Source organism: Schistocerca gregaria, chromosome 2, assembly GCF_023897955.1.
Source record: "Schistocerca gregaria isolate iqSchGreg1 chromosome 2, iqSchGreg1.2, whole genome shotgun sequence".
NCBI classification, from domain to species: domain Eukaryota; kingdom Metazoa; phylum Arthropoda; class Insecta; order Orthoptera; family Acrididae; genus Schistocerca; species Schistocerca gregaria.
In genome coordinates this window covers 939,258,642-939,835,357 of record NC_064921.1, presented here as the reverse complement: position 1 = coordinate 939,835,357, position 576,716 = coordinate 939,258,642, and the positions used below count along the sequence as shown (strand labels likewise).

General features: G+C 42.7%; 1 protein-coding gene across 4 annotated transcripts; it reads left to right on the top strand.

Moving 5' to 3' along the window:
* The first annotated feature begins 105,662 nt into the window (after positions 1 to 105,662).
* Positions 105,663 to 409,221, top strand: LOC126335383 (anoctamin-10). Of its 4 annotated transcripts, XM_049998602.1 has the most exons (15): positions 105,663 to 105,824; positions 164,645 to 164,684; positions 197,106 to 197,192; positions 257,776 to 258,026; positions 274,293 to 274,569; positions 274,689 to 274,805; positions 290,314 to 290,489; positions 304,316 to 304,474; positions 340,568 to 340,790; positions 345,103 to 345,233; positions 345,344 to 345,433; positions 357,123 to 357,302; positions 366,260 to 366,451; positions 387,733 to 387,981; positions 408,938 to 409,221. In XM_049998602.1, the coding sequence occupies exons 3-15, from the start codon at positions 197,132 to 197,134 to the stop codon at positions 409,013 to 409,015; spliced, it is 2,184 nt and encodes a 727-aa protein (XP_049854559.1). In that variant the 5' UTR covers positions 105,663 to 105,824; positions 164,645 to 164,684; positions 197,106 to 197,131; the 3' UTR covers positions 409,016 to 409,221. The 4 variants fall into 4 exon arrangements, with proteins under 4 accessions (XP_049854559.1, XP_049854560.1, XP_049854562.1 ...); XM_049998603.1 differs by lacking the exon at positions 164,645 to 164,684; XM_049998605.1 differs by lacking the exons at positions 164,645 to 164,684; positions 257,776 to 258,026.
* The last annotated feature ends 167,495 nt before the right edge of the window (positions 409,222 to 576,716 follow it).

The following is a 576,716-nucleotide window of genomic DNA, read 5'->3' as shown; positions in this document are numbered from 1 at the left end:
CCACTGCAGGCTACTTCTATAAAGAATAGTAACAACAAATTATGACTAGTGCTACTCCATTCACACTAATAATCATGGCACCTACTTCTGAACAATTTTATACTAGTGAACCCTGCTGAGCTTCGTAATTTCTAAATACGAGTACATATGGGAATTGGATACGTGTAATACTCTCGTCTTCCCCACTCTCTCTATCCATCTCCTCCTCCACCTCTCTTTGTCCATTTTCTTATCATCCTCCCTCTCACTGTCCATCACCTCCCCCCCCCCCCAACTCTCTCTATCCATCTTCTCCTCCTACTCCTCCCCCTCCCTCCATCTCTTACTTCCCCTCTCTGTGTCCATCTTCAACTTCCGCTCTTTGTACACCATGTGATCAAAAGTATCCAGACATCTGGCTGAAAATGACTTACAAGTTCGTGGCAACCTCCATCGGTAATTCTGGAAATCAATATGGTGTTGGCCCGCCCCTAGCCTTGATGACAGCTTCCACTGTCGCAGGCATACGTTCAATCAGGTGCTGGAAGGTTTCTTGGGGAATGGCAGCCAATTCTTCACGGAGTGCTGCACAGAGGAGAGGTATCGACGTCGGTCAGTGACGCCTGGCACGAAATCGGCGCTCCAAAACATTCCAAAGGTGTTCTATAGGATTCAGATCAGGACTCTGTGCAGGCCAGTCCACTACACGGATCTTATTGTCGTGCAACCAAACCGCCACAGGTGCTAGATCGTGTTGAAAAATGCCATCAGCCATCCGTGAATCGCTCTTCAACAGTGGGAAACAAGAAGGTGCTTGAAACATTAATGTAGATTTGTGCTGTAATAGTGGCACGCAAAACAACAAAGGGTGCAAGTCCCCTCCACGAAAAGCAAGACCACACCATAACACCACCGCCTCGGAATTTTACTGTTGGCACTATACACGCTGGCAGATGACCCTGACACTGAAGAGGCAGTGTAATCGGTTATCAACTTCATACAAACTTTAAGCGAGCGTACTGCTTGTTTCAATATAATAAATACTTTTTTTTACCCTCGTTTCATTGCCCCAGATAATTATGCCGCAGGAGAATACTGTTAACGCATTAGGTTCAAATGGTTCAGATGGCTCTAATCACTATGGGACTTAACATCTGAGGTCATCAGTCCCCTAGACTTAGAACTACTTCAACCTAACTAACCTAAGGACATCACACACAACCATGCCCGAGGCAGGATTCGAACCTGTGACCGTAGCAGTCGCGCGGTTCCGCTCGGCCACAGCGGCCGGCTGCATTAGGCCTTCAGTTAAAAACTGCAAGAGAAATAAAATATTCCTAACTTTTCAGTAGCGACGTATAGACCAAGGGCGTTGCACAGGACAGACTAGCGTGGTGAACTACGTCAAAGCAGTCTCCATACTGAAGACAATAGCAGCAACAACAATAACGGTTTACTTACTGGGTAAAATTATTGATCAATAGTTGTAAAAATGAATTACAGTCTTCTTTAGTATCTAGAGCTGCATGCCAAAAGCCCATTTCCATTTTTCAGTGGTGCAGTCTTCTGAAATAACATCTGTTAAGCTTTACGAGGTCAGCTGAGACTTAAATACATAGACAGAGAAATCTTGTCAAATCCAAAGGCTGGTAATATTTTTCCCGAAAATTACTTCTAATTATTTTAAAAATTGGTAAAGACATTGCAGAGCCTCTGTCGCTGGCCGTTCACTAAAAATGTAATACTAGCGCAAATAAACAGTCGTTGACAAAAACGTATATGTAAGGTTTCAGTTGCCTCATTTGTCAGTATCAGTGCCAAAAGATCTTGTTGCCTGATGCAGGAGTTCCAATTACACACTGCTTCAGACACCTGCGCAGTTCTATTGCTGTTTCTGGCTGTCCAGGCATTTATTCAAGTGACTTTGCAAGTCTGAAGCCAACATGATGTTTGCTGCCCCATTTTAAATAGCTGTGTGTTGGCCACGTGAAACGAGATCCAGTACTTGCACACCAGTAATCGACGGTGATAACCATTATATGACATATTAACATGAATACGCTGCTACAGGATCTACTTATTCTCATATCGTTTCCTGTCTCTTATTTTTGTCTTTTTTCTATAACATATCTGGGCAGTCTGTGGAGTGAACATAGCGAAGTGGGAACACCGCCAACACATCAAATCGCAATTGTAACGTGACGCAGGTACGACGCTGTGGCTCACAGTTTGAGCTAAGACCTAAACGCCAATTATAACACACATTTGCCCTATTTCCACGCATTTATTTATTAGTGGTGACTCTCGATCTTCTACCATAATCTAGTCCGTCAACCTGAGGTGGCAAATATGAGGTAGCCAAGGAGGTGGAAACGTGGGTTCTACTATGCCAACACTGCTTGGTAGCTACAACAGGAAAACACATTTAATTAGCAGGAGTACAAAATAAGAAAGTATTTATTACTTGACTTTGCTGTAGTCCATGATCAGTCGGTTGACAATTATAGAAAACGCGACTAGACTAACCGTCTGAAGAATGACACAATTTACAAGTCACAAATCTTGCAGTGACGAATTAATCTCTCGTAAATCTTGAATGTCGAATCCGGTGAATTTGAAAACTAACTTCGAACTGGGCTACAAAGACTTGATGGCAGCAATGACTGAGCTGCACACGATGACTAACCTCGGCGCTGCCTAACCATGAGCGCGGCTACGAACTGTAGACTGGCACAACTGCTCTACACGCCTGCTTGCTGCACGTGAAGTGGCCTAGCGGTGCCTCGCGGCGAGCGTAAGTACTGCGACTGGTTGTGTACTCTTTGGCTAACACAGCCGTTCTTCTGTTCCGTTTATCGAGAGAATCGCATCCGGCGGATCGATCTCTCAGGCGGCGGTGTGGTCGTATGACTGACGACGTCACAATTAGTATCAGTAGTTCGCGATCACACATCGAGGAGAACATACGTGCATTTTCCACTCCTCACTCCTGGTGCAAACTTTTGAGATGATGAATTTCATTAATCCCCAGTACATGTGTTGCATTGTGACCCGTTGATTATGAGTACTGGTTTTCTTCATGACAATTTCGATGTGTAATTAGACCAGTGAAGCATTTTCTATCAGTTCTGGTAGCATGTATTGACGTGCCTGAATTTCGATTACCTGAGCTGAACGATGATTGTTGAGCAATGCAGCAGGACGCGTCTGTAGCGAACTCTGACGTCAAACAGCGATTGATACAGTCCTCAGCTGTGTGCTTATTCGTAATACACTTATTAAAGTCCTCTGCTTCTGAAACTAGTATCACATTTCCCAGCAAAAAATAAAGATAGTACCTTCCACTCCAGCCTCTTTCCTGCCAGCTTGTAGGCGAAGGGTAGAGTCTGAGTACATCTGCCACTAGTTTCGAGTGGTATTGTGAAAGTCTTTCCCAGCAAAGTAACACCAGTTATACGGCATCGTCAGTTTCTGAGCTCTGCTGCGATTCCAGGCGCCCCTTGAGTAGCGCTGTGGTTATAGTTGTGTAACTATGACAGATCTGTACGATTACGTAATTAGGACCGATCTTTACTTCAGCTTCCCAACCAAAATAAATAAAGTACACTAACCCAACCTTCCTCTCCAGAATGTGGACAGTTTTCATGTGTTGGGGGGGGGGGGGGGGGGGGGGGGGGGAAGGGGAGTTCTGCCCACAAGGACCGGGATTCGAGCCTCAGAGAAGGCACCACCAAAATTCATTACTGCCAAAATTCGAAATTCCAATCAGCTGGGTAGGTAGGGAAGGAGGAGGGGTGGGGAGGGGGTGTGGATCCATGTGCCGGCTCGGGAAAACACTTGACGTCATCTGGGGGTGGGGGCTGCGGATGATTAATTAATCAATTTAATTAAATTGCATATCGATTTGATATCAAAAGTGTCCTCATGCTGCAGTCATCCTACTACTGTTAACCACTAGGATTTGGCACTCACATCTGCAGGAGGTATTTGGATCTTACACTGACACCTCTGTGTTCACCAGAGCTATCGCTATCTGGATTGGATGAAGAGTTACCAAAAACAGAAAACCTATGTGTGTTCCCCATACACAGTGGGGTACCTACCAGTGAGGTGTAGCCGGTGAGCAGGCCGGCGTGGCTCAGCGGTTCTAGGCACTTCAGTCTGGACCCGCGCGACCGCTACGGTCGCAGGTTCGAATCCTGCCTCGGGCATGGATGTGTGTGATGTCCTTAGGTTAGTTATGTTTAAGTAGTTCTAAGTTCTCGGGGATGTTAACTCCCATCGTGTTTAGAGCCATTTTTTTTGAAGTGTAGCGCACACCCGAATTGTTTTGGGGGACTCTACAGCCGTCAAGCTTATGGCACAAGTGTAGGAAGTCACAGCCTAGCTTGTCTCTTCCAGAGTCTCTGGTTCAGGCATCCCACTCGACTAAGAACCAGTTTGCCACGATCCGTTCTTGGCAAAATACTGCAAACTGTAAGCGAAGCTTCTCCGATAGTCAGTATAATGAACCAAGTGTGACCTCGGAGCCCAGACGACAGGTATCGTTTGTTCCAACGTGCGCCACACTCTGTAGTTAGTTGCACGCTATTCCCTCAGTGCCTGCGGGAATAGCCTCTCAACTTGGTGAATAAGGACTCCAGGCAAACGCACTGAGTGTACCTGGCGTTGCTTCCCATTTCTTGCTGCCATTTTCTTGAGGGGTAATATTATTCATCTTATGTTTGAACTTCTGACGATTAATACACCCCATTTTTTGATTGCCCCGTCTTAACAGGGGACACAGCAGGTTTCTCCAAAGCAGGTGGGGTGAGTCCCACTAGCTCAGTTTCGGTGAAAGACAGCACCTCGAAGTTGTTTGTCAGAAGGTTCAGTACAGCGCCCTGAGTCTTCACTGGTCCCTATCTTCTCTGTACAGGACACCTAGACCCAACACTTACACGCCACTCAGTCAAGTGAACAGTTTGTATCTCATACAGGAGAGACAGTGTCCATAGGAGAGGATAGTACTGGTACCTTTGGTGCCTTGAAACGTCCCCTTTGAAAAATTATACATGACTGTGCTTAAACTGACACGCAATATTTTTAGCGCAACGCAATCTGACTTTCAAAAATCCCTACAAAAGAATGGCCCTGACTAACATTAACCTATACCTTTCACAAATCACTTACCTCACAAAAATCTTCGTTACTCGAACTACTGCAATACAGCGAGCACCACTACTGCCAGCTAAATACAAAATTCAAACTACTGAAGGCACTAACTACTGATAGGCATAGATAGCGAATGAAAGATTTTAATAGAGAACAAACAATGTATTTACCTCACTAGTCATAATATATATAGCAGTTCATGACATCCAGTCTTACAAATTTCAAAACTCCGCCATTCCTCTCCCTACAACCACCACTGCTGGCGGCTCACCTCCAACTGCGCAACGCTACGCGCTGTTAACATCCAGCTGCCCAACACTACAATGGCGAGTATTACAACAATGCCAACCAGCCACTGACTGCACACAGCACAGCCAGTGATTTTTCATACAGAGCGCTATGTGGCGTTACCAATAAAAAAACCTTAACAGTCTACTTACAGCCTCTAATACACATCTCAGTCGTCTTCCGAAAATACTCATTCACAGCAGCTTCCAATAGCTTAACAGTAGTCAGGCGATTTGCAGCTGCTTACAAATAGTAACCAGTTCGTCCCCTGCCTGGCAACAACAAACACAGTGGGGCTGCATTATGCCTGGTGCAACATTTTACAGAACAGTTAACAATCTACGCCTGGCGCAGAATTTTACAGAATAGTAAACGAATAACTTTATACTAAGCTTCCTGATTCTCTTTTAATTTATGAGTGCTATGCCACAAATATTATCAGCAATATTTTGGAATTTAAGTAATTTATAGCCGAAAACGAGATATCAACTATGGCAACAGAAGACTTGGTATAAATTTTACTACTTCTCTGAAGCATTTTTCAGATTATGGTTACTAATAAAGTTTGACAATAGCGTTCTTTTACGATAAATGTGGAGAATATACACTTCCATTAAAAGAGAGCACTAATGTGACACAATATGTTACTTCCACACGGTAAATGAAAATCACAAATACCAGTTTATTACGAAATAGGTCAAACAAAACACTCGGAAATTGCGAAAATATTTGCAGGAGTCCGAAACTTTTCAAAGTAGGGCCTATTTCTTTTCCACGGAAATATGTAACGAAATTTGGTAACTGTTTCTTATGAACGAGGATACTACGGCCAAGATTTCTGAAAAGCTTACGGCTGACGATGTAACGCTACACAATACAACACGTTGCTGAAAAGCACTGGTTATGTTTACATCTGATGATTAAATATTAGGCAACATATCTCGACACCTGCACAAGTTTTGATAAAATCAACACGAAAAACATGTTTGAATTTTACGTCTAGTTTTTGTACCTAAGTTTTCGAAGTGAATTTACTTAACGCACATGATTTTATTCTAAGAGAAAGGGAGTGGTATGATTCGGTTTATATACATAAGTATATACATAAGTAAATAAGTTAGCGGATTTTGCCACTTGGCTGATTTAGCGCTCCTTTTACACTAGCGGGCCGAAGAAGGCGCTGCAGCTTCACTGCATCTCACAAAAACGTGAAATGTCGCAGCGCAACAGACGCACATCCGCTTGGGGTGGCTATAGCACACGAGTTTGGATTTATTTGGGGTAAGTGTTTCTTCCTGGTCTTCCACAGTTTTACTTGGGGTGAATGTTTCTTCTCTATCTGAGTTCTTCGAGGATTTCATAGAAACGTCAAGGTGAGGAACTTTGTTCCCTGCTTCTTCTCTTATTGTTTCTTCTTTTCTCCCATTTAGCCGATTTCTACCAGTAATTTTCTTCAATTATTTTCGAAATATTGCAAAGCAGCAACCATTAACGAGAGGGTAGGAATCAGACTAGAATCCACTTGCCACTTGAGTTAACCAACTAAAGCAAACTGCGTTCAGTCGTTCGCATGAAAATCATACCCAGTGCATGTTACTCTCTGCTATTATAGGCGCATTCGCGATGTAAAAAGTTAACAATAACACGATAGTGCGCTAATTCAGCATTTGATCCATAGAAGTTAAAAAGTTCTGTTTATAAAACACGCCCGAAATGTTGCAAATATATGTTGTTTTGTTTATGAACAAGAAAAATGGTGCAAAAATATCTTTTGTTAAGAGTTTATTAACTACGTTAACGAAAGCATGCTGGTGTCAACGTACCTGAACGCCATTTTAACCACAGTGTAACATTAACATTTATCGAAAATGAAACATGTAACAGCACTCCCTCGTAAATTATAGAAAGAATTAATTAACATCAGTACATCAAACTATTTCTTACCTTTGCTATCAGTATCGAGAAAATGGCCCAGAGATTAGCAGTATGTGTGTGTGTGTGTGTGTGTGTGTGTGTGTAGTGTTATGAAACAATGTGTGTATAGTGTGTGCAGTGACTGATAGTGAGATATGAGTGAACAATGTAGCATTACATTATTATCTAATGATTGTCTCTAACTAGGAAGTCTGTAAACACATGTGTATACCAGTTAGCTTATTTTAAATTGATCTGAATTTGTAAATACTTTGACGTGTCCTATATCCTTGTAAAAAAAGATCTACGGATGAATAAAGCTACTACTACTACTAACTGCATGTGCGTCAACTAATATCGACAGTGAGCGGGAGATTTAAATTTTAGGAACTTGCTTTGATGTCCATTGTTTTTACACAATTTTCCACAAACATTGCCGCCCCTAAACCTGCCGCCCTGGGCAGTTGCCTAGTTTGCCGTACCGTACACGAGGTATGCGTCTACGACTCCAACCGCAATCCAGACGAAAAGGTTTTCCAGACCATACCAACGGTGGTGCGCCGTGTCGCAACGCTCAATACAGTGGACACCCGAGTGGTAAAAAGTTAGGTAGATTGACTGTACAGTTTTATTAATAGATAGAGCGATTTATGGAGAAGTGTGTATAATTTATAAATATTTCGCACAAATTGGCTGAGCTATCAGAATTAAAGTCAACCGCCGCTGTGGAAACCACCTTGCCACCTAGCGGTGAACAGCCGAACTCGTAGCGCGAGCTGTTACTGCGCGATCGAGAGCTTCTGTTTCATCGTCAGGACTGCCAGCACAGGCGACTGTTCTCCGCTCGCTCCGAGACATCTTTGACGCGGTAGTGTGAAACATCTTCTGTTCTGAGATTTGTACTTTCAGAGCTGCCCGTACATCTTCGTAGAACAAGCCAGTGTTGTACAGTACGGACATGAAGTGGAGTCTAATTAGAAGACTTACATTTGGTCACTGCACCACACGAAACTGTTATTACAAGAATCTGTGCCGGCCGCTGTGGCCGAGCGGTTCTAGGCGTTTCAGTCCGGAACCGCGTGGCTGCTACGGTCGCAAGTTCGAATCCTGCCTCGGGCATGCGTGTGTGTGATATCCTAAGGTTAAGTTAGGTTTAAGTAGTTTAAGTCTAGGGCACTGATGACCTCAGATGTTAAGTCCCATAGTGCTTAGAACCATTTGAACCAGAATCTGTACATCTAATCATATATCTGCTTCTTCTAAACACCTCATAAATTAAAATCTGCCACCGCGTTTTTCTGTCGATATGTGAAGTTTGCAGAATGTACTCTGGATCAGTGTAATAGTAATCCAAGCTTCATACGGCAGGTGTTTTTCAGTGGTGAAACTAATTTTTGCGTGAAAGAAGAAGTTAACAAACAGAGTCATCATTAGTGGTCAGATGCAAACCCTCGTGTTAGGATTCCTGTAAAGGTGCTGGTGGTGAAAAGGCGATGGTTTGGTGTGGAGTCATCGTCAGATGTAGAAGTAACTTCGGGTATTGAGACCCTTGCTGCTCATATTTTTGTATTAATTACCTTAAAGACAATATTAATAGCAAAAATCAGGCTTTTTGCAGATGATGCAGTTATCTATAATGAAGTACTATCAGAGAGACGCTGCATAAATTTTCAGTCAGTTCTATCATAAGATTTCAACGTGGTACAGAGACTGGCAACTTGCTCTAAATGTTCAAAAAAAGGAAAATTTTGCACTTCACCAAACGAAAAAACGTATTATCATGTGAGTATAATATCAGTGAATCGGCCAATTCATACAAATACCTGGGTGTGACACTTTGCAGGGATACAAAACGGAATGATCACGTATGTTCGGTAGTGAGTAAAGCAAGATTATTGGTGGAATACTGGAGAAGCGCAATCGTTTGATTACAAATCACCCGTGCGACCGCGGGTAGGACTAACAGGAGATATTGAACGTATAAAGAGAAGGGCAGCACGAATGCTCACCGTTTTGATTAATCCTTGGGAGAATGAGATACCGAAGGAACTGAACAGGCAGACTCTTGAAGACGATGTAAACCTTCCCGAGAAAGTCTATTAACAAAGTTTCAAGAACCGATTTTAAATGATCACTCTAGGGATGTACTGTACTACAACCCCCTACGTATCGCTCACATAGGGATCGTGATAATTTTTTGAGTCATCAGTCTTCTGGCTGGTTTGATGAGGCCCGCCACGAATCCCTTTCCTGTGCCAACCCCTTCATCTCAGAGTAGCACTTGCAACTTAGGTCTAAATTATTTGCTGGATGTATTCCAATCTCTGCCTTCCTCTACAGTTTTTGCCCTCTACAGCTCCCTCTAGTACCATAGACATCATTCCCTGATGTCTTAATAGATGTCCTATCATCCTGTCTCTTCTCCTCGTCAGTGATTTCCACATCTTTCTTTTCTCTCCGATTCTGGGCAGAATCTCCTCATTCCTTACCTTACCAGTCGACCTAATTTTCAACATTTGTCTGTAGCACCACATCCCAAATGCTTCGATTCTTATCTGTTCCGGTTTTCCCACAGTCTATGTCTCACTACCATACAAAGCTGTGCTTCAAACGTACATTGTCAGAAATTTCTTCCTCAAATGAAGGCCTATATTTGACACTAGTAGACATCTCTTAGCCAGGAATGTCTTTTTTGCCAGTGCTAGTCTGCTCATTACTTTCGTCTTTCTTCGATTTACTCTCAATCCATATACTGTACTCATTAGACTGTTTATTCCATTCAGCAGTTCACGTAATTCTTCTTCACTTTCACTCAGGTTAGCAATGTCATCAGCGAATCGTATCATTGATATCCTTTCACCTTGAATTTTAATTCCACTCCTGGACCTTTCTTTTATTTCCATCATTGTTTCTTCAATCTACTAATTGAACAGTAGGGGCGAAAGACTACATCCCTGTGTTACACTCTTTCTAATCCGAGCACTTCGTTCATGGTCGTCCACATTCATTTTTCTCTCTTAGCTCTTGTACATATTGTACATCACCCGCCTCTTCCTATTGCTTACTCCTATTTTTTCAGAATTTCGAACATCTTGCACTATTTTACATTGTCGAACTCTTTCTCCAGGTCGACAAATCCTATGAACGTGTCTTGATTTTTCTGTAGTCTTGTTTCCATTATCAACCGCAACGTAAGAATTGCCTCTACGGTGCCTTTACCTTTCCTAAAGTCACACTGATCGTCATCTAACACACCCTTAATGTTATTTTCCATTCTCCAGTATATTATTCTTCTGAGCAACTGTATGGATGAGCTGTTAAGCTGATCGTGCGATAATGCTCGCACTTGTCAGCTCTTGCAGTCTTAAGAATTGTGTGTATGATATTTTCCCGATAGTCAGATGGTATGTTGCCAGACTCATACATCCTACACACCAAAATGAATAGCCGGTTGTTGCCACTTGCCCCAATGATTTTACAAATTCTAATGGAATGTTATCTATACCTTCTGCCTTATTTGATCTCAAGTCCTCCAAAGCTCTCCTAAATTCTGATTCTAATACTGGATCCCCCATCTTTTCTAAATCGACTCCTGTTTCTTCTTCTATCACATCAGACATATCTTCCCCCTCATAGAAGCCTGCAATGCACTCCTTCTACCTTTCTACTCTTTCTACCTCTCCCCTGTATTTAACAGTGGAATTCCCGTTGCACTCTAGTCCTTACGACAATAATTTCTTTTTCGACTTCTTCATAGTTTTTATGCAGCCATTTCGCCTTAGCTTCCCTGCATTTCAGATTTATTTAATTCCTAAGTGACTTGTGTTTCTGTATTCCTGAATTTCTCTGAACATTTTTGTGCTTCCTTCTTTCATCGATCAGCTGGAGTATTTCTTCTGTTACCCATGGCTTCTTCGCAGTTACCTTCTTTGTACCTAAGTTTTTCTTTCCAACCTCTGTGATAGCCTTTTTAGGAATGTCAATTCCTCTTCAACTGTATGCCTACTGAGCTATTCCTTACTGCTGTATCTACAGCCTTAGAGAACTTCATGCATATCTCGTCATTCCTTAGTACTTTCGTTTCTCATTCCTTTGCGTATTGATTCTTCCTGACTAATCTCTTAAACTTCAGCCCACTCTTCACCACTACTACAGTGTGATCTGAGTCTATATCTGCTACTGGGTATGCCTTACTATCCAGTATCTGATTTCGGAATCTGTGTGACCATGATATAATGTAACTGAATTTTCCCCTTTTTTCCAAGTATGCCTCCTCCTCTTGTGATCCTTGAACAGAGTATTCGCTATTACCAGCTGAAATTTATTACTGAACTCAGTCGGTCTTTCTCCTCTCTCTTTCCTTGTCCCAAGCACATATTTTCCTGTTACCTTTTCTTTTGCTCCATCCCCTACAACCGCATTCCAGTCCCCCATGGCTATTATATTTTCATCTCCCTATACACAGTTTATTACGCTTTCAATATCCTCATATACTTTCTGTATCTCTTCGTCTACAGCTTGCAACGTCTGCATGTATGCTTGAACTATCGTTGCTGGTGTTGGTTTGCTGTGGATCCTGATAAGAACAAACATTACAGTGAACTGTTCACAGAAACACACTCTGCCCTACCTTCCTATTCATAACGAATTCTACTCCAGTTATACCATTATCTGCTGCTGTTGATATTGATGGGTGTACTGACGTTATAACTATAACATATATTGACGTCCAACTCAATTTTACTATATAGTAAATGAATTGGCATATCTGAGGAGTGTGCTATCATCTGACAGAACTTACACCGACTGAACGGGAATAAAAGACTGCCATAGTGTGTTACCTCCTGGTGGCACTGACGTAAACTTCTAGTTGAGTTGGGAAGGGATAGCTGTGCGCAACGTGAACCGTGTGCATTGCTTATCAAAACCCTATGTATTTGGTCCGTAAGGCAATTACGTCACGTGAGTTGCACATGCGCAAAATCTCGATAAAACGTGCACAACTGAAGGTGTGCTCGAGACCCTGTTGCCAAGTTTCACGGAGTCTCAGGAGCAGTAGTGTGGCAGATTTAAGTGCCGTAGCTTTCAGATTGCAACATCTATGTTAGGTTTAACCGAGAGCAAAAAAAAAAAAAAAAAAAAAACCTCAATATGTCGAAGGTCAGGGTGTTCTTTGCTCCATTGGTCGGAAGTATATTTGAAAAGTTTAAAATATTTTGAAATATGTAAACAACATAAAAATTCGACTGAAAGAAAACGAACAGCACCTGTGCAGACCATACAGTCTACGTGGGCGAAGCAGCTGGCACAAAGCTAGTGCGTAATTAAAGGTTACATGTGTACAGAGTCCAGCCGTTACTAATAAGCTATAATAAAATGAAATGAAGCTGCCGATCGACTGAGTGACGTAACTAATGCATGTGTATGCGGTCCGACATGAGGGAATGCCACAGTGAGAGTTCCGTCTCGGAAATGTTGCCTTCATAGGGAACGAAAAAGTCTCTCTTCCAGTTCCCAAGTCTCTAAGGACTCACGTCTTCATAGACGTCGAATGGTTGTTGGTGTAACAAAACCGTTTCACAACAAAAGACATTCGACAAAAGTTTACTTCTCCAAAATTCAAATAGCTACTAACAACTGCAGTGTATTGTGTTATATACCTTTTGATGTGCTGAAGAGATGATCATTGGTATTGTATGGCCGCTGATCGGTATTTGCAGGAAGAAGCAGATACGTGCTGTCGCTGGAACTACCGACAATCTATGTGATCTAATAATGAGTGACGCTCATTGAGTAAGTATTGTACAACGATCCTCATTTAATAATTAAATAATTACTGTTGCAAATAACCTCCACATTTGAGCATGAACAAAGAGCGTTCAAAACATTTTGTAGGGAGGATGAGGAACAATTTTCCAACCCATTTTCCTGATTTTCTCCTGCGTCATAAGGGCTGTATGGGGTTTGGCACTGTCATGGTGTAGTCTGATGGGCTGACCCTGAAGCTGTGGTGTGTGGGTCTTGATGGCACGTCGCAGCTTGTCCACTGACAAATGAAAATGACACCGCACTGATCCCAGAAGAAGGAGGCCAGCACCTTTCGGCCTGCTGTTCGTGAAAGTCTTGGTTTCTTCTTCCGAGGATAACCTGGATGAGCCCACTCCATGGATTGGGTTTTGCTCTCAGGTTTCCTTTCTCTTGTCAATAATCTAGGCACCCAACGTGCACAGATTTTTCTGTACCCTAGTGAGTGTGCCAGTGATACAACACTACCCAATGAGAAACGAGTCATTTCAGCAAGCTGTCGTGTCGTCAAACATCTGTCACTTTGGATGATTTGATAAATGGTCTCCTTATTAACATCACTCACTGCCGTCGACGCTCTACCGCATCGTTGACTCTGCAGTAGAGAGAAATCACCTTCTTTAAACCTCTGCAACCACCGCGGGATACTGCTGCGATCCACTGTGTCCTCCCCATAAACAGGGATCAGCTTCCTGTGAATCGATGTGGCAGAGTCATAGCCGGTCTTGAAGAGGAACTCCATCACCAACCGTTGTCGCAATCTGACATCTACTTCACGATCCATTATGGCTCACCTGTAAATGAAAGAAAATACTTTTATATACCAACTTATAGCTAAATGTTTCAAGTTTGGTCATAAAAAATTTCATTCTCCTTCTGGAAAAAAAATAGAGCCGACTGTGCAAAACTTTTTAAACACCGTTTGTTCGTCTCTTTAATGGGCTTTCACGAAATCCAGCTGATCAATACGGTGCAATAGTGTTGTCGGCAGTGAATATAGCTCTCTGCATTTTTCCGTAGTTGAGTTGTAAGTGAGAGGTAGTGCACGAATGCGGTTTAGCCAGAATTTTATTCATTATGATGTGTAAAAGCATTGTGAAATGACTGATACTTACAAGCGTTTTACGCCTAACAAACGAATCGAAACAGGATATCAAGGTGGGAGAGTCGAAAAATATACTAACTACGATGCAATACCACAAAAAAAGAGTGAGTCAGACTCAAATACAGCTATTAAAAATCCAAATAACTGTACTGATGAAGAAAATATGCACCTAGACAGTACATCTGTTGGGTTCAAGTACTTCGATGAATATGATACGAATGTCCTAGTCAGCATTTCTGACGAAAGAAATTAACGATTCATTAAAGTAAGCCGTCCATTCACCAATTTCCAAAAATTGCACGAACCTACAAAAATGCGTACGAATTCCGAAAGGCATAAAGATGTTGTTGAAAAACAAGCAATTTTGTTAATATTATGACAAAGTCAGGAAAAAGGTGACACGCTGAATTGCAGACAGGCACAATTAAAAGACACTTACACATAAGCTTTCGGCCACAACCTTTGTCGGAAAAAGAGAAACATACATCATTCATGCACACAAGCAAGTACTCGTCACGCACACATGGTGCCTAACTCTGGCTTCTCAGGCCAGAATGAAACAATCACGTCGGATGGAAGTAGTAATCTGAAGAGGGCAGGGAAGGGGAAAGGATAGCAGGGGGGTTGGGAATAGAAAATTGGAAATTTGTGGTAAGTTCCTATGGGACCAAACTGCTGAAGTCATCAGTCCCTGGGCTTACACACTACTTAATCTAATTTAAAGTAGTTTACGCTAAGAACAACACACACACCCATGCCCGAGGGAGGACTCGAACCTCCGACAGGATAAGCCGCCGAACCGTGGCGGGGCCCCCTAGACCGCGTGGCTACCCCGTGCGACTGGGGGAATAAAGGAGCTCTGTCTGGTGGATTGAGCAGGAAGTAGAATGCCAACAGGCATAGCGTCAGGAGATTAATGGGCACAGAGGTGGCGAAAACTGAGTAAAAAAGGAGAGGCGTGGGGAAAGATGGGCTGGTGTATTGATAGAGGGTGGCAAACAAAGAAGTTGGGGGATGAGAATGGGGAGGAGGTGATAGGACAGAGGTGGTGGAAACTGTGGGATGGGGGGTTGAGGAGAGTATGTTACCATAGGTTGAGGCGAGGTTAATTATAGAAGTAGAGAATTTGTTGAAAGGATAACAACTTTCTGCATATTATAGAAAAGCTGGTGGTGGAGGGAAGTATCCAGATGGCTTAGGTAGTGAAGCAGTTATTGAAATCAAGCATGTAATGATTATCTACATGTTGTGCCACAGGTTAGTCTACTTTGATCCTTACCACGGTTTCACTGGTGGCCACTAATCCCGACGGACAACTGGTTGGTAGTCAGACCAATATAAAATGCTGTGCAGTGATTGCAGCAGAGCTGGTAAATGACATGACTGTTTTCAGAGGTGGCCCAGCCGTTGGGATGTACTGTACTACAACCCCCTACGTATCGCTCACATAGGGATCGTGATAATTTTGTGAGTCATCAGTCTTCTGGCTGGTTTGATGAGGCCCGCCACGAATCCCTTTCCTGTGCCAACCCCTTCATCTCAGAGTAGCACTTGCAACTTAGGTACTAAATTATTTGCTGGATGTATTCCAATCTCTGCCTTCCTCTACAGTTTTTGCCCTCTACAGCTCCCTCTAGTACCATAGACATCATTCCCTGATGTCTTAATAGATGTCCTATCATCCTGTCTCTTCTCCTCGTCAGTGATTTCACATCTTTCTTTTCTCTCCGATTCTGGGCAGAATCTCCTCATTCCTTACCTTACCAGTCGACCTAATTTTCAACATTTGTCTGTAGCACCACATCCCAAATGCTTCGATTCTTATCTATTCCGGATTTCCCACAGTCTATGTCTCATTACCATACAAAGCTGTGCTTCAAACGTACATTGTCAGAAATTTCTTCCTCAAATGAAGGCCTATATTTGACACTAGTAGACATCTCTTAGCCAGGAATGTCTTTTTTGCCAGTGCTAGTCTGCTCATTACTTTCGTCTTTCTTCGATTTACTCTCAATCCATATACTGTACTCATTAGACTGTTTATTCCATTCAGCAGTTCACGTAATTCTTCTTCACTTTCACTCAGGTTAGCAATGTCATCAGCGAATCGTATCATTGATATCCTTTCACCTTGAATTTTAATTCCACTCCTGGACCTTTCTTTTATTTCCATCATTGTTTCTTCAATCTACTAATTGAACAGTAGGGGCGAAAGACTACATCCCTGTGTTACACTCTTTCTAATCCGAGCACTTCGTTCATGGTCGTCCACATTCATTTTTCTCTCTTAGCTCTTGTACATATTGTACATCACCCGCCTCTTCCTATTGCTTACTCCTATTTTTTCAGAATTTCGAACATCTTGCACTATTTTACATTGTCGAACTCTTTCTCCAGGTCGACAAATCCTATGAACGTGTCTTGATTTTTCTTTAGTCTTGTTTCCATTATCAACCGCAACGTAAGAATTGCCTCTACGGTGCCTTTACCTTTCCTAAAGTCACACTGATCGTCATCTAACACACCCTTAATGTTATTTTCCATTCTCCAGTATATTATTCTTCTGAGCAACTGTATGGATGAGCTGTTAAGCTGATCGTGCGATAATGCTCGCACTTGTCAGCTCTTGCAGTCTTAAGAATTGTATGTATGATATTTTCCCGATAGTCAGATGGTATGTTGCCAGACTCATACATCCTACACACCAAAATGAATAGCCGGTTGTTGCCACTTGCCCCAATGATTTTACAAATTCTAATGGAATGTTATCTATACCTTCTGCCTTATTTGATCTTAAGTCCTCCAAAGCTCTCCTAAATTCTGATTCTAATACTGGATCCCCTATCTTTTCTAAATCGACTCCTGTTTCTTCTTCTATCACATCAGACATATCTTCCCCCTCATAGAAGCCTGCAATGCACTCCTACCTTTCTACTCTTTCTACCTCTCCCCTGTATTTAGCAGTGGAATTCCCGTTGCACTCTAGTCCTTACGACAATAATTTCTTTTTCGACTTCTTCATAGTTTTTATGCAGCCATTTCGCCTTAACTTCCCTGCATTTCAGATTTATTTAATTCCTAAGTGACTTGTGTTTCTGTATTCCTGAATTTCTCTGAACATTTTTGTGCTTCCTTCTTTCATCGATCAGCTGGAGTATTTCTTCTGTTACCCATGGCTTCTTCGCAGTTACCTTCTTTGTACCTGTTTTTCTTTCCAACCTCTGTGATAGCCTTTTTAGGAATGTCAATTCCTCTTCAACTGTATGCCTACTGAGCTATTCCTTACTGCTGTATCTACAGCCTTAGAGAACAGCATATCTCGTCATTCCTTAGTACTTTCGTATCTCATTCCTTTGCGTATTGATTCTTCCTGACTAATCTCTTAAACTTCAGCCCACTCTTCACCACTACTACAGTGTGATCTGAGTCTATATCTGCTACTGGGTATGCCTTACTATCCAGTATCTGATTTCGGAATCTGTGTGACCATGATATAATGTAACTGAATTTTCCCCTTTTCCAAGTATACCTCCTCCTCTTGTGATCCTTGAACAGAGTATTCGCTATTACCAGCTGAAATTTATTACTGAACTCAGTCGGTCTTTCTCCTCTCTCTTTCCTTGTCCCAAGCACATATTTTCCTGTTACCTTTTCTTTTGCTCTATCCCCTACAACCGCATTCCAGTCCCCCATGACTATTATATTTTCATCTCCCTATACACAGTTTATTACGCTTTCAATATCCTCATATACTTTCTGTATCTCTTCGTCTACAGCTTGCAACGTCTGCATGTATGCTTGAACTATCGTTGCTGGTGTTGGTTTGCTGTGGATCCTGATAAGAACAAACATTACAGTGAACTGTTCACAGAAACACACTCTGCCCTACCTTCCTATCCATAACGAATTCTACTCCAGTTATACCATTATCTGCTGCTGTTGATATTGATGGGTGTACTGACGTTATAACTATAACATATATTGACGTCCAACTCAATTTTACTATATAGTAAATGAATTGGCATATCTGAGGAGTGTGCTATCATCTGACAGAACTTACACCGACTGAACGGGGATAAAAGACTGCCATAGTGTGTTACCTCCTGGTGGCACTGACGTAAACTTCTAGTTGAGTTGGGAAGGGATAGCTGTGCGCAACGTGAACCGTGTGCATTGCTTATCAAAACCCTATGTATTTGGTCCGTAAGGCAATTACGTCACGTGAGTTGCACATGCGCAAAATCTCGATAAAACGTGCACAACTGAAGGTGTGCTCGAGACCCTGTTGCCAAGTTTCACGGAGTCTCAGGAGCAGTAGTGTGGCAGATTTAAGTGCCGTAGCTTTCAGATTGCAACATCTATGTTAGGTTTAACCGCGACAAAAAAAAAAAAAAAAAAAAAAAAAAAAAACCTCGATATGTCGAAGGTCAGGGTGTTCTTTGATCCATTAGTCGGAAGTATATTTGGAAAGGGCAACGCTTCTATGACCTTAATGAGTATGAAAAGTTTAAAATATTTTGAAATATGTAAACAACATAAAAATTCGACTGAAAGAAAACGAACAGCACCTGTGCAGACCATACAGTCTACGTGGGCGAAGCAGCTGGCACAAAGCTAGTGCCTAATTAAAGGTTACATGTGTACAGAGTCCAGCCGTTACTAATAAGCTATAATAAAATGAAATGAAGCTGCCGATCGACTGAGTGACGTAACTAATGCATGTGTATGCGGTCCGACATGAGGGAATGCCACAGTGAGAGTTCCGTCTCGGAAATGTTGCCTTCATAGGGAACGAAAAAGTCTCTCTTCCAGTTCCCAAGTCTCTAAGGACTCACGTCTTCATAGACGTCGAATGGTTGTTGGTGTAACAAAACCGTTTCACAACAAAAGACATTCGACAAAAGTTTACTTCTCCAAAATTCAAATAGCTACTAACAACTGCAGTGTATTGTGTTACATGCCTTTTGATGTGCTGAAGAGATGATCATTGGTATTGTATGGCCGCTGATCGGTATTTGCAGGAAGAAGCAGATACGTGCTGTCGCTGGAACTACCGACAATCTATGTGATCTAATAATGAGTGACGCTCATTGAGTAAGTATTGTACAACGATCCTCATTTAATTAATTAAATAATTACTGTTGCAAATAACCTCCACATTTGAGCATGAACAAAGAGCGTTCAAAACGTTTTGTAGGGAGGATGAGGAACAATTTTCCAACCCATTTTCCTGATTTTCTCCTGCATCATAAGGGCTGTATGGGGTTTGGCACTGTCATGGTGTAGTCTGATGGGCTGACCCTGAAGCTGTGGTGTGTGGGTCTTGATGGCACGTCGCAGCTTGTCCACTGACAAACAGTAACGGTCCCGGTTAGTTGTGGAGGCAGGTTCCAAAAAGTCAATGAAAATGACACCACACTGATCCCAGAAGAAGGAGGCCAGCAACTTTCGGCCTGCTGTTCGTGAAAGTCTTGGTTTCTTCTTCCGAGGATAACCTGGATGAGCCCACTCCATGGATTGGGTTTTGCTCTCAGGTTTTCTTTCTCTTGTCAATAATCTAGGCACCCAACGTGCACAGATTTTTCTGTACCCTAGTGAGTGTGCCAGTGATACAACACTACCCAATGAGAAACGAGTCATTTCAGCAAGCTGTCGTGTCGTCAAACATCTGTCATTTTGGATGATTTGATAAATGGTCTCCTTATTAACATCACTCACTGCCGTCGACGCTCTACCGCATCGTGGACTCTGCAGTAGAGAGAAATCACCTTCTTTAAACCTCTGCAACCACCGCGGGATACTGCTGCGATCCACTGTGTCCTCCCCATAAACAGGGATCAGCTTCCTGTGAATCGATGTGGCAGAGTCATAGCCGGTCTTGAAGAGGAACTCCATCACCAACCGTTGTCGCAATCTGACATCTACTTCACGATCCATTATGGCTCACCTGTAAATGAAAGAAAATACTTTTATATACCAACTTATAGCTAAATGTTTCAAGTTTGGTCATAAAAAATTTCATTCTCCTTCTGGAAAAAAAAATAGAGACGACTGTGCAAAACTTTTTAAACACCGTTTGTTCGTCTCTTTAATGGGCTTTCACGAAATCCAGCTGATCAATACGGTGCAATAGTGTTGTCGGCAGTGAATATAGCTCTCTGCATTTTTCCGTAGTTGAGTTGTAAGTGAGAGGTAGTGCACGAATGCGGTTTAGCCAGAATTTTATTCATTATGATGTGTAAAAGCATTGTGAAATGACTGATACTTACAAGCGTTTTACGCCTAACAAACGAATCGAAACCGGATATGAAGGTGGGAGAGTCGAAAAATATACTAACTACGATGCAATACCACAAAAAAGAGTGAGTCAGACTCAAATACAGCTATTAAAAATCCAAATAACTGTACTGATGAAGAAAATATGCACCTAGACAGTACATCTGTTGGGTTCAAGTACTTCGATGAATATGATACGAATGTCCTAGTCAGCATTTCTGACAAAAGAAATTAACGATTCATTAAAGTAAGCCGTCCATTCACCAATTTCCAAAAATTGCACGAACCTACAAAAATGCGTACGAATTCCGAAAGGCATAAAGATGTTGTTGAAAAGCAAGCAATTTTGTTAATATAATGACAAAGTCAGGAAAAAGGTGACACGCTGATTTGCAGACAGGCACAATTAAAAGACACTTACACATAAGCTTTCGGCCAAAACCTTTGTCGGAAAAAGAGAAACATACATCATTCATGCACACAAGCAAGTACTCGTCACGCACACATGGTGCCTAACTCTGGCTTCTCAGGCCAGAATGAAACAATCACGTCGGATGGAAGTAGTAATCTGAAGAGGGCAGGGAAGGGGAAAGGATAGCAGGGGGGTTGGGAATAGAAAATTGGAAATTTGTGGTAAGTTCCTATGGGACCAAACTGCTGAAGTCATCAGTCCCTGGGCTTACACACTACTTAATCTAATTTAAAGTAGTTTACGCTAAGAACAACACACACACCCATGCCCGAGGGAGGACTCGAACCTCCGACAGGATAAGCCGCCGAACCGTGGCGGGGCCCCCTAGACCGCGTGGCTACCCCGTGCGACTGGGGGAATAAAGGAGCTCTGTCTGGTGGAATGAGCAGGAAGTAGAATGCCAACAGGCATAGCGTCAGGAGATTAATGGGCACAGAGGTGGCGAAAACTGAGTAAAAAAGGAGAGGCGCGGGGAAAGATGGGCTGGTGTATTGATAGAGGGTGGCAAACAAAGAAGTTGGGGGATGAGAATGGGGAGGAGGTGATAGGACAGAGGTGGTGGAAACTGTGGGATGGGGGGTTGAGGAGAGTATGTTACCATAGGTTGAGGCGAGGTTAATTATAGAAGTAGAGAATTTGTTGTAAGGATAACAACAATCTGCATAGTATAGAAAAGCTGGTGGTGGAGGGAAGTATCCAGATGGCTTAGGTAGTGAAGCAGTTATTGAAATCAAGCATTTAATGATTATCTACATGTTGTGCCACAGGTTAGTCTACTTTGATCCTTACCACGGTTTCACTGGTGGCCACTAATCCCGATGGACAACTGGTTGGTAGTCAGACCAATATAAAATGCTGTGCAGTGATTGCAGCAGAGCTGGTAAATGACATGACTGTTTTCAGAGGTGGCCCAGCCGCTGATGGGGTTGGATAAATCTGTGACAGGACTGGAGTACGAGATGCTGGGTGGTTGGATAGGGCAGTTTTTGCATCTGTGTCTTCCGCAGGGATATGATCCTTGAGGCAAATGGATTGCGATTGGGAGTGGCATAGGGATGGACTAGGGTGTTGTGGGACAGGACACCACTTTAGGAGAGGTGGGAAGAATCTCAGGCAGAGTGTCCCTCATTTCAGGGCATGATGATAGGTAATCAAAGCCCCGATGAAGGATTCGAGGACTGTTGGGTGCTGGTGGGTTTAATGTGGATAGAGATGCAGATAGAGCCATCAGAAAGGAGTAGGTCAATATCTAAGAGGGTGACATGCTGTTTTGAGGAGGGCCAGGTGAAGTGGATGGGAGGAAAGATGTTGGGGTTGTGAAGGAATAAAGATAGTGGTGTCTTGGACCTGATTCCAGATCATGAAGATATCTTCAGTGAACCTGAACCAGGCTAGGGGTTTGGTTTTCAGGAAGCTAGGAAGGTGTCCTCTAGATGGCTCATAAACAGGATGGTATTTGAGGGCGCCATGGGCACTCACATGGGTACCTGTATTTCGACAACCTGGCCGGTCCCAGCGGTGGTTCGAGTCCTCCCTTGGGCATAGGTGTGTGTGTGTTTGTCCCTAGGATAATTTAGGTTAAGTAGTGTATAAGCTTAGGAACTGATGACCTTCGCAGTTAAGTCCCATAAGATTTCACACACATTTGAACATTTTTGAACAACCATGCCACCTGAGGATGACATATCAGCAGTGAAAAGAACTCCCTTGCCCTGTATGCTGAGGAGCTCATCAAGCCCTTCACAGACAGGCACTATTCCCAAGACCTAGTCCACAAACAGATCTTCCATGCAATTTCCCCTCACATCCCCAATCCTCCCACCACCCGCAAGAACCAAGCACAAAGGAGTGCCCCATTTGTTACCCAATACCACCCCAGACTGGAACAACTGAACCACTTCCTTTTCCAAGGCTTTGATTACCCATCATCATGCCCTGAAATTAGGAACATCCTACCTGAGGTCTTTCCCACCCCCTCCTAAAGTTGTGTTCCATCCCACACCCAACCTCCACAACATCCTAGTCCGTCCCTATGCCACTCCCAATCGCAACGACTTTTCCACAAGGAACATATCCCTGTGGAAGACCCACATGCAAGATCTGCCCAATCCACCACCCAGCATTTATCCTACCCATCAGGGGCCAGACCACCTATGAAAGCAGCCATGTCACTTACCAGCTCTACTGCAATCATTGCACAGCTTTTTATATTAGTCTGACTACCAACGAGCTGTACAGCAGACTTGAATGACCACTGCGAAACTATGGCCAAGAGCACGGCAGATCACCCTGTGGCACAACATATTGCTGAACATTACATGCTTGATTTCAAATGCTACTTCTTCCAAAAGCCATCTGGATCCTCCCCTACACCACCAGTGTTTCTGACATGCACAGATGGGAGTTATCCTTACAACACATTCTCCACTCCCTTAACTATACCAGCCTCAGCTTACGGTAACATACTGCCCTCACATCCTCCGCTCAACAGTTTCCACCCCCCCCCCCCCCGTCCTGTCGCCTCCCCATTCTCATCTCACACCCTCCTTGAGTGCCACCCTCTGCCAATGGACCCGCCTGTACCACCTGTTCCTCTACTTTTTCTCTCAGTTTTCCCACTTCATGCCCCACAACCTCCTGATGCTGTCGGATGGAAGTAATTGTCATACATCTGGGCACATATATACAATTAGGATGAAAAGATCCACCATCAGGCTGACAGAGTTGTTTGGTACTCACCATACATAATGAAAGCATGAATCTCACAATTTGTTGTCGTGAAAGCTGTGCACTAACCATATGGCATAAAATGATTGTTTTTTTTGTACTGGCTTAAGTGCAGTAGTAATATATAGTATTATTTTTACGAAACTTCCACAACTATCCCACTTGTATTTTAAAAGAAGCGCAGGGTTTTTTTCTAAAGGCGTATAAAAGAAAGTAATAAGTTTTTGAGTAGGTTTTAATTTATTTTATTTACAACTGTACAGTTGCTACATAATTTTCTGAAATCAGTCTTTTTGGGTTCCAGGGGACCTGCAGATTCACCACTTGTTCAACATTTTAACCCCTTGTTACGTTCACTGAGGTAGCACTGTGAATGTTACTCGCTTTAGCTTTTGGAGTATGTAAACCACAACCAGGGGTATTTTCCCACATGCAAACAATTTCAAACAATACTTGATATCTTAAACTTAAAATATTAGTTCTTGCATTTCCACAAGCCAACTTACTCCTTGAACAGTTCAGTAAACTGCACTGTTGTTGTTAACGATTAAACATTTTAAGATATTGTGAAACACACAAACCGTAAAATTACTAACAAAAAATTAAAATACACTCCTGGAAATGGAAAAAAGAACACATTGACACCGGTGTGTCAGACCCACCATACTTGCTCCGGACACTGCGAGAGGGCTGTACAAGCAATGATCACACGCACGCCACAGCGGACACACCAGGAACCGCGGTGTTGGCCGTCGAATGGCGCTAGCTGCGCAGCATTTGTGCACCGCCGCCGTCAGTGTCAGCCAGTTTGCCGTGGCATACGGAGCTCCATCGCAGTCTTTAACACTGGTAGCATGCCGCGACAGCGTGGACGTGAACCGTATGTGCAGTTGACGGACTTTGAGCGAGGGCGTATAGTGGGCATGCGGGAGGCCGGGTGGACGTACCGCCGAATTGCTCAACACGTGGGGCGTGAGGTCTCCACAGTACATCGATGTTGTCGCCAGTGGTAGGCGGAAGGTGCACGTGCCGTCGACCTGGGACCGGACCGCAGCAACGCACGGATGCACGCCAAGACCGTAGGATCCTACGCAGTGCCGTAGGGGACCGCACCGCCACTTCCCAGCAAATTAGGGACACTGTTGTTGCCGGGGTATCGGCGAGGACCATTCGCAACCGTCTCCATGAAGCTGGACTACGGTCCCGCACACCGTTAGGCCGTCTTCCGCTCACGCCCCAACATCGTGCAGCCCGCCTCCAGTGGTGTCGCGACAGGCGTGAATGGAGGGACGAATGGAGACGTGTCGTCTTCAGCGATGAGAGTCGCTTCTGCCTTGGTGCCAATGATGGTCGTATGCGTGTTTGGCGCCGTGCAAGTGAGCGCCACAATCAGGACTGCATACGACCGAGGCACACAGGACCAACACCCGGCATCATGGTGTGGGGAGCGATCTCCTACACTGTCCGTACACCTCTGGTGATCGTCGAGGGGACACTGAATAGTGCAAAGTACATCCAAACCGTCATCGAACCCATCGTTCTACCATTCCTAGACCGGCAAGGGAACTTGCTGTTCCAACAGGACAATGCACGTCCGCATGTATCCAGTGCCACCCAACGTGCTCTAGAAGGTATAAGTCAACTACCCTGGCCAGCAAGATCTCCGAATCTGTCCCCCATTGAGCATGTTCGGGACTGGATGAAGCGTCATCTCACGCGGTCTGCACGTCCAGCACGAACGCTGGTCCAACTGAGGCGCCAGGTGGAAATGGCATGGCAAGCCGTTCCACAGGACTACATCCAGCATCTCTGAGATCGTCTCCATGGGAGAATAGCAGCCTGCATTGCTGCGAAAGGTGGATATACATTGCACTAGTGCCGACATTGTGCATGCTCTGTTGCCTGTGTCTATGTGCCTGTGGTTCTGTCAGTGTGATCATGTGATGTATCTGACCCCAGGAATGTGTCAATAAAGTTTCCCCTTCCTGGGACAATGAATTCACGGTGTTCTTATTTCAATTTCCAGGAGTGTATTATGATGATATACGAAATTCAGCCAGGAGACAGCAGTCGAACGACGCTAGTCGGTGGCGGGGCGAACAAAATTGGTATCACAAAGTGAAGGCGATTTTAAGTTTTGTGACATGGCTGAAAGTGACGTCACTGGAGTGGTGCCCAGGAATTTGGTTGTTTGCAAAAGCAACTTCGGTGGCGCCACTAGAATGACTACCAAGTGGCGTCAGTTTGGCTGCTTTTGTAAACCTGGCATCACATCGAAACCACAACGATTCGCTGAAGTCCATTGTACAGACTTTCGTGTTAAAGCACACTCATGATTCAAATGGCTGTCAACACTATGGGACTTAACTTCGGAGGTCATCAGTCCCCTAGACTTAGAACTACTGAAACCTAACTAAGCTATGGACATCACACACATCCATGTCCGAGGCAGGATTCGAACCTGCGACCGTAGCAGCATCGTGGTTCCAGACTGAAGCGCCTAGAACCGCTCGGTCACAAAGACGGCTACACTCATGATATTATGTTATTTATTTCTCAATTGACACAAATAACACAATAAAAATTCAGCACGCTACTCTTCTAGCACAGCCGTTATCTTGTCATAAAATTTGTTAATATGTTCCATTATTCTTTCCATATCTAGGTCACTATGACATTACAATGTCTTTGGGTGTAAACAGAAATCCTCTGGAAAGAACCCTTGTTTTTTTTCTGAAAATACACTCTAAGACAAAAAAAGAAAAAGAAAAAAGAACAAAAAAGCGACGCACCATGAAGGAGTTATGGAAATTGGTCAAAAATTGATATTCATACACGAATCGACAAAAAAAATGCAAAACTGCAACTTTGCCGGCCAGTGGATAGTGTGTGATGCTGCAGCGCGATTTCACCACGCAGTTGGCAAGATTAGTAAACAAGGGACATGGCCATACCAGGGCATAAAGTCTTCGCGAATTTCATTCCGTGTACTCAGTTGGACAGTAAAGATGCCTTGCAGACAGACGCGTGAACAATATATGCAGATGTTATCTTTTTAGAGAGGAAGTATAGCTGGGCTCAAAGAAGCCAGCTGGAGTAATTGTGGAATCGTTCGACATTTGAGTAGGAGCGACCCCACTATTCGACGATGTTGACACGAATGGATGAAACAGGACTGAACACAGCGTCAAGAAGGAAGCGGTCGACCTGGAGAGACGACAGAACATGAGGACCAAGAAATCGTCAGAGAGGCACTCAAGAGCCTCGTATTAATCATTATCATCCACCCGACATGCAACTGGGGCTTCAGTGACCACAAGGACCACTAACAGGCGGCTCCCAGAAAGGGAGCTGAGCTCACAGCGCCCCTTGCGCTGATTACCATTGACCTCTGTACAACAACAAACTCCTTTTGCAGTGGTGCCAGGCACATTCAGTCGGGAATCTCACTGAACTGAGTAGAATTGCCTTCAGTTATGAGTCCCATTTCCAACTGAGCCCTGATAACCAGCGACGACGTCTTTGGAGACGCCCCAGACAGCAGTGGGATACGAACCTGGCTGTAACCTGCTTTACGGTCCGACAACCAGGAGTGGTCTGGATGCCATTTCATTTTACAGCAGAACCCCTTTGGTTGTCATCTGCGGCACCCTTACAGCACAGCGTAAGTCAACAATATTCTACGCTCCCTTTTGTTGCCCTTCATAGCAAGCCAACCAAGGCGTGTATTTCAGCAAGACAACGGACGCCCGCACACGGTGAGAATTCATAGTGCTTGTTTTAGTGTTTGCCAAAGCTTATCAGTTTGGATTCCGTAGAAATATTGGAACACCTGAGGCAATACTGACCCTACGACTTACCTTAGGAAATAGATTAAGGAAGGCCAAACCTACGTTTCTAGCATTTGTAGACTTAGAGAAAGCTTTTGACAATGTTGACTGGAATGCTCTCTTTCAAATTCTGAGGGTGGCAGGGGTAAAATACAGGGAGCGAAAGGCTATTCACAATTTGTAGATAAACCAGATGGCAGTTATAAGAATCGATGGGCATGAAAGGCATGCAATGGTTGGGAAGGGAGTGAGACAGGGCTGTAGCCTATCGCCGATGTTATTCAATCTGTGTATTGAGCAAGCAGTAAAGGAAACAAAAGAAACATTCGCAGTCGGTACTAAAATCCAGGGAGAAGAAATAAAAACTTTGAGGTTCGCCGATGACATTGTAATTCTGTCAGAGACAGCAAAGGACCTGGAAGAGCAGTTGAACGGAATGGACAGTGTCTTGAAAGGAGGATATAAGATGAACACCAACAAAAGCAAAACGAGGATAATGGAATGTAGTCGAATTAAATCGGGTTATGCTGCCAGAATTAGATTAGGAAATGAGACACTTAAAGTAGTAAAGGGGTTTTGCTATTTGGGGAGCAAAATAACTGATGATGGTCGAAGTAGAGAGGATATAAAATGTAGACTGGCAATGGCAATGAAAGCGTTTCTGAAGAAGAGAAATTTGTTAACATCGAGTATAGATTTAAGTGTCAGAAAGTCGTTTCTCAAAGTATTTGTATGGAGTGTAGCCATGTATGGAAGTGAAACATGGACGATAAATAGTTTAGACAAGAAGAGAATGGAAGCTTTCGAAATGTGGTGCTACAGAAGAATGCTGAAGATTAGATGGGTAGATCACATAACTAATGAGGAGGTATTGAATAGAATTGGAGAGAAGAGAAATTTGTGGCACAACTTGACTAGAAGAAGGGATCGGCTGGTAGGGCATATTCTGAGGCATCAAGGGATCACCAATTGGAGGGCAGCGTGGAGGGTAAAAATCGTGGAGGGAGACCAAGAGATGAGTACACTAAGCAGATTCAGAAGGATGTAGGTTGTAGCAGTTACTGGGAGATGAAGAAGCTTCCACAGGATAGAGTAGCATGGAGAGCTGCATCAAACCACTCTCAGGACTGAAGACCACAACAACAACAACAACAACAACATGAATTATTAGTAACGCATGGAGTTTGGTGACCTGCAGCCTTTCTTTCCTCGCGAGTTACGCATTGTTCACAAGATCCCAAATATTCTGGACATAGAAATTTAAATGAAATTTGCATTTTTCATTGTGTAGGTACAATACTGTATTTAATTTTTCAAGGCTGATTTCTTTTTAATTTTCACTTGTTTTTTTATCTGTTTATGTTTGACGACCGCTTAAGACACAATAGCTCATTTCTTTAGTGTTTGCAGCAAGCAATAACGCATGTGGCTCTAGGCTAGGGTGATTAAAATCATTTTCGGAAAAAACGGTATATAACCGCGGGGCTCCAAAATTTAATCAGATCTTTAATTTTTTTAATGTTGTTATTTCGTTAATATAGATTGCTAACCTGATGTGGCATATCCACTACTAGCGAAAAGGGTAAAAACAAATTTACTTTGATTTATTTTACTATAACTGTTTAATTATGATATTTAATATACGTATAAAAAACAAATCCATTATGCTTTCCGAAATATTATAGCCATGGAGTTTTTATTAAAATAAAATTAACATGAACTTTAAATATTACTGAGAGCTCGTAGATGAGATCGAATGTCCATTGAGGAAAGAGTATTATTCATTGCTTCCATCACTCTTGATCATGTCTTTGTTCTTGGAAACATAGTGGTTAAACAGTACCAGACGATTTTGTAGTTGTACTGGATCTGTATGGTCGCTTCAAGAGAGTCCATCTCCATTCTGTTCCTTTCATCAGTTAGTGTATATTCACAAACCAAAATATTCTTTCTACATTGCTGTTATGGACTAGTATTGCAAACAAATGCCTTCAGTTACACTGAAGAGCCAGAGAAATTGGTTCCGCTGCCTAATATCGTGTAGGGCCCCCGCGAGCACGCAGAAGCGCCGCAACACGACGTGGCATGCATTAGACTAATGTCTGAAGTAGTTCTGGAGGGACGTGACGCCATAAATCCTGCAGGGCTGTCCATAAATCCGTAAGAGTACGAGGAGGTGGAGATCTCTTCTGAACAGCACACTGCAAGGCATCCCATATATGCTCAATAACGTTCATGTCTGGGGAGTTTAGTGCCCAGTGGAAGTATTTAAACTTCACAGTCTACTCATGGAAATACAATGTCTGACAGATAACAGAACTGTTTTCAAATGTAGATTAAAGATGTTTCTTCCTCCTACACCGTAGAGGAACTCTTGAATTGATATAATTAGTCTTTATTGCAGAAGAAACCTGTAAGGGCGAATGTGTCCTTGGAGCAATTCTGGACGTGTGGGGTGGCGCATTGTCCTGCTGGAATTGCCCAAGTCCTACGGAATGTACGATGGATATGAGCGGATGCAGGTGATCAGAGAGCATGTTTATGTACATGTCACTTGTGAGAGTTGTGTCTAGACGTATCAGGGGTCCCATATCACTCCAGCTGCACACATCCCACATCATTACAGAGCCTCCACCAGCATGAACAGTACCATACTGACATAGAAGTTCCATGGATTCATGAGGTTGTCTCCATTCCCATACATGTCCATCCACTCGACACAATATGTAATGGGTCTCGTTTGATCAGGCAACATGTTTCCAGTCATCAACAGTCCAATGTCAGTCTTGACAAGCCCAGGCGAAGCATAAAGCTTTGTGTCGTGCAGTCATCAGAGGAACTGGAGTAGTCCTTTGGCGCCGAAAGCCTATATCAATGATGCTTCATTGATGGTTCGCTTGCTGACACTTGTTGATGGTCGAGCATTGAAATCTGCAGCAATTTGTGGAAGGATTGCCCTTCTGTCATGTTGAACGATCCTCTTCAGCTGTTATTGGTCCTGCTCTTGCGGTATCTATCTCTGGCCGCAGCGAAAAAATGGCTCTGAGAACTATGGGACTTAACATCTAAGGTCATCAGTCCCCTAGAACTTATAACTACTTAAACCTAACTAACCTAAGGACATCACACAACACCCAGTCATCATGAGGCAGAGAAAGGCTGCAGCAATTTTGGAGATTTGATGTTTTACCGGATTCCTGATATGTTGGTATACTCGTGAAATGGTCGTACTGGAAACCCCCTCTTCGTTTGCTACCTCGGGGATCCTGTGTCCCAACGTTCATGCAACGTTCACGTTTATATACAACTGTACCAGTTTCTTTGGCGCTTCAGTATATTACCATCTTAGATTAAAAAAAAAAAAAAAAAAAAAAAAAAAAAAAAAAAAAAAATCTTACCCATTCCTCACAACACTGCAATGGCGCTTTGTTTTCATCATTCCGCTTGTGAAGATATACTTCAATGAAATTTGACACTATCAAAGAAAATGGGGTCATCAATGTCTTTTTTTCCTTTCAATTAAGAAACAGTCTGTTTAACACTCTCTTCACCAAGCAGCAGCACTTCACTCTGCACTGCCAATCCAGTGGTGGCCCGTGGGACAATAGGGTAGAGGTTGCTTTGCTGTTCGCCCCACCAACCAACCAGACAGAGCCGCCAATGATGTCAGCCCACCACCAAACCTTTTCCCAACCAGTGCGCCTGAGTCATCAGGTAAAAATACCACACCCATGACACTGATAGGCCATTCCACTCCCGTGGAAACTTTGCAAAATATATCTCATAAACAACTTGCACTAGAATCTGCAACAAACACTACTGAGATTCTAATTTACCTTACTTTAGTTTATTAACTTCAATAGGTATTGTTCCATTTAAAAAAATGTATGTTTGCACAATAAATAAACTTTTCAAGTATTATTACAATCTGCTGACTGGCTAACAATACAAGCCTCTGACTACTAATCCATTCTGTGTAAAACCACACTTCAGTAGCATTTTGTATTTCCACAATATCTGCAGCGTAAGTTTTAAGTGATTCGCCCTGCATACATATGGCTATATGCTGGACATTAACATGTTTCTTTTGTAATAAAGACTAATTATTTCAATTCAAGAGTTCCTCTATGGTATAGCAGGAAGAAACATCTTTAATCTACATTTGAAAACACTTCTGTTATCTGTGAGACATTGTATTTCCATGAGTAGGTTGTAAAACAATTTTATAGCTGCATATTTCACTTCTTTCTGTGCCGAAGCTAGATTAAGTAGGCAGTAATGCAGATCATTTTTCTTTCTAGTATCATAATTGTGAATAAATCTGTTACCCTCAGACTCACTTGGATTGATGGTAATAAACCTGACAAGTGACTATATGTATCTTGAAGCTGCTTGAACAGATACCTGCAATATGTATATAAGAGAACCCCACACAAATTTTTAATTACTTTCTTTTGTACAGTGAATACTTATTTCCTTAAGTGACCAGTCACTCCATAACATTATCGCAAAAGACATCAGTGAGTTATGAGTCATTGTCATACAATGTAGGTGAAAGCTATATTAAGAAAAACATGCAATTCATTGTGCTTTTTGATACTTACTCAGCTATCAAGCTACTACAGAAAGCATGATCTATAAGGTATATAAGCATGAATGTTTTTCTCTCTCATTAGCAATGAATTCAGCAACTGTTAACAGGCCCCATCTGTGTTCTGCTCTTGTCCCTGGGATGGCAAAATGGCATTGTGACACATGGTCTCTCTTCTTCAACTGTCAGCTTCAGTTATCTCATCTTGATGTTTGATGAATCCACTTGCTTTGGTACAAAGGGAAATGTATGGTAGATCTCTCACTGCCAAGGGCAGTTTATTATACACCTTTCTGCCACTATATTTGAAACTATTCTAGGATTTATCAGTACTTAATGTAGTATATTCTAAGTTTATTTATTTTTGGCCCTTGTTCCATAATTGTGCATGGAGCTTCTGTAAGTTAAGCTTATTGACTGTTTCTTACTGAGATAAGACAGGCTTTAATATAGAAGTAAGGTACAGTAAATGCACTTATTACTTAAAAATGTAGCCAGCATATTCTCTGTTTTTTATCTACTTCTAATGTTGCTGACGTTTCATGATTTGAACAGTTTATGAGGAATTTATTAAGCAGCTCAAATGAGAATGGAGACACTTGCTTGGTTCTATGATTCTCTGTTATGGATTTTACTATCTTCCAGGCTGCTGTGCATTTATTGTGAGACTTTTTAATTAAGATATCATTGGTTATCCTTTTTGCTACTTGAATTTCTGTACCGTATAATTATTTATTTATTTTTATATATATTTTTATCCCTGCTTTATAGTAGGATCACCAGCATATGTCACTGTGTACAAGGCAAAAGGTTCAGCCCTGAGTTCTGATAGATAAGGATTATACCGATGCAGTTTATTATGTTTGATTCGTGCCTAAACAGTTTTGGCCATTTTACTTACTTAGTGTTTATCGAAGTTACTAGTGTTTATCGAATAATGTTTTCACAGTTACTCAAACTTTCCCAATCAGCTTCATATAACTTGTTCCTCAAGTGCATAATGTGCTCTGTTTTTAACATTCTAACCTTCTTGACAAAGAACGGTTGCTGTACACCACAATTTCCACTTCCAATAGTCAGCCTTAAGCCTAGATGATCTAATAACATTCGATCTATCACACAACAATCTAATTCATTTTTATTCAGGTTTGTAATTATATTGTCCAGCCATGCATTTTGTCTTGTTGGATGTTCATTAAGACAATACAAATTAACCGCTCTTAAACAGTTCAAAAAGCAGGCCACAGTTTGAGTGTTTACCTCCATGTCAAGATAAATGTCTCCAATATACACAAGACTGAAGTTGCCATATTCATCTCCAGGTAATTAGCCAGATTCCCAACATGTATTACAGTGATATCAGACTGTGTGTTATAGGGTACAAAGACATGTATTAGCTTAATACTAAAAAAAAGATATAATTGTAATTTCAAAGACTCCCTTTTGAGAAAATATTTCAAGATTTAGTGTGCTGTAACCAAAATTAAGCACTTTATTTACAAAAACAGCTACTCCTTCATGGATAATTTTAGTCCTGCTAAAATACTCAGTGGCACATATTTTTTGGGAATGTACAAGGCAGATTCCACTTGCGTGATCCAGTGTTCATTTAGTCCGAAATTACAATATGGGATTTGTGTTTAAGAAGATGTCTCTTTCATTTAATTTGTTTTTAACTAACTGCACATTTAAGTGGAAGATAAACTTATTTTCAGTAGCTACAGATAGGAAAGGCATATAATTGTTAACCTCTTCACATTTAGTACTGGCAGTGGCTCCCACTCAATAGGTTTAGATATCTGCTTTCACTCAATTCTAATGACTCACCTTTATGACACTGAATGTTTAGTCTCACTTCCAAGCCAGTCTCTTCACCATGTAAACAGGGTTCTTTCAAAGTCAGGGCGTTTAGTTCAGCATTTTCATGTTGCTTCTTGGCCCTAAAAAAAACCATTTGATTTCTGCAGAATGCATGGAACTACCCACGAAAATTACGTCATGTGACATTAATGAATGGAAATATGCAAAGTAAGCCAACTTTCTGACACTTTCCATCACCAAAATCAGAAATTACATGTAAAGCTAATTCTAATAATCTCAACAGTTTGAGAAGATTTCATGTTCTGATCAATATGCACATCCAAGAATTTTGAACATAAAGTTTTACGTATTTCCTTTCCCCCATAATCTATTGGGGACTGATGACCTCAGATGTTAAGCCTCATAGAGCTCAGAGCCATTTTTAGCCATAATCTATTGTTTTGACGATGATGAACCCATGCACTGATGAACCTCTGAACTGAATGAAAGAGACCCAACTACAGTCAAGCATTGGCAGCTGGAGACAGTTGTCCCCATTGTGCTTGTATTAATGAGTGTGTGTTTTCTGTGTCTGATGAAAAGTTTAGTCCGATAACTGGATATGTATAGCATTCTGTTTCACTGTGTCTCTTTGCAACTCACTTCCTCCTCTACGTGGTGAAAAGCAATCTATCGTTTCCATGTCACTGCAGAAATAACTGTTGAAAATCCCATACAAATTACTATCAAATTTATGTGCATTATACAAATATAGAACAGAGTTTAATTAAAAACTAATGTGAAACTCCCCTAAAATAAGCATAGCATGTTTCTGTATCCAGTCACTATAGCAGACACAGGTGTAAATGTAGATAAAGGAATAAAAGCAATCAGTATGACTACACTAAAAATTAAAGCCTCCAGTGTTATTTGTGGTATCCCAGGTAATCTCATCACACAAAATTCAAACAAAATAGATTATTTATTAATTAAGGTAATCAGTGTGTCATTTAGTACACCAATATTCCCAAAAAGGCTAAAACAGTTAACAGTAGTCGCTTCACAAGAGGAGTGCTACTCAAAATATAAAAAGCTTTAGACCTGTCTCACTAATATTTAGCATTTCTAAAATAAATGAAAGTCTCATGTATCTAACTTTTTGAATAGATTAAAATATTAGTTAATGCTCAAAATGGTTTCAGGCCATTAGTATTTTTCTGTTTATCTATTTTCCTTTACATCCATTTGTTACATTAAAATGCCATAAATACACAAACTCATCAACTGGAATTATGACTCCCTTTTTAGTTTGTGCTATTTTATTTTGAGTGTGTTGATAACACTCATGGAATATTGTAGTTCATCCTTGTGCCAGACCCGCTCCCAACCCCTTGCAACATGGCACACAGCAATACAGAAGGCCTCAATGCAAGACTCGTCCAGTGCAGCCACCCAGTGCAAGCTATTTCGGTCTTGACACAAGCATATCCTTTCCTACGGGAAGTTGGATTACCTGTGAAACCAATTACATCATATACCTGCTCTTTGTTTTTAATCAGGAAATGACCACCTACCAGCTGTCCACCTGAATAAATAGCTATAGCCAAGTCGGGGCCAAAAGCTAAGTTTATCAACAGGGATCATAACTCAATGCCAAACACAATATATTCATCTTCAATGGCCAGCTCACAACCTGTGCCAATTGGATCCAACCACTCACTTACTCACAAGCTCACTCACCCAGTCATCCCTCCCACATCGTGCCTGTTTTTTACCCTTGGCCATCATACCCTATATAATCCCTCTCCCCAGCCAAGCTGTAAAGATGGTACAATGCTGTTAGTTGGACCAATGAAGTTGTGCAGATTGGTGTGTGCATATGTTCATGTGACAAGGTGTATTCTGTTGCTCTGAACAAGAATACATCTGGAAGCTTATCAGTGTTCTCTGTCTTGTTTTGTGCCTGTCAATAACTCAACATCTCAGCTATCAGTGGTTTGTTATCTTCAATTCTTCCATTAAAAATTTTTGCTGGTTTTTATAGTTCTTTGTGCCTTGTTAATTAATGGTGCTACAAATGTATTATAATCACAGCTCTTAATCTATATTGTGACAAAACTAAAAGAGGTCAAGTCTATTTGACATCTACAAATCTTCTATGTTTCTATAATGGGTGGGTTCTGGAACTACATATTCTAGGTAATTTGCAAAAAAATCATTTTCAAATAATTATGTAAGTAGCACCAGTATTGTTAAGTGTCAGTTATGAACAGATAATTTTTCAACCTTTTGTGAAGAAAAAATCTTCTAAATGAAGTGGTAGGGAGCTGGTTGGGGAGTGGTAAGGTGCTGGGCAAATTAAATCATATTTCCATAAATAACAATTTATTATCTCTTCAACACAACAATCTCTTAACAAAGGGGATAACAATTTAGGTGGAAGATTCAGTTACCTTTAAATTAAAAAAAAAAATACTTAACTCAAAAACTGTTAAGAATAATTTTCAAGATTTTACAAGCACAGAACAACTGTACAAGTACAGTAGCACCTACAATAAAATGCAATAACAAACCATGGCGACTTCAGCAATATATGAGCAAGAGCTTCAGGTCATGTGATAACAATAATAATAATAATAGTAATGATCATCTTAAACAACTAATTTAGTGGCCTACCCTCAATCAGGTATAACAGAGTTCAGTTCTGTTCTGTTAAAGTTGACCTACATCTAAGGAGACTAGGGACATATAAAATACCATGGTAGTGTGGGAAATCATACATTGGCCAGACGTGTCACACTGTTAAGGATAGATGTCACACCAGACTGGGTCAGCCAGAAAAAACTGCTGTGGCTGAACACTGTCTTCACACGGCACACAGCATGAATTACAGAGAGACAAATATCCTTTCATCCACTTCCACATACTGGGATTCCATCATTAAAGAAGCAGTCAACATTCATATAAGTAACGACCTGATCAATAGAGACACAGGATTTCATCTCAGCAAGGGATGGGAACCAGCACTGGCAGCACTAAGGCATTGTCAGCCACAGTCAAACAAATCCGAGTCAACACAGATGGAGAATCAAAGTCCGCACATTTAAACTGGGTGCCAACACTCTGCCCACACAAGCACTGTGCTGCTATTTGGGCTGCACTTTTCCCACATTGCAAATGAGAAGCTCGTGGCCTGTTTGCATGGCAGGGGGCACTGCAGGTAACTGTGCTCTATGATTCATCTATGATGATGTATAGCCTTAATCCTTGGTGCCTGCACTTCTCTAGCAAGCCAGTGTATTTATTGGCAAGCCATTGCAGCAACACGTCAGTCAGCACCTGAACATGATGAGCAGCTGTCTTGTCTAAATATTGTGCAGCTTCCGCAACATTATCCAACATGACACAAGTGAACCAAGGAAGCAGTAACAGACTAGTTCACTAGAATACAAAATGCCCATCAAAACTATGTCTGTAATGTTAATATAAAGGCAACATTGCTGAGGGCCAAGCTACAACTTTTTTGTTGTTGACCCAATTACATTCCCAGCCGATGGTTAATCAAGTGAGACCTCTCAACATGTTAAACATACATAAAGTACTGAAATTAGGTACAGGAGACATCCATCGTGAATATGAAAATGATTTAAAATTTTAAGTCACTCTATCATCAGAAAATACAGTAATATATCAACAGCCATCTCTTGATAGTATTATCAAAGATTTTCACAATACCTTGAGCAAAAGCATATGATATCAATGGCCATGAAGAATTGAGCTTAATACCATTCATTCACATTATTAAGAAAGTTATGAAATTAACTGTGATCATTACTAGGTAGTACAGTAAAAGATCGCTTGCCATCATAGAAATGAAATTAAAACAGAATCACCTTGAGGCTACAAAATTAAATTAAATGCTCAAGAGAGGAAGTTATAGTTAAAACAATTAATGGCTGGCTACAGCCAGCAACACAGACATAGAAACATCAGCTTAAGCCCCCTATGACAGCTGAGGGAGGGAGACAAACATGCAGTGTGTTAATAACACAAGAGGTGAGGACACTCAGATGTAGCGGAGCAGTAAACAAGTTACAGTAAAGTGCAGACATGAAAGTAGTTGGCCAGCTGTTTTACAAAGACATGAGAGACCTCTGTTCAATGGTGTGTGTGTGTGTGTGTGTGTGTGTGTTTTATTATTATTATTATTATTATTATTATTATTATTATTATTATTATTATTATTATCATTAGACATGAAGTGAGATTCGTTTGGAGGCACACAGGACAATATAGCAAGGCTTGCTTCCGGGCTCCCTCTTCAATTCAATACAAGAAAAATTATGAAATGACCATTAGCTCCCCTGTAACATACAAACTGCATTGGTCCTAGAACTACTAAAACAAAAAACATATGTATCAACAAGTGGGGAAAGGTCGGCAAGCACAAGAAATATAAATATCAAGGGAAGTTTTGGAGTAATTACTCAAGTGTGCAGCCTCCTTGACCATATAAAAATGTGAAGCTCTTACAGACTCTAACAAGCCACAACTCTCAGCAGTCTGGCAATAGAATGCCAAAATTTCCGACAGTAAATTTAATAACTAGCCCATGTTCACAACAAGTCATGATACACGCTCAAAATGGATGGAGTAACAAAACATATGAGTGCATAGGTGCCCCACAGTATATCAGTTCAGCCGAAGGAAAATCACTCATAAACTAAAAAGACAAACAGGATGCCCGAGGCCACAACACTTGTTCAGCAAATTCAAAATTGCTGTCTGTATGTGGAAATGGGCACTCACCATAAAATTCACAGTCCTGAGGTGAGATGGATTCCTGAGGCAAATTTGCTTTCTCTAAATGATTGTGTGGCTGACAGTTTCAATTCCAACTGGCATTTCACCAACACCCCCTGCAAAAGTGGACACCAAACTATACACAGTTCAGCCAACAAGACAAGACTTCGTGACTACGCTGCACACATCCATGTATTGTTGCTCAGTACCACTTCCCTGTCCCCTGGTGGAAAGGTGTCCTTCAACGAATCAGAGACATTTGCCATGAACAGTTACTATCGATATAAGTGAGCACCCCTGATATTATGATATGACTACAGAATATGCACATATATCAGAGAAAAAAAAAATTCTCCTAAGTTTTTAGTTTCTGCAGTTTTATTTCGATCTGGAAATTAGTCTGGTGGTTGGTAAAATGATGTATTAAAACTTTTAATGTACTCTTTAATTCTACCCAAAACATTTACACAGTTGTCCAATTTCTCCCTCAAACAATTAAAGTTACTTGTCTGTTGTTACAAATACATGGCACGCAATTGCAAGTAACCTGACTTTTTCATAAAGACTTAGGTTTACCCCAAATATCTTATAACTTCCAGTTTTTGGTTTTAGCTACCCCTGAACAGATTTATTATGTGAACCCTTATACTTTTCATAACTGCTTTATACTTCACCACTTTTTTGTGTATACATGTATATTTAGTAATTAATATCCTTTTCTTATATCACAAAGTTACTTTCAATTACTGTCACAAATAATCATGAAATATGTTACAGTTACAGTTAATATTGACATCAGGATACTCGTAAATTATACTCCTGTCTGATTTTCATATATTACTCAGACAACTTATGAGAATTGAGCCATATGACATCTTCAACAACCACGGTTGCTGAAAACATTGCCTGGTTGCATTTGCATAAGTTGTTTTAACATTTTATACACCAGGAGAAAGCCAAGTTTCATATCTTGTAAATTATTACAAAAAAGATTTGAATTTGGTATTATTAATTAGCCTCCTTATTTCAAATAAGTTATTTCTTCGCTTGATTGTATTACATTGTTTATCTTAACTTATTGTCCATCAAGAAACGACACTGCATGCACTATAGAGCAAACATTATGTGCTTAGTCTGATGTGAATCTCATCCTTGAAGACCTTACCTACCAGGATCCTGATTTCTTGCTCAGAATTTGTTTCATACTTAACTACTGTTGTCATATTTTAGGATTTATATAATATTGCCTTTCTCCTGTAAGAAGTTTTAACAAACCGGGATTCAAATTCTCACAGTCTATGAAGCATTGCCTTTCTTCTACCAGACACCATAGTATTGAATTGGGATATGGAATAAACAGCTCAAAACTTCTGTACATAAACATATGTACAATTTCTTGTACTAATGGCATTGTTAGTAAATCATAACCTCATAAAATTAACACAAGCAGATTCAAAATGTAAAACATATTTGGCTTTCATGGCTACGATTCAGTTACTTAACTTGCTGATTTTAGAAGATGTAATCAAGATGTGCATCTCAGGCTTCTTGCAATTCCTCCACCTAAAATATCATCTGTGTCCAGTTTTATGTATGTCAAACAATTTATATTGAGCTAACCAGAAAATAATGTAGACAAAAGAGACAAAATACTTTTAAAATATGTTTATTGCATCACAACCCATATAAAACTGTGTCAGTTTTTGTGCTTACGAGTTGACGTAAGACTGACATCCAAAACTGAAACAATACTAACTCAGGTTGGCTATTGCCACAGCTGCTTATACAGATTCCAGCTATTACAATGCTACATTATGCATTTTTAGACTGAATTTAATCAAATTTACAACTAAATTTTTTATGCTTTCACAAAACTAGTTATGAAAATTACCTTTACAAATCATTGAAATGTTTCTGAAACAGTTAGCATGTCTAAATGTAACAGTTAGCATGTCTAAATGTAACAGTTTTTACATCAAAATTATGTGAAATGAATATTGATAACCATATCTTAATTATTACTGTTAATTGCTTTACATATACATTGAGACTTTTGATCCTAACAGAAATCCTGTGTCTTTACAGTTGGCTGTCTCGTAATAAGTAGCACTTTGAATAGATTCCACAAATGATAAACTGGACTTCTATTAACATCAAATTTCACATTTTTTGCTTGTGACTGTGATTTTTATTGGTCCTGTAAATTACTGTTTGTACAGATATGTACTTGTAACATAGTGCAGGTCATTAGGCTTACAATCGAGATAATATGAAAGATAAAAGTACATAAAATAGCTTACATATTAAATATACATAGGAGCTTTCACAGTACATAAATAATATTACATCGTACACAATAACTTATGATGCAGAATATTCATCATATTACATGGTACAAAATGACATAAAAAATAATAATTTTGTGAGATATAATTAGCTTATATTATACATCAGTGGTTCCTAGTTACAGTTAATTACTTTAACACTAATTTCTGTTGCTAGTACTTTTTATGGTGCGTGAGATTTATCACTCACAGGATGAACTTTTCATCACTGTTTGCTAATGTAGTCAGCGGCATTTTAAAATTATCCTTGTATCAGAAACTTTTTTAGAGTTGTGGGGAATGTTTTCTCAGTTTTGATGACTTGTAATTCCCTTGGCATTGCTTGTCTTAACTTCATACTAGAGTATTTGCATCCTTTTTCAAAAATCTTAAATCCATGTGGAATGCACCACAGTTGTTTTCTGTTCCTTGTGTTGTGTGTCAGAACACTCTCACTAGATTCCAGTTTTGTGTGATCACGTAATGCACTCACAATGGTCTTGAATATCTACAGTGATGGAAACGTTAGAATGTCTAATTCTTTGAAATAACTTTTAGACAATTCTCTTTGTTTCTTTTTCAATATAATTCAAATGGCTTGCTTCTGTAATGTGAATATTCTCTTCATTCCTGTGATAGCTGAGTTCCCCCATATTGTGATTCCATATTGCGTGTATGACTCAAAACGTCCATGATCGACAGTGCACAAGAGGTCTCGGTGAGTATACTGAGCCAGTTGTTTCATTATAAATATCACTGAGCTTAGCTTACTGGAAACAGTATTTATCTGCTGTTTCCAATTTAGTTTGCTGTCTATTGTAATGCCCAAAAACTTAACTGAAGCTACTTCTTCCAGTCCTTTTTCATCTAAGAAAACATCCATATGTTCTTTTTGTTCTCATAAACAAACAGCAGTTGGCCAGCGTTGCCTGGTGAAACACTGTTGTGATGCCTCGTCTAAGGAGGAAAAATGCATACCATCATGTTTCCGACTTTGATAAAGGTTGGATTGTAGCTATTGCAATTGCGGTTTATTATATCGTGACATTGCTGCTCACGTTGGTCGAGATCCAATGACTGTTAGCAGAATATGGAATCGGTGGGCTCAGGGGGTAATACGGAACACTGTGCTGGATCCCAATGGCCTCGTATTACTAGTAGTCGAGATGACAGGCATCTTATCCACATGGCTGTAACAGATCATGCAGCCACGTCTGAATCCCTGAGCCAACAGATGGGGATGTTTGCAAGACAACAACCATCTGCACAAACAGTTCAACGACATTTGCAGTAGCATAGGCTATCAGCTCAGAGACCATGGCTGTGGTCACCCTTGACGCTGCATCACAGACTGGAGCACCAGCGATGGTGTACTCAATAACGAACCTGGGTGCACGAATGGCAAAACGTCATTTTTTCATACGAATCCAGGTTCTGTTTACAGCATCATGATGGTCGCATCACATCGCAGTGAACGCACATTGGAAGCGTGTATTCGTCATCATCATACTAGCGTATCACTCGGCGTGATAGTACGGGGTGCCATTGGTTACACGTCTCGGTCACCTCTTGTTCGCCTTGACGGCACTTTGAACAGTGGACATGACATTTCAGATGTGTTAGGACCTATGACTCTACCCTTCATTCGATCCCTGTGAAACCCTACATTTCAGCAGGATAATGCATGACTGCACGTTGCAGGTCCTGTACAGGCCTTTCTAGATACAGAAAATGTTCACCTGCCCTGGCCAGCACATTGTCCAGATATCTCACCAACGGAAAATGTCTGGTCAATGGTGGCCGAGCAACTGACTTGTCACAATACGCCACTCACTACTATTGATGAACTGTGGTATCGTGTTGAAGCTGCATGGGCAGCTGTACCTGTACACACCATTCAAGCTCTGCTTGACTCAATGCTCAGGTGTATCAAGGCCGTTATTACAGCCAGAGGTGGTTGTTCTGGGTACTGATTTCTCAGGATCTATGCACCCAAACTGCATGAAAATGTAATCACATGTCAGTTCTAGTATAATATATTTTTCCAATGAATACTCATTTATCATATGCATTTATTCTTGGTGTAGTAATTTTAATGGCCAGTAGTGTAGTTCTGTAAGAATTGTTGCCTGATGGGTCACCTAAGTCACTCCTTGTCCCATCATATCCACAACACTTGCTCGATTGGAGACAAGTCTGGAGGTTGTACTGGCCAGGAAAATGTTGCCCATCTTACAGAGCACATTGTGTTTCATGGGTAGTTTGTGGCTGAAAGTTATCCTGTTGGAAAAACACATTACCTTGCTGTTGCAAGAACAGCAAAAGAATTCGTCTGACAAAATTCTGCACATACCAAATGCTGGTTAGCATCCCCTCCTGAAACACCAAAGGTAAATGAGAGTTACAGCATATCGCAACTTGGACCTTAAGGCCTTGGGGTGGGGCCAGTGTGTCTTGGATGAATGCACTCTACAAGACAGTGCTCAACATGTCTATGTTGTACATGCAAACAACCATCACTTACATGGCGGCAGAACCTACCTTCATTGCTGAAGAAGGTGTATCATTCCATCTCCCAAGTGCTCTACTGACAGCACCAGTCAAGCCATGCACATCGATGCCGTGGGATGAATGGAAGGCAGTCTAGAGGTGTGCATACCCATAGTCCCACTCCTAATAACTGGAACAGTTCATGTTGACACATCTGGACTCACAAGCCCTCTTACCTGTGCTGTGGTAGCTGAATGATCTGCCACTGCTAATCTTACAATACAATGATCCTTGTGGGCATCTGTGCTGCTTGGACATCCAGAATCTTGTCTACAGTTGCGAGAATGTTTAGCATGACCACTGACACCAGCATCATTGCACAACTAATTGCAATTCTCCAAAAGGACCATCAGCCCACTTGGCAGGCCAAAATTTGACCTTTCTCAAAAATGCTCAGTTGGCTGCAGGAAACACAAGTACATCTCTGTGGCATGGTTGTCTGCTTGCTTGCTTCCATGCTCAGCCTTCTGGCCATGAGCTTTTCCTGTTAAAAGGTAGACACAGATGACGCACTGCTAGCTATGCCACTATGCTATCTGTTGGTGGATGACATTAGAACCATATCAGTATAGCTACTATCCACCAGGTGGACATGCAATCATCGTATCACAATTTATGTCCTCTTTCCAGGAGTGTAATACAAGTATCTATCACTGAAGTAAATCACTGCAGAAATGTAACCCATATTTTGTAAAAAACATTTCATGCATGTAAGTGACACAGAAACACCTTCCACACACAAGCCATCATTAGGAAAAGAATGTATTTAAAATTACAACAGTCATTTTGCCTCTAGAAAAGATGTGGGTTGGTGTTATTCCTGACGAGTTAAGTACTCAGTGTTGCCTTATTTCAATTCTATTAGGCCATTTGTCCATCTCCTACTGCCACACACGCTATCCATGTACCACTGTCCCCTCTCTCTGACCATCACCTCTTACACTCTCTCCCAGTCCATACCCTTCTCTTTTCTTTCTCTGTCCATCTCCTCCTCCATCTGTGTCTCTCTCTTCCTTCCCTCACACCACTTGAACTATTTGTCACTGAAACTTATTCAGTGGGCCAGTAATGCAAAATTTAAACACTATGCATGATGTAGCAGTTTTTCACAGATCACATTGTTTATGATATCATATATGCTGAACTATGTGCTGTACAATGACACAATTTTGCAGGTACATTCAGTAGTATATGTGAACACTGTCTGCAAAATGTGTCATGAACAAAGGTAATCAATTAAAATGTCATGCATAATGTGAAAATGAACAGCAAAAAATGTAGTTAGAGATAAACATTTATCCTTTCATAATTATGTGGGGTGATGTATGTCAGCAAAAGAAACTTTCATCAATATTTGAAACTGTGTGTAAAATTTATCATTCTCAAATGATGCATTGATAAAATCTGGATATTCAGATGTAATGGCCTACACTTCTTTTTCACCTCTACACCCTCACCTTTAATCAGTAGGTGGTTCTCACGCCCACAGCAATTCTTTCCAAATAGTGAGAAATATGTTTGCCAAGTTTGAAATTGGTCCTTTTTTTTCAGAGTTGATGTGAACATAAATACTTAAATTTGTGCACACGTATGTACCCATAAACAGGGTGAGTCACCTAATGTTACCGCTGGATATATTTCGTAAACCACATCAAATACTGACAAACCTATTCCACAGACCGAACGTGAGGAGAGGGGCTAGTGTAACTGTTTAATACAAACCATACAAAAATGCACGGAAGTATGTTTTTTTAACACAAACCTATGTTTTTTTTTAAATAGAACCACTTAGTTTTGTTAGCACATCTGAACATATAAATAAATAAGTAATCAGTGCCATTTGTTGCATTGTAAAATGTTAATTACATCCGGAGATATTGTAACCTAAAGTTGATGCTTGAAACCTCCAACGTTCAGTTGCGTGTTGTAACAAACACTTCACTGCAGGGGCCCAAACAGCTGCAACATACATCACATTTCTACAGAATGATCTGCCAACGTTGCTCGAAAATGTCCCACTGGAAATGTGTCGACGTATGTGGTATCGGCATGATGGTGCACCTGCACATTCCGCAATTAACACTAGGCTGACCCTTGACAGGATGTTTGACAGGCGTTTCATAGGACGTGGAAGACGCATAAATTGGCCAGCCCGTTCTCCTGATCTTACACCTCTGGACTTCTTTCTGTGGGGTACGTTAAAGGAGAATGTGTACCGTGATGTGCCTACGACCCCAGAGGATATGAAACAACGTATTGTGGCGACCTGCGGCGACATTACACCAGATGTACTGCGGCGTGTACGACATTTATTACGCCAGAGATTGCAATTGTGTGCAGCAAATGATGGCCACCACATTGAACATCTATAGGCCTGACATGTCGGGACACAATCTATTCCACTCCGTAATTGAAAACGGAAAGCATGTGTGTACGTGTACCTCACCCCTCATGCTAATGTACATGTGCATCAGTGAAAAAGACCAATAAAAAGGTGTTAGCATGTGGACGTAATGTGCTGTTCCAGTTTCTTCTGTACCTAAGGTCCATCACCGTTCCCTTTGGATACCTACGTAATTCGGTGCTCTCCGATACACACGATCGAACAGCGGAGGAGTGGTACTCAAGCGTCAACTTTAGGTTACAATATCTACGGATGTAATTAACATTTTACAATGCAACAAATGGCACTGATTACGTATTTGTTTATATGTTCAGATGTGCTAACAAAACTAATGGGGTACATTTTAAAAAACGTAGGTTTGTGTTAAAAAACATACTTCCGTGCATTTTTTTATGGTTTGTATTAACCGATTACACTATCCCCTCTCCTCACGTTCGGTCTGTGAAATCGATTCATCAGTATTTGATGTGATATCCAGCGGTAATGTTAGGTGACTCACCCTGTATATACATATACTTTTATAATATATATGAATTTTTTTTTCTGTGATCCTATTTTGTTTAAATATGCCCCCAGTGCCCCTAGCTATGCTGACGTTACCAGTGAAAACCCTATAAATATCTGTCTAGTAGTTTTGGAGATTTGTGTTCAGACAGAGGAACAGACAGACAGGCAAGAAGTCTTCTAAATCATGATATGTATTTTGCAAGATCTGATTTTGATAAACTACAAGCTGTATAGTACCCCAAACAATGCTCAAACTACCTGCAAAAGCCCCTTTCTAATTCATCTAGTAGTTTTTGAAATTAGCATATATAAGGACAGACAGACACAATGGTTTTACAGATTTATTATTAGTATAGATAAAAGGAGAAATGCAAAGGGTTTCACTGTTATTGAAAAAGTTAATTAATTCAAATGAGTACCAATGTGGTGTGTTGTTATTTTTATTTTTTTCAATACTGTAAGTTCCTTAGATCATATAAGAATAGTTGTGCAGTATAATAATTATTTGATAACATTATATTAGATTCATCAACCACAGCTAGTACAGGTTCATAACAATTTCCTCGTATTACTTGTAATTACAAACTTATGATTCAAATCATCTCATGTGTGTTGGCAAGCATTTGTATATGTAAATTAGTGCATAAATCAATTCTATTCCATTGATTATAGCCTTATGTTACTATTGCTTTCACAAAAGTATAGTTCAATAACAGTATATCTGCTTCAGATGTGCAAGGTTTTGTAAGTATAATAGAACTGTCACATGCAAGTTCAAGGGAAAATACTACTTGTCAAGCTTTTGGCTCAGAGAGATAAGTTCAGGGTCTTCATTCTGCTGTAAATTATGTCCAAAATTCAAGTGTATTTATGTATTTCACATATGACAAAATATAATTACAATAACAAGACAAAACAGCAAATATTGTTCTTTACTGAATTACTTTCTCAAATTAAAAAAAAATATTATCATAACATATTAACATTATTATTAACTATGGCACAAAATCATTACGTATAATCCCACAGCGCTTTCAAATATCCACTACAGTATTTGTTTCTCGACAGTAATAATCTCTGAGTTCATTACTTTTTCAGAAAAAGAATAAAGTTCCATAACATGAAGCTACCTCACCACAATCATCACCAACAAAGTAACATTATGTATCCTATACTTCATCAATATCTCATCAACTCATGAAGAAAATCCCTATAAATCATCATCATCATAATATATATAAACCTAGCTCACCATGTCATTCTCGGCAGAGTCAACTTCTCACATTTCAGTATAAAAGCAAAATCTACTGTCTCCATATTACGAAATATTCTGACCATAGTGTATCAGTTCTCAAATCATAATCATCAAGCACATGTTTGATATTTTCACCAAAAAAACCTTGTTTTCAACATATTTCAGACATTATTCTAGTCCACACATAAAGACACTCATATAAAGGACAGTATAAATAATGCTCAGATTTTGTGCTTAACTGAGCACCAAGTTACTGACAAATGTGCCATGCCATATATAGTAAGTTATAGTTTAGTAACATACTATTGTAGGGAAAGTAAAGATAAAGGTGGAGTAGCAATTTATGTTAAGGACAGTGTAGCATACAAAGCTATAGATATTAAGAAATATTGTGTGGAACAACAATTTGAGGCATGTGCCACAGAAATAGTAACTAAATTCCACCCAATAATAGTGTTGGCTGTCTACAGGTCTCCTTCAGGTGATATAAAAACTTTTCTGCATTCAATGGAACTCCTTCTGTCAGGATTACTTTCAGGATTTTATAGTTTTATGTGATTTCAATATAAACTTTATGACAGAAAATAAGAATAAAATAGACTTCAAGGTTGTGATGATCTTACATAATCTGACATCAGTAATAAACTTCCAAACAAGAATTACATCCGAGTGCCAAGCTATGACAGACAACATTTTTTTAGATGTAAGTAGACATCAAAATTATATTGTCAGGCAGGTTGTAAGTAGGCTTTCAGATCATGATGGACAAATTCTCACTCTTTATGACGTTAATCTGTTCAAAAAAAGAATTTCCTCAATGGAAATTCATAAGAGTAATGAATGAAGAAGCAAAAGGAACCTTCAACCACAGGTTGCAGCAATTGGATTGGTCTTTAGTATATAGCCATGATGATGTTGATACTAAATTTAACTGGTATATAAATGAATTCTGTGCTCTTTTTGAAGAAATATTTCCCAAGAAATGGGTCAGAAACAGCGCTTCCAATTCTGTAAGTAAGTCTTGGATTACAAAAGGTATAAAACAGTCATGTAAAACCAAAAGAGAAACTTACGCTGCAATAAGATTCTGTAAAGATGTAGGAAAATGGGAACACTATAGATTATACTGTAAAACTTGGAAGAAACTAATATGGAAATCAAAAGCCCTTTATTATGAGAAGAAAATAGATAATTCTAATAATAAAATAAAAACAATTTGGAGCATTGTAAAAAAGAAACAGGAAGAGGTACAACAAGCAAAGAAGATGTAAATAAAATCAGATATGAAGGTCCCCTAGTAGATAACCCCAAAACGGTGGCTGAGATTTTTAATAAACACTTCCTATCAATAGCTCAACAGATTGGTTGCAAGCCCAATGTTGATGAAACTGTAACTCTTTGTCAAGCAGTATATTCAAGCACAATTTCAGAAATGTTCCTTAATCCTGTCACTGTAGAAGAAATTCAAAAAATCATGTCTCTAAAAAGTACAAATTCTGCAGGGGTTGATAATATATCTAGTAATTTATTGAAATATTCTTGTGTGTGGATAAGGGACATTCTCTGTCATATTTTCAATGCTTAGACGTAAGTATGCCATTGTGAAGCACCTGTACAAAAATGGCGATAAAGCTGAACTAGCTATCGACCTATTTCTTTGCTGACAGCTTTCTCCAAAATTCTAGAAAAGCTAATAAATGTAAGAATTACTGATCATCTCATGAAGAATGGGGTTCTCAGCAAGAGCCAATTTGGCTTTCAAAAGTGCCATTCAACAGAAGACACAGTCTACACATTTGCAAATGAAGTCCTAAAAACCCTTAATGAAAAAATGCTAGCACTTGGTGTCTTCGGTGATTTATCTAAAGCATTTGACTGTGTTCAACACCAGATTCTCTTGCAAAAAGCAAAATTAGTAGTGGTATTGCAGGCAACTGGCTACAGTCGTACCTCCAAGTTGTCTTGAATAGCTCTGGTGGAGTATGTGACACTTCCTCAGATTCTGCATGGAGTTCCACTACATGTGAAGGGCCTCAGGGCTCAATTCTTGGGCCACTATTATTCCTGATTTTTATAGATGATCTACCACATGTACAAGCCTGCCGTGTAAATTTTACATTATTTACTGATGATACCACAATTTTCATGAGCAGTAGAACAGGCAACAATCTTGAGGAACTCGTTAATCATGTACCCTCAGATGTGGTTAATTGGTTCAAGGTGAACAGTCTCTCATTAAATTCCAGGAAGACCAGCTTTATTCAATTCTGTACAAAAAAAGAAAAAGAGAGAAGATAAATGTGGTAATCAACCAATAGTAAGAATGGAAACAACAAAATTTCTTGGAATGCACATTGACAAGAAAATGAACTGGTCTCCCACATATTATTGATCTCTCTAAGAGGCTTAGCTCTGCTACCTATGCTTTATGGGTTGTCACTACATGTGTTGAACCTAACACTGCAAAAGTGGCATACTATGGATATTTTCATTCTCTCATTGAATACAGAATTACTTTTTGGGGCAATCAGCCATCAGCAAGGAAAGTGTTCATTGCACAGAAGCAAGCTTTAAGAATTATGTGTGGATTGCGCCCAAGAGACTCATGTAGATATAATTTTCATAAACTTAAAATATGCACAACAACATGCCAATATATTTTTTCACTCAGGTGTTTTGTTTGTAAAAATATAGAGATATTTCAACCAAACAATAATTATCATGAGCATAAAACACGGAGGAAGAATGACATACACAGCGAGCTCAGAAATTTGAGCTTGGCACAAAAGGGTGTCCACTACACTGGAGCAAAAATCTTCAATGCTCTTCCTCCCGAAATAAAGACAGAGATTCATAACAAGAGTAAGTTTATGAAAGCACTAAAAATATTTCTGCTAGAAAAAGCTTTTTACAGTCTAGATGAATTTTTAACTAAATAAATTGTAATATTTTAATATTATATATTACAAGTTGACATAATTCCACTAAGAATGTTATTTAACCTGAGCTCTGTATGTGTGTGTGCTCTGTATCTGTTTTCTGTAGTGTTTCAATGATTCTAAGAAAATATGTATTTTCTTTTTCTGTATTGCTGCCCAAAGAGTTTACTGTATAAATTTTTATATAATTATGTACTCAAATTTCTGTATATGATATAAGATTATCAGATTGTATTTATAAAAAACTGACTCGTTCCATGTCCTTGTGTATCCAACACAGTTGGACCTATGGAACACGAAATAAATCACATCAAATCAAATCAAATCAAATCAAATCTCACCTGTTGTAGTTTTCAAAGATTAAATAATTTCCTTTAACCACCTTCCACATCGAAAAGTACTTGAGATAATAATCAATTGTTATTAAAGTTAAAAAATTTTCAGCTTAGTATTCTCTTCTTACAACAAATCTTTATCTATGCTTTCACCATAATAGTCGTATTCAATTGCTGATCATAGATCTTGAAAATGGAAATAGTAAACCAAGATGCCTGATATCCTATCCTTCCAGTTACACATGTAGCACAAGAGTTTGTTATGCAGTTTCTATGGTAGCAAAGCGCACAGTAATCCAAAGTATATCTTGTGTTTGTTTGTTTGTGTGTGTGTGTGTGTGTGTGTGTGTGTGTGTGTGTGTGTGTGTGTGTGTGTGTGTGTATTTTCCCTAAAATTAACCTTCTTAATTGCAAGGCATCTTCATCACTTCACAAGCATAAATGTAAACATATCTTTCAATAATAGCAATGTAAAGCATCTTTATGCAGCTGTGTTGCAAAATTTCTCTGTTTTAACTAATTTAACACAAACTTCATTAAAAAAATATATGCGGTGATCATTGATTGCCAGTGACTTTGGAGTGAGGCCTGTTCTAACTTCAGAGTCAGTGAGCTTTGAAACTGGTATGATTCTTATTGTTTCTAATGCTCTGCTATGTACCATGTGATCATACTTCTATGTTCCATGTGATCGTACTTTAATGAAGTGTGTTTGACTGTAAAAGGTTGGTTGTTTCTCTCCGTGAAATTCATGTCGACAGAAAACCCACCTTGGTGACCCTGTCACACATGAACATGCTTCCACACATGAACATGCTTCAATACATGCAATACTTATTACCGATACTGCGCCAGCTCAAACAGTGACTCAGCCTACCACTTCCCCAACAGTGCACGACGTTAATGTAATGCAACTGACTTTCAATAGTAAAGTGTAATATTTTTCTGCAAGTGTTACCAATACAATGAGAATACTTGTTCCTCCAGTGTTTACTCTGTTGGAACAAATGACTCTAACCTTCTTTGTCATGCCATATCAGATGCAGCACACACCAGTACTGATTACTGCTACTGAATTCTATGTTTGCCAGGGAGTTTCTATCTCGCTCCACTATGGACCACTCAGCTGTACAGTTTTTAGATCCACATGCACAGCTTCCCTCTTCCCAGTGTGGTCCACCATTACACACATTGCACACCTTTGATGCTGACTTCCTCACTGATCACGCTCTGCCATTTAATGTGCCCACTTCTGCATTGACCAATGGACCACTTAAGGCAACCACACTGGGCTACCCTTGCATCTACTGACTTACTGCACCACGCATACTTCAGGCAATGTACCAGCCTTGGTTCACTTGGCAATCAGTTACAATTTCATGTCTTCATTCAGAAATCCATCCGCATTGCTTGTCTGTGGCTTCCACATCAGGTTGTACTTGTGGTCATGTGCTGCTCCATCCTACACCAGACCTTGGATGATAGATCTCTGGCACCCTGCTTCAGCATTGCTGCTTTTATTTCATCCATCTTGCTTCACTGTTATTCAATGCCAGCTACACTGTGTTTATTGTGTGGCCATATAGGTCCCTTCTCCAAATGAAATGAGAGTGTTGGGCATCATATCACACCAGCACAAGTGCCACACTTTCATCAAAACACCGCGCCTGTCACTGTTGCACAGTTGACACCAGTGGATGCTAATTCTCTGAACCCTAGTGTTGTCCATGCCCTAACAATTCTGCTGCAAGCTCTACCTCCTGGTCATTTTCCAAAGTTGCTGCTGATACAAAGGACTACCTCGTGACATGGTTAGACAACTTGTTGGACATGCATGGTATCATTTTTTTTTTTTTGTTTGGTGTGCCATCTGCACGACCTCCCACATCTTATTAGTGACTTGCTGCTAAGGACACCCAAGCATAATGAATGCATTTTTGCTCGTCCACTTCCCATCAAGTGTCTTTCATGTATGCTAGCAGATGCAATCTATGGCACCAATTATAATGACAGTTTAGGTGACACAACCCCTTTCCAGCTGTGCTCAAGTCACATGCTCAAGTCACAACACAGGTCATGCTGGACTCTGCACTCTGGGCATTGTGGTCAGTTAAACTGCTATATCATACCTCATCATCACACAAGGATAAACTATGGTTGGCTGACCAGGCATTTGCCATTATCCAGCACTACTTTCTACTTTACGTGAGTAGTGCAGCATCTGCTACTGAGGTTGGTATTCCAGCGGCTTTTCTTCCTCCGTCAGCTGGTAGAGGTTGGGCATGGGCATACTTCGGACAATGAAATGAACCACAGTTACCTAGCAGCCAGCAATGGGAACTACCATCCACTTCTTGCCAAAGTTGTCTGATTACTACTGAGCTAGTGTGTGTCTACCCTCCACTCCTCTTTCCTGCTGCTGCAGGAAGCATGGTGATTCCAGCTGATCCATGCACAACACCCCACCCAGTATATCATCTACACTGATTCCGCACAACTTTCAGGGGTGTCACTCGCAACTTCCAACTACCCTGCAGCTTGTTCCCAAATGCCCCACGTGGGCCATAGTAGACACCACGGCTCATGAGGATGATGGAGGGCACCTACAAATGTTGCATTCTGTTCTATCCGCTATGCCATGAGGACATTGGTATGCCTTAGATTTATGCTTGTGTCATCATTTCCTTGTTGACTTAGTGTTGTTCCACTCTCATTCATTGTATTGGATGTGATATTGACCAAATTTTTTCATCAAGTTGCAAATAAATTGGAACTTCACATCAACGTGATCGTGTCACCTTTTAAACTCAGTGCTGGCAAACCATTCGTGTGGTCCTTCCATGTGGCTGACATCAAAGACTCAGTACTTGGAACTGATTTCCTGATTCACTTCACCCTGTCATCTGACCTCCTGTCACCTGCTTTATTTTCTCATGCTTTGTGTATACATATTGCAAGTTCAGTTGCTCCCTGATGATAGTGACACAGTTCACATTGAGTGCTCTTTTCTAGCAAACTGCCTCATCACTTCTGTCACTCAGCTCCAATCCAAGCACCCTGTGGTCGACAACCTTCACGCACACAATGCAGAACTAAACCACCCCACATTGATGGATACACAGGCGGTCACCTATGTGCAACACCTCATATGCCACCTGTCTATGCCACCATATCTTGACACCATCAACTCACCTCTTATGACTCTGGTGCACTGCCTTCACCTGCAACAATGCCATCTCAGGTTAGTGACTCTTGGGTGCTACTGAAGTGTCACTTGTTGTGTTCCTTACTTCAAATTAATGCTATTATGAATTGAATGGCACACAAAATTATCATGATAGATGACCCCACAATGTGTCACAGAGCATGCCACCTCACTCTACACAACCTAAGCCCTGCTAAGGTTACAGTGGATGAACTTCTGCATCAGGCATTGTTTGCCCATTGGTCTGCCCCCACACACTTAGTCCACAAGAAGGACAGTAGAGCGTGCCTCTGTAGTGACTATCATCATCTGAACACATGTGCCGTAACAGACAATTATCCTATCCCACATATTCCAGATTTCACCCAACTCCTTATTGGAGCACACATTTTCAGTGTTTTGGACTGTTACATGCCTTATGGCCTCAAAAATGTGGCTCAAACTTGGCAATGTTTCATATACTCTCTTCTCTTTAACTGCTCTTACAGCTATGCAGACTTACATGACATTCTCATTTTCTCCTCCTCTGACGAAGAATGTGAGCCACACCTGCTAGAACATAATGCTGCTAGAACATAATGGAGTCAATATTAACAACAATAAATCACAACTTCGATCCACCTTTGTTACCTTTGTTTGGCACACCCTCTCTTGTAAAGGTAGATGCCCTCCACATGATCAGGTGGACTGTGTTTGCAGTCTATAACTCCCAGTCACTTTTTGCAAACTGCACCTGTTTATGGAGACCATCAATTTTTACTGATGCAATCTGCTAATGGTGGCAGCTACTGAAGCCCATCTTACTTATGCTTGAGCCTGCAAACAATTTTCTGGTAATTGCTAAGTACAGTGATGGGATGATATGACGAAAGCTTTCAACCCCTCGCCAGATCCTCACATCTCTATTACAATAGACACAAATAATTTTGCAGTAGCTGCAGATCTTCAACAGCATGTTGGTGACACAACTCAGCCACTCCATTTTTTCTCTCTCTATATAACTTCCTACAGCTCAATATAAGTGGTCAGCTTTCAACAGTGAACTTCTTGCTGTGTACGAGGCTGTCACATATTTCCACTCAGTCATCAAAGGAAGGAACATAACAGCTTTCATGGATCACCATCCTCTCAGGGTCACTATTTTTAATCCTGTCATTGACCTACCTTCATGCACGTTTTGCCAGATGGATCTCATTTGTCAACACACGACGAACACCCAATATATCTGAGGCTAAGTAAATGTGGTTGCTGAGTATCAGTCACATGTCAATGCTATTTCATCTCCTATTAATTTTGACAAACTGGTCTGCTTACACGACAATGATATTGAACTTCAGAATCTACCTCAGCCCTCTTCCACTTACCTACAGATAGTTGCCTGAAATCTACCAGGATTGGTCAGGCCGTTATATGGCAATACATCCATGGACATCGCTCTGCCTATTGTCTCAACTAGTTTATGTTGCCAAGTTTTTTCTGCTCTGCATAATGTTTCACTCCACGATGCTAAGGCTACTATGTGTCTTAACACAGAATGCTTTGTGTGGCCATGCATGAAGGAGGACTGCCATTTGTGGGCTCGTAATTGTGTGCCATGTCAGCGAATCAAAGTCAGCAGACATAGGTAGCCCCCTCTAGGCAAATCTGACACCCCAAGAGGCCGTTTTCAACAAATGCATCTAGACCTTGTCAGGCTGTTACCCAACTCTGATGGTTTAAGACATACCTTGTCCATTATCAAGCATGTTACACAGTGGGTGGAGTGATCTGTCTTGCGGACATTATGGCAGATTATCTAGCATGAACATTTGTATCTTTCTGGATAGCTATATTAGGGCACCCTACATTCATCACCACTGATCAGGGTGGTTTAATGAACACTGCGTGCTTTGTGTTGTGAATAAATTTTTCACTACAGGAAAGCACCCCCAGGGCAATGGGCTCATTGAACATTGGCACAGGACACTGAAAGCAACCCCCAAGTGCCACAGTGGTGAATCGTCTGATGCCCTTCCCTGTGTCATGTTAGGAATCCACACAGCTTATAAGGCAGACCTCCAGGCATTGCTTGCTGAGGTCCCGTATGGCGAGACAAGTTCTCCCAGTTTAGTTTGTTGACAATGCTGCAAGTGTCAACCTATCAGCTCTTCAAAATCTTGTCAAATGTGTGGTGACACATAGCTGCTATCTGTATGCCTCAACCATGACTGCATACCTATCCCTGGATTTCCTTGCATTTGGCCCTGGACTCATGCAAGTTTATTATGTTACACAGTTACTCCGGCACTACAGCCATCTTACTCTGCCCTGCATTGGGTATTGGCATGCACGGTCAATACTATGGACATCCTCATCAATGGCTAGCATCAGGCAGTTTCACTTCAGTGGGTTAAACTGGCTTGGGCAATCATGAAATCTGTCCCGCAGCCTCTTGAGTTGAGTTCTCCACCATCGCGCGATGGCCCCAAATCCACACATAGCACCTCCCAGCCTGTGCCTAACCAGACCTTGTGTGCATTGAGCCTATGCTCTTTAGTCACTCAGAAGTTGCGTGTGATGATACGTATCCCTTGCCTCACTCAGACTCAGCGTGTGATGATCTGCTGCCCCAGGTTCAACCACACACTGCATGTGACATTACATTGTCACAAGTGTTGTCACCTGCTGTTCCCCCACTGTTTCCCAAACTACAGCATCCTCCCCCCATCTCCTAACGCACCCACAGTGACTACTATTGACAAGATTTGCTTTTCTATCAACACTTCTTGGTGCCCATGTGACCAGCTTCCCTTACAGCTCCAAGCTGAATCACTTTTCGTCCTCCATGCAAGGGCCACTTCACACAAGGCCACACCCACTTCACATGTATCCATCCTGCATACAATCCCAGTTCCACATGGGGTGGATCTAGCTGGAATAACAGTGACACTTGGCACTAATGTAATGCTCAAGATATGCATCCCCTCTTCACCACTCCTTTGACACTGCCATTTCCCGTGCCAGTCCAGTTCTCACATGCAGGTCAACTGGACCATCCTCTCTGCTGGATGGCAGGCTTTACCTTCTCTAGTTCACCCTGCATGGACTGCCATGGCACCATGATAAGTGGTTCATCCATGCCTTCCATTTGAACCAGCCACGGCATGGGTGGACATGCTACCTTGTACGATCAACTAACACCAACCTAGCGGCACAACACCCCCGCATTTAACAATGATCATTTCCTACCACCCCCATCAACTGCCAATGGCTCTGGAACAAGTTGTGAACTCTGGAACCAGTGAGATTCTTGTTGTGATTTCAAATGTTCTGCTATGTTCTGTGTGATTTTGCATTAATAAAGGGTGTTTGACTGTGAAAGATTGGTTACTTCTATCCATGGAATTCATCAGCATCAATAAAATACCCACACATACATGACTTTTAGAAAAATAATAAACAACCTACTCATTATAGCTGCTGTGTAATTACACTTGTAAAACTCTAGTACTGGGTTGGTGTGTAACTTTGTAGCATTTTTCCTTAAGTTTAATAACACAACAGACACACTTAACAGATCCTTTTTGTATCAATAACATATTCTCCTTCACTATTTACAACAGTTTGCCTATGTTGGGGCAACTTTATGATGTTGTGACTGTAGGAATTCGGTGGCTTTGAGTCAAAGAACTCATAGAGCCATGTTCGGAGCACATTTTCAACTGTAAAGGAAGTTCCTTGACAATTGTTTGGTAGAGTGTGGGAAAGGTGAAAATCTGAGGGTGCAAGATCAGGTGAATAAGGTAGGGGCAGAATAGAATGTCTTCCTAGCCCAACATTATTATAGTGTTTCTTTGTCAGTTAGTAGAATGTGGGTGGGCATGATCATGGAGTGGCAACACTTCACGCGATCTTTCTGATTGTTGTTCTCGGACTGCATCTGCAAGACATCTCAGTTGTCGACAATAAATGTCAGAAGCGATGGTTACACATCAGGAGAGCAATTTGTAGCACACCATACTGTCACTGTTCCACCAGATGCATAAAATTATCTTTTGTGGATGTGTGCAGATCTTTGTATGGGGAGTTGCTGCTTTGTTTGGACTCAACCATTCCTCTCTTTACCTTACGTTAGTGTAAATACATCATTTATTATCACCTGTAATGGAACAGGATAGGAATGTTTGGTGTTATTCATGAGCAAAGATGCACATATGGTCACCCATTAATTTTTGTAATTTTGTCTTAGAGCCTGTGGTACCCCTACCCCCAATTTTTTAACCTGCATGCAAATGACTCCCAATGGTGGAGTGATCACAGTTCACCACATTTTTATTCTCAGGTACACTGACGTGAAGCCTAGTGGATTAATGCATTTAAATGATCTTCATCAAACCCCAAAGATCTTCCTGTATGTGTAGAGTCACTAATGTCATAACAATCCTCCTTAAAATGAGAAAAACAATTTGTTCGTCATGTTCGATCCAGTGGTATTATCACCTTACACAGCACAAATGTTTCTGCCTGCTTCCATTGCTGTCACCCCTCTCAAACAGAAGAATGTTATGATGTATTCACTAGGCACTCTGTTTGTCCACAGTTCCACTCACAGAAGCTCCAAATGAAAAAATGGCTATATCTTAACTCAAATTGCAACAGTGAACTACACATAAAAAATGACAATCAATAAAGAAACCAATAGCAACCAGAATACCAACGTGCAAACAAAATGCTACAAAGTCATACACCAACGTAATGTATATACATCTAATACCCACTGAAGAGGGATGAGATAGCAAGATAGTAGAAGGTAACTTGAAAGTTTTACAGAAAAATCAGAGCATAAATGTGGCTCTGGAAACCAAAATGTTTGAAGTAAAATCCACATTAGATCATGGCTCTTTGTTAGCCAGTCACATAGTATACAAATGGGCATGTACACCCTGCAGTTTTTAAAGGAAAGGTGTACATAGATCATCATTTTTTTAAAATCATCTGCCTGTATTTTTGATATGAATTTCTTTGAAAGCACTTGCTTTGACTTGCCATTATACATACACATTGCAAAATATGAAATTTGCTTGGAATAAACTTTTGACTTTTAAGTCTTTCTTTTATACACCACACTACTACTACTCAGTTTTGCATTACACTATCCTGTAACACTTTTAGAGTCCCAAGATAGTTATTTTAGTTTTGCTGTTCTCTTAAACAGATAAACATTTTAATTGCTACCTACACTTGAAATAGTTCCTTGTTTTCACTTTCAGTGAAGTTTAAAATTCTTATAGTCTTCCTTCAAAAAATATTTTATATACATACTAGCTTAGCACCAAAAGCTTTGCTTGGTTAAACTATATGGTTTGTGCATACTTTTTTCTTTAATTGAATTTTTATGTTGTTACATGAATTGGTCATGTGTAAATCCACACACCGTGAAGAGTCAGTGAATGGCTTCCAGTCTTACCATAATTAAAGTGTTCAAATGGGTTGAATTAAATTTGATGTAGCAAATTAAAAAAGAAAGAGGCAAATCTGATTACAGGGTTCTATAGTTATTAGCTTCAGTCTTACATCCAGTACTGAATTCTCTCATCACAAATGGATATTCTTGTACATGGGATTGCTTTGGAAGGTGGTACGTATTTTGTTATACAATTGGCTTACTTAGTAATTACAACCAAAATAATTTTATAAGCAAATATTGATCCTGCTGAAAAATTAATGCATTAAAAAATCCTTTTTTTCTATCACTTTTGACAAGGCCAATTTGTCTAAGTGACTGTTAAACAACTATCATCGATTTAGTAAAAAAAATGGCAACATCTTCTAAACTTTTTAATTAATGCCATAGAAGAATGGTCTCTTCCTAGTGTATTTCTGACCAACAGATGATTCTGCTTTCACAATGAAAAATTTTCATAAAACTTTTAATCCTCTATTTCATCCCTTTAGGGATTTAATTTCCAGAAACACTGAAACATATATATTTTTTAATTTCTAACTGAGAAGTCAAATACAAGTTATCATAGAGATAGCTTTAAAAATACTTTAGTAGTTCTTTAATAATGATTTATTAAAAGATTCATCCACTATTTCATCCCCTTAGGAGTTGAATTTCCAAAAATGCTGGAACACTATTTTTTTTAATTTATGACCAAGAAACGAAATATCAACTTACTTAATTATAGCTGCAAAAGTTTCCTTAACAACAATGTACTTTCAAAAGGCCTTTCACCTCCTATTTCCCCCCTTTAGGTGTGGAATTTTGAAAAATCTGTTCTCAAGCAATGCTTAGAGCATACAATCAACATGCTCTCTAAATCTGAAGTTTCTGTCCTTAGTTGTTTAGGCTGTGTGATGGTTAGTCAATAAGACAGTCAGGACATTTTCTTTTATATATATAGATGATTCTTTTTCCCTCTCCACACTGTCGATCTCTCATGTAATCAATTTCCAGTTATTTGCTTTGACATGTTTCATGTCTATCTGTTCATTTCATGTTTGGTCAATGATGTGGTGAGTGCTGTCTACGTCTGCAATTTTTAATTTTGCTTGAAATTTTGTTTGTTTCATGCACAGTTACATGAAACTTCAAAATTGTTTAACACAACTATCCTGACTTTTTCAACGTATACCAACTCCTCCATCATGTTAAAACACAACCAGTTTTCATGGCTACATTTCAGTTACTTAACTTGCTGAGTGTAGAAGATGAAGCAAGGTAAGTGCTTCAGGTCTCTTGCAATTCCTCTGCCAAAAATAACACCTGGGTCCAGTTTTACAGAAGTCAGACAACTTATATTGAATACATCAGAAGATAACATAGCCAAAACAGACAAAATACTTTTAAAATATGTTTATTGCATTACAACCAAGATAAAACTGCACCAGGCTTTGTGTCTAAAAGAGGATGTAAGACTGACCTCCAAAACAAAAGCAGCAACAGCAGCTACATCAACAGCAGAGCCACCTCTGATACCAGCAGCGGCAACAGACTCAATGGTAGCAGGACCAACTCCACCAAAAGTAGTAAAAACATCAAGGACAGTTACACTAACGACAACAAATGCAGTAACAGCTCCATCAACTGCAGAGCCAGTCCTAATACCAGCAGGGAAATCAACAGCAAAAGCAACATAACCATCATTAGCAACAGCAGAACCTTCCTAAATAGCAGCAGAATCAACTCCAACATTAACAAAACCAGTACTATCAACTAAAAAACACTTGATACAGCAGACAGAAGCCAGTGTCTCCATCCCATTGAATTGATTTTTTACTGGAAACCAGAAAGAGGACGAAGCCCACAAGAGAAACAGGGATATGACCTTATTTAAGTTGGTAAAGCAGAGAAACCTACAACAAGGTATTTACAACTTTAAAATAATCCACCGGAATGTATAGGGCTTGAGCAAGAAATATGAACAATTAGATGTGTTTGTAAATGAAACTATGCCCGATGTGCTTGGTATTAGTGAACACTGGTAATCTACTGCCAAATTAGCACTTTTTAAACCTCTAAACATGGTACTAGCTAATAAGTTTTGCAGATCTTCTATCAGAGGTGGGTGTGTGTCAATGTATGTAAAAAGATTTTAATCCTGTAAATGTGAGTAAATATTCATCAGAGAGAACAACTGATTTATGTGCAGCACGTATAAAGGTACCAAATGATGAAATTTATGTTATATGTTTATATAGACCACCAGGTGGAAACTTCGAAGTTTTCTCAACAAAGTTCTGTGACATGATAGAGAATGTTTTTAATGTTTTTATGTCACACCTGAACAAGTTAGTAATTATAGGGGATTTCAACATAAATGTATTAGCAGATAAGTTACACACTAGACTATTAAAGAATACTCTGCTTGAATATAATGTAATATACCTAATAACACTGCAACTGGGAAGACTGAAACATGCCAGTCTGCAATAGATAACATAATCACTGGTAATCTTAATGATCTTACATCTTCTGTTATTTTAAGTGCTTTGTCAGATCACCATGCAGTAGAACTAAGTGTGCACTGAAAAAAGGTTCCTACACACAGTTGCTATAGACATATTAGGATGAATACAGACCAAAATATAACTCATTTGAATAATATGCTAAGGAGTGTGGATTGGAACAGTATTCTAACGACACATCATAGTTATGACAAATTCTCAAGTGAACTGTTCTACATTCTCAACCAAGCCTGCCCATTAATAAGAAAGAGAATTCAGTCACATGCTGTAACCCGAAACTGGATATCAAGTTCAGTCACTGAGGCTGGAGAAAAACTAAGATTCAGAACTCAAATAATATCTCCAAAACATCATGGTCACTAGCAAACAGAGAAATAGGTAAATCTAGGAAACATACAACTGAAAATCACTTGCTGATAAACGGCACAATAGAAACTGATCAGAATAAGATATCAGATCTATTTAACAATTACTTTGCTCCTGTTGGCTCCAGCATAAACAATCAGCTTAAAAATCATAAATAGAAACTCAGAGGAACACCAGTGTCAGGAAGTATATTTTTGATGCCGAGAAGTAAAGAAGAAATAATTAAAATAGTGAGTAGCTTAAAGAATTACCTGCAGCAAGATTTGATGGTCTTAGTCTGGACACTCTTAAGAAATGTATACACAAAATTGCGTCACCTTTATCAACAGTTATCAACTCCATATGGAAGATGGTCTATTTCCAGATGAGTTGAAAATTGCTTGAGTTGTGCCTATTTTTAAAAAAAGGAAACAGTAGTCTAGTAGAAAACTTTTGACCCATTTCTGTTGTTCCAATAATATCCAAAATCTTTGAGAAAGTAAAACACATAAGAATCTGGAACTTCCTGGCATGCAAAAAAGTGATTTCTAAGGGGCAGTATGGGTTTGTCAATGGGTCATCCACCACTACAGCAGCATCCAACTTAATCAAAGGTGTCACTCAAGCAATAGACAATAAAGAATATGTATATGGGCAATAGGACCCAATTATCATTACGTGTTCACCCCTGATGCTGAGTCTTGCCCAGACGACCTCATGTGGAGCTTCAATGTCTATCTTGGTGAATTTGAGTTTCATGTCTACTGCCACAAATACATCACCTCCATTTCCCATTAACCCATCCTTTTGGTATACACTTAAATTTTCCCCAAAAATCTCACTGCTTTCAATTTCAAGTTTCAACCAGCTTTCTGTACCTAGTACCATGTGAAAGTCACTGCTTTTCAGGAGCACTTCAAACACTGGCACTTTGTGTGAATGTTTTGACGGTTAACCATTAGGATTTTAATATTCTCACCTGTGGGAGGCATGTGTTTTGATCTTACACTGATACTTTTGGGTTTCCTACAGCTCTTACTGTCTGAGTCACCTAATCTAAGAAATCCTTGTGTGAACCCCTCAGATAGGCAGCTGCCTGAGTAGCAGTCTCTGATGTCTAGTGCATATCTGGCCCATTTTTAGGGGGACCATACAGTTCTCAGTCCTATGACACAAGCCCAGAAGCCCAGGTAGTTGCAGCCTAGCTTGTCACACCACATTTGAACTGACTGTTTTAGTCCTTCTACTCGACTCGGTGCCAAGGAGCTATGATAAGTTCTGGAGACAAAGCTGCAACTTGTGAGCTTCGTTGCAACTCCAAGCACAAGACTCATGTTCTCAACTTTCTCTTCCAGTCACTGGAATGACACAAGTATGACCTTGGAGTCCAGATGACAGGTATCATTTGTTCCAAGATGCACCACAGTGCAGTTGGTTGCATCCTGCTCCTTCAATAGCTGCTGGAATAGCCTCTTCAACATGTTGAATGAGGCCCCCAGGCAGACACAAGGAGTGCACCTGATGTCAAATCCCTTGCAGCCATTTCGCTAAGGGTTACTATCAATCACTGTCCTTTTGAACTGCCAATGATTAACAGACCCTTACCCTGTTAAGAATAACAATTGCAAGAGGTCCTTATGGGCTACTATGCGTGAGCCAGTTTGATTGAGTTTTCTGTGGAAGTGTTACTCCTCATCTGAATACTGAAGATATAGGTCGGAAAAGCACTGTAAAAGATAAAACTGGAGCATGACAGTCATCAATGAAAAGAACTTACCATAGACCCTACGCAGGCACCAGCTGAGGACAACACACTGCCTCCTACTGCCACAAGATGAGAAACTATCAGCTTTCTTCTACTGTGTAACATGCAGTCCAGCCACAGGAATGATCTGGAATTAGTAAAACAAAACAAAATAACTGGATAAGCAGGGGCATTATGGTATCCAGTAATAGGCTCAAAGAGCTGCATGGATTAGTTAAGTACAAAACAGAGGGTTCAAATCTTAAGATGTATTATGATAGGTACAAAAAAATATATCAAAAAGTCATAAAATGTGCCAAGAAAAAGGCTATTGAGAAGGCCATCAGCCTTTCAGAAAATAAGGCTAGGACAGCATGGCAAATCTTAAATGAAGAAACAGGTCATAGAAGGAATAAAAAGGACTGTCCCAAAGAAATTAGATGGAATAACACCTTAATAAAAAGCCCAGATGCCATAGCAAATGTCATTAATAACTACTTTATAAATATCTGCAAGCATATGACAGACAATATCAGAACTTCAGCAAATAATGCTTTAAATGGGTTAAAGCTGAATAATCAATCATTAAGTAATTCAATCTACCTGTTTCCTACGAGTGAAACAGAAGTAATTAGAGTCATAAACAACCTGAAAAACACTAAGACACAGGATGTTTACAGGATCTCAAATATGCTGGTGAAACTGTCTTCTACCTTTATAGCTAAGCCACTTGCTAAATTATTCAACGAATCAATGGCAGAGGGGGTGTTTCCAGAAAGCCTGAAAATAGCAAGATTAATACCGCTATATAAAAAGGGTGATGCGAAAGAACCAGAAAACTACAGGCCTGTGAGTATTTTACCAATAATAGCAAAAATTTTTGAACGTATTCTGCACAACAGGTTGATGAAGTTCTTCACAACATACAAAATATTATCCAGAAGTCAACACGGTTACCAGAAAAACAAGTCCACCACTACTGCTACAAAGGAACTTATTGACTATGTGCTAGATGCTTTTGACAGGGAAGAAACTACAATAGGGATATTCTGTGACCTATCCAAAGCATTTGACCTAGTAAATCATGAATTGCTTCTGCAGAAATTAGAATTCTATGGGATCAGAGGCACGGCACTTGACTTATTGAGTTCATATTTGACAAATAGATATCAGAAAGTGGAAATATCTGATGAAAAAGGAAATACATTTTACTCTGACACACAGAAAATTACACATGGTGTACCACAAGGAAGCGTGCTTGGGCCACTACTCTTTTTGATTTATGTAAATGATCTCCCCAGTGGCATCCAAAATAAGGCCATCCTCTATGCTGATGATACCAATATTGTGATAAAGGGTGCAAACTTAGAAGAATGTGCTCTAAACACTGAATGGATTCTTTGTTATCTTGATACTTGGTTCTGCAACAACAGATTAGTACCAAATTACAAGAAAACTAATTTTATCTGTTTCAAAAATAACAGACCCAAACAAAATTTGATAGGATTAAAAATCAATGACAACAGTCTTGAACAAGTAACAAGTGCAAAATTTTTAGGTCTCTACATAGATGACAAACTGTCTTGGTCAGAGCACATCAATGCTGTATGTCATAAGCTTAACTCGGTTTGTTTTGCAATTAGGAAGCTAAGTGAAATTGTTAATATGGAAACTCTGATAAAATATTACTTTGCACAATTCTATTCCATTATGTCCTATGGAATTGAGCTTTGGGGGAGTGCATCAAATATGAAAAAGATCCTTATTATACAAAAAAAGGCAATCCGCATAATGACAAGACAAAAGTGGCGAGCCACTTGCAAACCAAAATTTAAAGAACTAAATATCCTAACGGTAGTAAATGTCTACATCTACAGAATTCTAATACTCACTAAAAAACACATTAATCTCTACCAAACGAACGAACAGGTACACCAATATGAAACCCGGAATTGCTGGAAACTAAGGGCAATTCAGCATCGGACCAGCCGATATGAGAAAGTGACTACATACATAGGAATGCGCCTCTATAACTGTCTACCAAATGTCATCACAAAAGCAGAGAGCATAAATGAATTTAAAAAAGGCATTAAACCAATACTGATAGAAAACCCATTCTATACTATGCAGGAATACTTTGATTACAGCAAAAGTATGAATAAATAAGGTATGATAATAAACTTGTACAATTGTAGACTATCATGATTACTAACTTAGGTGATTTTAACATGTGTTATTATTAACTTTTTATAATATTGTTAATTTGAAGCTGTATAAGTAAACCCTTTTCATTCAATAAAGGGATATTTCGACTACAGCAAAAGTATGAATAAATAATGTATGATTATAAACTTGTATAATTGTAGACTATTATGATTATTAACCTATGGGATTTTAACATGTATCATTATCACTTTTTATAATAGTATCAATTTGAAGATGTATATGTGAAATTGTAATGTATTCTCAACTTCAATGTAAAACATGACAATGCCTATATGTAAAGATACAACATGTATCAAATGTATTACATCAAATGGCTGCTGAATCAATCAATCAATCAATCAATCCAACACATTGCTGCAGGACACTCAAAAAATATTCAGGGTTGCCTTTAAAACAAGTCATAATACTTAGCCAGTGTTTATCAGTTAAGTTGATGTACTTGTAACTATAGTTTTGTATTCTTAGACAATACTGAAGTTTTTTGAGATTTTCAGAAACTTATTAAATTTTTGTTGTCCATTTGTAATGTAGCATGGGACAACATCTAACAAAAAGTACAATACCAAACACACCGGATAATGTGATACTACCACACAGTGTTTACACAAAGTTGCAGAGTTGCAAGAGCTGGAATTCTAACATTTTTGGATTATTATATAATGACAAGAATAAGCTGACATAAGATGAATTGTGATCAGTTAAGATGAATTCTAATTGATTTATAGTGACATTGAACTACAAACTAAAAAATGTAAACAAAAGCCCAAATTATCATTTGTGGAACTTATTCATAGGAGAGTGACAGTAATTATGATACACCCAACTGCATAGAATGAGGATTTATATTAGGAACAAAAGTCACACTGTATTTATAAAGTAATTAACAGAAATAATTAAGACACTGTTATTGACACATACTCCACATAACTTTATGTGAAATCTGTAACATCTTGATGTTCTAAGTGTTTCAGAAATATTGTAATGATTTGTAAAGACAATTTCCATAACAAATTCTGTGAAAGAATGGAAATTTTAATTGTAAGTTCAGTTAATTTAGATCAAATATGGCATAATGTAACTTTGTAATTGCTGGACTCTATATAATCAGCAATGGCAGTAGCTGAGTTGTGTTAATATTTATTTATTTTATTTTGATCCAACATCAACTGATTACAAAAAAAGTTTTTTTTTTTGTTCCAGTCTTCTGGATAAGTCAGAGCCTTACTTACTAGAGTTACATATGTTACATATTATTACCTGGCACTTCTATCTACGCAACTATTTCTAAATTTAGTTGAAGAACAATGTTACATATATTGACTATACATAAAAACAATTTGTTACTGCAATACTTAGATTAAGGAATCTACAGTTTGTAACACAGTCTAAGATCTGAGATTACATATATTTTTATATAGATGGTCTTCCATCATACAAGTGTACTAAATCTAGAAACTCATCTATTTAATATACAGGATTGTTTAGGAGCCATAATTTTAATTTCATTTTTAGTTTTGTAATGGGCAATTTGGAAATATTAGGATGTAAGCAATTCAGTAGTTTTATGCCTGCATAGTGAGGGCTTTTCTCATAAAGTGTTGTTCTATGAGAGATGATGTGGGGTCTCTCTCTACCTCTAGTGTTGGGATTGTGTATTTCTTTATAAAGTGTTTTGTTTCTGTTTACTGCCATAATGATTATCTTCAGTACATACAGGTTACGAACAGTTAGTATTTTAAATTCTTTAAACAAATTTCTGCAGGACTCCCCCTAGCACATTTCTTTCCTCTAATTCTAAGTGCCTTCTTTTAAGTACACTTTTCATATTACCTTTACTGCTGGATCCCCATACCTCTACCCCATAGCTTAGATGGGATTCAAATAGTGCAAAATATATTTGCCTCAGAGTGGTGATGTTACACAAAGGTGTCAGTTTTCGTAAGACATATATGTTAGTACATAGCTTTTTGCAAATATCATTCACATGATCAGACCAGTTTAACTCTGCATCAAGTGTCAGGTCAAGAAATTTGATAGAGTATTGTTTTTTAATGTATTTGTCACCCATTAAAACTTGGTTTTCATGAGTTTTTTGCCTCCCAAGATCAAAGTCAATATATGCAGACTTATTTGTGTTTAATTTTAATTTGTGTTCATTAAAATACTGCAGAATTAAGCCTGCTGTAGTACTGGATTCCCCTTAGAGCTGCGAATAACTTGGATTACGGCATATTAATGTGGTATCATCTGCATATAAGATTGCTGTTGCATGGTTTGTTATGGACTGAATATCATTAACATAAATAATAAAAGGAAGTTGGCATAATATTGACCCCTGTGGAATACCAAAATTTATTTCAGTGGTGTTTGATTTGTATGCTCCCTCTGTAGTGCTAATAGACACAAACTGCTTCCTATTTGTCAAGTAAGACCTCATCAGATTATGGGCTGTGCCTCGAATGCCATAGTTCCACAGTTTGTCCAGCAATATGGTCCTATCAACACAGTAAAATGCTTTTTGTAAGTCTATTCTTGGCCCCAGATGACACATCTCTGTTGTTTTTTGGCAAAAATACTTGTGAACTTAGATCTTCTGCAACAGATGGAGTAATAACTACAATTAAGTATTTTCAAGAACAAGAGCTAAAGGTCAATGTTAATAAATTGCAATTATTATCATTCAAGATTGTTAACTTTCATCAACCCTCTATAAATAATATATATGGATTTGAGGCAGCAGACACTAATAGCTTCAAATTCTTGGGCTTTTACTTATATGAAAACTGGGGGGGGGGGGGGGGGGGGGGCAAACACCCTACTATTCAAACTGTCTACTATCAAACAATATATCTTTACTAAATTTTGGTACTGAACTTTGGGGCTGTGATACACACCTCAATAGATTAATGTCGTTGCAGAAGAAGGCAATTAGAATAATGCATGGTCTGGGTCATAAAGATTCTGCTAGAGAGATTTTTCTGCAACATAAGTACCTTACAGCGTATCGGCTGTATTTATATAAGGTAATTTCATTTTTTGTAAATCATCAAAAAGATCCAAGAAGATGCAATGACATACAAGACCACAATGCTAGAAATAAAAATAGTTACTTTAGGCAAATAACAAAGTTAAAAATAACAGATCACAGCCGATACATTAGTGGTCAAATTTGGTTTAACAAATTGCCAAAAGACTTGTGTGCCTATGATAGAAATATCTTTAAAACGAAACTCAAATTATTCCTGCCAAAGAAATGTTTGTACTATCTGTCTGAATTCTAAGTTGAAAGCACATGACCTTATAGTTTGTATTAGAAATTTTTTGGTTGTATACCTACTTCTGTGACACTACATTCCCCTTGTGTGCTTGATAATTTATATCAACTATTTGTTTTGTTTGTATTTTTAGAACATCTTCATAATTATGTAAACAACTCTGACCTTTGTAATAGTCATCATTTTTGTTGACTCTATGCAAACAAAATTTCAGTAAATAAATGAACAGTTCATAATGGGAGGGACCCATCATGGTATACAATCACTGATAAGGAACTTCTAAAGAAACAGAGATTACTGCATAACAGTTGCAAAACATAGCATAGGGCTGTTGATAAGAAGATGCCAAATGAAACGTGTTATGCTGTCAAGTGAGCAATGCATGAAGGCTTCAGTGAATACCATAGCAGAATACTGTCTAATCATCTTTCACAAAGCCCAAATAAATTCTGACCATATGTAAAGGCTGTCAGTGGCTCCAAAGTTAGTGTCCAGTCCATAGCAAAAGAGATAGGAACTGAAACTGATGGCAACAAAGCAAAAGCTGAAATGCTTAACTCAGTTTTCAAATGTTCTTTTACAAAGGAAAACCTGTCCTTGAACCACTGAAAAGGAAAGTGAAATATTCAGTATTTCTTCATTTCCAAAAAGCACCTGACTCATTGCCACACTTACACTTGTTGCCAAAAGTATGATCATTTGGAGTCTCTAGTGAAATTTGTGACTAGACTGAAGACTTTAGCATAGAGAGGACATAGCATGTTATCTTGAATGGAGAGTCATTGTCAGATATAAAAGTAACTTCAGGTGTGCACCAGTAAAGTGTGTTGGGACCCTTGCCATTTATGTTGTATATTAATGACCTTGCAGATGACGAAAGAAAACTGGCGTTCTACGGATCGGAGCATGGAATGTCAGATCCCTTAATCAGGCAGGTAGGTTAGAAAAGTGAAAAAGGGAAATGGACAGGTTAAAGTTAGATATAGTGGGAATTAGTGAAGTTCGGTGGCAGGAGGAACAAGACTTCTGGTCAGGTGACTACAGGGTTATAAACACAAAATCAAATAGGGGTAATGCAGGAGTAGGTTTAATAATGAATAGGAAAATAGGAATGCGGGTAAGCTACTACGAACAGCATAGTGAACGCATTATTGTGGCCAAGGTAGACACAAAGCCCACGCCTACTACAGTAGTACAAGTTTATATGCCAACTAGCTCTGCAGATGATGAAGAAATTGAAGAAATGTATGATGAAATAAAAGAAATTATTCAGATAGTGAAGGGAGATGAAAATTTAATAGTCATGGGTGACTGGAATTCAAGTGTAGGAAAAGCGAGAGAAGGAAACGTAGTAGGTGGATATGGATTGGGGCTAAGAAATGAAAAAGGAAGCCGCCTGGTAAAATTTTGCACAGAGCACAACTTAGTCATAGCTAACACGTGGTTAGGAATCATGAAAGAAGGTTGTATACATGAAAGAACCCTGGAGATACTAAAAGGTATCAGATAGATTATATAATGGTAAGACAGAGATTTAGGAACCAGGTTTTAAATTGTAAGACATTTCCAGGGGCAGATGTGGACTCTGACCACAATCTACTGGTTATGAACTGTAGATTAAAACTGAGGAAACTGCAAAAAGGTGGGAATTTAAGGAGATGGGACCTGGATAAACTGAAAGAACCAGAGGTTGTACAGAGTTTCAGGGAGAGCATAAGGGAACAACTGTCAGGAATGGGGGAAAGAAATACAGTAGAAGAAGAATGGGTAGCTTTGAGGGATGAAGTAGTGAAGGCAGCAGAGGATAAAGTAGGTAAAAAGACGAGGTCTAGTAGAAACCCTTGGGTAACAGAAGAAATATTGAATTTAATTGATGAAAGGAGAAAATATAAACATGCAGTAAATGAAGGAGACAAAAACGAATACAGACGTCTCAAAAATGAGATTGACAGGAAGTGCAAAATGGCTAAGCAGGGATGGCTGGAGGAAAAATGTAAGGATGTAGAGGCACATCTCACTAGGGCTAAGGTAGATACCGCCTACAGGAAAATTAAAGAGACCTTTGGAGAAAAGAGGACCACTTGTATGAACATCAAGAGCTCAGATGGAAACCCAGTTCTAAGCAAAGAAGGGAAAGCAGAAAGGTGGAATGAGTATATAGAGGGTCTATACAAGGGCGATATTATGGAAATAGAAGAGGATGTAGATGAAGATGAAATGGGAGATACGATACTGCGCAAAGAGTTTGACAGAACACTGAAAGAGCTGAGTCGAAACAAGGCCCCCGGAGTAGACAACATTCCATTGGAACTACTGACGGCCTTGAGAGAACCAGTCCTCACAAAACTCTACCATCTGGTGAGCAAGATGTATGAGACAGGCGAAATACCCTCAGACTTCAAGAAGAATATAATAATTCCAATCCCAAAGAAAGCAGGTGTTGACAGATGTGAAAATTACCAAACAATCAGTTTAATAAGCCATAGCTGCAAAATACTAACACGAATTCTTTACAGACAAATGGAAAAAACTAGTAGAAGCTGACCTCGCGGAAGATCAGTTTGGATTCCGTAGAAATACTTGAACACGTGAGGCAATACTGACCTTATGACTTATCTTAGAAGAAAGATTAAGAAAAGGCAAACCAACGTTTCTAGCATTTGTAGACTTAGAGAAAGCTTTTGACAATGTTGACTGGAATACTCTCTTTCAAATTCTAAAGGTGGCAGGGGTAAAATACAGGGAGCGAAAGGCTATTTACAATTTGTACAGAAACCAGATGGCAGTTATAAGAGTCGAGGGGCATGAAAGGGAAACAGTGGTTGGGAAGGGGGTGAGACAGGGTTGTAGCCTCTCCCCTATGTTATTCAATCTGTATATTGAGCAAGCAGTAAAGGAAACAAAAGAAAAATTCGGAGTAGGTATTAAAATCCATGGAGAAGAACTTTGAGGTTCGCCGATGACATTGTAATTCTGTGAGAGACGGCAAGGGACTTGGAAGAGCAGTTGAATGGAATGGACAGTGTCTTGAGAGGAGTATATAAGATGAACATCAACAAAAGTAAAACGAGGATAATGGAATGTAGTCGAATTAAGTCGGGTGATGCTGAGGGAATTAGATTAGGAAATGAGACACTTAAAGTAGTAAAGGAGGTTTGCTATTTGGGGAGCAAAATAACTGATGATGGTCGAAGTAGAGAGGATATAAAATGTAGACTGGCAATGGCAAGGAAAGCGTTTCTGAAGAAGAGAAATTTGTTAACATCGAGTATAGATTTAAGTGTCAGGAAGTCTTTTCTTAAAGTATTTGTATGTAGTGTAGCCTTGTATGTAAGTGAAACATGGACGATAAATAGTTTGGACAAGAAGAGAATGGAAGCTTTTGAAATGTGGTGCTACAGAAGAATGCTGAAGATTAGATGGGTAGATCACATAACTAATGAGGAAGTATTGAATAGGATTGGGGAGAAGAGAAGTTTGTGGCACAACTTGACCAGAAGAAGGGGTCGGTTGGTAGGACATGTTCTGAGGCATCAAGGGATCACCAATTTAGTATTGGAGGTCATCATGGAGGGTAAAAATCATAGAGGGAGACCAAGAGATGAATACACTAAGCAGATTCAGAAGGACGTAGGTTGCAGTAGGTACTGGGAGATGAAGAAGCTTGCACAGGATAGAGTAGCATGGAGAGCTGCATCAAACCAGTCTCGGGACTGAAGACCACAACAACAACAACAACAACAACAAGAGTTTTCCAGATGATACAGTTATTTATGATGTCTGAAAGAAGCTGCATAAAAATTCATCACATCTTGATAAGATTTAAAAGTGGTGCAATGATTGTCAACTTGCTTTAAATGCCCAAAAATGTAAAATTGTGCACCTCAAAAAATGAAAAAACTGTAGTATTCCATGACACTAATATCAGTGAGTCACTGTTGTAATTGGCCAACTCATACAATTACCTGAGTGTAACACTTCATAAGGATATGAAATGGAATGATCACACGGGCACAGTCATGGATAAAGCAGGTGGTAGACTTCAGTTTATTGGTATCTCCAGGCATAATTTTTTTATGTATTTGCTGTACTATTGTACAGTTTCAGTCTTAGACCATTTTCATGTACATTGATGAAAGGAAGCAATGAAATTCACTGGATTGACAATTGGTTAAACATACAGTAACAACTTAAATCGTAAATTAAGTTATGACTAATGTATTATGATATGTCAATCACATAATCTGTGTGCTGTTTAGCATAAAATCTTTGTAACAGAATTTTCTTTAATTCCATGACCACATTAATCATTGTGCAGTCAAAATGTGTAATCAGTGTGTGATAGTACATGGAAATACATGTTATTTTAAATTTGTGATTTTCATCCATATCAATGATGCTAGTGATACTTTTTTTCACGACACCTACCACATTTGCACTCATAAGCACAGTTACAATGCACACCATGCAGATAAAATAATATGTACAGACAGTACTAGCAGAGCTTAATGTGCCACTGCTGAATTTTTGTATGGTATTTTTTTTTAATCCTAGCATTTGTTCTTATCTTATTTTTTAGTGTGTTTAATTTTTAACTGATTGCTAATGCACCTAATTTCTGCTGCTTACATTTATCAGGGCACTTACAATGGACTAACAATAAGAATAAAATTGACCAACAGTACAACAAACAACATATGATAGATGCAGGCAGCATCAAATCATTTGAATAAAGAAGATGAAATTTTGAAATGTGGTGCTAAAGATAAATGGTGAGTATTACATGGGTTATCCAATCTACCCTTATAATGCTCACCACTTTTTTAGCGCCATATTTCAAAATTCTGAATAACTAATGAGGATGTTCTGAATCAAATCATAAAGAAAAAAATTATGGCAAACTTTGACTGAAAGAAGGGATCAGTTGATAGTATCTGAGGTATCAAGGAGCAGTCAGTTTGGTATTGGAGAGAAGTGGGATAGGACAGAGGAGGTGTGGTATAAAAAGACTAAGGTGTGACTACAGTAAGTAGGCTAATATAAGTGGCTTGCAGTAGCTATGATGAGATGGAGAGGTTTGCACAAGATAGACTAATTTGAAGAACTGCATCAAACCAGCCACTGGATCAAAAACCACAACAACAAAATGATGATTCAGGTTTGATATTTGACCAGCATATCAATCTATATGGCTTGCTGCTATCAGGACTAATCAGGAATTTTATTCTGCCTTTTTAACTGTCACAAATGACAAATAAGTGTCTGAGATGATTGTTGACAGTGTGAAGACTGCTTACACTGACTTCAGGCTGAGTGCTGTGAAGCAACCAGATTGAATAAAGATTTGGCTGTTCTCTGATTCTGCAGTAATATTGCCTCTGTTCCATGATTATGGAGAAAGGGTAGCTGATCTTAAATTTCAAAGCTGAGCTGGCAGTAGGACATGCAGAATCAGAGCATTTGAAAGTGGCAGTTAGCAAAAGTAAATATAAGAATAGGGCAGATAACTGGACTGTGGTCAAACTCATGACATCAGGCAGGAGATTTAAGAGACTCTACAAATCTGCTAGCTTCAGTGTAGATGTCTTAACAGCTTCACTGCCCATGAGACTAAAGACAAAACTGTTGGAGAATCCAAGGAGTTTGGAAATACGCTGACAAGACAGGGAAAAAATTATAAGTTAACATTAGTAACTGTCAGAGGGTTAAAAAGGTCAAGAAGGACCTTTTGCTAGGGATTAGTCATCAGAGAGCAATTTGTTAACTAGAGCAATATTCCCTGGGTAGTGAATACCAGGTAAATAGTATTTGTTATTAAGTTTAATGCAGGGCCCAGTGATATCACCTATGATTTATGTTACATTCTCTGGGGAAGATCATGTAGTGGTTATTAGGTGTGTTAGGAACAGTTTGACCATAATGTCAACTACACAATTAAATATGTCAGACACAGAGCAGGGAATACTGCTCACATTGATCTGCACACTGCATTGGTGTTTTAGTGCTGTGACATGCACTGGATAAAGGTTTCCATTGAACTTTTAAATGCAAAGATTCAGGAGTCCTTCCAAAGAATGGGGCAATCACAAATGGGTGTGACTGTGTGGCACCCCTCACATGACTGCACCACCCATGGCATGGTCTACATCTTCATGTTTCCTGTTAAGTGTTACTTACACAACTAATTTCCAGCAGCATTTAGTGTAACCAGAACACTAACTGACCAACCCATGTGATTTCCACTATTTTCACTAGGCGTGTTTTTAGGATAAATGTTTCTGAATAACAGAGCTGCTCAATGACTGCAGACACAGTTTGAACAATAAATGGAGAAACAAAAGTGGCAATTTGGACAGTACCCATGTTAACATTCACAATACATTTGGACTTTTCCATACATTTGAACTTTTCCCCAAAACACAGGAAGCTGGTTCAATAACAGAATGATTTTCTCATAACAATGAAGGGCACTGAAAAATCTAAAGGTGTTATGTATAACAGAACATCATCTGAATGTCACAGATAGTGAACAGAACCTGTTAGTATCACACCAGTAAATTCATGATTCTGTAAAGAATCAAACTCCCTTGTATAGAACAACTTCAGACTTCTGGTTACTTTAGAAATGAGGTAACATGTTAAATATTTAATGTTAAGCATGTAAGCAAGAAGAAGTTTAGAAAAGGTTTAAAATTATATTTGGAGATGATTGGAAGGGTCTAAGTCTTGTCTTTATCAAACACTGGATGAGTGCAGTCTGGTGAACTTGCACTCTATTTTAAGCAAAAGCTAGATTTTCACAAATCTCAAAGTCTATGACTTCATATATCCTGAACTACAAGTCATACAGTGACGTAATATTGCAGGCTGCATTCCAAGTTACATGTGGGTACTGTCTGCAACAAGTCTTGCAAATACAATTAGTAGTGAAAAATATATGGCAGTTTTATTACATGAACAGCGAAAATGTAGTAGGCAATAAACTTTTATCCCTACATTATTTTGTAGGGGCATGTCAGTGATGAAAAGTTTAGAAAAGATTTGAAATTACATGTAACGTAGTTGCTAAGTATTCTCATTCTCAAATACTGGATGAATACAGTCTGGGTAATTTGACTTGGTGAGTTAACCTGCCTCAAGATATAAACACAGTTTCTAACTGTAATACTTGTATTACTATGTTAAATCTTAAACATTACATTATACTTCTTAGCAACCTGACTGTGCCAGCATCATACATTTTTAAATGTATTAAATGATTATACACAACATAGAAAATCAAATACATAAACTGCTTGCAATTTGGATCGTGCACCATGAACCATGAACAGGGTTAGCCAATTAGTAATGTAGATTACTATGTGTGTAAATTGAGAAACAAAATATGGCAACTTCAACAGAACACAGGTTAACAATTGTAATATGTTTGGACTTTTCTGAAAACCTTAGATTAAAGGAAGGCATTGAAGCAATTCAGAGACAGGCTGCTAGATTTGTCACTGATAGGTTCGAGCAACACAAAAGTATTATGAGTATGCCTCAAGAACTCAGAAGTAAATCCCTGGAGGGAAGACAACATTCTCTTCAAGTAACACTACCACCAATTTAGATTTCATGTAAGGATCAAGAAAATAAGGTAAGAGAAAATAGGGATCTTATGAAGCACATAGAGAGTAATTTTTCCCTCATTCTGTTTGTGGGTGGAACAGGAAAGGAAATTACCAGTAGTGGTACCATCTATTCTCTGCCATGCACTGTACAGTAGCTTGCGGAGTATGTATGTAGATGTAGTGTATGAGGAAAGCAACAGTGGCTGTGTACAACAAAGGCGGAGTAAAGGACCATAAAACTCAGTGCATACTGAATTTGAGTGTTGAGAGGTGGATCAGAAAAGGAGAGAAATAGAGTGGGTGAAAGAGAACAGTGGGTCCACTGTGGAATAGAATATTACGTGGTGCTGGAGTGGGAGCATGGAATGGGATAGGTGGATGGAGGAAAGGGACTAGTGATGATCGAGTCCAAGGGGGTTATGAGGACATAGGATGTATTGCACAGTGTTCCCAGCTGCACAATTCAGAGTAGCTGGTGTTGGTATGTAAGATAAAGATGGCACAGGCTCTGCAGCAGTCAGTGAAGTAAAGCACATCATGTTGGGCACCATACTCGGCTACTTGGTGGTCCAGTTGACTCTTGACCTCAGTTCGTCATTGATAATTCGTGCAGAAGCCAGTTTGTCAGTTTGCCATGCCCATGTAGAAAGCAGAACAATGGTTGATAGATGATATGGTCACTTTCACATGTAACTCTACTCTGCCTTTGAGAAAATAGGAGAAGCCTCTGGCCAGACTGGAGTAGATGGTGGTGGAAGGATGTGTGGGACAGATCTTTGTTCTAGATCTGTTTCAGGGATATGAGACATGAAGCAAGGGGTTGGGAGCTGGTATAGAGTAAGGATGGATAAGGACATTGTGTAGGTTCAGTAGGCTATGGAATATCACTGTGTGTGTGTGGGGGGGAGGTAGTAGTTTAGTGGATATGATATTTCTCATTTCAAAGACCAACAAAAGATAGTTAAAACCCTGGTGGAGAATGAGATTTAATTGCTCCAGCCCTGGGTAGTACTGATTCACAAGAGAAGTGCTTCTTTATGGCCAGACAGTGGGTATGTGGAGGTGGCAGGTGACTGGAGAGACAGGATACAGAAATCTGTCTCTGTACAAGGTAGGGAGGGTAATAGCTGTTTGTGAAGGCCTCAGTGAGACCCTTGGTATATTTAGAGAGAGACGGTTCATACTATAGATGTGATTATCACAGATGGACAGGCTGTTTAGGAGGGATTTCTTGGTGTGGAACAGGTGGCAGCTGTCAAAATGGAAGTATCACTGTCAGTTAGTAGGTGGCATATGGATGGAAGTAGTGGTGTAGCCATTCTTGAAGTGGAGGTCAACATCATGGAAAGTGGCTTGTAGGACAGAGGAGGACTAGGTGTAGTGAATAGGGGAGAAGGTGTTGAGGATTTGTAGGACTGTGGAAAGGGTGTCTTCACCCACAGTCCAGCTCAAAGAAATGTCGTCAGTGAATCTGAACCTGGTGAAGGGGTAGGATTCTGGGTAGTTAGGAAGAATTCCTCTAGATGATAATGAAAAGTTCAGCATAGGATGGTGCCATGTGGATGCCCGTTGTTGTAAAATGGATTTATAGAGCCTTCAATGGAGAAGTAATTGTGGGGAAGGATATAGTAGGTCATGGTGGCCAGGAAGGACATTGAAGGTTTGGATGGAGTCACGTGGTCAGAAAGGTAGTGCTCAATAGGCCATGGGCATTTGTGATCTTACAGTAGACTGGGTGGTATCAGCAGTGAAGAGCAGTGTGCTGTGTAGTAAAGTAACAGCAATTGTGGAGATTCAGTGGAGGAAACAGTTGGTGACTTTTATACAGGAGGATAGGTTACGAGTAATAGGCTGAGGGTGTTGGTCCACATGAGCAGAGATTCATTCTGTGAGGGCACACTAACTGGCTACAATGGGTTATTCTGGATGGTTGGGTTCATGGACTTTAGGTAGCATGTAGAAAGTATGAGTGCAGGGAGTGGTAGGCACGAGAAGAAAGAACAAGAGAGTGAGAGACAGAGTTTCTGGAATGGGCCAAAGGATTTGAGGAGGGACTGGAAACCATATTGGATATCTGGAATGAGGAATGGGGTCACTGTGGAAGTGTTTGAATCTGACAGCTGGCTAAGTCCCTCCAGCAGATAACCCCTGCTGTTCAAAACTGCAGTGGTGGAGCCTTTGTAGACAGGTAGGGTTATATAGTCAGGACCAATTTTTGGGTGGTGAATTGAAGTTTTTTTCTGCAGTTGTAAGGATGGTTTCCATGTTGAGGGCCTGGGGAATGTTGGTGAGTTAAGGATCATGGTTAAGATATTTTGGAATGTTAACATGGAGTGATTTAGAGGTAGTGGGGTTCAATTACAATTGAGTCCATAAACACAACCATCCAGGACACCACATTGTGGCCAGTCATTGTACCTCCAAAGAGAGAATGTCTGCTCTCGTGGAATAGCACCTTCAGCCTATTACCTGTAACCTATCGTTCTATATAAAAGGCACCAACCATTTTGCCCATAGCCTCTCCCCAGTTCCTGTTCCTTTACCAGATGACACACTGTTTTTGTTGATGTTACCTCCCTCTATGCTAACATCCACAATGTCCACGGCCTTGCTGCTACTGACACCACTTTTCCTAATGGCCAATTGACTCCAAACCTACAATTGCAGTCACCATGACCAACTACATCCCCACCCACTATTACTTTTTATCTACAAATAACTCGCATGCCAACATTTTCATGGACCACCTAGAAGAATCCCTCCTAACCTCTCAGAAATCCAAACCTGTCACATGGTGCAGATTCACTGATAACATATTTGTGACCTGGACCAGGGGCAATGGCAAAGGGGGGGGGGGGGGGGAGCTATGCGAGCTATAGCCCCCCCCCCCCTCATGGACGACCATATTACACTGGGTAAAATGACTTCAGAAATCAGTGAATATATTACTCCAACAGATTCAATCATTTTTTTGAAATAATTATGTAGCAATATAGGTTACAGTGTATTTCAAATACATTTTAACAAAAGAATAAGAGTGGAAAGTAGCTTACTATCTAAACCAATAAATATCATTTAACTTAAAATAGATGTCTTATTATTTATTAAAACACATTTTTTACCCTGAACTCCAAAACAGTTGCCAGAAACTACTTTAAGTAACACTAACTTTTACCAATTTGTGAGTAGGGGACCCAAACTCTCCTATTGTTAAGCGATATTCCATTCCCCCAAACCCCCTCCTTGACCGACTTCTAGAATTGCCCCTGACCTGGACCAAGCGTGAGAAGAGCCATCCCATAGTCTTCCAGAATCTCAACACCTTCTCCCCCATTCATTCAATTGGTTTTCACCTCATCCTCCTCAGCCCAAAAAGTCTCCATCCACATCAAACCAACCAATCATCAGCAATACCTCTGTTTCAACATCTGCCACCTGTTCTATATCATACTGGCCTATACAGTAAAGCCAACCGCGGTCATCACATCTGTAGTGATGAGCAGTCCTTCTCCAAATATTCCAAGGATCTCACTGAGGCCTCCATAGCTCAAAATTACCCTCCCAACCCTATACACAGACAGATCTCCCATGCCTTTTCTCTCCAGACACCTACCATCTACCACATACTCATTGTCTGGCCACAAAAAAGCACTTCTCTTGTGACTCAGTACCATCCAGGACTGGAGAAACTGTTGTCATGCCTTGAAATGAGGAATATTCTACCGACTATACTTCCCAACCCTCACACAGTGGTTTCTGCCACCGATCAACCCTACACAATATCTCTGCTCACTCCTACTCCAACCCTACTTCCAACCCTTCGCCTCATGGTTCCTACCTCTGCAACAGACCTAGTTGTATGATCTGTCCAATACATCCTCTCACCACCATCTACTCAAGTATTAATGGCAGGGTGACATGTGAAAGCAGGCACGTGGTCTACAAACTATGCTGCAACCACTGTGCAGCTTTTTACAAGGGCATGACAACAAACAAGCTGTCCGTATGCATGAATGGCCACTGATGGACTGTGGCCAAGAGAAAATTGCTGCCTAACATGATGGGCTTCACTTCAGTGACTGCTTTACATTTTGATCCTTTCTACCAACATCAGCTTTTATGAACTGCAAAGGTAGGAACTCTCCCTGCAACATATTCTACATTCCCCTAACTTCCCTGGCATCAGCCTTTGCTAGTCCCTGTCCTCCTCCTAAATATCCTCTTCCTTGCTCACACTCCAGCTATATAACCTTCTATACTTACAAAACACATGTCAGTCTTTTGCCCCTTCTCTACTTTTCTTCTTTTCTGCTGCACCCCCCCCCCCCCCCCCACCCCCACCCTCCCTTTTTCAAACCTCCCAATGCCACTGAGCAGCTCTATCCTATCCCCATCACATCCCTGGCATGTATCCACAAGCAGCATTACATCTTATCTTCACTCACTCCTAACCTACTATTCTATGATTGCTCCTTCCCCCCCCCCCCCCCCCCCCCCACAACAACCATGCCAGATTGCTGCTCCAATTAGATGCAGTCACAGTCTGCAGTTCTGCCACATCAGCTGCAGACAGTGGCCATGTGTGGGGGGGAGGTTGTGATTGTGCACCTGTTCTTTCTGGGACTCAATATGTCCTTTTCACAGTGAATAGCAAATTATCTTTTTCATATTATTGCTGTTATTCCTTCCTGGATTTTGCATTGTTTAATATTCAATACAAACATGTATAGTGACAACCAGAATATTTTAAATAGCTGTGTAGAACCCATATTTGCAATTGTGGTCAGGCATGTAGTAAGTCTTTTGACTAGAGAAGTTAAGTCACATGACAGATGAGGAGGGAGCATGCAGAGCTGTGATTGGAGTCTTTTGCTTACAGTTCTTGGTCAGGTCGACTGGTAAGATCTTGTACAGCCTATGAACTGCATGCATGATAAAGTGTTGGGTGTGTGATGTGGCTAGATGGGCATCTTTATTTCAGTCCATCAGTCTGCAGTTTGATAAGGTGTATTTATTGCAAATTAATATATACTTTCAGTACTGAATATTGTTAGATGAGCTGATTTTCAGATAGAGTTCAGTGAACTACTAAATGTGGGAAATCTGTTCATGTTAATGTGTGGATGCACTGTACAATACCATTGGTACATATTAAATAGTGTGTCTATATGCTTTGTTTGATCTGCCTACACTGCTGTTTTAAATTTTATTTGTGCATCTGAGAAAAATATTATCTTTTATAAGGCACCATTCAAAATAACATATTTTCTTGGGGTAAATAAAACTGAGACTGAATTTCATACTATTGTCTTGGTGCATCATTATCCAAAGAGACTGCTACTATTACATATATCATTTTATTTACTATTTGCATTTATTAGTGTTAATGCAGTTTATTCATTGACTGTTCCAGAGGCTGGTATTTATGATTCAAACAGATTTCATTAGGGCACAATGCAGTAGTGATAAGCAGACCCACAGACTACAGTAGAGCCATTTAACCAATTGCATGTTTGCATTCCTGTGGGTGGGTAGCAACAAATCAGTTTTCTTTGTTGATGAATTTAGCTGTATAATTCTGTTACTGTAAATCCGCTCTAGTATGTTACAACTGTTTGATATGCCATGGGGATTAGAACAACTGTACAGTGTTGTGTTACACTTGCTAACAGAAGGGATCAAAATATCTCGTATTGTAAAGAGAGAGATTTATTTAATCTGAAGGACTATCTCTAAACAAGAATTAAAAATGCATAACAAGTAGTGCTGCTAAATTCTTCAGCTTGTCATCAAAAGTAAAGCCCTTGTAGTAAGCGTAAAAGAAACAAAATTCCAAGGATAAGGCAACAATTTGGAGCATTAGTAGGTATGAATCAATGAACTCAGCAATGAAAATGATACTGAAATCTCAGACAGATTTGCAGTGAAGAAGATGGTGCTAAATTCAAATCATTTGCTCCTAAATTCAATGAATTGTTCCTAATAGTAGCTGAAAACAAGAGGACAAAAAATGCATACTCCACCATTGAACATCAGTTTTGCAAATTTATTTATAAGAGAGACCACAAAAATCATCACATAATTAAAAAGTAATTACTCTTCTGGTTATGATGGTATTGCAACAAAAGTACTACCTTGCAATCAGTCGATGAGTCAAAGTGTATTTCTGAAAAGGCTGAAGTATGCAATAGTAACACCTGAAGTGGAGACAAGTAACTGAATTCTGATTATAAATCGATCTCCCTGTTTCCTGTGTTCTCAGAAATTGCAATGAAGGTAGCTTACAATGGTATACTGAATTATCTGTTCTCAGAAATTTCAATAAAGGTAACTTACAATGGTATGCTGAATTATCTTTCTAAAAATAACCTTGCATCAACAGCTCAGTTTGGCTTCTGTATAGGATTCTCTACTGAGAAGACAATTTATGATCTCATTAACTCTGTTCTAGTAGAATTAAGGAGAACTTTGCTAGGGCCATTAACTGTGTAGATCATAAAACTTTGTTACAATAAAAAACAGAGTGTCATCTTATCAAATTATAAAAAGGAATAAGGTCAAATTCAGACAAGGGAAACATTAAATAAAGTTTTCCTGTAAGTTCGAGGGTTTGATTCTGGGTATGTGCATTTTCTTGGTCTATGAAAATGGTTTATTCAGGATATTGGAGAATGCTTCAAATATAATGTTTATGGATGACACAAGTATACTTATGAAAGGTTCAAACATATCCATACCAAACACGGCCAGGAAAACAATGTTACAGGCTTACAACTGGTCCATAGCCAACAGATTAATATTAATCTTACTAAAACTCACATTATGGAATCAAAATCAAATAAAACTGACACACAGGTCGCTTCAGTACAGACCAAATGTATATACACAGGAGGTTTGAGGTTCCAAGGCATTGTAATAAAACTGATTATGACGAGATAAATGTACTAACCGATCTAGGAGTATATGAAATGAACGATACCATGAAAACATAAAAGCCAAAACTCCAGTACCACATAGCTATGTGAATATGTTTAAACATCAACCTTCATAAGTACTTAACGTAATTACAACAATGATTATGGTCTTCTCAAAAAAGATAAGCAATTATTTTTATTTTATTTATGAAATGTATGTTCCAAAGATTATTTTACATAAATAGATTTATATATGATAGTAATTTTTTTCCCGCATGTTGTTAGAAATAGATCTTTGTCTTTAGTTCAGTTGGCTTTATGAGTTTGAAGTACAAGGATGTGTTTTATTGATCTGCATTGTGAAGTGAAATGACTGAACATACATGTGTAATTCTGCAGAAAGTTCACCAGTTTTCACATAATTCTTGGAGTTGTAACAAAGTCTTTCTCTACACAATCATAAAAACTCAAACCAAAGTACAGAAAAAGACAACTATCCTTCAATTCACAACAAATAAGAGTGATTAAAAAGATGAGTATTCTTAATAAAACTGGTTATTTAAATTGAACTGTCACTATCACTTGCTGCAGTGTGCCACCATCTCAGCATGGCACGTGCTGTGAAAATGTGATCAGCCACCCAAAATACTAACTTACTTCAAAAAATTAATAAGCCAACTTTGGGCAATAAGAGGGTGGGTAGTCAGAGCATCCAGATGGATAATAAGCCAAGGTGGCACCAGCATGTGGATAATTTGACCAAAAGTTTAGTTGTACCTGCTTTACACTCAGAAATCTCTCTCACTGTGTTGACTTACAGTTGGCATGGCTAGGATATACAGTGTATACCTTCACTCCTTTTTGTCTCACAGCATAATCTTCTGGAGAAATGCAGTTAAGGTGAAAAAAGTAAAAGTAATTATTTTAAAAAGCAAATAATATGAATACTGTATAAAGCTGACAACCAGTGACTAGTAGAAGCCTCTTCAATGACTCAGGTTTTTTTTTTTTTTTTTTAATAGCAAGAGTAGATTCAGGATAATCTCAGCAGTTCACAACAGTACAAGAAGCAGTCCCTTTTAGGACATTTAATTCCAGTGCTGTTCTTAATATATTCTCAACTGCCAACTCATGCTGCCATATCAGATGTAGCCAATCACTTGTGTTTATTTATGATCACACAAGTTTCTTACAACAGCATATGTCAATTTGTGATTGAACATATTTATTTGTGAGCATGCCAACTGCACCTAGCATCTTTACAATATTTCTGATCTCGTTTCTAACTTCCTGCACTGCTCTATATATGGTACCTACCATTTATTTCCATTAAAACACTTCAACCATACATTTTCACCTTATTATTTTCAACCTTTTTCAACAATTTTCTCAGTCACTCCTCTTGTCTCCAGACCATCCAGCTATGTTTTCTTTCTCTTTCTGCCTTCACCAGTTCCAAAATTCTCCATTGCTCTAGCAAAACTCCAGTCAAATATCCTTTTTCTGAAACCATGTCTAGCGTATGGTATCCCACCTAATGAGCTTAACATTAAAAATGGCATCTCAGGCTGTTAACCATTCATGACTATACAATCCAAGCTCAAACTATACTTGAGAGCCTCTACACCTTTCAAAAAATCCTTATAATCTGTGACCACAACTTCCTTAATGCCACCACTGCAATAGGAACACTTCCCCTTCAACAACAGGAATAGTATTTCTAGCACCATCTAAGAAATCTGTGCCAGCTGCTCCTGCCTTATGCTTGCATGGGATTTCCTACTTTCCTACAGACAAGAAACAGCCTACCACTCTCATCCAACCCCCTGTCCCACCAATAACCCATCGTAGCATCCTGACCATGCCTTGCTGACTTATTCCACCTTCTATGTGCCAAAAAATGTCCTCCACCCCCCATGAAACACACTGTTCTTGAACACACATGCCATAAGACTGTTGTCAACTATTCTGCCAAAACTCTGAGCCCTATGGAAATCTCAGTAGCCCAAAACCCAAGTTCACTCATGCTGAGTTGTAAAGAACCTTCTTTCCTTTACTTGTTCTATGCAATGGAAATATTTCTCTGCCATGCATTCCACTGACAACAGCCAACCAAAACCTCACTTAGAATCTTGCGTAAAAGTGTTTCAACCTCTATTCAACTGTGATCCTCCGCCCCTTCCACCCAGTCATCCACTTGTAATCTTTCAAGAACTTCTCACTTCTAACCTGCCTTCACCTTCCTTACCTAAATCCCTATGGAATGAGCACCTATTCATAAACTGAAAACCTTATTATCCATTCCACAGTGGTCTTGAATCATAGTAACTAGATGACTAAGGGTCTGCGCCAACTTTTTAACATCTCTGCTTACAAATCTTATGACCATGATTCCATCCCAGAACCATCTCCCTCCTCACATCTGCTGCACTCGCACATTTTACCTACTCTACAAACTTCTCAAATCCAACCCCACAGGTCTCCCTATTCCCTACTGGCCTTGCAACCATGAAGCCTACCTTTCCCAGCATCCTCCTCTTTCATAATCCTCCTAGCCACCCATATTCTGATCAACAATTATTTTAAATTTAAAGGTCAAACCTAGAAAAATATCTTTGGTACTGCCACGGGTACCCACATGGCACCATTCTACGCACACTTATTTATGGGTCATTGGGAGGAACCCTTCCTCTCCAGTCAAAACCTAAAATCCCTTGTCTGATTCAGTTTCACGGTCAACATTTTCATGATCAGGACTCATGGCAAGGATATCCTTTGGCCTTCCCTCCATAGCCTCAACACCTATTCCCAAATCTGCAACACCGGCTCCTCCTCAGTTCAATAAGCCACCTTCCTAAGTATCAATCTCCACTTCTTAGACAGCTCCATGAATACATCTGTTCATATCAAACACACCAATCACCAATGTTATCTCCACTTTGACAGTTGTCCCCCGTGCCACATCACAAAGTCTCTTCCTTACAACCTCGCCTGCCATGGATGCCACATCTGCAGTGGAAAGCAGGAGGCAGCTGTGGCCAGAACCAGCAAATGCAATGGGAAAAATGGTACAAGGCAGGGTGTCAGGTGCAACATAAGCTGTAACTGTGTGAAGGCACACTTTCTGGCAGCTATCCATCTGCCTGCTTAGCTGGGTGGTAACATGCTCGCCTCCATGCAAGCGGGCCGGCCTAGGTTTGATTGCCGGCCGGGTTGGAGATTTTTTTCCATTTGGGGACTGGGTGTTGTGTTCTCCTCGTCATCATTTCATCCTCATCACCTGCGCACAAGTCACCCAATGTGGTATCGACTAAAATAAGACCTGCACTTGGCAGCTGAACTTCCCCAGATGGGGCCTCCTGGCCAATGACGCCATACGCTCATTTCATTTCCATATGTACTGAATGCCTTTCTTCCACAACTGGTTTAATAGGTACATGATATGGGCCACTTGTCTTTCATATTATTTACCTTTTCCATAAAGGCTTGCAGCTCCTGTAAATGTCGGGGATGACACAAAGAGTTCATAGCTGTGATATTGCTATCAGGTGGGCAAAATCGTTTCTTTATTTAGCAAATGCACAAATTATTCCACTTGCTCTAAAAAAAACTGCATTTGATTAAGAGGTGCTTTAGCCCTGTGTTACATAATGTAGTAAATAATTGCAAAGGTTTCACAGAGTCTCCTGACAAATAGCACTTACAACAGTTAAACCATCAAGATAGATAGTGCATGGGAGCCTCACCAGTTTGTATTAATAAAAGAGGTAAACCAGATCCAATGAAGAGCAGTGTGTTTCATTATGTGATTGTTTATTTGGTACAAGACTATTATAGAGATGCTCCACTGGTGGATTGTTACAGGGGAAATGTGCATTGTGGGGAGGTTTACTGTTGAAATTCTGAGAGTGTACATTCCAGGAAGAGTCAGACAACATACTACTTCCTCCCACGTACATCTGGTGAAATGAACACAATGAAAAAATTCAAGAAATTAGAAGTAATGCAGGGGTTGAAACTTCCAGTCAGATTAAAACTGTGTGTCAGTCCGGGACTGGAACCTGGGATTTTTGTCTTAAATGGGAAAGTGTTTTAGCTACTGAGCTTCCCAAGCATAATGCATGACTTGTCCTCATAGCTTTACTTCCACCAGTAACCCATCTCTTACCTTCCAAACTACACAGAAGTTATTATGCATATGTTGTGGGACTAGCATCCCAGGAAGAAAGGATATTGTGGAGACATGGCTTAGCAGTATCCTGATGGATTGTTTCCAGAATGAAAATTCACTCTGCAATGGAATGTGTGCCTATATGAAACTGACAGTTTAAAACCGTGTGTCAGGCCGAGACTTGAAATCAGGACCTTTGCCTTTCACAGGCAAGTCCTCTACCAACTGTGCTCTCAAAGTACGACTCATAACCCACCCTCACAACTTTAGTTCCGCCAGTATCTCATCTCTGGACATAATGGCCCAGGATGTGGCTAAGCCATATGTCCACAATATCCTTTCTTCCAAGAGAGCTAATCCTGCAAGGTAAGCAGCAGAACTTATGTGAAGTTTGGAAGTTAGGAGATGAGGCACTGGCAGAAGTAAAGCCATGAGGGTGGTCATGAGTCACACTTGGATAGTTCAATCAGAAGAGCACTTGCCCGCAACAGTTTTGGGTCTCAGTACAGCACACAGTTGCAATCTGCAAGAAAATTTCACATTGGCACCCACTCCACAGCAGAGTAAAAATTCTTTCTGAGTACAGAGGTTTACTGAGAAACATTCATCCCATGCACCATTCCTGAATGGAAGAGGGAAGCAAGGATCAGTTAATAGTACCAGAAGTACCTTCCACCACACATCGTCAGGTGGCTTGCAGATTGTAGGTGTAGTGGTGGGTATGGATGTGGTTTACTCTCCCATGTATCTCTGAAAGATTGTGGGAGGGAAAGAATTCCTAAAAGGCCATCAATCACTTGTATTTGTTTATGCAGAAGAGAGTGTTGATAACCAAGATATTTTGAAAATCCTCATCCAGCTGCATTTGCAATTGCGCTTTGGCAAAGTCAATCTCAGAAAAATATTTCCCTCTGATGAGCTTTTACAGGGGCTGTTTTGGAGGTGGTATAGGGTATGTCTCAACATGTGCCTGGGTTGGTTGGTTGATGAGAGGAGGCTTGAATGGGGCACATTCAGCAGAAACGGGGCACTGCATTTGGATGCAAGGGAATCTGAATGTGAAAATCTGTGATCCATACCATAACACAAGTGGATGTAGGTGTAAATTCAGCACAAAATTCATCAAGTTCCTGGCAAGAAATCATGTCAGAAATGGTACGAAACTTGTCGCTGATGGAGAATCCAAGCAATGAGAATGCATCCAAACCAAAACTGTTTTCATCTGCATGAGTATTGACAGCAAGAAGTGTTATCACCCAAGTGACCCTCTTGCAGACTGTGGTGATTATGAATTGACCCCAGAGGGGAAATGAACTGTCACCGTATGCCAGCAATGTACAGGAAAGAAGGCTAATTCTGGGGAATTGACATATGTTTGGAGGTTAACCAAGGAGATGGTACCTCCTCTGTCCACCTGGAAATGAGATATCTTTGGCCACAACTATGAGGTTTATAAATAGCTTTTTGATGAAAGGATTCCTTGGGAAGTTTATGCACTGTTCCATGATGCATGTAAGTACTTACATCTGACTGTCTGGATTATTTGCAGCAGACCATTCAGAGATGTCAATCCTTACCAAAATTGGCAGATTGCACCCAGCAGTCTGAACTCTCCATACATGTGTGTACTCTACAGCAGTCTGCCCATCTGACCATGTTGTTTGCACTGATGGGGCATGACCAGCTCTTCAGAGGCCATTGATACATCCAGTGCCAATGAATCACGATAACACCTTTAGGGAAGTGGTTCACAGGCATTTTGGGTATCTGAGGTGCAATGGGGCATCTGGACCATCACCGTTATGGTCAGCCAATGAGGCACTCATTAGCTGCCTGCGAAATTTTGAAGGAGTGCATGGTTGTCTAAAATATTGTCCGTTAATGGATTTTCCAGTCTGAGAGCTGACGTGTGTACTTCTGGATCAGGAGCCAAATGGATCACCATGTTTTGAATTAAAGAGCTTTCTTATGAGGATTTGCATGCTGTGTTCATCTAAGTTAAATCACATTGGTGACTTAATATCATGTAAATCAGTCATCCAGGAGTGATATCGCTGAACAGGTTGTTTGTGTGGTATTCGTGGAATTTCAATTGCAATTTGACTGCATGGAATCATTGTGAACAATGACCTGAAACATGCACACCTCCTTAAATGCGAGGGTGACTTGATATGAGAGAGGAGCCAACTTCTTAAGGAACAAAAATTGTCTCTGGAAAAACCCATGACAGGAAGAGTGACCTTTGAAGGTTATCATCAGTGACTTGAAAGGCGGTGAAATGATTTGTCAGTCATTGTAAATGTGTGTTCCAATTCTCTAAGGCATCAATAAATGGCAGAAAAGTGGATGTGCGGTTCTCTGCCTGGGAGGTGACTACTGCCTGTATTGGGTGGGTATTCTGCATCTACAGCTGACCCTTCAGAAGCTGAATTTTTTGTTGGAACAACTAGATTTGTCACTGCTGTTGTTGAAGCTGCTGCTGCATTTGCTGCTGCAGTAGTAGATGCTGTTGCTGCTCCAAGAGTTTCACAAGTTTAGCATTTGTCATATGTTGATAACCTTTTACTTTGTTGCCAGTTATTGCAACTTTAATTTGGCAGAAGGGTTGATGGGCCTGTCAGGGGTTGTCAACAGTGGATCACCAAGTGTGAAGACAAAAACAAACAGACAAGTGCAGGTGGGATCACAGGCAAATAAAGTCCACCAAATAATCCAGAGAGATAACCTAAGCTGTAACAAAATCTGAAACAAAGAATGTGTGTTATAACACCAATACAAAGGCAAAGTGATTACACAATTAAGTGCTCTGCTGCTGCACAGAGACAGTTCTAGGCTGGCCACAAGCTCTAATTGCCTGACAAAATGGATGTGGCACTTGAGCAAGGCACAGTGAGTGCTCATGGAATTAATGGCTTCACCTAGCTGCCAAGATCACTTTCATGTTCTCTGGCAATCTTTCAAAGTCACTGGGCCAGTATACCACACACCCATTCAATTTTATCTGCATTTTCTAACGTAACTAAGAAATTTATTTATACTAGACCAATGACATTTCTGAGTCAACACATTCTCATATTTGAGAATTAGAAGAGCTTTATGAAAAACAAGTCAACTTAAGTAGATGCAGTAGTTAATAGACAAAATAATAACTGCCATAGGGAATAAGGAGGTTGTTACTGGAGTGTTCCTTGACCTAGAAAAAGAATTTGATTTTGTTAATATTGTCATATTAATTACATGCAATGCAAACTGGGAAATCACGAATATCAAATATAGAGTGCCTCAATGTTCTATGTTGGGACTCCCTCTCTTCTTAATCATGTTTTAAGCAGATGATACACCACATTTATGCAAAAACACAAAGCCTATGACAATGTTATCAAGAAGTAGTCTATTCTGTCAGTGATGAGTTATCCAAATGTAGCTACTACAGAGACTGCAATATGGAATCTAACATCATGAAATAGAGTTTTACACAAAATTATCCATAGGCAATGACATTGTAAAAAAGGAAAATTGGACAATATTCTGGGTACTCACAATCCAGACCAACCTCAGGTGGGCAATACAGGTTCCTTAGCCCTTAAGCTATCCAGAAACACATTTGCCATCATGTATGAGCTCAAAACTGTATATTATTCATTGCTCACATCAAATCTGAATAATGTGCTAGAAGTATGGGGTGCAACAACACAAATCAACCTGGAGATATTACTAACATTGCAGAAAAAAGCTGCCAGAAGTATTTGTGATGGCAAATCCAGAGACTCACATTGTAACCTGTTTCCAAAATTGTGTGTGCTTACCATTATAAGTTTATATATGTGCTAAGAGTAATACTAATTGCAAAAACAACAAATTCAAAATTAATCTGTGACTTAGACAATATAACACATGATAAAAATTAAACTACTGTGTAAAAAGCCACAGAACAGCATTACATGAAATAATGCACTTCATGTCAGGCAGAAGATAGCCAATGCCCTTCCTAAAAATCTCACTGCCATTCACATTACCAAGTTAAAAGACTAACTTAAAACAAGTTTAACAGAAAATCACATTCTCTAAAAGCATTCTTTGTCTTCATGAAATTTATATTAGAAATTTTTGGCTTTGTATTATAAGTTCATAGTATTAGGTAATTCAAAAGCTATATAATCATTATTACACACGTGTTACACTGTATTGGCTGAACACAACACAACCAGTACTGCAGTGTGGCATGTTAACTGGGGTGAGGGATTGCCTCAGATAAGGTTGCTAGAGGAGAAAGGGGGCAGAAAGTGGGAGGTGGGGTTGGGGAGTTTCACAGTCTGATACTGTTGTCTCAGTTTGCATTGCCTATTTTTTGAAGCTTAGCACTGTCAATGAAAATAGTTACAAGTTCACAGTCAACCATTAAAATGGGACACTGAATCATGCAGTGAACTCCCACACACAAAATTTAGATCCAGTGTGATATATTTTACATCTTGTAATTTATACTACATCATCTGTGGTACATTACCCCATATTTTTGGACACAGATTTTACTCATTTCACACCACTTGAAAGGCTTCCAACCTGTTTCATATATAGATTTATGTTAATTAAACTAAAGGTTTCTATGGTTATTTGTTGGGTTTTCATAAATTACAATTACACATTTTCATTTCTTAGTCACTAAATAGTAGAGGGAAAATAGTTTTAAAAGAGGCTCTTAGATACAGCAATAATCTCTTCTGAATTACACTGGCTAAATATGGTATTTTGTTCCAATAATAATGTTTTTACTAAGGAAGCTAATTACTCTGAAACTAAATGAGTGCCAGGGATTCTAACATATTTTCAACATTAGCTGTATAAATACTAGAGTTACTTAGATACCTTTTTCATCTGCTTTATTCAAAAGTTAGTGAACAATGAAAATTAAATCTGATGTACCGATGTTTTGTAATTATTGTGGGTTTTAGGCAAAGTAGTTAGCTCATCAACTCCTGAAATGTTCAAAATAATAAAGCAAAATTGGGTGAGCCCAGAGTCAATATTTTTGATTTATATGTATTTTGCTCATGCTGTATAGCTGTCTATATCAAAGATATTACAACATTTGGAAAAAAATTAATACTAATTTTCGGGGGAAGAAAACTATAACAGCTGGAGAAGATCCAAGTGCTTTGTTAAGAGGCTTGCTTGTGCTTTGGCATCACTGTTTTTAGCAATGCCTTGGAAGCCATGGAGCAAAAGGACGAGTGTGATAAAGGCAGTGCCAGAACAAGTTAAGATTATACATAAGAAAAGCCATTCTCTAAAGTTAAATCAGCAATGACACATGATCTGTTTGTGAGCTACAACTTTTTTGAGATCTGTATCTCCTGCAATTGTAAATGAAATTTTATAGATGAAACAATGTGAGGACAATACAAAAGATTTACTACAAAACTGATTACATCATTTTAGTAGTTTGAATGGATCAGAACTCTCTTCCAGCAGACACCCATTGCAAAAGGTGAAGAATTCTCATTTCATTGCACAGCAAATAAATTCAGAAATAATGACCACAAGATACTTGTAAGGTAAAAGTTGGCAAACATATCAGCAGGGTGGCAGATCATGCATGGGTTTTGGTATCGTGTGTTCCACTCCATGCATGATATGTCACCTTGCTGATATTTATGCCATCTTCTACCTAACAAATATCTTGTGGTCATCATTCTTGAAGTTATTTGTTGTAGTGGACTGGCTATGTAATGCCATGAGACAGTAATGAGACTTCTTAACCTTTTGTAATGAGCGGGTGCTGAAAGAGAGCTTCAATCTATTCAACCTACTAACATGACATAATCAGTTTTGTGAAAACTCTTCTGTGTTGCAATTGCAACATCTGCTCTATACAGTTTCATTTACAACTGCAGGTGGTACAGCTCTCTCACAACTTGTATCTCACAACATCATAAAAATGTACTGATGTACTGACCTGATATCAGAGAATGACTATTCTTATGTATAATCTTCACTTGTTCTGGTGTTGACATTATTGCCCACATACTTTGCTTTGTGACTTCTAAGACACCACCAAGCTGTGACAACAAAGCATAAGCAGGCCGCCACAGCAGGTGGAGGCGCACATTCGGCATCACACCTTGTTGGTGTTCTGGGCTGAAGTCTTTTATACCACATCTGCACATACGGCAAACCAGAGCATGCACAGTGGGATGTTCCAAACTTAGAAACTACTTAAACAACGTCTCCACTTCCCACAAACATCTTTGATCTGCTGAATTGGTTAGAAGTGGAACATGTTATTTCACAGAATCTACATGTTACACCACAGTGGTCAACCTTGTTATTCACCACAGTTTGGCAGTGCCACTTGTTCTGGTGGACCGCTGGCTGGTGGTCATGTCTACATAAAATGCTGCGCACAAATTTTAGCAGAACTGATATATGACAGGACTGCTTTCGCAACTGCTTATAGGAGAGGATAAGTCTATGACAGGACTGGAGTCAGATGTTGCAGGTGTTTAAACTAATTCAGTCTTGCACCTGTGTCTTCCATTGGGATATGACCCTTTTGGCAAGTGGTTGATAGTGGGAATGGCATAGGGTTGGACAGAGATATTGTGTAGGTCGGGTGGATGGAGAAATGCAACTTTAGGAGGCATGGGAAGGGCCATGGATAGCATGTCCCTCATTTCTCAGCACAATATTAGATAGCAAAGTGCACTGGCAAAGGACATGGGTTCAGTTACTCTGGTCTGGAATGGTACTGGGTGATGAAAAAAGAATTTCTTTGCAGTTGGTTCTTGGGCGTGGTGGGACAATTAGGGGTGTGTGAGGATATGGTACACAACCTTTGCTCCCATAATGTTCCCAGGCTCAATCTTCACCAACCCACCAATCCACATCCTCTATCCAACAGTCTCTCCTTCCTCTGTCCTTTCATGCCCTCCCATTCCACATCTTCATGTGATCTTCACTGTATCCCACTTGAGCTCACTACCTCTGATGCCCATATGCCACACCCCTTTCTGTACACCACCTGCTGTCCCCCACCCCCACCCCCCACCCCCCCGCAGCCTTCCCGCATTCATATCCTGCTTCCTCTGAGTTGCTGGCTACCCTTTCCAGCCCCTCCTTCTTCATCCCACTTGTTTCTCCCTCTGTCCACCTCACCTGACACACCCATTCACTCCAGTCCACCTGTTGTAATACGATCCTGGCATTGTCTGTGCAGCCGGCACTATGTATGTACCTGCATGGAAGGGGGGGGGGGGTCACTTAGATAATTCATAAGTTCGTTTGGTTGGCAGAAGACTGTCACTAATCACCATTAATTACCTTACTTAATTTTTACTTTTGCAGCTTCATTAAGATCCAGGTATCATAAGAAATGTAAATATCAATGCTTTTATGTAAACAAGATCAAAATTAGACAATTCTGTTCCTTGAATCCAGCAAATAAATGCTAAATGCATATTTTAATACCTTAAGTTATGTGAAAACCAGAGGTGCTATATCAATTCTGAGTACATAATTAGAAAGAGAGAGATTTTTCTAAAAAAGATGATGTCTCACTTGGTGTATAAGCATAATACTTTAGCTGTTCAAAGATTTATACTTCATGCAAATGCTGGAAATCACAGTAACTCATAGAATATTAAAGTTCAAAATACAGTGTTTAGTGTCAGTTTACTCAGGAAGTAAGTGTGTATTTCATGGTGCAAATATTTTGTAAATATTGTGTGTTGTTCAAAAGATATTAATGTTTCAAGCCTATGAACTAGCACAGTGATGGCTGGAGGCCACTGTGAGAGTGAAGGGTATAAATTCCTAAATGTGAATACGAGGGAGGGGACTGTATGGGATGCATTTGTGCAAGACATTTGCATCTGCTTTGGTGACAGTTTAGGCATGTTGGTGTTGTCATGAGAAGTGATTCAGGATTAGAACTTCCAGAGGGTCTTGGTGTTTGATGCATGATGAGCATCTCACAACACTACTTTGGAGGGACTGAGTGGCTCAGTGTGTTGCTACGCTCTATTCTCAAAAAATTGTTGGGACTTGTAAAAGTTAGTCAGTGCTTTGGTTCCTTCAAAGGAACTTGGTAAAAGTTAATTTTAGTGCATCTGTTAAGTCATACTGTGGTTCTAAAATTCTCCACACATTGCACATATGTCTGCAAATAATAATCAAATTGACTGAACTTTGTTCACATTATAGCATTAGTTACGGCCAGTTCCAGTATACAAATCACAATTTATACAGGTAATGGGATAGGCATCTCTTCCTTTATAAACATGTCTGGAAGAGAACCAATCAAACCATTCTTTAGAGTCACAGTAATTGTTCAACATCACAGTGGCACAATGTACAGTGACAGAACCATGAAATTAAATATGCACACAATGAACTTGTAGTACAATCACCAAAATTAATCACAATGTCCAGTAAATATCAGTGATTCAGGGACATGACACACATGATGTCAAGGCATGGAGTTTCACATGAGATATTAGGTGTTGGATAATTAGCCTGGGATTGTTCCTCTAACTGACACAGGTACATTACCAGAGTGCTGGCATGTCACTGATTTTCGTTTATCAGCTTATACCAACACTGAGAATTTAGCATCCTGCTAGCTAGGCACAGACTGTTGATTCTGGAGGGGGCATGACTATTTAAAGACACTACACCAGTAAACATTTAAAGATACAATATCTGCAAACACTTCACTAGGTCAAAACACCTCATTTAAATTGCATTCAAAATATGACTCTACCAAATGCAGACCATACATAAAGCCTGCACGATTTATATATGGTGGCACCACACACAGCACTAGCACACAAGGAAGTAGGCACAAAGAAAACACTCAGTTGCCAAATAACAATGAGGAGGGAAAGCAGTATTCCAATTACGTAGATAGCAGAAGCCTAATGCAAAATACCAATTAGCTATCTAACAATACAGTTACAAATACTTTATCCACACACAGTTCCCAGGGTTCACTAACAAAGAGGAAGACAAACATCAGGATGTATCACAGGACACAGGCAGAAACCCAGAACAACAAAAGAACAACATAATTGATTATAATGATCTTGAGAGTCACTTACACATAGGTAGGTTAGAAAATAGGGAAATTTTTCAGACTGCTTTGTGTCTGATGGTATGCCTCACTCACCTGGAACGGAAAAAATATGTTTCTTGACAGAAACACACAGACGGAATGATACTTAAGACACAGAACCTGCCAATCATACATCATCAGCTCTGCAGACTCTTAGGGCAAGCATGCACAGGCAGAGGTGAGGGTTTAAATATACATAAATGGTTATAAGGACTTCATGAGGGTGAATGGGTGTGTGTATTACGACTCTAAAGAGACAACAGCTAGGTGTTATGCCTTCACTAGATACCCCAACTTGTGAAGATCTTACAATTAAACTGCTGTAGGAGCACTTTGGTTGCAGTAGAACTGAGCAGACTTCTGAATGAAGTATAGACAGATATAATCTGTCACCAAGAGCCGAATATGTGGGGCAGGAAACTTCTAGGCCTTCCCAAACATCTCATTACAATTACTGGAATCCAAAATGTGAAGACTGCAACGGTAATAGTGAATTTAAATTACACTAGAACAAAGTTGTGTTATTTTTGTGATAGTTTATTTATTTATTTATCTTATGCACGTTAGTGTTGAAACATCTGTTCGTGAGATACGAGTGTATGAGACGTACGAGTCCGTCCGGGAAACCAGCTTCGCTTAGTTTGCGTATGAGTCCATTGTGCCAGAGACGATCAAAAGCCTTTTCGATGTCTATGAACACGGCCCCTGTGGCTTTGTTCATGTTGTAGCCGTGTGTTATATGTTCGACTACGCGGAGGAGTTGTTGTGTTGTCGAGTGGTGATTCCTGAAGCCAAATTGCTCCGGCCTTAGGGTGTCATTGGCGATGCAATGCCTAGTGATACGTTTTAGTATTACCTTCTCAACAATCTTGCTGAGCGAACACAGCAGACTGATGGGTCGGTAATTTTGTGGGAGGGAGTGGTCTTTCCCTGGCTTCCTGAACATCAGGACCTTGGCCGCCTTCCAAAAGTCAGGGAAGTGTTGGTGTGTCAGGATGGCATTCGTTAAGTGTGTGAGGTATTCTACGGCTTTATCCGTGAACTCCTGGAGGACACGGTTTTGAATGCCATCAGGCCCAGGGGCTTTTCTAGCGCTGGTGTGCTTGATAGCCCATGTAATTTCATTTGTGCTAGTACGTCTTATTTCATTGCGCGAGGGCTGGGTTACAAGTTGTGTAACCTCCTGGTCCGTTTCGAGTGTGAATGCTGGGTCTGAAGGAACCAGGTTCGGCATGAAAGATGCTGCAAGTGTTGTGACCATAAGCTCTGCCTTCCCCGTCGCGGAGTAGGCTGGGCCGTCTGGTCCTTGTAACATGGGAATGTAATGTTTCTCCCTGGTGAAGTGTCTGGCCAGTTGCCACACGCCAGTACGTGTGGTATCTAGCCCAGTGAGTTTCTGTCCCCATTGCTCGTTTCTGAATGTTTGTATTTTATTCCGTATTATGCCCTGTAGTCTGTTGACGTGCAGTTTATAGAACTGGCGCCTGGTGCGCTGCCAGTATCTCCTGAGGCGGTTACTCATTGAGATAAGGCCCAGGATTTCCTGGGGCAAGGCCGTTGAGTGTTGTCTTGGTACTGTATATGGAATGGCGTCAGTCATTGCGTCTTGGACGGCAGTTGTGAGAGCCTCCACAGCCTCATCGATTTGCTGTGTGTTGTTAATTTCGTGGGTGTCAGGAATGCGACTATCAAGCGTTTCCTTGAACAGTGTCCAATTCCCACGCTTGTAGTTAAGCATCCTGCGTGATTCGATGTCCTGCAGTGTCTCTGGTATATAGTTTTAGTCTGCCAGGAAGTTTCATACCAGTGCACATACTGCTGTAAAACGATAATTTCATCCTGTAATGTTGTCATACCCTTACACCTTTCTTTAAATATTTATTTATTTATTAACATTACAGAGTGATCCACTGCCATGGTAACTATGGTAGGTTGTTTGCTACTAAAAAGTAGTAACAAGCTGTGGGGACAGACTCTTCGTGTTTTTCTACACCTTCTCTCAGTGCTGTTATTTTTCTTGTCCTTTACATAATTATATTGCTAATTTAAAAAAAAAGTGGTACATAAAGGACATTTTGGGAAAGGAAAAAAATTATTACTGTATTCTTAAGAAGAAATATTAGAAGAAAAGAAAGATGTAGATAGTAGAAGAGGTCCCTTTACCCGGCTATTTCAACTATTTCAAGGGGGAGGGCTTCGGTAAACACTGCGAGCCTGTCTCACCTGAGTTAGCTATTGTACTATGGTTTCTACTGTATGTATGTACCTTGTGATATTAACTGTACATGGTTTGTGTAAGAGGTTTAACAGTACTATTTTTTACTGCAAGTACTTCCTCCATTTGCCCACGTTGTAAGTGGGCGAGAAGCCTTGGAAGTGTGACCTAGAGACTCATCTCCCTGAAAGGCACTTATTATCTGTGTTGTGTGTTTGTGTATGTGTAGTTACATCTTATGATACTAATTATGTATTTTTATGTACAATATTATAGAATTCATATGTTTTACAGTTTGCGTGTTATACAGTGTACATGTTACACAATTACATTTTTGAAAATAATGATCCAAAAAACTAAAGATTGGTTGTTTTATTTTGTACAAACAGGAAAATTTGTTCTTTTATTTCTTATTGCTAACTTCCTTCTAAATTCCATACATATATTACTTGTAATATTGTTGCAGTTGTGTGATTCAGCTACTATGCTATGTATCTATTTGTGTCTGCTGATACTGGTGTGTTTAAGCCAGTATGTGTCTGCTGTGTGTAATGGTTATATTAGTAAGGTATGTTGCAAGTACAATGCACAGGATTTCCAAGTACATTGCATAGGATTTCCATGGACATGGGCCAAATGCCCCTGAAATTGTAAGCAATACCCCTCTTCGTCCACGCCTCACAGAGGTTTTGTGGAGTGTGAGTGACAGCCATTTTGCCCAGGTACGTGCTGAAAAACACATAATAGACTCAAAGAGGGCTGTGTGATACATTCTTACTGTCTCCAGTGGTAGGCTGTAGTGAGCTGAGTTTAGCATGGCAAGTTTTGTGGATTGGTCTTGTCACTTTCTCAGTTGTAAGTCTTACGTGCTTGTTGAATGTTAAATGTTTGTCAAGACATATGCCTAAGTATCTTATTGTTATTTTTCTCCATGTGCTAGTGTTGTTCAGTCTAATGGTGGTGTTTTTCTGCAGTGATCAATAAATATACTGTCTTGTTTGCTGAAATCATGATCTTATTGTGATTGCACTTGTTACTTACTTTTAAAGGAGTTGTGTAGCCTTGCTATCAAGTTGCCCTCTTGAGTCTGCAGTTATACTATTAGCAAGTTGCCAGCATAGGCTACTATATCCTTAACCCTATTGTCTTCATCCATATTGCTTAGGAGTAGTTGTGCCAATAGCCCAGAAAAATGGCTCGCATATAGAGTCTTGTGGGCATCCTTTAGTTATTTTTTTTGATAACCTTTTGTTTACCTGCTTGCCACTGAGCGACCCTGCCTTTGAAGTAGTCGAGTAAGCTCATGTATAGGACTGTTGGTATCTGCATCTCTTGTAGCCATGCAAAAAAGGCAAGCCACCAGCTATGTCTACTGCTATTGCTGCTGTGTATTTTTCACGTGTGCCCTGTATTATATCCAGCTTCTGGTTAATTACATTGTCTATGGATCTTTTGTGTCTAAAGCTGTACTGATGTGTGCTAAAACTAAAGAGCCTCCTTTGAGACTGTAACTGATTACAGAGGAGCCTCTTGTATAGCTGAGTCAAAGTGTTCAGCAGGCAGATGGGCCTACAAGTCTTTGGGTGTGTTTTGCCCCGAGGGTTTTTTTGGTGATTACTACATTTGCAGTTTTCCATATAGTAGGGACCCTACCTTGCAGTTATGCATAATTCAGTAATTTTGTTAGAAAAAGGCTGATCTGTACAACTGTATTTTTTGTTGTTTCTGAGTGTATACCATTTGGACTGGGGGTATTCTTATTCTGTAATTGTTTCTCATCTTGGAAAAATGGGACAGTAATGAGGCCATCTCTGTAGATGCCATCCATTTGTCTTCTTAAGTCTGTGTGATGTTGCTGATTATTCATTTTTTTGTCATCAGGGAGAAGCTTGTACTCGGCTGAACATTCTGCCCCGTGTAGTAGAGCCATCAGTGCACATAAGAGTTGACAGTACTGTTGGCATATTTACCTTATCTGTTTGAAATTGGAATGGTTCACTCCCTACATTGTTTTGTAGCTGAGTTTTGATTAAATTGTTCCAGTGATGCTGTCTGGACCGTGTAGTTCATTTTTATAGTTTTTCTTTGCATAGTGCTATAGTCCGTTTTACTTCCCTCTTTTGTGGTGGTTTTCTTTTTAGTAATGTTTCCTTTCATCTGTAACAACTTTCCTTAGTTTTGTTAACTTAGTGGACCAGACGAATTTCTATTTCAGTGCACGGTTGGTCATTGGGATAGCTAATTGTGCTTTTTGAAGCAGGTGTGTGAGAAAGTATGTTTTATTGTCTATGCTACCAGTGACTGAATGGAGAGAAAATTCTTCAAACATGTCCCTTGCTTTTTGCCAGTCAACCTTGTTTAGAAGAAGTCACTATTTTGGTTGATGTGAAGTTCATATGTTTGTGTTTGCATAATTGTCTGTGTGGATAACTATGGTGTTATGGCCACTTTGTGTGTCATTTCCTAGTACTTCCCATTTGTTGACATGTATTATGGACTTTGCATTTGCTAGTGAGATGTCAATATTGCTGGTTCCTCCTGCACTTTTGCAGTATGTAGATGTTTGTCCTGCTTTGTTTAGAACAAAGAGGCTGCATACATTTATTGTGTCATCTACAATGTGTACCCTATTGTCTGTTCTGTTCACATGCCATAGCATTGACCTTGCATTGATGTCACTAAGAAAGCATCACAGTGTAGGCAAGTCAGTTGGTATGTGGGAATGACCAGCAACAAACTGTCCCTTCACATGAATGGACACAGGTAGACAGTGTTTGATGGTAATGAGGATCACCCTGTGGCTAAACATGCCTTGGTGCATGGCCAGCACATCTTGGCACAGTGTGTGTGTGTGTGTGTGTGTGTGTGTGTGTGTGTGTGTGTGCGCGCGCGCGCGTGCGCGTGCGCGTATGCACGAGTGAACACCTGTCCTTTTTTCCCCCTACGGTAAGTCTTTCCGCTCCCGGGATTGGAATGACTCATTACCCTCTCCCTTAAAACCCACATCCTTCCGTCTTTCCCTCTCCTTCCCTCTTTCCTGAAGAAGCAACTGTTGGTTGCGAAAGCTAGAAATTGTGTGTGTGTTTGTGTGTTATTTTATTGTGCCTGCCTACCGGCGCTTTCCCGCTTGGTAAGTCTTGGAATCTTTGTTTTTAATATATAGAGTATTTACATAGATATAGATGGTGTGGAAAGACCAGCAGCAGTACAAGGTATGCTCCACCATGCAGCATATGGTGCCTTGCAGAGTATTTATATAGATATATATGGTCTGTGATCTAGCCAAGTCCTTTGCATGTGTGGAACACAAAATTCCAATTTGAAAAATAAAATTTTATGTCATTACTGGTCTTCCTCTTGAATGGATAAAGGATCTTCAAAACAAAAAGCTGAAGGTCTCATTGAAAAATTGTATCATAAGAATTAAAAAGATTCATAAAATATGAAGTCTCACGGTGATTGATATTGGCTCTGCTACTGTTCTTCACTCACAAAAATGATCTTACAATGAGTCTGAATGTCTTTCCAAACACTAACATTTCCTAACACACAAACATAGTGACCAGGAGCCCTAACCAAATCAGGATCAGCAAAGATTATATTCATAAAATTACATATTTTATATATTATTGGCAATGCAGATGCAAACAAGATAAAGTGAGGGCATAGCTCAGATAAACTGGTCAGTAGCATCAGTTAACAGGTTTCACACTTAGATGTCTCTCTCACTGTGCTGATTTCGAAAACCAGTGAGTTAATGTAGATAGAGTACTTATTCACCAAGTGTCACCAGTAAGAGAATTCTATAAATTAGTCACTTTTCTTGTAAGGTTTCTTTAAATGTCTTGGTATTTTATGCTCTCTTCCCTGTACATCTATTCCTTAACTTCATTTGTTTCCCATAGCAAAAATAAGTTTCAATGCAACTGTGAATTACAAACCACAATAAAAGGCAGTAAACTAATTTTCAACAAGTCTTTGCTGCTTGACTGAAAAGGCAAGAAGTTATCACTCACAATGCCATCTGAAACACAGAATTATAACATATGTTTGTGACTGAATAAATGTGTGTAACTATGTTGATGAGGTATTGGGCACAGCTAGCAGTTTTTTCTGGAGCACAGTGAGCATACATGTATAAAACAAAAATTGTTCACTACAGAGAGAGAAAAACTACTTTGGGTCTAATTTCTGCTGAAGAAATGAAGACAGCTGTGAATACTGAAATTCAAGATGGCATGAAAGTTCTGGCAGTAGCAAAACAATACAACGTCCCAGGACAGACCCCTCAAAGGTTAGTTATCTTAGCAATATGATGGTAAAAAGAGGTGCATTAGTTGGATGTGTGGCAAATTACTGATAATGATACTAACAGGGCACAGGCAACAGACACCCAACAACACAATCACTACTCCAGTTGTAAGCTTGCTTGCAACTAGTAACAGTTTAAGACACTAGTATCGCCAAAGGAAATGTGGCCTCAAAAACAACCACCTGTAAGACAACAATTCAGTGTGGGAGGGGGGGGGGGGGGAGGGACAGGAATTATTACTGATACCCAAGAGAAGCAGGCGCTTCTAGAATGTAAAGTAGGAAGACAGAAATTGAACAGACTCTCAAAATCAAACAAACAATAAGCCCATGTCTAAAAATGCCAGAATGCAACTTCGCCCAGGGAGAAGTTAATGAAGGATCTGATATTCTTCAGATGAGTTATGATTACATTTCAAGTTCTCTCGATAAATTACAATTTAACGTGGATGGGCAGCTCGAGGTGAATACTTAAGTTATTAGCTAGTACCTTTTCGAAACTTCCAGAGATTACCTAATTTTTTTTATATAGCTGCCCAAAACGAAACATGCTAACATCTGATGCGAATACACCTCAACGTACTTAACGCTGTGGCCGATCGTTGAAGGGTAAACAGCAACAAATGCCTGCACCCAAAAACTGTTTCAGCGTCTACACATTTCCAGCTGTAAACTTTTCTGTAGTTCTTCCAGTCGTATCTGGTTGGCTGTGGGTATGGCGTAACGCTACAAATGCTTTGCACCGTTAAATGTATTACAATTTGTTTTATAATGCTAGTTCCTATTTGTAAAGTTAGGTGTTATGTCCAATTAATCTTGTCCATTTTGTTAAGTACAGAATTATTCCCCGCGTTATTTTCTCAGAAAGTATTATTAAATGCTACGTACATGTATTATAAACATTACATACTGCTCTAAGAAAATGGGATGTACGGCATTTATGTTCATAGCTTGTTTTTAATACCGGTGCTACAGTAGCCATCAGCTGTTGACGTTAATGTCCTGTTTTGAGAAGGCACATTGGTAATACTTTGGACGGCTTGTTACAAATACATAGTTTATGCAACAAATCAAAGTGAACGTACATCGCAGTAACACGTTAAATTAGCAGTCCTGAATGAGTTGTTATTAGAAGATGGACCGAGCTATACTGACGTATTTCGAATACTGTGTTTTCGCCATTTTTGCACAGCGGTTTGTACCTATGTACAGAAATGATGAAGAGGATGAATAATACATTAAAAGAAATCTCTCTTTATAACTTCTTTAATCTTCCTAAAATAACTGGTTCATAATTCTAATTCGGAGTATTAGTGCGATGAACATTCACTCTGTGTTGTTGCTTATGCAATTATATTTGATACATGCCGTGCAAAGGTATCACAAATATGCCGCTTCGCAAACACAACATTACACCGCCCACCAGCTGAGCGTCATCTCGCATCGCCCAACGCCTTTAAACCGTCTATATATACAACGCTACCCGTGCTGCCATCTCTGAAGTCAGTCGAGAACTCGATTGACATCGATGTACAGTGCGGTTGAAATCCTTGGTTACTATACACGTCGTGGCTACGATCCAAGGCTAGTGTAACATTTCCAATGTTGCGGCCGCGCAAACAGTGATCATTAAACGCCGAAGAGGACGGATGTATATTTACTTAGCAGATACCAAGCAGAATCCAGAGGTAAGTCCGCGAGTACTGGCATATCATAGTTTAGTGGGAACAACACAAATACGGGAGATGAGTCATTGTGACAACAATCCTGTGTCGGCACTTCTACGCGAACTAGCCGTAGGCACACAGGCAGCTGAGTTCATAAGCGTACACGTGGAAAGCGGAACGTTATCCGTACTGTAGTGAAAGTAAAAATAGTTTGAATTCTGTACTATTGTGTAAAATGAATTCTGCCCTAAACGGAACTGTGAAGTAATTTAGCGTACGTTGTACGGAACGTATGTAATATTAAGGCACAACAACACAGACGTAGAAAATATTAACAAAACTAAAATTTGAGTTGCACTACCAGAAAAATACCAGAGATCTCTAACACATTCGAGAGTTTTCACCCTATTAACAAACTATGAATTATCAGTGAATTTATCGGTATAGCACAAATGTGTACGGAGGAAAAAAATTATTTCCTGTACCAAGTGTAGCATGTTATCACTAATGATAAAAATTCATTTATAAAGCCTATTAATTGCGATAGATACACATAGGTTTTATATGAATGTTGTATCTGTTTAGAGCGGAGAATATTACTCTGCAGTTCCTATATTTATTAGCGAGCGTGCTACACCGGCGTACGTCATTGAATAACGCATCGGTGTAGCCCGAACAACCACTCAGAGCTGTCAAGAGCTTCGAATACACGTTACTGATTCCTAGAACTTAACTTTTTCTTTTAACTGAGCATTTGACAGGTTCATCCAACGTAATTTAGTTTTGAATTGATAAGTATTTTATCCATAATCTGGTTGTCGTCAAACGCATTTGCGTGGGCGATCTGTCATGTACATGTAAGGTAAGAACTGATTTGTTATCCACCCGGCTGTCTGTTTTAGCAGAACTGAATGTCAGATATTTTTCGGACGATTTGTTCCGTTATTGACCCCACGTCAAAAGAATCTAATCGGAGGTAGTAATGACAATATTACCACCTATAGTAAACGGCATACCGGCCAAGTATAACACTAGAATATAAATTGATCGACTGTGAGACATTTCACTCGACGCAGGCCTCTGTAAATGCTAGGGACTCTCAGCTTGTCCTGGAACATTAATGGAAGGTAAAAAAAAAAAAAAGAGATTCTTTTTTTCACAAGGGTGACTTAGTGACACACCAGAACTTAAGCTTGAACTTTGGCCATGGGAACTACAGCATCAACAAAGAATTGCATCTTATTACCTTTATTTTTTTTTCGGGATTTGTCTAAATTTTTACATACTTTTTGTCTGATATTAACAAAAGTTAATTTCTGGCAGTCTTTTTACTGTAGTACTGCCCATGCGACAAAAAAGCGAGTCATTTGAAGGATTAAGTGCGGTATTTTTAACAGTGTCAGCTTTTACATGAAGCGCATGTCAGGTACCAAATTTAGTAACCTTCTCGTGCCGCGAAATTTGTTCCTAAACCAGAGCTGTAAGGTTACGCTTTTCAGTTAATGTTACTGTGTATTGTCAACGTCTGTATTTGCGGTAACACTAACCGCAGCACTGTTTACGGAGAAAAACTAATAGTACATTCTCTTGGAAGGTGAAGAAATATTTCCCGCACGCACTTGTTGCCATAATTTTGCATCTGGCTCTTCACAATATGTTCACGCGTGGAATGTCCATTTACACCCAGGGGCGCAGATAGAATTCAATACACCTCATCCCCCACCCGCTGTATACATACGGGAATTTTAGACTTTCAGTAATGTTGGCGTATTTACTAAACAAATCCGTGATATATTGAGCACTTAGATCTTCTAAACCACTTTAGTCGTATCTGGTAAATGTGTCTGATAATTTATATTAAAAATTGCAGGACTAAAAGTACTGTTCACAGCATATGTGGGTACCATTAGCATTGTCAGAATTCTTCCTATGAGTTAGTCTACTTAAAACAGTTGATTTTTCGCCACATGCCACAGGATGAAACCAGTGTAGTAAGACAAAGTGAACGTGGTAGCATTTCAACAGTAGCAAGTCTTTCTCCTATTTCGTAGTCGAAAACGTCATCGATGTTTAGCCAGACACTTCGTTCACTATAAAAGTTCAAGCTGTTCAGAAGTTATGCATGAAGATTTCTATTATTTCTTCAGTAAATTAAGCCGAATTACATCACGGCCAATCATAAAGCTTCTATTATTCGTAACACAGGTAGCACCTAGATAGCATACTTTGAAGATCTTAATGTTTTATCATCCACATCGAAATAGTTTTCGTTTGTAATTTTGTATTAAGTGTTTTTTGTATTGTCAATTTAACGCAGCAGGTTCGGTGAAAGGATTTTCTCAGAAGTGCTTGAGACATAAAAAGATGTTACCAGAATGTTTTCCTTTAACGCCGTAAACTTGTCCATGCAAGATCTCTCAAACGTTGCACCTTTAACGAAGACTGCAAACAAGAAGTTTAGAAGCTTCGTAATCGACGTTCTGGAAAATGCAGATACGAAATTCAGACGGACATGTCTGTAGTGTTTGTTTCCTGTGGCATTATTTACCGTGCAGTACAGACATACAACGGTTTGCTCGAGTCCCTTGGCCTGACGGGGTTATCTTGTAAGCCAGGGACTTCTTGCTCTGTGTTTTGCTCTGTATCGAAGGCTATAGACTTATTCGAAATCGCTCGGCGTTCGCGGAAGCCTAAACGCACTTTAACCTAGAACTTTACACTTTCGATGTGATCTTTCAAACATGCTTTCCAGTCGTTTAGTGTTATGTTTTCGTTCTGGAATACTTGTACGGTGCAACTCTCTGCGCTAGCGTATCCCGTCCAAGTTTCTTCGTCTCCACGTAGCTGCCACAGTCTACATCTATTGGAGCCTGCTTACCTGTTAGCTTTGGTCTCCCTATAAAATTTTTGCTGCCCCCCCCCCCCTCTCTCTCTCTCTCTCTCTCTCTCTCTCTCTCTCTCTCTCTCTCTCTCTCTCTCTCTCTCTCTCTCTCTCTCTCTCTCTCTCTCGTCCATTACCGAACTGACTACTACTTCATGCTTAAAGATGTGTCCTATCAGTCGATACCTTCTTTTGATCAAGTTGTGCCGTAAATGTATTTAGATTAAGTATCTTCTCATACGTACTCGATCTACAAATTTAATCTTCAGCATTCTTATGTAGCAGAACATTTCAAAAGCTTCTGTTCTCTTCTTGGCTGAGCTACTTATAAAGTTTCCTTTCCGAACTAGGCTATGCACTCCAGACAAATACATTCAGGAGGAGAATTTGTGTGTTAAGATTCCTCATTGTCAGAAACGCATTGCCTTCTTCGGTCATCAATTATAATGCAGTCCATACAGCAAAACCGCTGTACTACGTGTGTCCCATTTTGTAATCTAATTTATCTCAGCATAGCCAGGTTTAATTAGACAACATTCTGTTATACTTGTTTTATTTTTGGTTTTCAAAACATTAACCATTCCGTTCAAGTGATTTTACAAGTCCGTTGCCGTTTCTGCGAGAATTAAGATGTCATCAACAAACATCAGTTTTTATTTCCTCTCCCTTAACTGTAATTATCTTTCCAAATTTCTCCTTGGTTTCCTTTATAGCTTGATCGATCTACAGAGGGAATAACATAGGGTTAGAGTAAACCCCTCTCTCATTCATTCTCGGCCACCACCTCCCTTTTATGTTCCTCGACTTTTTAATAAGACTGCAGTGAGGTTTCTGTGTAAGTTGTAGATAACATAACATTTCTCTTACTGTATTTAATCTCTGCTACATCAGAATTTCAATAGTGTATTCCAGTCAACATTGTCAAAAACTTTCTCTAAATCAACAAATTTATACCAGTTTTCCAATTTTTCTGTAAATAATTCGTGTCGGTATTTTGCCGCCACGACTTTTTAAATTGGTTGTTCGGTAATATTCACGTCTATAAACACCGCTCTTCTGTCGTATAATAATTTTTACATTATTTTTTGAAGTCTGAAGTTATTTTGCCTGTGAATTAGTTTTATAATGGCTAGGTCTAAGGATTTACGATATGCAGCGTGTTATTTTGCGCAATATTTCAACAACTTCCTTAGTCACTCGTTTTAGGTTTTGCTACCGTTTGTGGATCACAGTTCGGTTGTGTCCCACACAGCTCGCACCAATAAAGGATAGCAAGTGCAATAGTCGAAGTATTGGATCTCGTAATTCAGTTTAAGTTCCAACAAATCTGTTTTCTACACTGTTCCTTGCCGAAAATAAGAATAACGGTTACAACTTTAAATGTACGAAAAGCTGTTTATAAGCCACTAAGCTAATACTGTAATACTGATTACATAATTAGCAACAATTATGTTCTTCTTTTCAAATACTAGAATTAATGCATGGCAGAATGTGGTGAAGCTACACACTGTGAAACGAGAACGTGAACATAAATCTTCCTCACACAGTTCATAAGCCACATACATAGGCATATAGATCCTAATGCTTGCCACTATGAAAATGAAAATGCCTTTTGTGTGTAGTAGGTAGTACTTACAATGGGTCCGAAATTGCTTAAATGTTCATTTCATAGCAATAAATGAACTAATAGACATTGGCAGCAAAACTCATGTAATGGCTATTAACATTTGCAGTAGGGGCCACACTAATTATTGTTATTGGCAGTGGTTAGACACACATTGACAGCCTGCCGTCATTCAGCTTCTGCCAGTTCAGAAGTAAGAAGTTGAGGTACCAAGTGATTTACGAACAGTAGGCCTAAATGTTGTGCACACGCTTTAATTTGGGCAGTTTTTAATGGGAGTGCAGAGTATGGGTGAGGAAAGGGTCCGTAGGCAGAAGAGTGTTGGTGAGGAAGCATCTGTTACAAGTGGTTAGTTAGCATTCTTTCCTGAGAAGGAACTGTAGGTGGCACTCGTGATGCACTGAGAATTGCTTCACCATTCTATAAAAAAAGGCTGTTAGAAATAATCAGTACGACTCATCACATTAACTCATTCCTTCGCTGTTTAATAAAATACTTGCAGAACCTAAATATTATTTAGCTTTTCTAATTTTAAAAATGAAAATGTTAAAAGAAATTTTTTTGATTCCAAAGTTTAATTAGACGCTAATGTTGAGGTTTGTGTGGGAGGGGGTTAGTGGTTAATATGTGATTGCGTTCAGCGATAATAGTCTCGAAAAGGTTAGGAACCAAAGCTCTGTTGCATTTGCTTGTCGAGCGAGGAAAAAACCAGATGTTGCTGAGAATTTCAGAGGGAGCATTAGACAAGTTGAACAGAACAGGGGAAAGGAATATAGTAGAAGATGAATGGGTAGCTTTAAGAGACTAAATAGTGAAGGCAGCAGAGGCTCAAATCGGCATAAAAGCAAGGCCTAGTAGAAATCCTTCCATAACACAAGACATATTAAGGAGAAAATTTGAAAATGCAGCAAATGAAGCAGGCGAAAGGAAATAAAAAAAGCTGACAGGAAGTGCAAAATGGCTAAGCAGGAATGGCTAGATGAGAAATGTAAGGACTTAGCTTATTTCACTAGGAGAAGATAGATACCGCCTAGAGGAAAATTAAGAGGCCTCTGGGGAAAAGAGGCAGTTGTATGACGATCAAGAGCTCAGATAGAAAACCAGTCCCAAGCAAAGAAGGGAAACCTGAAAAGTCGAGGGAGTAAATAGAGGGTGTACACAAGGGAGGTTAACTAGAAGACAATATTATAGAAATGGAAAAGGACCTAGATCATGCTGAGTTGGGAGACATGATACTGCGATAATAACTCGACAGAGCACTGGAAGACCGAAGCCGAAGCAAGGTCGCGGGATTCTACGATATTCCGTCAGATTTACTGACAGCCGTGGGAGAGCCAGCCATGACAAAATTCTTCAGTCTTGTTTGCAAGATCTATGAGACGGGCGAAATACCCTTAAAGAAGAATGTAATAATTCCAATTCCAAAGAAAGCAGGTGCTGATAGTGTGAAAATTATGAAAATTACCGAACTGTTAGTTTAATAAGTCATGGCTGGAAAATACTAACACGAATTCTTTACGCAAGAATGAAAAAATTGGTAAAAACTGATCTCGGGTAGGAGCAGTTTGGATTCCGGAGAAGTGTAGGAACACGCGAGGCAATACTGACAGTGTGACTTTCTTAGAAGGCTAAGGAAAGGCAAATATACGTTTACAGCATTTGTAGGCTTAGAGAAAGCTTTTGATAATGTTGACTGGAATACTATCTTTGAAATTTGGAAGGTGGCAGGTGTAAAATAAGAGTTGAGCGACAGGAAAGGGGGAAGCAGTGGTTGAGGAGGAGTGAGACAGGGTTGTAGCCTATCCCCGATGTAATTCAATCTGTACACTGAGCAAGCGGTAAAGGAAACCAAAGAAACATTCAGGGAAGGAATTAAATTCCAGGAAAAGAAATACAAACTTTGAGGTTTGCGATAACATTGTAATTCTGACAGACAGCAAAGGATTTGGAAGAGCAGTTGAACGGAATGGACAGTGTCCTGAAATGAGCAAATAAAATGGACAACTACAAAAGCAAAACAAGCATAGTGGAATGTAGTCGAATTAAATAAGATGCTAAGGGATTTAGATTAGGAAATTAGATATGTAGAGTAGTAGATCAGTTTTGCAATTTGGGTAGCAAAATAACTGATAATGGTCGAAGTACAGAGGATATAAATATAGATGGCAATGGCAAGAAAAGCGTTTTTGAAGAAGACTAATTTGCTAACATCTAATGTAGATTTAAGTTTTAGGAAGTATTTTCCGACTGTATTTGTCCGGAGTGTAGTCGTGAGCGAAGTGGAATATGGACGATAGATAGTTATTACAGGAAGATAATAGAAGCTTTCGAAGTGTGTTGCTACAGAAGAATGTTGAAGATTAGAAGAGTAGATCATGTAATTAATGAGAAGGTACTGAACAGAACTGGTAAAACAAATTTGTGGCACAACCTGACTAGAAGGAGGGATCGGTTGATAGGATTCATTCTGAGACAACAAGGGATCACCAGATTAGGTAAGGGGGAAGGTTCGGGGGCAAAAATCAAGGATGGAGACCAAGAGATGAATACAGTAAGCAGGTTCAGGATGCTACAGGTTACAGCAGTTATTCGGAGATGAATATGCTCCCATAGAGTAGCATGGAGAGCTGCATCAAACCATTTTTCGGATTGAATACCACAACAATAATTCTTTAGAGTAATGTCAACACACCATTTTCCTTCTATAGTTTCCAATTTAAGTTCCTTGATCATCCCTATTACACATGAGTATGGACTGCATTCACCTGGGAATTCACTGCACTTTCTCCAACTCCCCGCCCCACCCTAAAACAGTTCTTCCCTACTACTGATTTCACGCGTCCGTTCTATTTCATATCGCTTAGCGAATTATTAACCGATAGACATTTAAATGACCTGACGGGCCCCACTAATGTTAATGTCGGACACTGTCACGCTCTTTCTTTGTTATGGGAATTCTCTTGCATTTATCCACATTTAAAGACGACTAGGGTTCAGTACACCAGGTGGAAGAAGGTAGTGCTGCATTTCCGTACTAGCATCAAAAGATGCTTTGCTCCCCGACCGGATAGCTCTGCGTTTTAGCACACTGCTTCCGAAACGGAACAGGCGCACCGACCACAGATCGAAACAACCTGGTTGTGTCTTTCAGGCGCTTTTCCCACATCCCGTAAGGTGGATGCCGGACTGGTACCCACGTTCCGCCTCAGTTACAGAAACCGTTCGCACACTTTCACATGGATAACACTGCACGCAAACAGTTGGGGACAGTTGGACCCCACAAACTCCGTCCTGGAAAGGGTGAGGGGGGGGGGGGGGAGGGGGAAGAGGATCGTTACAGGAAAGGCATTTGGCAACTTCTAACAGTAATAATTCCCAGTTCGATAATAAACATGTTGACACTGTGTAGGAACAGAATAAAGGCAACTGAAAAAGACCAAACTATTCTTTCCTGTAGGCAAATGCAATCTTACAGTGCTACTGATCCCGTCTGATAAGTCAGTTTTAGTTTAATGAGAACATTGTAGATTCCATTAAGTTTCGTTCGAGTACCCGCATGTTATTTTCATTTGTGTTGAACACTGCTCGTCCAGTAGCGTTTTTCTGTTGCACAAAAAATGTGCAAGGCAATCGTGTTTGTGAAACAAATTCATGCATCAGGTTGTTTACTTGCCGACAATTTGACAGTGACGAACAGCTTTCGAAAAAATCCTGACTACCTATCTTTAGCCGGCCGCGGTGGTGTCGCGGTTCTGGGCGCGCAGTCCGGAACCGTGCGACTGCTACGGTCGCAGGTTCGAATCCTGCCTCGGGCATGGATGTGTGTGATGTCATTAGGTTAGTTAGGTTTAAGTAGTTCTAAGTTCTAGGGGACTAATGACCACAGCAGTTGAGTCCCATAGTGCTCGGAGCCATTTGAACCATTTGAACTATCTTTAATCATGTTGTTGTTGTGCTCTTCACTCGAGAGACTGGTTTGATGCAGCTCTCCGTGCTACTCTATCCTGTGCAAGCTTTTTCATCTCGCAGTACCTACAGCAACATCCTTCTGAATCTGTTTGTGTACTCATCTCTTGGTCTATTGATGCCTGAGAACATGTCCTACCAACCGGTCCCTTCTTCTTCTAGTCAAGTTGTGCCACAAACTTCTCTTCTCCCCAATCCTATTCAATACTTCCTCATTAGTTATGTGATCTACCCATCTAATCTTAAGCATTCTTCTGTAGCACCACATTTCGAAAGCTTCTATTATCTTCTTGTCTAAACTATTTATCGTCCACGTTTCACTTCCATACATGGGTACACTCCATACAAATACTTTCAGAAACGACTTCCTGACACTTAATTCTATACTCGATGTTAACAAACTATTGATGTTATGTATCAATAAGTCATTTTCTTCAAGGTGATTAATAATGTTAGAGTACAGTATATGCTCCAAAATCCTACTGCAAATTGAGGTCAGTGATACGGGTCTGTAATTCAATGGGTTACTCCTATTTCCTTTCTCGAATATTGGTGTGACCTGTGCTACTTTCCAGTCTTCAGGAACAGACCTTTCGTCGAGTGAGCGGTTGTATGAGATTGCTAAGTGTCTGCATACTCTGAAAGGAACCTGATTGGTATACCATCTGGACCGGAAGACTTGTCTTTCTTAAGTGATTTGAGTTTTTTCGCAACACCTAAGATATCTACTTTTATGTCACTCATGCTAACAGATGTTCTGGTTTCGAATTCTGGAATATTTACTTCTTCTTTCGTGCAGGAATTACGGAAAACTGTATTTAGTAACTCCGCTTTAGTGGCACCGTCATCGGTAACATTTCCATCGCTATCGCTCAGTGACGGTATTGACTGTTTTTTGCCACTGGTGTACTTTACATACGACCAGAATCTCTTTGGGTTTTCTGCCATATTTTGAGACAATATTTCAGTGTGGAAACTATTGAAAGCATCTCGGTCCGCACTAAATTTCGAGCTTCCGTGAAACCTAGCCAGTCTTGGGAAATTTGCGTTCTTCTGAATTTGGCTCCCCCTGTGGGTTCGGGGGTAAGAATAGGCCCACGGTATTCCTGCCTGTCGTAAGAGGCGACTAAAAGGAGTCTCAAACGTTTTGGCCTTGTGAGATGGTCCCCTAACGGGTTTGACCTCCATCCTTCTAAATTTTCCGAAGAGCGAGCCGATTGGGGAAGGGCGCCTTACAAGGAGCGATGTGTCCATCAAGCATTACCATCTCTAGCCAGGTTTGTCGTCATCGCTTAGCAGTCCCGCTCACCTACCATCTCTTGGGCGTGGATTTGTTCTTGGGTGCGGTTTCTTGCAGTCTGCTATGCTGTGCCGCTTTATGCGCCAATGACGATATTGGACTACATCACCTGAAATCCAGCACGGTAGCCAGTCCGTTGTGGTGGGGCCGCCATGTACCCTGTTGGTTGTAGCCCCCTGACTACACAGGGATCGCTCTGCTGATGCCAGCGCCGTTAACTCCCCACGTATGCCAAGGAGTAGATGCCTATCTCCTTGGGGCATTGGGACTCCCGGCAATGGCCATCCTGCCAGGTGGTCGTTGCTGAGGCTGGGTGGCGCCCGTGGGGAGGCCCTTGGTCGGAGTAGGTGGCATCAGGGCGGATGACCCGCAATGAAGCGTGGTACATCATCTCTTGCTGGTGGCCAGCCGCCAGCAGTCTCTAAGCGTTCCAGGGCTCAATACAACGCAACTACATATGACCCCAAATCGTTCCCCTCCCTGGCTACACCATGGGAGGAACGAAAGACTAAGGATGCCAGCGAACCATACTCGCCCCGCTACCTGGTGTGTACGAGAGCTGATGGTGAATCCTTTACATCCATGAAGCCTCAGTTCTTCGTCGAGCACTTAGAGGACAAGTTCGGGGAGGTGGAGGGCTTGTCCAAAATGCGCTCGGGCTCGGTTTTGATGAAATCGGCGTCCTCCGCCCAGTCCCGCCGGTTACTCGATTGTAACAAGCTGGGGGATGTTCCGGTTACAATCACGCCCCAAAAGAGTCTTAATATGGTCCAGGGCATAATATTCCATCGGGACCTTCTATTGCAGTCCGATGACAAGCTTCGCGCCAATTTAGAGCGGCGAGGTGTCCACTTCGTCCGGCGCGTACATCGTGGTCCAAGGGATAAGCAGGTTGCCACCGGGGCCTTCATCTTGGCCTTCGAGGGTGATACTTTACCTGAGAAGGTCAAGGTGATGGTCTATCGTTGTGACGTCAAGCCATATATCCCTCCCCCGATGCGGTGCTTTAAGTGCTGGAAGTTCGGGCATATGTCTTCCCGCTGTACTTCCGGCCTCACATGTCGAGATTGTGGACGCCCATCACATCCCGATACTCCATGTGCTCCGCCTCCCATCTGTGTAAACTGCGGAGAGCACCACTCACCTTGCTCGCCGGACTGCAGGATCTACCAGAAAGAGCGCAAAATCATGGAGTATAAGACCCTGGACCGCCTGACATACACTGAGGCCAGGCAGAAGTTCGAACGCCTCCATCCTGTTCGAATGCCTGCCTCTTACGCCGCGGCTACTACTGTTATGGCCCCATTAGCTCTCCCTCAGACTGCCACCTCTCAGAGCCGGAATGCTACACCTGCCCCCTTGATGGTGGGGGGGCACTTCACTCCCTGCTGCTCCTGCACTACCTGCCTCAGGAGCAGCAACCCCCCAACCATCGGGGACATCAGTCCCCACTTCTAAGCTGGGGAAGCCTCAAACTTCCCCTGCTCGAATAGCACGGAAAGGGTCGCTTGGGTCCCTTCCTTCCCAGGTTTCCGCCTCTGGGAAGGGTGACGTCAGCCAATGGAAGAAAAGCAGACCAGCGGCTGATCGCAGGGCTTCCCGCTCCTCCTCCGTCCCGGAGACTGACTCGCTGGAGCCCTCCCAGCCAATGAAACCCAAGGACCAGAGAGACAAGACGAAGAAGAAGACCTCTAAGGCCAAGGCACACGCGGTGGCATCCACCCCACTGCTCCCTACAGGCCCTGTGTCCGAGGATAAGGTGGAGATCCGGGCGTCTGCTGAGGACCTGGATCTCGCCGGACCCTCAGACGCCATGGGAGCAGATTGTACTGGTCCTCCATCGGTGGCAGCAGGTGACCCAGTGGCGTGATCTGCCTCCTCGGCCCCTTCACGCCTTTTTCGGACATGGACAAAGCAATACTCCAGTGGAACTGCAGCGCTTTTTTCCACCACCTTGCTGAGCTTCGCCAACTCATCAGCAGTCACCCTTTCCTCTGCATTGCCCTACAGGAAACTTGGTTTCCGGCAATGCGGACCCCTGCCCTACGTGGGTATCGGGGTTATTACAAGAACCGGGCAGCTTATGAGAGGGTATCTGGTGGAGTCTGCGTCTACATCCTTAACTCTGTCTACAGCGAATGTGTACCTCTTCACACACCTTTAGAGGCTGTCGCTGTAAGGATGTGGACGCCTCAGCCTATTACTGTCTGCAGTTTGTATCTTCCGCCAGATGGTGATGTCTCGCGTCATGTGTTGGCTGCATTGATAGCACAACTGCCTCCTCCTTTTGTGTTACTGGGCGACTTTAACGCCCATAACCCCCTGTGGGGTAGCGCCGCGATTACTGGCCGGGGTAGAGATGTCGAGACTCTTCTCTCGCAGCTTGACCTCTGCCTCTTAAACACGGGAGAGCCGACACATTTCAGCGTCGTCCATGGCACATTTTCGGCCATCGACCTTTCTATCTGCAGCCCCGGACTTTCACCATCCATCCACTGGAGTGTCCATGACGACTTATGTGGTAGTGACCATTTCCCCATCTTTCTGTCACTACCACAGCGTCACTCTTCTGAACGCCCCTCCAGATGGGCTCTGAATAAGGCTGATTGGGGCTTGTTCTCCTCTCTCGCCACTATCGCACCTCCTTCCCCTGACACCATTGATGCGGTGGTTCAGTCGGTCACCACCGGCATCGTTTCTGCGGCGGCATCTGCGATTCCCTGTTCATCCGGGTCCCCTCGGAGGAGGACTGTGCCTTGGTGGGCGCCCGAGATCGCAGAGGCGATTAGAGATCGCCGGCGGGCTCTTCAACGCCATAAGCGGCACCCGTCCTTGGAGAACCTCATCGTTTTTAAACAGCTCCGTGCCCGTGCCCGACGCCTTATTCGCCAACGGAAGCAGGAGTGCTGGGAACGGTATGTTTCCACCATTGGCGTCCGTACCTCTGCATCGCAGGTTTGGGCTAAGATTAGGCGACTCCATGGCTATCGGCCGCCTGTCTCTGTCCCTGGGCTTTCGCTGAATGGAGTGGTGTGTACTGACTCCGACACGATTGCGGACCGGTTAGCAGCGCATTTTGCTCAGTGTTCCGCATCTACGAATTACCCACTGGCCTTCCGCTCCCGGAAAGAGCGGTTGGAAAGTTGGAGGCTTTCCTTTCACACGCGCCACGCGGAGTCGTACAATGCTCCTTTCAGCGACTGGGAATTCCAGAGTGCCCTATCTGCTTGCCCTGATACGGCTCCTGGGCCAGACCGCATCCACAGCCAGATGCTGAAACACCTCTCTGTGAATTGCCAGCGACGCCTCCTAGATGTTTTCAACCGCATCTGGGTTGAGGGTGTGTTCCCGTCTCAATGGCGAGAAAGCATCGTCCTCCCCGTGTTGAAACCTGGCAAGAACCCGCTGGAGGTGGACAGCTACCGCCCCATAAGCCTCACCAACGTTCTTTGCAAGTTGCTAGAACGTATGGTGAGCCGGAGGTTGAGTTGGCTCCTCGAGTCTCGAGGCCTTCTGGCTCCGTCTCAGGGTGGGTTCCGCAAAGGCCGCTCTGCCGTCGATAATCTGGTCTCCCTAGAGTCTGCCGTCCGTACAGCCTTTGCACGCCGCCAACATCTGGTTGCCGTCTTCTTCGACATGCGGAAGACGTACGATACGACTTGGCGATATCACATCCTGGCCACACTTCATGGGTGGGGTCTTAGGGGCCCGCTCCCGATTTTTATTCAAAATTTTCTGTCGTCTCGTTCCTTCCGCATGCAAGTTGCTGCGTCCCATAGTTCCTCCCGGGTCCAGGAGAACGGGTTCCCACAGGGGTCTGTCCTCAGTGTCTCCCTGTTTTTAATTGCGATCAATGGGCTCGCTGAGGCGGTGGGATCGTCCGTCGCAGCTTCGTTGTATGCAGACGATTTCTGCCTCTACTACAGCTCCGCTGGGATTGCAGTTGCTGAGCGCCAGCTGCAGGGCGCTATCCGCAAGGCGCAGTCGTGGGCTGTAGCGCACGGCTTCCAGTTTTCGGCCGCTAAGTCCTGCGTTGTGCATTTCTGCCGGCGTCGCACGGTTCACCCTGAGCCACGCCTTTACCTTGACGGTGAACCTCTTGCTGTGGTAGAGACGCATCGGTTCTTGGGACTGGTATTTGATGCCCGGCTGACTTGGCTGCCTCATATTAGGCAGCTTAAACATGCTGGCGGCATTTAAACGCTCTCCGTTGCCTTAGCCACACCGGATGGGGTGCCGATCGGTCCACCCTTCTCCGGCTGTATCAAGCGCTGATCCAGTCCCGCCTTGATTATGGGTGTGTGGCTTATGGTTCGGCGTCGCCATCAGCGTTGCAATTGCTGGATCCCATCCATCACTGCGGGATCCGACTCGCCACAGGAGCATTTCGGACAAGCCCTGTTGACAGCTTACTTGTGGAGGCTGGTGTTCCTCCATTGCGGATCCGGCGCGACCGACTTCTGGCCGCTTATGCTGCCCACGTTTGTAGCTTGCCAGGGCATCCCAACTACCGTCTCCTGTTCCCGCACTCGATCGTCCATCTTCCAGACAGGCGGCCCCGGTCAGGGTGTACGATCGCGGTTCGCATCCGGGCTCTACTGTGTGGGATTAAGTTTTTTCCTCTCCCGCCTGTTTTCTGGGCCAATCTCCGTCTGCCCCCTTGGTGTGTGCGCCGACCATGCATTCGGCTGGATTTGGCACAGGGTCCGAAAGACTCGGTCCCTCCTCCGGCCCTCCGCCGCCGCTTTGTTTCTCTCCTTGCCGAGTTTCCCGGATCTGCCGTGGCCTATACCGACGGTTCGATGGTCTCTGGTCGCACTGGTTACGCTCTTACTCTAGAGGATCATTGTGAGCAATGGTCGCTGGCACCCGGGAACAGTGTATACACTGCCGAGTAGGTTGCCATCTATCGCGCCCTAGAGTATATCCGCTCCTGCTCAGGTGAGTCCTTTGTCATCTGTAGTGACTCCCTGAGTGGTTTACGAGCTCTTGACCAGTGCTTTCCTCGTTCCCGTCTTGTGATGGCCATCCACGAGTCGCTCCATACTCTTGCCCGTTGCGGCCGCTCCTTGGTCTTTGTTTGGACCCCAGGTCATGTCGGCATCCCGGGCAATGAGCGGGTTGACACGCTGGCTAAACAGGCAGTGAGTTCACCGGCTCTGGAACTCGGCCTTATGGAGTGTGATCTCCTGTCGCTTTTGCGCCAGAAAGTGCTTGGTGCCTGGGGTGACGAGTGGCGCACCCTGCCCACGCCCAACAAACTGCGGGCGGTGAAGGAGACGACCGGTGTGTGGCGCTCCTCCATGCGGGCCTCTCGGAAGGACTCTGTCGTCCTCTGCCGGCTGCGCGTTGGCCACACGTGGCTGACGCACGGCCATTTGTTGCGCCGGGAGGACCCACCGCTATGTCGCTGCGGGGCAGCTCTGACGGTGGTCCACATTTTGGTGGACTGCCCGCTTTTAACAGGACTCAGGCAGACGTTTGCGCTGCCTGATACCCTCCCTGCCCTTTTATGTGATGACGATGCTATGGCGGACCTAGTGTTGAGTTTTATTCGGGCAGGGGGTTTTTATCGTATGATTTGAGTGTTTGTCCTTTTATTTCCTGTATTGACTTGGGCCTTTGGCCTGTGGTTTTAAACTGTGGGTTTTAATGTCATTTGGTGGTTGGCTTTTCCTTATTTTCATGGTCGGCCAACCACCTTCACACTCGGTGCGATTTTAGTTCCGTTTGTCTGGTCTTTGTCTGCCTTTCTTGTATTGTGTCGTCCCTTCTCTCAGTTCTCCGTTTTTAACGACTGACAGTTTTTATTTCGTGTGATTTTATCGTGGAACAAGGGACCGATGACCTTAGCAGTCTGGTCCCTTCAATCCCACACCCAACCCCCCCCCCCCCCTCTGAATTTGGCATGCTTTTTTCGTTGCTGCCGCAAGTGTTCTGACGTTTTGTGTACCATGGTGGATCAGTCCCGTCTCTTATTAACTTATGCGGTATGAATCTATCTGTTGCTGTCGATATTGTATCTTTGAATTTGAGCCATATCTGGTCTACACTTACGTAATTAGCTTGGAAGGAATGGATACTCTCTTAGGAATTCAAGCGAATTTTTATCTGCTGTTTTAAATAGATATATTTTGCGTTTATTTTTAGTGGTTTTGGTTGATATGGTTTTGAGCCTCGCAACAATGACCTTGTGTTCAGTAATCCCTGTACCCGTCATGACGCTTTATTAGATCAGGATTATTTTTGGCTAAGAGGTCAAGTGTGTTTTCGCAACCATTTACTAACTGTTCAAATTAATTCTCAGAGGAAGCACTTAGTACAATTACGGAAGAAAAAATGGCTCTGACCACTATGGGACTTAACATCTGAGGTCATCAGTTCCCTAAAACTAAGAACTACTTAAAGCAAACTAACCTAAGGACATCACAAACATCCATGCCCGACGCAGGATTCGAACCTGCGACCGTAGCGGTCGCTTGGTTCCAGACTGAAGCGCCTAGAACCGCTGGGCCATTTCGGAAGATGTTTTCTGTCTACCACCGGCTTTTTCGCCAACAAATCGAGGGTAGATAGAAGTCTCCACCAATTATAACTGTATGAGTGGGGTACTTATTTTTAATGAGATTAAAGTTTTCTTTGAACCGTTCAGCTATTATATCATCTGCTTCAGGGGGCCAGTAGAATGAAACAGTTATTATTTTTGGTACGGCTGATGAGTATAGCCTCTACCCATAGTTATTCGCAGAACTATCTGATTCAACTTCACTAAAAGATAAACTACTACCAACAGACACAAACACACCACCACCTACTTTATTTAATCTATCCTTTCTGAACACGGTTTGTGCCTCTGTAAAAATTTCGGCAGAATTTCTCTCTGGCTTTAGCCACCTTTCTGTTCCTATAACGGTTTCAGTCTTTCTATCAGCGCTTGAGGCTGTGGTACTTTTCCAACACAGCTACGACAATTTACAACTGCGGTACCGCCTGTTGCTTTGTCGATTCTTGTCGTTTCTTTGCCCTGTACCCTTTGAGACTGGAGCCCTTTGAGACTATCTAACCTAAAAAAAAAAACGCCCAGTCCACGCCACACAGCCCCTGCTACCTCTGTAGCCGCCTCCTGTGTGTAGCGGACACCTGACCTATTTAGCGGAACCCGAAACCCCACCACCCTATGGCGCAAGTCGAGGAATCTGCAGCCTACACTGTCGCAGAACCTTCTGATCTTCTGATTCAGACCCTCCACTCGGCTCTGTACCAAAGGACCGCAATCGGTCCTGTCGACGATGTTGCAGATGGAGAGCTCTGCCTTCATTTCGCTAGGAAGACTGGCAGTCTTCACCAAATCAGATAGCCGCCGGAAACCAGAGAGAATCTTTCTCGATCCATAGCGACACACGTCATTAGTGCCGACATGAGCCACCACCTGCAGTTGGCTGCACGCTGTACACTTCATGGCATCCGAAAGGACCTTTCCCACATCTCGGATGACTCCCCCGGTATGCACACAGAGAGCATATTGGCTTTCTTCCCGTCCTTAGCTGCCATATATCTAAGGGGATCCATCACCAGCCTAACATTGGAGCTTCCAGTGACAAGCAACCCCACCCTCTGCGCTTCTCCGGACTTCTCAGGAAGACCGGCCACTGCCGCAACATGCGAGGCCGTCCTTGCTGGCTCAGAAGCACTTTCAGCAGTGGGCAGTACCTCAAACCTGTTACGGAGGCATAAGGGTACAGCCTTGCGGCCAGCACCAACTTTCGCCTTCCGCCCAGGGATTCACGACCCCGTCACGGTTCGCCAATCACTGTCAAGCTACTGTCGACCGGCAGGGACGTCCGAATCCGAGGGCGCAGAGGCATCAGAGATCCCAGGCGACGCTACAAGTTCCAGAGGTGCCAAAGCTCTCGCCTCGGGTGTCCCAATGTCACCGCTGCCCAGGGCACAGCCTGGAGCCTGTAGACCACGGCCAACACAGCTTCCAGCTGTTTACAGACGATGGCCAATTCCTCCTGAATCCGTACACAACAGGCGCAGTCCCTATCCATCCCTAACAATTTTTATGCTCTTTTTATCTCTCAAGCCGTTCAAAACAAACATCGATGACTGGTATTTACACTATACGGGTACTAAAACGCAATGCTACAACTCTCAAATACTACAATACGCCAGAAATTTGTGAATTAAACTATGCAAGTACCCAAAAACACGCACAGAAATTAAGTATTAAACTATGAAACAAAAGTGAGCTAAGAGTACGACATGCTGCTGGCTGATACTTATCCGGCGGCGGCAGGGAGCTCACTGGCTGTGAGTCAGTCATGCGGAGATGCAGACACGTGAACAAGGCAGATTCACATGGATAGCTGCAAAAATCCAACCGTCAGACGACCACATTGACACTAGTCTCTTAAGGAACTGGAAATGTATTTTTGCAAGGAATGAATCGGCTTGAGTATCATTAAGGATTTTTAAATACCGATTCGCAGGAGATTTTGAATGCCGAAAGCGGTTCTTCACCTTATTAGACATTTTCGTTCTTTTTTACCTACTTCTTTGGGATCCATTCTGCGTGTGAAAGTATTCTGCAGTTCCAGAATCAATGTTGGTGTGAGTTAGTTGTTAGGCAGCGCGATAGTGTTGACACACTAGCGTTTCAGGAGTTAAGTTGTTGTACAGTAAGGGTGCTACCAGCCTGCGCAGTACTGAACACACTGAGGTGGCAAGTCATGGGATAGCGATGTGCACATTTAGAGATTGCGCTAGTATCGCGTGCACGAGGTACGCGGCGTGTTTTTTAAGTATCGTTTTGAAATTAAAAAAAAAGACGCGCTAATATATCTCAATAATTTTATTTTCACCTGAAAGCCTGTACCTTAATCTAGTTTTCTATATAATTTCCGTCAATATTGAGGCACTTGTCATAACGTTGTACCAGTTTTTGAATACCCTCCTCATAGATGTCTGCCGCCTGACTTGTTGACCACTGCATCACCCCTGTTTTGACTTCGTCATCGTCTTGAAGGCGCTGACCGCCCACGTGTTTCTTAAAGTGCGGAGCAGGTGGTTGTCATTGGGCGCAAGATTGCGGCTGTACGGAGTACGATTTAGAGTTTCCCATCGAAAATATGTGATGAGATCTTTAGTCTGATTCGTCACACACGGACGGGCACTGTCTTGCATCAAAACGATGCCCTTGCTCAACTTCCATGGACTGTTGCTTTGATTCTGGTGTGACGTAGGCCACCCATGTTTCATCGCCCGTAAGAAATCATCACTGTCGGTGTGGTACCGCTCAAGGAAAGGCAATGCACTGTCTAAACGTTTGGTTTTGTGCGCATCCGTCAACATTTTCGGTACCCAACGTGCGCACTATTTTCGGTAATTAAAGTGCTCGGTCACAATGCCATATAAAACACTACGAGAAACATTAGGAAAGTCATCCCGCAAGGAGGAAATCGTAAAGCGTCTGTTTTCTCTCATCCTATTGTCCACCTCCTGCATCAAACTTTCATTAACGACCGAAGGACTGCCACTCCGTTGTTCACCATGCACATTTGTGCGGCCGTCTTTAAATGCTCTCACCCACTTTCAGACCATTCCATCACTCATAATGTTTTCTCTGTAAACTGCACAGATCTCACGAAGAATATCGATCGCCTTTATGCCTTTAGCACTAAGAAATCTTATTATAGCCCGTACTTCAGTCGGCGGGACTCACGATTACCGGAGGCATCTTAAACACTCAGTACACAACGTAAACAAGGAAGAATCAAACTTCCTGGCAAATTAAAACTGTGTGCCGGACCGAGACTCGAACTCAGGACCTTTGCCTTTCGCGGGCAAGTGCTCTACCAACTGAGCTACACAAGCACGACTCACGCCCCGTCCTCACAGCTTTACTTCTGCCAGTACCTCGTCTCCTACCTTCCAAACTTCACAGAAGCTCTCCTGCGAACCTTGCAGAACCAGCACTCCAGGCAAAGGTCCCGAGTTCGAGTCTCGGTCCGGCACACAGTTTTAATCTGCCAGGAAGTTTCATATCAGCGCACACTCCGCTGCAGAGTGAAAATCTCATTAAGGAAGAATCAGACTGTAATGGCGTCAGTGCGTAGATAAGGTAAAGGCTTTCATGTAGAAATAAAATTTAGATATCTTAGTACGTCTATTTTTAATTTCAAAACAGTACTTACTTAAAAAACACGCCTCGTATAAAAGGGCAGTTTATAGGCGAAGTGTCATTTGTACTCATGTGGAAAGGTTTCCGGCGTTATCATTGCCGCTCGACGGGAATTAGCAGACTTTGAATGCGGAAAGATAGTTGGAGATAGACGTATGGGACATTCCATGTCGGAAATCGTTAGAGAATTCAGTATTCCGAAATCCACAGTGCCAAAATTGTGCCGAGAATACCAAATTCCAGGCACTACTTCTCGCCCCGGACAACACAGTGGCCGAAAGTCTTCACTTAACGCCGAGATCAGCGGCGTTTGCGTACAGTCGCCAGTGCTAACAGACATGTAACAATGCGTGAAATAGCTACAGAAAGCAGTGTGGGGCGTACGATGACCGTATCTGTTAGGACAATGAGCCGAAATCTGGCGTTAATGGACTATGGCAGCAAACGACCGACGCCAATGCATTGGTAACATCACATCACATCACGACATCACCTGCCGCGCCTCTCTTGTCTTCGTTGCCGTATCGGTTGGACCCTAGACGAATGAAAAACCATGGTCTGGTCAGAGGAATCCCGATTTCAGTAGGTAAGAACTGAAGGTAGGTTTCGAGTGTGGCGCACACACCACAAAGCCATTTACCCAGTTGTCAACAACGCTCTATGAAAGCTCGTGGTGGCTCCATAATTATGCTGATTGTATTTACACGGAATAGATTGGGTCTTCTGGCCCAACTGAATCGGTTATTGACTGGGAGTGATTATGTTGGGTAACTTGCAGACCATATGCAGTCATCCATGGACTTAATGTTGCCAAACAACGATGGAATTTTTATGGACGACAATTTGCCATGTCACCGATGCACAACTGTTCGACTGGTGTAAAGAACGTTCTGGGCAGTTCCAACGAATGATTTGGATACTCGGATCCACTGACATGAATCCCATCCAACATTTTGGGACATAATCGGGAAGTCAGTTCGCGCACAAAATCCTGCACTGATTATACTTTCGCAATTATGGAAAGGTAAAGAGACAGTTTGGCTCATTATTCCTACAGGAGACTTCCAAAGACTTGAGTCCATGCCAGGTAGAGTTGTTGCACTACGCGGGGAAAAAGGAGGGACGACACGATATTAGGAGGTATCCCATGACTTCCGTCAGCTCACTGTATTGCAGTGTGTTTCAGCCGAGGAAACGAGCTAACGCCAAGAGTTGCAGGGTACATGAGGTCCCGAAAGAACAGTGACTTCGGATGGGGACGGAATGCGCGCTTAAGATTACTGGGAGACTGTAGCTAGGTGGATACCAGCCGAGGTGTGGGCGGCTCGCCAGACAGTCGGCGGCTCCGCTCCTGCTCACGTAAGTAACAAGGCGAATGTGGCTGGCGATCGATTGTAGAGGAACGCACTGCGACAGCCAACACTGGCCGCCGAGGCCAGTCTGCAGGAGCTCTTCGCAAACCGGCGGGGCAGTTCCCAAAAACGATTAGAGCTGCAGTTGTCAACTGCAGTGGCAGTGGTTGGTGAAGACCGTGGAAGATTTATATTACACATATAATCTCTCATATTTTCATACACATTACATCTGTCATTGTTGTGATCGTCAGTCAAAAAACTGTTTTGACATACACCACAATTCTTCTCTGCCCAGCTCTATTCAGTACCTCCTCATCAGTTACGCGATCTAACCTTTTATCTTTAGCATATATAAACTGGGGGACTTATAAAACGACGGAGAGGCTTCCTCCCCGCCGTAGCCCTCAGTGGTACACAAACCCCACAACAGGCTACAGCAGTCCACTCACCCCAACGCCTCCTCACACGGAACCCAGGGTTATTGTGCGGTTCGGCCACCAGTGGACCCCTCCGGGAACGACTCATTCCAGACGAGTGTAGCCCCAGTGTTAGCGTGGTAGAGTAATTATGGCGTACGTGTACGTGGAGACAGTCTTTTCGGAGCAATCGACATAGTGTAACTGAGACGGAATAAGGGGGAACCAGCCTGCATTCGCGGAGGCAGACGGAAAACCGCCTTAAAAACCATCCAACCCCAAAAAAAGTACACCACGGGGTCCCGGGTTCGATTCCCGGCAAGGGCAGGAATTTACACCTGCCTCGAGATGACTGGGTGTTTGTGTTGTCCTCATCATTTCACATTCGAGAAAGTGGCCAGATTAGACTGATCTGAGGTTGGGAATTCGTACGGGTGCTGATAACCGCGGAGTTGAGTGCCCCACAAACCAATCACCATGATCGTCACCTCCACCATCAGTCTACTTTTTATGTCCCCCTCTGCTTCGGACATAAGTTATCTCGGTTTCCAAATAACTAAACCCGACCACTAATGTGAGAGTCCCGTTTCCTAATCTAATTCCCTCCTCACCTGATTTAATTCGACTACATTCCATTATCCCTGTTTTGTTTTTGTTTCTGTTCATCTTAGAGCCTCCTTTCAAAACACTGCCCAGTCTTTTCCACTCCTCCTCAAAGTCCTTTGCATTCTCTGACAGAATTACTGTCATCGGCAAACCTCAGAGTTTTTATTTCTTCTCCGTAACTTTTTCCTGTTCCAAATTTGTTCGTTTGTTTCCTTTACTACGTGCTCATTGTACTGACTGGATAACATCGGTATTAGTCTACAACCCTGTCACACTCCCTTCTCAACCACTTTTCCCTTTCATGCCCCTCGACTATTATAACTGCCGTCTGGTTTCTGTAAAAGCTGTAAATAGCCCATCGTTCCCTGTATTTTATTCTTGCTATCTCCATAATTTCAAAGAGATTACTCCAGGCAACACTGTCAAAAGATTTCTGTAAGTCTACAAATGCTATGATCGTAGGTTTGCCTTTCTGTAGCCTATCTACCAAGGTAAGTCGTAGGGTCAGTATGGCCTCGCGTATTCGTACATTTCTCCGGAATCCAACTTGATCTTCCCCGAGGTTAACTTCTACTAATTTCTCCATTTTTCTTCAAAGAAGTCTTGTACGTATTTTGCAACCATGACTTGTTTAACCGAAAGTTCAATAATATTCACACCTCCCAGCGCCTGCTTTCTTTGGTATTGGAATTATTACATTCTTTCTTAAATCTGAGGGTATTTCGCCTGCTCGTACATCTTGCACGGCAGATGGAAGAGTTTTGTTGTGCCTAGCTCTCTCAAGGCTGTCATCAGTATCTGTAGTGAATTTCATCCTGCACTTTCATCTCAATCTCGAGGAAAGTTGTGATTTTGCCTGGGTAAGAAGTATGCAAAAAGTATAAGAGTTTTAAAAGCAACATCTGCTTCAACTCTCCGCAGCTCGTGGTTGTGCGGTAGCGTTCTCGCTTCCCACGCCCAGGTTCCCGGATTAGATTCCCGGCGGGGTCAGGGATTTTCTCTGCCTCGTGATGACTGGGTGTTGTGTGATGTCCTTAGGTTAGTTAAGTTTAAGTAGTTCTAAGTTCTAGGGGACTAATGACCATAGATGTTAAGTTCCATAGTGCTCAGAGCCATATGAACTACTTCAACTTACCAATAATGACTAAACAAAAAATTTGCTCATATTGCTCGTGAAACATAATTTGAAAGTTTAGTACTACGTAATGCCTTACTCCTGGTATAGACCCCTAGGTGTAGTGGGGGTATTTACTTCCGGTGTTTTAATATACAAATAATGAGTCAGGATGTTTTACAATTACTATCACAGGGTTCTAGAAATTGTAGAGGGCAAATAGTCGACGTTTTGATAAGGAACCCATGGGCGGAAATGTATCGTTCTGGATGTAAAACATCGCTTCAGCGCTCTGCTCACTTGTCAGTCCGTCTCTGAGCAGACCGAGATAGTACAATATGACGGAACACACCTTTGAAGAGTACTCAGAGAGTTTGATAATTCATGGTGGAGCAACGACGCATGTATCGAGAACGTTTCTCGAATGTCCTCAATTCATCACATACCATTTTACATCGACTATAATAACGGCTACGAGGACCCGGTACGTTCTCAGCTAAGAGGGTTGACTGCGGTGCTCCACGGACACACCATACTCTCGACCTTGGGCAGGATGTCTTTCATCACGCAGAACAGAAACCGATGATGACGACATACCATGGGCGTGCCCCACGCGAGCGTTTGCCGTGTTCCGCATGATAAACTCTACCCTTACCACCGAAAGAGCGTGCCTGCATTGATTCTGGTACATTTTCCGCCATGTGTCAGTTTCTGTACGTAATTTCTACATCATACTGTCTACATGAATTTCTACATCATACTGTCTACATGCGTGAATTTCCACGCCGTAATCTTTTTATGGATGCTCACTTCACCTGGGAGGCTGTTCTGAACTGTCGAGACAGCCACATTTGGGATGACACAAATCGTTATGCCACACATTCGTGTGAATTTCAGCAACAGTTCTGTACCAATATATAGGCTAGTATCATTGATGGTCGTCTTACTGGGGCTTACTTTCTTCCGTACCTCCTATTGGGTCCCAGGTACTTGACAGTACTGGAAGTTGTACTGCCAGAGCCATTGGAAGATTTCCACTGTCACTTCGTCAGCAAATGGTGGTTCCAACATGATGCACCCTTGCATTTTGCGCATGGTATCCGCGAAAATCTCATACAAAGATGCTGTGGAAGGTGGATAGATAGAGGTGAACCAGTTCCTTGGTCGCGCCATGGCCGCCAGATTTAACTCCTCTCCACTTTTTCATGTGAAGTCTATGGAAGTCCCAGATGATCAAAAAGGCAGTATAAATTTTAAAACATAATAAACCACGGAATGATGTAGGCAGAGGTAAAAATACACACATGCTTGGAATGACATGGGGTCGTTTAGTGATGATCGTGTGCTCAGTCGCCACTTTCGCCATGCTTGGCCTCCTAGGTCCCCAGACTTCAGTCCGTGCGATTATTGGCTTTCGGGTTACCTGAAGTCGCAAGTGTATCGTGATCGACCGATATCTCTGGGGATGCTGAAAGACATCCGACACCAATGCCTCACCATAACTCCGGACATGGTTTACAGTGCTGTTCACAACACTATTCCTCGACTATAGGTATTGTTGAGGAATGATGGTGGACATATTGAGCATTTCCTGTAAAGATCATCATCTTTGCTTTGTCTTACTTTGTTATGCTAATTATTGCTATTCTGATCGGATGAAGAGCCATCTGTCGGACATTTTTTGAACGTTTGTATTTTTTTGGTTCTAATAAAACCTCATATCATTCAAAGCATGTGTGTCAATTTGTACCACTCAATCTAAATTATTCCGTGATTTATTCGGTTTTCAAATTTATACTGACTTTTTGATCACCCGGTATTAAAGAATGCACGTAATGGCTCCATACTAGTTCTGCGACCAACACAACTGTGGATGAGGACCGAAGGAATTTGTGTAAATGCGAATTGAGTGTCATGGCGTGCTAATAGCTCTATGCTGTGTGATTAGTTAAAATTATCGGACTACTTCGAGTGACTGCAAGTTCAGGTTGTAAGATAAGAAAAAAGATACTGAAACTAGTAACAAAGTCACGCCAATGGCGGATTGGTGTCATGTAGAAGTGTTGTCTCTCTCGTACTAAAAAGCTGAAAATGGAACTAGCTGCACAATGATTATTAACATAAACGTGGACTGGTATTGTAATAGAGAATTCAAACACATTGTGAATGGAAGTTAATTCAACATATTAGAAATTATTCAGAGCTGCAGACAACGATGCTTACATGACAAGATTAGGAAGATAAGACAAAAGCGAACAGCCAGGCATCTCCTAACTGTCTTCGAAGAAAAATTGATGACTGCGTATTCGTTTATTGGTACAGATAAGTACGGCATATGGACTCCCTGGTACTTTATTGTATTGTATGGAACTAGGGACCTAGAAACGACGGAGAAGCTTCGTCCCCGCCGTAGCCCTCCGTGGTTCACAACCCCACAAGAAGCAACAGTAGTCCACTCACCCCACCGCCGCCCCACACCGAACCTAGGGTTGTTGTGCCTTTCGGCCCCTAGGCCCTCAGCAGTTTGATCCCTCAGGAATTCAGACACATTTGAACATTTGATACACTTCAAATACTTTAAGGAAGTACTTCATAACATTACTTTTAATAATCAACAGCCTCAGTTGCACCGTTTACCTAAAATTTACCTAGGTTTCAGTCGGGATAACCCAACCTTCTTCAGAATAACAGTAACTACCGTTGGTCCATAGTGGACATCGTCAAGCTAAAACTACAAATGCATAAATTATCATCAGTCTGTAAGAACTTATCTGAAACTGCCTCGGCCCTACTTCGCGACCGCGTTGCGGCAGACACTAGTGCTGTATTGGAAAATATTTTATTTCATAACACTTAAATTTATATTCGATGTAGTAGTTAGAGGAACTGGTTTTGACTTTCCAGTAATATCATGTTGTCATATTGTCCTGAGATCGCGGTGCCAAGCTAAAGTTAGCAATGCATATCGATACCACAAACGGTAGTGAGGTCTCGTTGCAATCTGCAACGACAAATGAGGGGCACTCCTGTAGACCACGCTTCGCATTCCAGCACAGCAGCCGCCCGCGGTGGTCTCGCGGTTCTAGGCGCGCAGTGCGGAACCGTGCGACTGCTACGGTCGCAGGTTCGAATCCTGCCTCGGGCAAGGATGTGTGTGATGTCCTTACAGTAGTTAGGTTTAAGTAGTTCTAAGTCCTAGGGGACTGATGACCACAACACTTGAGTCCCATAGTGCTCAGAGCAATTTGAACCAGCACAGCAGCGCCCTCGCACCAGAGGTCAATATAGTGTCGAGCAAACAAAAGCCTGCCCAGTCCGTGGTGTGACCTGCGAAGAAGTCGGCATTTTCCAGTAGAACAGTTGGGTCGAAGATTCGGTAGGACATGTACCTGTGTCAATGTTGAACGTTGTGCTTAAAGAGAACAGTTTGTCATTCATAGTCAACGACAATTGTAGATATGCTACGCTCTCATGAGGCAAAGAACTGTCTCAAACTAAGTAATCTTATTACGCATTTATGTAATAAAGTGAACTAATATTTCATGTGTTGTAGTTCGATAAGCTCCAAAAGCAGTCAAAGGACCTGCAGCTATGACTGCACGAAAGTAGTTTTGTCTGGTCACAACAGCAATACATTTAATTTATAGTCTCATGACCGTGATTAACTGAACGGAATGAAACGCTTGTGTAGATTGAGAAGATAACCAATTTCTTACAGTGCTGGCCGTTAAAACTGCAGCACCGCAAACGCTGCGCGGAACAAAGTACAGATTGGCACGAAGTGTACTACAATGCGCAACAGAATCAAAGGATCACTTTTCAAAGTCCCGTAATTCTATCATTGCGGTGCATAACTTTGAAATGTGTCTACGACCTTCCTCTGTAACGGTGTGAAAGCGTCGCGCCCAGCGAAGTCTCAAAAATGGTTCAAATGGCTCTGAGCACTGTGGGACTTAACTTCTGTGGTCATCAGTCCCCTAGAACTTAGAACTACTTAAACCTAGCTAAGGACATCACACACATCCATGCCCGAAGCAGGATTCGAACCTGCGACCGTAGCGGTCGCGCGGTTCCATACAGTAGCGCCTAGAACAGCTCGGACACTCTAGCCGGTAGCGAAGTCTCCCTCGGGCTCGGCGAAACGACCAAGAGCAAGGTGTCGACACATGCGAAAGAAAGGCCACATTTCACAAGTTCAGTGGAGCTGTAAGATGGGTTAATGATGTCACATAGGCACCAAATGTCACCGCAATTCTGACCAAAGCCACCGTGGACGACGTGTCACACGATGAAAAGGGGTGGCGTCTGTAAAACCACTGATTCCCTTTGGGGCGAGCCTGTCGTCCTCCTACGGAGGACACAGTAATACATGCTTTTTCTTTTGGCTATCCAATTTTGCCTCACCTTTGCTATTCTCCTGACGTTGCATTAACCATTGCGTAGGAGCCGTTTCCATAACGTCCGTGAGGTGATTTTCGCGGTAGTAGTTTTCCTGAACAGCTAACATGCAGATCTCTACAGCCTCGGTCTGCGCCATTTCATGTATCATCAGAAAAATCTTTCACTGAATGATGAATATGAAGAGAGAGATCAGTAACATCGTGAAGTTTGATGGTTGCAGCTTGATTTTCTTTTTCCAGGTGACAGTTATTGTCTAAGCTCGTGCCTACATAACATATGAAGGGCTTATTTCAATAGTGGTACAAGTCCATTTTGGTTTATTTTGAGATACAGAGTCCTAAAGTTAAATGAGCGCTGAAAAATCTGCAATTGAGATACCAGAAATATTAAAGCATATGGCTTCGTGCTAGAGATGAGCATTTCTTTCTGATCGTTTAGATCATTAATTTCAGAAGCATTATAGGCAGCTCGCATTCGGGAGGACGACGGTTCAATCCCGCGTCCGGCCGTCCTGATTTAGGTTTTCCGTGATTTCCCTAAATAGCTCTAGCCAAATGCCGGTATGGTTCCTTTCAAAGGGCACGGCCGACTTCCTTCCCAGTCCTTCCCTAATCCAATGAGACCGATGACCTCGCTGTCTCATCTCCTTCCCCAAAACAACTCAACCCATTATAGGCAGAAAAGTGGAGGTAATGGACTTGTACCACTATTTAAATAAGCCCTTCATATCTTCTAACATTTAAATTTTTATTCAGTGATAGCAAATTTATCTTTTTCATAAATGCATTTGTAGCTATTGCCAGTCAGCATTTGCCTCTACTTCGGCCATCGTCACTTACTTTGCTGCACAAATAGCAAACAACTACTAGTGGGCCATTTCTTAACCTAATTTCCTCAGTATCACCTGATTTAATTAGACTACATTCTAATAACCTTGTTTTACTTATATCGATGTTCAACCTGTAAACTCTTTAAAGACGCTATCCATTCCAGTCAATGATCTTCCATGTCATTTTCCGTCTTCGATAGAATTACAACGCCACTGGCAAAGCTCAAAATTTCAATTTCTTCTCCACTAACTTTAATTCATGTTTCAAATTCTTCTAGGTTTCCTTTACTGCTAGCTCATTTTACAGATTTAATTAAATGGGTGAGACGGACTACAACCCTGTCTCATTCTGTTTTCAACTACTCGTCCTCTTCCACACCCTTATTCATATAATTGCAGTCTGGTTTCCCTACAAGCTGTTGATAACCTTTCACTCCCTTCCTTCAAAATTACAAACAGTTTATTCCATCTATTATCGTAAAGTTTTTTCTACATCCAACAAATGCTGTAACTGTAAATGTTCTTTTCTGGAGCTATATTTTGAGACACGTCGAAGGGTTGGTATTGCCTCGAATCTAATTTCTCTGGAGCACAAACCGATCTTCACATTCTACTGCAAATAATTGTTGAGGGTTATTTGCATCAATGACTGTGTAAACTGATGTTAGTGGTATTCCCACGTGTCAGCGTCTGCCTTCTTTGGAACTGGGATTATTGCATTCATTTTTATGCGTGATATGTATTATACAAGGAGCGTTCAAACGAAAAGGTACAGAATGTCATAGCGAACAAACTGGTTTTAATTTTTAATATACCGCTTTGGAATAACGAAGTGAGACATCTAGGAACGAGATTCTAATGTGTGATGTGCTTTAAAAAAAATCAGAGCTGTGCACTCAGCAGGCAATGTGATACTGACCGTCTTTTTCGAAGTCAGAGGTCGGATACTCATCGAATTCTTCGCATGCAGAAAAACATTAACAGTACGTGTACTTAGACTCTCTGTAGCCTTCGCATGTCCATCAAGAGCAAACGGACTGGGTTGCTCACGGAGAGAGTGATTCTGCTCCATGATAACGCACGTCCACACGTCTCCAACGTCACCCAAAGTACGATGGATAGGTTCAAGTGGCAGCAGCTTGAGCAACTGTCCCACAGTTCGGACACGTTCCCCTGTGACTCTCCAGAATTTGGACTGATTGAAAAATTAACTCCCAAAGAAAAGTGCTTCAACTGGGACAACGAATTCAAGAATACAGTGGAGGACTGGCACCTGTCACGGCCATAAGAATTCATCTACATCTACATTTATCCTCCGCAAGCCACCCAACGGTGTGTGGCGGAGGGCACCCTACGTGCCACTGTCATTACCTCCCTTTCCTGTTCCACTCGCGTATGGTTTGCGAGAAGAACGACTGCCGGAAAGCCTCCGTGCGCACTCGAATCTCTCTAATTTTACATTCGTGATCTCCTCGAGAGGTAAAAGTAGGTGGAAGCAATATATTAGATACCGCATCCAGAAACGCACCCTCTCGAAACCTGGACAGCAAGCTACACCGCGATGCAGAGCGCCTCTCTTGCAGAGTCTACCACTTGAGTTTGCTAAACATATCCGTAACGCTACCACGGTTACCAAATAACCCTGTGACGAAACGCGCCGCTCTTCTTTGGATCTTCTCTATCTCCTCTGTCAACCCGACCTCGTACGGATCCCACGCTGATGAGCAGTACTCATGTATAGGTCGAACGAGTGTTTTGTGAGCCAACTCCTTTGTTGGTGGACAACATTTTCTAAGGACTCTCCCAATGAATCTCAACCTGGCACCCGCCTTACCAGCAATTAATTTTATATGATCATTCCACTTCAAATCGCTCCGTACGCACACTCCCAGATATTTGACAGAAGTAACTGCTACCAGTGTTTGTTCCGCTATCATATAATCATAAAATAAAGGATCCTTCTTTCGATGTATTCGCAATACATTACTTTTGTCTATGTTAAGGGTCAGCTATATATATATATACTCCTGGAAATGGAGAAAAGAACACATTGACACCGGTGTGTCAGACCCACCATACTTGCTCCGGACACTGCGAGAGGGCTGTACAGCAATGATCACACGCACGGCACAGCGGACACACCAGGAACCGCGGTGTTGGCCGTCGAATGGCGCTAGCTGCGCAGCATTTGTGCACCGCCGCCGTCAGTATCAGCCAGTTTGCCGTGGCATACGGAGCTCCATCGCAGTCTTTAACACTGGTAGCATGCCGCGACAGCGTGAACGTGAACCGTATGCGCAGTTGACGGACTTTGAGCCAGGGCGTATAGTGGGCATGCGGGAGGCCGGGTGGACGTACCGCCGAATTGCTCAGCGCGTGGGGCGTGAGGTCTCCACAGTACATCGATGTTGTCGCCGGTGGTCGGCGGAAGGTGCACGTGCCCGTCGACCTGGGACCGGACCGCAGCGACGCACGGATGGACGCCAAGACCGTAGGATCCTACGCAGTGCCGTAGGGGACCGCACCGCCACTTCCCAGCAAATTAGGGACACTGTTGCTCCTGGGGTATCGGCGAGGACCATTCGCAACCGTCTCCATGAAGCTGGGCTACGGTCCCGCACACCGTTAGGCCGTCTTCCGCTCACGCCCCAACATCGTGCAGCCCACCTCCACTGGTGTCGCGACAGGCGTGAATGGAGGGACGAATGGAGATGTGTCGTCTTCAGCGATGAGAGTCGCTTCTGCCTTGGTGCCAATGATGGTCGTATGCGTGTTTGGCGCCGTGCAGGTGACCGCCACAATCAGGACTGCATACGACCGAGGCACACAGGGCCAATACCCGGCATCATGGTGTGGGGAGCGATCTCCTACACTGGCCGTACACCTCTGGTGATCGTCGAGGGGACACTGAATAGTGCACGGTACATCCAAACCGTCATCGAACCCTTCGTTCTACCATTCCTAGACCGGCAAGGGAACTTGCTGTTCCAACAGGACAATGCACGTCCGCATGTATCCCGTGCCACCCAACGTGCTCTAGAAGGTGTAAGTCAATTACCCTGGCCAGCAAGATCTCCGGATCTGTCCCCCATTGAGCATGTTTGGGACTGGATGAAGCGTCGTCTCACGCGGTCTGCACGTCCAGCACGAACGCTGGTCCAACTGAGGCGCCTGGTGGAAATGGCATGGCAAGCCGTTCCACAGGACTACATCCAGCATCTCTACGATCGTCTCCATGGGAGAATAGCAGCCTACATTGCAGCGAAAGGTGGATATACACTGTACTAGTGCCGACATTGTGCATGCTCTGTTGCCTGTGTCTATGTGCCTGTGGTTCTGTCAGTGTGATCATGTGATGTATCTGACCCCAGGAATGTGTCAATAAAGTTTCCCCTTCCTGGGACAATGAATTCACGGTGTTCTTCTTTCAATTTCCAGGAGTATATATATATATACTTGCTTGAGGTAATTTTCGGAGATTTATATACACACACACAGTCTCTCCATTGAGAACAACACGCTGTCTTCTGTTTGCTAAAAACTCTTCAATCCAGCCACACCGCTGGTCTGATACTACGTAGGCTCTTACTTTATCAGGTGACGGTGCGGAACTGTATCGAACGCCTTCCGGAAGCCAAGGAAAATGGGATCTACCTGGGAGCCTGTATCTAATATTTTCTGGGTCTCACGAACAAATAAAGCGAGTTGGATCTCACACGATCACTGTTTCCGGAATCCATGTTGATTCCTACAGAGTAGATTCCGGAAATGACATGATACGCGAGCAAAAAACATGTTCTAAAATTCTACAACACATCGATGTCACAGATGCCTATAGTTTTGCGCATCTGCTCGACGACCCTTCTTGAAAACTGGGACTACCTGTGCTTTTTTCCAATCATTTGGAACCTTCCGTTCCTCTAGAGACTTGCGGTACACGGCTGTTAGAAGGGGGGCAAGTTGTTTCCTCTGCTGAGTGATTTGAGTTGCTTTTTCTATTCCTTGGACACTTATTTCGATGTCAGCCATGTTTTCGTTTATGCGAGGATTTAGAGAAGGAACTGCAGTGCGGTCTTCCTTTGTGAAACAGCTTTGGAAAAATGTCTTCAGTATTTCAGCTTTACGCGTGTCATCCTCTGTTTCAATGCCATCATAATCCCAGAGTGCTGTATATGCTGTTTCGATCCACTTACTGATTTAACATAAGACCAGAACTTCCTAGGATTTTCTGCCAAGTCGGTACACAGAATTTTACTTTCGAATTCACTGAACGCTTCACGCATAGCCCTCCTTACGCTGACTTTGACATCGTTTAGCTTCTGTTTGTCTGAGAGGTTTTGGCTGCATTTAAACTTGGAATGAAGCTTTCTTTGCTTTCGCAGTAGTTTCCTAACTTTGTTGTTGAACCACGGTGGATTTTTCCCGTCCCTCACAGTTTTACTCGGCACGTACCTGTCTAAAACGCGTTTTACGATTGCACGATTGCCTTAAACTTTTTCCATAAACACTCAACATTGTCAATTTCGGAAGAGAAATTTTCGTTTTGATCTGTTAGGTAGTCTGAAATCTGCCTTCTATTACTCTTGCTAAACAGAGAAACCTTCCTCCCTTTTTTTAATATTCCTATTAACTTCCATATTCAGAGATGCTGCAACGGCCTTATGATCACTGATTCCCTGTTCTGCACATACAGAGTCGAAAATTTCGGATCTGTTTGTTATCAGTAGGTCCAACATGTTATCTCCACGAGTCGGTTCTCTGTTTACTTGCTTGAGGTAATTTTCGGATAGTGCACTCAGTATAATGTCACTCCATGCTCTGTCCCTACCACCTGTACTAAACATCTGAGTGTCCCAGTCTATATCGGGTGAATTGAAATCTCCACCTAAGACTATAACATGCTGAGAAAACTTATGTGAAATGTATTCCAAATTTTCTCTCAGTTGTTCTGCCACTAATGCTTCTGAGTCGGGATGTCGGTAAAAGGAGCCAATTATTAACCTAGCTCGGTTGTTGAGTATATCCTCCACCCATAATAATTCACACTTCTATTTCACTACAGGATAAACTACTACCAACAACGACAAACACGCCACCACTGGTTGCAGAATTTATCTCTGGCTACAGCCAGCGTTCCGCACCTATAACGATTTCAGCTTCGGTGCTTTCTATCAGTGCTTGAAGTTCCAGTACATTACCAACACAGCTTCGACAGTTTACAATTACAATACCGATTGGTGCTTGGTCCCAGCATGTCCTGACTTTGCCCCACACACTTTGAGGCTGTTGCTCTTTCTATACTTGCCCGAGGCCATCTAACCTAAAAAACCGCCCAGCCCACGCCACACAACCCCTGCTACCCGTGTAGCCGCTTGCTGCGTGTAGTAGACTCCTGACCTATCCAGCGGAACCCGAAACCCCACCACCCTATGGCGCAAGTCGAGGAATCTGCAGCCCACACGGTCGCAGAACCGTCTCAGCTTCTGATTCAGACCCTCCACTCGGCTCTGTACCAAAGGTCAGCAGTCAGTCCTGTCGACGATGCTGCAGATGGCGAGATCTGCTTTCATCCCGCTACCGAGACTTGCAGTCTTCACCAAATCAGATAGCCGCCGGAAGCCAGAGAGGATTTCCTCCGATCCATAGCCCCACACATAATTGGTGCCGACATGAGCGACCACTTGCAGATGGATGCACCCTGTACCCTTCGCGGCATCTGGAAGGACCCTTTGCACATCTGGAATGACTCCCACGGTATGCACACGGAGTGTACATTGGTTTTCTTCCCTCCCTTGCAGCTATATCCCTAAGGGGCCCCATTACGCGCCTGACGTTGGAGCTCCCAACTACCAGTAACCCACCCTCTGCGACCGCCCGGATCTTGCAGACTGAGGGGTAACCTTTGGAAAAGGACCAGCAGCCTTATCTGGCCGAAGATCAGTATCAGCTGAAGACAGGGCCTGAAACCGGTTCATCAGACAAACTGGAGAGGCCTTCTGTTCAGCCCCCTGGAATGTCTTTCGCCCCCTGCCACACCTCGAGACTACCTCCCACTCTACCACGGGTGAGGGGTCAGCCTCAATGTGGGCAGTATCCCGGGTAGCCACAGTCGTAGTCCGATAGGGGGATGCGTGGGACGAGCTGGCCGTCCCCGACAAACCCCCGTCCGGACCTCCAAAGTGATGCCCATTGGCAACAGCCTCAAGCTGTGTGACCAAAGCCAAGACTGCCTGAAGCTGGGAGTGAAGGGATGCCAACTCAGCCTGCTTCTGAACACTGTAGTCGCAGTCCCTATCCATGCTAAATACTGTTGTGCAAAGAACGTCTGAACTAATCTACAGAGAGCACAAACAATTCGACACAAAATTTAAACGGTTATTAAAATACAAGATTGCCTAGTAAATGCAGTAATGTTGCTACTTGAGCACTGCTGACACACTCCTCGGCTGCAGGAAGAGACTATGCGATTTTGCACTATTCAGATACTAAAACGCGATGCTACAACTCTCAAATACTAAAATACGCGAGAAATTTATGAATAAACAATGCAAGTACCCAAAAAAACGCAAAGAATTGAACTATGTAACAAATTAGTGAGCTATGAGTATACGACTTACTGCTGGCAGCTGCTTATCCAACGGCGGCAGGGGATCCCTTGGCTCTTGAGATGGTGGGGCAGTTGCGCTAAGACCTCTGGTGACTACTTTGCAAAAAGATGAAATCCACGGTGTTGTTTCGAACCTTTTGTTATGAACACCCCTCGTATTTCCTGGAGGCTTGAGACGTGACAAATACCCTCATGCATCAAGAATAATTAAAGGAATTTCTTATCGGCTAAACATAGTGAAACGTGAAAGATTATTACAGGTAGAATCTTAGGTGCGTTTCAAACTCTCCTCCTTTCTGGGCCATACTAGTGCGTTTACCTCTGTCAGATATGCCAGCTGTCAAGCGCGTATCGTTGCTTCCCCACTCATACCTCTGTTGGGATCTGTCAGTGGCTGGTGCTTCTGATGCGAACGCCAATTTCGCGTGACGGTTTGACGCGGCGGAAATGCTTTGCCGTTGCCGCCGAGGCGAGCCACGCTCTAGTGGGAATCGGTCTTAGCGTTCACAGTGACACCGACATCGATCGTCGGACAAAATCGCCAGAGGTCGCCCGATAACATCGGCCGACAGTGTGCTTATAGGGCGTCCGATCTCCGTCAGTTTTTGGCAGGGTCAAGGAGATTGTTAGGTGATGTTAGAATCTGTTCTCCGTATGAAGTAGGTTAGATTCTAACCTCTTTGGGTGGGCGGGTACGACGACGCGAGTGCTGCGTGGCGGTTTCTGCTATTAAAGAGACGCCGAATTCAGGTGAAAGAGATGTCCTGTCTCATGAATAACGTGGCGAGTACTACACATTCTGCCCTCAGTTATGGGAATAACTAGATAATTTTCACGAATATATGAGATGACGGGAGAAACTTTGTTACGTACAATTTGTGGTGACCTTGAAAAGCAAGTTATAAACACTCTTTCACTCTTTTAATTTAAAGTTGTGCAGACGTACGTCGGTTAGCCTTCAATGTCAGTCATTTAGCACACGCCTGAAAGACAAGCGTATGGTGTAACATAAGATGCTCTGAAAACCTAAAGCATTTAAAAGTAGAAATACACTACTGGCCATTAAAATTAGTACACCACGAAGGTGACGTGCTACAGACGCGAAATTTAACTGTCAGGAAGAAGATACTGTGATATGCAAACGATTAGCTTTTCAGAGCATTCACACAAAGTTGACGCCGGTGGCGACACCTGCAGCATGCTGACATGAGGAAACTTTCAAACCGATTTCTCATACACAAACAGCAGTTGACCGGCGTTGCCTGGTGAAATGTTGTGATGCCTCGTGCAAGAGGAGAAATGCGTACCATCAAGTTCCCGACTTTGATAAAGGTTGGATTGTAGTCTATCGATATTGCGGTTTATCTCGTATCACTGGCAGTCGAGATGACATGCATCTTATCCGCATGGCTGTAACGGGTCGTGCAGCCACGTCTCGATCCCTGAGTCGACAGGTGGGGACGTTTCCAAGACAACCACCATCTGCACGAAGAGTTCGACGTCGTTTGCACCAGCATGGACTATCAGCTCGGAGACCATGGCTACTGTTACCCTTGACGCTGCATACGACAGGAGCGCCTGCGATGGTGTACTCAACGACGAACCTGGGTGCACGAATTTCAAAACGTCATTTTTTCGGATGAATACAGGTTCTGTTTACAGCATCATGATGGTGGCATCCGTGTTTGGCGACATCGCGGCGAGCGCACGTTGGAAGCGTGTATTCGTCATCTCCATGCTGGCGTATCACCCGGCGTGATGCTATGGGGTGCCATTGGTTACACGTCTCGGTCACCTCTTGTTCGCATTGACGGAACTTTGAACAGTTCACGTTCCATTTCAGATGTGTTACGACCCCTGGCTCTACCCTTCATTCGATCCCTGCGAAACCCTACATTTCAGTGGGATAATGCACGACCGCATGTTGCAGGTCCTGTACGGGCCTTTCTGGATACAGAAAATGTTATACTGCTGCCCTGGCCAGCAAATTCTCCAGATCGCTCACCACTTGAAAACGTCTGGTCAATGGTGGCCGAGCAACTGGCACGTCGCAATACGCCAGTCACTACTCTTGATGAACTGTGGTATCGCGTTGAAGCTGCATGGGCAGCTGTACCTGTACACGCCATCCAAGCTCTTTTTGACTCAATGCCCAGGTGTACAAAGGCCGTTATTAAGGCCAGAGGTGGTTGTTCTGGGTACTGATATCTCAGGATCTGTGCACCCAAACTGCGTGAAAATTTAATCATATGTCAGTTGTAGAATAATATATTTTTCCAATGAATACCCGTTTATCATCTGATTTCCTGTTGGTGTAGCAATTTTAATGGCGAGTAGTGTACATACCACACTTGCAAATCACTTCATATTAATAGAAAACACCAGTAAGCAGTAACAATAATTTGTAGAGAGCCGATAAGAACCTACCACAAAGATCCAGAAAGTAGCTATAAGCACATAAGATACGCCACCTTTGTCACTTGAACAAATTATTTTTCGTGGCTTTAATCTGTCTAAAATTACCAATAAATATTATCACTTTTTGAGGTTTCCAATAAACCTACCATTTCAGTCCAGAGATTCCGAATCATATCCCGATTGCGATATTTTTATCCACAGGATGCGACAAACTCATTATTCGTAGGACTAAACCTATCAGTTTCACACGCTCCGTATTTCGTGTGCGAGAACTGCGGTCGAATTGGCCAAAGAAAACAAAGTAATCTGAATTTCACTGGTTGTCCGAAGTCTATGCGTTCGGAAGATAAGATCGGCTGTGACTTAGTGGCTTACTGATCTGAAAAGACCGACCGTGTTCGGACGTCGGCGGAATACACCGATATCGGAGCCACTGTGACACAGCAGTCTTACTGTCAAAACCACGAAGCAGCCGGATATCTGAAACAAAGCGAACGTGAGGACCTCCGTCAGTGAGAGTGATGGTGGAGATGTTGTGTGTACAAGTGAGTAGTGTTCCTGTGAAAAACGAAAGTAATATCGGTAAAAGTACAGTGTGTGTGAATTGTATGGACGAAATTATTAAGATAAATGAGTGTATTTCTAGCCTTCAGCAAATCGTCAGTGTATTGGGTAGTGAGATGTCAGAACTTCGAAAATAAAAAAAGCGAGTCATTAGTCAAACAAAAGGCCAGTTCTCTTCCGCAAAAAAACTCTAACGAGTGGATAAATATACCATATAAAAACAGAGGTGTGAATACGAAAGCATCACCAGGGAGTTAAAAAACCAAACAGTTGGCGGTTAAAAACAAATTTCAAGTTCTTTCCGTGAGTGAAGAGGCGGATTTAGGCCTAACATCGGTAAGGGAACATGAACTTTTGAACAAACTTTGTAATAAAAATGGTGATACAGGCTCTGAGTTCAGCATTAACGCAAACAATGAACGTGCGAAATTGAGCATGCCATCTATTGTACATAATAATGGGACATCTATTGCACGTAGTAATGAGAAAGACACTGTTAATTAAAACGTACAACAGTGCAAAGATGAAAGTAATGTATTATTTTTAACGGACAGTCACGGCAGAAAAAGACGAGACTATTCAAAGAAAACACGAAATACGACGCAACAGGTTTTGTGAAGCCAGGAGCAACAGCAAAAAACATTTTGGTGTTGATTTACAAGACAACATGTCAGGAAAAAATGACTATGTCGTGTGTATAGCGGGGGCAAATGACTGTCTCACTGAACTAAAGAAATCCCTGGAACGCAGCAAACAAAAAATACGATAGTTGCAACATTGCCACACAGATATGATCTAATGTATCACTCGTGTGTAAATAAAGAAATTCGTAAAACTAACATTAAAATAAAGCAGATGTGTTCTTTGTTTGGAAAATGTAGCGTCCTTGATATAGGCAAATTGGACAGATGCCAGCATACCAAACTCGGAATGCATCTAAATAATGAAGGAAAAAAACTTTGTATGTAAAATGATAAATGAAATCATTGCGAACAGAGTGAGAGCGAACACAAAAATTCCATGAACCGGTATGGGACCAGTCTCAGCAAAAGAAAAAGAAGCATCCTCAAAAGCAGCAGAATCGTCAGTGGCGGAACCAACAGCTAAAACAACATATTCAGCAGTAACTATTGCCCGCCCTATACGCAACAGAAAACAAACTCAGCGTTTTTTATGGTGAGTAACACGAGAGATGAGGATTCAAAGTTGCGTGAAGCATCTCTCTCGTGTGTTCAATATGAGTTTTCCACACCCCAAGCAATACTATCAGCTAATGTACTGAAAAAAGCCACTCCTAGCAAACATCAGGCAAATGCAGAGGTGAGAAAAAATCAAACTTTGTCTTTATTCCACCAAAATATATGTAGCCTCAAGAATAAAATAGACCAGTTGTTAATAAATTTAAAAGACGAGTGTGAAAGTGAGCCTGATACACTGTATTTTTCAGAACAACACGTTATGAGTGGGATCCACATGATACAGACTGAGAACTTTAGTTTAGCTACTCATTACTGTAGATCTGTTATGCAAAAAGGTGGTGTTGCAATATCAATAAAATATAATATAGTGTATAAGTCCCTAGATTTAAGCAAATACTGGAATGAACAACATTTTGAGGTGTGTGGCATTGAGTTAACAGCAGACAGTGCAACTGTTATTGTTCTGGCTGTTTACAGGGCACCTGCTGGAAATCTAAATGTATTTCTAAAACAATCACTTCTGGCCAACCTAAGTAGGAAAACTAAATCTATTATTGTTATGGGTGACTTCAATGTGGACCTTTTAACAGAAAATAGAAAAAAGACAGATTTTCAATTTTCAACATTTAATGTACTGTTACAATTTAGTACGATTGGTGGACACTACAACTAGAGTAACTGCCAGCTCTAGCACTTTAATAGATAATGTATTTGTAGGTAAGGATATTTGCAATAATTAAACCATGAAAAATATTATAAATGGTGTCTTTGATCATGAAGGGTAATTCCTCACTCTAAACCAAATGAATGTACAAAGAAAAGAAAATTTCATTTGGAAAACATTTCGGATTATAAACACACACACCACTGAAACCTTTAATCAGCAATTACAGCTTGTGGACTGGTCTCCTGTATATGCTACAGTTGATGTTAATTCAAAATTTAATATATTTATCAATGAAGCTACAATCCCTTTTTGAAGAAGCATTTCCTAAAAAATCAGTGAGAGAAAACCTGTTCAAATCTGGAAACAAGCCTTGGATTACTAAAGGCATCAAAATCTCTTGTAAAAGAAGAAGAGAACTATGTGCTGCAGCCAGGAGTTCAAATGATAACAGTAGGATTACACACTATAAAATCTACAATAAAGTTCTGAATAAGACAATTCAGGCAGCAAAGAACATGTGCTTGAAGGCAGAAATTGACAACTCGAGCAATAAAGTAAAAACTTTCTGGAAATTTGTAAAGAAGGAAACGAGGAAAAATGCAGTGTGTAGTGCAAATATCCAAATCAGAAGTGAGGGTAATCATGTTAGCGATCCAAAAACAGTTGCAGACAAATTCAACAATAATTTTTTAACAGTAACAGAAAAAATAGGTTTACAAGGGTCCATGAAGCAAGCCATCAATCTTTTGAAAGCTAGAGTACCTGGTTCAGTACAACACATGAAGGTAAAAACAGTCACTGTTCAAGAAATTGAAAGTTATTAAATCCCTGAAAAGTAATAACTCTGCTGGAATTGACAACATTTCTAACAAATTATTAAAATACTTCTCCAGCCATGTAAGTAAAGTCCTTTGCCACATTTTTGATGCGTCACTTAAGCAAGGAACAGTTCCTGAGAGGCTGAAGTATTCAGTTGTAAAACCGCTGTATAAGAAGGGGGATAAGACAGATACTGCTAACTATAGGCCAATATCACTGCTGACAAGCTTTTCAAAGGTCTTAGAGAAACTAATGCATGCTAGGATAGTTAAGCATCTCATTGAACACAATAGTTTCAGCAAAAGTCAGTTTGGATTTCAGAAAGGTTTGTCAACAGAAGATGCAATATTTGCATTTACTGGCAAACTCTTGGAATCTATGAACAAAAAACTGAAAGTTATTGGCATATTTTGTGACCTAACAAAAGCATTTGACTATGTAAATCACCAAATTCTTTTACAGAAAGCTGCACATCTCGGTATAAGTGGTGCAGCAGGGAAATGGCTCGACTCATATCTGTCAAACAGGAAACAAAACGTTGTAGTAGATACTCAAGATGGTGTCCCAGTATCTTCAGAATGGGGTACCATCACGAGTGCCGCAGGGCTCAGTTCTGGGCCCCCCATTCTTTTTATTATATTTATAAATGATCTTCCTCTCTCTACAGAACATTCTAGATTCACCATTTTGCGGATGACACTACACTACTTACTGATAATTCAGTAGATAAGCTTGAGGTAACGGCAAATAAGGTTTTAAATGAAACGGTGAACTGCTTCAACATTAATGGTCTTATTTTAAATTACTGTAAAACAAACTACATTCAGTTCCACAAAACATCCAAAGATGAGGAAATATTTGTAAAGGTAGGTGAGCAGACAATAACCAGGGTAGATTCCTCAAAATACCTAGGCTTGCATATTGTTAGCAAACTGAATTGGTCAAACCACATCGTGGATCTGTGCAAAAGACTAAGTTCAGCAACATACGCATTGCGCATTGTTTCTTCTTATAGAAATATGGAAGCCATGAAGTCAGCGTATTGTGGTTACTTTCATGCAATTATCGCATTTGGAATTATATTTTGGGGAAATCAGCCACTGGCTAAAAAAGTACTGGGTGTACAAAAAAAGCCATAAGGATCATGTGTGGAGTCCATCCTAGACCCACATGGAGGAATCTTTTTAAGAAGCTTGAAATACTTACATCCGCTACGCAATATATATTCTCGTTGATGTGCTTCACAATAAATGAAAAATCCATCTTTAAGCTGAATAGTGCATATCACAATCCCAATTCTAGAAGGAAACATGATATCCACTATGAACAGCCAAATCTAAGTATGGTGCAGAAAGGAGTCCATTTCAGTGGCTGTAAGATTTTTAATGGCCTCCCTTCAAAAATTAAGTGTTTAGTAGATGATGGTCTCTTGTTTAAGAAAACCTTGAGGCAGTTCCTATTGCAAGGATCATTTTATACATTAGAAGAGTTCCTGAACTACAGGGTTTAACATCTCTTGTATTGTAAATTGCAAGTGTATGCCCAAATTTGTATTTGTAATACCGAATATTTTGATTGTAAACATATATTTTCCAATATTTATATCTCTGTAACACTTACTTTGTAATCTTTATCTCTCTCTAAAATGTATTTTTGTAATGGGACCTAAGTTACTGTTTTTTGTTGTGTAATCTCTATCTATATCTAAAATGTATTTTTTTGTAGTGGGACTTAAGTTACTGTTTTTTTTTTATGTATTACCATAAATTCTGGCCAAAAGCTTGTAAAATTGACACGTTCCATATCCTGTGATAGTGTCACAACATGAAATACCGGAACAAGAGATAAATAAATAAAATAAAGGAGTCAGCGCGTGGCGTGGCGTCGTGTCGCGCTGACCCGGCCGGCCTTCACCTGCATAGGCGCGCAGCTGAGCGAGACGTGACGTAGCGGCAGTGGCCGCACCTCTGCAGCGCCGCCAGTAGCGGGCCGCTCTAGCTGTCCTGTGTGAAAACATCGTTACCGCGCCTAACGACTTGCGCTGAGTGCGCGCCCAGCCCAGGTGCTCCAGCAAAGAAAAGGCGCGCAGGCGCCTGCCTTCCGTTCCTAAAACGTCGGCCGTTGCACTGCGAGCCGCATTACGCAGACTTCTGGCTAAGCGAACCCTTCCTTCCAGCATGACAGTCAACAAGTTCAGGAGCGAGTAACAACGTGACAGATCTAGCATCTAACTTCTCTTAGGCCGGCATTACACTATCAAATTTCTTTGTCAAAGATATAATGAAAGATGTGACACTAAAAAGGGGTATTACCATAGAGTAGAAATATCTCTGGAGTGAGCATTGCGTCCTGCGCGTGTTGTCAGCATTAAACTGGAATTGTCACGTGATCTAGGGACGACGTCGATTGTTTAGCGCCAATTCCCGTCCGCCATCAGGTAACGTCACGTCTCGTCACATAACACCAAAACATTCTACAATGCCTTTCGACTGGAGGCATTCGCACAGGTCGTCAACGGAACGTCACGTCATTTCACGGTACGTCAAGGTTTCTCGGGAAGAAAATTTCAACGGTACTAGTCTGTTAACATCTTAAGATAACCTATTTTCACCGCGCTCATTCTCCTTACAATAGTGGATTTTGTACTGTTGTAACTTCATAATCTTTATTTTATAATAGCGCTTTGTTTTACTGATAAATATGAGATGTTCCACGACGACTGGGATATTTTTTCCATTTTCTTACACAACCGAGGTCGTATATCTGAAGGCGAAAAGTTATTTAGGTTTTACGATAACACAACGGCGTTGACGCCCACAATGTACATGTATAAGAACATAAGTAGACGAAGCAAATTCCACCATATGAAATTTTAAGCAAAAAATTCAGCTTTAACGAAGGAGTCAAGTACAGTTGTTTATGACGTCATTAATTACGTAAGAAAAACATAATGGATAAGTTTAACTGGCTTCATTAATTCGTTTGAAGCTTTCTTTGATGTGTATAAATCTACATATTTTCCATAGCAAATAATTGTCGATGTTTTGAAACGTTATCTCACTTCTCAGTAATTTACCAAACATATTTGATCAAGAACATGGGTTATAAAGTTTGCTTCGGCCATTGTCAAATTTTGTCTTTGTTAGCTCCTCAGTTCTGATACTACAACATTTTACGCATATTAGGGATGGTGACTCAAAACCACAGTTTTGCCGTTCAGTACTGTGTTAAGCGACTTGACGAGATGTGACATGAAAGACATTGTGAATACATGCTGACGTGAAGCTACTGTGACGTCTGCTCGTTCATTTTGCTCTTCAAAGCTGAGAGCGCAATTTATTTCAAATATCAGATGTAAACTGCTATGTTGCCTGCAACCGTCTATACTAAATCCAAAGCACCTGCGAAGGATATCTGTCTTTACTAGCGATAGGACAACATTCAAAATTTATAGGACAAATGTCGGACAAATCTACGGTGTCCCGAGATCATGTGACAATTGTGGCAACGTATGTTGACAATACAAAATCAATTCTGCGCTTCTGAATGCTCACTCCAGAGATATTTCTACTCTATGGGTATTACACTGTCATCATATTTTTCGTCAAAGTTCAAGATGGCTGACAACAACAACTTGTTATTAACTGCAGCAGTTGGATGTACCACAATTGCACCGTGTGAACATGCGGAAGAGAAGTGGAAAAAAAGGAAATGTACCTGGGTAAAGCCGTGAGTTTTACGACGATACGATAAAAGCATTCAACAAAAATTTTTACGTAAGCTTATAGTGGAGGACGTTAAGTCGTACATCGATTACTTAAGAATGGATGAGTATACAGAAATGTATGTGCTCAGTGATGTGTATCCTCATATCACAGAGCACAATACTCACTCAAGAACTGCTATGTCCGCAGAAGACGGGCTCCCTGTAACACTCTGATTCCTTGCTACAGGAGATGGTTAGGTTATGTCAGGTCAGGTCGCCAATCTTCTTATCTATTTTTGTATTCAGGGTGCCTCACGTTGTAAAGCGCCTCATCAGCTTCATGCATCTCTATTAATTTTGTAGCTGTAGGTACACACACATTGTATTCACTGGCAATGTTTATAAAAAACACTACAGGTGACAGAACGCTGCAGCGATGCTAGCGTTCCACGTGGTAACATGTCACATTGCAGTGAACAGAATACAAGCGACTTCTTTGATCATATCTACAGCGAGGCCCTAGATTTGATAAAATATTTGACGACATTTGACAAAGTTCCCTATTACACCATCAAATTTCTTTGACAAAGATATTTGACAAAGAAATTCTATAGTGTAATACCGGCCTTAGCAAAAAAGCAAGTGACATTCCAAGGTATAGCCTGAGATCTACAGTTCTTCATTTGAAATGGCATTGTAAATAACAAATATAAGCTTTAATTAAGTTATGTTTATTATTGTTCAGTAGAAGAAGATATTATATGCACCAGGTGCAGTAACTTTTGCCAGCGTATTATCTAATAAAATCGCAGTATGACAATCACTGGCATAACCTAACTTAGCACCTTCAGGAACTGTCCACGCGGCAACCCACATGTAGGTAAAGCCTAGTTTACACGACAACACTAGGTTGCAGGCAACTGCGCTACCGATCACTGCGCATGCGCACCGCGCGTTTGTGCAACTCGTTGGTGAAACTAAGCTCTTTCGGCGTGTTCCAACTTCGGCGACTCTTGTTGTATGACTTTCGAGGTTATGTATGTTCGTAGAGTGTAGACACACTGAAATATGAAGTGAGGAACGGAGAATAATGTTCGCTTTTGGGATATCTATGCTTTGCATAGCTGTTGGTGGGATTTCAGTGATGTTGATAACAAAAATAAGCAACATATTGCTGCCACTGAGACTGTCATGTGCGATCATAACATAGATGGTTTGACAGTATCTGAGCTGCAGGGCAAAATTTGAGTTAGGAGGACATTACGAAAAATACAGACAAGTGTAACTCTAGCTGTGGCAATGCTCTCGTCTACAAGACTAAAATCCCATCGTTTGAGTTGGCCAACTCTTTGATAAGGGATATTGTTGACAGGAGGGAAGGCTATACAAATTCAAGAAGCTGCGTTCTTTATTCAATACTCGCCTGTTTAAAACGTTGCTGCAGTGCTTCCAATTCACACATGTTAGAATTTTGAAATATTGCCATTGTGTAGATCTATCTTCAAGAGAGTAGTTTGCAAACTATTCTCTTCTTAATGCGCCCTATTTTGAATAATTATTGTTACTGGTGTTAATAAATATTACTATTAATGTTAATAATTATTGGTGTAAATGAAACAGCGTCATCACCAGCTAAAACCGTATCTTACAGCATGCCAAGTGTTATCGATTGTAATGCACGCAATATGATATGTAATTTCAGTTCTAGCGACAGTGTTCCATCCATTACAATACCTTTATTCCTTATTGCATAAATAACTATTTAGAGGAAACGTGAACAGTTCTGGTGACATTATAAGATAATTAAAAGAACTTCTCGGATCTTCCGTTATAAATTATTTCAGCAGGGATGCTGAGCAACCGTGCTGATGTCTTTCCTTCATCCAGTCACGAATCGAAACACGTTTCTTACGTTCTTCTTACGTAGCGATTTCACTCAACAAGCTTTAACTCCACCACAACTCGTGCGACGTGCAGCTGCCAAAACTTTCATTTGACACGACCCAGGAACCTACAAAACGACCAAACTGAAATGTACAGGGTGGTCCATTGATAGAGACCGGGCCAAATATCTCACGAAATAAGCATCAAACGAAAAAAACTAAAAAGAACGAAACTTGACTAGCTTTAAGGGGGAAACCAGATGGCGCTATGGTTGACCCGCTACATGGCGCTGCCATAGGTCAAACGGATATCAACTGGGTTTTTTAAAAATAGGAACCCCCATTTTTATTACATATTCGTGCAGTACGTAAAAAATGTGAAAGTTTTAGTTGGACCACTTGTTTCGCTTTGTGATGGATGGCGCTGTAATAGTCACAAACGCATAAGTACATGGTATCACGTAACATTCCGCCAATGCGGACAGTATTTGCTCCGTGATACATTACCCCTGTTAAAATGGACCGTTTACCAATTGCGGAAAAGATAGATATCGTATTCATGTATGGCTGTTGTGATCAAAATGCCCAACGGGCGTGTGCTATGTATGCTGCTCGGTATCCTGGACGACATCATCCAAGTGTCCCTACCATTCGACAGGTAGTTGCGTTATTTAAGGAAACCGAAAGTGTTCAGCCAATTGTGAAACGTCAACCACGACCTGCAACAAATGATGCCCAAGTAGGTGTTTTAGCTGCTGTCGCTGCTAATCCGCACATCAGTAGCTGACAAATTGCGCGAGAATCGGGAATCTCAAAAACTCGATTACACCCGTACCATGTTTCTATGCACCAGGAATTGCATGGCGATGACTTTGAACGGCGCGTACAGTTCTGCCACTGGGCACAAGAGAAATTACGGGACATTGACAGATTTTTACACGCGTTCTATTTAGCGACGAAGCATCATTCACCAACAGCGGTAACGTAAACCGGCATAATATTCCCTATTGGGCAACTGAAAATCCACGATGGCTGCGACAAGTGGGACATCAGCGACCTTGGCGGCTTAATGTATGGTGCGGCATTATGGGAGGAAGGATAATTGGCCCCCATTTTATCGATGGCAGTCTAAATGGTGCAATGTATGCTGATTTCCTACGTAATGTTCTACCGATGTTACTAAAAGATGTTTCATTGCATAACAGGGCGACGTACTTCGAACATAATGGATGTCCGGCACATCGCGTGCGGTTGAAGCGGTATTGAATAGCGTATTTACAGGACAGGCCCGCACGTTCACCGGATCTGAAGTCCCCGGATTTGTTTCTGTGGGGAAAGTTGCAGGGTATTTGCTATCGTGACCCACCGACAACGCATGACATGCGTCAGCGTATTGTCAATGCTTGTGCGAACATTACGGAAGGCGAACTACTCTCTGTTGAAAGGAATGTCGTTACACGTATTGACAAATGCATAGAGATTTCCGGACATCATTGTGAGCATTTATTTCATTTATGTGGTATTTACAGGTAATAACGCTGTTACAGCATGCGTTCTCAGAAATGGTAAGTTATCAAAGGTACATCTATCACATTGGAACAACCGAAATAAAATGTTCAAACGTACCTACGTTTTGTATTTTAATTTTAAAAAAACCTACCTATTATCAACTGTTCGTCTAAAATTGTGAGTCATATGTTTGTGACTATTACAGCGCCATTTATCACAAAATGAAAAAAGTGGTCCAACTAAAACATTCACATTTCTTTACGTACTACACGAATATGTAATAAAAATGGGGGTTCCTATTTAAAAAGAAACACCGTTGATATCCGTTTGACCTATGGCAGCGTCATCTAGCAGGCCAACCATAGCGCCATCTGGTTTCCCCCTTCAAGCTAGACAAGTTTCGTTCTTTGTAGTTTGTTCGTTTGACGCTTATTTCGTGAGATACCTGGTCCGGTCACGATCAATGGACCACCCTGTACGCTGGTGTCACGTAGTCATATATGAAATCACTTGCGTGTAACTAATTCCACGCAACGAGTGGCGCAACCCAATGTCGTCGTGTAAACTAGGCTTAAGGCTGGTGGGTGAAGCTGCGGCTTGTGACATCAATAGTATGGCGTCAAACAGTCCTTACGTCAGAATTATGACGTGTTCTAGGGGTGAAATCAAGTTTCGTATAATTTTAAGCTATGCTGACAGGCAGTTATGTAGATAAGCTGACAGCTCACAAACCCGGTGTTACGGCGTTAAGTCAAAGCGTGAGCACGCCAGTCGGGAACGATAGAGAAGAGATGGCCGTGAGAAGACGTCAGCCAATCGCATGCTGACCGACCGCTCTCCAGGACAACGCGACATCAGTGGCCCCTAGGTCAAGAGGACATAAGCGCTGCGACCAACTGGTGACTACCGAGTTGAGTAGCAGCTTCAACACTAGCGACTTGTATAGAAGCCGTCAATGCTCGTTACGTGGCTTACACTTTCTATGTAGCACAGACGTGTGATTGTTTATAGCGAAGAGGACTGCATATTCCGTACGTCGCCCTTTGCTTGCGACACATCTATCTAGTTACAAAAGTTAAAAAAACCTATGGCAGAAGAAAAAGTTACAAAATGTAGCAATAGATGGCGCTGTAAGCATCATAATTTAAGTGTCGACTACAAATGACCGATGGATCCTACAACAATACCTAAGGTGTACGTTTGACGTTAAACGAATTGTACTACTCAGAGTGCATGGCCGGCCGCTGTGGCCGAGCTGTTCTATGCGCTTCAGTCCAGAACCGCGCGACTGCTGCGGTCGCAGGTTCGAATCCTGCCTCGGGCATGGATGTGTGTCATTTCCTTAGGTTAGTTAAATTTGAGTTCTAGGGGACTGATAACCTCAGATGTTACGTCCCATAGTGCTCAGAGCCGTTTGAGCCAGTTTTCATGGGTGTACAGGTGTGATACTGTTAGTTCCGTAAGCCCATCCAGCGCGACAGTGTCATTCATATCACATCGGATGAGAAAAATCGGTTTTTAATTGTCCTGGGGCTAAAAACCGCATAAAAAGCTCCAATAAAAGTCAAATCTGATTATTAATTTCCTTGTGACTGGCGCAAAACATGTAAAATATGCTGCCCACCGTTTTCTGCAACAAGTTAAAATCGAGATTCAGCATGTTCCACAACTGTTGCAAGTGTTTCCGGGGTCACGTTCAGAATGTGTTGCGCAATGCGTGGCTTCAATGCAGCTAAGTATGCAGTCAGAACACCGAACGCAACATCTTTCAGACAGCCCCACAGCCACAAGTGACATGGATTAAAATCAGGGACGGCCAGGCTGTAGGGAAATGGCGGCTCATAATTCTAGCATTTCCGAATGGCGCTTCAGCAGCTGCTTAACTGTACTTGCAATGTGCGGAGTTGCACCATCTCGCATAAAAATAATCCTATCCACGCTGTTGGAGAGCTGGAATGACGTGATTTCGCTTACCAGTGACGGTACAGGTAACAGGACCGGAAGCACCTGGCTCCTTGAAAAAATGTGGCCCTATGATAAATGATGCCGTAGACCCGCACCACACAGTGACATTTTCTGGATTAAGTCGTACGGCTTATTTGCTTGTGGATTTTTCGTTACCCATATTCGACAACTCTGTTTATTGACATATCATATCAGATAGAAGTCGGCTTCGTCTGTCTACAAAATCTTCCACGGCCAATAATTGTCCAATTCCGTATGAGCAAGAAATTCTAAAGCAAAGTTTTCTTGTTGGCAGGTCAACAGGAAGCTATTCGTGCACATGGGTAATTTTGAATGGATAGCAAAGAAGGATGCTTCGTAGGATTTTACGCACCGTGCTCACAGCTGTGTCCTATGTTCGGGCAATTCTCCGTGCACTACACGTTTGCACACCACCACTCGTCTCCTCCGACATTGCTGTGGCCACTGCTTCCACTGACATCGAATCAATTCATTTCCTCCCTCTACCAGGTTGCACACCAAAAGAACCCGTCTGTTCGATTTTCCGAATCATATTGTGTAGACCCACTGCAATCATCGGAGCAACGCTTTTTTTCTTTTCTTTTTTTAAACCCTTCAGAGTCCGGAACTTCTACAGAGCGACGTGTGCATCTTCCTTGTAATATGGCTTTACAAGAAGAGCGCCATCCTGCATTGAGGCAGTCATGGCGAACGTCGTGGACGTGAAAGGAGGAAAAGCCGTATACTCGTACTGTTTATACCAACTTCAGTGGGTCGTGCGCATGACAGGTACTTCCATTTAAGTATACTGACAAATACAGCGCCATTTATTGATCAATTTTCACACTATTTTTTTTGCTTCTGCCATTCTCCGATAATAATGCGTTGTAATTTGAGGTCATTATGACCAGTGGTGTTATTTCTGCAGTGTTATGAAAGTTCAACTTAAATTATAACCACCCTGTATAATACCCGGTATTACCATCGTATTCATTTTGCCAATTTTCAGTTAGGAACGAAAGCAAATAATGAATTGTTTCTGGTGAACTATCGGAAAAATTTCATTTCCAAGTATACGTGAAAACACCTCTGAAACACCCATATAAAGAAACATGCATAATTTACAAATATATACACTACTGGCCATTAAAATTGCTACACCACGAAGATGACGTGCTACAGACGCGAAATTTAACCGACAGGAAGAAGATGCTGTATATGCAAATGATCAGCTTTTCAGAGCATTCACACGAGGTGGCGACACCTACAACGTGCTGACATGAGGAAAGTTTCCAACCGATTTCTCATACACAAACAGCAGTTGCCCGGCGTTGCCTGGTGAAACGTTGTTGTGATGCCTTGTGTAAGGAGGAGAAATGCGTACCATCACGTTTCCGACTTCGATAAAGGTCGGATTGTAGCCTGTTGCGATTGCGGTTTATCGTATCACGGCATTGCTACTCGCGTTGGTCGAAATCCATTGACTGTCTGCAGAATATGGAATCGGTGGGTTCAGGAGGGTAATACGGAACGCTGTGCTGGATCCCAACGGCCTCGTATCACTAGCATGACATGCATCTTATCCGCATGGCTGTAACGGATCGTAGAGCCAAGTCTCGATCCCTGAGCCAACACATGGGGACGTTTGCAAGACGACAACCATCTGCACGAACAGTTCGACGACGTTCGCAGCAACATGGACTTCCAGCTCGGAGACCATGGCTGCGGTTACCCTTGACCCTGCATCACAGACAGGAGCGCCTGCGATGGTGTACTCAACGACGAACCTGGGTGCACGAATGGCAAAACGTCATTATTTTGGATGAATCCAGGTTCTGTTTACAGCATCATGATGGTCGCATCCGTGTTTGGCGACATCGCGGTGAACGCACATTCGAAGTGTGTATTCGTCATCTCCATGCTGGCGTATCACCCGGCGTGATGCTATGGGGTGCCATTGGTTACACGATTCGGTCACCTCTTGTTCGCATTGACGGAACTTTGAACAGTTGACGTTACATTGAAGATGTGTTACGACCCGTGGCTGTACTGGCCTTTCTGTATACAGAAAATGTTAGACTGCTGCCCTGGTCAGCACATTCTCCAGATCTCTCACCAATTGAAACCGTGTGGTCAATGGCGGCCGAGCAACTGGCTTGTCACAATACGCCAGTCACTACTCTTGATGAACTGTGGTATCGCGTTGAAGTTGCATGGGCAGCTGTACCTGTACACGCCATCCAAGCTCTGTTTGACTCAATGCCCATGCGTATCAAGGCCGTTATTACGGCCAGAGGTGGTTCTGGGTACTGATTTCGCAGGATCTGTCCACCCGAATTACGTGAAAATGTAATCACATGTCAGTTCTAGTATAATACATTTGTCCAATGAATACCCGTTTATCATCTTGGTGTAGCAATTTTAATGGCCAATAGTGTAAGTACAGTATCCAAATTAAGAAACATGGTGCCAGAGAGCTTCAGGGCGCAGCTGCTTCGCGTGTCTACAACGCGATTTCCTAAACGTCTTTGTGGCAACGCCTCTCTTGTCATTATCGCCTAGAGCCATTTGTTCTTCACAGTCGTCCCAGCGAGTTGGCGCAGTGGTTTGTACGCTGGACTCGCATTAGAGAGGACGATGTTTCATCCCGCGCCCGTACATTCTGACTTAGGTTTTCCATGATTTCCCTAAATCGCTTCAGGCAGATTCCGTGATGGTTCCTTTGAAAGGACACGGCCGACTTCCTTTCCCGTCCTCCCCTAATCCGGTGGGAGGTCCCCTCCCCCAAATCAACCAACCAACCATCCAACCTACTTTGACAGTCTAAAGCTGTCAAAAGCGCTGCCAGATGTCAGGGGTTTCCGTACGTTCATTAGACAGCGGGAGAGTCTTAGTAGTGAAGAATTTAATGCATTAAAATTTTATGCATGATGCGGAACTGTCAAATCAGACGTTTACAAACCTGTGCAACATTTTTTATACAGGAAGAATACATCGAAAGAAAGTGTCAGTTTCTTAGCTGCTAAGGCAAACTGCAATTATTTTTTTTAAAAAAAATTGAAATTTGTCTAACTGGTACCTCGTCAGGCGGTTGGAGACATGCACACCCCTGCCGTAGTTCTAGCAAACAGCTCACGCGCAACACGGCGGACATCGGTAGAGAGATAACAGGGCACAACGCGATCGTAATTTGTAAACTGAGTTTGTCTCAGTTGATAGTTAGTAATTCCTCGAATTTGCAACTCAATGTTCATAATAATTAGCACCTGTCGTTTTCGGTATCACTAAATGTTACATACTTGCTAGTAGCATGTCTATGAGCAGGTTCCAGAGTTTCACACTAATGTGGAATCCAGTAAATATTTTCAACCTTGTAGGGTCAAAATATGAAGAACGCGGTACGGGTAAACAATCGAAATCACCTGCTTTTCCTGACGACCTGTGTATGTCACATCAATCATCACTGAACATTTCGTTAGAAATTATGAAAACATAGAAAAAGATGAAGTAACTCTGACGATTCCGTGAGTTATTGTTTGAATAATTGTTGAACTAATAATAGTCTAGGACAACGGAGTACCTTCGAGGCCCAAAGAAAATATGCACGTTAATAGCTTTCAATGAAAAAGGGCAGTAAATTTTTTCGTTAAACGAAGAGGACAGAAAACACTTAAACTTAAGCAGTGTGCAAAGCCGCTTTCTTTTCGCTAAGTCTGAACATGAATCGTATGTAAATATTCATTCATGCCAATGACAGCAATACCGTTGCATTTATGCGGTGGTCTGGTATGGATGTAGAACTCTTCTTACTGTCTATATTGCATCACCCTAATAAAGGCAAACAAGCCCAATGATTTCCACGAATTCTATTTGCTTTCGCTGCTACCTTTCTGCGCGGTTTCTAAACTTCCAGCGCCAACGCTCATACGACTCATATCCTTCACCAGACTTCTTTCCATGTGTTGTTGACGGATTATTTATACCCAAAAAAAGTTTTGTAAATATATCACAGTCATCACTGATCATTTTATAGTGCAAACAAATACGCAGTGTACGTTTACCATATCTCGGTAAGAGTAGCCCATTCTTTAAGCTAGACAGCAGCTGAGAGCTTATATAGACAGCGGCCAATTCTACGGTGACCGCAGTATTTATGCTAGACTGTAGTCCGGATGTGCATTTAAAAAGCATTGGAAGACGAAATGGACAACACGACAAGAATCTGACAAGTAACACCGAAGCAGCACTTCTAATATAAAGTTTGCAACGCTGACGAAAGCCATTCCTATGGAAGACGTACCGAAAATCGTCAGAAAAGTAGAAAATATTTGAAAAATTACACACGACCTACTGAATCATCTTTCAAAATGTTTTATCGGCACGTTTTCTCTAAATGCAGCTTAAACTGTTTTGAGTTTTTCGTTCTGAGAGGTTATTGACAATTCCTTCATTGTACGCTAGCTACCCTGATAAAAATAAATAAATTCAGTAATGTCATCGTATAGAAATATAAATACGAGAGAAATGCTACGTGCTATGTGAACAATGTTTTCCCACGAAGTGTCTACAACTGAAAATCTACATAGTTCTTGGTCCGATGTTGCACAGGTATCTCCAAAGAGAAATGGCCCAGGTGGCAAAAAATAACGTAATTGATAGAAATAGCTGCTTAATGAGAAGCAGCAGTTACTGTAATAACCAGTCATCTGATACCACCAGCTATTTTAATAGCTGCCAATAGTGCATCTTGCCATATGTTGACCGAAGATCGTAGTACGCTGTCGCGCCATCTGAAATCTGGCCACAAAGGAGAGGGACGAACTATTTAGGTGTTCTGTAGATCATGGAAACAACTGTAAGACTGCGCGCCATCTGTTTATATAAGTGTGTGCTACGCTTTCTTGAACTGTCACTACTGTCGGCACAAATGAAGCTGGAGTCACTATAAGCAATCGGCGTGACTGTGAAAATAACCGTCAGATGTCGGTATTTTTCTGTGCCAATTATCGTATTCGATCACAGTTCTTGTTCCCTGGGAGTTACAGGGCTCTCACTCGAAGTAACCTACATGTTGGTAACTGTGCTCCGGACTCCAGTTAAAGGTCGTAGAAGCCGGTGAATACTTCCAGAGAGGGTAGTTATTCAATTGAACAAGTGTTTTCGTACTGCTACGGAAATAACCACTGGCCAGAAATGACACAACTGTGTGTAATTTTGTAAGAATATCGTGTGTTAATTTTGGGCATTATAGGAAACTCATGTCAGCAGTAATAAAATAGGTAGCAAATCTCCAACCTTCTCAAAAAATGTGTTTAATATTTTATGGCATTACTGTGAGGGAAAGCTCGGTGTGTTTCATCTCGTACATTGTACGGAAAGCTGTAAAGTATCGTACAGAGTATAAAACATGTTAAGTTTTGTATAGATTTTACACTTCATTAAGTATTTGAGTATTGTAGGTGATCTGAAATGAGAACAGACGACTATCTACTCAAAGTATACCATATCCCTAATGCTTAGAAGCATCATTACGATGGAAAAAACGCCACTGCTGTATCGCAGGTAGATCTCGTGAAACATTTTCTTATCAAATTATGAGTACAAAAAACTTGATGATACTTAGTGGCATTAAGAAGTGAAAGAGTTTTCTGAATTTGTACACGTCCGGTACCAAGGGGGTTTTCATTTAATTAGTCTTTGGCCGCTGGCTTGGAAAAATTTTCTACGACGTATTACACACACAAATTTCAAATTGTACAGTGGAATATTTACACTTCACACATGAGTGGCAAATTGAGCATTTGATGGAGGCATATTTGGAATGAATACACGTGTTCACAATAACAATCAAGTTAGATACTCGTCAGCGGTATTTAAATATAAGTGTAGATTTATTTACTTTAAGACCTGCTAGTACTTGCGCACACTACATGAAAATATTTAAATTGCATTTGCTTCTGTCTCATTCTTGAACTGGCCAGTTAACTGCTACGATATTAAATTCACAGATGAAGTATACAGGAAAGGGAGCATATTTTTGACAGAATGTGTACGCTATCGTCATTTTTAAGTTAAAACAAAGGCAACACATGGAATCGACAGGTGAAGTATTCCTTAGAACAGGAAATTTTGTTACTGAGAAATTTTTGAAAACTTGCTACAAATTCGTATTCCCCCACATCAACATTATTAGTTCGGAATCTGAATCTAAATAACCAAAGAAGAATTAAATCAGCAGAGTAAACAGGTATAGCAATGACATCTCAGGCATTTAAATGTGTTATTCTTACGAGGTTGACACAACTAATCATCCGCTAGAATTCTGCGTCCGGTAAAGCCATACGTAAGAGATACACAACAAACTGAAGACTTGGAGAAATGTAATTAGCCATTGTCCCGCCAAAAAATTAAGACCCTCTCGGTAGCTGAAGTACTCTAGTCATTCTCTAAATCTCACACACAACTTTCTAAAATTGATTATCTTGTACAGGAGTAAACGAATCTATCACGTTGAATATATTTTGCGTTGTATTCCAAGGCTTCAAATTTATTTCGTTACGCGAACAGCACCAAAAGAAGTTTCGAATTTTATCTTCCGTATTCGGCACACATACTAGATCATACGCGAAAAAGCGCGTTAAAGTGAAATGTTAACATTTCACTTTAACAGTGCAGTAACGAAGTTTCGTATACTTCCTGTTGTAGCTGCGAGGATAGTATTTCAAATAGCGACCGATACTCTGTATAAATATAATAAGAAACACCAATAACCGTCAAACATCAACTGAAATATACTGGTTAGTTAATACGCTAAGGTTATGGCACGGTTCATGAGACACTCCTCGAAGCTACACTGACAAACTAAACTGGTGGATTGAGAGTGGTTACGTATTTAACTTAACGCCGTCTGGAGAATTCAGTAGTGAAAAAACTGACATTTATTAGGGTCAGCAGTCAACACCACCTCAGTCGTATACTGGAGCCTGGGGCATCGAGACTGTTTTATAAAAATGTGTCCAAGATATAACACTTAAACCCAATGAGAGTGTATAGGCTCAGTAAATAGAAAAACTCTTTTAATCGCCAGCAGTTGGTAAAATGGGTAGGTAATTTAACGACGCAGTTTCCGCAACGTTAATAGCTTGGCTACAAAGCAGGTACATTCTTGGAAACTGCTGTAAAGGCCACCGATAATATGTCTCCAGAAAGTGGGAGTCTAGAAAGTGGAATAGGACAAGGATGAGGAAGGAGATCAGAAAAAAGTTCCGTTATTTTATGCCAGAAAGACTACATTAATTTTTTCCCCTTTTTGCTATTCATCGCAGAATTAATATCCACTTTACAACTCCTCTCCAGTTTCTGTACATATTATTTCTGATGAATCACTGTGGTTCTAACCACTCTTTATTACACTGGGATCTAGTAAATGTTAATTGTAGTTATATTTCGAGTTAATAAAACGAAAATATCTTGATGGACTTGTATGCTGTGTTGATACACCATCAAAGATGACAAAAAGGGGAATGTAGGTGTCGCAAATTTAACCAATTTTGTCACTATGCCTACCAAAGGGTGCTAAGTAAATATTTCCTGCTTATAAAACATTGTACTCCAAACCGATGTGTAAAATAGTAGTAAATGGTTCTATATTGTTGTTTTGAGAAACCTTATGTTTAAGTCAAAACACACTGCTGAAAAATTTTGATGTTGTATAATGAGTATTCGAAAATACAATTTTGTGGGTTGCAGTTGTAAGCTATACTTGTAGCAAAATTGAAGAGGAGGAAGACGATATTTAAAGTTCGAAGTGAATAAAATAACAAAACGAAAATGTGAACTTCTTCATTAGTCTAATGGGAGATCAGTTTTACCAGTACAGTTCAGACATCACCAATGCCATTGGCTATTTTCCTACAGTAGTCGGGATGGTCGATATCGTATATGCAGACGTGAATGAAACAAACACCACGACAATTTTTTAAATTAATTTAATTTCAACGAAAGGAACTATTTCAAATGTACCCCGATAACCACTCGTATACAGGATGTATTGAGCTCCTCCAGTAAAATTTCTGATGTTGTTGACGAATATTTTCTGAGTACTTGGTATAAGGGCCATAACTACATAGTAATAATGTAATTATGATTTATTCGGTTTCTGCCCCAGTTACCATTGTTGTTTGGATATAAATTCACAAAAGTGAAAATGCAAGCAATACGCAATCAGCAAATAGTTCAACACATAATATACGGCAGTACAAAGATCTTCAGACGAAAATACCTATGCTTTCAACACTCTTCAGCGTGCTGTGACACTGTCACAACGCTCTTCCCTTACGGGTATTGTTTAAAATGTCGACCATCATGACGATAGCAGAGAGAACAGCGACTGTCTTACAAGCTAAAAAGCGCTAGAATCGTTGTGCCGTTCTTCCATTGTACACGAGGTGCATGTCGGCCAACCCTCCAGCTAATGATACCACTAGTAAACGGAACAAATTTGGTATTTTCCGTGAAATTCAGATGCAAGGACGGTAACAAATGCAATCACTGTACTCCTGTTTTTCATTTTAGTGTGTACCACCTCTTCATTCAAAAATCCGAACTTTTGTCGTTTTGCTTTTAAAATGCAGTATATATTTTAACAAGAGTAACTTAAACGCATGCGACGGCTTCAAGTAAAACAAAGGCAATTTTTTAAAAACTGAATAACAAGTACCAAATTATTTTTTACGAAGTTATGTTTTTAGAATTAACGTACGTGATAACAGTAGACTGATTTAAATACCACCTCCGTTTGTTATTTGGCGGCCTGGTTTTCTGTTCTAGGTTTCGTAGCAGTGGATACACGGTCATGCTCTTGTGACTGGTAAGTTAAACCATTTTTAATTTATGCACAGCGAATGTAGAAAGCTCTAGCATCTAAAAAAAAGTTGGTGGTGTGTTGGTTTTCACACAGTTCGTGTAAGATATGAGCCATACTCTTAATTAGTAGTAAGAGTACGCCCTAATATTTCACAAATGTTTCCCAACTTGAATTGATTATGAATATTTTGCATCTTTTTCGCTGTAGACAAAACCGATGTAGATGCTGTCTAAATATTTCCACGAAAAATGCGGAACATTGACTCGTTTTCTTTAAACAAAGCCTTTGCCTGTGAAAAAGTAATGAAACCGCTTCCGTAGGCAGTAGCTTTCCTAAACAGTACGAATAAAGTTCTTTTACTGCGTAGCAAGAAGCCTGAATGATATACAGTAGACAGAGACTTAACAACTGCATGCTACATAATCACGATTCTGTTTTTGGCGCTTACTGTGCTTTGTGTAACAGTCAATTACAAATTATTGTTGTGCAGACAATAGTGACTATCGTATTTTTTAGTTGAAGTCTAAGACACTACCTTCACAAGATGATTAACATTTCGTGCTGGACTGATATTCGAATCAGTTTAATACAAAGATTGCTTTGGGTCTTAATATAAAAGAAAATTTCAAACGAAACTGTACCGGTGCGTCCAAAATCACACACTATTAGCAAATCGTTGTTACAGCTAATATTTCATCACAGTGTCATATCATTACCCATCGGTAGCTTGCCGTAGAATGATGTCGCACTTCGTAACACTTTAGAGCAAAAAACTGTACAGTTATGAGGAAATTTCCAAGCATATGTACTCCTAAGTCAGCTGACGCCGAGAAATTATATTCTTGAAATGTCAAATATCTACTTAAATTCGGCCAGGTCTTGTACGTTGTTAAGTAAGCTCTTTACAATACCTGTGGGTGTGGGCCGTTTCAAGTCAAACTTACCTCATTCCGTAGCTCCACCGATAAATTATCAGAGTTGTTCACGTGTAGCTTCCAGAAACTTATCGCCAATCAATCTTGCACCGACCGGTTGCCAGTGAACTGTCGTTTAAGTTCGTGACGTCAGCCTTATTCAAAGATATTGCTTAAGTTTAGCATGTGGTAGAGTATAATCTTTTTGCTACCAGAAAACATTAAGAAACTGCAGCGCAATAACAGAATGTTAATTTTCAGATGCAGCAGAACCTCCCCGTCAGGAATTACAACTACTTATGTAACGTTCGAAACATAGCCAAAGGACGCTGATTTTGTGTTTGCAGGCGCTATATTTTGTTTAGGCCACGCGGTCATCTTTATGCTTCGGAACCATGCCATTTTTTACAAGCAGTGAGTAGAAACAATACGACGTGGTTAAATTTCTTTTATCCCTATACTATTTGTTCATGCCACAGAAGATGGTAGTTCCATCTTACAGTAACCATCTTTCCATTTCAAAGTTCTCTCTTTTAGTACGTAGTCTGCATTGAAATAGTAAGTGTATCGCAACCTTAGCTGATTCTTTTTGTCACTTTATTATATGTCACGGAATATCGGAGCTCTTCGTTATGTCTCTAAAGTGTCACATTTTGAAAGCTGCTTCGTCAAATAATTTTCTTCTTTGTCATGGGAATGTGGTCAGACTATATATGCTTTACTTGACTTGCCTAAAAAAATCTATTATTGTCCATCCCTAATCTTTTCTCTTACGAAGAGTCTAAACACGATTATTCAAATATTTTTGTAAACACACATTAAAAGAATACAAATAACCGTTGGGATTTAGATGCAATGTTCCTCTAGTTGGCTTTTCAATGCATACCCAGGTTTAGGAAACAAAGTAGTGCAAGATAATACACTCCTGGAAATGGAAAAAAGAACACATTGACACCGGTATGTCAGACCCACCATACTTGTTTCGAACACTGCGAGAGCGCTGTACAAGCAATGATCACACGCACGGCACAGCGAACACACCAGGTACCGCGGTGTTGGCAGTTGAATGGCGCTAGCTGCGCAGCATTTGTGCACCGCCGCCGTCAGTGTCAGCCACTTTGCCGTGGCATACGGAGCTCCATCGCAGTCTTTAACACTGGTAGCATGCCGCGACAGTGTGGACGTGAACCGTATGTGCAGTTGACGGACTTTGAGCGAGGGCGTTTAGTGGGCATGCGGGAGGTGGGTGGACGTACCGCCGAATTGCTCAACACGTGGGGCGTGAGGTCACCACAGTACATCGATGTTGTCGCCAGTGGTCGGCGGAAGGTGCACGGCCCGTCGACCTGGGACCGGACCGCAGCGACGCACGCCAAGACCGTAGGATCCTACGCAGTGCCGTAGGGGACCGCACCGCCACTTCCCAGCAAATTAGGGACACTGTTGCTCCTGGGGTATCGGCGAGGACCATTCGCAACCGTCTCCATGAAGCTGGGCTACGGTCCCGCACACCGTTAGGCCGTCTTCCGCTCACGCCCCAACATCGTGCAGCCCGCCTCCAGTGGTGTCGCGACAGGCGTGAATGGAGGGACGAATGGAGACGTGTCGTCTTCAGCGATGAGAGTCGCTTCTGCCTTGGTGCCAATGATGGTCGTATGCGTGTTTGGCGCCGTGCAGGTGAGCGCCACAATCAGGACTGCATACGACCGAGGCACACAGGGCCAACACCCGGCATCATGGTGTGGGGAGCGATCTCCTACACTGGCCGTACACCTCTGGTGATCGTCGAGGGGACACTGAATAGTGCACGGTACATCCAAACCGTCATCGAACCCATCGTTCTACCATTCCTAGACCGGCAAGGGAACTTGCTGTTCCAACAGGACAATGTACGTCCGCATGTATCCTGTGCCACCCAACGTGCTCTAGAAGGTGTAAGTCAACTACCCTGGCCAGCAAGATCTCCGGATCTGTCCCCCATTGAGCATGTTTAGGACTGGATGAAGCGTCCTCTCACGCGGTCTGCACGTCCAGCACGAACGCTGGTCCAACTGATGCGCCAGGTGGAAATGGCATGGCAAGCCGTTCCACAGGACTACATCCAGCATCTCTACGATCGTCTCCATGGGAGAATAGCAGCCTGCATTGCTGCGAAAGGTGGATATACACTGTACTAGTGCCGACATTGTGCATGCTCTGTTGCCTGTGTCTATGTGCCTGTGGTTCTGTCAGTGTGATCACGTGATGTATCTGACCCCAGGAATGTGTCAATAAAGTTTCCCCATCCTGGGATAATGAATTCACGGTGTTCTTATTTCAATTTCCAGGAGTGTATTCACCTATGGGCAACCAGCGGTGTACAAATAAAGATGCATTATATTCCCCTCAGTTAATCATATCCAATCCGCTGGACTACTAACTCTTGCGAATGAAGAATTCGGCACTGTTATTTCTATAAATTATTCTATTCAGATTTAGACGTGTTTATTTAAGCACTGTGTTCAACAATCCACGAAGCTTAGGTAATGATAGAAGAACTTAACTGAAAATTAATGTTGGTTATGAATGTATTGAAAGTGGTTTCGTCATTAAATGCACCAAATTTCCGTGTGTGTGTGTGTGTGTGTGTGTGTGTGTGTGTGTGTGTGTGTGTGAAATTTTCAGGGACATCATCCCTAGGTGCAACCACTTAGATGAGGCATAGTTTCTTAGCAAGCTGTTGAAAGAACCTTTGCGTTGTGGATACAACTTCAGGGGAAAAATACCTGCATGTGTTTCGTAGTGTCTTGATCAGATTAGACCACTTCTTGAAGCGCCAGTGTTCTTTTACAATTGTTGGCTTGTTTATTGATATCTGATGCTTCAGTTTCTAATTATGTTTTAATTTCATTTGCGCAACTGTTAGTTGTCTTTTATAAGTATAATTTAATTCAGCTTGACTACATAAGTACGTAAGTTCGAACGCCAACCGTCGTTGCCAACTGGACTGAACAACGCGTCACAATTCGGAATCCACGTGACTTCACCAACGTGCCGACTATAAGCAAGTTAGCATTCGTTACGCTTGACCCTATGGTAAATAAGCACGGTGTTAAGTTTCAATTGAACCATTTGCGTAATATACGAGTATAGTTACTCGCTTATGATAGGTCACACTCAGATTAGCTTTAAACGGCTAGTGGGGAGGGCAATCGCAAACAGACACAAATCACATGGCAAATATATCTTCAGCTGTAAACTTTTAACTCTTTATTAAGCTACCGGTTTCAATGTTGCATTACATCATCAGCAGACCCCTTGACAAAAGTAGATAGGATAAGATCAGATTTGATGCACGAAGTGATCACGTCGTTTGTAGCAGGGATCTGCGGACACCGGTTATCTTATTATGAGTCCAACAACGACTACACACAATTTCATTTCATACGATCTACTTGCGGTGTAATATCGAAACATGTAGCTTAATAAACAGTTCAAAATTTGCGGCTGTATAGATGTACCATCTTTTATTTCAAACTGAACAGCCAACGTCCCAGTCACCATCTTCTGCGAAGATGGGCATACAAAGACTGGCAGATAGACATGTAACTAAGTGCGCATGCAATTGAAAAACAACTGAAGAAGCTTCATGAAGGCAAGGCAGCTGGACCTAAGCGGGTACCCGTTACATTCTACGCAGGGTATTTCACAATTCCTATTACAAGCTGCTAGGGATTGTAGAGGGAACTTCGTATTTAAAGTTTTGATACAGCACTAATGTCCGGGAATGAACCCTTTGCATGTAAAATGAGTTTGAGTGTGGGATCACTTCCAAATCTCTCGCTTCACTTCAAGCACACAGCGAAGACAATGAGCTTTGCCTGTTGGCCTTACAGGAGCTCATGGCACGGACAATACTTCGAGTATTCGTCGTCGGGTTCTCTGCTGAGAACTAAGGACGTCCTCTTCAAAGTCGAGAGTGCGGCGCGTTTGTAATGAACCATAGTCGACTACTGGCCATTAAAATTGCTATACCACGAAGATGTGCTACAGACGCGAAATTTAACCGACAGGAAGAAGATGCTGTGATACGCAAATGATAAGCTTTTCAGAGCATTCACACAAGGTTGGCGCAGGTGGCGACACCTACAACGCGCTGGCATGAGGAAAGTTTCCAGCCGATTTCTCATACACAAACAGCAGTTGACCGGCGTTGCCTGGTGAAACGTTGTTGTGATGCCTCGTATAAGGCGGAGAAATGCGTACCATCACGTTTCCGATTTTGATAAAAGTCTGATTGTAGCCTGTCGCGATTGCGGTTTATCGTATCGCGACATTGCTGCTCACATTGGTCGAGATCCAATGACTGTTAGCAGAATATGAAATCGGTGGGTTCAGTACGGTAATACGGAACGCCGTGCTGGATCCCAACGGCTTAATATTACTAGCAGTCGAGATGACAGGCATCTCATCCGCATGGCTGTAACGGATCGTGCAGCCACGTCTCGATATCAGAGTCACCAGATGGGGACGTTTGCAAGACAACTAGCATCTGCACGAACAGTTCGACGACGTTTGCAGCAGCATGGCCTATCAGCTCGGAGACCGTGGCTGTAGTTACCCTTGACGCTGCATCACAGACAGGAGCGCTTGCGATGGTGTACCCCACGACGAACCTGGGTGCACGAATGCCAAAACGTAATTTTTTCGGATGAATCCAGGTTCTGTTTACAGCATCATGATGGTCGCATCCGTGTTTGGCGACATCGCGATGAACGCACATTGGAAGCGTGTATTCATCACCCGGCGTGATGGTATGGCTTGCCTTTGGTTACACGTCTCGGTCACCTCTTGTTCGCAGTGACGGCACTGTGAACGGTGGACGTTACATTTCAGATATGTTACGACCCGTGGCTCTACCCTTCATTCGATCCCTGCGGAACCCTACAGTTCAGCAGGATAATGCACGACCGCATGTTGCAGGCCCTGTACGAGGCTTTCTGGATACAGAAAATGTTCGGCTGCTGCCCTGGGCAGCACATTCTCCAGATCTCTCAACAGTTGAAAACGTCTGGTCAATGGGTACTGTTTTCTCAGGATCTATGCACCCAAATTGTATAAAAATGTAATCACATATCACTTCTAATATATAATATTTGTCCCATGAATACCCGTTTATCATCCGCATTTCTTCTTGATGTAGCAATTTTAATGGCCAGTAATGTAGTTTCTCGCAACCGTCGTTGCAGTAGTCGGACGAAAATGGTATGTGACGACATAATTACAACACAGACTGATGACTGAGCCCTCTCCTTGTGCGTACCGGGGAAAGGGAGTTCGAAAGTGATCCGATCTTCAAACCTACTTTATATCCAAACTGCATTTCCGGTAATTGATTTCCTGTCAATAGTTTATCTACTAACACCCAAACCTCCAGATGTCAGACACTCAGGTCGGTGCCAAACAATGTGTCTCAATAGAGTATCAACCAAAACACGGATTTAGTTCGTGCTGTGTGCTGTCGTCCAGTAGAACATGCATGAACGGTAATTAAAAGTAACACCAAAACCGCGGAGCACAGGAAAAGCGTCTCTCTCTCTCTCTTCACTACCAAAATCTGTGGTGAGTTGGCAGCACGTGAGCTCATCGTAAAAAAGGTCACGAGTTCGGAAACCACTGATAGCTATTTGTTTTCAACAGTTTTCGCGTGAAGTATTTATATGGGGTAACATTTTTTACTGACATGTAAAAGGACGTTTCGGAGTTAGTAGCAATGTTCTCTTGGCAGCGTGCTTACGCTTCATTAGTTGGAAGTAGCAAACCTATATCGTAAATTTGTATACATAACACCAAACCTATCTATTCAAAATGTACTCTATAGACTTTCTACTTTCAGCTACCGAAGCGAAGGCAAACTGCCAAAAAAAAAAAAAAAAGACATTGCTACAAACTCCGAAACGTCCTTTAACTTGGCATAAAAATGTTCTCCCATACAAATATTTCACGCGAAAACTGCTGAAAAAACCCTATTAGTGAATTTCAAACTCGGGACCTTTATTTAATACGACGTTCTGATGTTCTACCAACTCACCTCCCACAGATTTTCGTAGTGAAGTGACACAGATTCGCTTTTGCTGTACTCCGTAGTTCTGCTGTTAATTTTAATTATCGTTTACGCATGTTCTACTGGACAACAACACACAGCACGAACTAAATCCGTGTTTTGGTTGGTACTCTATCGACACACAACGTTTGGTACAGATCTGAGTGTCTGACATCTGGAGGTTTGGCTGTAAATCAGCTCTAAAACTCCTAGAACCGTGTCACACGAATTTTCAGACACCCTGTAAAGATTAAGAGACGTACCTGACTCCTCCTTTGGCAGCCATTTATCATAGGTCCCCGTAATAATGGAGCGTCTCTCGTTTTTGTGGAAACTGCATTTCATCTACAAATTGCTGTGCCTCCAAAACACACATACCGTCCGTAGTTCAGTGCTGAAATAGTTCGTGGGATCCAGACATAGCATGCCAATGGCTGCTTGTTGAACTTCTGGGAGAGAAAGCAAAACGCAGAATGATCGCGGTTAACAGACTTCTGGAGAACATTGTCGAACGTTTCGATAATCTAATAAGAAAATGGTGAGAAATGCTTTACAGGGGGCAAACTGCGAACGTACCTAAACTCTCTTATTTATTGCCTTCTAGTGACCGTGAAAATGCATTTAGATTAATTGCAGAACGCACAGGGATGTACGAATATTGATTTTCTTCCGGAACGTAAGGCAAGAAACCGCAGTATACACTGAGCGGCCAAGCCATGGGAAGATACTGGATATACTATCGATACCATGTTGCTCATCTGCGAGTCCTCAAAACTGAAGATTACACAGATGTATGAACTCAACAATTGACTCAAAATAGTCTGTCAGTCATCCCGTCTGATTACGGCGTCGACGTGACGTCCGTTCGTCAAACACTTGTGGTCGTCCTGTGGGCCGTGTGACGATTTACACTTTTAGAAATATTGCCTCTGCGATAAGAAAGAAGCAGCATATAGACACTGTGGACCTCGGAAATTCGAATTCTTGTGTAATCTCCTATGTACTGGGATCTATGCATCGTGCCGCCGTGCTCACAGTACATTTGTCTGGAACAGGCTAGTCATATATCTGATCCATGTATCGCGCCAAACGCAACACGTAGCCACAACATGCGCCTTACACGGCATATCTACAAATGTGACAACCCCTCCTGAGAGTTTTAGCCTTTCAGTTAACAATGCCAAGTAGCTTCGGCCATGTTGTGCGTGGCAATGCACTGAATGTATGTGTACATATAGGCTGTTGTGAGAGTCAGCCTCGTGCCTGGAGGATACGTGACATGGTACGAAATGTGTCAGAAGGGCAGTGGACATAAAATCTTTCTGTCGACTGCAAATAAGACAAGAGGCTCGTATAAGGGACTAAGAAAAAAAAAAGGTTGTGATGTATGATCGGATCTGATTTGGTTGCACGCAGGGAAGTCATTTGGGATTTAGACAAATAGACCGCTGGCACCCACTTCTAGATTAAAATCTCCCCCCCTCCCAAAACAAGCACGGGTAAGTGCTAGAACGATTCACGCAGCAAGGGTTCCGTACAACAATAATTATGTAGATATTCCATCCCTGCAATCGCGAATCTCAAAGATTTTTGCCTTCTATCGATATCGATGCTAGTAAGATATAGGTCTCGCGAACTGCAAGAATTTAGAGGATGTTTTAAGTCTACATTTTGTCTGTAATTTCGCATTTCCTACTGTATTTTTCATTTATTTTACTAATTTTGGAGTCACATTAACGTGCCATGCTGACTGGCGATTTCAGGTGCGTTGAATTCATCTGGTGTTGCCCCAGTTGCGTTTAGTGGTAAGATTTGACGGAAGTCTCCACAGAAGAAAACAGTGCAGCCGGCCATAGGGCTATAGATGATACGCAAATATCGAATGGTTCTGTGGAAAGCTTCAGTGCATGTATTATGGAAGGTCGGGTCATCATACCAAACAATGGAAGTGCAATCCTCCATAAACTACGAAGCATTATCTAGCTTCCAAACATTACAGGAGCTGTACGTGTCGTTAGCGCTGTAGCCTCGCGGCCATGTGCCTGCCCCTGCTAGATGGTAGTGGCATGATTCTCACAGCGGCAGGAAACTACATTTCGTCGTAGATCGGCCTTTTAGCACGACATATTTGTAAAGTATTTATACAAACCTTGTTATCGAATCACAGTACCCAGTACTGAAAATCAGTTAAAAATCTCTACAGTAGTTCCTTAAATTGTTGACAGCTTACGAATACAATGTAAGCTCGTAATAGCAAAATGTATTTTATGTGCTTACAGATTAACACTTCTCGGATTTTGCCCTTACTTGTACTGTGAAGCCTTGTTTATTGTTAAATATTGTGATGCAAGGTCAACGGGAAGTTCTTTATAGGTTTTGATGCTGAATGAGTTCGCAATAATCAAAATATGTGACATTAATGGCCGTATCATTTTATTGAGTGGCGTAGAAGCTTAAATGTTTTACACCGTCTAGAGACGGTGGACTTTGGTACGTGGCACAGATTCCAACTTGAAACGTCTATCCATTCCTGAGAAAGAGGTCTGTGCGGACGGACAACAAACTGAACCTGTAACGGTTCAGTTTTTACCAGTTGAGATGCGGAACTCTAAAAATTAAAAATACACTGACGGAAAAAATCGCATCACCAAGGTGTAGTAAGACATAAACGAAAGTTTAACAAGGCTCAGACATGGTAATTGGATGTCTCTATAGGCCCCCGGGCTCAGCAGCTGTTGTGGCTGAGCACCTGAAGAATAATTTGGAAAATATTTCGAGTAGATTTCCCCACCATGTTATAGTTGTGCGTGGAGATTTTAATTTGCCGGATATAGACTGGGAGACTCAAACTTTCATAACGGGTGGCAGGGAAAAAGAATCCAGTGAAATTTTTTTAAGTGCTTTGTCTCAAAACTACCTTGAGCAGTTAAACAGAGAACCTACTCGTGGCGATAACATATTAGACCTTCTGGTGACAAAGAGACCCGAACTATTTGAATCAGTTAATGCAGAACAGGGAATCAGCGATCATAAAGCGGTTACTGCATCGATGATTTCAGCCGTAAATAGAAATATTAAAAAAGGTAGGAAGATTTTTCTGTTTAGCAAAAGTGACAAAAAGCAGATTTCAGAGTACTTGGTGGCTCAACACAAAAGTTTTGTCTCGAGTACAGATAGTGTTGAAGACCAGTGGACAAAGTTCAAAACCATCGTGCAATATGCGTTAGATGAGTATGTGCAAAGCAAGATCGTAAGAGATGAAAAAGAGCCACCGTGGTACAACAACCGAGTTAGAAAACTGCTGCGGAAGCAAAGGGAACTTCACAGCAAACATAAACATAGCCAAAGCCTTGCAGACAAACAAAAATTACGCGAAGCGAAATGTAGTGTGAGGAGGGCAATGCGAGAGGCGTTCAATGAATTCGAAAGTAAAGTTCTATGTACTGACGTAGCAGAAAACCGTAAGAAATTTTGGTCCTATGTCAAAGCGGTAGGTGGTTCAAAACAAAATGTCCAGACACTCTGTGGCCAAAATGGTACTGAAACAGAGGATGACAGACTAAAGGCCGAATTACTAAATGTCTTCTTCCAAAGCGGAAGAGGAAGATTGCACTGTAGTTCCTTCTCTAGATTGTCGCACAGGTGACAAAATGGTAGATATCGAAATAGACGACAGAGGGATAGAGAAACAATTCAAATCGCTCAAAAGAGGAACGGCCGCTGGACCTGATGGGATACCAGTTCGATTTTACACAGAGTACGCGAAGGAACGTGCCCCCCTTCTTGCAGCGGTGTACCGTAGGTCTCTAAAAGAGCGTAGCGTACCGAAGGATTGGAAAAGGGCACAGGTCATCCCCGTTTTCAAGAAGGAACGTCGAACAGATGTGCAGAACTAAAGACCTATATTTCTAACGTAAATCAGTTGTAGAATTTTGGAACACGTATTATGTTCGAGTATAATGACTTTTCTGGGGACTAGAAATCTACTCCGTAGGAATCAGCATTGGTTTTGAAAAAGACGGTCGTGTGAAACCCAGCTCGCGCTATTTGTCCACGAGACTCAGAAGGCCATAGACACGGGTTCACAGGTAGATGCCGTGTTTCTTGACTTCCGCAAGGCGTTCGATACATAAATGACCTGGTGGATGACATCGGAAGTTCACTGAGGCTTTTTGCAGATGATGCTGTGGTGTATCGAGAGGTTGCAACAATGAAAAATTGTACTGAAATGCAGGAGGACCTGCAGCGAATTGACGCATGGTGCAGGGAATGGCAATCGAATCTCAATGTAGACAAGTGTAATGTGCTTCGAATACATAGAAAGATAGATTCCTTATTATTTAGCTACAAAATAGCAGGTCAGCAACTGGGAGCAGTTTATTCCATAAATTATCTGGGAGTACGCATTAGGAGTGATTTAAAATGGAATGATCATATAAAGTTGATCGTCAGTAAAGCAGATGCCAGACTGAGATTCATTGGAAGAGTCCTAATGAAATGCAATCCGAAAACAAAGGAAGTAGGGTACAGTACGCGTGTTCGACCATTGCTTGAATACTGCTCAGCAGTGTGGGATCCGTACCAGATAGGGTTGATAGAAGAGATAGAGAAGATCCAACGGAGAGCAGCGCGCTTCGTTACAGGATCATTTAGTAATCGCGAAAGCGTTACGGAGATGATAGATACACTCCAGTGAAAGACTCTGCAGGAGAGACGCTCAGTAGCCCGGTACGGGCTTTTGTTAAAGTTTCGAGAACATACCTTCACCGAAGAGTCAAGCAGTATATTGCTCCCTCCTACGTATATCTCGCGAAGAGACCATGAGGATAAAATCAGAGAGATTAGAGCCCACACAGAAGCATACCGACAATCCTCCTTTCCACGAACAATACGAGACTGGAATAGAATGGATAAACGATAGAGGTACTCAGGGTACCCTCTGCCACATACCGTCAGGTGGCTTGCGGAGTATGGATGTAGATGTAGTGGGCGTGTTTCAACATCTGAAAGATGATGTCTGTTCAAATTTCAAGCCAGTCACTTAAGAGTCGTGCTAGTAGCGGCAATATGAGAAGAAAAACATGATGTAATGGTCGTGAGGGTTAGTTATCTTTCACATTTGAAGTGGTGAGTTGTTAGTCAAGAATGCCTTTAAGGAGACAAAGACGCCATTATTAACACCTCGGTCAGCTGAACGAGGTCGTGCAATGTGGCTCTGAGAAGCTGGATATTCCTTCTACGATGCTGCAGAAAGACTTAAGTTTTGTTCCCACTGTACTTGATTGTGGTGACGGGAATGGAAGACTGCGAGAATACCGGCTCCTGACGGCCACGTGACAGTACCGAGAGGCACGACCATCGTGTTCGCCGTATGGCTCAGATGCAGGTTACTTCATCTGCAGCAGCAATCTGAGCAGCCGTTTGCACTACGAGCTGCATTCAAGTTCTAAGGCCTCCGATTTTTTTTTCTAATTAACTACTCACCCGAAATCGATGAAACTGGCGTTACTTCTCGACGTAATCGCCCTGCAGACGTACACATTTTTCACAACGCTGACGCCATGATTCCATGGTAGCGGCGAAGGCTTCTTTAGGAGTCTGTTTTGACCACTGGAAAATCGCTGAGGCAATAGCAACACTGCTGGTGAATGTGCGGCCACGGAGAGTGTCTCTCATTGTTAGAAAAAGCCAAAAGTCACTAGGAGCCAGGTCAGGTGAGTAGGGATCACGAGGAATCACTTCAAAGTTATCACGAAGAAACTGTTGCGTAACGTTAGCTCGATGTGCGGGTGCGTTGTCTTGGTGAAACAGCACACGCGCAGCCCTTCTCGGACGTTTTTGTTGCAGTGCAGGAAGGAATTCGTTCTTCAAAACTTTTTCGTAGGATGCACCTGTTACCGTAGTGCCCTTTGGAACGCTATGGGTAAGGATTACGCCCTCGCTGTCCCAGAACATGGACACCATCATTTTTTCAGCACTGGCGGTTACCCGAAATTTTTTTGGTGGTGGAGAATCTGTGTGCTTCCATTGAACTGACTGGCGCTTTGTTTCTGGATTGAAAAATGGCATCCACGTCTCATCCATTGTCACAACCGACGAAAAGAAAGTCCCCTTCATGCTGTCGTTGCACGTCAACATTGCTTGGCAACATGCCACACGGGCAGCCATGTGGTCGTCCGTCAGCATTCGTGGCACCCACCTGGATCTCACTTTTCGCATTTTCAGATCGTCACGCAGGATTGTGCGCACAGAACCCACAGAAATGCCAATTCTGGAGGCGATCTGTTCAACAGTCATTCGGCGATCCCCCAAAACAATTCTCTCCACTTTCTCGATCATGTCGTCAGACCGGCTTGTGCGAGCCCGAGGTTGTTTCGGTTTGTCGTCACACGATGTTCTGCCTTCATTAAACTGTCGCACCCACGAACGCACTTTCGACACATCCATAACTCCATCACCACATGTCTCCTTCAACTGTCGATGAATTTCAATTAGTTTCACACCACGCAAATTCAGAAAACGAATGACTGCACGCTGTTCAAGTAACGAAAACGTCGCCATTTTAAGCATTTAAAACAGTTCATTCCCGCCGCTGGCGGTACAATTCCATCTGCCGTACGGCGCTGCCATCTCTGGGACGTATTGAAAATGAACGCGGCCTCATTTTAAAACAATGCGCATGTTTCTATCTCTTTTCAGTCCGGAGAAAAAAAATCGGAGGCCTTAGAACTTGAATGCACCTCCTGTAGTGACACCACGAACTCTTAGAAATTGGTTACTTCGACAGCTCGAAGCCAGACGCCCTGTAGTATCCATTCGACTGCTTCCAAACCGCCGCCATCTGCGGCTTCAGTGGTGTCAAATGAGAGCTCATTGGAGAGCATGGTGGTGTGTCGTGTTTTCTGATGAAAGCTGCTTCTGCCTCGATGCCAGTGATGGGCTTGTGTTGGTTAGGACGCGGCCAGTTGGGGGCTGCAAACAACCTGTCTGTGTGGTACACGAAATTGGGCCTACACCTGGAGTTATGGTCTGGGGTGCGATTTCGTCTGCCAAGAGGAGCAGTCTCGTGGTTGTCCCATGCACCCTGAGTGCAAATCTTTACGTCAGTATGGTGATTCGACCTGTTGCGTTGAACATAATTCTAGGTGTTTTCCAACATGGTAACTCTTGCCCGCATAAAGCTGTTGTAATCCACCATCTTATAGTGTCGATATGACCCTTGGCATGCTCGATCACCAGATCTGTGTCCAGTCGAACACATTTGGGACATCATTGGACGACAACTACAGCGTCAGACGCGAACAGCACTACCGTCCCTATAGTGACCGAGCGACCAACCCGTCCTACAAACTGACATGCACAGTGCATGAACGTTTGCATGCTTGCATTCGACATTCTGACAGATAGACGGGTTACTGATATAATGGTTTGCACATTTATCAATGACTTATCTCGCACATAAATTAACCCGTGACCCTGCGATGTTAATCATTTAAAAATGTTACCTAGATAAATGTATTCCCGAAATTTCATTACCCTACCTGAACTATTTTTGGTTGGCAATATTTTTTTCCGTCAGTGTATATGAAGTATCCAGTAAATGACACTCATTCTATGTACACATGGTATCATTGGTATTCATGAAAAGTGAGGGAATGACGATGACTCCGATAGTTTACGAGGCGTTGGCCATATTATTAGAATGCAGGGTGTACATAAAGTCCGGGGACACTTTTAGTTATTTATTGCACAAGAACCAATCATTGTACTGATATCATACATATGTCATTTTGAAGAGGAACCCTGAAAGCTTTTTTTCATGTATACCGCCACAGCTTAGTTTTGTAACTTGCCGATAGTGAGCGCTAGTAGCAAACATGGCTAGTTCAGGTGCAGAGCGAGCTTTGTGTGTGTTGGAGTTCGACAAAAACAAGTATGCTACAGCTCAAATGGTTCAAATGGCTCTGAACATTATGAGACTTAACAGCTATGGTCATCAGTCGCCTAGAACGTAGAACTACTTAAACCTAACTAACCTAAGGACATCACACAACATCCAGTCATCACGAGGCAGAGTATATCCCTGACCCCGCCGGGAATCGAACCCGGGAACACGGACGTGGGAAGCGAGAACGCTACCGCACGACTACGAGCTGCGGACGTGCTACAGCTGTTCAACGGATATTTACAACCTAGTACGGTAGGGAGCCACCAACAAGGAAGGCCATTTACCACTGGCACAACAATTTCGTTACGACGGGTTGCATGTGTCTGGCAAACAGTAGCGGACGTCCCAGTGTGAATGAAGTGAATGTTGAGCGCGTACGAGAGACATTCATAAGAAGTCAAAAAAATCGGTGCGTCGTACATCTCGTTAACCCGAAATGGCTCTAATGACTGTGTGGGATGTCCTGCAACAGAAGCTGTCTATGAAACCATACAAACTGGAACTAGAGCAGGAACACAGCATGACGACAAAGACAAGCGTTTTTAGTTTCGTGCGCAGTTGCAACAATTGAATGAGGATGGGGATGGCATTGTTGATCGCGATGTTGATGGCGAAGTCACTTTTCACAGGCATAATTGTCGAATCTGGGGTACAAAGCACCCACACGAATGCATTAAAGTTGGTTTTTGTGCCTTGTCACGTCGAAAAGTGAACAGGCCATTCTTCTTCGCCAAGAGCACTGACACTGGATATTCCTACTTGGACACGTTGCAGCAATCGGTTCTAGGCGGTAAAGTCTGGAACCGCGCGACCGCTACGGTCGCAGGTTCGAATCCTGCCTCGGGCATGGATGTGTGTGATGCCCTTTGGTGAGTTAGGTTTAAGTAGTTCTAAGTTCTAGGGGACTGGTAACGTCAGAAGTTAAGTCCCATAGTGCTCAGAGCCATTTAGCCTCAAATACAATCGGGCTCCCCGTTCATATTTCAGTAGGATGGGGCTCCACCCCATTTTCATCGTGAAGTTAGTGGGTACCTGAACACGGAGCTGCCGCATCGATGGATCGGCCGTGCTGAAGGGGACAGGTGTTTCTTGAAATGGCCTCCCCGATCACCAGATCTTACTCCGTGTGACTTTTTTCTGTGGGGACACATTACAGATGTGGTGTATGTACCGCCTCTATCACGTGACGTAGCAGAGCTCTGGAAGACAATACGGGAAGCGATTGCCACAGTCGACGATGCCATTCTGGGACGCTTATGGCAGGAATTAGATTACTATATTGACATCTGCCAGGTCACTCATGGTTCGCTTCGCGTTTCAAATGTTTGTAAAAAAAATAATTAAAAAAACATTTAGGGTTTCTCTTCAAAATGAAATACACTCCTGGAAATGGAAAAAAGAACACAGACACCGGTGTGTCAGACCCACCATACTTGCTCCGGACACTGCGAGAGGGCTGTACAAGCAATGATCACACGCACGGCACAGCGGACACACCAGGAACCGCGGTGTTGGCCGTTGAATGGCGCTAGCTTCGCAGCGTTTGTGCACCGCAGCTGTCAGTGTCAGCCAGTTTGCCGTGGCATACGGAGCTCCATCGGAGTCTTTAACACTGGTAGCATGCCGCGACAGCGTGGACGTGAACCGTATGTGCAGTTGACGGACTCTGAGCGAGGGCGTATAGTGGGCATGCGGGAGGTCGGGTGGACGTACCGCCGAATTGCTCAACACGTGGGGCGTGAGGTCTCCACAGTACATCGATGTTGTCGCCAGTGGTCGGCGGAAGGTGCACGTGTCCGTCGACCTGGGACCGCACCGCAGCGACGCACGGATGCACGCCAAGACCGTAGGATCCTACGCAGTGCCGTAGGGGACCGCAACGCCATTTCCCAGCAAATTAGGGACACTGTTGCTCCTGGGGTATCGGTGAGGACCATTTGCAACCGTCTCCATGAAGCTGGGCTGCGGTCCCGCACACCGTTAGGGCGTCTTCCGCTCACGCCCCAACATCGTGCAGCCCGCCTCCAGTGGTGTCACGACAGGCGTGAATGGAGGGACGAATGGAGACGTGTCGTCCTCAGCGATGGGAGTCGCTTCTGCCTTGGTGCCAATGATGGTCGTATGCGTGTTTGGCGCCGTGCAGGTGAGCGCCACAATCAGGACTGCATACGACCGAGGCACACAGGGCCGACACCCGGCATCATGGTGTGGGGAGCGATCTCCTACACTGGCCGTACACCTCTGGTGATCGTCGAGGGGACATTGAATAGTACACGGTACATCCAAACCGTCATCGAACCCATCGTTCTACCATTCCTATACCGGCAAGGGTACTTGCTGTTCCAACAGGACAATGCACGTCCGCATCTATCCCGTGCCACCCAACGTGCTCTAGAAGGTGTAAGTCAACTACCCTGGCCAGCAAGATATCCGGATCTGTCCCCCATTGAGCTTGTTTGGGACTGGATGAAGCGTCGTCTCAAGCGGTCTGCACCTCCAGCACGAACGCTGGTCCAACTGAGGCGCCAGGTGGAAATGGCGTGGCAGGCCGTTCCACAGGACTACATCCAGCATCTCTACGATCGCCTCCATGGGAGAATAGCAGGCTGCATTGCTGCGAAAGGTGGATATACACTGTACTAGTGCCGACATTGTGCATGGTCTGTTGCCTGTGTCTATGTGCCTGTGGTTCTGTCAGTGTGATCATGTGATGTATCTGACCCCAGGAATGTGTCAATAAAGTTTCCCCTTCCTGGGACAATGAATTCACGGTGTTCTTATTTCAATTTCCAGGGGTGTATATATGACATTTGTACAATGTTTAGTTCTTTTGCAATAAATAATTGAAAGTGTTTCTGGACCTTCTATAGTATGGACGTGAAAGCGCTCGTTCTCTGATACAAAACCGACGCAGATCTATGGCGCACCTCAAAGCGACAGCGCAGTAGAACTCTAGTAAAGGCATAAACGTTTATGAATAACAACTCGTCGTTCTTTGTTGCAACTGTGGTCGCGCAGCAGACGTATCGTAGGTCTGTTTTTGAGCCGACAATACAGGCCATCATAGCAGAGTGCAAGAACATAACTACGAGCAAATGCACTGTAGAGCTTGTACAATGTGTTCATGACATTCTACACGGTTTCCTCGGAGATATTAATCCCTAGTGGGAGTTAAAGTCGTATCGACTAATAGGTCATTAGACAGAGCAAGCTCGACTTTGACGAGGACGGCGAGGGGAATAGAGCATAACTTTTGGAAAAGGGTCATCTAAGTATGTTCCTCAGTCGATTTAGAGGAAACCGCAGAAATCCGAATTGTGGACGGCCCGACTGGCGTTAGAGCCGTGCTCCTCCCGAATGAGTCCAAATGTCTCAACCACTGCGCCGTCACGTTCGTTATCTCAGAACGTCACTGTTACGGAAGTTGTATACTGCGTCAATATCGTTGCTGTACTCGTAGATCATTTCGTGGCTGACCTCTTCGACAAACATGACGCATACCAGACAGATAGCTGTCCAGGCCAGAAACCAAGATCGTGCTACGTTTGTGTGGGGAGTGTGATGAGTCTGTTCTTAACCTCCACCGCAAACATGCTGCATTTCAAGCCTATCGGATACATATGAGAAGTCATCCGACGATTTCTAAAACCCCATAACCTAAAAATACGTGATCTAGAGGGATGCGTGACTATGTGGACAGTGTTGCGGCTGTGTGCTAATGACCTGTCAATTCATGGCAGTGAAACTTACTGGCAGATTAAAACTGTGTGCCGGACCGAGACTCGATACTGGCAGAAGTAAGGCTGTGAGGACGGGGCGTGAGTCGTGTTTGGGTAGCTCAGTTGGTAGAGCACTTGCCAGCGAAGGGCAAAGGTCCCGAGTTAGTGTCGGTCCGGCACACAGTTGTAATCTGCCAGGAAGTTTCATATCAGCGCACACTCCGCTGCAGAGTGAAAATCTCATTCATGATAGAGACACTTACGTATGTCATGCATGCCAAAAGGTAGATCTATACGGAATTCGCGGCGTGGTAATTTGGTCCAGTCATAGCCCTTGTTTTAGTTCTGGAACAGATAATAAATACCCTGTTTCACGGCTGGAACACCTTATAAGAAATATTTGACGGTCGTACTTCAGACTAATTTGGATCCGCCAAAAACTATTTTCCTGCCCGACCATGGGGTGATTAGATCGGAAAGGGAAAACACAAATGTTTTTAAAACACAGGGAAGAAAGGAAAGGTTCAAGATGTTGGGAATAAACCTTAAGAAATTACCTGCGTGAGGCACTAAAAATGCAGATGAAGTCTTTGGGTGACTGAAGTCTGTAATCCATGGAGCGTGAAGAGCAGTCACATTGAGTCGCAGCTGGAGACACTGGTTGTTCTTCACGTTTTGCTGTAATCGCAAACAAATAAGTGTGAACTGAATGATTAAATACACTGACCTGTGGTAAAACTACGTCTACATATTGTTCATCTATTCATAAAGTGGGGCATTATCTGAAAAATTTCCGTATTCTGTAGATAATCCCAATTAAGCCTACTCTTTATGGTTACGTGCCGCAGCCTGTAAAAACGGAACCCTTATAGGATTGCGTTCTTATCCGTACGTCTGTCTTTCTGCTTGTTTGTCTGTTAAGATCCTTTTTGTCTGGAACAGTATGGCGTATAAACCTCAAATTTATGGCACATTTATGGAGGCCTGGTGGCGTAAGAACTGTAAGCTTCTAAGTCAGAGCAACTAAAAGATTCGGTCATTAATTCACATGTTTTGTTAGTCGCAAACTCACTCATTAAAACCTATAGGATGATTCCCGTAAACCTAGAACCATGAAATTCGGCAAGAAGCAAGGTTAGGCAGTACAAGTAAAAAAAATCTTAAACTTGTTACACTGAAATTACATCACATAAAAATATCTTTGTCATTTAAACATACATTGCATTCATCATTTGTCAAAAGCATAGTGGACGAATCTTACTGCATGCAAACATAAAATGTAACTTGTAGTCATGTTTTAGTAATTGAAGCCGGCCGGGGTGGCCGAGCGGTTCTAGGCGCTACAGACTGGAACCGCGCGACCACTACGGTCGCAGGTTAGAGTCCTGCCTCGGGCATGGATGTGTGTGATGTCCTTAGGTTAGTTAGGTTTAAGTAGTTCTAAGTTCTAGGGGACTGATAACCTCCGATGTTAAGTCCCATAGTGCTCAGAGCCATTTGAACCAATAGTAATTGAATAAAATGGTTTATCTTCTCTCTCTACATATATAAACCGAAGTCACCTGTTCGCTTCTTTTCGTATGCCCGGGCTAGTCTGAGAAACTTCTGCAGAGATTTTGATATGGTCTTGAAATGCCTGAGGTTAATATCTTGTCAGTATCGATAACAGGAAAAACTCCTTGAGATTATCGATTTCCAGGACAATGAACTTGCCAAATTTTTTTATGTATATACCAAAACAAGGAAACAACCTTTAGCAGTCAAAGACGGCCTCTGAGCAAGTTTGGTGTAGATAGGACACCATTCCGATGTGGTATGACGCTTAAAACACGTCTTCTTCGTAGTGTCAGCACAATTATAAATTTGTTGAATGGAGGCGGCATTTTTCGACATATAAGATCTCTTCTTAGTTACATGACAAGTATCGGCTTAAAAGCCAACTTAGTGTTAATCCAGGGCAAGATGCCATACACAGCAAAATGGCAGCGAATTCACACGAAATGCTGCTGCTCGTAGTGGTTAATAGATTATACTGTTGGTGATTGTTTGTCAGGAGGATGAACTGATGGTTGGACGAATATGAGCATCAACTATTTGGACACGGGAGGCCAGGGAGAGGTGATGGTTTACCCAAGTAAAAGCCTTTTACTCAGCCATGGGCAGTCAGATCATCAGCGCACCTGATGGCTATGTGGGAGATAACAGAAATATTGTGCTCGTTAGACACGTAGATACTTCTGCATACTAGTAAACTGCTTTCTCATCTTCATGTATATTCCGCAAGTCACTGTGTAGTGCGTGGTGAGGGGTATTCCATAACAATATTAGTGATAATGGCCTTTCCCATTTGCGTATAGAGCAAGAAAGAGACTGTCTACATGAGTCATCTTATTCTCACAAATACTGGCAGGAAACAGAATTGTAGCTCCTGTCTGTCGCGTCAACTTCAGGCTTCGATACCGTCCATTGACTGTGAGGAGTGACTTAGTAACGTTGTGCTGAGTGACGTCTTTCGTTAACTAGCTTACATTACTAATCACTCTAACATTATACAGGGTGTTTATAAATGAGTATCGGGGTTTTAACGCTTTGTAATATTTATTACGCTTAACTTAGATATAAATATGTCAAATGAAAGAGCAACTCAAACAGTTTTACCAAGAACCTTATTAATGTTCAATGTGAGCACCATTTGTCAAACGGTACACACAGTCTATAGCCGAGTTCTTCCCAAACGTTGATAAGTGTGTCTTCAGTGATTGTAGCAACAGCTGCTTCAATCCGGTCCCTTAATTCAGGAAGGTCTGCTGGTAGGGGAGGCACGTACACACTATTCTTGGTGAAGACCCAGAGGAAAAAATCGCATAGCGTGAGGTCGGGTGAACGTAGAGGCCATGCAAAGCAAGTCCTGTCATTGGGCCCCTAGCGGTCTATCAAGAGCTTGGGTACAGTGAAGTTACAGTGCCGTGTGTCAAATGGTGCTCACATTGAACGTTTATAAGGCTCTTCGTAAAACTGCTTGAGTCGCTATTTCATTTGACATATCATTTATAATTGTAAGTTTAATGTAATAAATATTATAAAGCGTTAAAACCTCGGTATTCATTTATAAACACCCTGTACATTATCTTCGAGTATCCTAGTAAGGGGCGAAAATTATCATCACAAGTTACATGAAGTTGAAGTTCATTGTAAATACATTTTCCTTTCGAACAAAAAATTCGTGTACGGTCCTACTTGCATTCAGATATAGAGGCTCAATTTGTGCGTCAGTGATGTTAGGCTATTACTCCTTTCTTTTACTTCGATACAGCGTTGTGTTAATTGCCGTGATTTTTAGCTATCTACATTGATATAGCTTTCTGGGTTTTCGTTCTGCTATTCGTCTTAGTGTTTATACAGGCATCGGCGACTTGAATTGAGAAACAGGCGACGTTCTCGATACCACTTGTAATTGGTTCTCGCGAATTTTGACTTTCTCTGTTGTTATCGGCGTTTTGAACTACATAAGTCAAGTTATGTTTTCGATACCAATTACAATAAATGGTTCAAATGGCTCTGAGCACTATGGGACTTAACATGTGAGGTCATCAGTCCGCTAAAACTTAGAACTACGTAAACATAACCAACCTAAGGACATCACACACATCCATGCCCGAGGCAGGGTTCGAACCTGCGACCGTAGCGATCGCGCGGTTCCAGACTGAAGCAACTAGAACCACTCGGCCACACCGACCGGCATACCAATTACAGTTCGCACTAAATGTATTTATTTACTTTTTTACCACATTTGAAACCAACTATTGCAGCATACTATGTTTAGTTTCATATGTTTCAGTGTTATCGTGATCTTGAGTTTATTTTAGATTACAGTTTATCCCAGCCAAAAAGGAGCATTTTACGTTCAGACGTTCTTTGCACAACAGTTTTTAGCATGGATAAGGACTGCAACTGCTGTGTTCGGATGCAGGATGAGTTGGCATCCCTTCGCTCCCAGCTTCAGGCAGTGTTAACTTCGGTCACACAGCTTGAGGCTGTTGCCAATGGGCATCACTGTGGGGGTCCGGATGGGGGTTTATCGGGGACGGCCGGCTCATCCCACGCATCCCCCGATCGGACTAAGACTGTGGTTGCCCGGGATACTGCCCACATTAAGGCTGATCTCTCACCTGTGGTAGAGTGGGAGGTCGTCTCGCAGTGTGGCAGGGGGCGAAAGACATTCCGGAAGGCTGAACGGAAGGCCTCTCCAGTTTGTCTGACGAACCGGTTTCAGGTTCTGTCTCAGGCTGATACTGATCTTCGGCAGGAAATGGCTGCTTGTCCTGTTCCAGAGGTTGCCCCCTCAGTCTGAAAAATCTGGGCGGTCGCAGGGGGTGGGCTTACTGGTAGTTGGGAGCTCCAACGTTAGGCGCGTAATGGGGCCCCTTAGGGATATGGCAGCAAGAGAGGGGAAGAAAACCAATGTGCACTCCGTGTGCTTACCGGGGGGGGGGGGGGGGGGGGGGAGTCATTTCAGATGTGGAAAGGATCCTTCCGTATGTCATGAAGGGTACAGGGTGCACCCATCTGCAAGTGGTCGCTCATGTCGGCACCAATTATGTGTGTCGCTATGGATCGGAGGAAATCCTCTCTGGCTTCCGGCGGCTATCTGATTTGATGAAGGCAGCCAATCTCGCTAGCGGGATGAAAGCAGATCTCACCATCTGCAGCATCGTCGACAGGACTGACAGCGGACCTTTGGTACAGAGCCGAGTAGAGGGTCTGAATCAGAGGCTGAGACGGTTCTGCGACCTTGTGGGATGCAGATTCCTCGACTTGCGCCATAGGGTGGTGGGGTTTCGGGTTCCGCTGGATAGGTCAGGAGTCCGCTACACGCAGCAAGCGGCTACACGGGTAGCAGGGGTTGTGTGGCGTGGACTGGGCGGTTTTTTAGGTTAGATAGCCTCGGGCAAGTACAGAAAGGGCAACAGCTTCGAAGGGGGCGGGGTAAAGTCAGGACACGTAGGGACCAAGCAGCAATCGGTATTGTTAATTGTAAACTGTCGAAGCTGCATTGGTAGAGTACCGGAACTTCAAGCGCTGATAGAAAGCACTGAAGCTGAAATCGTTATAGGTAGAGAAAGCTGGCTAAAGCCAGAGATAAATTATGCCGAAATTTTTACAAAGGCACAGACGGTGTTTAGAAAGAATAGATTGCATGCAACCGGTGGTGGCGTGTTTGTCGCTGTTAGTAGTAGGTTATCCTGTAGTGTAGTAGAAGTGGATAGTTCCTGCGAATTATTATGGGTGGGGGTTACAGTCAACAACCGAGCTAGGTTAATAGTTGGCTCCCTTTACCGACCTCCCGACTCAGCAGCATTAGTGGCAGAACAACTGAGAGAAAATTTGGAATACATTTCATATAAGTTTTCTCAGCATGTTATAATCTTAGGTGGAGATTTCAATTTACCAGATATAGACTGGGACACTCAGATGCTTAGGACGGGTGGTAGGGACAGAGCATCGAGTGACATTATACTGAGTGCACTATCCGAAAATTACCTCGAGCAATTAAACAGAGAACCGACTCGTGGAGATAACGTCTTGGACCTATTGATAACAGACCCGATCTTTTCGACTCTGTAAGTGCAGAACAGGGAATCAGTGATCATAAGGCCATTGCAGCATACCTGAATATGGAAGTTACTAGGAATATAAAAACAGGGAGGAAGGTTTATCTGTTTAGCAAGAATAATAGAAGGCATATTTCAGACTACCTAACAGATCAAAACGAAACTGACAATGTTGAGTGTTTATGGAAAAAGTTCAAGGCAATCGTGCAATCGTAAAATGCGTTTTAGACAGGTACGTGCCGAGTAAAACTGTGAGGGATGGGAAAAACCCACTGTGGTTCAAGAACAAAGTTAGGAAACTACTGCGAAAGCAAAGAGAGCTTCACTCAAAGTTTAAACACAGACAAAACCTCTCAGACAAACATAAGCTAAACGATGTCAAAGTTAGCGTAAGGAGGGCTATGTGTGAAGCGTTCAGTGAATTCGAAAGTAAAATTCTATGTACCGACTTGACAGAAAATCCTGGTCTTACGTTAAATCAGTAATGGCTCGAAACAGCATATCCAGACACTCCGGGATGATGATGGCATTGCAACAGAGTTGAAACAGAGCTGAAATACTAAACACCTGAAATTCTGAAGACATTTTTCCAAAGCTGTTTCACAAAGGAAGACCGCACTGCAGTTCCTTCTCTAAATCCTCGCAAAAACGAAAAAATGGCTGACATCGAAATAAGTGTCCAAGGAATAGAAAAGCAATTGGAATCACTCAACAGAGGAAAGTCCACTGTACCTGACGGGATACCAATTCGATTCTACACAGAGTACGCGACAGAACTTGCTCCCCTTCTAACAGCCGTGTACCCCAAGTCTCTAGAGGAACGAAAGGTTCCAAATGATTTGGAAAGAGCACAGGTAGTCCCAGTCTTCAAGAAGGGTCGTCGAGCAGTTGCGCAAAACTATAGGCCTATATCTGTGACATCGATCTGTTGTAGAATTTTAGAACATGTTTTTTGCTCGCGTATCATGTCGTTTTTGGAAACCCAGAATCTACTCTGTAGGAATCAACATGGATACCGGAAACAGCGATCGTGAGATACCCAACTCGCTTTATTTGTTCATGAGACCCAGAAAATATTACGTACAGGCTCCCAGGTAGATGCTATTTTCCTTGACTTCCGGAAGGCGTTCGATACAGTTCCGCACTGTCGCTTGATCAACAAAGTAAGAGCCTACGGAATATCAGACCAGCTGTGTGGCAGGATTGAAGAGTTTTTAGCAAACAGAACACAGGATGTTGTTATCAATGGAGAGACGTCTACAGACGTTAAAGTAACCTCTGGCGTGCCACGGGGGAGTGTTTTGGGACAATTGCTTTTCACAATATATATATAAATGACCTAGCAAATAGTGTCGGAAGTTCCTTGCGGCTTTTCGCGGATGATGCTGTACTATACAGAGAAGTTGCAGCATTAGAAAATTGTAGCGAAATGCAGGAAGATTTGCAGCGGATAGGCACTTGGTGCAGGGTGTGGCAAGTGACCCTTAACATAGACAAATGTAATGTATTGCGAATACATAGAAACAAGGATCCTTTATTGTATGATTATATGATAGCGGAACAAACACTGGTAGCAGTTACTGCTGTAAAATATCTGGGAGTATGCGTGCGGAACGATTTGAAGTGGAGTGATCATATAAAATTGTTGGTACGGCGGGTACCAGGTTGAGATTCATTGGGAGAGTCCTTAGAAAATGTAGTCCATCAACAAAGGAGGTGGTTTACAAAACACTCGTTCGACCTAGACATGAGTATTGCTCATCAGTGTGGGATCCGTATCAGATGGGGTTGACGGAGAAGATAGAGAAGATCCAAAGAAGAGCGGCGCGTTTCGTCAAAGGGTTATTTGGTAACCGTGATAGCGTTACGGAGATGTTTAGCAAACTCAAGTGGCACTCTCTGCAAGAGAGGCGCTCTGCATCGCGGTGTAGCTTGCTCGCCAGGTTTCGAGAGGGTGCGTTTGTGGATGAGGTATCGAATATATTGCTTCCCCCTACTTATACCTCCCGAGGAGATCACGAATGTAAAATTAGAGAGATTCGAGCGCGCACGGAGGCTTTGAGATAGTCGTTCTTCCCGCGAACCATACGCGACTGGATCAGAAAAGGGAGGCTATGACAGTGGCACGTAAAGTACCCTCCGCCACACATCGTTGGGTGGCTTGCGGAGTATAAATGTAGAATTGTCTCGTTATTATCAATACTTACTATCAAGAATTAGTGCGATCCTTTATTTGACGTTTGTATTTCAGCGCCGTTGTAACGGGAAGGCTAATATTATTGATCGCATTTGAATACGTTTGTGTTGCATTTTGGGGTCTGTAATGACGTCATTGGTCAAAACCGACATATAGTATCAAAGTCTCTGATTTATCCCAGTTCTTTTGCGAATACCTATCATTTAAATTTACTCAGCAGGATTGCATGGGAGCCAAGCCGCTTCTCTTCCATAGGTTCCCTAAGCATGTCTGTAATACCTTCATACACCGAGGCGCCGAAGAAACTGGTATAGGCATGCGTATTCAAATACAGAGGTATGTAAACAGGCAGAATACGGCGCTGCAGCAGTTGTTAGATCGGTTACTGCTGCTGCAATAGCAGGTTGTCAAGATTTACGTGATTTTGAACGTGGTGTTATAGTCGGCGCACGAGCGATGGGACACAGTATCTCCGAGGCAGCGATGAAGTAGGGCTGTACGACCACTTCACGAGTGCACCATGAATAACAGGATTCCGGTAAAGCATCAAATCTCAGACATTTCCGCGGCCGGTAAATGAACCTGCTAGAACGGGACCAACGACAACTGAATTGAATCGTTCAACGTGACGGTAGTGCAACTCTTCGGCAAGCTACTGCAGATTTCAGTGTTGGGCCATGAACAAATGTCAGTCTGCGAACCATTTATCGAACCATCATCGATATGGGCTTTCGGAGCCGAAGGCCCACTCGTGTACTCTTGATGACTGCACGACACAAAGCTTTACGCCTCGCCTGGGCCCGTCAACACCGACATTGGACTGTTGATGACTGGAAACATGTTGCTTGGTCGCTCTAGTCTCGTTTCAAATGGTACCGAGCGGATGGACGTGTACGAGTACGGAGTCAACCTCGTGAATCCATGGACCCTGCATGTCAGCAGCGGACTGTTCAAGCTCTTGGAAGCTCTGCAATGGCGTGGGGAGTGTGCAGTTGGAGTGATATGGGGACCCTTGATACGTCTAGTTACGACTCTACAGGTGAGACGTACGTAAGCGTCCTGTTTGATCACCTGCATCCATTCGTGTCCCTTGTGCATTCCGACGGACTTGGGCAATTCCAGCAGAACAATGCAACACCGCACACGTTCCGAATTGATACCGACTGGCTCCAGGAGCACTGTTCTGAGTTTAAACCCTTCCTCCGGCCACCAAACTGCCATGAACATTATTGAGCATATCTGGGGTGCCTTACAATGTGCTGTTCAAAAGAGATCTCCACACCCTTGTACTCATACGGATTTATGGTCAGCCCTGCAGGATTCATAGTGTCAATTGCCTCCAGCACTAATTCAGAGGCCGGCCGGTGTGGTCTAGTGGTTCTAGGCGCTTCAGTCTGGAACCGGTCGCGGTTCGAATCCTGCCTCGGTCCTGGATGTGTGTGATGTCCTTGAGTTAGTTAGGTTTAAGTAGTTCTAAATTATAGGGGACTGATAACCTAAGATGTTAAGTCCCACAGTGCTCATAAGCATTTGAACTAATTCAGCCGTTAGTCGAGTCCATGCTACGTCGTGTTGCGGCACTTCTGCGTGCTTACGGGGGGCCTACACGATATTAGGCAGGTGTCCAGTTTCTTTGGCTCTTCAGTGTATATAAACCAATAGTGATAAATGAAATCTTGCGCCAGCCTGTTTGCTGTCTCGGTCTGGCACACACTTTCATTAGTGAGTGTAGGTTTCTTGCAATGCAGATTCAGCGTGTCTGAGCAGTTTGCATTGGTATCAGTTTCTGACACTGTGTTTTCGTTTATTTCAGATCCATTTATATATTAATTTTATTTCAGTGCAATTGGTTCATTTAATGCTTATTAAGACCCTAACATGACGTCTCTGAATTCGACCGATATGGGCTGTCATGTCTATTTGCTGATTACCACAAACACTACAGCAGTACTTCAGAAAGAGTCGCACTTGCGTCTTCTTTACATTTTCCTTTACACTTGCATCGCAATTTTTCAGAACTCTACGCATCGTATACTTTCTTTGATATGCTTACTTTTAGATCACCGCAAACCAATGAATGATTAATTCCACCAAATCTAAGTGTTCCATTCACCGACCACTGCTAGGTAAGTAGATTGTTAGGCTGACATCGAAAGTAACCTGTTGGTCCTTTAATCTTGTACCATGTTGTTCTCTCTCTTTGCACTGTAAGTGTTACTTTACACATTTAAAGAGAGCCACCGTTGAGTGCACCCAGCAGAAATACTGTGTCGGTCATCTACACTTCTTTAACATCATTCAGCGATGGCGCTTAACTGTAGGCCACAGCGTCGTCGAATAATAGGAGACAGCCACTTCCATATTTGATAAACCTTTTATGTATATGGACAGAACATTGGTGGTCCCATGCGCTTTCTTGGGGAACACCCGATGTTATTTTGGTTTATATTGAACATTCGACGTCTAGTATGACACACACACACACACACACACACACACACACACACACACACTGCACAGAACTTTTGTACAGCCACATAAAACTGCCAGAAAAGTTCTTCTTCGCAAGGATGTTCAACTAGCGTTAGTATTGATAACCCTTATTATAAACAGCAATTGATGGATGAGTGCACAAAATACTACTTAGACAACATCTTTTTTGTAATAAGGATCACAAAACAACTTTCTGATAACAAATGTCGCATGAAACAGCGAGCTGCCGCCATCTACACATTATAAATCGAAGTTGAAAATGTCTAGAGAAACACCAGATGGAAAGTACTTGATGATTCTCAAGAGGTACACCCAATATACATTGAAAAAAGGAACAATGCAACTTTTTTGCCTGTAAGAAAGAGGAACATATTTGTGGACAGTTAAAAATAATTTAGATTCCCCTTTTTTATTTGTAGCTGTAGACTTTAAAACAGAACAATCAAATTATCAGCACAATGGGAGGATACTTTTTTTAAAGGATAGACATGATCTCTATACCCACTGGCTCCACGACAACTGAAGAAAGCTGCTGAAACACTTCAGCTGCGATGCAACGGCCTGCAAAACCGCACACAAAAATTGCTTTGTAACTTGAAAAATGCTATGAAACCTACTTTAGATTATTTTGTCCCCAAGATTCTTTATTTTATGTTAATGTCAGTTGTTTTTAATTATCAACTAGGTATTTTTCCATACGACTATTTTACTATTTTCAAAAGATTATTTTCATAAATGTTAAAAGTTTATTAGATTTCACTTGATTCTGAACGTGTGTTCTTGATCGTTCCTAATTTTTTAAAAATACGAATTGTTTTATGACACAATTTTTGAATATGTATTTTTATTGTTTAACTAGACACTGTAAAAACATGCCTACACGTAACATACTGGAGAAGGGGTTACTTTTTACACTGTGTGCGTGTGCGCGTGTGCGCATTTACAGGATCGTATGGAGTTAACAGGGGCTACTGAAATGTAATGTCTCCTAATTTTGTATGTGGAAACTCTTAAAGCTTTCTGTATAAAGCAAACCTTACTAACATTCTGCATCTTTATTCCACATGTATACTTACTAATTTCTCATTCTGGCGACACACACATTTCTCCCAACGAGAGACCAGTTTATTGATACCGTCACTGCAGAATGTTTGACTTAGTTGACGGAGCCACCACCTCACCTCTGCTTGCACCGTCTCATCAATATTAACGCCAAGTCCTCAGAGGTGTTCTTTAAGTTCTGGAAACAGATGAAAATGGAATAGGACCAAGTCGGCACTTTATGGACGATCGACGCAGTGAACTGAAGACGTCGGATTGTTGCAGATGTCGCAGCGCTCGTGCGTGGTCTGGTATTCTCATACAAAAGTAGAGGGTGCTCCATGTGACGACGAATTCGAAACTCGATTGCAGTACGCTGTCCTCACGCACCGGCATAGTTACGTCACCCCCCCCCCCCCCCCCCCCCCCAGTGTTATACGCTACAATTCACAGTCCTGTAGAGGCAGAGGACTGCAAATATGTAGTCCTGAAAATAAGTATATAGAATGTTAATAACATATATTTTACTTACAGTATTGGTCAAAAACAGTCTTGGTTGCAGTTTTAGTTTTTATTTTTCAACTACGCGTTTCGCGTTATTTAGGCATCTTCAGGCTTCATCTTAATTGGATATTTCTTATAACGATACTTTAGACATATTAAATGAAGATCAAACCTGAAGATGCCTAAAGAAGTCGAAACGCGTTGTCGAAAAACAAAAATAATAAAATTGCAACCAAGACTGTTTCTGACCAGTACTGTTAAGCACTGGTTTGCTGTATGCCACATATTGATTGGAAGGATTTTATTTAAATATCTTTCAGAGTTTTTCACATAAATTTGGAGGCATTACTTTTCAGCACGCCTTCGTCATTACATAGTGGGATGGCCATGCTCTTTCTGTATATTTCTGATTTATGAAAATCTGAAGAAGTTCCACAACGGCGGAATCGGCAGTTACAGTAAATCATGACTGCGACAATCAGACCTCTATTTTATCACCATATTAAGGAAAAGTACGGTGGAAAAGGAGCCGCATAAGAGCCTAACACACAGAGGAAAACAAAGCTAGATATCTCTCTCTCTCTCTCTCTCTCTCTCTCTCTCTCTCTCTCTCTCTCTCTCTCGCGCGCGCGCGCGCGCGCACATAAGAGTCGTCAGGCATATTATCTTCGGTGTTTCGCCAGATATTTGAAGTCTCGTTTTTGCAACGTGTAGCTCCAGTCAGCCCTAACAAATACTAATCACATCTTTCATGCAACGCCCAGCGTCGGTGTAAAGCGTCGGTTTATTCCCCGTTACAAACAAAATATTTAAAGTGGTATTTTATGCGTCCTTCCGACAGAGTAGTCCCAAATTAGAATAGTGCAGTGTTTGTTTTATCGATGTGTGTTAACAGGAACAGCATCTAAAGTTACACTTCTTTTTTATTACTTTTGTTGCAATATCACATAACTCGTTGCGAAACACCACTTCACAATATAAAACATACTTGAAAATATCTTTCTCACTGTTAAAGTTCACATTTCATAAACTGACTACAATTTGCGTCTTCTTAACATGACGACCAAAGCTTGACACACTAATAACCGCTTACGCGCCCAAAAATCAGTTACAAGTACGTCATAGATCATAGTGACAAAAGAAAGAATACAGATAAGAATAATATCATTGCAATATATACATATCGATGTATCGAAGTACCTCTACATTAATGAAATCAAATCTGAATGTTGTCACAGAAATATGTTAACTATTTTACAGAAACACAGTAGAAGATTGCTGGTATCAAGAGGTTGAGGTGAGGTGCCGTAATGGTTACGTAATTAAAGTACCATTACAAGCAGAACACTAAGAATAACCAGCATTCGAGCAGCGACAGGCCCGCAGTGACTGCTACCGCCATCAAAAAGCGCTGCCCAGTCAGTGCTGGAGTACTGATTACTCTCCATGTTCTACTGTTCCTGTTAATACATAAGACCAAACGACCAACGCATTAGTCCAATTTGGAACGGCTCTATCGAATGGGGACCTAAATTTAACATTTAAAAATAATTTTGTATGTCATGGAAAATAAACCGCCGCTTTCCGCGGGCGCTGGGCGTCGTATGTGACCACTGATGAGCATCAATTGTTTAAACTGATTACAGCAACACCCTGTAAAAACGAAATTGCAAATATTTGCCGAAACGCCAGAGAAAATGCGCCTGACGACGCATAGAAGTACTCGGTGCACGTGTGGCTGCTCGCTGCTCTGTTGCGGAATGGGAAACCGTTCGCTGGCCACGTACCAGCGGCGATGAGTCGGACTGAGCCCGCATCGCAGCCAGTGCCTCGCAAGACGCGCGCGCGACCAGCTGGCGGCTTCTGACTCCACAGCGAAGTGACATAACGAGCAGGCTGGTGTTTCTCTTGCAGGGCCCATACGTCGCAACGGCGGCACCATGGACGACTCCACCAAGCCGTACAGTCGCTTCAACCGACCCAACACCATCTACGAGGAAGGTCAGTCCCAGATTATTTACCTATTTAGATATAAGTCTACTAGCCAAACGTTTTTCGGACGCTCCGGGTGTTACGTTCGATCGCTGGTTGCTGAAGTACACGCAGTGCTTTTGACTCCGTACTGCCATCCTAGAAACGGGCTCCTCACGTCATAAATTAAAATCGGCAGTGATTCGACTTAAAGTATATCGTCGATCGCGCTCTATGGCTCTCCGAAGACAACGTTAACTTCCGATCTTCAAACACTTTGGGCTCTCCTGTGTGACGATTACGGACGAGGTTACGTTGACTCAGAGATACTGCATAGCCACTAAAGCCTAAACACTGTTCGAAAGGTTATCAGTTTAATTTTTTTTTAATGTGGATCTGCCGGCCGGTGTGGCCGAGCCATTCTAGGCGCTTCAGTCTGGAACCGCGTTGCTGCTACGGTCGCAGGTTCGAATCCTGCCTCGGGCGTGGATGTGTGTGATGTCCTTAGGTTAGTTAGGTTCAAGTAGTTCTAAGTTCTAGGGGACTGATGACCTCAGATGTTAAGTCCCATAGTGCTCAGAGCCATTTGAACCATTTGACAGTGGATCTGTAATGTTGTGTTTTGGGCTTCCTGTTTTGAATGGTGTTCATACCAGACACCAAAGCTACTAGCTTGCGTAACTGTAACTGATGGAGTCAATATTCAACTGCGAGATTGCTTAGAGAACTAATTGCGAGAATTCTAGGAAAATCATGTCCTGTCCGAAACTTACTGTTACTATACGGGGTGTTCAAAAGTCTCTCCGCAGTACCATATGATTGTTAGCCCGTGCCGTATGCCGCAGTAATGAAACTCAGTGAAGTACAAGTTACTAATTTATTGAATATTCATTTTTACTTACTAATTGTGACATTAAATGTCGAAAGTATCCCCACTGTTGTTGAATACACAGTTCAATTCGTCTAATCATGTTTCCAAACACAAGCTGTAACATTTCTTCTGGAACAGAAGCAGTGAAAGTGGATATTACAGTTTTCAATTCATCGATGGATTTTTGGACAGTTTTTATAGACAGTTGCATTCGGTGCGCCCCGAAAGAAAGTGAGGTGTTGTTAGCTCAGGCGATCGTGGAGGCCAAAGTCCTTGTGAAATTATGCGATCACTTGAGAAACATCAGCAAGCAGTGACATTGAAACGGGAGCTGTATGCGCGGTTGCACCATCTTGTTGAAAATAACCGTTCAGTACTTAACTTAACACAAAGTTCTCCTATGAATGGGTACAGAATATCTCTGCAGTATCGTTGTGCGATTATTGTTCCGTTGAAAAATTTGGGACCCACAATCCGACGTCTAGAAATTGTAATCCAAACTTCTGTTTCTACAGAATGAAGTGGTTCCTCATGAATACACAATGGATTTGCAGTACTCCACATACGAGAATTTTGCAAGTTCATGTACCCGGATAAATAAAACCACGCCTAATCAGTGAAAAAAGTTTCATTAAGAATATCCCTTCCACTTTGTTGAACGAAATTTTTGAACCATTGACAATAATGCAGTCTCTTGCCGTGATCAGTATTTTTTCAGTTCTTGTGCGACTGTCACCTTGTATGGTAAAAGTTCTAATTTTTTCCTTACAGCTATGGTCCGTTCCAACACTAACATCGATTCCCTGGGCGAGGTTTCTTACTGACTTGCGCTGACTCTTGGGCATTTCATCGGAAATGTCGACTAGTTTATTCTCAGACAAAACGCCAGGACGAACAATTCTCGGTTCATCTGTCACTGAAACCGTACTTCGAAATTTGTTAGTCAAATCTCGCACAGTATCGCGATGTGGAAGTGTTGCCTCCGGGAAAACTGAATTAAATGTTCGACGAACTGAAACTGTGTATTTACCGCCAGCTTTGAACACTTGTTCGACTAAAAACACACGTTCTTTAATGGTTAGCATTTTAACAGTAACGAAAACGATACAAACGAACAAAGGAACTAAACTTGAACGTCCACGTCAACACGTAACGACACACACCAACGATACTACTGACGCTGGCTGAGATAAACGAAACAGTGGAATGCTGGCAGAGTCCACTTGAAGGGAAGTAACCCAGGCAGGCGAACAATCATACGGCACGAGCGGCTAACAATCATATGGCACTGCGGAGAGACTTTTTGAACACCCCGCATAATCTGACAATGAATTTTGATGAAAAACTGATTACTTCGAAACTACACTTGGTCCACGTGAAATTTAATTAAAGAAAGAATCTCTTTCCTACACTATTTGGCTTCCCTACGTCGCACTGGATAGCGCCGCGCAAACTGCTGTCGTAGCTACAGCGCGTCTCGATCAAGGAGCTGCAAAATCTAACTACTGAGATACGCAAAGATGCATTGCGTTCTCTGAAGGCATTGTTGTCATTCTTGGTTCATAATTTTTGATAATGGTGGTAAATAAAATGGAAATTGGCTCTTGGGGTGTGGGCAATTACTGTTGGTTAAATGAAAAAATACCCAACTCATATCATTTGATTTAATAACATTTACTGGAACTTCAATAAGAGGCGAGCTTGCTCTGAAATCAGATAACTATAATCAAATAATTATAAAAATTAAACTGCCGATGTATAATCTTTCCTTAAACAAAATTCCAAAGAAAAACAAAGATTCCTGATGTGGATGTCTCACGAACCAAGAATGCTGCATTATGAAACCACTGCCGCAAATAAAACAGACTTAATCATTAGCTGTAATCCATTCTTCACAAAGAGTGTATTTTAACGAATGTAAAAATCAGTTATTTTTCTCACCACAATAAATCTTTCATTAATCCATAGTATAGTTTCTAAACATCTATTGTTTTTTGCTTTCTGCTGCTAAACCAAAATTCGACTGTTCACTGCTATCACCAAAGCTCAACTGTCTGTGTCTTCTCGTCTCCTCCCTGCCCGCCCATGTCTAAGCGTTTAAAACCTTAAGAGTGCGATTTCAGACGTCCAAAACAAGAAAAATTCCTACGAAAATTTACACACACACCTTTCATGTTGACCTCAGAAACTCGAATTTTTGTGTAATCTCAGATATGCTATGATCCAAGCGCATTGCCCCAGATTATCATCGGACGCTGATGTGGTGCCGTTTTCACTACACGCCTATAAGCAAGACACCGCTTAGCTATGGTGCATGTGCATGAACTTAGACCAAAAGCCGGATCTGGCGCAACATCCGCGCCGCTGTGGCATGCCGATTGGGCTACACTTAGTGAAAACAAGCTTCGGGCCTTGAAATCTCTCCCCAGCTTGGACGACCTATTCACGCCCTTCTCGGCGGGAATAGTTCGTTTTGGCCCGGTTACGAATTGAACACTGCCGGTTCAGTCATCGCCATCTGCTGACGGCTGCGCCGACGTCGTTCTGCCCATGTGGGCAATTGATGACGCTACGCCACATTTTAACGTCCTGTCCGAATTTTAATACACTGCGCATTGATCTTGGCCTGCCATGTACTCTGGATGCCATTTTAGCGGATGACCCAGGAGCAGCTGCTCGCGTTTTTCGTTTTATCCTGTCTAAGGACATTTGATTATGCTGTTTTCTTTTAATCCCTTACCTGTTAATGTGCCTTTTATAGTGTTCTTTGTAGTGTTGTTTTAACATTGTGCCTCGCAGTGCATTCATAACTTAGTCTGGGCGCTAATGACCACTGTAATTGTGCGCCCTAAAACCACAAAAAAAAAACAAATCCGCGCGTCATACTCGGAACATCTTCGAATGCAAGTTTAGAAGGAAACAACACCTGCGTAGACCTACGTTGCCGGTATTTCTGTGATCAGATTTATCCCTTTAAATGATTATGTAAGACTTTCGATATCCAGTTTCATATTACTAAAAAAATAAGTTTTACCTCATTTCTAAAATGAGATGTGACATCTTGCGAGATAAAATGCGCAGAACCTTATCGGTACTATGTCATTAAACTGTTTAGCATTTGCCTTTTATATTCGATAAATCCCAAACTAGAGTGTCTTTGACAATCGACATAAAGGCCATTAGCAACTGTCTTCATAAGTAAGCTAAGTACTTTCTTCGATGTAATTCAACATATAAGTACTCTAAATGTTGAACTGTTACCCTTACGTTCGTTAGTGGAGGTTTTAGGCGGTCGTCTGGTCGTAACTAATCAGCCGGCGACATCTTTACCTGCAATAAGCATAGTTTCCTTGTCAACCGAATCTTTCATCCAGCCTAAAGCTCCAAGCTACTGAAAAAGATCGCATGGGACTCCTATGTACGAAAAGTAAAAGAATGATTGATAGATAGATATTCAGCGATCACAGGCCTTGCAGACCACGCGCTGCTTCCACAAACTGCCTCCATTCCTTCCTGTTGTGTGCTCTGTTCCCCCAGGTGTCATCAGTTCCCAGGGCTGGTAGGTTCTTCGCAAGGTCGTCCTTTCAGCGTTGCGTTGGTCGTCTAGTGGAACGTTTGGTGTTTGGTTTCCCCGCTAGTGCCGTCTTCGCCTGTCTTCCATCTGGCATACGGGCTACATGGGCCACCCATTGTATTCTTTTACTCTTTGGACATATTAGTGTGTTTTAGATTTTCAAGTAAAAGAATAGAGACGCAAAATTGGAGATCAATATTGTTGTGACTGTGCGCTCCTATAATGTTCTGAGGTTCCTGTGTGGATGAGGAGAGGGTGATATATGTGAGTGCCCACTTTCTTCCAATTATAACACAAAATGCACACTTGGTTAAAATATACTCTATTACAGGGACCAGTTGAGTGCTTAACTTGAATGATGTCCGTATCCATATCGGAATTACATACAATGACTACCGTTTCCTCAGAGCTCTCTAAGGTGCGATGCATCGGCTATCACTGTGGGGGAATGGAGGACAGTGTGACGTATTGAGTAAGAGTGTGAACTGAGTCCCGATGTGCCGTACTGAGCTTGAGAGACTGAACGGTTGGGACAGTTCGGTCGGCGGTGGTTGCCTATATGCACGCTGCTCAGGGGGCGTTTTAGGCGCGTAGCCTGGGGGCGTGTCCTGGTCTTCTTTTGTCATAGGCGCGCCTAGTTAAACGACTGCTATACAACGTTTCCCAGTGTCGACCGGTGTGCCGGCGAAGACGTATGCCTGCACAGATGTCCTTAACATTGATACGTTGCAGAGTTTTTGAACCTACTCAGATTTCGAATACAATGAATACCCGGGACTGAAAAAACGCTACCAACGAATGAGCACGGTTTTAAAAAGTAACGATCATGAGAGACTAAATTTACCCTTTGCTCAAGCGACATGCTGCGAACCACGGATGGAGGGCAGCAGGCAGATTCCGTATTCCTAGATTTTCGGTGAGCTTTGAATACAACGCCTCACCGCGGAATGTTAAAGCAGTTCAGAGATTACGGATTAGGTTTCCAAATACGTGGGTGGCTTGACCACTTCTTCCGTCGTCCTGGACGAAGAGTGTTTGTCAGGGACAAGGGTATCGTTAGCACTGCCCCTTGGAAGTGTGATAGGTCCGCTCTTGTTATCTGTGTACATAAATGATATAACTGATAGGATGAGCAGCAATCAGCAACTGTTTGCTGATGACGTCGTGGGCTACCAGAAAGTGTCATCGATGAGTAACTATAGGAAGATGCAGAATGACTTGCACATAATTTCTGCTTGGTGTGATCAATCGCATCTGGCTGAGTAGGACAAACAATCCTGTAATGCTCGAATGCAGTATTATTGGTGTGCTGTTTGGGTGTAGCGTTGCATAGCTACAGTATAGAGGTGGAACGAACACCTAAGATCGGTCGTATGGCAGGCGAAAACTCGACTTCGATTTATTAGGAGAATTCTAGGAAAAACATTGCTCATCTATAAAGGAGATCGCGTTTAAGACACTTGTGCGACACAGTCTCGAGTAGTGCTTGAGTGTTTGGGACACCCACCAGGTCGAATTAAAGGAAGAAATCAAGGAATTCAGAGGCTTGATGCTAGATTTGCTACCGGTTGGTTCTGTCAGTTCGCAGGTACGAGAAAAATTCTCCGTGAACTCAAATGAAAAACCCTGGAAAGAAGAAATTTGCGAGAGCCTGCAAAACGATCCTACAGCCACCAACATACCTGTATATGTCGCTTAAGGAACTCGAAGACGAGATAAGAAAATTAAGGCTGTAGAACTCGACTTGTAGCTATCACTGGCTAAAGCCAATACATGGGCCTCAGTATAAGTGGATGTATTACCAGATTAAGATACAGGGATTGCGCAGTTTGTCTCTAAAGCAGGATGATTACAATCAGGAACTTGATGTATTAAAGTAGCTGTGAATAAATGTTGAAAAGCAGTGGACGTCATTAAGTTGCATAAGAAGTTGAAATGCGATGCTATAGAAGGATTTTGCAAAGTAGTGGACTGGTAAGATAGTAGAGGAGTTCCACCACAGAATTGGCGAGGATTGGAACATGCGGAAAACAAAGGCAGGCCCAAGGATTGGATGATAGGGCGTGCGTCAAGACGTCCAAGTACTGCCATTGTGCTTGAGGGAGCTGTAGAGGATGAAAACAGCTGTACAGCCAACGTCCACAGTTACGTTTTATATTTCATTACTACCCTGAGACGAACAGGCAGAGAGAAATGAGTGGCACACTGCAGCAGACCAGTCAGAAGACTGACAACAAATAGTTGACAATAAACGCACTTTCTGATGTACGTTAAGATAAAATGTGGCACCTATTCGACAATTTGCAAGGACCAAATGGACAGATTTTTCGACGTCCGCTTGAGAAAACGTTATTGCTCTTTCTAATTAGGGACTTCAGAAGCTAAGTTACGCACGTCTTGCCACGCTAAGACCACAGCGCAATACGAGCGGCTCATTGTCAGAAGAGAGTACGTGTCCTGGGTTAGCTGCGTCACCCTCAACAGGTGCATCGCAGGGTGCGGGTGAAGCAGCACGGCAGCTGGGAACTTACTCCGAAGTTGAAGTACGCGGAGGCAGTACGCTTCTTGTGAGCAAAACGATAGGAACATGAGCAAAGACGTTGTTCTTCTGTTTGACCCCACACGGTATGCACAACACAAGCCTTGCTTGAGCTTTTTAGATGGGAAGTTTGGAAGCATCCGCTACACAGTCGAGATCTTGTCCCACATGATATCTATCTTTTTAGAAACCTGAAGGAACGTCGGTGTAAAACAGTTCCTTCAACGATGAGGACGTTCACACAGCGGTTCTTGACTGCCTACGTGACGGAGGAGCGGATTTCTATTGTCGGGGAATTTGATTAGTAGAACGTTCCGACCAACTTTTACACAGACCTGGTGAATATATTGAGCAATAGTGTCACGTATCTGCGTCATTTCGACGTGCAGTGCTCAAGAAAAGTAACTTGGCCTGCCATAATAATGTGTAACTTTTTGAAGTTCCTCCATATAACAAAAAGTGAGGACATGGAGGAGACATTGGTGAACATTTTGATGTGTCATTATATTCCTAAAAGTTTTCATTTGGATACATTTAAAGAACTTAAACTTTTTAAGTTTTAAAAAGATACACCATTTGTTAAATGAACAAAGCAATATACATAATTCCTTTTTCGACATTTGTTCTGTTTTCTTATGATGCCTCTTAATCCTGTTTTCCGCCCTTTTTAAGATGGTGTTGCTTCTTCTGCCGGTCGGAGCGGCCAAGCGGTTCTAGGCGCTAGTCTGGAACCGCGGGACCGCTACGGTTGCAGGTTCGAATCCTGCCTCGGGCATGGATGTGTGTGATGTCCTTAGGTTAGTTAGGTTTAAGTATTTCTAAGTTCTAGGGGACTAATGACCTCAGAAGTTAAGTCCCATAGTGCTCAGAGCCATTTTGAACCATTGTTTGTTGCTTTTTCTGCTGTCTCATACACGACTAATAGCATCCTCATTTAATATTTCTTTGACACTAGCTTTTTAATGTAAGCTTGCGGGTGCCGCTGACGCGTTTGCCACCTGCGTATCACGTCCATAGGCGGGAGACAATGAGATTCCATTGTACGTCCAGCTACCTAGGCCGACACTTAGTTTTTCACTAGTTTTTAAATTTTCACATCGAGAACTGTATTTGTCGTAACAATTTCACTTTGACAATAGGTCAGTTTCATAACGGCGTTTCAAGAGTTACCTAACATATGCTACTGAGTTGTTAACAGTAACCTTCAGTTTAAACAGTCTGAGGGCAGACATGTTTCGCTACTTTCTCAGCACCCCTCCTGGCCTGTTTAGTTGTACTTCGAAGAGTTACTGTATAAAGTATTAAAATACTTACAGTTGCGTGTAGAAGTTTGATTTTGTAATTTATATTACTCTTTCCACCCATCATTTTATGACGACTTGCTAGGGAGTGGAATACCATTTGTCTGACCTAAGCCTGACATACACTTTGTTTACAGTATGGTCACTTTCTCTCCCTGAGGCAGCTTGCTTAGCTTGCGTAAGTCTGAATAACTCCACTTCCACCGTGTCTACAGGCGAATACTTTCGGTCATGAAGTGTCTGCACCTTGTGTGTAATGCTAGAATAAGTCTTGCGCTATGAAACTCCATTGTGATTTATATCGTAAGTTAACAATGGTACGCCGATATTGTGAAGTCATCCTTACCCACAGTTGGAGCAGCGTACAGCAGCATGCTCTCCAGAGATTTAGTAGCGTACCGTCACACATCTATTTCTGATTAATTCTTCCTGTTAAAGCACTTTTCGAGGTCTCTGGACCACGAAGCAGCCACGTAGTACACCTACATGGCGTTCAGCCTTGAAGTTGTCTGTGGACTACCCAGCCTCACCCATAGGATGACTGCCATACACTGACAACAGATCGTATCACGCAATTGTGCTCTCTGCTGACTACTCATACGTAATGAGTGTAATTTCGGCGACATGAGTACCAATAAGCATCGATTGGCTCTGATGCGGCAACAAAAACGTTGTGTTCGGTGAAATTCTAAATTTTAACTTGGGCGAGTGTGATCCAGTAAAACAAAAAAAAAATAGTTTTACTACCTTTATTTCTAGGACAGATGAGCACGTAAGTGAGAACAGGTACCACGAAAAAAGTGTGTATGTATAGGTTACGTGATAATGCAAAGATGATGCTACACATCTTAACATTCTAGTGAAGGTGACCCGAATAAAAGTACCCACTGATGATAGCGCAAAAGTGCTGGAACGCATTTGGGCATTAAAATAGTTGTCTCCGTAATAGTTGGACTAAAATTCTCAACATTAAAGACTACTACTCGACGAATGTCACGGTTTCCATGGGAACTCGGCCAGTTCTGAGTCTAATAAGGGCTAGATTTGACAACAGTTCACGATCTCGTCGATTACACGTTAAACCGTAATCTTCCTTCCTTCCTCCCTCCCTCCCTCCCTCCCTCCCTCCCTCCCTCCCTCCCTCCCTCCCTTCCTTCTCTGTGTCCACACTCAGAGTACGGATGCTCCTCCACATGTTCACTGTGGACAGGTGGTCGGCGTTTATAATCTAGCTTAGTGACGGCTAAAAATACCCTTTCATCCAGACTTAGTTCCAGCGGTGATGAATAAAGTTGGTATTCGTTACGTCCATATTTGACAACAAATAGATACATTGGCAACAGGCAAAAGGCTTTTTTTTTGTTAGTATGTTATTTTCTAAAAGCCCTTCGAAGTAATAATGAAATAATATTTAAATTAAAACAAACTATGTAGAGCGCCTAAAGAGAACACGACTGTCTTGTGTAAAAAAAAAAATTGATTATATTTCTTCAGGTGTGCATCTCACAAATAGCATCACAACCAATTTGTATTTATAGGTCACCATCACATATGTCTGAAAGGTAAGGGGATGGGGAATGTAGAGATACTTCATCTTGCGGCAATCCAAGATCAGACATTACGGCCTGGTCTGGCCTCAACATCTCTTCCTCGGATACCCATACTCCTTCCAATAGGACTGTATTCCATCGCTTGTCGATGGGTTCTTTGAGATGACACATGCAATACATACCCTTTCCGAACCATTTTCCATTTGATTCCTTTTATTTTTGCTTCTCTTGTGCAACCTTTCACAGATCTAAGGTACTTCATTTTTGATGTTTCAAGTTGTCTTAGGTATTTTTATCTTCTTGTCTAACACTCTTCTTCCTTTAGTACTACGGGTAGTGCCAAGACTTCATAAAATTAGGTTTCTCCCCTCGTTTTACCGTTTAATGTTCGTCTTATCGTGTCACATGTATTCTGAGAAGTGTTATTTTCGTATTTTTCTCTCTCTTCTTCAAACGCTTTCTCACATTTCAGATTCTGAAAATAGTACACCTGTTCTATTATTCTATGATTTATTTCCCATTTTGCTAAATAGGTCGTTGTGTTTGTTGTTGTTACCTTCAGCTTATAATTTAGACTTACACTCCTAAATCTATTTATCGCTATTTGTAAGTTGTCTTCCTGTCTTCGCATGGTTACCTGGTCTTCGACAACAAGCGTCGTATTTAGAAACTTATGTCCCATTTCTTATATCTTGAGATATTCTGTCCTTCATCCATTCCCTGATAACGTCGTCGATGGAGAACAGTATTGGTGACATAGTACAGCCATGCCTTACCCCCCCTCCCCCTCCCGATTTTTATCTGTTTCTGGAGCCAGTTCTTATAAATACAAACTAATTGTTATATGTGTACTCGAAAAAGTTACATACATTTGTAAGTCTTAAACGTTATTTCATCTTTTTATTTGTTGGACTTCCTTTTTCATCCGGTGCACTGTTTATAGTAGTAGAAATCGAACAATGTTCAAAGATGGGCAGCTTGTTTTGTATTACCTCGAAACAGAGGAGAGTGTGTTACGGATGTGACAAGCGGGCTGTGACGGCAGTCACTAAAACAAAGGCGTTTCTCGACGCGGCGAAATCTTTCCACGCAATTTGAATCGCCAACATTCTCCTTTGAATGTGAAAATATTTTACTGTCATCTACATAGATAGGGAGAAATGATCAACATGCTCTTGACAGAAAGATTTAAGAGTTAATTTTTCCCAAGTGCCGTTAGATAGAGAAACGGCAGAGAAATAGTCTGAAGGTGGTTTGAAGAAACCTGTGCCAGGCACGAAAGCGTGAATTGTAGAGTATTCATGTAGCAGTAGTAGTAGTAGTAAGCATGTTGATACTAGATTTTGGGCGGTCACTTCAGACTGCCGGCGACCTTTAAACTACTCGCAGTTCGGTTCTATAGGCAGGCGTCCTCCAGCCCGCTTCTAGCGAAGGTTTAGCTTACCGTTATCAGCAGTCACGTAATTCTTACTTGTTTTTGGTTTCAGTAAGTATGTCGCAGCCTCTTCAATATTTCAGTAAGTTTTCGGACTTACATTAGCAGAAAAGTAAAAGAATGATTGATAGATAGATATTCAGCGATCACAGGCCTTGCAGACCACGCGCTGCTTCCACAAACTGCCTCCATTCCTTCCTGTTGTGTGCTCTGTTCCCCCAGGTGTCATCAGTTCCCAGGGCTGGTAGGTTCTTCGCAAGGTCGTCCTTTCAGCGTTGCGTTGGTCGTCTAGTGGAACGTTTGGTGTTTGGTTTCCCCGCTAGTGCCGTCTTCGCCTGTCTTCCATCTGGCATACGGGCTACATGGGCCACCCATTGTATTCTTTTACTCTTTGGACATATTAGTGTGTTTTAGATTTTCAAGTAAAAGAATAGAGACGCAAAATTGGAGATCAATATTGTTGTGACTGTGCGCTCCTATAATGTTCTGAGGTTCCTGTGTGGATGAGGAGAGGGTGATATATGTGAGTGCCCACTTTCTTCCAATTATAACACAAAATGCACACTTGGTTAAAATATACTCTATTACAGGGACCAGTTGAGTGCTTAACTTGAATGATGTCCGTATCCATATCGGAATTACATACAATGACTACCGTTTCCTCAGAGCTCTCTAAGGTGCGATGCATCGGCTATCACTGTGGGGGAATGGAGGACAGTGTGACGTATTGAGTAAGAGTGTGAACTGAGTCCCGATGTGCCGTACTGAGCTTGAGAGACTGAACGGTTGGGACAGTTCGGTCGGCGGTGGTTGCCTATATGCACGCTGCTCAGGGGGCGTTTTAGGCGCGTAGCCTGGGGGCGTGTCCTGGTCTTCTTTTGTCATAGGCGCGCCTAGTTAAACGACTGCTATACAACGTTTCCCAGTGTCGACCGGTGTGCCGGCGAAGACGTATGCCTGCACAGATGTCCTTAACATTGATACGTTGCAGAGTTTTTGAACCTACTCAGATTTCGAATACAATGAATACCCGGGACTGAAAAAACGCTACCAACGAATGAGCACGGTTTTAAAAAGTAACGATCATGAGAGACTAAATTTACCCTTTGCTCAAGCGACATGCTGCGAACCACGGATGGAGGGCAGCAGGCAGATTCCGTATTCCTAGATTTTCGGTGAGCTTTGAATACAACGCCTCACCGCGGAATGTTAAAGCAGTTCAGAGATTACGGATTAGGTTTCCAAATACGTGGGTGGCTTGACCACTTCTTCCGTCGTCCTGGACGAAGAGTGTTTGTCAGGGACAAGGGTATCGTTAGCACTGCCCCTTGGAAGTGTGATAGGTCCGCTCTTGTTATCTGTGTACATAAATGATATAACTGATAGGATGAGCAGCAATCAGCAACTGTTTGCTGATGACGTCGTGGGCTACCAGAAAGTGTCATCGATGAGTAACTATAGGAAGATGCAGAATGACTTGCACATAATTTCTGCTTGGTGTGATCAATCGCATCTGGCTGAGTAGGACAAACAATCCTGTAATGCTCGAATGCAGTATTATTGGTGTGCTGTTTGGGTGTAGCGTTGCATAGCTACAGTATAGAGGTGGAACGAACACCTAAGATCGGTCGTATGGCAGGCGAAAACTCGACTTCGATTTATTAGGAGAATTCTAGGAAAAACATTGCTCATCTATAAAGGAGATCGCGTTTAAGACACTTGTGCGACACAGTCTCGAGTAGTGCTTGAGTGTTTGGGACACCCACCAGGTCGAATTAAAGGAAGAAATCAAGGAATTCAGAGGCTTGATGCTAGATTTGCTACCGGTTGGTTCTGTCAGTTCGCAGGTACGAGAAAAATTCTCCGTGAACTCAAATGAAAAACCCTGGAAAGAAGAAATTTGCGAGAGCCTGCAAAACGATCCTACAGCCACCAACATACCTGTATATGTCGCTTAAGGAACTCGAAGACGAGATAAGAAAATTAAGGCTGTAGAACTCGACTTGTAGCTATCACTGGCTAAAGCCAATACATGGGCCTCAGTATAAGTGGATGTATTACCAGATTAAGATACAGGGATTGCGCAGTTTGTCTCTAAAGCAGGATGATTACAATCAGGAACTTGATGTATTAAAGTAGCTGTGAATAAATGTTGAAAAGCAGTGGACGTCATTAAGTTGCATAAGAAGTTGAAATGCGATGCTATAGAAGGATTTTGCAAAGTAGTGGACTGGTAAGATAGTAGAGGAGTTCCACCACAGAATTGGCGAGGATTGGAACATGCGGAAAACAAAGGCAGGCCCAAGGATTGGATGATAGGGCGTGCGTCAAGACGTCCAAGTACTGCCATTGTGCTTGAGGGAGCTGTAGAGGATGAAAACAGCTGTACAGCCAACGTCCACAGTTACGTTTTATATTTCATTACTACCCTGAGACGAACAGGCAGAGAGAAATGAGTGGCACACTGCAGCAGACCAGTCAGAAGACTGACAACAAATAGTTGACAATAAACGCACTTTCTGATGTACGTTAAGATAAAATGTGGCACCTATTCGACAATTTGCAAGGACCAAATGGACAGATTTTTCGACGTCCGCTTGAGAAAACGTTATTGCTCTTTCTAATTAGGGACTTCAGAAGCTAAGTTACGCACGTCTTGCCACGCTAAGACCACAGCGCAATACGAGCGGCTCATTGTCAGAAGAGAGTACGTGTCCTGGGTTAGCTGCGTCACCCTCAACAGGTGCATCGCAGGGTGCGGGTGAAGCAGCACGGCAGCTGGGAACTTACTCCGAAGTTGAAGTACGCGGAGGCAGTACGCTTCTTGTGAGCAAAACGATAGGAACATGAGCAAAGACGTTGTTCTTCTGTTTGACCCCACACGGTATGCACAACACAAGCCTTGCTTGAGCTTTTTAGATGGGAAGTTTGGAAGCATCCGCTACACAGTCGAGATCTTGTCCCACATGATATCTATCTTTTTAGAAACCTGAAGGAACGTCGGTGTAAAACAGTTCCTTCAACGATGAGGACGTTCACACAGCGGTTCTTGACTGCCTACGTGACGGAGGAGCGGATTTCTATTGTCGGGGAATTTGATTAGTAGAACGTTCCGACCAACTTTTACACAGACCTGGTGAATATATTGAGCAATAGTGTCACGTATCTGCGTCATTTCGACGTGCAGTGCTCAAGAAAAGTAACTTGGCCTGCCATAATAATGTGTAACTTTTTGAAGTTCCTCCATATAACAAAAAGTGAGGACATGGAGGAGACATTGGTGAACATTTTGATGTGTCATTATATTCCTAAAAGTTTTCATTTGGATACATTTAAAGAACTTAAACTTTTTAAGTTTTAAAAAGATACACCATTTGTTAAATGAACAAAGCAATATACATAATTCCTTTTTCGACATTTGTTCTGTTTTCTTATGATGCCTCTTAATCCTGTTTTCCGCCCTTTTTAAGATGGTGTTGCTTCTTCTGCCGGTCGGAGCGGCCAAGCGGTTCTAGGCGCTAGTCTGGAACCGCGGGACCGCTACGGTTGCAGGTTCGAATCCTGCCTCGGGCATGGATGTGTGTGATGTCCTTAGGTTAGTTAGGTTTAAGTATTTCTAAGTTCTAGGGGACTAATGACCTCAGAAGTTAAGTCCCATAGTGCTCAGAGCCATTTTGAACCATTGTTTGTTGCTTTTTCTGCTGTCTCATACACGACTAATAGCATCCTCATTTAATATTTCTTTGACACTAGCTTTTTAATGTAAGCTTGCGGGTGCCGCTGACGCGTTTGCCACCTGCGTATCACGTCCATAGGCGGGAGACAATGAGATTCCATTGTACGTCCAGCTACCTAGGCCGACACTTAGTTTTTCACTAGTTTTTAAATTTTCACATCGAGAACTGTATTTGTCGTAACAATTTCACTTTGACAATAGGTCAGTTTCATAACGGCGTTTCAAGAGTTACCTAACATATGCTACTGAGTTGTTAACAGTAACCTTCAGTTTAAACAGTCTGAGGGCAGACATGTTTCGCTACTTTCTCAGCACCCCTCCTGGCCTGTTTAGTTGTACTTCGAAGAGTTACTGTATAAAGTATTAAAATACTTACAGTTGCGTGTAGAAGTTTGATTTTGTAATTTATATTACTCTTTCCACCCATCATTTTATGACGACTTGCTAGGGAGTGGAATACCATTTGTCTGACCTAAGCCTGACATACACTTTGTTTACAGTATGGTCACTTTCTCTCCCTGAGGCAGCTTGCTTAGCTTGCGTAAGTCTGAATAACTCCACTTCCACCGTGTCTACAGGCGAATACTTTCGGTCATGAAGTGTCTGCACCTTGTGTGTAATGCTAGAATAAGTCTTGCGCTATGAAACTCCATTGTGGTTTATATCGTAAGTTAACAATGGTACGCCGATATTGTGAAGTCATCCTTACCCACAGTTGGAGCAGCGTACAGCAGCATGCTCTCCAGAGATTTAGTAGCGTACCGTCACACATCTATTTCTGATTAATTCTTCCTGTTAAAGCACTTTTCGAGGTCTCTGGACCACGAAGCAGCCACGTAGTACACCTACATGGCGTTCAGCCTTGAAGTTGTCTGTGGACTACCCAGCCTCACCCATAGGATGACTGCCATACACTGACAACAGATCGTATCACGCAATTGTGCTCTCTGCTGACTACTCATACGTAATGAGTGTAATTTCGGCGACATGAGTACCAATAAGCATCGATTGGCTCTGATGCGGCAACAAAAACGTTGTGTTCGGTGAAATTCTAAATTTTAACTTGGGCGAGTGTGATCCAGTAAAACAAAAAAAAAATAGTTTTACTACCTTTATTTCTAGGACAGATGAGCACGTAAGTGAGAACAGGTACCACGAAAAAAGTGTGTATGTATAGGTTACGTGATAATGCAAAGATGATGCTACACATCTTAACATTCTAGTGAAGGTGACCCGAATAAAAGTACCCACTGATGATAGCGCAAAAGTGCTGGAACGCATTTGGGCATTAAAATAGTTGTCTCCGTAATAGTTGGACTAAAATTCTCAACATTAAAGACTACTACTCGACGAATGTCACGGTTTCCATGGGAACTCGGCCAGTTCTGAGTCTAATAAGGGCTAGATTTGACAACAGTTCACGATCTCGTCGATTACACGTTAAACCGTAATCTTCCTTCCTTCCTCCCTCCCTCCCTCCCTCCCTCCCTCCCTCCCTCCCTCCCTCCCTCCCTCCCTCCCTTCCTTCCTTCCTTCCTTCCTTCTCTGTGTCCACACTCAGAGTACGGATGCTCCTCCACATGTTCACTGTGGACAGGTGGTCGGCGTTTATAATCTAGCTTAGTGACGGCTAAAAATACCCTTTCATCCAGACTTAGTTCCAGCGGTGATGAATAAAGTTGGTATTCGTTACGTCCATATTTGACAACAAATAGATACATTGGCAACAGGCAAAAGGCTTTTTTTTTGTTAGTATGTTATTTTCTAAAAGCCCTTCGAAGTAATAATGAAATAATATTTAAATTAAAACAAACTATGTAGAGCGCCTAAAGAGAACACGACTGTCTTGTGTAAAAAAAAAAATTGATTATATTTCTTCAGGTGTGCATCTCACAAATAGCATCACAACCAATTTGTATTTATAGGTCACCATCACATATGTCTGAAAGGTAAGGGGATGGGGAATGTAGAGATACTTCATCTTGCGGCAATCCAAGATCAGACATTACGGCCTGGTCTGGCCTCAACATCTCTTCCTCGGATACCCATACTCCTTCCAATAGGACTGTATTCCATCGCTTGTCGATGGGTTCTTTGAGATGACACATGCAATACATACCCTTTCCGAACCATTTTCCATTTGATTCCTTTTATTTTTGCTTCTCTTGTGCAACCTTTCACAGATCTAAGGTACTTCATTTTTGATGTTTCAAGTTGTCTTAGGTATTTTTATCTTCTTGTCTAACACTCTTCTTCCTTTAGTACTACGGGTAGTGCCAAGACTTCATAAAATTAGGTTTCTCCCCTCGTTTTACCGTTTAATGTTCGTCTTATCGTGTCACATGTATTCTGAGAAGTGTTATTTTCGTATTTTTCTCTCTCTTCTTCAAACGCTTTCTCACATTTCAGATTCTGAAAATAGTACACCTGTTCTATTATTCTATGATTTATTTCCCATTTTGCTAAATAGGTCGTTGTGTTTGTTGTTGTTACCTTCAGCTTATAATTTAGACTTACACTCCTAAATCTATTTATCGCTATTTGTAAGTTGTCTTCCTGTCTTCGCATGGTTACCTGGTCTTCGACAACAAGCGTCGTATTTAGAAACTTATGTCCCATTTCTTATATCTTGAGATATTCTGTCCTTCATCCATTCCCTGATAACGTCGTCGATGGAGAACAGTATTGGTGACATAGTACAGCCATGCCTTACCCCCCCTCCCCCTCCCGATTTTTATCTGTTTCTGGAGCCAGTTCTTATAAATACAAACTAATTGTTATATGTGTACTCGAAAAAGTTACATACATTTGTAAGTCTTAAACGTTATTTCATCTTTTTATTTGTTGGACTTCCTTTTTCATCCGGTGCACTGTTTATAGTAGTAGAAATCGAACAATGTTCAAAGATGGGCAGCTTGTTTTGTATTACCTCGAAACAGAGGAGAGTGTGTTACGGATGTGACAAGCGGGCTGTGACGGCAGTCACTAAAACAAAGGCGTTTCTCGACGCGGCGAAATCTTTCCACGCAATTTGAATCGCCAACATTCTCCTTTGAATGTGAAAATATTTTACTGTCATCTACATAGATAGGGAGAAATGATCAACATGCTCTTGACAGAAAGATTTAAGAGTTAATTTTTCCCAAGTGCCGTTAGATAGAGAAACGGCAGAGAAATAGTCTGAAGGTGGTTTGAAGAAACCTGTGCCAGGCACGAAAGCGTGAATTGTAGAGTATTCATGTAGCAGTAGTAGTAGTAGTAAGCATGTTGATACTAGATTTTGGGCGGTCACTTCAGACTGCCGGCGACCTTTAAACTACTCGCAGTTCGGTTCTATAGGCAGGCGTCCTCCAGCCCGCTTCTAGCGAAGGTTTAGCTTACCGTTATCAGCAGTCACGTAATTCTTACTTGTTTTTGGTTTCAGTAAGTATGTCGCAGCCTCTTCAATATTTCAGTAAGTTTTCGGACTTACATTAGCAGTTTCACGCTTACAATCTGTGCACTATGATTCAGTTGACGATAGCCTTCAGTTCCACAAATGAGAGCGCTAATATCTTTGCGATGTATGAGCCTCTGTTGGAGTGTTCATCTGTCCGACGATTTGCTACGCGACGTTTTACAGATACCGACAGTCATTTATTGAGGGTTGGTTTAATATATTCGCTTAGTTTTTTACTAATCGCGCTGTTCTTGCTTCTTAAGCAGATCAATTGACAATAACTTCCTAAGAAGTCTAAGCCCTCTTTGATACCATTTGTGTGACCGGAGGTTGAAAACCAATACCAGTATTACAAATGCGAAAGTAACTCTCTTAAATATTCATGACTAAACCGCTCAAGCGGTGTCTATGAAATTTGATAGGGAGGTAGCCTGAACTCTCAGGGAGAACATGGGCTACTTGAGAAAGTGAGTAGTAAAAGGTATTTATGAATTTGAAGAATAATAAACAAATTATGGAATATATTTACCCTCGGAAAAAGCTATTTACTCGTTGACTTCTGAACTTGGGTAATACTCGTTTCACATTTGCTGCAAACGTGGCGTCATTTAGACGTCATGCGCAATATCGACGACAGCATAATGGGCTATCGACTTCGTGACAAGGAAGAATATGAATAGTATTGCTCCTCGATTCACTCGCAGGAATTTAAGCTATCATCTTTGCTTCCTGCCTCACGACATACTAGGTAATTTCCACACATTCGTAAACAAACAGCGAAGTACTTCCGACAGGGAATAATGTGAATGTTATTGTTGCTCATTCTAGTCGCAGCTATTCAAGCTGTCGTCTTAGGTTTCTGCCTAAGCACACACTCAGGAATGGTAAATATTTATTTTTTCTTCATTCACAAATCAGATGAAATGTAAATAACATCAAATACTGCAGAAAATACTGGTATTACATTCGTAAGAAAGTTCCAAAATGTGGTAACAAACGCTAACATAAAAAAATTGCATACGGAAAAATGCGAACCCAAATCTTTAGACTCCAGACCACCACTTAGTCATTTAACGACAACGTGTTTGTGAAAAATTTTCAATGAAACGGTATACTGCTAACTATAATACAAGCATGTTTCATGGTTAATTTGTAAATTACTGACGATAGCAACAGACTCCCGAGAGAGCACTCTAATATAATGGCATTAACTGTTGATAAATCATTGCGACATTTAATTGTAGCAATTATTATAACAGCTCATTCCAAGAACGACGTATTTTTGAAAATCACCGATACGCGTGCATGAAGTGCGAAAGTAGGCTAACTCTGTAGGTTAACAAAAGTTATGCCATAAAGGCACACACGAGGGCTGAGACCATGGCGAACAATGAACTTCAGACTATACAGAATTTTCACGACTAAAACCCTGAACCCGATTTCAACCAAATCTGGTATGGAGGTAGCTCGAATCCTCAGAGAGAACTAGGCTAATTTCGAAAGTAAAAGTAAAAATCTGCTCCTAAGAGGGCGATGTAAGAAAAACATTTTTTACATCACTGAACACAAACCATGTTAAAAAGTTACTAAATTTGTTACATAACGTATAGGTTGTATACTGTATAGCTGCTTCAGTACCATGTTCCTGTGCACACCCCTCTGCCAACGGTGATCGGCAGCTGCGCTACACATACTGTTGTTTTGTGCATTGGGACAGCTGATTGGCAAAGGGGGGAGGGAGCAGGAACTATGTTCACCCAAACAGGCGGACACACAAAATGGCAGCTAACGTTATTGCTCATACAGTAGATTAATATGAAGATATTACAAACTAATGATGACACTGTGGCCACATGCACACATCAAAAAGAATTTTTGCATCACCTCAGTTTTGAGAGTTTCGGAATCTGTACAGAAAATTGGAATAGAGATGAACATAAACATCATTTCCACCCTTTTTATTGATAATGAAAAAACACATTGAATGTTGTACCACCATACAGCGTGACCTTCAGAGGTGGTGATACAGACTGCTGTACACACGGGTACCTCTAATACCCAGTAGCACGTCCTCTTGCATTGATGCATGCCTGTAATCGTCGTGGCATACTATCCACGAGTTCATCAAGGCGCTGTTGGTCCAGATTGTCCCACTCCTCAACGGCGATTCCGCGTAGGTCCCTCAGAGTGGTTGGTGGGTCACGTCGTCCATAAACAGCCCTTTTCAATTTATCCAGGCATGTCAGATAGGGTTCATGTCTGGAGAACATGCTGACCACTCTAGTCGAGCGATGTCGTTATTCTGAAGGAACTCATTCACAAGATGTGCACGGTGGGGACGCGAATTGTCGTCCATGAAGACAAATGCCTCGCTAAAATGCTACCGATATGGTTGCACTACCGGTCGGAGGATACCATTCATGTATCTACATCTACATGACTACTCTGCAATTCACATTTAAGTGCTTGGCAGAGGGTTCATCGAACCACAATCATACTATCTCTCTACTATTCCACTCCCGAACAGCGAGCGGGAAAAACGAACACCTAAACCTTTCTGTTCGAGCTCTGATTTCTCTTATTTTATTTTGATGATCATTCCTACCTATGTAGGTTGGGCTCAACAAAATATTTTCGCATTCGGAAGAGAAAGTTGGTGACTGAAATTTCGTAAAAAGGTCTCGCCGCGACGAAAAACGTCTATGCTGTAATGACTTCCATCCCAACTCGTGTATCATATCTGCCACACTCTCTCCCCTATAACGTGATAATACAAAACGAGCTGCCCTTTTTTGCACCCTTTCGATGTCCTCCGTCAATCCCACCTGGTAAGGATCCCACACCGCGCAGCAATATTCTAACAGAGGACGAACGAGTGTAGTGCAATCTGTCTCTTTAGTGGACTTGTTGCATCTTCTAAGTGTCCTTCCAATGAAACGCAACCTTTGGCTCGCCTTCCCGACAATATTATCTATGTGGTCGTTCCAACTGAAGTTGTTCGTAATTTTAACACCCAGGTACTTAGTTGAATTGACAGCCTTGAGAATTGTACTATTTATCGAGTAATCGAATTCCAACGGATTTCTTTTGGAACTCATGTGGATCATCTCACACTTTTCGTTATTTAGCGTCAACTGCCACCTGACACACCATACAGCAATCTTTTCTAAATCGCTTTGCAACTGATACTGGTCTTCGGATGACCTTACTAGACGGTAAATTATAGCATCATCTGCGAACAGTCTAAGAGAACTGCACAGATTGTCAGCCAGGTCATTTATATAGATCAGGAACAGTAGATGTCCCAGGACGCTTCCCTGGGCAACACCTGATATCACTTCAGTTTTACTCGATGATTTGCCGTCTATTACTACGAACTGCGACCTTCTTGACAGGAAATCACGAATCCAGTCGCACAACTGAGACGATACCCCATAGCTCCGCAGCTTGATTGGAAGTCGCTTGTGAGGAACGGTGTCAAAAGCTTTCCGGAAATCTAGAAATATGGAATCAACTTGAGATCCCCTGTCGTACAGCCGCTGCGGCGCCTTCTATGACCACCAACGGCGTACGTCGGCGCCACATAATGCCACCACAAATCATCAGAGAACATCCACCTTGATGCACTCGCTGGACAGTGCACCTAAGGCGTTCAGTCTGACCGGGTTGTCTCCAAACACGTCTATGATTGTCTGGTTGAAGGCATATTAGACACTCATCGGTAAAGAGAACGTGATGCCAATTCCTGAGCTGTCCATTTGGCATGTTGTTGGGCCTATCTGTATCGCGCTGCGTGGTGTCTTGGTTGCAAAGATGGACCTCACCATGGACGGATCATGCAGCCTATTGCGCAGAGTTTGAGTCGCAACACGACGTCCTGTGTTTGCACGAAAAGCATTATCCAACATGGTGGCGTTGCTGTTATGGTTCCTCCGAACCATAATCCGTAGGCAGCGGTCATCCACTGCAGTAGTAACCCTTGGGTGGCCTGAGCGAGGCATGTCATCGACAGTTCCTGTGTCTCTGTATCTCCTCCATGTCCGAACATCACCGTGGTTCATTCCGAGACGCCTGGACACTTCCCTTGTTGAGAGCCATTCCTGGCACAAAGTAACAAGGCGGTATTGACCGTGTAGGCATGGCTGAACTGCAGATGACACGAGCCGCGTACCTCCTTCTGGTAGAATGACTGGAACTGATTGGCTGTCGGAGCCCCTCCACGTCATAGGCGTTGCGCATGCATGGTTGTTTACATATTTGGGCGGGTTTATTGACATCTCTGAAGAGTCAATGGTGCTGTGTCTGTGATAAAATATCCGCGGTCAACGTCCATCTTCAGGCGTTCTGGAAACCGGGATAATGCAAAGCTTTTTTATATTTTTTTAGGTGCGTACTACTGGAGAAACACTCGAGAATGGGCAATGCCCAAAACTGATAGCGTGACAAATAAAAAAATGTCGTTCTTCCAATTTATTGAAACTGTGGGGCCTACGCAGAAGAAAACAATCAATATAGTAGCTTCCTTACTCTATAGCACTCATTATAACAAAGCTACTGATATGAGTGCAGCCGCAGGTAACAGCTAGTATACGATAAAAGAACATTTCAATTGTTCCACTTACTAGAGGTTATAGTTCGTAATAATGAATTAAAGAACTTTGAGATCAACTTCTAGTATGACTCTTTTAAAGTAATTTAATCCAATAATTACCACTTGGAACACGTACGCTACTCATAGACATCTGTAGCTCTAAATATGTGAATAATGAAGGCAATTTAGAGTTTAACGTATTGGCAGTGATTCAATTTTTATAAACTGAATACGAATTTGGGTCGGACAGGTTTGACAAAGACTATCAACCGCGTACTTTCCAGAGAAATTACTGTGCAATCATTGTAGCGAAACCTCGAAAACCTAAATCAGAATGGCCAGATGCGATTTTTTAGCTCAGTACTGTTGAAAGCAAGTCCAGGTTATTCGCCATGGCGTCACCCCGCTTGACAATACTCAATGAAACGAGGCAATGTGGTATTTTGGGACTTTTCGGCGTAACGTACTGCCCGAGACTGTATTCTTAGGCTACCTGATGTCACAGCAGGCTTATCAGAAGGCCTAAGGAAGACGCACTAGCTCAGTCATTTAAGTATCATCCACTAATGGAAGTCGTCATTGCTGAAAAAAATTAGGAAATAAAAAATAGAATCCAATGAGACATTCATGTTTGGTGGTTTATCGAGTGATAGAATTAGTTTTACTGCTCAAAGGATATCTAAGCATGACTCTACCTACGTCATTGGAGAGAGGAATCCGGCCACTGACATCGTGTGTGTTGGTTTGTGGTGTGTTGGTTTGTGGTGTGTGCTGTGTGACGAAAAAGTACTCTAGACGTGAATCAATGGTTCAAATGGCTCTGAGCACTATGACTTAACTGGTGAGGTCATCAGTCCCCTAGAACTACTTAAACCTAACTAACCTAAGGACATCAGACCCATCCATGCCCGATGCTGGATTCGAACCTGCGACCGTAGCGGTCGCGCGGTTCCACACTGGAGCGCCGAGAACCGCTCGGCGACACCGGCCAGCATGAATCGATGTTAGATGATTTTTTCCTTACTTAAGCATGCGGTTTTATCACATAACCCATATTTACATGTCATGAATGACAACTCCAATTAATTTAGTGGTGCCGAGCGAGGTTGTGCAATGTTAAGGCACTCTCATTTGGGGGGGGGGGGGGGAGACAGCAGTTCAGATCTCCGTCTGGCCATCCATATTTAAGTTCCCAGTAATTTTCCTAAATCACTAAATACAAATCCTGGAATGGTTGCTTTAAAAGGGTATGGCCTTATTTCTTTCTCAGTCCTTCCTAAATCCGAGGTTGTCTGCTGTTTGTAATAACCTCATAATTGACGAGACGTTAAACCCTGATCTTACTTCCATTTCTACTGAGCGGCTAAGTGGCATCGGGCGGATTATGCCTGTCTGGGAAAAGGAAAAAGAAACAGACGTAACCGGCGTATGATTTTTGGTATTTCCTTTGTAGCACTTTCCAAACTGAATATCGCATTGAAAAGTTTCTTTTCTGGTTATGATAAAAACCTCGGGAGCCTTATGTTGACGCAACTGCCGAGTCGGCTCCGTAGTAAAATTTATTTAAAATATGTTACGCAGTTTTGGGTCGGGCGTCATGCACATCTTCAGAGAAACGCAACGTAACTTAAATCAACAAGTTAAAATATTTACGAACTTTTGTATGCATTGTATATATTCATTGCACATTTTTGACATCTTCTGAAATTTTCGACAATATTATGATGATTTGAAAATTGGTCTCGCCCCGAAACTAGTCATAGAATGAATGTTGTTGTTGTTGTTGTTGTTGTTGTTGTTGTTGTGGTCTTCAGTCCTGAGACTGGTTTGATGCAGCTCTCCATGCTACTCTATCCTGTGCAAGCCTCTTCATCTCCCAGTACCCACTGCAACCTACATCCTTCTGAATCTGCGTAGTGTACTCATCTCTCGGCCTCCCTCTACGATTTTTACCCTCCACGCTGCCCTCCAATACTAAATTGGTGATACCTTGATGCCTCAGAACATGTCCTACCAACAGATCCCTTCTTCTGGTCAAGTTGTGCCACAAACTTCTCTTCTCCCCAATCCTATTCAATACTTCCTCATTAGTTATGTGATCGAATGAATAAAAAGTAAAAATGGTCGACGCTGATAGGACAAATTATGCAAACTAATCGCCGTGTGTTTGCGTTCTTGCCCTTTTCAGTACGTAGGCAAGGTACAGTTTTCTCTGGTTCCCCATTTCCTTGGTCTTCACCTCATAAAAGCGGGGGCTGCCTTATCTGCTGTGACAAACATACTAAAACAAGTTCATCCTGCTCAAAGCAGTCCGGCAGCTCTTCGCTTCGCTTCCCTTCCCTTCCCTTCCCTTCCCACATCCTCTTGTGGGAGGTAATTAGCGTCTTGTTAAGTCATGTTGGCACTCTCTCAAGGTGAGGCTCTTGCTGGATAATATTCGAAGCAGATGCATTGAGATAACTGCAGTCACAGCCGTCACACTTTCGTTATTGCCCACTTTTTTTTATATCGTGTTATTCGGTGACAGTGATGCCTCTCAAAAGGAAGAGAATATCAATTTTTATCACTCCTTACATTTTTTCGTTATTCTTTTGTAAAAATCCAATTTCCAATGAGGTAAGGTATTAATTCCTTGAAACGTGCCGAGTATTGTATTGACACATGTAGTAATGCGAGCACTGGCGGGCGTTGTGCGCGAAACGTGGCTATCCAGGTTAGAATCCCAGTGCACAGGTTTATTCTGTGAATTAGTTTTTACTGTGGTTAATCGTGAACGCTCAACGTAGAATAGACAGACGTAAGAATGGGTTCTTGATCTATGTCCTTCCTAAGGTTTACCTACGTCTTTTCGATAGTTCTCTTTCCAACGATTCACATCTCCGTTCAGCCATACGCAGTTACTTTTTCTGGAACCAAGCGACATGAATCACAGCGAATGCGACTTGGTCCTTTTGAAAAGGTTATGCCGACCAAGCATCACGCCTAAAATACCGTCAGATTGGATTTATACCTTTCGTCTCCCGAAAACGCTGGTGTTACTACAGAAAGTAAGATAGGTAGAGCGCCGACGAACTGCAGCCAGCAGCGCTCGTACCTTATCTGAAGGATGCCACTGACCAAACTGACAAAAACGTCCGCAGACGTAGTGTCCTGGCCGTCTTCTGCAGCACCCACGAGATCTACGATGTGCCAGACTCCAACAAGATCGAAGTAGATGCTCTACACAGCTCAAGCATGTGCAGGATGGACGGGAGCACGAGCGGATTATTAGACTTCGACAACACAATAAATCTGCAGTGGTCGAACACAAAGACTGCGACAAGAAAATAAAATTCAACAAAAACTGGCGTACTTGCCAAGCATCCAGGGATGGCGGAACGCAAGATAAGAGAGGCAGTTTAAATATTAAAACACCCTACCATGGACCGAGCGAGGTGGTGCAGTGCTTAGCACACTGGACTCGCATTCGGGAGGACGACGGTTCAATCCCGCGTCCGGCCATCGTGATTTAGGTTTTCCGTGATTTCCCTAAATCGCTCAAGGCAAATTCCGGGATGGTTCCTTTGAAAGGGCACGTCCGACTTCCTTCCCAGTCCTTCCCTAATCCAATGAGACCCAACCACCCTAACATGGATATTAAGGCTTGCACCATCCTTGCTGCCATCCATAAGAGCCCAAAAGGCCGCATTAACAACACGAGACGCGAATGTTAAGCAGGGCTTTCTTAGAAGGAGGAATTTTGCACTTCGCGAACAGGGCAGGTCGTTTTGCCGCGGGGCGGACGCAAAGATTAAATACGTAGCGCATTTCTTCCCCAGAAAATGAAACTGCAAGCGCATTAATTGTTAAGTCCACACGTGTTGTCTATCAAGTAAATTGTGTGAAACCAGTTTTCTTACAGATATTATGAATAAGTTTTAATTATTTGCAATAAATTCATTAAAAAAGTTTTAAAAGTCTAACACACAACAAAACCGTCAGCTACATACAACCACAAGACAATTTTTATAGATTCCGGTAAGTTTCATATAATACAGCATCGAACCTAATACAAAACATGGCCATGTTATGCATGTTCCAGTCACGTATGGTTCGCGAGAAGAACGACAGTCTGAAAGCCTCCGTGCGCGCTCGAATCTCTCTAATTTTACATTCGTGATCTCCTCGGGAGATATAAGTAGGGGGAAGCAATATATTCGATACCTCATCCAGAAACGCACTCTCTCGAAACCTGGCGAGCAAGCTACACCGCGATGCAGAGCGCCTCTATTGCAGAGTCTGCCACTTGAGTTTGCTAAACATCTCCGTAACGCTATCACGGTTACCAAATAACCCTTTGACGAAACGCGCCGCTCTTCTTTGGATCTTCTCTATCTTCTCCGTCAACCCCATCTGATACGGATCCCACACTGATGAGCAATACTCATGTCTAGGTCGAACGAGTGTTTTGTAAACCACCTCCTTTGTTGATGGACTACATTTTCTAAGGACTCTCCCAATGAATCTCAACCTGGTACCCGCCGTACCAACAATTTTATATGATCACTCCACTTCAAATCGTTCCGCACGCATACTCCCAGATATTTTACAGAAGTAACTGCTACCAGTGTTAGTTCCGCTATCATATAATCATACAATAAAGAATCCTTCTTTCTATGTATTCGCAATACATTACATTTGTCTATGTTTAGGGTCACTTGCCACACCCTGCACCAAGTGCCTATCCGCTGCAGATCTTCCTGCATTTCGCTACAATTTTCCAATGCTGCAACTTCTCTGTATACTACAGCATCATCCGCGAAAAGCCGCTTGCAACTTCCGACACTATCTGCTAGATTATATATTTTGTGAAAAGCAATTGACCCATAACACTGCCCCGTGGCACGTCAGAGGTTACTTTAACGTCTGTAGACGTCTCTCCATTGATAACAACATGCTGTGTTCTGTTTGCTAAAAACTCTAAAATCCAGTCACACAGCTAGTCTGATATTCCGTAAGCTCTTACTTTATCAGGCGACAGTGCGGAACTGTATCGAACGCCTTCCGGAAGTAAAGGAAAATAGCATCTACCTGGGAGCCTGTATCTAATATTTTCTGGGTCTCATGAACAAATAAAGCGAGTTGGGTCTCACACGATCGCTGTTTCCGGAATCCATATTGATTCCTACAGAGTAGATTCTGGGTTTCCAAAAACATGATACGCGAGCAAAAAAAAAAGTTCTAAAATTCGACGACAGATAGACGTCAGAGATACAGGTTTATAGTTTTGCGCATCTGCTCGACGACCCTTCTTGAAGACAGGGACTACCTGTGCTCTTTTCCAATCATTTGGAACCTTCCGTTCCTCTAGAGACTTGAGGTACACGGCTGTTAGAAGGGGAGCAAGTTCTTTCGCGTACTCTGTGTAGAATCGAATTGGTATCCCGTCAGGTCCAGTGGACTTTACTCTGTTGATTGATTCCAGTTGCTTTTCTATTTCTTGGACACTTATTTCGATGTCAGCCGTTTTTTCGTTTGTGCGAGGATTTATAGAAGGAACTGCAGTGTAGTTTTCCTCTGTGAAACAGCTTTGGAAAAAGGTGTTTAGTATTTCAGCTTTTCGCGTGTCATCATCTGTTTCAATGCCATCACCATCAAGGAGTGTCTGGATATGCTGTTTCGAGCCACTTACTGATTTAACGTAAGACCAGAACTTCCTAGCATTTTCTGTCAAGTCACTACATAGAATTTTACTTTCGAATTCACTGAACGCTTCACGCATGGCCCTCCTTACGCTAACTTTGTCTGAGAGGTTTTGGCTGCGTTTACACTTGGAGTGAAGCTCTCTTTGCTTTCGCAGTAGTTTCCTAACTTTGTTGTTGAACCACAGTGGGTTTTTCCGTCCCTCACAGTTTTACTCGGCGCGTACCTGTCTAAAGCCCATTTTACGATTGCTTTGAACTTTTTCCATAAACACTCAACATTGTCAGTGTCGGAACAGAAATTTTCGTTTTGATCTGTTAGGTAGTTTGAAATCTGCCTTCTATTACTCATGCTAAACAGATAAACCTTCCTCCCTTTTTTTATATTTCTATTAACTTCCATATTCAAGTATGCTGCAACGGCCTTATGATCACTGATTCCCTGTTCTGCACTTACTGAGTCGAAAATTTCGGATCTGTTAGTTATCAATAGGTCCAAGACGTTATCTCCACGAGTCGGTTCTCTGTTTAACTGCTCGAGGTAATTTTCGGATAGTCCACTCAGTATAATGTCACTCGATGCTCTGTTCCTACCACCCGTCCTAAACATCTGAGTGTCCCAGTCTATATCTGGTAAATTGAAATCTCCACCTAAGACTATAACATGCTGAGAAAACTTATGTGAAATGTATTCCAAATTTTCTCTCAGTTGTTCTGCCACTAATGCTGCTGAGTCGGGATGTCGGTAAAAGGAGCCAATTATTAACCTAGCTCGGTTGTTGACTGTAACCTCCACCCATAATAATTCACAGCAACTATCCACTTCTACTTCACTACAGGATAAACTACTAGTAACAGCGACATACACTCCACCACGTGTTGCATGCAATCTATCCTTTCTAAACACCGTCTGTGCCTTTGTAAAAATTTCGGCAGAATTTATCTCTGGCTTCAGCCAGCTTTCTGTACCCATATCGATTTCAGCTTCGGTGCTTTCTATCAGCGCTTGAAGTTCGGTACTTTACCAATACAGCTTCGAAAGTTTACAATTACAATACCGATTGCTGTTGGCCCCTGCATGTCCTGACTTTGCCCCGCACCTTTTGAGGCTGCCGCCCTTTCTTCACTTGCCCGAGGCCATCTAACCTAAAAAACCGCCAAATCCACGCCACACAACCCCTGCTACCCGTGTAGCCGCTTGCTGCGTGTAGTGGACTCCTGACCTATCCAGCGGAACCCGAAACCCTACCACCCTATGGCGCAAGTCGAGGAATCTGCATCCCACACGGTCGCAGAACCGTCTCAGCCTCTGATTCAGACCCTCCCCTCGGCTCTGTACCAAAGGTCTGCAATCAGTCCTGTCGACGATGCTGCAGATGGTGAGCTCTGCTTTCATACCGCTACCGAGATTGGCAGTCTTCACCAAATCAGATAGCCGCCGGAAGCCAGAGAGGATTTCTTCCGATCCATAGCGACACACATCATTCGTGCCGACATGAGCGACCACCTGCAGATGGGTGCACCCTGTACTCTTCATGGCATTCGGAAGGACCCTTTCCACATCTGGAATGACTCCCCCCGGTATGCACACGGAGTGCACATTGGTTTTCTTCCCCTCTGTTGCTGCCATATCCCTAAGGGGCCCCATTACTAGCCTGACGTTGGAGCTCCCAACTACCAGTAAGCCCACCCTCTGCGTCCACCCGGATCTTGCAGACTGAGGGGGCAACCTCTGGAACAGGACAAGCAGCCATTTCCGGCCAAAGATCAGTATCAGCCTGAGACAGAGCCTGAAACCGGAGATGCCTTCCGTTCAGCCCTCTGGAATGTCTTTGGCCCCCTGCCACACCTCGAGATGACCTCCCACTCTACCACAGGTGAGGGATCAGCCTCAATGCGGGCAGTATCCCGGGCAGCCAGTCATAGTCCGATCGGGGGATGCTTAGGACGAGCTGGCCGTCCCTGACAAACACCCATCCAGACCCCCACAGTGATGCCCATTGGCAACAGCCTCAAGCTGTGTGACCGAAGCCAACGCTTCATGAAGCTGGGAGCGAAGGGATGCCAACTCAGCCCAGTCTTATAGAGTAATTTTACGAAGAGGTGTTGTAGAAGCATCAGTGGCGGACCTGGGAATCAGTGCTGCTGAGTACTGCGAAGACAAATGACTCGAAGCGCATTGTCACAATTCGTGTAACTCTTCCATCTCTGTGACAATTCGGTAAACACCAACATTGGTGAGTCTAAAGTGATATGGACGAAATTTTTTCACGGTCACATCCACAGTTTGAAGCATGCATCTATATCATCCGGTGGTGGTGGTGCTGGTGCTTTCGATAGGTCTTGCAGCCAGTTTTCAAAGTGAAGTCTGACTTATTTGCTTTCATTTAAATAATTGAGAAGGTCGTCACTTTCCTTCCTCTTTTTGGTCGGAGGACGTTGGCATGTGGCTAGAAAGACTGGTTACGATATTCGCTGAGATTCGGGGGAAAATTGCTAACACTAAGTTGTTTCTGGACAGTCAGCGTTGCTGCAGAGGCCGTTATTACTGGGTTGCACCGAGACTTCAGGGAAATTTCCCATATTTATTTGAAAAATCGTAGCTTCCGTCTTCCATACATTCAAGAAATCTCAACCTGTCCTGGTAGAGGACACTTCACTTTCCTGCAGCAGTAGTGATCACTGATAGTCATGCACTGCCTCTGGGATTCATTCACTAGAGCACATATCCTCTTGCTATTCTTTTTCCCCTTCCTTGGGGAACATGTCTGGGGTGTTATTGGGAATGTCCTGCATTGTCTGTCGCTGACGTTATGTCTCACCATTATTTTGCACTCCCTTTTCCTTTCTTTGTTCCCCTTCTCTCATTCTTCTGCTTCGGCATTTGAGCTGCTTCTTCTTCCTCCTCTTCTTCTTCTTCTTCCTCCTCTTCTTCTTCTTCTTCTTCTTCCTCCTCCTCTTCTTCTTCTTCCTCTTCTTCTTCCTCTTCTTCCTCCTCTTCCTCTTCTTCCTCTTCTTCCTCCTCTTCCTCTTCCTCTTCCTCTTCTTCCTCTTCTTCTTCCTACCTCCAACCTTTCCAAATTGCCGATTGATCCCTCTGTTACATGTTCAGGAGTTGTGACCTGAGGTGTTAACAATCACCTAAAGTGGGCTGACCCCCTTGTGAATGGGGCCCGCATTTGGAAGGAGTGCGCCATCGGAGACCCTGGAAATCATAGGGGATTTCCTCGCAATGAGTCAATTATCTTCACAACCAACGTCTACAAAACGTTAAGGTAATGAGGTTAATGATTCAAAGACGCTTCCTGCTGGACCACAATTCCTTGTGGTCTCATGTACTGAAGACGGCCAGTCCTTCGCCACAGTAAATCGGTTTATTATTCAGAAAGGTGTTGATAAAATTGCTGGCCCTGTGAAATCCTAGTCTCTTTTATGGAATGGCACTTTGCTTTTGGAGACTACTTCTGACTCTCAAACACAACTGTTTGCTGCCTCACTTCTCCGTGGCTGCCCTGTTCGTGTAGAGGCCCATAGAACTTTGAATTTTTCCCGTGGTCTCATTTACACGAGGCTGCTCGACGGTCTAACTGAGGCCGAAATCCAATCTTACCTCTGTGATCAGGGTGTCATTGCCATCCATCGGGTGATGAATAAGGTAGATTCCTCCTTAGTGCCCATTTGCACTTTTTTCTCACTTTTGATAGAGTGGTTCTTCTGTCCAAGATCAAAGCAGGCTATGAAATTATCACAGTCCGGCCGTACGTTCTGAACCCGATGCGCTGCTACCAGTGTCCTCGTTTCAACCACAATAGAAAATCTTGGAGACACCCAGCCACATGTGTAACCTGTGGTAGGGATGCACATGATTGTCCGCGTCCTTCTCCCTGCTAGATCAACTTCAATGGCGGCCATGTCCAAGAGATACGGGTAAAGGAAAAAGTGCCTTACGCAGTCACTCACAAGTTATTGGATAGTTGCAAACCATGCGTTCTCCCGTCTGGCACCTATAGTACTGTTCTTGTTACCCCTCGCTTCAAGAAGGACATGACCATACAGATATGTGATCTCCAATTGAGCTCTGAGGTTGTGATATCGCCCAGTGCCAAGGTAGCATCACCATCCCCCCATCCAGCTGTGTAACAAACCATCAAACCCTCGCCTCAAGGGTCGAAGCCACCATCTGTAAAACTGGTAGGCCGGAAAGGACAGGAGGAGTATTCCTGTTTATAGTTTTGACTGGGTGCGTATGACCCCAGTTTTAGCACCCTAAAGCAAAACAAAGAAAACAAAACAAATCCCAGCTCTGCCCCAGAAACAGTTTGAGAAGATTCTAGAATAAAAAATTTTGCTCACGAGGAAATGAAGAGCCAGTTACACTTTCCATACGTCGTCTGCCAACACATAAGAATATCCGGGAGACCATTCCTGCTGTAGAGGGCCAGGAGGAAGGGCAGTCCACCAGGAAAGTGTCTGTAAGGACTACAAGCATAGCTTAGCGGTGGCTGGTAACAAAGGATAGAACTATCGACTAATCTGCTGTGACCAACGTCCAGGTGACATTGGACTGTTGATGCCTTCCGCGAGGAATAGAGGGAGAAGCGCCATGGCACCGCGCTCTCACAGATTGCGCAGAGTTCATTAGAGGGTGCAGTAGCCCACCAATGACGTTCAACTTCCGAGCGAGTAGAAGTCTTATTTGCACCCGAAAATCAGCGCATGGAAAAGTCGAAGTGAATATTGTTGGGTAATTACTTCTCTGGCGAAACGATCGGTCCTTTCATTTCCCAGGGTACACACAAGACTTGGACTCGGAGACAATTGAACAGCTAACAAGACAATGGTCGTGAACAGGAGACATCACAATGTGACGAGAGCAACACTGATCAGTAGTCAGGAGACTAATCATTGCTTCACTATAAATTAATATGGGAACGAGGGAGGTCCGTTAAACAAAAACAAAAAAAAGTACGGCTCTTAATGGCTAGGAGCACCGACGTAGCAGTACACGTCATCAATACTCGTCCCCCGGTTAACGAATGTTGCTCCATTGTCCCTGACCGGCAGGAAGTGCAAACGAGTATCTCGTTCTGTCCAAGGCTTTAGAGCCATCAGTGCAGATCACAGCAGCACCCCGACATCTGAAGAACTGAGAGGAACAGGCTACGAAAAGTCCCTAGGAGAGAGGGATAACTGTGACTTCAGAATCTTGAAATAGATCGGTCCCAATTCGTGGTATGGGTACTAACCAAACAGGACTGCACAGAAATACACGGGAGGGGGGGGAGGGGGAGGAGGAAAGATGTTACAGACTGTACAGTATGTTGTTTCAGTTCTTGACCATTCTCAACGAAAGTGCTGTAAAGTTCACTTTTAATACGAGCGCAGACAGAAAAATCCAGAAGATTAACGCCAGTTGATCTTGGATATCGAGGTACAGACCCTACTCTAACTATCCATCGTGAACCACTTTGCTGAGTTAAATATTATTTCATATCAGCAGCTAAATATGCCGGTGCCACACATGCATGTTCTGCACTTGCCAAGGTTGTGTTGACTATGCCGCAGAAATTTCGCGGGGAAGCCCTTACACATCCTTCATACAGTCACGATCTCTCCCCATGCGATTTCCATGTTTCTGGAGCATTGAAGAAAGACATTCGTGGTCGTCGATTTACTTCGGTCGAAGAGGTGCACTCCTGGGTCCAATGGTAGTATCGTAGGCAACCGCATACATTTTTTCAGGATGGCGTTGACCATCTTATCTCATAGTGTGAGGCGGGGCGGGGTTGGCGGGACCCTTTTTGCAATTTATTTGATGTCCACCTACTTCAGTATAGTGTCCATTCACCACCCGTTGCTCTGCATTCGTAGGTACTATGTAGACGATGAGAAAAGCAGCGTTGAAGAAAACCATCGTCCATACTTACGATTACAAAGTCCGCGTAACTCCAGTAACAAGAGAAATCTGTAAATTTCAATTAATAACGGGCAAAGTTGGTGCTTCCTCCATCCTTTGAAAATGTTGGTTTGGAGATACTGACGTTTTATTACGGTCCTTTTCATTTACTGTGTCACCAAGCCGACATTTACGTTGGTAGTACACCTAGTACGAGTTAGTGCAGCTTATACACTCCTGGAAATGGAAAAAAGAACACATTGACACCGGTGTGTCAGACCCACCATACTTGCTCCGGACACTGCGAGAGGGCTGTACAAGCAATGATCACACGCACGGCACAGCGGACACACCAGGAACCGCGGTGTTGGCCGTCGAATGGCGCTAGCTGCGCAGCATTTGTGCACCGCCGCCGTCAGTGTCAGCCAGTTTGCCGTGGCATACGGAGCTCCATCGCAGTCTTTAACGCTGCTAGCATGCCGCGACAGCGTGGACGTGAACCGTATGTGCAGTTGACGGACTTTGAGCGAGGGCGTATAGTGGGCATGCGGGAGGCCAGGTGGACGTACCGCCGAATTGCTCAATTGCGGGCTACGGTCCCGCACACCGTTAGGCCGTCTTCCGCTCACGCCCCAACATCGTGCAGCCCGCCTCCAGTAGTGTCGCGACAGGCGTGAATGGAGGGACGAATGGAGACGTGTCGTCTTCAGCGATGAGAGTCGCTTCTGCCTTGGTGCCAATGATGGTCGTATGCGTGTTTGGCGCCGTGCAGGTGAGCGCCACAATCAGGACTGCATACGACCGAGGCACACAGGGCCAACACCCGGCATCATGGTGTGGGGAGTGATCTCCTACACTGGCCGTACACCTCTGGTGATCGTCGAGGGGACACTGAATAGTGCACGGTACATCCAAACCGTCATCGAACCCATCGTTCTGCCATTCCTAGACCGGCAAGGGAACTTGCTGTTCCAACAGGACAATGCACGTCCGCATGTATCCCGTGCCACCCAACGTGCTCTAGAATGTGTAAGTCAACTACCCTGGCCAGCAAGATCTCCGGGTCTGTCCCCCATTGAGCATGTTTGGGACTGGATGAAGCGTCGTCTTACGTGGCCTGCACGTCCAGCACGAACGCTGGTCCAGCTGAGGCGCCAGGTGGAAATGGCATGGCAAGCCGTTCCACAGGACTACATCCAGCATCTCTACGATCGTCTCCATGGGAGTATAGCAGGCTGCATTGCTGCGAAAGGTGGATATACACTGTACTAGTACCGACATTGTGCATGCTCTATTGCCTGTGTCTATGTGCCTGTGGTTCTGTCAGTGTGATCATGTGATGTATCTGACCCCAGGAATGTGTCAATAAAGTTTCCCCTTCCTGGGACAATGAATTCACGGTGTTCTTATTTCAATTTCCAGGAGTGTATCACACTTACGCCACAGAAGTCCAACCCGAAGTATTAAGAGATTCACACAGACAACACAATGCTACAAAACGAGTTCACATTCGGTCCTTTCCAGTGGATTCTTCTAAAGAAAATGCTAGCCAAAATGTTCTGTACATGCATACGGAACAAGCCAAGGGCGATAGTTTCACACGCGGTTTATTCTGCAACCAACATTCCAAAACCTCATCGAAATGTCCGTAATTGCAGCTGCTAGCACGGCGATATAAACCGAGCGCGATTTAACTGCCATTTCTTCATCTTACAGATAGTTTTCTCGGACACATTTAGCATGACCTTCTCGACCGACAGCGACTCCACGACTGATTGAATGCCGTCGCTCACAGGGCATATAACTTACTCAAGTACGAGGGAAAGACTTCTCTCTGATTGGTTGACCAAAATGATCATCCAATTAGGTTAACCTTTCATGATCAATTTCACGCGCAAACCGCTTTACTACAATCAGCATTCGCAGATGCATCTACGTCATTTCATATTGCAAAATTTCACAGAATGTTCCACAAAACCAAACGAAACGAAAATCAAAAGAAAACTATGCTTGAAATATACTTCAGAACTAAGTATCCTCTTACTATCCTTCTGGCTGCCTTATTATAAAGGCAAACACTCCTAGACATATGTCCTCCACCAGTTAGGAGGATTCACCATTTTCAGGACATCCTGGTTACGTAACACTTGCTAGTTACGGATAGTGTAATACATTATAAAATTGAAATTTGACGTATGTCCCCACCTACACACTCACATTCACTCTCATCTACTACCACCCTACTACAAAGTATAAATATCAACCTTTTAACTATAATTGTCCTTTAAAAAGCAAAATTATTAAAAGTTTCGAATTAAAATTCTTTAAAAATAACTTGTGCGCAGTGAGAGTGGTGTTAGTATTTTCAAACTTGAACTGTAGTGATTACTACCTGAATTTACTAAGAGTTGGTTAAGTACTTTCTAATTGCTTTTTATATTTTCAAAACTACTAAAGTTATCCACATGAAAATTTTACACACTGTTCTTCTAAATTATAAAAGTTCAAATACCAAATTTTAAAACAAACAGATCATATTTATCATAGTTATCTAGTTTCTTAGGTGTAGCGGCACCACCATGTAGGATAGGGAAAGTTAGTTTTGTGCGATATTCGGAGCACGCGTTACAGCCAGGTGTGATCTGGATTGCAGTAAGTTACGCATACCAGCAGTTGCGAAGGCAAATGCCTACATCTACATCCATACTCCGCAAACCACCTGACGGTGTGTGGCGGAGGGTACCTTGAGTACCTCTATCGGTTCTCCCTTCTATTCCAGTCTCGTATTGTTCGTGGAAAGGAGGATTGTCGGTATGCTTCTGTGTGGGCTCTAATCTCTCTGGTTTTATCCTCATGATCTCTTCGCGATATATACGTAGGAGGGAGCAATATACTGCTTGACTCTTCGGTGAAGGTATGTTCTCGAAACTTCAACAAAAGCCCGTACCGAGCTACTGAGCGTCTCTTCTGCAGAGTCTTTCACTGGAGTTTATCTATCATCTCCGTAACGCTTTCGCGATTACTGAATGATCCTGTAACGAAGCGCGCTGCTCTCCATTGGATCTTCTCTCTCTCTTCTATCAACCCTATCTGGTACGCATCCCACACTGCTGAGCAGTATTCCAGCAGTGGGTGAACAAGCGTACTGTAACCTACCTCCTTTGTTTTCGGATTGCATTTCCTTAGGATTCTTCCAATGAATCTGTCTGGCATCTGCTTTATCGACGATCAACTTTATATGATCATTCCATTTTAAATCACTGCTAATGCGTACTCCCATATAATTTATGGAATTAACTGTTTCGTGTTGCTGACCTGCTATATTGTAGCTAAATGATAAGGGATCTATCTTTCTGTGTATTCGCAGCACATACACTTGTCTACATTGAGGTTCAATTGCCATTCCCTGCACAATGCGACAATTCGCTGCAGATCCTCCAGCATTTCAGTACAATTTTCCATTGTTACAAACTCTCGATACACCAGAGCATCAACTGCAAAAAGCCTCAGTCAACTTCCGATGTCATCCACAAGGTCATTGTTGCATATTGTAAATAGCAACAGTCCTATGACACTCTCCTGCGGCATATCTGAAATCACTCTTACTTCGGAAGACTTCTCTCCATTGAGAATGACATGCTGCGTTCTGTTATCTAGGAACTCCTCAATCCAATCACACAATTCATCTGATAGTCCATATGCTCTTACTTTGTTCATTAAACGACTGTGGGGAACTGTATCGAACGCCTTGCGGAAGTCAAGAAACATGACATCTACCTGTGAACCCGTGTCTATGGCCCTCTGAGTCTCTTGGACGAATAGTGCGAGCTGGTTTTCACATGATCGACCTTTTCGAAACCCATGCTGATTACTACAGAGTAGATTTCTAGTCTCCAGAAAAGTCATTATACTCGAACATAATACGTGTTCCAAAATTCTACAACTGATCAACGTTAGAGATATAGGTCTATAGTTCTGCACATCTGTTCGAACGTCCCTTCTTGAAAATGGGTATGACCTGTGCCCTTCTCCAATCCTTTTGAACGCTATAGAGATATTTCCAGGGTCAGATGTGGACTCTGACCTCAATCTATTGGTTATGACCTGTAGATTAAAACTAAAGAAACTGCAAAATGGTGGAATTTAAGGAGATGGGACCTACATAAACTAAAAGATACAGAGGTTGCACAGAGTTTCAAGGAAAGCATAAGGGAGCAATTGACAGGAATGGGGGAAAGAAATACGGTAGAAGAAGAATGGGTAGCTTTGAGGGATGAAGTAGTGAAGGCAGCAGAGGATCAAGTAGGGAAAAAGACGAAGGGTAGTAGAAATCCTTGGGTAACAGAAGAAATATTGAATTTAATTGATGAAAGGAGAAAATATAAAAATGCAGTAAATGAAGCAGGCAAAAAGGAATACAGACGTCTCAAAAATGAGATCGATAGGAAGTGCAAAATGGCTAAGCAGGGATGGCTAGAGGACAAATGTAAGGATGTAGAGGCTTATCTCACTAGGGGTAAGATAGATACTGCCTACAGAAAAATTAAAGCGACCTTTGGAGATAAGAGAACCACTTGTATGAACATAAAGAGCTCAGATGGAAGCCCAGTTCTAAGCAAAGAAGGGAAAGCAGAAAGGTGGAAGGAGTATATAGAGGGTCTATACAAGGGCGATGTAGTTGAGGACAATATTATGGAAATGGAAGGGGATGTAGATGAAGATGAAATGGGAGATACGATACTGCGTGTAGAGTTTGACAGAGCACTGAAAGACCTGAGTCGAAACAAGACCTCTGGAGTAGACAACATTCCATTGGACCTACTGACGGCCTTGGGAGAGCCAGTCCTGACAAAATTCTACCATCTGGTGAGCAAGATGTATGAGACAGGCGAAATACCCTCAGACTTCAAGAAGAATATAACAATTCCAATCCCAAAGAAAGCAGGTGCTGACAGATGTGAAAATTACCGAACTATCAGTTTAATAAGTCACAGCTGCAAAATACTAACGCGAATTCTTTACAGACGAATGGAAAAACTGGTAGAAGCCGACCTCGGGGAAGAACAGTTTGGATTCCGTCGAAATGTTGGAACACGTGAGGCAATACTGACCTTACGACTTATCTTAGAAGAAAGATTAAGAAAAGGCAAACCTACGTTTCTAGCATTTGTAGACTTAGAGAAAGCTTTTGACAATGTTGACTGGAATACTCTCTTACAAATTCTGAAGGTAGCAGGGGTAAAATACAGGGAGCGAAATGCTATTTACAATTTGTACAGAAACCAGATGGCAGTTATGAGAGTCCAGGGACATGAAAGGGAAGCAGTGATTGGGAAGGGAGTGAGACAGGGTTGTGGTCTCTCCCCAATGTTATTCAATCTGTATATTGAGCAAGCAGTGAAGGAAAGAAAAGAAAATTTCGGAGTAGGTATTAAAATCCATGGAGAAGAAATAAAAATGTTGAGGTTCGCCGATGTCATCGTAATTCTGTCAGAGACAGCAAAGGACTTGGAAGGGCAGTTGAATGGGATGGACAGTGTCTTGAAAGGAGGATATAAGATGAACATCAACAAAAGGAAAACGAGGATAATGGAATGTGGTCGAATTAAGTCGGGTGATGCTGAGGGAATTAGATTAGGAAATGAGACACTTAAAATAGTAAAGGAGTTTTGCTATTTGGGGAGCAAAATAACTGATGATAGGCGAAGTAGAGAGGATATAAAATGTAGACTGGCAATGGCAAGGAAAGCGTTGCTGAAGAAGAGAAATTTTTTAACATAGAGTATTGTTTAAATGTGAGGAAGTCATTTCTGAAAGTATTTGTATGGAGTGTAGCCATGTCTGGAAGTGAAACATGGACGGTAACTAGTTTGGACAAGAAGAGAATAGAAGCTTTCGAAATGTGGTGCTACAGAAGAATGCTGAAGATTAGATGGGTATGAAACTTCCTGGCAGAAGTTGGGTAGATCACATAACTAATGAGGAAGTATTGAATAGGATTGGGGAGAAGAGAAGTTTGTGGCACAACTTGGTCAGAAGAAGGGATCTGTTGGTTGGACATGTCCTGAGGCATTATGGGATCACCAATTTACTATTAGAGGACAGCATGGAGGGTAAAAATCGTAGAGGGAGACAAAGAGATGAGTACACTAAGCAGATTCAAAAGGATGTAGGTTGCAGTAGGTACTGGGAGATGAAGAAGCTTGCACAAGATAGAGTAGCATGGAGAGCTGCATCAAACCAGTCTCAGGACTGAAGACCACAACAACACAGAGACCATGGAGGCGTAGAACTGCTGGAGTGGCGCACACAGCAGATTCCATAGCTCTGGGTGTTATGCATGCGTGACGCAAAGCGGTGCGTTAGCAAACCAGAGCCGCACTGCCGAGTATAAATAGGTGCCGTTTTCTAATGAGATTCATTCAAGTGTGGCATCACTCCTGGACGGCGGGGCATGTCACACCACCAGCTACAGGCAGCAACAGATGGGGGGACAGCGTCGATCCTCTGAGGCCAACGCAGGGTCCACAGCCAGCCAGGGTGGGCTACTCTTCGGCTCACTACCGCAGTCTTCTTGGCCCCCGACACATGCCGGAGACCTCAGAGGCGAGGGCCTCAGATTCTGACACCGCATCGCAGGCGGTCATTGCCGCCATGTTCTCAGCTATTCCAGCAAGTAAGAAGCAGCAGCGGGGCCAGCCTACGGCTGCAGAGTCATCGGGGACAGTGGTCGCTGAGCAGGCTGATGGCGCAGCCATCCTGACGTAATCGGAACTCTACAGCTGGCGTGCAAGGCCGGCACGACACAGTGTTGCGTTGCACAGGCTGCTGGGGTGTTTCCTCAGCATTGCGGGGCCCAGTGGCGCAGACAGAGGTGAACGGAGCGCTGTAGTGGAGGCCAATTAATCATTTGGAAAGCTCTCGCTGAGTTTTAATACGGCACCTCCTGGCACCCCATCCACCACATCTGGTGTTAATATGCCACATTTGGCGTCTGATACCACAACATAGGTGAGATGAGTGATATTAGTATGCTCCACACAGAGCAGTTCTCCAAGTCCGCACACTGTGACAGATGGCATTATGACACCAGCAGCTGACCACACAATGACCAGGGCTGGAGGCTTCATTGCCAGGCTCCAATTCAGCTTGACCTAATGGAATAAAACATACCGCAAAACTCTGCAGCCATGTAAGTAGCTGCGACGTTACAAGTGGGATAAATGTATTAACTGTTGTGGTGATACCTTTCAAAATAATAAACATTTGCTTACTACTTTTCCATGTGTTTCATTTTCATTTGACTGCCTCTTGTCGAGTGCCCGAGTCGCTGCTGCAGTACATGATAGAAAAAGAAAGACGGATCGAGCACAGAAAAGATGGACAAGGCAACATGATTGAGAGCAAGGAAAGCCAGAGACGGCTTCAATGAAGATAATGAAGATGAAAATGAAGAAGCTTAAAAAGAAGACAGTCAGGATTACTATTAACGTTGAAAAACGTATCTTACACTATTGTTTGTACGAAGTGAAACACTAAAAAGCTGCAACACGCCATGGTAAGAGGACATTTAGATTAGTGGAACCGTAATAAGTGATTTAAATGGGAGGCAGGTGGCGCGCACATACGCTCAACAGCACCCTCCCTTGTGCGACCAGACAAATCAGTGTTACACAACGCTCTGTCGATGTGGCGCCATCATAGGAAGTGGAAACGTGTAACCTCGCCGATATCACAGGGTGGGGTGCCTGCGAACAGGGCAGAATGATTGGTTTCCGTGAGGTGGGCCCATCATTCTGCGACACGGAGGTTTGTGGAGGGCACTCTGCTTCTGAAATGAGAAGCATTTGGAACCAGAGTTGGAAGGAGGGCCGAATATAGCGCCGACAATGTGGTCACAGCGTGAGATTGTCGCCATCTTGTGCGCTTGGCTTTAACCGGGAAAACAGCTTCGTCCCCGGTATTGGCATGACGGTGGAGTGCAGCAACGGGTGTGGACATGTCTACATCGATGGTTCAATGCCCTCTTTTGGGGGCTGCACTGGTGGCATACATGCCACTGTGTCAGTTTCATTTGACCCGAACCCGCCAATGCCACAAGCTGCAATGGGCGCCTGAACGCAGACATTGGTGTGCTGAGTGGCAAAATGTAGTGTGTTCAGACGAGTCTCACTTCAGCTTATCCTACAGTGATGGCTATCGTTTACAACACGCAATCTTGCTGCCTGCATCTTGAAAGTATTTTGAACATCTGTCGCTACATCAGGGAGGTACTACAGCCCGATGCGCTGCCCATCCTGGAAGCCATTCCACATGCCATATTCCAGCAGGACAACACCCGTCTGCATATGGCGGAGACGTTGCAAACCTTCAACGAAAAAAGATGGATGCCATTGTTTACATGGCATGCCCCTTCGCCTGGCACGTCACCAATCCCACATGACTTCTAAATGGTCAGTTGGCAAGTTGTTAGTTCAGGTTCTCCTGCAGCCACAGTTGATGCCTCATGGACGCGCCTGCAATCCGCGTGACAGTGAGTTCCCCAATAGTATATTCAGGAGCTCCTTGATTCCATGTCATGGCCCTGTTTGCAGCACGTGCTGGCGCCACTCTGTACTGAGTTTCCACAGCGACAGTTCATGTATAGGTCTGTAATGCTAATCGTTTGTGTAGTGTCCATGTTCCTAATTGATGGAATACATTTCATTGTGATTGCATATCTCGGTCCAGGCGTTACACGTTCCCCAAACAGATGTATATATTTGTAAATAGTCTTTACCGTAAATTTAATCTAGTAGCCGTTTTCGATGGAGTTCTACTGCTGCTGTACTGCAGTTGGTCGTTGAATAACTTCAGCAGGTTACATGAGAACCAGCCCAGACATACATTCCTGCCGTTAAGCAGAAGACGGGAAGTCGGAGCATCGCTAATAGCTACGCTAACAGCTGCAGGCGGGTGTCACCCTACTAGTGTGCTGGCCGCGTGGCAGGGCTTGTTACAGCGTGCACGATGCTAATGAATGAGGCGGCAGTTCGCAGTAGGTGGCCCACAAGAGGAGGTGCGGCACGCGTTTCGCCGCTAGGCCTCGCGCCGGTCTGACGGGGCACGAGCCATTGTGTGCTCTGGTGATATACAGCGCGCCTTACGTGTCCGTATTTGCACTCTGCAAATCTCTGGCTGCTGCGGTCCTGTCTCCTTCCCTTCACCTCCACTGTTCGCGCGAGCGCCGCCCGGGCACCACCTCTTCGGCCTCCACGCAGACGTCGCCTCAACGTTGCCGCCATGCCTGCGGTAGTGCGGCTGCACAAGAGGGCCTACGACTGTAAGTTAAAACTGGTCGACCATCATATCTCTTAAGAATACAGGCGTTGTCATACTGACCGAATAGTTCCCGTGTGCAGGACAGCGCGAGGGAGCGGGGCATTTTCTTTTGGTGTAAAATACACACACCAACAAAAACTTTTGCATCACCGCTCTACTGCAAAACTTGTAGTACAGAAAAAACAGGCTCTGAGTCATATTTACACTGTAGGCCTTTCCAGTGTTTCAGAATCACCAAATCAAAAGCACAAACATTTGTGTAACAACAAAGCTGTCTGAAACTTCCTGGCAGATTACAACTGTGTGCCCGACCGAGACTCGAACTCGGGACCTTTGCCTTTCGCGGGCAAGAGCACTTGCCCGCGAAAGGCAAAGGTCCCGAGTTCGAGTCTCGGTCGGACACACAGTTTCTATCTGCCAGGAAGTTTCATACCAGCGCACACTCCGCTGCAGAGTGAAAATCTCATTCTGGCAACAAAGCTGTCTGTTTCCCATGTGGAGTGTTTAACACCACTCCTGACAAACATCGATGCGTGATGGAACGCCCCTTTCTTCGGGTGCAGGCTTGAGTCATTCGTGGCATACCGCTGATATGATCGTCAATTGTCCCTGGTCCAAATTCTGGCACTCTTTAGTGGCGATTCTGTGTAACTCGTGCAGAGTGCTGGTCTTTTGGACGCACAAAAACATATCATTTCAATCTATCCATGTGTGTTCGATCAGGTTCATGTTCGGATAATTGCAGACCACTCCATTCTGGTGACTCTAGCATCTTCAAGGAACGAGTTTACAAAAATATCTCGATCAACATGCTATTTATCATCTGTCCATCACCAAAATGTTAGCGATATGGTTGCAGAATCTCGTCGCTGTACAGCAGGGCAGTGAGTCTGCCCTCAACAACGACGGAAAGTGTACGGTGGCCCCATTTAATGTCACCTGTCGATTAGAACTGATTCCATGTCCACACCACATCAGTTTGACCCGGGTGGATACGTCGAGCAACTTACATGGTTGGCAAACCTTCTGGATGTAATGTTATGATGCGGACCCCATCACTGGTCGCGACTATCCTCGGAGGCGTGATGGAAGTTCATTCTGCTGTTCCTTAGACGTCTTTCATGGATCGCTATAGGTACTATACTTCGAACTGAAATGCTGCAATCCATTTGAATGCGGCGTTCTACCTGTAGGTAGCGCTCATAGTAAATATACAGGACCTGCACGACACATAGGGGTGAGGCGAAACTTGTCTTTATGGGTTAACAGGAATCTCACAAAAAAGGCACTGAACGAGAGAGTATGTGTACAGATATCGGTAAACTCTCTCTTTACGTAGTCCGCATAATGGAGAGAGGCGCCATCAGCTAACTGGAAATTATGTTCAATGAACGAGGCGCACTTGGCGGCGAGATATAATAGAAGACAAATTCCGTTTGTTCCCGTGGATACTTTGTGCGGCGTTTCTGTGTACATCTTTTTCATTTTTGACACTGAACTGTTATCCTGTATGATTTATGGGAGAAACTATGGGCGAGAGTCGTTAGAAGCCATAGACTTTCCACAAGCGTTTTTGATTCGTTAGGAGCCAGTTGTGGCCGTTAGTGACCGTGATGTACGTTTTCCCATCTAGTGGTTATATTTAAATGCCTTTTGGAAAGTACTAAACTGCTGCAGCGCTATTTTAGCGGTATAGTACAAGGGTTGCCCAGAAGGTAATGCACCGCATTTTTTCCTTCAACAATTCCTTATTGAACATAACGAGAATTACACACACGAAAGAATGGAGTTTTATCTACACACCCTGTTTTTGCACGTAATCTCCATCCCGTTCTACGGCCTTCCTCCATCGCGAAATCAGGGCGTGAATGTCCTGTCAGTAGCAGTCCTTGTCCGGGTGGCGGAGCCAGAACTTCACTGTGTGAATCACCTCATCGTCCTCAATCTCTTCCACGATTGGCATCCTTTAATGGTCCAAACAAGTGGAAGTCCGAGGGGGCTAGGCCAGGTGTGTCAGCCGTGGATGGTCTCCGCGACCGCTACAAATCGTCGAGTTCCTTCGAACCGCCTACTGATGACTTCACCCTCCGTGCCCGGCCACCAACTGTACTTGTCCACAGCAGATGCTCCATAGGCTTTGCACAAGCGTTTTTGAATATTCCCCACAGTTTCTTTCTCTGCAGTGAGAAATTCAGTGACGGCACGTTGCTTGTAAGCGATTTAGAAAAGATTGCTGCATGGTGTGTCAGGTGGCAGTTGACGCTAAATAACGAAAAGTGTGAGATGATCCACATGAGTTCCAAAAGAAATCCGTTGGAATTCGATTACTCGATAAATAGTACAATTCTCAAGGCTGTCAATTCAACTAGGTACTTGGGTGTTAAAATTACGAACAACTTCAGTTGGAAGGACCACATAGATAATATTGTCGGGAAGGCGAGCCAAAGGTTGCGTTTCATTGGCAGGACACTTAGAAGATGCAACAAGTCCACTAAAGAGACAGCTTACACTACACTCGTTCGTCCTCTGTTAGAATATTGCTGCGCGGTGTGGGATCCTTACCAGGTGGGATTGACGGAGGACATCGAAAGGGTGCAAAAAAGGGCAGCTCGTTTTGTATTATCGCGTTATAGGGGAGAGAGTGTGGCAGATATGATACACGAGTTGGGATGGAAGTCATTACAGCATAGACGTTTTTCGTCGCGGCGAGACCTTTTTACGAAATTTCAGTCACCAACTTTCTCTTCCGAATGCGAAAATATTTTGTTGAGCCCAACCTACATAGGTAGGAATGATCATCAAAATAAAATAAGAGAAATCAGAGCTCGAACAGAAAGGTTTAGGTGTTCGTTTTTCCCGCTCGCTGTTCGGGAGTGGAATAGTAGAGAAATAGTATGATTGTGGTTCGATGAACCCTCTGCCAAGCACTTAAATGTGAATTGCAGAGTAGTCATGTAGATGTAGATGTATCACCTGCAGACACAATTTTGAAACTGTCCTGCAGCTACGGTAGTTACGGAAACTTGGCGCGCTCAATCAGGAGACTTCAAATAATACATACATAACGTTTCGCATTTATGGGATTGTTTTCGTCTGAGAAAAAAATGCAGTGCATTACTTCCTGGGCAACCCTCGTAGTGGGTCAAACCGAAGCTGACAGTCGTGTTCTAGACTGGTCTAATACTGCACAGGAGTAATCCAGCACCGCCAATGAAGTTCGAGTAAATCTGTGGAGCAGTAAGTCTACATCCATATGGCTACTCTGCAAAAGACACTGAAGTGCCTGGCAGAGGGTTCATTGAACCGCCTTAATAATAATTCTCTATTATTCCAATCTCGGACAGCACGCGGAAAAACGAAGACCTATATCTTTCCGTGTGAGCTCTGATTTCTCCTTTTCATTATGATGGTCGTTTCTATCTACGTACGTCGGAGTCAACAAAACATTTTCGGAGGAGGAAGTTGGTGATTCAAATTTCGTGAGAAGATCCTACCGCAACGAAAAATTTTAGTTGTGCAAAATTGATGAGTACAACGTGAACGGGGACCGTAACGTGACTTTCTTGCAAACAATGCACGGGTACATGCCATGTTTACGCTATGCAACCTACCACGTATTATGGTCATGTGACATACGTAGTACAATGACCAGATGTTTACATAGTTGTGCCGTGTAAACCGCATTGTGTAATGTACCGGCGGCGGATTGGTTAGCCGTGTAGTGTATGGTGTTAACTGTGTTCGTACCAGCGCTGCTAACAAAGAATCACGTCTACAGTAATGAGGAATACGCAGATATGGTTTATGTGGTGGTGGTTAGTGTTTAACGTCCCGTCGGCAACGAGGTCATTAGAGACGGAGCGCAAGCTCGGGTTAGGGAAGGATTGGAAAGGAAATCGGCCGTGCCCTTTCAAAGGAACCATCCCGGCATTTGCCTGAAACGATTTAGGGAAATCACGGAAAACCTAAATCAGGATGGCCGGAGACGGGATTGAACCGTCGTCCTCCCGAATGCGAGTGCAGTGTGCTAACCACTGCGCCACCTCGCTCGGTTTATGTTTATGGCTTCAGCTACGTTAGTGCTACCGCTGCAAGAGAACAATACCATAGGCGCTTTGCGACTCTACGATTACCTGATCGCAGGGTGTTCACCAAAGTGTTTATCACTTTGGGTGCAACAGGCTCTCTTCCAAGTAGACATTTTTCGTCAGAGCGTGCACGTCAACACACTTTGCAAGAACAGGAAGAAATTATCGCCAAGTGTTGAGCGAAATCCCAGTACGAGCATACGAAGAATGTCCCTGCGTACGAATGTCCCACAGACACGTGTATGGGGAACATCACATGCAGAAATCCTGTATCCATTTCACATAAAGCGTGCCCAAAATCTCCACATTGGCGAAAAAGCCCAACGACTTCAATTCTGTCACTGGGTAATTGAGAATAGTCATTTGCTTCCATACATACTAATCACTGACGAAGCCCAGGTTTCACGACTTGGAGTAAACAACACACGAAATAATCGTAGATGGTCACGAGAAAATACATACCTTTCAGTACATAGCAATTTCCAAGTTAGTTTTGTGCGGCATGATCGGTAACCTTTTGACAGGTCCATTTATTATCAATCGGCGATTGACGGGAGAGAGGTACCAGCATTTTTTGGAAAATTCATTTATGGAACTATTGAAATACGTTCCTTTAGCCAAGAGAACTGAAATGTACTCTGAACATGACGGTGCCCCTCGACATGTTACCTTGCGTGTGAAGGACCATCTCAACCGCACCTACCCTAATCGTTGGATTGGTCGTGGCGTTGCTGTTAACAGGCCTCCAAGATCACCTGACCTTACAACTTTAGATTTATGGTTATGGGGTTGGATGAAATTAGAGGTGAACAAAGTGAAGGTAAATGCACGAGATAAACTGCTTCGTCGCATCATGGACGCTGCTGAATTGATTAGAAACCAACCACAGGCAATCGAACAAGCAACACAAGAAGTTACCGCTAGAGCGCAACAGTGCATTGACGTTCATGGTGGGGTATTCGAACCTGTTCTGTGAGCTATCCAACATCTTTACAATAAGTTTTAAAGCCGTTTGAAAAGACGTGGTACGTCTTTTTCAACTGAATACATGTATCATGCATGTTTTAATGCATTATGTTAAATGCAAAGTAAATAAACATAATGTAAAAATGTGTTCTTTTCTTTAATATTGTGTTCAAGAAAATCACGTTATGGTCCAGTTGTATAGCGCGCTTTGTAAAATATTAATCTTCCCTCCCCAAACACCCTGTATAGATAAGGAACAGCAGGGGGCCGATAACACTACCTTGGGGAACGCCAGAAATCACTTCTGTTTTACTTGAAGACTTCCCTTAATTACTACTAACTATGACCCTTGTGATAAGAAAACATGAATCCAGTCGCATAACTGAGACGATATTCCCTAAGCACGCAATTTGATTACAAGCCGCTTGTGAGGTACGGTGTCAAAAGCATTCTGGGACTCTAGAAATGCGGACTCAATCTGAAATCCTTGTCGATAGCAGTCAACACTTCTTGTGAATAAAGAGATATTTGTTTCACAAGAACGATGTTTTCTAAATCCGTCTTAACTGTGTGTCAATAGACCGTCCTCTTTCGAGGTTACGTCGCGTAGTTTATATCGCACGTCGAATACAGCTACGAATGCTTGGATGTTGCAGCATGGGGTGCAGCTTTACTTCCTCTGCATAAACCTTGTTTTGCAGCAGCGCAGCAAACGATTCAGCTTCAGGTTTCTTGCTTTTCTTGAGTAAAAAATACATGCAAATACGATTCTCTGCGTGGTTGGACGAAACGTTTTATTTGTTAGGACACTTTCAAATTATAAGGAAGACTGGTAATTGTATGCCCAGAGCCGAGAAAGAGACTTAGGCATTTTAAAGATCTTAAAGACTCATGAATCTTTCTTTCTTTGTCCCGCTCCAACAAGGTGTCGGCTGTGTTATGACGGATGTGGCAGTGTTAATTGCAGAGGGTGGCCGGATGCCCTTCTGCCTCCACCCCGATCCCCCCGGGACGGAAGTAGTGTACCTCAGCTGTTCTGCATCTAGTGTAAGTCATGAAACAGTGGGAACGTTTTCAAATGTCTGTGAGTCATGTAACTGAGGCGGAACGTGGGGCCCAGCCCGGTATTCACCTAGCGGGATGTGGGAAACCGCCTAAAAACCACATCCAGGCTGACCGGCAGACCGGCCCTCGTCGTTAATCCGCCGGGCGGATTCGATCCGGCGCCGGCGCTCCTACCCGAGTCCAGGAAGCAGCGCGTTAGCGCTCTCGGCTACCCTGGCGGGTCTTAAAGACTCGACAATGATCTTCATGATTGGGTTTCAGAAATTTCTTGCGTAGGAATATACAAGATTTCGAAATACTTCTACAGATAGTTCAGGGATGCATTTTGAAATACGATCACAATTTGCCTGCTAATTTCTGCTTCTGTCAGAATACCAGTCACAATTTCCACTCTTAACCCACTGAAAAGTCTTCGAAGAACGCGTAGTGAGTTACTCGGTTTTGAAGTATCATAATAGCTAGGACCAACAATGAAAAGCTTGCCACCATTTCATCGAGGTCTTCTGATATGAGACTCGCGTATAATATTTGCATTGGTTGTACATACAGTATATTACTCGCATCACGGTGTGATCATATTAGTGCCATGAGATGTCACGCCAAAAGCCAATTCTATATAAAACATGTAACATTCATGCGTCCAGACACCTTTCATGGCGTATGCTGCTGACATCGCCTAAGTTATGTGGATGTTATGATGTAAACTTACTTAACGTTGTTCGCTGACTTTTATTCGTGGCCCCAAACAAAATACACTATTATATTAATACGTGGTGTCCGTTCAGATATGTCGGAAAGAACAGACATCACGCATTCATATAATTGATTCTCATAGACAGGCAACGGATCCACCTTCTTGAGTGCGAGTGCTCAAGTACGTCCGACCTCTTGCGGAAATCTCTGAGTAGCGAGTATGGAGGGAAAGGACAGGGACTGTGGATAGATGGCGCTCGGTGGAAATGTGTCGGCCTAGGGCGTAACGAGATAGTCCGCGCAGTTGGAATAACCACTGCGTCATGGGTGGCGCAGGTGATTAACGCAATTGTCCATTAAGCACGAGATCTCAGTCATGCAGACTATTTTCACTCGTCGCCGCTGATTCCGTGTAGTGTCCCAACGCAGTCGACATCACCAATCTCTTTGCTTTCTTTTCTCCCCACTCAGCCTTCAATTTACACATGAAATACACTACGCCAGTCGAGTCGTTTGGTCTTAGATACTCGTTCTTCTTGCGAAACCAGGCAGGGTGGCTAGTTCAGTTATACGCAAACATTGCTGATTCACACCAGAATGTGGTTGTGACCAACAACTAACATTTACCCATCAATTCTTGAACGTAAGATCATCGAGGTAGGTCATATGTAGATGTAACCCATGCAATGGCGATAGAGCCTGATAAACATTTGTGACGATATGTCCGCAGTATTGTAGCGTACGGAATTAGGCATCTGATAACGAACTTCATGGGACTGTGGGGCTGCTTCGCTATCAGTGAGAGGTACTTACTGCTTTGCACGTGTCGCAAAAGTTAATCATCACGAAACTGTACAGCCCTGTATTCCTAACGCGCGTCAGAAAGTGTGATGCGAGTCTGCTTTTATGATTTGTGGAGACTAGCCCTTGCGTAAGCAGTGCATCCTGGGGAGAAAGGCAGAAGCATTAAATTAACATCTTTTATAGCAGTAAGGGTAAAATACAGGGAGCGAAAGGCTATTTACAATTTGTACAGAAACCAGATGGCAGTTATTAGAGTCGAGGGGCATGAAAGGGAAGCAGTTTTTGGGAAAGGAGTGAGACAGGGTTGTAGCCTCTCCCCGATGTTATTCAAGCTGTATATTGAGCAAGCAGTAAAGGAAACAAAAGAAAAATTTGGAGTAGGTATTAATATTCATGGAGAAGAAGTAAAAACTTTGAGGTTCGCCGATGACATTGTAATTCTGTCAGAGACGGCAAAGGACTTGGAAGAGCAGTTAAACGGAATGGACAGTGTCTTGAAAGGAGGATATAAGATGAACATCAACGAAAGCAAAACGAGGATAATGGAATGTAGTCGAATTAAGTCGGGTGATGCTGAGGGAATTAGATTAGGAAATGAGACACGTAAAGTAGTAAAGGAGTTTTGCTATTTAGGAAGTAAAATAACTGATGATGGTCGAAGTAGAGAGGATATAAAATGTAGACTGGCAATGGCCAGGAAAGCGTTTCTGAAGAAGAGAAATTTGTTAACATCGAATATAGATTTATGTATCAGTAAGTTGTTTCTGAAAGTATTTGTTTGGAGTGTGGCCATGTATGGAAGTGAAACATGGACGATAACTAGTTTGGACAAGAGGAGAATAGAAGCTTTCGAAATGTGGTGCTACAGAAGAATGCTGAAGATAAGGTGGATCCATCACGTAACTAATGAGGAGGTATTGAATGGGATTGGGGAGAAGAGAAGTTTGTGGCACAACTTGACTAGAAGAAGGGATCGGTTAGTAGCACATGTTTTGCGGCATCAAGGGATCACAAATTTAGCATTGGAGGGCAGCGAGGAGGGTAAAAATCGTAGAGGGAGACCAAGAGATGAATACACTAAGCAGATTCGGAAGGATGAGGGTTGCAGTAGGTACTGGGAGATGAAGAAGCTTGCACAGGATAGAGTAGCTTGGAGAGCTGCATCAGACCAGTCTCAGGACTGAAGACAACAACACCAACAACAACAACAACAACAACAACATAGCAGAAAGAGTTAGCGAGCACAATAAATTTCCAACGGGGCTTGTTGGTAGTCAAAGGCGACAGGCTCAGTTTCCCTTGGCATATTCATATTTCTATCCCGAAGGCGATGATGACGACGTAACGTTACGTACGGTGGAGCACAAAAGACAGCCATTGGTCTTTGAAGTGACGAATCGCTATCCGTGAAGCGGCACTCTGATTACTGTATTCGATCTAGCGAGTGGCTGCGAACTATGTTTAGGTGATTTTGTGAGGCAACAGAGAAAGTCCGTGAATGTCGCGTGATGGTTTGTCTTGGTTTGAGCCTGGACACTGTGCTCAAAAGGGAAGTGGCGCAAATTTTTTATAAGATAATTGTTGAGAATAAAGTGTTTCCAATGCGGTAGCAATGTCTTTTATTTCCTAAATAAAAACGCTGTGTCTAGCGGTAATATCTGTCGCACTTCGAACTGCAGTTATCCGCGGGTATTGTAGTACATAAGCTGACATTGTGGAAAGATAAGCTCCTCTTATGCGTGACACAGATTTAGATCCGCGTTCTCGTGAAACAGTGCTGCCTTGGCCTCTTTACTTCACGTAGCACGCAAAGGGACAAGGACCGATCGTAATTCTCATTTAAAAAGACTCGTTTCCATTCTACATCTTTCAGCTGATCTGCTTTACGAGGAACGCGTGACTAATCGTACCATTTAGCGATGAATAGGATGTTGAAAACACTGACCTACTAGCTTTGTAGCAGTAGAGTCTGTCCTCAGACTCCGATTCACATAGCGGAAACATCTGATTTACATTTACACTGATGTAGTGTATTGTAAGAGCTCCCAATTATAGGCAGTGTGCCGTAGAATTGAAGCCAGCTATTTGCCTGTTAGTGAGAATTTCTCTGTGGACTATACGTACCGTCCAACTTGATACTGCAGGCAGAGAATGCTGGGAGCGGCCGGAAAGGTGTCTACGTATTAAGTTATCTGACGATAGTCTAAGGAGCCGAAAGCCGGTGCATAACTATTATTATTACTGTGGAACATTAATACAGTGTATCCAAGTTCGCAATACTATTTTTTGAAATATAATGTATAACAACCTCAAAAATTAATCATTGATTGAGCATAATGTAAAATGGATTTTATTGCAGGGTTACTGCAGCTTATAAATAACGTTAAGGATGGCTCTTAACATTTCTGCGGTCACACTGGCACATAAATAGAAGTAAATAATGGTACGGAACAAAACTTCATATTCTTACTTGTTTAAATCATTATTGACTTTTTCTTATTACTAACAACTTCAGAGTCGCATTTACATTCAGGATCTTTATCTGACAAGCGAGTCGCATTTACACCATCCTTGCATTTGTAGAGATCGTTCGTGAAAAGCATTTTCCAGGTACAAACACCACGCATACATTGTTTACATGCATATTTCCCGAGGTACAGAGGTGCCCAGAATTAAAGCAACAAATTCTGTCAAACTCAAGATATAATGATACAGACTGTCAACAGATGTCGTTGCGATCGTGTTGTGCACGGATGATGGCATTCCGATCAACGGACAACCACGCCAGCAATGATGTCAGGCCACCGATCAATCGGGGTAGTGTTTGCACAATCGATGTGTATACAGTCACAGACTGTGCAGTATGGCACAAAGAAGACGCCCGCAGAATCTCTGCTGTGGAGGGCCATAGGACGAATAGAAGCAGGAGAGTCGCAAACTGATGTGGTCCGATGGCTTAATGTGAATTTTTCTGTTGTTTCTCGGATGAGGCGACAGTTTACAGAGACCGAAACCGTATCCTCGAGACAAGGCTTCGGAAAGAGTTGAACGTTATTTGGCTGTAAGCGCACGACGGTACTGCCCTAGTACTGCACTGAAACTGGCATCTGGCCACGCAGCATCCACTGGACGTGTTGTGTCGAGGCAAATGGTGTGCAGGAGGCTTCGGCAGAGTGGTCTTTATTGTTGGAGACCTGCTGTCTGTCTACCTTTGGCGTGTCTTCGCAGAAGGGGACGTCTAGAGTAGACCCATGAAAGTTCCACCTGGACGGTCGAACAGTGGGCCAATTTTCTTTTCACAGATGAGTCCTGATTTGATCTGAAGAGTGATTATCGACGGATTCGCATCTGGATGGCACGTGGAACATGATTTCGGGACCCAAACACTGTGGAAAGAAACCGGTATCGAGTAGACTCCCTAATGGTGTGGACAGGGATTATGTTGACCACTCGAACACCTCTTCATGAAGCTGTGCGGGTGAATCAGCAAGATTTAGCTGCTGTCAGGTTCCTTGAGGGTGTCTTTGGATCTCATGCGCGGTTGTTGCGAGGTGCTGTGGGTCCAGGCTTCGTATTGACGGACGATAATTCTCGATCTCATAGAGCATGGGTGGCTGGTGTTTTTTTTTTTTTTTTTTTCTTTTTTCAAGTAGAAGATATTGCCTGCTGGCTCTCCCGATTTGAATCCCATAGAGCATGTCTGGGATGCACTAGGGAGACGGGTTGCATCATGTCAGCATCCACCAACCACTCTCCAAGACTGCGAGCAGCTCTGCAAGAAGAATGGGCATTATTGCCTCAACATGAGATTGATGACATAATTCACATCATGTCCTGTCATTGTCAGGCATGTATTGGTGCCAGAGATAGTCACAACCTCATACTGGTCACATTAACCAGTTGTCAGATTGTGTGAAAATCCGTTAAGTTGGGAAAAAAACGAACATCATTTTTGTCAACCGTACTGCATGTTGTAGTTGATTGCATTGTGTTTTCTTTACAATGTTTCTACTTTATTATCAGCTCTTAATACTGTCTTGTGGCAAAATAAATGCAACCTTCCAAAATTTCCGTTTGTTGCTTAAATTTAGGACACCAGCGTAGTTTCATTAGCGAGAATCTGAAATTAGACTGTAAGGTGGCGTGGTCTCCTGACCTTCATTTCTTACATATTCCGTCCTCACAATCGTATTCTGCACATCAAGACGCTTCATTCGAACACAAACTCGATAAGGTAGTCAGTTTTGTATGGATTCATGTAAGCAACATTCAAATATAATAAGTAAATCGCAAGTGCGCACCGGGGTTGAAAATGTCAAGGCTGTCGTACACAATGACAGCCGCAGGAATTTTCGTTCTAAAGAGGAAACCAGTTTGCTGGGAAGACCGTCCCTTCAGAGGACTGGGTCAACAACATACCTACTTTGGCCGATACGACTGCCCAGAGAGAATACAGCTTTTGCCAGAGTGAAGGGATAACGACTCCTGTGTTCGACTTAAAAGCAAATTCTGCAACATTGTGTGGGAGCGCCCAGAAGACGCATTTTTTCACGGACCGACTGCGTAGTTACGGAGTTCTCACAGGAAGACAGTACACGCCTACAGATTTCCGCATTGGTCGACTTAAACGAAATGGAATTCTCCCGTTTAAAAGAGCAACGCTGATTGGCGGAATATTTCTGACGCAAAGAATCACAGGAGTGAGGGAAGGCAGTGAATGATATACCCTTGCAACTTTTCCTGAAAAAGGGTCTGTTTCACTATCGCTCTTGGAGCGGGAACGCGTAATGAGAGCGAGTGCGCTCGTATGTGTACACAAAGAGTGAGGTTCAAATGGTTCAAATGGCTCTGAGAACTATGGGACTCAACTGCTGTGGTCATCAGTCCCCTAGAACTTAGAACTACTTAAACCTAACTAACCTAAGGACATCACACACATCCATGCCCGAGGCAGGATTCGAACCTGCGACCGTAGCAGTCACACGGTTCCAGACTGCGCGCCTAGAACCGCGAGACCACCGCGGCCGGCAAAAAAGAGTGAGGAACAAAGTCTCTCCTCAGTACTTCACTGGGAGAGCACCTCTGTCGTTAGCGAATCGGAGTGACACTCTATACTGAGTCGCTCGCTATTAAGCGTTGTTCACTGTGTTGGACGCCACACTTATTTTGCTGTGTGAACACAGACAGAGTACTAGTTAAACGCCTGCGGGCGAGTATTGAGTGGCATCGCAGTGGACTGGTTATCTGACCGGTGTACCACGCCAATAGTTAGACTAGGGGCGAATAGGAGTCCTTGACTTCATCAAGGCGCTGGGAGAGTTTGACTGGCGAAGGTCAATCCAGATAGAAAGAGATAATTGTATCATTTGTCAGCGAGCGACGCAAGCAGCAGTCACCGCAGCTCACGGTATTGTGCGCTACAGCGTATGCAAGCCCTAACAGTATAGTCCACTACATTTCTCACGCGACAGCCTTGACCATACCTAGAAAAGTCATTAAAGTTGTGTAGGCACGGCTCTGACATTCTGCTGAGTAAATAACATTCTGAAAGAAAAGTAAGAAAAGAACCTTTCCATACTTTGTAAAATAATAGCATTCCTATCCATAAGAAGCAATCTACTGTTCCGAAAAGAACCCGGAAATTTATTATCATTTTATAAGAAAAAGTTTCCCTTGATTTCTAAGAATTTTTTTGTAATAAATAATCTTTCGTTCGTTTAATGTCTTTCTTACACTAACTAGCAATACTCCCATACCCAAGCATTCCACTAGTTACGTAAGAATATATAGAATATTTTTGTGTCTTTTCCTTACAGCGGACGACTCCAGAAGATATTTGTTGCTGAATGTTTTTCAAGCAGTTCCTGTTGGTACATTAGGAGTTTCTCATCGAGTGTCTCTCACCATTGTATACAGCTAATGTCTTTAACCCTAGAAACACTAAGCACGGGCAAAAAATTGCCTGTACATTTTTATTTTGTAGAAATGTCATGGCAAATATCCTTCTGTGCTTTTGGGTCTTTTTCTATTTGTCTGTTACCTTATAATACACTATGCTGTAAGTTTCTATGGTTAAATTTTTATAATTGCAATTACAAAACAGGAATTTTACGCCCAAGGGCACATTTTGCCCGGGGTTGGTACTCAACCATAATTCTTATCTTCCCTACAACCACCAAGCATGGGCAGAATTTGCCCGTACATTTTTCTTTCTTTTATTCAGTTGGCAACCTCGAACATGAGTTTTACAGTGGTTTGTTGAGTGTCTAATTCTTGAGTTTCACTTTCATTGTTGATTTTAGACTTGCCATTATTACTATTAACAGTTTGTCACAGTAGGGCGACGCCTTTATTGTAAAATGGATTTTGAAAGAAGAGTTATAGAGGCTTGAACGACGCAGAAGTTCTTGCAGAACTGTTACTCGACGACGAATTATCAGATTTAAGTGATATTGAGTCTGATCATACAGAAGTAGTAAAGGATACCAGTTAAGAAGCGGAGGACAATGAAGAAGAAACAAACCATGCAGGTAACGCTCCAAATAAATATGTTAAAAGTTCTGGCAGAGTGTATCTTGCAGAAGCTCTGAGACATAGTAAAAGGGATTTTGGTAACATAGTCTGTGAACGTCAAGGAATAACCAGTGCTGGGAAAGTAACAAGCATACGTGAATCATTTTAAAAAAAATTGTCTCCTGAATTAGTACGGGAAGTACTTGACATACAAATAAAGAAGCTGAAAGAGAGAACGTATCTCCCGTTAGCGATACTGAAATAAATGCATTAATGGGAATTTTAATTCTAATGAGAGTTTACCAGGACACCAATATTTCTTTATCTGAGTTATGGTCAAAGTTTTTTATAGAGGAGCTATCGGTAAGACAAGAGCATATCAGCTATTTAAAATTCTTCGCCGTGATGACAAAGGCACCAGGCCAGAAAGACGTGTACGTGACGAATTTGCGCCGCTGTCTGAAGTATTTGAAGGGACTATTCCCACGGTACTACAGAAGTGGACCTGGCAATACAACTGATGAAATGTTGTGTCTTTTCAGAGGTCGTTGTCCTTTCATAGGTTTCCTCAAAGACAAACCTGGAAAATAGGGAATATTAGTCAGAATGCTTTGTAGTGCAACTGAACGATACATAATAAAAATGGAAGTGTATGCTGGAAAAGACAGTAGACCTGCCAGTGAACGAGGTCCTCTTGAGATTGTGAAGACTCTGGTGGAGCCAATAAACAATACAGGCTACATTGTTACAACTGACTGCTTCTAAAAATCTGTAGGGGGTTGGCGGACATTCTCTATCAAGACATCAAAACTACAAACTTAAATGGGTTGGGACACTCAAATCAAGCAGAAAACATGTACTGCAGGAACTTAACACGACAACAGTCAGAGAGCTGTATTCCTCCAAATTCGCATTCACAGACCCATCATCTAAGAAGCCGCAAGTAACAATTGTCTCTTACAGCACAAAGGAAAAACCAAAGAAAAATCTGACGTTGTCTACACAACATCGTAATGCAGGAGTTGAAGTTGATACACCAAAAAAAGGAAACACACACAAACCTGTACTACAATTCCACTAAGGGAGGAGTTGATGCCGTAGTTCAAATGGTTAGGACATACTCTACAAAAGGGGTACGAGAAGACGGCCACTGTCAATATTCTACAGCCTACTTGATGTGGCTGCAGTTAAGTCATACAAACTGTTCAAGATGAATGCGCCTAAATGGAACGAAGGGAAACCAAGCGCCAGAAAACTGTATCTCCTTGAATTAGACCACAAACTTCTGAAACCATACGTAGAAGAGCAAGCCATGGATTTGATAAGACTCCAGTTGCCTATTATTTGCGCGATGGGAGAGATCCTACGAAAGAAACTAGAGGTAAACAAAATTGCTACAATTGAAGAACCAACTAGGAAAGCAAGGTGCTACTTATGCTTGACGAATGCAAGTAACCATAGAGCAAGAGACAAAATCACAAAAACCAAGTCAACATGTGGAAGCTGTGAGCGCCATCTGTGTAAGACTCATTCAGACGTGTGCAGGGGGTGAATGTCATCTGTAAGTGAAAATATTCTCTCCAAGTGAAAAGTGTTTTCGGAGAGTTTTCAATGTACAGTAACATGTATTTTAGCAAGTGTTTTCATTTACATTTTTTAAACTTTCTTTGAATGACAAAGGTGTATTATTCAGTTAGTAGATCAAAGAGTGCATAGAAACTGTAGACAGCCTTTGTATTCAATTACAAACCTTCTTATCTTGTTTATACAAACATTCATTGACCAAGATTTGACCATTATTGGTTGGTATATTCACCCTTTGAGTGTTAAAAAATTAAGCTTTCAATTAAGCTTTCAATTATGTTGTCACTATTTCCTGTTAAACTAATATCTCAATGGAAAAAGAATTACATAAAATAAATACAGTACTACAACAAATGACAAGATTTACAACTCAGCAGTGTGGGATCCGCACCAGATAGGGTTGACAGAAGAGATAGAGAAGATCCAACGGAGAGCAGCGCGCTTCGTTACAGGATCATTTAGTAATCGCGAAAGCGTTACGGAGATGATAAACTCCAGTGGAAGACTCTGCAGAAGAGACGCTCAGTAGCTCGGTACGGGTTTTTGTTAAAGTTTTGAGAACATACCTTCACCGAAGAGTCAAGCAGTATATTGCTCCCTCCTACGTATATCTCGCGAAGAGACCATGAGGATAAAATCAGAGAGATTAGAGCCCACACAGAGGCATACCGACAATCCTTCTTTCCACGTACAATACGAGACTGGAATAGAAGGGAGAACCGATAGAGGTACTCAAGGTACTCTCCGCCACACACCGTCAGGTGGCTTGCGGAGTATGGATGTAGATGTAGATTTAGATTGTAACACGGGCAAAATTTGCCCTTGGTTGGTGCTCCGTGTAAACTAAAATACCTTGGTGTTTCTAGGATTAATTAGCTAGAAAGTACGAACTTAGGTTTGTAGCTGACGATTTGTAACCTCGGCCTTAGCATCAGGGTTATTGTATGGGTGCGTGTATGCCGGCAGCTCGTAGGTCGACGGGCGGCTCGGACGTGCTGGCGGACCTGGACAGCGACAACAGCTCAAGCAGCGTGGGCACCAGCTCGACAGGAGACCCCGGAGAGGGCGCCGTCTTCCCACCGACCTACCTGGTGCTGTCGTTCGCGCGACACGTGCGGCCCGAGGCGCTGCGCTGGCTCGTCGACAAGATCCGCGGCAAGCGGCGGGACGGCGGCGCTGAGCTGTTCGTGCGCAGACAGCCGCTCAGGCACGGAGAGGTAACCGGGCACTTCTCCCTCTTTCCTGTCTGTGCAACTTTCGTGTACAGTCAGATACTTCTCACCAGACAAAATATTCGCCACGTCTCTTAAGAGAGCACTGCTGGCTTATGAGAGCTCTAGAGTAGAACGACACTGAGCAGCATAATTAAAGGATACATTTTTCTAAACCCCGTTGTTGTCTCCCACCGAAAACGTTATTGTTGTTGTGGTTGGTCTTCAGTCCTGAGACTGGTTTGATGCAGCTCTCCATGCTACTCTATCCTGTGCAAGCTTCTTCACCTCCCAATACCTACTGCAACCTACATCCTTCTGAATCTGCGTAGTGTATTCATCTCTTGGTCTCCCTCTACGATTTTACCCTCCACGCTGCCCTCTAATACTAAATTGGTGATCCATTGATGCCTCAGAACATGTCCTACCAACCGACCCCTTCTTCTGGTCAAGTTGTGCCACAAACTTCTCTTCTCCCCAATCCTATTCAATACTTCCTCATTAGTTATATGATCTACCCATCTAATCTTCAGCATTCTTCTGTAGCGCCACATTTCGAAAGCTTCTATTCCCTTCTTGTCCAAACTAGTTATCGTCCATGTTTCACTTCCATACATGGCCACACTCAAAACAAATACTTTCAGAAACAACTTCCTGATACATAAATGTATATTCGATGTTAACAAATTTCTCTTCTTCAGAAACGCTTTCCTTGCCATTGCCAGTCTACATTTTATATCCTCTCTACTTCGACCATCATCAGTTATTTTGGTCCCCAAATACCAAAACTCCTTTACTACTTTACGTGTCTCATTTCCTAATCTGATTCCCTCGGCATCACCCGACTTAATTCGACTACATTCCATGATCCTCGTTTTGCTTTTGTTGAAGTTCATCTTATATCCTCCTTTCAAGACACTGTCCATTCTGTTCAACTCCTCTTCCAGGTCATTTGCTTTCTGACAGAATTACAATGTCGTCGGCGAACCTCAAAGTTCTTAAAAACGTAAAAGTTTGAAATTTGGCTCCAAGACGCCTAAAACCTTCGTCTAATGACGCAAAGGCTGTCATGCTACCCCCGGGCTCGACGATGCTTTAAACAGCGAGGTATCGACGCATGCAAAAAAAAAAAAAAACAAAAAACCATAAAAAAGGCCGCAGCAGGTCAGAAGTTCATATGTCATAAAAAGTGGGTCAGCGATACAACATCGAATAAATTGGCTAGTAACAACTGGAGGAAAATGAGTGGAGTGTTGTGTGACAAGAAGGTGAGCATTGGATTGAAAGGGAATGTGTACAAGTCGGTGGTAAGGCCTGCTATGATGCACGGGGCACACACATGGCCAATCACAGTAGCTCAGGAAAGGAAGATGGAAGTGGCCGAAATGAGGATGCTGAGGTGGATGTGTGGGGTAACAAGGAAGGACAGGATTAAAAATGAATTTGTTAGAGGAGCTGTTAAAGTGGGACCCATGGGGAAAAGGATAAGAGAGCAGACTAAGGTGGTACGGACGCTTACAGAGAAAGGGGGGAGAGTATATCGGAAACGAAGTTGATGATATAAAGATTGAAGGAGCGAGAAGGAGAGAAAGACCGAAGACGAGGTGGAAGGATAAGATAACCGGGGACATAAGGGAGAAAGGTTGGAAGAAGGAAGAGGCAATGGATAGAGTACTATGGAGGAGAAAGATCCAGAAGAGCAACGCCCACCCTACGTGACGTGGGATAAGGCGACGATGATGAAGAAGAAGAAAATTGGGTCAATGATGTTCCACTGGCACCAAGTTTCACTACAGTTCTGTCTAAACTCACCGCAAACTTGTCACAGACCAGAAGGTTGTCACACCCCATCTTATCCATATTTCACCTCTTCTTGTGACGCCTATGCGATGGAGGTTGGAATCGCGGCGCCGTTTCTTATGAGCCGCCTAGGAAAGCTTTTCAGATTCACCTCCGCTCACAATCTATAGTCCACACACGGAAAGAGGCCCGGGAGGGAGGGAGGGGGGGGGGGGGTAGAGCACTTGCCAGCGAAAGGCCAAGGTCCCGAGTTCGAGTCTCGGTCGGGCACACAGTTTTAATCTGTCCGGAAGTTTCAAATCAGCGCACACTAAGCTCTAGAGTGAAAATCACATTCTGGTCATAATGCAAATGTCTGGGACTATTTACAACAGCGGGAGGAGTGCATAAATTAACATTACCACATTGTGGTAATCTGATCATAAGAGCAGCTTAAGCTGGATATGACATAATTGAAGAAGCTTGTCGGCTAGCCTCCTGGTCGAATTGAGTCCATTACGAAGGACCCCCCCCCCCCCCCCCCCCCGCATGAACCATGGACCTTGCCTTTGGTCGGGAGGCTTGAGTGCCTCAGCGATACAGATGGCCGTACTGTAGGTGCAACCACAACGGAGGTGTATCTGTTGAGAGGCCAGACAAACGTGTGGTTCCTGAAGAGGAGCAGCAGCCTTTTCGGTAGTTGCAGGGCAACAGTCTGGATGATTGACTGATCTGGCCTTGTAACACTAACCAAAACGGCCTTTCTGTGCTGGTACTGCGAACGGCTGAAAGCAAGGGGAAACTACAGCCATAATTTTTCGCGAGGGCATGCAGCTTTACTGTATGATTAAATGATGATGGCGTCCTCTTGGGTAAAATATTCCGGAGGTAAAATAGTCCCCCATTCGGATATCCGGGCGGGGACTACTCAGGAGGATGTCGTTATCAGGAGAAAGAAAACTGGAGTTCTACGGATCGGAGAGTGGAATGTCAGAACCCTTAATAGGGCAGGTAGGTTAGAAAATTTAGAAAGGGAAATGGATAGGTTAAAGTTAGGTATAGTGGGAATTAGTGAAGTTCGGTGGCAGGAGGAACAAGACTTTTGGTCAGGTGAATACTGGGTTATAAATACAAAATCAAATAGGGTAATGCAGGAGTAGGTTTAATAATGAAAAAAAAAATAGGAATGCGGGTAAGCTACTACAAACAGCATGGTGAACGCATTATTGTGGCCAAGATAGACACGAAGCCCACACCTACTACAATAGTACAAGTTTATATGCCAACTAGTTCTGCAGATGATGAAGAAATTGATGAAATATATGATGAGATAAAAGAAATTATTCAGGTAGTTACGGGAGACGAAAATTTAATAGTCATGGGTGACTGGAATTTCAGAGTAGGAAAAGGGAGAGAAGGAAACATAGTAGGTGAATATGGATTGGGGGTAAGAAATGAGAGGAAGCCGCCTGGTAGAATTTTGCACAGAGCATAACTTAATCATAGATAATACTTGGTTCAAGAATCATAAAAGAAGGTTGCGTACATGGAAGAAGCCTGGAGATACTGACAGGTTTCAGATAGATTACATAATGGTAAGACAGAGATTTAGGAACCAGATTTTAAATTGTAAGACATTTCCAAGGGCAGATGCGGACTCTGACCACAATCTATTGGTTATGACCTGTAGATTAAAACTGAAGAAACTGCAAAAAGGTGGGAATTGAAGGAGATGGGACCTGGATAAACTGACTAAACCAGAGGTTGTACAGAGTTTCAGGGACATCATCAGGGAACAATTGACAGGAATTGGGGAAAGAAATACAGTAGAAGAAGAAGGGGTAGCTTTGAGGGATGAAGTAGTGAAGGCAGCAGAGGATCCAGTAGGTAAAAAGACGAGGGCTAGTAGAAATACTTGGGTAACAGAAGAAATATTGAATTTAATTGATGAAAGGAGAAAATATAAAAATGCAGTAAATGAAGCAGGCAAAAAGGAATACAAACGTCTCAAAAATGAGATCGACAGGAAGTGCAAAATGGCTAAGCAGGGATGGCTAGAGGACAAATGTAAGGATGTAGAGGCTTATCTCACTAGGGGTAAGATAGATACTGCATACAGGAAAATTAGAGAGACCTTTGGAGAAAAGAGAACCACTTGTATGAATATCAAAAGCTCAGATGGAAACCCAGTTCTAAACAAAGAAGGGAAAGCAGAAAGGTGGAAGGTGTATATAGAGGGTCTATACAAGGGCGATGTACTTGAGGACAATATTATGGAAATGGAAGAGAATGTAGATTGGGACCTTTTTTTTCTGCATACAATCTACAATTTATACAATGCATGGTATTTCAAATCACACCCGCCAGATTAGCCGAGAGCGCTAACGCGCTGGTTCCTTGACTCTGGTAGGCGCGCCGGCTCCGGATGGAATCCGCCCGCCGGATTAACGACGAGGGCCGGTGTGCCGGCCAGCCTGGATGTGGTTTTTAGGCGGTTTTCCACATCCCTCTTGATGAATACTGGGCTGGTCCCCACATCCCGCCTCAGTTTCACGATTCACAGACATTTGAAACACATCCACACTTTTCCATGATTTCCACTAGACGCAGACAAATGGGGTACTCTGATTCCGTCCCGGGGGGTACGGGGTGGCGGTAGGAAGGGCATCCGGCTACCTCTTCAAATTAACATGCCAAATCCAATTTCGCCACGTCAACCCCGCGCACAATGCGGGACAAAGGCGCAAGCGATAGAATAGAATAGAATAGAATAGAATAGAATAGAATAGAATAGAATTGTCTTTCAAATCACGAAGTTTATGCACCTAACAGTTTTGTTTACGTATATTAAGTTTGTGCGCGTTGATGCTGAAAACCAGACATCAGTTGTTGTTCTTTAGTTCCAGAAGCTACGAAACTGTACCGATGTTGACCGCTGTTTACAATTTTTTCAGTAATAAAATGAAAGCACACTGCAGTCTAATGAAGCACAGCAGCAATTAGTCCACGATAAATCAAACAGAAACTGAACTTTTTGTGACTTAACAAAAATTGCGTCTCTTAAGTACCCACACTAAAAGCCGGGATTTCACACATGTAACTGACGTATGCTACTGGCTGTGGCGATACTAGTTGCTTGTGTGAACCCGGCTTAAACGAAGGTCAAGAGCGCGAGGGATCCATTTCAGCAGGTCTCTAGCGGAGTGTGCTGCTCAGACAGCGAATCTGCAGGACCCATCCAGCGTGCGCGGCTGTCAGCGAGCTGATTTACGCTGTTTATTGTTGTTGGCACCGCGTGCATAAATTACTGTCTCTCTCCCTGACAATGGGACTTTCGACAAACAGTCCGTGCCTCGGGGGGGGGGGGGGGGGTGTTGCGAGTGTCAACACTGTGGCTCCCTTATCACGCCAAGCCAGTGCCACAGTCCTTCGTTGAACTTAGGGTCACAACAACCAAAGTGAATTACGAAAAACACTTGGACGTGAATTGCGTCTCGTGTGTATTCATGTTTTCCTGTAGTATCCACATCATTGACAAAAATTTGGGACATACGAGGGTCACTCCAAAAGAAATGCACACCATTTTTGTAAAAATACAGTTTTCATTCTAATGCGTGAAAGTTGTACAGTGTGTGAATACATCCTTCCCGCTTGTTTTCAAACTTAGTTCAACCTGTTCCCATGAGTGGCGCCGTCATAGCATGTCTTCAAGATGGCTGCTACACTTGACGTTTGTCAGAAGCAACGTGAAGTCATAGAATTCCTGTGCTGTGAAAACCGGACAGTGGGAAACGTCCACAAGAGGTTGAAAAAAGTGTATGGAGATGCTGCTGTCGATCGCAGTACAGTTAGTCAGTGCGCAAGCAGGTTACGTGATGAAAGCGGGCACGGCAATATTGAGGATTGTCCTCGCAGCGGCAGGCCTCGTAACACACACACACACACACACACACACACACACACTCCAGACAATGTGCAACTCCAGACACAATTGTTCACTGCTGACAGACGCATCACAGTGAACGAATTGTCACGCTACGGTGGGATAGGGGAAGGAAGTGTTTGCAGAATACTGTGTTGGCGTTAAAAAAGTTTGTGCCAGGTGGGTTCCCAGGATGCTAACAGTGGCTCACAAAGAAGCTTTTGGGACAGTGCGAGAATGGTGGAGATAAATTTCTTGGAACAGTTGAGACAGGTGATGAAACATGGCTGCATCATTTTTCACCAGAGACGAAGAGGCAATCAATCGAGTGGCATCATGCAAATTCAACCAAGAAAAAGAAAAAAAATTCAAAACCACACCTTGTGCTGCAAAAGTTATGGCTACGGTGTTTTTCGATTCCGAATGACTTTTCGTTGTGGACATCGTGCCAAGTAGAACCACCATAAATTCTCATGCATATGTGACGACACTGAAGAAACTTCAAGCTCGACTGAGTCGTGTTCCACCACATCGGCAAAAGCAGAATGTTTTGCTCTTGCACGACAATGCACGGTCACATGTCAGTCAAAAAGCCATGGAACTCGGAAGGACAACACTGAAACACCCGCCTTACAGCCGTGACCTGGCTCCGTGTGACTATCATCTCTTTGGGAAGCTGAAAGACACTCTTCGTGGAACAAGGGTTGAAGATGATGAATCCCTTATGCACGCTGCTAAACAGTGGCTCCAACAGGTTGCTCCAGAATTTTACCGTGCGGGTATACAGACGCTGGTTCCAAGAAGGCGTAAGGCAGTTGAGAGGGATGGAAATTATGAGGAGAAATGAAAATATTGTTTCTAATGGATGTATCTACACACTGTAAAACTTTAAAACGTGTAGAATAAAAGGTGGATTAAAAAAATTGTGTGCATTTATTTTGGAGTGACACTCGTATTTGTGTGTCTGTCGTACACGGAAACTGCAACAACCTGGAACACGTTTCGTGAAACCATACGTGTGGATTCCATAACCTGAGTCTTCCAGGGTTGGTGACAATGAAATTTGGATATTATATTTCGTAACCTATGTGAAATTACAATACAAAAAAAAATAGAGAATCATTAATTATGAGCTGCTTATACTTTTCAATCTTCCTTCGCAATTGTTCCTTGATAGTGAAATAGAAATACTACCTAAGTAACATTATCTGGCAATAGTTCCTTAAATTCTTTAGTTTTTTGTCAGTTTTATTGTTACTAAACAGAAAATTGCAGCTATAAAATTCCTTTTGTTACGGACGTGGAGGTCCGTGTGCGTTTCTTACTTGCCTTTCATGTGTTTGTTCTGTCTGCTTCTGATACCTGTAAATTATGCGCCTTTATATCATTATTGCTAATAATAATTTGTATGCGATTATACATTATGTATAAATGGAATAAGTATATGGATGATCTTCCTATCACCAGGAGATTGTCTTGCAGTTGCGTGGCATTTCACTATCTTTACCTAAATTGCACAAACTAAATCAGAGTTGCTTGTCTCAAGAAAGCCCCCATATCATCTTGTACATGTGAGCTAGCACTGTTTTCTTGTAACCTCGGTACTCGCCGTCTATCAGAGATGAACTACAGCATCCCTTCGTGAACTTGAGTGGGGGGGAGAAATTACGGTCGTGAATCATGTGTCTACTCTGGGTGTTCTTGCCTTAGGTTGAACATGTGGACGGAAACTGGCAACTAGATCTTACACAGACGGGTCAGTGAAAACTCTACTGTCTCAGACTTAGCAAATGCATTCGATCCAAATGTATCTCATTCCACTGTTATACTGATACACTCTGACTGCGCTATGACACTAGTTACTCCTCTCCTGAGTCCACTATTGTGTTGCAGAGTAGACGCAGTACACAAGAACATTAGCAAGGATTGCGATGACTTACCGTATTTACAGTAAGATAAGCGCGAGAGCTGAGTTTCTCAGTATGACGCAAGTGTTCTTTAGGTGCCACACGACATACGCAGATCGAAAGTGAATGAGCATTAATGCTGTTGTGTGCCAGATCCTAACTGCTTCCGCAAACAAACAGTGGCACGTGACTAAGCTTGGATTGCTCCCGAGTCTTTCTACATCTATATCCGTACTCCGCAAGCCACCTGACGGTGTGTGGCAAAAGTTACCTTGAGTACCTCTATCGTTTATCCCTTCTGTTCCAGTCTCGTATTGCTCGTGGAAAGGAGGATTGTCGGTATGCCTCTGTGTAGGCTCTCATCTCTCTAATTTTATCCCCATGGTCTCTTCGCGAGATATACATAGGAGGAAGCAATATACTGCTTGACTGCTCAGTGAAGGTATGTTCTCGAAACTTCAACAAAAGCCCGTACCGAGCTACTGAGCCTCTCTCCTGCCGAGTCTTCCACTAGAGTTTATGTATAATCTCCGTAACGCTTTCACGATTACTGAATGATGCTGTAACGAAGCGCACTGCTCTCCGTTGGATCTTCTCTCTCTCTTCTATCACCCCTATCTGGTACGGATCCCACACCGGTGAGCAGTATTCAAGCAGTGGGCGAACAAGTGTACTGTAACCTACTTTGTTTTCGGATTGCGTTTCCTTAGGAATCTTCGAATGAAACTGTCTGGCATCTGCTTTACCGACGATCAACTTTATACGATAATTCCATTTTAAATCACTCCTAATGCGTACTCCCACATAATTTATGGAATTAACTGCTTCCAGTTGCTGACCTGCTATATTGTAGCTAAATGATAAAGGATTTTTCTTTCTATGTATTCGCAGCACATTACAGTTGTCTACATTGATATTAAATTGCCATTCCCTGCACCATGCGTCAATTCGCTGCAGATCCTCGTGCATTTCAGTACAATTTTCCATTGTTACAACCTCTCGATATACCACAGCATCATCCGCAAAAAGCCTCAGTGAACTTCCGATGTCATCCACAAGGTCATTTGTGTATATTGTAAACAGCAACAGTCCTATGACACTCCCCTGCGGCACACCTGAAATCACTCTTACTTCGGAAGACTTCTCTCCATTGAGAATGACATGCTGCGTTCTGTTATCTAGGAACTCATCAATCCAATCACACAATTGGTCTGATAGTCCGTATGCTCTTACTTTGTTCATTAAACGACTGTGGGGAACTGTATCGAACACCTTGCGGAAGTCAAGAAACACGGCATCTACCGGTGAACCCGTGTCTATGGCCCTCTGAGTCTCTTGGACGAATAGCGCGAGCTGGGTTTCAACGCCCGTCTTTTTCGAAACCCATGCTGATTCCTACAGAGTAGATTTCTAGTCTCCAGAAAAGTCGCTATACGCGAACATAATACGTGTTCCAAAATTCTACAACTGATTTACGTTAGAAATATAGGTCTTTAGTTCTGCACATCTGTTCGACGTCCCTTCTTGAAAACGGGGTTGACCTGTGCCATTTTCCAATCCTTCGGAACGCTACGCTCTCTTAGAGACGTACGGTACACCGCTGCAAGAAGGGGGGCAAGTTCCTTCGCGTACTCTGTGTAAAATCGAACTATTATCCCATCAGGTCCAGCTGCCTTTCCTCTTTTGAGCGATTTTAATTGTTTCTCTATCCCTCTGTCGTCTATTTCGATATCTACAATTTTGTCATCTGTGCGAGAATCTAGAGAAAGAACTACAGTGCAGTCTTCCTCTGTGAAACAGCTTTGTAAGAAGACATTTAGTATTTCGGCCTTTAGTCTGTCATACTCTGTTTCAGTACCATTTTGGTCAATGTGTGTGGACGTTTTGTTTTGATCCACCTACCGCTTTGACATAAGACCAAAATTTCTTAGGATTTTCTGCCAAGTTCGTTAGATGGGAGCTTTGTTAACATTACATATCGTGTGCTGAACTAGATGAAAGTTCCTAAACACGATTTTATAAAAGCCTCATCCACTAACTAATTCAGACAACTTAAACTGCTTATTTAGTACGTCACCGTCAAGTGGTACAGGCTTCACGCCCGACGGAAAGTCGACACGACGTCAGTTGGCTTAGCCCAGTACCGAACGGTGAATGTGAAGCTCTGTGACACCGTCCGTGACACAAAAAGTTGGAGTGTACAGCCAGAATTAAGGAAATAACAATATTAATGTTTGTTAATGGCCAGTCCAAACTTCGTAACGGATGTTCATCAGTTGTGTATGAAGACTTGGTAAGAACTGAAACAACATTTAAAAACGTCGACGTTTATTTGAATACAAAGTAATTATAGATATACAAACAAAGCAATCGATGTTTATAGGGGAATACAAAGCGTCTGTTTACCTTATCCGTTGTTTCTTTCCCTGCGTAGCAAACGTTATAAACAATTGTACTTTTCTGCATCAGCAGAGGTTACTTTTCACTTAATAAAAGGTTATTTAAAGAAAATTGCTTCCTCAGTTTGTTCTTACTTACACACAGTGTAGGTGTCAGCACTGTTCAGTTGTAAATAAGTCATATTTGGGTTTTAGATATCTGGACTTTCTTGTGGAAGTTCACTCTGTGTAAAATAAAATCCAAGGCGTCATTGAGCTTTAGCGATGTTACACGAAAACAAAGCAAAACAACAAAATAATGGCTTAGAAGACGCAAAAGCACGAAATCCACTATTAGACCAAGAGTGAAAACAGCGATAAACGCCAACTTTCAGTGGTAGGAGACGACGACATAGTTCCCCATTTCCGTCAACGTCACAACGTTCTTCCCGAGAACGGTGGTAAAGTCACAAACTCATATCAACAGGCGCGACAAACACTGCTGTGAAAATTATTACCATCTGACAGATGGAACGACATTAGCGCCCCTAGCCCTAGAAATCAGCTGTAACATTACCGCCTGTTTTCAGTTGTTTCTCTACTTAATTACGGAAATATTTACCATATTTTTTGCGCCCCAAGCGTTTGTAAATTACTGAGAGACACGAGTGATCTTGAAATACATCTAAAAAGAGCCGAAACTTCCGGACTCATTTCGATAAGCTGCAACTTATTCGTGAAGAAATACTTTCGAATATGTTTATAATTGTAGCTTAAACCGCTGAAATCAACAGAACAGAAACACATTTTTCATCCTTGGAAAGCATGTACTTGTTTTTTTGTTCCTATTATTGTGGGCACTTACGTTGATACGCAACAGTTTTGTGTGGAGTTTAATGATACGCACTTCCTTATATTTCACTCTACTTTCCAAAACACGAATTTTTTTAAATTTGTAACTACTTTTATTTTAAAATCGATTGAGTTGAGGATTATTGCCGTTTCCGGCACTGACTTAGCAAAGATACTGGAATTGGTTCTTCTATGTGGGGATCAGTTAGCTTGCTTTTGACGTTTTCTCACGTCTGTGTAGTTTTCACTGCAGCTACATTTATGGTAGCTTCTTTGCTATGTTTAATAATGCTGGTTCCGCATTCCATGAAAGTTTCCTACGTTGCCCATTTACTGATTTGTTTGGAAATGTAGTAAACAGCACTTCACTATGTCAAGTAGGTACATACTACTTCTTTCTGCAAAAGGTCAGGTGTTTAGTTGTTTCCAGACATTTTCTTATTCTTAAGAGAAAGCGGCGTTCTTCATTAAATATCTGTAGGCTACAAGTTCTGTTCTGTAATGTACCGTTTAATACCTCCCATGGTCCTTAGGAAATTAAAGAAAGACAAATGTTATGTCACCTTTTGGTTATTGTCGACTTACGGCACTACAAACGCTCCTCATCGTAAAAACTGTCACAAATCATCATAAATAATACTATTGGCACGCATCCGATTTCGTATTCGGAAGTATAGCTTACTGGCCGCTTGAAGCACTGCTGTCACAAAGTATAACATAAATTAGTAGGAGTGTCGTGACTGTATGTGTTAAGACTGTGGTGAAGTCCCGTTCCATTCCGTTATGTGCCATTGGCGGCTTGTGTGAATGCAGCCATTTGAAATGTACTGTGGAATGTTTTGATTTTCCGTTCCGTCAAGCGTGAATCGATCTTCACTCTTCAGTATCCATCATACAAAGTTGCTTAACTATAAATGGCGTAATATTCTTGGGTCTAAACTTCAGATGCAGACATTAAGGGGGCATTCTACACCTTCCCTGTCTGTCTGTTCATGTATCCTAGTTCCTCCTCCTCCTCCTCCTCCTCCTTCTTCTTCTCCTCCTCCTCCTCCTCCTCCTCCTCCTCCTCCTCCTTATTCTTCTTCTTCTCCTCCTTATTCTTCTTCTTCTCCTCCGACTTCTACTACTACACTAACTACTACTAGTTCCTTGTCCACTGCTACGTCACCCTCCTCCTCGTCCATCTCCACAACGGACTAAGGCAGTGATTTTGCATATAGCTCCGAGAGTCTAAGCATCGCTAGATCAGTAGCAGAATTGCCCATGTGCGGTGGATTACCGTGGTTAATCTAAACTACACACTATAACAGGTTGTAACACACAACCTTGTGAGAGCAACGTAAATTAAGGACGATGTGAAAGACTGTCGCAGTTTCTGATGGTTTTTTTGCACCAGTGAGACGAGGCAAAGCATTAATTGGAATTGGCCGTAATTGGTTTACGTCTTGTGAGAGTTACTGGGTTGGATTCATTGTCAGGGTCCCTCAAGTCTCCAGGGAACTTCAAAACATTAGCTTGGTAAATGAACGTAAAATACTGCTAGAATTAGGAGAAAAGGTGGCAGGCCCAGCGGGATTGCCCGTGACAAAGAAGAATAAAGCTTTGGCTTCAATGCTGATGGGCGGTAATGTTGAGGTATCCAGAGTTTCTCTGGTCTGAATTTTGGAGGGAGTCGAGTGTGGGTTTTTCAGACCACAGTGAAACTGTGTTAGGGATTCCTGCGGGGTGCGTAGCCTAGAGCGCTTAGACAGCTCTTTCTGTTATGAATGTAATAGTCGTGGTCCAGGAGGGTTTTAAGAATGGCTATTCAAGTACGCAGAGGAAGAAATGTGTAAGGTGCATTGAGAGAGGCTTGATTGTGTTTAGCCTAACAGCATGAACCTCTCAGACGGTAGAGCTCAGAACGCTCTTCATTCCGAGATGGAGAGGGCTAGGGTCTGAAAGTAAGTTCATTCACTTTAATGCAGCCTCACAAATTCCCGTCTCGTTCCATTAGGGCCCGAATCCTTAGATGTGATACGACGGTTCGCTTCCATAACTTTTAACTTACTGGCTTCAAGGTAATTATGCAGGAAACCAGTAAACGACGTTTTACTCTCTTCCTGTCTTTGGATATGTAGAATTTTCCATCAGTAGCTGTATAACAGAGCTCTTATTAGTGAAGTATGTGTTGTACATAATGACACAGCGATAAGCGAGGTTGGCGAACGTTTGAAAGCAATATCGCAAGTCCGGGTGTGTAAGAGGTTTATCTAGAGCACTAATTAGCGTTTCTTTCACATATTTTGTGACTTAAACCATCTAGATCGCCTAATAAATTCTTTGCCGTGGCTGTTCGGCTACTGCAACCGCATACTGAAAACTTGCAAACCAAAGTTCAGCTTCAGTATCAATACCTATACTTAATAGGGTATCAACTAAATTGAAGTTGTTAGTTGACGCACTGATCAGGCATATGACTGAGAGTGAACCTAGGTTTGTAATTGCTTTGGTATCTGATGGCGACAGTAGCCAAAACGGTATACTTAACCAATTTAATAGGCGATCTGTTCACAATGATCGCTACCTGCAACAGAAAATTTATTCCCGTACTCATAAGTACCTTTCACAAATGGTACCGTAATCACTTATCATTCCGAACTCTCCACCCGACGAAAAAAAAATCAATTTCACTTTTTTCGTGTGGCTTTATATAGATCATGAAGGGTTTCGTTGCACTGTTGGGCACTGATGGTGACCATAGGTTACTCAAACATTAGCGAACATTGAACAATGTCATTACCATAACCCGGACTCCTGTAGTTTGAGATCCTTCGGCTTCGGGAAAGCCGTCATGCTTCCATTGCGTGCTGGAAGTCATTCCTTCTGGCTTTCTGTGACACGACGTTTGACCGCCTACTACTGCACTACTTCACGTACAACAAACTACGTTGCATTCCCTGTCCTGATTACACAGCAAGCACGGTATCACTGATAATAAACTTTCTCCATTTTATGAGGACGATATGATGACACTAGTTACTCTCCATTGTTAACGTGAACTAGTTAAGAATGTTTCGTCGACTGTTTGCCTGATATCGACACCCGCAGTCTATTGGACACAACTCATCAGGGCTTGCCAGGATGCGGCAATCCGCCGATCACTCGTCACCGCTGCGGAACTTCCCTCATAGTTTTCCACACACACACACAGACAGACAGACAGACAGAGAGAGAGAGAGACAGAGAGAGAGAGAGAGAGAGAGAGATTTACATAAAAAAAATAACTGCTCTCCTTTGTGTGTCAATAAACTAGATTTCGTTAGTCGCTAAAAACCGATCAACGCTAGATGATCCTTTATGAACGGCTCTTATATTGCTTCAGCCATAATCACACCAATGCCACAGACAGTAGAACCAGACTAAAAAAAGTCGGACAGCTGCAAACCCTCGCCTAAACACATACAATGTGGTGTGTGCTAAGCTTGTAAGGGTGTTGCAGACTAGGTCATCTTGAGAAATGATCCTTAAGAAAAAATGTCGATACGCTGCACCGTTTCCCGCGGTACTGGTGTTCACGTTAGTCGGGATCCCATGGTTTCCATGCTAATGTAGAATCGATTGGATCAGGAAAACCATACGCAGCCTCATGTAGGATCTCAACGACCCCACGTGACTGGCACCCAAGAGGACACACTTACTGTTGACTTGGCCTTTCAGGATTATACAGTCATGTCACGTGCCTTGAATCACAAAATGGGCTCCTTTGCAACAAGAAAAGTATCCACACAGATAGTCTGACGACGTCTGGTACACTCCAGACTATCAGTACAGCGATCGTCCTGCTGTTTGGCTCCGTTTGACACGAGAGCAGAGAGGCCCACTGAGAGTGTTGCTCCTGATGACAGTAACACTGGAGGAAGGATGACACTACATAGTCTTCTCAGACAATTCCTGATTATGTATTGAGCATCTGGATGGATGCAGCTTGATAGTTGGGTGCTGTAATTTACCGTCTAGTAAGGTCATCCGAAGACCAGTGTCAGTTGCAAAGCGATTTAGAAAAGATTGCTGTATGGTGTGGCAGGTGGCAGTTGACGCTAAATAACGAAACGTGTGAGGTGATCCACATGAAAAAGAAATCCGTTGGAATTCGATTACTCGATAAATAGTACAATTCTCAAGGCTGTCAATTCAACTAAGTACCTGGGTGTTAAAATTACGAACAACTTCAGTTGGAAAGACAACATAGATAATACTGTGGTGAAGGCGAGCCAAAGGTTGCGTTTCATTGGCAGGACACTTAGAAGATGCAACAAGTCCACTAAAGAGACAGCTTACACTACACTCGATCGTCCTCTGTTAGAATATTGCTGCGCGATGTGGGATCCTTACCAGGTGGGATTGACGGAGGACATCGAAAGGGTGCAAAAAATGGCAGCTCGTTTTGTATTATCACGTAATAGGGGAGAGAGTGTGGCAGAAATGATACGCGAATTGGGATGGAAGTCATTACAGCAAAGACGTTTTTTGTCGCGGCGAGATCTTTTTACGAAATTTCAGTCACCAACTTTCTCCTCCGAATGCGAAAATATTTTGTAGAGCCCAACCTACATAGGTAGGAATGATCATCAAAATAAAATACGAGAAATCAGAGTTCGAACCGAAAGGTTTAGGTGTTCGTTTTTCTCGCGCGCTGTTAGGGAGTGGAATGGTAGAGAGATAGTGTGATTGTGGTTCGATGAACCCTCTGCCAAGCACTTAAATGTGAATTGCAGAGTAGTCATGTAGATGTAGTTGGGTGGGTAGTTGGGTGGATAGTTGGGTGGGTGGATAGTATGAGGAAGAAGTATGTTGCCAGATTGCATTGGGTACACAAACGAACACTACTACTTCACATACCAGTAATTTGGGCAGCAGCTATGCATTACCTTCAAAGTCTCTTTAACGTTACCATTCAATAAGATAATGCAGGACAGCATGTTGTCCATGCTGTTCTGGTATATCTCGATACTGCATTGTTGGCTTGGTCAGCATGTTCTCCAGCTCTCAACCACTGACATCTACTCATGGGTCTACGGAAGACTGGCAAGGCACTACCCCAACCACCACAGTTGATGAACTCTGGCACTGAGTATAAGCAAAATGGAATGACATAACTGTATCTGTCATCAAAGATCAGTTTGAATCGGTGCCCAGCTGCATTAGAACCATTTTCCTGCTGGATGTGGTAGCTCATTTTGCACCCACTGTAACCCAAAATCGTAAATTTGGACAACTATATTGTACACACACAGTAAGTTAAGTGTCGCTGTTTGCTTTTGTTCGTGTTGTAGCAACTTTAATGGCCAGCAGTGTAGAACAGACATCATGCTAAAGAGTGTATGAAGTTGGTTGACGGACGAATTGCCAAGTGAACCTGACGGGAGGCCTCGGGTTGGACAATTGCCTCCAGGGCGTGACGCTGCACATCTCGGCGTCCAAGATAAAGTTCCTGGAAGTGGCGGAGGAGCTGGAGCTGCGGAAGCGCGACTCGGCGGGCCTGATGCGCGAGTTCCTGGTGAGCCAGCTGGAGGACTTCCTGGTGGACGGCATGCACGTCGACGACCTGCTCACCACGGCCGACCGGCAGGCCATCGTGCGCCACGAACTCGAGAACATCCGCGCCCTGCCCGGCGACTCCTGTGTGCCCGGCTACCCGCAGCACCGCCTCTACGAGGGGCAGTCCATAGGTCGGTACATCACATCTGTACTCCACAAACCACTGCCATGGACGTGGCAATTATCTTTGTCTTTTAGCCAACACCCTGGCGCTTGCCACCAGAGTGACGGTTGTGTGCTTTCCGTTCAGTCCAGGTGTGCCTGCACTGGGGGATCCTGGAGAGGCTATACCCACTGCACGACCACGAGGAGCTGGACAGGCTGGGCAAGCAGTGGTACCGCTCCATCTTCCAACAACAGCCGTTTGGTGAGTGCTCGCCACCTACCCAATATTCAGATCCGTTGAAAAGGCAGTATACTTAAAGCAGAAGCGTTCAGTTGCATTTGCATTTGAAAATAAAAAAAACTATTTTCTTTCACTTTCGCACACTCTCACAGGTTTATCCTGTCCCAAGTCCGATGGGATCCTTTGTTTTTCATGATTCAGCAAATTTATCTTTTAACTTGGGTTAACTGACGACTGTAGCGATAGGAATGGTATTCAGCCCAAGGGATCGAAGTTCCGTGCTCCATTTGTCTGTGGATAGTACAAACTTAAGAGGGTGAGTCAGATGAAAACCTTAAATTTGTAATAACAAATCAAAATTTCGCGCCGTTGTCCTGTAACTTGGGTGGCCACGTGGGTGGCCACGTGGGTGGCCACTTGTACAAACAGCGTACAGAATTACCTGTAGGTGGCAGCACAGTGCAGATGTACACTTACCGTCGCAGTATCAGTGTAAAGATGGCCGCCCCACTTGTGACTTGCACCAGGGAAGAACAGCGTTCTGTTATTCGGTTTTTGTGTAGTGAAGGTGTGAAACCTACTGAAATTCATCGACGAATGAAGGTTCAGTATGGTGATGTCAGAGCAGCAAGTCTGCGAATGGAGTAGGAAGTTCGCAAATTGTGTGACTTCAGTGGAAGATACTCCTCGTCCAGGTCAGGCACAACGAGTTGTGACTCCACAGAACATTGCAGCAGTTGAAGCAATAGTGAAGGAAAACCGCTGAGTGACACTGAATGGCATTGCAGCATGTTTACAGATTAGTCATGGGCCAGCACACCACATTGTGCATGATGTGCTCCAGTTTCACAAAGTGTGTGCAAGATGGTTGCTATGGCAGCTGACTCCTGAAATGAGAGAACGACGTGTCGATGCTTGCGAAGAACTTCTTCGGTGCTTTGAACGAAAAGGTGATGGCTTCCTTGCAAGAATCGTTAGTGGGGCGAAACCTGGGTTCACTTACACCAACCGGAAAGGAAGAGAGCGAGCAAGGAATGGCGCCATTCCTCATCACAAAGTGATTTCCATATGTTTGGACCACTCAAAGACGCAATGGGAGGAAATAAGTTCCATTCTGATGAAGAGGTACGCCACGCGGTGCATGAATGGTTGCGCGGACTACCAAAATAATTTTTTTCTAAAGGAATTTATGCAATTCGTAAGCGCTGGAGGACTTGCATTGAGCGTGGGGGAAATTGTTGAAAAGTGATACAGGTTTGTACCATTTCTGCACAATAAATAATATTTAAAAAAAATATTTGAGGTTTTCATTTGACTCACACTCGTAGTTCTGTGTGTAATCGTATTCTAACTGTTCGCAGTCGCGTTTTGCTGAGGAGGAGATAGAGACCCAGCCAGTCATTTACCTAAACGAACGTGGAAATCTGCATAAAGGCCACATTCGTGCTGACTAGTATACCAGAAGAACAGTTGGTTTTGTCACACGTTAATTTATTAAGCACGAATGCATGGCAGAGGTGGTGGCAGACACTATGTGGGAGCCGATGCGAATCACCGTGTGGTTTACTGTTGTGATTCAGAGTGTGTACGTTCCCAGGAGTGTCAGTCAATATACAACTTCACAGAAGGGCTACCAAAGTACAATTATCGATATTCTATCTTAGCAACAGACATCACCGCACACCATTCAGGACAGGAACAGGAAATGGGAATGTGATAGCCGTAGAGAGGGTATCCTTTGCCACACTTCATAAGGGGATTGCGGGGAATATGTGTATCAGTGTTATCCAGAAATGGTTACACTGTTTCTATTAAAAAAAGAACATAGTTACGTGAGAATCTTTACTGGCAGCTGATCAGCATTGTTATATTTCGACATAATACCACTAGCGTAATCATCGTACTGTGGGATCAAGTTTTGTGTTCCTATATAGAAGTCTGCCGCCTGGGAATTAAACGAGCGTGTGGTAGTAGTCTTCAGCTCGTCGACATTATGAAAATGCTGACTGGAAGATACGAATTTCAAAGCGTAAGGAAAGTTGGATATCACTGGGAGGAAGATCAGGACTCTACATCCGAAGTCCTTCAGAACAGCCGTTTGCACCGAGCCATACGTGGTCTGGCATTGTCATAGACCAGCACAATACCTGCATTGAGAATTCGACGCCTCAACTATTTCAAGGTCCTACGTAATTTCTGTAGTGTTCGCAGTAACAGCCAGCGTTCAGTGTTTCTCCCCTGGATAGGAGGCCAATGAGCAAAATGCTCTTGGTGTCCCAACGCTGTGCACGTCACTTTCCGTAACGACACTATGTGTATGAATTTGGTCCTACGTGAGTATAAACTGTGACGCCAGTGCATCGATTACGGCTTCGTTACCGTGAAGAACCCTCCTTTCATCGCCTTTGACAATCCAGTCGAAGAACTCGTCGCCGTCATAATGTTACTGCTGTAGACGTGTCGAAATTGGCTCTAAGCTATTGTTTGCTTTCGGTTGTCTGGTTTTTCGGCAGCCACCTGGCATACACTTTCTTCAAAAGCAAGCGCTCAGTGATATTTCATGCAACGGCTTTCCAGGAAGATGACGTGTTTCTTGTCTTCCGCAAGGTGTTTGATGCAGTTCCTCACAGTCGTGTAATGAACAAAGTAAGAGCATGTGGACTGTCAGACCAACTGTGTGATTGGATTGAAGAGTTCCTAGATAAAAGAACGCAGCAATGGAGAGAAGTCTTCCGACACTCCCGCAGGGGAGTGTCGTAGGACCGTTGCTATTCTCAATATACATAAATGATCTGGTGGATAAGATCGGAAGTTCACTGAGGCTTTTTGCAGATGATGCTGTAATACATCAAGAAGTTGCAACAATGAAAAACTGTACTGAAATGCAGGAGGATCTGCAACGAATTGACGCATGGTGCAGGGAATGGCAACTGAATCTCAATGTGGACAAGTGTAATGTGCTGCGAATACATAGAAAGATAGATCCCTTATCATTTAGCTACAATACAGCAGGTCAGCAACTGGAAGCAGTTAATTCCATGCATTATCTGGGAATAGGCATTAGGAATGATTCAAAATGGAATGACCATATAAAATTAATCGATGGTAAAGCAGATGCCAGACGGAGATTCATTGGAAGAATCCTAAGGAAATGCAGTCCAAAAACGAAGGAAGTAGGTTACAGTACACTGGTTCGCCCTCTGCTTGAATATTGCTCACCAGTGTGGGATCCGTACCCGATAGGGTTGATAGAAGAGATAGAGAAGATCCAACGGAGAGCAGCGCGCTTCGTTACAGAATCATTTAGTAATCGCGAAAGCGTTACGGAGATTATGTATAAACTCCAGTGGAAGACTCGGCAGGAGAGAGGCTCAGTAGCTCTGTACGGGCTTTTGTTGAAGTTTCGAGAACATACCTTCACCGAGGAGTCAAGCAGTATATTGCTCCCTCCTACGAATATCTCACGAAGAGACCATGAGGATAAAATCAGAGAGACTAGAGCCCAAACAGAGGCATACCGAGAATTTTTCTTTCCACGAACAATACGGGACTGGAATAGAAGGGAGACCGATAGACGTACTCAAGGTACCTTCCGCCACACACCGTCAAGTGGCTTGCGGAGTATGGTTGTTTGCTCATGACTTTCGAACCGTGCACCTGACGCAACTGAAGAACTTCGGTCGGTGCTACGTTTTATGCATCATGAAACTTTATCACAGACCGGATCTCGCAGTCGACGGGAGAAAGAGTAAGAGCCGCCAATTTCTGCGCCTGTTGCAACGCTACTGGGGACGCTAGAAATCTGTCCGGGCGTCACATGATCATTACGCAACGGCTTTGCCGCGCAGGCGCTATTTTCCGGCTAAACACATTTACTTAAAAAATCGGAAAACTTTAGTTCTGGACGATTCTTGTATAAGTTGCGCCTTCCATAGGCGCAGTGTTTGTTCACGTAAATGACCGATGGGGCAGAGACATGGTACGGCTCGCTCCAGCCTCTCCGTGTCACTGCCGCTATTCAGAAAACTGTCCTGGCAGTCTACCAGATTCCGCCGGTAATATTAGCGGCACTATCCCCCGCCGAAAGCTGGCACCGAGAGAGCGTAGCGTGTAGCCGAGTAGCTTCTGCAGTCCAGCGTGTCTGACGCGTCCAATTACCCAGAATTTGCTGGCGTCCGGCCGCCTCACGTCCTAAGTTCTCTTTGATATTTCGGCAGACAGACTCGTTGTCATCTTCAAGTAGTTCGTGATGGCCTTAACGTACTCAGGTCGGTGCCCTGTACAAGTTGCCCGCTACCCTCTCACTCACTCAGATCCTGTGCAGCCGCCGCGGTAGGTTGTAGGGGTGGCGACTGGCAGTCTCCCCGCTATCGCCGCCGGGTGCTATCGTTGTACTGTACGGGGCTCGCAATGCCCGCCACCGCCTGCATGGACAGTTACAAGAGCGGGGTGACGGACGAGGTAACGGTCAATGTATGTAGGACGCAGAACCGAGCCGAGCTGAACAGCGGTCACGAACAACAACCTGAAGATGGCAACGAGTGTGTTTGCCGAAATATCATGGAGAACTTACCAAGTTGCCCAGGTGGATACTTGAGAATTTCAAAAGTCAGATATACGCCGAGAGAGCTTTTCTTCGTTGTGCTTCGCAAGTATTCTGGAAAATGCCTGGCTTCAAGACGAAATTGGTTTTAGAGATTGGCCTCCAGTTTATGATCGTTGGTGTGGAGAGGGTGCGGTCGGCTGTTCCCCGAGACTAATCATCAACTCCAGTTTGCTTTTTTCGTCGCTATATTATTTACATAGAACGTGCATTGAAACACAGAATGTGCTATGAAATGCGAAAGATTTTTTTCAGTTTGGTAGCTTTGCAAATGTGAATCGCTCCTATGCACGTCCCCCATATTATCGTAATTCGTGACAACACTTCTCTTTCGCACGATACCATTATTTGAATATACGTCTTGTAATGTATTGTCATCGAACGTGCTGACCATTACAACGTCTCTCACGTACTTTCATCAACATCTGCTTTTTTCTGTAACCAGATACACATTCAAGCTGCTTAAATGTGTAGTACTGCACAGGAGGAAGAAACATTGACGCATTCGGTCTTCGCTGCGTGATTCCTCACGTATCAGCAATACGAAAATGTCTGTCACATTTCGTCCTGCGCATATTGCAGACAGTAAATGAACGTTAAAGAGTGGCAATCTGGCAACACTGTAATCGCATGTACAGTTACTATTTCTGTCAGCAGAGTGTCATAGTACTGTGCAGTTGTTGCAGTGGATCGCGTTTTGGGTTAGCCTACAGGAGGTCAAGGATTCGACTCTGCGGCGAGGCGTATTTGTTTTTATTAGCTAAATGTAATCATGCGTGATACGGTATCTGATGTCTTCATAGTCATACAGCGATTACATTGGGTCGTCTATGTACTACAAACATAAATGGGAGTACAATCGTTTTCACTGGTCATCATTTAAAGAAGCCTTCTCCACGTCGAGGACGTGAATTGTTTCTCACCATAGCATGTACTAAATTCCAAACCTCTTTCCTGTCTACCTCCCCCAATAGACCCATCAATTAGTACCAATTATTATTATTGCTACGTTCAGGTCCATTACATTTCGTTATGGCGTTACGTCACCAGTAGGGCTAGAAACGTCCTTTGCAAATGATTTCCAAAAATGTACTATGTAGGTGTCAGATTAAGAAACGTTATATGCTACAGTATTATGTGGCAGAATGAAATTGGCAAATAAAATAATTCGCCTTGACCCAGAATCGAACCCTCGACCTCCTGTATGCTAACCCAGATAGCCATCCACAGCACCAATACTCCAGTATACAGACAGAGGTAGTAACCGTACATAAGATTACAGTATTGCGATATGCCAAGTCTTTAACGTCCATTTACTGCCGGAAACATGCGCAGGAGATTTTTTGAGAGACAGTTTTGTATTGATGGTATGTGAGGAATCGCGCTGCGAAGTCAGTGTGTGCGAATTTTTCTTCACCCTGTACGAAAGACAAGTAGTAGTTTAATGTTGTTACCAAAAGATCTCGAAAAGTTCTTGATGAATTTACTCCAAATTTTTACACGATGTTCTAATAATCGTTTGGGCAGAAATATGCTACATTTTTTTAAATATATATGGCACATATGTAAACAATAAAAGGGAAATGTTGTTAGTAAAAATCTCAATAATTTCTTGACTAATTTATTTAAATTTTTACACGGTGCTCTTAAAGATTCAGCACCGACATTGCCTGTTCTTTTTTAAAATGTATGTAATGAATAATTGTGTATCAAATACTTGAAGGGGAAACGTTTTAACAAAAATCTCTAAAAGTTCTTGACCGTCAGACTTCAAACTGTTACACGATACGCTGCTAACACTGCCTACGCGTAATTTTAAACATAAACTGAATTCACAACAGTGTGCTGCTTCGTTTTCTGTGTTGCAGTCAGTTTTAAGACGAAAGAGGAATGTTGCATTTATGGCTTACCGTCTTATATTAGAATACTACTTTACTATGGTTTCTGAATCGCCCGAATTTTTGCAGCCCTACCCGTTCACAGATTAAAACTATGGGAAATACTCTCCATTGAAGCTACTGCTTTCACAGATCCAGCAGCTGAAAGAGCTCTCCTGAAACCCTTATGTTAATCATCCGAACCTATTTATCCACTCATTTTAAATTTCGTCATATGCAATCGATAATTCGATTGAAGGAACAATAAACAAGGCTTAAGGTAAGGCAGAGAGAGGGGAAGAGGAGATAACAGCAAGGGGAGGGGGAGAGAATGGACAGAGAGGCCGAAGGAAGAGATGGTGACAGAGGGAGGTAAGGAGGAGGAGGGGACAGAGATAGGGGGTGAAAGAGATAAACAGGAGGACAAAAAGAGGGGAGGTGGAGATGGACACAGAGATTCATATTTAGCAATTGCGAAGCATTGCCGGGTTCGCTAGTTTTTCTTTAAGTCAGAGAACTTCACTCTGTTTCGCCACGATGTGCTGACGACGTCGGTAAACTTACTGATTAGTTTTTAAACCTGTTCTGGAAGTAAATACGATAACCCGTTCCGAAAAATTCATTAGCAAGTGTCGAAAGTATTAGAGAGCTATTTTCTCTTCAGTGTAGTAACTGCTACGATTTGTCCTCTTGCCAGTATAAACAATGAAGAGCATAACTGACCAAGAACACATTATTTTGACTGAAGAGTACCGTCTAGTGGAGGGAGCAAAAGTAACAGCATTATAGCACCTCTCAGCATCACTCTCGTTTGCCACAAGTCACACAGTCCTGCCGACGTATATTTCCTTAGAACCTACTGAGCACGAACAGGCCATGGACGGATATATGTGTCATGCCCAGTTGAAGAGTTAATTCCTGGAGAGAATTCCACTCACTTGGTTGTATCATCGTCCGAGAGTTGCTGCATTATCCAGCGAAAAACAGGTCTTCCGGTAGTCCAATATGTTGTGCACAATATTCGCTACACCGAAGAAAGATAAGTACAGATCTTCTGAAATGTGTCTTATACCAACACGACAGTCGCCTTTAACCAAACCCTCATCAAATTCTAGGCACCAAAACACCTGATTTATCAGAACTACAGTCTCTGTATAAACTTCCTTTAGTTGGAATGACTAACAGCTCGCGATGTTTTCTTTAAACGTTTTTTTCAATCGCGGCCCATGTATCAGTCACCGCTTCTATCTCGAAACTACAGCTCCGGCTGCTTTTGAAAGCATTCTCTCTCTAAACGTGGAATATAATTCCCGTAGGATATTTATACCTCTGAGAGAGCTCTTTTTGCCTTACTTACAGAAGCACCCTCGTGTTTCCAGCTTATAATGCGTCTGTTTCGTGTGAAGACTGTCAGTGACTGAAATGTCCCCCGTCTGCGTTAAGGGCGCTGGCCAGGATGACCCGAGTGGCCGGCTCCCAGCCTGCTGCCTTTGAGTCGGCAGGATTTCTTGTCTCGGATTTATTACCCTAGGGACGCTTGCACCACTGCGCCTCAAGAGGCAGCTCCCCCATGATGTTGGATACGCTCTGGCGAGGCGTGGTCAGTTCGTAGGCTGCGGTCATAGTGGCACTGACAACGGCAGTTCGCAGACGCCATCCCCAGGGTTCGTCCGACAACATCGGTCGACAGCTTGGTCACAGTGATTCCGATTTCCATCAATTTTTGGTACGATGGACGCCACGACGCTTCTGTGATTAGGGACGAGTGCTCGATTGCTGCTTTTGCTATTAAAACAACACCGAACGCCTGTAGATGAACTACACTACTGGCCATTAAACTAGCTACACCAAGAAGAAATGCGGATGATAAACGGATATTCATTGGACAGATATATTATACAACAACTGACATGTGATTACATTTACACGCGATTTGGGTGCATAGATCCTGAGAAATCAGTACCCAGTACCACCACCTCTGGCCGTAATAACGGCCTTGATACGCCTGGACACTGAGTCAAACAAAGCTTGGATGGCGTGTACAGATACAGCTGCCCATGCAGCTTCAACACGATACCACAGTTTATCAAGAGTAGTGACTGGCGTATTGTGACGAGCCAGTTGCTCGACCACCATTGACAGGACATTTCCAGCTGGTGAGAGATATGGAGAATGTATTGGCCAGGACAGCACTCGAACATTTTCTGTATCCAGAAAGGCCCGTACAGAACCTGCAACATGCGGTCGTGCATTATCCTGCTGAAATATAGGGTTTCGCAGGGATCGAATGAAGGGTAGAGCCACGTTTTTTTTCCCTATGGAACTTAACATCTTAGGTCATCAGTCCCCTAGAACTTAAACCTAACTAACCTAAGGGCATCACACACATCCATGCCCGAGGAAGGATTCGAACCTGCGAGCGTAGCAATCCCTCGGTTCCGGACTGCAGCGCCTAGAACCGCACGGCCACCGCGGCCAGCAGCCACGGGTTGTAACACATCTGAAATGTAACGTCCACTGTTCAGAGTGCCGTCAATGCGAACAAGAGGTGACAGAGACGTGTAAACAATGGCACCCCATACCATCACGCCGGGTGACACGCCAGTACGGCAATGACGAATACACGCTTCCAATGTGCGTTCACCGCGATGTCGCCAAACACGGATGCGACCATCATGATGTTGTAAACAGAACCTGGACTCATCCGAAACAATGACGTTTTGCCATTCGTGCACCCAGGTTCTTCGTTGACTACACCATCGCGGGCGCTCCTGTCTGTGACGCAGCGTCAAGGGTAACCGCGGCCATGGTCTCAGAGTTGATAGGCCATGCTGCTGTAAACGTCGTCGAACTGTTCGTGCAGATGGTTGTCGTCTTTAAAACAACGCCATCTCTTGACTCAAGGATCGAGTCGTGGCTGCACGATCCGTTACAGCCATGCGGATAAGATGCCTGTCATCTCGACTGCTAGTGTTACGAGAAAGTTCGAATCCAACACAGCGTTCCGTATTACCCTCCTGAACCCAGAGATTCCATATTCTGCTAACAATCATTGGATCTCGACCAACGCGAGCAGCAATGTCGCGATACGATAACCGCAATCGCGATAGGCTACAATCCGACCTTTATCAAAGTCGGAAACGTGATGGTACGCATTTGTCCTCCTTACACGAGGCATCAAAACAACGTGTCACCAGGCAACGCCGGTCAACTGCTGTTTGCGTGTGAGAAATCGGTTGGAAACTTTCCTTACGTCAGCACGTTGTAGGTGTCGCCACCTGCGCTAACTTTGTGTAAATGCTCTGAAAAGCTAATCACTTGCATATCACAGCATCTTCTTCCTGTCGGTTATATTTCGCGTCTGTAGCACGTCTTCATGGCGTAGCAATTTTAATGGCCAGTAGTGTATATATGCCTCGAGAAGAACATGGAGAATATCATACACGCCTTCCTCAGTTTTGGAATAACCGGACATATTTTACGAATTAGATGAAAAGAGAGGCGTGCTATTGCATACTGGAGATGATTCGTGGTGACATTGAAAAGCAAGGTAAAAACAGTGTGTCCAGCTTCAAATATATTCAGCGAAACTGACACATGTCAGTTAATGTCCATTGACTGCCAGTCAACTTACGTGACAGACAAATTTTCGCATAAGGTTCCCTGGACACCTAAAACACAAAGTGGAAACACATACGCCACATTTGTAAACTGCCATATAACTGGATCATCACAATAATGGCATAAAAATAACAGTAAGTAGCAAGAAACAATCTGCAGACATCTATGCCCACGTACTACAACCCAATAAAAGATCCACTACATTCACCTTAAGCATCAAAATTGGCATTCGCCATCTTTCTCACTTGAACATACAATTTTTTGAGGTTATAATGTAAGCCTAAAATTTCTGACAAAGGTTTTGCCCGAGTTGCATATCACTTGCTACATTAAGCATATATATGAGGCTGAAATGGCTAGACCGCCACAAATCAAGTATTAAATGTGGGAATTCAAAATTTCTGGCAGATATGACTGTGCTGAGCTGAGACTTCAACTCGGGACCTTTGCCTTTGCCTGCAAGTGCTCGACTTGAGTACTTGGCCATGAAAGGCAGAGGACCAGAGTTCGAGGCTCGGCACGGCACACAGTTATAATTTGACAGGAAGTTTCAAATCGGAGAACTGCAGACTGAAAATTTCATTCTGGAACTTTAAGTTGTTCGAAACTTGGGAGTTGCCGATAAAGTAGGGATTTCAGACCACAGATTCAGAGACATATTTATACCTATTACGAAATTTCTCATCTTCTGGATGCCATAAACTCATTTCTTCTACTAAACTTGAAAGTTTCTTACAATTTACCTTAGAGTGCGAACTTCACCACACTGAACTGAAGAAAAAAAATTGATTTGAATTCTGCCGACAGTTGTCGGAAGTCTGTAAATTCGGGCTTTGACCGATTGCGCTGAGACCTTACACGTATTGGCGCATGTTAGCAGAAAACAGTTCATGTGTTAACATCTTTGTAAATGCTTACGGAAAATCTGCTGTAACTCTTCAGGCTTTCCCGGCGATCTAATGACATCTTGGGTTGTCGGGTGTTCTGCCGGATATCAGCGTCGTACTTGCACGATATTTCGGTCACGTAGCTCGTAACCTTCATCAGGTGCGACCTGAGACTACTCCTCGAGTGGATCTGGTCCAGTATTTATGCCTATGGCTTTCCCCCTCCACCAACTGCTGCAGGCGCTTCCTCTGTGGTCCGCAGCCATCCCCTGCGACCTGCTGGAGCGTTGCTGCTCCGTTTTCCGTCCGCTGCGGTTCTAGGTGTTCCCTCTGTGGTCCGCGCCCACCAAACCCGCTCCTGGGTGTTTCATCTACGGTCTGGGGTACCAAGCGTTCGACCTTCGGTCCGCGCCCGCTCAGCACCACCTGTTGGAGCGTTGCCGCTCCGTTTTTCGTCCGCTGCGGCTTTGGATGTTCCCTCTGCGGTCCGCGCTCACCAGTCCCACTTCTGGGTGTTCCATCTTCGGTCTGGTACGCCTGGCAGTCCGTCAGGGGCTCGTTTTCCATCTCCATGTCTCTGGTTCTTCTGTTTGTGTAGTGTTGCCGCTGGCCCCGCAGCTCCTTTAACAATTCCAGAGCCGGATCACAGGCTCTGCTTAGCTGGTACCCTGTGTCACGGTTCATAATATCGTCAGCCATTTTTATTTCTATCCATTCTCTTATAACACTGACCCAAAATCTGGGTGTTTGTGCTAGAATCTTGGTACCCTCATACTTCATGGCATGATCTAGTTCTAGACAGCGTTCAGTAATGGCTGACTTAGTCACCTGTCTTAATCTAGTGTGTCTCTAATGTTTTTTGCCCCTGATCTCCACAGTTCTTGTCGTCTGGCCAATGTAGGACATGCCACATTAGCAAGGTATATTGTAAATCCCTGGTTTTCGTAACCCCAGGGCGTCTTTCACACTCCCCAGCAGCCCCCCAATCTTGTTGGATGGACAGAAAACACACTTGATATTGTGTTTACGGAGGATCCTACTGATTTTGGCAGAAATAGAGCCTGCATAGGGCAGATATGCCACCTTCTTTGCTCCATCTTGGTCTTCAGGAACCTGTGGTATAGTGGCTGGTTGAAGTGCCCTCTCAAGTTGTCTGTCCGTGTACACATTCTTGGAGAAAACTGTTTTGAGATGTTCTATCTGATAGGTAGATTCTCTTGGTCTGACAGGGCATGTGCTCTGTGGACCAAAGTCTTCAGAACCCCATTCTTCTGTGCAGGGTGGTGACAGCTGCTGGCCTGCAGATATAAATCAGTGTTTGTTGATTTTCGATACACACTGTGGCCAATTGATCCATCTGCTTTCCTCTGGACTAGTACATCCAGAAATGGCAGCTGGCCATTCTTCTCCAGTTCCATGGTGAACTTGATATTAGGGTGGCATGAGTTAAGATGTTCAAGAAACTCATTGAGCCTGTCCATCCCATGTGGCCAGATCATGAAGGTGTCATCCACATACCTAAAAAAGCATGTGGGTTTAAATGTGGCAGTCTCCAATGCCCTCTCCTCAAAACTCTCCATAAACATGTTCGCAACCATAGGGGACAGTGGGCTGCCTATAGCTACACCTTCAGTTTGCTCGTAATATTGGTTTCTGTACAGGAAATACGTGGATGTCAGTGTATGACTGAACAGGTCCAACAGAGCACCGTCAAATTTCTCTGCAATCAGTACTAGTGAGTCCTTCAGTGGGAACCTGGTGAACAGCGATACCACATCAAAACTAACCATTATATCCGAGTCTGTGATGTGCAGTTGCTTGAGTTGTTGCAGTAAATCTTCTGAGTTGCGGATGTGGTGAATACATTTCCCCACATACGGAGACAGGAGACCTTTCAAGTACTTGGCTGTTGTGTACGTAGGTGCCCCAATATTACTGACAATTGGACGTAGGGGCACGCCCTCCTTGTGTATTTTGGGCAGACCATACAGTCTAGGTGGCACTGGCGCTTTTTCCCGTAGTCCTCTGATGCTCTTATCGGGCATCCCTGTTTCCTTCAAGAGAGCACTAGTCTTCTTGGCCACCTTGTCCGTGGGGTCACACTCCAGAATTCTGTATGCAGGGTCCTCCAAAAGTTGGCTTACTTTCTCATCATAATCCACCTGCTGCAAGATAACAGGGGAGTTCTCTTTGTCTGCTGGCTCACCGCTCGCTCACCGATAGATCTGTACCTACAGACTGGAAAATTGTGCAGGTCGCAGCAGTGTTTAAGAAGGGTAGTAGGAATAATCCATCGAACTACATACCTGTATCATTGACGTCGGTTTGCAGTAGGGTTTTGGAGCATGTGCTGTATTCAAACATTATGAATCACCTCGAAGGGAACGATCTGTTGATACATAATCAGCATGGTTTCAGAAAACATCGTTCTTGTGCAACGCAGCTAGGTCTTTATTCGCACGAAGTAATTGCCGCTATCGACAGGGGATCTCAAGTTGATTCCGTATTTCTAGATTTCCGGAAAGCTCTCGACACCGTTCCTCACAAGCGACTTCTAATCAAGCTGCGGGCCTATGGGGTATCGTCTCAGTTGTGCGACTGGAATCGTGATTTCCTGTCAGGAAGGTCGCAGTTCGTAGTAATAGACGACAAATCATCGAGTAAAACTGAAGTGATATCAGGTGTTCCCCAGGAAAGCGTCCTGGGACCTCTGCTGTTCCTGATCTATATAAATGACCTGGGTGACAATCTGAGCAGTTCTCTTAGGTTGTTCGCAGATGATGCTGTAATTTTCCGTCTGGTAAGGTCATCCGAAGACCAGTATCAAATGCACAGCGATTTAGAAAAGATTGCTGTATGGTGTGGCAGGTGGCAGTTGACGCTAAATAACGAAAAGTGAGAGGGGATCCACATGAGTTCCAAAAGAAATCCGTTGGAATTCGATTACTCGATAAATAGTACAATTCTCAAGGCTGTCAATTCAACTAAGTACCTGGGTGTTAAAATTACGAACAACTTCAGTTGGAAAGACCACATAGATAATATTGTGGGGAAGGGAATCCAAAGGTTGCGTTTCATTGGCAGGACACTTAGAAGATGCAACAAGTCTACTAAAGAGACAGCTTGCACTAAACTCGTTCGTCCTCTGTTAGAATTTTGCTGCGCGGTGTGGGATCCTCACCAGGTGGGATGGACGGAGGACATCGAAAGGGTGCAAAAAAGGGCAGCTCGTTTTGCATTATTACGTAATAGGGGAGAGAGTGTGGCAGATATGATACGCGAATTGGGATGGAAGTCATTAAAGCAAAGACGTTTTTCGACGCGGCGAGATCTATTTACGAAATTTCAGTCGCCAACTTTCTCTTCCGAATGCGAAAATATTTTGTGGAGCCCAACCTACATAGGTAGGAATGATCATCAAAATAAAATACGAGAAATCAGAGCTCGAACAGAAATGTTTAGGTGTTCCTTTTTCCCGCGCGCTGTTCGGGAATGGAATTGTAGAGAGATAGTATGATTGTGGTTCGATGAACCCTTTGCCAAGGACTTAAATGTGAATTACAGAGTAATCATGTACATGTAGATCCTTTGGTAGCGTCCATCCATGCCGTGGAACGGTCCAGTCGTTCACTGGTGTTCGTCTGGACCCCTGGTCACGTCGGAATTCCCGGAAATGAGCTTGCTGACAGCCTGGACAAACAGGCTACACGGAAACCACTTCTGGAGATGGGCATCCCCGCAACTGTCCGGCTTTCGTTATTACGCCGCAAGGTTTTTCAGCTTTGGGAGACGGAATGGCAAAATCTGAGTACGCATAAGAAACTGCTAGCCACTAAGGGGACCACGAATGTGTGGAAGTCCTCGATGAGGGCCTCTCGCAGTGACTCCGTGGTTCTCTGCCGGCTCCGCATTGCCCGTTCATGGGCGACCCACGGCTGGCTCCTGCGCCGTGAAGTCACCTCAGTGTCGGTGCGGGGTCCTGTTGACAGTGGCCCATATTCTGGTGCACTGTCCTTTGGCTGCCCTGCGACTTCATCTCTGGTTGCTGGACTCGTTATCATTGATTTTAGTAGACAACGCCTCATCGGCTGATTCGATTTTACGTTTCATCCGTGAGGGTGGGTTTTATCAATCGATCTGAGTTTTAGCGCATGTCCTTTGCCCGTCTGTGTCCTCCATCCTAGTGCTTTTACGGTGGAGGTTTTAATGTGTTTCAGGGTGGCTGGCATTTCCTTTTTATTTTCGTGGTCGTCCAGCCACAGTAATCTGATTCCTTGTTTTACTCTCTTCTGTTTCTTGCGTCTCTCTATTTTCTTGTCCACTTTTGTTCCTTTTAGTGTTCGTTGCCTTTCCTTCGTTCTTGTGGTCTTTCCTTTCCTTTCCTTCCGTTTTGTGTTATATGTCTCGTCTGTTTTATTCTCACACTTTTGGCATTGTTTTATTAGGAACAAAGGACTGATGACCTCGTAGTCTGGTCCCTTTCCCCCTCTTTTAAACAAACCAACCATTAACGCTGCGCTCGCCGCTCTCGTGTTGTGCAGAGGACATCCGGCTGTACTTCGGCGACTCGGTGGCGCTCTACTTCAACTTCGTGAGCTTCTACACGACGGCGCTGCTGGCACCCATGGCGCTGGGTTTCCTGCAGCTCTTCCTGTCCTACGAGACGCTCGCCTTCTTCTGCCTCTTCAACGTCATCTGGGTCACCGTCTTCCTAGAGGTCAGCACTGCTAGCTTTATACGGTGCTCACCCCGGTTTGTGACTTGTCTCGTTCCTTCTTTAAGAAAGTAATATACTGTGTAGTTCAAATAATTTGCTGTAGATCTATACTTCATGCTAATAAGAAGAAATAACAAAGTTCGCTCCACAATGACCTCACTATTACTGCCGCCTTACGTGAATAACTCATAATTTTTGTCGACGCGAAAGGTATAATTATCGTATTGTACGAGAGATACGAATATATATGTAACCGAACATAGCAGAATCAACAGAAAACGTGGATGCGACTCTGTCAAAGCTATTAGCTGGTTCCAGAATGAGATTTTCAGTCTGCAGCGGAGTGTGCGCTGATACGAAACTTCCTGGCACATTAAAACTGTGTCACGGACCAAGACTCGAACTCGGGACCTTTGCCTTTCGCGGGCAAGTGCTCTACCTTCTGAGCTACCGAAGCACGACTCACTGCCCGTCCTCACAGCTATTAACTGGTATTTTTACAAACTGTCTTACGCTGGATTTTTGGATGCTACGCCTTATCCAATTTTTTCCAAAAGTAAAACGGCTCTAGAAGTGCGATGTTCCTGTAAGGAAATCTTTTTCTGAAAAACACACATGTGTTGACATCGAATATGAGTTGAAGCATTTGTGATACGTCCACCGACGACAGCACAAAAATATCCAGGTAGCTGTGATCGAACAAGTTTATTTATGAAAGATGAATAGCACATCTGCCAACGGCTTCGCCGCAGTGTTAACACAGGTTCCCGTCAGATCACCGAAGTTAGCGCTGTCGGGCTCGGCTGGCACTTGAATGGGTGACCATGCGGTCTACCGAGCGCTGTTGGCAAGGAGTAGCAACTTGATTGAGGAGCTGCTTTACCTAGAAGTAAATGAATCCACTTCATTTACTTCCGGTACGATGGACGTGGAAGAATTATGGGCAAATTTTAAACACATTGTAAATCACGCATTGGACAAGTATGTGCCGAAAAAAGGAGTTACGGACGGAAAAGACGCACCGTGCTTTAACACCGCAATTCGGAGAATACTCAGGAAACAAAGGCAGTTGCACTCGCGGTACAAGAAAGATCGGGAGAATCAGGGCAGGCAAAAGTTAGTAGAGATTCGTGCTGCTGTAAAGCCGGACGTGAGTCGTGCTTCGGTAGCTCAGTTGGTAGAGCACTTGCCCGCGAAAGGCAAAGGTCCCGAGTTCGAGTCTCGGTCGGGCACACAGTTTCAATCTGCCAGGAAGTTTCAGTGTTGTTGTTGTTGTTGTTGTTGTTGTTGTTGTCTTCAGTCCTGAGACTGGTTTGATTCAGCTCTCCATGCTACCCTATCCTGTGCAAGCTTCATCATCTCCCAATACCTACTGCAACCTACATCCTTCTGAATCTGCTTACTGTATTCATCTCTTGGTCTCCCTCTACGGTTTTTACCCTCCACGCTGCCCTCCAAAGTCAAATTTGTGATCCCTTGATGCCTCACAACATGTCCTACCAACCGATCCCTTCTTCTAGTCAAGTTGTGAAATAAACTCCTCTTCTCCCCAATTCTATTCAATACTTTATCATTAGTTATGTGATCTACCCATCTAATCTTCAGGATTCTTCTGTAGCACCACATTTCGAAAGCTTCTATTGTCTTCTTGTCCAAACTACTTACCGTCCATGTTTCACTTCACTACATGGCTACACTCCATACAAATACTTTCAGAAACGACTTCCTGACACCTAAATCTATACTCGATGTTAACAAATTTCTCTTCTTCAGAAACGCTTTCCTTGCCGTTACCAGTCTACATTTTATATCCTCTCTACTTTGACCATCATCAGTTATTTTGCTCCCCAAATAGCAAAACTCCTTTACTACTTTAAGTGTCTCATTTCCTAATCTAATGCCCTCAGCATAACCCGACTTAATTCGACCACATTCCATTATCCTCGTTTTGCTTTTGTTGATGTTCATCTTATATCCTCCTTTCAAGACACTGTCCATTCCGTTCAACTGCTCTTCCAAGTCCTTTGCTGTCTCTGATAGAATTACAATGTCATTTCTTCTCCATGGATTTTAATACCTATTCTGAATTTTTCTTTTGTTTCCTTTACTGCTTGCTCAATATACAGATGGAATAACATCGGGGAGAGGCTACAACCATACCTCACTCCCTTCCCAACCAATGCTTCCCTTTTATAGTCCTCGACTCTTATAACTGCCATCTGGTTTCTGTACAAATTGTAAATAGCCTTTCGCTCCCTGTATTTTACCCCTGCCACCTTTACAATTTGAAAGAGAGTGTTCCATTCAAGAGAGTACTCTACAGCATAGGCTCCTTACTTAGCTTGCATTTATCGCGAATCTCTTGGCCAACGTAAAGTCCCAGTGATTGGAAAAAAGCGCAGGTGACGCCTGCTTATAAGAAGGGGAGGTGGACGGATCCTCATGATATCTTGCGACTCACGGATGCCATATTCCTTGACTTCCGGAAAGCGTTTGACTCGGTGCCCCACTGCAGACTCCTAACTAATTACGAGCATATGGGATTGGTTCCCAAGTATATGAGTGGCTCGAAGACTTCTTAAGTAGAACGCAGTACGTTGTCCTCGATGGTGAGTGTTCATCGGAGGTGAGGGTATCATCTGGAGTGCCCCAGCGAAGTGTGGTAGGTCCGCTGTTGTTTTCTATCTACATAAATGATCTTTAGGATACGGTGGATAGCAATGTGCGGCTGTTTGCTGATGATTCTGTGGTGTACGGGAAGGTGACATCGTTGAGTGACTGTAGGAGGATACAAGATGACTTGGACAGGATTTGTGATTGGTGTTAAGAATGGCAGCTAACTCGAAATATAGATAAATGTAAATTAATGCAGATGAATAGGAAAAAGATTCCTGTGATATCTGAAAACTCCATTAGTAGTATAGCGCTTGCCACAGTCACGTCGATTAAATATTTGGGCGTAACATTGCAGAGCGATATGAAGTGGGACAAGCATGTAATGGGAATTGTGGGGAAGACGGATAGTCGTCTTCGGTTCATTGGTAGAATTTTGGGAAGATAAGGTTCATCTGTAAAGGAGACCGCTTATAAAACACTAATACGAGCTATTCTTGAGTACTGCTCGAGCGTTTGGGATTGAGGGAGGACATAGAAGCAATTCAGAGGCGGGCTGCTAGATTTGTTACTGGTAGGTTTGATCATCACACGAGTGTTACGGAAATGCTTCAGGAACTCGGATGGGAGTCTCTAGAGGAAAGGAGACGTTCTTTTCATGAATCGCTACTGAGGAAATTTAGAGAACCAGCATTTGAGGCTGACTGCAGTACAATTTTACTGCCACTAACTTACATTTCGCGGAAAGACCCCGAAGATAAGAGAGATTAGGGCTCGTACACAGGCATATAGGCACTCATTTTTCCCTCGTTCTGTTTGGGAGTGGAACAGGGAGAGAAGATGCTAGTTGTGGTACGAGGTACCCTCCGCCACGCACCGTATGGTGAATTGCGGAGTATGTATGTAGATGTAGATGAAGTAGCGGCTCCGGTCTCGTAAAGTGATGTACCACTGGGAGAGCCGAGTGCTGACCACGAGGGCCTCCTTCTCCGCATCCAGTTACGCCTTTAGGCTGAGGATGGCACGGCGGCCGATCGGTCCCGATTGGCCTTCATGGCCTGTTCGGACGGTCACATCTGCTCAAATGTGGATTCAAACAAAACTTAAGGATATGCGAAAGAGAAGTAAGGAATAAAACATTAAAGAACTTTATAATTTCTACATGAGAGCATTCAAATCTGGTGATATTGGTGGTCACGCACTTCAGAACGATCCGCCAATGATTCGATTTGTTCCTGGGAGAGGTCAATTGCGCCATGAACTGGTGAAGAAGTTATTGTTTCCAGGCCTGAGAATGTTCGAAGCAGCGATCTTCATGCGGTGGACGAGCAGTGTCAGGACACCTCAGCATTACTCGCTAATTTTTGCTACGTGACGTAGACATTCGAGCGTACTTCTCTCTCATGTTTCTTACAAGGCCTGAAGCTGACGACGTATGGCCTTTTAACATTTTGTAGAGTGATAAAGCACTCTTTGCGCTCATTGGGGAAGTGGACATTGACAGTTGTAGCATTTAGGGATCGTATCGCCAACGAACGTTCATGAAGTTACCCTGCATAGTGAAAGCGTCACCCTGTGGTGTCGCTTCGCGGCACAGTTTATGAGTAATCCATTTTTCTTTGAGGAAATCGGACCCCAAGTATCAAGGATATGCAGCGTGAACGCGCACGTTACTGTGACTTTCTTCGCCAACATGCGATCTCTACTCCACGGGAGACAGATGCTTTGTAGTAATTTGTTTGGTCCACGATGGAGCTCCACCTAACGCTGATCGTAAGGTAACTATTACTTCGTAACACTTTTGGAGAAAACCAAAACATGTATCGATCGTTCCAATCTGACTGACCACAAATATCACCAGATTTGAACCCTCTCATGTGGAAATAATTATGTTTTTCTTTAAATGGTTTGTAGTGTGATTGTCCTGCAGTCATCCCTTTTTCGTGGGGGCCCTCTCGATACCAAGATCAAAATTCAACCGAGCACCCGTTTCAGCTGTGCTGAGACTGTTCCCCATCAAGATGTTCAGCACTCCATTTAAGTCTGATCCAGCATTAAGGGGAGCCTTTGAAATGGACCATATAAGCAGCGTACAAAACAATAAGGCATTATACAGTCATCATGAAATCGCTCTGGGGAGAACTGGAATACCAATTTAAATGGGAATAGCAGACCAGTTCCTTATTTATTATTGTGATCCCAGTCATACAGATGCCAGGAGCTTCATGAAGCACAATCACAACCCTTTTCTGGTAATGGAAATGATCGTATGGCATTGTTGGCCGGGAGGCCCCGTTGAGGGAGTTCGGCCGCCGTATCGCAAGTCCTTTTTAGTTGACGCCACTTCGGCGACTTGCGAGTCAATGATGATGAAAATGATGATGGACACACAACACCCAGTCCCCTGCCAGGAATCGAACCCGTGCCCCCTGCGTGATAGGAGGCAACGCTACCTCCTCGCTACGGAGGCGGACACCCTTTCTGTCAACAGCAACTTTCTTGGGGGCGTGAAGTAATATTCTTTGACACTCACAAAGCAGTGGGCTACTAACAGCCACGATTCAATGATCTACATCATGTCGATCAACCGCTTTTCCGCGAGCCCAACAACTGAGATGCTTTTCCGCGAGCCCAACAACTGAGATGCTTTTCCGCGAGCCCAACAACTGAGATGCTTTTCCGCGAGCCCAACAACTGAGATGATTTCCCGCAAGCACAACAACTGAGATGATTTCCCGCAAGCACAACAACTGAGATGATTTCCCGCAAGCACAACAACTGAGATAGAGGTCATTGTGGGATACGAGTACTCACTGTATGCACAACCATCACAGTAAAACGTATGCTTATGAAAATACACAAAATTCGTTAATTTAATAACTGCAATGCCCCAAACTTTGCAGTTATTCTTACGATATTGGTAGGGGGAGAAACATTTTGCAGCTTGTCTGTATGATTTTTCCAGTTGAAGCTTTCGAAGAAGTACGTCCAGGAAATTAAACCTTTCTGCCTTCTTCAGTAGTTTGGTTTTGTTGATACTGTTCTTAGGCTGACAAGTGGCTTGATGCAGTTCTCCATGCTAGTCTGATTGCACAAGTGTCTTCACTTCTGCATAGCTACTGAATGTTACATCCCATTATCTTGCTTAGAACAGTCCATTTTTGGCTTTACCTCTACAATTTATTACCCCTTACACTTCCTACCATTACAAATTCAGTAGTTCCTGATGTCTCAGGATGTGTCCTATCAACCATTCTGCTGTTCTAGTTATGTTTGCCATAAATGATGATTCCTCTCCCTTCCCCCATCCCCCTGTGATTCTATTCAGTAGCTTCTCACTGGTAATGATAGGTAGCCACTTAATGCTCTGCACTGTTGTGTAACACTGCATTCAAAAACTTCTATACTCTTCTTTTCTGCAGTGTTTATCGTCCATGTTTCTCCTTCTCGTAAGCCAAAAGACTAGATAATTACTTTCAGAAAAGAGTTTATGCTGTACCGAAGCTTAACGCTTGTGGTGTCAGCAGCGAACATCACATCAGTGCTTTGAAGTTGGATAATACATGGGGAACAATTTTCTCGAAGACAGACAGCGATGTTCCGACCGTCCACCGTGAGGCAATTCAAGCACCACTACAGGCCTCACAGAAAGACACGTGATCGAAAATAGGTCGGCTGTAGTCTAGCGCCAAATGATGTTTAGGTTGGCGCTCGGACCGGACCGGACCAGACCAGTTCGCTAGGAGTAGGTTTGCTGCGTCAGACGCAGATTCCGGAAGGATTCCAGCCGATTCCGGAAGGATTCCATCAATCAGGATTCTCACTCAAGAGCCGCCTCCACATCACCGTTGCTATTCACATCCGACTTCATGATCTCCGAATTCCCAGCTGTGGATTAAGTGCTCGAGGCTGCCTCACTGAAGAAGACAGGAAGTCAGGAAGACTTGACATGGCAGACTTATAAACTTCTGATTTTTTTTCCTGTTTAACTTTCAAATGGGTAGTCTCTGGACTTAAACAACTTTGCACCCTATGGGACAGACGTTGTTCATTCAGTTCTTACATTAACTCTGAGCATCCTATTGTTTGATTATTGGACTTATGACTCAGTGACAGTCTCCCTGGCCTTCAGCTGCCTGAAATGATGTTGCTCTATTTCGAGGAGGATATTCGAAATCCTGTAGGGCAATCAAACTATAAACCATTTAAAGAAAAACATAATTATTTCCACATGAGAGGGTTCAAATCTGGTGATCTTCGTGGTCAGTCAGATTGGAACGATCGGTAAATGTTTTGGTTTTCTCCAAAAGTGTTACGAAGTACTAGTTACGCGTTCACGCTGCATATCCTTGATACTTGGGGTCCGATTTCCTCAAAGAAAAATGGATTACTCATAAACTGTGCCGCAAAGCGACACCACAGGGTGACGCTTTCACTATGCAGGGTAACTTCATGAACGTTCGTTGGCGATACGATCCCTAAATGCTACAACTGTCAATGTCCACTTCCCCAATGAGCGCAAAGAGTGCTTTATCACTCTACAAAATGTTAAAAGGCCATACGTCGTCAGCTTCAGGCCTTGTAAGAAACATGAGAGAGAAGTACGCTCGAATGTCTACGTCACGTAGCAAAAATTAGCGAGTAATGCTGAGGTGTCCTGACACTGCTCGTCCACCGCATGAAGATCCATGCTTCGAACACTCTCAGGCGTGGAAACAATAACTTCTTCACCAATTCATGGCGCAATTGACCTATCCCAGGAACAAATCGAATCATTGGCGGATCGTTCTAAAGTGCGTGACCACCAAGATCACCAGATTTGAATGCTCTCATGTAGAAATTATAAGGTTCTTTAATGTTTTATTCGTTACTTCTCTTTCGCATATCCTTAAAAAATGTTTCCTCAATGTTTCTCTGCCGTATGGTTACTCATTTTTCAAGAGGGCCCTCTAAAGTTGTGAAAGTTGAATTGTAACCCTCCTATATTTGTAGCACGATATTCCAAAAGCTTTTATTCTGTTCTTGTCTGAAATATAACTGTCTGTGTTTCACTTCAGTTCAAGCCTACACTCAAGGTAAATACCTTCTACTTCGGCCATCATCACCTGTTTTGCTGCGTACATAGCAAACTTATCTACTGTATTTAGTGTTTCATTTCCTAACACAATTGCCCGAGCATCTTCAGAATTAATTCAACTTCATACCATTAACCTTGTTTTACTTCTGTTGATGGTAATCTTGAAATTATTTTCAAAACGCTACCCATATTTTCAGATGTTCGACGTACATTGCCGTCTGATGCACTCCAATTCCTTCGTCAAATTTTTCCTTCTTTTCACTTCTTGCTTATTCTACAGATTGAATAACATTCAGATGTCTCATTCGCTTCTCAACCACTGCTTTCATGTTGTTCGATTTTTATAACAGCAGCCTGGTTTCTGTACAAGTTTTTAAATAACGTTTCGCTCCCCGTACTTCAGCCCCTCAGGATTTCAAACAGTATATTGCAGTCAGAAATGTGAAAGGTTTCCTCTGATCTACAGATGCTATAGACATAGGTTTGCCTTTCTTTGATTTGTATTCTAAGATGTGACGTATGGTTAATATTGCCTTGCGTATTGCCACATTTCTCCGAAACCCAAAATGATGTAGCCCGAGATAGGCTTCTACCAGTTTTTGCATTCATCTGTAAATAATTCATGTCAGTATTTTGTAACCATGACTTATTAAAAGTAAAGTGATAGTACAATAATGTTCTCACTTGTCAGCGCCCGTCTTTTGGAATAGGAATTACTACGTGCGTGTTGAAGTTTGCGGGTATTCGACTGTGCTATACGTTGCACACTACGTGGAATCATTTTGTCACGGCTAGCCCTCCCAAGAATCTGAATGATTCTGAGGGAATGCTGTCTATTCTAGGGGCATTGTTTCGACTTAGGTCTTTCAGTACTCTGTCAAATTCTTTTCGCATTATCTCCGATCTCATTTTCGTTCTCACTAGAGAATTTTTTTCTTCCTGAGGGCTCCATGTTGAGTTAATTGCCAGTAACCGTATGAAGGCATTGATAGTACTGTCTGACTAAGGTAGACATAAAATTATCCTCAGAAAGATAGTTTTATTCACCTTTATCCATTAGAAAAACGCTGTGTAGATAGCTTCCTATTAAACTTGAGTCGTCTTAGGGACTAATAGTGACAGAAAAGAAGTTGTGGCGAAGGTAGCAGAGAAGCGTAAAATGAGAAAAAAATATGCAAAAAGGATATGGAAATAGTTATTTTGAAACTCGGATAGTCTGAAGCAGGAGTATTCGTTTCTATCTCCTTAAATTACAACAGACGATGATGGTGGAAACGATTAATTAACTGAGGCTTGGTGGAGTACAGAAGAAAGAAGCCCGACAGATGTTAAGCGTACTCTGGCCCATGTTCAGGCTCATATTGTAAACTTTGCATGTTGAATTATCGACTTTATTCATACCTAAGGAGTTCGGGAATAATGTACTTATTGCGCGCCCCAAGAAAGCAAAACCGGATGGACGTGGAAAAATCCCGCTCAATCAGCCTGGTGTATTCAATAACAATAGTCGCACTAGCTGTTCTGAATTGGGTTAGAATATCGTTTTATTTGGTCTTTTTCAGTACTGCACATTTTCAGTTGTATGATTTACCCCGTCCAACGAACATACTTGAGTTAAAGTCAGAACTTGTGTTGATAACACTTTGTTAAAATAGTGTTATGTGTAGGATGGACTTCAAACATTACGCCAAGTGTTGCATGAGAAGTTTGTGACTTAACACACACTTAAAAGTATAAAGCATGCAGGGGTAATGCACAGAGACATCTCGTGACCATCTGGAATAAATACACTATTCAATCATGAAATAAGAGATTCGATGTTGGCATAATCCTGCAACTAGTTATTGCAATAAATTTACTCTTCTTCGAGATTTCACCACGTAACGGTGTATTTTCAAACACAATTTTTTCGAACATCATATAACTCTGCGTCGGTGTGCTCGTCACAGCATTTTGTTCCAGAATTTTCGAACTGGAACATGTCTGATTAGCTAAATCATTCAGGGGAGTGGAAACTTCAATTTGTGATCGCAGCCTACCGTGTAATTTAATTTGCTGAAATTTATTTTGCGTGTGCGATCTGAATATGCATTTATTTGGCGTCGTTCACATAACGTGTTGTAGTCGTATTCATCAAATCAGTGATAATTACTAATAACATTAAATATGGAAAAATGGGAGCCAGCTGCACGTGGACTAAATCCCGATAAGCCATGCAGAGACCATATTAACAACCTAATCTGTTAACCACTATTAAAACTTCGACTTGTTTCCGTACCCTTAAATCCAGTATCCGATATACAGTCAAGTTGTACTGCTGTTCCAGTTTGAACAGGTGTACTACAACTTTTTCCTTAATTCTCTAGAATATAGTTTACATAGATTTCCGTGGTTAGAATTCTTTCATTAACATGCAAAACCAGTTACTGCATTCAGTTTACCAGTTTGATTTTATTGACGTTTACGAAAATGCGGTTGTTCACATAAGAGTTAAAATGTGGGCGCATAATACAAAAGCTGAAACTGACTTTTTTCGAAGGAGCAAGCCTTCCTTATCAGAATTATCCAACAAGAATCAGAATGAGATTTTCACTCTGCAGCGGAGTGTGCGCTGATATGAAACTTCCTGGCAGATTAAAACTCTGTGCCCGACCGAGACTCGAACTCGGGACCTTTGCCTTTCGCGGGCAAGTGCTCTACCAACTGAGCTACCGAAGCACGACTCACGCCCGGTACTCACAGCTTTACTTCTGCCAGTATCCGTCTCCTACCTTCCAAACTTTACAGAAGCTCTTCTGCGAACCATGCAGAACTAGCACTCCTGAAAGAAAGGATACTGCGGAGACATGGCTTAGCCACAGCCTAGGGGATGTTTCCAGAATGAGATTTTCACTCTGCAGCGGAGTGTGCGCTGATATGAAACTTCCTGGCAGATTAAAACTGTGTGCCCGACCGAGACTCGAACTCGGGACCTTTGCGTACAAATTTGCAGTGACGGATTTGTACCAGTTAGTTGTCTCTGTGATGCCAACTGCTGCTCAGATTGACGCTACAGTACTACGCGCCACAGCCATATGCAGAACACGGTGGTCTTCCGTCTCGGTCTTCATGGGACCATACATTTCTGTGACCACAGCTGCATATGGAATGGCTACTTTCCTGACAAGTCATTCTGCACTGTCGCATAAGGAACATGCAGCCTTTCTTACCGTACCACACGACTCGTTCAATCTCAGTGTGATGTTGATAACTGTGTCTTTGTCGTCTTCAAAGCATTGTTGAGTAACATCAACTCATCACGTCCAATTTCAAAGATAACCAACGCTCACGATCGTTAAAGCAAACCTAATTTGCATCCTCACGATGGCGGTAGTGTGCCGCTCTTATGCGACTAGTGCATAATTTGAATACATGCGATCTTTCAGATGTAGAAACGCGGCCTACTCTTTCTTGGTGTTGCAATTTTTTTCCATAATTTTACTGTGGCAGCAGCGTTATTCACCCCTTTCTGGAAGTAATATCAACGTTAATGAAGAGCGATCATCTTTTTCTTCTAATATTGTAGTAATCGATGCAATTTTTTCTTCTGAACTGTAACAGATTACTTGCAACAAATGTCATGAGAGAAACTATGTGCGACGATACTGAACTAAAATTACGCAAGTAACATATAAGCTACTTCCTTAACACAGTTGCTGGTAACACCCATGTTCCTGTTCGTCAGATAATTTACAATACGTTCCACATCCTTCAGAATCTTGTGGCATACATCTGCCATGTGTACCTACAGTTCCTTGACATACAGACCAACCAAGAAAAGCAATGGGAAGAACAAAACCGCATGGTGCGCCTACATTACATCTACAGAACAACATTCAAATCTGATCAATTTGTTGTTGAGACTGGAGAATCTCTTCCTTCCTGATTCCTGGATGTTGAATGAATAACATGAGTCTCTACCCCCCTCTTCCCCACGATTAGTTTCATCATGAAGTCCGATAGCAACATTTTCAACCGTTACCACTGATTTATTTCAACGCATTTACGTGGCTTGTTGTGACCAGGCGAACTATACGTACATCCATCCGGTCACAGCTGTGGGTCTGTCGCTTGCTCCAAAAAGTGCGCGCTTACGGTCTATCCGATGACATATGCGGTTGGACAAAGTTTTCTAACAGACAGACAATTATGGCGTCCTGAATGGGGTGACTTCAACAGAAACAAGCGTAACTTCAGGTGTGCCCCAGGGCAGAGTAACAGGTCTGCTGCTTTTTACGATTTACGTAAACGGTCTGGTTGATGGTACTGACAGCGGCATTCGACTGTTTGTCGATCATGATGTAGTCTACAGGAAAGTAGCATCACACGAAAGTTGTGATCAAATCAATGAGGATTTGCAGAAACTAAATGCGTGGTGTAATGACTGGCAGTTATATCTCAATATTATTAAGTGTAAACTACTGCGTATAACAAGGCGAAAATCCCCATTAATGTAAGAGTACAAAGTAAATGCCCTGTCTTTGGAAGCTGTAACATCCGACAAGTATCTGAGTGTGACTATTCGAAATCGCCTCAAATGGAATGATCAGATTACACAAGTAACGGTCAAGGCGATCTCCAGATTGTGGTTTATTGGTAGAATCCTGAAGGATGCAGTCCTTTAACAAAGTAAATAGCTTACAATACGTTAGTTCGTCCAGTCTTGGAGTACTGTTCGTCTGTATGGGACCCTTACCAGTGCGATCTGATTAAAGAGATTGAGAAGGTCCAAAGAAGAGCGGCTAGATTCGTGATTGGTACATTTAGCTATCTCGAGAGCGCTACAAATCTCATAGAAAGTTTGAAGTGGGACACACTTGCAGATACACGACGCGCTAAACGGAAGGGGCTGCTCACTAAATTTCGAAATCCGGTCTTCGCCGAGGATGTAGACCATATATTATTACCACCAACATTCAAATCGCGCCATGATCACCATTAAAATATAAGGGAAATTAGAGCTCGTACTGAGGCGTTCAGACAGTCGTTCTTCCCTCGCGGGATTCGCGAGTGGAAAAGAAGGGGGGAAATACGACTTCGGCGCGAATTGTGCCCTCCGCTACGCACCGCTTGGTGGGTAGCGGAGTATATTTGTAGATGTAGAAACTAGAACACATGAAATTTTAGTTCACTTTATTAAATAAAAGAAAGAGAGATTTACTTGGACACTCTTCTTTGCCACTGGAGTACTGGGTAATTTACAACTGTCATGGACCAGCAACCAATCACTAGATGCACTAATTAACAAGCTCTTTCCTTGAGGTATAGTGTTCAATATCAACAACAGTACAAGTTCATCTGAAATCTTGGCAACTCGTTGGTCCTATGCTAGAATGCTGTATCTGAGGTCTCGAACTGGGGCTAGCTCCGGCATGTTAGACATTAAATTAACCTCAACTTCAGGGCGCTCCAGAGCTGGTCTTTAGGAGCGCCTGCCGTACGTTGTTGCGGATTACAGTTAACTTTTGCTGTCTGTGGTATCGACTCGCATTGCCAACTCTGAAGTGACAACACGATCCTCGTATGATACCACATGATTGAAATCCTGATTTCTCGCAATGGCGTTACAGAAAATAGATATTCTCCCAAAGCAACACATTTGGTACTCACAAATCCATCAAATACACATAAATAAAATGCATTTTCTTTTGACGTTCCTTTCTTGGAGGCAAATTTCGAATGTCAGTGAAGATATTGAATACTGAGACCTGCTGCTCCTCTTCTATAATTGTATCATCAAAGACTCTCTCAGCCCTGAAGTATGTTACCGAGCGAAGTCGCGCAGTGGTTGGCTGACAGGACACGCATTTGGGAGGGCAACAGTTCATACCCGCGTCAGGACATCCTGATTTAGGTTTTCCGAGATTTCCCCTAATCGCTCAAAATAAATACCAGGATGGTTCCTTTGAAAGGGCAAGGCTGATTTGCTTCCCCATCCTTGACACAATCCCAGACTGTACTCAGCCACCAATGACCTCGATCTTGACGGGACATTAAACCCAATGAAAATTCGTTCCAGAAGGATGTCCTCGCAGATGCTGAGAGTTTTCCTGAAGCTGTACAGAGGAGATGAGTGACGGTTGGTGTTTCTCGGCAGATGTGGAAGAGGCGGTGCAGCGAGCTGGCCTTTTCCTGGGGGACCATCGACATGACGAGCCTGGACGAGCCGCGCGCCAACTTCCGCGGCCAGATGGCCATGGACCCCATCACGGGCCGCATGCAGCCGCAGTTCCCCCGCTGGCAGACCAACCTCAGGGTGAGTGCGCCCCAACCTGGCTTGCTCTATGCGCTAATCATACTCTTAAAATAACTACATTAGCAGTCAGTGATGTATATCTGCATCTACGAGGGCATACTGTAAAGTAACTCGACCGAATGTTCTCAGCATCGGTTGGGGTTTATTACATGTCATGTACACTACTGGCCGTTGAAATTGCTACACCAACAAGAAATGCAGATGATAAACGGGTATTCATTGGACAAATATATTATACTAGAACTGACATGTGATTACATTTTCACGCTGTTTGGGTGCATCGATCCTGAGAAATCAGTACCCAGAACAACCACCTCTCGCCGTAATAACGGCCTTCACACACCTGGTCATTGAGTCAAACAGAGCTTGGATGGCGTGTGCAGATACAGCTGCCCATGCAGCTTCAACACGATACTACAGTTCATCAAGAGTAGTGACTGGCGTATTGTGACGAGCCAGTTGATCGGCCACCACTGACCAGACGTTTTCAATTGGTGAGAGACCTGGAGAATGTGCTGGCCAGGGCAGCAATCTAACATTTTCTGTATCCAGAAAGGCCCGTAAAGGGCATGCAACATGCGATCGTGCATTATCCTGCTGAAATGTAGGGTTTCACAGGGATCGAATGAAGGGTAGAGCCACGGGTCGTAACATATCTGAAATGTAACGCCCACTGTTCAAAGTGCCGTCAATGCGAACACGAGGTGACCGAGACTTGTAATCAATGGCACCCCATACCATCACGCCGTGTGATACGCCAAGACGGCGTGTAAATAGAACCTGGATTCATCCGAAGAAATGACGTTTTGCCATTCGTGCACCCAGATTCGTCGTGGAGTTCTCCATCGCAGGCACGAGGCATCCCAACGTTTCACCAGGCAACGCCGCTCAACTGCTGTTTGTGTATGAGAAATCGGTTGGAAACTTTCCTAATGCCAGCACGTTGTAGATGTCGCCACCGGCGCCAACCTTGTGTGAATGCTCTGAAAAGCTAATAATTTGCATATCACAGCATCTTCTTCCTGTCGGTTAAATTTTGCGTCTGTAGCACGTCATTTTCTTGGTGTGCCATTTGTAATGGCCAGTATTGTATATTACTCGGTTGAATTTCCCTCTTCAGTAACGCAAGCTGCAACCATCTTCCGCTAGAGGGCTCCGAATTGTAGGGTGTAACATGGCGGCGTGTAACATAACTATGTCGGTACGTGAGAAACAGCGTATTGTAATTGAATTTCTAACAGAAAAAAACGTGCCTCCGTAGAAGAATGGAAGCTTTGTTCTGTGATAATTGCATCGACATCAGTAATGTTCGTGCTTGTAATGAAGGGAACGATGGTGGTAAACTCAACGTGTGCGTCAGAGCTTGGAGTGTTTCCAAAACTTAAAGATCACCTTCGAGATCTTCGATTTGATAGCTAGGAAGCGGTGCAAGCAGAGGTGAGGCTGAGAACCCGTCAACAATGTCAATGGTTCTACAGTGACGGTGTCAACAAACTGGTCTCACCCTGGGAGAAATGTGTTGTTCGCCTGGGTCACGATGTTGAGAAAAGAGGATAAATCTAGGTATGAAGAATAAAGATGTAGAGTGTTAGTAAAATTTGTTTTATTTAAAGCAGCTTTAAGTATTTTCACATAAAATTCGGAGGCATTACTTTTTAGTAAGCCCTCCTAGGTACCTATTCTGCCAGCGACGCTACCGTACATAGCGGAATTGCTTCTCATTTTCCTTCCTCTTCTAGCCACAAATGGAGAGACGGGAAAAAAATCATTGTCTCTATACTTCTGTGCTGGAGTCTCATCTTTCTTATTTTGTCCTGACGTGAGATGATCGCTAGAAGCAGTACAATCGTTATTTACTTTGGCGCAAATGCTGGTTGTCTAAATGATACCCTTGTGAAACTGATAAGGTGCGTATAGGACTATACAGAATGTTGTAGTACTAAACTAAAATTATTCTCTTCAGTGTGGACTACAGGGGTGGCACGGCGTGAGTGCAGTGCTGATGAAGTAAACTATCCAGTGGTAGTCTCTCTACCTCCACGTAAGTACTGCAACCTGTACACACTTTAACCTACTTATTACTTTCAAGCCTTTCCATTTTTAAAGCCCAAGAGCACACACACACACACACACACACACACACACACACACACACACACACACACACACACACACAATTTCTCAATTAGGCAGATATCAGACTGAAATTCCCTTCACGACTCCGTATGTTTTCTAATTTAGCGATCTCTTCTTTTCTTTAAATTGTCATTAACTTCTGTTGTTTTGAGTGTTGTTGATTATTTTCTTCCTCTTCTTCTTTATTAAGAATCCGTTTTACTCTTATAATTTCCAGCAATCTTCTGTAGCACCACACTTATAAAGATTCTCCTCCCTTCTTGTCTAAACTGTTCATCGTTACATTTTACTTTCGTCAAGTACCTTCAGAAAACACAAACATTTAAATTTATATTGTTGACGGCGTTATTTTTATCTCCATTCTACATTTTATATCCTCTTTACTATGGATATCGCGCCCGTTTTTTTGCTTGCGAGATACTCGTCTACTACTTTGTTTCATTTCTGAAAATAATTTCCTTACCTGACTGAATCCACCTGGTTTCCATTAGCTTGCTTCACTTTCATTATTTATCTTATAACATCTTTTCAAGACTATCGAATCCGTTCAATTGATGTCCTCCTTCCGCCCCGACGGAATTAGTGTCATCGGCAAGTCTCAGCTCAGTGTCATTAATGTCTCTGTAGACTAATTTGCTATCGTACCCTAGTGGAGCAAAAAAATTATCTGTGCTATTTGATCGCAGAATTAGAAGTGGTGTCGTAAGTCTTCTGATTACAAGACTACGTGCCAAGGTCCGGAGTGTAAACCCCCAAACCTCTCTGCAGTCTCTCTCAGTGAGGACGACGTGAGAAATTCATCAGATACGGGCATTACGCCCGGCGGCGCCATTACTATTCTTTTCAGGAGTAATTGAACGCTGTTACGGTGTATACCAGTCTTCTCGTATTTCCACCATAACATCTGTGGGCAAGGGGGGAAGGGAAAAGTCTGACATAGAGATGCTTGTGACGAAACATATGTTAACCACTTCATGCGATAAATGGCGATGGGGATGCGACATACATTTGCGGGTCACCATGTTGTGCATGAATGCTTTCTCTCGAGTATTAACGGTGAGCTTGGAGTCTCCCTCCCTGTTATTAGAGACGCTTAAAGTACGCAATGAATCGGGTTTCGCCATTTCTTCCCTTTTCCCCCCTCGTTCTCGTCGTCCTTTCCGTTTTTTCCACACTCCATGATTCACTTTCATACAATGGTGTCCTGCAGGCGTACAGTCTCAGACATCACTTCGAGGCCAAGCTTAGATACTAATAAACTCCTTTTAGCCTCTTCGCCTGTCATACCATTATTTTCCTCTCGCTTTTGTTTACTCTCAGGCCATATTTAGTAGTCATTAGTCATTTCATTCCATTCAGCAGATCCCGTAATTTCTCCTCGTATTCAAGGAGGATAGCGATGCCTGCAAATCTTATCATTGATATCCTTTCACAGCTAAACCTTTCGTTTGTTTCTGTCATTGATTCTTTCATTTATAGGTCAAAAAATAAAACAAAGATTGCATCCCTGCCGCACGCTCTTTAGAATACGGGCAAATATTTGGTGGTCTTCTGTTGTTCTCTCTTGGTTCCTGTGCAGTTGCACATTATCCTTCTTTCGATATCGCTAATGGAATAATTGGTAGACCGAACGACCTGGAATTCGACCGATGTACAAGTTTTTAGGAAATCCGTTGCTTGTTGGGCAGCTACAGATGCAGCAGCTGGGTGAGGCGCCTGTTGTAATAATTCAACGTTCCAGCAGGCATGATGACTATATCCCATTCTAACAGGCCGCGTGTGTTCGTCAGCCAGAAACTCCACAAAATTGGGGTTCACTAACATTGACAAGAGAACTGCCTTGGTGCATCGATCATCGACGTCTTGCTGCAGGGAAACGTTTCCCTGGGTGCAAGCAGCTGATACGCTATTGCCTGCCGATCAGCTGCTAGAGAAGCACAGCAGTAGTCTACCATACAGGTACCCCTCCATCGGCATCTCCACTGCGTAGTATCCAGTGACGTACTGAAATGTGGCGTATGTCGGCAACAGATAACCTAAATAACGCTGTGTTTGTTGGGAAGACCAGCCGCAGAACCCAGCAGTTTCGTCCCCCTGAAGAGGACCACTGCGACGACGACCGAAATGTCTGCTTAATCTTTGTTTTAGCGTTTCATAGCGAAGTGGCCTGACACCCGAAAGTATTCTGTTGAGAGTTTATCTGTGTACCTCTCTCAAGTAAACCGAAAAGGCTTGTCACAAGTCACACTACTTCGAAGGCTTCTCACAGATTTCAGCTGCTGTTCGATTTATTCCAATAACACTCTAAATTATTCCATGCGGCTATACCAGACAATTTTCGTTCTGAATTCATGAACACTCTACGTCAAGATTACATCCTCCCAGCAATTTACAGATTGATTCTTAAAAACAAGAAAACAGCAACTATCCTATTGATAATGCTATGTATTTACACAGTTAAGGCCGTTATGGGTTTCGAAGCGACGGGTTCATCTTCAGACGGCTATTCACGTCTAGACGCACATTTTTCGACTTTTACATTATTTCTCTTCTCTCTGCTCCTTCTTGGGGTGAAAGATCCTTGGGGCGCTTATGCCCTACAGTAAGAGAGATGTTAACAAGGCTTATTTAAGCGTAACTATCCCTAATATAGTTATGTAACTATAACTAAAACAGCCCAACTTTAAAGATTTGTTTACAGTGTGCCTAATCGCTGCTAGGGAGTCACCTTTAAATACCTTGTTTCTAATATCGTTATTTACTGTAAGGCACCACCAACACAAGTACCTTTCACCACAAGAGGGAATATAGCGCAGAAAACGAACGTAAAACATCAATAAATGTGCTCTAGACGTGAACAGCTGCCTGAAGATGAACCGATCAGTTCGAAACGGGTAAGGGCGTTATTTGTACAAATAAATACCATTATCAACAATGTCTGGTTGCTTTTTCCTTCTTTGCAAGCATCAAGTTGAAGTTTGTACACGGCCACTGCCTCAAAATGTCAGTTTCCGATGAAATTGTTCCTAGCAATTGCAAAACGTACATAAAAATAGTCATAAGTACCATGAGCGTCGTTTCATAACAGGGTGACGACATGAGGAACGCAGCGAAAGTGCCAAATACAGCGTGACACACAGCACAAAGTCAAATGATACATCCGCATCAACTAAAAATGTCGTGTGACTACGACCTCCCATCGGGTAGATCGTTCGCCGGGTGCAAGTCTTTCGATTTGCCTCGCGCGTCGATGGGGATGAAATGATGATGATTAGGACAACACAACACTCAGTCCCTGAGCGGAGAAAATCTCCGATCCAGCTGGGAATCGAACCCGGGCGCTTAAGATTGACATTCTCTCTCGCTGACCACTTCTTTGTGTAATCTCATTTTGTTCATTTTTGTTCGTTGCATCTGCTCGGGGCGGACGTCCCAAGAAACGCGTTTCAGTTCATCGTTGACCCATTAACCCATGTTTTTTTTAATTATTGCAGAGGGCAGCTAACCCTCTGTCCGAACACGCTGAGTTACCGTGCCGGCAGTTAATGATGGACACACAAAACCCACTCCCCTGCCGGAGATCGAACCCGGGCCCCCTGCGTCCGCATCAACTGAACCTTACTGTCTCATTTCCGGAACAGCACTCATGTGCAGAGCTACTTTCGCATAACGGGAAATACCAACTCTGAAAATGAGAATTATATTATGAGAGAGAAGCCATTTAAACAGATTATCCGCGCGGAAGGGTCCTGCAGAGCAATGGCGTAACAAGAAAGTCGTCTTCTTTTTTTTGTTATTACGTAATCAGATCGTCGGGAAGTGGCAGTTTGTATGGCTCTCTCAGGGCGGATTCGAATTAGCGTCACGTTGGCGTTCGGGCGAGGGAGGGCCGTTGCCAATTAGGGAGCCGGGCCATCAGCGGGCTGACGGGGCGGCGCTAATTGTCGCTGGCGGGCGACGCGTTCCGGCCACGTCCCGTCCCCTGTACAATGGGGCGAGCCGAGCGCTGCCTGCCCGCCTGTGCAGTGGGACGCGACAGACAGACACATCCTCGCTGCAGCTGGGGCATCGCACTTTGTTCTGGCGGCGCGCAACGCTGACGCCAATGTTACTGCAGGCCTCTGGGTCTGGCGGGGCGCACATGGGCCGAGTCTCCTTTGACATCACAGCTGCCTCCAAAAGCCTTCGGTCAGGGCCGCGGGGTTCTTACTGCCGTTGTCCGCATCGCTATTGAGTTTTCATTCGACCACAGTGTAGCTCGAGGTAATTTTGTTTCCGTGCCTACCAGTATCAACTAACTTTCCTAGGCGATGATAGAGGTGTAATATGTAGGATAAGCTAAGGAAGATTTCAATAAATACAACATGAACAAGCAAATACGGGGAATATAAAAACACATGTCAGAAACTACACTACCGGCTGTTAAAATTGCTACACCACGAAGATGACGTGCTACAAACGCGAAATTTAACCGACAGGAAGAAGATGCTGTGACATGAAAATGAATAGCCTTTCAGAGCATTCACGCAAGATCGGCGCCGCTGGCGACACCTACAATGTGCTGACATGAGGAAAGTTTACAACAGATTTCTCATACACACAAAGCAGTTGACCGGCGTTGCCTGGTGAAACGTTGTTGTGGTGCTTCGTGTAAGGAGGAGAAATGCTTACCATACCGTTTCCGACTTTGATAAAGGTCGGCTTGTAGCCTATCGCGATTGCGGTTTATCGTATCGCGACATTGCTGCTCGCGTTGGTCGAGATACAATGACTGTCAGAAGAATATGGAATCGGTGGGTTTAGGAGGTAATGCGGAACGCCGTGCTGGATCCCAACGGCCTCGTATCACTAGCAGTCAAGATGACAGGCATCTTATCTGCATGGCTGTAACGGATCGTGCAGCCACGTCTCGATTCCTGAGTCAACAGATGGGGACGTTTGCAAGACAACCATCTGCGCGAACAGTTCGGGCGACGTTTGCAGTAGCATGAACTATCAGCAGTATTGCTACTCATAATATACATAAATGATCTTGTGGATGACATCGCAAGTTCACTGGGCTTTTTGCGGATGATGCTGTGGTATATCGAGAGGTTATAACAATGGAAAATTGTACAGAAATGCAGGAGGATCTGCAGCGAATTGACGCTTGGTTGTTGTAACCGCAGAAAAGCCAAGTCTAAATGCAGTTGTTCTCAGACGATACACCAGAAATCATACGGGGAGATAGAGTTAACAGGGGACGCCAGGCGTGTCAGAGGGGTCACAAAAGATAACGACGCAGCCAATAGCCGAGGCGGCGGTCCAAGCGGCCAGGCAGCTGCGCGTGATAAGCAAGGAAGCAGACTCAGCTATTAAGATAAACAGGGCGCTCTGGGCAGGTCCCTTAATAAACAATAACTTGCAGTATCAACACTCTTGGCTAGAGGGAGAAGTCTGGGAGCGGAGAGAGAAAGAAAGAGGGCCCTAGGTGGGGACCGCACTACGTCATGAGGAGCCAATGAAGGGCTCAGGACGCAGTGCGTGACCATATAGGGAGAGGCCCCTCTACCCCTCCACCCAGCTTCTGAAGAAAAGTACTGAAGTTAATACTAAAACAATCCCTAATAAGGAAAAGTTGCACTCGACGCTACGTCATGCCAAGCGCTGGCGGGGTCGAAGGGGAAGAGCTAACAAAACTCGGAGGCACGCCGCTCCGGGGATCTCTCTCTCTCGGGTTTAGGCAGCGACGGTAGTCAGCGTGAGTAGCAGCCGACTTGGGCGGGCTGCAGGCAGACAGTTGGAGATAGTCGCCGATGAGCGCTTAGGCAGCGACCGCGGGACTCTGACGTAGGGTGCTAGTGTGGGCAGCAAAGTGCTGGAAAGTTCTATCAGGCAGCCAGAACGGTGGAAGTCAGTCACCGTCTCTGTAATGGGCTTGGCTATTCTGTAGGTACAATCACTACGCAGTTAGGGTGATCTGTATTCTTTATGAATAAATTAGAACTTTTATAACGTCCATACGAGTTTACTTCTACCAACATCCTAGCCTTGTACCTTCACACCAGGGAATTTAACATCTTAGCCAGATCAAAAATCTCCCTCTCAATTAGGTCAACCGGCTAATTCCCGTTTACGAACCGTGTCGCTCAATCCCTCGCAAAACCCACGCTTGGGACGCGACATGGTGCAGGGAATGGCAATTGAATCTCAATGTAGACAAGTGTAATGTGCTGCAAATACATAGAAAGTTAGATCCCTTATCATTTAGCTACAAAATAGCAGGTGAGCAACTGGAAGCAGTTAATTCCATAAATTATCTGGGAGTACGCATTAGGAGTGATTCAAAATGGAATGATCATATAAAGTTGATCGTCGGTAAAGCAGATGCCAGACTGAGATTCATTCGAAGAATCCTAAGGAAATTCAACCCGAAAACAAAGGAAGTAGGTTACAGTACGCTTGATCGCCCACTGCTTGAATACTGCTCAGCAGTGTGGGATCCGTACCAGATAGGGTTGATAGAAGGGATAGAGAAGATCCAATGGAGAGCAGCGCGCTTCGTTACAGGATCATTTAGTAATCGCGAAAGCGTTAGGGAGATGATGGACAAAATCCAGCGGTAGACTCTGCAGGAGAGACGCTCAGAAGCTCGGTACGGGCTTTTGTTAAAGTTTCGAGAACATACCTTCACCGAAGAGGCAAGCAGTATATTGCTCCCTACTACATATATCTCGCGAAGAGACTATGAGGATAAAATCAGAGAGATTAGACCCCACACAGAAGGATACCGACAATCCTTCTTTCCACGAACAATACGATACTGGAATGGAAGGGAGAACCGATAGAGGTACTCAAGGTACTCTCCGCCACACACCGTCAGCTGGCTTGCGGAGTATGGATGTAGACGTAGGTGTAGACCGTGGCTGCGGTTACCCTTGACGCTGCGTCACAGACAGGAGAGCCTGCGACGGTGTACTCGACGATGAACATGGGTGCACGAATGGCAAAACGTAATTTTTTTCAGATGAATCCAGTTTCTGTTTACAGCATCATGATGGTCGCATCCGTATTTGACGACATCGTGGTGAACACACATTGGAAGCATGTATTCGTCATCGCCATAGTGGCATATCTCCCGGCTTGATTGTTTGGGGTGCCATTGGTTACACGTCTCGGTCACCTCTTGTTCGCATTGACGGCACTTTGAACAGTGAACGTTACATTTCAGATGTGTTGCGATCCGTAGCTCTACCCTTCATTCGATCCCTGCGAAACCCTACATTTCAGCAGGATAATGCACGACCGTATGTTGCAGGTCCTGTACGGGCCTTTCTGGATACAGAAAATCTTCGTCTGCTGTCCTGGTATGCACATTCTCCAGGTCTCTCACCAATTGAAAACGTGTGGTCAATGGGGGCCGAGCAACTGGTTCGTCACAACACGCCAGTTAATACTCTCCATGAACTGTGGTATCGTGTAGAAGCTGCATGGGCAGCTGTACCTGTACACGCCATCCGAGCTCTGTTTGATTCAATGCCCAGGCGTATCAAGGCCATTATTACGGCCAGAGGTGGTTGTTCTGGGTACCGATTTCTCAGGATCTATGCACCCAAATTGCGTGAAAATGTAATCACATGTCAGTTCTAGTATATTTGTCCAATGAGTACCCATTTATCATCTGCATTTCTTCTTGGTGTAGCAATTTTAATGGCCAATTGTGTATAAGGATTTATTCTTGATATTAAAATATTAGAAAAACTGATGTGAACGTAAATCTGAAAATATTCCTTTAGGGAGGTGAGAAAAGATCCATCATTCATGGCTAGTACTACTATATGGTTCCAGAGACCTTTTCAGGTCTCAATCATATATGATGTATATACGCAGACTGAAGCAGTGAATGAAAATTTGTAACGGGGACAGGATTCGCTCGCACCCGGGGCTCCTGCTCGATAGTAGGCAGATGGGCTAACCACTATGCCACCCGCAAACAGCGAGTTCGTACAACTACACGGTCTCCTCTAGTACGCCTCTCTCCTCTGTACAAATTCCCTTCACGCCTCAGCCCATTTGGTAATTCCTCTAAACTTGAGGAGCAGTGGTTAGTGCTTCTGTCTAGTGAGCATGAGTCCCGGGTGCGAATCCTGGGCTTGGCAGAAATTTTCATTCATTGCTTTAGTCTGAATATGTATATTGTAAGTATTTGAGACTAGGAAAGGTCTCTGGAGAAATATAGTCTCATTTGATTAAAGCACCTATGCCTTTGTTTCAGGGAGTATCTCCCGTCTTGTTCAACGCTGAGGTGCTGTTTCAGTATTCGGCTTCATTCATGGCACAAAAATGATTAATTTACCAAACACATTTAGAAGGTACAAAAATAGCTCAAAGTAACCACTTACCGCTCCCATACATTTCCTGACGATGTGTTCCATATTTTGCTGTATGTTGTTGAAAACTCCTGGTGTATTCCATATTTGGTCAAATCCATTTTGGATACGTTCTTTCAAAGTATCTAGCTGGGTGCAGAATTTGAATACACCAAGAAATTTAAATGGCTTCAAAGGAATAAATTCCTTGGTTTCAAATCAGGCTATTGGGCAGACTGCACAGTTGATCCCCATCGACCAAGCCACCTATGCGGAAACTGGTTATCGAGATGATAGCGAACTAACAGTGTGAAGTGAGATGGAGCATCGTGCATAAAGGACATTCACTGGATGACATGTAAAGGTATATCATTAGGTCAGTAAAGCAGCTCATGTTCGAGAGATTGTAGATGCAGTTGCCCTGTAAGGCGTTTGAGAAGGGAGATGGGGTCAGTAATGACTACGATGATCTGATTACACTCCTCACTGTGAGGCTGGACTTCAGCTGACGTGTCTTGTCGCAGCTCAGGAGGGTTTTTATAAGCTCTGTCGTGATCTTCATAGTAACTGAAGATTTCTTGATCTCAAAAGCCACCCTCATGTGTACTGACAAGAAAACCATCTGTTCGAACATGCTAATCTCCAAAACTGCTACGAATTTTCATGGGGTTTTCGCAGGTACCTTTAGCGTACTTTGGGGCAAAGTATAGGCTTTATTTAATCAAAATCGAATCACGAAAAAAGATATCGTAATGTAAAGTTTTAACTAAAATCATCTGTTCAGCTTAATATTTCGGGTGTTAAATGGTCACAACATAGTATACCAAAGAACCTCTTAATTTTCTAGTCTACGAAAGAACCTCTGGATGGCGCTGTTAGTATTTTTCAGCCGAGTGTGCCACAGAAATGATACAGGATTTGGGCTGGACATAATTAAAAGAAAGGCTTTTTTAGTTGCGACGGAATCTTATCAAAAAATTCCAATCAGCAACTTTCTCCTCCGAATGCGAAAATATTTTGTTGACACCGACCTGCATAGAGAGAGACGATCACCACGATAAAATAAGGGAAATCAGAGCTCGTACGGAAAGATTCTGGTGTTCGTTCTTTCCGCGCGCTGTACGAGATAGGAATAATAGACTTGTGAACGTGGTTCGATGAACCCTCTGCCAGGCACTTAAGTGTGACTTGAAGAGTACCGATGTAGATGCAGAATGGCCTAAGTTAAATACCACATCTCTCTATAATGTTTCATGAAGTGAGGGTGTGGGCCACTGTTGATGGTGATCCGTCCTTCAGATGGGGACGTTAATCTTGGTGCCTCTTTGGTGCTACTCGCGAGCAGTAGACTATGTGCCGGCACAGGGTTTCACCCTTTCCGTTCGGTCGTCATCATCATCATTATCAACAACAACACAAACATTACACTACTACTCCTCTCTCTCTCTCTCTCTCTCTCTCTCTCTCTCTCTCTCTCTCTCTCTCTTTCTGTCTCACACACACCTGTAGTCTTACAAAAAATATAACAGGGCATGTTGTAAATAGTGTAAAACAAACTGCTCTCCAATGTAGCATCATAAAAGCAGAAATTTTGATGGGAAGTGGCGCAGGCGAGAGAGTTTTTATATCTTGAAGTCTGCTTACTCGTAATAGCTTACAATTCCGCTTTAAAAGTGTACAATTTCCGGTGAGCTAATGTTACGCCAGGAATGTAAACACAGCACAAGGTCAGACGCTGCGCGTTGCGGGCGTGGACCTTAGTGCCACTTGCTTTGAGTGTGGCTAGCTCTGCATGCCGCCCTCCCGTGTTTAAGTAAAGAAGCTAGCCGTTGATGTTCCCAATAACACTACTACAAGCGTTGTACACAGAGAAGCTCTAAAAGTAAAAAATAATTTCGACTCTTGCGAAGTCCTGGAAACAGCTATAAATAAATACCCGGACAACGCTGGATTTATCAGCTAGTCAGTGAATAATGTCCATGATAGGATCTGAAGAAACACAGCACAATGGCCTAATATGCATTGAAAGACAGTAATCCTTGGCTGAAAGACTGCGTCATTTAATCTTGGCAACCACTGAAGGTAATATGCGTAAAGATTTTCCTGACGAATGTTTAGGATCGGTATGTGATTAACTTCTTCCATTCTCGCAAATTTCCTTGAACTAGTTAGTGAAGTTTCATCCACAGTACGCGCTCAAGCTCGGCAGTTAGTACATTATATGGTCTCCTACCTGCAACTACACTACTGGCCATTAGAATTGCTACACCAAGAAGAAATGCAGATGATAAACGGGTATTCATCGGACAAATATATTATACTAGAACTGACATGTGATTACATTTTCACACAATTTGGGTGCATAGATCCTGAGAAATCAGTACCCACGACAACCACCTCTGGCCGTAACAACGGCCTTGATACGCCTGGGCATTGATTCAAACAGAGCTTGGATGGTACAGCTGTCCATACAACTTCAACACGATTCTACAGTTCATCAAGAGTAGTGAGTGGTGTATTGTGAAGAGCCAGTTGCTCGGTCACCATTGACCTGACGTTTTCAATTGGTGGAAGATCTGGAGAATGTGCTGGCTAGGGCAGCAGTCGAACATTTTCTGTATCCAGAAAGGCCCGTGCAGGACCTGCAACATGCGGTCGTGCATTATCCTGCTGAAATGTAGGGTTTCGCAGGGATCTAATGAAGGGTTGAGTCACGGGTCGTAACACATGTAAAATGTAGCGTCCACTGTTCAAAGTGACGTCAATGTGCACAAGAGGTGACCGAGACGTGTAACGAATGGCACCTCATACCATCACGCCTGGTGATACGCCAATATGGCGATGACGAATACACGCTTCCAATGTGCGTTCACCGCGATGTCGCCAAACACGGATGCGACCATCATGATGCTGTAAACAGAACCTGGATTCATCCGAAAGAAACGACGTTTTGCCATTCGTGCACCCAGGGTTCGTCGTTAAGGACACCATCACAGGCGCTCCTGTCTGTGATGCATTGTCAAGGGTAACCGCAGCCATGGTCTCCGAGCTGATAGTCCATGCTGCTGCAAACGTCGTCGAACTGTTCGTGCAGATGGTTGTTGTCTTGCAAACGTTCCCATCTGTTGACTCAGGGACCGAGACGTGGCTGCACGATCTGTTACAGCCATGCGGATAAGACGCCCGTCATCTCGACTGCTAGTGATACGAGCCCGTTGGGATCCAGCACGGCGTTCCGTATTACCATCTTCAACCCACGGATTCCATATTCTGCTAACAGCCATTGGATCTAGACCAACGCGAGCAGCGATGTCGCGATACGATAAACCGCAATAGTGATAGGCTACAATCCGACCTTTACCAAAGTCGGAAACGTGATGGTACGCATTTCTCCTCCTTACACGAGGCATCACAACAAAGTTTCACCAGGCAACGCCGGTCAACTGCTGTTTGTGGATGAGAAATCGCTTAGGAACTTTCCTCATGTGAGCACGTTGTAGGTGTTGCCACTGGCGCCAATCTTGTGTGAATGCTCTGAACAGCTAATCATTTGCGAATCACAGCATCTTCTTCCTGTCGGTTAAATTTCGCGTCTGTAGCACGTCATCTTCGTGGTGCAGCAGCTTTAATGGCCAGTAGTGTATCTTCTCAAATGAGCCTGTCTCTCAAAAGCGTTGGTGAAGTCACACAAACGTTTGACAACCGCATGGAACCGAACCTGTTGGTTCCAAACCGGGAACGATGATATTTATTCTTAATAGCAATATAACAAAGGATGTTTGCTTTTTTTTATAGTTCATGGTAATAATTAACCTGTGTAGTCAGTGTGGTATGGATAGCTACGATGCCACCGTGTAGGTACAAGTCCCTAGGTTTTCACTAAGACACCGGCGACAGCGCCCTCTAGCCGACGCTGTGCAGCTCTACGAGCGCCGCTCCAGATTCAGCCCAGTTGGTCAAGAGCAGTCGACAAAGCAACTTAGCTTTTACTTCATAGGGGATAAGCCATGACAGACTTCGCGTTTGTTGCTTCAATGATAGTTTGTCCAGCTACTAGTAACGGTTAGCTTTGATAGATGAACGGCTTCGCACCTACGCGCTCATCTGTACGCAAAGTTAAGTAATACTATTAATTGTATATGTTCATACACTAGTAAAAGAGCTTTAACCTATACGCAGTACCGAGGTACTTCACCTTTTCCTGCTTCTACTCGCGTCCTTCGCTCTCGGCCTATTTTGCAGAAGGAGTTCGTTCACAGGAGCAGATCCACGCGCCGACTATCCAGGCGGGATACAAAAGTCAAAATTACGTTGAACTCGATCTCGGTCTTACAACTTTGCCTTTCGTGGACAATGTTCGTACAGTTGCGACTGGGCTATCCATGCAGGAACTGGGTACATTGAAGTTTTTAGTCGGTCGCCAGTCTTGCATTCGTCGCTCAGTGGATAACAAAATTATCAGGGATACCAGTTAGAGACTGATTAACAGTGTAGTTGTTCTTGTCAGCGAGTTTCACACTATTGTACACTATGCTGCAAAGGAAACTTACATCTCCTTGTCACGTTTAATAGTTTCGCGAAACTATATCGATCATCAGATTTCATGTTACCACTGTTTGTAAATGAAGCCCGACTAAATGTGAGAGAGGGGCTTTATCTTAGCCGATAAAACAAATAATAAATATGTTGTTTATAACTCCAATACGGAAAGCTACCCATTGTAAAATAATCACTCTGAATTGTAGCACACAGTAGAGGGAGGTTAATACTTAAGGCCCTGAAAGAACGGACGTCCGGCCCTTAACATTGTTGCACGCCAAGGCAGTTAGAACACATCTTAACGGTTCATCATGCGCCGACAAGCTGCGCGTCCTCATGATCAAGTCACCTGTTGCTGAGCCGTATCAATAAAATATTATTTACTTCCATGCTTGTGGTCGTTTTGCGGTTATCTTTAGACACATAGGCTGATTTCGGTGTTTTGGAGACAACAACTACGATATATCACAATTTTGCACAGTCTTTGTTCCAGTGATCGAATAATAAAAGGTACATCTGCTGTGATTCGCATGTATTAGGACGTGAGATGCTATGGTGCGTAGAGAAGCTTTGTACATTAATGACTAACAGAGTGCAGCATTTACTACTCAAGCCAATCACATTCGTTACGACAGGCTTCCTCAGCTAATATAAAGACTTCGCAGGTCTTAAGTAGTTTTGCCTTTCTCAATTGGGAGAAGAAAGATGAAGAAACCAGCATTGCCGGCAGGGCTATACTGTAAGAAAACGTAGCCGCCGTTGTTACGACCTTTTTGCTAAGTTCTCTTCTCCGTAGACAAATGTGTGTGAGAAAGGAAATGCGACTGGGCGATATTATGTCTTGTAATTCTTTTTACTCTGCTGTCAGTGAAGCGCCAGTTAAATCACAATTAGGTTCAAAAACTTCAAGGTGCTTCTCATCACTTTCATGGTTAAATCCTTGCCTTTACCAATAAGGTTGCAGGCGCTGAACTTAAAGCTGAGAAATTTAGTGATTGTTAGGCAACAATAAAGTTTACTTCATTTTACATCAATAAACACAGATGAGGGAAAGGTTAATTTTACTTACAACGAGTAGCAGAAAGCTGTACATGTGCCACTAGCATGGGAGAAAGAATAATATGAGGAATGTGTTTCTGTAGTTTTGTTGTTGTCTCGGTCATCTTCATATAGTCACATTCTAAAATTTAAGTTCTGTTAACCTTTATACGCCACTTATATCATCAATTACATCTTGTATCCAACTTGTTTTAGCGTTAATTGCTTCACTACGGTCTAAACAAGAACAGTACTTTAAATCGACGGTATGCTACCGAGACGACTTCATAATTGTCGTGCGGTTAAAGAGGGCTTTCATTGTATAATCTAGAAGCTCATCTGCATCCAATCGATGTGCAAGCGGCAGTCACTATCGGGCAATACCGTATTTGTGCCACATCTTATTACCATATGCAAATCGGCTCCTGAACTGGAGAAGTCGCCTACATCCCCTAGCGCGGAAGTAGCTGCTTTGAATGTGGGCGTTGCAGAAAATATTCATTTCCACGTAGGCGGACGAACAGCTGCGTGTTGCGCAATTCCTGACTACAAAGTTGTACGTTCATTTCCTTTATAAAATTCCAAATTGGCGCTGCGGCAACTCATACGACGCTGTTGCCGACCCGTTCATAAGATGCGGACCCTTAATCTCAGTAATTGGCTTTGGAAAAAAGCGAGGGAGGAAGGTTTATCTGTTTAGCAAGAGTAATAGGAGGCAGACTTTAGACTACCTAACACATCAAAACGAAAATTTGTTCCGACAGTGACAATGTTGAGTGTTTATGCAAAAGGTTCAAAGCAATCGTAAAAAGCGTTTTAGACAGGCACGTGCCGAGTAAAACTGTGAGGGATGGGAAAAACCCACCGTGGTTCAACAACAAAGTTAGGAAACTACTGCGAAAGCAAAGATAAAGTCTAAATGCAGCCAAAACTTCTCAGACAAACAGAAGCTAAACGATGTCAAAGTTAGCGTTAGGAGGGCTATGCGTGACGCGTTCAGTGAATTCGAAAGTGAAATTCTCTTGTACCGACCTGACAGAAAATCCTATTAAGTTCTGCTCTTACGTTAAATCACTAAGTGGATCGAAACAGCATATCCAGTACTCAGGGATTATGATGGCATTGAAACAGAGGATGACACACGTAAAGCTGAAATACTAAACACCTTTTTCCACAGCTGTTTCACAGAGGAAGAGCGCACTGCAGTTCCTTTTCTAAATCCTCGCACGAAAAAATGGCTGACATGGAAATAAGTGTCCAAGGAATAGAAAAGCAACTGAAATCACTTAACAGAGGAAAGTCCACTGGACCTGACGGGATACCAATTCGATTCTACACAGAGTACGCGAAAGAACTTGCCCCACTTCTAATAGCCGTGTACCGCAAGTCTCTAGAGGAACGGAAGGTTCCAAATGATAGGAAAAGAGCACAGGTAGTCCCAGTTTTCAGGAAGCGTCGTCGAGCAGATGCGCAAAACTATAGGCCTATATCTCTGACATCGATCTGTTGTAGAATTTTAGAACATGTTTTTTGCTCGCGTATCATGTCGAATTTGGAAACCCAGAATCTACTCTGTAGAAATCAACATGGATTCCGGAAACAGCAATTGTGTGAGACCCAACTCGCTTTATTTGTTCATGAGACCCAGAAATTATTAGATACAGGCTCCCAGGTAGATGCTATTTTTTTTAGTTCCGGAAGGCGTTCGATACAGTTCCGCACTGTCGCCTGATAAACAAAGTAAGAGAGTACGGAATATCAGACCAGCCGTGTGGCTGCATTGAAGAGTTTTTAGCAAACAGAACACAGCATGTTATTATCAATGGAGAGACGTCTACAGCCGTTAAAGTAACCTCTGGCGTGCCACAGGGGAGTGTTATGGGACCATTGCTTTTCACAACATATATAAATGACCTAGTAGATAAGTGTCGGAAGTTCAATGCGGCTTTCCGCGGATGATGCTATACTATACAGTGAAGCTGCAGCATTAGAAAATTGCAGCGAAATGCAGGAAGATCTACAGCAGATAAGCACTTGGTACAGGGAGTGGCAACTGCCCCTTAACATATTGTTGTTGTTGTTGTTGTTGTTGTCTTCAGTCCTGAGACTGGTTTGATGCAGCTCTCCATGTTACTTTATCCTGTGCAAGCTTCTTCATCTCCCAGTACCTACTGCAGCCTACATCCTTCTGAATCTGCTTAGTGTATTCATCTCTTGGTCTCCCTATACGATTTTTACCCTCCACGCTGCCCTCTAATACTAAATTAGTGATCCCTTGATGTCTCAGAACATGTGCCACAAACTTCTCTTCTCCCCAATCCTATTCAATACTTCCTCATTAGTTATGGGATCTACCCACCTAATCTTCAGCATTCTTCTGTAGCACCACATTTCGGAAGCTTCTATTCTCTTCTTGTCCAAACTATTTATCGTCCACGTTTCACTTCCATACATGGCTACACTCCATACAAATACTTTCAGAAATGACTTCCTGACACTTAAATCTATACTTGATGCTAACAATTTTTTCTTCTTCAGAAACGCTTTCCTTGCCATTGCCAGTCTACATTTTATATCCTCTCTACTTCGACCATCATCCGTTATTTTGCTCCCCAAATAGAAAAACTCCTTTACTACTTTAAGTGTCTCATTTCCTAATGTAATTTCCTCAGCATCACCCGACTTACTTCGACTACATTCCATTATCCGCGTTTTGCTTTTGTTGATGTTCATCTTACACCCTCCTTTCAAGAAAGTCCATTCCGTTCAACTGCTTTTCCAAGTTCTTTGCTGTCTCTGACAGAATTACAATGTCATCGGCGAACCTAAAAGTTTTTATTTCTTCTCCATGGATTTTAATACCTACTCCGAACTTTTCTTTTGTTTCCTTTATTGCTTGCTCAATATACAGATTGAATAACATCTGGGATAGGCTACAACCCTGTCTCACTCCCTTCCCACCCACTGCTTCCATTTCATGTCCCTCGACTCTTATAACTGCCATCTTATTTCTGTACACATTGTAAATAGCCTTTCGCTCCCTGTATTTTACCCCTGCCACCTTCAGAATTTGAAAGATAGTATTCCAGTCAACATTGTCAAAAGCTTTCTCTAAGTCTACAAATGCTAGAAACTTAGGTTTGCCTTTCCTTAATCTTTCTTCTAAGATAAGTCGTAGCGTCAGTATTGCCTCACGTGTTCCAACATTTCTACTGAATCCAAACTGATCTTCCCCGAGGTCGGCTTCTACCAGTTTTTCCATTCGTCTGTAAAGAATTCGTGTCAGTATTTTGCATCCGTGCCTTATTAAACTGATAGTTCGGTAATTTTCACATCTGTCAACACCTGCTTTCTTTGGGATTGGAATTATTATATTGTTCTTGAAGTCTGAGGGTATTTCGCATGTCTCATACATTTTGCTCACCAGATGGTAGAGTTATGTCAGGACTGGCTCTCCCAAGGCTGTCAGTAGTTCTAATGGGATGTTCTCCACTCCAGGGGCCTTGTTTCGACTCAGGTCTCTGTGGTTCTCTGTCAAACTCTTCACGCTGTATCGTATCTCCCATTTCATCTTCATCTACATCCTCTTCCATTTCCATAATATTGTCCTCAAGTACATCGCCCTTGTATAGACCCTCCATATACTCCTTCCACCTTTCTGCTTTCCCTTCTTTGGTTAGAACTGGGTTTCCATCTGAGCTCTTGATGTTCATGCAAGTGGTTCTCTTTTCTCCAAAGGTCTCTTTAATTTTCATGCAAGCGGTATCTATTTTACCCCTAGTGAGATAAGCCTTTACATCCTTATATTTGTCTTCTAGCCATCGCTACCTAACCATTTTGCACTTCCTGTCACTCATTTTTGAGAGGTTTGTATTCCTTTTTCCCTGCTTCATTTACTGCATTTTTATATTTTCTCCTCTCATCAATTAAATTCAATATTTCTTCTGTTACCCAAGGGTTTCTACTAGTCCTCCTCTTTTTACCTATTTGATCCTCTGCTGCCTTCACTATTTCATCCCTCAAAGCTACCCATTCTTCTTCTACTGTATTTCTTTCCCCCATTCTTGTCACTTGTTCCCTTATGCTCTCCCTGAAACTCTGTACAACCTCTGGTTCTTTCAGTTTATCCGGGTCCCATCTCCTTAAATTCCCACCTATTTGCAATTTTTTCAGTTTTAATCTACAGTTCATAACCAATAGATTGTGGTCAGAGTCCACATCTGCCCCTGGAAATGTCTTAGAATTTAAAACCTGATTCCTAAATCTCTGTCTTACCATTATATAATCTATCTGATACCTTTTAGTATCTCCAGGGTTCTTCTACGTATACAACCTTCTTTCATGATACTTGAACCAAGTGTTAGCTATGATTAAGTTATGCTATGCGCAAAATTCTACCAGACGGCGTCCTCTTTCCTTTCTTAGCCCCAGTCAATATTCACCTACTACGTTTCCTTCTCTCTCTTTTCCTACCACCGAATTCCAGTCACCCATAACTATTAAATTTTCGTCTCCCTTCATTACCTGAATAATTTCTTTTATCTCATCATACATTTCTTCAATTTCTTCATCATCTGCAGAGCTAGTTGGCATATAAACTTGTACTACTGTAGTAGGTGTGGGCTTTGTGTCTATCTTGGCCACAATAATGCTTTCACTAAGCTGTTTGTAGTAGCTTACCCGCATTCCCATTTTTTAAATTCATTATTAAACCTACACCTGCATTACCCCTATTTGCTTTTGTATTTTTAACCCTGTATTCACCTGAACAAAAGTCTTGTTCCTCCTGCCACCGCACTTCACTAATTCCCACTATCTCTAACATTAACCTATCCATTTCCCTTTTTAAATTTTCTAACCTACCTGCCCGATTAAGGGATCTGACATTCCACGCTCCGATCCGTAGAACGCCAGTTTTCTTTCTCCTGATAACGCCGTCCTCTTGAGTAGTCCCCGCCCGGAGATACGAATGGGGGACCATTTTACCTCCGGAATATTTTACCCAAGAGGACGCCATAATCATTTAATTACACAGTAAAGTTGCATGCCCTCGGGAAAAATTACGGCTGTAGTTTCCTCTTGCTTTCAGCCGTTCGCAGTACCTGAACATCAAGGCCATTTTGGTTAGTGTTATAAGGCCAGATCAGTCAATCATCCAGACTGTAGCCCCTGCAACTACTGAAAAGGCTGCTGCCCCTCTTCAGGAGCCACTCGTGTGTCTGGCCTCTCAACAGATACCCCTCCGTTGCGGTTGCACCTACGGTACGGCTATCTGTATCGTTGAGGCACGCAAGCCTCCCCACCAACGGCAAGGTTCATGGTTCATAGGGGGGGGGGGGGGGGGGACGGACCTTAACATAGACAAATGTAATGTATTGCGAATACATAGAAAGAAGGATCCTTTATTGTATGATTATATGATAGCAGAACAAACACTGGTAGCAGTTACTTCTGTAAAATATCTGGGAGTATGCGTACGGAGCGATTTGAAGTGGAATGATCATATAAAATTAATTGTTGGTAAGGCGGGTGCCAGGTTGAGATTCATTGGGAGAGTCCTTAGAAAATGTAGTCCATCAACAAAGGAGGTGGCTTACAAAACACTCGTTCGACCTATACTTGAGTATTGCTCATCAGTGTGGGATCCGTACCAGATGGGGTTGACGGGGAAGATAGGGAAGATCCAATGAAGAGGAGCGCGTTTCGTTACAGGGTTATTTGGTAACCGTGATAGCGTTACGGAGATGTTTAGCAAAGTCAAGTGGCAGACTCTTCAAGAGAGGCGCTCTGCATCGCGGTGTAGCTTGCTGTCCAGGTTTCGAGAGAGTGTGTTTCTGGATGAGGTATCGAATATATTGCTTCTCCCTACTTATACCTCCCAAGGAGATCACGAATGTAAAATTAGAGGGATTCAAGCCCGCACGGAGGTTTTCCGGCAGTCCTCTTCCCGCGAACCATACGTGACTGGAACAGGAAAGGGAGGTAATAACAGTGGCACGTTTAGTGCCCTCCGCCACACACCGTTGGGTGGCTTGCGGAGTATAAATGTAAATGTAGATGTAGATGAAGAAATGTTAGTGAGAGCTGGGCTGTGGATCTCACCCAGTTTTCACTCTCGGCCTTGTCTCAACACTCTCGTAACCTATAGCTACATTCCGCAGACATTCATCAGGCAACCACACCATACGCATTCACCAGCTATAGACTTTAATGTTTTGCTTAGGGAACAACGAATATTCTTCGCAAAGGGCATGTGTAAATTGGTGGGATGGGGCGACACACACACACACACACACACACACACACACACACACACACACACACACACACACACACACACAGGGGGGCAGATATTCCTTTCGGGAGCACCACATCGTTGTTTTATTTAGTAAGGTTATGATAACTAATGCATTAAGGTTGTTGACTCTTCCCATAAACTGAAATAAATGATAATAAAGACTGGAAGTAGCCTCTGCTTGTCATTATACATAAAAACACGTTTCGGAATCAGTCAAAATGTGGGGCAGGATGTGTCTCTGGAATATATACCAATGGAATCAAGACACATCCTACCCCACAGGCCAGTTTAACTGATTCCAAAACTGCTTTGAGGTACAATAAGATACAGAGAGAACTTCCAGTCTTGTTGGAAATAACTTTCTTGTTTATTGATTCAGAGTTATAGGCAAGTGGAGCAGATGAACTTAATGTTTCGTTGTACAATCATTCATAAATTCCAATGAACCCAGACGTATCCTACCCCACAGGGTGCATACATACAGTTTCAACATTTCCTCCTAAACAACTGGATAGATTTCAACCAAATTTGGTATACACATACTAATTGTTGTCTCAAAGAGATACTATGTAGTAAGTATTAAGTACCTGCTATAAGGGTGTGGGGGTGAAATGGGGGCTTGTAATGCCTGACTTCTGTGCTGCCCTGCATGACTAATATATTGTGTGGGTAGTATCGCAATGCATTCCAGGGGGTTATATGTGTGGATGGGCATGACTGAGCCGAGGGGGTCGAGAAGGAGATGAGATGTACAAAGTGAGGGGGAGGAGGAGATGAGGTGGACAAGGAGAGGGGGGAGGAGCAGGTGAGATGGACAGAGAGGAGGGAGATGGAGATATGTGCAGTGCATGTAATGCACGTGTATGCGGTCAATGCCATGGGGAAAGGTTAGTACATAAATAAATGAATTAGGCACGCAAATAGTAGGTAGTGTAGTAGTGTAGTTGAAGTAGCAGAAGTGCAGTAGTTTCCTATTTGTACTAACACCCTTTCTGAGATGAATGTGTCAACAGCTTGATTTACTGGAAACTGCAGCAGTTTGAGCCATTAGTGTGGCAGAGCAGTGGCTGGAAAATTGCAGCTTAACTTTCCGTCGGCACTGAGCGGCGTAAGGCAACTTGTTCATTCAGATGAGGGAGGAATTAGATCATGTCCAGTTCAATAGTACCAATCGCTACATTGATCTGAAGCCATTTTAAGAAACCATGGACAACTTAAAATTTGATTATCGCATGGGAATTCCTATTGCGAATCATGTCGTAACCACTAGTTTATTTCGCTGAAGCACAAAAGATCACTGCAGCGCTGCAAAGTGTATTTTGTGTGCTGAAGACATTTTTAGACGGTATCAGATATGCGAAGAAAGTTGAAAAAGCTTATTCACTGTTAATTACATCATGCGACGACCGTTAACTACTTGTTTGAAGACCAGCCTAATAGGATATCTATTTAAATACAATCGTAGCAAGTTTTGAATACAGCAACAGTAAGAAGAATACTGCGACTTGCTTTGTTGCTCTCCATGCAAGTGCGGTTACAGTCACTGGCTGATAACGCTCGGTTCGCCGGTTCGGATCCCACCACCTGCCCTTATCATTAAAATTTGTAATTACTGAAACGTTCTGAAACTTCTTTTTTTTATGGAATACTGTAATTTAAGAGTACTAGAACATTATATATAGTTCTTGTTTACGGCCCGGCTATCGTAACTGGAATTTGATTCGGTGGTTTCTGTGAGAGATTATTTAGCAAAGACGCAGGGTGTAACGAACAAAGACATCGCGTTTGCTCCAATAAGGTTAGGCGAAAGCCGTCGCCTTCACGGACAGTAACCTAAATATAGACAATATGACAGTTTGTCGTGTGGTTTGAATTGTCGAAGTACCATTGTATGCAAAGGCACCGGTGAGTAGGATGCACATCAGGCATCTAGCAGTTCCCAGATTGTGACGACCTGGATCTGAGAAATGGCTAAAGAGATTAAACTACGTTGCTGAATACAACAGGTGGTACGACATGACGTGACATGCCTTGTGAACATCTACTACGAACTGAACAAACAACTCAGCACTGGTTTGATGGTAATGGGGGGAAAGTTCAAGAGCCGGGAGAAGTTTCTGGTGAAAATTACCAGAATATTTTGTGATAGACACCAGCAAGTCCGCATAGCTGAAGAAAGGAGGCCAACGCCAGAAGGGCGACGATAAGTTGTATATTTTGACGCTGTATCGACAGTGAACCGTGATATGATTGAAGCCCACAAAGTTTTGTAGCTAATGAAATGCGTGGCAGATGATGTGAAGCACATCTTTTGAGATCCATCACCAGAACAGAGGACATCAAATGGTGCTGTAGCACATAGAGGCAGTCCACCAGCAACAAGAATATTGAAAGACGTACGACAGACTTTGGATTGTTGAGTCGATGACAGCCTTGAGAAACCACCATAGCGTCGTTTGTACGGCGAATAGTAAGATACGAGATGAAAGAGTTACGACGGCTCAGCCGAAATCAGACGGTCGGAATTAACAGCGAGATTTACGGACACAGCCAGGACGAGGTAGCGTTACTAATTCAAGAGAAGGTTCGTCGATCATTGACACCGTTCTCTAGAAGACAAACCAGCATTGAGAAATGGAATCTGAAGATACGAACGTATTCTGAAACCGTCGGACAGCGTGTTTCTCAGTGACAGAGATACAGCCTGTTCCCTGGCCGTTTCGAACCCCGCGCAGAAATACACACAATTGGAATATGGAGAACAGCACGCCGGAATGTTTCCATTGTGGATGCCCTACGTCTCTCTTACGTTATTGTCAAGAAAGGTGGATATGTGATAACTGATTCGGCGCAAGAAATCAAACAATATGGGAAATTTTGTGTAACCGGCGATATAAACCTTTTGCGTCATTTCCATGGTCGTGGCTCCTATGCATCGACGGGGTGTGTACACTATTAACCATACTGCCCTTTCATATCTCGGAAGAAGATTGAGACGGAAAATATGCTATGGACCTGTAAATTATTCTCTGGTTACCAGTGATATGTGCAAAGTCAGAGAATAGACGCGTTTACGTATTTATGGACCTGAAGTAACTAGGGGATGTTCTTGATGTGTGCAGTGATGCGGTGCAAAACTGTTTTTCATATGATCAGTTATCTCTTGCAAATTGCGTATAATGAGGAGGACAATTTAGAACAAGGAGCAACAGAATGAGGCAGTGCAGTTTTGAATGCACTAACATAATATACGGGAAGCTGGACATTACTGTATCTGGCCACCCTGATTTAGGTTTTCTGCGCTTATCCTAAATCTACATCTACATCTACATGGTTACTCTGCAATTCACACATAAGTGCCTGGCAGAGGGTTCATAGAAACCATTCATACAACTTCTCTACCATTCCGCTCTTGAATGGCACCTGGAAAAAAGGAACACGTAAATCTTTCCGTTCGAGCTATGATTTCTCTTATTTTATTATGATCATTATTTCTCCCTACGTACGTAGGTGTCAACAAAATATTTTCATATTTGGAAGAGAAAGTTGGTGATTGAAATTTCGTAAATAGATCTCGCCGCCAAGAAAACCGCCTTTGTTTCAGTGACTGCCACCCAAACTCGCGTATCGTATCAGTGACATTCTCACCCCTACTGTGGGATAACACGAAACGAGCTGCCCTTCTTTGCTCTTTTTCGATGTCCTCTGTCAATCCTACCTGGTAAGGATCCCACACCGCGCAGAAATATTCCAGCAGACTGACAAGTGTAATGTAGGCTGTCTCTTTAGTGGGTTTTTCGCATCTTCTAAGTATTCTGCCAACAAAGCGCAGTCTTGTTTCGCCTTCCCCACAATATTATCTATGTGGTCTTTCCAAATTAAGTTGCTCGTAATTATAATTCCTAGGCAATTAGTCGTATTGCCAGCCCTTAGATTTGTGCGATTTATCGTATACCCAAAATTCATCGGATTTCTTTTAGTACCTATGTGGATGACATCGCACTTTTCTTTGTTTAGTGCCAGTTGCAACTCTGATGATTTTACTAGATGGTAAATTACAGCGTTATCTGCAAACAATCTAAGGGGTTGCTCAGTTGATCACCTAGATCATGAGAGAGAGAGAGAGAGAGAGAGAGCGCCATTTATTTTCATTATATTGCGACAACTCCGGTATCATTGAGAGATCATCACTACATAAGTGAATGAACAAACAGATTATACATTTTCGCACTAATCCTACCAACTTCTTCTTTAGGGCGTATTATGTACACTCTTGGAAATGGAAAAAAGAACACAATGACACCGATGTGTCAGACCCACCATACTTGCTCCGGACACTGCGAGAGGGCTGTACAAGCAATGATCACACGCACGGCACAGCGGACACACCAGGAACCGCGGTGTTGGCCGTCGAATGGCGCTATCTGCGCAGCATTTGTGCACCGCCGCCGTCAGTGTCAGCCAGTTTTCCGTGGCATACAGAGCTCCATCGCAGTCTTTAACACTGGTAGCATGCCGCGACAGTGTGGACGTGAACCGTATGTGCAGTTGACGGACTTTGAGCGAGGGCGTATAGTGGGCATGCGGGAGACCGGGTGGACGTACCGCCGAATTGCTCAACACGTGGGGCGTGAGGTCTCCACAGTACATCGATGTTGTCGCCAGTGGTCGGCGGAAGGTGCACGTACCCGTCGACCTGGGCCGGACCGCAGCGACGCACGGATGCACGCCAAGACCGTAGGATCCTACGCAGTGCAGTAGGGGACCGCACCGCCACTTCCCAGCAAAATAGGGACACTGTTGCTCCTGGGGTATCGGCGAGGACCATTCGCAACCGTCTCCATGAAGCTGGGCTACGGTCCCGCACACCGTTAGGCCGTCTTCCGCTCACGCCCCAACATCGTGCAGCCCGCCTCCAGTGGTGTCGTGACAGGCGTGAATGGAGGGACGAATGGAGACGTGTCGTCTTCAGCGATGAGAGTCGCTTCTGCCTTGGTGCCAATGATGGTCGTATGCGTGTTTGGCGCCGTGCAGGTGAGCGCCACAATCAGGACTGCATACGACCGAGGCACACAGGGCAAACACCCGGCATCATGGTGTGGGGAGCGATCTCCTACACTGGCCGTACACCTCAGGTGATCGTCGAGGGGACACTGAATAGTGCACGGTACATCCAAACCGTCATCGAACCCATCGTTCTACCATTCCTAGACCGGCAAGGGAACTTGCTGTTCCAACAGGACAATGCACGTCCGCATGTATCCCGTGCCACCCAACGTGGTCTAGAAGGTGTAAGTCAATTACCCTGGCCAGCAAGATCTCCGGATCTGTCCCCCATTGAGCATGTTTGGGACTGGATGAAGCGTCGTCTCACGCAGTCTGCACGTCCAGCACGAACGCTGGTCCAACTAAGGCGCCAGGTGGAAATGGCATGGCAAGCCGTTCCACAGGACTACATCCAGCATCTCTACGATCGTCTCCATGGGAGAATAGCAGCCTGCATTGCTGCGAAAGGTGGATATACACTGTACTAGTTCCGACATTGTGCATGCTCTGTTGCCTGTGTCTATGTGCCTGTGGTTCTGTCAGTGTGATCATGTGATGTATCTGATCCCAGGAATGTGTCAATAAAGTTTCCCCTTCCTGGGACAATGAATTCACGGTGTTCTTATTTCAATTTCCAGGAGTGTATATTATGTCGTATCGGAAATTTTATCCGTATTTTATCTAATGTTAATATCTCGTCCGATTCCCTAATTGTTTCCAGTAATGTACTTCGAGACAATTTCAGACGGTGTGGAAAGCTCCTGACTTGTACAAACGGGGTGGAAGGCTTCCGTAATGGAACCTTGCGGTAGTAAGCAATTATTTTAGTGCATTGTATTGGTGGCAGTACCCATACCCCGTCAACACAGGCGTCACACTAGATCTGACCGCTTCTATTACTTTGCGTTCATTCCTCTGCACATGTAGCGGTACCTCCTGGGAGCCTTATTTTGCAGGAGGTTTGGCGCCGCTGCCATTCACTTGGATTCGTGTTTGAATTACCTGTACTGAGGTTGTCTAATGCAATTCTTTTTCGAATTTTTTTTGAATATTATGGTGTATTGTAAGCACAATGTTTTTCTTCGTTACAGCTGGACAGTCTGTACTGTCACGATGTGCTTCTCTTACACGTCCAATTTCGGTCAGAGTGGCTACTTGACTATTTTAAAGTTAAGTAAATTACGATACTATAATTGTGGGTGTTGCGACACACAGGTTTGTGCTGTTTTCATTGGACGTTTCGTGCAATGCATGGTTTCATGTTGAAGGTCCATTTAGCATCTGTTTAGTTTAGAACAGTTACTCAGTAACTGGTTTAGAAACTGTCCCTAACTAATTTGTTTGCTTATTGATGTCTAAAATGATTGTTCTGTAATTCAGGTCCAACCATTTGGTAACAGCGAGAAAGTAGAGAGACATGTTCAGTTATTTAGGCGGGTAAAGAGGAGCATGTTAATAATCGCAATTCCAACAATTATTATAAACTCCTAAGCCTGTGCTACATGGCCTCGAATAAATTAATGCAAATTTCTCGTGTTTACTATACTTCCTCTCATCAATCTTGGTCCCCGAGTACCGCAGTGAAGTTGTTGACAGCATGTTATTCGCTGGCATAAGGGAAAACCTACGTCAGTAAGATAAGTCTGATCTTTTAAAAGAGTACCAGATACTTTTAAACTACATTGTGAACCAGTAACTTTTACTAGTGAGGATGCTCATCAGAGACTAATACTGTCTGTTCTAAGTAATATCCATTTTTCAATCCCCTTTGCTTGAATCTCCATTGAAGAGGTTTCTACCGAAAAAGGGAATTGATGAGACAATTTTTTTTTAAGGAATGGAGGGCTCTTGGTTCACCTAGACCCAAACGTTACAGTTTTTCAGTATCTCCGTCTTACTAATCCAGATTTTCCATGTATCGAGAAGTAGATGTTCATTTCGAAATTAACAAGTAACTTAGTTAATAGAGTCATAACTCATAGACAAATGAGATCCCTTAATATCAAGTTTTTCACGCAGTCTAAGTGCTATGTTCGTAAATACCTAATGTGATTACCTTTGGGAATGGATAAATATTCAGCATGTACGATGTGTGTGTTTTGATCAAATAGAATAGTAAGTTGACGTACCGTAGTTAGTATTTTGTGTGCTCAAATACTAACAACCTAGACCGGGAGCAGAACTTTTAGAACCTATAAATGCGTTTCTCACATATCTAGTTATTGTAAGTTCATTACATATAATAACTTCACTGTTAAAAGTTATAGCATTTGTAACATGTTGGTACAATACAACGCTTCCAAGAAATACCTTCGTTGCTAATAGACTCGGATGTTGCCAGACAGATACTTACATCCCTCTGTAGGGAGCATGTTACTGCTGAATCAATTTGAACAGGTTTTATAGGCATATGCTACGTGGCACAAACGTAGCATCACGTTCGTGTAATTTTTATTCTCTTTCTGAAATATGAATTGTGGTCTTAGCGCCAATGTTCTTTCATTTTCGAAAAATCCTCATATTTGCGAAGTAGATCACGCGAGAAAGTAGTTAAGAGTATAATGAAAATAAACCCATTATCAAAATTACGTTATCTATGAGAATAGGTTATTTAACAAAAGTAACTGAGAAGACAACACGTGTTGGCATCTGAGGGTTTCAGTTAATTATCATTTATTCTAGAGAAGCTGCACTGTCAGCAATGGTATCTGTTCTTTCGAGAACAGTTACTATCTTCATATATATAGTTAAAGGCTACCTTGGTCTGTGCGAATGCGCACAGGTTGCCCGAACTCTTGCGGGTATCTTCACCTAAGTGTGCTCGAGTAATGAGTGGATGGCCAAATATCTATTAGGTTCATTACGTATGTGGATTGTGGACACTTGGGAATGTGGTTCTCACTGGGAGCGTGCAAGGGATAAGTCGCTGCAGTCGCGCTATTCATCTGTGTCCTCGGTGGCTGAGATGGATAGTGTGTCTGCCATGAAAGCAGGAGATCCCGGGTTCGAGTCCCGATCGGGGCGCACATTTTCAGCTGTCCCCGTCGAGGTACATCAACACCACCTGTCGGCGGCTGAGGGTTTCAATTAATTATCAACTGAGAAGAAACTACAGTAAATCTTGTCCTCCCGGCGTTACATAACCTGGGAAAAATCAAATGCGGGCTGTTCGACTTTCTGCCATGATGGTGCCTTAAATTGTGGCCTAAAGATATTCACTTGTATTCTTCCAGTAGAATAATGAGTAGGCACTTCAATTCTACACGTGTCATTCAAACGAAAATTGGAGTATGGGAAACCTATAGGAAATAGTGAATTATTTAAAGTTTCAATACTGTTGACAAGCATGATCGTATATTTATTCCAATAAACTTGTCGCGCAGATGCAGTCTGCAGTTGTTTGATGTCAATCATCTTAAGTGTTAGCCAACAGATCTTTCATATAAATGAGTTAAGACGATAGTCGTGCATTGATGTAGCATCTGCATTTAAAAAGAATATAAACTGCATCCCAGATACAAATGGAGTTGAAGTCAATGGTGACTGAGTTTAGAGCGTTTATTACTAGATAGAAGATTTCAGTAATAATTGTACAAGCACTCTGATTCCAGTTGGGGAATTGAGGTAGCTTCTGAAGAAATTTCAACAGAATTGAAGATAACACTACAGAAAATCGATATGTTCTGAATAGTGCAATTGGGACTGAGCGCAGTGAATGTGGCCTTTCTAGACTCCAAATAGAACAATAGTGGAGGAAGGAAGTACTGAAATTACGTTCAGAAAAATTACAGCGTAATACGAAGGATTTTCATTATCAAGGTGTGACTATAGGCAAGATGTGAGACCATTGTTACAACCACGAGGCATAACTGCAGTCAAAATAAGGGGCTGACGAAAGTACAGCTACACCGATAGGAATAACTGTGGGCCGCCTGAAAAGGGAAGGAAATATTTATTAGTACACCAGGAGACATCACCATGAGAGACTGACTATAAAAGGGTTAAAATTTGGCTAGTTAACATTGTAGAACGTTGGAGTTCGTTATAGTGTGTTAAAATGCAAAGGACGAAGCAGAAGAACGGGGAATAACGTGGGATTATAGAGCGGCAATGCGTATCCTTTCATATCCGCTTTGCAGTCGCCGAGGTAACTGCGCTTTCGAATACTTTTTCCCACTAACCGCACGCCATACATACACCTTTCTTAGAATCCTCTATTAGAAGAGAGAGATTGTTGCGTAAAGAAAATGCTCTCTTTTGTAAAAGAATGTTAGGTATAGCTTGCAATGAATTTATTTTATGAGGGAGTAAAGGAAGAGTTACAGCTGAGATTGTTAAATTACTGCCAAAAACTATTATGTAATATTGATATTTTATCAGTTTTTCTCATCAATTCAAGATCGCAGTTTTATACTAAAAGAGCTAGATTTTTCATTCTGCTTTCATTTTTATTTTTCATTTCTATTCTCATTTCGTGTTTACATAATCGTCAACGCTTGTTCCTCAATCAAAATCAATAAACAAAATCAGTATTAAATGTGCAGTAACATTCATGGTGTTCGGAAACTCCCATTACAAACTTCTAGTGGGGAGTAGGTACATAATGTTTTGAACACGAGCCCACGTCCGAAAATGTACAGTTTCCGTTCTGCCGTGGTTTCACTTTATACGTGTGACTCGTCCATGTCCGCTGAGGGGGAAGAGAGAAGTCCCTGAGCTGCCTGTTCTGGTATGCAGTTGAATAGACAGGATGTCGTGGACTATGTCGGACGGTCATCTGATGTCACTTAACGTCTTCCTTGCAGCGAGACCTGACCTGTTCAACGCCTGTGCGTCACCGATGGTTCGGTACACGAAGCTCAAGGTGACGGCTGTGTCGTCAACGTTTTCCACAATGTAGCACGCCATCGCATAAACTTCTTGCCCAAGTCCTGCAGCGGCTCCGAGAAACAGGTGCTTCCACCGTGAGGAGGCGGGGCCATGGTGCTCCACGGCAACACCGCACGCCCGAATTTGAAGATGATGTACTGCATCGCGTTGAAGTGAAGTGAACCCGTCAACGAGTACAACAGCGCATGCAACGGGCGTTACTTTCAGTATCGCCTGGGACGATCTGCTTCAGCAAATATTAAATCCGTACCAATTACAGAGGGCACACGCTGTGGGTCCAACAGATTTTCCTCAACGTAGTTCCTGAACCGTTGCTGTAGAGTTCTGTTCATAGATCAAGTAAGTTCACTTGGGACTTCGTTCTGAATTCGCGAAAGAGTCATGTCTGGGTAGACGAAAAACCTCGTGCCACGCAAGTGCAAGCATGTCACCACCAGTCTGGTATAAACCTGTGGACGGTGATGTGATTGGGTCGCACTTCCGTCCAGTCAAGCTAACTGATCTTACAACAAAACATATTGGAATCGTTCTTGAAAGCTGTGACAGAGAATGGGTGTCAGGAAATGTGGTTTCAGCATGATGGTGCACCACCTCACGTGCGATTCGGAGACATCTCAACAGACGTTATGGTGAGAGATGGATACGCCGAGGTGGTCCAACCGACTGACCGCCGCGATCGCCGGATTAAACTCCTATGGAGTCGTATGCTAAGTTTTAAGTTACGAGTCTCCTGCAGAGACAGAAGATCTGCTAACACGAGTTCTGGCCGCTGCATTAGAAACTGAAGAGACACCAGATGGGTTGGAGAGTGTGAACCAGAACATGATTAGTAGGTACGATGTCTGTAACAACGTTGGCGGTCACTACATCAAGCCGCTATTGTAATGCATTAGTGCTGTTCTGTACGTACAGTATGGTGGGCTCTTTTTTTCTTCTGGATTAATGCAAATTAAGTAAATTTAAGTATTAATACAAACAAGTGTGCTCAAGTGGTAAAGGGATGTTTCGCTATTCCTCCTTCGAATTGTTACGCAATAACTGTACTGCGTCATGCCTAATTAAATTCCTCAAACCGAAGTGGGTGAGTTAAACATCTGGATTGAAACGGCCGCAGAAGGGAAACGATACGTTTGCGGACTTGAGTACGTATTCAAAATGTTATGTACTCGCTCCCCTCTAAAAGTCCTAAAAGTTCGTAACGGGAATTTCCGAAAATCCTGCATACAATATGCATCAAAATTCTCTCCGCAGTTCATTCGAAGGGGACATTGTAATTTCTGATTATGTTGCACTAAACTGATTAGTGTACTCAGATTAAATAAAGAACAAAAAGCTAATTTCACACCAAGTGACAAACAATAAACGCGCATATCACAGGGAAATTGGATTCTTAATTTCTCCAGCCATCAAGCTAGAACTTCGTTCGTAATTCTGAACTGAAGCTATTATGTATAATTGATTTAAAATACATCTTTGTTAACGATGACAGAGGAGAGGCAGTCTTTTCCAGGCAGGTACATAGTTGTACTTTTTTTTTGTATTTTCTCGTGATGTTATCTGGCATAGTAATCTATGGAAAATAGTAAATCTTATACTCCATAATAATCTGAAGAACACCGAATAGTTCCGAACACCACGTCTCGGAAAGATAATTCAGTTCTTCAAGTTATTAATTCCAAGAGGTTAGCTTCCAATTACTGTTGAAGATTAGGACTAATATTTGAAAGTAGCTTTGGGATATCTTGGAAAGCTTGTCTCGTAAACAAGATAATGCCCATGCATTCACCAAATGATTAAATGTATTAATTTTCTAAAGAAGATTTTGCTGTTACAGAAAACTTAGACTATGACGTGCCAGATTTAAGTAGACAGTACAGTGTTGTTTGTAAGTACCTCCAGAGTTTCAGAAGACAATAGTGTGAAAACTAAAACACACAGAGAAGCAAACCACTGAATAGAGCTTGTTCGTAATACGTGTCATGTAGTCGCAGAGCATACCACGAGGGTGCAGGCGTGTCAGAGCATGTAGATAAAGCATCCGCATGAATTAGTTTGAGCTTACAGATAGGCAACCCAGTGAACAAATTTCCAAAGGGGTCTACTGCCGTTTCCCCTTCTTGGGCAGCAGCAACGATGACTTCAATGACTGCAGATACTTGCCGAAGTTTGCCATATCACAGTGTGTGCCATATTAAGCACCTGTAATACCAGTGAAAAGCTTGGAGATGCAACCAATCCACTGATACGTTATTACACTACTGGCCATTAAGATTGCAACACGACGAAGATGACGTGCTACAGAGGCGAAATTTAACCGACAGGAAGAACATGCTGTGGTATGCAAATGATTAGCTTTTCAGAGCATTCACACAAGGGTGGCGCCGGTGGCGACACCTACAAACTGCTGAAATGAGGAAAGTTTCCAACTGATTTCTCATACACAAACAGCAGTTGACCGACGTTGTCTGGTGAAACGTTGTTGTGATGCCTCGTGTAAGGAGAAGAAATGCGTACCATCACGTTTCCGACTTTGATAAAGGTTGGATTGTAGCCTATCGCGATTGCGGTTTATCGTATCGCGTCATTGCTGTTCACTTTGGTCGAGATCCAATGGCTGTTAGCAGAATATGGAATCGGTGGGTTCAGGAGGGTAATACGGAACGTCGTGCTGGATCTCAACGGCCTCGTATCACTGGCAGTCGAGATGACAGGCATGGCTGTAACGGATCGTGCAGCCACGACTCGATCCCTGAGGCAACAAATGGGGACGTCTGCAAGACGACAGCCATCTGCACGAACAGTTCGACGACATTTGGAGTATCATGGACTATCAGCTCGGAAACCATGCCTGCGGTTACCCTTGATGCTGTATCACAGAAAGGAGCGCCTGAGATGATGCACTCAATGACGAATCTGGGTGCACGAATGGCAAAACGTCATTTTTTCGGATGAATCCAGGTTCTGTTTACAGCATCATGATGGTCGCATCCGTGTTTGGCGACATCGCGGCGAGCGCACGTTGGAAGCGTGTATTCTTCATCGCCATACTGGCGTATCACCCGGCGTGATGGTATGGGGTGCCTTGGTTACACGTCTCGGTCACCTCTTGGTCGCATTGACGGCACTTTGAACAGTGGACGTTACATTTCATGTGTGTTACGACCCGTGGCTCTACCCTTCATTCGATTCCTTCGAAACCCTACATTTCAGCAGGGTAATGCATGACCGCATGTTGCAGGTCCTGTAGGGGCGTTCCTGGATACGGAAAATGTTCGACTGCTGCCCTGGCCAGCACATTCTCCAGATCTCTCACCAATTGAAAACGCCTGGTCAATGGTGGCTGAGCAACTGGCTAGTCACAATACGCCAGTCACTACTCGTGATGAACTGTGGTAACGTGTTGAAGCTGCATGGGTAGCTGTACCGGTACACGCCATCCAAGCTCTGTTTCAGTCAATGCCCAGGCGTATCGAGGCCGTTTTACGGCCAGAGGTGGTTGTTCTGGGTACTGATATCTCAGGATCTATGCACCCAAAGTGCGTGAAAATGTAATCACATGTCAGTTCTAGTATAGTATATTTGTCCAATGAATACCTGTTTATCATCTGCATTTCTTCTTGTTGTAGCAGTTTTAATGGCCCGTAGTGTATTTTCTGTATATCTTGGAATTTTCACAGAACTGTCAGCTGAAACCTAGGAGGTACTTACGAATAACTCTGTAGTAGCCACAGTCTGTCACCACTCTTACCTGCACCTTCAGTCAGATAGTGACGTCACACGTTTTCCTCCGTGTTGCAGATGTACTGCGTGTCGCTACCCATCGTGGCGCTGTGCATGGCGGGCGCATTCGTGGTGATGTTGTGCTCCTTCTGGGCAGAAGACTGGGTGATGAACCTGCACCGCGAGAGAGGTCTGCCGCACGCCGAGATCTTCATCCTGCTGCCGTCCGTCGTCTACACGGCGCTCGTCTTCGTCATGAACGCCTACTACCGACGACTCGCCACCTACCTCACCGAGTGGGGTCAGTCAGTCAGTCCTCGCTCACAAAACTGAGCTGTCGCTGCTTTTTCTAGCTTATTTTCAACTACTTCGAGCTTAACAAATGATTTTACGAGTAATTTTCATTGAACCTCTGTGACATATCTCCACTATTATCGAGTTTCTTTCAGTGGGAGAACTCAACTAAAATTCAGAGCTACACATCATCATTGATGTTGTCGTCACTGTTATCGCCTTGTTATCGCCTTCCTCGCCACTGTTATCGCCTTCGTCGCCACTGTTATCGCCTTCGTCGCCACTGTTATCGCCTTCGTCGCCACTGTTATCGCCTTCGTCGCCACTGTTATCGCCTTCGTCGCCACTGTTATCGCCTTCGTCGCCACTGTTATCGCCTTCGTCGCCACTGTTATCGCCTTCGTCGCCACTGTTATCGCCTTCGTCGCCACTGTTATCGCCTTCGTCGCCACTGTTATCGCCTTCGTCGCCACTGTTATCGCCTTCGTCGCCACTGTTATCGCCTTCGTCGCCACTGTTATCGCCTTCGTCGCCACTGTTATCGCCTTCGTCGCCACTGTTATCGCCTTCGTCGCCACTGTTATCGCCTTCGTCGCCACTGTTATCGCCTTCGTCGCCACTGTTACTGTTGTTGTTGTCGTTACCAACATTGTCATTGTATTCGTTGCCATTATTTATCATCATTTCTACCTGTTGGCACGTTCCTGATACCAACCCTGTTTCCCTCTGATCCTGCTCCAGGTCAACTGCCTCGCAGTTTAACTTCATGCAGCATTTTTATTCTTCTCCTTTTTTATTCTGCCCTTCCTCTGTATACTTTTGATAGCTGTTGTCACAATTCGCTTTACTCACAGTGTGTATTCCACCCAGGCTGCTTTTCGTTTCTTAAGATTTACGAGAGTTCTTTTTTGTTTTTATACCCTTTCTATTGTGCACAGTTCTAAAATTTATCCACCCATTTTATTTTTTCGTTCTTCTCTAAACTCACATCTCCAATGCTTCAATTTTGTCTCTTACAGTCTCAGTGTATCCAGCTCTCACGGCTGTACAGACAAACACTCCACACGAAACAATGAACTGACGTTTTTTTCTACTTTTCGTAACTCCAAAACCAATTTGCTTCGTAATTGGCGTTTCTTTTTCTGGAAAGCTTGGTTTGCTATTGTGATTCTCTATCTTTCTTCTTTTTCGCTCATCCAGTTGTCAGCAAACTACATCTACACCTGAAAATCCCCGTGAAATACCTGGCAGAGGGTACTTCTCCCTATATTACAAATTATGGCTTCTTTCCGTTCCATTCGCATGTATAGTGCGGGAACAATGACTTCTTTGTGTCTGTGAGCACTGTAATTAGTCTGATCTTGTATTACTGTTTCCTACGAGCATGCCACATAGGAAGCTGCTGTAATCGTATATTCCTACAAGTTGTGGTGCTACAAATACAGGGTGAACATTAATGAAACCAACTGACTGGAGTAACAGATTTCTGACAAAAAATGGAGAAAAAAAGTCCAATTAACATGACTGGAAATGAAAAGTGTATGCGCAACAACAAAACACCGTACCAGGACACAGTACAGAGCTGCATCACATCCACGACACAACAGATGATTGATGTAAGCGGCCTCCAGGGGAAATCAGATGATTCGATAGTAGTTTTTGTCATGCAGGATACACATAACAGTACATTGCCTTACACTTTGCTGGCGGGCCACTTGGCTGGAACTTATGCTAGAGTTCCTTTCAGTATCCTGCAAGACCCGGTCCTCCAAATCTGGTGTAGGTACAGTCCGCCCCCACACTGTACGTTCGTCAGCCTGAAAGGACCTAGGATCACTCAAATGCCCAAAAAGGGCTTGAAATTTTTTGTGATGCTGTTGGTGTCAGTGAGGGTACTTGTGGTATAACCGTACTGCCTCTCCGCATATCCAGTGTGCTTGGCTGTACATAGACACCATATCGGCTTGTTCCTGACACAAATAGCAGACGATTTTGCTGCTCACAGTACCCTGCGTCAATCACACAGGCTGAAGCACACAAGGAACACACGGCACAAGGTCAGAGGACCCTCCGTTCGTCAGCGCCGTCTACCGAGGCAAAGATACATTTCTGGACACATGTTCACAGAACCTTTCTTTCGTGCATTTATAGCCAGGAATCAGTCGCTGCAGTTTGTCGGTTTCATTGATGGTCACCGTGTATGTTCATATATTCTGGAACCTTAGACGTCTGTTCAAATGGCAGCGCTCTCCACTCAGGAGTTCAGTTCTGTACTGGCCGTACGTTGATGTCAGTCATAATAGCACTTTCAGTGCTAAGCGTTGTTCTTCATTGCTGACTCTGTCTTAGGATTTGTGAATTATTGTTTCGTCGTGACAATGTTATTGGATTCTTCATTTAATACTGAACCTTGAAGGGCTGTAAGCAGATTTTTTGCGATTTAGTTGACAACCTCAAGCACCCACTGGTTCCGGTTTTTCATCTTTTTTTCCCGCTCAGTACCGCTGTCGTTGCATGGTGTTTGCTATCGGTGCCACACATTTGGTCACTATTCTAGAATGGGTCACGCAAATAATTTGACAAAATTTCTCAATTCTTTACACAGTTTTTCCCTGTCTGAACGGAAATCAGCCACCTACTTTACGTACGGCTGAGCCCTGTGATCATTCCCTTCCAGATCCCAGATAATTGAGTGAATCGATTGATTCCAGTTCTGACTCATAGAAGTTACAAAATATCTACCTTTCTGTGTTTTGTGAAATGCTTAATTTTACATGTCAGAACATTTAAAAATAAGTTGTCAGTCTTTGAACTACATTGAAATTTAACTATAGTAAAAGCAGTTCCGTGGAAAACTTAAAAAGCCGATGACTTCTGTAAACTTATGAAAAACGTTAAAAACAGTTTCTCTCACTTTTTAACGGTGATCCAAGCGCGTGTTTCACTACTGAGCAGGAAACACGATTTTTGAAATCAAAATTATGTAGCTAAAGCGTGACTAATAAAAACATTTATGGCTGTTAATACATCAAAATATTCTAATGTTTCATTTACTGTAACTTAGTAATAAGATATTTAATATGTACTTCAAAGAGTATAACACCAATGTACGTGTGCTACGCGACTGCTGATCTGTCACTGCGATTTTGTTTGTTTACGTCGGGTTTATTCTTTTGACGAACAAAGTATAGTTGGTGTGACTTTACGAGTGACTACCCCGCACGAAGTCTGTCGGGACACGCTGCTTGTAGAAGGCGAGTTAACGTCGGCTATAGACACTTTCGCTGCAGCCGCTAGCGGCATCCAAACACTCTCTCTCAATCCTGTGCTATGCTGAACATACATCGTACTGGTGAAAATCTCGAAGAACATTAACTCTGGGTGGCGTAATGCCACTTCAGTCACATGTGCCTATGTATGTTCATCTCTGGACGCGTATTCGTTTCCATCTTCATTGTGAACATTCTCGTGTCACGTTCGAGCATTATCTCCCACTGCCCTGCGAACCCAGTACAGTATTTATCTGGTTTTGAACAATTAAGTAGGTATGGCACAGGTAAGTTGGTTTTCCTGTTAACATTATGTTGCTTTTCAAGTTTTCACTAGTTTGTTTTAGACACAAGCACATTATGGCGGAAAGGTGTGTGTGTGCGTGTGTGTGTGTGTTTTTTTTTTCACTGTGCTGATGACAAATTGTAGAAGAGTAAGCAGAAAAAGCTTCTCGAGCAGAATAACAAGCACACACAACCGACACATACTGTCACTGAGGATGCCGGAGAAAATTAAGGCGAAATGCATCCGGTAAAAGGAAAAATGCATTTGTTCAGTTACACAACTGGTCTTCCGATTTGTCGTGAAGTAAATTATACTTTCTGTATACCAAGTACTTTAGTGAGGATAATGTTTCTTAAGTTTCTATGGTTGACAACATCTGCTTAATGAGAACAAGATTAGTACTGATGTCGGCGAGAAAGTGGTTATGGATTATTTTGCTGTCTTTCTCCTTTGGAGCATGTAGCAAATAAGTTATCAAGTCCTTATTTCTATTTTGAGCTCGCAGGCTCGCAACTGGTGTATGTTTTTCCAATTTAGTCGTAACATCCAAAAAAACGTCGAAAGCCACACAAATACAAAAATTAAATTACTGTTTTCAAAACGTTGTCTTCTTTTACCGACACTCTGTGTGAGAGTAGCACCAATAGCAGCGCTGCCTTTACAGAAGTGCTAATCATTCTGAAATACGCAGTTATTCAACAAGAAAATGTAATTTGATGACAGTAATCAGGTACTCACGTCTTGTATTTTTTTCTTTTTTTCAGAAAACCACCGCACGCAGTCCCAATTTGAGAGGCATCGTGTTACTAAATTAGTGCTTTTCGAGTTTGTTAACAACTTCATGTCTCTCTTCTATATCGCCTACTACATTCAAGATATGGATTTACTCAAATACGTAAGTAACGAATTTGCTACGCGTCCACATACTTTGGCTCAATACTAAAATATTGAATAAACTTTTTACTAAACTACGTGACAGTTGACGAACTTTCCTATCTTTTGCAGCAAGTCGCTGTGATGTTGATCATCCTACAGACAATAAACCACTTCCAGGAGTGTTTTCTGCCGCTTATCATGAAGTACGGGGGTAGCAAGGTAAGGTGCCTATGTTTCGGAATTATAATTTGCCCAGTAAGAGATTTTCACGTATCCCTCCTACTGCTGGACATAAACACGTTTCAATTCTGGAAGGGTTGTAACACATTCAGTAATACCCCGGACCTACTGCAGATATTCGAAACTGCCTAGAATGTGGATTGTTGGTGTATTCATAAGCACACAGGGCAAAAGATAGTCGCCCTAGAAGACAGCACCTCCAGCCCTCAGTAGAGTCACTTCCACGAGCTGAAATCACTCGTTGATGATTAGATCCCGTAGACTTACTAATTGCGGCGATATTGATTGTCAAGTTTCACCCACTGTTCCAGATGGCCCAGACATTTTCTATAGGCTTAAAACAGACTTATTTAGCTGCTAGTTCGAACTGTGGTAGTGTTCATCAAATCAGAAACGTGTGATTGCGGCTCTGGTACCACCTCTGTTCTTATCGTGGGTGGCAGTGTACTCATCACGAAAATGTGAAAGAAAGAGAAACACTTGGTCACGGGGAATGTTCAAATAGATGTAATGGTTAAGCGACAAATGAAAATTTGTACAAAGGCCGGGACTCGAACCCCGGCCTCCTGCTCACTAGGCAGATGCGCTAATAGACCACCCATGCACAGTGCCTTTGCAGAACTGCACGGAGTATCCTAGCATGCCTCCCTCCTCAATCCAAATCACCATCCACGCCTCAGACTACTTGGTATTCCGCCTAAACTCGAACAGCCTCTCTCTCTCTCCAACTGTACTGGAATAACACCTCAGCATCGGGCGGAATGGGGGATCCTGTCTGAAACAAGGTGCAGGTTCTTCAATCAAATGAAACTACATGGTTTGGTGGTCCATTGATCGTGACCGGGCCAAATATCTCACGAAAAAACTACAAAGAACGAAACTTGGTTGGCCCGCTAGATGGCGCTGCCATAGGACAAACGGACATCAACTGCGTTTTTTAAATAGGAACCCACATTTTTTTTATCACACATTGGTGTAGTACGTAAAGAAATATGAGTTTTAGTTGGACCACTTTTTTCGCTTTGTGATAGATGGCGCTGTAATAGTCACAAACATATGGCTCACAATTTAGTAGTAGGTTTTTTTAAATTAAAATACAGAACGTAGGTACGTTTGAACATTTTATTTCAGTTGTTCCAATGTGATACATGAACCTTTGTGAACTTATCATTTCTGAGAACGCATGTTGTTACAGCGTGATTACCTGTAAATACCACATTAATGCAATAAATGCTGAAAATGATGTCGTCAACCTCAGTGCATTTGGAAATACGTGTAACGACATTCCTCTCAACAATGTTCGCACATGCATGTTCTCAGGTGTTGTCGGTGATTAACGATAGCAAATATCCTTCAATTTTCCGCACAGAAAGAAATCCGTGGACGTCAGATCCGGTGAACGTGCGGGCCATGGTATGGTGCTCCGGCGACCAATCCACCTGTCATGAAATACGCTATTCAATACCGCTTCAACCGCACGCGAGCTTTGTGCCGGACATCCACCATGTTGGAAGTACGTCGCCATACTGTCACGCAGTGAAACATCTTGTAGTAACATCGGTAGAACATTACGTAGGAAATCAGCATACATTGCACCATTTAGATTGCCATCGATAAAATGGGGGACAATTTTCCTTCTTCCCATAATGCCGCACCATACATTAACCCGCCAAGGTCGCTGATCTTCCACTTGTCGCAGCCATCGCGGATTTTCCATTGTCCAATAGTGCATATTATGCCGGTTTACGTTACCGCTGTTGGTGAATGACGCTTCGTCGCTAAATAGAACGCGTACAAAAAATCTGTCATCCTCACATAATTTCTGTTGTGCCCAGTGGCAGAACTGTACACGACGTTCAAAGTCATCGCCATGCAATTCCTGGTGCATAGAAATATGGTACAGAAGCAATCGATGTTGATGTAGCATTCTCAACACCGACGTTTTTGAGATTCCCGTTTTTCGCGCAGTTTGTCTGCTACTGATGTGCAGATTAGCCGCGACAGCAGCTAAAACACCTACTTAGGCATCATCATTTGTTGCAGGCCGTGGTTGATGTTTCACTTGCGGCTGAACACTTCCTGTTTCCTTAAATAACGTAACTATCCGGCGAACGGTCTGGACACTTGGATGATGTCGTCCAGGATACCGAGCAGCATACATAGCACACGCCCGTTGGGCGTTTTGATCACAATAGAAATACATCAACACGATATCGACCTTTCCGCAATTAGTAAACGGTCCATTTTAATATGGGTAATGTATCACAAAGCAAATACCGTCCGCAATGGCGGAATGTTACATAATACCACGTACTTATACGTTTGTGACTATTACAGCGCCATCTATCACAAAGCGAAAAAATTGGTCCAACTAAAACATTCATATTTCTTTAAGTACTACACGAATATGTAATAAAAAAAATGGGGGTTCCTATTTGACCTTCAAGCTAGACAAGTTTCGTTCTTTGTAGTTTTTTTCGTTTGATGCTTATTTCGTGAGATATTCCACCCGGTCACTATCATGGACCACCCTGTATACTGAAATTTAAGCGCCGCGTTAGGTTGCTGATGCGGTGCATAATTGAAGACGCGCAGAATCGCGACTTGTTGGGTCACACTACGCGCTAGTCTTGCCAGATGTAATTTGCAGAAAATCAATATAGGGACACAAAAAACAATGTAAATTAGCAAACATTAGACAAGTTTTTCTTACAATATGCTATGGATACACTGGCACACACGTAGTCAATAGCAGCGTTTTCTTCAGGAAAATGCCATCTTCAGGCGCGTAGTAAATGTACTCTGACGAGCAAGACCATCTGCTTAGTAGCTTGTTTGTCCCTCTTCGGAACGAAATACATCACTGATTTTGCGTGTCAAGGGACCGACAGCTTGTTAGTAGGTTTGTGGAATGTGACATTAGATGTCTAAGGAGAGGCCATGTAAATAACTGGCCACTGATTCGCGTACGCGATGATGGCGCCCGATACCGACCCAGATGGGATCCACAGGACTTACATCAGGCTAATTTGGTCGCCGAGACATCGTAAAGTCACTATAATGCTCATCAAACTACTGTAGCACAATTCAAGCTCCGAGATACGGTCAGTTATACTGCTGAAAGAAGACATCGTTGTTGGGGAACTCATCAAGCGCGAAGGGGACATAGGTGGTTCGCAGTTGTCAGCGTGTCTTTGATTACTACCAGCGATCCCATTCAAGCGCAGAAGAATGTCTCCCATAACATAACACTGCTCCCGCCCAGCCTGTGTTCGTGGCGCGCTGCACGTTTCGAGCCGCCATTCACCTCGATGGTGGCGTTTGTGGACACGAGCAGCGACCTAGTGTAGCAAATATGTGATACACATGAATAGCCGAACGTTTCCATTGATCAAAGGTCGAATCCCCATGGTCCCGTGTCCACTGCAATTGTAATTGAACGAGGTCTTTGGGTCAACATGTGAAAACTTAGCGTTAGTCTGTTGCGGAGCTCCATGTTCAACAGTGTACGATAAACGATGTGCTCCGAAACACTTAAGCGTGCACCAGCACTGTGCTGTTTTGGCAGAGATACTACAGATCACCATTTATCCTACTTTACCGAGCAGACAAACCTCCCAACTCCATGCTCTGTGAAGAGTTGTGGACGTCCAACCATTTAGCGCCTAGTAGTGGTTTCACTGTCCTCCTACTTCTTCCCGTAGAGGCACACGACAGTAGCATGCGAATATTCGATCAGCTTCGCCGTTTTCGAGATACTCTTTTACAGGCTAGGCGTAAAAATAACAATGTGCTCTTCGTCAAAGTCACTTAATGGATTTCCCCATTTGCATCCCACATCTTGGCTTGGGTGATCCCCATCCGTGTCTGCTCCGCTTTCGTACTTCTGTTACCGTGTCACGTGCCCGCAACGCCACCAAGTGCTATGCAACTTCGCGGAGGGTACTGGTCATAAGGTTTTGGCTCATCAGTGTATATTTTGACCAAATAAAATGGAATTTTTCATTAGCTCTCCAGACATCAGACTCACAACCCCATCCACACTCAAATGATACATATTATAAAAATGTATATGTGTGTTCTATATGTCCTCCTAAACAACTGGACCGATTTCAGCCAAACACCTATGAGGCGACAATCGCTGTGGAAGTAAACCTATCAAAATTCAGGAGATATGACGTCATAAATATTAACCACAAAGACAGACGCTGTGTGGTACAGACATAGGCGACTGCTATAAATACATACCTGGGCAACGCCAGGTTTCTTCGTTACTCTTTAATACAAAAAACTGTGCATAGATAGGTTTAATATAAAAACACACTATACAGAGTTCAGTGTTTTGCTTTTCTTAAGAACACAAGTGAAACGTTAAAATGTTAGACGGGTCGATCTTCAGGCTTGTTAGTGTAATCACTGTACGTAACGAGTTCGCCGCCGCCGTCGCCGCGTTCTTCTACGGGTATTGTTGTGTGGGCTGAGACTTGTTATATGGGTTGAGGCAATTCTTGTGTACCGCAACAGTCAGGTCTAGATTAAATCGATTTTAAGGCGTAGATTGTTTTCTAAACGTTGTTATAGCGTGTGTCTACGCGGAATGTGGGTACAAGCAAGATATTCCCCAGTTCGATGTGGGAAACAGCCGTAAAACCTCATACAGACTGGCCGGCTCACCAGCCTTCGTCATTAATTCACGAGGCGGATAAGATTCGGGGAAGGTTGCCTCCTCGTATCCCGGTAGCGTGGCGTTAACGCCCTCGGCTTTCCGGGCTAACACCTAATCAGTATGTTTCGAAATATATACACTACTGACCATAAAATTGCTACACCAAGAACAAATGCAGATGATAAACCGGTACTCATTGGGCAAATATATTATACTAGAACTGACACGTGATCATTTTCACGCAATTTGGGTGCATAGATCCTGACAAATCAGTACCGAGAACAATCACCTTTGGCCGTAATAACGGCCATGGTACGCCTGGACATTGAGTCAAACAGAGCTTAGATGGCGTGTACAGGTACAGCTGTCCATGCAGCTTCAACACGATACCACAGTTCATCAAGAGTAGTGACTGGCGTATTATGACGAGCCAGTTGCTCGGCCACCATTGACCAGACGTTTTCAGTTGGTGGCAGAATTGCAGAATGTGGTGGCCAGGGCAGCAGTCGAACATTTTCGGCATCCCAAAAGGCGCGTTCAGGACCAGCAACATGCGGTCGTGCATTTATCCTGCTGAAATGTAGGGTTTCGCAGGGATCGAATGAAGGGTAGAGTCACGGGTCGTAACACGTGTGAAATGTAGCGTCCACTGTTCAAAGTGCCGTCAATGTGCACAAGAGGTGACCGAGGCGTGTAACGAATGGCTCCCCATACCATCACGCCTGGTGATACGCCAGTATGGCGATGACGAATACACCCTTCCAATGTGCGTTCACCGCGATATCGCCAAACACGGATGCGACCATCATGATGCTGTAAACAGAACCTGGATTCATCCGAAGAAATGACGTTTTACCATTCGTGCACTCAGGTTCGTCGTTGAGTTCACCATCGCAGGCGCTCCTGTCTGTGATGCAGCGTCAAAGGTAACCGCAACCGTGGTCTCTGAGGTGATAGTCTATGCTGCTGCAAACGTCGTCGAACTGTTCGTGCAGATGGTTGTCGTCTTTCAAACGTCCCCATCTGTTGACTCACGGATCGAGACGTGGCTGCACGGTTCGTTACAGCCTTGCGGATAAGTCGCCTGTCATCTCGACTGCTAGTGATACGAGGCCGTTGGGATCCAGCACGTCGTTCCGTATTACCCTCCTGAACCCACCGATTCCATGTTCTGCTAACAATCATTGGATGTCGACCAACGCGGGCAGCAACGTCGCGATACGATAAACAGCAATCGCAATAGGCTACAATCCGACCTTTATCAAAGTCGGAAAAGTGATGGTACGCTTTTCTCCTCCTTACACGAGGCATCACAACAACGTTTCACCAGGCAACGCCGGTCAACTGCTGCTTGTGTATGAGAAATCTGTTGTAAACGTTCCTCATGTCAGCACGTTGTAGGTGTCGATACCGTCTCCAACCTTGTGCTCTGAAAAGCTAATCAGTTGCATATCACAGCATCATCTTCCTGTCGGTTAAATTTCCCGTCTGTAGCATCTCATCTTCGTGGCGTAGAAATTTTAATGGCCAGTAGTGTATGTTATGGATACATGGGCACACACGTACTCAGAAGCAGCGTTTTCTTCAGGAAAACGCCACCTCCAGACGCTTAGTAAATATACTCTGGCGAGCCAGAACACTGTGACCACCTGGTCAGTAGCTTGCTCGTCCCTCTTCGGAACGAAATAAATCACTGATTTTGCGTTTCAGAGGTCCGACAGTTAGTAGGTTTGTGTAATGCGGCGTTACGCACAGGCCATGAAATTCGCCTAAATAACGGGCCACTGATTTGTGTACTCGATGATGGCGCCTGGTACCGACCCAAATGGGTTCCACAGGATTTGCATCAGGCTAATTTGGTCGACGAGACATCAACGTGAATTCACTATAATGCACATCAAAATACTGTAGCACAGTTCAGGCTCCGAGACACGGACAATTATACTGCTCAAAGAAGACATTGCTGTCGGGGAAGTCAACAAGCGGTAAGGGATACAAGTGGTTAGCAGCTGTCAGCTTGTATTCGATTTTCTACCAGAGATCCCATACAAGCGCAGGAGAATGTCTCCCATAGCATTACACTGCTCCCACCAGTCTCCGTTCGTGGCGCGCTGCACGTGTGGAGCCATTCACCTCGATGGCGGCGTTTGTGGACACGAGCAGAGACCTAGTGTAGCAAATATGTGGTTCACATGAATAGCCGACACGTTTCCATTGATCAAATGTCGAATCCCCATGGCGATGTGTCCACTGCGATCGTAATTGAACGCTGTCGTTGGGTCAAATGTGAACTCGTAGGGGTGGTCTGCTGCGGAGCTCCACGTTCAACAATGTACGGTAAAGGATGTGCTCCGACTCACTTATGCGTGCACCAGTACTGTGCTGTTTCGGCTAAGATGCCACAGATCACCATCTGTCGTACTTCACCGAGCAGACAAACCTCCGAACTCCATGCTCTGTGAAGAGTTGTGGACGTCCAACCATTTAGCGCCTAGTGGTGGTTTCACTGTCCTACTGCTTTCCGTAGAGGCACACGACAGTAGTATGGGAACATTCAATCAGGTTCACCGTTTTCCAGATACTCGTTCACAGGCTCTGAGTGAAAATAAGTCTGCCCTTTGTCAAAGTCACTTACCTGAATGGATTTCCCCATTTGCAACCCATATCTTCGCTAGGGAGATCCCCATCCGTGTCTGCTCCGCTTCCGTGCTTCTGTTACCGCGTCACGTGCCAGCAACGTCACCAGGTGCCATCCAGCTTCGCGGCGGGTACTGGTCATAAGGTTTTGGCTCGTCAGTGTATATTTTGACCAAATAAAATTGGATTTTTCGTTAGCCTTCCAGACATCTATGACTGACTCTCGTTCACACTCAATCATATATATTGTAAAAAATGTACGTGTGTTCTGTATGTCCTCCTAAACCACTGGACCGATTTCAGCCAAATAACTTTGAGGCGACAATCGCTCTGGAAGTAAGAATCGCCTATCTATCAAAATTCAGGAGATAAGACGTCACAAACATTAAACACAGACGCTGTGTGGTACAGGCATAGACACACATACATACCTGGGCAACGCCAGGTTTCTTCGCTAGTCTTTGATACAAAAAACTGTGCATTGAAGAGTTCAATGTAAACACGCAAATGTGTAGCTAGAGGCAGTCCAAACATACACTGCTCATCGGCCCTTGTATGCGATGCCCAGTGTCAACGGAAAGCGTCAGTTTGTTATCCGTTACAAACAAAATGATTTTTAAAGCGGAATTTTACATGCGCATTTGATGAGAGGTCCAGAATCAGTCTAGTGCCATGTTGGTTTCACCTGTATGTGTCAACAGGGGCAGTAAAACACGAAGAATAACCAGTACTTCTACAGCGATAGCACCGCCCACACGCGCACGGACTGCTACCGCCATGCAGAAGCGCTGCTCACTCGCTGCTACGGTACACACTATTCGTCTTTTTTCTGTCCCTGTTAATACATAACTATAAGACAACTGTCGCACTAAGCTAATTTGAGACCCCTCTTTCTAATGGGCACGTAAAATTCCTTTTCAAAACAAATTTTGTTTGTATTGTGCACGCTTTCAAAACGACTACGCACCCTCCGACTCATAGTTGCAATATTAAAACTTTTGGCTGGTTTAGTTGTCTAAGAGCTGGGATACGTAGTTGCCGCATTACAAGCCAAATACTGCTGAGTCTACAGTATACGAAAAGAATACATACATGAATCTAATGGCCGAAGTTCGTATTACTCGGCAGTTGCGAATTTTGAACGTAACATGGACGTTTACAAATGAAAGATTGCAATTAAATAAAATTGGCGGGTACTATCTTAGCGACTTTAAATGATGGGTACGATAGTAGAAGTACTTTTGAGAATGGGGTATATTTCTGCAAAACACTTAATGGTGTCGATGGTCCAGCAAGTAAATGAAATGAAAGTTGAATAACAGGAACACAATAGATTCCTACTGCACGTAATTAGTTATGAACAACAACATAGCTCGCGACATACTCATTTCTGAACGCTCAATACATCTTCACTGTAGAAACCTTGGAAATCTCACAAGTCCGCACTCCGAATTATTTCTATCTGCCGTGACCACGCGCAAACTGCTCCACTGTCCAAGTCTTCCCGCTGACTGTGCATCCGTCGTGCCGTACTGACCGCGTCCAGTAACCACTCCCGTGTCCTCTGCCGTACTCCCCAGAAGTACCTCTGTGTCCTCTCTCGAAACAATGCTCCTCGCTCACTTCCATACAGTCTCACCATTAACTTGCGCTGTGATTGTCTAGAGCGCTCCCGCCATGTCTTACAGCCAATGCACTCTCACATACACTCCTAGAAATGGAAAAAAGAACACATTGACACCGGTGTGTCAGACCCACCATACTTGCTCCGGACACTGCGAGAGGGCTGTACAAGCAATGATCATACACGCAGCACAGCGGACACACCAGGAACCGCGGTGTTGGCCATCGAATGGCGCTATCTGCGCAGCATTTGTGCACCGCCGCCGTCAGTGTCAGCCAGTTTACCGTGGCATACGGAGCTCCATCGCAGTCTTTAACACTGGTAGCATGCCGCGACAGCGTGAACGTGAACCGTATGCGCAGTTGACGGACTTTGAGCGAGGGCGTATAGTGGGCATGCGGGAGGCCGGGTGGACGTACCGCCGAATTGCTCAACACGTGGGGCATGAGGTCTCCACAGTACATCGATGTTGTCGCCAGTGGTCGGCTGAAGGTACACGTGCCCGTCGGCCTGGGACCGGACCGCAGAGACGCACCGATGCACGCCAAAACCGTAGGATCCTACGCAGTGCCGTAGGGGACCGCACCGCCACTTCCCAGCAAATTAGGGACACTGTTGCTCCTGGGGTAGCGGCGAGGACCATTCGCAACCGTCTCCATGAAGCTGGGCTATGGTCCCCCACACCGTTAGGCCGTCTTCCGCTCACGCCCCAACATCGTGCAGCCCGCCTCCAATGGTGTCGCGACAGGCGTGAATAGAGGGACGAATGGAGACGTGTCGTCTTCAGCGATGAGAGTCGATTCTGCCTTGGTGCCAATGATGGTCGTATGCGTGTTTGGCGCCGTGCAGGTGAGCGCCACAATCAGAACTGCATACGACCGAGGCACACAGGGCCAACACCCGGCATCATGGTGTGGGGAGCGATCTCCTACACTGGCCGTACACCTCTGGTGATCGTCGAGGGGACACTGAATAGTGCACGGTACATCCAAACCGTCTTCGAACCCATCGTTCTACCATTCCTAGACCGGCAAGGGAACTTGCTGTTCCAACAGGACAATGCACGTCCGCATGTATCCCGTGCCACCCAACGTGCTCTAGAAGGTGTAAGTCAACTACCCTGGCCAGCAAGATCTCCGGATCTGTCCCCCATTGAGCTTGTTTGGGACTGGATGAAGCGTCGTCTCACGCGGTCTGCACGTCCAGCACGAACGCTGGTCCAACTGAGGCGCCAGGTGGAAATGGTATGGCAAGCCGTTCCACAGGGCTACATCCAGCATCTCTACGATCGTCTCCATGGGAGAATAGCAGCCTGCATTGCTGCGAAAGGTGGATATACACTGTACTAGTGGCGACATTGTGCATGCTCTGTTGCCTGTGTCTATGTGCCTGTGGTTCTGTCAGTGTGATCATGTGATGTATCTGACCCCAGGAATGTGTCAATAAAGTTTCCCCCTTCCTGGGACAATGTATTCACGGTGTTCTTATTTCAATTTCCAGGAGTGTACATAAAACATATACGAAATACTGGATTTACATTTAAATACCTGAAATTAAATAAATATTTCAACGGCTGGACCGTAATCACGCTCTAAAACACACATTATTAAATACATAAACAATTAAATAAATACAACAAGCAAAAAGTAGGCCAGGAGCCTAATGTGTCTGTGTTTGCTAAAACACAGTAAATAATTGACCAGTTTCTTCATGAATAGTATATATATCGGATATATACAAAGACATAGATGAATAAATATATTTATAAGCATGCTGCTACCGTCTTTACGTGTAACTGTGGAGTACTTATGACCTGATGCGATCGATAGTAACCGGTCACTGCGACCTCCAATAACTCATGTACTATTTAAGTTACATGCCTGTAATTCATACCAATTTAGGTTTACACTAATAGCTTCCTAAAGATACGTAGATCGACGAAATCGGAAGAACCGTTTAGGTTTTGGAAATTCGTTGCTGGGTGTTACTGGTATGCTTTACCGTCAGATTCTAAACTTTAAACTAATAAAGGTATTGGAAATCTGATTACACCGTCAGAATCGTCATGAAGTTAATGGTAATGTACATGTTTCTTTTTGAAGTATCGTGATTCATCTGGCTACTATTAATTTCTACACGAACTGTGAAATGTCTGCCATTAAGGTTTCACAAAGTCCGCCATCGTTGGCACTCCCGCCGTGTCTGCTTCATTGTCACAAAGCACCGTCCTCGTCACAGCGGAATTCCCAGCCACGCGGCTGGACCATGCGCTGGCGCTACCCCTGTCGTCCGGCTAACGTTTGCCACCACGTGTTTGCTGCCGGGCCTCGGCTTTGACGAGCGTCCAGTGCGACCACGCCAGCTTACACTATTTTCAGCGCGCCTCAATTCTCCTGTTACCTCACAATTGTGAAACAAACTGGCGCTTTCTGTCTCCGTTGCGTGGAAGACGTAATGAGCGGTATCTATTTGTAGTGACTCCAGCACACGTTGCAGAAACGAAGTTGGAGATGTATGTCGAAACATCAGATAAAATGTCCCTAACGACACCTAGTAGAAGTTGACAATGTTCTAGTGGCACGAGACGAGTATAACAGTGAAACTTGTAAAATATAATGTTCCTTTTAATTTTATACCGCTATCAAACGCAGTTCTTTAAGTTTTACCCCGTCGCGTCGCTGTGTCCTTCTGTGACTGTCACATTTCATCTAACAATGAAGCTGGCTGTTGCTGTTGCACAGATATCGAGCTTGCTGTACGGCGACGAGCTGGCGACCAAGGAGTCGATGAAGAAGGTGGCTCCGGCGACGGCGTCGGAGTTCGCGGCGGTGTCTGAGATGCTGCACGACGTGCCCGAGTTGGACCCCGACGATCCGCGCGTCCAGCAGGCGCGAGAGGAGGGCCTCATGGAGCCGTACGAGGTGCGTCTCTCCTAGCTCTGGCTGCGCCTGACTAGGCCCTGCACAAGAAACTTCCTCTTTATTCTACTGCCTTCTGTCTTTCCGCTGATGTCACGCCATTTCCGTCATTCATGTGGCGGTAACTGAATACATTCGTTTCCATATGTTATATGGAATGGACAGTGTCTTGAAAGGAGGATATAAGACGAACATCAACGAAAGCAAAACGGGGGATAATGGAATGTACTGGAATTAAGTCAGGTGATGCTGAGGGAATTAGATTAGGAAATGAGACACTTAAAGTAGTAAAGGAGTTTTGCTATTTGGGGAGCAAAATAACTGATGATGGTCGAAGTAGAGAGGATATAAAATGTAGACTGGCAATGGCAAGGAAAGAGTTCCTAAAGAAAAATTTGTTAACATCGAGTATTGATTTAAGTGTCAGGAAGTCGTTTCTGAAAGTATTTGTATGAAGTGTAGCCATGTATGGAAGTGAAACGTGGACGATAAATAGTTTGGACAAGAAAAGAATAGAAGCTTTCGAAATGTGGTACTACAGAAGAATGCTGAAGATTAGATGGGTAGATCACATAACTAATGAGGAAGTATTGAATAGGATTGGGGAGAAGAGGAGTTTGTGGCACAATTTGACTAGAAGAAGGGATCGGTTGGTAGGATATATTCTGAGGCATCAAAGAATCACCAATTTAGTATTGGAGGGCAGCGTGGAGGGTAAAAATCGTAGGAGGCGAAGAGATGAATACACTAAGCAGATTCAGAAGGATGTAGGTTGCAGTAGGTACTGGGAGATGAAGAAGCTTGCACAGGATAGTGTGTCCTGACAACAACAACAATAATAATATTATATCCAGCACCCTTCAATATTCTATACATTTATTACCTCTGTCACAGGTTTTTCCGTCCATTTCCTTGGCGTTTCTTCCACTACCCAACCTTTTCTACAGATAATAGTTGCCTTCGGAGCTCTGTACTCCGTTGCCTTACGGATTGCTTCATAAACCGCTCTGTGTTTTCACATTGTTGTGACACTCTTCATTTTCATACTGACCAACTCGTATCACGTAACAGCTTCAGTTCCTCTTCCTTCTTCAATGTTTATTTTTCCACTACTGTTTCATCTTCTCTCTAAGTTGCCTTCTTTTTTCCCCGTTGTTTCCCATTTCTTACTTCTTCTGCTCTCTACACTTCACTGTAATTTTATTATTATATTATTGTTTTTTTGTAGCTTTAATGCCTATTTGTAACATACTCATTAGCCACAGAAAAATAAAGTTTTATTTGACGTCAGGTAAGTTTGGACATTGACCATGCATATTGACAAGTACATTGGTGTGCGAAACGTAAGAAAGAAAGTACCTTTCGCATTAAACGAAAGTACTTTTCGCATTATGTGTCACTGACAAGTAATATATCTCGACCAAACTTTGATCATACGTAGAAGGCGCTATGGCCGAGCGGTTTTAGGCGCTTCAGTCCGGAACCGCGCTGCTGCTACGGTCGCAGGTTCGAATCCTGCCTCGGGCATGGCTGTGTGTGATGTCCTTAGGTTAGTTAGGTTTAGGTAGTTCTAGGGGACTGATGACCTCAGATGACAAGTCCCATAGTGCTCAGAGCCATTTGAACCTTCCTTGCGTAGGTAGCTAATACACTTTTCAGTTTTTGCAGCTGCACTTCGAGGATATCGCCGGCCGAAAGGATTAAGGGTGGGTCCTCTTTCTGCACCTGCTGTGCGAGGCATGATTCAGTAGTTCGAATCAACTCCGAGAAGAGGCCGACGACCGGTTGCACCACAGTTGGTCGATGAAATCGCTGTTGGTATGCATGCAGTTCCCGATGGTCAGGCAGAGCGCGTGCAGCGTCACCACAGTTGAAGATCCCGTGCTCCACTGCATAGAAGGTGCTTAGAACCAGTCTCAAATGGTATCCGTACAAGATCCATATCGTACAACAGGTAGCACCACAGGGCTCACAATGACATGCTGACTTCGCTCTCCACTTTCTGGCAATGACTGAAGTTGACGAGGACTGGCCCTGGACCATCCTACGGACTGACGAAGCTCACTTTCCTCTGACTGGTGAGGTGAACACACAGAATTACCGAATGTGTGGATATTCACCTCCAGTCACTGCGCATGAAGTACCTCATTAGGGTGAATGTGTCACCCTATGGCGTGGTACCTACGGACATGCTTCGTTCTGCTGTGCAGCTTTCAGACTGTTCTGGACGCTGATGGGCGCCATATTGCCCCCCCCCCCCTTTTGTGGTAGTAGTGGTACCGATATGTTATGGTATGATGTACCGCAGCAGCACATTAAAAGTGTTTCAGCTGAATTGATCCTGCAGTATTTCCCTTCCGCATGTCCTCGACTGAGATTTGCTACTTGTATGGTATTTAGTCTCCGCGTCATAACGTGTTAAACAGGGAAAGTTTCATTATAACCCCCCGCATAAAAGCAGGTGGGGAGTATTGGGTTATCACTAGACAAGAGTAACAGAAAAATGGGCCAGCCAAGAGAGCTCAGTGACTTCAAATGTGGAGTACTCACTGGATGTCACATGGGCAGCAAATTCATCATGGGCATTTAAATTTCTCTAACGCTTCCCAAGCCGACTGTTGGCGATTTGACTGGGAAAGGGAAACGCGAACGAACTACCAAAATTGAACCAAGACCACACAGACCTCGTGTGCTGATGGTCAGGGACCGTCAAGCTTTGAGGAGAATAGTTACAACAAATAGCACTAAATCAGAGGAAGAAATCGCACGTGATTTCCCAAGTGCTACCTGCAGCCCATGTAACACAGTTGACTGTGTGAAGGGTGTTAAAAAGAGTAGGGTGTCCCGGACGGGAAGCTCCTCATTTCCCACACATTTCTGTAGTGAATGCGAAGCGACGCTCGAGGTGGCGTAAATAGCGACGGCAGCAAACGGTGGACTAATGGAAACGAGTTATTTTAAGTGATGAATCACGCTGTATCCTTTGCCAATCCGATGGAAAAGTTTGGATTTGACGACTGCCTGGAGAACGCTACCTGTCCCTGTGTTTAGTGCCAAATAGCGAAGAACGGAAGACGTAATATTACAGTATGGAAGTGTTTTTGAAGGTTAGGATGTGTCCCCTTATTGCGCTTAAGAAAACGCTACGTCCAGAAAAATAATGAACACATTTTAGAGCATTTTGTACTGTCTACACTAGAGGAACATGTCGTAGACGATGACTGTATCAGGGCCGGCCGCTGTGGCCGATCGGTTCTGGGCGCTTCAGTCTGGGACGGCGCCACCGCTACGCTCGCAGGTTCGAATCCTGCCTCGGGAATGGATGTGTATGATGTACTTAGGTTAGTTAGGTTTAAGTAGTTCTAAGTCTAGGGGACTGATGACCTCAGATGATGAGTCCCATAGTGCTCAGAGCCATTTGAAGCAATTTGTCTGTATCAGCATCAAAACATATCCTCCCATACAGCATCCTCTGTGAGGCAATGGTTTATGGACAACATTCCTGAAATGGACTGACGTGCCCAGAGTCACTACTTGATCCCAATGGAGCGAATGCGAAGTGAGTGAGTGCGTCGACTTCGCTCCAGAGGCTAGCTCCCAGCAACATCGTCTTCATAGGTTTCGGCTCTCGAGGAAGAAAGGACTGGCGTTCCTCTACAGACATTCAGACATTTCATTTAAAGTGTCCCCCAGTGGAGTTCAAGCCGTCGTAAAGAAGAAGGGTGGACACATCCCAAACTAATTTCCACTCATAATTCGTCCAAACACCTTTAATCAGATGGCGAATCACACATATGCTTCAAGAAGGCACCCGAGAGTTTGAAGATGGATTCACAACAAATGCTTAGGCGTGTTTTTCATTGTAACTATAGCATTTTAATGTATTGTAGTTTTTATCACCAACTGCGACATAGTCGCGTATACAAACAGTGATCCAACAAAGTTAAAATGTGTGTGAAATCTTATGGGACTTAACTGCTGAGGTCATCAGCCCCTAAGCTTACACACTACTCAACCTAAATTATCCTAATGACAAACAGTGATCCAATACTGCCAAATGTTTTTTATTCCAATCTTTGTTCACAATGTCAATACTTTAGACGATGACTGGTTTCAGTCCGTAATGACCATTTTCAGATCTACAATATACAAATTTATACACCTAGTTAGCAGTGTGTCTTTCAACATAATATAGCAATACATATCACAATATACTATCATACAACCAGGGAAATGTACAGATAAAATGCGATAAAACGTACCTTTTTTACACCATGTCCTAAAGTGATAAGGCTATAATGGCATCGTCAAAACATAAAAATACAATCAACTCAACATCGTCATATAGATGTAAAATAAGGTGTAGAATAGGCCACATCGTCCACGCAGTGATCTAGGGAGGATGTAGGCAAACAGATTTCTGGTTGCTACTGTATTTCAGTAACCAGTTGCAATAATCACTATGTGGACGATGTGGCTATTCTACACCTTAATTTAGATCCATATGACGGTGCTGCGCTGATAATATTTATAAGTTTTGATGATGCCATCATGACCTAATCACTTCAGGACATGGTGTAAAAGAGGTAAGTTTTACCGTATTTTATCTGTACATTACCCTGGTTGCATGATAGTATATTGTGATACGTATTGCTATATTATGTTAAGAGAGACTGCTCACTAGGTGTATATATTTGTATATTGTAGATCTGAGGATGGTCATTACGGACTGAAACCGGTCATTGCCTAAAGAATTGATATTGTGATTAAAGACTGGAATAAAAAACATTTGGTTTGTAGTCGTTTATCATTACCGCTGTATCATACCGTTCCTAATTACGAAAACATCATGTGACAACTTACTAAACCATTAGTTTCAAATGGCCATGTTTCGCTGCCGACACAGTCTGCTTTCGCGGGGCAATAATCACTTTAGTTACACAAATTTGCCAAGTTTAGAGATGAATTAATGACATTTATTGACGAAAATAGTGACTTCAAAACTGGGCTTGGTTCTGGAAAGTGGAATATGAAAACTGCTACAAACCCTATACAAGGTAATACGTTAGAGTTCTCACAGGGCTTGAATTACTTCATGCGAAAAGTTTGAGAAAGGCAAGCAGCCGCCGCGCGTTTGAGAGTGGCGTCCTTCCGATGGTGTTTACCCCACGCTATTCGCGGATAACACGTGCGGCGCGCGTAACTCGGTCAGCTGATAATCAATTTCATAACGCCTGCCATTGAGGCGTTGTCTGCTGTGCTATAAATAGGCGGCCGTTGGCTTACCTGTGTTCCCCTGACCGGCCCTTCAGACCGCGCTCGTCAAGCGGTGAACTGCAGCCGGTCGCTTTCTACCATCATCTCCTTCACATCTTCCCAGTTCTTCCTACTTGTGCATCACCATTATACTGACGCCATAGTCTCCATTCCCCTCTCCCTCTCACTATCTCCCCCCTCCCTCTCACTATCTCCCCCCTCCCTCTCACTATCTCCCCCCTCCCTCTCACTATCTCCCCCCTCCCTCTCACTATCTCCCCCCTCCCTCTCACTATCTCCCCCCTCCCTCTCACTATCTCCCCCTCCCTCTCACTATCTCCCCCCTCCCTCTCACTATCTCCCCCCTCCGTCTCACTATCTCCCCCCTCCGTCTCACTATCTCCCCCCTCCGTCTCACTATCTCCCCCCTCCGTCTCACTATCTCCCCCCTCCGTCTCACTATCTCCCCCCTCCGTCTCACTATCTCCCCCCTCCGTCTCACTATCTCCCCCCTCCGTCTCACTATCTCCCCCCTCCGTCTCACTATCTCCCCCCTCCGTCTCACTATCTCCCCCCTCCGTCTCACTATCTCCCCCCTCCGTCTCACTATCTCCCCCCTCCGTCTCACTATCTCCCCCCTCCGTCTCACTATCTCCCCCCTCCGTCTCACTATCTCCCCCCTCCGTCTCACTATCTCCCCCCTCCGTCTCACTATCTCCCCCCTCCGTCTCACTATCTCCCCCCTCCGTCTCACTATCTCCCCCCTCCGTCTCACTATCTCCCCCCTCCGTCTCACTATCTCCCCCCTCCGTCTCACTATCTCCCCCCTCCGTCTCACTATCTCCCCCCTCCGTCTCACTATCTCCCCCCTCCGTCTCACTATCTCCCCCCTCCGTCTCACTATCTCCCCCCTCCGTCTCACTATCTCCCCCCTCCGTCTCACTATCTCCCCCCTCCGTCTCACTATCTCCCCCCTCCGTCTCACTATCTCCCCCCTCCGTCTCACTATCTCCCCCCTCCGTCTCACTATCTCCCCCCTCCGTCTCACTATCTCCCCCCTCCGTCTCACTATCTCCCCCCTCCCTCTCACTATCTCCCCCCTCCCTCTCACTATCTCCCCCCTCCCTCTCACTATCTCCCCCCTCCCTCTCACTATCTCCCCCCTCCCTCTCACTATCTCCCCCCTCCCTCTCACTATCTCCCCCCTCCCTCTCACTATCTCCCCCCTCCCTCTCACTATCTCCCCCCTCCCCCTCACTATCTCCCCCCTCCCCCTCACTATCTCCCCCCTCCCCCTCTCCCCCTCCCCCTCTCCCCCTCCCCCTCCCTCTCACTCTCTCCCCCTCCCTCTCACTCTCTCCCCCTCCCCCTCCCTCTCACTCTCTCCCCCTCCCCCTCCCTCTCACTCTCTCCCCCTCCCCCTCCCTCTCACTCTCTCCCCCTCCCCCTCCCTCTCACTCTCTCCCCTCTCCCCCCTCCCCTCCCTCTCACTCTCTCCCCTCTCCCCCCTCCCCTCCCTCTCACTCTCTCCCCTCTCCCCCCTCCCCTCCTCACTCTCACTCTCTCCCCCCCTCCCCCTCACCCTCAACCCCATTGGGGACGTATAGAACTGTTGTAGTGTTAGTACTATCGTCCTGATTTGTTTAGATTTAGATTTCTGACGAAGAAGTTTGTTTGTGCGGCCATCCTCTGCAGCAGGCATATAAATATTTGTTTTGTAAATAAAACTGCCTTTTCCTGCTGCTAGTTACTTTATTTATCCCCTACGCGTTTCGCCTTCTCCTGTCCTAAGCCATCATCAGTGGGATCTATGACGATACAGTTTTTTTAGTTACAGATTATCAAACGGTTCACTTCGCGATTTTTTTGTAAAAAAAATGTAATTACTTATGATTTGCTGATCTGTGTTTCCTCACATCTGGTCTGGAGGTCGCACTACCACTTTCATCACTGCCATATAATCATATCTTTGTGTTTTCGTCTTCCACACACTGTTCACCATTTTTCTCACTCTTTCTTGTGGTGGACTACTGTTCTTTTGTCACTCGATACAACTGTTTCGTCGAACAGTGTGTGGAAGACGAGAACACAAAGATGTGATTATCGACACTCCGTAAGTCATGTTGGGTTACAACAGCGGTATATGGGTGAGCGTTATCCTGTTGGAAAACACCTCGTCGAATTCTGTTCACGAATGGCAGTAAAACAGGGTGAATCGCCAGATTATCGTACAAATTTGCAGTCAGGTCGCGTGGGATATCTACGAGTGTACTCCTCCTATAATGCGAAATCGCACCCCAGACCATAACTCCAGGTGTATGTCCATCGTGTCTAACAGAGAGGTTGATTACAGGCCCTCAATTGGTCTCCTTCCTTCTAACAAACATGCGACCGTCAGTGGCACCGAGGCCGAACCAGATTTCATCAGGAAACACAGCAGACTTCCACCCAGCCCTGCAGTGGGCTCTCGCTTGACACTACTGAAGTCGCAGATGGCGGTGGTTTGGGGTCACTGGAAAGAAGGCTATATGGAGTCTGGCTCAGACGTGTGCTTGCTGTAACCGATTTGTACTAGTTCGTTGTCACTGTGATGCCAACAGCTGCTCAGATTGCTGATGCAGATGCAGTACGATGCGTCAGAGCCATACATCGAAAACGATAGTATTCCTTTTCGGTAGTGCCACGTGGCCGTCCGGAACCTGAGTCGTCTTGCGACCGCATGTGCTCGTGACCAGCGCGCCGTCTTTCATGTGCAGTGGCCACATTCTTGCCAAGTCTTTCTGTACTATTACAGAAGGAACGTCCGCCCCGATAGCTGAGTGGTCAGCGTGATGGATTGCCATCCTACGGGCCCGGGTTCGATTCCCGGCTGGGTCGGAGAGTTTCTCCGCTCAAGGGCTGGGTGTTGTGTTGTCTTCATCATCATTTCATCCCCATCCGGCGCGCAGATCGCCCAATATGGCGTCGAATGTAATAAGACCTGCACCAAGGCGTCCGGACCTGTCCCGCAAGGGGCCTTCCTACCAATGAAGCCAAACGCTCATTTCCATATCCTTCTCGTGGCCCTATTATATGATCTCGTTCAAACTGAGGTGTTGATAATGGCGTCTTTGTCGCCTTAAAGGCATCCTTGACTACGTCCTTCACTACGTCCAATCTCAGAAGTTACTAAAGTACTTGTTTTTCATCCTTATCTTGGTACTGCTAGCGCCACTATTATTCGACTGATCCTAAATTTGAATAGACATCATCTTTTAGATGTAGAAGCACGTCTACCAACTTTCGTATATGTTGTACAACTCCTCCTTGTCGTTTAGATTTTTTTCCCGTCAGTGTATTTTCCTGAAAATTTCCTGTAACGTCAGTTTTTATTTTTTTTTTCGTAACAGTAGGTAGAAAGTTTCTTTTGGAAAGTACTACGTCATGTTTCAGACTAATTGTACTGTTACTAACATTTGAAATTACCACTAACGGACAATACTGTAAGACCGTATGATGACCTGGATCTTCCTACTTTCGTCTTTTACAGCACCACTATAGCAGTTATTCGCCAAAATCAGATCCAATTGAATTCCCAGCTATTGATCGATTAGTTGCATCGCTGGAAAAGCCCGAAAACACAGTTATAGGATTAAGCTGTTCAGGTTTATCGCTGACACACGTATTGAGGATATATACGTGAAACACTTTTGCCCTGTCTGCAGGGCACGTACGACGACTACCTGGAGATGTTCGTGCAGTTCGGCTACGTGTTCCTGTTCTCGTCGGCGTACCCCATCGCCGCCTTCTGGGCCGTCTTCAACAACGTCATCGAGATCCGCGCCGACGCCTTCAAGCTGTGTCGCGTCTACCAGAGGCCGATGGCCCGCAGAGTCAAGGACATTGGCGCCTGGCAGGTACAGTAAACACTCCCGCACAGCGCGTCATTCACACGGATGATTCCAGAATGCGGAATGAGTGGAAGAGATTTTCAAACAAGTAGTCGGTAGTTGGAGAAGGAGTTCAGATAACTAATGTACTGGAGAAAATATAGTGAGAGAGAACTCGGGAAGAATGGCTGGGGCGTTAGAATATCAGACAAAAGAAACCTTAGTATAGCTTCTAGTAGACGGTGATGTGATTAGAGACCGAGCTCAGCTGGGAGAAGGATAGAGAAAGCGATCGGATGAAGCATTTAAGGAGAATTCATTACATTCGTCTGAAGTAACTTAAGTATTGAAAGATGGAGCAGAGTAACGGGCTAGAGCATGGCAGCCACGCTTTTCCAGAGTATTACCCCCGGTTTATTACCACACCTTTATCGGTGTCTCGCTCTGCTGTTGGATTTTAAGGCTCTGCGATCGGTTACCATCCGTCTTCGAGAATCAAACACCGCGCTTCATGCATTACCCAACTTGCTGCTATATGCTGTAGTCAGCCACTGACACAATCAAACGTCCGTGCAGTACCGCGTTCATCACAATATATGTTTCAATTACGTATTATTATTTTACACTACTGGCCTTTAAAATTGCTACACCAAGAAGAAATGCACATGGTGCAAGGGTATTCATTGGACAAGTATATTATACTAGAACTGACATGTGATTGCAGTTTCGCGCAATTTGGGAGCATAGATTCTGAGAACTCAGTACCCAGAGCAACCACCTCTGGGCGTAATAACGGCCTTGATACGCCTGGCATTGAGTCAAACAGAGCTCGGATGGCGTGTACAGGTACAGCTGCCCATGCAGGTTCAACACGATACCACAGTTCATCAAGAGTGGTGACTGGCGTATTGTGACGAGCCAGTTGCTCGGCCACCATTGATCAGACGTTTTCAATTGGTGAGACATCTGGAGAATGTGCTGGCCAGTGCAGCAGTCGAACATTTTCTGTATCCAGGTAGGCCCGTACAGGACCTGCAAGATGCGGTCGTGCATTATCCTGCGGAAATGTAGGGTTTCGCAGGGGTCGAATGAAGGGTAGAGCCACGGGTCGTAAAACATCTGAAACGTAACGTCCACTGTTCAAAGTTGCGTCAATGCGAACAAGAGGTGACAGGGACGTGTAACCAATGGCACCCCATACCATCACGCCAGGTGATACGCCAGTATGACGATGACGAATACACGCTTCTAATGTGCGTTCACCGCGGTGTCGCCAAACATGGATGCGACCATCATGATGCTGTAAACAGAACCTGGATTCATCCGAAAAAATGGTTTTGCCATTCGTGGACCCAGGTTCGTCGTCGAGTACACCATCGCAGGCGCTCCTGCTTGTGATGCAGTGTCAAGGGTAACCGCTGATAGTCCATGCTGCTGCAAACGTCGTCGAACTGTTCGTGCAGATGGTTGTCGCCTTGCGAACATTCCCATGTGTTGGCTCACGGATGGAGACGTGGCTGCACGATCCGTTACAGCCATGCGGATAAGATGTCCGTCATCTTGACTGCTAGTGATACGAGGTCGTTGGGATCAAGCACGGCGTGCCGTATTACCCTCCTGAACCCACCGATTCCATATTCTGCTAACAGTCATTGGATCTAGACCAACGCGAGCAGCAATGTCGCGATACGATAAATCGCAATCGCGATAGGGTACAATCCGACCTTTATCAAAGGCGGAATCGTGATGGTACGCATTTCGCCTCCTTACACGAGGCATCACAACGACGTTTCACCAGGCAACGCCGGTCAACTACTGTTTGTGTATGAGAAATCGGTTGGAAACTTTCCTCATGTCAGCGCGTTGTAGGTGTCGTCACCGGCGTCAACCTTCTGTGAATGCTCTGAAACGCTAATCATTTGCATCTCACAGCATCTTCTTCCTGTCGGTTAAATTTCGCGTCTGTAGCACGTCATCTTCGTGGTGTAACAATTTTGATGGCCAGTAGTGTACTTCAGACATAAATGCACCGAAGTAGTTATTATAACTGTAATTATTATTATTATAAACCTAAACTCAGCATATGAGATGACTTTGCTGGATTTCGCATTTATCAGAAGTCTGACACTTCCCACTTGTCATGGACTCTATAATGTATCAACGAATAATTCGTGTCGATACCAATAAAGTGACCTTTTTTGTGGTTGCCAGATGGATGTTTTATCAGTGCCAGCGGTTTTAAAGTACCCACTAATACCCTTTGGCACTGCTCACACTGTACCTAGAATCGATGGGACCACCATCCCTGGATTGCGAGAGAGCAGCTGCACTTACATATTCAAGTCTTGGTATCTAGTACATTTTTCGTGCTTTTGTCGTCGATTCTACTATCACCTAGAACAGTAGCGTCAATATTCCAAACTTCATTTTTCTCCGCAATTGCGATTTATTGTGTACTGTGTTTAAACATTAGGTCTGTCTGAAATCAGAAATCCCCCAATACTTTGCCATGTTCTTTTTCGACAGCTTTGTGGTCCGAACCATTTTGTCACCGGAAACTCTAATTCTGGCGTAAGTTCAAGAGGATCGTTTGTGCCACAGCATCGAGCCTGTAGTTGTAAACAGTCACAGGGATCGTTTTGCTACAGTTCGAATGTGATCTACTGTCTCCTCAGTTTCTTTGCAGAGAATGCACTTCGGATCTTCTGCTGATTTCTCGATTCTGGCTTAGAAGACGTTGGTTCTGATGGCTTATCCCTTCGCAGCAAGGAGGAGTCTTTCTGTTTCCTTCTTTAGGGTTCCGTTGGTCAGCCAAGACCAGGCCTTTCTTTTTGTTTTCCTATTTAGCCTTTGCTGTCCTCCAAAAACTGCCCATGCACAGCTTTACTACGCGAGCTGCCACGAAATTTGATTCTTGATTTGATGTATCATTGGAAGCTCTCCGTTGTTGACTTCAGTCAGAGCCGATTCTTAGCAGTCTTTAGCATAGTGTGCCAATGTGTGTTTCTGTTCTTCCACTGCCTAAACTGTAAGAGTCTTCTACTGGTTGGTTTCCTGTCGACGAAACTGCGGAGGTGAAGTGGATGGTGGATTGTCGTGAGTTTTCTTGTTTTGCTGTCCCGATTATCAAAATGGTTCAAATGGCTCTGAGCACTATGGGACTCAACTGCTGTGGTCATTAGTCCCCTAGAACTTAGAACTACTTAAACCTAACTAACCTAAGGACATCACACACATCCATGCCCGAGGCAGGATTCGAACCTGCGACCGTAGCAGCCGCACGGTTCCGGACTGCGCGCCTAGAACCGCGAGACCACCGCGGCCGGCTGTCCCGATTATCCGGCTCTATTTGTGTCCAGTTTACGCTGCCTGAATTTTATATGACAACGGAGATGACATAGATATCGACTACTTTGACGGTATTCCCGCCATTCAATGTGATTTTCCAAATTATGATTGTTACAAGGGAGATGAAAAAGTTTCCATTTCATGGCGCTGCTTCAACGTATATGCAACATAGCGCGACTAAAAAGCGGGCACATAAGCATCGATATGTAGCCAAGGGTGTAATGTGGCGTTCGTGTCTTTCCTACGTGCATGTGTTAAATGACAAAACATTAAATCTGGTGACGTTATTACCAAACGCGTTCAAACAGGCTCCATATGCTATAGTTCTTTTCTTGGCTGCCAAAGGTCAAACTCTGGTAGACGTCCATCGACGGAATGCCGTCCTAAAGGGTCCCGGGTTCGATTCCCGGCTGGGTCGGGGATTTTCTCCTTTAGGGGACTGGGTGTAATCGTCATCATTTCATCCCCATCCGGCGCGCAGGTCGCCTAATGTGGCGTCGAATGTAATAGGACCTGCACCAAGGCGGCCGGACCTGCCCCGTAAAGGGCCTCCCGGCCAATGACGCCAAACGCTCATTTCCATTTCCATCGGAAAACGAAGAATGTGTATGGAGCAGCATGTCTGCGAAAATCAACGCTGTCAAACGGTACGCTATGGTCGGTGCTGGTCGCGATTCTGCGCAAGATGCCACTCGATCTGGGAGACCAGTCTCATTCATTACGGACAGTAGCAAGTAGGCGGCTGATGCGATAAGGGAGGACCGGCGCATAACAATTCATGCGCTAGCAAACGATCTCAACATCAGCTTCGGTAGCCTGCAACACATTATCCGACAAGTGTGGCTGCCATAAGGTCTGCAGCCAGTGGATACCCCGGGCACAAAAAGCAAATCGGACAGCTGTTTGCCCGAAGCATCTGATGCGTTTCAGTGCTAAAGGCAACACGTTCCTTTAGCATATTGTTGCAGGCGAGTAAAGTCGCTGCCACCACAAGGATTCAGACTCGAAAACGTCGAGGATACAGTGGTGTCATCCATCGTCCACTCTTCGCAAGAAGTTAAGGAGTCAGCCATCTGCTGGAAAGATGATGCTCGCCCTGTTCTTTGATTACCGGAACCCCTTGCGTATTGATTTGAAGGAACCTGTTGCCTTCATCACTGGGGAACGGCACTGTGCAACGCTGGAAGAATTACTGTGAGCGATTAAGGCGAAACGTCCGGAAAACCAGCGCCAAGTTCCGTGCTACTGCTTCATAACGAACATCCGCAAATCGCAAATGTCGTAACGCAGAAGTTCGGTAAACTCAATGTGGAGACTCTAGAGCACTCGCACTATAGTTCTGAACTGACTATGCGACTATCACTAATTCTGTGCCTCAGAAAAGACCTTGTGTGGTCGACGATTTCTGTCGGACGGAGATGTGCAGCAGGCAATTACGGACTTCCCCACACAGCAGGACACCGTTTTTTATTTTTTTATTTTTTTTACCAAAACGATATTTTCAACGTTTTACGTCGGTGGGATGAGTTCCGTATTGTTCACGGTTATTCTGCCTGATTGGCATACAGATTCTGGACTGTACGCGCTTCGAACGGGAACTCTTTAGTAGACCTTTATTATTATTATTATTATTATTACTATTATTATTATCGAAATTAATCATGAGAGAACAGAGAAACTGTGATCCTCCAGGCATCACTCTGAACTGATAATGTCGCATTAACTGTTTGCTCTTTGTTGTAAGCATTATGACCATGCAGAATGATGAAAATAATCTGCAGAAGTCAATTTTTATTTTAAACGATTTATGTGGGAAATACAATCACACCATATCGACAGAAAAGTGTTGACGTTCCCAGAATGAAGGTAGCTTTGGAAGGTAGGAGATGGATACTGGCAGAAGTAAAGCTGTGAGTACCGGGCGTGAGTCGTGCTTCGGTAGCTCAGATGGTAGAGCACTTGCCCGCGAAAGGCAAAGGTCCCGAGTTCGAGTCTCGGTCGGGCACACAGTTTTAATCTGCCAGGAAGTTTCAGTGTTGACGTTGTATGACACAAGAACCTATCAGATGTCTAACTGTATAACTGTAGTAAATGGCCAGATTTTCGAATAAGAATTACTTTTCAAACATTTTGGATGTGCTGTCAGCTACCAGCAGGAAGAGGACTTAAGTCATAAACTTAATCACAAACTTAATCAGTCCAAGCAAATATCTGGCTCAATCCATTGATATTTGGAAAAACATAACACCCGAAAGGCCAGAGCTACATTCTACACCGCAGCGGTAAACCGTATGCGACACTCCGGTTCTCACTTGACGTACACTTTCAGCAGCAATAGGTAAATGAAATTAAAGAGAAATAGTTCAGCTATTTCGAGACTGGATCATGTTCGGAAACGAAGACATTCGAACGGAATTAGTTTTATTTCCATAAATGAGAAGCTCACAAAAGATAGAACTGCAAACATCCCTTTGATAGAATGAAGGATCTGAGAGAATGCTGTGGTACCAACCTACTGGGAAGAGAGCTCATGGACGCCTGTGGAAACGACGGAGTGACTAACTTGCGGAATATCGCATGATGCCAGAATACGCATTTTGCGATAGCCCTACAAGGAAGAACAACTGTGTTTATAAACTTAGGTGATGTCTAAAAAGGTAAAAAATATATACCTCTAAACGTGAAATTAGCTTCAAAAAAGGAGATAAAAATTCACTTGACGCCTTCCTAAAAGACAATCTCCACTCATTTCAAATTAATAATATAAGTGTAGACCAGATGTGCCTTGAATTCAAAGAAATATTTTCGGCAATAATTGAGAGATTTATACGAAACAAATTAACAAACGATGGAGCTGATCTTCCTTAGTACACGAAACGGGTTAGAACACTGTTGCAGAAACAACGAAACAAACATGCCAAATTTAAACAGACGCAAAATCCCCAAGATTGGCGATCTTTCGCAGAAGCTCGAAATTTAGAGAGGACTGCAATGCGAGATGCTTATAACAGTTTATACGACGAAACTTTGTCTCGAAACCTGGCAGAAAATCCAGAGGGATTCTACTCGTATGTGAAGTATGTTAACGGCAAGAAACAATCAATGCTTTCTCTGCGCGATAGCAATGAAGATACTATCGAAGACAGTGCTGCCGAAGCAGAGTTACTAAACACAGCCTTCCGAAATGCCTCCACAAAAGAAGACGAAGTAAATATTCCAGAATTCGAACCTAGAACAGCTGCCAACATGAGTAACGTAGAAGTAAATATCCTCGGAGTACTGAAGCAACTTAAATCACTTAATAAAAGCAAGTCTTCTGGTCCAGACTGCATACCAGTTAGGTTCCTTTCGGAGTACGCTGATGCATTAGCTCCATGCTTAACAATCGTTCGCTCGACGTAAGTTCTGTACCCAAAGACGGGAAAGTTGCAAAGGTCACACCAATATTCAAGAAAGGTAGTAGGAGTAATCCACTAAATTGCAGGCCCATATCGTTAACGTCGATGTGCAGCAGGATTTTGGAACATATATTGTGTTCAAACATTATGAATTACCTCGAAGAAAACTGTCTATTGACACAAAGTCAACATGGATTTAGATAACATCGTTCCTGTGAAACACAGCTAGCTCTTTATCCACATGAAGTGTTGAGTGCTATTGAAAAGGGATTTCAGATCGATTCCGTGTTTTTGGATTTCTGGAAGGCTTTTGTCACTGTACCACACAAGCGGCTTGTAGTCAAATTGCGCACTTACGGAATATCGTCTCAGTTTTGTGACTGGATTTGTGATTTCCTGTCAGAAGGGTCACAGTTTGTAGCAATTGACGGAAAATCATCGAGTAAAACAGAAGTGATTTCTGGCGTTCCTAAAAGTATTGTTATAGGCCCTTTGCTGTTCCTGACCTATGTAAACGATTTGGGAGACCATCTGAGCAGCCGTCTTAGGTTTTTTGCAGATGGCGCTGTCGTTTATCGACTAATAAAGTCATCAGAAGATCAAAACAAACTGCAAAACTATTTAGAAAAGATATCTGAATGGTGCGATAAGTGGCAGTTGACCCTAAATAACGAAAAGTGTGAAGTCATCCACATGAGTGCTAAAAGGAATTCGTTAAACATCGATTACACGATAAATCAGTGTAATTTAAAAGCCGTAAATTCAACTAAATACCTAGGGATAACAATTACGAACAACTTAAATTGGAAGGAACACATAGAAAACGTTGCGTGGAAGGCAAAGACTGCGTTTTATTGGCAGGACACTTGGAAAGCGTAACAGATCTACTAAGGAGACTGCCTGCAGTACGCTTGTCCGTCCTCTTTTAGAATACTGCTGCGGGGTATGAGATCCTTACCAGCTAGAACTGACAGAGTACATCGAAAAATTTCAAAGAAGCGCCGGCGTTTTTCGTTGCGACGAAATCTTCTCACGAAATTCCAATCAGCGACTTTCTCCTCTGAATGAGAAAATATTTTGTTGACACCGACCTACACAGGGAGAAACGATCACCAAAGTAAAATAAGGGAAATCAGAGCTCGTACTGAAAGACATAGGTGTTCGTTCTTTCCGCGCGCTATACGAAATTGGAATAATAGAGAACTGTGAAGGTGGTTCGATGAACCCTCTGCCAGACACTTAAATGTGATTTTCAGAGTATCCCTGTGGATGTAATTGCCAGAGTTGGTGAGTGGTGTGTGTCGCAGAGGCAGACAGTTTTTTTTTTTTTTTTTTTTTTTTCTAGAGCTATATGAATAGCAAGAATGAAATTTTTGGAGTGAAAGGTTATCTAAAATTGGTACAGAACCCAGACTGCACTTCTGAGAGTTGGACATGAAAGGCAACCACTAAATGATATGGGGTGAGACAGGCTAAAGCGCTGTCTCCCGTATTATTTGAAAGAGGTTATAAGATGAACACTGACGAAAGTAAAACAAGAGTAATGCAGTGTAGTCAAATTACGCGAGGCAGTGCAGAGGAAGTTAAATTAGGAAATGAGACAGTAAAAGTAGTAGAGGAATAGTTCTTTTGGCAGCAAACTGAGCGACAATGGCTAAAGCAGAGGGAATATAAAATGCAGTCAGTAACAAGAAAATTAATTCCAAGAAGTTGAAATGCGTTAATATCGAATAGAAATGTTAACCTAAATTGAAATTTTCACTCTGCAGGGGAGTGTGCGCTGATTTGAAACTTCCTGATAGATTAAAACTGTTTCTCGTGCCGGCACTCGAACCTAGAACCTCCGCCTTTCGCGGGCAATTGCACTGCCTCCTTCTCTTGTTCTTCTTTCTTTTAATCTGTTTCTCCGTCTTTTTTCTTCAGCACTCCCATGTGGATGTCGCATTACATCTCGCGAATTACAGTAATGAACTTTTCTCCGTTTTTATTTCATTATTACAGAGTTTACCCACACACCTGAGCGAACACGGTAAACTACCGTGTCCCTGGCCAGCACCCAGTTTAAAAAAGATTTATATTCTATTTTGTTCTGTGGCAGACGAACATCCGTTTTCCTATTGACAAGGAAACGACAGCAGATGTGCAGAACACATTAGGTTATATATTTTTTCTGAACAGAAGATTATGAATGGCGAAGAAACCAGACTAGTAAAGACAAAAAGGCCGAGCGCAAGGACGGGCTAGGTGGTGTGGATGGAGGGGGAAACAAAACCTTCGATAGAGCACTTGCCTGCGAAATTCAGAGGTCCCAGATTCGAGTTTTGGTCCGGCAACGGTTTTATTACGTAAGAAAGTTGCGTAAATAAAAACGGTGAAGTCCTTTATTAACCATTTACATTGAGTGTAGCCTTCTACAGAAATCACACGTGTACAATAGAGTTCATTGACCAAAGAATAGAAGCTTTGGAAATGTGCTACAGAAAAATGCTAGAGATTAGACGGGTAGATAGGGTAACTAATAGCGAGGTACTGATACGAATTGGAAAGAAAAGCAATCTGTTGCAGAGCCTGACTAAAGGAAGGGATTGGTTGATAGGATACACCGTATAGCATCAAGTAATCAAATAAGAACTTTCTGACCGATGGAAGCGTGGAAGTTAAAAACTGTAGGGGGAGACAAAGGTTTCACTATAGTAAACAGTTTCCAGAGAATTTAGGCTGCAGTAGCTGAGATGAAGGAATCTGCACAGGATATGCGGCAGCGCAGTTCTTTCCTGCCCTTTACGGCGAACTAGCACCTACCTGTGAACATTGTCTCAGTATTTCATCTGTAGGGAAGCCGAGCGAAACCTACTGTACTTCGACGTGAACCAGGCTGCAATTAAAGTCACTAATCTACGTTTCGGGAGAAAGTTTTCACAAGAAATGAAGGATTGGAAATTTTGTCCTCAGTTAATATATTCTGAAACTTAGGTGAACAAGTATCACTGCCAAGCCCGTGCTAGTCTTAACACAGTCACTCACCATCCCTTTCACTCACTTTAGCAAGTTTATGGTGTTGCATTTCCCGAAAACGTAATAGCTACAAAAATACTGATTGTTTTTGATTGTGAATGCTCGCCAAATATTAAGTCTGTCGGTACCAAATTCACAGTTTTTAGCCACCGACCTGCTCAGTACGCCACACGGAATATATGTCTACTCTCGTCACAAAATTCACTTAAAAATTTGGAAATTTCTGCACACACGTCGGAATAATTATGCCATCACTTTTCAAGACTTTTGATGTATAAAACACTGCTAGATCGGGCAATTTACGTTTCTGAACTACCGCTACCACACACGTCCTAACTGTTTCATGGCAAGGCTCCCGCTCTTCTCTAGAATACTGTCTTCTCTACCAGCAGAGAAAGGCGCCCGAAGAATATTACTGTACCATTGGTCAGTTTACTCGACAGCCAATAGCAAAACAACCTTCCCCCGCGTCAATCCGCGCTTCTCATAAATAGCCAATCGCAAAATATTAAACCTAATCACTGCACTTTTTATCGACGTAATTATTTAATATGCTGAAGTTTTGCTTATGTATAAAGTTATTTACTATTGTTATTTATACATGAATTAACTTTCCCTTTACCATAAACTTACTTTACAAATCTATTCTACAAAAAATCCCCTTTGTCCATATCCATACTTCTTCGAAATGCTTCCACACTAAATCCTACTGCACAACTCGTTAAATAATTATCATCAAATTAACCTTAAACCACACTCACGCATCATTCACACTGCTAAAACACATTCATAACATTTTACATACACGAAAAAACATACTAACACTTCATGAAAATAATAAAACAGTTTATGAAAAACATTATATTACTTTAGTGCACCCTAGTGGGCACAATCGAAACTAAATCAGTCCCTTACCCAATACTGTCCTCTATCGGCTGATACATAAACTACGTGCGCGTCCAGTCTCCCGTCACCATCTGTCACTATCCAGCTCTGAGACACATGTCCCACATAAGGCCGGTATTACACTACCAAATTTCTTTGTCAAAAATATTTGTCCAATATCTTTGTTAAAGATATTTGCTAGTGTAATAGGGAACCTTGCCCAATGTCGTCCAATATTTGATAAAATCTAGGGCCTTGCTGTAGATTTGATCAAAGAAGTCGATTGTCTTCTGTTCACTGCAATGTGACATGTTACCACATGGAGCGCTAGCATCGCTGCATTCTGTCGTCTGTAGTATTTTTATAAACATTGCCGGTAAATACAATTGGTGTGTGCCGACAACTACAAATTTAATAGAGATGTATGAAGCCGGTGAGACGCTTTACAACGTGCGGCACGCTGAATACAATAATAGATTCCGAAGATTGGAGACCTGACCTGACCTGATCTAACCTAACCTAACCCTCTCCTGTAATGTGTTACAGTGAGTCTGTCTTCTGCAGATGTAGCAGTTCTTAAGTGAGTGTTGTGCTTTGTGATATGAGGATACGCTTCACTGAGCAAATACTGAAATGTATGCTCATCCGTTTATAAGTAATTGATGTACGACTTGACGTCCTGCACAACAAGCTCACGTAACAACTTTTGTTGAATGCTTTTATCGTGTCGTCGTAAAACCCACGGCTTCACCCAGGTATGTTTCGTTTTTTTTCCCCGCTTCCCTTCCGCATGTGCACACAGTGCAATTGTGGTACGTGCAACTGCTGCGGTTAATAACAAGTTGTTGTTGTCAGCCATCTTGAACTTTGACGAAAGATCTTTGTCAAATATATTTGACGGAATATTTGATCACATCTTTGATCAAACCTTTGTCAAAGAAATTTGATAGTGTAATACCGGCCTAACCGCCTCCAAGGCAGGGTCGTTATATGGCGATACGCCTCAGATAGACAAAAATGGAGAGCTGCATCAAACCAGTCATTGGACTGACGATCACAACAACGGAAACGATAACAAGCAAGGGCGAGCGTCGCCTTGTTCCCGGGTAAGGTAGCTGTATGTGCCCCATGAGGAATCGTCCGGAATGTGTTCTGTGCAGGACAAGGAATCGTATGCAAACCGTCACCTGACACGTGACCAACTGCTCTTTCAGAGTGCGCACCACGGTCCTACAAGGAGATAAGGCCCGTCAACTGCTGTCGCCTATTTGTCCGACTGGCACAGCGGCGCTAGATCACACGTTGTGTTGTGTGTAGGCTAGTTGCGCAAGAGGTGCCCCACCAACAGCGCCCGGCGTCGCATTGTTCGGCCGCATTACTCAGCTGGTAGGCACCCGACGAGTCACGCGCCGCCGCCTGCTGCTGCCACATCACGTGCTAGGAACCGCACGCGCCCACTGCCAGCGTCGGCTCTACACGAGGCCCAAGAGAAAGACAGGCAGCGGCGCGTACGCCACAGCACGTGAGCACGTGACACTGCATCTCTTTACGAGTCCCAGCAGCCGTATCTGGCGGGGAGCGAGTAACTATTTCAGACGCGTTTGACAATTCTTAATTGCGCTTTTAAATGCAGTAGCTGAGATGAAGGAACCACCACACTAAAAAATTAAGACTTTTAATGTGTGCCGTTTCACTAAAGTATTGATTTCCCGCGGGCCGTGCACGGGACCAAAAGTTCGCGAGGTAGGGCGGACGTCGGACGTGATATCTAGTGTGACGTCAGCGGGGCCCGCGCAACACCGACTCAAAAGCAGGCCTCGGCGCTTGTTCGTAACATCATGTCAGCTAGGCACGGCGAACGCCAGGTCTGTTGCAGGCATACTCATAACGACGGTGTCTCCCTCTCCGACACAGGAAAATGTGGAACTATTGGCGGTAGTTGACCAACACACATTGTTCTGAGAGATTTCTGCAATCAATTAATTCTGCAATTCATTACACTTCTTAACAAATAGTGTACTCCTGAACTTAAATTTCCACCGGTTTTAAGGATTGACATACAAAAACAACTTCATGGTTCAGCAGCAACAGAATTCGTGCTTCTTTACCTTATTTGTAAATCTGAGGAAGTTACGTTTGTACTGGGTTGCTTTTACAAGAAACCGTGAAAATATTGGTGCTCTTCATTAGGTATCTTGGTTGACTATGGGGTGAGGAGCACTGAATGTTAATGAAATATCTTGCGATTGTACACGTTGGGGAAGGGGGTGGGGACAGAAGAAGAGGCAAAAGAGAGATACTTGTTTTATCAAATAAAATTTTTTTATCTTAAGTTTCTCCTTTCAGTTGCAAGAGGGAAATATTTATCTTTTCTAATGTGCATGTTTAAGAAAGTTTAAGCTTAGCAGTATTTTCGATGTATGAATCTATTTTGTTTCCTGTTTAGAATTCCTTTCGTTGAAAACGGCTGTAATCTAATGACTGGCAACAGTTGGACATTTACACATGTAAATTAGTTCACATTTCCAGTGACGATGTCAAACGAAATTAAATAAATAAATAAAAGAAACGATTTAATTGTAAGGGGGTTGGGGTAAGATTCGATAACAAAATGGATCAAGTAAATACAGTTACTTGAATGTAAAATTTCCGAAGCCTGCAATGGGGCAAAGCATCTTATCATATTGATCTAAGTTTGTTTAGTCAGGATTCAGTATTACAGAACTATGATCTTCATTTGTAGCATTACGATAGTAAGAAAATCTTTCGTCTAAATAAAACTGCAGAATCCAAAACAATACCAAACATTTTGTCCAAAAATAAGACATTTATAGTGATAAGCATGCCCAGGCGTTTCAGCCTACAACAGACCTGGCGTTCGCCGTGCCTAGCTGACGTGACGTCACTAACAAGCGCCGGGGCCTTCCTTTGAGTCGGTGTTGGCCTGCGTCTCGGTAGAAATGACGTAAGTCCTTGGACTCACGTTCACTGATACGCAAAACCGTTCCAAGGCCTTCCACCTCACTAATCCAAAGTCAGTATTTCCTCTCCCCTCGCTGCTACAGTCATTAATACAGCATGTTCCACATACGATGCGAGTGGTGTCTTTAGTGCTGCGTGGGAACTTTTATTCAATACAGGCCTCATTCCTAGCTCTTTAGGGTTATGAGGGAATTTGTATGAAACGAAATTATTTAAGGCCATATATCTCAGTTGGGTGTGAATGGGGCAGAGGTTGCCCCAACTGGAAATATTTAGACGGGGATTTCATTTCGCAAAATTCGTCTGATGACAGAGAGAAAATATACCGAAAACTTTTATCGGAGCTGGGGGACTAAAACTATTTTTAATACATTTCTGGGACAGTACTGTCGACTGTCATCATCATCATCTTCTTCTTCTTCTTCTTCTTCTTCTTCTTCTCCACTCTGTTCCAGTCTTGTCCTCTCCCCCCTTCACACTTTCACTTCAACGATCCATATATCTCTTGGTTTTTCTCTAAGAATGTTGCCTCCTATTGCAGTTTCATAGGCCCGTCTCCTTATCCTGCGAACTCTCATTCTTTTAGCATGACTACACTATCTCTCGAATGGGCTGCTCTTTCACTGTTTTTTTTTTTTTCGCCTTATCTCATTACTTGCTCTGTCTATTCTGGTAAGTACTATTCTGCTTCTTCGAATCCTGCATCGGGCATGGCTGTGTGTGATGTCCTTAGGTTAGTTAGGTTTAAGTAGTTCTCAGTTCTAGGGGACTGATGACCACAGATGTTAAGCCCCATAGTGGTCAGAACCATTTGAACCCAACTCGTGATTGCCGGGCGGACTGTAGTAGCAAATCTCCCTTTTCACTGAAATATCCCAATAGGTTCGGAGTGGGGCAGAAGGAATTCCAGCAGGGAATCCCGTGAGGGGATTTCCGATTCCTGCAATCGCCTAATGACCAAATGTAATAGGGCTTAGCATCGTAACCGTGATTATGTTGTTGATGCTCGATCTCTCTATCTCTCTCTATCTCTCTCTATCTCTCTCTATCTCTCTCTATCTCTCTCTATCTCTCTCTATCTCTCTCTATCTCTCTCTATCTCTCTCTATCTCTCTCTATCTCTCTCTATCTCTCTCTATCTCTCTCTATCTCTCTCTATCTCTCTCTATCTCTCTCTATCTCTCTCTATCTCTCTCTATCTCTATCTATCTCTCTCTATCTCTCTCTATCTCTCTCTATCTCTCTCTCTCTATCTATCTCTCTCTCTCTATCTATCTCTCTCTATCTATCTCTCTCTATCTATCTCTCTCTATCTATCTCTCTCTATCTATCTCTCTCTATCTATCTCTATCTCTCTCTATCTCTCTCTCTCTCTCTCTCTATCTCTCTCTATCTCTATCTCTCTCTCTCTATCTCTCTCTCTCTCTCTCTCTCTCTCTCTCTCTCTCTATCTCTCTCTATCTCTCTCTATCTCTCTCTATCTCTCTCTCTCTATCTCTCTCTCTCTATCTCTCTCTCTCTATCTCTCTCTATCTCTCTCTATCTCTCTCTATCTCTCTCTCTCTATCTATCACCCGATCGTTTCCAAATGCTTGACCGGCACCATCACCTGATAACACCCCCTGTGATTTCGGGTTGTGGGACCAGCCGAAGGACACGGTTTACCAGGGGAACATTCACACATGTTCTGATCTCAAGTGCAGCATATCAAAGAGAGATAGCATACCTACGGACTCGCTTCGTTCTGATCGGGTGATAATTCGATCGTTTCCAAATGTATTTCGGAGAAGCAACTTCACGAGCGATGTGCGGTCGGGGCCCCATCTTGCCTGAAAACTATTGAGTTGAATGCGTCCTGTAGGGCAGGTGTGACATGCTGGCGAAGCATATCGCAGTAACGCTGGCCAGTCACACTGCACGTCTTTGGTCCTCGAACACCAACCTGCTCAAAAAAGAATGGGCCAATAATGAACCTAACCGTGGAGGCACACCATACGGTGAGCCGTTCACCATACAGAGGAACTTAATGCACAGTGACTGGAATTGTAGATCCACACACTGGGCAATTCTGTGTGTTCACCTCACCCGTCAGAGAAAAATGAACTTCGCCTGTCCATAGGATGGTACAGGGCCAGCTCTCGTAAACTTCAGTCCTTGCCAGAAAGTGGAGAGCGAAGTCAACATGTCATTGTGCGTCCTGTGTTGCAAGCTGCTGTACGGTATGGACACTGTATGGATACCATTTGATAATGGTTCGATTCGCCTTCCGTACAGTGGACCACGGGATGTTCAACTCCCGTGACACAGCAAGCGCACTGCCTGACGATCGCGAACCGCGCGCAGAGTTGTCTGCCGTACTAACAGCGATTTCATCAACCACCTGTGGTGCAACCGATCGTCGCCTTCTTCCCGCCCAGTTCTCCAGTTGATTCTAACTACTTCATCATGCTCCGCACAGCAGGTGGAGCAAGAGGACCCTTCCGTACTCCTTTCGGCCGGCGAAATCCTCGAAGTGCAGCTGCAGCGTTACTGTTGTTTTGATAATAGAGCTTCACCCGTGAAACCCTGCTGTTTTTGTCAAAGCTCATGGTGGCACGTCAACAAGTGCACTGCGAGTGGTCAGGTGAGTGAGTGGGACTATGAATCACGATGACTGATCACGGCACCTGGTAGTTATTATTGGAACTGGACGGTAGCGCTGTGACGCATGGAAATCATGTACCCCATACTCTGGACATTAATGCTACTAAGTTTGGTACTCGGACGGTATTTAATTTCCATGTTAAAACGTGTTGATTAGGGGAAGTTTAATTGTAGCCATCCGGTATATTTGTGAGACGTCTTCAGAATACTGCTACCTTCGGAAAAATGTCATTCTTCGTTTTTGTATATTTGATAGGAGTAGATACTGCATTAACTACTATTGATAGTGGTACTGTGTTTGCACTAAGGTAAGGCGTTTTTCGTCATGGTAAACGCACTGTTTTTTCCGTTAAAACATCACCTATGGTTTGGCTTCCTCTTGTAGTTCTAGTTTTCAGTGGGGATGTGACGTTCACCTTATTGTTAGTTAGGACGTTTACCGGTCCAACAAACTGGGCCGCTGCCCCTTTACCCTAGACTCGCAATGAACTCTTGGCGTTCTCTCATGATTTTTGATCTCGTTGCGGGGACTAATAGAAATTTCAGAGCTGCTTGAATGAATGAATGAATGGAGATGCTACGATCCATGTAGAAACTACGTAGATGCTTGTCCATGCACAGTCTGATAGAGAATATCTCCCTAGAGAGATCGCACTCACTAGTCTAGGCTCTATCCCGTACTTTCCGGCCCCAGAATCTTCATCTGCTTTCGATCCGTTAGAAAACCAACTGTCACCTGAACGGTATCGTGGTTCTTTCTTCTACTGCGCCTTACATTGACAGGTTTGTTGAAGCAACTGAAAGCCACTACATATTCGCAGCAGGCTGCTCGGCCGTTCCTATACGTACCAGTTTCATTATATTAGTGTCGGATTATGAATATCCAGAAGGTTTCCAGAGTTTTTCGAGTTTTTAAAAATGCATGTCCCTGTAGTTGCATCCATAGCGTGGTTTCCATCCCAGCAGTGGGTGTGATGCTAATTCCGCTTGTTATGACTGAGCAGGCCAATCTTTGCATCTTCCAGAACTCCTTGGCAGCCACCTTCTGTTCTACATTCCGCTACGTTGTAGCTCCTATGTTTTCATAGGTCTTACTACAGAGGTGTGTTACATGCTTCAGGAACTTAGATCCCGTTTTTTCCCCGCAAGTCCTTCTAGTGCACAAGAGAGCACTTCTTTCTTGGAACTTACATTATTTATGCGTGGGGTCTATGTTAGTTATCCCTAGATAATTCACTACTTCCTCTGCTGCAAAAATTTCGTTGAAGAGCTTGAGCTTCCAGTATATGTCCTGGATACTGCAACAGTTTTCTTGGAAATGACCCTTAGATCCTGTTTTATACCAGTTCAGAACGCACTGTACCAGCGCTCTAACGGTAGTTGCATATTATTCAAGTACTACTATGACTAAATCTCTTGCGTATAATTGGGGAAAGGTAATCTCTAGCAATCAGTTCATGCATCACTAGGTTCCACAATACCGAGCACACAACCCCCCTTTAAGGACACCATCTGGTGGTCTTGATCCGTAATGGTGGCTTCCACCTTTCGCCTATTCAGCATGGTCCTTACAGCTTTTCTTCTGATATAGTTTCTGTAGACGGGCTGCGATTACCGTATAACAGTCCGGTTGTTTGCTCGGGGCGTGTGGCAGGTGGCACATCGGTTCCAGCGGAGAATAAATTGGAGTCAGGATAAACCTTGCAAAGAAAGCTGAGACATTCGCCGAGCCATTTAGCACTTGAGACTGGCGTGTAAGTAGCGTCTGCACACGTAGCTGGTCGCAAACTAAGACTGAAGCCTTGCGGAGTTTGACGACAGAGCAGCAGCTGGCCAAATCAGACACTGCTGTCGATGTCAGTCGTGCAACTGGCTGTGGTGGTCTGAGAGTGATTTCGAGACTGATCCTGCAATGCCCCTTTTTCTCATGAAATATGGATGGATTTATTGGGGTACGTGAACTCCGAGAAAATTGACGTCATATTGTTCCGCGAAATGTCGGGCGAACTGCCGCGTGCTTTTGGCTTTATTATGACATTTCGGCGTAGGCATCAGGCAGGTCTGAAATTTCACGGAACAATCTATACACCGATTTCGCAATTGATATCAGAGTTCTGAAACTCATCAGTTGCATTAAGAGCCTGTGTATGATGGAAGTTTTCTGTGATGGGAGGTACTCTACCATCAAAAATGCCACGTAATACTTACAAATGGTATTCAGCGTCAGTCATTTATTATGCCACTCTCCGTTTCGATGTTCACGCCTATCCACAGCAGCCAAATGGCAATGTAGGTTATGTTGCGTCTTTTAATGATGATAAAAATTGATTTTCAGAACAGATATTTTTAAAGTTAAAAATACCTGAATTTGTAAATTGTACTTACAGGGGCACTAGAGTCGTAAAAGGTCTGCATACTGCTACTTGGTGTATGTCCTATCCACTGTTATATATGCGCTTGCTTGTCCACAGCTCCCGGCGGGATCGGGGATTTTCCCTGCCTCGAGATCACTGGGTTTTATTGTTGTCGTCTTCATCGTCATCATCATAATTCATCCCCATTACGGTCGGAGGAATGCAATGGCAAACCACCTCCGCTAGGACCTTGCCTAGTAGGTGGTGCGGGTCTCCCGCATAGTCATCATCATCATGTGCCTGCATATATTGTATACAAAGATAACTGAAAGGTTTAGTAGTCCGAGCTTCGTTATTAATTACTCTACGTCATTCTTGAATTATTGTATTGAATGGTTGTATAAGGACGTCTATTTTTATCGTGTTTTAAAAAAATATGAATGGGCTGCAACATGATATGGACATGTCCTCAATTCAGACGTTATATTAAATTCTTATATATAAGGAAGATTACAACAGATCATTCATGTATATTGTAGGCTGAACTTATTGGGTAACCAATGGGAGTGGTTAAATAAATTTGTATGCAATGGAATTGTAAATTACGAAGTGATAGTGCGAACCATCGAAATGCGTTGTGACAAAGTAAATGACTCACACTGAAAACTGTTTTGTTTGTATTTATCGACAGTCTCAGCCCTCACAATGCAGTCTTTTTATGGATGAAATATTCACCACGTAATACTGCCGTGGTCTTGCATTGTCTCGTCCGATATAACCGTACACACCTTCGTTAGTTGTCAATGCTCCTAAAAAAGGCAGACTGCATTGTTCACCAACCTATCAGACGTTATGGTTGCACACCACACTTCTGTTTCCACATCATGCAGAGACTCTTGGCACAACTGACGAGGTTTTTCAGATCAGGAACGTCGATATTTGTCAGTAGATATATTCAAATTACAAAGTAGAGATGTGAGAGGTGTGATATTAGGTATCTTTAATGAAATGATAATTAAATGGACACCCTAGCTGCAAACAGCCATTGATGTACTTGATCGGGGACATGTTGAAAATGTGGGCCCCCTCCGGGACTCGAACCCGGCATCTCCTGCTAACATGAAAGACACTCTATCCATCTGAGCCACCGAGGGCACAGAGGATAGTGCGCCTGCAGGGACTTACCCCTTGCACGCTCCCCGTGAGACCCACATTCCCAACATGTCCACACCACTACATTCGTAGTGCGCCTAAGAGATGTTTGCCCATCATACTCATTACTCGTGGCAGATTAATCTACCAGGTCCCGTACGAGTTCGGGGATAGCGTGTGCGTTCGCACAAGAAGGTCAATGGCCGGGAAGCCATATTTTAACTATATATGTCTGCTTCTACATTTATACTCCGCAAACCACCCAACGGTGTGTGGCGGAGGACAATTTACGTGCCACTGTCATTACCTCCCTTTCCTGTTCCACTCGCGTATGGTTCGCGGGAAGAACGACTGCCGGAAAGCCTCCGTGCGCTCTCGAATCTCTCTAATTTTACTTTTGTGATCTCAGAGGTATAAGTAGGGGGACGCAATATATTAGATACCTCATCCAGAAACGCACTCTCTCGAAACCTGGCGAGCAAGCTACACCACGTTGCAGAGCGCCTCTCTTGCAGAGTCTGCCACTTGAGTTTGTTAAACATCTCCGTAACGCTATCACGCTTACCAAATAACCCTGTGACGAAACGCGCCGCTCTTCTTTGGATCTTCTCCATCTCCTATGTCAACCCGACCTGGTACGGATCCCACACTGATGAGCAATACTCAAGTATAGGCCGAACGAGTGTTCAGTGTTCTGTAAGCCACCTCCTTCGTTGATGGACTACATTTTCTAAGGACTCTCCCAATGAATCTCAACCTGGCACCCGCCTTACCAACAATTAATTTTACATGATCATTCCTCTTCAAATCGTTCCGTACGCATCCTCGCAGATATTTTACAGAAGTAACTGATACCAGTGTTTGTTCTGCTATCATATAATCATACAAAAAAGGATCATTGTTTCTATGTATTCGCAATACATTACATTTGTCTATGTTAAGGGTCAGTTGTTACTCCCTGCACCAAGTGCCTATCAGCTGCAGATCTTCCTGCATTTCGCTGCAGTTGTCTAATGCTGTATCTTCTCTGTATACTACACAGCATCATCCGCGAAAAGCCGCATGGAACTTCCGACACTATCTGCTAGGTAGTATCTGTTCACCAAAGAACAGTTGCCGTAGATGGCCATGCAGCTTTGCTAGAAATGAGTAATTAAATGGATATCCTAGCTGCAAACAGGCGTTGATGTACTTCATTGTGGATATGTTGAAAATGTGTGCCCCATCGGGACTCGAACCTGAAGCTCCATGGTCATCTACGGTAACTCTTCATTGGTGAACAGATACTACCGTCATATATCAAGTTATTACCTCCTAAGACAGTGCTTTAAACTAAGTTTGGATATTCAGGGGGGGGGGGGGGGAATCCTAATGGTAAAATCAATAAACAACATAATAAACTGTGGACTACCACAAGGCTGTATTCTTGGACCATTTTTGTTTCTTATGTGTAAATTAATAAGATGACACAGCCTCAAACTCTAAGATGGTGAACTGAGGTGACACGCCGTGTTGTCGGTTGGTGCTGCAGCGCGCGTTTGAGGCGGTGGGCGCGATGTCGGTGATGACGAACTGCGGCCTGCTGTCGCTGTCGCCGCAGCTGCGGGGCCTGGCGCCCGAGCTGTCTTCTGTGGAGTGGCTGCTGCTGTTCGTGATGCTGGAGCACGGCCTGCTCGCCGTGCGCTACGTGCTGCACCAGGTCATCCCGGAGAGGCCCATGTCGGTGCGCGTCGCGCTCGCGCGCCTCAACTACCTCTCCAAGCAGGCGCTCAAGCACGAGGTACGTGCCTTCTCTCTTGTTATTCGTATTAGATTTGTTCAGCTTAGCACAAATGAGCTCACCGTTCAAAGTGTTAGTCACGTAAGAAGACGACCACGGAAACTCCTCATGGTGCGACAGGTGTGTCATTTCCTTGCCTGTCCTACCTCCCCTGCGTACCCTGCCGTTGCCCAACCGCCTATGGAACGTCTCTTTTCCAGTCGTCCCAGGGCAACGAGACCATTTGGGATTCGTGCCAAGCATTTGCTTGAGTCCCTTGGTGTGGAGCGTGTGGCACCCCAACTCCAGGGTTTTACCCGCCTGCCTTCCTGGTTGCTCCAGAGGCCTAGCGTCATTTTAGACTTGTCAGAGTACCGGAGATGCTGCACTCCTGCGTTTTTTACCTCCTTATTTTACGATATTTTAAACCAGCATCCCGACCATGTACCAGTATTTACGGATGGCTCTAAACAGGGGGACTCTTTTGGTTATGCTGTTGTTTTCCCTGATAAGAGTCGTCAAGTTACGACTTCCTGCGGCGTTTACCATCTTTGATGCCGAATTGTTTGCGATCTTGCGGGCATTGGAGCAGATGAGACTTGTTCCCAGTCTTAAGTTTCTCATCTGTTCTGACTCCCTGAGTGCCCTTCAGACCATGCAACACTTCTACCCAGCGGATACGGTCGTCCAGAACATGATGTCCTACTCCACCTGCAACGGCTGGGGAAGGAGGTTTCTTTCTGCTGGGTGCCGGGGCACGTGGGTATTAGGGGAAACGAACTGGCGGATGTGGCTGCCAAAGGTGCATGTTCCCTCCCTCACGTTGTTGAATGTGGCGTCCTCCTCCATGCTGTTACCTCCCTTTTGCGTTTTCGTGTTATGCATCAATGGGAAGAGGAGTGTCTGGCAGTCGGTGAAAATAAGTTGCGTCTGGTAAAGGCCACCACGCGGCTTTGGCGTACGTCCTACCAGTCATGCAGGCGGGATGAGGTTCTCCTCACTCGCTGCATGGTATTCTACTCCGGCGGGAGGACCCCCCAATCTGCAGTGCTTGTGGCGTCCAGATCACTGTCCGCCACATTTTACTTGACTCTTATTTTCTCTGACCAGAGGGCGGTGGTTTCCTTGCCACCGGATTTGCCCTCTATTTTGCAAGACGACGCAACGACTGTGGTTCAGGTCTTACGGTTTTGTGTGCTGTCCAATTTGCTGCCTCGGATTTTAGGGAGAGGATTTTAATGTGCTGCTGGGTGTCTGGCTCACCCAGGTTTTAGGTAAGAGGTCCACCAGTCACGGTTACCTACTTGTTTCACTTCGTTTTTGTTCTCTTTTCCTTGTGTTTCCTTTCCTTTTTAGTGCGTTTCTTCTCTTGTTTTGCATCTGTATGTGAAGATTTGGAACTGCGTCAGGTCTGTGTCTTCTATCCGTTCTCCTTGTTCGCTGTCCATCTTCCTTTCTCCGCATGTGTTCCTGTTTCTATGCGTTTGGGCGCTGATGAGCACGCTTCAAACACCCCCCCCCCCCCCCCCACACACACACACACATAGCACAGCACACTGGACTCGCATTCGGGAGGACGACGGTTCAATCCCATCCTGATTTAGGTTTTCCGTGATTTCCCTAAATCGCTTCAGGCAAATGCCGGGATGGTTCCTTTGAAAGGGCACGGCCGATTTCCTTCCCAATCCTTCCCTAACCCGAGCTTGCGCTCCGTCTCTAATGACCTCGTTGTCGACGGGACGTTAATCACTAACAACCACCACCACCACCACCACCACACAGCACAGTGGTCGCGCAGGAGCGCTGTGGATGGTGCGGAACTCCTAACGAACGGTCATGTGAACCTCCACTGCTGACGCATGTCATGGCGGTGAAGTGGTACGTGCGCCAGTCAACTGTATCGAATCACCGCAGTCACATGGGTCGACTGGGAGACGTGAAACAATACCAGAGACGAGCTTACGTGTTTCCATGTGGCCTTGACTACACCTCACCTTTCGACCTTTGTTGGTATTGTGCGGACTGTCCACACGTCTACAAGCAATGGTGTGCCACTCACACTCGTGTAACATGGCATTTTGAGCAGCGGTCGTAAAAAGATCCTGATTTACAGGGACAGGAAATGAGTGTCACGCCTGTCAGTGGTCGTCGGCTTCAAACGCTGCTGTCGGTAAATACAGCTCCATCTCAAACAGTTTGTGAGCGAGCATTAGTATGGAAGCAAATTGCACTAGTTGAAAAGAAACACACCTCTTGCATGCTGGACAGTAAGTTTTCGTTTTTTTTTTTTTTAACTTGTGCACCCAGACGCGTGTCACCTTAATTACAAGTGAGTGTCTGAAATATTACACGTTTTCTTCGTTCGTACTTTAAAGTTATCTTTCACACATACAAGTTAGAGATTTAAAACAGTCCATTGAAGTTTTTGTAATAAAATCGGCAAGTATTTATAATCAGTGTCTGATTCACTATATGTAAGCCAGGCAACTTTCTCTCATGTGGCAAACTGGTTGGACGTTTGCAGTTTGCCTTGTGGTAACTGTCTTCGAAATACTGCACATCAATTACCATTTTCAGTACGTATTGCCAACTTTCTCAGGTTTTGCTTTCAATTGTTTTTTCCTTTGACTACAGTTAGGTGTTCTGATGTAAGGTGTGTGATTTTGTGTGTGTGTGTGTGTGTGTGTGTGTGTGTGTGTGTGTGTGTGTGTACACTGATCATATAATGCCAATACATGTTCATAACTAACGTTTCTCTCCCAAATATATAAGGGAAAAAGAAAATAACAGTAAAAAATGTAAGAAATGTGAAAAAAGACCGAGGTACACAGAGAGAAACACAAACGCACGCACACACAGGAGTTACATTAGCACACACAGTCGAAGAAAAAACAGTTGGAAGCAAGACCTGAGAAAGTTGGCAACGCTTACAGAAACGAATGACACTTAAGACTCAGAAAACGGTTGTTATAGTGCTACATTTTTAACACAGTGATTTCAAGGAAAACTGCAAACGTTCAGCCAGTTTGCCCCAGGAGAAAAAGCTGTTGGGTGTTGTTGTTGTTGTTGTTGTTGTGGTGGTGGTGGTGGTGGTGGTGGTGGTGGTCTTCAGTCCTGAGACTGGTTTGATGCAGCTCTCCATGCTACTCTATCTTGTGCAAGCTTCCTCATCTCCCAGTACCTACTGCAACTTACATCCTTCTGAATCTGCTTAGTCATCTCTTGGTCTCCCTCTACGATTTTTACCCACCACGCTGCCCTCTAATTCTAAATTGGTGATCCCTTGATGCCTCACAACATGTCCAACCAACCGATCCCTTCTTCTGGTCAAGTTGTGCCACAAACTTCTCTTCTCCCCAATCCTATTCAATACTTCCTCATTAGTTATGTGATCTACCTATCTAATCTTCAGCATTCTTCTGTAGCACCACATTTCAAAAGCTTCTATTCTCTTCTTGTCCACACTATTTATCGTCCATGTTTCACTTCCATACATGGCTACACTCCATACAAATACTTTCAGAAATGACTTCCTGACACTTAAATCTAATACTCGATGTTAACAAATTTCTCTTCTTCAGAAACGCTGTCCTTGCCATTGCCGGTCTACATTTTATATCCTCTCTACTTCGGCCATCATCAGTTATTTTGCTCCCCAAATAGCAAAACTCCTTTACTATTTTAAGTGTCTCATTTCCTAATCTAATTCCCTCAGCATCACCCGACATTGTTCGACTACATTCCATTGTCCTCGTTTTGCTTTTGTTGATGTTCATTTTATATCCTCCTTTCAAGACACTGTCCATTCCATTCAACTGCTCTTCCAAGTCCTTTGCTGTCTCTGACAGAATTACGATGTCATCGGCGAACCTCAACATTTTTATTTCTTCTCCATGGATTTTAATACCTACTCCGAATTTTTCTTTTGTTTCCTTCACTGCTTGCTCAATATACAGATTGTATAACATCGGGGAGAGACTACAACCCTGTCTCACTCCCTTCCCAACCACTGCTTCCCTTTCATGTCCCTCGACTCTTATAACTGCCATCTGATTCCTGTACAAATTGTAAACAGCCTTTCGCTCCCTGTATTTTACCCCTGCTATCTTCAGAATTTGAAAGAGAGTATTCCAGTCAACATTGTCAAAAGCTTTCTCTAAGTCTACAAATGCTAGAAACGTAGGTTTGCCCTTCCTTAATCTAGCTTCTAAGATAAGTCGTGGGGACAGTATTGCCTTACGTGTTCAAACATTTCTATGGAAGCCAATCTGATCTTCCCCAAGGTCGGCTTCAACTAGTTTTACCATTCGTCTGTAAAGAATTTGCGTCAGCATTTTGCAGCTGTGACTTGTTAAACTGACAGTTGGGTAATTTTCACATCTGTCAGCACCTGCTTTCTTTGGGATTGGAATTGTTATATTCTTCTTGAAGTCTGAGGGTATTTCGCCTGTCTCATACATCTTGCTCACCAGATGGTGGAATTTTGTCAGGACTGGCTCTCCCAAGGCCGTCAGTAGTTCCAATGGAATGTTGTCTACTCCGGGGGCCTTGTTTCGACTCAGATCTTTCAGTGGTCTGTCAAACTCTTCACGCAGTATCGTATCTCCCATTTCATCTTCATCTACATCCTCTTCCATTTCCATAATATTGTCCTCAAGTATATCGGCCTTATATAGACCCTCTACATACTCCTTCCACCTTTCTGCTTTCCCTTCTTTGCTTAGAACTGGGTTTCCATCTGAGCTCTTGATGTTCATACAAGTAGTTCTCTTATCTCCAAAGATCTCTTTAATTTTCCTGTAGGCAGTATCTAATTTACCCCTAGTGAGATAAGCCTCTACATCCTTACATTTGTCCTTTAGCCATCCCTGTTTAGCCATTTTGCACTTCCTGTCGGTCTCATTTTTGAGACGTCTGTATTCCTTTTTGCCTGCTTCATTTACTGCATTTTTATATTTTCTCCTTTCATCAATTAAATTCAATATTTCATCTGGCACCCAAGGATTTCTACTAGCCTTCGTCGTTTTACCTACTTGATCCTCTGGTGCCTTCACTACTTCATCCCTCAGAGCTACCTGTTCGTCTTCTACTGTATTTCTTTCCCCCATTCCTGTCAAGTGTTCCCTTATGCTCTCCCTGAAACTCTGTACAACCTCTGGTTCTTTCAGTTTATCCAGGTCCCATCTCCTTAAATTCCCACCTTTTTGCAGTTTCTTCAGTTTTAATCTACAGGTCATAACCAATAGATTGTGGTGAGAGTCCACATCTGCTCCTGGAAATGTCTTAAAATTTAAAACCTGGTTCCTAAATCTCTGTCTTACTGTTATATAATCTATCTGAAACCTGTCAGTATCTCCAGGCTTCATCCATGTATACAGCCTTCTTTTATGGTTCTTGAACCAAGTGTTAGCTATAATTAAGGTGTGCTCTGTGCAAAATTCTACCAGGCGGCTTCCTGTTTCATTTCTTTGCCCCAGTCCATATTCACCTACTACGTTTCCTTCTCTCCCTTTTCGTACTACCGAATTCCAGTCACCCATGACTATTAAATTTTCGTCACCCTTCACTATCTGGATAATTTCTTTTATTTGATAATACATTCCTTTAATTTCTTCGTCATCTGCAGAGCTAGTTGGCATATAAACTTTGTACTCCTGTAGTAGGTGTGGGCTTCGTATCTATCTTGGCCACAGTAATGCGTTCACTATGCTGTTTGCAGTAGCTTACCTGCATTCCTATTTTCCTATTCTTTATTAAACCTACTACTGCATTACCCCTCTTTGATTTTGTGTTTATAACCCTTTAGTCACCTGGCCAAAAGTCTTGTTCCTCCTGCCACCGAACTTCACTAATTCCCACTATATCTAACTTTAACCTATCCATTTCCCTTTTTAAATTTTCTAACCTACCTGCCCGATTAAGGGTTCTGACATTCCACTCTCCGATCCGTAGAACGCCAGTTTTCTTTCTCCTGATAACGACATCCTCCTGAGTAGTCCCCGCCCGGATATCCGAATGGGGGACTATTTTACCTCAAGAATATTTTACCCAAGAGGACGCATTCATCATTTAATCATACAGTAAAGCTGCATGGCATCGGGAAAAATTACGGCCGTAGTTTCCCCTTGCTTTCAGCCGTTCGCAGTATACCAGCACAGCAAGGCCGTTTTGGTTATCGTTACAACGCCAGATCAGTCAATCATCCAGACTGTTGCCCCTGCATCTACTGAATAGGCTGCTGCCCCTTTTTAGGAACCACACGTTTGTCTGGCCTCTCAACAGATACCCCTCCGTTGTGGTTGCACCTACGGTACGGCTATCTGTATCGCTGAGGCACGCAAGCCTCCCCACCAACGGCAAGGTCCATGGTTCATGGGGGGGAGGAGCTGTTGGCTAACAAGTAATAAATCAGACGCTGAATTGTAAGTACTTTCCGATGTTGTTGTAAAATTTCAGTGATTTGTTTTAAATCTATGACCTGTCTGTGTATACGATAACCTGTACGTGCAGACGGCATATAATATTGAAGGACACACTGAAGATGCCTCATAACTAAGGCGAAACGTGTTGGATGCACAAATTAAATTAAAAAGCAAAAAAAACTTTATGTGCAGCATGTAAAGGCGTTTTTCTTATGAGCTACAGCAGTTTATATACAGCTGCTGCTGAAGTGTTAGCCGGCCGAAGTGGCCGAGCGGTTCTGGGCGCTGCAGTCTGGAACCGCGAGACCGCTACGGTCGCAGGTTCGGATCCTGCCTCGGGCATGGATGTGTGTGATGTCCCTAGGTTATTTAGGTTTAACTAGTGCTACGTTCTAGGGGACTAATGACCTCCGAAGTTGAGTCCCATAGTGCTCAGAACCATTTGAACCATTTTTTTCCTTTCTCAGTAAACATATTAGTGAATTAAGGGGGGTAGGACGTCAAACGGGCCGTCTTGGAGCAGGAGAGGCACCTCAGCACGTTTTATTTTCTACTGTCTATACTTTTACAAATAAATGCATAAAACTTTGCCAACAAAATGCATTTTTTTAGATACTAAATTTCATAATTTTTTCACTTACTGTCGGCTGCATTTGTTGCTATAATACGGTTTTCTTCACAAGTAAGGGAGATTCTTTGATGAATTTTGCACAGCATACAAACCATACTTACAGGTGTATGAAACTCTAGACTTTTCCAAATCTATTAAAAACTGTGATAAAAATTGAGATAATTAACTACAAAAGTTTGATTTTTTCTAAACATAGTTTAAAACGTAACAGCTCATTCATTTTTTTCATAAATTAAATATATTCTAGAGTTTGACACCTGTAAGTATGGTTTGTATGCTGTGCAAAGTTCATCGAACAGTCTCTCTTACTTATGAAGAAAAGTGAACCTATAACAACAATTGCAGCCAATAGTAAGTGAATAAATGATGAAATTTCACATGTAGAAATATATTATTTTATTATGTTTTTGAACTTCCGCTGCTACGAGTGTGAATCCTGAATCCTTCCTGATCATGCTGACAAATTTTTATGAATTTACTTGTAAAAGTATAGACAGTGGAAATTAAAATGTCCTCTGGTGCCTCTCCTGCTCCAAGTCAGTCCGTTTGACTTCCTACTCTCCTTAAGGAGGATGCGCACAGCATACAAAACTGACTGGTTGTTAAATACCTACAGTGTCTCTAAGGATGTTCGAAATTTGAACGAATCCTGTAATCGTTATAAACATAAATGCTACAACGTACTACATCAAAAACAGGAGAATTACAAACAGCTGTCGCGTGTGTATACTCTTATCTCCACTTATCATTTCAAGCTTGCGTATAATTTCCTGTATTTGGTTGTTGTTTTTACTCTCATTTCGGGTTTGCAGCGAATTGCAATATACTTTTTGAGTCCGCGAGGTGAGTTAGCCGTCCCAGCACGAAACATACACGACAGTTACACTGCTTGTCAGCTGCTGCGACACAGCGTTCCGTATGTCAGATATCTGACTGAACTTACTGGTGAGAGCCGTCTGTAAACGATTTTTTAGAGGCATACATGGCAGAACTATCAGAACAAAGGTACAAGGGGTACTCCAATTAACAGCCTCGGTCTATTGTAACATCGTTATGCATCGGAAATCAAACAGGGAGTAAGATATTCAAGGAAAAAATTAGTATATGCTGATAAGAACAGAGTAAATCAATAAAAAAAAAACAGTTTTTACTAGCCTCTCAAGAATTTTTTTCTTGCATAGCTTGTTTCGTTTTCCTTTTGCTTCCATAACGACGTTGATTCTCGAGCTGTAAGAAAGGATAGCAATTGTGAGATGAAATTTATACCGAACACTGACGCCTCATCCTGAAAACAACCCCCTTGAAAGCTGTAAGACTTTTTAAGTGCAGAAGTGTGATTAAGAAGATACTACATTTTAGACGAAAAGAATGCTAAAATAGGTGCCTACAGCAACACACTTAAGTGACTCATTCAGTAAACTTCGATTTTTTTTTTTTAGTGAGAATGCACATCTGCGATGTTTCAGCCAAAGTTTATTAAATAGAAAACAAACGTTTTACATAAATAGAGACGAGAACTGTATATTTTTGTTACATCCACCAGGATACGACTTAAATAATGTCTGTCTCGTGAATTATCAAAATGAATTGTAATATGACGTTTCCTGTGATTATCTGGCTGAATGGGGAAGTTCCGAAAGGCAATAAATTAAAAAGAAAACTGTATTTTGTTTTTAAATGGTAATAAATGATCTTTTTGTCGTCACTTCATCTACATCAGGGACTTTGGCAAATCTTTGCTTCAGCTCGAGCGCATGCTTGTCGGTTGCCAGAATGATGCTCTGTGCATCATCTCAAATAACTTCTCCTACAGATTTCTAGGGGCTGTTTTGAGAATGTGGCATCAGTGTTCAGCATAAATTTCATCTTACAATTGCTATCCTTTCTTATGGCTCACGAATCAACATTCTTACGGAAGCAAACTGAAAAAGAAACAAGGTAGGCAATAAAAATTCATGAAATGCTAGTAAAAACTTACTTTTTAAGGGCTTTATTCCGTTTTTATTAGCATATCGATTTTTTTTGAATATCTGACTTCCTTTTTGATTTCCGATGCATAGCGATGTTAAAATAGCGTCTTGCCTCACCAAATTACGTTTCTCTCTTCGTTATGCCCGAAGTGCAAACATAGTTTTTGACTTCGTTCGATAAACAGACACAAACAAACTGCTAGTACGAATATTCTAGAATATCTTTCCTCTTTATGTGTCAGTGAATACGAGTTCGAGGAGTAGGAACAGAAGAGCGACAAGGAGACATCGGATGAATTTTAACGCTTATAATTGCCAAACAAGGGATATAATGAGGGTGCGCGTCCTTGACAGGGGTGCATGAGCGTTTGACACGAAGAAGTTACAACATAGGCCCAATATCAATGTTTAGGCAAGTTATTCAATGTGTCTGGCGGCATGATGTCACTTTGAGATTGTGTTCAAGAAGACAGATACTAAACTTAGAAATGGTTCAGATGGCTCTGAACACTATGGGACTTAACATCTCAAGTCATCAGTCCCTTAGAACTTAGAACTACTTAAACCTAACTAACCTAAGGATATGACACACATCCATGCCCGAGGCAGGATTCGAACCTGCGACCGCAGCGGTCGCGCGGCTCCAGACTGAAGCGCCTAGGACCGCTCGTCCACACCGGCCGGCGATACTCAACTGCGAAACGACTTGGGCTATAAGTAGGCTCTTTTCAGTATTTTACTAAATGAAATGCAAACGAAGCATGATACTCTACCAGATGTCTCGTTGATGCTTACAGTTCATCAGCGATGATTAAAAATATTTCTTTTCAGTTACATCAGGCAAAATTTTCAGAATAAGTCTTTCTCAGAACAGCTTACTTCATGTCCAGTGTGACATAAGACTCTTGATATTTCTCACAAAACCGAATTTATGAGTCAGCATTTGAATACATGTGTTCCACGAAAAAGCCCATGTAGCAATTACCCAAACATTCAGCAGCGGGTCTGAAAAATATACTAAGATAAATCTTTCCTGAAAGAGTTAAAAGTGCAAACGAAGAGAGAATTCCACAAAAGGCGTTGGCGCTGAAAGAAAAAGTAAAGAGATTGAAACAAAGCCACAGTTGAGTGTTTTTCTTTTTTCTCTGACAACTTGCTTGCTGCCTTCTGCCTCGGGTTCTTGGGCAGACGTTAGTTTGATTCCTCTGACGCTTCGCCAGCGAGAGTCGCTGGCATTGCCAAAGCTTCACCCTCCACTGCTGGTGGTGGACTGGAGTTGAGCTCGCGGAAGCAGATTGTGTGCACCTGGCGCGCCAACGTCCAAGGGCTTTTCCGTGGTCATAAACATTGCGGCTCTCCCCTTGCTACTTGCAGTCTTCGTTCGCTGCAGCACGGGAATCCAGGATCCGTTCACCCTGAGGCTTCTTCTTTCTTGTTGAAACTGTTGTCCTGTTTGTGTATTTCTATAGCTACTCTGACCAAGTGGTTGTAACGGCTCTGCAGCAAGAACATCCGTATCGGCGAATCTTACTACGTGGTCGGTCTCTCACAGCGCGTGCTCCGCCACGGCCGATTTCTCCACCTGCTCCAACCTGCAATACCGCATATGAAACTTTCTGGCAGATTAAAACTGTGTGCCGGGCCGAGACTCGAACTCGGGACCTTCGCCATTCGCGGGCAAGTGCTCTACCAACTAAGCTACCCACACGACTCACGCCCCGTCCTCACAGCTTTACTTCATCCAGTACCTCGTCTCCTACCTTCCAAACCTTACAAAGCTCTCCTGCGAACCTTGCAGAACTAGCACACCTGAAAGAAGGGATGCTGCGAAGTCATGGCTTAGCCAACGGCCTGGGGGATGTTTCCAGAATGAGATTTTCACTCTGCAGCGGAGAGTGCGCTGATAAAACAACTTTCTGGCAGATTAAAACTGTGTGCCAGACCGAGACTCGAACTCGGGACCTTGCCCGCTAAAGGCACACAGTTTTAATCTGCCAGAAAGTTTTATATCAGTGCACACTCGGCTGCAGAGTGGAAATCTCTTTCTGAATATCGCTAATGTTTAGCGATCCTCGTATAGCTTGATCGTCTAGTCACTTCAGCGTAGAAGTTTCCACATGTATGCGGTATACGGTATACGGTATATTCCCGACATTGCAAGTAGATCCTTTCTCTCCTTTCCGCTCTGAGATAAATACCTGCGATAAAAGAATATCTCAGATCGGCAAATTCATCAAACGTCGGCCAAAGAACTCGGCACAGAAGCTATCAGGAAATTCGTTAACAAGTGGAGACGAAGGCCTTAAAAATCTTTATTGATTAGTCATTCGGAACTATTAAATAGCGTAAGGCGCTAAAATTAAAAATCCAATATCTTATTACGACTTCCGTTGCCCGGAAAAGGCAAAGATCGTAATCCGAGACTCAAATCGGTTCCTAGTTTTAATCTCTGTGGTCCATCAGAGTTAGCCAACAGTCAGCTATCTAGTATAGAACCTCCAGTACAAATTCGTGTTGCATTACTTTGTTACTAGATTCTTAATTACTACAGACTTTGAAAAATTGCTTTCTCCAACACACGAAGTGCGGTGAAAATATAACGTGTTATTTGGTAATGAACCGCCTGTAGAAAATTTGACATTATAAGCACAAATGGTCCACTCTCATTAAGAAAAAATATTGGAATACAGCATTCCAAGTAAAGCGCTATTAGTAGCTCCAAAAATTCTTCACGGTTACCAAGTGTGAGTATGTAAAGAAAATGAATAAACTACGAAGTTGGAAATTTACTCAATCTGAAGCTGTTGGTTGCAATATTGGAACATAATACACTACTGGCCATTAAAATTGCTGCACCAAGAAGAAATGCACATTGTACACGGGTATTCATTGGAAAAATATATTATACTAGAACTGACAAGTGATTACATTTTCACGCAATTTGGGTGCATAGATCCTGAGAAATCCGTACCCAGAACAACCACCTCTTGCCGTAATAAAGGCCTTCGTACGCCTAGGTATTAACTCAAACAGAGCTTGGATGGCTTGTACAGGTACAGCTGCCCATGCAGCTTCAACACTATACCACAGTTCATCAAGAGTGGTGACTGGCGTATTGTGACGAGCCAGCTTCTTGGCCACCATTGACCAGACGTTTTCAGTTGGTGAGAGATCTGGAGAATGTACTGGACAGGGCAACAGTCGAACATTTTCTGTATTTAGAAAGGCCCGCACAGGACCTGAAATCGGGTTGTGCATTATCCTGCTGAAATGTAGGGTTTCGTAGGGATCAGATGAAGGGTAGAGCCACGGGTCGTAACAAATCTGAAATGTAACGTCCACTGTTCAAAGTGCCGTCAGTGCAAACAACAGGTGACAGACGTGTAACCAATGGCACCCCATAACATCACGCCGGATGATACGCCAATATGGCGATGACGAATACACGCTTCCAATGTGCGTTCACCGCGATGTCGCCAAACACGGATGCGACCATCATGATGCTGTAAACAGAACCTGGATTCTTCCGAAAAAATAACGTTTTGCCATTCGTGCACCCAGGTTCGTCGTTGAGTAGACCATCGCAGGCGCTCCTGTCTGTGATGCAGCGTCAAGGGTAACCGCGGCCATGGTCTCAGAGCTGATAGTCCATGTTGCTGCAAACGTCGCCCGAACTGTTCGTGCAGATGGTTGTTGCCTTGCAAACGTCCCCCTCTGTTGACTCGGGATCGAGACGTGGCTGCACGATCCGTTACAGCCATGCGGATAAGATGGCTGTCATCTCGACTGCTAGTGATACGAGGCCGTTGGGATCCAGCACGGCGTTCCGTATTACCCTCCTGAACACACCGATTCCGTATTCTGCTAACAGTCATTGGATCTCGACCAACGCGAGCAGCAATGTCGCGATACCATAAACCGCAATCGCGATAGGCTACAATCAGACCTTTATCAAAGTCAGAACCTTGATGGTACGCATTTCTCCTGCTTACACGAGGCCTCCCAACATCGTTACACCAGGTAACGCCTGTCAACTGCTGCTTGTGGATGAGAAATCGGTTGGAAACTTTCCTCATGTCAGCACGTTGTAGGTGTCGCCACCGGCGCCAACCTTGTGTGAATGAATGCTCTGGAAAGCTAATTATTTGCGTATCACAGCATCATCTTCCTGTCGCTTAAATTTCGCTTCTGTAGCACGTCATATTCGTAGTGTAGCAATTTTAATGGGCAGTAGTGTAAAATACTTTCGTGAAAGAAAGGATGAAGGCGTATAAACGTATCGTAAATACAGTTACCTTCTTTGGGCAACAGAAAAAAGGACGTCGCAAAACAAATTTTAACACTGATGTGTATGGAAGAATAATTAAAACGCATAGATGAAAGCTGCATAGATAGGACTGCCGGGAGCTCACCATCATGGACATCGAAAATAAAATTGTGCCTTGTTGAATGTGCGAAACTATAAAGGTTGCAAATACTGTGGAAAAGGTATTGTGATGAAAAAGTTGGTAAATTATGCAGCAGTTATAGTAAGTATTGTATATTCGTTGATTTCATAGAGATTTCATTTCCGCAGAAGTCATACATTTGGCTGAAGTCGTGCAGAGTTCACACAACGCGAGGATTTCGAATTGCTTTACTTCTGCAGTGACGTATTTGAACGCAAGGATATGTATGCCTAGAAGCGCATGAGGAACCAAAGCAAATGATGATTTTTCCATGAGCGCTGCAGACGGTAGCGCAAATTCTGTCAAAAGACAGAGATAATAAAATTATACTGTGTGATGAAGGTATTCGTCGTCATACCAATATGTTATCCAAATAGCTAAGCATTGACCATTACTTCACAATTAGCGAAATATTTGTCTCTTCAGTTTTCTTTTTAGTTTGCCTTTCGCAATGTCTGTACAGTAGTTGGTAAATAATTAACGGCACACCATCCGCAAGAGGGGGCACTTAACGACCTCCCCCCTCCCCCCCGCCCCAACAGAAATCTGGAGTATAGAGTTTGTATTTACAAATATACCTATAAAAAACATTGATTGGATACCTATCAGTTGTCTAGGACGTAACAAATTTTTGTGTCGCCCGTAAAATTTATTCCTTTTGGAATGAGAAGCCTCGAAATTGACGTACTTATTTACATCAAAAACCGCGGTTTTAGAGTTGTGCCTCCCCCATCCTAGATTAATTAACATGGCTACTTTCGGCGCGCTAAAATTACGACTTGGACAGATTTGTGAAGCTATCAATATATCTCTTGTGTCTGAAGTTTATTACGCTTAACATGCTTAACAAATCCTGCTGTTGAAGTACATTCAGTACGACCAGAAATGCTAAATGATAGCCATTTACATCAGCCACGAGTCGGTCGGCACGTAACGCATATGACGGTAGAGTAGGGTCGAGGTGGTGTGGGCAGTAGAGAGCTGACGTCATGCCCGTACGTGTCTTGTCTTGACGCAACACGGCGAACCTGCCTCGCATAGTATGCTGCGTGCTGACACCCCGTCCAGTGGGCGCTGCCTGCAGCGCAGCCACGTGCCGCAGCAAGTGGTTCCTGTGTCCGCCGAGAGATGGCGGGAGGTGTCGCTGGCAGCACCAGACCCGCACTGCCGCGCGCTGGAGTAGAAGCTTTTTTTTCTGTAAAGTAAAATTTTGAAGACGGAAATGCTTTGAGATTGAAACAATGCTTCTGAATTGTCTCTTGACGAAGGCAACATACAATCCAAAACAAATTAGGCCCCACAAAGATCGTAGCTGGAGGCAAATTTTCTTGTACAACGTCAAATATTGGAAAACAATTCTTTTGAGTATTAGGCTGTGTCGTTCTGTGCCACCAAAACAGTTTGAAAGCAAAATCGAATTTCCGACCGACTTTTCTAATAGTCTTCAACACGACAAAACTGAAGCATTCTGATCACGTTCCCTATCAATATGCATTCGACAGCATGCTTATCTAATATGTATATGCACAGCAAATAGCTCTAATTTTTACGATGTTATCCTAAGATCTCGATCTCGAACAGCCTTGAAAATTTTCTTCATATCTCTACCCATTTTCGAGATACAGAGGTTTAAAGTCACCCTACTTGTACACGTAGAATACACACGTAACATACAGTGTGAGGCGAAAACACAGTTTACAAAGTGACATAGCACGGAGAAATACCATGTGGAAACACCATGTGGTACTGAAGCACATGCGAATTTTTTTTGCACGTAAAATCTGGTCTGTGTTGTAAAATTAGTTTTGCGTTATTTCAGTGTTATATAAGTAAGCTATCTAAATTTTGCTGACCAAAACATTTCCTTTCATATGAATTACATGCCCTGCTGCAGCAGTGAAAGACCCAGCGGAAAAATGGTGCTATTGGAGCACAAAAAAGCGAATATGCTACTGACTACTGCCTCATTCTACTTTCTCCAGCACATTCAAAATTTTTTCCAAAAATTCTAGCATGTGTACGTATTTAAACTTCTTCAAATGGTTCAAAAGGCTCTTAGCACAATGCGACTTAGCTTCTGAGGTCATCAGTCGCCTAGAACTTAGAAATAATGAAACCTAACTAACATGAGGACATCACACACATCCATGCTCGAGGCAGCATTCGAACCTGCGACCGTAGCGGTCGCTTGGCTCCAGACTGTAGCGCCTAGAACCGCAGGCCTCTTTCTGCCGGCTGAACTTTTTCATGCTGGGACAGAAGACAGTGGCTGTGGCAGAGAGACTGAAAAGTAATAAATACTGGAAGATAGTAATCAGTGGTTGTGTCATAGAAAGAGGGAATGAGACAATGGCAATGTGAAAGAGAGGGACACAGTCTCAATGGAGCATAGTTTCCAGTGACAGAACAGTGCTAGGAAAAGAGCGAATGAGTCGGTGTCAAAGGGGGGAGGGGTGAGGGAGGGAAATAATCAAAAGGAGAAAGTGGAAGTGGGTGAGAGGCAGTCTATGATAATGACAATGAGGAAAAGACAGTGAGAACAGAGCTGAAGTAGTATGAAAGAAATGAGATAGCAGTAGTAAGAGAGCAAGAGGTAGACAATGATAGTGGCAGGAGATGTAGTAGTAGGACAGAATGAAGGGGACTGTGGATGCGACATCGGAGACAATGACAGACACAAAGCCATCATAACAGTGAGTTGAGCTGAATGAGTGGTGAGAAAGGTCCACTGGAAGTGGATGGATACGAGCGACTTACAATGATGGAGTAGTGGGTGTGAATGAGTTACAGTCTGGGGACCTTAAGGGAGTTTGAGATGAGTTGCTTGTTAAAAAAAAAAAGCGCGAATATTTTCGCATTTAAAAATTTCGAGAAAATTTTTGAAGGGTGTGAGGTAAGTAAAATGAGTCAGCTGGTATCCCACTTTTCAGTCAGTCTTTTTAAAAGACACGAACATATTCGCATTTTTTGTGCCCCGATAGGAGCATTTTTCCGCTGATATACGGTGTAGAAGGTATATCATAATTAACAACGTCAATTGAAAGTGTGCGATACGAGCATAAAAACGTTCCAGTAGACACGGCTACGCGAATGAGCCGGTTGCGAGATAACTGCGAATATGTCGTTAAAAGTCGGCAGTGACTTGATTATGCAATCTTCTCCTAGTTAGCGCAATGGACGAGTGTGCGAACGGTAAACTTTTCTATCAAGTCCAAATCTAATTGGGCTCAAATGTCCCCCATGGCCCGTGGGTGAGGACTGTGGCAGATGCATGAGGTAGCACCGGCACATTTTGCTGCTGATGTGAGACTGCACACCGGCCTGCAAGTGGCTGCTCTGGGCTTTTATTTCTGGAATTATCTCAAAAAGTATCGCTACCGTTTATACGGTTGAACTGGAGCTGCAGTGTGCGTCTTGTGAAGTTTTACCAGATGATCCGCGATTGTCTGAAATAATTCTTCCGTTACTGCGTAGACGAGTTCGCTATTGCATGCAAAATGTAATATTTTTGTTCTTTATTTGTTGGGCTTTGGTTAACAGTAGTTACGGAAGTGGCATGTTAACATAACGGCAATATCCGCAGTAGAACAATATATAAAAAATTATATGTACAAACGTAAGTTCTTAATGTAAAATAAAAACACTAAAAGATGAAAACCGGACAGCCAGCAATAGTTAAAACAGTGCCAGGTTAACATTAGTGCAATATTCACCACAGAACAATGGGAATAGTGTGAAGTACAAAGATAAGTTCGTTATATAAATTAAAAAAAAAGAAAATTACAAAATTACAACCAAGGTTTCGAACTGGCCTGATTTCGGAGGAGAACGATATCCACTGCAAATTATAATTCACAGCTGGATAACAGCGTTGTTTACAAAGGAAAGTTATTATTACAAAGTGAAAACACAAACAGATGTCCCTGTTTTCGAGCCGGGCTTGTTGTTAGGAAGGAAAAGATCCACATAGTATAAAGGTCAAAGCTGCATACCGGCGTCTTTTAAATATTTTGCTAGCAGATAATACCTGTGCACTCGTATATCGAACCGGTAAAGTAGAGCAGTTATACATGTGTAGAGGGGGTAGGCCTTCGGAAACAATTTTTTTTTTTTAAGAAACCGTTTGTGAGGCGAAGTACTCGGCAAACGCCAATATAACGTGATTCAGATCCGCCACCGCCGCTGCGTCCTGATCAGTGTCCAAAAGCAATGATTTTCAAACAGTATAGGTGGTCGGGGTAACACCCGTGTCCCAGCCTCATGCAGATGATAAGTGTCTCATGAAGTCTAATAAACTTACCAAACGGGAGTAAGATACTTGGGACATCTCCTATAACGTGTAAGAATGTACAGCAAATTGTGACGTGTAACTTGCTGAAGCAGTACTGTGTTCCTTCTAACGTCGGCGAAGGGTGAAATTCGGATCCAAATTAGCAGTGATTTTTTTTTCCTCGGAAAGTTAACATTTCAGACCAACTGTAGCCACATATTCGCAATTATCTCGAACTGGGCATTTCCGGAGCCACGCTAACTCGCACGTTTCTGTTTGTATTAACGCGTGATTTCTCCCGCGTCAGCTTTCGCTGTTAATTATGATAAACTCTGTACATGGGCTTGCTGAGAACAAAAAAGGATTTTTCCCCCTATATTCGGTGAATGGGAAAGCCCATTACCCGAATCCTACAGTTTTATCCTCTTAACAGTCTGCCCCCAGTAGCTGAGTGGCGCCGGCACGGTAGCTCAGCGTGTTCGGTCAGAGGGCTGCTCGCCCTCTGTAATAAAAAAAATGAGTAGAGGAATCAACGATTAACTTGAACGAATGTCTTGTGACGTCCGCCCAGACCAAACGCAACGAACAGTACCGGAAAAAAAGTGAACTGCGCGACATACTTTGAATCCTAAGGGCCCGGGTTCGATTCCCGGCTGGGTCGGAGATTTTCTCCGCTCAGGGACTGGGTGTTGTGTTTTGTCCTAATCATCATCATTTCATCCCCATTGACGCGCAAGTCGCCGAAGTGGCGTCAAATCGAAAGACTTGCACCAGGCGAACGGTCTACCCGACGGGAGGCCCTAGTCACACGCCATTATTATTTATTATCCTCCTAACGAGACCCGGTACAAAGTAGGTTGGAATGTCGACGTTCTTTTACGGTTGTTTCTGGTGCTACAAAATGACGCGCCCGATTACACAAGAGGGCTTTATTCAAATAGACACTTACCGTGGAAGTCCAAAGACTTGAGGTCTGTTGTGCCTTCCCTGGTACTTCAGCAGGAGTCCGCAGACACTTAATAGACAACAGCAATCTGAATTAATGGCTTAGTAAAATATTCAAGCGCTAAACATCGGTTCCTACAAAGTTGATATGAAAACATTTCTATACACGTACCTTTCTTGATAAAACAGCAGCTAATTGCAGTGACTCCAAACTGACCCACTCTTGGACCAAAATAAATCACGTAACAATAAAGAACCCTCCCTCAATTGTTTATTCGGTCACAGTTCCGGTTAATACCAACAACTAGTGCAAGGTGACTGATAGCGGTTCCTATTAAACCTGTTTATGAAGCCCTGCGTATACCTTAAATTTGGCCGAAATATGTGAAGACAATTAGGTGCGGTCCCCTTTTTAGTTTATGCGCCGGGCTACTAGGCAGTAGTTTCCTAGCGAGCTAGTATGCGGGCAAGCGCTTGCTTCATACGTGAAACTCAAAATAGGTATTACAGTTGTAACAAAGAGCTACAGTGGAATTATTGCCAGTAGGGCTACAAATTGTTACAGAAATGTGGGTGGCGAAGCAGAAAGCTAGGTTACATACCGTCTGTTAAAGATTCTGACCGCTCCATTATCGAATGGACAGAGTGCTTACACACCTCTGTGCTGCTGGTGACCGAGCGAGGTGGCGCAGTGGTTAGCACACTGGACTCGCATTCGGGAGGACGACGATAGAATCCGGCCATCCTGTTTCAGGTTTTCTTTGATTTCCCTAAATCGCTTCAGGCAAATTTGCCTTTGAAAGGGCACGGCCGACATCCATCCCCATCATTCCTTAACGCGTTGGGAACGACAACCTCGCTGTGCGGTCCACTCCCCAAATCAGCTAGCTGCTGTTCATCTTCTGCATCTACATCTACATGGATACTCTGCAAATCACATTAAAGTGCCTGGCAGAGGAGTTCATCGAACTATCTTCACAATTCTGTACTATTCCAATCTCGTATAGCGCGCGGAAAGAATGAACACCTATATCTTTCCGTACGAGCTCTGATTTCCCTTATTTTATCGTGGTGATCGTTTCTCCCTACGTACGTAGGTGTCAACAAAATATTTTCACATTCGGAGGAGAAAGCTGGTGATTGGAATTTCGTGAGAAGATTACGACACAACGTAAAATGCCTTTCTTTAAATGATTTCCAGCCCAAATACTGTATCATTTCTGTGACACTCTCCAATATTTCACGATAATACAAAACGTGCTGCCTTACTTTGAACTTTTTCGATGTACTCTGTCAGTCCTATCTGGTAAGGATCACACACCGCGCAGCAGTAGTCTAAAAGAGGACGGACAAGCGTAATGTAAGCAGTCTCCTTAGTAAGTCTGTTAAGTTTTCTAAGTGTCCTGCCAATAAAACGCTGTCTTTGGTTAGCCTTCCCCACAACATTTTCTGTGTTCCTACCAATTTAAGTTGTTTGTAATTGTAATACTTAGGTATTTAGTTCAATTAACAACTAAGAATTCTCATACACTCTACACAAACCATATTTTTTGGAATTTAGTAAGTAGGGCCTTTTGGTGCAGCGGAAAGAGTGCAGAACGGTAATTCGAACTTTGCGGGGTCGAGTGCCTATGCGGTAAATGTTTTATCTTTTATTTTCAGTTTTTACATTACTTAACGTAAAAATGGTCGACTTCAGTTTATTGGAAGAACTCCAGGAAAGGGTAACTCCTATAAGCTAGACCGTGACCCATTCTTGATTAGTGCTAGAGTGTTTGGAACCCGCAACAGGTTGGATTATAGGAAGGCATTGAAGCAGTTCAGAGGCAAGCTGTTAGATTTGCTACAGCAGGTCCAAGTATTACGGAGATACTTCGTGAACTCAAATGGGAATCTCTGGAGGGGGTGGGGGAAGTAGTATTGAGATAATTTAGGGAAATGACTTTTGCGGCTGGATTCTGAACGATTCTACTGCCGCAAATATACGTTACTCATTAGGATCGCGGAGAGGAGATAAAGAGAATCTGAGTTTGTACGGAGGTGTATAGACAGCAGTTTTGATTCGCTCCATTTGCGAGTGGACCAGTAAAGGGAATGACTGTTAGTGGTACAAAGTAGCCTCCGCCAAGCACCGTATAATGGCTTGTGGATCTTGTATGTATATGTAGAGGTGTAGATGTATGAATTTACAAGCAGCTAGAGAAGTAAGCAGCAGCAGCAGCAGCAGCATCTGCTACAGTACATAAGCCAATGTTGATAGCACTGACTCGGCATTTCTGCGTGCGTTGCAGAGGATGCTGAAGACCCGGCGGCACGCCCTCACAAGGAAGTACCGCACCATCCACGGTCCGCACAACCGCAGCCAGTAGCCAGCCTGGATCTACAGTCTACAGCAGTCTACAGGCGCCAGCCGCGACCGCGGTCTCTCTGACGTCACCGCAGCCACCACCTGTCATGCCTTGGCCGTGCTCATTTTTGTACTCTTGTTGACGTTTTTACATTGTTACTTAATTTATATTAACACGTTTGATGATATTGTTCCTCTCTGGTTGAAAAATAAATATTTATGTTTGTACTCACTTCTACTGCTACCCATCCTTCCTAGTCGTTAGCTTGATCTCGTGAACAATGCTGCGACTTCCGGCATTGTTCTTGAACCAGCTGTGGAAAATGCCTGAATGTATGGTTAGGCATTCTCATTGCTCAGTTGATGTAGCGAACTAGTCCACGGTCATTAACGTCACCTTAAGCAGTTGACATTAAGTTGAACTTCGGCTAATAACAGTGGCAAAAATGTATAACACTTGGGTAAATCGAGTTTGGGTTTCCAGCTGAGTCAAAACTTACATACGTGTACATGGCCGCGTCCGTGCCAAGAGCAGGATTATGTGACAGTTGACCATTTCAAAGGCATTAATTGTCTGTCCTCCTGATAGAAGTCTTCCGAAACCTTGATCTAAATTCATATCACACAATTCATCTTTCTCTGTGTGATGGAGGGTCACTGACTCCCTTTCGTGTTCCAATCAGAATGGTGTGCACGAACGATGACTGTCCACAAATCATCTCATGAGCTCAAATTTTTGTTATTTCATATCTTGGTTACATCTTATGATGTATGTGTGAGAAAGTAAAATGAAACCCCCAATCTTCTTGGAATGTACGTTCTCGGAATTTTCTCAATATACCACTTCGTGAGGCGCACCACATTGTGTACATCCTCTTTGGTGAGGGTACCAGACTGACGAACAATACACAAGAACAGAATTACGAGAATCCGAACTGTCGTCATTTGTTTGTAACAGATGAAAATCTGTGCTAGATTGGGACTCGAAGCCGGTCCGGCACAGATTTTCATCTGTCACAAATACAGGCTAATGTCAATCCAGATTCACAAACTGCGAATAGATTTCGTAATATTTACCACGTCATAGCAATGTTCGATTCTTCAGACAATTATGTGCGTCTGAAGGACGTTCTTATGTGAAGACACACACACACACACACACACACACACACACACACACACACACACACTAACACGTTGTAACCATCAATAATGGACACAAGAATAGATCAAACGAAGGTTTCGTTAAGTACTTCATGAGTGTTCCACTGCGTCTTATTCTGGCCTTACATTTTCTGCTACTGCTGTTGTGCGGTTGTTAGACTTCAGGGCACTTCAGACACACAGTTCTTTTTATGATTGTGGCTATTTGCTCTGATTGATCTCCAGTCGGGTCTTCAGGGTGTTAATTAGTAACATTTTAAATATATGTACATGGAGATCGACCGCTAGTCCCTCACCAATAGACGTCTGCATGCCTTTCTGCATTTAGCAGTAATTTCCAGGCCATTCATCGTCGCACTGCACACACACATCTGCCTTTCTCACACAGTAGCACTTTCGAGAACACGGAGTGTTTACACGGTGTTAGATGTTTTCTCTAAGATATTTTTTCACCAAAAAGAAACATCAATACATGGTGTTACCACTACCTCAAAGCGGAGACTTAGAAATTTATACACCTCCACTTTGTGTCATGAGTGACGTACCAGTATTCTCTTGAAACACTCTCATGCAGACTTGACGTAATTTCCTCGACGGTTGTGACAGTGAAAGAAACAGAACGGGCATATCATTGGTGAGTCTGTACAATCCAGAGTCCTTGGTGGTAAGCAGTCAGGGAAGTTTCATGTTCACGTTCAGAATCTTGTTCAAAAACTGAATGCTGCTATATTGACCATTCACATCCACATCTACGTGATTACTCTATTCACAATAAAGTGCCTGGCAAAGGGTTCAATGATCCCCCTCAAGCAGTCTCTTTACCGCGCCACGGTCCGCCCCTGGTAGCTGAGTGGTCAGCGCGACGGATTGTCATACCTAACGGCCCGGGTTCAAATAGTTCAAATGGCTCTGAGCACTACGGGACTTACCTTCTGCGATTATCAATCCCCTAGAACGTAGAACTACTTAAACCTAACTAACCGAAGGACATCACACACGTCCATGCCCGAGGTAGGATTTGAACCTGCGATCGTAGCGGTCGTGCGGTTCCAGACTGAAGCGCCTAGAACCGCTCGCCCACCCCGGCCGGCGGCCCCAGTTTGATTCGCGGCTGGGTCGGAGATTTTCTCCGTTCAGGGACTGGGTGTTGTGTTGTCGTTATCATCATCATTTCATCCCCATCGACACGCAAGTCGCTGATGTGGCGTCAACTCGAAAGACTTGCACCAGGCGAACGGTGTCCCGATGGGAGGCCCTAGCCACATGGCACTTCCATACCGCTCCACTCTCGAACGACGCACGGGGAAAAAAGAGTACTTGAATTTGCCTGTGTGAGCCCTGATTTATTTTATCATGTTGATAATCTCTCCCTATGTAGGTGGGTGTCAAAATAATATTTTCGCAATCGGAGGAGAAAGCTAGTGATTGAAATTACATGAAAAGATCCCGTCGCAACGAAAAACGCCTTAGTTTTAATGATTGCCACTCCAGTTCACGTATGATATCTGTGGCACTATCTCCTCTATTTCGCGATAGTACGAAACGAGCCGCCCTTCTTTGAACTTTTTCGATGTCATCCAACAATCCCACGTGATGTGGATCCCACACCGCACAGCAATACTCCAGAATATGGCGGACAAGCGTGGCGTAAGCAGTCTCTTCAGTTGACATGTTGCACCTTCTAAGTGTTTATCCAATGAATCGTAGTCTTTGGTTTGCTCTGCCCACAAAATTATCTATGTGATCGTTCCAGTTTAGGTTATTTGTAATTGTAATCGTTAAGTATTTAGTTGAATTTACAGCCTTCAGAATTGCGTGACCTATCGCGTAATCGGAATTTAGCGGATTTCTTTTAGTAATCATGTACTATTAGAACAGTAACTGTAATGGGTGATAGCCGAACACGAAATTGATGTACTTTACTCATTTTCATTCACTTAAGACATGTTGTTGTTCTTGTCTTCAGTCCTGAGACTGGTTTGATGCAGCTCTCCATGCTACTCTATCCTGTGCAAGCTGCTTCATCTCCCAGTACCTACTGCAACCTACATCCTTCTGAATCTGCTTAGTGTATTCATCTCTCGGTCTCCCTCTACGATTTTTACCCTCCACGCTGCCCTCCAATGCTAAATTTGTGATCCCTTGATGCCTCAAAACATGTCCTACCAACCGATCCCTTCTTCTAGTCAAGTTGTGCCACAAACTTCTCTTCTCCCCAATCCTATTCAATACCTCCTCATTAGTTACGTGATCTATCCACCTTATCTTCAGTATTCTTCTGTAGCACCACATTTCGAAAGCTTCTATTCTCTTCTTGTCCAAACTAGTTATCGTCCATGTTTCACTTCCATACATGGCTACACTCCAAACAAATACTTTCAGAAACGACTTCCTGATACATAAATCTATATTCGATGTTAACAAATTTCTCTTCTTCAGAAACGATTTCCTTGCCATTGCCAGTCTACATTTTATATCCTCTCTACTTCGACCATCATCAGTTATTTTACTTCCTAAATAGCAAAACTCCTTTACTACTTTAAGTGTCTCATTTCCTAATCTAATTCCCTCAGCATCACCCGATTTAATTTGACTACATTCCATTATCCTCGTTTTGCTTTTGTTAATTTTCATCTTATATCCTCCTTTCAAGACACTGTCCATTCCGTTCAACTGCTCTTCCAAGTCCTTTGCCGTCTCTGACAGAATTACAATGTCATCGGCGAACCTCAAGGTTTTTACTTCGTCTCCATGAATTTTAATACCTACTCCAAATTTTTCTTTTGTTTCCTTTACTGCTTACTCAATATACAGATTGAAAAACATCGGGGAGAGGCTACAACCCTGTCTCACTCCTTTCCCAACCACTGCTTCCGTTTCATGCCCCTCGACTCTTATTACTGCCATCTGGTTTCTGTACAAATTATAAATAGCCTTTCGCTCCCTGTATTTTACCCCTGCCACCTTTAGAATTTGAAAAAGAGTATTCCAGTCAACATTGTCAAAAGCTTTCTCTAAGTCTACAAATGCTAGAAACGTAGGTTTGCCTTTTCTTAATCTTTCTGCTAAGATAAGTCGTAAGGTCAGTATTGCCTCACGTGTTCCAACATTTCGACGGAATCCAAACTGATCCTCCCCGAGGTCTGCATCTACCAGTTTTTCCATTCGTCTGTAAAGAATTCGCGTTAGTATTTTGCAGCCGTGTCTTATTAAACTGATAGTTCTGTAATTTTCACATCTGTCAACACCTGCTTTCTTTGGGATTGGAATTATTATATTCTTCTTGAAGTCTGAGGGTATTTCGCCTGTCTCATACATCTTGCTCACCAGCTGGTAGAGTTTTGTCATGACTGGCTCTCCCAAGGCCGTCAGTAGTTCTAATGGAATGTTGTCTACTCCGGGGGCCTTGTTTCGACTCAGGTCTTTCAGTGCTCTGTCAAACTCTTCACGCAGTATCGTATCTCCCATTTCGTCTTCATCTACATCCTCTTCTATTTCCATAATATTGTCCTCAAGTACATCGCCCTTGTATAAACCTTCTATATACTCCTTCCACCTTTCTGCCTTCCCTTCTTTGCTTAGAACTGGGCTGCCATCTGAGCTCTTGATATTCATACACGTGGTTCTCTTCTCTCCAAAGGTCTCTTTAATTTTCCTGTAGGCAGTATCTATCTTACCCCTAGTGAGATAAGCTTCTACATCCTTACATTTGTCCTCTAGCCATCCCTGTTTAGCCATTTTGCACTTCCTGTCGATCTCATTTTTGAGACGTTTGTATTCCTTTTTGCCTGCTTCATTTACTGCATTTTTATATTTTCTCCTTTCATCAGTTAAATTCAATATTTCTTCTGTTACCCAAGGATTTCTAGCAGCCCTCGTCTTTGTACCTACTTTATTCTCTGCTGCCTTCACTACTACATCCCTCAGAGCTACCCATTCTTCTTCTACTGTATTTCTTTCCCCTATTCCTGTCAATTGTTCCCTTATGCTCTCTCTGAAACTCTGTACAACCTCTGGTTCTTTCAGTTTATCCAGGTCCCATCTCCTTAATTTCCCACCTTTTTGCAGTTTCTTCAGTTTTAATCTACAGGTCATAACCAATAGATTGTGGTCAGAGTCCACATCTGCCCCTGGAAATGTCTTACAACTTAAAACCTGGTTCCTAAATCTCTGTCTTACCATTATATAGTCTATCTGATACCTTTTAGTATCTCCAGGGTTCTTCCACGTATACAACCTTCTTTCATGATTCTTAAACCAAGTGTTAGCTATGATTAAGTTGTGCTCTGTGCAAAATTCTATTAGGCGGCTTCCTCTTTCATTTCTTAGCCCCAATCCATATTCACCTATTATGTTTCCTTCTCTCCCTTTTCCTACACTCGAATTCCAGTCACCCATTACTATTAAATTTTCGTCTCCCTTCACTATCTGAATAATTTCTTTTATTTCATCGTACATTTCTTCAATTTCTTCATCTGCAGAGCTAGTTGGCATATAAACTTGTACTACTGTAGTAGGTGTGGGCTTCGTATCTATCTTGGTCACAATAATGCGTTCACTATGCTGTTTGTAGTAGCTTACCCGCATTCCTATTTTCCTGTTCATTATTAAACCTACTCCTGCATTACCCCTATTTGATTTTGTGTTTATAACCCTGTAGTCACCTGACCAGAAGTCTTGTTCCTCCTGCCACCGAACTTCACTAATTCCCACTATATCTAACTTTAACCTATCCATTTCCCTTTTTAAATTTTCTAACCTACCTGCCTGATTAAGGGATCTGACATTCCACGCTCCGATCCGTAGAACGCCAGTTTTCTTTCTCCTGATATCAGGAGAAAGAAACCTTAAGACATACGGCAATAAATTCTGGGTAAGTCTTTTCACTCAAAAAGGGCATTTTTTTTTTTTTTTGCTCAGAAATGTATAGTTCACACAATATGTGGCGTAAGTTGGAGAACCTCTTGTCGGCCCCTGTTCATGAGTTTGGGAATTCTGACACTGATCTCTGGGTATGTAAATTTTCATTAAAGGCGCTTGTTGTGGGCACTGTGACCTTATTCCCAAGAATAAGCAGCTTTCACTGAATAATAGGAGGCAGAAATACAAGATGAATTTAGATCGCTTTCCTTGTCTTTCGCGTAGAAAGGCGTGCAGTATCCTGCTACATCCATTTACAGTAAGTTATCACAAGCATTAAAAATTCTCAGCATCAGTCCTCGTACTTTCACGTCCAATATGGAGATTTGCTCTTGGCTCACAACTTCTCTTAGTTTGTTTTGTAGCATAGTGGTTGGCATGGCTAGCTGCTGATTCACAAGGTGATTGAATCCATGGTCGCCATCCTAGAGCTTTTTGTTGTCCTGTGGGAAAGGTAAGAATGTGGGACACCGATCCTCGTCAGACCAAACGAGATGATATTGCATATTTTCATTATATTTGAATACGCACTTTTCATTTTAAATAGCGCTTCCGGTTTCTGCTCTCAATGTCATTACCCAGTGGTACCTTCACAGTATCGAAAAACAAAGTATAGTGAAACAGAAAAATGTAGTAATGAGCAACAAAAGCGGGAACAACAAGCATGATACACACATGTTGAAAAAACAACACTTCCACACACGTAATAAAAGAAACAAAATAATACATACGTGTTGTTGTTGTTGTGGTCTTCAGTCCAGAGACTGGTTTGATGCAGCTCTCCATGCTACTCTGTCCTGTGCAAGCTTCTTAATCGCCCAGTACGTACTGCAACCTACATCCTTCTGAATCTGTTTAGTGTATTCATCTCTTGGTGTCCCTCTACGATTTTTACCCTCCACGCTGCCCTCCAATACTAAATTGGTGATCCCTTGATGCCTCAGAATATGCCGTACCAACCGATCTCTTCTTCTAGTCGTCATGTTGTGCCACAAATTTCTCTTCTTTCCAATTCTATTTAATACCTCCTCATTATTTATGTGATACACCCATCTAATCTTCAGCGTTCTTCTGGAGCACCACATTCCGAAAGCTTCTATTCTCTTCTTGTCCAAACTAGTTATCGTCCATGTTTCACTCCATACAAATACTTTCAGAAATGACTTCCTGACACTGAAATCTATACTCGATGTTAACAAATTTCTCTTCTTCAGAAACGCTTTCCTTGCCATTGCCAGTCTACATTTTATATCCTCTCTACTTCGACCATCATCAGTTATTTTGATCCCCAAATAGCAATACCCATTTACTACTTTGTCTCATTTCCTAATCTAATTCCCGCAGCATCTCCAGATTTAATTCGACATTACATTACTCTCGCTTTTCTTTTGTTGTTGTTCATCTTATATCCTCCTTTCAAGACCATCTCCATTCCGTTCAGCTGCTTTCCAGGTCCTTTGCTGTCTCTGAGAGAACTGCAATATCGTCGGCGAACCTCAAAGTTTCTATTTCTTCTCTTTGGATTTTAAGTCCTACTCCAAATTTTTCTTTTGTTTTCTTAACTGCTTGCTCAATACACAGATTGAATAACAGCGGGGAGAGGCTACAACCCTGTCTCACTCCCTTCCCAACCACTGCTTGTCTTTCATGTCCCTGGACTCTTAAAACTGCCATCTCGTTTCTGTACAAATTGTAAATAGCCTTTCGCTCCCTGTATTTTACCCCTGCCACCTTCAGAATTTGAAATAGAGTATTCCAGTCAATATTGTCAAAAGCTTTCTCTAAGTCTACAAATGCTAGAAACGTAGGCTTGCCTTTCCTTAATCTATTTTGTAAGATAAGTCGTACGGTCAGTATTGCCTCATGTGTTCCAACATTTCTTTGGAATAAGAAATACGTGAATACATCGATAACAATAGATATTTCACCTAAATTAAATAATATTTATGCAACGTATATCTATCTTTTATAACAGAAGAATGCACACAACGTTATGTTGTTGTGTGGCCTGCCTCCGCTCTGGCTGTGGCCGTGACTGCGACTGCAGTAGAGCGCCCCCGACCTACGGAGTCGCCCTTGATCTGCCATTGGTCTTATCAATAAGGACGGAGCAGTGGACAGAGGTCCGGGTCACCCAGTTGGCCTTGGGATGTGAAAGAACGGAGTGGTCAGTTCTTTATTGACTAGAAAGAGGGACTTCGGATCCGTCTCGGCGCTGATGACATCGGTACTTCGCTGGCTGCGTTCTCAACTGGCACAGCCGACTGGAGTCCAGTGTTGAGTCCTCTGCAGAGCGATTGCCACGTCGTACTTCATGGCAACCAAGAGCAGAGTCACAACTGTGTTTGAATCGCAATGAAGATTATGGTGAGCATAGCTATCAGCTCCGGCGTGTTAGGACAACCGCGAATTCAGGTTCATGGTAGGATACACTGCCCCACGCTCGTGTGCACATTCTCGGATACATTGGCTTCTTTCGTTCTCTACTCAGTCACTAAAATTGATGTGTAATACAGGTTCAGATAAAGTTCACAAAGACAGACGATTCATTATTGAGCGACACCTGACAGACAAACTACTGATGTTCCTTCGCCTAGTAAAGAACTGATTAAAGGGGCAGCAGGGAAGCTACAGGCCAAAGAAAGCAAGTATAGTATGGCAATACACCTGTTCAGAAATGGACACACAAATGAGACGTTTCCAACAGTCACACTCACATTAAAACAGCCGCTAGACGAGCAATGGAATTTCTGCAGGACAAGTCAAAAGAACAAAGTTCTCACAAACATTGTCTTGAGTACAAAGATCAGTCTCAATACAAAGCGCGAAATGAGTTAATATGTATCACTAGAACCTTAGTTTTATAAATGATACGCCCTCTAGTATTACAAGTAACTATAAAATATTTGTTTGCTCTTAGACTAACTTGGTAGTAAAGGATGTTGTGCTTAACGTTGACTCGCTTTCAAATAGTGCAGCACATGACCTAAGTTCATGGCTTGTAGAAAATGAACTAACGCTAAATCACAGTAAGACTCAGTTTTTACAGTTTCTAACACACAATTCAACAAAACCTGACGGTTTAATTTCACAGAACGGGCATACGATTAGTGAAATTGAACAGTTCAAACTTCCAGGTGTTCAGATGATAGTAAGCTGTCGTGGAAAGCCTACTTTCAGGATCTTGTTCAAAGACTTAATACTGCCATTTTTACTATTCGAACGGTATCAGAAGTGAGTCATCGTTCGACCCGAAAATTAGTCTACTTTGCTTACTTTCATTCACCTATATCGTATGGTATATTTTGGTGCAACATCAAAATGTTCAAATGTGTGTGAAATCTTATGGGACTTAACTGCTAAGGTCATCAGTCCCTAAGCTTACACACTACTTAACCTAAATTATCCTAAGGACAATCACACACACACACACACACACACACACACACACACACACACACACACACACACACACACACACCCATGCCCGAGGGAGGACACGAACCTCCGCCGGGACCAGCCGCACAGTACATGACTGCAGCGGCTGGACCGCTCGGCTAATCCCGCGTAGCTTTGAGGTAACTCTTCCCATTTTAGGAGGATATTTTTGGCTCAGAAACGGGCGGTTCGGGCAATAAGTGGTGTAAGTTCATGAACCTCTTGTCGACCCTTGTTCACGAGTCTGGGTATTTTGACATTTGCCACTCAATGTATATATACCTTACTGTCATTTCTTGCTAACAATATTAGCTGATTCCCAAGAATAAGGAGCTTTCACTCGGTTAATACTCGGCAGAAATCAAATCTGCATTTGGATCGGACTTCCTCAACTCTTGTGCAAAACGGTGTGCAGTATACTGCTGCATCCATTTTCAATAAGCTACCACTCGAATTCAAAAATCTTAGCAGTAATTCACGCGCTTTCAAATCGAAACTGGAGTTTCCTCATGGGTCACTAGTTCTGTTATGTCGCGGTGTACCTTGATATACATTTATTTTTATCTGTTATTACTTTTATCTTGTAATTTCATATACTGACACGTTCCATGACCTTGGAGATTTGCTCCTCAATTTGGTCCTACGGAACTTGACGTATAAATAAATAAATAAATAAATAAATGAAGCCAACCATGGGTCAGGCATGCGGTAACAGAAGAGGGTTGGACAAGAGAGCATGCAACGTTACATGTCGGCTTGCAGCTCCGGTCTCTCGTGGTGCAAATATAACGATAGCACAGACGCGACCATCATAGTTGCAGCGTGCTTCGTAATTGAAAACATGACGAGCAACTCACGGATGGTTAACAGCCCATGGTAATAGAAAACAATACTTGCCACAAAACGGCGGTAACTGCAGCACGATGAACCTTGCGATGTCGACACCTTGAGTAACGTCAATGGAATGGGTTAGAGAGCTGCTCTCCGGATTGTTTAAAGACTCGGTCAACGAACTACTGCGTAGCGCCGCAGTATACGAAAAGGTCTTAGTAGCCAACCTAAAAGAAGTAGGGGGTGTAACCCTTTCCGCTGTTCTGGATGACTGGAGCGGCAGAGTTTTTGCCTTAAGGTTGTCTGGCCGGAACCGGTGCGCATTTCCAGAACGCGGGAGACTTTGAATGCCGCCTTCACCCCGTGGCCTCAACGACGATTCGAAATAACGGCCAGGGAACAAAGCTAAATTTCAGCATCTTGGTCTTCTTCTATATTAAATAAACTGGAAATGGCAAACTTTACTGCCCCGTCTAACCGATGATCCTGTATGTACGAGGCCTGTTTTTTAAGTAAGGTCCCTTTTGTTGTAGACACTTAGTTCGCGCGCTTACCGCAACGCGTGCGTGCGTCGTGTGCCAGCATACCTCGGGAACAACTGTGCTCAGTTTCAGCTCTGTAGCTAACCTGTACGGTTCTGTTTTAGACTATCAACTCGCCCGCCGCGAGTGAGGTTCGCTCAGTGATAAGTTTTTTGTCAGCAAGGAACCTGTCTGCTGCAAAAATTCATCGACAGAGTGTCGACGTGTACGGTGATACTGTTAGGAGTGAAAGCAAAGTGCGTAGGTGGGTACGAGAAATCAAAGATGGCCGTGACAACGTCCATGATGAAGACCGCTCCGGTCGCTTTTGATTACAGACGATTTGGTGGCTTCAGTTGAAGCGAGGATTCGTGAGAACAGGCGCTCAGGCGCTTCACAATAACAGGCCTCTCAAACAAATTTCCTGACGTGTCGAGATGATTGGTTTACAGCATTGTTTCTGAACACCTAAAGTTTAGGAAACTGTGCTCCCATTGGGTCCCGAAACTCCTAACAGAGGGCCACAAAAACCAAAAGTGTGCGATGAAGTTCCTGACTCGTTATCACGAAGAAGGTGACGGCTTCTTGAGTCATATACTAACTGGAGACGAAACAAAGGTTTCACATATCACGCCCGAATCGAAGCAACAGGGCATGGAATGGAGACACACACACACACTCGCATGTAAAGGTGAAGGCCAAACGGACTCTGTCCCAGTCCAAAATCATGGCGTCGGTGTTTTGGGATAGGCATGGTGTTTTGTTAGTTGACTTCATGCAAAGTGGCACTATCAATGCAGAAGTATACTGCCAAACCCTGAGAAAGCTAAGCAGAGTGATTCAAAACAAAAGACGCGGCATGCTGACAAAGGGATTTGTCCTTCTCCATGACATTGCAAGACCTCACACTGCGATTTATTGAACAGTTTTGGCTGGAAAGTTTTAGACCACCCACCCTACTGTCCTGATCTTGCGCTCAGCGATTACCATATGTTACTCCACCTCAAACAACCCCTCAGTGGCAACCATTACAACGATGACGACGACGTGAAAACGGCATTGAACTCTTGGTTATCGGAGCAGGTGACAAGTTTTTACGAAGAGGATATTTTAAAATTGGGCGAAAGAATAACCTTTCGTTGTGTACTTATGTTGAAACGGATCTTACTTAAAAAACACGCCTCGTAGATAGTACCTCGGTGCGGTGGTATCTGCGCAATTGGGAAAATTAGTTTACTAATATTAGTTAAGGAATTAAGAGTGACTGCCAATTAATTAACAGACTGGTCTCTGTTTGCTATCAATTTTCTCTGATTTTTATTCCGAGTTCTAACCTATTATCAGAATTAAAAGATTAATTTTATTACTCTCTCTTCCTTTGTGGGGGGGGGGGGGACTAGTTTGTACAGACGCTGTTACCTCAGCACGTGCGCTATGTGCTTGAAAGTCACTGCGTTACAACATATCTATAAACGGTATTCACCGAAGTTAGGCAGCTAACTAGGGGTACAAACACAGTAACTATCAAAATAGCTTGAGTAACAGAAAATTCCTTCAACTGATTGTCGAAAGGAGAAAGTACAAAAATGCTCGAGGACATGATAGGAATACAATAACGTAAGTCACGTACGAATGAAGTAAATAGGAAGTGTAGGGAAGCCAAGACGAAATGGCTGCAGGAAAATTCGAATAGCAAAACAAATTGTCTACGCAAAGTTTGGTTCAGCATGTAGGGAAGCCAAGAGACCTTTCGGAGGATTTAAAGGAAAATGTGTCAACATTAAGAGTGCAACGAGGATATCACAGCTGATTTTAGATGAACTAGCGGAATGATTGAAAGAGCACACAGAAGGACTCTACGAGGGGGAGGAATTGTCTGATAAAATGTTACAAGAAACGAGAGTAGAAATGGAGGACATGGGGGATTCAGTGCTAAATTCAGAGTTTAACGGAGTTTAGAAGACTTGCAAATAAATATGGCGGGGGGCTGAGATAACATTTCTATGGAATTTTTAAAATTACTGCGAAAGGTGGCAACTACACGGCTATTGAAGTTGGGTTGTAGAATATGAGACTGGAGACATACCATCACACTATCGGAAAAATATCATCAGCACAATTCCGGAGACAGTAAGGGAAGATGAGTGCGGCAACTGTCGGACAATCAGCCTAACAGATAATGCATCCAAATTGCTGACCAGGATAATATACAGAAAAATGGAAAAGAAAATTTAGTATCTGTTAGAAGACAATAGGTTCGACTATGGGATAGTTAAAGCGCCAGAGGGGCAGGACTGTCGGTGTTCTTGATAATGGAAGCAAGACTTAAAGAAACTTCAAGAACAGAAGTCGACAATGTAAAATACTGCAAGACAATTCTCAGGAAAATATACGTAAGCTATAAGACAAAACTAGTTATAGTCAGTACGTACATGAAGCAGAACGAAAATAGAAGACTTTAGCACGATATCCTCGGATTAGAAAAGTTGCAGGACAGAGATGTAGCCATTCGCCCTTACTGTTAATTCGACATGTCTCAGAAGCAACGAAGGATGTAAAAGCAAGGTTCAGGAGCAGGATTAAAATTCAGGATGAAAGTACAGCAATGGTAATATGCACTGATGACACTGCCGTCCACGGGAAAGTGAGGAGGAACTGCAGGATCTATTGACTGGAATGAACAGTCTGAAGAGTACAGAATATGGTTCGAGTGTAAGCCGAGGAAAGATGAAACTAACGACAAGAAACAGAAATGACATTAGCGATAAACATAGCAAGAAATACATGATTGCTTGACAATTCATACAGTAAACAATTTTTAATGCAGGTATTAAATTATTAAATATAAAACTGGATGAAAAGTTAAGTAGTCCGCTGTAGATGTATTTATTCAAGTCAATTGAAGACCCACACAATCCGTTTCGCAACTTTTAAGTTGCATCTTTCGGTGTACAAAAATGCTACAACATATCGTGTGAGGAGTAGGTACAGAATGCCGCAAAGTAACTGTTGGTGTTGTAACGCCTGAAATGCATATCCTTCTATTTCCATCTACCGTACTATAATTTTTTTCTTTATTTGTTACCTGAAGATATGATATTTCTGTCTCTTTCTTGTAATTGTTTTTTATATATATATATATATAATTGGTTTGTTTTGTGAATATTATTTGTATTTTTACGCTGGGTCTGGCCTAGGGAAAACTATGCTATCGAACGAATACATCTACAGGTCGTGTGCAGAACCAAAGTGTTTAGGATCTTTGGTAGTGTGAACTCTGCCGTGTCGAGTGCAGGCAGAGGGGAGTCTGGCTGGGGTAGTGCGGTGGGGCAGGTGTGTTGTGTGACGCTCCCGCCAGTTGCCGCGCTTTCGGGGTTTGGCTGCATGTAATTGCGCTCGACTTGCTATGATAGTTTCTGACACGGTGTCGCGGACGGGAAGCATTAGCTGGCGCACATCAAGAGCCCGTTTCGCCTGGTGACCGTGTCGAGAAGAAGGCGCGCCAACATCCAGCTTCTGCAACAGCGACGGCTGACAATGAGTGACCTCCTCGACCGACGGCTTCAAACCTTCAATCAACCAACAAGGAAGACTGGAAGCACGTAAAGTTTGAGAACTGTATGCAGACCTCAGCTTTTAAAATTGTTGCATCACAAAATTACAGCAATTTAGCATGAACCTTTGTTGCTCATTGTCCCAATTGAATTACCAAGCAGAGTCCCTTCCCTTTTCCGGAATGAACCCGAGTGTCGTTGAAATTCAAACGCCAGCATTAAAGTAATATTATTCCATTTCACTGCTTTAATTTTAAAGTTCAGTTAAAAACTATTCATAGCTGGCTACAATATTTAGATTACACAAGCACAAATTACGAGTGCGAGTTTTGTTACCATATTTTAGCTTACCTGTGACTGCAGCTCAGCTTGGTACGTACTAAATTTTACTATTGTTAATTGTTCAGAATCATTTAATTCAAGTTCAAAGTTAAATCTCTTATTTCTAAACTGTGTAGATTCAAGAAGCTTTTGAAATGATTGTTGAGGTAGCCCAAGGCTAACCTTATTTTATTGAATTTCGTAGTGCTTCAGAAACAAAGCTTACTATTAATTTCAGTCACTAAATTAACTTTCAGTTTTCCGGTTTTATTTATTCTTTTGCTAAATTAAGTCAGAGTGTAGCGAAATGTATTGCTTCTGACAAACTTCAGTTGCCACGCTTCTAATGCTAATTATATGTGCAATAACCTTCCTTTTTCAGTTACTATAGTAATTGTCCATAGGATTGGCGACCGTAATTTTCACCAAATCTCAAATATATAATTACCGCTAATTAATTGTTAACGTAACGGTCGCACATGTACTTTCTTTATTAACTTTACCCCTTTTCAAAATTAATTTCCACCAGTTTCATTCGCATTTTTCCTTTCATTCAGATGTAACCCTTTCTTCCCTCTTTACCGACAGATTAACTTCTGTGACGATTGCTTTTCCCAAATTTCCATTAGGTACACGCGGTTTAATTTTTCACTGTCATTAAGGTCGATAAGTGAGGGGGCGGTTACACGTGGCGACCTGGTGACAGGACAATCTTCGGATTTGAGGTTGTTCTGGACACGAATTTTGCATTGTGCAAATCTCGTAACAAAGTACTGGTTACGAAATGGTCGACACGTCAGCGAGAATATTAGTGTGAGGTATCCTAATTAGATTTGAGATTTGGCATATATATTGAAAATTATTAAAATGAGTGAAGGCAACAATTACAAAAATTTGGTAGACTTGGATACGGAACAATCGGTCGTACAGTGGGAAACGCGCAGCGCGGTACCCATTGTTCAGGGGCAGGCGGCTAGGATGAAAGACGAGACCGCCGAAACGCAACAAAGAGCAGAAATGGAATCCCAAAATTTAGAAAATGTTTCGGACTCGGAAGTGAAAATCAAGTCTGATTCCCTTGATGACGAATACGGGGGAACAAATAAAGAGGAAGTCGATACGGAAGTAAAACCGGTAGTTTCCGGGAATTTAACTGATTTATTGAATGTTTTGATTAATGAAATCAAGAGTCAATCGGCAGAAATTAAAGCTCTGTCTGCCTAGCAAGAACCTCTGTCTGCCTAACAAGCAGCTCTGTCTGAAAAAATTGAAAGGAAGCTAGACAATCAGAACAAAGCTATTAATGTTGTTAACAACCATGTTGGAGTTGTTAACACAAAAGTTGATAAAATCAAAGAAGATATTGTTGTGATTAATACCGAAATCGGTAATCTTAAACAGGAAATGATAGGCGTTCAGGCTGAAATTGCGAGCGTGAATACTCGTTTTTAATCCGAAATTAACAGAATCGAGAAAAGTGTAGGAGAAGCAGTTGCTCCGATCATCGAGAATAAGGTGACGGAACAAATTCAATTAGTGTAAAAAGAGCATCAAAAGAAAGTGGAAACTTTAAAGGCTTTAGTATCCGAAGTAGATACCAAATTGACGTAGCAGGCTAATACATGCGAAGAGAAAAAAGGGAACTAGAAACGCTTGCGACAACCACTTGCCAAGTAATTACGAGAGTGTCGGAATTAGAAAAGAAACTTGACGAAAAACAGAGCTATGTGCCAATCTGTGCACATAGTTCGGAATTATTGACGAAAGAGGAGCAGTTCGACCCCTTGAAAAATCCCCCAGGGGCTCAGCATTCACTTGCTGAGTACGGGCTTGGCGACCCCGGGGTCCTGAGCTGGGGACTGGTCATCACCGCCAGACTTCTGTCATCGTAGCCCCCGGACATGCTTCAGCGACCACCATACGGCGGGGCGGTGAAATGTTGTGCGTTGCGGGGAATGGTAATCTTTTCTTGACCGCCTGGATTGCGAGGAAGGCCAACCTCTATAAAAACCCCTCAATCATTCGGTGTGCTCTGCACCTAGAAGACGCATGGCTGTTAGGGTGGAACAGTCGCAAGCGGGCAACCTCTGGGGCACCTGCCGCACCCCAGTTGTATAAGGCTTACTCAGGCACGCGGGGCTCTGTCTGAGCGGACCTTTAGTTCCCTAGCTGCTCGTGGGACTGCAATGGACCCTTAGACCTCTACATTTCCACCTACCAGTGGCTTGGGTGGGCCACTGGTAGGAAAACACACCCCATCGAAAAAGCGGCTACGCTCTGCGTGTCCTCCAGCGCCTGGTGTTGCTAGAGATTTAACAGACTGTCTTAACGGAGCACATATTGATAATCAGAATGTGTTTTTGATTATTAAACGGAAGGAGGGTAGCTTTGAGAGGGTTTCTCCCTTTTACATCCACAAGGGTCTTGAGGGAATTGCAGGAACATTGAAATCTGTGTAGCGACTGCGCAATGGGACTCTGTTAGTTGAGACTTCTAGTTCCCGTCAAGTCGCTTCCCTTCGGAAAGCAATCTGTCCAGGAGAGTACGCTATCGAGACCGAGCTCCACTCCACCCTGAATTACAGTAAGGGTGTTGTGACGTGTAGGGACTTGGTAGATATCCCCATAGACGAGTTAAAATCTGAGTGGGCTGACGAAGGTATTGTTGACGTGCAGCATATTATGAAACGAGTCGATGGGGACCTCGTCAAATCTGACTTGTTTATTCTCACGTTCAGTTGCCCGAGACTCCCAGAGCATGTTAAAGCGCGGTTCTTACGTTTGCCAGTACGGCCATATTTCCCCAACCCAATGCGCTGTTTTAAATGTCAGCGCTTTGGGCATACTACGTTGGGGTGCAATGGGATAGCCACTTATGGTAAATGTGGTCAGCCTGCCCATGACGGAGCCGATTGTTCATCGCCTGTGGAGTGCGTGAATTGCTCTGGGAGTCACCCTGTCTGGAGCCGGATCTGCCCCATCTATCTCGACGAACGGAAGGTACAGGAGATTAAAACATCTAAGCGCATCCCCTATGGTGAGGCCAAGAAGCTCCTTAAGGCCATTCAACCTCCTGTGTTTTCAACATCTTTCGCTTCTGCTCTGAAAAAACCGGTACAAATGGCCACTGTTACTACGCAAACGGAGGTTGCTAGTGTTAGCACGAATACCTGCTTTTGCCAGTGCACTTGTGCTGCTGCGGTTGTTTTGCAACCTGCGGCTCTCCCCGCTACGTCGGACAAGGCCGTGGTTGCTGACATTGGGGTACTTCTTGCTCCTCCCCATATGGCGCCTTCTGCCCAGGCGAGTAAAGCTCCAACTGTTGACAAGGCTCTGAATTCTAAGCCCCCCAAGACAAAGACGCAGAAGGTGAAGGTTTTGCCACCTGAGGAGACTAGTCAGGGTCAGTCCGATGACGAGGCCATCGTACTGTCTGTCATCTCCCGCGGGTCGTCATTGGAGCTTATGGACATTGATGTCGACCGGGGGCGATCTTCTCGCCCCAGGAATAAATCTCTGGCCAGTACGGGCTCTCCTCCAAAGCACAGAGGCAGGGTGAATGTTCAGCCACCCTGATCACTGGCTCCCATATTACAGTGGAACCTGAATGGGTTCAGGATGCATGTGGCCGAATTACAGCTCCTTGTACGAGAGTGCCCCTTGTGCTTATGTCTCCAAGAGACACATTTTCGGGCCACTGATGCTCCTTCTTTACGGGGCTATACCGTATATCGAAAAGATGATCTGATGGGGGAAAGGGCAAAAGGTGGTGTTGCGGTTTTTGTCCGTGACTTGCACCCCTCATCTGAGCTCCCTCTCGTCACCGACTTGCAAGCAGTTTCAGTTGACATTCTTGTGGGTCGGAGGCTCACAGTCTGTTCAATTTATTTACTGCCTCAGTATGCAATGGACTCTGAGGCTCTCACAGACCTTATTAGCCAACTCCCCCGCTCATTTCTTCTTCTGGGGACTTCAATGCTCATAATGTCTTTTGGGGTCGCATTCTGGAAAGCCTCATGATGTCTGAAGAACTGTGCATCCGCAACTCTGGTGCTCCCACTCATTTCTGTACTGCTTCTGGGTTGTCATCGGCTATTGACCTTTCCTTTTGCTCTCAAGCACTCGCGGATTCTGCTCTGTGGGAGACTGCTGCTGACCTCCATTCTAGTGACCACTTCCCCCTTTGGATTCTCCTCCTGGATGAGGCTGTGGCATTACCAGTGGCACCTCTGCAGAGCTGACTGGACACTTTTCAGCCAACTGGCTGTTTTGGAACACCATGCCACCGTCCACGAATGGGTAGACCATGTTACAGCCGTGATCTCCCATGCTGCTGAATTGTCAATCCCACGGTCATCCCAAGAGGCGTCCTTTCCCTTGGTAGACCACTGAGTGCCGCTCAGCCATCCGCGCCCGCCGTGCAGCTCTGCGCCGCTTCAAGTGCCGTCCCTCAGCTGACAATCTTGCAGCCTTTCGGATGGCAAAGGCCAAAGCGCGGCGAGTGATTAAAGAGAGCAAACAATGGTCATGGCAATCGTTCCTGAACTCCACTAGTTCTACGAACGTATGGGAAGCCATCAGGAGGATTTCCGGGAAACTCAGCCAACTACCTGTCATGTCATTGCTGCATCAGGGATGTCTCCTCACGGCGCCGAGAGACATTGCCCAAACACTGACCATGCATTTTGCGGACTCTACCGCCACTATTAACTGTGATCCAGATTTCTGCCGCTACCGCACTGCCATCGAGAGGGGTCACTTGGACTTCCGGTCTCTAAATTCTGAACCGTACAACTGCCCCTTCACAATGTGGGAACTGGATTCGGCGCTGTCTGTGGCTCATGATACTGTGCCTGGTCATGATCAAATCTGGTACAGCATGCTGCGGCACTTGTTGCTGCCATCCAAGGAAGTTCTCCTGAACTGTTTTAATATGATATGGTTATCCAGCACGTACCCTGGCGCGTGGAGGAAGGCGATTTTGATTCCCCTCCTCAAACCAGGGAAGGACCGAACGCATCCTAGTAGTTATCGAAGTATTACTTTGACGAGCTGTGTCGGGAAGACGTTGGAACGCATTGGTCAACCGTCGCCTGGTTTGGCTGCTCGAGACCAGGCAGCTCCTTAGCCCCTCTCAGTGTGTCTTTCGGAGATGTCGTTCCACTATAGACAACTTGACCCTGCTTGACGCCGCCATCCAGCAGGCCTTCCTACGTAACCAGCAATGTCTAGGTGTATTCTTTGACATTAACAGGGCGTACGACACTACTTGGCGCCGCCTTATCCTCAATCAACTCCATGAGTGGGGCTTTCGTGGCCCTCTCCCCATCTTCATTCGGTCCTTTCTTTCTCACCGCCTCTTTCGGTATCGGGCTGGTAATGTGCCATCTGATACGTACGTGCAGGAGAATGGTGTTCCTCAGGGCAGCGTTTTTAAGTGTCACCCTCTTTGCCGTCGCTATTAACAGTATCACGTTCACTATCCGGAGTCCTGTCCAATGCTCCTTGTTTGTGGACGATTTTGCTGTTTTCTGTTCTTCCTCCAGTCTTGTCACTGCTAGTCGGCAGTTGCAGCTTACGATAAAGCGCTTAGAGGCATGGACTGCAAAGAGGGGTTTTACCTTTTCTGCAGACAAATGGGTGTGTGTTCATTTTACTCGTTCTCGGCGTCCTTTTATCTCCCCTGAATTGCGTCTGAGGGACACCGTTCTTCCTTTTAGAGACACTATGAGGTTCTTGGGCCTCACTTTTGATTCTAAGTTGTCGTGGTTGCCTCAACTTAAAGACCTCAAGGTGCGGGCCCTGAAGGCACTGAATATTTTAAAGTGTCTGAGCCATCGGTCCTGGGGAGCAGATCGGGCGCGTCTGCTGCAGTTTTATAGGGCTTTCGTCCGATCGCGTCTTGACTATGCTTGCACCGTGTATGGGTCAGCAAGGCCTTCGTATCTGAAGATCCTTGACGCAGTACACCATGAGGGTATCAGGCAGGCCACTGGTGCCTTCCGTACCAGTCCCATCCCCATTCTGTGTGCTGAGGCACGGGAACCGCCGCTCGCCATCCGGCGGAAACTCCTCATGGTGCGACGGGTGTGTCATTTCCTTGCCTGTCCTACCTCCCCTGCGTACCCTACCGTTGCCCGTCCGCCTGTGGAACGTCTCTTTTTCCAGTCGTCCCAGGGCAACGAGACCATTTGGGATTTTGGCAAGCATTTGCTTGAGTCCCTTGGTGTGGAGCGTGTGGTCCCCCAACGACAATGTTTTACTCGCCTGCCTCCCTGGTTGCTCCAGAGGCCCAGCATCCTTCTAGACTTGTCGGAGTACCGGAGGAGCTGCACTCGTGCATTTGTTTTTACCTCCTTATTTTACGATATTTTACACCGGCATCCGGACCATGTACCTGTGTTTACGGATGGCTCTAAACAGGGGGACTCTGTTGGTTGTGCTGTTGTTTTCCCTGATCGAGTCGTCAAGTTACAGCTTCCTGCGGCGTTTACCATCTTCGATGCCGAATTGTTCGCAATCTTGTGGGCTTTGGAGAGGATGAGACGTGTTTCCAGTCTTAAGTTTCTCATCTGTTCTGACTCCCTGAGTGCCGTTCAGACCATGCAACACTTGTACCCAGCGGATACGGTCGTCCAGAACATCCATGATGCCCTACTCCACCTGCAACGGCAGGGGAAGGAGGTTTCTTTCTGCTGGGTGCCGGGGCACGTCAGTATTTGGGGAAACGAACTGTCGGATGTCGCTGCCAAAGATGCATGTTCCCTCCCTCACATTGTTGAATGTGCCGTCCCCCTCCATGCTGTTACCTCCCTTTTGCGTTTTCGTGTTATGCGTCAATGGGAAGAGAAGTGGCTGGCAGTCGGTGACAATAAGCTGCGTCTGGTAAAGGCTACTACGCGACCATGGCGTACGTCCTACCAGTCATACAGGCGGGATGAGGTTCTCCTCACTCGACTCCGCATCGGGCACAGTCCCTAAACGCATGGTTTTTTTACTCCGGCGGGAGGACCCCCCAATCGGCAGTGTTTGTGGCGTTCAGATTACTGTCCGTCACATTTTACTTGACTGTCTTTTATTCTCTGACCAGAGGGCGGTGGTTTCCTTGCCACCGGATTTGCCCTCTATTTTGCAAGACGACGCAACGACTGTGGTTGAGGTCTTACGGTTTTGTGTCCTGTCCACTTTGTTGCCTCGGATTTTAGGGAGAGGGTTTTAATGTGCTGCTGGGTGACTGGCTCACCCAGGTTTCAGGTAAGAGGTCCGCCAGTCACGATTACCTCCTTGTTTCCCTTCGGTTTCTGTTCTCTTTTCCGTGTGTTTCCTTTCCTTTTTTAGTGTGTTCCTTCTCCTCTTGTTTTGCCTCTGTATGTGGGGATTTGGAACTGCGTCAGGTCTGCGTCTTTTAGCCATTCTCCTGTTCGTCTTAGTCCCTTCACTGCATGTGTTCCTGTTTTCATGTGCTTGGGCGCTGGTGACCACGCTGTTTGGCGCCCGTAAACCTCAAAACACACACACACACACACACACACACACACACACACACACTTGAAATAAGGCGGTGTACACCTGTCGGATTTCATTAAAAATTGTGAAAGAGTTTTACCCAGATCATGGACTAATGAGAGAGAAATTAATGCGGTTATTGACGTGTTGGCTGGTGATGCCATGCGTTGGGGCTTAAACCTCAACATTACGCACTTGACTTTTGACGAGTTTAAAAATTTGTTTCTGGCTGAATACTGGTCAGAACAAAAACAACAAAGTGTCTGGCGCGAATTTGTCGTATCCAGTCCTTTCGATGCGCATTCGCGTGGCTCAACGAAGGAGTTTTGTGAGGGCTGGATCCGCAAGTTGGAATATTTGCGTGGTCGCCGCACGGGATCCTAAATAGTCTGGGAACTCTACAAGAAGCTTCCAGATGATACAAAACGCTACATAGGAAGCAATTACAGGACAATCAGTGATTTCCTGGGAAGAGTTGAGGACGAGGACAATTGGCACAATAATATGGTAGAGGCCGTGGTAACAACAACGGGTACCACAGCAACCACAACAATGGTAACTTTGGGAATAATGCAAACCGCAACCGTAGCAGCAATAACAATAGTGGTTCGGGCCGTAATGACAATCGGTACAATGACAATAATAACAGGAATGACGGAAACCAGTATCGTACTAGCGTGATACAGGCTTCGCAGAATAGTAATAACGCCAGAGGGTGTGATCAGCCGCCTCAGCAGCATCCGGGGAGCGGATCTGCTGGGACGAGACAGGGAAACCATTAGCCGCGCCGGTGAGGGGCCGACCGGGCGTGGAGAAATTTTGGAGGCCCAATAACAGGAGAAAACAGAGATGCCGTCGTTATGAAAATTCCGTGTGGAATAATCAACGGCAGGAGAGTGTGCCAGTGTTAGGAGAAAGGAGTGCGCCCACAAGTAATAGATCAGCTGTATACACGGCAGTAGAAAATACATTCACTGTCAGTGAGAACAATTTAAGCAGTGTTCCGGAAATCCATTATAAAGTGGCAGCTGTAACACCCACAGCGGAACTGGAGATTGAGTTTAAGAATGATTCGGAAGTGTTGAGAGAAGATCAGATGTCGGATAAAATGTCCGTCATCGAGCGAGGGGATGCAGAGAGGGATGAGGTCTGGTTAAGGCAGTTCGGTCGCTTATACGACGAGCTGAGAGATTATTGGGGCCTGTACGGGAGAAGTGTTTATGGGGAGCGCAGGCAAGATTTGCCGCGTCCCGTCCCGCAGGAAAATAGTGTTTGTGAAGTGATAGAAAGTTCTGGCCCTAACCGGCAGACTTTACCGAAAGATATAGTGGCAGAAGTAGCCGACCCATCCTACGCAAACCTCCAGTTTAAACATTGCGAGTATATTAAGGAGAAAGATTACGAAAATTTTAGTGGTAGCCGGACGCGATTGGTAGAAAAGCACATAGATTACGGCGTGTATGAGGTTAGAGATGACATTATACGGTCAGACGATAGCAGTGTTGGTTGCGCAGATCCAGAGGAAGTAATTGCAGATACTACTGGGCACATTCCTCCAGGTAGACTGGCAGATGAGATCAATCTGACCAAAGAGGAATCAACGAAGATAACAGTCAGTGAATTGATAGCAAATCAACACTCATTAGTTGACGAGTTACAGGAAAATATTTCGGTATTTGAGGCGAAGCTACAGACTAAGCCTCAGGACAAACGTGTTGAAATTAAAAATGTATGTGAAGAGAGGCTGAAAAAGCCGCCAGATAAGCCGGATGTTTTTTTCTGGAATGACCTGGATATAGACGAAGATTTACTGTGGGAAAATAAAGAAATAGTCGAGGACAAGTGTAGACAGATAGTAGTGTCTGTTAATATGCACGACCTACAACTAAACGTGTTGATTGACACCTGTGCAGAATTGAGTGCTGTATGTGGGAAAATATTTGAGTTACTGAAAGACAGACCTGGTATCGTAGTTATGCCATCGACAGTTGAAGGAGACATGTGGTGATGGAGTTATGGATGTGTCGAAAGTGCGTTCGTGGGTGCGACAGTTTAATGAAGGCAGAACACCGTGTGACAACAAACCGAAACAACCTCGGGCTCGCACAAGTCGGTCTGACGACATGATCGAGAAAGTGGAGAATTGTTTTGGGGGATCGCCGAATGACTGTTGAACAGATTGCCTCCAGAGTTGGCATTTCTGTGGGTTCTGTGCACACAATCCTGCATGACGACCTGAAAATGCGAAAAGTGTCATCCAGGTGGGTGCCACAAATGCTGACGGACGACCACATGGCTGCCCGTGTGGCATGTTGCCAAGCAACGAGAGCATGAATGGGACTTTCTTTTCGTCGGTTGTGACAATGGATAAGACGTGGATGCCATTTTTCAATCCAGAAACAAAGCGCCAGTCAGCTCAATGGAAGCACACAGATTCACCGCCACCAAAAAAATTTCGGGTAACCGTCAGTGCTGAAAAAATGATGGTGTCCATGTTCTCGGACAGCGAAGGCGTAATCCTTACCCACTGCGTTCCAAAGGGCACTACGGTAACATGTGCATCCTACGAAAATATTTTGAAGATCAAATTGCTTCCTGCACTGCAACAAAAACGTCCGGGAAGGGCTGCGCGTATGCTGTTTCGTCAAGACAACGCACCCGCACATCGAGCTAACGTTACGCAGCAGTTCCTTCGTGATAACATTGAATTGATTCCTCGTGCTCCCTACTCACCTGACGTGGCTCCTAGTGACTTTTGGCTTTTTCCAACAACGAAAGACACTCTCCGTGGCCGCACATTCACCAGCCGTGCTGCTATTGCCTCAGCGATTTTCCAGTGGTCAAAACAGACTCCAAAAGAAACCTTCGCCGCTGCCATGGAATCATGGCGTCAGCGTTGTGAGAAATGTGTACGTCTGCAGGGCGATTACGTCGAGAAGTAACGCCAGTTCCATCGATTTCGGGTGAGTAGTTAATTAGAAAAAAAAATCGGAGGCCTTAGAACTTGAATGCACCTCGTACTGGCGAGGCGGAGCCGCTGTCGACTCTTGTGCCGCTGCCGGCACTGTTTGTACTAGCGGGTACCGACGGCGTTGTTGTTTTTCTTCCCGGACTGCTGATGTAAAAGAATTCTGCTGTCAATATTGTTTTTGTCGATCTGCTGTATATTGTTTTCTTGTTTAGCTTTAGGTGGACTCTCATGATGAGAATATTAATTATGATAAGGTTATATAAAATGCGTATTCCATGTAATTAATTATTAATTTGCGTATCTTGATCTACCTGTTTTTATGACCATGTACTCTGATTAATTTTGTAAATTGTATTCCTTTGCTTGAATGTGTTACGAATTATAATGATTTTGAAATAGCTAAACCATTTTCTCTGTTTTCTATGAATTTTAATATGTTGTCAACCTGTTTTATTTTGAGCAAGATGACAGAGTGGAATAAGAGTAGGAGTGTCTCCACTCAATTATTATGGTCTAAAAATTAATTTATGGTTAATTAGACGAATGCTAAATTTTGTTGATGTTTTGAGCATATGCATTTCCGCTGTTTCTTTTTTGGGACATTTTCTGAGTCTGTTTAGGTTGCACGAACATCCTCAGACAATGTGGGGCACGTGTAACGCCGGAAATGCATATCCTTCTATTTCCATCTATCGTATTATAATTTTTTCCTTATTTTGTCACCTGAAGATATGATATTTCTGTCTCTTTATTGTAATTGTTTTATTTATGTGGATGTATAATTGGTTTGTTTTGTGAATATTATTTGTATTTTTACGCTGGGTCTGGCCTAGAGAAAATTATGCTATCGAACGAATACATCGATAGGTCGTGTGGAGAACCAAAGTGTTTAGGATCTTTGGTAGTGTGAACTCAGCCGTGTCGAGTGCAGGCAGAAGGGAGTCTGGCTGGGGTAGGGCGGTGGGGCAGGTGTGTTGTGTGACGCTCCCGCGAGTTGCCGCGCTTTTGGGGTTTGGCAGCATGTAATTGTACTTCATTTGCTATGATAGTTTCCGACACGGTGTCGCGGACGGGAAGCATTAGCTGGCGCACATCAAGAGCCCGTTTCGTCTGGTGACCGTATCGAGAAGAAGGCGCCCCAACATCCAGCTTCTGCAACAGCGAGGGCCAACAATGAGTGACTGTCACCACCTCCTCGACCGACGGCTTCAAACCTTCAATCAACCAACAAGGAAGACTGGAAGCACGTAAAGTTTGAGAACTGTATGGGAGACCTCAGCTTTTAAAATTGTTGCATCACAAAATTACAGCAATTTAGCATGAACCTTTGTTGCTCATTGTCCCAATTGAATTACCAAGCAGGGTCCTTTCCTTTTCCGGAATGAACCAGAGTGTCGTTGAAATTGAAACGCCAGCATTAAAGTAATATTATTCCATTTCACTGCTTTAATTTCAAAGTTCAGTTAAAGTATTCATAGCTGGCTACAATATTTAGATTACACAAGCACAAATTACGAGTGCGAGTTTTGTTTCCATATTTTAGCTTACCTGTGACTCCAGCTCAGCTTGGTACGTACTAAATTTTACTATTGTTAATTGTTCAGAATCATTTAATTGAAGTTCAAAGTTAAATCTCTTATTTATAAATTGAGTAGATTCAAGTAGCTTTTGAAATGATTGTTGAGGTAGCCTAAGGCTAACCTTATTTTATTGAATTTCGTAGTGCTTCAGAAACAAAGCTTACTATTAATTTCAGTCACTAAATTAACTTTCAGTTTTCCGGTTTTATTTATTCTTTTGCTAAATTAAGTCAGAGTGTAGCGAAATGTATTACTTCTGACAAACTTTCAGTTTTCACACTACACGTGTCAACCTTCAGTTGCCACGCTTCTAATGCTTAATATATGTGCAATAACCTTTCTTTTTCAGTTACTATAGTAATTGTCCATAGGACTGGCGACCGTAATTTTCCCCAAATCTCAAATATATTATTACCGCTAGTTAATTGTTAACGTAACGGTCGCACATGTACTTTCTTTACTAATTTCCACCAGTTTCATTTGCATTTTTCCTTTCATTTAGATGTAACCCTATCCTCCCTCTTTACCGACAGATTAACTTCTGTGACGATTGCTGTTCCCAAATTTCCATTAGGTACACGCAGTTTAATTTTTCACTGTCATTAAGGTCGATAAGTGAGGGGGAGGTTACAGTGTGACTAGGCCAAGTTCTCAGGCTTCCTCGACTGATAAAAAGCCATCATCTATGTGAATGTAATGTCTGTGTTAAAATTACGGATTGTCGTCACTGTTCTAGTTGATTATATAATATATGTGTAGCATGAAAACTGAAGACCACGAAGGAGGTAAAATGAATTCTACTATATTGGAAGCAAAGTAACATATGATGGGCGAAGAAAGGACAAAAAGAAAATCAGAGTAGGACAGGCCAAAAGAAAACTATTGTTGTCAAACATACTGATAAGAAGAGAGATTCTGCGCAGAACAGGCGAGGACAGGAGCATGTGGAAAACATTGATATGAAGAAGGGATACGATGACAGAACATGTGTTAAAACATCATCGGATAACTTCTATGGTATGTGAGGGAGCTGTAGAGCGTAAAAACTGTCAGGGGAGACGGAGACTGGAATACACACGACAGACAACTGCAGACGTTGAGTGCAAGTGCTGCTCTCAGATGAAACGTTGTGCACAGGAAGGGAACTGATTGGGGGTGGGGGATAAAACCACTCAGAAAACTGAGTACTACCCATAAAAACATGCTTTGTAGAGTAGCGCTCGGTGGTAGGATAACGCTGAAATCGTGACAGTCGACTTTCTTGAGAGCCCATCGTCGAAGGCGCAAGGTTGGATAACAATGTGCGATCTTGATAATCGGAGAATGGTCACACTCGCAGAGGTCTTCGCGTGGCGTTCACAGGGTGAAGAGGAGGAGGCTGTAACTACATACTGAGTGATCGATGGCTGTGTACCTTCCATATGGCACACTTAGTGTGTCTTTACGCAGTAAGCATAAATGAAGGTTTCCGGTTACTTGTTCCATTAGAGTATCTCGGTTACACATTATACCACCGCCTCTAGTGGGCTGGAGCACTGAAATCGCTAGCAGCAGGAATTGTGGAAGTAGCGGACGGATCGGGTCATCTACGTCCTTACGTGCAGTTCGCTGACCGAAGGGAGGCAGACATTTCAAAGAAAAAAATTCATAGTTGTCCGTGGGGATATAACAACAGCCTCTAATGTCGTATTGAATGGAATGTGGTCACTGGAAAGATCCACAACGTCCAATGTGCAGATGCACTCGGATACCATTTCGGGACAAACTTTATTTTTGAAACAGTCACGGTGATAACGCATTGTTGGAGCATATTTTCAGGGAACTGCGTTTCCCGTAGGGCTCTACATTTTGCCGAAGCTTTTTACGTTTGTTGTCCTTTTTCTTCTGCCTTTGTTCCGTATCGGCGAAGGATCGGAACGGTTACTAACGGATTTGGTACGGTTAGTTTAAGGGGTGGCCGGATGTCATTCCTGTCGCTACCCCGTTGCCTCCAAGGACAGAACGTATGTGCTGCGTGCAGTATTTTTTTATGTGAAAGTGAGTGAAAGTATTCTAAATATTTGCGAATCATGTAACTGAGGTTGGACGTGGGTACCAGCCCCCGTTGTACCAGGTGGTATGATGTGGTAGCAGCCTAAAAACTGAATCCGGGCTGGCCGGCACGCAGACCCTACTCGTTAATCCACAGGCAGCATTAGATCCGAGGTCAGCGCGCCTCTCCGTACCGAAAGCGGCGCTTTAACAAGCACGGCCATCTGGGTGGAGTTTTTAGTTTGGTTGGGAATTATTTGGTTGTTTATCAGTAAGGGACGTTGAACAAGCTGTTCAGCGGCACATAGTCAGTGTCACAGTGAAGTGCTGGCTGCAGTCAGTGTCACTGTCCATTTCCTCAACACCTCACGCCCTGTCCATCTCCCCAACACGTCACACTCTGTCCATTTCCTCCCTCCTCTCTGTCAATTTGTTCTTCCTTCTCTGTGTCCATATCCTCAACGTCTCTCTCTCTCTCTCTCTCTCTCTCTCTCTCTCTCTCTCTCTCTCTCTCTCTCTCTCTCTCTCTCCATCTCCTCCTCCGCTTTTCTCTGCTCATCTCCTCCCTTGCCCTCTTCTGTCTCTCTATCTTCAACTCCCCCCACCTTTCTCTGTCCTCAACCCCACCCCAATATTAGGTTGGTGATTCTTACCCCCACAACAGTTACTTCCAGATATCAAGTTATATAACCAAGTTTGGTTAAAATCAGTCCAGGGTTTTAGGAGCAACGTTTTACTTGTGTCTTCACCCGTGTACGCCCATGTCAATACATTTCTCAGGTGTTTAACATGTTTCACAAATTATCGTTTTTTTATAGCGTCTTATCAGTTGAACTGTGTATCGTAGAGTGATATGATTCTGAAGGTACATTCAGCGGTATATGTGGATACTGTTTGCCACACGTATTGCACATAGAGTTAGTAGTAAGGAAGTGATTAATTAAAACCTCATGCATGATGTGGTAGTTTTACTGCATGAAAATAGAAACTTAGCAACCGATAAACATTTTGGGGGAGTGTCAGGGAGAAAAAATTTCGTAAAGATTTGAAATAATGTATAAAGTTAGTTGCAAGACATTACGTGCTCTCATTCTCAAATGATGAATAAAGTCTGGGTAATTACACGTCGGGGGATACACATCTTTTCACACCCATCTCTTTGATATACAGGAGGTTCTTACCTGCATAGCACTCTTTTGGAGGCAGTATGTAAAATGTATACCAAGTTCGCTTGAAATCGGTCCAGTTGTTTAGGAGGTGGTCTGGTACATACATACATACATACATCTATACATTTTATAACAACTATGGATTCATGTAAAAGATATAGTCTTCTACACTTCAGTAAATCATTTGGAAGAAACTTGGTATTGTGCTAGACAGAAGTACATTGTATTACAGGATATATTAGATGCTTACCAGCCCCTACATCACTACGACAGTTTTAGAATTTTCGTACAGAGGTCTGGCAATTGTTTGAACGGAGTGCACAATCAGTTATCCTGTGAATCCGTTGGGCTTCCGAGGCTGTGCTCCGTGCCCAGTAGAAGCTGAAACTATTCACATGCTGCACAACTGCTCGGCACGTGTCGGCGCCAAAGGGAACATCAGCTGTGGCACCGCAAAGCCGTACCGTGTCGCCGTTGTGAGTGGTGCATGGTGGAGGTGGAGGGGGGGGAGAGGGGGAAAGGGGGGGGGGAGCTGTCATGGCGGTTGCCGGTGCTGCTGACGGCTGCCCGCGTGTAAACATCCTGCGGGAGCGAGCTGGTCGCAATTAACGCCAATTACCGCCACGTCGCGCGTAAATGGCTCGCCGCCTCCCACTGCAGACATAATGGCCTGGCGGACGCTGCCAGAAGCCGCCTGCACATACCGCATCTCGCGCCCTGCTGCTGGCCACGCGTGGACCAGTCCTGCGTCCGTGGGTCCAATAAACAAAGGTAGAACCCGACGTACAGCGAGGTACCGCCACAAGACAGCTCATTAATATACACCAATTAGCTACCGAATTGGAGGAAGCTGCTTTGTCGGAAAGACGGTACTAATGCCCCCACAACAAATGTAATATTTCGACGTTTAGCGAGACTGGTTCATTTTATTCGTACACGACAGCCTGCAGCAAATGCAATTGAACTGGTTAATGACGTTCGCCAAGATATTTGAAATGCGCTAGACACCATACTTCATCGTCCATTGCTCAAGAAAATCCGATCGTGCTCATCGCAGATGCGTAATAGCTGTGTCAATGTTTCACTAATTAAACCCAAGGCGTCATACTGGACAGCTAATGCTTTACAGAAACGAGAAGCATCATCCAGTGTGTGACAAGGGGAATGTGCTAGTTCAGTGTTACGATCCTATCACTATAGGAAGGGGATTCGAACAGGTGAAGGTCCGTTGACAAATTCAGCTGTGGGGAGAATGATTTCAAAGTTCGAAGCTACGGGTTGTTTAGACGATAGACCCTGTCGTGACCGACTGAGCACAAGGCGTAATGCTGCTGAGGCTGTAGCGGGTTCGTCTATGCACGGGGAAGTCAGCGCTCGTGCAGTCTCACGTCGCAGCTGCATTCCATACACTACTGTTTGGTTGGCACTCAGGCATACCCTCCGATGCTATCCGTACTAAATCCATTGGCATCGTGGACTGTTACCTGGCGATTTAGTGAAGCGGAGGGCATTTGCGGTTTGGGCGTTTCAAAAGATTGTGGAAGATGACGATTGGTTGAGTAACGTGTTGTGGACCGACGAAGCTCATTTCACGCTCCGAGGGTCTGTCAACGCCCACAACTGCAGAATTTTGGCTACAAAAAATCCTAGAACTGTCGTGGAAACTCCATTGCTCGACGAGAAAGTCGCGGTATGGGTTGGATTTACCACGTCTACCGTTGTCAGGCCCTTTTTCTTCGAGGAAATGCGTGATTCTCGTTTTGTAACTGTAAGAGGTACGCCGATATGTTACAGAATCGCATCATTCCCAGCCTGGCTGATAAACACCTGTTGGAACGTACGATGTTTATGCAGGATGACGCTCCACCCCATGTTGCTAGACCCGTGAAAGATCTCTTGCGCGCGTCGTTTGGTTATGATCGTGTGCTCAGCCGCCACTTTCGTCATGCTTGGCCTCCCAGGTCCCCAGAGCTCAGTCCGTGCGATTATTGGCTTTGGGACTACCTGAAGTCGCAAGTGTATCGTAATCGACCGACATCTCTAGGGATGCTGAAAGACAACATCCGACGCCAATGCCTCACCATAACTCCGGACATGCTTTACAGTGCTGTTCACAACATTATTCCTCGACTACAGCTATTGGTGAGGAATTGTGGTGGACATATTGAGCATTTCCTGTAAATACCATCATCTTTGCTTTGTCTTACTGTGTTATACTAATTACTGCTATGCTGATCAGATGAAGCGCCATCTGTCGAACATTTTTTGAACCTTTTTATTCTAATAAAACCCCATGTCATTCCAAGCATGCGTGTCAATTTGTACCTCTCTATCTACATTATTCCGTGATTTATTCAGTTTTCAAATTTATACTGACTTTTTGATCACCTGGTACATGTAGACGAAGTGTCAATATTAGCAGCACTGTCAGATTATTATCTGATGAGGCTGCTGTGTACGCAGACCGTCGCTGTATGATCTGTTAGCTTTTGTCTCGGGATCTTCGGCCGACGTTCGCCTAATGCTTATTTGACGTCTCGCCAGCACGAGCGGCTGGCTTTGTCCAAGATTTAGCCTCAATTTGCACCGGCGTGAATTTTCGACAAGGGAAAGACGTCAGAAAATCATTAAACAAACGCTAACAGATAATACGTCGGCAAGTGGCCATGAAAACCTCAACAGTTTCGTAAAAAGTATTGTCTTTTGAATAATCGCAAGAAAATGCAAAATTTATCAGTTCTTGTGGTCTCCTGTCCGAATGACCTAACAGATAACGTTGAATGCTCCACGAGGCTTTTAGAGGATGATGCTGTTGAATACGGAGCAGTCACTTGCTAGAAAATTGTAGCGAATTGCAGAAAGACTGCAGAGGGTCGACGTTTGACGTATGGAGTGGCAGTTGACCCTCAACATAAACAAATGTAACGTACTGCGAATTCATAGACAGAAAGACATTTTATTGTATGACTACAACATTGCAGAACAATCATTGGAAGCAGTTATTTCCATAAAATATCTATGAGCATGCATACGGAGCGATCTGAAGTGGAACGACCACATAAAACTAGGCGGGAGGATGGGAGACGCCAGACTGAGATTCATTAGAAGCATTTTCAGGATATATAGTCCATCAACAAAGGAAGTAGCTTACAGGACATTCGTTTGACTAATACTTCAATACTGCTCGTCAGTATGAGATCCATACTAGATAGGACTGATAGAGAAAATCGAGAAGATCCAACGAAGAGCACCACGTTTTGTTACAGATTCGTATAGCAAGCGCGAAAGCTTCACGGAGATGCTCAACCAACTCCAATGGCAGACACTGCAAGAGAGGCGTTCTGCACCATTTTAGGGTTTATTTTAAATTTCCGAGAGTGTACTTTCCAAGAAGAGCCAACCAACACTTTGCTTCCTCCTAAGTGTATTTCGCGAAAAGACCATGAAGATAAAATCAGGGAGATTCGAGCCCACACTGACGCTTACCAACAACTTTCTACGAGAATGAAATTTTCTCTCTACAGCTGAGTGTGTGCTGATATGAAACTTTCTGGCAGATTAAAACTGTGTGCCGGACTGATACTCGAACTCGGGACTTTTGCCTTTCGCGGGCAAGGTTCGCCTGAGAGCTTCTGTAAAATTTGGAAGGTAGGAGACGAGGTACTGGCAGAAGTAAAGCTGTGAGTACGGGGCGTGATTCGTTCTTGAGTAGCTCAGTTGGTAGAGCACTTGCCAGCGAAAGGAAAGGTCCCAAGGTCCGGCACACAGTTTTACTCTGCCATGAAGTTTCAACTTTCTACGAGCTATACGCGGCTGAAACCTGTGCGGTGGATTGCGGAGTAGAGACGAACGCTACTGGCCATTAAAATTGGTACACCACGAAGATGACTTGCTACAGACGCCAAATTTAACCGACAGGAAGAAGATGCTGTTACATGCAAATGATATGATTAGCTTTTCAGAGCATTCACACAAGGTTGGCGCAGCAGTTGACCGGTGTTGCCTGGTGAAACGTGGTTGTCATACCTCGTGTAGGGAGGAGAAATGCGTACCATCATGTTTCCGACTTTGATGAAAGTCGGATTGTAGCCTATCGCGATTGCGGTTTATCGTATCGCGACATTACTGCTCGTGTTCGTTGAGATCAAATGAATATGGAATCGGTGGGTTCAATAGGATAATACGGAACGGCGTGCTGGATCCCAACGGCCTCGTATCACTAGAAGTTGAGATGATAGGCATCATATCCGCATGGCTGTAACGGATCGTGCAGCCACGTCTCGATCCCTGAGTCAACAGATGGGGACGTTTGGAAGACAACAACTATCTGCACGAACAGATCGACGACGTTTGCAGCAACATGGACTATCAGCTCGGAGACCATGGCTGCGGTTACCCTTGACGCTGTATCAGACAGGAGCGCCTGGGATGGTGTACTCAACTATGTACCTGGGTGCACGAATGGCAAAACGTCATTTTTTGGAATGAATCCAGGTTCTATTTACAGCACCATGATGGTCGCATCCGTGTTTGATGACATCGCGGTGAACGCACATTGGAAGCGTGTATTCGTCATCGCCACATTGGTGTGTCACCCTGCGTGATGGTATGGGTGCCATTGGTTACGCGTCTCGGTCACCTCTTGTTCGCACTGACGGCACTTTGAACAGTGGACGTTACATTTCATATATGTTACGACCCGTGGCTCTACCGTTTGTAAGGTGTCAGGCAAATCCAACACCTTCCATGAAAACCCTGACATGATAAGCAAATCCAGTAGTATGTCACATAGCTCCGAATAAATCGTGACATTAAATTAATCAAAGTAATACCAGTAACGAGTGAGCAAATGGAATATCACAGACTAACACAAGAATGCCTAAATGCATGTCATACCTTCCCACCGTGAGACAGAGCCAGTTCCGAGGGGAGAAACGAATACAGAAGCCGAGAGCAAAACCGTGTTAAGGTAGAAGGCCCTACGATAACGGACGGACTGGACACCCACGTCGCCAACCTGCCGGTAAGACCACACCACCCGCAAGTTTTAGTGCGCGACTTTTTCGCGTCTCTGTTACGTTAGGACCCCCCCCCCCCCCCAGCCCATGTTAAAAGATAGAGCTCTCCAGAAGAACAGTATAGATCTTACAATCACACTAAAAGGACCACACCAGCTGCAGGTTTTAGCGTGAGACTTTCTAGCGTCTCTGTTACGTTGCAAACTTTAAAAACATTGCCCCACCACGAAAAGTATAACGTTTCTCATTGTATAGACAGAATTTTTGCAGGCGGAGCTTAAGGTTAACATTGAGACCCTGATTGGTCAGATGAAAACACAGCCAGATAGTTTTTTTTTTTTAACCAACTTCAGTAAATGGTAGTAAGGAGAAGTTAGGAGAAGAGTGAGTTCCGAGAAGGCGAGTTGGATGGCTGCTGCGCCGGCCGCCCCCCCCCCCCCCCCCCCCCCCTCTGACGAACACCGACAAGGTAATGAACGCACAAGATGCCGCATAACAGCGCATAAAGCTTCACTCAGAACTGCAGAAGTCTCATCTGTTACACCTCCTTTTTGCGTAATACTAGTGTAGATCGTCAATTAAAGCTCATGGTGTTCACATTTGCCACTTGAAGTAAAAATCTGAAACGCGATGATTTTTCTGTTATATAGTTATTGAGAAGCCACATCAGCCACTGTAATTTACGATAAGTTAGATAAATCATTAAAGATAATTGAGGGTCACTGTAGACCATTTTGATAGTTTACTCTTTTGTGAAACTTAATTTAAACCTCGATTATAGATGTGATATGACATAGGTCATCCTTCAATCCATTGTAGAACTTGGAAACCCATTCAGGCAATATTCGTTCACATTTTTGTTGAACGCAGTTGGTTTTTACCATCCTGTATTAAAACACTTCCTTTTATCAATAGTGCAATTTATAAACGATGTTTTGTGAGTAGAATAAAATTTCCAATGGTTAACTTAACTGCTTTTTCGGCGTTATTTTACTAGCTAACTAAAAATAGGAAAGCCTTGAACCCCTTGCACTAAATTTAGTTAGTATTAAGATTCTTTTACATGGAGTGCAGTGGAGCTGACGCTGAGATCATTAAGTATTTGGTTATATCATCGCTAGTCTCACTGAACTCTTCTGAATTCTACATGTCATGTGTGGTCTGGCGTCTCCTTACCAGCAACAGGTCCCAGGTTCAAACTAGTTAATTCCCTAAAAAACACGCTCAGAGCGTCTATGCGCGAAAGTGGTAGGGAGACAAGATATAGAACAAACAGACACCACCATGAATGTTTAGACCTTCATTCGATCCCTGCGAAACCCTGCATTTCAGCAGGATAATGCACGACGACGTGTTGCAGGTCCTGTACGGGCCTTTTTGGATACAGAAATTGTTCGACTGCTGCCCTGGCCTGCACATTCTCCAGATCTCTCACCAATTGAAAACGTCTGGTCAATAGTGGGCGAGCAACTGGCTCGTCACAATACGCCAGTCACTACTCTTCAGGAACTGTGGTATCGTGTTGAAGCTTCTTGGGCAGCTGAACCTGTACACGCCAACCATGCTCTGTTTGACTCAATGGCCAGACGTATCAAGGCCGTTACTACGGCCAGAGATGGTTGTTCTGGGTAGTAATTTATCAGGATCTATGTACTCAGATTGCGTGAAAATGTAATCACATGTCAGTTCTAGTATAATATATTTGTTCAATGAATACCCGTTTGTCATCTGCATTTCTTGTTGGTGTAGCAATTTTAATGGCCAGTAGTGTAGGTGTAAATGAATACTGGTCTAATACAGTACTCCACGCAAGTGTGTTCTGTGCAAGCTTCTCCATCTGTGGATAACTGCTACAACCTACATACAGTTGTAACAGCCTTATGTTTTTAATCCTTTGCATCCCTCCATAATTTTTAGTCACTAGACTACCTCTAGTAAAGTTTTAACATAAATTACTTTTGTACCTAATTCGATACAATATCTCTGCATTACTTACCCAACCTGTCAATCTAACCTTCAGCCACATAAGAACGTGCATGTGTGACCTCACATCAGATGACCACAGTCAACATGTGCTCGTAGTGGGCCTCATCGAGCGAGAGTTTGGGTCCTTGGAACCAATTAAGGGCAATCATTTTGACTTGTTGACGGCCATTGTGTGGTCATTGATCAGGACGACTCTCCAACGCCTCCGTTGTCTAATGTAGCCATGCCACGCCTCCTAGCCCCCATCTCCACGGCGAAGTGGTGTGCTACACGCTTCTACGTGTTATGTTTCTAATAAGATGCTCGTGAGTTTACACTTGCAAGCTATTCAGTGGTTCACACCTGAATAACTGATTGTAGCACGTCCTTCGGCTTCGATGGAAACAACAGCTTGTCGCTGTGGGTACTCCAGAAAACATCGGAAACGCTGAGAATAAACCTGATTGATGACCGTCCTCTAAACATGGATTTGGATAAAAGACATGAGCGTACCTTTGGGATGTTAGAATCTTGCATTGATTGACTGTCCCGTTAGTTCGTGGGAGAATATTTTGTGCATGAATGTAAGACACAAAATATTTGTGTAACATTTTACAATATTATTAGTTAACCAACTGGTTTTCGTCTGTTAGATCATCATCAGATACAAAGGTAAATATTTTAGGCTGTAAACTTTGAGGGATCAAAGATCTTAAACACGGTACTCCAAAGAGTCTCTGGATGGACTCTCAAAGACGTTAATTACTATCGTTCGATATAAGACTAAAGTGAGAATTATTACTTCATAAGAATTATGAAGTGATAACTATTTTTTGAGATAAAGCAGTTGACACATTGAGTCAGTGAACTAAACGACAAAACAGTTTCCAAATCTATGAAATTTATTGTACGTCTACAGCACTATTGGACACATTTTGCCCAATGGTAAGCTTGCAGCCAGTGATCTGTATACTACCTGGATGTTGAACTTCAGCTATCTGATCGTGCCATCCATAGATGCTCATATTCCGTTTCTTGCCAAACTACAACATGGCTGCTAGGAAATGTCACTAGAATACGAAAAGAAAGTACTTTTCAGTTCCGCTCCTTCCTCAGCCTATTACATCATATGTTGACATAAATTTCAAAACAAGAAATCAGTCTGCAATTCTTTGTCACATGCAGAACGATAGAAATTTGTTTGCCAAACTACAATATGGCGGACGATGCAAAGCACGTGTATTTGCAGACACGCTGCAGTTCTATACTCAGAGACCAGACTTCTACATCCAGGTTGTGTTGAGGTCACGGCTTGCAGCATCAGATTTGAAAAGGGGGGAAAACACAAATCAACTTGTAACTGTGTCCGGTCAGGCAGGTCAACATCTATGCGCTTGAATGAATACCACAAAAGTTGGACGTTCGCCAAGGAGACTGTGCCTGCTGACTAAAGGCTACAGTTGTAAAGTGCAAAGTGAAGTCGTACACGACATCGACAAAGAGAAGAAGATGAACCATCTTCAGATAATGGACATGTATAAACTGACAGATGTTTGCCCAAACGTGGTGCCGAATGCTCAGACACAGTTTCCTTACTCACCGCGTATAACCGCAGATACTGCAAATAATCCCATTCGGTCCAATCTGTAAATTATCCCTCTTATTTGCACCAATCAGTCAAAAGATTATGATCAACTTCTTAATACCGTATTGGTCTACCTTAAGAGTACTGGATAAAATTTTGCATTTCATTGCCAAAAGCGAGACGCCAATTCAATTGTTGACATTTCGTCAATCTCTTTTCTTTCATTCAGTAGGTCGATTAACTTTATTTTTAATTCGTTTGTAGCTGTTCCTGTTTTCCAGATGCTGTCAAAAAAATTTTTTTAATGTGTCATTTTTCTGCAACGACTCTGGATAAAAAGGGAATCGAATTAATAGAAACATAAATACCTAAGTGCGAGTAGTTGATCATTGTTTCAGTAATAATACGGTTACTATCAAGTTAGTGAGAAAACAAGTGCGTGCTGCATTGCACTGTAATGTGAGTTTGCGAGCGGAGTTTTCGTTTCCGTTTATCTTGGCGCCGGTAGCCCACCTCGGGCTGCGCGAGATCCGGTGGGAAGCAGCCGGCCCTCGCCAACTGCCGGTACAAAGAGTATTACCAAGTTTTCCCCGCTATGGCCGGCACGAAGGAAAACCAATACCGCGTATTTCTTCTGCTTTAAACAGGCCGAGGTTAGCGGACAGCAACTTCAAAAATTGTGCCATGGCGGAAGATGTTGTTCCTGTCTTTTAAGTTAACTGAGATTTCCTAAGCCACTACTTACTCAGTATATACCACCGCTGTAAGAAACTTCTAAAGAAACGGAAATTACTCCACAATTGGTGCAAAACGAAGAGTAGCGCTGTAAATAGAGAGATGCTGAATGAAACGCGTTTGGCTATCAAGAGAGCAATGCGTATTGCCTTCAACGACTACCGTATCAGAATACTGTCAAATGACGTTTCGCAAAATCCAAAGAAATTCTGGTCGTATGTACAGCTGTTAGTGGCACCAAAGTTAGTGTCCAATCCCTAGCGAATGAGACAGCAACTGAAATTGAATTTATCAAAGCAAAAGCTGAAATGCTCCGTTTTCAAACATTCCTTTAGAAAGGAAAACCAGGAGAATTGCTCCAATTTAATCCTCGTATACTGAAAAAAATGAATGAAGTAAGTAATAGTGTCAGTGGTGTTGAGAAACAGCTGAAATCGTTATAATTGAACAAAGCTCCTGGACCCGATGGATTCAGCGTCGGATTCTATACTGAATTTGCAGCTGAGTTAGCCCCTCTTCTAACTATAATCTGTCGTAGATCCCGCGAACGAAGAAACGTGCCAAGATCGTGGAAAAAAAGTACACATCAGACCAGCCTACAAGAAAGGTAGTAGAAGTGATGCACTAAACTACCGTCCAGTATCCTTGATACAGAATTGCTGTAGAATCTTTGAACATATTCTGAGCTCAAAGGTAATTAGGTATATTGAACAGAATGACCTCCTCTGTGCCAACCACCATGCATTTCTAAAACATTGATCATCTCACACGACATATTGAAAGCTTTGGATCGAGACAACCAGGTAGATGCAGTGTTTACTGATTTCCGAAAAGCGTTTGACTCGGTACTGCACATACGCTTATTGACAAAAGTACGATCATATGGGGTATCAAGTGATATTTGTGACTGCATTGAGTACTTTTTGGTAGGGAGGACACGGCATGTTGTCTTCGATGGAGAATCCTCGTCAAATGTCGAAGTTATTTCAAGTGTGCGGTTGGGAAGTGTGTTGGGACAGTTGCAGTTCACGTTGTATGTTAATGGCCTTGCAGACAGTACTAATAGTAAAATAAGGCTTTTTGCACATGATGCAGTTTTCTACGTATAATGAAGCTCTATCTAAGAGAAGCAGCATAAATTTGCAGTTGTAAGATATTGATAAGATTTCAACGTGATTCAGATTTGCAACTTGATCTAAATGTTCAGAAATGTAAACTTTTGCACTTCACAAAAAGAAATAATGTAGCAACCCCTGACCTTAATATAAGTGAGTTACTGTTGTAACCGGCTATCTCACACAAATACACTTGGTAGGGATATGTAGTCGAGTGGTCACATAGGCTCAGTCGTGGGTAAAGCAGGTGGTAGGCTTCGGTTTGTTGGTAGAATACTAGGGAAGTGCAATCAGCCTACAAAAGAGATTGGTTACAAATTGTTCGTGCGATCCATCCTAGAATATTGCTCAAGTGTATGGGACCCCTACCAGATAAGACTAACAGGGGATATTGAACATATCAGAGAAGGGCACCACGAATGGTCACAGATTTGTTTAACCCGTCGTAGAGTGTCGCAGAGATACTGAAGGAACCGAACTGTCAGACTCCTGAAGACAGACGTAAACTATCCCGAGAAATTCTATTAACAAAGACCCAAGAACCGGCTTTCAATTATTATTCTAATACAAACCTCTACGTATCGCTAATACAGGCATTGTGAGGATAAGATTAGAATAATTATTGCACGCAGAGAGGCACTCTGACAATCATTCTTCTAGCGCTCCATACGTGAACGGAAGAGGAAGAAACCCTAATAACTGGTACAATGGGACGTACATTCTGCCATGCACCTCAAGATAGTCTGCACAGTATAAATGTAGATTCAGATTTAGATGTAGATACTTAGCTGCCCATTTCATACAATGTGTGACTGATACAGTCAGTGATTTGTTTCCTTGAATACCTCTGAGAACTGGGTTAGGCCTTAATACTTGTTTATTTGTGCATATATTTCCCCTGACAAGATTAGAGCATTTAGTCATGTAAGTTTACAATTTTACGTGATTATCACTACAAGTAGGGCAGTACGTGAGCTGTGCATAGTTATAACAACTGTAGTTACATGGTATTACAGTAATGGCAGTCTTATTAACATAGCGTTACTTTTTTTCCAGATGATACAATGAACCAGTGGAATTATTTACGCTCTCTGAAAACGGAACTATGATTATGCGAGGGTTGCCCAGAAAGTAATGTACCGCATTTTTTTCCTTCAACAATTCGTTATTGTACATAATGTGACTTACACACACAAAAGAATGTTATTTTATCTACAGACGCTTTTTTCCCACGTAGTCCTCATCCATTTCTATGGTCTTCCTCCAGCGCGAAACAAGGGTGTGTATGCCCTGTCGGTACTAATCCTTGCCCTGGTGGCGGAGCCAGTGCTTCACTGTGAGAATCACCTCCTCATCGTCCTCAAAATGTCTTCCACGAGTGGCATCATTTAATGGTCCAATCAAGTGAAAGTCCGAGAGGGCTAGGTCATGTGTTACAGCCGTGGATGGTCTCCTCGACCGCTGCAAATCCTAGAGCTTCGCCGAACCGCCTTCGGATGACCTAGCCCTCCGTGCTTAGGGACTAACTGTACCTCTGCCGACGGCAGAAGCTCTATAGACTTAGCACAAGCGTTTGTGAATGTTCCCCACAGTTTCTTTCTCTGAAGTGAGACATTCAATGATGGCACGGTGCTTGTAACGTACATGAGCTACAGACGACATTTTAAAACTGTCTTGTGATGGAAACTTGGCGCGCTCACTCACGAGATTTCAAATAATACATACCTAACGTTTCGCATTCGTAGCATTGTTTTCGACAGAGAAAAAAAATTCGGTGCATTACTTTCTGTGCAACCCTCGTAACTACAAATGTACTTGAAAGGTGTCGTGTGCATCATAATATTAATACTTGAACACGAAAATTGAAGTAACTATTTTTAATATTAATTGCACAAGGAGGCCAGTGATTTTTATATTATTAGAAAGGTACTTTGCCATAGATGTGCAGAAAGAAGAAATAACATGTGTGGCCGGTAAGAGCGGCAAGGGGAAGTAGAAGCTTTCAGATCGTAACAATGAGGTTTCATTCTTTATCACGCGTTAAAATCTCGAATACCTGAGCATCGAAAATTGAAGAGCTACCAATCTCTGCCCTGCATACCGATCAAGTGCTGTGGTAGATATGACACGCGAAAGTAACAACTTTTTGTGAAATCGCATTCTAGGGGCTTTCGTGTTTACATGGTTCATTTGCTGTAAATCATACATTCCAGGCATCTACAATGCGACAACTGCTAGGTCGATGATGATGCCACCAGTGAAAATCAACATATCGTAGTAACAAAGTATGTAAATAACATTGTATATTGGCGTCGTTGTTTCGCTTACTCTTCTGTAAAAGTAACTTCGTGGTCATGTGCTGCCATTACCTGAAAATTGGAAGTAATTTCCTAATTTTTAATTTATTCATTTTGAATAACTACGATTTCCGACTTTCCGTATTATGCAGAAGCTGTATTTGTTTTAGGATATGCCTAGAAGGCGAATTCTAATTCTGTGTTCGTTTGGCGCCGTCACCACAAAATTTAGTGTGTTCCTAATTTTCAGTATCTTCATCTTGAGTAGCCACAACGTCTCGAATTATAAAGAAACTGTAATTGTCTTCCACTATGTCTCGAAGAAGAACATTAACTGGTCGGGCTGAAAGAAAAAGAACTAGAGTGATACAATTTTTGTATAGAGAAAATAATAGGAAATTGCAGCTGTTGGTAACAATAAATCTATTGTCATTTTATAAGGTACATTTAAATGTGCACTGAATACAATTTCAAATAAATTTGAGAACAGTAATTGCAATTTGATGAAGTTACAGTGCAGATTTTGTAATGAAAATCTTTGCCCGTTTGAGGTGACTTTACGCGACATAACGCCATTAACATTGTGTAGTCATAAGGGTAAAGTTAATTTCCCGCCATTAACACAAGTTATTTTTCAGCACCATGTATCAAAGACTCCCTTCAAATGGCCGAATGATTAAAGAGAAATCAAAGAATTATTTCACGAATACACATAGTTGCATTGGAGCAGTTGTCACAGATCAGCGCTGTGGCTAAAATTTCATACACTTTAAGATACATGACATTTGCTATCACAGATCAGGTCTACTGACGCAGTTAGTCGAATTTCGACCATAGGCGATCCTAGTAGTCATAATTACTTATACACAGATGTGATAAAAGTTATGGTGGACCTCCTAATATAGTGCCGGACCTCCTTTTGCAGTCAGTATATTGGGCAAGCAGTAAAGGAAACAAAAGAAAAATTTGGAGTAGGAATTAAAATCCATGGAGAAGAAATAAAAAACTTGGCGGTTTTGCCGATGACATAATTCTGTCAGAGACAGCAAAGGACCTGGAAGAGCAGTTGAATGGAATGGATAGTCTCTTGAAAGGAGGATGTGAAATGAACATCAACAAAATCAAAATGAGGATAATGGAATGTAGTCGAATTAAATCAGGTGATGCTGAGGTAATTAGATTAGGAAACGAGACACTTAAAGTAGTAGATGGGTTTTTCTATTTGGTCGAAGCAGGAGGATATAAAAGGTAGACTGGCAATGGCAAGGAAAGCGTTCGTGAAGAAGAGAAATTTATTAAGGTAACAATAGTTTTCTTCAGGTCAGTTCATAAGAGAGCCTTTCCCTCCTGCAAACCGATCTAAAGCGAGACTATATATATACCTGAGAGAGAGAGAGAGAGAGAGAGAGAGAGATCGTAAAACTAACCACAATAATGAAATATGGCACTAGAAAAAAAAACCGTTCATAACTCTCTCGCTAATGTAAATCCGTTTTGTGTGCTGTGACTAACGATTCCATCGAGAATCATTCTCAAATTGCGGGCGTATCTGATTTTCAAAAGTATTAAATCATTTTTCTCTCACCAAACAGTCACACGGAGATACATATTTATAATATACATACACATATTTATAATATTTATTATATGCGTATGTTGAAAGTAGCAATACTATCGTTGTTGTTTCGTGCTATATGCATCTGAGTGTATGACGTTGACCAAGTTACAGTAATACGGAAACACTTTTCAAAATTATGAGACAGTAAAACCTGAACAGAAAAATCTGTAAAAAAAGGCCTGTCTCAAATTTTTCCCGGCGGCAGCAAAACGACACTTCAGGTAAACAACATCTGTATTCATTCGTAAGGCCTGTTAAAGTTAAATTGATTTTTTGCGAGACCAACTGTGTGCTACGTATAGAATTTCATTTCTTTTCCAGAAGTTTAAAAATTTATTATTTTTTTTAGTGATATCCATTACGTAAGCGTTTCACCAGATGGCGGCAAAATACTTGCGGCAGGGTGCAAACACGCTTAGCATGATGCAATTGTTCTGCAAAAAAATATTTTTCAGTAGCAGAGGTAAGTTACCGTTAAACGTCATCTGTGAACTGTTTGCGTAGTAAACGTACACTGGCGACCAAAATTAAAGTAACAAACTGCTCCTTCTCCGTCCTGTGTCTAATTAACCATGTAGTCATACAAACTGTCAACAGATGTCCGTACAATCGTGCTCTGCGCGGAAAAGAGCATTCTGATCAATGGACAAGCACGTCAACGATGACATCATGGAACCGAATCAAGTGAGTTAGTGTTTGCAGGGTAGTCCCACATCCACAATCGCTGTTGTACTCAGTCACAGACGGTGCAGTATGGCACAGAGAAGACGCCTACAGACTCTCTGCTGTGGAGGGCCACAAGAAGAATTGAAGCAGGAGAGTCGCAAAGTGATGTGGCCCTATGACTTAATGTGAACCATTCTGTTGTTTCTCGGATGAGGCGACAGTTTATAAAAACCGAAACTATTCCGCAGACCAGGACAGGACCGACCAAGTGTGACATCAGAAAGAGTGGAACGTTATTTGGTTGTAAAGTCAAGAAGGTACCGCCTTAGTACTGCACTGCAACCGGTATTTGACTTCCAAGCATCCCCCGGACGAGCTGTATCGAGGCAAAGGGTGTACAGAAGGCTTCAGCAGAGTGGTCCTTATAGTTGGATACCTGCTGTCTGTTTACCTCTGGCGTGTCTTCACAGAAGGGAACGTCTAGAGTGGAGCTGTCAACATGTCACTTGGACAGTCGGACGGTGGGCCAATGTTCTTTTGACAGATTAGTCTCGATTTGGTCTGGAGAGTGATTCTCGACGGATTAGCATCTGGAGGGCACGTGGAACACGATTTCGGCTCTGAGCACTATGGGACTTAACATCTGAGGTCATCAGTCCCCTAGAACTTAGAATCACTTAAACCTAACTAACCTAAAGACATCACACACATCCATGCCCGAGGCAAGATTCGAACCTGCGACCGTAGCAGTCGCGCGGTTCCAGACTGAGCGCCTAGAACCGCGAGACCACCGCGGCCGGCTCGAGGAGGACTGCTAATGGTGTGGACAGGGATTATGTTGACCACCTACACCTCTTCATGAAATTGTACGGGTGAATCGGCAAGATTTAACTGCAGTCAGATACCGTGAGGAGGTGTTGGGATCTCATGCTCTTGGAGATCAGGTTCGCCTAATTAATTTCACAAACCATTGCTCCAAGAATACAGAAGCAGCTACAGATATGCAAAATTGGGCAAACGAAACAACCAACGAGAAATCCACGAACGTGAAAATACATCTACAACTAAAGCGAAAGAAACTGAAAGTAATGTATACAAAGAGCAAAGTCTGACAAAGCACGTTCTCACTGCTATCGTTTTAGATCTGCAGCACTGAACAGAAATTGTATTCTATATCGTTTATTAAGACACCTGAAAGTTTTTGTAGCTTCATCATGCTTTATAAATGGGCATTAATTTGCCAACTGTTATTATTTTATTGCGATGGTTGTATACATTATTTTGCACGCCCTATAATTCTGGTCTACACTTAAATAAATTCTTTGAGCCCTCCTACCATATCATTACAAATGCCTTGTACTAAGAAGGATTATGGATGACAAATGAACTTTAAAGATATAAACTTTTCCATTGTGTCGCGTCCGATAGCTCAAAAACGTGTACGAAAGGACATTTTTAAACATTCATAACAAAGTTCCTAATTAATTATTTAGTGTCGTGTGACTAGTTTTGGACTTCGTCCATTTTCACAAGCTACTTATTACACTGAAAAAAAAAAAAACTGTTACGAGTGGATGCGTTGATTGTAGATAATAGTGTGATTCATATGGTAACTGTTTACGTATTTTGTATTTAGAATGTGTTTGGCGTGGACAGATCTATTTATGTCACCACACTTAAATGTACACTATGCGAGCAAAAGGTACTCGGACGTTTGACTGAAAATGACTTAAACGTTTGTGGCGCCCTCCATCGGTAATGCAGGAATGCACCATGGTGTTGGCCCACGCTTAACCTTGATGACAGTTTCCACTCTCGCAGGCATACGTTCAATCAAGTGATGGAAAGTTTCTTGGGGATGACAGCCTATTCTTCACGGAGTGCTGCACTGTTGAGAGATACTGACGTCGGTCGGTGAGGGCTGGTACGAAGTCGGCGTTCCAAAATTTCCCAAAGGTGTTCTATAGGACTCGGGTCAGGACTTTGTGCAGGCCATTCTATTGCAGGGATGTTATTGTCGTGTAAACACTCCGCCACTTGCCGGTCATTATGAACAGATGCTCGATCGTGTTAAAATACAGTCGCCATCCCCGTATTGTTCTTCAACAGTGAGAAGCAAGAAGGTGCTTAAAACATCAATGTAGGCCTGTGCTGTAATAGTACCACGCAAAACAACAAGGGGTGCTAGCCCTATCCATGAAAAACACGACCACACTATCACACCACCGCCTCCGAATTTTACTGTTGGCACTACACACGCTGGCAGGTGACGTTCATCGGGCATTCGCCATATCCACACCTGCCATTGGATCGCCACATTGTGTACCGTGATTCGCCACTTCACACAACGTTTTTCCACTCTTCAATCGTCCAATGTTTACGCTCCTTACACCAAGCGAGGCGTCGTTTGGCATTTACCGGCGTGATGAGTGGCTTATAAGCAGCCTCTCGACCATGAAATCCAAGTTTTCTCACCTCCCGCCTAACTGTCATGATATTTGCAGTGGATCTTGATGCAGTTTGGAATTCCTGTGTGATAGTCTGGATAGATGTCTGCCTACTACACATTACGACCCTCTTCTACTGTCGGCGGCCTGTGTCAGTCAACAGACGAGGTCGGCCTGTACGCTTCTGTGCTGTAAGTGGGTCTTCAAGTTTCCACTTCACTATCACATCGAAAACGGTGGATCTAGGGATGTTTAGGAGTGTGAAAATCTCTCATACAGACGTATCAAACAAGTGACACCCAACCACCTGACCACGTTAGAAATCCGTGTGTTCCGCGGATCGCCCCATTCTGCTCTTTCACGACGTCTAATGACTACTGAGGTCGCTGATATGGAGTACCTGGCAATAGGTGGCAGCACAATGCACCTAATATGAAATGTTTTTGGGGGTGTCTGAATACTTTTGATCACATAGTGTATGTCAGATCTACGTTAGAAGAAGTTACAATTGTCTCTACGCCTTACCGTACCGTATTATGTTCATGGATGTGCAATATATGTATATTTAGTTGTGGTACCTTCATTACCCAGCGTAATGTGAGGCACGTGACAACGATATTTTATATACAATGGAGAATTTGTTCTCATTGGATTACGCTGGCTTATTTACTCCAGACATTATCGCAGTTCCGATAGTAGCACACTCGACATCAACATCACTTACAAAGTAGCCAAAACATGACCATATAACTATTCTGGCAGTTAAAAAAAACGAATGCAAAGAATATAATAAATCCTGCGTTGGACAGACGGACATAAAGGTGATCTGGACGCTAAATGACAGAAATTGTAGAAAGCATATTTTTGTCACCATCTGAAAGACAAATTTTTCCCGTTTCAAAAAAATGAATTTTTTGTTTACTTTTCAATTGTTTATTTCGTCTTAAACGCTCTTTGAACAAATGTGTGCAAACCAGGCACGCTCATGCGGCAGGCAAGGAATATCACCATAAATATTTCTTGCCTGCTGCAGTCATGAAAACAATAAAGCCAATTACAGGGACCTTCCAGATATGAAATTACTTAGCAGATCCCTACATGGCCATACACCAAACCCTAATGTGAGTTTCAACTGCATGGTGTGCCAAAGAATACCAAAAACAGTGCTTGTCCGATTGACAGTACAGGTGTAAGATGCTGTCATCTGTTTCAGTGATGGTGTAATTAGCAAGACAAAACTAATGGACAAATTAGGCATCCGATCAGGAAATAATATGATAGCTGTGTTGAATGCCAAAGATTGTCAGCAAGAAGTTGAAGAGGAAAGAGTTGGGAAAGTCAGCACTAACGTCCAGAGTAAGGAAAAGAATCATGAAAAAGTCAACAAAGGAGGAAGAAGCAGCTGACTAGCAAGAATAATGCTGCTGGAATGTTCTGAATGAAAAAACACCGAGAACAATCTTTTCTCATTTTCTCGAAACTACATTTTCAGGACATTAGTTACATATATTCTTCACAATGATTTGAGCTACGTTCACCAAATTCCTCCAAGGTAAACCGTCTATTATACAGAATGTCATATTTCTTATTCTATAACAGATAATTAAATAGCTTTACTTGGACAACTTTAGTTAATTTCATTCAGTGTTGGTACAAAACCGCAATTTAATTCGAATTCTATATCAAGAGTAACACGTGATGAAAGCAGAGCGTATATATGCAGCCCGTTGAAGTACAGGTACCCTTAGAACGAGTATACAGGATAAATAAACAGAAGCGAAAATAACCTTTTAATTTTTAGCGCGCACCTCAGAGAAAAATACACACTCCATTGAAAATAACGAGAGAAATTTCACTACTTTACAGATGTCTTCAAAGGCCAATTATTGAACATGCAAAGAAAAATACCTATGCTAATCTACATAAACTCCCAGAACAAATATTAAATCAACAAACAGAACCGGGCAGCAGAAAAATCATAGAAAATTTCCACGCCACATTAACAAGCAAATGAAAGACACTCCACCATGCATTAACCATTAAATACACGACGTCCTAACCGCCGTCTGCTTCACGTCTGCTGTGCAGCGAGCTACCTTTATTTAAGTATTAGCTGTATTTTTCTTACTTGTCACTTCTTCTTCCGTGTGTTTTTGCTTTTAGGAAGCTTTAATTGTCGAGTGCTATTAATAGTGTTCCATAGATTTCGTGTTTGTTTTGAATACAGTCAGAGAGAGTCCGTTTAGTCAGCCATAGTGCCAGTAGTGCTAGTGTTTGTTTTCAATACAGTGCAGAGACAGGTAGTGCTATTTTCATTGTTTCCTACAAGAAGTGGCTAGCAGTCACAGTTTAGTCAATAATCAGCCGCCTTTAGTGAATTAGCAGTCTAGTTAAAAGTTGATTAACTCTCTTCAGTAAATTGATTCCTTAGGATGGACAGGATGTGCGACTGCTGTGTACGGACGCAGGAGGAGCTGGCCACTGTTCGCGAACAGCTGAACCTGTTGATGGCCGCGGTCAGCCGTCTTCAGGCTGCTGCCTCGGAGTGTAGCGGCAGTGGGGAGTCTGGTGCGTCGCATGGTGCACCCCAGGTGTTTACATGCTTCACCCACTGTCCCTGCTGTCGATACATCTTCACGGGTACCGGGCGCGGTTGGGCCACCCTCTCCCCAAGGGGAGTGGCGGGTTCAGCGTCGTTCGCGGCGCACGAGGCGGAGGGTCAATGTGGAGGCTGGCCGTGTGGCATCGCCCGCTCTGCCTGTGAGTGGACATGTGGCTGTTCCTTCAGAAAGGTCCGAGCAGGCACACGGAGGGAGGGGTTTATTAGTTATTGGGAGCTCCAACGTTAGGCGGGTGATGGAGCCCATTAGGGAAATAGCGGAAAGGTCGGGGAAGAAGGCCAGTGTTCACTCTGCTTGCCGGGGCGTCTATAGAAAGGTCCCAGAACTGCTCTCATTAATAAACGGTCACAATGCCCATATAGTACTAGGGACAGAAAGTTGGCTGAAACTAGACGTAAACAGTAATGAAATCCTAAACTCAGATTGGAATGTATACCGCAGAGACAGACTGGACAGTGAAGGGGGAGGCGTGTTTATAGCGAAAAGAAGTGCAATAGTTGCGAAGGAAATTGACGGAGATCCGAAATGTGAAATGATTTGGGTGAAGGTCAAGGTTAAAGCAGTCTCAGACATGGTAATTGGAAGTCTATATAGGCCCCCTGGCTCAGCAGCTGTTGTGGCTGAGCACCTGAAGGATAATTTGAAAAATATTTCGAGTAGATTTCCCCACCATGTTATTGTTCAGGGTGGAGATTTTAATTTGCCGGATATAGACTGGGAGACGCAAACGTTCACAACGGGTGTCAGGGACAAAGAATCCGGTGAAATTTTTTTAAGTGCTTTGTCTGAAAACTACCTTGAGCAGTTAAACAGAGAACCGACTCGTGGCGATAACATATTAGACCTTATGGTGACAAACAGACCCGAACTATTTGAAACAGTTAACGCAGAACAGGGAATCAGCGATCATAAAGCGGTTACGGCATCGATGATTTCAGACGTAAATGTTGTTGTTGTGGTCTTCAGTCCTGAGACTGGTTAGATGCAGCTCTCCATGCTACTCTATCTTGTGCAAGCTTCTTCATCTCCCAGTACCTACTGCAACCTACATCCTTCTGAATCTGCGTAGCGTATTCATCTCTTGGTCTCCCTCTACGATTTTTACCCTCCACGCTGCCCTCTAATACTAAATTGATGATCCCTTGATGCCTCAGAACATGTCCTACCAAGCGCTCCCTTCTTCTGGTCAAGTTGTGCGGCAAACTTCTCTTCTCTCCAATCCTATTCAATACTTCCTCATTAGTTATGTGATCTACCCATCTAATCTTCAGCATTCTTCTGTAGCACCACATTTCGAAAGCTTCCATTCTCTTCTTGTCCAAACTAGTTATCGTCCATGTTTCACTTCCATACATGGCTACACTCCATACAAATACTTTCAGAAATGACTTCCTGACACTTAAATCTATACTCGATGTTAACAAATTTATCTTCTTCAGAAACGCTTTCCTTGCCATTGCCAGTCTACATTTTATATCCTCTCTACTTCGACCATCATCAGTTATTTTTCTCCCCAAATAGCAAAACTCCTTTACTACTTTAATTGTCTCATTTCCTAATCTAATTCCTTCAGAATCACCCGACTTAATTCGACTACATTCCATTATCCTCGTTTTGCTTTTGTTGATATTCATCTTATATCCTCCTTTCAAGACTCTATCCATTCCGTTCAACTGCTCTTCCAAGTCCTTTGCTGTCTCTGACAGAATTACGATGTCATCGGCGAACCTCAACATTTTTATTTCTTCTCCATGGATTTTAATACCTACTCTGAATTTTTCTTTTGTTTCCTTCACTGCTTGCTCAATATACAGATTGAATAACATCGGGGAGAGACTGCAACCCTGTCTCACTCCCTTCCCAACCACTGCTTCCCTTTCATGTCCCTCGACTCTTATAACTGCCATCTCGTTTCTGTACAAATTGTAAATAGCCTTTCACTCCCTGTATTTTACCCCTGCTACCTTGAGAATTTGAAAGAGAGTATTCCAATCAACATTGTCAAAAGCTTTCTCTAAGTCTACAAATGCTAGAAACGTAGGTTTGCCTTTCCTTAATCTTCAGTATTGCCTCACGTGTTCCAATATTTCTACGGAATCCAAACTGATCTTCCCCGAGGTCGGCTTCTACTAGTTTTTCCATTCGTCTGTAAAGAATTCGCGTTAGTATTTGGCAGCTGTGACTTATTAAACTGATAGTTCGGTAATTTTCACATCGGTCAACACCTGCTTTCTTTGGGATTGGAATTATTATATTCTTCTTGAAGTCTGAGGGTATTTCGCCTGTCTCATACATCTTCCTCACCAGATGGTAGAGTTTTGTCGGGAATGGCTCCCCCAAGGCCGTCAGTAGTTCCAATGGAATGTTATCTACTCCGGGGGCCTTGTTTCGACTCAGGTCTTTCAGTGCAGTGTCAAACTATTCACGCAGTATCGTATCTCCTATTTCATCTTCATCTACATCCTCTTCCATTTCCATAATATTGCCCTCAAGTACAGTGCCCTTGTATATAGCCTCTATATACTCATTCCACCTTTCTGCTTACCCTTCTTTGCTTAGAACTGGGTTTCCATCTGAGCTCTTGATATTCATACTAGTGGTTCTCTTATCTCCAAAGGTCTCTTTAATTTTCCTGTACGCAGTATCTGTCTTACCCCTAGAGAGATAAGCCTCTACATCCTTACATTTGTCCTCTAGCCATCCCTGCTTAGCCATTTTGCACTTCCTGTCGATCTCATTTTTGAGACGTTTGTATTCCTTTTTGCCTGCTTCATTTACTGCATTTTTATATTTTCTCCTTTCATCAATTAAATTCAATATTTCTTCTGTTACCCAAGGGTTTCTACTAGCCTTCATCTTTTTATCTACTTGATCCTGTGCTGCCTTCACTACTTCATCCCTCAAAGCTACCCATTCTTCTTCTATCGTATTTCTTTCCCCCATTCCTGTCAATTGCTCTCTTATGCTCTCCCTGAAACTCTGTACAACCTCTGGTTCTTTTAGTTTATCCCACCTTTTTGCAATTTCTTTAGTTTTAATTTACAGGTCATAACCAATAGGTTGTGGTCAGAGTCTACATCTGCCCCTGGAAATGTCTTACAATTTAAAACCTGGTTCCTAAATCTCTGTGTTACCATTATATAATCTATCTGAAACCTGTCAGTATCTCCAGGCCTGTTCAATGTATACAGCCTTCTTTTATGGTTCTTGAACCAAGTGTTAGCTATGATTAAGTTGTGTTCTGTGCAAAAATTCTACCAGGCGGCTTCCTCTTTCATTTCTTTGCCGCAGTCCATATTCACCTACTACGTTTCCTTCTGTCCCTTTTCCTACACTCGAATTCCAGTCACCCATGACTATTAAATTTTCGTCACCCTTCACTATCTGAATAATTTCTTTTATTTGATCATACATTTCTTCAATTTCTTCGTCATCTGCAGAGCTAGTTGGCATATAAACTTGTACTACTGTAGTAGGTGTGGGCTCGTATCTATCTTGGCCACAATAATGCGTTCACTATGCTGTTTGTAGTAGCTTACCCGCATTACTATTTTCCTATTCATTATTAAACCTACTCCTGCATTACCCCTATTTGATTTTGTCTTTATAACCCTGTAGTCACCTGACCAGAAGTCTTGTTCCTCCTGCCACCGAACTTCACTAATTCCCACTATCTCTAACATTAACCTATCCATTTCCCTTTTTAAATTTTCTAACCTACCTGCCCGATTAAGGGATCTGACATTCCACGCTCCGATCTGTAGAACGCCAGTTTTCTTTCTCCTGATAACGACGTCCTCTTGGGTACTCCCCGCCCGGAGATCCGAATGGGGGACTATTCTACCTCCGGAATATTTTACCCAAGAGGACGACATCATCATTTAATCATACAGTAAAGCTGCATGCCATCGGGAAAGATTACGGCCGTAGTTTCCCCTTGCTTTCCGCCGTTCGCAGTACCAGCACAGCAAGGCCGTTTTGGTTATTGTTACAAGGCCAGATCAGTCAATCATTCAGACTGTTACCCCTGCAACTACTGAAAAGCCTGCTGCCCCTCTTCAGGAACCACACGTTTGTCTGGCCTCTCAACAGATACCCCTCCGTTGTGGTTGCACCTATGGTACAGCTATCTGTATCGCTGAGGCACGCAAGCCTCCCCACCAACGGCATGGTCCATGGTTCATGGGGGGAGGCCAGACGTAAATAGAAATATTAAAAAAAGGTGGGGAGATAAATAGAAATATTAAAAAAGGTAGGAAGATTTTTCTGTTTAGCAAAAGTGACAAAAAGCATATTTCAAAGTACTTGATGGCTCGACACAAACGTTTTGTCTCAAGTACAGATAGAGTTGAGGATCAGTGGACAAAGCTCGAAACCATCGTACAATATGCGTTAGATGAGTATGTGTCAAGCAAGATCGTAAGATGTGGAAAAGAGCCACCGTGGTGCAACAACCGTGTTAGAAAACTGCTGCGGAAGCAAAGGGAACTTCACAGCAAACACAAACATAGCCAAAGCCTTGCAGACAAACAAAAATTACGCGAAGCGAAATGTAGTGTGAGGAGGACTACGCGAGAGGCGTTCAATGAACTCGAAAGTAAAGTTCTATGTACTGACTTGACAGAAAATCGTAAGAAATTTTAGTCTTATGTTAAATCGGTAGGTGGATTAAAACAAAATGTCGAGACACTCTGTGACCAAAATGGTACTGAAACAGAGGATGACAGACTAAAGGCCAAAATACACAATGTCTTTTTCCAAAGCTGTTTCACAGAGGAAGACTGCACTGTAGTTCCTTCTTTAGATTGTCGCACAGGTGACAAAATGGTGGACATCGAAATAGACGACAGAGGGATAGAGAAACAATTAAAATCGCTCAGAAGAGGAAAGGCCGCTGGACCTGATGGGATACCAGTTCGATTTTACACAGAGTACGCGAAGGAATTTGCCCCCCTTCTTGCAGCGGTGTACCGTAGGCATCTAGAAGAGCGTAGCGTTCCAAAGGATTGGAAAAGGGCGCAGGTCATCCCCGTTTTCAAGAAGGGACGTCGAACAGATGTGCAAAACTATAGACCTATATCTCTAACGTCGATCTACTATGTAGGAATCAGCATAGGTTTCGAAAAAGACGGTCGTGTGAAACCCAGCTCGCGCTATTCGTCCACGAGACTCACGGGTTCACAGGTAGATGCCGTGTTTCTTGACTTCCGCAAGGCGTTCGATACAGTTCCCCACAGTCATTTAATGAACGAAGTAAGAGCATACGGACTATCAGACCAATTGTATGATTGGATTGAGGAGTTCCTAGATAAGAGAACGCAGCATGTCATTCTCAATGGAGAGAAGTCTTCCGAAGTAAGAGTGATTTCAGGTGTGCCGCAGGGGAGTGTCATAGGGCCGTTGGTATTCGCAATATACATAAATGACCTGGTAGATGACATCGAGGGTTCACTGAGGCTTTTTTGCAGATGATGCTGTGGTGTATCGAGAGGTTGTAACAATGGAAAATTGTACTGAAATGCAGGAGTACCTGCAGCGAATTGACGCATGGTGCAGGGAATGGCAATTGAATCTCAATGTAGACAAGTGTAATGTGCTGCGAATAAATAGCTACAAAATAGCAGGTCAGCAACTGGGAGCAGTTAATTTTGGAGGTGCGCATTAGGAGTGATTTAAAACGGAATGATCATATGAAGTTGATCGTCGGTAAAGCAGATGCCAGACTGAGATTCATTGGAAGAGTCCTAATGAAATGCAATCCGAAAACAAAGTAAGTAGGGTACAGTACGCGTGTTTGCCCACTGCTTGAATACTGCTCAGCAGTGTGGGATCCGTACCAAATAGGGTTGATAGAAGAGATGGAGAAGATCCAACGGAGAGCAGCGCGCTTCGTTACAGGGTCATTTAGTAATCGCGAAAGCGTTACGGAGATGATAGATAAACTCCAGTGGAAGACTCTGCAGGAGAGATTCTCAGTAGCTCGGTACGGGCTTTTGTTAAAGTTTCGAGAACATACCTTCACCGAAGAGTCAAGCAGTATATTGCTCCCTCCTACGTATACCTCGCGAAGAGACCATGAGGATAAAATCAGAGAGATTAGAGCCCACACAGAAGCTTACCGACAATCCTTCTTTCCACGAACAATACGAGACTGGAACAGAAGGGAGAACAGATAGAGGTACTCAGGGTACCCTCCGCCACACACCGTCAGGTGGCTTGCGGAGTATGGATGTATATGTAGATGTACAAACAATTCCTAGAAACCTTCAAGAGTACCTTAATCAGCATATAAATCGCAATCTATACAGTGAGATTTATAACAGCAGGATACTATTGTATGTAGATGTCATTGGAATACAAATTAAATAATATGAATCCTTCAGATAGTTCTGAAGGGAAATGAAATATTTATTGTACAACTGGTATGTGATGGAACACTGTCTTACACTGGATATAGTCATTGATCTTGATACAATGGCGAAGTACATGGAATACATACAAAGATTATATAAGACATAATAAAATTCGTTGCAACAAAATCTGTCAAAATTATGATATTATTTACGATAAATAATCCAGAGTGGCGCACAGTGTAATTCAGTGAGGAACTTCTCCATTGTATATAAAATATCGTTGTCACGTGAATCACTGCTGGGTAATGAAGGTACACAAATTAAGGAAAAACTATATCATGATGATTGTTAACATAATGCAGTGAGATATAACTACAATTGTGACATCTTAACGTAGATCTGAGATGTATGTAAGTGTTATGACATAAGTAGAACTGCCCACACCAAACGCATCCAAAATACAAAATACGTAAGTAGTTACCATAAAACCATACTATTACTGATACACTACATTTATTATCCACATTCGACGCATTGATTTATTACAAATTTTATTCTCTGGAACAAGTGGCATCTGAAAACAGGCAAAGCCCGAGACTTGGCAGCCAACACTAGGTAACTAGCAGCTCTGGTGTAAACTTTTAAAAATATTCAGCTCTTGAAAGAGGAATATCAGACCTCTGTATCAACTCCCACCAGCCGAAAATTTAAAAACAGCAACTCGTATATATTAGGTAATAGTGATATTGATTTTGCCACTTCTCGCACGAATCAATTTTTAACGATATATTCGAAATAGGATTTCAGCGTTCTGGAAAAGATATGTTCCCAGTATCAGTTAACAAGCTAAAGTTTCGGAAGCAGTTCACCTGCTTTGAAAAAGAACGCATCCATGATGCCCTATTTCTTTTGTTCTTGTTAATTTTTTCCCTTGTCCGAGGTAGGAGAGCTGCACTCACGTCCACTATCTTGCTTTTGTTCATTACACGTCCATAGCGTGGCTCATGTAAGCACATTTGGCCCAGAAATATTTTGCCGTAAACACTGCCGGCCGACAATAGCTGGCAATATTGCCGCATGTTTGGCGGTAATTCGTGTAGCCGTGATACTGCTAGACAACACAGCCGGCCTATACTGTCAGCAATAGCAAATTTTTACAGTCCATATAAACGTACTTTTACGTGGTGTGCAGGTGAAGGGGCTAGTGATGATCGAGTAAAATTCGTAATGCCACATTGCTTATTATGAGAAGTGATCATTTTTTCTGTTAGATGATTTTTACTTAGTACTATATCTTCAGAGATTACAATCGAAAACAGAAAAATCAATTTATAAACACAGAATTTAAAGATGTGACCACTTCTACTTCACAAACAATACTTTAAAATAAACATAAAGTAAAATATGGTACATATAATATATCTAAGATATGTTGACATAATAACTAAAAGGCCAGGGTTAGGCACGAATATAGGTGAAATTAGCGGCACACGGCTTCTCACGTCACACCTAGCGCTACATAAGCGCAGCTCTTGTACAGGGCGCCTTCATCTTCGCACATTATGCGACAACGCATATTATGTACTTTACATTACATATACATGATATATCATCAGTGCCATACTTTATTTTATGTTTATTTTAAAGTGTGCTTTTGAGAAGTAGAAGAAGAAGAAATATGATTTTTAAATTACGTGTTTGAAATTTTATATATATGTTTTACATTGTTTCTGGAGATGGACGACGTCGGCCGATACAGGCCATACGTGAAAATTTTGTGACTGCGTCAGAGAGAAAATAAAAATGTCAAACAGTCGTTTCTTATCGGAAGTGCTAATGTTGTGTCTATGAATTTTTCGTATTAAACAGACTCCCATCACACTTTATCCAGGCTTTGGATAGCTAAATGGCGAGAGAAAACTGTAATTTAGGCGTGTTTAAAATCATTTTTTGTTTTTTTGTATTTCTGTATTTTTTTATTTTATATTTTATTTTTAAATTTGTAAGTTACTATGGGTATTTACATTTTGTACATCCTTTTCATATATATCGTCCAACACTTCATATGGCTTCTTTCAAATGTTTGGACCTAAGAGATTGCTTTCAAACCAACCCTGATGTCACCATCATCTTAATACTTTTCTACTATTTTTTCCTGCCTTTCATCAAGTTTCATATAGCTTAATGTTAGTCAGGGCCGTTCTTTCGTAGGGATTTTTGGAAGTCAGAGTGCGTTGAGCCAAAAATGTTGTGTGTCAGTTTAAGCACAGTCGTGTATAATTTTTCTAAGGGGACGTTTCATATGTCGACCCTTAGCCAAGTATACCTCACTGGAATCTTCTGATTTTTTCTTGTAATTTGTGTAGTTAGTGTAGCCTTTGTTTATTGCTAGCGCGTAATCATAGAGAGAATTTCCTTTGTAGTTGCAGTCTTTCATTGTTGTACAGTAAAGCAGTTGTGGCATGCATGTAGATTTGCACCAAGTATTTCGCAGCTTCGCTTGCAATTAACTAGATATTATTTTCAGTGCTATGTTAATGTGTTCTCTTATTATTGCTCTTCAAATTGTGCTTTTATGTGTTATCGTGTAAAATATTGTGACAATAATGGCGTGTGAAAAACGTAACACTAGGCTCCAAAGTAAACTGAGAAATAATAGTGACGACGAGCGTCGCTTACCAGCACCACTGTGTAGTGAATTAACAGACATTCGAAGTAGTAATTTGGTAACTGTGCATAGGGAAATGGAGCGGGCGGCAAATCATGGTGTAGACAATGAAACAAGATCAGCTGACACAGGTAATACAAGAATTACGTATTTCAGAGGACTCTCGCACACCAATACGGGAAGAGGGACATAAAAATACGGAACTGCCACAAAATAATAACACAGGGCACTTTGGAGATTATGAAAGAAATTGGCAAAGTACACCGAATTTTGAGATGGAACCGCCGAAACGACGTAACAATGACCGACATGCAACTCGCCGACACGATGATTTTGACTATAAGCTGTTCATTACTACACGTAAATTCAAAACGTTTAAGAATTCTGGCAACGACATTCATCCACAAGCGTGGCGTCATCAATTCTCTCATTGTCCCCCCCCCCCCCCCCCCCAACTGGTCATTAGAGCACAGATTAGAATTTATGTGTGGCTATTTAGAGAATGAACCAGCTGTAAGAATGCGATCGGTCATTCACGAATTGCCACAGTGAAGGAGAATTTTACCATGCCTTCCTCTCAGCATATTGGTCTCAAGCCACACAAGACCGAGTAAAACATGGCATCATAATGATGAAAAATTTCGAACAATCTGAATTTTCAAGTCTTGTGATATATTTTGAAGACATGTTACATAAGAATCAGTATCTTTCAAACCTATACAGCCCCTCAGAACTCATCCGCATTTGCTTAATCAAATTGCCTGAATATTTACGGCATATTATTTTTGCAGGCCGTTGCAAAGACGACATTGAAGCTTTTCAGGGACTCTTACAAGAATTAGAAATTGACGCTGACAATCGCGGAACGCGAAAACAGGAACACAACAATTACAGGTCACATCCGTCGCAATTCCGCGATGAAAGAAATAATAACTGGACACGACAAGTCTATTCTCACAACACAAATCGTGACCAAAACAGACAGCACCCGTATGACAACCGTTGACAGAGTAGTAATAGTTACAGAGAAATATCGCATTTCCGTAGTAACGAATATGACAGAAATAACCATAGAAACAGACAATATGGGAACAAAAGCAATTATGATCAAGGGAGACAGAATAACTTCAGACGCAACGGTCCAGCGAGTAGTTACGATTCAGGGAGAAATTCTCCACCACGTAACCGACAAGAAAGAAACTACAGGAACTACCGACATGACGACAGACGATATAATCATAACGATAGACCTGAATTTCATCAGACCTGGCGGGACTCAAACAGAGCAGGGTACTCTCGACAAGGAGAATTTGTAGCAGTTAGGTCTCCTAATCCCAATAACGACGCGCGCCAGCAAAGAAACAGACAATGACTCTCACCGCAGGCAGCCACATGCGCCGGCTGGCTCAGAGAAAAATAACATAGATGCTAACCTTGAGAAAAATTTTAGCATTCCTTACCGACGTATACAACATGATAATTGCTTTGAAGTTGAAACTCTGCGCACTAGGAAGAGTAAAGGATTGCACTACATTTCACATGTAAAACCGTTTATTGAAAGATAATCTTTGCCATAAAACGTTTCACTTCACATTTCTAGCATGCTTTGTCAGACTTAAGAAATTGTTAACATGCAACAATGTTTGAAGTTATATATCCAGTCTAGAACCTAGGGAACATTTTTAAACAGAAATTACGAATGCATTGTTATAGTGAACAGACGACACAGTGTTGTATTTGTACATTCTTGTTTGTTACTTGCACAAATTACGTAACGACTATCAGGCTTACATACTTAGGACATATACTGGTACTGCTAATGAGATTTTAATGCAACATTTTGCTTTACTTGAAAATACATTCTTTATTTGAAGTACATTCAGTGAGATTAAAGATGACTTAGCATTTGATTTCTCTGATAGCTACACGATTACATTACGACACTACTAGTATGTGACACGATTTACAATGTTGCTTTTGCGGTGTATCTGTTTTATATCTGCACAGTTTTTCTGAGTTCTTCTGGAAAGGAACACATGTTTTAGTAGTAACTTTGTGGTACAGCTACAATGAGACAGCCGTTTCTGTAGCACAACAATACGTTACAGTACAGTACTTACTTCATCACGGCAATAAGCGTAGTAACTACGATATCTATACGCAAAGCATTTCACTTTTGTTTATCATGAGGTAAGTACATTGACTTCTGCAGAACTTAGCTTTCGGAGGACGATAACTAGGACACTTCCACAGAGATTATCTTAAAACAAGACGCACATTTTAGCGCTACAGTACACGTATTTGAGTAATTAATTTTGAACTTAAAACATTTATTTTTAAAGATATTTGAAGTACAATGATACAAAGGTTTTCTGTGATACATTGCATTCCATTGCTGTAATCTGTAACACCTGAGGATATAATTACATTAATCCTCAGGGGGGTACACGCTTACTTTGTGTACCATGTGTTTGGCAAGCACAGGGAGCCCTAGCTAATATGGTATTTACTTATACAACTTTACACATCGGTACCATATTTCTCTAAAACATAAATTACACAGCTATCTGGTCATTTAACTGAGAGAGACAAACATTTATTTTACTTCATCAGTGACAGATGTTTACGTAGTTACATCGTTGGATAACGTCACACTTATGAAATTGTATTTGTCTGTACTTTGTGAACTGTTCATATTTTTTTGGAACCATTGTTACACTATGAGAGCTTTGAATGATGTATTTGGTATGGGATCATGATTTTTATAGTACGTTTGAGGTAGATGACACTTTTGACATGAGCAGAGAATTTTTTTAGGTTTTGAAATTATTGGAGGAAGCTACTACGATTTTGAGATTTGACTGAGGTTTTATGATGTTATGATGACGATGTGTATTACGCTGTTGCGGTAAGCTTATGATCAATAAGCTAATGCTGTATGAGTTATTTGATTATGCTATGCATCTGTTATGATGAAATATTGAGGACGTGTCAACGAATAAGGTAAGGAATAATAAGTAGTGATTAGGGACTCTGGTTTGTGAAAAAGGTTGTTAGAAACCAAGAATCGTACTTTAAGAGGTATGAAATGTATGTAAATGCGTGAATGTATTACAATGTCGACGAAAATTTTTTGGACACTGTTATATAAATAGGATTTTGTTTCTACAAATGAATAACGCAAATTCTTGACGTGTGAAATTTTTATATGAGACCGTCACTGTAGCGGAAACTGCTCTCATAAATATTTCAGTAAGAAAGGTAAGTGACCTTGACGTAATGCGTTTTGGGCGCCCGGCTGAGAGGTAGTCGTCTGACAACAGAAAGCCATAAAAAAAAGGGCACTATCCTCGCTATTGACATTCCTTTGTAGAAAGCATCGCAAATACGACACGCCCATTACTTGGAAAGATACTTACATCTGACACCTGATTATAACAACCTTCTTTCTCCGAGAGTTGACAGAATTTCTACTAACTTATGAAATGTCACATGACTATTGAATGATATTTTTATGCTTTGCTTTTCATAGTTGCTTATTTCATTTGATATCTGTTTTCCAGCTGTGTTGCAGCATGGTTTTATAAAATAAAATTAAATGCATTTGCTAATGTGAACACTTTCTGTCAACAGATCTATTAAATAATTATTTTATGATCCACATTCTTCGAAAAAGGATCTCCTGGAATGGAAAGAGCAATAAGAAGCGACTAATAACAGTAACTGTATATATAATTTTCTTTTCAAGTACTTGGTAATTTGTTGTAGCATTAGTTTTTGTGGTGCACCACTTTAATTACATAGACATTAAGATGTGATTATAACTTTCCCTTATCTGCATTGTTGTCTTTAGTATACTATTTTTTCTGCTTGTGGGTTTGTCATGTTTAGATATAAGTTATTACATTTACTGCTGCTTGCTTTGCAAATCTGCATTTTTTTTTTGGGTCATTGCTGTTTGTGTTAATTTGTTTTGTGCTGCTGCATTGCGTCGTCCCTTAGTTTAGCATCTGAGCTCAGTAGGTTTAAGTTAGCTTAAGAGGGGTAGACTATATAAGAAACTAACTATGATGAATTGGAAGGAAAGCATTGAGAAGCTATAAGAAAATGGTTTGGCCAAAAAAAAGGTAGTGTACAGTGGAGAAAAACTATTTTCGAAAGAGGATGTGAACAGAATACAGAAAGCATGCTTGGATAGGATTTTTTAGGCGGAAACAAATGTTGAAATGAGACGAAAGATCTATGGACTGCAGTTTTGGGTTGGACTGCAGTACCAGATGTTACAGTGAAAACGAAAACCCTGTCCTTTCCTTTTGTGTTATCCCACTATGTGTTTCTGTACCCTTGTGTATTTATTTTCTTCCTGTCTCTGTGTACTGTTTCATAGAATTTTTTCTCTTCTAATACTAAGCTACATTCACTATGTTGAGGAATACTGTTATCCTCAAATATAACTTGCATTAATAACATGTTATTTACTTTCGTAAACATGTTTACACATAATTTATTCTGTTTTGTTCTAATGCTCATGTGTGAAGTTGATGTTTCAAAAGTTATTCTGATCTTTTATGTATGTACTTATGTCGTAATTTTTGTAACACTGATGTATTTGTTATTTCGATTATTTTGTAAAGCCTGTATTACTGCAAATGTTATCTGTTTTGTTATGTTCTTTAATGATATATTTTGTCCTTTGTTATTGTATTCTTATGTTATAAAATTGTAATTGACACCAGTTCATCAAATTAAGTAACTCGTAAATTACATTTCATTGCACACGTTTCTGTTGGTCATAGTATATGGACAATATGTGATAAGTAGGGACTGATAGTGTTTGCACGTGTGTTAATAATTCAGTAAGGGACTGGATAACAGCATTGCTGGTTGTAAGGACATTTCAAAAACAATTTTTGTGAGTGCACAAGTGGTGGTTATGGACTTGCTATATTATCCGCAAGACTCTTCAATGGTGATTGTGCGCCTGCACAGTCGCAACAGATGGCTGCTGGCTATCTCTACAAGGACTACAGTGGGTCTACACCTTTGATGACCCACCAATACCATTATTTATACAAGGACTGCAGTGGGTCTGCACCTTTGGTGGTCCACCAATACCGTAATCTCTACCAGGACTACAATGGGTCTACTCTGTGACGACCTACCTACCAATATTCTTCAAAACTTCGACTGACTCTGCTGTGGGTTTCCTCTGTTGTGGCCCATTACCTGTCTGCATGTCAAGAGTCAGCACTGTCTTTCCGTTGGAAGGACAACACTACTTCTTCAAGACTGCTTAGAAATCCACTACTTCCAAGTGCAATTTTTTTTATTGTTCAGACTTTGAGAAAAACACTGCAATTTTACTGTGATGAACGATCAAGACTGTCTTTATGGACTCTGAGAAAATTTTAGGTTTTGACCAACATTGTATCAATAAGTGTGTGTATTTGATATCTTTGTTATTGTAATTATGAAAAATTTTATCAAATCATTATTGGCCAGTGCCCAAAACAATTTGTAAAATTTTTTGTGGGGAACATGGAGGCTATGTAAGTAGGCTGTTTAGGATTTTTTATTGGTAACGCCACTGCCACGTAGCGCTCTGTATAAAAATCACTGGCTGTGCCGTGTGCAGTCTGTGGCTGGTTTGCATTGTTGTCTGCCATTATAGCTCTGGGCAGTTGGCTGTTAGCGGCGCGTAGCGTTGCGCAGTTGGAGGTGAGCCGCCCAGCAGTGGTGGACTTGGGGAGAGAGATGGCGGAGTTTTGAAATTTGTAAGAATTGTTGTCATGAACTGATATATATACATTATGACTATTAAGGTAAATACATTGTTTGTTCTGTATTAAAATCTTTCATTTGCTAACTATGCCTTAGTGCCTTCAGTAGTTTGAATCTTTTATTTAGCTGGCAGTAGTGGCGTTCGCTGTATTGCAATAGCTTGAGTAACGAAGATTTTTGTGAGGTAAGTGATTTGTGAAACGTATAGGTTAATGTTAGTCAGGGCCATTCTTTCGTAGGGATTTTTGGAAGTCAGATTGCGCTGCGCCAAAAATATTGTGTGTCAGTTGCACAGTCTTGTAATAATTTTTGAAAGGGGACGTTTCAATTTTAGAATTCGGTTTTCCGAGAAGATTATTAATTTTGTTGTGCTAACCTTCTGCAGCGTTGGTGGTACGATGGAGCCGTCTGTAACAACTCCAAATACTGATCAAGGTTTTCGTCATTTTTCAACAACCTATCTACAAAATAGTCGAATAACTGAGAAAGCTTGGCAGTATCCGGTGCTTGTAAATGTATCACGAGCCATTGCAGACATCATTAGGTCGAAGGAATGCCAGAGCAGCATACATGTGAATTTGCAGCCTTACTTCTTCATTTCCTCTGTATTCGTAAGTAAATCACAAGTCTTGCACTTTGTTCCAGAGAGATTTCTTCATATAGATATGGCAGCCATGCACTTGAACAGACGGGATCACAACTTTTAGCGCAGAAAACACAGGTGAGATTATTAGGTTTCCATTCTGGTACATAAATCCACAACATAGTGGTAAAGATGGATATATGTTTATCTTCTTTTGTTTGGTAAGAGTGTAAAAGCCACCAGATAGAGGTTTGTTTCGTACTTTGACGTAGGAATGATGACACGTATCACCCTGGTTACTCGATCCAGAGTAACGGCAGCAGGGATGATCAGAACAATAAATGTCAGTGAGGACAATCGCCAAATAGTCACACACTGAACAGTACGAATAGGAATTTTCAGAATCCACAGTGGCAATACCACCAGCTGAAACAGCCACAATTTAATCAAGAGAGAAACATTTACCAGCAATCGAAAATCGAATCCGGTCCCGAATGGGGAACCGCAATGAGGAATCCAAAATCCAGCGGTGAATATAATAGAAGTCACCGATAATACACATGAGGGTGTACGAGTACGTCAAACTAGAACTGCTCACATTACGGCCTCCGTTGCTGACCATGGAAGTGAGTAGGGCCCCTCCACATGTGAAGAGTAACCTGTTAAGGTATGACGTCGATATTGGAGAAGAGTTAACAAACGATTCATGAGAACGTACGCAGTAGTGAAGCGACAGAAGTGTGATAACAGAAGCAGAGACGTGAATAGATGTCAGAGCCAATTTTAGCGGAAATGGAAGTGTATATAATAAGAAAAAAGTAACAGTTCTTTATCAAACACTATTTCTTTATTACATTAATACTCAAAATTTATCAATGGCAGATTATACTTAGCAAAAATTAATTTTGTCGCTTTATCACCCTGCAATCTAGTTTGATATTCTTCGATATGAGGCCAGCTCCACTGAATAACTGTTCACTTGCTACGCTACTAGGAGGACCTGACAAATAGCTAGTGGCAATAGATGGTGGTACTTGTGTCCATTTGATTTCCATTACATTAGCGGATCATCTTTTAGAGGAAGTTTTTTTCCCTTTTTGTATTCCAGTAGGTCTGATTGTAGAATCACAAACAGATTGTCGTTTTCATTAGTCATGGTCGGGTTTTGCTGATCTTCGTTCATATTTGACATGAATTCAAACTTTTGTAACGACGATCCTAATTGAGATTCTGTGATTAAGCCACAATTCGTTGAAGACTTGTAATATCTCTTTATTTTCGATGAATTATTCTGATGCAATTCTACCCTTGAATGACGTTTACAAAATTTCTATCTTAATACTCGCAGAATCCATGCGCAAAATAGTTTCATACAATAGCTATGCCATGAGCGTATAATTATTCTTTGTAGGACTCTCTCTGGTGGTTGTTAGAACAAAAAAGCTTCCCAGATTGTCTTCGTGCGGATTAGCCTGAGTTTTTTGTTTGAAGAACTGTAATCTGATTATTGAGCCATTGTGCAATTAAAAGTGAAATATATATATTGCTCCTTCAAACAAAAGGTGTGTATTTGACAATTGATAATTAATGATATTCATCGATGTACTGCGTAGTTGTTAATCAGAAGCGAACTTCAGAAAACTGGATACGAACCTGCCTTTAATAATCCAAGAGCTCCATTACTTCTTCGGAAGGTTAAACTTCATCAAAGCCAAATATCCGCTTGATCTGAGGTTTCCCAACTGATTATATAACGCTCCCAAAAATATGAGGCATTTTATTTGCACAGATTAGCACCCTGCCGCAAAGCACGAGCCTGCAGAGAAGAAGAATTATCGCCTGATTTCATTCTAACAAGTAAAATTTCTGAATCATTTTGAATGTCTGAGCTATGACTGTGTTTCCTATCATGAATGATTGATTGTTCGGACGAATTGAGAACTAAATAGATAGGAGGAAAAATTACAGACTCATTTTCGGTTTCAAATCGGCATCTTTTACAGATAGTAGGTACGCAGTCATCTTGAGATGAGTTTGGATCTATGGCTTTCATCATCATCAAATTAAGTATTTGGGGCACAACCTGCTCTGTGACTAAGGCACTGAATAATTTTGACTTCTATCATGGATCTAAATGCGTCTGAATTGTGCACGTATCGTTTTTGGTCAGTTATCCAAATGCCGTGCTTGAATTAAATTCATCTGGTAATTTTATTGTAAAATTTTGGAATTGTTCTGAAGTATCAGTTTTTGTTTCTTCTGGTGTAAATGGTTCATAAGAACTTGAATTAACGGTATGACTGATGAAATGCTCGCCTGAGAACTGCTTAAGTTTCTAGTGATTTCTTCAAATCGTTTCATTACTTCTACAGATTTTTGAACATTTGTCCAGTCTTCAGTGGAGATCATCGTGATTGGATTTGAAGGTAAGTACAAAATTTAGCGAATCCTTGAGTTCTGAAAATCGTTCCATCATATACTATGTGCTATTCCAGCTGGAAATAGAAGAAATTAAATTAACAGATAGGATTTTCATAAAAACAAAATGCACAATGCTTAGCCTACACTAAAGATATACCATAAAATTAAAATTCATTTAAATATAGTTAGCAATATTTACCGTACTGGGCAGTCCTGAATGACAGATAAAGGCAGGTTGATTAAGGCATTCCCTTTGAATTTCTGCCAGCTCGGTTTGTGAGACTGAAATTGGTAGCATTTTTTTTCAGTTTAGCAGTAAGTTGTAGGAGCAACTCTTGTGATTCCACAGCAGCTTGAATACAAGTATCTGATGTATTGCAAAATTCATATCATCAAAGCCAGTCAACTGCAATGCTTTAATCGTGTTAGATTCAGGATCACGAATAATATAGTGCACTGCTTGGTGATTTATGCATCTTTCTTGAAGTATTGTTTCGTATTTTGTCGATATTACGTCACCTGTATGACGCCCAGTCATGACTTCACGTTTCAGAATTACAGAACCCTTTTGAAAATCATATGAAATATCATGAAAAGTCAAACTAAGAAATGAAGTTCCAGAATGTCTAGCAGATCATATGTCAGTTGTGAAAAATATTTTTTCTTAGTCTTCACGTATATTTTTTTCTGCCAGCTTATTGTAGAGTCGAAGGTTGTATTGTGAGCTAGTGGTTGCAACATAAGTGCCTCAATATATCACAAGCCCGCGTATTCTAGCGCCAACTTCGATAAATATTAGTAGCTAGTTGGGGCAAGGGCCACAGAATGCGCAGTCACTTATGTTGAAATTCAGTGGTGAGCTGCTTTGTGATTTTTGTCATTTCAAAACTTTGAAAGATAAGAATTTACAGTTATATTAGACGTACTGCTAATGCTTAATTAGCTGTTAACGGATTAACTAATTATTACATATGTATTTAGCTCTCTAATGCTTCTGAAGTTGGTTAACTAAAGGTTGTTTATAACGGTTAGTGACGCTTCGCTTTCCAAAATGGCGAGATTGGTTGTATGGGCAATCGCTGTGGTGGTTATATGGACTTCCAACTAAACTAGCCCATATTATAATGCCTACAAATAATGTGTGGTTTTCTGTTTCAGATGCCTCGCAAAGTGCTGAATCCGCGAAAGAAAAACAAATCCAGGCAATGCAGGAATCGGGATGACATGATACTTGCTATTACAGCAGTTTCAAAAAAAGGGAATGGGGTTTTTAAAAGCTCCAAAACAGCTTTCTGTACCACGAACGGCTTTACAAAGGCTAGTTCATCTTGGCACACCAGCAGAAAAAGCTGTATGTAGGAAGTTGGGGAGGAAACCAATTATGTCTAGCGAAATGGAAACTGAACTTGTACATTATTTGCTGATAATGGAACAAAAGTTTTATGGTCTGACAAGAAACGATGTTCCATTTGGTTTATCAATTGTCCGACAGAATATCGTACGCTTCTAACTCCAACTACCATTCCATGTTCAAAGTCTGTTAAATCCCGTCGTACGGCAATAATCACGTAGGAAACCTTTTCTCACAAATCACCTTAGTACGAATGACAGCTCTCCCGGTGCACTGTCCTTTTATACCCTGCGTAGGCGAAAATCAGCCATCTGTATTTGTGCATATTGATACTCCATGCCCTCAGTGTAGTTCTATTACTAACGAAAACAGTTAAAGTAATGACGACACGATATCACGGTAATATCAGTCTTGTTAGCACTGTATTAAGTATTTTCACAAAACATAAAAATCTGACGAATTATTTGTGGTCTTACGAAACAGTACTGAAGTAACTGGTATCTTCCCTATAGCTAACAATTCAAGCTTGAACATGAGCAGTTGTTTCCGTCCTCCGACTGTATTATCTGACGGAAAATCAAACTCAATGTCGTTACCAACATCGTTACGTCTAACATGGATAGTCTGTCTAAATAGCTGATGGAACAGAAGATAATTCCTATCAGTGACCATTGTCGCCATTGTTAATACTACTGACTTTCAGGTTTCGTGTTCCGCTATTGCGGCAAAGAATTTAAAGCCGGACTAATACAATATTCACCAACCTACAAAATGGTTCTAATGGCTCTAAGGACTATGGGACTTAACATCGAGGTCATCAGTCCCTCAGACTGAGACTAATTAAACCTAACTAACCTATGGACATCACACATAGCCATGCCCGGATTGGAACCTGCGACAGCAGTTGTTTCCGTCCTCCGACTGTATTATCTGACGGAAAATCAAACTCAATGTCGTTACCAACATCGTTACGTCTAACATGGATAGTCTGTCTAAATAGCTGATGGAACAGAAGATAATTCCTATCAGTGACCAGTGTCGCCATTGTTAATACTACTGACTTTCAGGTTTCGTGTTCCGCTATTGCGGCAAAGAATTTAAAGCCGGACTAATACAATATTCACCAACCTACAAAATGGTTCTAATGGCTCTAAGGACTATGGGACTTAACATCGAGGTCATCAGTCCCTCAGACTGAGACTAATTAAATCTAACTAACCTATGGACATCACACATAGCCATGCCCGGATTGGAACCTGCGACAGCAGTTGTTTCCGTCCTCCGACTGTATTATCTGACGGAAAATCAAACTCAATGTCGTTACCAGCATCGTTACGTCTAACATGGATAGTCTGTCTAAATAGCTGATGGAACAGAAGATAATTCCTATCAGTGACCAGTGTCGCCATTGTTAATACTACTGACTTTCAGGTTTCGTGTTCCGCTATTGCGGCAAAGAATTTAAAGCCGGACTAATACAATATTCACCAACCTACAAAATGGTTCTAATGGCTCTAAGGACTATGGGACTTAACATCGAGGTCATCAGTCCCTCAGACTGAGACTAATTAAACCTAACTAACCTATGGACATCACACATAGCCATGCCCGGATTGGAACCTGCGACAGCAGCAATATATATTTGTTTATTTGCAGGCAGTTTCTGGCGGTCCCATTCGATGGAAGGGTCATCATCAACATTGCGTTTTGCACTCGTTCCATTATCCACTGCACAGTGATTTGTAACTTAATCCAGAACATTGGCGTAACGTTTAGAGACTACAAGCTGTAGTGCACTGCCTCTGACCTGGAGTAATGGCTGGCAAAATGGACTCACATTTGGCCATCCAGAAGTAGCTTTTCCACGTTTTTCCTACATCGCTCCAGGCAAGTGCCGGGATGACTTCTTGCAAAAGACAAGGCCGATTTCATTCCCATCCTAAAAAATAATTTAAAAAATAAAGACAGTTGTGCTCTGTCACCAATCACTTCGTTGTCGACGGAACCTTAAATCTAAGCTTAAATACTTCCTTTTTTCCATCTATCCTATCCAGTATGCGTCGACAAAGTACTGGCGACTTAAACTTCTTTTCCACACGATTCTGAACCGTTTGCTTACAGGCCGAGCGCTTAGAACACATATATCTCAGGAAATAATTATCACTATAGTCTTCATGATCATCATCTCGCGATCTGCTGCAGGGAAAGGCGTTTCACTTTAAGCTCAGCATTTAGTTTTGTAAGGAGGCAAAATTTATGTTATCTGATAAGCTGACTCTTCTGCATATTTCGATCTTCCATCCATTCATATTCCCTTTTCTAGTGTGCGATTCACCATCCATTCTGTGCTTATTAAATGCTGCGTCCTTTTATTCCACTACTCCTGACTGATATTATCAACTGGCTTCCCTCATTTGTCCTTCTAAGATTTGAATTTTCAGTTCAGACCCTACATTTCACATTATTCCAAATTCTGCTCGTTGAAGTGTGTATATTTCGGAACAATATAACCTCCTCTGTCTTCATGCAGCGTATATGCTACATCCAAGTTTTATTACTTGTAGCTCCGGGAACAAATTAAACCCGCGTTCCTGATTGTAGCATATCCTTTACGCCATGTCTTTGACTTGTTTTCGTTTCTTCAAGCCCCCAATAGGTGACAGCATCTGGTAGAAGAAACCTGTTTATCACAGTGTCTGACTGTCTTCGACTAATAAAGGCTATTTCTGTTTCTTTTCAGCAATTTTGAACTAGAAGTGTTTGGAATATGCTACCGTATCCTACACTACCAAATAAGTGATTGTTTATGTCCGGGATATAGTTTTTTTTTATTTCAGCGATATAGTTTTTTCGATGTAGCATCGAATCTATCTTTGGGAACGATCTATACTTTCACATTCGAGTAACGTTGTTTCCAGAATTTTTAGGTGTTTAATGTTAAGTTTTCTGTGTAAGCACATATTCTTTATCTTAACATAAAAACTATTCTTAAAATTTTGCTGAATGACTCCAGTTTCTTAAATTTACTATATTAGCCTTATTTTGTTTCAGAACAATCAAAAAAAAAAAAAAAGGTTCAAATGGCTCTGAGCACTATGGGACTTAACATCTCAGGTCATCAGTCTCCTAGAACTTAGAACTACTTAAACCTAACTAACCTAAGGACATCACACACATCCATGCCCGAGGCAGGATTCGAACCTGCGACTGTAGCAGTCGCGCGGTTTCGGACTGAAGCGCCTAGAACCGCTCGGTCACCGCGGCCGGCCAGAACAATGCATTGAACACCAATGTAAACTATATAATACTACCCAAGCACAGGACTTACTGTGAGGTGGATAAGGCTGCATTTTACATACAACAGTTACCAATCCTTTTCCATAACTGTTGGGGCAAGGGTTTACAGAACACTTATCTTTCTTGTTTTGCTAAATTTCATCTGGGCTGAAATTTGTGTCCTCTTGTAATAAAAGGAACCAGCGTTTTGAACACTATTGAAAGTGGCGTTCATCGCTGTACGAAGTGGTTCATCAAATAAAAAAACAAACAAAAAAAACAATAAAACACAAAGGTGCTAATAATGGTGCCTTTGTCGCCTTAAGGCATTCTTGGCTAACATAAACTCGCTACATCCAATCTGAAAGGTAACTAAAACTCACGACCGTGACACTTGTCTTTAAAGGAAACCATATTCACATCCTAATAGTGGCACTATTAGCACCCAACATGCTCTACAGAGTGTCAACATGTTGTCTTGGCCTGCTTGATCACCAGATCTGTGTGCAATCGAGCACACATGGGACATAGTCGGACGACAACTCCAGTCTCATCCAAAAACAGCATTAAACGTCCTTATAGTGACCAAACAAGTGCAGTAGGTATGGAACTGCATCCTAAGAAGTGGCACTCGGCAACGAAAGCACGTTTGCATGCTTGCATTCAACAGTCTGGCGATTGTACCGGTTGTAGAGGTAGTACCAACGTTTCATGTTTACAGTGGCTAATTTCACACGTATATTAACCTGTGATCTTGTAATTTTGATCACTTAAATATGTTACCTAGAGAAATGTATTCCCGATATTTCATTACTCTGTATTGACATGCGATGTTTTCTCTTAGTGTTTGATACGCCGTAACGAACTACCACTATGCAAACAGTATTATAGCATAATATGAGAGACAGGTACAACCAAAATAAGACGAACGATGTTTTCTCATAGTGTTTGATATACCGCAACGAACTACCACTATGCAAACAGTATTATAACATAATATGAGAGACAGGTACAATCAAAATAAGACGAATAAGTGCATAATGTAGGGGTAACTGGATGGGTACATAGGTATCACAACAGACTGCAACTTCCTGCTGCAAACCTACAAAAGTGTACGGGAATATCTGTATGGTAAGTATTTGAGAAGATGTATTGAAAGAAATCAGAAAGCCAGAAAACCAGAGAAATGTGTATTTATATGACAATTAATACTTGGGAGGGACACATCATAGGATCGTGTCAACTGTCATCAGAGAATTCGATATAAGCAAAGTGCTATAAACGCAAATGTAAATATATGTGTCGCGTAGTAAATGCAAATGTTGGTACAGGGAACACCAAGACTCTACGAACAGCAAAAGGTTATGCCGTATGTATCCAAAAATGTGTCAATGAACCTGAGATAAGTAAACACGTATGTCGTAATGTATCCAGAAATATAAGGGGCGTTCAAAAAGAAACGATCCAGAGGCATAATTACAGAAACCGGTACCTGAATGTTAGAAGTACTGACCCTGGCTGTTGAGACACTTGTCCCACTGTGACAAGGCGGTGAATGTCTGTCACACACAGCTGGACGTCGCCGTCCTAGGTGAATCGTTTGCACGTCAGGGCCTTTTTAAGGGGACAAAAACTGGCGTAATCACAGGGAGAGAGGTTCGGACTGTATGGTGGGTGGCCGAGAACCTTCCATTAGAATTTCTGCTGGAGTGCCGAGGCTGTGTTGGCCGTATGAGGTTTTGAATTGTCTTGGAGCAGAATGACCCCATGGGTGAGATTGTCTGGTCGTTTTGATTTAATCGCTTGGAGAAGGGTGGTCAAAGTTTGTGAGTAACGCTGGACAGTCACTGTTGTCCCTTTGCTGCAGGAAGTAAACCAGAAGGGGGCCATCTTGTTCAAAGAAGAACTTCAGCATAGGGGCAAACGATTCACCTCTGACGACAACGTTCAGCTGTAGGTGCGGAACTGGTTAACATCGCAGCCCCGGGATTTTTAGCAGACAGCCATTCACTGCCTTGTGTCACAGTGAGATAAGTGCCTCAACAACCAGGGTCAATACTTGTAACATAGATTTACTGGCTTCTGTAATTATGCCTCCGACTCGTTTCTTTTTGAACGCCCTTTATATATAAATAATACGCCAAAAGACAACATCCAGATATGTTAGCCAAAACGAAAACTTGAATGTATCGATATATCATGTAATAAAACATACAACCGTTACTTTTTTTTGTTTCCAATGGGCCCGCAGCTCGATATAAGTCGTGTAAAGACATTGTGACTTAAGTCCAAAAAGCTGCTACTTTTTTGAGATGTTTATTTAATCACGACAGGTCTGTTTCAGAACTATTGCCATCATCAGACGATCTGAAAGTAATGGTTTCATTATATACTATTTTCTAGGGCAGACGGTAGCCTGCTTGTCATATTTGAGATTGACAACCATACATTTATGGAATCTATACACATGCACACAAATATCCACAACAAATACTCAACGAGAAATTAGATGTAAAACATAAACACTATATAGAAAACTTTAATCAAATCATCGATCATGAAAGCGGATAAACAACCAAAGACATGAGGTATGCGAAACCAATTACACATTCGCAGTTAAAAATAAACAACACGGCAACTAAGGGAAATCGATAAGTAATTCCTGTGATGTAAACTTATAACATCGTTGGTTAACGGTAAAACAAAAAATTGTCACACACAACAAATAAAATTCAGGCTACAACTTCCAACAAATATAGCCTATGAAAGATACGTCATAAAATAACTTTAAAAGACGTAAGAAAAACGCCTATCTGACTAACGAGCGATGTTATAGTTAAGCTAAGAATTCCAAAAATGTATGGTTGTCAATGGCTGAAACTGGCATGTCGTGATTAAATAAACATCTAAAAAAAGAAGCAGCTTTTTGGACTTAATTCACAATAAAACCGTTACGGTGGAATCTGTGATATGTAGATTAAATTCATAAAGTTTTATGACTGTTCTCCTTTTGCTTTTGAATACTTCACAAACATTGATGCAACATCTTGAACTGTCTGTTGGCAAATATTTACTGTAAATTCACTTGGATGTTATTGAGCTCTCAATTTTTATACCATACATTTACTGGTAAGGTTGTTCACTCGAGTATTTTATCATTGTTGTTTTTTTTAATACAGAGGCCTCAATGGAACACCGAAACTGGCTCCGTAAATAAATTACATACAAGAGAAGGCTGCTGGTATTTTAAGCTTTATTTCATCTTAAAGAGCCGAAGTCTTTGGATCCATCTATTGCATTATGGACACAAAAATACTTTACGTATACGTTATCAGCGAAGTGCTCGTGATAAAAAGCGTAATAATAGTGAACGGAATCCTAGCGGCGGTTATACTCCAGTGCTGCTCGAGCAGTCTTGAGCGGTGCCTCAGGCACAATACCACGAAGGCTTTGGACGGGTCTGACAGCACAGTGCACTGTACGACGGGGGAAGAGCTTTTGTCGGTTCCCCAGGAGCAGCACTTACCGCGGCGCCGGCACAGCGAAGCCTTAGAAGGCGAGAGGCGGTGTGGGGTGGCGAGGTGTAGGCGGCGGGCAGTCCGGTCACGTACCACCCTTCTCAGAACTGCCCGCTCTGCGGCTGCAGTTGCTGCACAACCATACAGAGGCTAGCTGTTCCCTTTCCACGAGGAAAGCTGATATTAGGTCTCTCTTTTGGCAAAATAACCCTTTTCAGCAAGAGCAAAGGGGATTGTACGATAGTTATAGGACTTTTTAGATTCGCTTTTGTGTCCAGTCTAACCACATCGCAGCTTTTCTCTATGTGGAACATTAACTTGTGGCAGCTCTCTTTCTTAAAATGTGGACTAAACTTTTAAAAATGTTACTTAGGACTACCTCAAATTCATGGCGCCAAATATTCAATAATAATGTAGTTATTACACGTTGTCTCGGGTGGAGCAGCACAATAAGAGGCCCAAATACAATGAAGCGCGAAAGAAACTGGTATAGGCATGCATATTCAAATACAGAGATAGGTAAACGGGCAGAATACGGCTCTGAGCTCGTCAACGCCTTTGTGAGACAACAAGGGTCTGGCGCAGTTGGTAGATCGGTTACTGCTGGTGCTAATAAGGAACGCGAAGGAAAAATCGCTCTGGAAGCGATGCACACTATGCTCAACAACTCCAGTACGTGATCTATTTCGGTGGAGCACGAAAACCTACATTGGTCATCCTGTGGCTAATTCGAATCATAACATTTGTTTTCCTTTTTTTTTTTTAGTATCAGGTGGCACAGCCACAAATTTAAACAGTAGTTCAGAACTTAAGGACTGAAGTCACTGCGTTTTAGGATGGTCCCCTGGACATAACAAAATGAGGGACATGGTACTTAATATGATGTGTGGTAACCACGGACAGCAATGCGTGGTCTGGTTCCATGGTAGCCGCAGAGTTGGTTCAAATGGCTCTGAGCACTATGGGACTTAACATCTATGGTCATCAGCCCCTTAGAACCTAGAACTACTTAAACCTAAGTAACCTAAGGACAGCACACAACACCCAGTCATCACGAGGCAGAGAAAATCCCTGACCCCGCTGGGAATCGAACCCGGGCGCGGGAAGCGAGAACGCTACCGCACGACCACGAGCTGCGGACCACCGGGGTTGGTAAGTAGTTCTCGTTGCGGGGCATTCCATTCCTCCACAAGTGCGGTTGACAACTCCTGCATGATTGTCGGTGCATGTACACGTGTGGCTGTAAGTCTCGATGCGGTCGCGTGTTGTCATCCTTAAAAATGGAGTCACACCACTGAAAAGACGCACTTATGGGAGGAGTACAGTGTCGCAATAACGCTGGCTGGTGAGTGTAACATGTTCAAAGATCTGGAGGTCTGTGCGCTGATGCAACGTAAGGCCTCTCCACGCTGTGAAACCTTCCCGTCTCTTCTATATCTCCTATGTTACGCAACCATACAATAAACTATGAAACCTTCCCTTAGGATTTCTACCGCTTGCTTAATAATAACAAATGAAACCTTCCCTTTGAAATTAATTCTCTTTCTCAATCATCACATCAAATTTAAATGCTACTTATTTAAAGTTATTTTCTGATTATTTCGACGAAACATAGAATGTGTCGTCGTCGTGGCCCTCAGTCGTTACCTGAAATAACCCAAAACTTTTTTACTGTTACTGGATCACCATCTGACTGCTACATCGAACTTCGACATGAATATATTTACTCTGTTTTACTATACTCTGTTAGCTACTGGTGGGCTTTCATAGTAAGTGGCTGTATTTATTACCAAAGCTGATGTTATTCTTTAATAGCAAAGCTGACGTTATTCTTTAATAGCAAAGTTGTTATTCTTCAATTAATTTTGACTGAAGTTACGTAATTCATAGTAAAACTTTTTCTTGACAACAAGAAAATTTTGCAAAGTTTTACGTTGATGGTTTTTGAGATGGATTATAATCAGTAATGCGATGTTGCTGGCAAAAATTAAATTCTGAATGAAATGATTTTACAAACGTTCAAATGGGACTTACTTTTTACAAAAATCTTACAACTAGCAATGCGCAAACATACCTTCAGTAATCTTGAGTTTCTAAAAAAATTAATTCAATAATATTAGTTCCTCTTATGATAATAGTTAGCTGATGTCTCTATACATCCGTTTATAATCTCTTGCAAATCATAGCTAGTGGCTGGCAGGCACACCGCTCCTCTCAACTTCTCGCTTCAGACTTGCTACCAACTAGCTTCACATCTCGCTTATTACTGATTTCCTACGAACGCTAAAATGCGGTCTCTACTGCCAACAATGCTTTCTGGTGCAGACAATCCCTGCTACCATTACAAAATGTATCAGTGCGCGATCTTTCCCGCTCTTTCTTAAAATGTATCCATACGCTGTCTCTCCCGCCCTTTTTGAAATTATATGAATGTGCGGTCTCTCTTGCCAACAATACTTCCCTAATACCACAATTATTTCCAACGTGACAAAAGTCCTGTTAATAAAATATAAACATCTTTCATAAATTGTGGTTTGACAATAGACAATAGAAATATACACGTCTTACAACTGTAACACATGGACCACAAAAACGACCATGTTCGACAGTGTTCCTAGGTATAGTACGTTTTCCCATCTCTCATCATACGAAGGTACCTCCAGAATCACTACTCAGATTGGATCTGCTCTCATCGGAGAACCCCACTGTCAGTTGGTCCAGTCTCCAAACTGTTGCTACTATCACAAACGGTGCTGCCGACGTGCGGGTGTCAACAGAAACAACGTACAGGGTTCGGACAAAGAGACCAACCGTATGCCGTTGCGTCGCTGCTTAGGGCTTTTTTGAATTTTTGAATTGCTTTGTTTTGTGCCTACTGCTACGTCTCAGAAGTTGACATTACGAATGAACAGATCAGTCCTTTGTTTCTGATACTAGTTTTCGTTTAAAATAAATTGATTATTGGCTATTTTTGTAGTAGGCTAAATTCTATTGCTTTTTATACCAGGTGATCAGAAAGTCAGTATAAATTTGAAAACTTAATAAACCGCGGAATAATGTAGATAGACAGGTAAAAATTGACACACATCCTTGGAATGACATGAGGTTTTATTAGAACAAAAAAAAAAACCACCCCATATTGCTAGACGCGTGAAAGATCTCTTGCGCGCGTCGTTTGGTGATGATCGTGTGCTCAGCTGCCACTTTCGTCATGCTTGGCCTCCCAGGTCCCCAGACCTCAGTCCGTGCGATTATTGGCTTTGGGGCTCCCTGAAGTCGCAAGTGTATCGTGATCGACCATCTCTAGGGATGTTGAAAGACAACATCCGACGTCAATGCCTCACCACAACTCCAGACATGCTTTACAGTGCTGATCACAACATATTCCTCGACTACAGCTATTGTTGAGGAATGATGGTGGACATAATGGCATTTCCTGTAAAGAACATCATCTTTGCTTTCTCTTACTTTGTTATGCTAATTATTGCTATTGTAATCAGATGATCTATCCGAAATTTTTTGAACGTTTGTATATTTTTGGTTCTAAGAAAACCCCATGTCATTCCAAACATGTGAGTCAATTTGTACCTCTCTATCTACATTATCCTGTGATTTATTCAGTTTTCAAATTTATACTGACTTTTTGATCACCTGGTACGTAAATAAAATGACTAAGCTTGAAAGTAACTTCAAGAAACGCAAATTCGCGAGTGACAGATATGTGAGACCTGCATTTTCTTCTGAAGTACTTTGTTTCATTGAATATCAACGGATGAAGAGCCGTGTCATGCTTTGTGTCCACCTCCACCAAACACTTGGTGTAAATATAGGCAAGCCGAATTTTGTGACACCCTGCATGAATTTACACATAAACATTCTCTTCCTTTGGCAGTAACGGAGGCAATCAAGCCTATTTAACAGAAATCTGCCAGATCCTGAGCTACTAAAGAAGTGTTTATATGGGAACACTCAGAATGTGAATGAGTCCTTCAATAATGTTGTGTGGTGCCGTGTGGCTAAAAATGTATTTGTTGGCCTTTTGACTCTAAAGTTAGCAGTGTCTGTTGCTGTAATAACTTTTAATGGTGGGAACTATGAAAGACATAAGGATCTGGAGAAATCAGGAGTAAGATTTAGACAGAACACAGCTAAAGGACTGGGGGAACTGGATGAGCTTCGTGTACGTGAAGCAGAGTTAGCTGCTCAGCAAATGACAAAAGAAGCAACAAAGAAACGGAGGAGGCAAGCACTGGGCTGTTGTAACACTGAAGAAGACACAGACAATGGGCCAGGGCAATTCTAGTGCATAAAAGACCCAGAAATGTATGTCTGTATAAGAATTTGTAATAAAAAGTTTTAAACTTCAATATCTCTGAACTACATTTTTTGGAATAAATGACGCATTTTCTAAAAACGTACAGATGGTAGAGACATAAAATTATCACAGCATGCCAAGTGTGAGATTCAACACATATGGAATTGGAATAATTAAAATATCCTGAGTTGTTTTGTTTTTTTGCTCATTTATTTACAAAATCCTGTCAAGAAATTGAGTGTTTGAAAAAAAAAGATAACATGCCCCACAAAACAATTTTACCGATAATCTTAGTTTAGTGTATCTAGAAAGGTGCATTCAATAATTATGGAACACTGTAAGTTGGTATCTTAAAACGTTTCCAAGATAATGGGTCACAAAATTCGATAATTTAACATTGGCGGCATAGGACATACAATGTCCCCTTAAGTGTGGTTGCAATTGCATCCATTGTTTTCTGTGGTCTCTTCTTGTCTGTTGCACAGTGTAGCGATCATCTAGTGATGTAGTTCACCATGGTCGACGACGTCTTCCTCTTCGGGCAGCAGTGCCTGTGGCACTGAACGCTCCACGTGCACACGATACAACGCTGTGGGCAATACCAATCAAATGTTCAAATGTGAGTGAAATCTTATGGGACTTAACTGCTAACGCCATCAGTCCCTAAGCTTACACACTACTTAACCTACATTATCCTACGAAGAAACACACACACCCATGCCCGAGGGAGGACTCGATCCTCCGCCTTGACCAGCCGCACAGTCCATGACTGCAGCGCTACAGACCGCTCGGCTAATCAGGAGCGGCAAATACACTCCTGGAAATTGAAATAAGAACACCGTGAATTCATTGTCCCAGGAAGGGGAAACTTTATTGACACATTCCTGGGGTCAGATACATCACATGATCACACTGACAGAACCACAGGCACATAGACACAGGCAACAGAGCATGCACAATGTCGGCACTAGTACAGTGTATATCCACCTTTCGCAGCAATGCAGGCTGCTAGTCTCCCATGGAGACGATCGTAGAGATGCTGGATGTAGTCCTGTGGAACGGCTTGCCATGCCATTTCCACCTGGCGCCTCAGTTGGACCAGCGTTCCTGCTGGACGTGCACACCGCGTGAGACGACGCTTCATCCAGTCCCAAACATGCTCAATGGGGGACAGATCCGGAGATCTTGCTGGCCAGGGTAGTTGACTTACACCTTCTAGAGCACGTTGGGTGGCACGGGATACATGCGGACGTGCATTGTCCTGTTGGAACAGCATGTTCCCTTGCCGGTCTAGGAATGGTATAACGATGGGTTCGATGACGGTTTGGATGTACCATGCACTATTCAGTGTCCCCTCGACGATCACCAGAGGTGTACGGCCAGTGTAGGACATCGCTCCCCACACCATGATGCCGGGTGTTGGCCCTGTGTGCCTCAGTCGTATGCAGTCCTGATTGTGGCGCTCACCTGCACGGCGCCAAACACGCATAAGACCATCATTGGAACCAAGGCAGAAGCGACTCGTCTCCATTCGTCCCTCCATTCACGCCTGTCGCGACACCACTGGAGGCGGGCTGCACGATGTTGGGGCGTGAGCGGAAGACGGCCTAACGGTGTGCGGGACCGTAGCCCAGCTTCATGGAGACGGTTGCGAATGGTCTTCGCCGATACCCCAGGAGCAACAGTGTCCCTAATTTGCTGGGAAGTGGCGGTGCGGTCCCCTACGGCACTGCGTAGGATCCTACGGTCTTGGCGTGCATCCGTGCGTCGCTGCGGTCCGGTCCCAGGTCGACGGGCACGAGCACCTTCCGCCGACCACTGGCGACAACACAGATGTACTGTGGAGGCCTCACGCCCCACGTGTTGAGCAATTCGGCGGTACGTCCACCCGGCCTCCCTCATGCCCACTATACGCCCTCGCTCAAAGTCCGTCAACTGCACATACGGTTCACGTCCACGCTGTCGCGTCATGCTACCAGTGTTAAAGACTGCGATGGAGCTCCGTATGCCACGGCAAACTGGCTGACACTGACGGCGGCGGTGCAGAAATGCTGCGCAGCTTGCGCCATTCGACGGCCAACACCGCGGTTCCTGGTGTGTCCGCTGTGCCATGCGTGTGATCATTGCTTGTACAGCCCTCTCGCAGTGTCCGGAGCAAGTATGGTGGGTCTGACACACCGGTGTCAATGTGTTCTTTTTTCCATTTCCAGCAGTGTACCAATCTTCGGATACATTCGTCGCACTTCGTCATTCAGTCAGTATCCCGATGATTCTTCCCCTTGTGAAGTCATCGATAAGTTGTCTCTGGGATATGCTGTAATGAAGAACATCACCACAATGTACTGTAACTGGCCGCTGATTGACATACGCTGTTCACCCGTTCCTTCAACCGCCATGTGGCGGGGCCAGACCCATTTGGCGCTATCGTCTCGCTGACAACACGATATGTGACGTCCAACTTGCAGTGCATGACTGAGAGTTCCGGCAACATGCTCCTATTCTTTTCCATCGAGTAATTAATGTTACATTACATATCTCGTCATTAAGTTTACAGAGCAATGTAGTAAAAGACAATTCCAATTTCCAACTTGGTCTTGTTACGACCACAGTCACTTATTTTCACACTATCTATTTATTTCGGTGGTATACCCTTTTCAAGTGCTTAAGCTAAAACCAACTTATTGTCATATGTTTATAAATTTGTGGGATAATCCGCATTGCTTACATTTTCATACTATCTGATTTGAATTGTTTGTTATCACATCTTCATATTTTACAAAATCATTCTGTGTGGGTATTCACAGTGTACATGTGTTACATTTATGTATAACTGCCAGCGTGACTCCGAAAGTTTATGAGCGCAGGGGGTTGGTTTGCAACTTAAACCGTATATGATGTTTTAAACTCGAGTCTGTATTACTTTCCGTGCTTGAACTTTTTGCTAATAGACTTTGGATTTTAAACAACTCCGCCAAAACTAATGCTCTATAAAAGTGTGCCAGGATACTTGTTTTCGTGTTTTGTAATAATGACCTGACACATAACGTTAACAGTAGCCTCATAATTTATCTATAATTACGTCGTGTCTAAAAAAGACAGCACAAATATTCAGAGCCTGATGATATTTTAAAGTGGTTCAAAGATCGGCAGCTTGCTTTAAATGTTCATAAATGAAAAATTGTGCACTTTACAGAAACGAAAGAATTTAGTATTCTATGACTGCAATATGAATGACACACAATTAAAATTAGTCAACCCATACAACTACCTGTATATCATAATTTGTAGGGATATGAGATGGAATGATCACATGGACTCAGTCCTAGGTAAAGCAAGTGACTTCTGTTCGCTTGTGGGCTACTGGGAAAGCTGAATTAGTCAACGAAGAACATTGCTTACAGATCGTTTGTGTGACTCATTCTACGATACTGTTCACGTGTGTGGGAGCCATACTAAAAAGGATTAACAGGGAATATTGAAACTGTAGAAAGGAGAGCAGCACAAATAGGTTTGTGAGCAATGGGAAAGCATCGAGGAAATACTGAAAAACCTGAGTGACAGACATTTCAAGACAAACGTCACCTACATACATGTACGTCTACTTCTCTTTGTACATGATTTCTCTGCAATTCACAATTAAGTGCTTGGGAGAGGGTTCATCGAACCACCTTCAAGTTATTTGGCTGGTTCAAATGGCTCTGAGCACTATGGGACTTAACATCTGTGGTCATCTGTTCCCTAGAACTTAGAACTACTTTAACCTAACTAACCTAAGGACATCACACATATCCATGCCCGAGGCAGGATTAGAACCTGCGACCCTAGCGGTCGCGCGGTTCCAGACTGAAGCGCTTAGAACCGCTTGGCCACACAGGCCGGCCCTTCAAGTTATTTCTCTGCCGTTCTACTCTGGAACTGCGCATGGGAAAAACGATACAGAATGCAGCGTCGGCCGTAATTCTGTTGCGGAACTCAGTGCCCTGATACAAGCAGTTCGAGTTTTGTCTTTACTTTTATACATGGAGCAATACAGATATACATCGCAACACTTGGGATACCATTGTTCTATGCTCACACTACACAAATCGTCACTTGCGCTAGCCCAGATGGGTATGACAAACAGACCAAACCTAAGAAAGAATTTGCGATCGCGAAAGAGATCAAGGGAAGAAATTAGGCTGAAACACTCATTCAACAATTTGTACTCGCATTACATCGAGTACTATGACATTGTGCTACCAATATTGTGGAAACTTAGTTATACAAGTGGTATTAATTTGATTTTCTTATCCTCTAAGTAAAAGGTTATATGGTATACGTTACTGCGTACTTAACAATACGTTAAACTATTCCTTTTCAGTACAGCAACTAGACCGAAAACTATTGCTTTCATTTCTCATTTCTCTTATATTACACGACATATGGACCAGTAGATTTATATGTATTGTATTAGTCCCACTTTCAAGCATGTATAGGAAATATATAATCTATAGTGTATATACATCTATGTATAACCTCATGGGGTGCCACTAGGGCAGTGTCTTTCCTTTAACGTAGTCGTTTCCAATCACAACACTACAGACTACCAGACTGGTGTTTCCAGTTCTCCCTTATGTCATCACGCAGAAAAACTGTTTTCTACAAGAACTTAGGAACAAATGTCTCTTCTCATTTAGCACTTATGTAAGCATTTACAGATATTTTTTTCAGCCGAGTAGATTGTCCATCCTTTAAGGAAATCCCCATAACTCTGAAGGTATAAAATCCACTAGGATTTTCGATAGTCAATCAGGAAGTTTTCCCATTCTGCATAAGTGATTCTAAATCTCCTAGTAATAATGGCTACTATGTACGCTAAGGAGGAATACCGTGACCGCTCGCTGTTTACTCATTTGCAGTGAGCCGTATTTATTTTAATCAACAGTAGTCAACGACTTACAGTACAAAATACACACAGACTGTAAGATATCTAAATACAATAAATAAACACAAGCAAAATATTTACAATTAGACACTATGTACTGTGCAAAAAATCTCATTTGCACATATTTTATTAAATCTCTCTGGCGATGTAATCCTTGAATAATGTTGAAATCCGTATAGGCTAAGAGATATGCTCCTTCATGTGGCATTCTTATAATATACAAGGACCAGCATATAGCAACTGCCATTTCTTGTTTTACTTTTCTAGAAGTGAGGACTTGGGGTGATTTCTCAATAGTGTTTTCTCAACAGCCCTAAAGTTCTGAATTTTTCCCGATTTTTGTATAGTCTCTAATGACCTCGTTGTCGACGAGACGTTAAACACTAACCACCACCACCGATTTTTGTATCACATTTGGACTTTCTAACACGTTCAGAGGCTGTCAAAGGAAATGAGAGCATGATGTATTTTTCCTTCTCTCGATATGCCACACCCTGGAATGTGCGGGAAAGGGTTTACCCACTCATTCTTCTCCTTACCTTCTAACATGACTTCAGCCGGAGTGTGGAGTGTGGATGCAAGCGCCAAGTTATTCATTATTTGCCGAAAATGAATTACGAACTCGACCCATCTCTCGGGGAATGTATGACCTAGTGAATCGGCTGAACTGAAAAACTCTTTAGTGGAAATGGATTCAGAAGAAAATTTCGAAATTAAAATTTGCCTAATCTGTTCCAAGTTTTATGTGTAAAATTCGGGGAGTTGTCGGACAGCATGGCGAGACGTTTGCCAGACCGCAGGATGTAGTATTGCCTCATCTTTTGACAATTGGGGCTGCAGTAGTAGTTTTGTGACATAGAGTCTAAGGTATTTAGAAACCAAATCATATATGGCTACAAGGTATTTCGCATACCCACAAGCCTGAGGTAATGGTCCAGCGATGTCAAGGGACACAATTTCCCCAGGTTTAGAAGTTAAAATAGGATGCAATGGAATCTTACTGGATGTGTTTATGGGTTTTTCTGCTGACAGACACCTCAAGTGCATAAGAGCAGGTGTACCCGATGATGTGGATTGGGAATGTAACAATGCAGAGCGATCTTCCTTTTATATCATGCCGAAAGTTATACCTATAAGATGGTCGTGGTACGGAAAAGGAATACATACACACCAGGTGTTTGAATAGGATTTTTGTCTATGGAATAGGATATTGTCATGTATCTTGTAATATTGGCTGACTCTGTGTCGTGTGTTTTGGTCTATTAATTGTTTAATTTAGCTCCAATGGGGATCAGCGTCTTGTGAAACTTCCGTATCCCAGCACGTCCCCAATGAATACTGTCGATGTAATGGATCTTTCATTAATAATACGGGTGTATCAAAAAGAATCATCCGATTTTTAAAAAATCTTTGCCATTTTGTTCTTTGAGATATGTGCGTGAACAACGTACTGTTGGAAAGAGCAAACTCTCGAGTTTTACATGGTTCCCGCTAGGTAGTAGCAGTGTCCGCCCACTTCAGTACTAGTAACAATAGTGTCGGCACAACAGTAGGCGTTTTGTGTTCTACGTTTTGCGCAGTGCGGATCAGAAATAACTGTTCAGCGTGACTTTCATACGAGGTATGGTGTGGATCCTTCTACAGCACAGAGCATTAGACGATGGCGTGAACAATTCCGAGAAACAGGTTGTTTGTGTAAAGGCAAATCTCCGGGCCGTCCCCGAGTGTCTGGCACAGACGTCGAACGCATCCGCCGTAGTTTCACAAGGAGTCCGCAGAAATCATTTCGCTGTGCAGCTCGACAGCTCAACATGTCCCCGATGTCCGCCTGGCTTACGTTACGTCGACGTTTACACATGAAACCACACAAAATTCAGCTGCTGACAAATAACAACGTGTGGAGTTCTATAATTTCGTTCAAAAATGTTCAAATGTGTGTGAAATCTTATGGGACTTAACTGTTAAGGTCATCAGTCCCTACGCTTACACACTACTTAACCCAAATTATCCTATGGACAAACACACACACCCATGCCCGAGGGAGGACTCGAACCTCCGTCGGGACCAGCCGCACAGTAAATGACTGCAGCGCCCTAGACCGCTCGGCTAATCCAGCGTGGCTGTAATTTCGTTCTTGGCAAGATGGAGGATGACAATTTTCATCCATGCTTAGTGTTTAGTGACAAGGCAGCATTCCATTTAAATGGAAAAGTGAACCGTCATAATGTGGGAATGTGGGGTACAGAACAACCACATTAGGTTTTCCAAGGTGAGAGAGGCCCTGCAAAATTTAATGTGTTTTCTGCAGTTTCATGGGAAAAGGTGTGAGGTCCACTTTTCTTTGCCGAGAACACCGTTACAGGAAGCACATATCTCGATATGCTTGAGAACTTCCTTTTCACACAGTTGGATATTGATTCGAACGACTTTATTTACCAACACGATGATGCACTGCCAAATGGCATCTGGAAGCGCGGGAATTTTTAAATCAAAGGATTACTGAACGATGGATTGGTCACACGGGGCCAAATGTTTCAGCCTTACACTAGTGGCCTCCAAGGTCACCAAACCTGATTGTATGCGATTATTTCTTGTGGAGACTTTTAAAAGAATCTGTTTATGTGCCTCCGTTACCAACAACAACGAACGAACAGAGACAACGCATTACAGCAGCTGTGGAAGCTGTAACTCAAGACATGCTCTGTGCAGTATGAGAACAATCTGAATACCGCATTGATATACGCCATGCATCTGGTATGAAAAAAAAAACTTTTTGAGTTTCCCGTTCATCAAAAAACAAAATTCATTGTATGTATTTGTTAATTTCAGAAATATTGTCGTGTCAAATCAGATGATATTTTTTGATACCCCCTGAATTTTAAAATCGGACACTTGTCCAATCAGAATGGAATGCTCAGGTAATCCTTGCGGAAGTCTAGACAGACTATGCGCGATGATGTTGTCTTTACCTTGCATAAGAATAATTTCATAATCATATTCCTGTAAAAAGAGTGACCATGGAGCAGTTTCGGGTGGAGCAGTTTACATGTGAGAAAGAATCGCATTTTTTGATGCTCCGAATAAACTTTGATGTGTTTACCAAATATACAGAAATTGAATTTCTTAAACCACCAAACCACAGTCAAGGCCTCTAATTCAGTTGGAGAATACGATCTTTGGCATTTAGTCAGAACTAACTCGGTTAGCTGATTACTCTTACATCAGGTTTGGCATGCTTGGCCTTTACCTGTAGTAGACATACTACCAATCTGGAGGAAGAGGCTCCAGAGGCTAGGCAGAAGTCCTTTTGCATGTTAGGATGGTATAATATTTTTGAGGTGACTAAAGTTTGTAAAAACTCCTCCCAAACAGGCCATGAAGGCCCAACGGTACCGACCAGCCGCCGTGTCATCCTCAGCCTAAAGGTGTCACTGGATGCGGATATGGAGGGGCATGTGGTCAGCCAGGACAACACTATGGGACTTAACATCTGAGGTCATCAGCCCCCTAGAACTTAAGGACAGCACACACATACATGCCCGAGGCAGGATTCGAACCTGCGACCGTAGCGGTATCGCGGTTCCGGACTGAAGCGCCTAGAACTGCTTGGCCACAGAGGCCGGCAAACGGTGTTGACGCCCTCTTTCCTGAACTGCTTGAGAATTTACATCTACCCACACATGCTGGTTATAGAAATTCACAACACCATCTATTGTGAATCCTGCCTCATCGATAATAAAATCTTAGATGTCAACAATGGATCTGCGGCATATTTCAGCAACAACAGTTGACAGAACCGCCGTCTGGCATGATGATCCTGTGGCCTTAGGGCCTGAAGCGGAGTAGGTGATGTGAGTACAGCAGTTGTTCATGACATAACCCCCCCCCCCCCTCCCCTTCCAGATAAGAGAGTGAGACACGGCTTCTGCTGCGCTGCTGCTAATCGTCAAAACACTGGTCCCAGGGGTTTCTTCCAGCGAACGTAGCACAAGTACTTCCATGTCAGGAGTGCAGACTACGCTGGTCCTTCATTATCAATTTTCCGAGCTGCAAGGGTACCTGTGTCCCTCAGACACTGGATAAGTCTGCCGAACAGCTTATCAGAGGTCACTCTGTGTTGAGGATATTTTTCAGTGTAGAAGGTACGGGCTCGCAGGCTACGTCTATTTGCTAAATCATAGCAGAATATCATGTGCGCCCACATTTCACTTGTCGAGTAATAGGCTTCCATTACTGTGCTGCATAAAGTTAGATATAGTGGGAATTAGTGAAGTTCGGTGGCAGGAGGAACAAGACTTCTGGTCAGGTGACTACAGGATTATAAACACAAAATCAAATAGGGGCAATGCAGGAATAGCTTTAATAATGAATAGGAAAATAGGAATGCGGGTAAGCTACTACAAACAGCATAGTGAACGCATTATAGTGGCCTGGAAATGGAAAAAAGAACACATTGACACCGGTGTGTCAGTCCCACCATACTTGCTACGGACACTGCGAGAGGGCTGTACAAGCAATGATCACACGCACGGCACAGCGGACACACCAGGAACCGCGGTGTTGGCCGTCGAATGGCGCTAGCTGCGCAGCATTTGTGCACCGCCGCCGTCAGTGTCAGCCAGTTTGCCGTGGCATACGGAGCTCCATCGCAGTCTTTAACACTGGTAGCATGCCGCGACAGCGTGGACGTGAACCGTATGTGCAGTTGACGGAATTTGAGCGAGGGGGTATAGTGGGCATGCGGGAGGCCGGGTGGACGTACCGCCGAATTGCTCAACACGTGGGGCGTGAGGTCTCCACAGTACATCGATGTTGTCGCCAGTGGTCGGCGGAAGGTGCACGTGCCCGTCGACCTGGGACCGGACCGCAGCGACGCACGGATGCACGCCAAGACCGTAGGATCCTGCGCAGTGCCGTAGGGGACCGCACCGCCACTTCCCAGCAAATGAGGGACACTGTTGCTCCTGGGGTATCGGCGAGGACCATTCGCAACCGTCTCCATGAAGCTACGGTCCCGCACACCGTTAGGCCGTCTTCCGCTCACGCCCCAACATCGTGCAGCCCGCCTCCAGTGGTGTCGCGACAGGCGTGAATGGAGGGACGAATGGAGACGTGTCGTCTTCAGCGATGAGAGTCGCTTCTGCCTTGGTGCCAATGATGATCGTATGCGTGTTTGGCGCCGTGCAGGTGAGCGCCACAATCAGGACTGCATACGACTGAGGCACACAGGGCCAACACCCGGCATCATGGTGTGGGGAGCGATCTCCTACACTGGCCGTACACCTCTGGTGATCGTCGAGGGGACACTGAATAGTGCACGGTACATCCAAACCGTCATCGAACCCATCGTTCTACCATTCCTAGACCGGTTAGAGAACATGCTGTTCCAACAGGACAATGCACATCTGCATGCATTCTGTGCCATCCAATGTGCTCTAGAAGGTGTAAGTCAACTACCCTGGCCAGCAAGATCTCCGGATCTGTCCCCCATTGAGCACGTCCAGCAGGAACGCTGGTCCAACTGAGGCGCCAGGTGGAAATGGCATGGCAAGCCGTTCCACAGGACTACATCCAGCATCTCTACGATCGTCTCCATGGGAGAATAGCAGCCTGCATTGCTGCGAAAGGTGTATATACACTGAACTAGTGCCGACATTGTGCATGCTCTGTTGCCTGTGTCTATGTGCCTGTGGTTCTGTGAGTGTGATCATGTGATGTATCTGACCCCAGGAATGTGTCAATAAAGTTTCCCCTTCCTGGGACAATGAATTCACGGTGTTCTTATTTCAATTTCCAGGAGTGTAGATACGAATCCCACACCTACTACAGTAGTACAAGTTTATATGCCAACTAGCTCTGCAGATGACGAAAAAACTGAAGAAATGTATGATCAAATAAAAGAAATTATTCAGATAGTGAAGGGAGACGAAAATTTAATAGTCATGGGTGACTGGAATTCGAGTGTAGGAAAAGGGAGTGAAGGAAATGTAGTAGGTGAATATCGATTGGGGCTAAGAAATGAAAGAGGAAGCCGCCTGGTAGAATTTTGCACAGAGCACAACTTAATCATACCTAACACTTGGTTTAAGAACCATGAAAGAAGGTTGTAGACATGGAAGAACCCTGGAGATACTAAAAGGTATCAGATAGATTATATAATGGTAAGACAGAGATTTAGGAACCAGGTTTTAAATTGAAAACATTTCTAGGGGCAGATGTGGACTCTGACCACAATCTATTGGTTATGACCTGTAGATTAAAACTGAAGAAACTGCAAAAAGGTGGGAATTTAAGGTGATGGAACCTGGATAAACTGAAAGAACCAGTGGTTGTACAGAGCTTCAGGGAGAGCATAAGGGAACAACTGACAGGAATGGGGGAAAGAAATACAGTAGAAGAAGAATGGGTAGCTTTGAGGGACGAAGTATTGAAAGCAGCAGAGGATCAAGTAGGTAAAAAGACGAGGGCTAGTAGAAATCCTTGGGTAAGAGAAGAAATATTGAATTTAATTGATGAAAGGAGAACATATAAAAATGCAGTGAATGAAGCAGCCAAAAAGGAATACAAATGTCTCAAAAATGAGATCGGCAGGAAGTGCAAAATGGCTAAGCAGGGTTGGCTAGAGGATAAATGTAAGGATATAGAGACTTATCTCACTAGGGGTAAGATAGATACTGCCTACAGGAAAATTAAAGAGACCTTTGGAGAAAAGAGAACCACTTGTATGAATATCAAGAGCTCAGATGGAAATCCAGTTATAACCAAAGAAGGGAAAGCAGAAAGGTGGAAGGAGTATATAGAGGGTCTATACAGGGGCAATGTTCTTGAGGACAATATTATGGAAATGAAAGAGGATGTAGATGAAGATGAAATGGGAGATACGATACTGCGTGAAGAGTTTGACAGAGCACTGAAAGACCTGAGTCGAAACAAGGCCCCGGGAGTAGACAACATTCCATTAGAACTACTGACGGCCTTGGGAGAGCCAGTCCTGACAAAACTCTACCATCTGGTGAGCAAGATGTATGAGACAGGCGAAATATCCTCAGACTTCAAGAAGAATATAATAATTCCAATCCCAAAGAAAGCAGGTGTTGACAGATGTGAAAATTACCGAACTATCAGTTTAATAAGCCACAGCTGTAAAATACTAACACGAATTCTTTACAGACGAATGGAAAAACTAGTAGAAGCTGACCTCGGGGAAGATCAGTTTGGATTCTGTAGAAATACTGGAACACGAGAGGCAATACTGACCTTACAACTTATCTTAGAAGAAAGATTAAGGAAAGGCAAACCTACGTTTCTAGAATTTGTAGACTTAGAGAAAGCTTTTGACAATGTTGACTGGAATACTCTCTTTCAAATTCTAAAGGTGGCAGGGGTAAAATACAGGGAGCGAAAGGCTATTTACAATTTGTACAGAAAGCAGATGGCAGTTATAAGAGTCGAGGGACATGAAAGGGAAGCAGTGGTTGGGAAGAGAGTAAGACAGGGTTGTAGCGTCTCCCCGATGTTATTCAATCTGTATATTCCGCAAGCAATAAAGGAAACAAAAGAAAAATTTGGAGTAGGTATTAAAATCCATGAAGTAATAAAATTTTGAGGTTCGCTGATGACATTGTAATTCTGTCAGAGACAGCAAAGGACTTGGAAGAGCAGTTGAATGGAATGGACAGTGTCTGGAAAGGAGGATATAAGATGAACATCAACAAAAGCAAAACGAAGATAATGGAATGTAGTCGAATTAAGTCGGGTGATGCTGGGGGAATTAGATTAGGAAATGAGACACTTAAAGTAGTACATGAGTTTTGCTATTTGGGGAGCAAAATAACTGATGATGGTCGAAGTAGAGAGGATATAAAATGTAGACTGGCAATGGCAAGGAAAGCTTTTCTGAAGAAGAGAAATTTGTTAACATCGAGTATAGATTTAAGTGTCAGGAAGTATTTGTATTTGTATGGAGTGTAGCCATGTATGGAAGTGAAACATGGACGATAACTAGTTTGGACAAGAAGAGAATAGAATCTTTCGAAATGTGGTGCTACAGAAGAATGCTGAAGATTAGATGGGTAGATCTCATAACTAATGAGGAAGTATTGAATAGGATTGGGGGGAAGAGAAGTTTGTGGCACAACTTGACCAGAAGATGGGATCGGTTGGTAGGACATGTTCTGAGGCAACAAGGGATCACCAATTTAGTATTGGAGGGCAGTGTGGAGGGTAAAAATCGTAGAGGGAGACCAAGAGGTGAATACACTAAGCAGATTCAGAGGGATGTAGGTTGCAGTGGGTACTGGGAGATGAAGAGACTTGCACAGCATAGAGTAGCATGGAGAACTGCATCAAACCAGTTTCAGGACTGAAGACCACAACAACAATAACTGTGACGGAAGAGAGAAAATGTAAATGTACTACACCACCTGTACTTACAAACAGGGGAGCAGCCCCGAATTCTCCCGAAACCAGGTAGGTTAGCAGGTAACAGGACCGAATCCTCCCAAACTGACACACTGTACGTTCTATTATAGACAATAATATAATTATCTCTGCCATGTTTCTTATCTCCTTCCCCAACCCCTCCCATGTTTTAAACAAAAATATTGATTCACTTATGCACGCCTTGCGCGTGACCTTGAGTGGGACTTTGTCGCTGGCGTTGTGCCAGCTGGACTTTACTTCAATAAGATTAAAGATAAAACTGTAAGTAGGCTGTTAAAGTTTTTTTTATTGGTAACGCCGCCGCCATGTACCGCTCTGTATGAAAATCACTGGGTATGCCGTGTGCAGTCTGTGGCTGGTTGGCATTGTTGTAATACTCGCCATTGTAGTGTTGGGCAGAGGCAGCTAGCTGGATGCTAACAGCGCGTAGCATTGTGCAGTTGGAGGTGAGCCACCAGCAGTGGTGGACGTGGGGAGAGAGATGGCGGAGTTTGGAAATTTGTAAGAATTGAGGTCATGCACTGATATATATATTATGACTATTAAGGTAAATACATTGTTTGTTCTCTATTAAAATCTTTCATTTGCTGACTCTGCTTATCAGTAGTTAGTGCCTTCAGTAGTTTGAATCTTTTATTTAGCTGGCAGTAGTGGCGCTCGCTGTGTTGCAGTAGCTTGAGTAACGAAGATTTTTGTGAGGTAAGTGATTTGTGAAACGTATAGGTTAATGTTAGTCAGGGCCATTCTTTCGTAGGGAGTTTTGGAAGTCAGATTGCGTTGCGCTAAAAATATTGTGTGTCAGTTTAGGCACAGTCGTGTATCATTTTTCTAAGGGGACGTTTCATATGTCGACCCTTAGCCAAGGATACCTCACTGGAATCTTCTGATTTTTTCTTGTAGTTTGTGTAGTTAGTGTAGCCTTTGTTTATTGCTAGCGCGTAATCAAAGAGAGAATTTCGTTTGTAGGTGCAGTATTTCATTGTTGTACAGTAAAATAGTTGTGGCATGCATGTAGTTTTGCACGAAGTATTTCGCAGCTGCGCTAGCAATTAACTAGATATTATTTTCAGTGATATGTTAATGTGTTCTCTTATTTTTGCTCTTCAAATTGTGCTTTTTTTGTGTTATCGTGTGAAATATTGTGACAATAATGGCGTATGAAAAACGTAATACTAGGCTCCAAAGTAAACTGAGAAATGACAGTGAAGACGAAATCTGTGTGTTAGCGCCACCATGTAATGAATTGACTAATGTTCAAAGTAGTAATTTGGTAATTGTGCATAGGGAAATGGAGCGGGTTGCAAACAATGGTGTAGGCAGTGAAACAATTAGTGAACAGGGAAGCGTTATCGATCGTTCGGTCGGCAACAGCTCGCCTCAGGATTCCGAAATGACAGGACACAATGTTGAAAATACTGTAGATTCAGGTTTTGGACACATTTTCTGTTTTTCAAACTGCGAATATTGCCGGTTCAAATGCATTTCCGAATAGCACTAAGGAACATGTTTCAGACACCAGTGCATTGTTATTACAGTTAATGCAACAAATGGGACAAAAGCTTCAAAAGTTAGACACAATGGAACAAAATCTTCAATAGTTAAACACAATGGAACAAAATCTTCAAAAGTTAGACACAATGGAACAAAATCTTCAAACGTTGGACACAATGGAACAACACCAGAGACAAACACAGCAACAGTTAGACATAATGGAAAAAAATCAGAGACAAACACAGCAAAAGCTTCAAAAGTTAGACGCCACACTTGAACAAACACGTGAAGATTTAACTAATGAGTTACATAACATTGAATCGAAATGCCAAAAAATCTGTAATGAGGTAAAAACACAAATTTGTGAGCATTTTCAATCTATTTTTTCGCGGGATGAAAATGCATTACAGAATCACGAATCAGCCATAAAAGAACTGCAAACTATTGTTCATGAAAATCATGAGACCTTGCAAGCCAAAATTGACTTACTTGCATCTACCGATTCGGTTACGCAACTTGCAAAAACTCAGCAAAACTTAAAGGACACAGTAGATACGATTTCAACACAAATGGACACTCTGAAATTTGGTTCAGAAAAACACACTGAGGAAATAAGTACACTATCGCAGAAAGTAGCCGAACTTTCGGATCAGTTCACTAACTTATCTGCAAAGGTAGATGATGATCTGAATGACACAGAAGAGTCCGAACAAATTAGGAAATTCAAACAAAATCAGAATCAAATTAATACGCAACACCAAAGAGAAATCCGGGAAGTACAAGATCAGCTGACACAGGTAATACAAGAATTACGTATTTTAGAGGACGCTCGCGCTCCAACACGGGAAGAGGGACTTAGAAATACGGAAAAGCCACAAAATAATAACACAGGGCATTTCGGAAATTATAAAAGAAATTGGCGAGGTGCACCGAATTTTGAGATGGAACCGCCGACACGACGTAACAATGACCGATATGCTACTAACCGACACGATGATTTTGACTATAAGCTGTTCATTACTGCACGTAAATTCAAAACATTTAAGAATTCTGGCAACGACATTCATCCACAAGCGTGGCTCCATCAATTCTCTCATTGTTTTCCTCCCAACTGGTCATTAGAGCACAGATTAGAATTTATGTGTGGCTACTTAGAGAATGAACCAGCTGTAAGAATGCGATCGGTCATTCACGATTGCCACAGTGAAGGAGAATTTTACCATGCCTTCCTCTCAGCATATTGGTCTCAAGCCACACAAGACCGAGTAAAACACGGCATCATAATGATGAAAAATTTCGAACATCCTGAATTTTCCTGTCTTCTCAAATATTTGGAAGACATGTTACATAAGAATCAGTATCTTTCAAACCCATACAGCCCCTCAGAACTCATCCGCATTTGCTTAATCAAATTACCTGAACATTTACGACACATTATTTTGGTAGGACGTTGCAAAGACGACACTGAAGCTTTTCAGCGACTCTTACAAGAACTGGAAATTGACACTGACAACCGCGGAACGCAAAAACAGAAGCACAACAATTACAGGTCATATCCGTCGCAATTCCGCGATGAAAGAAATAACAACTGGACACGACAAGGCTATTCTCACAACACAAATCGTGACCAAAACTGACACCACCCGTATGACAACCACTGGCAGAGTAATAGTTACAGAGAAAGATCGCATTTCCGTAGTAATGAACATGACAGAGACAATCATAGAAACAGACAATTTGGCAACCAGAACTATTATTATCACGGGAGACAGAATAACTTCAGACGCAACGGTCCAGCGCGCAGTTACGATTCAGAGAGAAACTCTCTACCACGTGGCCGACAAGAAAGAAACTATGGAATCTACCGACATGACGACAGACGATATGATCGTAACGACAGACCTGAATTGCATCAGAACTGGAGAGCTTCAAACAGGGCAGGGCCTCCTCGTCAAGGTGAATTTGTATAAGTTAGGTCTCCTAATCCCAATAACGACGCGCGCCAACAAAGAAACAGACAATGACTCGCACCGCAGGCAGCCAAGCCACCTGCGCCTGCTGGCTCAGAGAAAAATAACAGAGACACTAACCTTGAGAAAAATTCCAGTATTCTTTACCGACGTATACCGTATGATAATTGCTTTCAAGTTCAAACTCTGAGTACTATGAAGAGTAAAGGATTGCACCACATTTCAAATGCAAAACCGTTTATTGAAAGATAATCTGCTTTATAAATTAGTCTCTGCTATAAAATCTTTCACTTCACGTTACTAGTATGCTTCGTCACACTGAGAAACTGTTAACACGCAACTATGTTTTGAAGTTAACTATCCATTCTAGAACTTAGAGAACTTATTTAGACAGTACTTACGAGTGCATTGTTATAGTGAACAGACGTCACAGTGTTATTGTGTGTGTACATTCTTGCTTGTTAGTTGCACGATTACGTAACGACTATAAGGCTTACATACTTAGAACATTTACCAGTACTGCTAATGAGATTTTAATGCAACATTTTGATTTACTTGACAATACATTCTGGATTTAATGTACTTTCTGCAAGATACCAGATGACACAGTGGTTAGTTTATGTGACATCTACACGATTATATCACGACGCTACTAATGAGTGACAATTTACAATGTTGCTTTTGCGGTGTATCTGTTTTATATCTGCACAGTTTTTCTGTATTATTCTGGAAAGTAAACCATGTTTTAGTAGTAACTTTTGTGGTATAGCTACAATGAGACTGCCTTTTCTGTAGCACAACAATAGGTTACAGTACAGTACTTACTTCATCACGGCAATAAGCGTAGTAACTACGATATCTATACGCAAAGCATTTCACTTTTGTTTATCATGAGGTAAGTACATTGACTTCTGCAGAACTTAGCTTTCGGAGGACGATAACTACGACACTTCCATAGAGATTATCTTACAACAAGACGCACAGTTTAGCGTTACAGTACGCGTATTTGAGTGACTAATTTTGTACTTAAAGCATTTATTTTTAAAGATATTTGAAGTACAATGATACAAAGGTTTTCCGTGATACATTGCATTCCATTGCTGTAATCTGTAACACCTGAGGATATAATTACGTTAATCCTCAGGGGGGTACACGCCTACTTTTTGTACCATGTGTTTGGCAAGCAAAAGGAGCCCTAGCTAATATGGTATTTGCTTATACAACTTTACACATCGGTACCATATTTCTCTAACACATAAATTACACAGCTATCTGGTTATTTAACTGAGAGAGACAAACATTTATTTTACTACATCAGTGACAGATGTTTACGTAATTACACCGTTGGATAACGTCACACTTATGAAATTGTATTTGTCTGTACTTTGTGAACTGTTCATATTTTTTCGGAACCATTGTTATACTATGAGAGCTTTGAATGATGTATTTGGTATGGGATCATGATTTTTAAAGTACGTTTGAGGTAGATGACACTTTTGACATGAGCAGAGAATTTTTTTTTTAGGTTTCGAAATTATTGCAGAAAGCTATGACGTTTTTGAGATTTGACTGAGGTGTTATGATGTTATTATTACGACGACGATGTAAATTATGCTGCTAAGGTATGTTTAAGCTGATGCTATATGAGTTATTTGATTATGCTACGTATATGCCATGATGAAATATTGAAGAAGTGTGTACGAATAAGGCAAGGAATAATGAGTAGTGGTTAGGGACTCTGGTTTGTGAAAAAGGTTGTTGGAAACCAAGAATCGTACTTTAGGAGTTATGAAATGTGTACATGCGTGAATGTATTACAATGCTGTCGAAAAATTTTTGGACACTGTTAAATTTATAGGATTTTATTTTCTACACGTTTGTAACGCAAATTCTCAACCTGTGAAAATATTTTTACATGAGACTGTAAATATTTCGGTAAGAAAGGTAGGTGACCGTGATGTTGCGTTGCGAGCGGCCAGGTGTGCCAGCCGCCTTGAGAAAAAGTCATTAGTGTCTGCCTTTCAGAGGCACAGGTGGAGAAAAAAGGAGGCCATTAACCTCGCTATTGACATTCCTTTGTAGAAAGCATCGCAAATACGACACGCCCAAACTTGAAAACATATGATTACACTGGGAAGCTCTTAATTTATGATATTTACTGAAATGAAATGATGAGAAACATTTTATATCTATTGTCTTTCTAGCTGAGAGATTGCTCATTTTGTTTAATATCCAGTTTCTATCTGCACTGCAGCATTGGTTAAAATAAAATTTAATAGATGTACTAATATCACTATTTTCTGTCTACAGACCCAGTAAAGAATCATTTTATGATGTACTTTCTTAGAAAAGAGAGCACAAATAGAAATTTCCCTTCACAGGAATTGCAAAAATAATTTTTTTACGATTTGGTAACTTATCTGCTAGCGTATGTTATGATGCATCACTCTAGTGTTAAGATGTGACATAGGTATTAAACATTTTTTACTGTAATATTTTTTCTGCTTCAGCTTTGTTATGTTTAGGTATAAATTATTACATTTATTGCTGCTTGCTATGCTTACTTGCATTTTTTAGTCATTGCTGTTGGTGTTAATTGTTTTGTGCTGCTGCATTGCGTAGTCCCTTAGTTTAGCATCTGAGCTCAGTACATTTTAAGCTAGCTTAAGAGGGGGTAGACTATATAAGAAACTAACTATGAGGAATTGGAAGAAATGCATTGAGAAGCTATAAGAAAATTATTTGGCCAAAAAAGTAGTGTACAGTGGAGGAAAACTATTTTTGAAAGAGGATGTGAGCATAATACAGAAAGCAGGCTTCGATATGACTTTTTGGAAATAATGAAGAATGAAGGGAGATCTCCGAGAAGTAAAGAAAGTTTTGTTTGCAAAATACTGCAGTAAAACAAACCCTGTACTTTCTTTGTATTATCCCACTATGTGTTTGTGTACCCTTGTGTATTTGTTTTCTTCCTGTCTCTGTGTACTGTTTCATAGAATTTTTTTCTCTTCTAATACTAAGCTACATTCACTATGATGAGGAATACTGTTATCCTCAAATATAATTTGCATTAATAACATGTTATTTACTTCGTAAAGATGTTTACACATTATTTATTCTGTTTTATTCTAATGCTCATGTGTCAAGTTGATGTTTAAAAAGTTATTCTGATCTTTATGTATGTACTTATGTCACAATTTTTGTAACACTGATGTATTTGTTATTTCGATTCTTTTGTTGTTGTTGTTGTTGTCTTCAGTCCTGAGACTGGTTTGATGCAGCTCTCCATGCTACTCTATCCTGTGCAAGCTGCTTCATCTCCCAGTACCTACTGCAACCTACATCCTTCTGAATCTGCTTAGTGTACTCATCTCTCGGTCTCCCTCTACGATTTTTACCCTCCACGCTGCCCTCCAATGCTAAATTTGTGATCCCTTGATGCCTCAAAACATGTCCCACCAACCGATCCCTACTTCTAGTCAAGTTGTGCCACAAACTTCTCTTCTCCCCAATCCTATTCAATACCTCCTCATTAGTTACGTGATCTATCCACCTTATCTTCAGTATTCTTCTGTAGCACCACATTTCGAAAGCTTCTATTCTCTTCTTGTCCAAACTAGTTATCGTCCATGTTTCACTTCCATACATGGCTACACTCCAAACAAATACTTTCAGAAATGACTTCCTGACACTTAAATCTATATTCGATGTTAACAAATTTCTCTTCTTCAGAAACGCTTTCCTTGCCATTGCCAGTCTACATTTTATATCCTCTCTACTTCGACCATCATCAGTTATTTTACTTCCTAAATAGCAAAACTCCTTTACTACTTTAAGTGTCTCATTTCCTAATCTAATTCCCTCAGCATCACCCGATTTAATTTGACTACATTCCATTATCCTCGTTTTGCTTTTGTTAATGTTCATCTTATATCCTCCTTTCAAGACACTGTCCATTCCGTTCAACTGCTCTTCCAAGTCCTTTGCTGTCTCTGACAGAATTACAATGTCATCGGCGAACCTCAAAGTTTTTACTTCGTCTCCATGAATTTTAATACCTACTCCAAATTTTTCTTTTGTTTCCTTTACTGCTTGCTCAATATACAGATTGAATAATATCGGGGAGAGGCTACAACCCTGTCTCACTCCTTTCCCAACCACTGCTTCCCTTTCATGCCCCTCGACTCTTATGACTGCCATCTGGTTTCTGTACAAATTATAAATAGCCTTTCGCTCCCTGTATTTTACCCCTGCCACCTTTAGAATTTGAAAAAGGGTATTCCAGTCAACATTGTCAAAAGCTTTCTCTAAGTCTACAAATGCTAGAAACGTAGGTTTGCCTTTTCTTAATCTTTCTTCTAAGATAAGTCGTAAGGTCAGTATTGCCTCACGTGTTCCAACATTTCGACGGAATCCAAACTGATCCTCCCCGAGGTCTGCATCTACCAGTTTTTCCATTCGTCTGTAAAGAATTCGCGTTAGTATTTTGCAGCCGTGGCTTATTAAACTGATAGTTCGGTAATTTTCACATCTGTCAACACCTGCTTTCTTTGGGATTGGAATTATTATATTCTTCTTGAAGTCTGAGGGTATTTCGCCTGTCTCGTACATCTTGCTCACCAGGTGGTAGAGTTTTGTCAGGACTGGTTGTCCCAAGGCCGTCAGTAGTTCTAATGGAATGTTGTCTACTCCGGGGGCCTTGTTTCGACTCAGGTCTTTCAGTGCTCTGTCAAACTCTTCACGCAGTATCGTATCTCCCATTTCGTCTTCATCTACATCCTCTGCCATTTCCATAATATTGTCCTCAAGTACATCGCCCTTGTATAAACCTTCTATATACTCCTTCCACCTTTCTGCCTTCCCTTCCTTGCTTAGAACTGGGCTGCCATCTAAGCTCTTGATATTCATACACGTGGTTCTCTTCTCTCCAAAGGTCTCTTTAATTTTCCTGTAGGCAGTATCTATCTTACCCCTAGTGAGATAAGCTTCTACATCCTTACATTTGTCCTCTAGCCATCTCTGCTTAGCCATTTTGCACTTCCTGTCGATCTCATTTTTGAGACATTTGTATTCCTTTTTGCCTGCTTCATTTACTGCATTTTTATATTTTCTCCTTTCATCAATTAAATTCAATATTTCTTCTGTTACCCAAGGATTTCTAGCAGCCCTCGTCTTTGTACCTACTTTATCCTCTGCTGCCTTCACTACTACATCCCTCAGAGCTACCCATTCTTCTTCTACTGTATTTCTTTCCCCTATTCCTGTCAATTGTTCCCTTATGCTCTCTCTGAAACTCTGTACAACCTCTGGTTCTTTCAGTTTATCCAGGTCCCATCTCCTTAATTTCCCACATTTTTGCAGATTCTTCAGTTTTAATCTACAGGTCATAACCAATAGATTGTGGTCAGAGTCCACATCTGCCCCTGGAAATGTCTTACAACTTAAAACCTGGTTCCTAAATCTCTGTCTTACCATTATATAATCTATCTGATACCTTTCTTTTGTAATGCCCCTATTACTACAAATATTATCTGTATTGTTATGTTCTTTTATAATGTATTTTGTACCTTTGTTATTGTATTCTTATGTTATGAAATTTATAATTTTATAGACACCAGATCATCAAATTAAGTTTCATTTCACTGCACACATTTCTGTTGGTCATAGTATATGGACAATATGTGAGAAGTAGGGACTGATAGTGTTTGCACATGTGTTGATAATTCAGCAAGAGACTGGTTAACAGCATTGCTGGTTCTAAGGAGAATTCCAAAAACTTTGTGCGTGCACAAGTGGTGGTTTATGGACTTGCTATGTTGTCCACAAGACTTTTCAATGGTGATAGTGCACCTGCACAGTCGCTACAGTTGGCTGCTGGCCATCTCTACAAGGACTACAGTGTGTCTACACCTTTGATGACCCACCAATACCATTATTTCTACAAGGACTGCAGTGGGTCTGCACCTCTGGTGGCCCACCAATACCGTAATCTCTACCAAGACTACAATGGGTCTACTCTGTGACGACCTACCTACCAATATTCTTTAAAACTTCGACTGACTCTGCTGTGGGTTTGTCTGCTGTGGCCCATTACCTGTCTGCATGTCAAGAATCAGCACTGTCTTTCCGTTGGAAGGACAACACTACTTCTTCAAGACTGCATGGAAATCCACTACTTCCGTGTGAATTTTCTTTTACTACTCAGACTTTGAGAAAAACACTGCAATTTTACTTTGATGAATGATCAGGACTGTCTTTATGGACTGTGAGAAAATTTTAGGTTTTGACCAACATTGTATCGATAAGTGTGTGCATTTCATTTCTTTGTTATTGTAATTATGAAAAAAAATTTCTAATCTGTATTGGCCACTGCCAAAAACAATTTGTAAACTTTTTTTGTGGGGAGTGTGGGGGCTATGTAAGTAGGCTGTTTAAGTTTTTTTATTGGTAACGCCGCCACCATGTAGCGCTCTGTATGAAAATCACTGGGTGTGCCGTGTGCAGTCTGTGGCTGGTTGGCATTGTTGTAATACTCGCCATTGTAGTGTTGGGCAGAGGCAGCTGGATGCTAACAGCGCGTAGCGTTGTGCAGTTGGAGGTGAGCCACCAGCAGTGGTGGACGTGGGGAGAGAGATGGCGGAGTTTGGAAATTTGTAAGAATTGATGTCATGAACTGATATGTATATTATGACAATTAAGGTAAATACATTGTTTGTTCTCTATTAAAATCTTTCATTTGCTGACTCTGCTTATCAGTAGTTAGTGCCTTCAGTAGTTTGAATCTTTTATTTAGCTGGCAGTAGTGGCGCTCGCTGTGTTGTAGTAGCTTGAGTAACGAAGATTTTTGTGAGGTAAGTGATTTGTGAAACGTATAGGTTAATGTTAGTCAGGGCCATTCTTTCGTAGGGAGTTTTGGAAGTCAGATTGCGTTGCGCTAAAAATATTGTGTGTCAGTTTAAGCACATTCGTGTATAATTTTTCTAAGGGGACGTTTCAAAACTTTTAAACAAACAATACACACGAAATTTTTTATATCATTTACTGTAACTTCATATGCTTTCCTTTGTCTGCTTGGAGTATTCATAACGTTTAGAACTACTACGTGCTTCAAACGGGAGGATTCGGTCCCATCGTTTTTCAGGCCATTGTGGGCTTGGGAGGATTGGGTAGCATTTTTCTGACCGCGGGAGAATTCGGGGCTGCGACCACAAATAGCGCACCGAGCGAGGTGGCGCAGTGGCTGTCACACTGGATTCGCATTCGGAAGGACGACGGTTCAATCCCGCGTCCGGCCACCCTGATTTAGGTTTTCCGTGATTTCCCTAAATCGCTCCAGGCGGGATGGTTCCTTTGAAACGGCATGGCCGACTTCTTTCCCCGTCCTTCCCTAATCCGATGACACCGATAACCTCGCTGTTTGGTCTCTTTTCCCAAACAACCCCCTACCTGACAAACAGCGCACTAACAGTAAACACACAAGCGAATCCGCTTTTGGAAGAAGGTAAAGCGCCATAATACGTACCCAGCGTTGGCTGTGATGTAGAATAAGGCACAAAAACACGACGAAAACTAACGTATCATTCAACACTGCTCGAACCACACAACTGGCTGCAGACCAACTAATGGTAGGTGGAGTACTGTGAGTAAGACATCATAATACCCTGCCGACACATTTGACGGAGCGCCAATGCACGACTGCACGAATATCCGCAACGAAGCGTCGCACAGCCAATCCTCGCAATGATCTCGCGAAGTATGCCTGTCCCGATCCATGTTTACTGCTCTTATTTTTCTTCTTTCCATGAGTACTGCTTCCCCTTTTTTTAAACACCCAGACTTACCCGTGGTCTAGGGAAGTCTGCTTTCGGCTGCGGTTGGGGCGAGGTCGTACGCTGCGCCCCGACGTGCGCGACCCTGAGCGCTCGCTTGTGTTTACCTTCTCGCGGCGCGAGTTGTATTAGTTCCAAGTTCAGTGCGACTATGGCACACACATGGCGCCACGATACGATCAAAATTACTTTCCAACCAGATCACGCGGGTCCTCGAGCCTATGAAATAGAACAGTTCATACGCGACGATCTACGTTTAGATCCGGCCACTGTCGTCGGAATACATTTTTCTATAACGACGAGCGTGGTTTATGTTTGCGCGACAGTCTCTCAGATTCAAACATTCTGACGGGCATATCGGCGCAGTGACGGTGGATCATGCAGGCATGGGCCTAAGGACTGTAAGGGTTTTTGAGCTCCCCTTCGAGGTCCCAGAGGAAGTTGTCAAGGACGCCTTCCGACCATACAGCAATGATATCAACCACGTTGCAGAAAAGTGGCAAACTTTCTCGACGTATAAGGTCTACAATGGTGTGCGCCAAATTAAAATTGAGCTCAAGAAACATGTGCCATCCTAGCGGAAGGTGATACGACGCTGGATTGCCTCCCACATTCGGATACGGATGTCCACGTTTGAAAGCAACGTTCGCCTCGACGACGGAAGCGACGTCGGCGGACCCCTTCTGACGATTGCCTCCTACACACGGCCGGTCAGGAAGGTGGCATCTCCTCAGACGGCATGGATGCTGCACCTGCTGAGGAGCTAAGTGGTGTAGACGGTTCACTTGCCCATACCACGAGTGCCAAGTTACTTCTTGCACCACGGATTCAGCAGATCGCGTCGATGGATGGCGCTCCGTCTACCTCTACCAAAGACGACGTACGTGCGGGAGATTTTGGTGCCGATCAGCTATACAGCATCGTGTTGCAACCACTGTGGTCGGACGATGTTGAGGAACTTCCTAAAGAGGGCACGGGTGACATGGGAGGGGGTGGCATTGGAGATGCCACTCCTAGCGTGAAAGACACATAATTTGTAATGGGTGCGGTGGGTCCGGCATCTCTTGCGGTTAGCTTTGATTGCCATGGGGTCTACCCTAGGTGAAGAGGCTAGGCAGCACACCTTTCGCCTTGCCACAATCAATATCAACGCGATAAGGGCACCACACAAACTGACAATGCTACAACGCATGCTTGATGCGGTGGACGTCGACGTGACCCTCTTACAGGAAGTATGTGTCGCTAGTTTCCCTGACTTCTACCGATATACCGCCCACACCTCCCACGCCTCTTCTACCGATTGTGGTGTGGCTGTTCTGCTACGGGACGGTTTGGCGGCTACGGACGTACTGTACTTACCGAGTGCAAGAGCCATGGCAGTAACTGTTAACGGTGTACGACTCATCAATGTCTATGCCCCTTCAGGATCAGGGAGACGGAGAGATCGGGCCCGCTTTTTTTCGGAAGATATCATGCGTCTATTCATGGGCCGCATAGACGATATGGTGATCGGAGGAGATTTTAACTGTACATTATCTCCGTCAGATCAGCAGACACATCACGTTCCGTGTGCGGAATTGGAAATGCTGGTGTGTGACCTCCACCTGATTCACACGTGGCGCCATATCCATGGCCCAGCTCCTGGATACACCCACTATACAAGTCATTCATCAAGTCGGTTAGACAGGATTTACGTCACAAGCACCCTTTCGACGGCGACGAGAGGAGCAGAGATCTGGCCCACTGCATTCACCGACCACACAGCCTATATTTGCACTATTGTCCTCCAAGCTGCAGGTGTGTGGCACAGTAGGCCCCCCTGTAAATTGAACGTCGCCCATCTGGACGAGCCGGCATGTAAAGGTGCTGTCGAAGAGTCGTGGAACGCGTCCTTACAGCGTCGTGGTCGTTACCGATCGACCCTCAGTTGGTGGATTGAATGTGCGAAGCCTGCTCTTAGGCGCACCTTCATAGCTTACGGCCGGGAAGCGGCGGCATGGAGGAGGAGCACGGAAAACTTTTATTACACCGTCCTACGGGAATGTCTTGCTATGGAGACCTCACCTGACTGACAGATCATAGTCAATCGCGCGAAAGCGCAACTCATCTCCTTAGCACGCCATCATTTACAAGGCGCTGTTATACGGTCTCATGCTTCAGACATGATACAATCAGAAAGGCCATCTATGCACCACGTGCTCCTAGAACGCAGGAGGCGCCGAAGGGCACTGGTAACCGACATGATAACGGACGACGGACGACACGTGGCAGAACAAGCAGATAAAGCAGAAGCCTTCTATGGGCATTACGCTCAACTTTATTCAGCAGTGCTCCCTGATATGGCGACGGTGGACACCGTTACAGCACATGTCCACGGTACAGTTCCACCAGACATGGTACCGACTTTACTGGGAGAAGTGACAGAAGAGGAAGTGCTCGACGCCATTGGTGAAGGTGCTCCCCATAAATCACCAGGAATCGATGGATTACCATTAGAGTTCTATCGAGCATTTAAACAACTGTTGGTGCCGTGTTGGGTTGAAATTTGTCAGGAATTTATGTCCCCGGGTATACCGTTGCCTGCACCGTTCTTGGAAGGACTGATTGTCCCCACCCATAAGCCGAAGGGACGGAATCATGTCCGCGATTATCGCCCCTTAACGTTATTGAACAGCGACTTCAAGATCTTTTCGAGGCTGCTATCAGAACGTCTTCGGGGCACACTATTGCACGTCCTGTCCAGCGATCATATGTCCTTGGGGGGACCCAACAACGTCAGAACTGCGTTATGTCGTTACAGAGATCTCATCTCCCTTGCACGGGTGAGACGTTTGCCGGCAGCTCTGGCGTCTATCGACTTTAGCCAGGCTTTTGACCGTGTGGGCCACACTTTCCTCACTGCCGTTCTACGGCGCATGGAATATCCCGACCCGTTTATCACAGTGTTGAAACGCTTTCTGCATGGGGCTACTTCTCGAGTTCTTGTTAATGGAAGACTGACGGCACCCATGCCGATCCGCCGATCAGTACGACAGGGATGTCCATTATCAACATAGTTATTTGCATTGGCCTTAGAACCTTTGTTGTGTGGTCTCCGAGACAGGCTCACTAGGATACAGTTCGGCGGCTCCATCTATCGCTGCACCGCATATGCGGATGATTTGATGATCGTCATACGAGGAGCTGACGATATGGCCGCGACGTTGGACTGGATTGCGACCTACGGTACAGCGTCTGGTAGCCAAATCAACGTTGACAAATCTGTCACCTTGAACATCGGGATTGGGCTACCGCAGGAACACATTGCCCCCTTACGCTTCAGTGATACTGTCCGCTGCTTGGGCTTAGATTTCATGAACGACATGCGACGCGCGACAACGCTCAATTATCGACGCCTTCTTCACCAAATTAGGGCCGGAATTGCAAATCAGCGCTTGCGATCCCTCAACATCGTTCAGCGGGCGTATTATGCCAATGTATACCTTGCGTCCCGCATACCGCATGTCGCCCAAACGCTACCAATTCCGAAACCCTTGGCTCGTGCATTATGGCAGCGCTGGGATACTTCGTCACCGCTGGTATGTTACTGAAGATCATATACGTATCTCTTACTCTCCCCAAGGAAAAAGGTGGTCTCGGCCTAGTCAACGTCCATGATAGGGCCATTGCCCTTTATGTTAGCTCACATTTATGTCTGCTGCGCTGTTGTCCTACGAGCCTCACGAGTCTGCTTCTGTCGGCGCTACGACCTGCTTCACTAAGAGCGCCGGTGCCACTACAGGACATCCCAGCGCCCCTCTTTTATATAGGACGTTACTATTTAGAACAAAGTTATTGCAGTGTAGCGCTCACGACACCACAAATGGCCACGACTCGACGTATATATCACGACATGATGCAACGCCGCCCCCTAAATGTGGTCGAACTAAAATATCCTGACGTACGGTGGCGCGTGGTGTAGAAGACTGTACACGATGCCATGCTTGATTCCGATGTTTTTTCCCAATGGTACGTAGTCGTTAATGGGAAGCTGGTGACGCAAGAACGTCTCTACAATATCCACATGACAGAATCTGCTAATTGTGTGGGTTGTAACACGGTAGATTCTGACGAGCACCGCCTCAGCTGCGGAGAGGCGGAACCGGTTTGGCACCTAGTGCGGCAGATGCTGGCTTATCTCTTGCGAGTTAGGCCGCAGCATATATCTGCACGCACGTTATTGTTTCCGGATGAGACATTTGACCCCAAGACTCGAACCAACTCCGTCACCTGGATACGTGGACATGCGGTCCATTACCTCTGTCGTGACGGACACAAGAATTTCCTTGACTTCTGGCTCTATTTGCAAGAAAGACATCATGCTATTTCCGGGCATACCAGATATCGACAATGCTTCGCAAACTACCTATGGAGTGCCTTTCACAGCCCCCCGTGCAGCTGAAATGTTCCAGGCAGTGGCAGATGAGGTCAGAACGAACTGCAAACGAGCATATATTGAACAATCTTTATCAGTGGGCGCAGTCGTTGGGAAGCCTAACTACGACGTGGTAGCTTTCTTTTCATGTTATTTACGTTTAATATCTTCGAAGGTGTCTTCATTTTGTTTTAGTTTTCCAGGCTTGATTAACTATGTCTGTTCGCACATTGATACCTATATAAATAAATAAAAATAAAAATAAAAAAATAACAAAAAAGTGGGCAGGAGACCTGCGTTTCGAATCCAAATAAATACACAAGAACAAACTAATAACTAAATGAACAACAAATCAAATATAATAACGTATTATAACCTTTCCTTTCTCTTTTTACTATTTTTTGTATTAAAAGTTCAGAGGCATATTTAATTTTTGTTTCGTTGGCGAAACCTGAAGTGGTGGCGAACGGCCGTCCTAGTTAACTGTAGGATGAAAGTGGTGGTGGCACTAGCTTTGTTTTTGTTTTTAGGCTAGATAGGTAAAAAAATCGGTTAAAAAAATAAAAATACAAAAAAATAAAAAAAGGAAAAAAGGGGGTAGCATCTCTGATTCATAATCAAAACGTCTTCGGTACCGGGTTCGATCCCCGCCACTGCCTAAATTTTGATAAATAATCAGCATTGGCGGCCGAACACTTCCGGCATAAGAAGTCAGCCTCATTCTGCCAACGGCCTTGTCAAAGAGGGCGGAGGAGCGGATAGAGGTTCAGGGCACTCTCTTGTCCTAAGGGTGGGAAATTGCCCCTAAAGGCGGAAGAATCAGCAATGATCAACGACATGAGGATGCAGAAGGCAATGGAAACCACTGCATTAAAGACACGTAACGTGTATCCACAGGACATGTGGCCTATAGTTGAAGAAGTGTCATGATGATCTCTCCATCGGCAAAAGATTCCGGAATAGTCCCCCATTCGGATCTCCGAGAGGGGACTGCCAAGGGGGAGGTTACCATGAAAAAAAGATTGAATAATCAACGAAAGCATAATGTTCTACGAGTCGGTGCGTGGAGTGTCAGAAGCTTGAACGTGGTAGGGAAACTAGAAAATCTGACAAGGGAAAACGCAAAGGCTCAATCTAGATATAGTAGGGAACAGTGAAGTGAAGTGGAAGGAAGACAAGAATTTCTGGTCAGATGAGTATCGGGTAATATCAACAGCAGCAGAAATTGGTATAACAATTGTAGGGTTCGTTATGAATAGGAAGGTAGGGCAGAGGCTCTGTTACTGTGAACAGTTCAGTGACCGGGTTGTTCTAATCAGAATCGACAGCAGACCAACACCGACAACGATAGTCCAGGTATACATGCCGACGTCGCAAGCTGAAGATGAACAGATAGAGAAAGTGTATGAGGATATTGAAAAGGCAATGCAGTATGTAAAGGGGGACGAAAATCTAATAGTCATGGGCGACTGGAATGCAGTTGTAGGGGAAGGAGCAGAAGAAAAGGTTACAGGAGAATATGGGCTTGGGGCAAGGAATGAAAGAGGAGAAAGTTCTGTAACAAGTTTCAGCTAGTAATAGCGAATACCCTGTTCAAGAATCACAAGAGGAGGAGGTATACTTGGAAATGGCCGGGAGATACGGGAAGATTTCAATTAGATTACATCATCGTCAGACAGAGATTCCGAAATCAGATACTGGATTGTAAGGCGTACCCAGGAGCAGATATAGACTCAGATCACAATATAGTAATGATGAAGAGTAGGCTGAAGTTCAAGACATTACTCAGGAAGAATCAATACGCTAAGAAGTGGGATGCGAAAGTTCTAAGGAATGACGAGATACGTTTGAAGTTCTCTAACGCTATAGATACAGCAATCAGTAATAGCGCAGTAGGCAACACAGTTGAAGAGGAATGGACGTCTCTAAAAAGGGCCATCACAGAAGTTTGGAAGGAAAACATAGGCTACAAAGAAGGTAGCTGCGAAGAAACCATGGGTAACAGAAGAAATACTTTAGTTGACTGATGAAAGGAGGAAGTAAAAACATGTTCTGGGAAAATCAGGAATACAGAAATACAAGTCGCTGAGGAATGAAATAAATAGGAAGTTCAGGGAAGCTAAGATGAAATGGCTGCAGGAAAAATGTGAAGACATCGCAAAAGATATGATTGTCGGAAGGACAGGCTCAGCATACAGGAAAGTCAAAACAACCTTTGGTGACATTAAAAGCAACGGTGGTAACATTAAGAGTGCAACGGGAATTCCGCTGTGAAATGCGGAGGAGAGAGCAGATAGTGGAAAGAATACATTGAAAGCCTCTATGAGGATGAAGATTTGTCTGATGTGATAGAAGCAGAAACAGGAGTCGATTTAGAAGAGATAGGGGATCCAATATTAGAATCGGAATTTAAAAGCGCTTTGGACGGCTTACGGTCAAATAAGGCAGAAGGGATAGATAACATTCCATCAGAATTTCTGAAATCATTAGGGGAAGTGGCAACAAAACGACTATTCACGTTGGTGTGTAGAATATATGAGTCTGGCGACATACCATCTGACTTTCGGAAAAGCATCATCCACGCGATTCCGAAGACGGCAAGAGCTGACAAGTGCGAGAATTATCGCACAATCAGCTTAACAGTTCATGCATCGAAGCTGCTTACAAGAATAATATACAGAAGAATGGAAACGAATATTGAGAATGCGCTAGGTGACGATCAGTTTGGCTTTAGGAAAAGTAAAGGCACGAGAGAGGCAATTCTGACGTTACGGCTAATAATGGGAGCAAGGCTAAAGAAAAATCAAGACACGTTCATAGGATTTGTCGACCTGGAAAAGGCGTTCGACAATATAAAATGGTGCAAGCTCTTCAAGATTCTGAAAAAAGTAGGGGTAAGCTATAGGGAGAGACGGGTCATATACAATATGTACAACAACCAAGAGGGAATAATAAGAGTGGACGATCAAGAACGAAGTGCTCGTATTAAGAAGGGAGTAAGACAAGGCTGTAGCCTTTCGCCCCTACTCTTCAATCTGTACATCGAGGAAGCAATGATGGAAATAAAAGAAAGGTTCAGGAATGGAATTAAAATACAAGGTGAAAGGATATCAATGATACGATTCGCTGATGACATTGCTATCCTGAGTGAAAGTGAAGAAGAATTAAATGATCTGCTGAACGGAATGAACAGTCTAATGAGTACACAGTATGGTTTGAGAGTAAATCGGAGAAAGACGAAGGTAATGAGAAGTAGTAGAAATTAGAACAGCGAGAAACTTAACATCAGGATTGATGGTCACGAAGTCAATGAAGTTAAGGAATTATGCTACCTAGGCAGTAAAATAACCAATGACGGACGGAGCAAGTAGGACGTCAAAAGCAGACTCGCTATGGCAAAAAAGGCATTTCTGGCCAAGAGAAGTCTACTAATATCAAATACCGGCCTTAATTTGAGGAAGAAATTTCTGAGGATGTACGTCTGGAGTACAGCATTGTATGGTAGTGAAACATGGACTGTGGGAAAACCGGAACAGCAGAGAATCGAAGCATTTGAGATGTGGTGCTATAGACGAATGTTGCAAATTAGGTGGACTGATAAGGTAAGGAATGAGGAGGTTCTACGCAGAATCGGAGAGGAAAGGAATATGTGGAAAACACTGATAAGGAGAAGGGACAGGATGAGAGGACATCTGCTAAGACATGAGGGAATGACTTCCATGGTACTAGAGGGAGCTATTGAGGGCAAAAACTGTAGAGGAAGACAGAGATTGGAATACGTCAAGCAAATAATTGAGGACGTAGGTTGCAAGTGCTACTCTGAGATGAGGTTAGCACAAGAAAGGAATTCGTGGCGGGCCGCATCAAACCAGTCAGTAGACTGACGACAAAAAAAAAAAAACCCTCTACTGCTAGTACAAAACTTGCCGTCTGTGAGTGACTATTGCTCACTGACGTCGAACATGGGCTGTGGTTGCATTACCATGACTGGTTGCATTACCACCATCTTAGGTGGGACTTACAAAATATATCAGTGCTCCTCAAATGGCTTATGGTTTCGTGGAGAACGGAGACGTTTCAATGGGGAGGGAATATTGAGGAAATTCTTGTAGGACAGTCGGCGCTGTGGCCGAGCGGTTATAGGCGGCTCAGTCCGGAACCACGCGGCTGCTACGGTCGCAGGTTCGAGACCTGCCTCGGGAATGGATGTGTGTGATGTCCTCAAGCTAGTTAAGTTTAGGTAGTTCTATGTCTACGGGACTAATGACCTCAGATGTTAAGTCCCAAGATGTTTAGAGCTCTTTGAACCATTCTTTTTTTCTTGTAGGACATCGTCATTGAATATGGCCGAAACTAGAACCTAGGCCATTTTCATTTTGATGTCTGTAGAAAAAAACTTGTTGTGTTTCTGTGAAATATGCACTGACGCGTATACTCGTATTCATTCCGGGTACGGCCCAATTCAAGCGCTCATTGAGCATTCGACCAACATCTCTGAAGAACTGAAATTTATTTTTATGTAATTTAGCAGGACGTCCTGCAGAAGAAATTAGTGCAGATGTAAACTGACGAGTTACTTATGTGCCTTTCGATTTTCTATTCTCAAGTGATGCTCTCCTTTAAGAATGATCCACACACACTCAACGGTTAACAAATATATATTTGACCTGGAACGCCTCATGTATGAGGACGCACCGATGGAGAGAAAAAGTGGTTGCGAGCTGTAGCAATAACTCGATTCCGCATGCATTTTTCGTGTGGATTAACACAGTTAGTTCGGATTATTGGGTCAGAAATTTTGTAACAATTTATCATTTCTATAATAACCTAACTTCAGCGACCGATTCGATCAAGTGCGTAGCTGTAATTTTACATTGCGTCTCAGAGTTTTCTCGTCAGTTAACAGCAACTGACTTAATAAATCGGGCTACGAAAGTGTAAGTTTGACATTATATTAGTACGCCGGCTCACTCGTTACCGAAGGTACCGAAGCAAGTAAAAAGAGCTATGCATGTCCTGTTAACGATGATACTTTCGAAACTCTTATGCGTCTGGGTCCACTGTACGCAGTGAAAAATAAGAAAAAAGGAACTTAAGTTCGAACTGGTCTTTTTACGAAGGCGATATCACGATAAGCGAAGCAATATAGAGCTCTAACAGCTCTCGTCTGTTTTTGTATGTGTGCTCTTTGCAGCTAGTGCTTGCACATAAATAGTTTGATAGCCGCCTTGGGCCTCTTCTGGTTGATCGTATCTGCGGTGGGTATTTCCAGAACAGAGGCTCTCTGACCGGTGTTATAGCTGCAGAGCTTCCAAGAAGTGCCACGAAAACTGCACGCTACGAAAGAGTGAAACATGGCTAACAACGGCGCAGCACGTAAGAGAATCTTAAAGCACCGCGGGGTTTTTTCTTTAAGACCTCGTCGGTAAAATTTTCGCAGTGTATCTGAGAATTTTTCATATTCATTTACATCATACTCCGCAAGCTACATCATGGTGTGTGGCAGAGGGTACTTCTGATACTGCTCACTGGTCACCTCAACAGTGTTCCACTCGCGAATGGCCCGTGGGAAGAGTAATTGTTAGTAAGCCTCTGTAGTGGCTCTATTTCTGGAATTTTCTCGTCGTAGTCATTATGCAAGATGTATGTGGGAGGAATTAATATGTTGTCCGACTCTTTCCGGAAAGTACTCTCCCGAAATTTCAATAGTAAACCGCTCCGTGATACACAACGCCTCTCTGCAACGTCCGCAGTGGAGATTGTTGAGCGTCTCTGTAACGTTCTCGTGCCGCCTAAATGATCCCGTAACGAAACGTGCCACTCTTCGTTTTATCTTCTCTATATCTTCTATCAGTACCGGCCGGAGTGGCCGTGCGGTTATAGGAGCTACAGTCTGGAACCGCGTGACCGCTACGGTCGCAGGTTCGAATCCTTCCTCGGGCATGGATGTGTGTGATGTCCTTAGGTTAGTTAGGTTTAAGTAGTTCTAAGTTCTAGGGGACTGATGACCACAGCACTTAAGTCCCATAGTGCTCAGAGCCATCTCTTCTATCAGTCCTATCTGGCAAGAATCCCATATTGGTGAACAATTTTCAAGAATCGGTAGAACAAGAGCCTTATAAGCCACTTCCGTCGTGGATGTGTTACATTTCCTTGTGATTCTTCCTATGAATCTCAGTAGGCATCTGTTCATCTTGCTATTTGTTTCATTCCAATTAAGGTCGTTCTGGATAATTACTCCTAGATGTTTTACTGTAGATACTGCTTCCAGCAGTTTCTCATCAGTAGTGTCGTTGTACAGTAGTGGTTTTCATTTTCCTATTTATGTATAATACGTCACTTTTATTTACGTTCAGGGTCAGCTGCCACAGCCTGCACCATTCATCAATCCTCTACAAGCCATTCTGCAAACAGATGCTGTCTTCTGACATTGTTACTTCGTTATACACTACCGCACCATCTGCGAACAGTTTTAAATAAATCAGACACTTTCTATTAGATTATTTATACACACTGTAAAACAACAACGGTAGTATCACACTTCCTTGAGGTACTCCGGAAATTACCCAAAATATCTGTCGATTTTGTTCCGTTAAGAGCGACATGTTGAGTTTCGTCTACAAGAACGTTCTGAAGCAAGTCACAAATCTGGTCCGATTCTGGGTAAGCTCCTATTTTTTTTCGCTAAACGGTAGTGCGAGAAGTGCTCAAATGCCCGTCTGAGGTCTAGGAACACGGTATCAACCTAATCTCCATTTTCTACAGCACTGGATTTCATGGAGGAACAGAGCGGCCTGAGTTTTGCAAGATGTTAATTTTTATAGAGTAGATTTTCGTTCTTCAAAACGTCATAATTATTGAGCATAAAATATGTTCCATAATTGTACATCAAACTGGCGTCAACTATGTACAATGACAAAAGTCTGGGGTAGCGTGTACCCATATACAGATGGTGGTAGTATCGAATACACAAGGTATAAAACGGCAGTCATTTGGTGGAGCTGTCATTTTTAATCATCTGACTCACGTCAAAAGGTTTCCGACGTGATTACGGCCGCACGACGGGGATCATCTGAGTTTGATTGCGGATTGGTAGTTGGAGCTAGACGCATAGGACATTCCATTTCGGAAATCAATTGTGAATTTCGTATTCCGAGATCTACGGTGACAAGAGTGTGCAGAGAATACCAAATTTCAGGCATTACCTTTCACCACGGACAACGCTGTAGTGGCCGACGGCTTTCACTTAACGCCCGAGAACTCCGGCGTATGCGTAGAGTAATCAGTGCTTAAAGATAAGCAACACTGCGTGAAATAACTGCAGATATCAATGTGGTACGTGCGATGGACGTATCGTTAGGACAGTGTGGCGAAATTTGGCGTTAATGGCCTATGACAGCAGAAGACCGTCACGAATGCCTGCATCGCCTCTCTTGGGCTCGTGACCATAACGGTTGAACCATATGCAATTGGAAAACCGTGGACTGGCCAGATGGGCCCCGACTTCGGTTGGTAAGAGCTGATGGTAGGGTCCGAGTGCAGTGCAGACCCTACGAAACAATGGACCCCAAGTTGTCAACAGAGCAATGTGCAAAGTGATGGTGGATCCATAATGGTAGGGGCTATGCTTACATGGAATGGACTGGGTGCTCTCGTCCAACTGAATCTATCATTGACTGGAAATGGTTATGCTCGTCTACTTGGAGACCATTTGGAGCCATTCGTGGGCTTCATGTTCCCAGACAACGACGGATTTTTTATGGACGACGATGCACCATGTCACCGGGTCACAGTTATTCGCGATTGGTTTAAAGAACATATTGCACAATTTGAGCGAATGATTTGGCCGCCAGGATTGCCGACATTAATCCCATCGAACATTTATGGGACATAAGCGAGAGACAAAATCCTGCACGAGCAGCACTTTCGCAACTATGGATGGCTATATGGGCAGCAAGGAACAGTATTTCTTCAACAGACTTTGAACGACTTGTGAAGTCCATGCCACGTCGAGTTTCTGGTGTACGCCGGGAAGAAGGGGGTATTAAACGATATTAGGAGGCCCGTGATTTCTGTCACCTCAGTGTAGGTCTATAATTGTGTGCATCTGTCGAAAGGCCTTTTTTGAAAACGGGAATGGCCTACTCTTTTTTCCAGGGTACCCTTTGTTACTCCAACGATCTACGATAAACTACCGCTAGAAGGGAACCAAGTTCTTTCGCATAATTTTAGTAAACTCTTATATGTATCTCATCTTGTCCTGATGCCTTTTCACTACTAAGCGATTGATAGTTGCTTTTCTATCCCGCGATCGATTATTTCAATATCTGCATGTCGACGTTTGTTAGGATCTTCTGCGATGAAAGAATTTCTGAAGACCTAATTCAATATTTCGGCTTTTTCTGTTATCTTCTGTTTCGGTGCCTGTGCGGTCTCTGCGTGAATGAGTAGATGATTTCGTACCGCTTACAGGTTTTACCTAAGACCAAAAACCTCTTAGAGTTTTCGCTGTAATTGCTCGGCAAAATTTTTCTTTCAAAGTCATTGAACGTCTCTCTCTTTGCTCTCCTTACTCTCATTTTCTTTCATTCTACGCAGATACTAGGCCGTACTAGCAGCACAGGGAATAACTTCTTGCAAGAGGATGAATACCACTTTTGTTGTGGTTGGCAGGAGAGCCAACACAGGGTTACTAAAGGAGGCCGAAATGCACGCGTTTTAGCTCAAGCAGGCTGGCGTGAGGTCTGGAACATGACAAGGGAATTAGAATTGAGAAAAACGGACGTAGCTGGTGGTATACTTAACTTTAATCCATTAATGACGAACGTCGCTCTTGACATTACATGGTTTATAATATCAATAGTACTGATAATGGCGCATTGCTAGGTCGTAGAAAATAACGTAGCTGAAGGCTATGCTAACCATCGTCTCGGCAAATGATAGCGTAGAAGTCAGTGAACCATCGCTAGCAAAGTCGGCTGTACAACTGGGGCGAGTGCTAGAAAGTCTTTCTAGACCTGCCGTGTGGTGGTGCTCGGTCTGCAATCACTGATAGTGGCGACACGCGGGTCCGACGTATACTACCGGACCGCGGCCGATTTAAAGGCTACCACCTAGCAAATGTGCTGTCTGGCGGTGACACCACAACTTTTACAGTTGTGTATTTCATCCCGAGTTTGCTCCTCTGTTTTATGTATTGCCTTTTAGTGTTGCAAGCAAAATAACTAATGGAAGAAGCGCTTCTGACAGGTTAAAGCTGAGTGACAAGTTCATGAAGGAACAGTTGGTCCAGATTGTCCCACTCCTCAACGACGATTCGGCATAGATACCTTAGAGCCGTTGGTGAGTCACGTCGTCCATAAACAGCCCTATTCGATCTGCCCCAGGCATCTGCGATAGGGTTCATGTCTGGAGAACATGCTGGTCACTCTAGTCGAGCGATGTCGTTATCCTGAAGGAAGTCATTCATAAGATGTGCACGATGGGGTGCGAATTGTCGTTCATGAAGACGAATGCCTTGCCAATCTGGTACCGATATGGTTGCACTGTCAGTCGAAGGATGGCATTCACGTATCGTACAGCCGTTACAGCGCCTTCCATGACTACCAATGGCGTACGTCGGCCCCACATAACGCCACCCAAAACAGCAGGAAATCTCCACCTTGCTGCGCTCACTTGACATTGTGTCTAAGGCGTTCAGCCTGTCCTGGTTGCTTCCAATCACGTCTCCGACGATTGTCTGGTTGAAGGCATATGCGACACTCATCGGTGAAGAGAACGTGATGCCAATCCTGAGCGGTCCATTCGGCATGTTGTTGGGGCCATCTGTACCGCGCTGCATGGTGTCGTGGTTGCAAAGATGGACCTCGTCATGGACGTCGGGAGTGAAGTTGGGCATCATGCAGCCGATTGCGCACAGTTTGAGTCGTAACCCGACGTCCTGTGGCTGCACGAAAATCATTATTCAACGTGGTGGGGTTGCTCTCAGGGTTCCTCCGAGCCATGATCCGTATGTAGCGGTCATTCACTGCAGTAGTAGCTCTTGGGCGGCCTGGACGAAGTATGCTATCGACAGTTCCTGTCTCTGTATCACCTCCATGTCCGAACAATATCGCTTTGGTTCATTCCGAGACGCCTGGACACTTTCTTTATTGAGAGTCCTTCCTGGTACAAAGTAACAATTCGAACGCGCTCGATCCTTGGTATTGATCGTCTAGGCATGGTTCAACTACAGACAACACAAGCCGTGTACTTCCTTCCTGGTGGAATGACTAGAACTGATCGGCTGTCGGACCCCTTCCGTCTAATCCCATGCTCATGCACGGTTGTTTACATCCTTGGGCGGGTTTAGTGACATCTCTGAACAGTCAAAGGGACTGTGTCTGTGATACAATACCCACACTCAAAGCTTATCTTAAGGAGTTCTGGGAACCTGGGTGATGCAAAACTACTTTTGATGTGTGTAGTTCGTAAATGCATTGAAAAATCCACCGCTAATTTCAAGGTCTATATCAGTACTACGAAAATTCTCGCAATGTCTCTTTTGTTATACGAAATAAAGCATTGGATTCAAATTTATATGCGCGATACCTTAGTAAACAGATTTGACAAACGTGCCTATATGATTGTGCATGCTTTACATTTTTGTCAAAACTGTTCCCTAAAATTGTGTCTGCAAGTTGTTCTATGATATTATCAGAATGAATACGAAAGTAGAAGAGAATAATTTTTTTTAAAAATGTGTTCGAATAAATCTAGGCCTACGATCAAAAGTAGGCTGTATCCGTATTAATACAATGTATAATAGCGGCCACGTTGCAACAGTAATAATAGTCTTCTGGTAATGTTATTGATTACTCATAGAATGGCCGTAGATTCGATACTTGCCTAGTACAAAAAATTTTTTTGTGGATTATTGTGTGGAGCAATGTGCAATTTACTATTATGAGCATCCTAAATATAAGTTTAAACTATACTGTACAGTCAGACAGGTCAAATTTTTTACCTGTCACAACAACTTTGTACGGTACCAGTCACTACTTCTCGTTTTGTGCGCTAAGAGTGGCAGTTTTATCTCTAAGATTCCTATTTTGTAATCAAATTACCATTACACCGTCCTATTTCCTCTTCTGACTTTCTCTGCTCTTCGAGTGGATTGGAAACTAAGCAACAGACATGTAAAAAGAAGACAAATACAAAAGACCAGAAATGAATAAAATTAACTGAGTGGTTAAGTCGCGATGAAAACCCCTTTAGTTCCAGTTACAGCCAAACTATTTTTGGAATATTTGTGATCATCATTCTTGAAATGGCTCCTACAAAGCTCTTACATAGTTGCCTTTATCAATATGTCGACGATAAATTTGTTGTCTGGCCTCAAGGACCTGAAAAACTGAGAGAATTCTTGAACCAGCTGAACAACATTCAAGACCAGATAAAGTTGTGAGATGGAGGCTGCTGACATCCTACCAGCTACCACCACCCAGCACAGAAATGTTCTGTTCTGAGGAGCAAGGTTCATCGAGTGGGAATGGTTTTACACACTGAACACCCGTCCTAAAAGCCAAGTCACTTACGAAAAGCTTTTAAGGAAAACAGCTACAACAACTGCAAAATTCGCAAGCCTTTTCACCGAAGACATGTGAGCAGAAGGCACCCGACGAGGATATGAGGAGGCTTGCGTTTTTGGCGTTCTGTAACTCAGCGACATAAGTGATTAGCCGGCTCCTAAAGGGACACACAATTCATACACTCTCCATGCCTGCAGGAAAACTTCTAAAACTCACAGGGCCTTTGGAACATGACGATGGTGTAGACACCTTGTAAGGTGTCAGGCAAATCCAACACCTTCCATGAAAACCCTGACAACATAAGCAAATCTAGTAGTATGTCACATAGCTCCGAATAAATCGTGACATTAAATTAACCAAAGTAATACGAGTAACGAGTGAGCAAATGGAATACCACAGACTAACACAAGAATGCCTAAATACATGTCGTACCTTCCCACCGTGAGGTAGACGCAGTTACGAGGGGAGAAACGAGGACAGAAGCCGAGAGCAGAACCGTGTTAAGCTAGTAGGCCCTACGATAAGGGACGGACACCCACATCTCCAGCTAAATACTAGGGCTCACCACCCGCACGTTTTAGCGTGAGACTGTTTCGCGTCTCAGGTACGTCAAGGACAACCCCCAGCCCATGTTAAAAGCTAGAGCCCTCCAGAAAATCAGTATACATCTTACGATAACACAAAAAGGGCCACTACCACCCGCAAGTTTTAGCGTGAGACTTTTTCGCGTGTCTGTTACATTAGGACAATCCTCCAGCCCATGTTAAAAGATAGAGAACTCCAGAAGAACAGTATAGATCTCACGATAACGCTAAAAGGACCACACCAACTGCAGGTTTTAGCGTGAGACTTTTTAGCGTCTCTGTTACATTGCAAACTTTAAAAACATTGCCCCACAACGAAAAGTATAACGTTTCTCATTGGATAGACAGAATTTTTGTAGGCGGAGCTTAAGGTTGACATTGTGACCCTGACTGGTCAGATGAAAACATAGCCAGATAGTTTTTTAAACTAACTTCGGTAAATTGTAGTAAGGAGAAGTTAGGAGGAAGAGTTGGTTCCGAGACGGCGAGCTGGATGGCTGTTGCGCCGGCCGCTGCCGCCCTAACGCTGCCTAAACACCGACAAGGTAATGAACGCACGCGATGCCGCATTTTTGAGCGCATAAGGCATCACTCAGAACTGCAGAAGTCTCATCTGTTATACCCCCTTTTTGCATTATACTAGTGTCGATCGTTAATTAAAACTCATGGTGTTCACATTTGCCACTTGAAGAAAAGATCTGCAACGCGATGATTTTTCTTTTATATAGTTATTGAGAAGCCACATCAGCCACTGTAATTTACAACAAGTTAAATAAGTAATTAAAGATAATTGATTGTCACTGTAGACCATTTTGATAGTTTTCTCTTTTATGAAACTTAATTTAAACCTAGATTATAGATGTGATATGGCATAGGTCATCCTTCGATCTATTGTAGAACTTGGAAAACCACTCAGGGAATATTCGTTCACATTTTTGTTGAACACAGTTGGTTTTTACCATCCTGTATTGAAACATTTCCTTTTATCAATATTGCAATTTATAAAAGATGTTTTGTGAGTAGAATAAAATTATCAATGATAAACTTAACTGCTTTTTCTTCGTTATTTTACCAGCTAACAAAAAATAGGAAAGCCTTGAACCCTTTCCACTATACTTAGTTAGTATTAAGATTCTTTTACAGGGAGTGCAGTGGAGCTGACGCTGAGATCATTTAGTATTTGGTTATATCATCGATAGTCTCACTGAACTCTTCTGAATTCTACATGTCATGTGTGGTTGGCGTCTCCTTAGCAGCAACAGGTCCCAGGTTCAAACTAGTTAATTCCCTAAAAAACACGCTCAGAGCGTCATTGCGCGAAAGTGGTAGGGAGACACGATATAGTACAATCAGACACCACCATGAATGTTTAGAAAATGGCGACCCTACCAGGATGGTAAAATACCATGATTGAAGGTCGACCACATGCCTAATTAGGTCAGAAACATATCCTGCTAAAAATTTTTCGTTGAAATAAAATTTTTTTTAAAGCTATACATAGTCGAAAACAGTAGCTGCAGCGATATATAGTAAAAGTATTAAATAGAAATCAGTCTGGCAGAGACAATAGCACAATTAAGTTATGAATATTGAAAATTGTTAGAATTAAGTTTTCTCTCCAATGCAAGCGCGCAGGTGGCGGATACATCGTTGACAAGTTGGTTCTGTCCCAACAAGTAAGTGAGTGGATTGTCAGTCTTGGTAGTGTCAAGTCTTGTGAACAAAAAATTTATGAAACGCGTGAGATCGTATGAGCGTATGGTGATGACGCGAAGTAGGGCGCGTGAATTGTTTTTAAAACAGAAAATAAGGGATTCGGAAAGATTAGCAATGGCAGATCGAGACCTTGACCGAATTGAGGTAGAGACCCAGCATGAAAATGGACAGAGAATAGAAGACAGTACAACAGACGATGCAGTATCGCGAGAAATAGGACAGATAACGCACCATAACGAGGATAATGTACGCCAAGGCATAGAAAACCTAGGCCAGCATACGACAGAGGAGCAGGAAAGTAGAGAGGCAGTCGATGAGGATTCTAACTTGCGTCTTGAATACGTTGAACCCATAGTACAAGTAATCAGAGCTTCCTCAGCACATAGTACAAGGAATGCGATCAGAAACGTGTCACAACACAGTTCAATGCAATCGGCTGCGAACCAACACTTGGGCGAAAACACAGAGCGTAGGACGTCGGAACTAAACGCAATAGGACCCACCAATCTGGCAGAATTATTACAACAAATTACGGAAACCATGACAAGGCAGAATAAAGAAATTGCGAACCAAATTCAAATTCATAATGCAGAAACCACGAGACAAATGCGTGAGATTAAAGGACAAAACAAAAAAATTCAGTTACACCTAAGTCATATTGAAGATGAGGCAAAAGAATCTCGGGAAGTGATAGGAAACTTAATAATAGGTCACAATCAATTGAGAACAGACATTGATAACGTACAAGCGGACGTACAAACATTGCGTAATGACATTCACGACGAGATCAAAACATTACGTAACAACACCCACGGAGAAGTCAAGAAACTAGAGAAACAGATAAACTTAATTACTAGACAAGCAGCAGGTACAGCGCGTGAAATTGTAGAAAACAGTGTGTTACACAAACGTATCACAAAAGCAGTGGTGAAAAGATATGATAGCCGCATAGTCAAAATGGAAGCGCAAACGAAGCGACAATTTCAGAAATTGCGAGCAGAGTTGTTGCAATCCACTGAAGAGCGTAGTGAACAAGATCGAACAAGCACAGAGTCTGCAACCACGTCCGTATCCGTAACAGCATAGGAGAAACAAGAAATTAACGAAGATATTACGCATTTGCGATTCCAATCACAGGCGGAAAGTAACATACGTGAAATCAGACAGCCTGCACCGTGGGTACGCGAAAGTTACAGTGGACAATATCCAATGGATCTACCACAACAGGAAAGAACGACGGGAGAAATGATCAGAAACGAAAGTGGCGAAGAATCGCGAATTTCATATGGTACTATGACGAAGTACGACAACGATCATTTCCTCATAGTCAGAAAATTTCAGCACTTTCGAGAAGGAAACTCATTACATCAGGGAACATTTATTGATCAATTCCGAGTAGGATTACCAGAACACTGGACGCTAGCACACAAATTAGACTTTATGTGTGCACACATGTCAGGAACAGTCGCAGAAACCATGCAGAATGTTGTAGCGACATGCCGATCGTACGAAGATTTCAGAGAGAAGTATCTCTCACGATATTGGTCCAGCGAAGCACAGAACAGAGTGAAGTACGAATTATTGCAGAACCCATATTTTGACAATTCACGAGAGAAGAGTCCCGTGAAATTTTTCGAAGTAATGGAAAACAAAAATCAATGCTTAGACGTACCATACAGTGACGGAGAGTTGATTAAATTATGCGCGATGAAGCTACCACAGAAATACCAGCAATCATTAGTAGGTCGCGGAGGCAATGACGTCGAAGCATTTAAAGGTATTCTAAGGGAACTAGAGTTCATATTTTCGGAAGATGACGCAAGAAAAAGACGAAGCGAACGTGAAAATGAAAGCAAAAAGCAGTGGAATCCACAAGGCACAGTACGAAGAAACAATAATTACGAACCACGTGATAACTTCGCACCAAGAAACTACAATAGATTTCAACAAAGAACCGGTTATGGATTTAGAAGAGAATATGGGAATAACTATAATTCACCCAGGGACGGCAACAACTATTACAGAGGGAATAACGACAACCGGAACGGGTACTGGAGAACCAATAGACAGACAAATTATCAACAAAGGAACCACTATCAAAAAGATGAACAAGAAAAGCGAATGCAGATAGAAGAGGTTGAGGTAAGACCACCAAAACCCGATAAACGTTCGAGTTGACAGCTAAGCACCCATGCCAAAGAGAATGACGCACCGACCCAGGACAATTGCAGCACCTTGAACAGAGAAGTAAAAATATTATCACGAGAAGATAAGAAGGAAGAAACAAATCCGCAGGGACCAGATGAAAACGAAGACAAGAAAATAAGAATATCGTGTTGGGACGAAATTAATTGGGAGAATACTGACGAGGAAGATGAATTACCAGAGGCATGCACAACGAATGTAGGAGGAAAGGACGAAGCAATGAGTATTGCAGAGCTATTTGAGAGGGAAACCAGGGGAAGCGAATTCAATGAGGATAATGCGCAGTCGACAGAAGTTGAAAATTAGTTACGAGTGGGCACACAACCCAACGTATATAATGAAGGAAGTTATGAAGCGATAATTAGAGCATTTAGATGCGATTATGTGGAAGTAGCGACGAAGAAGGAGAAGATAGACGAGGATGAGGAAAAAGTAGGCGATGTAGAAGAAAGCGTAAATGAAGGAAGAAATAGAGAAGAGGAAATAAAAGAGAGAGAAGTAGCAGTCGAAGCTTATCCTACAGAAAATTCGAATTCACAAGGGAAATTCCTAAAAAGACTCATGTATGATTCATTGGAGGATTCGCTGATGCAAGAAGAAGAAGAACGGAACTAACCCTTTCAAAATCAACCAATTGTGAAGACTATGGTAAAGCATATCCCAGTCAATATTGTAATTGATAGCGGAAGTGAACTGACTGTGATCTCAGAAAATTTATTCATGCAGTGTAATGCCAATGAGGAATTGCCAGTTCTGAAAACACGTAAGATTAAAGTAAGAGGTCTTATTAGAAACAATGCTGCGGAAGTTACGAGACAAACAAGGTTAATTCTTTCGTGCCAAGGTCAAAAGATAGAAGCCAACTTCGTGATTATACCTAAACTAACTGTAGATTTGATTATAGTGTAAGTAGGCTGTTTAGTTTTTTTTTAATTGGTAACGCCGCCGCTACGTAGCGCTCTGTATGAAAATCACTGGGTGTGCCGTGTGCAGTCTGTGGCTGGTTGGCATTGTTGTAATACTCGCCATTGTAGTGTCGGGCAGCGGCAGCTGGATGCTAACAGTGCGTAGCGTTGTGCAGTTGGAGGTGAGCCGCCAGCAGTGGTGGACGTGGGGAGAGAGATGGCGGAGTTTTGAAATTTGTAAGAATTGGTGTCATGAACTGATATAAATATATATTATGACTATTAAGGTAAATACATTGTTTGTTCTCTATTAAAATCTTTCATTCGCTAACTATGCCTATCAGTAGTTAGTGCCTTCAGTAGTTTGAATCTTTTATTTAGCTAGCAGTAGTGGTGCTCGCTGTATTTTCGAGTAACGAAGATTTTTTGTGAGGTAAGTGATTTGTGAAACGTATAGGTTAATGTTAGACAGGGCCATTCGTTTGTAGGGATTTTTTGAAAGTCAGATTGCGTTGCGCCAAAAATATTGTGTTTCAGTTTAAGCACAGTCTTGTATAATTGTTCTAAGGCGACGTTTCATATGTCGACCCTTAGCCGAGGATACCTCACTGGAATCTTCTGATTTTTTTCTTGTAGTTTGTGTAGTTAGTGTAGCCTTTGTTTATTGCTAGCGCGTAATCATAGAGAGAATTTCCTTTGTAGTTGCAGTCTTTCATTGTAGTACAGTAAAATAGTTGTGGCATGCATGTAGTTTTGCACAAAGTATTTCGCAGCTGCGCTTGCAATTAACTAGATATTATTTTCAGTGCTATGTTAATGTGTTCTCTTATTTTTGTTCTTCAAATTGTGTTTTTCTGTGTTGTCGTGTGAAAAATTGTGACAATAATGGCGTGTGAAAAACGTAACACTAGGCTCCAAAGTAAACTGAGAAATGACAGTGAAGACGAAAGCAGTGTGTTAACGTCACCATGTAATGATTTCACTAACGTTCAAAGTAGTAATTTGGTAATAGTGCATAGGGAAATGGAGCGGTCTGCAAATAATGGTGTAGGCAGTGAAACAATTAGTGAACAGGGAAGCATTATCGATCGATCGGTCGGCAACAGCTCGCCTCACGATTCCGAAATGACAGGACACAATCTTGCAAATACTGTAGATTTAGATTTTGCGTCCTCACCGTTTTCTCAAATAAATCAGGACACATTTTCTGTTTTTCAAACTGCGAATATTGGCGGTTCAAATGCATTGCCGAATAGCACTAAGGAACATGTTTCAGACACCAGTGCACTGTTATTAGAATTAATGCAACAAATGGGACAAAAGCTTCAAAAGTTAGACACAATGGAACAAAATCAGAGACAAACACAGCAACAGTTGGACACAATGGAACATAATCTTCAAAAGTTAGACACAATGGAACAAAATCTTCAAAAGTTAGACACAACGCTTGAACAAAATCAGAAACAAATGGGACAGAATCTTCAAAAGTTAGACACAATGGAACAAAATCAGAGACAAACACAGCAAAAGCTGCAAACGTTAGACACAATGGAACAAAAGCTTCAAAAGTTAGACACCACACTTGAACAAACACGTGAAGATTTAACTAATGAGTTACATAACATCGAATTGAAATGTCAAAAAGTCTGTAATGACGTAAAAACACAAATTTGTGAGCATTTCCAACTTATTTTTTCGCGGCATGAAAATGCATTACTGAATCACGAAGCAGCCATAAAAGAACTGCAAACTATTGTTCATGAAAATCATGAGACCTTGCAAGCTAAAATTGACTCAGTTGCTTCCACCGATTCGGTTACGCAACTTGCAAAAATCAAGCGAACTTAAAGGACACAGTAGATACTCTGAAAATTGGTTCAGAAAGACACACAGAGGAAATAATTTCACTGTCGGATAAAGTAGCCGAACTTTCAGATCAGTTCACTAACTTATCTACGAAGGTAGATGATGATCTGAATGACACAAAACCTGTAGCCTTCACTGACACTGACAGTGAATTCAAACAGAATCAAAATCAAATCAACACACAGTACAAAAGAGAAATGCGGGAAGTACAAGATCAGTTGGCTCAAGTAATACTAGAATTACATATTTTAGAGGACACTCGCGCTCCAATACGGGAAGAGGGACATAGAAATACGGAACAGCCACAAAATAATAACACAGGGCACTTCGGAAATTGTGAAAGAAATTGGCAAGGTGCACCGAATTTTGAGATGGAACTGCCGACACGACGTAACAGTGAACGATATGCTACCCGCCGACACGATGATTTTCACTATAAGCTGTTCATTACTGCACGTAAATTCAAAACATTTAAGAATTCTGGCAACGACATTCATCTACAAGCGTGGCTCCATGAATTCTCTCATTGTTTTCCTCCCAACTGGTCATTAGAGCACAGATTAGAATTTATGTGTGGCTACTTGGAGAATGAACCAGCTGTAAGAATGCGATCGGTCATTCACGATTGTCATAGTGAAGGAGAATTTTATCATGCCTTCCTCTCAGCATATTGGTCTCAAGCTACACAAGACCGAGTAAAACATAGCATCATAATGATGAAACATTTCGAACAATCTGAATTTTCCAGTCTTCTCAAATATTATGAAGACATGTTACATAAGAATTAGTATCTTTCAAACCTATACAGCCCCTCAGAACTCATCCGCATTTGCTTAATCAAATTACCTGAACATTTACGACAGATTATTTTAGCAGGACGATACAAAGACGACATTGAAGCTTTGCAGGGACAGTTACAAGAACTGGAAATTGACACTGACAATCGCGGAACACGAAACAGGAGCACAACAATTACAGGTCACACCTGTCACAATTCCACGATGAAAGAAACAATAACTGGACACGGCAAGGCCATTCTCACAACACAAATCGTGACCAAAACAGACACCACCCATATGACAACCACTGGCAGAGTAATAGTTACAAAGATCGCATTTCCATAGAAATGAATATCACAGAGACAATCAGAGAAACAGACAATACGGGAACGAAAATAATTATTATCAAGGAAGATGGAATAACTTCAGACGCAACGGTACAGCGCGCAGTTACGATTTAGGGAGAAATTCTCCACCACGTGACCGACAAGAAATTAATTACAGAAATTACCGACATGACGGCAGACGATATGATCGTAACGACAGACCTGAATTGCATCAGAACTGGCGGGATTCAAACAGAGCAGGGTCCTCTCGACAAGGTGAATTTGTAGAAGTTAGGTCTCCTAATCCCAATAACGACGTGCGACAACAAAGAAACAGACAATGACTCGCACCGCAGGCAGCCACGTGCGCCGGCTGGCGCAGAGAAAAATAACATAGACGCTAACCTTGAGCAATATTCCAGTGTTCCTTACCGACGTAACCACATGATAATTACGTTGAGACTGAAACTCTGCGTACTAGGAAGAGTAAAGGATTGCACCACATTTCACATGTAAAACCGTTTATTTAGAGATATTCTGTTTTTTTAACTTAGTCCTTGCTATAAAACTTTTCACTTTACATTACTAGCATTCTTTGTCAGACTTAGAAACTGTTAACATGCAACTATGTTTGAAGTTTACTATCCAGTCTAGAACCTAGGGAACATTTTTAAACAGAAATTACGAATGCATTGTTATAGTGAACAGACGACACAGTGTTGTTATTTGTACATTCTTGCTTGTTAGTTGTACGATTACGTCACGACTATAAGGCTTACATACTTAGAACATATACTGTTAATGAGGTTTTAATGCAACATTTTGGTTTAGTTGAAAAGACATTCTTTATTTGAAGTACTTTCTGTGAGATTAAAGATGACTTAGCATTTGGTTTCTCTGATAGCTACACGATTACATCACGACGCTACTAATGTGTGACACAATTTACAATGTGCTTTAGCGGTGTATCTGTTTTATATCTGCACAGTTTTTCTGAAATCTTCTGAAAAGTAAAACATGTTTTAGTAGTAACTTTGTGGTATAGCTACAATGAGACAGCCTTTTCTGTAGCACAACAATACGTTACAGTACAGTACTTACTTCATCACGGCAATAAGCGTAGTAACTACGATATCTATACGCAAAGCATTTCACTTTTGTTTATCATGAGGTAAGTACATTGACTTCTGCAGAACTTAGCTTTCGGAGGACGATAACTACGACACTTCCACAGAGATTATCTTACAACACGACGAACAGTTTAGCGCTACAGTACGCGTATTTGAGTGACTAATTTTGTACTTAAAGCATTTATTTTTAAAGATATTTGAAATACAATGATACAAAGGTTTTCCGTGATACATTTCATTCCATTGCTGTGATCTGTAACATCTGAGGATATAATTACATTAATCCTCAGGGGGGTACACGCTTACTTTGTGTACCATGTGTTTGGCAAGCACAAGGAGCCCTAGCTAATATGGTATTTGTTTATACAACTTTACACATCGGTACCATATTTCTCTAACACATAAATTACACAGCTATCTGATCATTTAACTGAGAGATAAAGATTTTTTTTACTATATCATCAGTGACAGATGTGTACGTAGTTACACCATTGGATAACTTCACACTTATGAAGTTGTATTTTGTCTGTACTTTGTGAACAGTTCATATTTTTTCAGAACCATTGTGATACTATGAGAGCTCTGAATGACATATTTGGTATGGGATCACGATTTTTAAAGTACGTTTGAGGCAGATGACACTTTTGACATGAGCAGAGATTTTTTTTTTTTAGGTTTTGAAATTATTGGAGGAAGCTACGGAGATTTTGAGAATTTGACTGTGGTGTTATGATGTTATTATTACGATGACGATGTAAATTATGCTGCTGAGGTATGTTTAAGCTGATGCTATATGAGTTATTTGGTTATGCTACGTATCTATTATGATGAAATATTGAAGAAATGTCGACGAATATATATATATGTGTAATAAGGTAAGAAATAATGAGTAGTGGTTAGGGACTCTGATTTGTGAAAAAGGATGTTGGAAACCGAGAATCGTACTTTAAGAGTTATGAAATGTGTGTATATGCATGAATGTATCACAATGCCGACGAAAATTTTTTGGACACTGCTATATAAATACGATTTTGTTTCTACAGATGAATAACGCAAATTCTTGACGTGAGAAATTTTTATATGAGACTGTCACTGTAGCGGAAACTGCTGTCATAAATATTTCAGTAAGAAAGGTAAGTGACCTTGACGTAATGCGTTTTGGGCGCCCGGCTAAGAGGTAGTCGTCTGACAACAGAAAGCCATAAAAAAAAGGGGCACTATCCTCGCTATTGACATTCATTCCTTTGTAGAAAGCATCGCAAATACGACACGCACAAACTTGAAAACATATGATTATACTGTGGAGCTCTTAATTGATGATATTCATTAAAATGCCTAATGAAACGACGAGAAACATTTCACGTCTATTGTCTTGCTAGTTGAAAAATTGTTTACTGCATTATGAAACGTCATATGGCTAGTGAATGACGTTTCACGCCTTGCTTTGCCTATTTTGTTTAATATCAAGTTTCTTGTTGCAGCGCAGCATTGTTTAAATTAAAATTTAATACATGTACTAATATAACTACTTTCTGTCTACAGACCCAGTAAAGAATCATTTTATGATGTACTTCCTTAGAAAAGAGAGCACAAATAGACATTTCCCTTCACAGGACTTACAAAAATAATTTTTTTACGGTTTGGTAACTTATCTGCTAGCGTATGTTCTAGTGATGCATCACTCTAGTGTTAAGGTGTGACATAGGTATTACACATTTTTACTGTAATATTTTTTCTGCTTCAGCTTTGCCATGTTTAGGTATAAGTTATTACATTTATTGGTGCTTGCTTTGCTTACTAGCATTTTTTTGTCATTGCTGTTTGTATTTATTGTTTTGTGCTCCTGCATTGCCTCATCCCTTAGTTAAGCGTCTGAGCTCAGTAGATTTAAGTTAGCTTAAGAGGGGGTAGCCTATATAAGAGAATGAGTTGCGATGAATTTGAAGAAATGCACTGAGAGGTTATATGAAAAAAGTACAGAAAGCAGGTATAGATAGGAGTTTTTGGAAATAATGAAGAATGAAGGGAGATCTCCGAGAAGTAAAGAAAGTTTTGTTTGCAAAATACTGCAGTAAAACAAGCCCTATCCTTTCCTTGTATTATCCCACTATGTGTTTGTGTACCCTTGTGTATTTATGTTCTTCCTGCCTTTATATGTTTATCTGATAAGACTTATGTTGCAGAATTTTTCTAATACTAAGCAACATTAACTATGATGAGGAATACTGTTATCCTCAAATATAATTTGCATTAATAACATGTTATTTACTTTGTAAAGATGTTTACACATTATTTATTCTGTTTTGTTCTAATGCTCATTAGTGAAGTTGATGTTTCGAAATTTATTCTGATTTTTTATGTATGTACTTATGTCATAATTTTTGTAACACTGATGTATTTGTTATTTCTATTATTTTGTAAAGCCTGTATTACTGCAAAAGTTATCTGTTCTATTATGTTATTTAATGATGTATTTTGTACCTTTGTTATTGCATTCTTATGTTGACACCAGTTCATCAAATTAAGTAACTTGTAAATTACATTTCACTGCACACATTTCTGTTGGTCATAGTATATGGACAATATGTGAGAAGTAGGGACTGATAGTATTTGCACGTGTGTTAATAATTCAGTAAGGGACTGGATAACAGCATTGTTGGTTGTAAAGACATTTCAAAAACAATTTTTGTGAGTGCACATGTTGTGGTTATTGACTTGCTATATTATCCGCAAGACTCTTCAATGGCGATTGTGCACCTGCACAGTCAAACAGATGGCTGCTGGCCATCTCTACAAGGACTACAGTGTGTCTACACCTTTGACGACCCACCAATACCATTATTTCTACAGGGACTGCAGTGGGTCTGCACCTCTGGTGACCCACCATTACCGTAATCTCTACCAGGACTACAGTGGGTCTACTCTGTGATGACCTACCAACCGATAGTCTTCAACGTCGACTGACTCTGTTGTGGCCCATTACCTGTCTGCATGTCAAGAGTCAGCACTGTCTTTCGTTGGAAGGACAACACTACTTCTTCAAGACTGCATGAAAATCCACTACTTCCGTGTGAATTTTCTTTTATTGCTCAGTCTTTGAGAAAAACACTACTATTTTACTGTGATGAATGATCAGGACTGTCTATATGGACTGTGAGAAAATTTTAGTTTTTGACCAACATTGTATCGATAAGTGTGTGCATTACATTTCTTTGTTATTGTAATTATGAAAAAAATTTTCAATTCTGTATTGGCCACTGCCCAAAACAACTTGTAAATTTTTTTGTGGGGAGCATGGGGGCTACGTAAGTAGGCTGTTTAGTTTTTTTTATTGGTAACGCCGCCGCTACGTAGCGCTCTGTATGAAAATCACTGGGTGTGCCGTGTGCAGTCTGTGGCTGGTTGGCATTGTTGTAATACTCGCCATTGTAGTGGCGGGCAGCGGCAGCTGGATGCTAACAGCGCGTAGCGTTGCGCAGTTGGAGGTGAGCCGCCAGCAGTGGTGGACGTGGGGAGAGAGATGGCGGAGTTTTGAAATTTGTAAGAATTGGTGTCATGAACTGATATAAATATATATTATGACTATTAAGGTAAATACATTGTTTGTTCTCTATTAAAATCTTTCATTCGCTAACTATGCCTATCAGTAGTTAGTGCCTTCAGCAGTTTGAATCTTTTATTTAGCTAGCAGCAGTGGTGCTCGCTGTATTGCAGTAGTTCGAGTAACGAAGATTTTTTGTGAGGTAAGTGATTTGTGAAAGGTATAGGTTAATGTTAGACAGGGCCATTCGTTTGTAGGGATTTTTTGAGAGTCAGATTGCGTTGCGCCAAAAATATTGTGTTTCAGTTTAAGCACAGTCTTGTATAATTGTTCTAAGGCGACGTTTCAATAGGTGCAGATTTTTTAAATGAGAGACGAGCGAAAATAGATACGGGGAAAGGTAACGTAACATTCGGGAATGTCACACTTCTCTTTGAGCAAAAGCTAAAATTAGAAGAGATACCAGTTATAAACAAACAATTAAGAATGACGCGAAATAAAGAGGACGAAGAATTAGACTGGTATGCACAAAAGGGGGAATCGCCTCAACTCATGTTAGAAGTCCATAAAGAAATCGACGAAATACTGCAAGTAGTTCAAGGTATTTTGGTACACAGTAAAAGAGAATTAGAGGGTATTTGACGAGATAAAGCCGAGGTATTTTTACCTAAGACTGGCAGTATTAAACACTTTCAGTACAAGTTTGAAGATTAATTTTATTACTGGTAAATAATCAGCACAATATTTCAAGATTATGTTGCAGATAAGACCGTCAGGAGAAAGAAGAGTGAGGAGAGAGGAAGGTGGGAAAAGTAGTTTAAATAATAACACCAATAGTACGATAGATTAAAGGTGAAGGGATAAAGCGTAGGTAGTCTAACAGCATGAAATACTAAAATTCTATACACCACGACACTACACAAAAAAAAACGAATTTGAGGATTCGTGAGTAGACTTTAAGACTCCAAATATCTTAGAATTGTAACATGGAAATGGCGCCGAAATTTGTAAAGCTTTTTAAGAAGGCGTAAAACAAGTAGATACTAGATATATGTTAGATGATTATAAGTAAAACTTTTTGTAAGAACCATTGTAAAAACTCCAGCAAGGAAGAGATGCAACGCCCCACAAGTTGCAACGCGAGATGTATCAAGAAAGAATAGGACGTAATCAGCAAGACTCGATTCCTACATAGCAGGAGCGTCGAGAGAAGGGAAAGGCGAAACTAACAGACGGCCCTTGTAGCGAAAGTGGGCAATAAATATGCCCGTTAGGTGGAACCTTGCTGGGACGGAACACCGAGCCGCACAGTGACAGACCCCTGCTGAGACGCGGCGGGACGGCGTTGGGACAGCGAACGCCGGAAGGGTCTCCGAACCCCGAATGAACGGAGCGAGCAAAAAACGGCCGGACGAGAAGACCGCTTGGGCAAGCCACCAGTGGCAAAAAAATATGCGTAAAAGTCACACTACTGCTATTAAAGAGCACGCTGATGCACGAAACTGAAGAAGAACTTCCATAAATTAAAAATGACGCGCCCAAACAATTTATCAAACTGTTACTAGGAGGAGAACTTCAAAGCGACTAGTTATCAATAAATATTTCCATATCCTGCCCAGAGAAGAACCAAGAAGTAAGTAAGAAGCAAAGAAAAAGCGGGAAGAACAGAAGTTGAAAATTCGCAAGATTGAGACCAAGAAAGAAGATGGGTGAAGAATAGACGACATACCTTCCCAAATCCCTATCCTATTGTAAATTAGTCGTCTGCGAAGTATTACAACGAAAAACGACCGCTTTCCGCGACACATAACGATGACTTTCACGCATACGAAGCCATTAAACCACAAGATTCTGCACTCACAGCTCCATTCCATTATGGGACCTCCACAACAGCAACACACTTGCAAAGCCAACAAGGAACGACGAACGAAGCTGTACATCAAATACTTGCCCACATCCATCTCGCTCAAGTCCATCACCTTCGTGCAAAAAACATTTGCCAACCTCATGCTTGAACATTCATAGGATTGTGTGAATGTGTGAAATCAAATTATGTGATGTAGGAATTGTGCAAAAGAAACGTGTGAAAAACTAAATAAGTTAAGCACACCAGACAGCTAATAAACTACAAAATAACAGTCATTGACTATGGACTAAGTACGAGGGTCAGTCAAAAAGTAATGCCTCCTATTTTTTTTCTACGTTTAATTGTCAGGAAATTTAAATGCAATTACATAGGTTGAAAACCACAACATTGAGGATCATTTTGTCATTTTTCAATGTAATCTCCGCCCATCTCTACAGTTTTGGTCCATCTTTGAACAAGGGCATGTATCCCAGCACGGTAAAAATCACAGCTCTGCTTCCTAAGCCATTGACGCACGGATGTTTTGACGGCCTCCTCATCTTCAAAATGAATCCCACGATGAGCTTCTTTTAGTGGTCCAAACAGATGGAAGTCTGATGGTGCCAGGTCAGGGCTGTATGGGGGATGAGGCAAAACTTCCCATCCAATTTTGACAATCTCGTCAGAGGTGTGACGACTGGTGTGTGGTCTTGCATTGTCATGCAAAAGAAGAACATCTGCCATTGATTTTGTTGGGCGAACTCGCTGAAGACGTGCTTTAAGTTTTTTGAGGGTTGTGACGTATTGAACAGAATTTATTGTGCATGCCTGCTCCAAAAAATCAACCAGAATCACACCCTCTGTATCCCATAAAACTGTTGCCATAACTTTCCCTGCCGATCGCACAGTTTTGAATTTTTTCTTCCTCGGCGAGCTTGTGTGACGCCACTCCATTGACTGCCTCTTTGATTCGGGTTCAAAAAAATGCACCCATGTTTCGTCCCCGGTCACAATTTTTTTCAGAAACTCATCTCCCTCCAAACGGAAGCGCTGCAAGTGTTGGGAGGCTATTGTTTTCCTTGCCTCTTTATTCTGATCGGTTAACATTCTTGGAACCCACCGAGCACAAACTTTTGAGTACCCCAATTGTTTAATAATCGTGATCACACTGCCTTTACTAAGAGAAATAATGTGACACACTTCATCTGCAGTCACCCGACGGTCACCACGAATGATGTCATCAACTTGCTGAATGTTGTGTGGAGTCACTGCACTCACCGGCCTGCCGCTCCGCTTTTCGTCAGTCAACGGTGTTTGCCCTTCAGCTTCCTTACAACGACGAACCCATCGTCTAACAGTGCTGACATCCACTGTCACAACACCATACACCTTCCTCAGTCTTTCATGAATGCGTATGGGCGTTTCACCTTCTGCATTCAAGAATTCAATCACACAACGCTGTCTCAAACGAACATCGATGTCGGCCATCTTACAAACTTCTGCTGTGCTGCCACCTGTTGACACAGAAAGTTACTACTGCAGTGGATTTCAGAAGAAGGTTTGAGGAATGGCGCCAAATTCAAATTTTTCACATAACTTAATTTTTTTAAGTAGAAAAAAAATGGGAGGCATTACTTTTTGACCGACCCTCGTAAAAAATACACTGTCGATAAAAACAAGTCATTAGTTCTGAAATGGACAGTATATAAAGAAACAATATGCCACTTACTTTCTCCTCATAAAAATGAAAGAATAACTATATTTTACTTAGTTTCTCCTTATAAAAACAAAGAATAGAAAATTATGTTGTTGGATGTTTTCCCTTTCTTTAACATTTGTACCATTTATTAGGATAATACCGCAATACTTGTGTATGTATATTTCTTTGTCAAAGCAATTCTTGGAAATAATTCTTATTTGTTAGTGTAACAATGTTGAAATGCGTGTCTAGAAACAAAAACATTTTACTGGTACATGATATTTAGAAAATGTGATAGGAATAGATTTTACTTAATTACTACATTTATAAAAACAATATTTATAAGAAAATCGATGTGAAAGACTCCTCACTTTCGATAACAAACTTCTTAAAAAACAAACTACACACTTAAATAAAGAAAGAAAATAATTAAAAATTAATAATAGACAAAAAAATATTCTTCTGTTGTCATTTTTAATTATAGTGTGGAAGAATATAAAAATATAAATTAGTAATACAAACTAGCATAGAACAGAATAACGTGGCTGAACAATATGCAACAAAATTTAGATAAATTAGAAAATTTTTGACTGACTTAGACAACGATTCAATCATTGCCTAAATTCAGTGCAAAAATTAAGTTCGAAGGGTGGTGATATGTAAGGCGTCAGGCAAATCCAGCACCTTCCATGAAAACCCTGACAACATAAGCAAATCTAGTAGTATGTCACATAGCTCTGAATAAATCGTGACAATAAATTAACCAAAGTAATACGAGTAACGAGTGAGCAAATGGAATACCACAGACTAACACAAGAATGCCTAAATGCATGTCGTATCCTCCCACCATGAGGCAGACGCAGTTCCAAGGGGGGAAACGAGGACAGAAGCCGAGAGCAGAACCGTGTTAAGCTAGAAGGCCCTACGATAAGGGACGGACACCCACATCTCCAGCTGACCACTAGGGCTCACCACCCGCACGTTTTAGCGTGAGACTGTTTCGCGTCTCAGGTACGTCAAGGACCACCCCCAGCCCATGTTAAAAGCTAGAGCCCTCCAGAAAAGCAGTATACATCTTACGATAACACAAAAAGGGATACTACCACCCGCAAGTTTTAGCGTGAGACTTTTTCGCGTGTCTGTTACATTAGGACAATCCTCCAGCCCATGTTAAAAGATAGAGAACTCCAGAAGAACAGTATAGATCTCACGATAACGCTAAAAGGACCACACCAGCTGCAGGTTTTAGCGTGAGACCTTTTAGCGTCTCTGTTACGTTGCAAACTTTAAAAACATTGCCCCACAACGAAAAGTATAACGTTTCTCATTGGATAGACAGAATTTTTGTAGGCGGAGCTTAAGGTTGACATTGTGACCCTGACTGGTCAGATGAAAACATAGCCAGATAGTTTTTTAAACTAACTTCGGTAAATTGTAGTAAGGAGAAGTTAGGAGGAAGAGTTGGTTCCGAGACGGCGAGCTGGATGGCTGGTGAGCCGGCCGCTGCCGCCCTGACGCTGCCTAAACACCGACAAGGTAATGAACGCACGCGATGCCGCATTTTTGAGCGCATAAGGCATCACTCAGAACTGCAGAAGTCTCATCTGTTACACCCCCTTTTTGCGTAATACTAGTGTCGATCGTTAATTAAAACTCATGGTGTTCACATTTGCTACTTGAAGAAAAGATTTGCAACGCGATGATTTTTCTTTTATATAGTTATTGAGAAGCCACATCAGCCACTGTAATTTACGACAAGTTAAATAAGTAATTAAAGATAATTGAGGGTCACTGTAGACCATTTTGATAGTTTTCTCTTTTATGAAACTTAATTTAAACCTAGATTATAGATGTGATATGGCATAGGTCATCCTTCGATCTATTGTAGAACTTGGAAAACCACTCAGGGAATATTCGTTCACATTTTTGTTGAACACAGTTGGTTTTTACCATCCTGTATTGAAACATTTCCTTTTATCAATATTGCAATTTATAAAAGATGTTTTGTGAGTAGAATAAAATTATCAATGGTAAACTTAACTGCTTTTTCTTCGTTATTTTACCAGCTAACAAAAAATAGGAAAGCCTTGAACCCTTTCCACTATATTTAGTTAGTATTAAGATTCTTTTACAGGGAGTGCAGAGGAGCTGACGCTGAGATCATTTAGTATTTGGTTATATCATCGCTAGTCTCACTGAACTCTTCTGAATTCTACATGTCATGTGTGGTCTGGCGTCTCCTTACCAGCAACAGGTCCCAGGTTCAAACTAGTTAATTCCCTAAAAAACACGCTCAGAGCGTCATTGCGCGAAAGTGGTAGGGAGACACGATATAGTACAATCAGACACCACCATGAATGTTTAGAACCTGGGAAACACAAAATGTCGTGTGGGTATTGACAGTTTTGTGTCTGACAGCCTGTGCACACTATAGAATAGCACTTTACTGAACACGAGAAATGTTTGCGTCTACAGTATCCCGAGAAGTGAGCGGTAGCAGAAAATACTGTGGAAAACGGCCATCGAAATGCATTGGATGATACATCTATTATTAAACGGAAATACGGTTTCTGGATAGTGTTACGAAAGAATCTATCGAGATATTTATTTTTGATATCACCCTCAATAAAGACGGCGTTTGCAACTATGCACAGCTGCGGATCCGTGCCTCGGAAAGTTGAAGCGAGTGTGGTGAACGATCAACGAAAACATTACCTTGTATGGCTCTGCACTGGGCACCAGCGACGTCGGCGGCGGTAGCGCGGCCATTTATAGGTGGCAGCAGCAGCAACAGCAGCAACTGTGGCAGCAATCACACTACCGGTCACTCAAGATGATTAGATTATGTACACTTCACATGTCGAGCAATTCACCGAATTTATTCTGAATACACACTAAAAAAACTCACATTTACATTCACTAAATTTCATATTTCTTGTCTGGGACACATAGTTCCAGAATGAAACTAAAAGTAGTTTTCAGGAGGTGCTACTTGGCTGTAACGCACATACCAGAATTGGACTCCCTCTTCTCCACTACAGCTCAACTGCTGTTTGGCCAAAAGGTCACTGACTCTTCAGTAAGTCATTCCTCGACCAGTCCGCTCTGGCCTTGGGGTAGACAGTGAAGATTGACAATGGCCGAGGAGCACTCCGTCTGAGACTTGCGGATATGAACGGACACGACCGCAATTGTTAAGTTTCAAGAACCAGTATTAAGTGAGGAATCTCGGAATTTGCTGCAGCTTCGTTTCTTATTGCTCTCGAAGGGTCCGCAGTGACACCATCAGGCTAAATACCGAGTGCATAGGTGGATTACAGCAGTCAGTCTTCCCGTGATCCATATGCGATTGGAACGGTAGGAAACACTAACATGTGGTATGACGCTAAGCACTCTATGTCATACACTTCACAGTGGTTTTCAGGTAATTTATCTGGACGCAGATATAAAACTGCTGGTGTTCGCTACATTAGCGCATCACCTACAAGTTATCCTGTATTTCATAACAAAGTTCTAAAATCATGATCTGCCTGTGCAAAATAGTGTCGCCCAAAAAGAGACTGAGAGAGTTACACACGTTATTGTGTTGCCCGTGTCAGTTATAGCATTTATGTAAACAGTCTGACAAAAAACGTGAGCAACCGGAATACATTGTTGGATGTCTATGTAGCTTCTTGCACAGTATCGGCATCTATATCAGACACTCCAATTGCAGTTCTCAGTGACAGGTCTAACGGCCACCAAAGTGCATTAGTATTCCAGAATGAGATTTTCACTCTGCAGCGGAGTGTGCGCTGATATGAATTTCTTGGCAATTTAAAACTATGTGCCGGACCGAGACTCGAACGCGGGACCTTTGCCTTCGCGGGCAAGTGCTCTACCTCTGAGCTACCCAAGCACGACTCACGTCCCGTCCTCACAGCTTTACTTCCACCAGTACCTAGTCTCCTACCTTCCAAACTTCACAGAAGCTCTTCTGCGAACTTTGCAGAATTAGGAATCTGCCAGGAAGTTTCATATCAGTGTACACTCCGCTGCAGAGTGAAAATCTCATTCTGGAAACATCCCCCAGACTGTGACTAAACCATGTCTCCGCAGTATCCTTTGTTCCGGGAGTGCTAGTTCTGCAAGGTTCGCAGAAGAGCTTCTGTGAAGTTTGGAAGGTAGGAGACGAGGTACTGGCAGATATGAAGCTGTGAGGACGGGTCGTGAGTCGTGCTTGGGTAGTTCAGATGGTAGAGAACTTGCCCACGAAAGGATTAGGTCCCGAGTTCAAATCTTGGTCGCCGGCCGGCTGGCCGAGCGGTTCTAGGCGCTACAGTCTGGAGCCGCGCGACCGCTACGGTCGCAGGTACGAATCCTGCCTCGGGCATGGATGTGTGTCATGTCCTTAGGTTAGTTAGGTTTAAGTAGTTCTAAGTTCTAGGGGACTGATGACCTTAGAAGTTAAGTCCCATAGTGCTCAGAGCCATTTGAAGCATTTTTCGAGTCTCGGTCGTGCACACACTTATAATCTGCCAGGAAGTTGCATTAGTATTGTTCATGTTTAATGTTGTTACGAGGCCTTGAAGGGTATAGACGCGTTGTACACAGCTTCGGATGTTGAGTGATGAATGTCAAGGACAGGGAAATGCCATGTACTGGTCTGAGACAGCAGTATTAGTACCTGACAGAATTTGAAAGGGGTTACATTTTGGGTCGCCATTTGGCCAACTAGTCGAATCGTCTAATATCCAGATTTGTGGGTCATTCGAATGTGGCGGTGAGCTGGGTTTGGACTGCAGGAGAACGCGAGGGCCGGAATACTCGTCGTCAAGATTACTGGTCATCATGTCTTACAAACCTGAGGGAGGATCGCAGTACTGTGCACCAAGCACACAGTAACGACTTCACATCTGCGCCTTCCATCCTAGAGCAGATAACGCGCTGCCCGCAACATTCTGTGTCGTCCTGAGTCCATTGATCGAAGAGCATCAACGCCTGGACCATGGATTAACGTCCTTGACATATGCTGCCATTAATACCACAACACGAACGGCTGCATTTGGAATGTTGCCTTGACCGGGCAGCATGGGACGCTGATGAATGGCGACAGGTTGTGTTCATGGCTATTCCGAATAACTATTGTCGGCGAACATGATGACCACCTTTGGAGATTTCAGGTCTGTTGGTGGCTGGGGGAACTCTCATGATGACATGACAGTGTATCATGGACATCCTGTGTTCTCATGTGTTACCTCTGTGAGGTAACGGGTGAGTTGTGGCGCACTGAAAATATTCTAAGTTCGGAGCTGGCGTGTCCGCAGCTCGTGGTCGTGCGGTAGCGTTCTCGCTTCCCACGCCCGGGTTCCCGGGTTCGATTCCAGGCGAGGTCAGGGATTTTCTCTGCTTCGTGATGACTGGGTGTTGTGTGATGTCCATAGGTTAGTTAGGTTTAAGTAGTTCTAAGTTCTAGGGGACTGATGACCATAGATGTTAAGTCCCATAGTGCTCAAAGCCGTTTGAACCATACTTTTCGGAGCTGGGGCCTCTCGCGGTCCGCGCCTTGTCGGTGGACGTATGGAGCCGAGCGTTAGCCGGGGCCCAAGCCGATCACGTGGTTGGGACTTCCTTGCTGACGCTGCGTTGATAAAAGAGACTTGTGTGTCGAGACTGCCAAAGGTGGCGGACTCCGTGAAACCGTCATCGCAGACATTTCACAGTTAATCAGAAATTAATAGTAGCCAGATGAATCATTATACCTGAATAATAAACATGAATATCACCATTATTTGCACGGTGATTCTGACGGTGTAATCAGATTTTCAATATCTTTATTAGTTTAAATTTTAGTATTTGACCATAAATTATACAAGTAACACCCAGAATCGAATTTCCAAAATCTAAACGGTGCCTCCGATTTTGTCAATCGATATGTCCTTAGAAATCTTTTAGTGTAAACCTAAATTGGTATAAATTACAGGCATGTAACTTTAATATACACGAGTTATTGGAGGTCAAAGTGGCCGATTACTATCTATGGCGTCAGGCCATAAGTACTTCACAGTTACACGAAAAAACGGTAGCAGCATGCTTATAAATATATGTGTTTTATCCGATATGTGCCATTCATGAAGAAACTGATCGATCATTTACTTTGTTTTAGAAAGCACAGAGACATTAGGCTGCTGGCTTACTTCTGTTGTATTCCTTTGATATATGTTTATTTAATTTGTTTATGAATTTAATAATCTGTGTTAGAGCGCGTTTATGGTCCAGCCGTAGGAATAATTATTTTATTTAAAGTTATTTAAATGGAAATCCATTATTTCGAATGTATTCATTATAGTAGTATGTGGGTGTATAGGGAGCAGCCCCTCTTCTAAGGTTCATTTTAACCATAACTTTAATTAACTTTTAAGGTCCCATTGAAACTTAAAAAATATTTTCCTTATCTGTTGGGTAATCTTGTTTAACCTTAAATAAGGTGCAAGTATACCTTAAACTCATTTTATTTTTAAATCTTTTTTAAGATTAAAACCAACCACACCCTATCCAATGAGGTTTCCAAAAGTATATCTTGTTTAAGGTTAAAACTAGCCATAAAACGTAATCGAAAATAATGAACCTATTTTATGGTTCACCCAATCTTGAAAAGTTAACCTATTTTAAGGTTAAAACTAAACTTAAAGAACGTCATAAGATTTTATTAAAAAATATGGTTCAAAGTCATCATAAAAAACATTCAAAAATGTTGAGAAAGAGTGTGGCTAATCTTAATCTTAAACAAGATTTAAAAAGTATTAAAAATTATGGTGGAACCATCCATTTTGTTTAAATAAATAATTTCACAAATGTGAAATAAAAAGTGGTACAAATAATGGTTAATCTTAACCTTAAAATGTAATCAAAGATTTTTTCAAAACTTATTCCTACACCAAACCAACCATCTTCTAGGCTCCTATTAACCTTAAAAAATTATTTTACTTACCTGTAGGATACGCTCCAAGTCAACCTTAATACAATTATTTATCTTATGGTATAAGGGTACCATTAACTTAATTATCAGTCTAGATATATTTTATGGTTAACATCAACCATAATATTATTTCAAAATAATTTTTGACATTATTTCACACATCCTTATTTTATAGTTAAAATCAACCTTAACTTATATTTACTTTTAAAGTCCTAATTAACCTTAAAAATAATTTCATAGAACACCGGTAGACCAACCTCTTTTACAACTACTACAAACCTCTCCTACCCATGTATTGTTCTCTTTGTCTCCATTACAATTCTCGTTCTTTACTTTTCCATTCTTTTTCTCTTTGGGTGTAACCATCAATTGTTCTGTTTAACGCCGCTATACGAACATCTTTCTCTTGTAGTAACATTTTTTGATATCTACTTTTAATCACAAGTTTTTCATTTTTAGTCATAATTTTATCCATCTTTAGTATCAACTTCTCCACTTGACTTTCTAATTCATCAAAGTGTTTTAAACAACATCGTGCTGATAAATCACTATAAACACACTCTAAGATCTTAAATTCTAATTCCTCTAGGGCTACTTGGACACGGCATACTAGATCAATACTACTATTATGCGAGGGCTCCATATTTATTATTTATTTTAATTTATATTAAAAAATCAATTCTAAATTTTTGCAAAACTCCAACTCTGTGGAGAAACACCTAACCGCATTAAGTTTTAATGGTTCAAGAAACAATTAAAATTAAAACATCTCAGTAATTAAGCTATGCTTAATTAAAAGTTCTCAGTAATTATTCCATGCTTAAGATCATAAGTCAAGTTTCTTTTACCATACATAATTATGTATGCTAAAGTGTTGTCAGGAATTGGTGAATTAAAAGTAGCTGACAATTTCATGGCAGTTTTTTGTGCAGTGACAACATTCTTTCTCCTGCTCATATTTATTACATATACAGGGTACGAATTAATGAAATTGTATGCACTAATTTTATGGTCATCTTTAAATTCAGTTATTCTCTTAAAGTCTGCAAATGCATTGTATGCCTTCAAACAAGTGTCTGGAGGATCTATGTTCCACAGTTCTTCAGGAAATATCTCATTTCTGCCATTCTTTAGATAAATGTTTTGGAGATGCACGTGATCATACACTGATGAGTCTGCATCTTGGTTTCCTTTCCTGTTGGTCTGAAACACCACAAATACAAAATAAGGCATGTCAAACTCCATGGAATTGTAGTAATTCGTTATGTCTAGCTCAAAGTTTCTCTTACCACTAATTCCTGCTATTTCCTGCGTCTGAAGATCAAAAAATGAAATCGGAATCTTAGGATCCTTTAGCATCTTTTCTCTTAGCTCTAATTCATAGTTAGGCTCATATTTAACAATGGGTACTCTAATCTCCATATTTGTAATGGTTACTTTCCCAACTCAGGTCGAGAGCCTTCAATATCTGCACCACTATTATTTTTTGAAAACCATCTAAACAAGGCATCGCCAGCGTTTGCGCTTCCCACAAAAGTTACTGTTAGGTCTCCTTCCCACATGATTTCTTTGTAATCTTTAAAAAATCCACCCAACGGATACAGTACCTCGTTTTCCTTTTTTCGTAACTTACCATTGTTAATGAAATTACCCTCGAATCTAATGTCATCGTCGAGAGAAGAAGTAAGGTGGTATAAAACCGTCGACGAAATGCTTGGATGCTCTAACCTGTAGATTATGTGACCTCTTTTCTTAACAATTACTGCACTCCATAACTGTGTCGGAAAGTTGTCAACGAGTTTAACATTCGATTTACCTTCGTAAGAAGTGTAATCTGATCCATTTGCGTGAGTAACATTATAGGTCATATACAAGTAAGCATTGTTGTCAAACCAACCATCACCAACTTTGATGTCTATTTCTACATCTTTGTTCGGTAGGTTTAAATTATTCCTAGTCTTCTCATTTACTGGAAAAGACTGCCACTGATAACTTTCTATTTTATTCATTTTATTTACTGCAAGATTTTAATTAAAACATTTCTAAAAGGACTGTTACCGACGCTCCTCCAAAATCTATCGCAGCATCATTTTCATCCGTTACACTTACTTCCAGGTTTTGAACTTTATCGTGCACAGGGAAAAATAATGGATAACACGGTTCGTATATAATTGGACTGCCAAACTGTAAGTGACCACACATTTCCAACTTGGGTTTAAAACAAGCAATAATATTTGTCTCTCGATGAACGTGGTCAGAATCCTTTACAAACACACCATCAGCTAAGTTAAAATGCACTTTAATTTTTTCAAAAGGGATTATTTTCGGTAGCTCATTTGCTACAACTTTTGTTGCAGGTTCCACAATTTCGTCTCTAAAACCTAGCATCCTCCCAATACTACATTCCTTATTAAAATACAGCTTAAAGTCTAAGCTTTCTATCTCAACTCTATTTAGGATTTCGTTAGCCTTAATCTTTATATTACTAGCATTGAAAGGTTCCTGGCTCTGAATACACCTCCCTAAATTGTCTAGACTGTACTGCCCTGATGGAATATTTAAAGTATTAACCACACCATCTTTCTCATAGTGTAATCTGTTATTATCCTTTGTGACATTTGGAGTTAAGAATGTTGAATAAAATCCGACCAAACCAACCTTTGTATACATGTTTCTTATTGGTACATTTAGCCTCTTTTTTAAGTTTGAGGATGTACCACTAATTTCAAAAATTCCATTCATTTATTAATTAAGTAATAAGTAGTAAATAAAAAAGTAAAATGACTGATTGGGATCCAAAGATCAGAATTCGAGAAAAACGAATCAAAAGCAGACATGGGAAGTTATTACCTAGTTCAATTCGTTGCGCCATCGTTGGACCAAGTGGATGTGGTAAAACAACTTTAATGGTTGATAATTACCTTCTGTGCCCTGGATGGCTTAACTGGAACACCATTAAACACTTGTACATCTACTCGAAAAGCTTAGAACAGTTTAAGTACAAACATCTTATGGAAAAATGTGAAAGAATTGAAAATGAACACAATGAGAAGGTAGCTACATTTGTTAGTAACTGTGATGACATTATACCATTAGACGAATGTGAAGAGTGCTCCGTTGTAGTGTTTGACGACTTTATATCAGAAAACCAAGATATTGTAAGAGAATACTTTACCAGAGGAAGACATAAGAACATTGACTGTTTCTACTTAGCGCAAATGTATTCTAAAATACCCAAGCAGTTGGTGAGAGACAACCTTAACTTTTTGAACATATTTAGACAAGATGACATTAATTTGAAACACATCTACGACGAATTTGTAGGTGGAGACTTTAAATGGAATGACTTTAGAGAGCTTTGCAGTAAGGTGTGGAATGAGGACTTTGGATTCATAACTCTTGACATGACTCGAAAGCTGTATGACGGTAGGTACCGTAATAAAATTAAAACTTTTATCAGATTTTAATGGTTTTTTAACCATTAAAATACCACATTTTTTCTGTTTACCCAACTATTGTGTGAGCTATCAAAACCTAGCCATTTAACAAATACTTTGTCACCCTTTTTTCTTAAAACTTTTTCTACAAGATACACATCTGGATACTTTGTCTTTTGTAACTCCTGTTCGTAAAAACTTCCTTTAATTTCTTCTTCACTTGTATCTTTTAACTTGTATGTAGTCGGACTTGTGTTATTAATCTGAGTCACTTCAAATATTTCTGTCGACCAATTAGCAGTATAGCCTTTCTCGAACAAGCCTTTAAGTTTACTTATCCTAACTTTGTCACCTATCTTGAACTTGGGTGCATCTGTTTTGAGTTCCGCTGTAAAAGCGGCCTTCAGCACCTTTTTTGCATTCTTTTCATCTACCTCTATAGGTTTCATCCCTATTGTCCTATGTTTTCTGTTGTTGTAGTCATATACCAGTTTAGGTAGTAAGTCAACCCACTTTTGATTGCCCTGAAGAGCAAATTGTTTCCACATTCTTTCCTTTAAAGTCCTATTGAATCTTTCAACTACTGAAGCTTTAAGTTCTGTAAACGTAGAGTAATGATTTACACCTTCAATCTTCATGAGCTCTTTAAAGTGTTTATTGTAGAATTCTTTGCCATTATCTGTTTGTAAGTGTTTTGGCTTCCTTTCTTGTAGTATACCTTTAAAAGCGCTGGTAATACTTTCACCTGATTTATCTTTAACAGGAATAGCCCAAGCATACTTTGAAAATACGTCTATTACAGTCAGTAAATACTTCATGCCGTTGTTGAATTTTGATATACCTTTAAGGTGACCAGAATCCATCTCAACCAAGTCAGCTTGCCACAAATCATCTATACCATAGGATGTAACAGGTTTTCTTGGAAAATTCTTTCCCAGTGGTTTGTGAAGCTCATGTATAATTTCTTCACGAATACTTTTACTTGTCGCAGACATTACTTTATTTTTATAAACTTACTTTTCTTGGTATTACACACCCCACAATAGCCCTCAATCCTATGACGACCGTTTTTCGTGGCAACAGTGTGAGGCTGAAGTGTAGCAGTAAATCTCTTGCACCTTAGGCACCAAATATGTTTCTGTTCTATCATTTATTTAATTGAAAATTAAAGATCAAGATTCTAAGTCCTCATCAATAGCATCTTTAAATGATGCTAGTTCGCCAAATAGTAAGAGTTTTACGTCCACAGGGACTGTCTTCGCCGACTCTTTTAGTCTTACGGTTAGGAAATTTCCTTTATGAATTAATATTGGGTTATGCTTATTCTCAATTACGTGTACTTTGTCATACATACTTACTGCAACATCAAAATCATTAAATGTTAAATCTTTGTTTATATCTTTTCCAATGACAATAACTTTTTTCAGTACAAAATCATACTCGAAGGTGTACGTTTGTTGTTCTAATCCAGTCATAAAAGTGAATTCAACTGTTTGTTTATCACATATTTTGTTTAGGCCTTGTTCAGTTTTGTTGATGTATTGTGATAAATCACCTTTTGTATAATAATCTGAGAAAACTTTTTCTAGGTCCTTTTTACTGTAATAACGGTCGAGGTTGGTTTTACGTACATAATTATTAAGGGTTGTTAGTATACTTGTGTATTTGGCATTAGCAACATCATTAACAGCATCGAGCTGGCTTTTAGTGACTGCATCATATCCACCTATGGCATCTGCTATGTTTACAATGCGCCTTCCTTTCAATGATACCCAGTTCTTTGAAAATGAGAAATAGTTCTTAATATTAAGTTTACTGATACTAGATTCTAGTCCGTTTATAACTTCTCTGACATCGTCTAGTTGTTCAATACCCTTCTTTACCTTATTTCCAAAAATATCCATTTATTGTATCAAGAATTTTAATAAAACTCCATCCATCTATAAATAGCTTCAGTACCATCACACACAAATGACCGCATATAAACTGATCGAAATTCTGAATTCTTTCTGAGTTGTAAAACAGATTGTCAGGACCCAGGTATTTCACTAAAGTTTGTGGTATACTGCCACCGAATGAGTCAAAAACGTATTTTTCATCACCTTTCTTGAAGTAGCATATCCAGTGAGTACCTACGTGATCAGATGTATCCAAGTTAACTACCCCTGATTCTACTTCTTTAGGTTCTAACGGTAACTCGTCGGCCATGAATACACCTCTAAAATTTTTGATTTTTAAAGACTTTGCTAACCTCTCGATATCATAGTTGCTCAACGGGTGATCATATTTTTGCACAATTTTTTCGACTTTTTTTCGACTTTTTTCTTTAAAAAAATACCATATCCCGCTTTCTTTTCCATTTCAAGATTATGCCTCTTTTGCTCTGCTAACTCTGCATCTTCCTTTTGCTTTTTGTGCACAGCACTTGTTATTGCCGCAGCACCACCAGCTAAAGACCCGATTGCTCCCAACGCTGCAAGTATCAGTGGTAGAAATCCACCTTCGTGCTTATTCAATCCAGAACCTGCTTTCAATCTCTTAGAGTTTAGGTACTCGAGTATCTTCTTCACAACAGGTATAGAAAATGTTATCAGTAAGCTACCACCTTTTTTAAGTTTATTAGCTTTCTGTTTCATTTGAGTCTCTGTAAGATAAGCATCTAGAAAGCCATGATTTTTCAGGTCGTCATTGGACAGTTTTATTTTAATAGATTTCGCTCTCGGATTCCCACTGGAGGGAATGTTGTAGTCAATACTAAATCCTTTCATTTATTATCTCAAATAAATTAAATATTTTAGTGCTACACTCATATTAAATTTTAATGGGTTGTGGCCCATTAAAATTACACCTCTTCATTCACATTCACAATACCCATCCATTATCATCTAACCCTAGACCTAGCTTCCTTTTCCCAAACATTATTCCAGCTACAGCTGTTGAAGGTAATCTTTCTCCTAGGGAAGCATCTTTACTGAAAATCCTTTCCTTTGCCGCTTTCTGCAGTTCTTTATCAGCTTGATGTCTTTGTTCCAAATCTTTATGATCCCTGTATGCAATATCATGCCTTTTGCAAGCTTCATCTAGAGGATTTATTCCAGCATCTCCTCTTTCTAATCGTTCTTCTAGTTTGGTACCAGGGCCGCAGTAATTGTATCCAGGTAAATGCATTTCAACAGGAAGATTATTAATTAACGTGTTCACTAAGCCCTTTCCATAACTTTCTGCCTTCCAGAATGTATGAGGGAGATTGTTTAGAAATCTAATTAGGTAAGGTATCCCCTTTGGATTATTTACTATGAAGTCATTAAATTTACTCGTAAGCATCTTGGTTATTCCAACCTTCTCATTGTGGAAGTTATTATTTCCCGCATTCTCTTCACCATGAATAACCATTAGCCTATCAATTAAGTCTCTGACGTCATTCATCCACACGTACTCCACCGGTTTGTCTGTATACCTCTTTACAAAACCCATACCACCCTTTGTGTTTGGCGAGTTACCACGTTCTTTCTTGAGTGACTGCCATATTGGTTTAATGATGTTGTTGTATTTTTTGCTACTGCTTGACTTGGGTTTATTCCCCTTTGGATCATTGTTCTGATATATCGCATTGGTAACCTTCAGCATAGTTGTATAGGTATCAAGATCGTCAGATGTGTACTTTTCAGGTGATACGGTTTTCTGAGTCAGGAGCTTCATAAACCCGTTGGTGGCTTTAAAGGAGTTACCCTTCACCATAATATTATCGTTGTTGAATGTTACTTCGGAGTCACCCATGTAATGCCTTCCATTGTCAAAATGGAGACCAAAAATTGTGTCACCTAGAGCGCCTAAGTATTTTGAAACTTTTGGGCCCAGGTAAGTTGTTGAGTAGTCTGAAACAGCCTTCATCTTCTGCCGTTCCTCGTCTTCAATTTGTTCCAACATAGGCTCCAACCTCTTACGTGTCTTTGGTGTGATGGCGTCATCAACAAATAAGCTTCTCTCAAACGATGTTACCTCAGGAGTAGGTGGTATAGGGAACATATCGTCAAACCCCCCATCGTAAGGTAGTAGCTGCTTTTCAATCTCACGATTTTTTTTTCTATAGCATCAATTACGTCCTTCCCTATTGCATCTAATTTATCGATAACTGGTTGGTCCTCCTTTTTGTATTTTTCGTATTCGGTTATAGGCTTAATTTTCCATTCTTTAAATTGGTCTTTGATTTGTTCAAATTTCTTTCTGTTCTTTTTTGCTTGCTTAACAAGCTTTTCATCATATTTTGCAAACATTTATTTAAGGAAAAATAATAAAATTATTCGTTGGGACGTCGACGTTGACGTTGGGACGTTGACGTTAGGACGTTGACGTTGGGACGTTGACGTTGGGACGTTGACGTTGGTACGTTGGAGATTTTAAGGGTAAAAAACCATTAAAATCAATTTAAAAGAACTCAATATCGTGTATCTTGTTGTCTTTGTTTGTTTCTTTGGTACCATTGTATAACATCTTTAATCCAACCAAAGTATTGCAATCATCCCAGCTTAATAATTTGGTGTATCTATCGGGTAATATAATCTTGTATTCACTGTCGAGTTGTAGAAAAATCTTTTGGCCATATTTTGTACTTATATTCTCAGCATTTGTAATGGTATAAGTGTGTCCCTTTCCTAACTCATTCTGCTTTGTAAACGTTTTGTTGGCGCTGTTAAGTCTCAATATCAGTTGATTTCGTTCCATTTATTTACTGCAATATTTAAAAAAAATGATTTTAAAAAGAAAATAAATAATTAAATAAATGAGATCAGGGGTAGTATTTAAGCATTTTTGACACTCTGCCTATGTAAAAGAGATCTACCCTCGGTACTTGTGTAACACTGGTATCAAAAACTTGTTTTACAAGAGTTGCGTTTACTCCAGCTATATCTAAAGCTTGTTCAAATCTTTGTTCTTCAGTACCAAGATGATCTGTATACACCACTTTAGTAGCCCAATCACGAAATCGATATTCTATACCCGAATTTGACCTAAATATAACCTTTAAAAGACCATTATAAGTAAAAAAGGTTCGTTTGACTCGTTTTTCTTCTTCTGACCCAAAGGTAAACATTTTATACTCTTGGGGCATTAAAAATTTCAGAAAATCTTCTGTCCCCACTAAAGAAGATATCTTATTTTTAGTCGTTCAAAATCTTTTATAATCTTCTGTCCTATATTCGTATAAATGGCGGTTAATGGTTACTAAAAATCTTTTATAATCTTCTGTCCTATAGTCATATAAATGGTGGTTAATGGTTAGTAAAAATATTTATATATGAAGAATGCTCTTTTCATTTACGCTAGAATGAAGTGACGTGTCTCGCCTCTTGCGACATCTTCACGGCCAAGGCTGCTCCGACTGCGATAGCCAGCTGGGAGGCCAACGGTGAAGGTCGGTCCGCCGATGTCATGAGTGCCTGCATTAGTCACAACAGCGTAATATTTTAACTTAAATGTATATTATTCACTTAAAGGTAAATTTTCCGCTAATAAATTGTTGTTTTTGTGTGTTTGTTGTGTATGTTACACTACGTAATGTAAGTAAAAATATACGTTAAGTCGGATGAAGAGCAATGCTGAGAGAGAGAGCGGGAGAGAGAGAATAAGATTAATAGCTTACTCGAATGCATTTGTTTCGCCGGCGCGGTAGCTCAGCGCGTTCGGTCAGGAAGACTGGCCACCTTTCTGAAGAAAAAACTGAGTAAAGTTTTCATCGTGGAATTTTGAGTGACGTCATGAGACGTCCGCACTGATCCGCTCTCCCTCATCTGTTAAGAAGTATGGGACGAGACGTGGTAACAAAGAGGGAAAAAAAACCCTGTGGGGCAGAAGAACAATGACAACGACGAAGAAATGTTACAGACAAAAGACCCCACAGGGTTCCTCGGCGCCGAGGTTTTGCTGTTTTCGACAAGAATTATTTTTTTAATTAGATAATACATATAATAAATGTCTGTGAGCAATAAACTAATACCTCCTTGTAGCATGACGTTTATTATGACTGGTGGAGATCGTTGCTTTAGAGTACCTATGTATGATATAAATAAGATGCCAGAAAACCTAAGAGACATCGTTTTTAATTATGTAAGACGGGTTCAGCAATTGCAGTTAACTATACTAGAATTTGTAGACGACGAGTAGCGCTCAGTGAAATAGGTGAAGATATGTTACAACTAGAAAAACAATTTGAAAAGTTGATGGTTGAAATAATACCACAATCTGACTCTGAAGCTGAACAATCTGACTCTGAGGCTGAACAATCTGACTCTGAGGCTGAACAATCTGACTCTGAGGCTGAACAATCTGACTCTGAGGCTGAACAATCTGACTCAGGCTAAATTAAAATATTATTTTTAAGGTCAACGAAACCTTAAAACTATTGGTAGCAAGTAGTAAGAAGATTTTTTCGAAATTAAAAAAATGAATTTTTATTTAATTTTTTTAATAAAATAAATCAGTAAATAAATGAATATGCTGGAAGGAAATAAATATAACTATGCAGATAAATACTGCAACAAGTGTGGGTGGGAAATCACTTATAAGAATTGGTCTAGGCACTTGAAATCAAAGGGTCATCTTAAGAATGACCCAAACAATGAAGAGAAGGAGGAGCACAACAAAGATAAAATATACCGCGAAGATCTTAAGATCTTGGCTAAGGATTATAATCTTAGTGGTGTTTCGAAAATGAAGAAATCGCAACTTAAAGAAGCTTTGGAAAAGACTAAGGACATGTTGTATAAGAAGCAGGATTTGGAAAAGCTAAGGGTACCACAGCTGCGAGAGATTGGAAGAAATAATAACATTAAGGCGACTGTTAGGATGAGGAAGGCTGAAATAATTGAATCCATTTTGAAGACGCAAGACATTGTCTTTCGTAATAAGGTAGCTCAAGAGTTAGGCTTCCACGAAGACTTGATAGAACCACCCGAGGAAGAAAGAAAACCACCCTACAAGATCACTGAAACAAACTCACGGTTCATTAAGAAATTTAATGCCACTGAAGTAGACTACACCATTAAAGTTGATAAGTTAATGCAAGTTGAGAATGCCATCAACGCAATGATTAAACTGGCCAAAGAGAAAGGAAACTACAAAAAAGGAGACAAATTAACAGTAGTAGCAAGCAACCCAAATTTTCACCACGACATTTCGACTGTGGTTCAATCAGACGTCAGTGCTAGAACATTCATGAGCCATATTGGCAGAATTCTATCTTCTAACGACAACTTAAATATCACACAAACCAGGTTCAATATTAAGATTCTGAATGTACCTAGAGGTCAGGGGAAAGCACAGAAAATTATAAATCTATCTGAAGATGTGAGAACCAAAAGATGCATCACCCAAATAAAGAACAAAGATAACTTGTGCTGCCCGCGAGCCATCGTAACAGCCCTGACCTACCACACGAATGAAGTTCTCGATAGACCGCTTAGTGAAATGGAAATTAAATTAGTTAGGCAAGGTAGACCTATTCAAACTGAGCTAACCCTAGAGCTGTGCAAGAAACTAGGTAACTACAACGAAGAAGGCTTCACACTAGAGGACATAAAGAACGTAGAAGAATTGTTGGGTATTCAGATAAAGGTTGTGTGTGCTGAAAATTTTAATTCGGTTATATACTCGGGCCAGGAGAAGGATACTAAACTTTATTTATACAAAAACGGGAACCATTTTGATGTTGTAAACAGTATGAAAGCTTTCTTGGGTAGTGTATATTACTGCCAGGTTTGCGACTCACCTTACAACAACAAGGATAAGCACAAGTGTAAGAAGAATGTAAAGGTGTGTATTTTGTGTAAGAAACGGGCGCACTCCCCCGAAGGTAACGATAAAGTTTACTGTAATGAATGTAATAGGTATTGTTACTCTCAGGAATGCTTGAATCATCACTCTGAGGTTTGTAAGGCTGTTTACAAGTGCAGAGGGTGTAACATGATTCTTCAGAGATCTAAGGAACACAAATGTGGATACTCCTTCTGCTTTAACTGCATGGAACCTTGCAAAACAGGCGAACATCAATGCTACATACAGAAGAAGCAACAGAAAGGTGGAAGGTGTGAAAGTCGGTGTATTTGTAAGGCTACCGATAAGGAGAGTTTTTTGGAACACTTTGTAGCTAAAAACAAGGATAAACTTGTCAAAAATGCAAAGCTCATTAGGCTTCAGAAGAAACTGGCGAACGGAGACATTTCAGAACAAGAGTATAAAGTACTCTACACTAACACACTGACGGAAATTGTAACGCTATTCAATGGTTGTAGGTGTACAGAGAAGTATATTTGGTTCGATTATGAAGCTATGCAAGATACTGGAGTGCACACCCCTAACCTCGTAGTTGCACATTACATCGATGGAACCAAATTAAGCTTTAATACGAATGAAGAGTTCTGTAAGTGGTTGATTTCAAAGAACCATCAAGGTTACACCGCCATCGCACACAACGCAAAAGGGTATGACTCACAATTTATCTTGAAATACTGTATAGAGAACACTTTGAAACCATATACTATATACAACGGAACCAAGTTAATGATGCTTGAGGTAAACAATTTGATTAAGGTTATCGATAGCCACAATTTTGTAGCTTCGCCTCTGAGCGAGTTTCCTAAAACATTCGGACTGAAAGAACTTAAGAAGGGCTACTTCCCACATTTCTTCAACACAAGAGACAATCAGACTTATGTAGGACTTATCGCTGAGACCAAATACTATGGTGTAGACACGATGAAGACAAAAGCTAGAAAAGAGTTTCTTGAGTGGTATCATCAAAAGGTTAAAGAAAATTATATATTTGACTTTCAAAAAGAATTTATGGACTACTGTAACTCTGACGTAGATATTCTGCGTAGGGGTTGCCTAGAGCTTAGAAAGCAGTTCTTGGAAATTGCTAACATAGATCCATTTCAGTACATAACTATTGCAAGTGTTTGTATGGGTATTTATAGGTCCAAGTACCTCCAGGAAAATACTATGGCTGTGATAAAAAGTGAAAGGAAAGAAATGTATAGTAAAGAGTCGATAGCGTGGCTCAGCAAATTTGGGGGTGTACAACATGCTTTGAATGGTGATGAAGTCATGATTCGTGGGGCAAAGGTTGACGGGTTCAATAAGGACACTAATACCGTATACCAGTTCCACGGTTGCTTTTGGCATGGATGTCCTGATTGTTATCAAGAAGAGACTATTAACAATGTTAACCATGAGACCATGGGAGACTTGTACGAGAAAACAAAGCAAAGAAGTGACCAAATTAGGGAAGCAGGATACAACCTTGTCGAAACGTGGGAATGCAAGTGGGCTAAGAGTAAAGGATACAACAATACTACTCCAATCGTTGAGCCCTTGAACCCTAGAGATGCTTTCTATGGAGGAAGAACAAATGCAAGCAAGCTTAAAGTGTGTGGTAAAAAGCTGAGATACATAGATGTATGCAGCCTCTACCCTACAGTTCAGTATTTTGATTACTATCGTGTCGGTCACCCTATAAAATTATACAAACCTAAGAGGTACAACAAAAATTGGTACGGTTTGATTAAGTGCAAAGTATTACCACCGCGCAAGCTGTATCATCCTGTTTTGCCTATTAAAAAGGATAAGTTGATATTTGGGTTGTGTGGAAAGTGTATTGAGGAAAAATGTGGTGCTTGTCAGCACACAGACGATGAAAGGGTGATAATAGGAACGTGGACTACAGATGAAGTGAAGAAAGCTATAGAGAAGGGGTATAAAGTGGTACAAGTATACGAGGTTTGGCATTTTGAAGAAAAGAGTAATGATCTGTTTAAAGGCTACGTCAAAGACTTTATGAAAATTAAGCTAGAAACGAGTGGGTGGAAAGAAGACTTTGAAACTATTGAAGAGTACACCACAGCGGTTAAGGAACATCTTGATATCGATCTGAATCCCGAAGAAGTGGTTCCGAATCCTGGTAAGCGTGCCGTTTCAAAGATTTGCTTAAACTCATTGTGGGGTAAATTCGGTCAAAGACAGAACTTGATCCAAAGTGAATACGTAGTGGATGTAGAGAGGTGGTACAAAATAATGTTAGATGATAGGGTTGATATAAGCAATATGATTTTTATTAATGATAATATTGTACAAGTCACCTATAAGTACAAAGATAATTTCGTTGAAGACTCCTACTCAACCAATGTGTTTATAGCAGCATTTACAACTTCTAATGCGCGCCTACGGCTTTATGATATGCTAGACAGGCTAGGGTCAAATGTGGTCTACTACGATACTGATAGTATTGTTTATATTGATGATGGTACCAACACTGTTGAAACTGGTTGTATGTTGGGGGAGTGGACTGATGAACTGGGTAAGGATGATCATATCACAGACTGGATTTCTACAGGACCTAAGAGCTACGGGTACGTGACATACAAAGGAAAGGAAACTATGAAGGTGAAAGGCTTCACGTTAAATTATGAAAATTCTAAAGCACTCAACATAAATACCATGAAAAATATTGTGGATAAGGAGATAGATAAGGTTAAATTAAACTACAAAATGATTACTAGAGATACAAAAACCAAAAGATTGATTAATAAGGATGTTAGTAAGGAATTCAAATTTGACTATGATAAGAGAATGATTGAGCCGGAGGCTGGCGGTATTATTGAAACATATCCTTGGGGTTATTGAATAAAAAATAAATAGGAAAATAAGGTAGACACAAACCACAATCTTAAACAAGATTAAGATAAGTATAATAATTTTTAAGGTAGACACAATCTTAATTAAGATTAAGAAAAATGGTAGACTATAAATAATTTTTAAGGTATACTTAGAGCACACTGTAAAGATAAGTAAAATAATTTTTTAAGGTTAATAGGAGCCTAGAAGATGGATGGTTTGGTGCAGGAATAAGTTTTGAAAAAATCTTCGATTACATTTTAAGGTTAAGATTAACCATTATTTGTACCACTTTTTATTTCACATTTGTGAAATTATTTATTTAAACAAAATGGATGGTTCCACCATAATTTTTAATACTTTTTAAATCTTGTTTAAGATTAAGATTAGCCACACTCTTTCTCAACATTTTTGAATGTTTTTTATGATGACTTTGAACCATATTTTTTAATAAAATCTTATGACGTTTTTTAAGTTTAGTTTTAACCTTAAAATAGGTTAACTTTTCAAGATTGGGTGAACCATAAAATAGGTTCATTATTTTCGATTACGTTTTATGGCTAGTTTTAACCTTAAACAAGATATACTTTTGGAAACCTCATTGGATAGTGTGTGGTTGGTTTTAATCTTAAAAAAGATTTAAAAATAAAATGAGTTTAAGGTATACTTGCACCTTATTTAAGGTTAAACAAGATTACCCAACAGATAAGGAAAATATTTTTTAAGTTTCAATGGGACCTTAAAAGTTAATTAAAGTTATGGTTAAAATGAACCTTAGAAGAGGGGCTGCTCTCTATACACCCACATACTACTCATTATGTTTGTGAGTGTGCGTTGGCTTGGAGACAGGGCGAGAGCGCTCTAGCCAATCAAAGCGATCGGTTCCAAAAAGGATACGTCGAGAGACGTATGGAGGTTGGGGAGGAGCATCGTTTCCAGAGAGGACAGGAGGCAGTTCTGGACAGTATGGGGGAGGACACGAGAGAGTCCTGTATAGTACAGCGCTACGGACGCACAGTCGCGGGAGACTTGGAGAGTAAACCAGTTTGCACGTGGTCCCAAGAGAAAGAAATATCTCGTAGTGTCGACTTGTGCACTTGTGAGATTTCCGTGGCTTCTGCAGTGAAGACTCAGTACACGTTTAGAAGTGAATATCTCGCGAGCTATGTTGTTGTTCATAACTAATTACGTGAAGTAGGAATCTACTGTTTCCCTGTTATTCAACTTATATTTTATTTAATTGCTTGACCATTAGCACCAATAAGTGTTTTACAGTAATGAAGGGCATTCTTAAAGGTACTTCTGATATCGTACTTATCATTTAAAGTCGTTAAAATAGTACCTGCAGATTTTATTTAATTGCAATCTTTCATTTATGAATTTCTATGTAACATTCAAAATTCGCAATTGCCGAGTGATAGGAACTTTCGACCATTCGATTCACGTGTATATTCACATTGTATACTGTAGACCCAGCAGCGTTTGGCTTGTAATGCGGCAACTAGACAACGAAACCAGTCACAACTTTTAATATTTCAATTCTGAGTCTGAGAGTACGTAGTTGAAGGCCACCCACACACCTCAACACCACATCATTTATATATGAAAGCCCGCAATACCTCTCAAGCAACAGTATTGTGGTGTCATTTGTCAACAATGCAATGCTCGTGCAGAAAACTATATGTCTATGAAATCTGTGTGATGTTGAAGTGCTCCTGACGCCAGAAACATCCCGAGATCTGTCCCCTATAAAACATGTTGGACCAGCTCGTACGTCAGCTTTGTTCTAATGACAGTACCCGGGATATCAAGAACCAGTTATAAGATTGTGGGCCAGCTTGCCCCAGAAGAAGATACAACGGCCTTATGACATTCTTCCCAAACGAATCTGTGCATACATCCAGGCCAGAGGGGATGCAGCGTCATACTGGTAACAGCGCTCATACCGCCTGTAAATTTTACTTTATTTTGTAGTTACTCAAATAATATCTCATATCCACTCAATCCGTGAAATTTCATTCCGTTACCTCCTCCGTTTCTGGGAACTTCACTTTTCTCTTTTTTTTTTTTTACCAGGCAGTGTTCATCGAGGTGTCAAAAGTCTTGGGACACCTCCTAATATCGTGTCTGATCTCCTTTTGCACGGCATAGTGCATCAGCTCGACGTGGCACAGGCTCAACAAATCGTTGGAAGACCCCTGCAAAAATATCGAGCCGTGGTGCCTCTACAGCGAAACTGTTGCCCGTGCAGGATTTTATACACAAACTGACCTCTCCATTATGTCCCACAAATATTCTACTGGATTCATATCGGGCGATCTCGGTGGCTAAATCATTCGCTCCAATTGTCCAGAATGTTCTTCAAACAAACCGCGAGCAATTGCGGCCTGGTGACATGGTTCATTGTCCTTCATAAAAATTCCATCTTTGTTTGGGAACGAAGAATGGCTGCAGCTTTTAATGACTGCAAATGGTTTCCAAGCAGCCGAACCTAACCAATTCCAATAAACGATCAGAGGCTCCAGTCAGTTCTATGTAAACACAGCACACACCATTATGGAGCCACCATCGGCTTTCATAGTAGTTTGTTTACAACGTTTGCCCGTGACTTCGTGGGGTCTACGCCATACTCGAACCATACCATCAGCTCTTATCGACTGAAATCGGGACTCATCTGTCGAGGCCAAAGTTTTCGAGTCGCCAGGTGTCCAACCGATATGGTCACGTGACCAGGTGTGGCCCTGCAGTCACGTTGTGCTGTTAGCCAAAACACTCGCGGCGGTCGTCTGCTGCCGCAGGCCATTAACGCCGAATTTCTCCAGTTACATCACGCAATGTTGCTTTTCAGTCAGCACTGACAACACCGGTGCTCTCGGTCGTAAAGCGAAGGCCATCGGTCGCTGCGTTGTCCGTAGTGAGAGGTAATGCATGAAATTTCGTATCCTCGGTACACTCTTGACACCGTGGATCTCGGAATGTTGAATTCCCTAACGATTTCCGAAATGGAATGCAGCACAGGTCCAGCTCCAACTACCATTCTGCACTCAACACCTGTCAATTCCTATCGTGCGGCCTTTTCTCATGAGTCACCAGAGTACAAATGACTGCTTCGCCAATGCACTGCCCTATTGTGTACGCGATGCTACCACCATCTGTAAATGTGCATATCCCATGACTTTTGTCACCTGACTGTGTATCACGAATGTAAATGTACACTACCGGCCATTAAAACTGCTACACAAAGAAGAAATGCACATGATAAACGGGTTTTCATTGGACAAATATATTATACTAGAATTGACATGTGATTACATTTTCACGCAATTTTGGTGTATAGATCCTGAGAAATCAGTATCCAGAACAACCACCTCTGGCCGTAATAACGGCCTTGATACGCCTTGGCATTGAGTCAAACAGAGTTTGGGTGGCGTGTACAGGTACAGCTGCCCATGCAGCTTCAACAAAAAAATGGTTCAAATAGCTCTGAACACTATGGGACTTAACATCTATGGTCATCAGTCCCCTAGAACTTAGAAATACTTAAACCTAACTAAGCTAAGGACAGCACACAACACACAGTCATCACGAGGCAGAGAAAATCCCTGAACCCGCCGGGAATCGAAACCCAGGAACCCGGGCGTGGGAAGCAAGAACGCTACCGCACGACCACGAGCTGCGGACACAGCTTCAACACAATACCACAGTTCATCAAGAGTAGTGATTGGCGTATTGTGACGAGCCAGTTGCTCGTCCACCTTTGACCACAGTTTTCAATTGGTCAGAGACCTGGTGAATGCGCTGGCCAGGTCAGCAGTCGAACATGTTCTGTGTCCAGAAAGGCCCGTATAGGACCTGCAACATGCGGTCGTGCATTATCCTGCTGCTGAAATGTAGGGTTTCGCAGGCATCGAATGAAGGGTAGAGCGACGGGTCGTAACACGTCTGAAATGTAACGTCCACTGTTCAAAGTGCCATCAATGCGAACAAGAGGTGACCGAGACGTGTAACCAATGGCACCCCGTACCATCACGCCGGGTGGTACACCAGTATGGCGATGACGAATACACGCTTCCAATGGCGCTCACAGCGGTGTCGCCAAACACGAATGCGACCATTATGATGTTATAAACAGAACCTAGATTCATCCGAAAAAATTATGTTTTGTGATTAGTACACCCAGGTTCGTCGTCGAGTGCACTATCGCAGGCGCTCCTGTCTGTGATGCATCGTCAAGGGTCTCCGAGCTGATAGTCCATGGTGCTACATACGTCATCGAACTGTTCGTGCAGATGGTTGTTGCCTTGGAAACGTCTCCATCTGTTGACTCAGGGATCGAGACGTGGCTGCTCGATCTATTACAGCCGTGCGGATAACATGCCTGTCATCTCGACTGCTAGTGATACGAGGACGTCGGCATCCAGCACTGCGTTCCGTATTACCCTCCTGAACCGATTCCATATTCTTCTAACAGTCATTGGATCGAGACATGGCTGCACGATCCGTTGCAGCCATGCGGATAAGGTGCCTGTCATCTCGACTGCTAGTGATACGAGGCCGTTGGGATCCAGCACGGCGTTCCGTATTACCCGCCGGCCGTGGTGGCCGTGAGGTTCTAGGCGCTCCAGTCCGGAGCCGCGCTGCTGCTACTGTCGCAGGTTCGAATCCTGCCTCGGGCATGGATGTGTGTGATGTCCTTAGGTTAGTTCGGTTTAAGTAGTTCTAAGTCTATGGGAGTGATGACCACAGCAGGCGAGTCCCGTAGTGCTCAGAGCCATTTGAACCATTTTTTGAACCGTATTACCCTCCTGAACCCACCGATTCCATATTCTGCCAACAGTCATTGGATCTCGACCAACACGAGCAGCAATGTCGCCACACGATTAACCGCAATCGCGATAGGCTACAATCAGATCTTTATCAAAGGCGGAAACGTGATGGTACGCATTTCTCCTCCTTACACGAGACATCACAACAACGTCTCACCGGGCAACGCCGGTCAACTGCTGTTTGTGTATGAGAAATCTGTTGGAAACTTTCCTCCTGTCAGCAAGTTGTAGGTGTCGTCACCGGCGCCAACCTTGTGTGAATGCTCTGAAAAGCTAATCATTTGCATATCACAGCATCGTCTTCCTGTCGGTCAAATTTCGCGTCTGTAGCACGTCATCTTCGTGGTGTAGCAATTTTAATGGCCAGTAGGGTAATATCACGTTGTACGAATGCCGCTGTTTGGTATGCTGCGGTGGGCATTTTTCGTCCGGTGGGAACCTGCTTCCGCGGCTCGCCTAGTCGGGCCAGCTGTGTGCTACTAACTCCTCGGTGGCACGCCGGCGGCCGTCGTGCAGGCGGGTCACGCGCGCTCCGCTGCCGCCGCCCCCGCCGCCCCGCCACTGCCAGCCGCAGACGCTGCCTTCCGGTTCCGGCGCGATGCGCAGACGCGGGCTGACTCAGCGGCCGCGCTGCGGTTGCGTGGGCGGCACACACCTCCAGGCGATCTTCCGCGCTCTTCCGCGAGGCGAGGTTCTGCGAAATCGGATTACCGTATGTTAGAACATATCCGCCTGTGGGCGGACACCTCCAAGTAACACCGTCCAATCCCGGAAATGAGAGAGGTCAGCACCAACGTCTGACCAAAAAAGGAGGCGTGGCGCGTGTTCTGTTCCGCTCAACAGATTTGGCGACGGTGTTCTGCACTCAGTTGCAGTGCTCTTCACGGTGCCTCACGGGAAAATTGCACTACCGTCAGCTGTGCACGCGGTGTCTGTGTATAGGTATTATTTTGAGCTGCACGGACAGACATATAGAAGCTGCTATCTGTACTGATATCACTGGTGATCTTGTATCTCTTGAAGAATGAAATTATAATGAAATCTAGACCTTTAGCTGCTTACAGGCGAGGATAAATAGCAACAGCGACTCATTTTTCAACTGCTTACCGACGTTAATAAATATCAACAGGAACAAAATGGTTCAAATGGCTCTGAGCACTATGGGACTTAACATATGAAGTCATCAGTCCCCTAGACTTAGAACTACTTAAACCTAACTAACCTAAGGACATCACACACATCCATGCCCGAGGCAGGATTCGAATCTGCGACCGTAGTGGGCGCGCGGTTCCAGACTGAAGCGCCTAGAACCGCTCGGCCACAGCGGCCGGCTCAACAGGGACACATTTTCAACTGTCCCCGTTGATATTTATCAACGCCTGTAAGCAGCTAAAGGTCTATATTTCATTATAACGACATTATAATATTACAATATGAACCTAAATATGAGAAGCACACTTCTGAGACCACGTATGGGGTATAATTGTGTCGAAGTTCAAACAGTAGCTACATGTGGCGATGGGAAAAACGACCAGTTAAAGCCAATACGAGCACTTATGAATAATCGGTATTTTTTGGTGTTTGCTTGCCTTTGTTACAACAAGTGCTTTTTCATTTTTTACGAATAATCGGGTAAAAAACCGAAATATCAATTACCCACAGCAGCAGTGCTAAAATTTTTCGTCTTTAAATAAACTATTTTTTTAAAACGAGTGTTTTTATTGGTGAACTTTCAAATATTGCGTTATAACAGAAAATGGGCAAATCGATCAGTGTTATTTTAACAGCAATGCAGACAGAAACGAGCAAGAATCACATGGCATAAGAATTCGTACAACGTTGCTGACATATTAGTCTACCTAATACTACGTGGCATGGCCTAAGAGATAGGACACGTGTACATACACTGAGCAAGACTTGTTCCATCTGGTACATGTGGTGGTTTCTCACTGTCGCCGTTGGACATCAGTTGCACTACAGAATGGTACCATCTCTAGCCTGGAGGTATTTTACAAAGTGCATCTTCAGTGAAGTACAGTGCTCCATTTGCTTCAAAAGACTGAAAATGGAAGGAGCCATTACAACATGGTTCAAATGGCTCTAAGCACTATGGGACTTACCATCTTAGGTCATCAGTCGCCTAGGACTTAGAACTACTTAAACCAAACTAACCTAAGGACATCACACACCTTCATGCCCGAGGCTGGATTCGAACTTGCGACCGTAGCAGTCCCGCGGTTCCGGACTGTGGCGCCTAGAACCGCACGGCCAACGAGGCCGGCCCTCCAGGAGCACTGTTCTGAGATTAAACACTTCCGCTGGCCACCAAACGTCCGAGACACGAACATTATTGAACGTATTTGGGACTGCGTGCATGGTACTATTCAGAAGAGATCTCCACCCCCTCGTACTCTCACGGATTTATGGAAAGCCATGCAAGATCCATGGTGTCAGTTCCTTCCAGCACTACTGCACTCAGTAGTGGAGTCCATGCCAAATCGTGTTGCCACACTTCTGCAGGCTGCGGAGGCCTTACCCAATAGTAGGTAGGTGTACCAGTTGATTTCTCTCTTCAGTGTATGTAGACACGGGAAACAGATCAGCTACTTTCTGATTTTATCGTAAAGTATGAATGAATAGTCAAGTTTTAGGTTTTTTCCTCGTATTATGTCCCAAATTTGTAGTGGCTCTCCGGCTGCTGTGTTCGAGCGTTTCTAGACGCTTCATTGTGGAACCGCGTTGCTGCTGCGGTCGCAGGTTCGAATCCTGCATCGGGCATGGATGTGTGTGACATCTTACGTTAGTTAGATTTAAGTAGTTCTAAGTCTAGGTGACTGATGACCTCAGATGTTAAGTCCCATAGTGCTCAGAGCCATTTGCAGGCACACCACCTCCAAGCCAGTTTTGACAGAGGAAGATGCCGGCGCTTGGCAGCTTAATTTTCCGAGTGGTCCTACTAGAAGTGCTGCTAAAGACACAGTTAAATGCGAGAAAAAGCAATGCCACTTTCTTCTGTCGACTATCTCCTTTGGGAGCCAAGGTATTAAACAGCATCCAGCAGTGGCTCTTATTTTTTTGGACTGACAGGAAGAAGTCAACAAGCGTCCTGCGATCAATAGAGTCCCCAGATAACACAGACCTGCAGCTTAGGCGCAATTTTGTACTAGTTTTCCAGAGTTCTGAAGCCTGAGATGTTCTGGAAAGGCTACTGGTTTTTGATGTCCAAACCATATAAGCTTCCTTTTGTTCGCTCGTTATGATCACTTGACTAGTACATATTACGGTGACAGTTCGAAAGTGCGACTGAACCTTGGAGTACCCACGCTGCCATTCAGGCAGTGTTAAACATTCTGCTGCCACCATAGCATTATTTGACAGAATCTCCCTCCCATTCACCTTCATTTTCTTAAATATTAGAATTATTATTTGTGTGATTTTCTCCTGTTGGTAGAACAGTGACTGTCTATCGAATAACTTGTAAAGGTTGGAAAGTTGAAACACTTTTGCAAATCATCTCATTTATATCAATTAATTAAGTGAGCTTCTTGTATCCGTTTATGTGGATCTTATTTAGTAAACCTTTTTATTTGAAACTGTTTACGACTGATATTTATAAAGGTTTGTAATCTATCTCCACTTAATAACTTCTGTTAGTGGCCGGGTCGTAGTCACAGTAATTAAGCGAGAGGCTTGCATGTACAAGAGGAAACTGATTCCTGGGTGACCTTCGGGATAAGAAGCTAAAACGAAACTGCTCATCTCAGCAAGAACAGAAAGCCCTAACGGGAAGGTCTGTTACGTCCTCGTAGACTTTTCGTCGCTTTACTATTCTGCTACACGTAATACAGACTCTGACAGTTCATAAACAGTTCAAGAACAGATACAAAGCTACTGGTTTGTAAAAATTTCAAAGGTGACGTTTTGATGTGCGGTGTTACTCATTTTTACGCACCACCATTTCAGAACAATTATTTTTTTAAACGTTCAGTACTTTTTAACCACATTTGATACCTCATGGTGGTGGTGGTGGTGGTGGTTAGTGTTTAACGTCCCGTCGACAACGAGGTCATTAGAGACGGAGCGCAAGCGCGGGTTATGGAAGGATTGGGAAGGAAAGCGGCCGTGCCGTTTCAAAGGAACCATCCCGGCATTTGCCTGAAACGATTTAGGGAAATCACGGAAAACCTAAATCAGGATGGCCGGAGAAGGGATTGAACCGTCGCCCTCCCGAATGCGAGTCCAGTGTGCTAACCACTGCG

Bases quoted from the DNA above. Each gene is read 5' to 3' on its own strand.
- LOC126335383 (XM_049998603.1), top strand. From the start codon at position 197,132: ATGGACGACTCCACCAAGCCGTACAGTCGCTTCAACCGACCCAACACC. The intron at 258,027-274,292 runs GTAACCGGGCAC...AATTGCCTCCAG, and splicing joins AGCCGCTCAGGCACGGAGAG to GGCGTGACGCTGCACATCTC. The intron at 357,303-366,259 runs GTGCGTCTCTCC...CCCTGTCTGCAG, and splicing joins GCCTCATGGAGCCGTACGAG to GGCACGTACGACGACTACCT.